At 42.5% G+C, this 466456-nt stretch overlaps 5 protein-coding genes, 2 non-coding genes and 1 pseudogene across 9 annotated transcripts; 3 read left to right on the top strand and 5 right to left on the bottom strand.

The window, feature by feature from the left end:
* Positions 1-25219: 25219 nt before the first annotated feature.
* Positions 25220-269742, top strand: SPIDR (scaffold protein involved in DNA repair). 2 transcript variants are annotated; one of them, XM_066623674.1, is made up of 20 exons: positions 25220-25295; positions 37982-38137; positions 40192-40261; positions 41632-41796; positions 44308-44474; positions 113989-114245; positions 120983-121083; positions 139229-139448; positions 190150-190351; positions 192852-193126; positions 239885-240046; positions 244919-245006; positions 247639-247785; positions 247874-247927; positions 258918-259128; positions 260623-260775; positions 263739-263832; positions 265712-265826; positions 266731-266784; positions 268911-269742. In XM_066623674.1, the coding sequence occupies exons 1-20, from the start codon at positions 25281-25283 to the stop codon at positions 269040-269042; spliced, it is 2838 nt and encodes a 945-aa protein (XP_066479771.1). In that variant the 5' UTR covers positions 25220-25280; the 3' UTR covers positions 269043-269742. The 2 variants fall into 2 exon arrangements, with proteins under 2 accessions (XP_066479771.1, XP_066479770.1); XM_066623673.1 differs by lacking the exons at positions 25220-25295; positions 37982-38137; positions 40192-40261; positions 41632-41796; positions 44308-44474 and adding an exon at positions 82994-83052.
* On the bottom strand, positions 264710-264826 carry LOC136650237 (5S ribosomal RNA; annotated as a pseudogene).
* Positions 269743-272252: 2510 nt separating the features above from the next.
* Positions 272253-273242, bottom strand: CEBPD (CCAAT enhancer binding protein delta). Its single transcript, XM_066626053.1, has one exon. The coding sequence runs from the start codon at positions 273162-273164 to the stop codon at positions 272346-272348; it is 819 nt and encodes a 272-aa protein (XP_066482150.1). The 5' UTR covers positions 273165-273242; the 3' UTR covers positions 272253-272345.
* A 4559-nt stretch (positions 273243-277801) lies between these two features.
* On the bottom strand, positions 277802-399431 carry PRKDC (protein kinase, DNA-activated, catalytic subunit). Its single transcript, XM_066624419.1, has 86 exons — positions 399272-399431; positions 397160-397236; positions 396271-396363; positions 394566-394640; positions 394137-394245; positions 392567-392679; positions 392052-392151; positions 389429-389484; positions 389301-389331; positions 387635-387792; positions 386929-387075; positions 386406-386570; positions 386034-386202; positions 384781-384830; positions 382796-382933; positions 380624-380776; positions 379739-379854; positions 377932-378091; positions 376465-376548; positions 375923-376042; positions 371723-371882; positions 369892-369998; positions 367965-368055; positions 361913-362076; positions 360639-360791; positions 359946-360053; positions 358432-358658; positions 356800-356894; positions 356252-356351; positions 354029-354162; positions 353144-353398; positions 352437-352663; positions 351622-351830; positions 351367-351499; positions 350694-350852; positions 348300-348503; positions 347317-347502; positions 346054-346158; positions 343233-343400; positions 339017-339144; positions 337759-337966; positions 337424-337602; positions 336748-336916; positions 335210-335275; positions 333758-333833; positions 332097-332245; positions 330927-331064; positions 329978-330097; positions 328208-328351; positions 327084-327235; positions 326267-326398; positions 325922-326033; positions 325167-325291; positions 324924-325073; positions 323468-323641; positions 321733-321831; positions 320301-320511; positions 318810-318999; positions 318011-318226; positions 315735-315847; positions 313330-313461; positions 312281-312460; positions 310151-310362; positions 307422-307560; positions 306457-306645; positions 305544-305768; positions 305199-305307; positions 304388-304499; positions 303411-303591; positions 302603-302777; positions 302295-302476; positions 301513-301690; positions 300786-300946; positions 300031-300242; positions 298467-298554; positions 297812-297955; positions 296305-296509; positions 295410-295477; positions 294867-295087; positions 293593-293685; positions 288898-288987; positions 286533-286604; positions 282742-282943; positions 282003-282191; positions 280195-280334; positions 277802-279439 (listed from the first exon to the last, which is right to left on the bottom strand). The coding sequence occupies exons 1-86, from the start codon at positions 399429-399431 to the stop codon at positions 279235-279237; spliced, it is 12414 nt and encodes a 4137-aa protein (XP_066480516.1). The 3' UTR covers positions 277802-279234.
* A 685-nt stretch (positions 399432-400116) lies between these two features.
* Positions 400117-421003, top strand: MCM4 (minichromosome maintenance complex component 4). The gene is made up of 16 exons (XM_066624005.1): positions 400117-400384; positions 403966-404127; positions 404627-404787; positions 404916-405017; positions 405312-405407; positions 405490-405585; positions 406045-406183; positions 407561-407781; positions 410055-410175; positions 410881-411140; positions 415702-416067; positions 416827-416954; positions 417775-417982; positions 419167-419395; positions 419538-419671; positions 420500-421003. Exons 1-16 carry the CDS (start codon positions 400285-400287, stop codon positions 420590-420592), a joined length of 2616 nt encoding a protein of 871 aa, XP_066480102.1. The 5' UTR covers positions 400117-400284; the 3' UTR covers positions 420593-421003.
* Positions 421004-427264: 6261 nt separating this feature from the next.
* On the bottom strand, positions 427265-427337 carry TRNAA-AGC (transfer RNA alanine (anticodon AGC)). Its single transcript has one exon. It is a non-coding gene; the product is annotated as a tRNA-Ala (tRNA).
* A 563-nt stretch (positions 427338-427900) lies between these two features.
* TRNAA-AGC (transfer RNA alanine (anticodon AGC)) lies at positions 427901-427973 on the bottom strand. The gene has a single exon. It is a non-coding gene; the product is annotated as a tRNA-Ala (tRNA).
* Positions 427974-433499: 5526 nt separating this feature from the next.
* UBE2V2 (ubiquitin conjugating enzyme E2 V2) lies at positions 433500-451044 on the top strand. 2 transcript variants are annotated; one of them, XM_066625879.1, is made up of 4 exons: positions 433500-433572; positions 443602-443672; positions 448857-448982; positions 450108-451044. In XM_066625879.1, exons 1-4 carry the CDS (start codon positions 433557-433559, stop codon positions 450252-450254), a joined length of 360 nt encoding a protein of 119 aa, XP_066481976.1. In that variant the 5' UTR covers positions 433500-433556; the 3' UTR covers positions 450255-451044. The 2 variants fall into 2 exon arrangements, with proteins under 2 accessions (XP_066481976.1, XP_066481975.1); XM_066625878.1 differs by having other exon boundaries at positions 443602-443747.
* Positions 451045-466456: the final 15412 nt, after the last annotated feature.

The raw sequence follows: 466456 nt of genomic DNA, 5'->3' as shown, positions 1-466456 counted from the left end.
GCTCTCTGATAAGCAACCAAGATTTGCATGATCCCATAATATTTATTCAGCATGATATTGCATCCCAATTCATATGGTTATATAAAAAACAAACACACATTTTTGTTGTGTCTATGCTATCAGTATACTTTACAGTTGTATTCAAATTCCATTCGGTATTAAGCTGAACATAGCTACAACAATTGATTGATTTTCTTGATCATGTTGCTGACTACAAAGCAAGACAACTTTGAAAACAGTGCACATGTTTTTTACTCGTGTGCATATTAAGGTCGGCAGGCACATCAAGCTGAGTAGTGCCTCTGGCAAAATGGAATAGTCAATTAGTCTATAGTGTGTACGCTGTGAAAAAGTGTGACCATGGCACTAGAACTGCAGTGAAAGAAAGACATTGATGAGGATGGACCATCAGATCAACAAACCCAGTCTTCCTTGCAACAAAAATCAGTATCAGGTTCTACAGTAGGTGACCCCACTTCCTGCTAGTTGCTTATACCAACACTGCACTCTTCATAAGAATATGTAATCTTCTCACATTGCTGTGGTCACACAGCATCCAATTCCCCAAACCAACTTAGCAGAGTGAGCATTTCTGTCTTTGACAATGTGATTCTTCCTAGATTGTACAGTGCCCCCCCCCCGGGTGTCTCTTGCAAAATGGGAGCCTTTTGAAACTGCCTTCTCACTCTCTGTGAAGCACAATGCATGTGGCTAACGATATACAGTGGGTCTTCTCTACAGATTTGGAACTCACGTTTTTGACCCACTGTGGGTTCCGAACCCATGGCTGGAGGACCCACTGGACCTCTTGGATGCGACTGGAACCTCATTCTGTTTGTGTCCTGGAGGCTTTCTGAGGCACAGAGGCTGCACGTGACCTATATGGACCTCAGAAGGGCTCCAGACATGACTGGAATGTGGTTCCAGTTGCATCCAGAGACCCTATTGGACTGCAACCCATGGATTTAATTATCCACATGTTCTGGTATCCGTGGGGGTCTGGGAATGGATCTCCTGTTGATACCGAGGACCAACCTGTACTTATATATTTAAAAGTAAAAAATGTTAATACTAATAATGCAAAAATGACAAATTAATATTATTGTTCACAATGAGTCTAGACATCCCACTTCAGTGGGTAGCAAGCAGAGTCATAAATATTACCCTCTGAACAACTGCCTGCCACAACATCTTTGTTGTGAAGATGCTGCCTGCCTTCATTGGGGGTGTGTGAGGGTAAATAGGATGCTAGATGCAGGGGAGTGGCAGCGAGATGCAAGTATCTTGTGGTCTTGCGTGCTTCCTGAGGCATCTGGTGGGCTGCTGTGAGATATAGGAAGCTGAACTAGATGGGCCTTGGGCCTGATACAGCAGGCTCTTCTTATATTCTTAACATGCTCTAATACATTATAGTTCTTTGCTCACATGATGTGAGCTCGTTCTTTGCTCGTGATGTGAGCAGTCAATGGGGTAGCGTCAACAGGTTCCTTGCTCTGGTGTACAAGTACTTGCTCTAGAACAGGGATTGGCAATGTTCTTCTACATAGGGGCCAGAAAAAGTTGATCAACTGAGAAGGATAGGATGTGTCTGCTTGAAATAAACATCTATCACTAGGGAAAACATGGAAGATAAATATGTTAGATAACTCAAGCACAAATGTACACTGCCACTTTAGGGTTGCCAACACTATTGGAAGCTATTCCTGGAGATTTTTTTATCTATCATTATGAATTTATCTGTCTATCATTATGATGCATCCCCTAGGGGCTGGGGATAAGAATAGGCCCTCAGTTTGGCTGTACTTGTCCTAAGAGGTGACTAAACAGCCACCGGGTAGGTGGGACTCACTAGCCTGGGAAGGCAGCTCATCTGAGAGAAGGAAAACTCTGATCCCAAACTTCCACTGCCTTGTGGCTACATCCAGTTATGGAAAAGGCTTCAGGAGTCAACCTTGAGCCAAAATCCGGAGATGGAGTCCCTGAGGCAGTTCATGGCTGAACACAGTCACGTTCTGGCAACTCCTGTGATGCCGCTGGAACCAACCGTATTGGCCTCTGCCTTTGCATTGGATCATTTCAGCGACGTGGAGAAGGGGGATTTGCTGCATGGATAACAGCCTATCCTCCACATCTACTTTACCCAGGCTTCGCGCACTGGAGAGGACACTCTGTTCCAGAACCACCATTCAGAGCGCGATACCATTGTCTTCCGAGACTGAAGGATGTCAACAACCATTATGATGCAATGTTGGAAATTCCTGTAGGACCTGTTAAAATCTTCATGATTGTTTTCAATAGTCAACTGGAGATTGTTGCTCATTCCGGGAGGCTCCAGGTCAATCCTGCAGGGTTGTCAACCCTGTGCCACACTCTGGTGCTTTGAAGCAGCTTTCCTCTGTCCAGCTATGATACTGGAAGTGAGCAGGGCAGGGCTGAAGCTGCTTAAAGCAGCAGCATGACAAAGGGCCCAAACCTATGGTCACCCTGTACCCCCAATGGCGGGGGATAGGATTGTGGAGAAAGAAAAGGAGGGGTGGATTTCACTACTCTTCCCTATGTCATCCTTTTACTATAAAAAGTACACCTCTCAGCTTGCTTCATAGACAAGCATGCATTTAACAAACAAGTCTCATCTGGTCCCAAGACACTTGTGTGCAACAAAGAAGCTAAAGAATGACAAGATTCCCTCTGAGACAGAGGTTTTATCATTAGGGAAAGTGCTGGCATCAGCTGACTGATGTCAGAGTTTGCATGTGCTATACCTGTTCTAAACCTGTACAATTATGTAAGAGTTTCTTAGAAATCTCATGACACAATCCAGAAATCCACAATTTAGTGACAATCCAAGAGGGTTCATTATCCTAAAATTGAATTAAGAAAACAAGAAAGCATCTGACAAATTTGGCTTCATTAGGCAAAATTCTTACAGCCCTGTCTTATTCCTAGATCCTTCTGAAGTTGGATGTGTTGTACTTAATCTGTGGAACTCCATGCCAGAGGAGGTCAGAATGATATCTTCACTGTCAGTGTTCTAGGGGCAGCTGAAAACTCATTTGTTTCATCAAGACTTTGAATTTTAAGTCTGCCCTGTGGATATGAGTTTTTGTGGAAGTTGGTTGCCTGAAGTTGGTTTTGACTTTGCTGGGTAAGTCTGATTAGATTTGATTGTTGTTTTTGTTGGTTGGTTGTTTAAATTATTTCAATATATTATTACTTTAAATTTATTGGATTGTTAGTCACTGTGGGTGCCTCCTTATCAGAAGGGCAAAAGATATTTAAAACATTTATATCTCATAAGTAAAATACTGAATCTCTCAAAGTCAGAAGGACTCATATAGAAAATAATGTTCGAAAACACATAGCAAGTCACAGCCTGGCCCAAAGGACTTAAAGAAATCAATACTCTATAGTAAGAGTCACTATTTTAGCTGTTAATTATGCATGAAATGATGCTAGAACAACAACACTGAAATGAGATATTTACTTCAAGGACAGAACTATAAATAATGCAGATATAAAGTCATCTCCGGCACAGCAGCAGACAAATAATGTTCTATTTTTGAAGAAAAATATGCTTCTTATTTGTCCTTTTAACATTAAAAAAGAAAAAAAAACTTTTTCCCATTATCCTGAGGTAGCTATTTAAAATATAAACCAGAATGATTAAGGGCCCAATCCTATCCAATTTTCCAATGCCGGTGCAGCTGTGCCAGTGGGGTGTGCACTGCATCCTGTGGTGCAGAGGCAGTCATAGAAACCTCCTCAAGAGATGAGATCATTTGTTCCCTTACCTCAGGGCTGTATTGCAGCTGCACTGGTGCTGGAAAGTTGGATAGAACTGGGCCCTAACATTTCATGTTTGTTGTTTATCAAAATCTAATACTTTGTATTATTTAGTGGAACCAAACATCTATTAGACATGTACTATGATAAAAAACTATAATATTTATGTGCCTTAAAATTGCTAGTTACTAGACATCATGAGTTCAACTTGTAGAAACCATTTCAGATTTGTTGTGTGATAAGCCACCTCGAGCTTTTGAAAAGGTGGAACAAAAATTGAACATGCAAACAATCCTCAGTAACTTCTCAGACATACTAAGAGCCCAATCCTGAGCTCAGCGGGCTTACCACCAGCGCACACTGTTGCAAACATGCCGTAAGGCATGTTTTCAAGCTCTAATGCTGGGCGAGCACTGCTGGCTGGTGCTGGGCTAGTGCTGGACAGGCACCCGGCCTCTGCCACTCAGCAATCGCATGGACCGCTGAGCAGTGGAGAGGAAAGCGGGGGTGGGGGGTAGGCGGGGAGGAGGCGTACCAGAGAGGGGGAAGGCGGGCAGAGGTAAGGGAGAGAGCAGGGAGGCAGGGCCAGTGGAGCAATGGGATCCAGAGCCTTTGCGTCAGGCTCCAAGTGTGACACGAAGGCTCTTACCTTATTGCTGACCTTTTGGTCAGCAGTGAATTGAGTAGCCCCATTGTGGGGCTACTGCCTTTACCTGGGGGGGAAGGGACAAAAGTCACCTTCCCCCGAGGTGCGTCCCTCGCAGGCATGCGCGGGGGTGGGGCACAGACCCAATCCGCAGATTACTGAAACCACAGATATGGGATCCGTGAATATGGGGACACCCCCTATTGTATTTTTTAAAATGTTATAAGCCACCTTGGGGGCTTCTTCAGAGGTAGAAAAGTGGAATATAAATAAATTAAGCTTCATTGAACACAATGGGTCTTAGTACATGGGTACAGGATTGCATCGTAAGGTCCAAATCCTAACCAACTTTCCAGCACTGACTTAGCTGTGCCAATGGGGCATGTGCTGCATCCTGCAGCTAGAGAGCAGTCTTGGAGGCAGCCCCAAGGTAAGGGGATGTTTGTTCCCTTACCTCGGAGCTGCATTGCCCTTACTAGAATTGCGGAAGATCTGGCAAGAAGACAGGATGTGGTTCAGCAGTGGCCCTTTGCCCTGGGGAATACAGGGTTAAGGACTGGGCCTCCAGCAGAAGGTGTGCTGCACAGCTGCAGCCACTAGAGGTAATGAGGTCTCTAGGATATAAGAAGCACCTGATGCAGGAAGGGTTGTTGTTAGAGACAGAGTGGAGGAAACTTGCTGGCAAAACAAACTGACTTTTTGGCTAAACTGACCTACTGGCTTGTGGACTTATGGATTGACTCACAGTTCTACTTATCAGACAGACTCTCTGGCTAACTAACTTTCTGGCACACTAATTCACAGATTGGCAAGCAAACACAGAACTGGCACTCTGATGGACGGACTAGAGGACAAACAGGTGCACTGACTAATGGACTACTCTAACAGAGATAGCTAAGTGGTGGAGAGTGATGAGGTGGTGCTGCTGTACCTGAAAGGACTGCTGCTTGAAGGAGGAACCCTGCAGCCAGCCACCTGCTAACAGTACCTTCCTGTTGGGGTACAGGGGTAGTCTTTGCAGTCTACTAGATTCTAGCTGTGGTTAAGCTGGGGGAACTAATTAGTTTAGACTGGGCATAAGGTCTTTAGGCAAAGCTCAGAACAGGAGCTTGGCAGGACACACCCTAAGTGCACCAATCTGTGCCTATGCAAAAGCTACAGCATTCAGGGCATGTTGATGTTTTCTGCTGAGGAACAGAATAGAGAATTAATGTGGTTATCCAGAATACAATATATGTTGTGCAGATGGATGGCACGTGAATAATGTTTACAGAATATTTCTCCTATTTAGAGAAGAGTTAGTATAGTGTGTTCATAAGAGTGAACCGTAAGCCAAGAAGTTCTTGATTCAAGTCTCAGTTGAATCACTGAGGGCTCAAATCCTATTTAACTTTCTAGCACTGATGCAGCTGCAATGCAGCCCATGAGGTAAGGAAACAAATATTCCCTTGCCTTGTGGAGGCCTCAATCTTGAGAAGCAGAAATGTATATTTTTGGTGGGAAGTGGGGAAGAAGGAAACTAGCAAGACTACCTAGTTGGCAACCTTCAGTCTCGAAAGACTGTGGTATTGCGCTCTGAATGGTGGTTCTGGCACAGCGTCTAGCGTGGCTGAAAAAGCCGATTCGGCAGTGACAATCCCTTCCACGCTGGGGGCAAGTGTAGTGTGTCTCTGGTCTGTCTCCCTGGCTGTGGGCCTTCCTTCTTTGCCTCAGTCTGTTGGCAAAGTGTCTCTTCAAACTGGGAAAGGCCATGCTGCACAGCCTGCCTCCAAGCAGAATACTCAGAGGCCAAGGTTTCCCATCTGTGGAGGTTCATTCCTAAGGCTTTCAGATCCCTCTTGCAGATGTCCTTGTATCGCAGCTGTGGTCTACCTGTAGGGCGCTTTCCCTGCACAAGTTCTCCATAGAGAAGATCCTTTAGGATCCAACCATCGCCCATTCTCACGACATGACCAAGCCAACACAGACGTCTGTCTCAGCAGTGTATACACACTGGGGATTCCAGCTCGTTCCAGGACTGTGTTGTTTGGAACTTTGTCTGGCCAGGTGATACATAAGGATGCGTCGGAGGCATCACATGTGGAAAGCGTTCAGCTTCTTCTCCTGTTGTGTGCGAAGAGTCCATGACTCGCTGCGATACAGAAGTGTACTCAAGATGCAAGCTCTGTAGACCTGGATCTTGGTATGTTCCATCAGCTTCTTGTTGGACCATACTCTCTTGTTCTGCCAGCTTCTCACTCCAAGCCTCACTTAGGGAACTTATGCCCACTCAAAGCTAATTAGCTCCCCTTTTGTTCCCCAACAATGGCCCCAGTTCTCTACAGCAGCACTACTAGACTCCGCCACCAGGGTAGCTTGCCTGTTTAAATTGCAGGGGCCCAGTTCCTAAGGCAGCAGTCCTTCCCAGTAAAGCAGCACACCTCAGCTCTCCGCAGCCTGTTCGTTAGTTAATCGTTAATCAGTTCGTTAGTCACAAAGTCAGAGTATCCAAGTCAAAGTACAAAGTCAATAAGCCAAGTCACAGTCCGATGACAGATTCCAAAGTCAGTCTCCTCTCCTACCTCCAACCTGCACTCCTTCTACAACCCACAAACCCTTGCTACCTCAGGTGCTCCTTATATCCCTGAGGGCCCTAGTGTCTTTAAGTGGCTGCAGCTGTGCAGCACACTCTGCTGGATGCCCTGGCCTTACCCTTAAAGGGGCCACTTCCTCGATTCCAATACATCTCTTCTCCAGTCTGGAAAACGTGGTAGCTGCTTTGCCGATGTGTCTGTTTAGCTCAGTATTGAGAGAAAGAGTGTCGTAGATTGTTGAGCCAAGGTACACAAAGTCATGGACAACCTCCAGTTCATGTGCAGAGATTGTAATGCAGGGAGGTGAGTCCACATCCTGAACCATGACCTGTGTTTTCTTCAGGCTGATTATCAGTCCAAAGTCTTGGCAGGCCTTGCTAAAACAGTTCATGAGCTGCTGGAGATCTTTAGCAGAGTGGGCAGTGACAGCTGCATCATAGGCAAAGTGGAAGTCATGCAGACATTCTAGCTGGACTTTGCTCTCAGGCTGGAGAGGTTGAAGAGCTTTCTGTCTGATCTGGTCCAGAGATAGATGCCTTCTATTGCGGTTCCAAAGGCCTGCTTCAGCAGGACAGCGAAGAAAATCCCAAACAAGGTCGGTGCGAGAACACAGCCCTGCTTCACTCTGCTTCAGATGTCAAAGGGGTCTGATGTTGAGCCATCAAAGACTACAGTACCCTTCCTGTCCTCCTGGAAAGACCTGATGATGCTGAGGAGCCTGGTTGGACATCCGATCTTAGGGAGAATCTTGAAGAGGCCGTCCCTGCTGACCAGGTCGAAAACCTTCCTGAGATCTATGAAGGTTATAAAGAGTGGCTGTCGTTGATCTCTGCATTTCTCCTACAGCTGTCTAAGGGTCTATCCAGAATCGCAATGCGGATTCCTAGTCAACAGGTCCACCACTGATATGGTATTATCCCTTAGCAAGACTGAAGCAAGGTTATTTTAGGTATTGATTTATTTTATTCTGCCCTTCCAGCCTTGCAGGGGCCACCAGGGCAGTTTTCAATGAATATTTGAAATCAGACAATGAAACCATCATCATATAAAATAACAGTATTTTAGAAAGGGGGACATCTGTATTTCTTGGGGGAGAGAATTCCACCATTTAGGTGCTGCCACTGAAAAGGCTATGCCCCTTTTTTCCTACCAGTCATGCCTCCCTGAAAGGGGGAACCCAAAGCAAGGCCTCAGATGTAGAACCAAGTGTGCAAACTGTTACATATAGGAGAAGACAGACCTGCAAGCAGCCAGTTCCTAAGAGCCCAATCCAATGCATGTCTACTCAGAAGTCCCATTATGGGTAGTAGGGCTTACTCCCAGGTAAGTGTGGATAGGATTATAGCCTATGCCATATAGGGTTTTAAAGGTTAATCAGCAGCCTAAACTGGGTCCCAGTTATGGACCTACCATAGGGTTTGGTGGGGCAAATGTCCCAGGCGCAAGCCTTGAGGATCCCACGGCAGCCTGTCTGAGGCTCCCAACGGGGTCGGAAACTGTGTTTTTTTGGTTTTCTGGAAGAACAGTTTATAGAGTTGGGGAACCTCAGAGGTTTTCCCCGATGCAGACTGAAGTCGTATACAAGGCCTATATGCACAGAGCCCCCAAATGATCATACTATGTGCAATTCAACATATAGACATCAGGTATGTTGAGAAACTAGGACCAATCGTGATTCTCCCATGGACCTTCCAAGTCACATGTGTGTAGCACTTATATCTGAGATAGATGCGAGATCTGCACAGTTGTTTCTGGAGTCAGTCTCTCCCTGGAGTTAAACTGCTTGCATTAATCATTTCAGTAAGACTACCCCTCCCCCAACTCTTAATTTCTCCAGTGTGTTTAGTAACATGCATAGTTGATAAGAGGAATAAGTTCACAGTCAACTTAATTAGCTCCTACTTTGAATAACACTCCATGATCTTCACATTACTTACTTCTAAACAGAAAAATAAATCCATGGATACTAGTTGCATATATTTAAATAATTAAAAACAAAACTAATGTGAGGAGATTAGATCTAATTCAGGACAAAATTATAGACAGCAGCTTCTTCTCATATGTGCATTCAGTAATGACCTACTACTGAACGCCATGGAACCTGCTTGCTCTACTTTTTCTTACCCCATGCAATGCAGAAATCTTTTGTTGAGTAAGTGCTTCTACTCCCACTGCTGCTTTAGCAATGGTGGTAGTTGATCTTAGAGATTCCGCTTTATTTATGTGCAACCCACATGCAAGATAGGAAAAGTCTACTTCAAATGTTTCAAAATCTCTTGTAGAATGTCATGGATTGACTAAGAAAGGCAATAGCACATAAAGGAGGATACTGGCATGGCTCACAAGGGAATCAAGAAGGCTAGAAAAGGCTAGAAGGTTTCCTTCAGAAAATGGATAACTTGCCTAAATGAGGAGGACAAAAAGCAACACACACTCTTGCAAAAGAAAGGCAAGGTGACAATAAAGGATGGGAAAGAAAGAATTAATATGAGGCGCATGTGGCGAAAAGTAGCAAAATAATAAAAAACTTCTTTAAATTCATCAAAAGCAGGAAAACTGCAAGGGAGGTGGTTGAACTTTTTGACAACAATAAAATAAAAGACTCTTAAGGGGGATAAGCAGGGCCTAAGAGAGAGGGGTAAAGGGGTAATTTGTACCCGGGCCTAGGGTCAGAAAGGGGGCCCAGGAGCCAAAGGAGGGGGCCCAGAAATTTCCTGGGATCTTCCATTTTTCAATCTCACCCAGACTTACTCTCCACATGGGATGCTGGGGGTATTACTGTGGGCATATGGCAGCAACTACTGCCACAAGCCATACACACCAGGTCCAGGAATGCATACATTCCTTGTGTCGCATCTGGGAGAAAACCAATCTGCTACAGTCGCTCTTTGGCTTGTGGATCACTTACCAAGACACACAAGACACTTACCATTCTAGGGTGAGCCTAAATACACTGCTACTAATATCCTGCAGTGATCTTCTATATTTGAAAGATTTTAGAGAGACTTAGGAGCGTCTTGGGTTTTCTGTATTACTGTATGTAGCTGCCAACACCGGGCAGGCAGGTAGACCTGACTTCTGCATTGGGAAGACTGGTAGACCTGGGCTGCAAAGACTATTCCAGCTGTTGCTGCTTTCCCCCTGCCTGTTTTGCCCCCATTCTGCCCACCATCATTGCCACCCTCCCACTCTGTTTCACCCCTTCCCTCTTTGGGAAAGGGCCCAAAAGAAACTTTGTACCCCCTGATAAAGTTCCTCTCAGAGGCCCTGGAGATAAGACATTGCAGAGAAACTGAACGAATTCTTCGTATTTGTCTCCACTAAGAAGACGGAGGACAGATACTTGTGCTTGATCCTCCCTGAGAAAAACTAAGTCAAAAAGCAGTGACAAGGGATGAGATTCTAAAGCAGATTGACACATTAGAAATGAACATTTCTGGGTCCCAATGGCATCCACCAAAGAATATTTAAATAACTCAAATGTGACATTGCCGTTCTCACAGAAATATGTCCTTTAAATCAACCACCAATTCCAGAGGACTAGAAAGTAGCCAATGTAACACCAACATTTAAAAAGGGATCAAAGAGAGATCTGGGAAATTATAGGCTGGTCAGCTTAACATCTATTCTAAGTAAACTAGTGGAAACCATAATTAAAGACAAATTAGTAAGCATATACAAGAACAAGCATTGCTGAAGGAGAAACAGCCTAGTTTTGCAAAGGTAAGTCTTGTCTCACAAACCTGGAGTATCAAGAGACATGTGGAGTATCAACCCTGATCCAGCAGGGTTTTTCTTATGTTTGTCTCCATAATTCACTACTTCAGCTATTCTTAAATGGTAGTCTGTTGACTGCTGTTTATCATAATGCCCTTCCAGGTAATCTGCAAGACTTATAGAATCAAGAGAAGAAAATGCTGACAGGTGTCCTCAGCACAAACTAGGATAGGTGGCTCAGGGGATGGGACTGTGGTGCCTGCTTTCATGTAGCAAGTCCTAAGTTCAGTCTCTAGTGTCTCCAGGAATGGCTGGGAAAGATTACTGTTTGAAACCTTGGAGACCTGTCCAGGGTGACCCAAGTTGAGCCACTGTCTGAACCCACAGCTCCAAATTCCAATGCCCCCTATCCCTACCAGCATGTGCTAATGTGCACGCGCAAACAAAGCCAGCTTTGTCATCCTAGTGCAGCTCCATCATCACTTTTTGTAAAGTGGATTGATGTCAAGACTCTAGGAAGATGAACGTCTCCACTCCCAACACACTCTCCACCAGTCACTTTACAGGAAGCAGTGGCAAAGCTGAAGCAGAAGCTGCATCCCCATTGTAATCTTGTGCTCTTGGAAAGTGAGAGAGAACAGAGTGGGGCAACTGCATTGGGCAGCAGGCTTCGGTGAGCATGGAGTGCAGAGCATATCCTGCCAGCTCACCACTTCTCTCAGCTCACTGAGGCAAGGGATGCAACTAGCCTTACAACTGCACCATCCCTGAGTCCTGCGGCCACTCAATTTTGACCGGGGTGGCCAACCCATAGCATGCCGTGCTACTTTTTATGTACAGAATCTTGATTGTGTCACTCCACCTTAATATCACTTTTAGCAATTAACTAAATAGAGCCTCCAAGTTCAAGGGCAGTATATCTCTGAGTGCCAGAAGCTACAGAGCAAGAATCACGGGAGTGCTGTTGATTATACAAGGTATGTTCATTGCCCTTCTGTACAGCCCACTGCCTTCCCACCTTCTCATCTTCAAAGATGATCTTAGCCAGGATCTCTTTGCAGATTATTTTCCTGAAGATGGTAGATCAGCCTAGCTGGACCACCTGGCTTTGCTGCTCTCAGTAGCCATCCCTGTGCTGCCCTGCTCGGCCCCTGCAGCCTTCTCTACAGCATGCCTCTCACCTCTTCAACACTCCACCATTGGTCTTCTCAGGTAAGTGAGTAACCCACCAGTTACAGGAAAGAAGCTCACGAGCATCTGCCCTGTTAGCTTTCTATCCTGTCCATCGTTCTTTTCCCACCTTTCTCCCCACATGGTGCTTTCTTTGTTAATATTTAAATGTTTTTTCAAAATATGTCGACTTCGTGTGTGTCACTTGGAAAGTGTCCATGTGCCACTAGTAGCATGCGTGCCGCAAACTGGCCACCCCTAGTTTAGACAATAATGCACTTACTGACAACAGCACAATCCTGGACATGACTACTCAGAAGTAAGTACCATTGTGTTCAATGGTTGTTACCAAAGGGCACTGCCAAGCTAGTTGCCAAGGGACGGTGAGAGGAGTGCAACTGGATTGCATTTTATCTGGATCAGGGTTTCTCAAACTGTGGGTCCCACCCTTGTCTCTGGTTGGCTCCAAATTGAAGATCTCTGGCTGTAACTGGGGTTGCACATGGCCTCTGTAGGTCTCCAGAAGCAGCCAGAAAGTCACTTCCAGTTTGTTTCCAGGTTTGTGAAAGTGGCTTCTGGTTGCTTCCAGGCACCTGCACAGGTCCAGTAATGAAGGTGGGTTATGGTGCCCTACGTGGCAGAACAGGTGGGTCGCGATGGGGACACACACCTGAGAACCCCTGGTCTATACTTTCCATCTTAGGATCACATGATCTGTTAGCAAGAGATACCAGCATCTAAGCCTAACCAGCAATTTTCAACCAGTGTACTGCAGTACATTCGTCCACTCTGAAAGGTCTACAGGTGTACTGCAGGAGTTTGGAGCACAGAAGTTGAAAATTGCTTTAAAACTTTTCCTGGTGCTGTGACTGTTTTTGTTTTTTCTTTTTTTAATTTATTTAAACATAAATAAATAAACATAAACATTTATTTACACATAATACATAAACAAATACATAAACAATATTCTAATGGTGTAGCAAGGGCGAAGCCAAAAAATTCCTACTAGTTATATTTTAGATACATAAAGTCCAAACATTAACAAATGGTAGTCTATACCACTATCTAATCCTTCAAAACCAATCTTCAAATCCATAATACATCAAATCATTGTCTTCTCTCTGTTTCAAAAAATCAATAATTGGTTTCCAATTTTTCAAGAAGTTTTTTGTTGAGTTCTCCTTAAGTAAAGTTGTGAGTTTGTCCATCTCTGCAAAGTTCATAAGTCTTGTCCACCATTCTTCTATCGAGGGTATGTTTATAGTCTTCCAATTTTGAGCATAAAGTATTCTGGCAGCACTTATCATATACAAAAATAAAACTTCATTTTTTCTTTCCACATATTCATCTGTCATACCTAATAAAAATACTTCTGGCTTCAACTGTATATTTGTTTTTAAGATCAACTGTATCTGTGCATGAATTTGTAACCAATATTTTTTTACTTTTGAACACGTCCACCACATGTGGTAAAAGGTTCCCTCTTGTTTCTTACATTTCCAACAACTATTGGACATACTTTCATACATTTTGGCTAATTTACTTGGTGTCACATACCATCGATAAATCTTATATATATTTTCCTTAATGTTAACATTCAGAGTAAATTTTATACGTATGTTTTATCCATAGTTTCTCCCATCTGTCCATTGAGAGTTCATGGCCCACATTTTTCGCTCACTGGATCATGCATTCTTTAACCTGTTCATGTTCTGTTTCAAATTTCAAAAGCAATTTATATATTTTAGATATTACTTGCTCATCTGATCTTAGTTGTTTCTCCAATATTGACTCTCCCTCTTCAAAGCCATATAATTTTTTATCAGTTTTAAATCTTTCTAATAATTGTAAATACATAAACCAAAAGGGTTTTGACAAAAGAGTGACAAAAGGGTTGAAAATTGCTGGCCTAGACCCTCATGCAAGTCATTTAGCTAAAAACTCCTACCAAAAGAAATTGGTATTGGATGTTCATCTTTAACTACTGAGTTTAAAAGAACAAAACATCTAAGACTCCAGGGACTAAACGGGAGAACTTGCAAATCTTGCCTAGCCACCACTTTGTTCAGACATGCACACACCCAAGGACTCTCATTTACTCTCCTTACACTTTTGCCAGCAGCAGCATTCTCTGCATGAACAGTTCACCCTAAACTCAGCATTGTGGTAGACCCAAAAAAGAAGTGCAACCTCACTCAAATGTGCAGAAGGAAACTAAGGAGTCTCATATGGAGCCTGAAGGTATAAATGTTTACACACAAGTTCCACTTTATTCATTGGGATGAGTCAGCAGCCCACGGCCTCAATCTTCAACACATTGCAGCATTCAGGATTAAGAAAGGCAGTAGAGAACAAAGATAGCAACAGAGCCACAAAGACACAATAGACTAGGCTTTCTAAAATCCTTCAAGGAAGAGTCACTCATGCATGCTACATCTGGGCTTGCTTGCTTCTAACAGGTGATCACTGTCACAGTGCTTTTCCTACACATATAACACTTCATGGCCACTTAGCCCCACTGTTTACAATGCATTCCCAGATATACACACACCAGTACATATATGTACTCCACGCATTTGACCAAGCAGACTCTAGTCCATGGGAGCTAATGCTTCAGTACACCTGATAAAGAGGACAGTACAGTAGTCCAAAAAAGCTGAAGCTGAAATAAACTGGTTAGTCTTTTAGGTGCTAAAAGCTTCTTTATTGCTTTCTGTAAATCTGTATAGCAGCAGTTTTCAACCGCTGTGCAGCCTCATGTGTGCTTTGGGCCAGAGGAGGCAGGCAGCAGCAGCGGGCTGCTGGGCGGGAGAAGAGTCTGCTGAGGCCACCAGCCTAAGAATGGGCTGGCTGAGGGTCCACGAAAGTCCCTTTTCCTTGCCACAGTTGCCTGCAGCTCTCCAAAGCTACCCTCCCTGCCTTGTCTTTGCCTTTCAGAGGAGGGATGCTGGGCCACAATCCTATCCACGCTTTCCTGGGAGTAAGCCCCATTGACTATAATGGGACTTACTTCTGAGTAGACATGCCTAGGATTGGGCAAAGTGTCTACTTGTCACACTTTTTTCTGAAATACAGGAGCAGGCAACTGGGGGGAGGGAAATGTGAGGCAAGTGATTCTGGACCTTTGGAAGGTGTGGACCAGTGAGGAGAGGGATAGTAGGAGATGTGTTAACTGCAATTATGAGATGGGGGGAATATCCCTGTGGGTGGGGGAGAAGAGGATAGAGAAGTGCCAATTGCCTGCTTGTGTATTTGAGGAAAAAAAGAGTGCAACCAGAATCCCAATCCTAGGCATGTCTACTCAGAAGTAAGTCCCACAGGCACATTCCCCCCCAAGTCTTTGGCTGCAATCCTAACCACACTTTCCTGAGAGTAAGCCCCATTGAACAAACTAGGACTTATTTCTGAGTAGACCTGGTTAGCATTGTGCCCTTTGTCATGTAATGATTTAATTGTATTAATTATATTAATTAAATTGTAATATAGTAATTTAATGTAAGTAAAAAACTGGGAGTGTGCTTTGACAATTTTAGTGCCTTGACAGTGTGTTGTGAGCTGAAAAAGGTTGAAAATGGCTGCTCTATAGGGTGTCCCAAGAGCCTCTTGTTTTTGCAAAAGCTCCACTTGCAAAACTGTGGCAACTACTCTGGAAGTTTTCCTCACACTCTTCTTTCTCAAACTCTAGATTTATCAGAGTGATGGGCCAGCCTCTCCTAGGGGGCTGGGAATAAGAATAGGCCCTCAGTTTGGCTGTACTTGTCCTAAGAGGCTACTAAACAGCCACCAGGTAGATGGGACTCATTAGCCTGGGAAGGCAGCTCATCTGAGAAAAGGAAAACTCTGATCCCAAACCTCCACTGCCTTGTGGCTACATCCAGTTATGGAAAAGGCTTCAGGAGTCAACCTCAAGGCAAAATCCGGAGATTTTGCAATAAGGTGCAATGCAATGCAATAAGGTGGTCAGGGAAGACAGGTGGAGTTTTTTGAGCTTGCAAAAAGTGCACTCTGGAGCTGTGCCTGCTGAGCCTATTACTGCTTGTTGCACTGCATTGCTGATCTCACTGCCAGGTGGTGGGAAGGGTCCCAGGTGTATCACCTCACTTTAAAGTACCACTGCTGGTAAAAGCACCACTGGTTGAGAAGCACTGCTCTAGTCTTGATCACTTGGGAAAGGAGTCAGCCACTTTTCCCAAGCAGAGGGGGAGGAAAAGGAGGGGGTGGAAGAGGTTCCACACAGGAAACTAGTAACTAGTTGCAAAAAATAAAAAGTGTAAAAAGGTGTAAGTGAAGAGAACATGCGTTTCATGTCTCCAGGAGTTCCATAGGAAGGTGAGCAGTACCCCATTTGCAAAGCGCCCCCCCCCGCAGCGTTACCTTGTACTGGCGGAAGCCAGCCAGCTGCTGGATAGTCACGTACTGGCTCTGCCACATGACGGGCGCTGCTCTCCGGCGCTGGTCCCGGCTGGATCTCCGGAGCCAAAGCTCCTACTCGGAGTCGAGTGGGAGGAGAAAGCTCGCCCGGGAAGGAGGCGGAAGAGGCGCTGCTAGCAGAGTCTCGCGGCCTGGGTGTCCGTCTCAGGCTTGCACTGAGCGCTTATCCCTGCCAGCCCGCGAGAGGCTCCGATTCAGCGGGAAGGAGACAGTCGCCCTTTGTTGCAAAGCCGGGGCTCCATATGAACTGGGCACCGCCTGCGCCTCCGTTCTCGCCATGCTCCTCACGTGGGCTCATCAGCCCGCACCACTTCCCCGTTCTGCGCAGGGAAAGGTGGTCAATTATTATCCTGGCTCCACTGCAGCGCTGCCCCAGGGAAGCCAGATTTTTAGACTGCAGTGTAACAAACATCACCCCTGGGGTAGGGAAGGACCAAGGGAGACCCCCCCAAACCAGCCAGGACTCAACCCTCCTCCACCTACACCACCTTCCACAACCCCCAAGAGCAATGCTTATTTATTTTTGCTCACTCCAAGCCCCAGGTCCCATCATACATGTCCCTGGTCAATCACTGCACCCAATGTTTTATAAAAGATTTTTATTAAAGCTTAAGGGAGCTTCAATTGCTCCAAAAAGACATAACTACATGCATCACAATAGCTTTAAAAACAAGAAAGATCTTACCTAAATAGAGGCTAAAACTACCATCTTACAGGTCTCAGTATTGCTTCCAATATAAAAGCAGTTAGCACCCTTCCCCCTGCTCTCTGTTTTCAGGCACACCAAGCCCAGGTTTTATTCTTTAAGTTATTAATACCCTACACCTGGTTAACCAACTCCCAGCCTAAACCATCTTAAAGGGAAAGGGACTTGCCCCACCCCGTGACATGCAGTCCTATGCATACTTTCCTGGGAGTAAGACCTACTGAACACAGTGGAACTGACTTCTGAGTAGACATGCAAAGGATTGTGCCCTTAATCATCACCACCACCAACTATATCAGTAGCAATTAAGGGGCACCTAAGAAAACCTAGTATCTGGATTAAGGATTGTGCCCTTAATCATCACCACCACCAACTATATCAGTAGCAAATAAGTGGCACCTAAGAAAACCTATCTGGCTGCAAATCTCTAAGCTGCAGTCCTATGCTTTTGTGGGAGTAAGACCTATTGAACACAATGGAACTTACTTTTGAGTAGACATGCACAGTGCCAGTGCAGCTGTGCCAATGGGGCATGCACTGCATCTTGTGGTGGGACAGCAGTCACAGTGGCCACCTTAAGGTATGGGAACATTTGTTCCCTTACCTTGCAGCTGCATTGTGGCTGCACCAGTGCTGGAAAATTGGATAGGACTGGGCCCTCAATCATCATCACCACCACCAATCATGACAGCAGCAAATAAGGGACACCTACGAAAACCTGGCATCTGATCTCAGTGGGCTTCAATGGAGTAAAGGCATTGTAAATTAAGAAAAAGAGAACTAGAGTGAATCCCTTCCATTAAGGGACATTAATATTAAGGGACATTAATATTAATCCAATATGCATTAGACTGCAGTGGTTCTCAAACGTTTTTGCACTGGGACCCACTTTTAGAGAAGGGGTGGGCAAACTTTCAACTTTAGGGATCCTGGACCTTTAGCAATTGTATAGAAGAGGGAATTTCAGCAGGTGCAGCTTGTAGTCTCACAAGATGATAAGCTGCACCTGTTGAAATTCTCTCTTCTACACAATTGTTAAAAGTCCAGCATCCCTAAAGTTGAAAGTTTGCCCACCCCTGTTTTAGAGGGACAACCTGTTGGGACCCACTGGAAGTGATGTCATTAACTTAGAAGTGATGTCATGGCTGGAAGTGATATCACCAAGAAGGAAAATTTTTAGCACTCCCCCATATGACAAAATCAAATCTAAGTAAGTAAATAAAGAGTTTACAATAAGTACAAGTTTAAAAAGTTATTTAAAATAAAGAACTCTCCTAACCCTCCCAAGTAGTTGCTGATCTGTTTAAAAAACATTCCCCAAACATTCCAAAGGCTGCAATCCTATCCACACTTACCCAGGAGTAAGCCCCATTGACTATCATTGTTAACAACAATACATCATAGCCTGTTAAAAATACAGATCTGTCACATTTCCTCGAATGCTGTCACAGACCATGGTAGCATCAAATGTAATATATTACAGATAAAACACAGATTGAAATGACTGGGGACCCACCTAAAATTGACTTGTGATTCACCTAGTGGGTCCTGACCCACACTTTGAGAAACACTGCATAAAGCCAAGGTTACCAGATACAAAGGGGAATAGAAAGCCTATACTTTTCACCATTGTGTAAAAGAGGGTCTTTTGGCAGGTGCAGCTTTTTCAATCTTTCCATGTTGAGCAGCACCTGCATCTTCTATACAATGGTTAAAAGTTTAGGCACTCTGTCCCCCTTTGTATCTGGTACCCTTAGGTAAAATTAGGCTGCAGTCCTATACCTATCAGGGAGTAAGTCCCACTAAATTCAATGGGCCTTCTAAGTAGACATGCATAGCATTGGGCTGTCTACTCAGATGTAAGTCTTCTATGCAGTCTACTCAGAAAGTCCCATTGTGTTCAATGGGCCTTACTCCCAAAAACTACAGGATTGTAGCCTCAGAGTCCAATCATATGCATGCCTACCTAAAAGTAAATTTTATTATAGTCAATGGGGTTTACTTTCAAATTCACCCAATGCGACCTTTGCATTAAAAATAAACAGCAAGTGGAAAGGGGAAGCAACAGCAGCGGGAGCGGGTAGTGAACTTCAGATCTTGATCATAATCCCTTCCCACATTTTTAAATTAAAGAAAAATTCTCTGGACATTCTCACTGTAGAATCTATATACCTAAGAATAGCCAAAAGAAGATGCTTAGTTTGCTATACTACAAAAGATTAACTCTGCCCTAGTTAAAAGTGTTTAAATTTATTGAAAATAGCATAAGTTTGCAATATAAAACATACTTACTAAGGAGTGAACCTCATTGAATGTACTCTGTAGTTACTTCATAAGATGACACTGACAGTAGGGACCCGAACACTGTTAACAAAGGTTTTCTTTCATATCTGGTAATAGATCAAAGGAAGTGTACAAGGCCACTGTCAGCTTTGGAGAGTTTTCTTATAAAGCAGGCCTATAATTTTATAGATTTATACCCTGCCTTTCCACCCTCCTGGGAGTTCAAGGCAGGAGAGGTGGGGAAAATGATGCAAGACACTTTCTCATGTGCAGAGGAGGACAAGATTACTATACGATTATGAAGAAAACTGAATTTTGGAAGGTGCACCATTCCACCATTGATATTGCCCCAACAACATTGCCTCTCCTACACACCTATAGGATCCCCTCCTCCTTCACTTCTAATATTTACTTTCACATTCACTTAATACCTCAGAAGCCATAAAGCTTCTAATTACTGGAATCTTCCTTTCTAATTATAGGTAGTTTAGGGCCCAATCCTATCCAATTTTCCAGTGCCAGTGCTGCTGTGCCAAAGGGGCACACACTGCATCTTGTGGTGGGGCAGCAGTCACAGAGGTCTCCTTAAAGTATGGGAACATTTGTTCCCTTACCATGAGGCTGCATTGTGGCTGCACCAGTGCTGCAAAATTATTCTGCATCCTTATTCTGCAAAGTAGTAAGCTTTATTATTAGTCTTAGGTTTCTGTTATGTGCAGTGAAATTCTAAGCGTGTTTATAGAGTAGTGTCACTGAACTCAATGAGTTTTGCTCCCCAGTAAGTGTGCTTAAGATTGCAGCCTAAATCTCACTCACACACAAGGATAAAGTAAAACACTGATAATTTGGCTAAATTTCAGTGGAATCCTATATATGTCTACTCAGATGTAAGCCCAACTGAGTTTAATGGAATTTACTCCCAAGTAAGTGTGACTAGGATTGCAGCCTTTATTCAAATATATGAAATGCTCAATAGGGAAAAGTACTGTGGAGACTGTAGTTCTATTCACACTTCCTTAGGCATATTCCTACTTACCTTATTGGGACTTAACAGTACTTCTGAGTAAACATGCACAATTCTGATAGCGCAATCCTAAGCATACTTACTCAGAAATAAGTTCCACTGCATTCAGTAAGGGGGGGGGACTTACTATCAGGTAAGAAGTGTTTAAGATTGCAGCCTTAGGGTCAAATCCTATTCAACTTTCCAGTCCTGCTGTCGCCGTGCCAATGGGATGTGAGCAGCATCCTGTGGTCAGTTATGGAGGCCTCCACAAGGTAAGATAATGTTATTGATTCCTCTCTTAGGGGCTGCATTGCAGCTGCACCACACTGGAAGGTTGGGTAGGATTGGGCCCTTAATTTCCAACATTGCTGAGGTATGGATTTTTGAAAAACTATATTGGATGCTCTCACAAAAAGTGTAAGATTTATATTGAGGAGGCCTGAATTTAAGTGAACAAGTATTTGTATTAACACACTTGTCCAAGAACAATATGTATATGGGATAGATGTTACTAAATTCAAAATATTTCTATTAGCTAACCACTGAACCCAACATCTGCCTAAAACTGTATAAAGGCCCAATCCTATCCAATTTTCCAGTGCCTGTGCAGCCATGCCAATGGGGTGTGCATTGCATCCTGTGGTGGGGAGGCAGTCCCAGGGGCCTCCTCAAGGCATACCTTAAGGCTGCAGTTTTCAAACCCTCCGCAAGTTTGAAACCGGCAGTAAGTCTTTGCGGGGTGGGGGGGAGACAGCAGGGGCAGGGAGAAGGCAGTGACACGATCCCCAGGATCGTGCCGCTCAGGGGGCTGCAGGGACTGCGATGCACTCACCAGTCCCTGCAGCAGCCGTCTCCGTGTGTGGGGAGATGTGAGCGCATGCAGGGCACCCCAGGTCAGGGAAAGGGAGAGTGGAGCGATCTGCTCTGCCTCTGCAAAAGCGGAAGCGGAGCATCATCACCCCACTCTCCCTTTCCCTGACCTGGGGAGCCCTGCAGGCACTCGCACAGGGCTCCCCACACACGGGGACGGCTGCTGCAGGGACTGGAGGGTGCACCCCAGTCCTTGCAGCCCCATCAGAAGGGAAAGCGGAGCGATCGTCCTCCGCTTCCAGTTTTGCGGAGCAGGGCGCGATAGCTCCGCTTTCACTTTTCCTGACCTGGGGAGCCCTGCTGAAGGTTGTGGAGGGCTCCCCACACCCCCAGGAGGCTGCAGGAGGCTTGGGCAAGTGCACCCAAGCCCCTGCAGCCCCCCTGAGCGGGGCAATCCACAGGATCTTCTGCTGCCTTCCCCCTGTCTCCTGGCTGCCCCCACCCCTTAAGGGGGCAGAGACCAGGACCCACAGGCTGGGGCGTCGCGACGCCACAGTTTGAATACCACTGCCTTAGGGCTGCATTATAGTTGCACCAGTGCTGGAAAGTTGGGTAGGATTGTGCCCTCAATCATCACTGACAATGAAGCTCTATTATCCTGGTTTCCCAAAGCCCTTACAATTTCTCCTTTATATACACAGATACACAAGCTTCTCACTCAAAGACTTAACTGTTGCTGGGCAGAGCTGACAGCTTTCTGCTCAAATGGCAGGTTCTTCTGATTCTGAGGCATTTCCGCGTAGATGACAACCACTTTTCATTCATTTTTCAGCTGGTGGGAGGACTTTCAGAAAAAGGCTTAGCAGCTGGGCTTTCTTTCTGATCTTGTTCTTGTATAGATCAGGGAGAACCAATCCAACCTGCCCAAGTCAGGGCAGTGAGCAATTTGTCTCCTGTAGCTATCTAGCAGGGCAGAACAACACTGTTCTCATCCTCCAGCCTACCTCTGCCAGCCACTCTGAGCCTGTCCTGTCTTTTTTCCAATTGTTTCCCACATACCGGGAACTAATGAGGAAAGGGAGACACTCAGAGGCCAAGATCTCCCTTCACTCAAGCAAAATCTCCTTAATGACTTCCAGTGTTGGCATTCTTTAGTCTTGGAAGACTATGGTATCGCGCTCTGAATGGTGGTTCTGGAACAGAGTCCTCTCCAGAACCAGTCCTTTACCTCGAAGCCTGGGTAAAGTAGGTATGGAGGATAGGCAGCAAATCCCCCCTCTCCACGTCGCTGAAATGGTCCAATGGAAAGGCAGAAGCCAATACTGTTTGTTCCAGTGGCATCACAGGAGTTGCCAGAACGTGACTGTGTTCAGCCATGAACTGCCTCAGGGACTCCATCTCCGGATTTTGGCTCAAGGTTGACTCCTGAAGCCTTTTCCATAACTGGATGTAGCCACAAGGCAGTGGAGGTTTGGGATCAGAGTTTTCCTTCTCTCAGATGAGCTGCCTTCCCAGGCTAAGAGTCCCATCTACCTGGTGGCTGTTTAGTTGCCTCTTAGGACAAGTAAAGCCAAACTGAGGGCCTATTCTTATCCCCCAACCCCCAGGGGAAATGACTTAACGACTTATAGACCTGTTATTCTCAGAGCTTTCTCCATGTTTCAAACCTCTCCACATAACAACTTTACAACTGTGGATTTTAATTCTCTCTGCTTGGGTTTTCTCCTAGGAAACATTTTTCCTTTTACAATGTAATCCTACATATATCTAAGAATCAAGCCCTATTGAATTAAATGGGACTTACTCCCAAGGAAAAGTATAAGGATGATAGCTTAGGGCTCAGTCCTATTCAGCTTTCCAGTGCTGCTGCAGCTGTGCCAACAGGGTATGTGCTGCATCCTGCAATGGGAGGCAGTCATGGAGGCCTCCTCAAGGTAAGGGGATGTTTGTTCTGTTACTTTGGGGCTGTATTGCGGCTGCCTTGGAGATGGAAAGTTGGATAGGATTGGGCCCTTTGTGTTCTAACTCTCACCTGAACCAGAACTAGTCAGCAGTCTGTCTTTTAGCCTGTTTAGTTTGTAGGTGGCAACTCCTAACATAATATACATATTTTAATTGAAGAGATGTATAGCCTCCCAACACATTTACATGCATGTGAACCACACAGACATCATATAATGTATACCCACAGTCTTCTTGAATGCTCCATGACTATGTACGCACTCCTAAAATGGTTACTAACTGATTGTTGCAAGCCAGCTTGGGGTTGTTTTCAACCAAAAGGCTGAGTATAAATGTTGTAATCTGTTAATAAATACTAGAATGTATACCTTATTGAACATTGTGGGTCTTACCTGAGTAAACAAGTAAACTGCACATCTCATTTCAGTTTGATTTATGCTGCAATCCTATAACACAACATGGAAGTACGTGGTGGTTACTTCTGAGTACATATGCATAGACTTGCACTGTTATATGCACAGAAGTGTATGCATGTAAGCTTATGGCCAAAACAATTAAGAGCCCAAGCTTGAGCTGCCTGGGTGCGCGGCTGCAGAGGCACAGAAAATGGCTGCTACTGCTGCATCCTGTGTGCCCAAGGCAGCTGTAGGTGGCACCTTGGGAAAAGGGGACTTTTGTCCCCTTCCCCTGGATAAAGGGAGTAGCCCCGCAATGGGTAAAATCCTCCATGTCAGGCAGTGAACCTGATGCGGAGGCTCAGGATCTGGTGGAGCAAAACTCCACTGGTCCCACCTCTCCCTGTCCTCTCCCCCCTCCCCAGAAGCCTCCTCCCCGCCTCTCTCCACATCCCTGCTTTCCTGTCCACTGCTGGGGTCCATGTGACCACCAAGTGGTGGAGGCCGAGGCCGGGTGTCCACCAGGTGCTAGCCCAGCACTGGCCAGCACTGGGCTGGCGCTCGCCCTGTGTTAGGTCTCACAAACATGCCTTAGAGTTCAGGATTGGGCTCTAAATCATTTTTCCTGTTACACTGCCAGTCAAGGACTGATTAAAAAAAGAAGTCTGCAGATACCTTGATTGAAAATCTATAATTCCAGTGATTGGGAATTATTTCAAGCCACTGCACAGTATACTGGAAATTGATTGGGATACAGTGCGCCTGTGCTGCATCTAGCGCAAGTTTGGGACCAGAAGCCGGACAACCTGAGGCGGGAGGAAAACTTTTTACTCAGGTCTACTCGGATCTGCGCCATCTGATGAGGCCGGATCCTGGCTCTGCCTCCCACTCCGCGCCCCCAGGAATGCCCTCCCCCCCCACTGCCTCAGCCAGCTCAGCTGATGCAAATGTGCCCCAAAAAGCCTGTATCCAGTGCAGGGAGCCCAGTGCAACTCCTTGCTCTTGCCTTCCCAATTCCTGAGTTGGTGCAAATGTTCTGTATGGCACGTTTGCGACACCCCTGGGTTGGCACAAGTGGCTTGCACTAGCCTAACCATTTGTTCCCTTACCTCAGGGCTGCAGTGTGGCTACACTAGAGCTGGAACGTTGGATAGGATCGGGCCCTGAGGCTGCAATCCTATCAGCACTTACTTGAGAGTAAGCCCTATTGACTACAATGGGACTTACTTCTGAGTAGACATGCATAGGCTGGGGTTGTGAGAGCGCATTTCAAAGCATTTTTTTACACAGAAGTAAATCCCACTGTAGTCCATGGGGCTTACTCCCAAGTAAGCATGCACAGAAGTGCAAGACTGTGCAATGAAAATAATCTGCTGCTCAAGCAATCCCCTGGGCAGGGCAGCAAGAGCTTTCTGGGCAGAGACCTCTCGGGATGTGCCTGTACTGGAACTCTGTTGCTGACGCCAGCGGCCACTCTGCTTAGTGACAACTGAGAGGCAGCAACGTTCAGCAGGGCGCATGCGCACTGGGCGAGTGGCGCAGCCCGCGGGCGCCCCCACGAGGCGAGAGAGGGAGAAGCAGGAAGGAAAAAGAGGAGCCTCGCTGTGTGACGTCGCGCGCGGGTTGCCCGCTCTGTCCAATCAAAGGCTCGGCCCATGAAACGGCGCCAAGCTGGAAGAGGCGGGGGGCGTGGCTTGAGCTTTGTTGAGGGAAGAAAGTTGCCCCTGCCCGCCGGCCGGCGGTTGAGGGCTGTTCCTTTCTTCTGTGGCCCCGGAGAGCGCACTCAGAGGAGGCGGAGATGGCCGTCAGGAAGGTAGGCGGCTGACTGGGGGGAGCCGTGCGAGGGTCGTTGTGGCGCCTGCAGGTCAGCCCCAGATGTTTGCGGTCTGGCTGTGGCTGCTCGCAGCGGAGGGAGGAGCGCTCCCTTGCTAGTTCGGGCTTCCCTCGAGCTCTGGCCGGGTGTTCCAGGCCCTGAAGAGCAGTGGGGTGTCTGTCTGTCTGTGTGTGTGCACAGTGGTATCTTGTGTGTGCATCTTTGTGTGTGTGTATGTATGTAGATATCCGGGTAGATGGGACTCGTCAGCCTAGGAAGGCAGCTCATCTAAGAGAAGGAAACTCTGACCTCAAACCTCCACTGCCTTGTGGCTACATCCAGTTGTGGAAAAGGCTTCAGGAGTCAACCTCGAGGCAAAATCAGGAGCCGGAGTCCCTTAGGCAGTTCATGGCTGAACACGGTCACGTTCTGGCAACTCCTGCGACGCCGCTGGAACCAACCGTATTGGCTTCTGCCTTTCCATTGGACCATTCCAGCGACGTGGAGAGGGGGGATTTGCTGCATGGGTAACAGCCTATCCTCCATACCTTCTTTACCCAGGCTTCGCGCACTGGAGAGGACACTCCAACTTCGCCATACGGCGTCGGCACAACACGGGAAGCAGCAGTTTACCGGTTATAAGTCTTTGCTCGATTGGCGTAGAGCATGACACCAGGGGCTGCTTCCGACGGTGGGAGAGATCATTGCATCTCATTGGGCAGCTACCGCCCGCCTTAAGCTGGGCAGTCCCCAGCCAGTAAGGTGTTGCCTCGCCACGGTACGTTAACCTCATGGGGTGCGTGGGGTTTAGGGTGAAAACCGACAAGCGGATCGACAACTCTGCACCGTGCAACAGAAAACAGAAAACTACTGCCCTAAAGCTGGGCACCTGGAACGTTAGGACAATGACACCTGGCTTCTCTAATGACCTGCAAGAAATAGACGACGCATGCAAAACAGCTGTCATCGACATGGAGCTGAGCAGACTGCAGATGGACATCGTCGCCCTTCAAGAGACTAGGCTGCCAGATTCCGGATCTGTCAAGGAGAGAAATTTCTCATTTTTCTGGCAGGGAAAACCACCAAACGAAACCAGGGAACATGGTGTTGGCTTTGCGGTCAGAAATACCCTGCTGAAATCCATCATCCCACCTACTGTGGGAAGTGAAAGAATTTTGTCCCTGCAGCTCCAGTCATCAGCAGGACCTGTCACTCTCATCAGTGCTTATGCACCGACTCTGTCGTCTCCTGCAGAAGCCAAAGACAAATTCTATGATGACCTGGCCACCACTGTCAAGAAAATCCCTGTAAAAGAGCCATTGTTCATCCTCGGCGATTTCAATGCTAGAGTTGGTGCTGATAACAGTTCATGGCCCACTTGCTTAGGTCAGTTTGGCACTGGGAGGATGAACGAAAATGGCCAACGCCTGCTAGAGTTTTGCTGTCATCACGGTCTCTGTGTCAGCAACACGTTCTTCAACACAAAGCCCCAACATAGAGTCTCTTGGAGACATCCAAGATCAAAGCACTGGCACCAGCTCGACCTGATCCTCACTAGACGCTCCAGCCTTCCCAGCATCAAGATCACACGCAGTTATCATGGTGCTGCCTGCGACACTGACCACTCCCTGGTGTGCAGCAGAGTGAAACTGCAAACAATATCTGTATCACACGAAAAAGGAAGGAAGACCTCGCATTGATACCAGCAAGACCCGGGATCAGAGAAAAGTGGAGGAATTTGCACAAGCGCTTGAGGAATCTCTTCCAGGCCCGGCCGATGCAAACGCATCCAACAGATGGGAACATTTCAAGAATACCGTTTACAACACCGCCTTGTCCATATTTGGCAAGAAGACCAACAAGGCGGCAGACTGGTTTGAAGCCCACTCTGAGGAGTTGACACCAGTCATTAGGAAAAGAGGAGAGCTCAAGCAGCATACAAGGCCTGTCCCAGTGAGCGCAACCTGCAGGTCCTCCGAACTGCTCGCAGCAAAGTCCAACAGACTGCCAGGAGATGTGCTAACGACTACTGGCTCCAGCTCTGTTCCGAGATACAGATAGCAGCTGACACGGGCAACATCAAGGGGATGTATGATGGTATCAAGCAGGCCCTAGGTCCAATACAGAGGAAAATTGCCCCTCTGAAGTCTGCCACAGGCGAGGTCATCCAGGATCGGGCGCAGCAGATGGAACGCTGGGTGCAGCACTACTCTGAGCTATATTCCAGAGAAAATGTAGTCACCGAAGAAGCACTGAACAACATTGAGTGCCTGCCTGTGCTGGAAGAGCTTGACAGTGAACCAACCCTAGAAGAACTTCACGTGGCCTTGGACTCCCTTGCCTTTGGCAAGGCACCTGGAAAAGACAGCAACCCTGCTGAAGTCCTAAAATGCTGCAAAGAGATCATCGTCACTGAGCTGCATGAAATCCTCTGTCTCTGCTGGACAGAAGGTGGAGTACCTCAAGACATGAGGGATGCAAACATCATCACGCTGTACAAGAACAAAGGTGACAGGGGTGTCTGCAACAACTACCGCGGCATCTCTCTCCTTAGCGTTGTAGGAAAGCTGTTTGCCCGAGTTGTACTAAAGAGGCTCCAGGTACTTGCAGAGAGCGTCTATCCAGAATCGCAGTGTGGATTCCGAGCCAACAGGTCCACCACTGATATGGTATTCTCCCTTAGACAACTGCAGGAGAAATGCAGGGAACAACGACAGCCACTCTTTATAGCCTTCATAGATCTCACAAAGGCTTTCGACCTGGTCAGCAGAGACGGCCTCTTCAAGATTCTCCCCAAGATTGGATGTCCACCCAGGCTCCTCAGCATCATCAGATCTTTCCACAAGGACATGAAGGGCACTGTTGTCTTCGATGGCTCCACATCAGACCCTTTTGACATCCGAAGTGGAGTGAAGCAGGGCTGTGTTCTTGCACCAACCTTGTTTGGGATTTTCTTCGCTGTCCTGCTGAAGCAGGCCTTTGGAACTGCAACAGAAGGCATCTATCTCCGGACCAGATCAGACGGAAAGCTCTTCAACCTCTCCAGACTGAGAGCAAAATCCAAAGTCCAGCTGAAATGTCTGCGTGACTTCCTCTTTGCCGACGATGCAGCTGTCACTACCCACTCTGCCAAAGATCTCCAGCAGCTCATGGATCGTTTTAGCAAGGCCTGCCAAGATTTTGGACTGACAATCAGCCTGAAGAAAACACAGGTCATGGTTCAGGATGTGGACTCACCTCCCTGCATTACAATCTCTGAGCATGAACGGGAGGTTGTCCATGACTTTGTGTACCTTGGCTCAACGATCTCCGACACTCTTTCTCTCGATACCGAGCTAAACAAGCGCATCGGTAAAGCAGCTACCACGTTTTCCAGACTCACAAAGAGAGTCTGGTCCAACAAGAAGCTGACGGAACATACCAAGATCCAGGTCTACAGAGCTTGCGTCCTGAGTACACTTCTGTACTGCAGTGAGTCATGGACTCTTCACTCACAACAGGAGAGGAAACTGAGCGCTTTCCACATGCGCTGCCTCCGACGCATCCTCGGCATCACCTGGCAGGACAAAGTTCCAAACAACACAGTCCTGGAACGTGCTGGAATCCCTAGCATGTATTCACTGCTGAAACAGAGACGCCTGCGTTGGCTTGGTCATGTCGTGAGAATGGATGATGGCCGGATCCCAAAGGATCTCCTCTATGGAGAACTCGTGCAAGGAAAGCGCCCTACAGGTAGACCACAGCTGCGATACAAGGACATCTGCAAGAGGGATCTGAAGGCCTTAGCGATGGACCTCAACAAGTGGGAAACCCTGGCCTCTGAGCGGCCCGCTTGGAGGCAGGCTGTGCAGCATGGCCTTTCCCAGTTTGAAGAGACACTTGGCCAACAGTCTGAGGCTAAGAAGGAAGGCCCATAGGCAGGGAGACAGACCAGGGACAGACTGCACTTGCTCCCGGTGTGGAAGGGATTGTCACTCCCGGATTGGCCTTTTCAGCCACACTAGACGCTGTGCCAGAACCACCTTTCAGAGCGCGATACCATAGTCTTTCGAGACTGAAGGTTGCCAATACATGTATGTGTACTGGTATCTTGTGTGTGTGCCTCTTTCTGTGTTCGTGTACAGTGATATCTTGTGTGTGTGTGTGTGCACCTGTGTGTGTGTATAGTGGTATCCTTGTGTATGTGTGTGCGTGCGCATCGTGTGTGTGTATAGTGGTATCTTGTGTGTGCATCTTTGTGTGCGTGTATAGTGGTATCTGCATGTGTGTGTGTGTGTGTGTGTGTGTGTGTGTAGTGGCATCGTGTGAGAGAGAGAAGTGGAAACTGATCTATTGCTGGAGAATGTGTGGCCAGACCGGCATGTCCCTACTGAAGAGCTGGATGAAAAGTTGTAAATATAGATCTGATCGTGTTTTGCAGTCTTTATTTTGGTCTTTTTTGAAAATCTTTTATTGATGTACTTAATTTATTGATGTATTTAATTTTGAATTGTTCTAAACTGCTGACAAGCTGTCTTGATAACCTTTTCAGTGGGGTCTGAAAGGTGGGGTGCACATGTTTTGAACAGTATGAGGAGGGTTGCATGGAGTGTTTAGACTTGTCTATCAGAGGGATCAGTGTTTCTCAACCAGTGGTACTTGTACCACCAGTGGCACTTGAAGTGGTGTCTCCTGGTATACCTGGGATCCCCAGACCCCCTGCCAGACAGACCAGCAATGCAACAAACAGCTGTAGGAGGTTCAGCTGGCAGAGCTCAGGCGTGCATTTATTGCAAGCTCAGAAAAGCTGTCCTGCCTGCCCTGACCTTCTTACCAGTGTTTATTGCATTGCATCTGACCTCCCAATCCAGAAGTAACTGTGATGACATCATCACCAGTTACTTCTGGTGGTACTTCCATTAGGTGGACCATGAAAAGTGGTACAGCAGGGGTCTAATGTTGAGAAACACTGGTGTAAATGTTAAGTTTATTTTTCTGCTGAGATGAGAGCTGCCGAAATGGAAAATTTGATTATGGAATGTTAACTCTGCAATTGGGTAACTGGGGTCTCATGGTAGTTTTGATCTGGGCAGATACTTACACTGTCAGTCAAATACAAAAAACAAAACAAAAAACAACTGCTTGTCAAAGAGTGAAATAAAATAAAAGAGTGGCAAATATCTGGTAGATATTGAGGACCAGAAAGCAGAGAGTGGTTGTCAGTGGACAATTTTTGCAATGGAGAGAGGTGAAAAGTGGAGTGCCCCAAGGAACTATCCTGGGACCAGTGCTTTTCAACCTGTTCATAAATGACCTGGAGGCAGGGCTAAGCAGCGAGGTAGTCAAGTTTGTAGATGACACCAAACTTTTCTGAGTGGTGAATTCCAGAAAAGATTGTGAGGAGCTCCAGAAGGATCTCTCCAAACTGGGACAATGGGCAACAAAATGTCAGATGTGTTTCAATGTAAGTAAATGTAAAGTCATGCACATTGGGGCAAAGAATCAAAACTTCAGTATAGGCTAATGGGTTCTGAGCTGTTTGTGACAGATCAGGAGAGAGATCTTGGGGTACTGACAGACAGCTCGATGAAAGTGTTAACCCAATGTGCAGTGGTGGTGGAAGAAGGCCAATTCCATGCTTGGGGTAATTAGAAAAGGTATTGAGAAAAAGATGGCTAATATTATAATGCCATTGTACAAATCACTGGTAAGGCCACACCTGGAGTGTTGTGTCCAGTTTTGGTCGCCGCAACTCTAAAGGATATAGTGGAAATGGAAAAAGGTGCAGAAGAGAGCAACCAAAATGATTACTGGACTGGGGCACCTACATTAATATGAAAGGCTATAGCATTTGGACCTCTTCAGTCTAGAAAAGAGGTTCCTGAGGGGGGACATGATTGAGGCATATAAAATTATGCAGGAGATGGATAGAGAGATGCTGTTGTCCCTTTCACATAACACCAGAACCAGGGGACATTCACCAGGGGAAAACTGAGTGTTAGGAGAGTTAGGACAGACAAAAGATAATTTTTTTACCCAGAGTGTAATTAGTCTGTGAAACTCCTTGCCACAGGAAGTGATGATGGCATCTCGCCTAGATGCCTTTAAGAGGGGATTGGACAAATTTCTGGAGGAAAAGTCCATCTTGGGTTCCTAGTCATGATAGGTATGTGTAAGCTCACTTTTTTTGTTTTTGTTTTTAACATCACTTATTTATTTATTTATTGATGTACAATATTAATGTATACATTCCACTTATATTTACATAATCATACATCAACAATCTTTTTCCCCCTTTCCCCACCCTTGAAGAGCGACCATTAACATTAAATATTTATATCTGCAGCCATAAGCACACCTTTTGGCTTTTATCCATTATAATAGTATTGCCCCCCCCCCCGTTCCCTTACCCATCTTATATATCTCAACCATTTCTTTTTTATCTGGGTTTTCTTATCTTCCCATGTCTTATTCTGTTTCAGTATTGATACTATGTCTGATTGTATCCATTCATATAGATACCAATTCCGTTTTTTCACAGTCCATTTTGATGCATCTTTCCACCATATGCTATAACTGCATGGAATCATAACTTTGAATAAATCCTGATTCTTTCTTTCTTTATTATTTCCCTAAACTCCCATAAATAACATTTTCCCAGAGAGCTCCAACTTAAGGTTACATAATTCCTCCACCTTTTCAAATATCAATTGCAAAAATCAATTACCTTAGAACATTCCCATCAAAGATGGGCATAATAACCCTTTACCTTCCTACAGTGCCAACAATTTGAATTCCTTCCCTTAATCATATAAACAAGTTGGGCAGGTGTCCTATACCATTTCAATATTAATTTCATCTCCAATTCTCTAAATTTTTCCATTCTAATTCCATTATTCCTTTCATTAATCTGTCTATCTCCTGTACTGACATTCCCACCTCTTTCCGATTTAATTTGTATTAACCTAATCATTTAGTCTTTATCTTTATTCATTAAATTGTATAGCTTTTTTGCCATGCCCTGTTTATTATCCTCTTTAAGACTATTTATTTTTTTCAAATTGAGTATCCTCTTCATTTAAAACTTGGCAATATCTTTGTTTTAAAATATTATATGTATAAAGCCAGAATCCTTAACCAGTATTTTCCTCCCACTTTCTCCAATATTTCTTGTATAGGAGTCAATATCCCCTGAGGATTGTATAAATCCTTCACTCTAAAATAACCCTTTTCCTTTAACTTCTCCCAAAAATTTTTTTCAGCGTTATTAAATTAAGGAAATCCTTGCAAATGAAAGGAGGTGCATGATGCTGCATGCAAGTGGGGGGAAAAAAGAGGGAGAATGATAGGGAAATCAGGAGGGTTACCCATGGGAAGCTGGACTGGAAGACTGGAAGTTTTATGGTAGTGGAGTGGGAGAGGAGGAAAGTTGGTGGTGTTCTAGCTTCTTTTTCCTTCCCCCCAGGTTCTGACTGTAGTAAGACCATCGCTGGGTTCCCATTCTCTGTAACTAGAACCCAGGTCTACTGGTATGGAGTGAGCTGTTGGCAGAGTGAAAGGAGGGAGAAAGACTGCTCATGTTCCTTTTCCAAGGTACTGGCTAGCACAGTCGTTTGTGGATAGTGGAGGGGAGGTTCATGGATAGTGGAGGTGTGTCCCCAAACAACACCAGAGGCAAGGTAGATAGAATGAGTGAAAGACTGAAGGCTGAATGCAAGACACAAGGATCCTGTGACTCAGATTTTTATAGCTTAAATGTGCATAAAGCTGTATGGAATCTGTGCTGGAGTGAGCTCATCCAGCAACCTTCTGTTGTGACTTAATGGCCCTTGATTAGTTACAAGTAATGATGAATATATGCAGGATCTGAGTTTTAGAGGTAGCCTGTCTCTGAATGCCAGATGCAAAGAGTGGCAACAGGATGCAGGTATCTTGTTGTCTTGTGTTGTCCCAGGGACATCTGGTGGGCCACTGTGAGATACAGGAAGCTGATCCAGCAGGGGCAGCTCTTATGATTGCTTGTGTCTGATCTTCTGTCAGATGTGTTTCTGTCGATTTGCACTCTACCAAGGGTGCGGTGACTAACTTTTAGCTATCGTCAGACTAGTCCCTGACCATAAATCCTGCAGGAATTTTGACATAGAATAAGCCAAAATGGCATCCTATACAACTTGCAGCACAATTTTATGCATGCCCACGCAGAAGAAAGTTCCATTATGCCCAGTAGGTTTTACTCCCAGGACAGTGTGTATAGGATTGCAGCATTATGCCCAGGTTGCGAGATTTTTACTCCTTGTTTAGGCATGTTCTAAAAAATCTGAAGATAAAACCTGTCTACCTCAAAATTCCTATGGGTCTTATGGTTGGGGTCTGTAATACTAGCTCCATGCCTTGGTTAATATAGACTTCTTGATTGAATTTGTCATGAAGTTGATGAGATGGCTGGTATTGGGAACTCTTCTATTTATATCACTAGCAACTTTATTTATTCCAAGTCAGGAAGTTTAGAATGTAACTTTTGTTCCTGGTTTCAAAGGTGTCATGCAAGCGTGGCCATTCGTGGAATCTTCCAAGAAATGAAAGAGAGGTTAGACTTTTCCCCAGTCAGCTAGCTAGAGTGAAAGGCAGGGTGACCAGATACAATGGAAGACCGAGTGCCTATATGTTGTACAGATCAATTCTTGGTATCTGCAGGGGTTCCATATGCAAAAACCAGAAGTGCCTCCTAAATTGCTCCAGCAGGCAACCTCTCTGTGAACTCAGAAGACCTCCTGGATGCAACCTTCAGTTGTGTCTGGGAGGTCCTAGTGGGTCTTCCAGCTGCAGGTTCAGAACACACAGTTTTTTAAATCCGTGGATACCAAATCTGCATAGAAGAGAGTCTTTTGGCAGGTGCTGCTTTTTCAAGCCTTCCATGGTGAGCTACACCTGCCCAAATTCCCTCTTTTTTACAATGGTTAAAGGTATAGGCACTCTGTCCTCCATTATATCTGGTCACCCTGGTGAAGGGTTGATTGTTCTGATGAACCACAGTGTGGCTTTTTTGAGACCTTATGCAATCACTGTAAATAAAGGTCACAGTACTGGCTTGGTACATGCTCTCCTGGCAGTACATGCTCTCCCAGTACATGTTTTCCTGGCAGGCACCCAATGCCTGGCATATGAATGTTACGCATCCACTATACAAAGAAAAAGGATTGCACTGCAACGAAGTTGAGCGTGTACATTGTGAAAAATCATGGGGAACAAATTTGGTTCAGCTCTAATTGAGTTCAGGTATCTTTATAGGGAGAGAATGGGAAGTTATGGTTCTAGAAGCTACACTGTTTTGGTTTTGCTTGCATGACTTGCATGTGGTTGCCCTACTTTCTTTTTGAATAAATTAATAGAAACTAGAAAACACAAATAGTTTTAAGGAGGCCAATGGAAGGAGCCTCGCTAATGTGTACATCTCTCCCTCTGAAATGGCTGGTTTCTGAGGAGGAGTGAGAGGATTGCCACTGGATAGCATTTTGCCTAGACAGATGTACTGTTTGAGCCTGTTTGATATTTGGTGGCTGGTACCTGCCCCTCATCATGTTGATGTTAGCAACTCCAATGCTGGACCTCAGGCTAATGTACTTCGTCCTGTGCTCCTTGCCCACTCCTCTTATTGCAGGGAAAAGAAAATAAGTGAACTGGAGTGCATATTGTATTTGCTGAAATGTTGGAATTCACTGTGGAGAAAAAACCTACAAATGTGGGTTTTCCTGGTTCTTTTGTTCACTTTTCCACCTGGTGAAGGGGCAATCCAGGAATTACAGGAGGTAATGGGCTGCTACTGATTTCTTCCCTGATTGGGTACAATCCTGGTGCAAAACTTAATCCAAGTAAGCTCAGAGTTGCACAGTAACTTGCGTACTAATGACCAACACAGTGAAAAATTGAATTGTTCTTCCTCTTCAAGTTGTAGATGCCTTACATCTGTTGTGCATTGTTAGAAATTGTTCTGTAAGCCAAGATACTTTATTTCAGTTGTAACAATCCCCAAATGTAGGGTCATGTCCTAGGCTGGCCATTTGTAAAATCTATTCCCAAGTATCTATTACCATATTTTTTGCGGTTAAGGAAAATTTGTCCTTTTGGACACTTTTAATGGAAAGCTTCAGAGGCTACTCTGTACCCTGGTCTTCAGCTTCTCTTTATGTAGTTTTTCAGGCTGTAAAAATTGATTTTTATGAAAAACACATAGAATCTGTATAAGCGTAGCTGCTTTGGACATAATTCAGTACACCAGATGTTCATCTTACGTTCTGAACATTCTTAACACATTCTTAAATTGTCAACTATCCAAGACGCTATAATGAGTCTAGTCTTGATTCCAAAAAATCATGTAATACAACAACGCTTGTAGCTAAAGTATTATAATTCTTGCCACTGTGTGTTTCTTTATGTTTTGGGTGTGTGGGAGGCGTTCAAGGTGTTCTATTTTGGATTAGCTGCAGTAAAAATAGAGGGAGGGGTAGTTCATGGGAATGTTCAAGACTGAGAAATTACTGTTCATGGTATTTTTAATCCTATGGTCTGACATAAGGTAGCAAAAGGGAAAGGCAGTGTTTTATGGAATGTTGTGGAGTTCAAAATAGGACTGTATTATAGAGGCCACATGCAGGCCCTATTAGAGAATGGTGGATACATGAAGCAGGGGCATTTTTATTGTTCTGCTGTAACTATTTAACTCTAAAGCAAGGCTTATTATGTGCATCCTTGGCGATGGCTTAGCTAATGATCATGTAGCCCAGTGCCAAGCTCAAAATGTTGCCCCGGAAGTGATGTCATGCCCGGGCTTTTTAAAAAGTGAAAATTGGGAGGAACCTACCTCCCCCCCCCAGCAGCTTGCCACCTAATTGCTCTGCTGCCTCCCCCCACTCAGTGGCATAGTGAAAGCATTGATCTGCTTCCTGGGGTGAAAGAAGATTTGTAGCACCCACCCAGACAAAATCAGATTAAACAAATAAATAAAAGTGTGCCCCTGATAGATTCGAGACACTGCTGGGGTGAAGAGGGATGGTTATATTATCAATAACATGATAGTATGTCACTGGCTGTCAGAACAATTGGTTTCATAGGTCAGTTTTAAGTTAAGAAAATCTACTTTTTGTTCTGTAAGGCAATTGTGTTTTCATTTTCTGCTTAATTGGCCATAACTTTGATAGAATAGAGATATTCCGATGCAGGTTGTTACATTGCCTTCTGCATTAAATTACCTTTCCAATGATGTATAACATGATGGTATTATTCGTACATACCAAGTTTTTCACAATTTTGGTCACTAGTGTCAAGCTCAGCTTGTTGCCCCCCTAAAGCTTGATGCCCGGTGCAACTGCTACCCACTGCACCCACTTAGCTATGCCACTGATCCTTGGACATCCTGTGAAGACCTTGATAAACAGTAGGGCATGTATTCCTTTACCTCTGCACTTCACTAATGAATGTTACCAGTCTCTTGATAACACATTTTTGCATGCTCTACTTACTGCAGTTTTCTTTTTATACTGTACTTCAGTGTGTTCATGTTTTTTTAATGTCTATGTCTGTCTTATGAATGATTTTTTGGATGTAGCTTCATAGAAAAGCAGTGTTTGTTATTTCAGAAAAAATTACTTGTAAAACTACTTGTAAAACATGGAAATTTATAGGTGAATATTATGACTTTAGTTCAGATAGTTTTGGAGCTTTATTTTGCATTATTGGAACTTCTGATGAAAGTGGCTTTTATATAGAGTGAACTATATTACAAGCCATTTTTCATTCTATTCTCTATTATACCCTGCCCCTCCCTGCACTTTTTGATGCCTCTTTATGGGTATTTGTTATGGTTATGGTAATATTTGAGGAGAGATGGAACATGGAGGCCACAATCTGGTCAGCTTCTAAGCATGCCCAAACTGTATTGATGAGGTATGGCTGGCTAATTTGCTAATAAATGGAGAATGCTGGCTAGGAAGTGGTGGTGATTTATGAGCATTTGTTGTGTTTGTTTATAACTTAACATATTCTATGGGAGCAAGAAAAATTACAGCCATTTGAATTTGAAAGGCAGAATTAACCAAGTGATGTTTTTATTAGAGAATCTTTAACCCCAAGTATTAATTGGCAATTGCATACAACATTGTGAAATGAGAATAGAAGTAAGGTCTTCAACAAAGTCCCTAATTTGACCCTCCAGAGGTGTAACTGTGTTGAGTGCATTTGATGACATTGATTTTCATCCACCAAGGTTATGCTATACTGAATGTATTGATGTGTAAGATGCCACAACTGGCATCTTTTAAAAAGATGTTTTTAACATCTTTTATACATCTTTTAGTTGCTTTTTACAGGCCTGATTCCTCTGCTGTTTTATTTTCTTTTTTGTTTTGACTTTTATCTGACTACTGTTTTTATGGGTTCTGCTAATGTGTTTTTAATATGTTTTTATCTGTTTGTGAAATTATGTTTTAATCTCTTTTATATGTTAGCCGCCCTGGGTCCCTTTGGGGAGAAGGGCGGGATATAAATAAAGTTTTATTATTATTATTATTACAACACTCTGTAGGTTGTCTTTTTAAATTTGCATTATTTCTTTTGTTTTTGTGGACCTTTGTGCTTTTTAGTTGCATTCAGTGCACCTTTAAACCGCTAAACCAGTGCCAGTGATTAAAAAACAGTTTTGTTTTTCTTTGCAGAGGAAACGGGCATGGTGCACAGAGCTTGTCTCTTTTCCAAATGAGAAGCCTGGAGGGGATGGAAAGCCAAATGCTAGAGAGGCACTGGCTACTGCTTCAGTTTCCAGTGCATGGCTTCGTTGTGGTGATGGGTTTCAAATGGCTTGTTCACTGCAGGTAAAATATTTTATTGTGGGAGAGCTTGGAAATGCATGCTATTCATGAAGATGGTGTTTGAGAAATTTCCGTTGGGGCTACTTTTGAGTTGCTTAATTATCTGTTTTTTAATCGACCAGTTAACCAGTTTAAAAAAAAAGTTGTGTACTACCCATATCTCAGTGTGGTCCTTTTGTGGGGGAGGGGGAATAATTCACAATTTAATAAACAAAAACTTCCATTAATTACTTGAAGGAAAAGTCATCTTTTATATTTTTATTTTTATTCCCTAACACTAAAGGTGCCTCCTAACGTTCTCTTGTTAATTAAACTTTGCCCTTGTTGATAAATTTTGGTCCTGCCAATTCTTTAGTTAAAGCTTTAGTTGATTCAGCTGTGTTTGACGCTTACAGTTCTAATTTTTATGCATACCTAAGAAAAATAATTTTAATGGCATTCATTGTTATCTCTTTGGGATATTCAAGGAGGTTAATGTTTCTCTGTCATGCTTTTCTTGTGGCCCCATTGTGGGCAACATTTTTAGATAAACTGTTAAGTTGCTCTGAGACAACAGGCTAAAAATCTTGTAAATAAAATATAACAAGTAAGCTATCTCTGTAGTTTAAGAGATCAGGATCATCCTCATCACATGTTACTGGTCTTCTGCATGAGTTCTCCTGTTCTTTCCCTTATGGCTATAACTTTTTTATTATTAATATATCACACCTGATGTCTATGGCACTTTATATAAGTGTGAGGATAGATCCCTGCCCCAGCAGGGCTTACAGTCTAGAATAGATATTGATAAGAAGGGAAGAGAGTTGGAGACAGAGGGTAAACAGGGAAGCACCCGAAACTGTTTTAGGATATATGTACTTAAATTTAGCATATATGTATTTAAAATCCTTATAAATATATAGGATATATGTACTTAAAATCCTTATAAATTTAGGATATATGTACTTTAGTTACCGTGATAGGATTTCGTGTTACATTAGCACTAACTGTGTTTGATTAATGCGGAGTATGGGTTCCTCTTAACCAGAATTTTAAGCTAGGGACAGCCCAATCCTGAGCTGTCTAGCGCACAGGGGTGTAGCGGCGCCAAAAATGACTGCTGTGGCATCCTGAGTGTACTCGGCAACCATCACTGGCTCCTCGGGGGGAAAGGGACATTTGTCCCCTTTCCCCGGGTAAGGAAAGTAGCCCCACCATGGGGATAGTAAACTCTGTGGCAGCTATTCAGCCAGCGCAGAGGAAAGATGCCTCATTTAGGACCACGAGACCTGACATGGGGCTCTGGATCCAATGGAGCTGAGCTCTGCTGGTCCCAACCCCTCTTGTCCTGCTACCTTCCCCGCCACACCTTCTCTCCACCTTCCACTCACCTTCCTCCACCTTGGAACGCCACTCCCCATGCCCCCACTCACCTCTCTGCAGTCCGCCAACCTCCGACTGGTGCTGGCCCAAAACGGGCTCACGCTGGGCCAGCTCTGGTGCTGGCCTCTCGCTAGTGGTTGCAGGCATTCTTTACAGCTTGTTTGTGACAGTGTCTGCTGGCTGTGAGCCGGTGCACATTAGTCTGGATTCTGCCGTTAGTGTGTCTGGTTAATGTGTTAGCCCCCGCGTCTGTCATGTGACAGGCTCAAATGGGTTAACCACCTGGTAACCCATTGACTTAAGTCTCTAGGTATTGGTACAGTTGTTCACCAAGTAAAATTCTAAAAGTGTTCTGAATATTGCCAAGATCGCAAAATGATCTTCAGTTCAGTCCGCTGCTCTTCAGGCAAGCAGTGTAATTAATGGAGCATGCCTTGATCATTACGACTCCATTAGGAACAGTTTTCAAATGACAGAGAAGTATTGTTGGAAGTCTGTAAGAAGGAGATAAAAAATAACTCGGCCTTGTTGCCAACTCATTTACTATCAAAGATCAACAGAACATTATAATGCACAGAATAAAAGTAATTTGACTGAAACTATGGCACATGTAATGATCTAAGAATAGCTTTTACTGTAAAATGGTATAATGGTTGTTGATTCTTGTTGTCTTTATTCATTACTTTTTAAAACAGAGTTCAAGATCTTCAGAGAAAACATCCAGACTTAAAAAGTGCTTTGCATCAATGGTCAGCTCAATTGAAGGTATAAAAGATATTGTGCCATTTCATATTGGTAGCACAAACATAATATGTTACGGAAGTGATGATGTTAACCTGAAAGTGATGTCACGGCTGGAAGAGACATCATCAAGCAGGAAAATTTTTAACGCCTCCAATATGACAAAATTAAATTAAGTAAATTAAAAGTTTACAATAAGTATAAGTTCTAAAATTTATTTAAAATAAAGAACCATCCTAACTTTCCCAAGCTGTTGCAGGTGGTCTGTTTAAAAAAAATTCCCCAAACATTCCAAAGTCTGCTATCCACACTTATCCAGGAGTAAGTGTGTCTCCATCGACTGTCTTTGTTAAAAGCATATACATTAAAATATAATTAAATACTAAATTAGTAATCATATAATTTTGTTTATCAAATTTCTATTTATCAATTTAAATTTGAATATAGATAATAAATTAAATTATGATTTTAATTATATTATTTATAAGCATGAATATTATTCTCCTGTTGAAGGAGAGATCTGTAACATTTTCCCAAAAGCAGTCACATACTATAGTAGCATCAAGTCTAATATATTAAAAATAAAATACACATTGAAATGAATGGGGACCCACCTGAAACTGTGGGTTGCGATTCACCCAGTGGGCCCAACCCACAGTTTGGGAAACACTGACTTGGAATAACTATGTCTGTTCTGTCATATGCAGGATGAAGTTAAAACATTAAACTGGTTGGGAACAATGGGGAGAGGGCAGTCAAAGTGGTGGGCCTTTTTTATGAGAGTGAGATTCAGCTACTTCCTTGAAAGCAGTGACTTTGTTATCTTGTGGTGCAAAAATTAGATATGTGGATGGTGTATGCATGCTGCTGTTTAGTATTAATGTTAGAATTCTTTGTTTGTATTTAATAAGCTATTTTTGTGTTCTGCTGCCTGGATGTGACTGACTTTCAAAAACATTTTGTACCAGCTGATTGGGAGCTATTGCTAGGGAAGGTTGTGGAATAAACACAGGGTACCTATTAGACTTCATAATTGCTCCCTCATTGGTTTTCAAACATTTCTTTAAATTAAAATTAAAATTCAGTAGTGTGCCCACTGAAACTGTTGATCTAAATACGCCATAAACTCCCTTGCTCTGTCCAAAACTCTTGAGAAGGGTATAGTTCTACACATTTGTTCAGTTAATTTTCATATCAATTTTAAAAATTCTTACAGGTTAATTTTAAGTACTTAATGATTAATATTTAAGTGCTGTTTTTGCATTAGGACATTTTTAAATCCCAGTACTTAAATCCTGCGATGTGTACACTGCACCATTACTGTAGGGAGCAAGTGAAATCTGGAAGATTCCTAAATTCTAACATATTAAATATTTGCATATTGTGATCTACAGGAATATCAAAACACGAAAGCTCAAGTAAATTCACAGACATAGAATGGAGCTCCAGTGGAAGTGACTTCTCAGATGATGAAAATAAGACTTTGAGTTCTAGACTTGCTTGTCTGAAAGTAAAGAAACGTAGACAATATATCATCTCCAAAGAAGGATTCAATGAAGGTGAAGCTCTTTGCATGTGTTACATGTATGTGGTGAGATGTTCAGGAGTTCTCGTGGACCTTAAATAAAAAGTGTGCAAAGAGGCCATAATTTTTAGTCATTTAGAAGAATTTTAATCTGCCTTTCCCTACGCTACTGCCTGGCCTAATTTTCTATGTATGCATTTCTTCTTGCTATTTTTGTTTTCAGGAACACTAGATGGCCATCTTCCCTTAGTAGACCATCCAGCATTTGTTTATTAGTTCAGTAAATGTTATGTTAGTCTAAACTGGGTCAGGCACAGCTGATAATATAATTTCTTGTAATTTCCTGTTGTTCTCAGTGAAATGGAAGTAATGCTCCTTTTCTAAATTATTGCCTATTGCTTATCTGGAATCATCAATTTGCAGTGCTAAAAGTGTTGCCTGCTTCTTTTAAAAATTAATAAACCTGAAAGATTGGTAGAATATTGGATCTCTTGTGTTGTGCTCCTCAGCCCCATCACTGACGTATAGCTGTCTCTCTCTTTTGGGTTCCAGAACAGTATTGTTGGCTTCCTGTGTTGTTTAAAATCTCAGAGGAAATGTTTTTGTTCTTACCCATAACCTTTCTTATTTTTAATTCTTTTTTATACTTTCATATATAAAAGATATATGAAAGATAGTAATGATAAGAGAGATAGTAATGATGTTTCTCTCTGGAATGATCATTACTATCTCTCTGGAGAGATAGTAATGATGTAAGAGAGATAGTAATGATGTTACTGACTTTCTTAAAGACTTCTGTGCCTGCCATTTTCCTGAAGATGGGAAACAGTTTGGGATAAGGCAGTTTTGAACAATCACTTGAAAGAGGGGTAGGCCAGAAATAATATTTTCTGGAAAGAATATTAAAAGGCCTTGAATTGCATAGTACTTAGTATTTCTCCCCAAATATTTTTTATAGGTGTGGTTACTATGGTTTAATACTAGAGTGAACAGGCAAGTTACCTTTAACAATATCATATTAATATGTGTAAGATAAGTACATACCTAACAGAAGAGTTTGGCTGGATCAGACTGAAGATCCATGTAGTACTGCATCTTGTTTCCTAGTTACCATCCAGAGGCTTCCGGAAACCCATAAGCAGGAGAAAAAGGCATATCTTTCCTATACAGGTTGGACTTTGGTATCCATGAAGGATCCATTCCTGAACCTCTCCTGCAGATACCGAAACCTAGGGATAATGAAATGTATGAGTTGGCTCTCTGTACCTCATCGAATGCAACCAGAAGAGTCTTCTAGTCATGTCCAGGAGGCCTTCTGAGGCCCAGGGAGGCTGTGAAAGGCCAGAGGCCTCTGAAGGCACTTACGGTTTCAGCCAGAAATCAGAAGTGCCTTTTGGAGACCTTCCTGAGGCCCTCCAGCATGGAAAGGCCTTGCACAGCCTCCCTGGGCCTTGGAAGACCTCTCTCCTGGAAGCAATTGGAAGGCTTTCTGTTTGTTTCCCAGAGGTAAAGGAGACCCTCCTGACCCATGTTGGGTCAAATTCATGGTCCTGAACCCATGAATAAGGAGGTCCAACCTGTAACTGGTATTCAGAGACATCCTACCTTTCCTTCCCTCCCAGCCGCCACGTTGTTCATCTGCATTCAACAGCAGCCTGACACACAGAAACATACTTGTGAAGTTTTGCTGACATAAAGATAATTGGTGGGAAAATGTCTGTACATCATGGTGTTTAAATGCACAAGAGATAAAAGATGGCATTCCTAACTGTACATGATTCCTAACTACACGTGGTTTATGTACCCACTCCAAGAAGTGTCTTTTGTTTTGTTCATCATTAGTGCTTGCAAGAGAGTTCAGCTCATAAGCTCAAATCCTGTATGTCAGTGGTTCTCACACATTCAGCACCGGGACTGACTTTTTAGAATGAGAATCTGTTAGGACCCACCGGAAATGATGTCATGACCAGAAGTGACATCATCAAGCAGGAACATTTTTAACAAATCTAGGCTGCAGTCCTATCCACATTTACCCAGGAGTAAGTCCCATTGACTATCATTGTTAAAAGAATATGTATAGTAGCTTGTTAAAGTACAGGTCTGTAACATTTCCCCAAATGCAGTCACATGCCAATTTAGCATCAAGTCTAATCTATTAAAAATAAAATATTGAAATGAATGGGGACCCACCTGAAATTGGTTCGCAACCCACTTAGTGGGTCCTGACCCACAGTTTGAGAAACACTGCTGTCTGTTGTATTATTAGGAACACATGCAGCAGTGAGTTTCCCTGCTCTCCCTGATAACCTTCTGTTCTTCCCCAACACTTTTCTGGAGGTTGAAGATTTTGAGGGCATTAGTTTTGGGGGAAGATTGGGGAGAACACTTCTCGCCTTGCATGAATGGAAGTACCTTCTGTTTGCAGAAGAGAAGGTTAGAATACAGCTATGTGTGTGGAGGTTGGCTTTTTCCAGAGAGAATGATTTGTGGTGATGTCAGCATTTTCAAAATTGTTCTGATGTTACTATGATTTTGTCCCCTTAAGGTGAACCACAGTTTATTGATTGGGATAATGACAGCGATTATCAGGATGATGGTGAACAATCCGATGGATCAAAAACTGATGATAAATCTTTGGATATATCGGACACCGATTCTTGGACAAACAGCAACTTTATGCCTGATGAGGAGAAGAAAAATGAACTTCCGAAGGTAAAACATCTTAGGTTTGAAACCAGCATGCTCTTGTTTAAACAACTAAATACTGAGGTGAATGTGTCCTAACCAGTTAGCTATTCCGCCTTCTAACAGCTTTCTCCTGCAAAATCTAAAAATATTCCTTATATAGTGTCATAGTAGTTAGGCTGCAATAAATAGTCAGGGATGGTTCAAGGACTGCTCTTTTTAACTGATATTAAAGAATTGGATTCCTTCCTGCAAGCAAGGCAAAAAAAGAAACTTCTTATAAAGAAATCCAAGCTGATTCTTTACTTAATTTTTTGAAAATTTAATTTCTTTAAATTTTGGTAGCCCTACAGTTTTCAGGGTGCAGTAGTGAGTGACAGACAGACAAATATAGATATTGATCCTCGAAGTATAAGTCGTTGAAATAACAAGGGGTTCTTCAGTGTAAATCATTTAAGTGTCAGAGCATGGAGCCATGTTTACTTGCCCGACCTCACTTAGCCAAATGGTGTAGAATTGGTCAGTATTGTCTGGATAGTCAATATTTTGGGTAAACAGTATTGGAATTGCTCTGGGAACACTTTAACTTTTGGTTGAAATAATTTCTTTGAAGGTTTACTTTACAGCAAAATTTTGTGAGATTTCCATTCTATGTACCGATAGACTTTGTTAATGGCTTATTTTTATTCATTTTGAGAAGCTCATCTTTGACCTCACAGTGCTTATAGTGGATTTTCTAAAAATGTTTTAATATAAGCTGATATTCTGATAATATAGTGCTTCAAGTGCTGTGCCAAAGTATTCTCAGAACTTCCAGTAGAGGGAGACACAAACTAACTTTTTCTTTTTGAGGGTAATTGAAAATGTTGGCAAAACTTGGATTTAGGTAGGTAATTCTATGTGACTTGATGTACTGTGTTCTTATTGTGGCATTTAAGTATTTTTAAAAATACGTATATACCACTTTTCAACAAGAGTAGTTCACAAAGCAGTTTATAAAGTAGAATAAATGGTCTCTTTTCCCAAAGTGCTTTCAATATAAGCAAGGCTTGTCTGACCAAAAAGACCTTGGAGTATTTTTGGAAATTTATTACAGATTGTTTAGCTTAGTTAGTTTAGAGTTTAGTTTAACTCTCTGCCAAGTTTAACATTTTACCTTCTACCTCCAGATGTAATGGAGGACAGAATGCCTGTACCTTTAACTACTGTATAGAAGAGGGAATTTGGGCAGGTGCAGCTTTTAAAACCCTTCCATGTCGAACTGCACCTGCCCAAATTCCTTATTCTATACAATAGTTAAAGGTATAGGCACTCTGTCCTCCATTGTATCTGGTCATCCTGTCTTTTACCTAATTTTGTATATAAAATGGCAGCATTTTAGAATGAACAAATGTGTGCTGGAACAGTGTTTCAAAAATTTAATCCAGTTTAGCAGTGTATTTAGAAAATATGTGCCCTTCCCTCTCACTCAGTTGAAGAAAATGGTTTGATGTACTTTCTTCTTAGTTATGAGTGTGCTTAGAATCCTGAGTTCTTCTTATGAAATGAGATACATCCTTCTCTCTTATCATTAACCATCAGTTCCATAAGGTATTCCTGGATTGGGGCAAAAGCTTCCATAATGTACACCCTTTTTCTTAGATGCCACTAGTCATATTTTTGTGAGTTTATTATATGTACTGTGCTGATTCATAAATGTTCTAAATGGAGGTGCTTTTGCCGTATATTGCTAAAGGTTGGTTTTCATTTAAGGGCTAAAAGTATTTATTTTGATATGAAAACTTTTGTTCCTGTGTTGGCTAATGTTCCTGTGTTGATACAATATACTGACAAGAATAGCCTAGTAAGTGCAGGTAGTCTGTGTTCCATTTAAGGGGTTCATGTCTGTGTGCAGACTCCTTTCACATCTTTGTGCTATTGTGAGTTGAAATGCCGCTTCCAGTCATTCAGTGATGACATCATCATGTTGTTGCTGAATGTCTGGGTTGCTGAACTCTGTCCTGTGCGGAGCTTGACTGGGAGATGAAGGTGCTCCACTGTGCAACTTAGCAGGAAAAGTGAAGGGAGTATGGAATTTGATTTGACCCACCCCCACGATTAGCCTTTCCAAACAAGACAGGTTTTCTTGTGTGTAATCAACACTTTATGAAAGAGAGGACGAAGGAGATTTTTTTTACTACGCTTTAATAATGGATTCTTGAAATGCATACTAGGGAATTATAGAGGTTGTACCAAGATACTATACTTTGCTTAGTTTCTTAACTTGGTTCCTTATTGTTTAAGCCCATGCAGCAGGCAGCACTCTCTCTGTTTCCATCCAAATGTATATCTGTTGAATTTTTACTAATTTGCTTATTTTATGAATGAAATGCAACTAATCTCCATTGTGAGGTAGGCTTACATAATTCCCCCCATTCTGGGTTGGTTCAAATGTAGTAATTGGCTATAGTTTGCTGCTAGGCGATCAAGCTCTGGCTTACCCAAGCCCTTTCTCCTTCTATGTTCCGGTTTTATTTATTTATTTACTTCAAAGATTTTTATACTACTTTTCTAAAAATCCAGAGCAGTTTACAACAAAGTGTAGATGCATCTAAAACTATAAAACAATTTAAACAACAGTAAAAGAGCTGATAGGATGTAAAAATAATAGCAGCATAAAAGTTTAAAAAGTTAAGTGTTCCCTAAGGAGTACCTCTCTCCCCAACGGCCAAGCGAAACAGATGGGTCTTCAAACTCCACCAGAAACCATGTATTTAAGAGGCTATGCAGACTGGCCAGTGCAGACTGGAGGAGCTCCATGTTGGGGTTTCAGCCCAACAAGGCGGGCAGGATCTGTTAGAGAAGGGCTCTGCTGGCGGTGAGCTGGCGCACACTGCATTGGATTGTGCCCTTAGGCCCAAATCGTAAACAACTTTCCAGTGCTGGCATAGCTGTGCCAATGAGACGTGTGCTATATCCTGCAGTTGGGTGGCGCTCATGGAGGCCTCTTCAAAGTAAGGCAGTGGTATTCAAACTAGGGTGTCGCGATGCCCCAGCCTGAGGGCCTTGGCCTCTGCCCCCTTAAGAGGCGGGGGCAGGGGGAAGGCAGCGATGTGATCCCCAGGATTGCATCACTAACGGGGCTGTAGGGACTGGAATGGACTCACCAGTCCCTGCCACAGCTTTCCTGGGAGCGTCTGCAGGGCTCCCCAGCATACAGAAAGTGAAAGTAGAGAGATCGCATTCCACTTCTGCAAAACTGGAAGTGGAGCGCAGTCGCTCCAGTTTCGCTTTCTGTATGCTGGGGAGCCCTGCAGTCACTTGCATGGGGCTCCCCGAACCCCCAGGACGCTGCTGCAGGGACTGGTCAGTGCATCCCAGTCCCTGCAGCCCCCCTGAGCAATGCGATCCCTTCCCCCTGCCCCCGCTACCTCCTTTTCCTCCGCTACAAGCACTTACTGCAGTTTTCAAACTCCCAGAAAGTTTGAAAACTGCAGAAGTAAGGGATTGTTTTTCCCTTACCTCAGAGCTTCATTGCCCTTATGTTGGTGTTGGAAAGTGGGTTAGGATTGCGCCCTTAGTCATGTAATGCTAAACCATGATTTGTGTTGCAGATGCAGAGACCCATAGTCTTTGCATGTTTTGAGGTATGTGTGAATATGCTATAGTTTTTTCACGAAGAAGGGAATGGCAGGCCTTATGTCTACAATTTCAGGAAAAGTAGAGAGTGGATAATGGGGGAAACTACTTTCATTTTTGTCAAGCATGATGCTAAACTCTTCTTACAGTGGCTCCTTGTTATTGCTGTTTTCAAGCATGACTTGAATGCATTTCCTTGTTCTGCACAGAAATCTTAGCAGCTCAAAGTAAAATACAGTCTGCTTTCCAGCTATCTTGTTAATGTTGTGTCCTTTGTGGGAATTTCCAGGGCAGTGTCTTGTCTGGGTCATTGACTTGAGTTGAGTTGACTCATGTTGGGAAGATCACCACCATAATTACTGACTTCCTACATACTTCAAATACTTTATTTTGCTCTTCCGTGCATGATGTGTGTTATGGTTCTATGTATATTTTTGTAAAATTTTAAAGACAATTTTTCAAAAAATAAAATAAAAAGTAACATATCAGTGGAAATTAAACTGCACCATATAGCAACTTTTAGAACTAATTTTAGATGTATATTTTATATTAGATGTATATTTTATGTAACAAATCATACCTTTTCTTAGAGTTCAGGTTGCTTTTTCTGTACCAGTGCATGTTATACTGTACTTAAAAGATGCAAGTCCTTTTTAGTTGAAAGTCTTTTTTTGAGGGGAAAATGTGCAGAATAAGATTTTTCCCCCCTTTTCTCCTTTCCAAAATACACTCCAGTTTCAGGTGTGGAAGTTAGTGATTTAAAAGTATGTTTTGTTCTATTATTTAGAAAAGTATGCATTTTCTAAAATGCAGTAAATACTCCTGACAAACTAATCCAGTAACAAACACCTTTATTCATATGCCATTTCACCTTGTTGGAAATAACTATTTACCCTTTGTGAAAAACAAATTGTGGCATGAGACGCATTCAGAAATGCATAGCTATGATGTCAACCAATCCAGTACCAATGCTCAATTTTTATCAAATAAATAAGAATTTAATTTAAAAGGGAAGGGAATAGGTTTTTTTAAATCCCTCTCTATAGCAACCTTACACCCTCAATTTAAGATGGTTGGAGGGGGAGAAAACCCCATCCTTTCACTTTCTTTGTAGTCTGGGTAGATTTCTACAGAACAAGAAGAATGCAGTATACTGTGCATGCATATTAAAGATCTATCTGTATATCGTCAGCAACTTGTCAGCATTTTTTTGTACATGTTGGCTTAGGATTGCTGACAATAACCACCTCTTATGCTAGACAAAAGAGAGGATCTTCTGATAATAACCTCCTATTGTGCTAGACAAAAGAGAAGATCTTCTGATAATATGGGGCAACTTAATTCTAAGAATTTGCTTGGGCACTTTCAGTTCCAGTATAGCATAATGGCAAGTTTGTATTTTGTGTGGCACAGCAGATGCAAGTAGTTGCATCATCAGTGCTTGAATTGCATGTGAAGGCAAACTCATCTACATGGCTGTGGCAGGTTTCATTGCCTTAATGAAAATTGCAGAAGAAGATGAATTAAATCAGTGCAGTGAAAGTTGGTGCTACCATATGAACAGTCTCTTAACAGATAAAGTTTGTGGGGGTGGAGCTGCTGCAATGTGATTGTGTTACAGGACCCTATGTGGCTATTTACAGATAAGATTGGAGCCTAAGTACCAGTCCCTTGCTGGTGGAACAAGTCTTGAGCTTTAAAAATTGTAAATCTTTTTTGGTTGACTTATTCAGCACTGTGGTCTTCAAGGTAATATAGCTTTAAAGCAGCGTTTCTCAAACTTTGAGGGAGCTTTACTCCTTCAGTAAGTTTTTGTGAGGGAGGAGCTAGGGCAGCAACGCGATTCCCAGAATCACGTCGCTAAGCGGTGGTGCTTTCACTTACATTCAAGTAGGTAGGGCTGCTGCAGGACGTGCGAGGAGCCCTGTGCAGCCCTCCGCAGCGTTCCCTAAGGCTTAGAACGTTCGGGTAAAAGTGGGCACAAAGCACCTACTGCAAAACGGAAGTGCTTTGTGCTTGCTTTTACTGAAGATTGCAAGCCTTGGGAAGTGCTGCACAGGTTTCCTGTAGCCTGCTGCAGTCCTGCCACTTGAATGTAAGTGAAAGCACCCCCCTTTGCACCCCATTGGAACATGATCCTGTGGATTGCTTCCCTGCCTCATCCTTCCCCCTCCTCTTAAAGTGATGGGGGAACCTTTACACAAACTGGTGGTTCGCGACCCACCAGTTTGAGAACCACTGCTTTAAAGAATTGCAGGCTGAGGAGGAAGATACCACAAGATGTACAGTGGGCCCTCTCTATCCATGGAGGTTTGGTTTCAGGACTCTCTGAGGATAAGAGAAAATCCACAAATGCTCAAGTCTCGGTGCCTCAGCCCCGTCCCTGGCAGCGCCTCTACAAAACTTGTTGGTTTGGAGCAGCCACCACCATCCTGAAGAGAGAGAGGAAGGTGTGGCGCTGCCTTCCAGTGGAACAGCCCAGCTGGCTACTCTGTGCTTTCCCACGTCTGCTCCTGCAGCTGTACCCCTCCATTAAGAAAAAGCAAAGAGTGGCCAGCTGGGCTGCTCTGTGCAGGGACAGAAGTGGTGGTGTTGCCCGCTTGTCAATGGGCAGGTTTGTGGTTGGTTAAATCCATGGATCCCAAGCCAGCAGATGAGGAGGACCCACTGTGCTTACACTTATATGTTAAGCATTTTTACTGTGCTGTTAAGTTGACAAAGCTCCCACAGTGGCTTCCATAAAATGAATGAAATAGTAATTCACTGAAACAATAAAAGTGTTCCCCTCTGCCTTGATGGTTTTGTCTTTCCTCCTCCAGTTTCTGCTCCCAGGGTAGTTGGTGGTTCTGCTTAACTGGAGAAGCAGCAGCAAGTGGAGATGGCAGGGTCATATGGCATATTGGTTTTTTCCCCTGTAGGATTTATTTTGTAGGTTATATGGCAGAGTGATGTCAGTGGACTACAAGAGAAATCCACTGACTTAAACAGAGGAATACATTATTCTCTCTTTATAAATACAGGTGGGCCCTCATTACCTGCAAGGGTCCCGTTCCTGGAACCCTCATGGATACAGAATTCCATGTGATATCAAATCACATGAATTTTGGGGTCCCTTGAGCTCAGAACGTGACTGGAGCCTTGCTCTAGTCACCTCTGGAGGGTCTTCTGATTAGGTGTATATAAAGAGGGAAAGGTGTAATACTTTGTTTACAATAAAACAAATGACTTGTGCTGCAATCATGCACATTTTCATGGGAGAAAGCCCCACTGAACATAATGGGACTTCTAAGTAGACCTGTGTACGAGTGTGTTGATAACTTTGTTGCTCTGTGTTTGGTGTTTTCTCTCAATTACCTTAATTTAACCATGGTGTTAGATTGCTTTTAATAGTACAGGGTGGCCGCAAGGCCTCTATGCAGCCTTAAATTATTTCAATTCCAAATTCACACAATCCCATGTATAGGGACCCTATGGCCACTCTGCAAAAAAGTACCTCCTATAACACTGGATATATTCTTGAAAAACAGGGTACTGTGGGGAACAGAGCCAGAAAGGGTAGTCTATAGCACTGCTCTCATGTGGAGGTGAACTGAACTGTACTCACCAGTGCATTTGGTTGGAGCATGGCAGTGGTGGCAGGTTATGGGAAGAGCTGTTCCCAGGAGGATTAGCCAGGTTGTGACTCGTGCTTCTTGTTGAAGGTGTCTAGGATGGATTCGCTTGCCCCAGAGTATTTCCTGGTAGCAAGCAGTTGGCTCTGCGCTAGCCAGAATAGAGTGCTCTCATTGGCACTGCGCTAGTCAGAATACACAGCTTCTCCTGGCTGAAAGAACAATGCAGATAGCTATACTGTGCCAAACTTTTAAACAGTTCTATGGAGTTTAATATTTTACATAAAATACTGCACCTGGGCCAAAGAGTGCTGTAATGAAACAGTGTTGTAGGAGATACCTCATTGTAAATCGGTGGTTTCCAAACTGGAGACGACTGCACAAAAAAAACTCCCTGTCCTGAGAAGCTCTTACCATTTGGCTGCTCTGCCACTTGTTTGTCACCCGATTGGGCATAGGGATGCTATGGGCCTGTGTTTCTCAAACTGTGGGTTGGGACCCACTAGGTGGGTTGCAAACCAATTTCAGGTGGGTCCCCATTCATTTCACTGTTTTATTTTTAATATATTAGACCAGATGCTACAATGGTATGTGACTGCATTTGGGGAAATGTTACAGACCTGTACTTTTAACAAGCTATTATGTATATTCTTTTAACAATGATAGTCAATGGGACTTACTCCTGGGTAAGTGTGGATAGGATTGCAGCCTAGGATTGTTAAAAATGTTACTGCTTGATGATGTCACTTCTGATCATGACATCACTTCCGGTGGGTCCTAACAGATTATCATTCTAAAATGTGGATCCCAGTTCTAAGATCCCAGTGTGAGAACCACTGCTCTGGGCAGTCATGCCTATGGCTGGGACAACCTGGTGCAAAACCTGTTGGGATGTTGGACCATACACGCGACTTGTCAGAGTGTCCCTATGCCCATATGGGTGAATAATAATAATAATAAAACTTTATTTTTATCCCGCCCTTCTCCCTAACGGGACCCAGGGCAGCTAACAACATATTAAAAAACAATAGAATTTAAAAAACATTAATACAAACAGATAAAAACATTTAAAAACACACTACAGGGCCATAAAAACAGTAGTCAGATTAAAAGAGTAAAAGAGCAGATCACCGAGGAATCAAGCCTGTAAAACTAAAAGATGTATAAAAAGTTAAGAAGGCCAGAAATCAGAAGGCTTGTTTAAACAACAGTGTTTTCAGGCCTCGCCGAAAGCTCTCAAGAGAGGGAGCCATTCTCAAGTCAAGGGGAAGGGAGTTCCATAATGTTGGTGCCACTACCGAGAAGGCCCTATTTCTTGCAGCCACCCCCCAGACCTCCTTGGGTGGCGGCACTTGCAAAAAGGCCTTCTCTGATGACCTGAGATGGCGAGCCGGATTGTACGGGAGTAGGTGGTCTCTAAGATATCCTGGCCCAGAGCAGTATAGGGCTTTAAAGGTCAAAACCAGCACCTTGAATTGGGCCCGGAAACGAATGGGCAGCCAATGCAGCCCCCGGAGAAGCGGGCTGACAGAGTCAAACCGCCTGGCTCCGGTGACCACACGGGCCGCCGCATTCTGTACTAATTGTAGTTTCCGAACCGTCTTCAGGGGCAGCCCCACATAGAGCGCGTTACAGTAATCTAACCTCGATGTCACCGTGGCATGGATCACCGTGGCCAGGTCTGCACGATCCAAGTACGGTCGCAGCTGGCGCACCAGCCGAAGCTGAGCAAAGGCCCCCCTAGCCACAGCCGCCACCTGGGAATCCAGGAGCAGCTGCGAATCCAGGAGGACCCCCAAGCTGCGAACCTGCTCCTTCAGAGGGAGTGCAACCCCATTCAGAGCAAGTCGATAATCCAGCACCTGCATCGAGGATTTCCGAACCAGGAGAGCCTCTGTCTTATCCGGATTTAATTTCAGCTTGTTAGCCCCCATCCAGATCCTCACTGCTTCCAGACAGCGCTCCAGGCCCTCAACTGCCACCTTGGAGTCTGGAGGAAAGGAGAGATAGAGCTGGGTGTCATCAGCATATTGATGACACCTCACTCCAAACCCCCGGATGACCTCTCCCAGCGATTTCATGTAGATATTAAATAGCATGGGGGACAGAATTGAACCCTGCGGCACCCCGCACCTCAAGGGCCAGGGTGTCGAACAGGCATCCCCCAGCACCACCATCTGGGACCGACCCTCCAAGTAGGAGCGGAACCACCGCAAAACAGTGCCTCCAACTCCCAACTCGGCCAATCGGCCCAGAAGGATACCATGGTCGATGGTATCGAAAGCCGCCGAGAGGTCCAGCAGGACCAACAGGGACGCACTCCCCCTGTCCAGTCCCCGGCGTAGGTCATCCACCAAGGCGACCAAGGCAGTTTCCGTCCCAAAGCCCGGTCTGAAACCAGATTGAAAAGGATCCAGATAATCCGCTTCATCCAAGACCCTCTGGAGTTGGGCCGCCACTACCCGCTCAATTACCTTGCTCAATACTGGACAAGCAGTTGCCAAGGGGACATCAACAGACATTGTCAATGTGGCATCCAAGTCGTGACGAATACGATCGATTTTATCTGCAAAGTGTTGGGCAAGCACGTCACAGCGGCTGACCGTGTATTCCTCCTGGTCCACTGGCGGGGCCTGATGGAGGAGGCCCCGCACCACACGGAACAGCTCTGCCGGACGGCTATCAGCAGACGCAATGGTAGCAGAGAAGAACGATCTCTTCGCTGCTACCACCGCCACGGAGTAGGCTCTATAATGAGCTCTACTCCGTGTCCGATCGGATTCATCATGAGTTTTCTGCCACCGTCGCTCTAGACGCCTGCCCTGCCGCTTCATCGTTCGCAGCTCCTCAGTAAACCAAGGAGCCGCTCCGAGTCTGCGGCGTGGCAGAGGTCGCTCCGGAGCAATCTCATCCACAGCCCTGGACATTTCCCCATTCCAGAGGTCGACCAGGGACACAGATGAGGCGCCAGTCTTGGCAGTGGGAAAATCCCCCAGGGCCCTCAGGAAGCCTTCAGGATCCATTAGCCTCCGGGGGCGGACCATAGAAAACGGTCCCCCGCCTCTGTGGAGGTAGGAAGTTGCAACAAGCCTAAACCCTACCAGGAAATGATCTGTCCATGACAACGGAGTGATGTTGATCTCCTCTACCTCCAGATCATTGCCCCCATGCCCAGCTGTAAACACCAGGTCCAACACGTGTCCTGCTGTATGTGTCGGGGCCCAGATCTTCTGGGACAGGCCCATGGTTGTCATGGCAGCCATGAAATCCTGAGCTGCACCTGCCACAGGGGCCTCGGCATGAACATTGAAGTCCCCCAGCACTAACAGGCGGGGGGCCTTCAATGCCACCCCCGAGATCACTCCAGTCAGCTCAGGCAGGGAGACTGTTGGGCAGCAGGGCGGGCGGTACACCAACAGAATCCCAATCCTGTCCAGTCCTCTCAACACAACATGCAGGCACTCGAACCCGGCAAACTGCTGGACAGGGCACCTGGTAAGGGAGATGGACTCACGATAGACCATTGCAACTCCCCCTCCCCGTCCCTGCAATCTTGGCTGCTGCAACACCTGGAAACCTGGCGGACACAGTTCAGAGAGACTAACGCCTCCCTCCCCGTCCAACCAGGTCTCTGTAATGCATACCAGGTCGGCTTTCTCATCCAGGATCACATCCCGGATGATACAGGTCTTGTTATTCACCGACCTGGCATTCAAAAGCAGCAGCTTCAGATCCAGGGACTCACCGCCAGGACCACCAAGTACCCGAGAATTGAGGGAAGGACCAGAAGGGGAGATAATCTGCCTATGATGAACTCTCTTTTTCCTGTAATGGCCTGTCCGACCCCCACCACATGAAGCAGCAGAGCAGTGGAATGGTAAGAGCTGCTCCCAGAGGGGAGGTATTTGGGTGAACACTGGATCTGGCCTACAGACCAGAGTTTGCCGAGTCCTGCTAGAGTTGTTTGAAAATGGTGTTATGTACCTTACTCGGAAGAAAGCCCAATGTGTTCAATAAGACTTGGACTGTGATCCTAACTTACTCACTGGAAACAAACACCTCTACATATAGTTAAAATCACAAACACTGCTGTTTTGAATTCATCCGATATCCTTGGTCAAGATGACATGCTATAATGTATATTATATGTATAATGTATATAATATAATATGACATGCTATAATGTTGTGATATAATGAGGTGTAACCTCTTAAACATAAAATTTTAACTAGTGTTTTTCCATTTTGGAAGATGAAACCACTGGGATGTTGACTGTGATTTCATTTCACCTCTTAGCCTGTCTTCTACTCTTGGAAAGTTCTTCTAAAATGTAACTGATTTCCCATCCTTTCGCTTAAAACAAGCAAAAAGATAGGATTTTTATTTCTTTTCATACAAATCTGCTTCTAAACCCTAGGTTTGTAACTTTGCCAATGTGAAATATGTAAAATGTATCTTATGAATTATTTCCTCTATGAAAGCCGGATTAGTTCAATGAGCAATATATAGCTTTTCAGTGGTGTGTTTTATGGTGCAGATTTCACTATGTTTATGATACAAAAAGCAGGCAAACTTGGCGAATATGAATGCTTGGCATGCAGGTTTCTCTGACACACTGTTTTTCTCTATGAGGAGTCACAGTGGCTGGATTGTACAGATGTAACTGATAGTTGTAAATAGGGTCATAAAGGAGTTTTGTCCAACGTCAGATTGGCTGCTAACTCTTAGGGAGTTTTGCCTGTAGAGCATGTAGTGTGGCTTACGTGCCAGAGTGATCTCAGTTTGTCCTACAGGCATCTTTGTTATGATACACCTTGCTGGTATCTGTTTCTAATTTGTGGTATGTTAATTACCTAGGTATTAACTACTCTGTCATAGATGTTTGCAGAAAACTGTCTACTTTGTGGAAACTTTGTTCCATGGGTTTTTTGTTCCTTTTTGTGAAACTGGAGTGTTGTCATTCGCCAATATGTTGTTCTCATTTTCTTTCTATTTATAATATTTTATGTGCCAGTGATATGCCTTGTGCTGTATAGAATACAAAGATGTGATTCCTATGTGTACAAGTAAGCAAAACAGGACATATGGAAAGGGTCAGTTGAGAGAGACTTGATGATGCAGTAGCAAGAAGGAAAAAAGGGTCAGTTGGTGATGGATATTTTTCATAGTTTAATGTATGTGATTGCCTTGGAGCTTTTGTTGCTGACACTGTCTCTTAATCCTTCCATTCTCCCCCACCCCTTAAAACAATAATACCTGCACTGCTAGTGATTATTGACCTGCCAAATATAGCTTGTCTTGAGACTCAACATTAGTTGCAACAGCAGTGTACCTATTTTGACCAATCCTGCACCTATCAACCGGTCCATTAGAAACTTTCCTAAAACTGTGGTAGTTTAGGAACATTTTTGAGGAGTGGGAAGGCAGAGGAAGGAGGCACTGTCAGAATATTATGGAAGATTGCACATTAGAGGAAATGGATTTTGTTGCCTTTAAATTCAAGGAATAAAATGTTTATAGTGTGAACTTACCTTATTTAGGGTGCAGTCCTAACCCTTTATACCAGTGCTTTCCAGCACTGACATAAGAGCAGTACAGCTCTGAGGTAAGGGAATAAACATTCCCTTACTTTGAGGAGGACTCCGTGAGTGACACCCAAATGCAGGATGCAGCACATGTCCCATTGGTACCACTATGTCAGTGCTGGAAAGCACTGACATAAGGGGTTAGGATTGCCGCCTTAGATTTACAGTTTGCCCTCACCCAGTAGCTCAAAGTGAGCCATAAACATTATTGAAAAGACTTGGACAGAAAATAAAGAATTGTGAAACTACCTTCATGAACCCAAGGAACTTTATTTGGTGATATTGAAAAAGCTGCTCTTCTGTTCCTATTCATACTGAAAGCAGTTAATCATAAAAACAATAATGGAACATATTATTGACAAAACAGCTGTGCTGAACAACAGCATCCAACCTTCAAACAGCATCAAAATTTTTCCTAAAAAGCTGTGGTGTCACTTTGCCCCACAGAATGTGGGAATGTCTGACCTTCATGGGATGGGTGTTATAAAGAACCAGTGCCATCATGAGTAAGGTCTAGCTCTTTCTCCCTGTTAATTGGGCGAAGAGGCACCTTTTAAAGTGGTGATTACCTTAAATTTAGCAGGGGGAGAACAATTGTTCCTATTGTTCCAGTATAGTATCTTTTACAGTGGCTGTTATCTGGAGCAGTACCTCAGTTGATGACCATACTGCACCATGACGACCATTTTAACCATGTTCTTAACATCAGTCTTTGCCATTCCTCTAATCCTTTTGGCAAACTGCTTTTGAAACAGAGGGGAGTTTCAAAAATAACTTGTTATCTGGAAATGGAAGTAGAATATTGAAAAAAAAAATTCACTGGGCTAGTTATTATTGTTGCTTGAGCATAAGTAACTATACAGATCTTGGTTTTGGCATGCAATTGTGTTCAAATATTATTGGGTTGAGTATAGTGGAGCTGGACTGTACCATGGTTACATAAGAACATAAGAACAGCCCCACTGGATCAGGCCATAGGCCCATCTAGTCCAGCTTCCTGTATCTCACAGCGGCCCACCAAATGCCCCAGGGAGCACACTAGATAACAAGAGACCTCATCCTGGTGCCCTCCCCTACATCTGGCATTCTGACTTAACCCATTCCTAAATCAGGAGGTTGCGCATACTCATCATGGCTTGTACCCCATAATGGATTTTTCCTCCAGAAACTCGTCCAATCCCCTTTTAAAGGCGTCTAGGCTAGACGCCAGCACCACATCCTGTGGCAAGGAGTTCCACAGACCGACCACGCGCTGAGTAAAGAAATATTTTCTTTTGTCTGTCCTAACCTGCCCAACACTCAATTTTAGTGGATGTCCCCTGGTTCTGGTATTATGTGAGAGTGTAAAGAGCATCTCCCTATCCACTCTGTCCATCCCCTGCATAATTTTGTATGTCTCAATCATGTCCCCCCTCAAGCGTCTCTTTTCTAGGCTGAAGAGGCCCAAACGCCGTAGCCTTTCCTCATAAGGAAGGTGCCCCAGCCCCGTAATCATCTTAGTCGCTCTCTTTTGCACCTTTTCCATTTCCACTATGTCTTTTTTGAGATGCGGCGACCAGAACTGGACACAATACTCCAGGTGTGGCCTTACCATCGATTTGTACAACGGCATTATAATACTAGCCATTTTGTTCTCAATACCCTTCCTAATGATCCCAAGCATAGAATTGGCCTTCTTCACTGCCGCCGCACATTGGGTCGACACTTTCATTGAGCTGTCCACCACCACCCCAAGATCTCTCTCCTGATCTGTCACAGACAGCTCAGAACCCATCAGCCTATATCTAAAGTTTTGATTTTTTGCCCCAATGTGCATGACTTTACACTTACTGACATTGAAGCGCATCTGCCATTTTGCTGCCCATTCTGCCAGTCTGGAGAGATCCTTCTGGAGTTCCTCACAATCACTTCTGGTTTTCACCACTCGGAAAAGTTTGGTGTCATCTGCAAACTTAGCCACTTCACTGCTCAACCCTGTCTCCAGGTCATTTATGAAGAGGTTGAAAAGCACCGGTCCCAGGACAGATCCTTGGGGCACACCGCTTTTCACCTCTCTCCATAGTGAAAATTGCCCATTGACACCCACTCTCTGCTTCCTGGCCTCCAACCAGTTCTCAATCCATGACAGGACCTGTCCTCTAATTCCCTGACTGTGGAGTTTTTTCAGTAGCCTTTGGTGAGGGACCGTGTCAAACGCCTTCTGAAAGTCCAGATATATAATGTCCACGGGTTCTCCCGCATCCACATGCCTGTTGACCTTTTCAAAGAATTCTATAAGGTTTGTGAGGCAAGACTTACCCTTACAGAAGCCATGCTGACTCTCCCTCAGCAAGGCCTGTTCGTCTATGTGTTTTGAGATCCTATCTTTGATGAGGCATTCCACCATCTTACCCGGTATGGATGTTAGGCTGACCGGCCTATAGTTTCCCGGGTCCCCCCTCTTTCCCTTTTTAAAAATAGGCGTGACATTTGCTATCCTCCAATCTTCTGGCACCATGGCCGTTTTGAGGGACAAGTTGCATACCTTAGTCAAGAGATCTGCAACTTCATTCTTCAATTCTTTAATAACCCTTGGGTGGATGCCATCAGGGCCCGGTGACTTATTGATCTTTAATTTATCAATGAGGTCTGAAACATCTTCTCTTTTAACCTCTATCTGACTTAACTCCTCGGTCAGGAGGGGCCGTTCGGGCAGCGGTATCTGCCCGAGGTCTTCTGCCGTGAAGACAGATGCAAAGAACTCATTTAATTTCTCTGCCATCTCTAAGTCTCCTTTTATCTCCCCTTTCCCTCCCTCACCATCCAGAGGGCCAACCGCTTCTCTGGCGGGTTTCCTGCTTCTAACATATTTGAAGAAGCTTTTATTGTTCCCCTTAATGTTGCTGGCCATGCGTTTCTCATAGTCTCGCTTAGCCTCCCATATCACCTTCTTACATTTCTTTTGCCACAGTTTATGTTCCTTTTTATTCTCTTCATTAGGGCAAGACTTCCATTTACGGAAGGAAGCTTCCTTGCCCTTCACAGCCTCTCTAACTTGGCTGGTTAGCCATGCGGGCACCCTCCTGGATTTAGTGGAACCCTTCTTTCTTTGCGGTATACACCTCTGCTGGGCCTCTATTACTGTTGTTTTAAGCAGCCTCCATGCACTCTGGAGAGACTGGACTCTTTTTACCCTCCCTTTCAACCTCCTTCTAACCAGCCTCCTCATTTGAGGGAATTCCGCCCGTCGGAAGTCAAGGGTTTTTGTTAGAGGTTTGCCTGGTATTCTTCCCCCAACGTGCACGTCAAAATGGATCGCAGCATGATCACTGTTCCCCAATGGCTCAGTAACGTTTACATCTCTAACCAGGTCCTGCGTACCGCACAAAATTAAATCCAGAGTCACTTGTCCGCTGGTGGGCTCCATGACTAGCTGATCTAAGCCACAGTCATTTAGCACGTCAAGAAATCCGGTTTCCTTATCGTGACCAGAACACAAATTGACCCAGTCAATATGAGGATAATTGAAGTCCCCCATGATTACAACCCTGTCCCTCCTTGTCACCTCCCTGATCTGTTTCCTCATTTCAAGGTCCCCATCAGATTTCTGGTCTGGAGGACGATAGCACACCCCCAGTATTACATCGCTGCACAAGCCTGGTAATTTAACCCACAGAGATTCTACGGTGGAGTCGGACCCACCTTCAATCTCTACTTTGCTGGATTCTATCCCTTCCTTAACATAAAGGAAGGTTAAACAAATGGTTTAACATAAACAAATGGTTGTTGGCTCAATGGCCCACTGCCTAAAATTAGATAACTGTATAATAAAAATATTTCACACATCCAAGGCTTTTTCCTCCTTGTGTTAATCCTTGTATACTTTTTTGTTAATGTATTTGACTCCTACCTCTATTGAGTAATAGAAAATGGGTTATTTTTGAACAGTGTATCATTACTGTGTGAAATGGAATCTGTGTCAGACTGATGACTTAGTGCCTGATGAGAGGTTATCTGTCATTGTTGCTATTGCAAATATTTCTAGTGGTACCTGATGATACAGCAAATGCCATTCTTTTCCTTCTCCAATTAGAAAGCTCTGAATGAATCAGTAGGAAATACTTGGGAAAGATATACCCATAATCGAAGGAATGTAATAGACATATGTAGCATAATGAGATAGTTAATACTGAGATGATAAACTGGGCTGCATCCCTTCAGACTAATGGAGGAAATCGTGCTTTTGAATGCTTCCCTACATTAAAAACCTCTGTAAAGAGGGAACCAGCATGGCAAGTAAAGTGTTGCGCTAGACACAGGGCTGGTACAAAAACAATGACTATGAATGGTTCAAAATAGGAAATAACCTCAATTCAAAGGATGGCGATACCTGAAACAAACTGAATATCACAGAGCGAACTTTTGAGTTTTGCAGAACTCTTTGTCAAGCAGGTAGCTAGTGAAAGAACGGGGGAGAGCATGTTGTTGGGGGCTCAACCGTGTGCAGTTTGTAAAATATAAAGTAGTACTTTTGAGATTTTGTTCAGCTGTGAAAGTTTTGAGAATTTTTACACTTACACACACTTGCAGAGATAAAGGAAGGAAACCTTGTAAGGCTGCAATCCTATATGGCAATGGTTCCCAAACTTCTTCAGGGGGTTGGAAACCAGGTATTTGTGTGGGTGGGGAGGGGGCAGCAATGGTGTTGCAGTGATCACAGTGCTGCTGCCACCAAGGGGCTTATTTCTTACCTGGGGGGCAAAGCTGGCCACCTACAGGGTCCTGGCGACTTGCAGCCCCTTCCGATGTCCTTTGAGGCTTCTGTAAACAAACCTTATCTCCGTTCAGCAGATATTTCCGATTTTCAAAGGACATTGGTGGGAGCTGCATGCCTCCAGAACCCTGCAGGAGGCCAGCTCTGCCTCCAAGGAATGTAATAAACCCCTTGGTAATGGCAGCACTGTGATCTCTGCAGAACTGTCACTGCCATGGGAGCAGGGCCACTCCCCTAAATGGGGAAACTGCTTCTGTTCTCCTGGTGGGTTGTGACCCACCAGTTTGGGAACCACTGCTGTATACACCTGGGAGTGAGTCCCATTGAATTCAGTATTACTTCTGAACTAATATGCATAGAATTTCACTGTCAGGCTAGTCACTAGTCCAAATTTGAAAAACTTCGGTTCTTTAAATTGTGGAGCTGGGGGGCTTGGTGGAAAGCAAAACTGAAGTAATTTGGTGTGGGGGGGAGTATAAACTCAGTGAGAAAGGGGGAAGAATACATGGACAATTCTGGGGGTACTAGTGCTGAGCGAGGGAATAGAGAGAAGAAGAAGAATACAGAAGAGAGAGAGCAATGTGCTGTTCACCAGCTTGCTTATTTTGAAAATCAAAGCACACTCACTGGCTATTCCTCACTGGGAGGATCAGAGGCTATTCCTTCAGTTGCTTCCCTATAGTCCATAGCGGGTGGGGGGGGGAGGAAGAAGGATGCTGACCTCACAGCAAGACCTATGCAGTAACAGCTGCTGCCGCCCCATCCTGCTGCCACAGCTGGCTTCTGAGCTTGCCAAGAGCTTTCAGCTGACATGTTCAGCAAGCTCTGGCAGCAGGGCACGTTCTTTGTTTTGCTGGTATGGCCAGGGCAAGAACAGTGATGAGGATGTGCAGTATTTTTGCTGTGGTGGATTTGCCATCCTGTGAATTCAATACTCCATGTGAACATTTCAGCTTGCCTCATCCGGCCTTGACTTGACCCTTTCTTTTTCTCTGATGTCTTAAGTTTGAATTTGCAGAGCATTTTTAACATGGGATAACTTTTCAAGAGTGGTTTTCCCTATCTCCAGTCTGAAGTAGTACAATTTAGCCTACCACCTTGCACTGCTGTGTATATAGACTGGGCCTAATTATAACATGACAAAGTGCAGAAAAGTGTATGTTAGTAAATTCTTGGGGTATATATTATTGATTCAAGTACTAAGCTGCTTGGTTTGCTATGCTAATCCACCAGTTTCCCTGTTTAATTTAAGGCTTCAGTACAGCCATGTTTTCTTTATTCTGTGGTTCTGGAGGTTGGCTGTCTAAGTGCAGCTGACAGCCTTCACTACTACTACTACTTCTTATGTACACTAAATAACTGTTTTTAAAATGTTTAAAATATATCAGTTTTTCCAGCTGTGGCATTTCATGTCAATCTGGTGGAGTTTGTTTTGGACCTGGATTTTCTGGGCAGTAGAGTTCGGAGAGAGACTTGTGCTGTTTTAGAAGGAACTTTCTTTCCAATAGCTGTTTAGATGTTTCCAGCATTCAATGTCATTGGATGTACTCACTTCTGAATTCTGACTTTGCATTGCAAAAGTAAAGCAGAGAGGAAAGGATGAGTGTTAAGAAAGGAAATCCTCTCTCACTTTTTAGAGTGATCACTGAATTCTCTGTCCATCCCCACAGGGAAAGGAAATCAATTGCTGGCAATTGTTTTCTTTGGGAAGACCACAGAATTACTAGTAGCAGTTTTTCTACGCTGTTGGAAAAAAATGCTAAAGATGTAGACAAATCCAAAAGGCCCCCAATGTAAAATAATGAGTTGGATTAGGATGTTTCCAGATGAGTTCTGAATTTACATTATCCACTACTGATTCCTGAGTAATGAGTTGATTGCACAGTTGGGCTTTTTCTAGATCTGCCATCTTGTATTCTTGCTTCATACAGGATCATCCCTGCATTGCCGTGTTCTGTTATTTCCCCGTCATATGTTAAGGTTTATTGAAAGAAATAGAAGGAGGTAGACCAGGATAAACTTAGGCAAAACTAGGTACTTGAAATCAGAAGCATGCAGGAAAGAAACCCAAACAGCACTGTAATCTGTTCCTATAGGCCAACATTTAGTTATGTAGGTGGACAATATATTGTCCTGACTCATGACACTGGATGGTCAGTGAGCAGCATGGACAGTGACCCACAATTGCTGGAAGATAACACTCTCATCCCTTTTTATTGGGATGTGTATTTGTGTGTGATGATCTACTCCTGCTATGTAGTCAAGTGTCAGTGGTGGGAAACCCAAGCCTGGCCTTTCCTGCAAGCCATAGTCGGGTGGATGGACTTGGTCAGTGTCTTGGGGAAGGCAGACCCAGTGGAGTGCTAGTGGATTCTTGCTGGCCCATTGTTTCACAAGGGACAGATACCAGCCACCCTGGTGCTATCAATACACATCTTGGATTGAGCCTTTCAGGGGACATGAGGGTCACAGAGATCAGATTGGGAGATTGCATACACTCCCTAAGCCAGACTTATCTCCATTTTAAATACAGACAAGGGCAGAGGGTTCCTATGAATCACAAAACCATATTATAGTTGACCATTGGTCTTGAAAAACATAAATTTAAAACCATAAATTAATGAACTTGCCATTATTGGAGCCTTTTTCTTTTCTGTGATGAATGTGCACTGGTACATCAATTAAGCACAGACACTTGCTAATTTCTTCCTCTGACTTTTACTTTGTTTCAGGCCCAGAAACCCAGCTACTGCATAGTACTTTGCTTTTGTATGTGTAGCATGTAATTTACTGAGGTGTATATGAATGCTTGGATGCAGTTACACAAGTTCAGGATGTTATTTTGGGGAGAAAGAATTAAACACGTAGCAGGAGGAATAACTGCTACAAACAGAAAATGTACAAGTTTAATACCCAGATAGTAAGAGACAAAAATGCAACGCATTTGCTGGCCTTGGTACTCTTTTAGTAGAGGGTGTTGAGGTGGTGGTGGAAAGCAGTACACTGTTGTGCCACAGAGATGGGTGAATGGGTGTATAGGAGAGCAAGCTCTATCTCTGATGTGCTTATATGTCATGAGAAATTAGTAGTACTTAATGGCAATATATGCCAGTCTGAAAAGAGAATGTATTGTGAATTACAGTAAAATGCGTCTGCTGGTTGTGTGCTCAGATTACATTGCAACTATAAGTGGAAATGATATTTTTCATTTAATACTTTATTTTTATGTTGGAGGTCCAAGTAAGTGATTGTTCATCCTCAAGTTCATATTGGACCTCTTTTTGAGGGGGTGGAGGACAATGACGTACATTCAATTTTGTTGCATTGTTGGAAATGTATTTATTTGAAATGTTCATACCCCACCTTCCCTCCCCTGATTACCAGGGCATCCAAAATTAATAAACACAATAACCACGGTATAAAACTTAAAAACCAAATAGAAAAGCAACCAGCATTAACAATAAACACATTTTTCACACACACACACACACACACCCCAATTAACAAAGTAACTAAAAACAAAACCAGTGGAACAACTAGGAAGAAAAGGCTACATAAAAAAAAAATTTTTTAGCCCCTATGAGAAGGCTAGCAGGGAGGGCATGTTTTTTTTAACTCAGTTGGGAGTGAATTCCACAACAATGTTGAAAGGTGTTTGTTTTAGTTAACACATAAAAACACAAAAGGTTGCATTTTGATGTTTAAGATATTTTCCAGAAATTAAAATAGATTACATTTCCAATTAGAAATAATACTGTGGCTGCATCTGCTGACACTTTATCTCCTACCTAGTATATGTTTAAAGTGTTTAAAATTAATAGAAATTAGAATTTGGCATGAGAACTTTTGGAATAAAACACATAACATAATCTTCTGCATTTCTTTTTTCTTTTTTCAAATCATGAAATCTGCAAAAAAAGGAAACAATTTTCATACACTTTAAAACATTTTAAGTGTTGTTTTTTTTACAGTATTCTGCATAGCTCTGTTTTTAGGATCTCTGGTTTGGATTAACATGCATGTTGGCTTGTTTATATATCTCACTGCATAGTGGTGAGTCAGTACTCAGAAAGTTCTTCAAAAATTAAATTAAAAAACAATGGTTTGACATCCTTTTTTGTTCTAACTAGCTGGCTAACAAAACATAGGTCCCTGAGTTCATATGGAATTGTGGTTTCTTCTTGAAATGAAAACTTTTGCTCTCCTCTGCACATGAGAAGGGGGAAGGAGAGTGCGTCTTCTCCATGGTTGTTTGGCAACCTTCAGTCTCGAAAGACTATGGTATAAGCCTACAGCACCCAGTATTCCCAGGCAGTCTCCCATCCAAGTACTAACCAGGCCTGACCCTGCTTAGCTTCCAAGATCAGACGAAATCAGGCATGTGCAGGTCCAGGGCTTGTTCTTATAGTGGGAAACCATGATTTCTTATTTGGGCGAATCTGTTTTTGCTGTCAACATTCTGCTTTTATTTGAATGGAACAGGACTTATTCAAGCGGCTTAGCCACTGTGTACAATCTGCCCAAATGTCTTTCCATATGGTGGTACTCCATATGGCAGTCATAACGTTTAAAAAAACTCTTCCTTGCATGTCGACTCAAACATGTGCAACATCTCCATGTCATCGCTACACGTCTTGCAATTCCTCGAATGAAATGGAGACATTACATATATTGTGGCCTATCACTTCCTTGAAGGAGAGATGGTTCTTGTTTCTTCATAGAAAGTATGCTTTATAATAGGGCTGCTATTAGAATATTCTTAATCTAGTGAAAGCCTTCTATAATGTATGTTAGCCCTTGGCGTTTTCAGGAAGACAGAGATGCCAGAAACGTGGTCACTTGAGGCCTGTACATCTGTTTTCTTTCCATTTCTTAGATGGATGAAGTTCTTTTCTTAGATGCATATCTGTACAATTTTACGCCTGTTTTATTTCACAAGGGAGAGGCCAGCTACATATTTGTGCTTTCTTTCATGCTGCTGCTGGCCTTTGCTTGAAGGGAGCATAGACAAATGCACATGATAAAGAGAGGCTAGGGTGGTAAGAACTGTGCTGATATTACTGGATGGGTGAAACAAGCTGGAGCAAGAGGAAGGAGGCAAACAGTTGTTTGCATTTCTTTGATGGTGTCTGTCCCTCACATTGGGGATGCTAGCATATTGAACCTTCCTGCTGTAAAAAGCTTGAATTATTCCCAAGAAATCAACAGCAGTTACATACTTCTCTCAATTAAGATGTCTAGCATACCAAGAGCAATACTTGTGTGTGCATGTGCACATGCTCTAGCCACAAGCTAGAGTGACTTACGAGTTTAGATGACTTCTCTGTTTTAGTTCTTGTTTGGAAGTCTTCCCCACCTGCTTATGTTAGCCTATCACTTTGCACTGCATTGTTGGCAGGGCTAAAAACTAAACTAAGGTTGTAATCCTGTGCATGTTTTCCTGGAAGTAAGTCCCACTGAACACAGTGGGATTTATTTTTGAGTAGGCAAGCCAAGAATTTATTTTATTTACCATGTTTTTATCCTGCCTTTCTCCCCCAAGGTGATTTCACTGTAAGGGTGGACTTGTATGAACAGCTGAGATTATAGTCACCATGTATTTATGTGTGCTGGGACTGAGGAAGAGTAGTAAACATGAATTTGCATGCTATGATGTGTCAATGGCATGGCAAGGTTGTCTTTCTCTACCTCTTTTCAAAGTTCATAAAATCTGGATTAAGTCAGATTGTGTAGTTTTCACGATATTTTCCAAAATATTATACAAATGGTTCCTACCACCAGCGCTACAAAATTGCTATGCTTCTAAAATAAAACAGTCACCACTAAGCTGTTTGAGTCTATACTAAGGATCGTACTTGACGAACTCCTAGAGGAGCTCTTAATCCTTTCTAGAAACTCCCATGTTTTCTTAGGACGGCTCATCTTCCACTTTTAGGGTGATGATCTTGCATTATCTCTTAACAGAGAGAGGTGGTTGTAAAGCAAACTTTTTTCTCATCTGTAACCTGCTATTCATGTTTACAATTCCTCTCTTATCAGGACATTCCAAGCAAATATCTTTTGCGAATAATTAGAGGTTTCTGCATAGAGCTTGTACAGGCTTGTGTTAAAAGAACCCCATGTGTATTTTTGACTTTCAAAATTGGTATATATATCGGCTCAAGCTATAATCTTAGTCTTAGGTACAATCTTAACCCCTTACATCAGTGCTTTCCAGCACTGGCACAGCGGTGCCAATGGGACATGTGCTGCATCCTGCAGTTGGGTGTCACTCATGGAGTCCACCTCAAAGTAAGGGAATATTTGTTCCCTTACCTCAGAGCTGCATTGCCCTTATGTCAGTGCTGGAAAGGGGTTACAATTGCGCCCTTAGTGTTTTACACTTCTGCATATAATTGTAGCTTGGGCCGCATTTCCAATAGTTAAACTCAAATTACTTTGGCTGGTGAATGACCAGTGTTAAATTAATGTACTTGCATTTAAAACAATGGGACTTAAATGTGCTGAATCTTAGTTTGAGCTTGCCCATTATGTCTCTTTCCATTCTGGTTATCGCTCCAATAGTTTCCTTTACCTTACCTTCTTGTATCGAACAACCCACCCTCCCATTCATTTGTTACTCAGTCTCATAACTTCATTTTATATATCCTGATTTAGTCTATCCTCTAAATCGCTACTACTGTGACTCAGTCATCATTCACCTTTTCTGAGTAATTGCTTAATTTGCTATTTCATTCCTATCGTGTTTCCCACCTTCCTTCTCAGCCCCACCAATTCTGCTGACCACATTGGAATATTTGTGCAGCAGTCACTTAAACCTTAGCTAATTAAATCATAGTTCTTTCTTTTTTTGTTTCTGTTTTGATATTATAAATGCTTGATCTTGAGCAAAAATCCTATTAAGCATAGTCTTGTGATAGGGTAACCACTGGGTAAAGTTAACTCCTGCAAATTGATCTTATAAAATAACCATAACTATGGCCTTGATTGATGGACTGAAAGTAATGAAGGCTACTTTCCTAACAGCTCAATCCTATCCTTTCCCCAATGCAGCTGCTCCATAAAGACACACACACCACATCCTGAAGGGGGTGGGTGGGTGGATCAGGATGTTTGAGAAGGGAAAAGGGAATTATTTCCTTTGCTAACCTCTGCTAACTGAGTAAGAGGCACTTTTTCAAGTGGGTGCTCCTCTTTTTTTTTTTTTTTTTTTTTTTTAAGCAGGGGGAGAGTAACTGGTCCTCCTCACCCCAGCAATGTCTTTTCTAGTGGCTGCCTACTGGTGTTCTTTTGCATCTTTTTAGATTGTGAGCCCTATTGGGATGGGGAGCCATTTGATTTTTCTCTGTAAACTGCTTTGTGAACTTTTTGTTGAAAAACGGTATATAAATACTGTTAATAATAATAATTTCCCCTTACATCTCCATAAGCTTCCTGCTCGCCAGCAGGTCTCCTCATACTCCTGCCAGCTCTTTAGCTGGTGTACCTCTAAGAAAGGGGCAGGGAGCTTCCAATTGGAAGAGATATGTTCGGGCACATGCCATTGCTGCCAGATTCATCCCTCATGCTATCGCTCCTCTCCCTCCCTGCCCACCTCCATCACTGATTTACCAGCATTGGTGGTGGCTAATCTGGACCTCCATAACGCCTCCACGGGGCAGGGACAGAAACGTGCAGCTCTGCGTGTTTCCATAAGGCCATTAGTGATCGCCATAATGCAAACCCTGCTGCCAGAACACTACTTCTGGGTGGGGAGAGGTTGGATTGGGTCATAAGATACAAGCAGCCTGATCCTATGCTCGGTTATTCTGGATTCAGTGGGACTTACCTTAGATGGCATGTGTACAGTGAAATTTTTGCCAAGTAATCAAGCTCCAATTTTCACTTCACCTTATCTCCTGGTCAATTAGAGGGCAGACAGAGCCTTTCAACTCTGAACAGTTTTGTTTCTCAAGCAGCAGGCAGGCTCAGCTCCTTAGAAGCAATTTGTTAACCTTTTATTCTCCTTCCTTCTGCTGCAGACTGGTTCTGCTTGGCAAATGCTTGCAAGGCAAGCCTGTTTTTTGAAACACCAGGATGGGAATCCTCCTTTCCATCTGAAGCAGGCTACAATTCAATGCACCCTTACTTAAGAATAACACCCATGGAAAGCAGTGGATCTACTTCTGAGTAAAAAGGGTTGCAAATATATGCAGCTGCATGTCTTTGCTGTGAATTGAATTGCACACTCCCAGTTATGTGTTATGGGTTGTATGTTGTACGTAGAGCTTCTGGCTTAACACACCAGACACCTTAAAGGTGGATTTGATTCATGCTTCTCCTGCAGTGGTTGCCTACCTTTTTCACTTTCATATCCCTTGGCAGCCCATTTCCATAAATTGTTCATAAACCCTTTATATTAGCAAAATGTTTGTCATTAATAATACAAGCCTTCATCTCCTCTGTATGAAAGCCCAGACTTCATGTATTTATCACAGTGTTTTCTCTTTTGAGAAAAAGAGACTTGAGAAAAAGATACTTCTGTTTGAAGAACAGAAGACTCTGCCTTTGCACTGTTTTGCTCCAGAAGTGTGCTGAGAAATTCTGGGTGATTGATCACTTTCCATATTATGTTTCAGCTTTTTTACTGTGCTGGTTTTCAATCACTGGTTCATACATGAATTGATGACCAAAAACTAGCTATTGGTGGGGCTTTCACAGCCAACTAGCTACCTCCCTTCCTGCCTTGCTGGTCTTTGCAAGGCATTCCTGACTTGCAAGGCATTCCGGAGCATGACCTGCCTTTTTCTACCATTATTCCATTCTTTTTCAAGTACCCCTAAAGGTCCTGTTGAATGTCCCTGGGAGTACATGAATACCAGGTTGGGAACCACTGTTTTACTGGTATGTTGTTTACAGTGCACTTACTCTGATAATGCTTACAAAAAGGTGATGAAGACCAAAATTTAAAAAATAAAAATGTATCTTATGATATTTTACTATGTTTTTAATAAATTAGAGACTACAGTTCTTAGGTAACAATTAGTGATGGGTTATTTTTCAGTATCTGGCCTCTACTAAATCAGACAAAACTATAGTCAGACACCCCCCTAAGCTCAACCCCGACTTATCCGAGGGTCATAGAAAATCCCATGATTGTTGGCTCAAAACCTGCCCTCGACTTATAGGCGGGTGTCTGTGGTATTCCCAAGTGAGAGCACACAAAATTGCATGTTGTGGGGCAGATGTGTACTTCTTGCCTTTGCTGTGTAGTGCTAATGCAGGGAAGATGGATAATTGCTCAGAACAATAAGGGGTGGGGGAAGATTTCTACTCCTTCCATTATATGCCAGTTTTGCCCTACAAAAGTCTGTTCTCCTTCCTGGCTGTGTTTAACCTGCATTTTCCATAGCTGAGACTGAAAAATTGTTTGTTTTGTTAAAATACTTGTAGTCCATTGTCTTTCAGAATGAAATCTAAGAACATTAACAAAAATTAAATCAAAACAAATATGCAATGTTAGAAGAAAGAAAACAGTAGAAACATTTAAAAACCCAAAATCACAACCCAGAAAACACCAACACAGCAGAGGAAAAGCCAGCAATAAATCCCCCCCCCCCCACAATCACATTGTCAATTTGCCAAAGGTTTCACTAGTGAGCCATATTTTCCCAAGTGGTAAAAACAATATGATGGAGAAGCCTTACTAGAGGTGCTTTAAACTTTTGCTGCTACTTATCCTTTGGTGGAATGGATAAGCTTTTTTTTCCATTGAAACTATTAGCCTGCATATTCAGCTATGCATTGAAGTGAAATATAACCAAAGTAACTCTGGCAGTGCATGCGCCTCTCCCCTGCCTATGCTTTGACTGTCTAGGATTGTAAGCTCAATTTTGTTTACAATTAAGACTCCACTGCACCAATTTTTTTATATTTCATGACATAACCATCATGATTCTATCAAAATGTAGAATACCTATAGTTAGTATATAATGTGCTGCTATCTCATTATTGTTCAGCACTGATAAAGACTTTACATGAATTCATTTATTTAAAGGATTTTTATACTGCTCCTCTAAAGACCCAAAGTGGTGTACAACAAAGCATATATACATCAAGATAAAAATATCAGAATAAAATACTAAAATACAGAAAAACAATTTTAAAATAGCAGCAATAAAAGAGCAGATCACAGATAAAAACAAGATTTTAGGTGTTTTAGGATTAATATATAGCAGTGGTTCTCACACATTTAGCACTGGGACCCACTTTTTAGAGTGAGAATCTATCAGGACTCACCAGAAGTGAAGTCATGACCGGAAGTGACATCATCAAGCAGGAAAATTTGTAACAATCCTAGACTGCAATCTCCCAATCCAGAAGTAACTGGCAATGTCATTGCAAATTACTTCCGGTGGTACTTCAAATAGGTGAACCATGTGAAGTGGTACGGTGGAGGGCAAATGTTGAAAAACACTGATCTAGAGAGAGCCATAGTCGTATGAAGATCAATGCTGGGCTGAAATGTTAGCCATTTGTACTTGTACAGAAGTCCTAGTGAAATCAGTGGAACTCTTCAGAGTGTTGTCTGTATGTCACACAGTTGTGTAGAGAGGATTTTACTCTGTTGATCATGTTTGTCCATTATTATTATGCACTAAAAAGTACTGCAACTTAAAAAATTGTATACTTTCTGTTTGAAAATAAAAATTCTATATGTAGAATACATTATGTAAATTTGCCAAAGATTTATGTTGTTCATTGTTCTGATCTGACTCTGGTTTTCATTGAGTCAGGGACCAAAGAAGACATGTTGGAATTTACAGAATGTTCAATAGGAGGTAATAGGAGCAGGGTATAGCTATATCTTAATGCCATATTCCCTTTGCCTTGCAAGCACCCACTTGGCTGTGCCCCTCATCTCTCCCTGTTGATGTTGCTGCTTTGTGTTTTAAGAAAAAAAGATAGAAAAAACTTCCAGTAAACTATATGTACAGGTGTGCTCCTGTTCTGTTCTGGAACCCCTCACAGTTAAGTAAAACTGTGGATATGGGCGAATGCCGCCTCCTCCTCAACCTGTGGAAGGTCATCTGAGCCCAACACAGCCCAGCCCCTGAGGGCTTCCCTAGGCCTCCAAATGCCTTATAAGGCATTAAAAATGTCACTCCCAGTTTCTCAGTGAAACCAGAAGTTGTGTTTTTTTTTAATCTTAAAGTTTAGTCTGAGCCTGGCAGAGGCTATGGATGGATGGAAGCAACTTCTTTTGGGCTCAGGGGTGGGGTGTGGGGGCCCTGTGGACCTAATCTGAGGATATGGGGTCCCCTATTTTTGAAAAGGGAGAGGTATAAGAATAGGTGGAAAAGAAATTGGGATACGGAAAATCATGTTGTGCATAAACAGTCTTTCTATCATTGCTGATTTTAAGTCTTTTCTTACAGCTCAGGTTCTGGAGCCTACCTTCTGAATTCCTCCTTCTGAGACTGCATTCTCCGGTTTCGGGCAGACCAATCCTGAGCTGCCTGGAGCGCCCAGGCTTGGCAGCACCGAAAAGGGCTGCCGTGGAATCCTGCGCCTCCCTTGCTACCGTGGGAGGCTCCTCGGGAGAAGCGGACATTCGTCCCCTTTCCCCGAGTAAGATAAGCAGCCCTGCAATGGCTCCCCACAACAGAGCCGTGCCGCTGACCACAGGATTGGGCTCTAATGCAGTTAAGGCTTCATGTATTATCAGCACGCAGGAAAAAAGTGAAGAACATGTATAGCTAGAATGGCTATTTGTGGTGGTGGGTTATAACAGCACACATAAAATTTTTACGCAGAAGTTGGTTTAATCCAGTGAAAACTGGATCCCTTTGTTTATCTAAATTGTATGTTCATTTAGAGGTCATACGGTTGCCGTTCGTGACCAGGTTTCCTTCAAGTGTCAGAAGTGTCACCAAAAGTGGAAGTGTGGTGTTTGCTAATATGCTGTGTTGCCCACTAAAGTGCTGAGTAACTAGCAGCTGTGTGATTAACACCGGCATCATTGCACTAAGGAAGATTTCATGACTGGACTTTTTAATTTTCTGCATCCTCATGGGTCAGAAAAGGAAGATGTCCTGGTCACGCAGTTCGTTGTGCTATCGAGAGAAGTGACATGACCCTATAGAAATGACTCATTTCTAGTTTGAGACTTGCAGATTATATGTATTTGAAATGTAAGGATTTAAATGAATATGCAGTCAGCACAATGCTTTTTGTGGTTTCTCTGATTCAGTCTCAGTTTTTTTAAAGAGAGGTGCTTGTTTTGCTGATCAGTTGTTTGCCTAAGCTGTAATTTTAAAAAGTAGTATTTGTTTCACAAAAATACTGGCAAATGTAGGTGAAACATGCTTTTGCATATTCTGCCCAATAAACCTTTCTTCATTGACATAAATGTGAGCTGCTAAGCTTAGACTGACATTTGCATGATAGCTACTCTCCTGCTTCATGTCAAGCAACAATGTCATTAAGATAAGACAATAAGAGTCCAGCAAAACTTGTGGTTGTGTTAGAAATGTAACAGTAATGGGCACAAAATCCCATTTTCTCTTAGATTTGGAGTCTGAAAAACGTATGTAATGCAAGCTTCTTTTATAGTACTATTTATTATTATTATTATTATTATTATTATTATTATTATTGCAGTTTATGCTGTGTTCCTATTTTGGCATTTTACTGTTTTGTTTTTTGTATACCGCCTTGAGTGCTCTGTCTTACTTGGAGGGAAAGGCAGGATGTAGTCATTTCAATAAACTATCTTATAAATGAACACTCAAAAACAGACTGTTAATGTCTACCCCAGGGATGTCAAACACATTTCATGCAGAGGGCTGAAGTTAGCATTCATAGTACCTGCTGAGGACAGGAAGTGACATCATTAAGCAAGAAGTGCTTAATGATGTCACTAAACGGATGATGTCACTTTAAGATATCATTAAGCAAATGATGACCTGAAAAAAGCACTTTGACACATAGAAACTTTTTAGCTGCAAATGACAGAACAGAAAATGTGCAAATCTTGTTTATATTTTCAAGATATGAGAGTACTCAATTATCAAGCTGGGAGAGCCCAATTATAAAGGGGACCAGATAAATTGCTTCCAGGGGCCACATTTGTCCCGCAAGCCTTATGTTTGACACCTCACTCTACCCTGAAGAGTTGTGATTCTTCGAAGTCTTCAGTTCTTCAGAGTTCTTTCATAATCTTTCTACCTAGGATCCTTTTACTAGAGATGCCAAGGATTGAATTTGGGACTGTTTTCATTCAAAGCAGGTGCTCTGTCACCAAATGAAGTGGTACCTGTTCTATATTTTTTTTTAATTGAGTTTTCACTGTGACCATTTGGTTTATACATTACTGTTGTCTAACTGATATATTTTCCCGATATTGTTGAATTCTTAACATTAGTGGTGGACTAAAAGTACTGGGGAATCTAAAGCTACATTAAGAAATTAAAACTAAATGGGACTTTAGAGTTTGGGAGCAGGCCGCAGGTTTATGTGATTACTGTCTTCAGAAGGCTAAATGAAACTGGATAAATTCTTAAATTTAGCTTAGAGAAGTCTGATTATATCTGGGATTTTAAAGTTGGTTTAGGAGTGTACCCAGTTTGGTTTTAACACCACGTAATGACAGCTGTGTGCAACCCTAAGTATTGGTAGAGAGGGCAAGGAGTGAGATGCAAAGAGTGCTGCCATTACATGGCATGCTGCTGATCCCTAAGTCTTAGTTTCAGTGATATTTTTCAGGCTCTGGGGCCTGATGCAGTGCCTCAGCCTGCATCGTGTGCAGTCTCCAACTGCACCAGTCTCCAAACTGGAGATGGTGTGTCTGGGAAAAGCCCTCCCCGTCCCAACCAGCACTTACTGTACTTCAGGGCACTGCTTCTTTTCTAACTCAATTGCTGCACTTGCTCTGGGCAAGTCATTTCTGCCCAGACACCCTTCTGCACAGTTTACTGGGATGCTGGGCAATAGAAATGACTGACCAGAGCGTCCCTGTGCAGTGATCAAGTTGAGAAAGAAGCAGCACCATGGTAGAACAGTAAGCGGGGGCGGGGGGGAGGGCCTTTTCCAAACCCTGAATCTGGCCTGTCAGGGTCAGGGTTTGGAGAGCCATGGTCTAGACTGAAGCAGGTATGAGAGAGAGAGGTTGCTGAAATTTAGATCAGCCTCCCCAGTGTTACCAAATGATTCTGCTAAATGTTGTAATGTGGTCAGATAAACCACATTTTGCTTTTCTTATAGTAAATAACAATTGCACAGAAGCGCTTCAGTGACCCTGGAACAGATCCTGTTCAGGTTTTCAATTAAAGATATTTAGCTGTTTTCATTTTGATAAAAAAGTAGAGACAAAATTTCAATCCAGATAAGATCCCTGTTGGCCTCATGGGGGAAAAGAGGTTACTGTCTGAGCAGCGGGAACCCAGCCAGGTCTCAAAGTTTAGTGGTGGGGAGGAGGGTTGCCTTGTCTTCCTTCTTCTACCACCAATCTCCTGGCTTCTTCCGTGGGCCTGGCCCAGTCTTAGGGGAGCTGATGCGGAGTAGCGGATAGCCTGGCTGGAGACTACCTCATCAGCCTTGCGTGCCTGATGTGACCCTGGGGCCTTCTCTTCCTGACTGGATCTCCCCCATCCTTGCGCCATGGCTATAGGGAAGCCCTCATCCTGTGAGGAGCAGAGGTTCTGATGTCTTCTCTCTGTTCTGTCAAAGATGTGCTCAGAGCTCTCTTCTACTGCATCTACCACCAACCTGCTGTCTTCTGGGATGTGAGCCCTTCCCCAAGACTCGACCCATCTTTGAGAGGATTTGCCGGAGACTAAGGCTTGTCCTTGATAATCTGCCCTGGTGGATTGGGGAATTGTGGGTGGGTTGGACATGAATCTGTGTCTTGGTGGTGCAGTGCCAGTTACTGCTCCCCTGATAGGGATTTGATGGAGTGTGTGCAATCTCCAAGGTGTTGTGGAGAGTCTGGAAGGAGGCAAATGTGAACATGCCATGTAACAGCAGTTCAAGTTGTATGCCAGAGTAACACTAGCAATTTCTTCTAGATCATGTTCAAAATCATGAAATGTATGAATTACTGGCAAAACCAGGCCAGCTTCTAGATAGCTTCTGGTGTATAGAGGGTCCTCTGTCAAGTTATTGCATTGTAAAGACTATTGATTCTCTTTATAATGCAGTAGAACTAAGGACAAATGTATATGATGCCATCACATGTCCCATACATTTTTTTCAGAATGTGTCATGAGAAAAAATAATCCTTAATGCATCCCTGACACCTTTTTTCTTGCAGTAATTGTACCCACCCTCTGAAAGCACCAGTGTTGTCCTGTGAAATGAGGCAAAGCTTACTAGTTCTGCTGTGAGTCTGTTTCTTTCCTTGATGTAGGCTGTTGTGAAGTTGTAGAATAAGGGAAGGGATTGAACATATGGCTAGCTGCAACTGCTGCTTAGTCCTGTAGGACAAGTGCCATGTTTGGGGAGCAGGAATACATTGCACAGGCTCAAAAATGAACACTTTCCCCAGCTTTCAGAGTATATGAGAAAGCAAATTTGTAGTTGGACAAATTTCTCCTTTCACACACTTCATTTTTGTGAGTGGGTGGTGTTGATGTAGGGGAGAGAGAGAGTGTGTTTTAACTATCCTAACCAACTGTGTCTTGTAATACAGTTAAAGAAATTATTTGAGTATCAAAAAGTTACAACTCTTTGCCGGCTTATCATGTAACTTTTCAGTGTATTGAAGAATTAGTCTCGCCCTGTCTAAGCTAACAGTCTCATCCATTTAAGTGATTGCAAATTTCATTGTGCCTTATTACAGAGGCCTGTCGCCTGCATGATTGCGGTAAGTGTGTCACATCCTCTTTATTTCAACTTTGCCCTCCTTAGAACTGGTGGCAGGCTCCTATGGTTTCCCACTAACCAACAGGGAGTGGCTGTAGAAACCTCACAACTTGTAGATCTGGTTCTCAAGCAAACTTTGAGACCTTATTGGACTTGGCTGGAAATGCTTTGATACTGCTGTTATCAGAGCAGGATTTCTGAACATGGTCTTGAAGTAATCTTCATTCCAGTTCTGGGGACAGTTGTAGCTTTTGGCTCAAAAATAATGAAGTTGTTTTCCAGGTATTCTTTTTCCTTTTTCATGACTGTTGTGTTTTTTTTCCTCCTCATACAATGTTGTTTGTATTTTTGGGGTCACACTTGCCAACCTTTTGGGCCTGCTTATCAGCATTGGGTACAAGGCCTCTTATTTATCTTTCTTGAGCGGTTTAATACTGGCAAAGGAAACTTAAAATGTAATAATTGAACAAGAAAGTTCAGTTTTATGAGGGGAGTCTGTAACATCTGAGTCTTCAATTCGTTAGCCTCCAACCTCACTAATGCTTTTGATTTTAGTCTAGATGAGCATTTCTCAATGTTTGTCCCCCCACTGTACCACTTTGCAGGGTCCACCTTTTCAAAGTACCACTGGACATAACTGGTGATGATAACTTTTGGATTGGGAAGGCCAGATGCAACATGACAGACACCTGTAAGAGGCTCAGGGTGGATAGGAGGGCTTTATCAGGAGCACAAAAAGCACATGCTGGAGTTCTGACTTTCAAGCTGAGCTTCCTACTGCTGCTTGTCACAATGCATTACTGGTCTCACTGCCAGGCAGCAGGTCTGGTACCACTGGTTGTACCAAGTACCACTGGCTGAGAAACACTTGTATTGATATCTTCCACCCCCCCCCCCGCACCAATCATTATAAAACCATAGGCCTATTAATGTAACCTTGCAGTTTGCTTCTTGCCTTGTGCAAGTAACACTTTCCCCTGGGCAAATGTCCAAGTGACATGTTGCTCTTGCCAGGTTGGTTGAACCATACACATATCTGCGGTAATTCTGTCCTGTGTTAAGCAGAAAGCTGTGCTGATAAATATAAATTTATATTTATATTTAGATAAATGAAAGATAAATGTAAACTTTTCTATCAGTCCTGTCATTTGATAGGCAGTATTTATTAATCTTTTGGAGAAGCAGAGCTTCTGCAGGCTCTGTATTCTCTCCTGGCTATATTCTGTAGAGTGGAGGTATAAACCTTTTCATACAGCAGGCTGAATAGCATTAATGGTACCCACTGAGGGCTGGAAGTGACGTAGTTAAGCAGATGATTGCCAGAAATAAGCACTTTGTTCTTGCATAGGAACACATTAGCTGTAAATGACAGAAGTAGAAAATATTGTATGTGAATCTTGATTTTGTTTTCAAGATATGGGAGAGCCAGTTATCATGCAGGATACCCTTTCAGCAGCATTGCATCTGCTGAGACATCACTTCTTAGTTCAGCAGCTGAGAAGTGAAGTGACACTGCTGCAAATGCGGCACTGCTGAAATGGTGGCCTGCATGATAATTGGGCTCTCCCAGTACCTTGGCAGTTTCTCAATTGCGCATCACTTTTGGTCTGCCTATTCCCCCTTAGTGTTTCTTGCCTTCTGAGACCTCCTTCTGTCTCTTTCTCCCAGAGCCTCAGCAGAAGTGGAACTGCTGAAAAGGTGGTGCTGGGAGAGCCCAAATATCACATGGGCCAGATAAACAGCTTCAGTGAGCTGTGTTTCACCCATAGGCCTTATGTTTGACATCCTATGGAGGCTTTTACCTAGTTGTCTCTGTTCCTCTCCTGTAATATCAAAAAGCAGGATGCTCTTTATCCCTTGGAGTGCAGAGGGCTTCTTTCAGTCCACATAACTCACCAGAGCTAAATAAAGCTAAACCAAAAGTGACTCTATTTTTAAATTTAAAATTTAAAAAATTGGTAACCCTTAACTGAGGGTTCCACTTTGCAAAGTTAATTGGAAAGAGTGGGAAGAATAGTGGCTGGTTGAGTTGATAAAGATCCATTAGTGTTTATACCCTATCATTACATCAAGGGAGAGGATTTAAGCTACAATGTGGTTTGGACTGCAATCATCCCCATTCATACCTGCTAATATAACATCAGATATACAGTATATGCATACCCTCACATGATTCCTCACCCTCACAACGTAGTATATTTGTTTGCACATAGAATGCCTAAGTGAGTAGTATACCTTCTTTGCAAGTAAATGCCATAACTAGGGCATGATCATTCTGAATAAAACCTCCACTCTGTCTTGCCATTTTTACTTGGCTATAAGCAGAACCATGTGTTTCAGGTCTGGTTGCATGAAACCAGAATTGAATTCTGGATTCATTTGATGCATCCTAACCTTGGGTGTGTGTATGGGGGGGATGAAACCAGGATCTGTTTATGCCTCTGGGAAACTACAGATTAAAAAGGTATAATGCCACTTGTTTTGTACCTCTAGTTGAGTGTACCCCAGATACTAATAGCAGCAAATTCGTCATAGCCAAATCTTTCTTCTGCGGTTGGATGAAAGTGCCATACTGCATATTTTTATTTGCTGTGTGAGGCATCTGCAGAATTTCTACTAATAATAATACTGGTATTTATATACCACCTTTCTGGTCATTGGATTACTCCTCTGACTTTATTCAAGGCACAATCCTAACTAGGTCTACTCAGAAGTAAGTCCTATTTTGTTCACTGGGCTTACTCTCAGGAAAGTGTGGTTAGGATTGCAGCCTTAGAGAGATAACATTATACTTGAAGAAATGTGGGTGCTGATTTGTTGAGAAGATCAGATTTGCTATGCCATTTAGATGCTATACAAAATTTGGGAAGGGCTATAACTTAGAGGTAGGCAACCTGCAGAAGGTCCCAGGTTCAATCCCTGGCACACAAAAACTGTCACCTGCAACTCAAGAGCTGTTGGCAGAGAGTATTAAAACTGAGTTAGATGGATCAATGGTCTCGCTCAATATAAAATATTTTCCTGTATTCGTAAGTAGCTAGTATAGCTCCATTGGTTTAAATCAGCGGAGGAATTTTTTTGTTCAGATTACAGCCTGATCCTACACTGTGCTGGCACTTGGGCTGCATGGCCTTAGCTGCATCCAGTGCAGCTCAGGAAGTGGCTGGAGGTTGGAGTAAGGGATTATTTCCCCTTACCCTGAGTAAAGCCCAACCATCTCTATTGGGCTTCTTGGATCCGTGCCAACAATAAAGCTGGTACAAATCTAAGAAGCCCCGTGTAACACCAAGTGTTCAGGGAGGAGATACTGCTCTCTTCTTGGTCCTGTTCTGCCCTCCCCCTGTCCAAAATCCCCCCTGAACCACCCTCCCCACGCCACCTGATGCAGGGATCAGATGCAGCACTGCCAGGCCAGCATCCTGAGTAGCCATGAACATGCCTTATGACATGTCTGTGACATTCTGAGCCAGCATGGGGATGACCACACCAGGTCAACTATGGGTTAGGATTGTGCTGTTAGTTGCCGAGAGCTAATAAACATGGAAGTTTAAATTCACCCACAGTCTATGAGTAAAGTCACATTAGCAAGTTTCCAGCCTCTGTTTTTGCATATTTATTCAGAAGTGAGTTCCATTTAACTCAATGCAAGTTTCTCCCGTGTAATTATGCATAGGATTCCTGATCTAGATAAATGTCCTGACATTTATTCTTATTATGCACACTTTTGAAACTCTTCTTGCATTGAAGTAGATAAAGTTCTATTGCAGACAGCTAAATTTTATACCAGGAATATAAATTCATCCTTCCTAAATTATGTGAAGTAAGTTATAGAACAAAGATTTTCAACATTTGTTCACCATACCACTTCACATGGTCCACCTATTCAAAGTACCGCCAGAAGTAACTGGCAATGACACAATCACCAGCTACTTCTGGGTTGGGAGGCCAGATGTAAAATGACAAACACCAGTCAGAGGCTCAGGATGGACTGGAGGACTTTTTCAAGCAAGGAAAAACCTGCTTTGGACTTCTGCCTGCTGAACCTACTACTACTGTTTGTTGTGTTGCGTTCCTGGTCTTGCTGCCTGACAGCAGTTGTCCAGGGTTCCCGCAAGTACCACCAGACACCACCTCAAGTACCACTGGTGGTACCCATACTGTTACAGAATATGTGCTTATACTTATTTGTATGTATCTATAATTGTAATTTATTCCTAACTTAGTTTGCAAATATTTTAGCATAGGGGAAGTTAAAAGGTTTACTTGATCCCTCATGAATAAAGAGGCAGGTGAGGGTGAAATCAGTCATGTGAGAAAAAGAATTAAGTGAGTAGAGAGGAGGGACAAGTAGAACTTGGCATTGGGAAGAAAATGTGGGGAAATCCCCAATAAGGAAATGGGGGGAGGAGGTCATTCTAGTCTATTTACATGAACTCAGTGTACTTCCTTCATTGTAAATTACATTTATTTAGCTGGCCTTCCCTCTTGTATTCTTTTAATCTCATGACAGAGTTAATATAATCCATATATGAATGACATAACTTCATAGCAGATTATCATGTACAGAAGAAGTGTGTGAAATGCTTGCAGTGTAGCTTCTATATCTAGATTTTGAGGGGAAGTGAGTCATCAATTGTCAGTAGTTTTACGGATTGTCACTCCCTTTTCTTGTGAGCTAAAAGGTGAATTGGAATTTTCCAGGTACAGGACTTGGGGAGTGGGTGGGAAGCAGGTCTGAAAATGCGTGTGGGCTTGGATCTGGACTGAGGGAGGGGTGAGACAGGGTCTCAATTCAGAGCACAAAGTTCATACATTTCCTTTGCTGTGAATTGCTGGGGGGGGGGAGGATGGAGAACTGTTAAAAAAACACACAAAACACTTCCTTTAGCAAGCAAACATCCAGAGTACTACTTCTGGCTTTGTGTTTACTATTTCTTTATTACTTGTTCTTTTTATTAATGTGAAATGTTAGATTCTCTCCAGCATGGCTTTCAACACATTTTTGTGTGCTTGCCAAGAACACTGTGTTCTGTTAAGTCATTCAGTGACGTTGCACGCTGGCCTGCAGCCAAGGAGGGTCAAGTTCATTCAAATAAGTTTCAGTGTAGGCTCTCACTGAGTGAGGAATGTCAATTGTGTCTTTGCATGATATGCGTTTCTGTCATGGCAAATTCTGCAACAAGAAAGCAATGAAGGTATTTTTAAAAAGTGAGGGGGGGGAAGAGGAATGACTTGACTTGCATATTAATTCAAAATACATTTCTTAGAAAATAAATAGGTTGGACCTCATGTTTTGGATAGTAAAATAAATCCAAACAAAATGGCTTGGCAATTTTCTTCTTTTGCTTTTTCCATTCTTGAGACAATGCAAGAAATCCACAAGACTTTGCCCCGGCACTGAGTGTTCCATGGTTGTCTCAGTGTTCTGTCTCTGCTTGTGATAAAAATAGATCCGGGCTCATTCTTGGGCATTTGTTTGTATATGTTCTTAATTACTGCCCTAAAATCCAGGCTTTCTGCTTTAGTGTGTGTTTGGGGCTACATAAATACATGCCTGTTTTCATATGTTAAATTTTCATTTTTAAAGAACTTGGTTCATGTCCCTTGATGAATTCCTCCTCAAGGGTGCACTGTGTAATTGTGGAAAAAATCAGACTTTATTTTCTTGCTCCTTCCCCCTCCCCTCCCATTTAGGGGGACTGCTGTTGCTTCTACTTTGCATAGCATTTCCTTCCTGTAACCCTGCCACAAATCACATTGTATCCCTGCCCCCCTCCTTCCTCACTTCCAGTAACTGCACCGTTAGCAAGAATCTGGGAACCACTGGCAAAATTATCTGTTTGACAAGCCCATAAAGCAACTAGGCACAAGACATTTGTTAAAATAGATATAAAGTCAGGCTGCTGCTAAGCCATCTCCAAAACAACTGTTGATATACGTACAAATGGAAATCATCCACCACCACCCCTTTATCTCTATAATTTTTTTTTAAAAAATGTTTACTATTCATTAATAAAACCTCTGGAACAATTCCATTTTTAGAAGGGGGTTGTGCTAGCCTGAGAGAATGAAGAAGAGAATTAAGTAGATAATTGACTGAAATTTTCTGTTTCATCTGGTTTCTTTGCCAACTTGTTTTTTTGGGCTTATGTATCAGCTCTGGGTCTTGGCTCATGTAATGTTTAATTTTTAAGGGAGAGAAACAGAGTTGTACCAGGTTCCCATGGTTCAACACCCACTCCTGAACAACTACCTGTCGGAGCTTGCTCCCTTATCTTAACTATGTGGGAGAGTGGAGCCTGATCAGCTTGGTGCTCATCACTAGGTGTCACTCGGTTTCAGTGATTTTCCTGCATCTTATGTTTTCCTAGCAGAAACGTAGGATACTTTGCCTTGTTTTCTTCTTTTCTGTGGGGAGGAAGGGAAGAAGGAATTTTTATTGGTTTTCTGCCAGTAAAAGTTGTTTTTCGTTATTTATTTGCTAGCTGTCCTTACTTTTAGAGGTAGGTTTCATTTTCTGGTTCAACAGTATAGGTGCTTCTTTGGCTTCAAAGTAGCATTTATTTCCCAACGTATTCTTGCATGTTATCCATACCATAGATCAGTAGTTCCCAAACTTTTTTGACTGGTGGCTCCCTTGACCTACCTGGGCCATTGGTTGTGGCTCCCCATTAGGGCTGCAGTATTATACACTGTATAGGGTGGTGGGTTTTTGCAAGGATTCTGTGGCTGTCCTGGCTGGTTTCTGTGGCTCCCCAGGGAGCCATGGCTCACAGTTTGGGAACCACTGGTATAGATGGTTGTTACTAGTCAGGTGGTAGAACAACGCTTGTACCACTTCAGATTCCAATGCCCATGTGATTTCCTACGGAACAAGATTCCTACATGATGAAAACTAGCAAGTTGAGGAAAAGCCTAGCAAAAAAATATTTTAAAAAACCTGGCAGAAAAAAAAACAATAAAAATTCCATTCCTCCTCAAAGAAGAAAACAATGGTGTGTGTGTGTGTGTGTGTGTGTGTGTGTGTGTGTGTAAACATGTGGACTGCAAGTCTGTCACTAAGGGGAATAAGTTTCACTGAACTCAATGGTGCTTATTTCTGAGTAGACAGTTATAGCATAATGCTGTTAATTACATGTGACCTCCCCCACCTGCATTCTAAAGTGGTAAAATCCAGGCACAGATTTCTCCCTTTGCCATGCTTCTATGTGCAAATTAGCTCATAGATTTTTTTGCTTTTTTGCATATCTTGATTTTATTCAGTCAATCAGCAAGCTGGTTTACTGCTAATCTTTTGGAACCCAATCAAGGTTTTCATTGGTTCCTTGCTGATCTGTGTTTGCTGCTATAAGCCTTTTTGTTGCCACTGTGACTGTTTGTGTACAGATACTGTTTGTTTCTTCAGAAACTGTCATGCCTGAGGTACACGTGTACATTTTGGGATCTCCTATCTAACCAATTGCAAATTTTCAGAACATTCCACTCTGTGCCCTGGAGAAGCTGAACCTCAGAAATGTAACCAAACTTTCATCCTGGCCTAGTTTGTTGTACCATTTGGGTGCTTTGCAGCTAGGAAAAGCTGTGAAGATTAAAAATTAGGAAAACAGAGGGAACTGGTCTTTTCTCATCCAGTGAGGCTTCTTTCTTCTTCTTGTATCTATTGAATTGTCAGGACCCTGACCCTGATCCACTAAAGAGGAAACTCACTCCCACTGCTCCAGATAAACAGTTGTCTGTTTTCAATCTTCTTATTCCATTGCCTCAAGAGTAATAGCTTGGATTTCTGTCCTTTTTTTCTGTTCTCTTTCTTCTACTACTGCATAAATTATGGTCGTGTAGAGACAAATACTTGTTTATGTCAGGATAACTTGGGGAACTGTGGTTGTCCAGGAAATGTTGTGGAATGTGGTGCTTGTTTTTGATTTTAATTTTAGTCAACTTTTCTGTTGTTTGTTTCTCAGTCTTGTGACTGCTCTAACTTTCAATTATGGAATTTTGAACTTCTTGTCACCTTTTTATTTTCAGGGTTGTAATAGGACTACTTTTTAGAGAAAGTGGTTCTATTTTGCCTTTGTTGTAACTAGGAAATATTTAAAGTGGGTTCTTGATTCTAGTTTGCTTTCAAGAAACACTTTGTGATTTCATTCTGATATATGTAGAACTGTAAATATTTTATATGATCACTCAGTTCACCTGTTGTAGGTGGTAAATCAGGTGGTAAAAGAGTGGTGAATGGTTGAGTTTTACTGTTTTAGTGACTACATATGTGAGGTGTTGGAATTGTGTATTCTGGATTAGAGACTGTATGCTCATAAGAGTTTAGTTATTCCAGATCAGTGGCGTCACTAGGGTTTGCGTCACCCGGATGGGATGCCAGTGTGTCACCCCCCATGCAGTGGGTGGGGCAACAACCCAGGTGGTGGGCGTGGTGATGTACCATCGCCCCACCCCCACTGGTTTTTTGGCTGTACCTTTTGATAGAATACAGATATGACAATGCGGTTTGTTTCATTGCATTCTGCATGAAATTACACATTGATATATAACACGATGGTATTATTCCTCCAAACTGTGATTTTGGTCACTAGGGATGTCAACCCCCCAAGGGTGTCAACTTACAGACACCTTATTGCAGCAGTTCTAAAACTTTTAGCACTGGGACCCACTTTTTAGAATGACAATCTGCCCAAGACTCACCAGAAGTGATGTCATGGTGGAAGTGACATCATCAGGCAAATTAAAATAAATAAGTATAAATTAAAGTAAAACAAATAATTAAATAAGCAGTAGCCAGCCCTGTTCCACCAAGTGAATTTCCTCTGTAGTCTGCCTGCAATGTCCCCCCCTCCCAATCAGAAAGGTTTTCAGCCCTACCCAGTGCCCAGTTCAATTTAAGAACTTCTGTTTAAACCAGATCACTGTCAGGATCCACCTGGCTTTGCAGGTCTCAAAAAAGTTCATCTGATCAGCTGAAGCCTCTGTTTTGATCCTTTTTAGTGGGGGGGGGGAGGCTGCCTTCTGGAGCACTTGTTTAGCTGCAGGTGCATAGGATCAGGACCATTCTGGTAGCCTTGCACTCTCCTTCACCTGATCTTCCACACCAGCCAAGGCACGTTTGCTTACTCGTGAGTAAACGCAACTGTGAGGCTTAGTTTTGCTTTCCATAGGGCTCAATTCATGCACCTGCTTGGAGGGAGGGACTTTCTTCTCAGGTGTTTTTGGGGGCTGCATTAATTGGATCAGGACCATTCTGGTGTCATTGGGTTCATCTCAGCCTGCCCTTTCTGATGGACTAAGGCAATTTTGTTTACTTGTGAGTAAACATGCGATACAGCTCACTTTCACTTTCCATAGGGATCCATGCATTTTTTGTTTTTGGCCAGAACTTTTGATAGAAAGGAGACATTTCACTCTGGTTTTTTGCATTGCGTTCCGCCCAAAATTCCACATCCAACGGTACATAATATGATGGGGCTACTCCTAACCACCGTGATTTTAGTGCGTCACCCCTCCAGTGCGCATCACCCGGTGTGGCCCGCACCCCCTAGCGATGCCACTGTTCCAGATTTCTTAATTAAGTGTAAAAGGGCGATGTTTGTGTATTATTAACTAAAGACCCATAAACTAAATTGTTTAGGACTTAGGTATGTAAAGGACAGTTTCCTCCCATGCGGATCTGCCCATCCCATGACATCCTCGCAGGTGGCCCTGTTGCGGGTACTGTAGGTTTTTGTCATTCAGTTGGCCGTGACCTGTAGCAGGGCCTTTTCCTTTCTGGCACCTGGCCTCTGGAACTCTTTTCCCTTCTTAGTATTGCCACCACTCTGCTGGCCTTCTGCAGGAGTCTAAAGATCTTTTAATTCAGGTGTCACCAATTTCTCTTGGCTCCTTTTATTGCATTGATTGACTTCAACTGATCTTATTGTTCTATCTTGTCTTTTATATGTAAGCTGCCTTAAGTTACTAAAAAGGTGGATTTTAACTCTTCTAAATAAATTGTCTAATCAGACAGGATTTCTAGTAGGTGCTCTTTGCCTCGGTTCATCACAGTTCTAACTATAGGTAAGAACTCATACCATGCTTTAAGCTTCTAGATATACAAGAGGCAAATGTTGCTTAGAACTGCTTGTCTGCTTTTGTTTCTCTACTCAGGACATCTTTCCTCTCTACTGTGTATGCAATAGCCCTGGAGGCACAGCTGATGACCTTAACTATGGTTTATTAATGGCCTGTAAACTTGGACATGTTAGCACAAATGGTGGTTTGCAAACCAGCTTCAGACTTTGATTTCAGTTCTTAGTTTCAGCCTCAAATAAACCATAGTTTTGGGAAATCTCAGGTTCAGATGATAAAACAAACCATGGTTTAGCTGAATAAGCTACTGTTTTGCATTACATTTGAACCCAGCCCTTGTAAAATGTCTCACCTGCAGAGCCAATTAAATGTCTCTTCTTTCAACTTAGCATTAGACTGCAGATACTGATATTATTTTTTAAAAGGGAAGGAGTTGGCACTCTATTCTGCATGCCAAGAAATTGAGTTAGCCGTACCCTGTTAAATGGATGTCCTTTTAAAAAAAAAGAGAAACAGAACCTGGAAAGTGTTTACTTGCTCAACCTTGCTTAGGGAGAGTAGAATACTGTATATGTTCGGACTTGTATGCAGGAGTGAGATTTTGTCAATAACAACCTTAGTTGCGCTGTTGTGCTAAACTATAGAGAAGGGAGTAAAGGATGTGGGTGGGAAATCAGGGTGGTGGTGGAGAAATCCAGGTAAAGGGGAACAGGGAGAGAACTGAATTATTCGTGTACTTGGAAGAAGGCAAAATTATACAAATTCCAAGAAAATATTGGTTCCCGTAAGCAATTTGTATTCCATTATGATACTTCTTAAGAGGAAATAATACAGCAACCACCAAACCTTACAGTAACACAGAAATAGCTTGTAATGGGGATAAGAGACTGTTTTAAAGCCTTGCTAGAAACCTTTGGGCACAACTAAAAATGTTGTTCTGGATTAAGTGATTTAAGTAAAAATTCTTGAGGCAGCTTACAAGAACTAAAAGATTTTAAAAAGTTAGAAAAGTTTCATGATATTCAAAGAATGATAAACATCAATTAGAAAAATAAAAATTGTTAGTAAACACTTTAGATGGGGCAAATGGAAAAATATTAAAAACTTGGGCCAACTTTTTAAAAAATCCTCTTGGCTTGGTGCCTAAAATTGATAAAACTAAGCACAAAGTAGCAAACTTGGTGAGAACATTCCAGGGTTCAGAACACATGTCAGAGGAGTTTCCATGGTTTCTACCTACCTTACTTCAGACTGCAGAGTACCTGGAGAAGGGCCTCTGATGATGATCTCAACTGGCAGACAATTTCATGTGCTCATAGACTGCTTTCTTAACCCATAAAGAAGCCGTTAAATTAAAGGGAATGACTATTAAATGCCAACTGCCTAATAAAATTTTCCTTAAACAAAAGTAGGCCTTGAACAAAATGTTACATACTCCCCACTGTAATGTCTACCCTTCAGGAAAGGGGCTCGGGCAGACTCATTCCTTCTCCTTGTCTTACACAGGTTTTTATTCCTGCCCCCTCTCACCACTGCCACCTTCAACATTAGATGGCTCTTGGAAGCCTTTGAGTATGCTTAGTTCTCAGTGGGGTCTTTAGGTGGGGTTTTGTTGTTGCTTTTGTTTTTGCTTTTCAAACCTAAGTAGAGGAGTTCTCTAAAGATGCTGAAATTGTGTCCAATGAATGGCTCTGTTTTTGCTTTTAAACAATCAAGTATTCAGTCATGTGAGTTCACTTTTATATAGACAAATATTGTACAAGTTTTGTGCTAAGATCTCTCCCTGCCCTTCTGTTGTGGAGAAAAACAGATGATTAATGTCTCAGCTGATACCTTTATGGGTCATGACAGAATTCTTAATCATGGTGCCTTGAGCTTTCCTCGCTTGAGATCACTAGTCATGGTGTACCTCTCATTTTAGATTAGATTAGCAAATCTTTGTTTTCATGTATCGTCATATTTATGCACCACTAAGGGCACAATCCTAACCAGGTCTACTCAGAAGTAAGTCCTGTTTTGTTAAATGGGGCTTACTCACAGGAAAGTGTGGTTAGTATGGCAGCCTAAGAAACTTAAAACAGTAGTGTTAAGCCTTGCCCTCACAGAGAATGGATATTTATAAAAATGTTAATTATGAAATACTGTGTAGTATGTATAGTTACATCTATAATAATTGCATCTTCTATAAGTGAACCACCTTAAATTCTTCTTTGTAGTCTCTGTACAGTCCCATATATTGGAGTTTTGTGGATGTACAGAATCAACTTTGGAAGCTTCCCGGAACTGCTTTGAGTATTCCGTGCCTACTCTCAAGGAGGAGAAACTCTGTGCATACTGAGTGCTTCAAAGTCAGGAAGAATGCCCAATTCCTTAGTTCCTTTTCAACTGTTGCTGGAAGACCACTATTCCATTTGTCTTTCATCCTTCAGAAAGTTTTAAGTGACATTAACCTTGATTTTCATCTTTATTCTCTACTTTTGGTTTTGTTTTTTTTAAAGTTCTATAAACTTTCCCTTCTGCAGTATTGACATTGATGGTAGTTCTACAAATTTGGACACCAGTGGTTCCTTTGGTTCTGAAGGTGATGTCAAAAGTACTTATTTTCCCATTGATGTCAGCAACTCCTCTTGCTGGAATATGGAATCAGATTTGGAGTCAGAAAAATCTACTTCCATCATCCCTTTGGAACTTTCACCTGATAATTGAGTGGAGAGCAGGAAGTCAGTTTCTCCAATGGAGGACCTAAAATAACATCTTTAGGATGGTCTTTGTGCTGGGCAAGAAGTATGGGTATTGGGTGCAATATATTATTTATTCACTATAAACTTTGCCCAAGCAGAGGAGCAACATGGTGTATATGATTGACCTTTATCAAGCACTGTATCCTAGACAAGTCAAGAGCTGATGCTTTGTTTAAGTGTGTTGATCTGCAGAACATCTTCCTGTGAATCATCTCAACTCACTGAACTCAACTGGTTCAGGGGGGAAGCTAGATAATCTTCACTTTGTGTGATTATACAGAGGCCATGAAGGAGGGGAACATCTATAGTTCTTTGAGTGGTCAGCTTTGTAAAGTCATGTGACCCATCTAACCTTTTCCTCCGCAAGTCTGGCTGCAGCTTGAAAATCTCTATTCAAATGCTATTGTTTGAATTTAGGGAAAGGTCTTGAAAGGAAGTGAGGTGTTGGGTGTTCTTCTCACCCTCAAGCCACATGCTGTGCAAAGGGTTTACCTGACTCCAGTGCAGGGGCAGAATGCTCAACAAAACTTTGGAAGTTTCTGAAGAGAGCCAGGATAGTATAGAGGTTTGGGAGTTGGACTTAGACCTGGAAGATCCAGGTTCAAATGCCTGCTCAGCAATGAAGCTTTCTGGGTGACCTTTGGCAGGTTACTAAAAAGGGTCCTTAAAAAGGGAAGGAGAGGGGACCCAGGAAACTCATAGGCCAGTCAGGTAAGACTGTCTATTCCAGATAAGATGGTGGAATGCATCATCAAAGATAGAATCTCAAAACACATAGACAAACAAGCCTTACTGAGGGAGAATCAGCATGGCTTCTATAAGGGTAAGTCTTGCCTCACGAAACTTTTAGAATTCTTTGAAAAGGTCAGCAGGCATGTGGATGTGGGAGAACACATGGACATTATATATCTGGACTTTCAGAAGGCGTTCGACACGGTCCCTCACCAAAGGCTACTGATAAAACTCCACAGTCAGGGAATTAGAGGGCAGGTCCTCTCCTGGATTGGGAGCTGGTTGAAGACCAGGAAACAGAGTGGGTGTCAATAGATAATTTTCACAGTGGAGAAAGGTGAAAAGTGGTGTGCCCTAAGGATCTGTCCTGGGACTGGTGCTTTTCAACCTGTTCGTAAATGACCTGGAGAAAGGGCTGAGCAGTGAGGTGGCAAAGTTTGCAGACAACACCAAACTTTCCCGAGTAGTGAAAACCAGAAGCATTTGTGAGGAGTTCCAGAAGGAAACTGGGAGACTGGGCAGCAAAATGTCAGATCGTTTCAATGTAAGTAAGTGTAGAGTCATGCACATTGGGGCAAAAAATCAAAACTTTGCATATAGCCTGATGGGTTCTGAGCTGTCTGTGACAGATCAGGAGAGAGATCTTGTGGTGGTCGATGGAAGTGTCGACCCAATGTGCGGCGGCAGTGAAGAAGGCCAATTCTATGCTTGGGATCATTAGAAAAGATATTGAGAACAAAACGGCCAATATTATAATATATAGTTGGCAACCTTCAATCTTGAAAGACTATGATATCGCGCTCTGAAAGGTGGTTCTGGAACAGCGTCTAGTGTGGCTGAAAAGGCCAATCCGGGAGTGACAATCCCTTCCACACTGGGAGCAAGTGCAGTCTGTCCCTGGCCTGTCTCCCTGGCTATGAGCCTTCCTTCTTTGCCTCTTAGCCTCAGACTGTTGGCCAAGTGTCTCTTCAAACTGGGAAAGGCTATGTTGCACAGCCTGCCTCCAAGCGGGCCGCTCAGAGGCCAGGGTTTCTCACTTGTTGAGGTCCACTCCTAAGGCCTTCAGATCCCTCTTGCAGATGTCCTTGTATCGCAGCTGTGGTCTACCCGTAGGGCGCTTTCCTTGCACGAGTTCTCCATAGAGGAGATCCTTTGGGATCTGGCCATCATCCATTCTCACGACATGACCGAGCCAACGCAGGCGTCTCTGTTTCAGTAGTGCATACATGCTAGGGATTCCAGCACATTCCAGGACTGTGTTGTTTGGAACTTTGTCCTGCCAGGTGATGCCGAGAATACGTCGGAGGCAGCGCATGTGGAAAGCATTCAGTTTCCTCTCCTGTTGTGAGTGAAGAGTCCATGACTTGCTGCAGTACAGAAGTGTACTCAGGATGCAAACTCTGTAGACCTGGATCTTGGTATGTTCCGTCAGCTTCTTGTTGGACCAGACTCTCTTTGTGAGTCTGGAAAACATGGTAGCTGCTTTACCGATGCGTTTGTTTAGCTCGGTATCGAGAGAAAGAGTGTTGGAGATCGTTGAGCCAAGGTACACAAAGTCATGGACAACCTCCAGTTCATGCGCAGAGATTGTAATGCAGGGAGGTGAGTCCACATCCTGAACCATGACCTGTGTTTTCTTCAGGCTGATTGTCAGTCCAAAATCTTGGCAGGCCTTGCTAAAACGATCCATGAGCTGCTGGAGATCTTTGGCAGAGTGGGTAGTGATAGCTGCATCGTCGGCAAAGAGGAAGTCACGCAGACATTTCAGCTGGACTTTGGACTTTGCTCTCAGTCTGGAGAGGTTGAAGAGCTTTCCATCTGATCTGGTCCGGAGATAGATGCCTTCTGTTGTAGTTCCAAAGGCATGCTTCAGCAGGACAGCGAAGAAGATCCCAAACAAGGTTGGTGCAAGAACACAGCCCTGCTTCACGCCGCTTTGGATGTCAAAGGGGTCTGATGTGGAGCCATCAAAGACAACAGTGCCCTTCATGTCCTTGTGGAAGGATCTGATGATGCTGAGGAGCCTGGGTGGACATCCAATCTTGGGGAGAATCTTGAATCTTGGGATCATTAGAAAAGATATTGAGAACAAAATGGCCAATATTATAATACTGTTGTACAAATCGATTGTAAGGCCACACCTGGAGTATTACGTGCAGTTCTGGTCACCACATCTCAAAAAGGACATAGTGGAAAAAGGTACAAAAGAGAGTGAGTATGATTACTGGGCTGGGGCACCTTCCTTATGAGGAAAGGTTATGGCGTTTGGGCCTCTTCAGCCTAGAAAAGAGGCTGGGTGAGACATACAAAATTATGCATGGGAAGGATAGGGTGGATAGAGAGATGCTCTTTACACTCACATACAGCACCAGAACCAGGAGACATCCATTAAAACTGAGTGTTGGAAGAGTTAGGGCAGACAAAAGAAAATATTTCTTTACTCAGCATGTGGTTGGTCTGTGGAACTCCTTGCCACAGGATGTGGTGATGGCATCTGGCCTAGATGCCTTTAAAAGGGGATTGGACAAATTTCTGGAGGAAAAATGCATTACTGGGTACAAGCCATGATGTGTATGTGCAACCTCCTGATTTTAGAAATGGGCTGTGTCAGAATTCCAGATGCAAGGGAGGGCACAGGGATGCAGGTCTCCTGTTATCTGGTGTGCTCAGGGAGCCCCCAGTCTCCAATGAGCATCTGGCCCTCCGGAGATTTGTTGGAGCCCACATTGGCCCGATGCAACTGCTCTCAGTGTGAGGGCAACTGTTTGACCTCTTGCGTGAGCTTTGGAATGAGGGCTCCCTCCACTGCTTGTTGTTTCATGTTGGTGATACAGTAGCGGCAGCAAAGGCCAGCCTTGCCTTATGCAAGGCCTTTTATTATTATTAACATTATTAACAGTATTTAGTATTTTATAGGTCTTGAGCTATTGCAAGAGCTTCATTCATTCATATAAGTTCATCTTTAATATATTCATTTATGTAAACTTATGTAAATTTATTCAAATTTAAATGTAAATTAATTCTTCCCCCCCCCGGCCCCCGACACAGTGTCAGAGAGACAATGTGGCCCTCCTGTCAAAAACTTTGGACACCCCTGATGTATACTAACTAAGATCCTTGGAGAAAGGGCACAATTAAAATGTAAAAAAAAAAAAACAAGTTGACTTGTGCAGGTTGGGTTCAGGCTTTGGTTTTCTGTGTTTGAAAAACATGTATGTTGTATTTACATACAGATGTATATTCCATGGAATTGGAACAGGTCTACAATGAGAATTAATAGATTCACTGTTAAGCAACAGTCTTCACTGTAACTTTTAAAACTGTTGTCAAATGTACACTTATTTGGGATGAAGCTTCTGTTTTGAACAGCATTGCCTGTCTCTCTATTTATTCACATTTATAGAATTTTATAACTGTTCCACAAAGAGTTCTAAAATCAATTTTTAACAATAGTTTGCTTCTCATGAGCAGGCTAGAACTTATCTACAAAACAGGTTCTTTAAATGTTTTTTCCCCCCTGTTGCAATTGGAGAAGGCTGTCACTTGGTGAAAAAGCAGTGATACAATCAAAATGTTCATTGCCAGGCCGATAAGGGGCATGAAGCCAAACTGTGGGGTTTGCAAGTCTGTTTTCCGGTTGCTTTTCCTAAAAGATAAAAAATTAATCTTTTACTTTCTAAAAATATTTGGCACATTTTGATTTGAGCCTGAAGAAAGATATGAAGAGTTAAAGTTGAAGGCTAAAGGTTTAACAGTGTAAAAAAAAAATCAAAATCTGGGAGGCAGTGCAAGCCCAGCTATTTACTGTTCTTTTAGTCAGCTAGGAAAAATGAATCTACAATTCCATGACTGGGACATAGTTTAGCTACCTTAATATTAATAATGTTATAACTTACCACATACTCAGGTGTCTCCATATTACCATATGTAGTGAGTTAAATGAGGATGAACATACTGTGCAAAATATGTATAAAGTAGTTTTCAAACTAGTTTGGTTAATTTGAATATTCCTTTGTACATACATTTCTTTGTTGAGCAAAAGCATTTTGTGCAAGAAGATACAACAGGCAACATTTTCAAATGGTTATATCATGTTTTGCATATAAGCAACAAATTATGCTAGGCCTATATTGAAGCAGATGTCCTAGACTCCCACACTTCTGTGCAATCAGCTGTAAGCACTGAGTAGGCAGGCCTAGCATCCTATGGCAATCTGTGTTGTTGGTCATTCAAGACTGACCAGTAGGAGCTGTAAGGAGTGAGTATTTCTCCCTTTGTTGATCTGTCTGCACCATATTGAAGCACAAGGAGGAGGTCTATCAAATGATTTTACTTCTGTGTGTGACCTCCGTCGCTTGACGTCTGAGTAGTTTTGGAACATATAATTCTGTTCCACAACTTCCCCTTTGAGGTGAATTTGCAATTTCCCTTGGAAGAGAAGCTTTTGATTGAGCGTATGGTCCTTAATGTATAACTTTTTTCTTTCAAGCTCTGAAATCATCGCAACACAACAGACATATAATGGAAGAGGCAAGTTACCCTCATGCCATGTTCTTGGGCTTCTTGAAAGCATTTGGTTGACCTGTGTTAGAAATAGTATGCTGAATAAAATGCTTTTCCTCCTCCCCACCTGACCCGGCAATGTTCTTTCTTTGTTCTGAGCTCTGCTTGAATTTCATCACTTGCTAAATTGAGGAACTGTAGACGGAAATGGCTTGGCTTTTGCTCCTCAGTAATGGGAAGTAGATCCAGTTCTACTGTCCTAGTGTCAAATTCAAAAATACCCAAATTGTTCTGAACACTCGTAGTAAGTGCAGAAGTACTGGACAAAGAAAACTTTCCATTGTAACTTTTTTCTGTTTGAGGGGTTAGAGGGGGGTTGGAGGGTGGGGTGGAAGGACAGCGAGGAAGGAAAAAAAATCCCTAGAGCTCATTTACTGAAAACATTACATAATACTTACAGTAACGGGCAATATTAAAGCTGATTCATACTTGAGTTTATTCTCTGAGTGTCTTTCTATGGAAAAAATATATGTTTAATGGAGAGCTTATGGGAGGGAGGGATGGAGTTGAATATCAAGGATGAGAACTCAGACTTGGAAAATGGTGCGGATAGCTTTCAAAGTTATCAGATCTACCGGAGTTCCTTGTCCTTAGTTCTGCAGACAGGTGATCAGCTGCTTCTCTGACCAACTTCACTATGGGGCATTATTGAAAAAGTTATATTTGAGTTCAAAAACATAAAGTAAGCACATTTTTAAAAACCTTATTTCTGTTATAGAAATATATGACAACCAGTACAGGGCTGTATGGGGTTCCACTGTGCACACCAGGGAAATTGGCTAACCCCCATCGAGGGTTGTGCATCGTGCTCAACAGGTGATTGTGGGGGACAGGAGAGGACTGAATTACGGTCCTTCTTGCTACAATTGATCATAGTTTTTCTGTTGCATCACAAAGTAACAGGACCAAGAAATAACTTAAGAAGAGTTAAATTTATTTGTGTATGTGAGTGATATCTGTGATTCTTTCTAAAAAGCATTCTGTTTTTGACCTTTTTAAGTACAGTATACTGTTCTTGTAATGCAGGAACCATTTAGAATATGGTGATACACAAGTTGAATTACTTGTGGTAGAAGTATATCTTATAGATGCAACATTATATATCCTGTTTTAATTAATACAAATTCCATTTATATTGGAAGCTTTTCCTGCAAGTATTCCAGATAAAGGTGTTAATTCAAGGCAGAGTCTTTGGAAAACAAGCTCTTAGTAAAAGATAACCTGGTTGCTATTGGAAATTATTGTTTTGGAGGTAGGGGCAAAAAGTTCAGGATGTGCTCTTATGTTGTTATAGATTGTAATACATTACATTTTTTGAAAATCTATTTTAAAGTCGAGGGCCTTGTAACTTCCATTGCATTGGACCTGGATATATTAATTCTAAATTTAAGTGTGCTGTTTGTTTTGTGACACAATTTAATATTAAATCTAACATTTGGCATTTTTTGGAATTCAAGAGTACAGAGATTGAAGGCTATAGTCTCCAACTATAATTGATTTGTAGCTTATTAAGAAGGACTAAATCAATTAAATAGCAGTCAATTTAGAATCGGAGTATTATGGAAGAGTCACTGGAAGTGAGGTGTGTTTGTAACTCTCTGCTTACCATGCAGGCAACAGTTCCGTTCCTATGGCTCATCAACTTGCCTCTGTATGCCCTTCTTGTCATACTAGGACTGCACCCACCTTTTCTAACATAGAAGATTTGATGTTGAAAGCCAGTGTGCTGTAAGGAATAGAGTGTTGAATTTGGGCCGAAAGAATTGGGTTCAAATCCCAGCACAAACACAGAGTAAAAACCCAGTCTGTCTCTCTTAGCATAGCTTACCTCACAAGGTTATTGTGAAGAAGAAATGAGATATCTCCTCCTGTTTTCATAGTCTGTCTTAATATTTATTGGATTCTAGATAGCTTCTGACTATAAGAGGCAATAGTCTTACTTTTGGCTGCCTCTGTTCTACTGCCAACCAGAAGGAATGTCTGTAATAATTTCCACTTTCAAGTCACTGAAAAAATGTGAACCGTGAGATTAGAGTAGCAGATCTTACCTTCCTTAAATAAACATACCATGATTCAGGCATAGGAAATAAGAGGCTATGGTTGAGAACCTTAGTGGACTCATCTCCTTTCCAAAATGATAAACCCAGGATAGTGGGACAGTCTAACTAAGGGCACAATCCTATACATATCTACTCAGAAGCCCTATTGCGTTCAGTGGGGCTTACTCCCAAGAAAGTGTGGATAGGATTGTAGTTTTTGAATCTCTTGGGAACACTGGTAAGCCCTAGCCCCACTCTGCTGTGGGCTTACTCAGTACTCTGACAGTCCATCATTATTCAGATCCTGGTGTGTATTGGTCCTGACTCTGAACATAGGATGCAGAACAAAGTGATAACGAATGTTGGATTTTAATGTGCTACAGTTCAGCAAGCCTCAGGACATTACTTGCAAGTGGCCCAAATTCCTCCTCCTTTTTTTAGTACTCCTGGTAGGGATGCACATTTTGGACTTTTTTTTCCTTTTTCCATTTGTTTGCATTATAATTTTAAAATTTATTTACTTTTTTCTGCATTCAAACATTTTATGTGTTGCTGGATGCCTCAAAGTTATCTGTCTTGGCAATAAGGCTGTTTCCTTTTCACTTAGAGCCCAATCCTGGGCTTGACGCTCTGGCTTATTGCAGGCACACACTATCGCAAACGTGCTGTAAGGCTTACTGCCAGGCGAGCATCAGTGCTAGCCCAGTGCTGGCTGGCACTAGGTTAGTGCCGGGAAGGTGCCCGGCCTCCACCGCTCGGCGGTTGCACGGACTGCCGAGTCACAGTAAGGTAAGTGGGGGTGGGGAGGAGGCGTTCTGGGGCTGGGAGAGGGTGGGGAGGAGGCGTGCTGGGGGGAAGGGAGGTGGGTCCGGCTCAGCTTCCTACACAAAAGCTCTTTCCTCACTGCTGACCTTTTGGTCGGTGGTGAATCGAGTAGCCCCATTGCAAGGCTACTTCCCTTACTTGGGAGAAGGGAACGAAAGTCACCGTGCTGATGGCTGGAGACTTCTGGCAGTCTTTGCCAGAAGTGCCAAGGGGAGCTGATGAAGTTAAGGCGTTCGTCAAGGTATATCTATGGCCCCTCATCTGGAAGCTGTCAGGAAGACCATAGTCCATGCCTCTGCTGGGCAATTCTCTGAACTCCTACTCAAAATAGGGGATGGAAAGTATCCTGAGACAAAGGGAAAGGTTACCATCCCTGCAGGCCTGGGCTCAGTAGTGATGACCCTGGCAGACCTCACAACCAGGATATACCCTGATATCACCAATATCAAAGGGAAGTCCATGGAATGACAGGTCTGTGGTCTCAGTGGTGCAAACCGATGACATAATCCACTACTCTGCGCCCTCAACCCTGGCTTCCCAGCCCACAAGCTTCTTCTCAAAGTGGAGGCTCCAGTAATGTTTCTTTAGAACCTCAACCCATTCTAACTCTGCAGTGGCACCAGTCTGCAAGTAAGGGCTCTCTACAGGAACATCATCGAGGCCACAGTTTTCACTGGCTGTGATCCGGTAGTCAGTGCTCATACCTTCAGAATACCTCTTCAAGAGGCTGTAGTTCCCTCTCAAGATCTGGTTTGCAATGATCATCAACAGGTCCCAGGGGCAGTGACTGAAGGTGGCAGTGATTGACTTGAGTGAGGAGTTTTCACATGGGCAGTTCTGCATGGCCTGCTCCAGAGTGAGCTCACCCAGCAGCCTAGTAATCCTAGCATCTGAGTGGAGAACCGCCAATGTGGTCTACAAAGAGTTCCTCCAGTAGAAAACCGAAGGCCGTAAGTATTTTTTGTGATTTTTTTTCACTTCAGTCTTCCCTTTGTTATTTCTTCATCAAATATTATTTTGAATTTCATGTGATTGCTTTTCTGCATCAGCTTGCTTCACTTTATTCAAACTACTTATACCCTATCTGAACTTGTTTTCCTTTTCTTTTGCAAATACTTTTGCGAAGCACTGGTACTATGCTATTATAGCACAAAACCAGAATATAAGAATAACTATTAAACATAAATTTTGATGGAACCAAGACTTTAATAACACAGGCCTACAAAATTGAGGGTCAGAAAAGTTTTTCCCAAACTTTATGGTGGTTTGATATGAATTTGGGTTGCCGATTCCAAAAATGGCATCCGTTTTGCCCTATCCCATCTAGTTTTGAAGATATAGTATAGCCTCGTTAGTGAATGGTTCAAGCAGCTTCCTCATGAGGAAGCTATGGTGTAGGCTTCCTCATGAAGAAGCTGCCTGAACCATTCACTAAAGAGGCTATGCCGTGTCTCCAAAACTAGATGTGATAGGGCAAAACGGGTGCCATTTTTGGAATCGGCACCCCAAATATACCCAGGAATTGGTGTAACGTTTAAGGAAGCAAAATGTGTGCTGGCCTGTGTAATGACATGGTGTTGCCTGATTTGGGGTAATTGTGCTAAATTTCAGTTGTTCATTGCTATCAAAGGAAAGTTTATTGGAGTAAAAATGGATTGAAAGTAGTTAAATACCATAGCAAAGCATGGGTAGCACACTAGTCAGTAATATTCCACCACGGTGATGGGGTCTCAGTGCATTCCTGAACAAACTGAACAATCTATGACCTGGGAGCATTTAGATATCCCACGTTTTGGTATATTGTATCATACAGCTGCTGAATGTGTTTTGTGTACTTAATGTAAATAAACATAAATTCTCTTGTAAAAACAGGTGAAAAATTATATAGTTTATTTACTAAATGTAAACCCTATTTTTTATCTCTCTGAAGGGCTTTCAAAGTGGCTATAGTTCACTAGTAAACCGTACCAGTTGTAAAAAGTTTATAGTATATTAGGGATTGGCAGCTATTTCTAGCCTGCTAGTTCTTTCAGTATAATGCTAAACATGTTTCTTCAGTAGTACAATGAAACTTTACTCTCTAGTAAGTGTGGTTAGGAGTGTAGCCTTATTTAAACAAATTCTTAAGATGTGATTTATGGGGGGGGGGCTGTTATCAATCAGTCTGCTATACATATCCCTACCCTTAAGTCTTTAATTTTTTGAAGAACCAGATATAAAAAATTCTCTGACTTGTGTCCATCATGCCATTTCTGCACTTGTCTGCTCTTGTTGCTTTTCCCCTACCCTTCAAGCCCTTAAAGGGACAGGAAAAAGGAATCACAATGAAATAGGGGAAATCATGATGAAACTTTGGGGGAAAAGGCTTAATTTTCGTATTCAGTAGTAAGTCTTGAGGGTGTTATTCAGGATAGAGCTCAAATACATTTGTTTGGAACAATGAGTAGGGATATGGGGGAAGCGAATGTGCTGGTTTATATATACAGGACCGCATGCCTCTCCCTACGGTCCTTATGCCTACCAGTGTCAGGGCAGGGGGTCTGGTCTAGAGGGTAGAGCCTCCATTAGCCCAAAAATAACATCTGAAGGTCACCAGTTCGAGGCCACCGGCAGTTGATCTGAGTTATTCCACCTGCTCTTTGGTGTGAGCGAAGAAGTGTCTTGACTGCCCTTCAAGTGAGAGATGAAGGAGCTGCTTGTCAGCCAGTGTCGGAGGCAACTGGGGGCCAGAAGTGATACCAGACCGTAAAAGATCCATCTGACATGTTGTGCGGTTCTTAGATAGCCTGCCTATATGAACCATCTTGTATAAAGTCAGAGGAGTAATCCGATGACCAGAAAGGTGGCATATCAATATCAAGAATGAGAATGAGGGGGAGAAGGGGAGAATGAGAGAGTATGAATAACTCTTATGGGAGAAAATTCCCCTCTTTAAGTACAGTCTAGGGGCATGGACATATGTATGGTCTTTATTAATCCTTATTTACATTATTCATTATGGTGGAAAGTTCTCCTTTATACATCATTTCACTATAAGTCCAAGCTTTACAGTTCCTATTCTTGACTTATAATATGGTCCTTTGTACCACTTTCTCCCTTCTTTTCTCTTCTCCCCATCTTTGGATGGTAAAGCATGTTTAATGGAAAGATTAGGAGGACAGGATTGCAACTTGTGTTTCATTTTTTGATTCTGATTCTCTGTTCCCCTATGAAGATCAGACATAATGCAGACACAAATTGTTTAAATTCTGGCTGCCTTGCGTATTTTTCTCATAAGAAGCATAGTATGCATTAACTATGAAAGATACTTCAGAGAATACACATATTTAAGAAATCATTATAGTCTTCCAGAAATACTTGGAATACATTTTTGCATGAAAAAAATTGTTATAGATTAGCATTTTACTGTCCTTCATACCAAATAACTTCCAAAGGGGTATCCATGTTATCTTTTGTAGCAGAAACAGCAAAAGACTAACACATATTTTAGCATATGTTTTCATGGACTTGACTCACTTCAGGTTTTCTTGGCTTTTAGTTGACAACTCTTATGTGTAAATGTAAATCGTGCCACATCATTGCAATTATAGGGGAGGAACTGTAAGATTTTATGTCTAGGGCAGTCATTTTCAACCACTGTGCCGTGGCACATTAGTGTGCCGCGAGTGGTCCACAGGTGTGCCACAGGAATTTGGGGGAAGATTATTTATTAGTAGGGCAATGGGGAAGTGAGCCCCCCACTGGTAGCTTGGTGTGCCTTGTCAAGTGTCAAAAACCTGATGGTGTGCCTTGACAATTTTAGTGCCTTGTCAGTGTGCCATGAGATGAAAAAGGTTGAAAATCGCTGGTCTAGGGTTTGCTCCATCAGTAAAATGAAACATTTGAAATGTCTCGACAGTACAGTTCATTTACAGTGGTCTCTTGTTCTATTTTATACCTCTTCCTTCACAGAGAGAGAAGCAATTTTGAAAGGAAAAATGGGTGACGGAAAGTATTGATCATTTTTTCCCAGGCTATTCCTCCTTCATCCCTTTTCACTGAGATAAAAGATGCTGTGCGGATTCAATGCAGAACTCCATGTGGTGTATAGGGTTTGCCCAGTAACTAAACCATTGTTCGTGTGTGTTGTGTTTTGGAAGCATTTCCAAGCATAAAATCTCTAGTAGAGATGTCCAAAGGACATCTTTTGTTGTAGCTATTGTGGACAAATATATTTTGTAAGCCATTACGTGATGCTTTGATCTGAATGATCCACAGCTGTAAAGACTGCAGTGTGAAGTGGTCCAGTTAAAGGAAAGCTGTTTTTAGTAGCCATTTTGCAACACAAACATTTTCCTGGTCTTAAATAGTGAGGTTGTAAATGCTTAATTATGCAAATTCTTTCATTTGTGAAATTACGTAATCTCACAAATGATGTAAATTCTTTCTATTAATGTTAAGAAGTTGAGGCGATGTGTTTCTTCACAGGTTAGCCAAACATAGTGGAAAGCATTAGGTTGGGCTTCCAATTCTCTTGTCAAATTAAAGCTAAGCAGGTGGCCACTAATATTTTGGTTATGTTGAACCAGGTATATTATCAGAACCTGTTTTAGCAGAGGCAGGCTGGAACAGCTTGCAGTTGGATCTGAGTGAGTGTAACCTGTGAAACCTGTTTTACTTCATAAAATATGTTTATGCTTGGAGACTACAACTTCTTTAACTCCAAAAAGGCTTCATGCTGCTTTTTTCACTTTCTCTGGTCTCTTGCTTTTTCTCCCCTTTGTGATACTATTGAAAAAGCAGAGTTTCTCTTCAGTATTTGGAATAATTTGAACATTGTAAGATCAAAATCTCAAACATTGAAATTCTAGCATTTCTTTTAGGGGGAAATTGTTGTAGCTATCATCTTCTCCTGTGAAAGTGCTTAATATGTGTAGGAGGAGATAGGAATAGTATAATATGAGAACAGAAGAATTTGTTCTTGAACTGCTCTCTTAGCAATTGATAGACAGTTGTAGTTCCCAGAGTTGGTACAATACAGTTGGGTATCTTGGTTTTGGAAAAATGATACTGGAAGTAGTTACTTTAAGTTCTTATTTTAGCTCCGCTTTGCTATATGTTTGTTAGATTAGCCAGTGTTTCTCAAACTGTGGGTCAGGAGCCAATTTTAGATGGGTCATGAGCCAATTTTAGGTGGGTCGCAATGCATTTCAATATTTTATTTTAATATATTAGACTTAATGCTACCAAGGTATGTGACTGCATGTGTGGAATTATCACAAATCTGTACTTTTAACAGGCTACAATTAAGATACTTTTAACAATGATAGTAAATGGGACTTACTGCTGGGTAAGTGTGGGTAGAATTGCAGCCCAGGATTATTAGAATGACAGCTGATCATGACATCAGTTCTGGTCGGTCCTGTCAGATTGTCCATCTAAAAAGTGGGTCCTGGTGCTAAAGGAGTGAGAACCACTGAATTAGACTATATAGTGTCCACAATGTATAATAGACTGTACAAAGTATGTTGGAGATGGTACACAGGTTGATGCAAAGACAAACACCCATTTTGGTTTGGGAATTTTGCCAGTCTAGCTGAGGTTACATGAAATCTTTGATTAGCAAGGCAATATATAGTTAGCTCTTGTACAGTTTTTCTGAAGGGAAAAAATGGTGATTCTGGCTCAAATAAATCCCTCTACCAGCAGAGATCTTTAGCTGCCAAGTGAGTCTTACTTCTCTATAGAAAGACCAGCATGTCACTCATTGAGATTGTTACTCTTCTTCACAGAGGCTTGCTGTCTGAAAAGCAAATGGGATTTGATTTAGTTAGTGGAAAAATATCCTCTGTTGAGGTTGTCTTAAACCTTTCTGTTCCTAAATTTAAAATTATTTGTTTAGTTACATAATATGTTACTTTGTTACTGTTACTGTTTTTTCATTATCTACTGCTAGCATGTATGTAGAACTGGAGACAGTATGAAATACAAATTCACAGAAGGACTAAGGGCCCAATCCTATCCAACTCTCCAGCACTGATGCAGCTGCAGTGCAGCCCCAGGGTAAGGAAACAAATGTTTCCATACCTTGAGGAAGCCTCTGTGACTGCCTCCCCACCACAGGATGCAGTGCATGCCCCATTGGCACCACTGGAACTGGAAAATTGGATAGGATTGGGCCCTAAGACCATTGCCCTATATTAAATGCATAACAAAAACAATGATAATAGTGAAACAGAAAAGTTTTTATCAGGTCCAGATGACCAAAAGTCTGGTCTTCAACCAGCTAGTAAAAAATTTCCTGTTTTTGCAAGGTATTTAATTTAGGATAATGATTTTCTTCCACCTGTGAGATATTCTGCATTATGTCTGATTTCTTATTTTAATTGTAATAGTTTATTATTTACTACTAAATATAGAAATTTCAATAATTAAATAAGGAGTGTACAAGTGTGTTGATCAAGGCCTTCCTATTCCTGAAGAAATATGGACTGTTGTATAGAGTGGCAAAGTTTGGGGGGGGGGGGATGGCAGACTGATGGGTCTGCAGGTCCTCTGTCGGCTTTCTTCTCCAGTCTGCTGGGAGCTTCAATCCTCTTCCAGCTCATTGAGAGCACCTCATTAAAGGACTGCAGTAGTGCCAGCTGGTCTCTCTCTCCACTTCTGCTGGAAGAAGAGGAGGAGGAAGAAAAAAAACTTATGTGGCTCCAGAATGCCGGCTCACCTAGTGCTTATGAATGCCTTCTCTTTTCTCCATGAACATACCATGCAGCCTCACTCTTCTGCACCACTTCTGTTTTGAAAGAACAGGAGCACCCAGCATGTACTGCTCTTGTATATTGAAAACACGAGCAGTGTGAAGGGGGGAGGCTGCACACTGAGTACTGGATAAGTGAAGGGAAGGGGGTCTCTCTCTTTTCCACAGGGGGTGCTTGTTTGCTCACTTATCCTCCCACCTTGCACACCTGCTTAGCTGCTCTCATCAACTGAGGAGTGCACGGGAGTGACAGCTTTGGGAGGATTCAGACATCAGGGAGCATCAACCCCAATGTTGATTGCAGCAGGAGTGAAGAGTGAATGTTATACGTATTATAAGATGAAAATGATAAGATTTTGCTGTTGAGTAACTACAGGAGAAGAAAGATAGGAATCAAGGTAATACTGAAATGAGCTTGGCAGGTGAAAGAAACAGTAATGTTTAATAGAAGAGGAGGAAAATGGGGAAGAGCAGAAGCACATTTTTCCACAGGACCTGCCTCCCTCCCTCCTCCCGGCATGCCTTCCGCCTGCCCTTTCTCCGCCTCCCTCCTCCCTGCCCTCTCTCTGCCTGCGTCCTCCCTCCCTGAAATACCTCCTCCCTGCCCCCTCCCCGCCCCCGCTTATCATGCCCCGCTTATCATGCCACAGCGGTCTGAGACCGCTGAGAAGTGGAGGACAGGTGCCTGCCTGGCGCTAACCAGGTGCCCGCCTGGCAGTAATCCTCGCAGACATGCTTTATGGCATGTTTGCGACAGTGCACTCTGGCGGAAAGCCGGAGCACTGAGCTCAGGATTGAGCTCTAAGAGAATAATGGAGCAAACAAAAAAAATTGCTTTATAGTCAAAAGGACACAACTTAAGTCTATAGATTACTAATAGTGAAAATGAGCAAGAGAGCATTCTCATACCCAGACCTTGAGGGGACCTTGGAAAAAGATATCATTGAAACTGTAGAAACCTATAGAGTATAGAGGAAGAGAAGGAGAAGATCTTGAGGCTTTGTACAGAGAAAATAACTTGAAATTTAAGTGGGAGTAGCCCTTTCCTAGTCTTGAAACATTGGTTGTGAATCCATTCCATAACTTACAATGTACTGTAAAGGTGTTAGTGGTGGTTTTTTGCATTTCACAAAAGTATATCTGTAATTTCTATGAAATCCTGCTGTCAACCATGAGAGTTGGCCAGTGTTCTGGGACAACTCCCTCTTTTAGTTGGCGGGGAGGCACCAAGGAATGATGACTGTTTTCTCATCATCTGCCTCTGATTTTCCCTGTGGGTTTATTCATACCTTCATAGCTTGTAGGCTATCGTAATATGCTGTCACAGAGCCACCCTTGAAGATTTTTCAGAAGAGCCCAGTGGTTTATCTGCTCCTGATAGGCTCCCTGTAATTGCTAGTGATCACATCAGTTTTTAAGCGTCTTTAGTAACTGCCTGGTGTAGCATAATAGCTAAGAAATTGTGCTACAAATCTGGAAGTCTCTGATTTGAATCTTGCCTTTACACAAGTTCACTAAGTGGCCTTAGGAAAGCCATTTTTTCTCAGCAACCACACCTGCAGTTTGGGGATAATAACACTGACTTGTCTTATGAGTTTGTCCTAGGAGTTATTATAAAAATATTATGAACAGCTCTTTTCAAACACTTGAAAGCACTACACAAATTCTAAGCTATGACAATTCAATCATTTATAAAGTCTCCAGGGACTTGAGTGAGGTGTAGCTGAGACTTGTTACTCTCATCCTAATTTCAAATAGTTTTCATGAGGAAAAATGTGATAAGAATTGGAAAAAGTTTTCATATGCAGCAAATACTTACAGAAATGATAAATGCATTTTATTTGGTGTTCCTCAGTGGCGTTTTAAAAGCATTATTGTTGCCCTTAGTTCTTGAAATATATTGGAATTAAACATCTAAATAAACTGTCCTGTCTCCTTTTATCCCACTTAATCATTGCTTGAAGAAGTATTGCCACTCTTGTTGTATGAAATTAATCCACCCATTTCAAGTATTTCAACTATAATGGTGTATGAAAACCTGTCGCCACCAATGGCTTCAGTCTGACCACATAAATATGTCCACCAGTTATAACAATGTTTATATCATTGTTGTATCAATGCATATTGTTGGCAAGTGCAAAAACCTAGTCATCACCAACTGCTTCTTCCCCCCTCCCCCAAAACCCCAACAAATTATAAAGTGTTCAGGAAGTTATATTGATGGATGCCTTCACAAAGAGATAACAGGCTATACCCAAATTTGATATGGCACTAAGGTTCTGAAAATCATATCTTCTCTGATAATGAGTCATAACATTAAAGTTGTAACCACATTTAAAATATCACTAATTGCTGTTCTGAAGAGGTGGGGTGTTGGCTTTAACTCATTTCTAATCTGATGTACTGTAATCTGATTAAACATCCTCACCATATAAATTATTTTTCTTGACTGCTTTTCCTACAGTGACAACTAATATTGGTGTACAATTTTGTCAATACTGTATTTAACAGAACTACTTTATTTAGAGTAACTGATTTGAAGGATTATGGCTGCTTGCTGTTGAGGTTGACAGATGCTGGATGAAAAAATTTATTTATTAAAAAAAGTATACCCCGCCTTTTTCCAGTAGGGGACTCAAGGCAGTCCCCTTGATTAAAAACAATCGGTACTTTCTCACTCAAAGATCCAACAGCATCCAAAAAACCAAAACAAAACAGTAAAATAATCAGAGGGTTAACACCTGTTGCCATTTATTGATTTGTTTTCTATGTACACTGTTTTAGGAACTACTTTTTTGTTGAAAAACTGTATAAATATATATTTTTAATAATATACCTGTTGATGAAAGACTAGCCAAGGAAGGAGATCACTGTTGTGTATTAGACAGTAGTTTATTCCATATTTTGGGGACTGCCACTTAGAAGTCTCTCTCAGAAGACACATCCCTAGCCTCAAAGGGCAGCAGGGTGTGCAAGAGAGTCTTTCTCCCAGATTTTAAAGGTCAGGTTGATTCGTGAAGAGGGAGGTGGTCCTTCACTTACTTTGACTGCAGTGGTTTTCCAAGGTTTCTTTCTTTCCAGGATTTCTTGGAAAGACACAGGGGTCTTTCCAAGCCCTATCCAGAGATGACAAGGTTTGAACCAGGATCCTTCTGCATGGAAAAAATGTGCTGTACCACTGTCTCTTCCTCCTATGTGGTGCCCATATTAGCCAAAAACATACCATATCAGCGCTAAGATAAATGTAAAACTGGCAAACTTGTTTGTATAAAGTAGAGTATGGGAACTGATTCTGAGCAAAAGTGAATCTTTGCCACACCTGCCACTTAACCTCCCTTAGCCTTTCCCTGCCAAAATGTTTCTCCTGGCCCTGCTCAGTTCTGGTACTGGAATTCAATTGAGAATAAAAAGTACCTGGGAGGGCAGGCCGTGCAGTTTTTTAGCATCCTTCCCCTCTCCTCCATGCTTGATCTTTCTTTCTCCAAAAATATAAACTGCTTACTTCCTGCATGATTGGGACAGGTGGATCTGCATTGGTACCCTAAAGGCCAAACTGGGAGCATGGTATTTTCATGAAAAAGATCTTGTTCATAAATTTTAATTCTTTCATTTAGGTGCGTGTAACAAAAAGTCACAGTTCCGTCTGTTGTATAAAAAGTAATGTTGCATGCTAAGAAATGATAAACACTGCTTGTTATAAAGCATAATTGTCAGAAGTCCTGGGTGATAGATGAATTTACTTTGTTTGGACTTGCCACTCTGGGAGAAAATTAAGAAGTGAGTGATTTATCAGGCTTCTTTGTTTTTGTCATCGTGGTTAACTCTGCCCACGCGTCGCTATTTAATCTTTTACTTTATGACTGTTGCATCTCTGTGGTTTTAAACATTTTAAAAAGCAGGTGTCCGCTACAGTACTGCATGCACAAACAACCAAGAAAGAAAATTAGGGTGTACACCTGAATTTTCCTCTCTATACCATCTTCCATAAAATCTCCCCATCTGTTAGTCCTCCTCCCCTCCCCCATTTCATAAAGTAGGAGCATTCTACGCTATGTCATTGAGTGCTTTAAGAAAGGAGTGCTTTCAGTGAGTGTTTTTGCAAAGGCAAAGTGATATGTGCCATTGGTATCTCTGTTTTGGAATAGTACCCTAATTGGTTTAAAGAGATTTGCTACTATTTTCGTTCAAGCACTATGTGTACATCTTATTATTTGCTGTTGTTTTCTGGCTAGGGAAAACTCACCAGCTCCACTAGGGACTGGAATAAACATGATAACTTTATTTTTTCTCATGTAATTTTGTTAATATTTTTAAATTTGTAAATCACCCTGAATGCCAAGGCAGAAAAGTGGTCTATAAATGTTCTAAATAATAATACTTGTAAGTTCCCAATTTAGGGCCCTGTTCTGTTCTGAAGGTTTGTCCGGAAGTCAGACTAGATGTAAGTCGGAACAGTGATATAGCACCTGCACAAAAGGATAAATCTATGGTCTGCACCTGCACAAAAGAGCCAGTGCAGCTCTCTGTAAGTTGGGATGTCCATAAGCCACATGTCTGTAACTTTGGGACCTAGTGTACTTTTTTCTTTCCATTATTGCCATGAACAAGTATGGTGGAGATTCACTTGCCATTCATGTACTTCAGGGGTCTCTAAACTTTTTGGCCGAAGGGCTGAATAAAATATCTGGCACAGTGTTGAGGGCTGTAAAAAAAATTAAATATAAAATTCAAATACATATATTAGAGATGGAACTTAGATGAATGAATAAATGAATGGGCTCAAATGCCCAGGACTTCTCCAAGCACAAACACAGCCCAAGAAATAAAGCACACACTTAAATGGACCCCCATTCCCCTACCCCACAAGCACAACTCTGGTTGTGTTTGGGCAACTGTGCCAGAGGTTCTCAGGAGATCAGAGGGTGGCTGCGGGCCCCATCTGGCCCCTGGACCGGGTTTTGGAGACACTTGATGTAGTTAATAGGTTCTCCAACATTCTGCGAGATAAGTCATAGGGGTCTGAAGTTGCTAGTTATGCAGTTGGAATGGCTCTCTGTATAAAAGATTGTTGCCTTATCATATGTTGAACCGATTTGGTGGCAAAGTGTTTGCATCAGAAAGAAAATGCAGTGAGGGGTACTTGCTGTGCTCCATTCAATGTAATACTTTTCTGTATTGCTTTGCCCTATATTAGGAAATACATTTTAACCAAAGGTGAAAGAAAAGATGTAGGTTGTGGGTAAAGGTGGAGGAAGTGACAAAAATGGGAAAGTTTTTTGTCTTTGGAAAAAGGAACCTGAAGGTAAACTGTGGAAACAAATAGGTGAAAAAAATGTGGCATTATGTATATATTTTAAAACATTTCTGTGTCATCTTTCTTGTGTTATAAGTGGAACCCAAGGCAGCACAGAATAAAACAAAACAGCAGTCAAAACAAGCAACTAACTTAAAAGGCAGCTTAAAACCAAACCAAACACCTGTAAAGTCTCAACTAAATAAAGTTGCCAGCACTGCCATTGATTGATAGAACTAGAAACACAATCTTTGCCTTCTCTGGAGCTTTAAGTGACTGTCAAAAGTAGGGATGGTGGCAAAGTCTTAAGAGTAGGAGTGTCAAACATAAGGCCGTGGGCTTGATGCGGCCCCTGGAAGCTCTCTATCTGGCCCTTGGGCTCTCCCAGCACCACTGTCAGCTGCTCTCAGTTGAGCTGTGCTGAGGTGTCACTGCTGAAAGGACAGCCCACATGACAATTGCATTCTCCCATATTTTGAAAATACTGTATAGAATTGCATATTTTCTCCTGTCATTTGCAGCTTATGAGTTCCTTAGTGAGAAAAAAGTACTTATTTCTGGTTAATGACATCACATCCTGCTTAATGACATCACCTCCGACCCTCAGCAGGCATCATGAATGCTATTCAGCCCTGTGTATGGAACAGGTTTGACACCACTGTCTTAGAAATCCCCACTCCAAAGAGGTGACCTTTCATAGCGTTCAAGACTTGTCTTAAAGTGCATCATTTAGAAATGTTCAAGGGATGAGATGCAAGAAAAGAGAAGGAAAAGAAAGCATCTTGCTGGGGAATGAGAGGAAGGAAGACCAACCTGCTGTTGGCCTGCCACTACTTCTGGGGAGGTAAAACTCTCATTTGGAAGGTTGCTTGTCAAACTTTTTTAAAGTTGGTATTAGATTGCAAGATGAAACAATTCCTTGTCTATTTTTTCAGGAAGAATTTTTTTTGGTTCATATATTCGGAGAAAATAGTTGGCCCATCTCTTATTGTCTCCTCCATTTTGGAGGTAGGGAGGAACAACTGGCTTTGATACCAAATAGCTCAAAAGGGCACCAGTATCTTTAGATGGAAACTTAAATATCTGCATCATAAAGAGAGAACAAAATGGAGTGAGACAACAGAATGAATTGCACGGTCTTGCTTACTTCATGTGCTTTCATGTGTTGAAAATGTCACTTCAGGACTACTTAGAACTTGGCAGGTATTTTAGTATTGGTTAAAAGTGATTTACAAAGAAATGTGAGAAGCTAAACAAACTTTAGATTTGGCACAGCTTGTGTGTTGAAATACCAGATTAACTCATGATGATGTGCACAATAGGAAAGCCTAAGTAGGTGCAAACTTAATTTATATCTGCAGATGTAAACTGGGAAACATTTACATTCTGAATGCATGCTAATGGAACAAATGAAATTGCTTTTCAAATATAAATATTTGGCACAAAATACAACTATTTAACAGAGACAATGCCGCATTTTGGGGTCATTGCTAATGTCAGTGATAGACAAGCACAGCCTAGTGTAAGTTATTTTGCTGCTAGTATCTAATTACAGCAGTGCTTTTGGTACTGCATCCGCCTGCCAACCCCTTCTCAGGAGTTCTGCAGAATGAAAAATTATGAACTCTCAATGTGTGAAAGAGTAAATTGAAGCACGTTTTCTGATTCTGCTTATGTTGACCATACTTCTAGCTTTCCCAAACTGCCAAATTTAAGAAGATATGTAAATGAAATTCAGATTTGGGTGGAGGGTTTAACTGAAATGTTAAAAACATTAAAGATAAGCTTTTTTCACAATATAGCCAGTCTTCATTCCTTTTTACTGAAGCAGAGAAAATTTGAAGCCAATGAAAATAAAATTCTACAATTTCAAGAAAATACACACACACACTCTCTCACTCACACGCACGCACGCGCACACACACACACACTTATGCTTTTTAAGTTTTGTAGAAGTTGAGCCTTGTTTATTACTGTAGTAGGAATGAAATGAGTAAATGGGCACTTATCATTGGGCACTTACCATTAAGCAAAAGGGAGAGGGGGTTATGAGGGAGAGACACCTTGTTATTGAACACATAGACTCTCCAGCCTTGAGTCAGTCCAGTCATATTGTTCCAGTCCAATAATTTTTTATACCCAGATATGTTCCCTTCAGAGCCCTGTATTACAGCCTCATGCTTTTATCAGTCATGGTTAGCTTTCAAATGTGCCTTCAGGTGTCACACAGAGAATGAAAGTCTTGGATTGTTTATGAACCCTCAAAGAAGGATATCGCTGCTCTCAGTGTGCTAGCAGTTTGCTCATGGCATGGTTGTGTGTCCAGGCATGCAATTTGAGAGTTACTGGTTTAGTCAGAGGTGGGACAAATGGATAGGAAAAACTCTCAGCATGAGAGCTAAGTTGATAAGCAGCTGCCAATAGGTGGGGAATCAGTTTGTCAGGGAAGTTTGTGTCAGGCTTACCGGCAGGGGAATCTGACTCAGGTGAATCTACATATCAGTAGGCTGATGGTTGACCTACATGCAGCCATGCCTGACAGATGCACACAAAATGTCTGTTTAGGACTAAGCAGTTCTATCTGATCCACTACTCTAAGCATGGTGCTAGACTTATTTTTGCAGTTATAAAGTTGGAGTGAATCCCAGTAACAAAGCCAAGTTAGGTTTAAAGTGAAAACTCATTCTTACTTTGATAATTCTGGAGCTTCAGCCATTCTTCTGTTTCACGACTTTTTCTTTTGAATTTTTTTTCTGAATTAATTTTTAAATTATTTTTAAAAATTGAATATTTCTTTCATTACAGTAGTCCTACTCCACCTCTGACATATATGAACCTTGTTTGTCCAGATCTCCATGGATGTACATGTAATTTGTAACCTTATGATAAAAGTCCTGTTTGTTCTGATCAAGCAAATTAATTTGCATAAAAGGCTGCAGCTATCTTTTTAAAACAAGGCTATGGCTATCTTTCAAAAGCAATTTCCTTTGTCACTTTCAGCTAATTTCTGGAAAGATTTAATAAGCTACTAATGATGCTTACCAGAGTTATAGAGTTTTGTGTTTTTAATGATTGATGCTGTGATAGTTTTTCTTTTAAATATGGATTTTATATTTTATTTTATACAGACAATATCAATAGAAATCTCGGAGTATTCATCAGACAGTGAAAAGCTAGAAGACCGCCAAGCAGAAGCAGAAACTTCTAATTTAGAATTTTCTAAAAAGTTCAAGTTAAGTTTTGGAGAAGGGGTTGAGACGGATGCAGAAAAATCAGCAAGTGACTGGTTAAAAACGGCTCAAGCCTTTCTGCAGACGCCTAAGAAAAAGGCAGTCAAGAGTTTGAGGACTCCAGAAGATTCTGGAAAGAAAAGAAAATTAATGAGGTATTATACATCTCTAAAACATAACTTTCTATTATAATGTTAACTAGTACTCCTTCATTATTGGAGGAAAAATCCATTTAAGAGTTAAACATTTGGAGGCTTGTTTTCCTCCTTTCAAAAGGAAATGTTGGCCAACATACAGTTGTGAATCACCATCTGGTAGTTCACTTCATTTTTTGGAGGTTTCTAGGAGACACTGGGTCATGATCTCAATTTCAGTGTGCAATTTGTCAAAGCATTCACACAACCAGTTACTGCACCATATGGTGAACTTGGAATGGTTTTACCACGCTGGCCAGCATCTCCAAACTCTGCTTGGAGATGCTGATTAAAAAATTATTTCTGAGGTGATGCCTCCATCTTGCATGAATGTACTACCTCTATTTTCATGTTGAAGTTATCTGTTTGAAAGATTCTTATGTGAAAATTGTGCTCCATGTGAAATGTTGAAGAGGGGGCATTCAGTCTGGAAACCGTGTCATTAAGAGTCTTGCATGTTGATACTTTCAAAGAAGCAGCTCTCTGTGTGAAAGTGATGTAAAATAATGTAGTATTAATAATATAAAATAAATTATCTAGCAAATAATTTGAAATGACTGAAACACCTCCAGATGAAGATAGGTCTAAGAGCCATAGGAACTTGGTTATTCATGTAGTTAAACAATTGAGATTTTGTTGATTGCTTCCCTCCCACCTGAAGTGCAGCGTGGTGACACTGTAGACAGAGCCTATAGATACACTAGCTATAGATTCTTGACTTTGCAATTTATGCTATAGGTTGCTGAAGACTCATTCAGCTGTACATCTTGCCTCTCCCTTGATGTTTCAAGCACATGCTCTGCTTTTTTTTCTTTAGTGCAATGTGAATGCTTATTCATTTATATCTCTTCTCTTACTTTTTCAAAATGGAAGCATTTTAAAAAGCATTCGACTCCTTCTGTACAAAACTCTTCCAGTATAAGACTCCTCTGAAGATTGGAGGTGTAGGTTGGTGGCATCACAAATGCCAGTAAGTCAGAGCTCTCTGTAGTACGTTTCTACTGCATGCTGCATGCTTACAGAACCGCTCCCCTTGGTGTGTGACCCTGGAGATATGAAAAGTTTGAAGTAAATACAGTATGTAAAGATGCTTCAAAGCTAGCTCCTCTGTTCTATAAATGTTAATGTCTGTCTTCAGGTGCAATCCAGCCTCTGACTTGGGCCTTGCGCCACCTCCGGAGGAAGCCAGACCGGCACTCAAAGAAGCGCTGGCCTGCGGAGGCCAATGCAAGTCTCCAGGTTGGCTTCTTCCGCGAGGCTTGTGCTGGACCGGCGGGCTGATAAAGGCCTCTGAGGTAGGCGGGGGGCGGGGAAGAGGCAGGAGGGAGGCGTTCCTGGCTGGGCAATGGGTGGATGGGCGGGGTGGGGATCTGGCAGTTATGTTGGGTCCCAACCCCTGTTCCTGGGGAAAATGAACCGGCTCCGAGCTGCTCTGTTGTCATCAGACTTGTGCCAGAGTTGGCACAAGTCTGAGGAGACCCATAGGGGCAAGTGGTCCTTACCTGGAGGTGTTTCCCCTTACCGCTGACTAGCTACTTATGGCCCCTATCCTGTGCTGAATACAGCACCGGCCTCTTGGTTTGCCTGTTCCATCACAGGATAGGATTGCGCTGTTCATCTTATAGGACTGGTGCTTATAATTCAGTAGTAGAACATGTGCTTCGCACCCAGAAGGTGCCTGATTCAGTTCCTGGCATCTCTAGCTAGGGCTGGGAAATACTCATCTGGTCGGTCTGTATAGTGAACTAGATGGATCAGTGGTTTGACTTAGTATTTAGTCAAATACTAAATAAGTTTTGGGTGGCTACCTTTGTTAAATGATATTAACCTTCACAAGATGGGTTAAGCCGGTGATTTTCAACCTTTCTAAATTTGTCAATTTACTAAATTTGTCAAGATACTAAAATTGTCAAGGCACACCACCAGTTTTTTGACCATTGACAAGGCACACTTTGTCAACCCACCTTGTGGGTTGTGGACTCACATCCCCCAATGGCCCTACTAATAAATGACCCTGTCCCAATCTCCCGCAGCACACCTGCAGACCATTCATGGCACATCAGTGTGTGATGGCACAGTGGTTGAAAATGGTTGAGTGTAAGCACTTAGTGTTCTCAGCTCTTCTTGCTGATTTTAACACATCTGTATGTGTTGCATGATGGCATGAGGTCATAGGCTAGTTCAACACTAAGCCCTCTGCCCACTTCTCTTGTATGACAGTGCAGATAAGCCTGCTTTACACCTGTCATCAGACAAGTGTGAAATGGAAAAGAATTTCTTTGCATGGATATATTCATAGCAATAAAGTGTCTGGCCATTAGATAATTATAAATTCTATAACTTTCTGTTTTGTTAATTCACTTTGTAGTAAGTGTTCTTTCCTATTTTGAAATATTGTGAGAGAGGTTTTTGAAAAAATTGATATTGCTTATTCAAATGTGGTTTGTGTTGCAGAAGTGTTGAGCATTCATATCATATCTTCTGTAATAAATGTACCTTTGTCAAAATAGCAGAAAATACAAAGTGTTCTGAAATGCCACATAGTAAAACATTAGTTTTCATCCTGTTCCCCCAGCCAAAGCTTTGAAAATAAGAAAAAAAAATTGGAAGGCAAACAGATTTATAATCAAATGGCAGAAAAATATGTACTAGAGAATTCAGGAATTCCCAAAGTACACAAGCTCTCAAGGATCCAATTGCTTTTAATCTCATTGTTTGTTAAAATACCAATCCATTCTAATGCTCAGTAAGTTGCTTAATTTGTGGAAGTTGGGTAATTGGGTACATTTGCACTTTCTAGACCACTGCACTGTTGCTCAATTTCCTTTATGGAGATTATTGGCATAGTTTTTGTAGTTTATTTGAAGTACAATACAGAAAAGAAACAATGAATTGCGTACAGATTAGGCTTTACCTTGTAACTCCTACTGTCTCTCAATAGCTGTGAATGCCCTTCCACCTATTAGAACTTTTATTTCCTTTTCCATTCAGTTACTGCTTTGTACTTTTTAAATTTGTTCTTCTCAGATATCCGTTCCTTGTTGTGCCCATGTCTCACCATTTGCTCAAAAGGTAGTTTATTGTTTTAAATGAATTTTTTGTAAGCCAACTTGAAGTTGGAGTATATGTTTCTTAAATAAATAATCCCAACACATCAGTCCTACAAACCTCTAATGTCAACATTCACTGAGATAATTGCTAGATATTTTCATATATCAGTCTTTAAGTCATTAAATGTAGATTGACTGCCTCAAATTAGTGACAAGCACTCTTTTCCTCTGCCTCGAGTTGCTCATCCAGCTATTGTTAAAGCTTATACGTGAAGGAAGGAGAAAGCAAAATGAGAGATGGCCCTACAAGTCTCTGTTGAGGAGAAATTATGAACAGAGGTGTTTTGTTTGTTTCCAGTGAGTAAGATATTACAGCCCAAGTCTTACTGAACAGAATGTACAGAGTTCTTTTTATATGCAAATTCTCTATCTGTGAATTTGCTTATCCAAGAGGAGCAGAATTGCTACCTTGGATCATTACCCATGCTTCTGTTCTCATTATCTGTTAAGAGACCTTCAGAATGGTGCCTGTGACCAGCACGGACCTCTTTAAAATGGCCAACAGAAGCTTCTGCCAGTCATTCTAAAGGGTTCTGAACTGGTTGCAGGCATCATTCTGAAGGTCTCTGCAGCCTCTGGAAGGTCTCTGCAGCATTCAGAGATATTTTGGCACTTCATCTGCACTCTGCTGGCTTCCTGAGAATTTCTGCTGGATTCTTCTGATGCCCCCCCCCCCCCGGATATCCCTTGTACCTAACCCCATTGATTCCATAGGATCAGTGGTTTGCTATCTGCGAATTTGCTATCCACTAGGTTTTCCAGGAACCTAACCCTAGAGGATAACAAGAACTGACTGCATTTATTTTACTCCTTATTAAAATAACCATGCTTTCAAGAACCTCTAATTAAGAGGGCTTCCTCTGCATAGTATATCTCTGTGGCCCACTACAGGCTAGTGTTATGGTTTGATGATCAGAAACTCCCTATGAGCTCATGTACATTCTTTCCTCCTTTCAATATTTAACCCCTAACCAGCATTTCACACATTGGGAGAGCCAGTCTTTGCCTTTATGTAATGACATATTGGAAAATAGTGTGCATCTATGATGCTGATGATTTGTATAGCACTTCTTGAGTGTGCAAAGCTCTTCACAAGAATTCTTAATATAATCCTTATAACAGTAGCCCCTGTAAATTTAGTGATAATTTACTATCGTTTACACATAATGATCCCATAATGTGTATTGAGGGAAGTGAATGAGAGTGGTTTGCCCAAGGCTACTTAGTTGAGTTCATAGCAGAGGTGAGATCTGAACTGGGGAATCACCGCTCAGTCTCCTGTCATGCTGCTACACCAGTTTCTTCCTTATGAGAAGGACTTGGTACACAGAGTTCATATGGTACTTGCTGTTAAAACTGTCTGTAGTAACTTTAAGATACGTATAGTGTTGACATATAGCTTTCCATTGTAGACAGAAGAGAGGGAGCTAAGTAGCAGAGAGGTAGAGGCATTTATGTAGTGTTTACAAGTGTCCTTTCTTTCATAAGTCATTCAAGCTGTTTTTGGCTGACAAAGAATTGGTTAAGTGGCTATCTGAGATTATAAAATACTCCAGACTCCTTGGGCCTTTTACAGCTGTCAAAAGGCAAATAAATCTTTTGTTGGGCTTTCCATTCTTGTGATTTTGGCTGTCTTTTTGAAAGCACAGTTGCTGAAATTATGACATCAGCTTTTAAAAATTGTAATTTATAGTTACAAAAACAGTTTGTAGATGCTAGTGTTTGCTGTATAAGTGTAATAGCTCAGAATCTAGATCAGTGATTTTCAACGCTTTTCATCTCATGGCACACTTATAAGGCATTAAAATTGTCAAGGCACACCATCAGGTTTTTGAGAATTGACAAGGTACACCATGCTGCCAGTGGGAGCTCACATCCCCCATTGGCCCTACTAATAAATGACCTTCCCCCAAATTCCTGTGGCACACCTGTGGACCACTCATGGCACTCATGGTTGAAAATGGCTGACAAAGATGGTAAATGAAACAAACTCATGTTTTTATCAAGACCAGATTTAACAAAACCAAAACCTTCTAGCTTTGTATCTCTTCTTGGGGAGGGGGGAGATACATATTTATGGCTGGCTGCTCCTGGGCTGACTGCTGATGTCTCTTAGAAACCAAATGTGCATGTGTTTTTCACAGATTTATCATAAAACTGATGGCGATATTTTTCTGGGATTTATATCCCATCCTATTGCTCACTTTTCAGTTACGTTTGTCAAGAAAAAAACTAAATAAAGTGGTGCAGCTATTAAAATACTAAAATATTAAGTATATATCTGGTTCAATAAGCAATCAATAAAATCAAATTAACTGCACAATCCTAACCAGATGATCTGCCAACCCAGTGGTCCCTGTGCTGGCAGAGAGGTTGCTAATGTGCTGTAAAGCATGTGTGCCCACTCGATGAGTAACACCCTTCCAATGCTACATCCAGGTCTTCTTCCAAATGGTGCAGATAAGATTGTGCTGGGCAATGGAGACTGGAGATGGAAAAGTGGTATTTTCCACTGGAGATGGAAAAGGGGGAGTGCAAAATAGGCAGATCAGGCCCAGGAGGAGGCGGGATTGGTGGAGCAGGCCTCTTCTGTATCCTAACCCCTGCTCCTGCGCTTGCCAGTGTTACACCGAGCTGCCTGAACTCGTGCCTACTATTTATTTAGCAGCTGCAGATCTGAATAGCCCCTTAGGTCATGCTGGAGCATTACTCAGGGTAAAGGGATATTTTTCCCCTTACCCCAAGGAGACCTTCAACCTGCTCCTATACTGCAAGCCATGTTGTGCCTGCATAATTTAGGATTGGACTGCCTGCTTGTCAGTCCTTCGTAGCTTGACCAGATCCTTCTAAAAGCCCATGGATTGGCACTTTGGCAGGCCTTAATGATAAAGGATTTTCTTAAACACTGGACCTCAAACAATAAGAGCCTACCATGCCAATGTTATAGATTTGACCACATAGGAGATTATATCAACAACTTAATAGTTCAAAGGCAGCTTTGGGCAAAACTCTCTTTATTTTTAACAATGACAGTTTTCAATTTGCATTGTAGATACTAAAGCTGCTATAGTATTATCTTAAGTATATTTGCTTTCTTGCCTTTTCCCTTTCAAATACTCAACCACAAACAGTCTTCAGACCACTGGAAGTGCACACTTGACCTAGCTTATGAAATGAATCATGAGGTCAAGTATGTGTGAGAAGTATTTTGGGATAGCCAGGTTCTTGCCAGTGGTCACACATCTTTTAGTAATCTGCTGCAGGCCAGCGGTCAGAGTACACTCAACTTAAAGATGTGGCTGAAATTACACTCTTTGGTAGGAGAGTTGTACTGACCCAAGGAGTCCTCTTGTACTCTCTTCAAGTTTGCTCTGCTTTTTATTCCAGGGAGATAAACTGTGTATAAGAACATTATACTAAATGTAGGTTATAGAAGATGCTGACATGTCTATACAGATCTAAATAGGGGTAATTTTACCATGACCCTCTGGTTCTAAGGAATTCAGAAAGTACATATTACATCTGACTTGCATTGTTTTGGAAAAAGTGGTAAATGTTAGCCTGATTGAATCATTCTTTGTTCTTTAGGGGAGGGCTAGCAGAGAGATTGAATAGACTTCAAAACCGAGAGAGGGCTGCCATTAGCTTTTGGAGACATCAGTGTATATCAAATTATCAAGCACCTTCAGGTAAGAACCATAGTAAAATGGAGCATATGATTACTAGCAGAACTATTTTGGTCAAAGTGCATTCCTTTTTATTAAGAGCATATGATTATATTAGTGAGATGCAGGTGGACAGTCTAATATGTCTCATGTACAAATGAGAGATCATCTGATTATGTTTTCAAGTTATTCTCTCAGGCTCAATGCCAGACTGTACATCTGCACTTGTCAGCATCTGTGAATTGCTCGGGTTCTTCAGTGCAAACAAAGAAGAATATATCAGTTTTGCAATGGTAGTATTGTGTAATGATTGCAGTTACATGATAGAATCCTCTGATATTTTATGAGTACTTCCCCCAAAACAAAGGCCTTTGAAACTGTGCAGTTATGTAAAATACTACTGAAGTAGCAGGTCAGCTGTGCTAAAAGTCATTGATTGCAGTAGCACTGAAAATTGGTAGCACCCCAAATAACCACATTGTGTTAGACTAGGGTTAGACAACCCCCCCCCCCCCCAATGTTTTGGCTGCACTGGAAATATTTCGAACTTGAAAACTGTCAATATTTGGTGGCAGGTTTTAGTTGCACACAGCTCCTTATATCTTTTAAAATTATTATGCTGTGCTAAGAACCTGGAGGCGGCATAGAAATAGATATTGGGCACAACATGCAATGCGGATTGTACTTGTGCATCATGCAACTATCAGATTGTCCTAATGGAGTGAATAATTAAAGTATAAGTAAATACTTAAGAAGCAAGGCCACAATTAAAAAAATAAAAAGATAAGTGTGTATAACATAAACCTTCAAGTTTTCATAACTTTGACAGTGGAAGCTGCAGCAGCTTTGATGACTGCTGTTTCCAAAACTGAATACTGGCTTGCTGCTTCAACTGTAGAAGTTGCTGTAATGGGGAAAACGTTTGACGATGTATTTGGTCGCTCATGCATGTGTATGGCTTCTTTGGATTGTTTCCTTAATGCAGTGGTTCCCAAACTGGGTCTGTGATCCACCAGTGGGTCATGACCCAATTTTTGGTGGGTCATGAAACTTACAATTAGACTAAACCAGGAGTATCTAACATAAGGCCTTGGGGCCAGTTGCGGCCTGAAGAAGCTTTTTATCTGGCCCTTGGTCTCTACCAGCTGCTGAGGTGTACTAAGGGGTCACTGCTGAAAGGGCTGCCTGCATGATAATTGGACTCTCCCATATCTTGAAATATGATCAAGACTTGCTTATTTTCTCTTCTGTCATTTGCAGCTAATGAGTTCCTAAGTGAGAAAGAAATGTTTATTTCTGGTTTTTTACCTGTTTAATGAAATCACTTCCTGCCTAATGGCATAACTTCTGGCCCTCAGTAGACATCATGAATGCTATTCGGCCCACTGTATGAAATGACATCCCTGGGCTAAACTATGACTAGAGTAGACAATTAGACTATGTACATCAAAGTTAATCAATTGGTTACTTGGGGGAGCACTATGGACAAATAACCTTTATAGCCACTGAGGCTTGAGTGATTGGAGAAGCTTCTCCAGTTTGTTTTTTGGTTGTTTGTTTAGGTGGGTCCTGATGTTGAAAAGTTTGGGAACCACTGCCTTAATGCATTAATTTTTCCAGGTTGAAAAAAGTAGTAGTAAATAGTAAAACTCACCCATCTCTTAGCTCTTTCCACAGTGGCTGATGAGAGCAATGATACAGTAATAGATAGCATTTGTTGCAATGCATTAGCTCAGTGGTTCTCACATATTTTGTACTGGGACCCACTTTTTAGAATGAAAATCTGTCAGGATCCACCGGAAGTGAAGTCATGATCAGAAGTGACATTATCAAAAAGGAAAATTTTTAACAATCCTAGGCTGCATCTTACTCGCACTTATCCAGGAGTAGGTACATAAGAACAGCCCCACTGGATCAGGCCATAGGCCCAGCTAGTCCAGCTTCCTGTATCTCACAGCGGCCCACCAAATGCCCCAGGGAGCACACCAGATAACAAGAGACCTCATCCTGGTGCCCTCCCTTGCATCTGGCCTTCTGACATAGCCCATTTCTAAAATCAGGAGGTTGCGCATACACATCATGGCTTGTACCCCGTAATGGATTTTTCTTCCAGAAACTTGTCCAATCCCCTTTTAAAGGTGTCCAGGCCAGATGCCATCACCACATCCTGTGGCAAGGAGTTCCAAAGGCCAACCACATGCTGAGTAAAGAAATATTTTCTTTTGTCTGTCTTAACTCTCCCAACAATTTTAGTGGATGTCCCTTGGTTCTGGTGTTATGTGAGAGTGTAAAGAGCATCTCCCTATCCACTCTGTCCATCCCCTGCATAATTTTGTCTCAATCATGTCCTCCCTCAGGCGTCTCTATTCTAGGCTGAAGAGGCCCAAACGCCGTAGCCTTTCCTCATAAGGAAGGTGCCCCAACCCCGTAATCATCTTAGTCGCTTTCTTTTGCACCTTTTCCATTTCCACTATGTCTTTTTTGAGATGCGACTACCAGAACTGGACACAATACCCCAGGTGTAGCCTTACCATAGATTTGTACAACGGCATTATAATATTAGCCGTTTTGTTCTCAATACCCTTCCTAATGATCCCAAGCATAGAATTGGCCTTCTTAACTGCCACCGCACATTGGGTCGACACTTTCATCGACCTGTCCACCACGACCCCAAGATCTCTCTCCTGATCTGTCACAGACAGCTCAGAACCCATCAGCCTATATCTAAAGTTTTTATTTTTTGCCCCAATGTGCATGATCTTACACTTAATGACATTGAAGCGCATCTGCCATTTTGTTGCCCATTCTGCCAGTCTAGAGAGATCCTTCTGGAGCTCCTCACAATCACTTCTGGTTTTCACCACTCGGAAAAGTTTGGTGTCGTCTGCAAACTTTGCAACCTCACTGCTCACCCCTGTCTCCAGGTTGTTTATGAAGAGGTTGAAAAGCACCGGTCCCAGGACAGATCCTTGGGGCACACCGCTTTTCACCTCTCTTCATTGTGAAAATTGCCCATTGACACCCACTCTCTGTTTTCTGGCCTCCAACCAGTTCTCAGTCCATGAGAGGACCTCTAATTCCCTGACTGTGGAGTTTTTTCAGTAGCCTTTGGTGAAGGACCGTGTCGAACGCCTTCTGAAAGTCCAGATATATAATGTCCACAGGTTCTCCTGCATCCACATGCCTGTTGACTTTTTCAAATAATTCTATAAGGTTCGTGAGGCAAGACTTACCCTTACAGAAGCCATGCTGATTCTCCCTCAGCAAGGCCTGTTCATCTATGTGTTTTGAGATCCTATCTTTGATGAGGCATTCCACCATCTTACCCGGTATAGATGTTAGGCTGACCGGCCTATAGTTTCCTGGGTCCCCCCTCTTTCCCTTTTTAAAGATAGGCGTGACATTTGCTATCCTCCAATCTTCTGGCACCGTGGCCGTTTTGAGGGACAAGTTGCATATGTTAGTCAAGAGATCAGCAACTTCATTCTTCAATTCCTTAATAACTCTTGGGTGGATGCTATCAGGGCCTTTAATTTATCTTTAATTTATCAATGAGGTCTGAAACATCTTCTCTTTTAACCTCTATCTGACTTAACTCCTCGGTCATTGTCCCATTGACTATCATTGTTAAAAGAATACACATAGTAGCTTGTTAAAAGAACAGGTCTGTAACATTTCCCCAAATGCAGTCACATACTTGGCAGCATCAAGTCTAATATATTAAAAATAAAATATTGAAATGAATGGGGACCCACTTGAAATTGGCTCACAACCCACCCAGTTGGTCCCGACCCACAGTTTGAGAAACACTGCATTAGCTTTTTTTTTTTTAATTTAAAGCATCTTCTCTTTCTTGTAGTTTATTGGAAGTCTGACTGTGATTAATTTGCTGTCTGTCTCCATTTTGGGTTTTATTTACCTTGCTTCATTTTCCCTTGTAATGTTTTTTGAATGATAAGACTCATACAAATGTCTGTACAACTCTGTATCTCTTGCTTCACTTGTTACTGTTTAAGGCAAACATGCAAAAGACAGATGAACTCAGAGATCAATGAGAGGGGATTGGACCATCTTAACTTTTGGAGTCCGGTTAAATCCCTCTAGAAACCCTATAGTGTGCTATCGCATAGACCAGAATGTCACTGATAAAAGAGGAGGGAAGCATTTCCTGATTAAGGTAAATCCTAGGTTCTGGCTTCATTTGGATTGGAGAAAAATATTTTCCCAATGGCTAGGCAGTTCTTCTGTGCCATTTCGTGTTGTACAAGTCATGCAATACGTTCACTTGTAGCTAATCACAGTATACTTTTGATCATCCCTCCTTTTTGCCCTCACCCATGGCCATGACTGGGTACTGCATACATGCTTCTCCTGCTTGACAAGACTCCCATTCACCCTGCTCTTTGTCCTATAGGGCAGCAGTTCTCAAACTCACTGGAAGATTGAGAACTCTGGTAAGTCTTTGTGGGAGGGGTGGTAGCGATGCGATCCCCAGGATCGCACTGCTACCAGGGACCAAGGGGTTTTGTTTAAATATAACCATTTCTGCACCAGCCTTCAGGGGGGGTACAGGGAGCCCTGCAGAGCCCTCTGCAGACTGTGTTCAAGGACAGGCCCACAGAGTGAACTTCAGGAGGCAAATCTCAAATATGTCAAGCCATGAATGAGGGTTACTATGTCCAAATGTGAAATAATCTCATCAAGCATTCTCATCAAATGTACCCCACCTGGAGGTATACATACAGAACCACAAGATAGTGAACATGAACAAACATGAAATCTGAACCCAGTCAATTAACAAATTGATTCCGTCACATTTCATGTTCACTATCTTGTGGTCCTGCTGTATGTGCATCTTCAGGTGATGGCAGTGATTATGAGCATATCCCACTTGTTTCCACTTGTTGCTTGGTGAAATTATTTATTTCTCATTTGGACATGGTAACCCTCATTCATGGCTTGACATCTTTGAGGTTCACCTCCTAGAGTTCACTTTGTGGGGCTGTCCTTGAACACAGTTGGAAGCTTCAGTGGCATATAAATAACTGCTATTCTCCTGAAGGGATTGAATTATCAGAGTCATGTTACACCAGTGCTCCTTGATATGCATGGATTTCTTGTTTTATTCTAGGTGCTCAAAAAGTTATTAATAGCTTCTCTATGCTCTATTTCAGTCTCTCTGGTCAGCTAAAATCAGCCTGTTGGCAGTGCTCCATGCAGCATAGTAAATAGTGAAGTTCAGATTCTGTGGCTGTTCCTCCGGAGGCGGGGCACTTTTTTACATAGAGATATGCGAAAATCCAAATTTAAATATCTTCTGGGGTAATTTGAGGACAATGAGTCATTTTTTTGTAGCTAACCCAAAATGTGTGCTCATCAGCCCCCCTCCCCCTAAGTGTGGGGTCCTGTCCCTAACCAGGTACTGTACATCCAGAACACAAGAATCTTTGGCTGCTTCTATAGCTTGGAGCTGGAAGTAAGAGCAGGGACTTCTCAATTTGATGCTAGGTTTGCAGGGCACCCTTTGCACGCACAGAGCCAATTCGTTGCTCAGAGCTGGAAGAGCTAGCTGAGAGGTTTGCTTTGTTGTGCACTTGCTGGGTTTTCAGAGAGCATCTGAAAGTCAGTAACAAAATATATTCCTGTCTTTCTTCTCTGCTCCAGAGCTTGGGGTCTGGTGGCAGGTGCTGGTCTGTCTATCTGTGAGCCACTTGGCAATGCAGTGGCCAATCCCCCACCTTCTGCCCAATTTTAGCCCTGGCAGAAGGCATGTGCAATGCAACTATGTGGTTACTCCCCTTCCATGCACATTCAGAGTTGTGCTGATGACTGCCTTGCCATGCTCAGAGCTCACTTGACATGGTAAGCAAAAATGTGGAACTTTGTATAGTCCATATCTGGGCAAGTAATTAGTAGTTTCCAACCTTCAGTCTCAAAAGACTATGGTATTGCGCTCTGAAGTAATTAATATTTGGTTATAATCTGAGTTTCTCCCCCAATATATTTTAGTGGTTTTTGTTTTTTTAAATTGTTATTGCCCATCCAGGGCCTTAAGGAAATAGGGCTAACTAAACAATTTAAATAAACAGACCAGTGGTAAATTGCATGCAGCAGTGTAATAAGTAGAGTGTGTAGATAAGTTCACATTATGTGTGACTGACACAATAGAATATCTCAAAAGTAGTGATTGGATGTTGACGTGATGGAGATTGGAATGAAAGATTTTAGTGCTTTGCATAGAACTCACCCCTGCTCTAAATGATTATACCCACTTAAAAAATTAAGTTTGTAATGACAATATAATGACATTTTAAAGTATGTAATGGCAATTCTCAGCTGATGTGGGAAATCTGTATACCCTTCCTTCAGCTCATGCATCCCATACACAGGAATCCAAGCACTTTTCTCCAAGACCTAGCACTTCGGTTACAGCAGGGGCGGCCAACCCGCAGCATGCCATGTGTCACTTATGTAGAGAAATTTTGAATGTGCCACTCCACCTTAATGTTTCTTTTAGCAATTACCACAATAGCTAACTAGAACCTCCAAGTTCAAGGGCAGTGTATTGGAATTAAGGAAGATATTGCAAGTAGATGTGGATTCTGCAGTTGCCCTTTGCTCTGGTGGATTTGGAGAACACAGGGTTAAGGCCTGGGCTTTTAGCAGAGCGTGTGCTATACTGCTGCAGCCATTAGAGGCAGCCAGGTCATTATGGCAGAGCTATTCAAACTGGGGCATCGTGACACCCCAGCCTGACAGCCCTGGCCTCTGCCCCCTTAAGGGGCGGGCGCAGGGGGAAGGCAGTAATACAATCCCCAGAATCACGTTGCTAAGGGGGGCTGCAGGGACTGGGATGCAATCACCAGTCCCTGCAGCAGCCTGTCGGGGGTGCAGGGAGCCTTGTGCGAGCGTCTCCAGGGCTCCCTGATGTTCTAAAAGTAAAAGTGGAGCAATCGTGCTCCACCTTCACAAAACCTGAAGTGGAGTGTGATCGTTCCGCTTTCACTTTTAGAAGGCTGGGGAGCCCCGCAAATGCTTGCTCAGGGCTCTCAGCATCTCTGACAGGCTGCTGCAGGGACTGCAATTTGAGTACATCCCAGTTCCTGCAACACCCCTTAGCAATGAGATCCAGGGGATCACATTGCTGCCTTCCCCCCGCCTCTGCTGCCTCCCTCCCCTCCCCTGCAAGGACTTACTGTGCTCCTCAAACTCCCTGAGAGTTTGATACCCACAGCATTACAGGGAGAAAAGCAGCACCTGGAGCAGTGAGAGTTTGTGGGTTGTAGCTGGAGAGAGTGGAGAAGGAGAGGAGACTTGCTGGTTTATTGACTGACTTTCTGGCACACTAACTGATGGACTGGTAACCAGACAGTGAATTGGCACACTGACTGTCGGACTAACTAGTGAACTAACCAAACAGAGACTGCTGAGTGGTGGAGAGCTGAGTTGGCACTGCTGTACCTGAAAGAACTTGCTGCTTGCAGAACTGGGAGGAGTGACCCTGCAGCCTTACAGGCGAGCCACTAGTCACCTTTCTGCTGGTACTTGGGTTCAGCAGTAGCTGTATACACTGCTAGAGCTAGCTGTGCTTGAGCTGGGGAAGGGGCTAATTAGCTTGAAGTGGGCATAAGTTCTCTAGGCTAAGACTAGAACATGAATTTGGCAAAACAGGCAGTATATTCCAAGTGCCAGAAGGTACAGGGCATTAAACACTGTAGTGCTGTTGCCTCTTTGGGACTTTCCAAAGACATCTGGCTGACTGCTGAGGCCAGAAAGGTGGCCTACATCGACCTTTAGTCCAGCCCTGCAGGGTCTGTTCTGAAGTCCATATAAGGTGCGTTCAATGTCTTTCTGCGTAGCCCAGCCCAGCCTTCCTCTGCCTGCCCATCTTCTCATCCTCAGAGATGATCTGCAATCTCTTTGTGATTTCCCCAAAGATGGTGTCTCTGCCTGGCTGGACCTGGCTGGGCTTTGCTGATCTCTTTGGCCATCTCTGCGTTGCCCCTAGTCTCAGCCCCTAGTCTACCTTCTACAATCTGCCCTCGACCTTCTTGGGTAAGCTGTGATGCTCCAGTTAGCGGAACACAGCTCTGTAGTATCCATCCTATTGACTTTCTCTCCTGATGATGAATGTTCATCATTCTTTTCCAGGCTTTCTCCCCATTTTCCAGTCAGAGAAAATGAAGCAGACTCTATTACAGAGAAATGGTAGTTTTCCAATACTTAATGCTGCAATTTGCTGCTGCTGGGCGAGTATGGTTCTCTTGTCTCCTGTCTCTGTTGTTGTTTGTGTATTGTGTGGAATCGGATTGCAGATAAATGCCATAATTAGTATCTGTGACATCATCAGTTACCTCTTAGTCTCTAATTGGTACCTGTGACATCAGGAGTGACCTGGTAAAGTCTCATTCCCCACCTCATATTGCCTAGCCTTTATGATTAAAAGGCTTTAAAAAAGTTTAGACATAACGGAAAAACATTGTTTTTTGCCAGCAGGATTAGCCCAGTCTCTCCCAATGTTGCCCTGCCACCCTGTGAACCCTTTTATTCATTTTGACAGTAGGCTCACATATCCAGCCCTGAAGCATGCATATCTTAATCTAAGCAAATAAATAAGAGACTGTGATCAGGCAGTCTTCACATCATGAGCTTTTCCTTCTGCTGGAAAACTTTTCCTGATGTTAGTCTTGGAATAATGCTAGTGCAGTGTGGACTACCTTTTGTGTGAACAGTGCTTTGTGTCCTCCCTCTTTCCTAAATATTTGAGCCTTACTTACTTGGCACTGTACTTGATGACTTTCTTCTCAATTGCAATGAATGCTTAACATTATTTTAAACCCACAAGGGAATGGCAATGACCAGTATTTCCTCTTATGCCCCCTTATCATCCAGTGTGTTTGTGTTGAAAGGAGTGAGTTCCATCCTGACTGTCTTCTGCTGTCCTGAGCTCCAAGGAACAGACGCTTCTTTGGTGAATGAAAGAAGCATTCCACTTGTGCAAGGAAACCATTGTTTGTGGAAGGAGCCTCTGATAACAGAAGTGCTAGTCGGGATGCTACCCATTGTACAGAAACACAAATAATTATTTTTCTTTTTGAGTTAGCAACTCTTTGGTTTTTGTAAGAGAAGAGAGTCATAATATGTCACTCAACAGCAGCTTGAATATATATTTCAATTATATTGAATGTCATGTTGAAATCGCTTTTGTCTTTTCCCCCACATGTGCCTATCTGAGCGAAGGAAAGCGCTCAGGTAACAGCAGTCATTTCTCAGTATAAGATCTATGATTAGGGGTAGCACTTACGTGAGTTTGTACAGTGTGTGTAAACTGAACAACTCCCCTTCTTCTCTTTGGCTTGAGCAGTTCATTTTATGTTAAAAAAACCTACCTTGCCCTCAAGCAAGTTGGTTTCAAGCATTTTATTTGTATTTATTTATTCACATTTTTATACCACCCTTCTTCCAAGGAACTCAGGGTAGTGTACATGATTGCTCCCCTTTTTTTGTCCTCACAACACCTTGTGACATAGGATAGGCTGATTGATAATGATTGGCCCAAGGTCACCCAGGAAGCTTTGTGGGTAGGGATTTGAACCTGATTCTTAAGTCCAACTCTCAAACCACTAGATCAATGGCTCTCAAACTTTTTAGTTCATGACCCATGTTTTTAGATGACAATCTGTTGAAACCCACCGGAAGTGATGTTATTCACCTGGAAAGGATGTCATGGCTGAAAGTGACATCATCAAGCTGGAAAAATTTTTTAACAACCCTCGGCTGCAATCTTATCCACACTTACCCAGGAGTAAGCCCATTGACTATCATTTTTAAAACCATAAACATTGTTGCCTACTCCTAAATCTCCCTAAATGCAGTACAGATCTCCCTAAATGCAGTCACATACCATGTTGGCATCAAGATTAATATACTAAAAATAAAATATTGAAATGAATGGGAACCCACCTGAAATTGGTTCGCGACCCACCTAGTTGGTCCAGACCAAAAGTATAGGAAACAGTGCACTTGATCATCCTGGCTCTTAATAAGTGGAACCTTCTTCAACTGAAAGCAGTGACAATGGAAGAATGGAGTTATGTTATTGATTATGTGTTTTGTGGGCTTAACAGAACTTTTGTGGGCTTAATTCTCTTCTGGAAAGAGAACACTAACTGCATTCTGAGTGTTCATCATATATCCCCCAAATACATTTTTCTAGACCTCCCTTGAAAACCTTGGAGGAGGATTTGACAACTCCCAAGGACAGCTTCTTTCATTGCTGAACAGTTCTTAGGGTGCATATGACCCACTCCTCTGAGCTTTCACTCACACTTTTTTCCCTAAACCAGTGGTTCTTAAACATTTAACACCGGGACCCACTTTTAGAATGAGAATCTGTCAGAACCCACAGGAAGTGATGTCATGACCAGAAGTGACATCGAGCAGGAAAATGTTTACCAATCCTAGGCTGCAATCCTACCCACACTTACCCAGGAGTAAGTCCAATTTGCTATCATTGTTAAAAGAATATACATAGTAGCTTGTTCAGTAAAGGTCTGTAACATTTCCCCAAATGCGGTCACATACTATGGTAGCATCGTCTAATATATTAAAAATAAAATATTGAAATGAATGGAGACCCACTTAAAATTGGCTCACAACTCACCTAGTGGGTCCCAACCCACAGTTTGAGAAACACTGCCCTAAACTGTCACCTTCGTTGGCCTCACTTTCTTATACCCCGCCTTGTGGTATAAGGCAATGGGGGGAGGAGATCTAAAGGGAAGAACAGAATATGAAAAAGTAATATAAAATATATAAAGCAGAGTACTATTATAAAAGCGAACATTCATTGTTTCAAGTTTATGCAAATCTCCCTTTTATTGTGTAACAATAATGCAGAGCGATCTTTTTAAATGGGCCGTTCGTATTCACAGGAATGTCACAGGATCTATTCATGGAACCCTCACAGATATAGAATTCTGCAGATACTTAAATTTGCTGGGTGTCTGTGCCAGCCTCTCCAAAGCATGGGAGACGTAGGGAGGCCATAATCTATGTCCCCACACTCAGGGCTCCTCCAAGACGTGACTGGAAGGCACTTCCAGTCATGTCCAGGAAGTCCTTGAGGCCCTCCAGGTGCAGGCTTGGCTCCCAAGTTGAGTCAAATCCACAGGTGCTGAACCTGTGGATAAGGAGGGCTACCGTATGCACATAAAGATAGTCTCTAGCACTGAAGTGCTCAACAAAAGGGCATGTTAAGGGCCAGAGGTGGCCATCTCGACTGGAACGGCTGGCTGTTGTGTTTAGGGGAGGCCCCACCGTCTTGATTTCTCCAGATGACAACCAAACTTAGAGAGGCCTCTACAATTTCTGCAGCAAAGACTAGATATGTATTTAGTATGAAGGCAGGATAGCAGACTTTTTTGTCCAGAAAGCAGGGTACCAAGTAAGTAATATTGAACTGAATACTATACTGAACTGAATAAATAATAACAAAGAGTACTGCAACAAATCTTGTTTTCTTTTCATTCTGTTATTAATTTTTGGCTTAAAAGCCTCTATTCTGTTTTCTTTCTTTATCCTTCCTCGAAATTAGATCTGTGGGACTAGCTTTGGAGAAACTATAGCTTCTCTAAAAACTGCATAGCTTCTGCTAAATAAGAAAAATCATGGGTTGAACAGATTGTTTTGCCTCTAAGTACAGATTTATTTTCTTACCTTCTTCAAGGGCCTTTAAAATGTAAAGCATAATTTGAATTTTTGTGGAGACCCTGATCCAATCAAATGTTTAATTATGTTTGTTTGCATGTGTACATTGTCCACATAGTGTATCTGCCGTGAGAATCACCAGTGTTACAGTGCTGTGCATACAGCAAACACGTTTGTCACATAAAGCATGTAGTATTCATTTGCATCTTTTTAGATTGTGAGCCCTTTTGGGACAGGGAGCCATTTAGTTATTTGATTTTTCTCTGTAAACCGCTTTGTGAACTTTTAGTTGAAAAGCGGTATATAAATACTGTTAATAATAATAATAATAATAATAATAATAATAATAATAATAATAATAATAGCTGCTTCAAGCTGAACTACTGTCCAACCTGAACAGTGGTCCTTTTTGTACTCAGGTCTTGGGTATTGATGGGCCTTTCCTTGCTTACAGTCAGCTCCCTAATCCAAAACAGTCACTTATTAGGAAGAGTGGTCTGCTTTACTTAGGATTGTCAAACTTGTTTCATATAGAGGGCCTGCTGAGGGCTGGAAGTGACATCATTAAGCAGATGATGGCCAGAAACAAGCGCTTTGTTCTTGCATAGAAACACATTAGCTGCAAATGACAGAACAGAAAATCATATTTTCAAGATATGAGATAGCCCAATTATCAAGCTGCGGGAGCCCAAATATATTGGCGACTGGATAAATTGCTTCTGGGGACCTCATTCTGCCTGCTGTCCTTTGACGCCCCTGGCTTAACTATAGCTTCCTCAGGGACTAGGCCCTGCAACAATTCCACCTCTGTCCCCATATTTACTCAGGGAAAACTGATAGGGCCCAATAACAGCAATAATATCAGAAGCCCATTCAGGTGTTCCTATTATGATATGACAACATCGCCAGTCAACATTGCACCCTGTTTGTTTGTTAATTGGAGTGTGAAGCATCCCACGTTATCTGCAGGAGCAGCTATAATTCTGATATTTTTGTGCAGTCAAAATGCATACAAGAAGGGAACAGGGTTACCTCTTCATGACAGCAGTTAGTTGTGGCAATGCTAATACATGTTGTGCGAAGAGGACAAAAGGAGAGGAGGAACTATGAATACCACCCTGAGCTCCTTGGAAGAAAGGTGGTGTAAAAATAAATACATTCATAGTTCCAATTAAGTCTAAGCTGAATAGAATCAAATTTGGTAATAAATTTTATTTAAACAATGTTGCTTGCCTTTGAAGTCTGGTGTCTTTACAGTTAGCAGCAGAGTGTCCTGGGAGCCTGCTTTCCAAATGCCAGGTTTGTGACATTTATTACCTTGCACAGAGTGACTTGTTGATACTATATAGACAGCAGGTGATAGCATATGTCATATTGGAGGTTGAGCACCTGTATGATCCTGTGGCATTGCCTGTCCTAGCCCGTTCCTGCTGTCCATGGGGATGGCTGAAGCAGTGGTATAGCTGTGAACAAAATTTGGCCCTGCCCCTCAAAAAAGGTGTGGTTTGGGGAAGGAGTGTGCAGATTGAAGCCCTAGATGCAGGGCAAGCTATCCTTTCCTGGGCACAATTGCCATCTCTAGTAGCAGTTGTGCTACTTGAAAAAGTGGTACCTACAAAAGGTAGCATTTCAAAAAGTAGTAGGAAGAGCAACTTCAGTTGTTTCAAAGGCAAAGAATGCTTTGTGATTAGGAAAATTATTTATGAATACTATTTTATTTGATTATAGACTGGAGGCCTAAAAATCCACCGAATTTCTTTAAATATAAAGGCACTATTTTTGGTAGAGTATTTTCAATTTCATTGCCCAAGACTCTGGTTTTAGAACTCAAAGGTTTAAATATAAAGATACTCAATGGATTTCTGAAACTCATGTCTGCAATCAGGCAAAACAATATATAATACCATCTTCCGAATGGATCCAGGACACTTACAGGAGAGACTTCTGCCGTTTCCCTTTATGCAACTGAAAAACTGAGCCTCAAATAGAACAAACAACTGGAGCATGACTTGGCAGCACCATCAAACTTAAAACTCGATCTTCCCAAGGCCTGCACTGACCCAGGCTGATCCTGAAGCAGGGTCCAAATGCCCTCTTCAGAGGTCAGTAGCGACTGACCTGCTACAGTGCCTGCCAAGACTAGAGACCAAGAAGCTCTCATTACCACCTGTTCAGATGGAGTCATCTCAGGCTGGTGACCCAGAAGTTGAACCATTCCAGTCCTTGTATGCAGTGATTACTGGGAGGAACCCAAGATGCCAGCCCCAAAAGTCTTTGTCTACCATGTAGTGACAGGGAAATATACAGGTCCAGCCTTGTTATACACGTATTTTTTATACACGGATTTGACTCAATATGAATAGCCCCTGCAAATGAGAAGGAATGTGCTGATCCCTGGAGAACGGAAAAAATGCATCCCTTTAAAATCATAGTTTTTACTGTCACAGAAATGATTACAGGCAGGGCTTCTTTTGTAATAGAACGCACCGGAACGGTGTTCCGGCACCTTTTTTCCCCCCTTTCACTGAGGGAGGGATTCAAACTTCTAACCTCTTGCTCCACTTCTTTTTTTTGCACCCCCAGCTCTGACCTTGTGCTCCACCTTTTTTTTTAAACTACAGGCTAGGGAGGGATTCGAACCTCTGACCTCGTGCTCCACAGCCCAGCACTCTTTCCATTGGGCTATAGGAAAGCCTGTAACCAGACTCAGAAAGTGCTCAGAACTAATATACTGTATAAGGTCTTGAGCTCAGCTGGTGGCCATCAGCGCCTCAAGTATTAGTTACAAACACTTTGAGTCTAAGAGTTCCTATGGCTCAAGTGTTAAAGTGCTGGTCTGTGGGTTCAAATCCCTATGAAGAAGAATTTTTTTTTTTAGGAGGGGAGGTGCTCCATGGCTGCAAAATATAAAAGTTGGTTGCAAGTTGCCAAAAGGGGGGCCAGTTGAGGCTGCAAAACTCCTCAAAGTTCAGTTTAAAAATAAATAAAAGATTAACAGGTTGTGAGTTCCTGCACCTTTTTTTTTTTTTTTTTTTACAAAAAAAGCACTGATTACAGGTATAACCTAAGTATTCACAGATTTTTCTATCTTAAAGCTAATGGGAAGGGCCCTTTAAATTAAAGGAAAACAGTCATTTAATAATGCCAGAAAGGGCAGCCAGCTGACAATCTATCAATCATTCTCTATGCAGGCTTCACTCCTCCCCTTCCCCCTGAGCACATGAACTAAGACTAAATGGCAGCTACTATCACCTTCCCCATTCTTTCCCCCTTGCTGGGACTCCTGGTGAAGGGAGGGATTGCTTCCTCCTAGTGAAGCCTAAGTGCCTGGAGAGACACTGATTGCTTCTGTGTGCATTACAAAGATCAGCAAGGCTGTTTTCAAATCATCAGCAAAAAGATTTTAAATTGATTTGCTATAGTGCGTTTTTTGCCATCCGCATGAGTGCTTGGAATGGAACTCTCGCGAATAATGAGACTCAACCTGTATGCACTTTTGGGTTCCCTAGGGGGGTGATGGAAGCACACCACCACAACCTTTCCTGACTGCCTTTACTTTGTTCCTGCCTGACCTCTGGGAGTGTAGTTTTGCTGCATCCAGAGACAGGATTCAGGCTCTGTCTCATGCCTTACCTCCAGGCTGGAGTTAGCTCATTAACTTAGGCATCCCTCAGCACTGAAGCTGGTTGCTAGAAGGGAAGGGGAGCCCTTTGACCAGGCTGGCCCTACTCCTACCCACTCACACATGCTCTGAGCTCTTATAGTTTTTGGCCAAGAGTGGTCTGTCAGAGAGCAGGAGGCAATTACTCAGAGCTTTTGTTGCAATAACACAGGCAGATAGTTTCTTAAATGTAGGAAAAGGTTTATTAAAATGTAGAAAGGAGTAGATACAGAACACAAAGACAAACTTACATACAGTTGGTTCTTGTTTTCCGCTAGGGTTAGGTTCCTGGAAAATCTAGTGAATACTGAATTAGCAGGTACTGAATCATTAAGCATGGGGGGGGAAAGGTTCCAGGGGATTGAGCCTATGGGGTTAGGTTCCCCCTAAGGAGATTCTTTTCACCATAGACTCTATGATCTTTATGAATGTGAATCTTAGCTTGAAGTCTGGGTGAGGACTCATTTTACAACTGATGCTTCCTTCCCTGTGTTGGATATTCCTTGATGCTTTAAAGGTTGTGGTGATGGTGAGTTCTCCATGCTATCTAACCCTTGATTCGTTGAAGGTTGCTTGCTAACCCAACAATGAGGACTCAGAGATCAGCAGTGGGGAGGGGGTTGCTTCACCTGTCCTGCTTCTTCACCTTTTCTTGGCCCCTTCCCTTGGCTTGCCCCAACCCCAGAGCAACCCTCAGGTGGCCTTCCAGAGACATCTCATTAGTGGCTTCTCATCACTGCCAGGGTTGGAAGTGGACATAAATGTGTCCAACGATTCCCCATAGGCCAATATCAGTGCCCGCTTGATGTGGCACCAGCACAATATTTGCAGATAATGAGAGCAGAATTGCAGATAACAAGAACAGGTGGCAATTCCGCCTCTCGCAGATAAGTGAATTAGCAGTTAGCAAATTTGCATATAAAGAGAACTGACTGTACTTGAGCTTAGAGGGAAATTAAAAGAAATGCAAACCTAAGATTCACCTCTGTGACTGGCTGGACACTTGGAGCCCTTTTCTGAGTAAACATGTATAGAATTGTTCTATTAATCTATTAAACAATTGGGGGAAAATACTGTGTATACTTAAAGCAAGAATAAGTGGCAGTGTTATTTAGTAGGAATACCGGAACATATATTGAAAAATTTGTCTGCATGTTTGTTTCAGGGTACCAAACTAAAAGTTTGTATATTCTTCTTTTAGAAAATGTAAAATTTTAGGTCTTGTAATACAATTTACTTTGGAACTCTGAAGTTTTCTGACACATCACAGCATCCAGATTTAAAATAATCAGACAGTGTCAAGACAGAGAGCTTATTGCTTGTCTTTTCTTTTTTAATATGTATTTTTTTTGTTTTGAGATGCTATATTTTGGCTGCAGGCTTGTACATCAAAGATGGCTGATCTAAATTATGGTACCAAATAGGCTTTCAAATATTTATCTAATCATTCCTGCTGTTCTGCAACAAAAAATTTCTGGTCTTCAAAGAATATGTAGTCTCAACGGTTTCCCTTCCCTTATTTTTATAGAGTAACATACTCTCTTATTGTAGGTATCTGGAAAAAAATAGCAGCAAAACGAGAATAAAAGTAATACAAGCTTGTCATGTGAGTGTCATGTAGGGCCTAATTGATATGGCAGCTGCCTGCACAATGCTTAAGTGTTACTGGAACAGAGCTCCTTTGATGTGGTACTTTCAACCCCCTCTTGGCTGTACTTTCTAGCTACTCAGAAACTCTGGTACACCAAACTCAAGCGTCTCTTCTGATGTTTAAATATTCCATGTGTCAAGTGCTTTTTCTAGCTGTGCAGCTTCTGAGTTGCATTTGAGGTCTTAGACTTGCTGACCACAGAAATTGTTGCCTGTTATTGTTTGTATATTCAGTCAACAAACATTGTAGCTCTCTAGTGTTAACATTCATTAATTTTGCTATCATAATCTTAAAGTAAGAAAGGAATTATGTAGGGTTTTCAACATATGCTAGAGTGGTATGCTGGGCTTCCTTTTTGGGACTTATGACCTTAATTTGTGTAAACATATTTTAGGCAATATTGTCTTTGTTTAGGCAAGTTTTTATCCTGCTTTGAAAGTTACCTGTGTCTCATCATTCTTTCCCCTCTACTAAGATGAGTGAGAAGAACGTAAGCTCCCATTAGCCTCCCAACTAACTCATTTCGGAACTACCCAGAAGTCTTATTTAAGAATATCTTGGTGACGATGAACTGCAGTATTGACAGATGAAAAGTTTAAAGGAACTAGTTGATTTAAACATATTGAAGACTATAGCACTGGTTCCCAACTCGTGGTACATGGACCAAAGGTGGTCTGCAGGACCCTTAGAAATGGTCCACAGGATCTTAAAAAAAAATAAGATTGCCTTCAATCACTTCCGGCATCTTGCCGAGTGACCACTCCCCCATGGACCACCAGAAAGAGTGGAGAGCGGACCACCCCTAGTCAGCAACAAAAGCAGTAATCCACAAGTCTTCTCTATAAATAATAAATCAAATAAATTTTCTCTATTATAAATGTAATTTTTTTTGTGTGTATGCAGTGAGGTAGGGGTTTTGCATGTGGTTCATGACAATTCCAATTTTTGCCTCAGTGGTCCACGGGCTCCTAAAGGTTGGAAACCACTACCTTATAGTGTTTAAACAATGCTTAAACTAACTTATTATCTAAGGACCATTTTACCTGCACTTGGTGAAGAAAGAATGAGAAAGAAATAGTACTCTGTGCGCATGCACATGTGCTCTGTATCATATGGCATACTTATGTGTTTTATTACTTAACTTTCAGGTGGTAAAACAGGTATACTAATTGTGAAGATCTTAGAAATGCATGAAGAATGCAATCTGTACATCACTGACTGCCAACAGTTGGGACAAATTTGTGCTGACAGTCCTGCAGCAGAAGAAATTTTTGACACTCATCCTAGGCTTAAAGTTCTTTTTGCAAAAGAGACATTAGCTCATCTCAAGGGAGCTCCTCAGGATATCATACACATACATCCTCCTTGGTAAGTAGGAATAAGATACTTTGTTCATCATTGTTTCGTTGGGGTAGCTCGTTGCATTATTTTAGAAGAGACCCAGATCTTGCCAAGGTATAATATATAGGATATGCAGGCAGGAGGACTATAATGATTTTTCAAGAGATGCGTAAGAAGTTTTCATATTGTATGTTAAGAAAACCAACTCTTCAAATGTCAGATGGGAGATGCTGTTGTATTTTCTAGCTTTTAATGAGGATGAAGAAATCAAATTAAATACATGCCACTATTCCTCTGGAAGTTACATATCTTTAGTTCCTCTGTTTATCACATTGATAAAGGCAAGCTCCCTGAATCAGTGGTTCATGAGTCAGACCAGGCCCAACCACGGATATTGTTCCTGCGGAGCCCTTTGATACAATGTATGCATTTAAAAAGTTATAGATATTCAAGAGACAACACAGAGAAAAATATCAACAGACAAATCCCTACCATCAAAAAGAGGGTTAGTCCTCTTTTGCATTTTTCCTTTGAAGTTTTTGCAAAAGCAGAAGGGATAGAGCTCAGATACAGCTCTGATAAGGAAAAGACTCTCGGCCACAGTACAATAAAATTCTGCAAAATTCAAAGTAGCTGGCTGCAAGGGCACTCCTGGAAGAAAGATATAATTATACAATCTGTAGATGATTGCTGCTTCAAAGTTGAGGATGATAAACTATTCTGGAAAAGAAAAAAATGGAACTACCTTGATTAGTTTGCACCCCCTATCAACATTTGCTATACATTTTGAGATATAGTAGCTAGTTTCTTAAACAAATGAATGGTTACCAACAACCAACTAGTCTTGAGCAAATTTCATATACACTTCCATATGAATAGTATAGTAGTTATCTTTGGGAGAAAAGTCTAATTTAGAATGCTTTTAACTGGCATTCATTACCCCAGTGTTTCTCAAACTGTGGGTCAGGACCCACTAGGTGGGTTGTGAGCCAATTTCAGGTGGGTCTCCATTCATTTCAATATTTTATTTTTAATATATTAGACTTGATACTACCCTGGTATGTGACTGCATTTGGGGAAATGTTACAGATCTGTACTTTTAACAAGCTACTGTGTATATTCTTTTAAAAATGATAGGAAATGGGGCATACTCCTGGGTAAGCGTGGGTAGGATTGCAGCCTAGGATTGTTTAAAATGTTCCTGCTCGGTGAATCCCGACTGATTCTTATTCTAAAAAAGTGGAATCTGGTGCTATATGTGTGAGAACCACTGCATTACCCAATTCCTTGAAGTTATTTCTTAGGCAAGGGTTGATAATTTTAATGTGAATCTCTTTATTTTATTTTTTATGAAAGGATAAGTGTTGCTGTGTTTAATTCACTTTGGAGATGCAGGATTTGCTTCCTCACTTCTCATTTAAGTGTGATACCTGCTTGGTAGCTGTCTCTCATCACCATTCCTTTGTCCTTATGATTGTAAGCTATTTGATAGGGGGCGTGTCACTTGTTTGTTCCATACAGTCCCATCATGCTGATACAAAATAGACTGGAAATGTGGTATTTTATTGAGGTGTACAAGGAAAGTTTACTCTTTAGATTGTATAAAATCTATACATGTGAAAACTGTGCGAAGAAGGAACTGAGACATGCATTAAAAACTAGATTAATTTTTGTAACATATTTACAGTGAAGTGGCATGTTTGGTTTTTTTTTATTTGGAGCAAAAGAATTATTGCATGATAACGTAAATACTCCAGTGAAATATCAAAAGAATATTCTAGACTTGAAAAGTTCCAGCTCAAATAAAAGAGGAAATTCCAAGGATACTGCAGTGACAGAAACGGCTGATGGCTTGTCTGCTGACGTCAAGCAAGGGATAGCAGACAGTTTTGTTAAAGTCAGTTACAAACATACAATAAATAATTTACTCCAGGCTAGATGCAGAACTTTCATTTTTATATATGGGTCTTTGGAGTACAGGGCCATATATATTTAATCCCATTATAAATTCCACATTTTGCTTAATTTGCAAATGGTGGAGCTGAAATCTGGTCCTGTTGGAAGACACTAAGTCCTGCTTTAGACAGTTATAGATAGTTATTAAATGGTCAGCCAAGAGTAAATCCATAAATATTAATAATTGATTGCTATCTTTCTGCTCTCTGAAACAATGTGTCATTTGTATGAAGACTGTGTGTAAATTTTTTTTCTTTATGTTAACCATAAAAAAGCCAAGTTTTATTTCAAAGTGTTAATAAAATTCTGGTTTGTTGCAAAGAAAGGCTAAAGACCCAGACAGCTGCAGTCCATTAGCTGCTGCTACTCAGACCAATGGTATGACTCAATAAGAGACAACTGTATACGTTCAGGAAGTCAACCTGGTCGGCTACAATTTCCAGCTAGGTGGGCATGGATCAGCAGTGTGAAGTTCCTAACATCTAAGGACAATGGGAGAATAGGTATTCTTTATGATTATCTTTTGTGCACATAAATATTTCATCCCATCTCAGCATGGTCAGGAAGTAGAACTTGGGATGGGGTTATGCAGCTGGAAGGGCAGATTCAGTTCTTATTGTTTCCTACTTAGTTCTATAAGATAGACTCTAGTGGTGGGGGGAACCTGCCCCTGAATTCACCAGGGTGAGCAGCAAGTTTTACAGCACCCCCACCCAACAGATTTCAAAATAAAGTGCTACATTTGGGGACCACCTTTCGGTTTGAGTAAAACCTGCCTATTGCTCTGATGTTGGTCCAGTAAAGATATGTTGCCCACCTCTGCTATCCACACAGCCCCCAGTCCTTGGAATAGTCAGGTTTTCCTTCCACGCCATATACTATCTGCCATAATGCCACATCTTTTGCTGGTATCCACAGTAAATCCCATGTGGAACTATGATACAAACCAAATGGGTGTTTGATACAAAAGGTGGGTGGTATAAGCAAGGGGGCTTAGGGAGCCCATTTGCAATGCCGGATACTTCATGTGACTGAAACATGACCTGCTTTTTGATGATCTTAGAATGTCATGTTTCTGAATCATTTCATGGCCTGCCCATTAGATCACCGATCTCATTTTCTTTTGTTTTTTCTCCTGAATTTCATAATTTGTTGGAGGCGATGTTGTATTTGAACAACATGTGCACACTGTAGGAATAGCTATTTAGGTAATTGTGATTATGAAGAAATTTATCTCTAGTCTATGTTCCTCTGTATCCAACGAAACTTCTAAATGTAAACAAATTTTCAAGTCAGCAGCTAAAACAAGAACATTGTGCAAACCCAACACACGTTATTAAACTGATTGACACTATTTAATTTGTTAGCGGCTTGCAGGGATGTTAGAGCAAGAACATATAACTAGTAAAGAGGTTCACCATTTGTTTAAATCATGTAATAAATTACAGTAACAAATTAACATCAGAACTCTATTATAGCTTTAGAAGTTAACATGTGTTCCCATTTTAAGTTGCAAATATTGCCCTCTACCAAAAGACTAAAGAAATTCCCAGATACGAATGGTTCAGTAGCATGCTCAGATTTCTAATAAAGGCACATTAAGAAAGAAAGCAGAGTTAACCCAACTGTATAGCTTGTTAAGTAAACCATGTAGCTTTCTAGGTAAAATGTTCCCTGAGGGTAAACTGTTCAGCTGAAAGTATCTATCTGGTCAGTAGCTACTGATATGTTGGATTTGGCTTTAACCCTTGTCTAAACAAACACCCTTGTCTATTTTGGTGTGAGGGTTGAATGTACCACAGCATCAGTCATTCAAATAACACTTTGAGTGCTGTCTTGAGCATGGTATCAGCTACAACTAAAAAAAAAAATCCAACTCTTCATTAAGTATTCACTTTAGTAGTACAGCAGTGGTTCCCAAACTGTGTACCATGGTGCCCTTGGGTGCTGCAGTAAACTCACAGGGATGCTGCAGGATGCCCCCACTAGCCTCTCCTTACTGGCTGTCCTTGGGCACCACCATCTTCAATTGTGCAGGTTTGTGTGCGATTCAGGATGGCAACACCCAGAGAGCCAGGTGATGGCACTGCTGTGACAAGGTGCTGTGATTATGATAAGTTTGGGAACTGCTGCTGTAAGGAATAGAATAGCAGCAAAAATAATCGGGTCAATAATTCAGGTAGTTATAGTTTTCAGATACAAATATTTTTGTGCAAGTACTAGTCAGTTTCAATTTCCCATTAAATGCAATTGGAGTACAACATGACCTCAGTGTTGTTAGAGCAGCAATTTTCAATGTCTGTGCTGTGGCATACTGGTATGCCACAAATGATCTGCAGGTATGCCACAGGAGTTTGCCACAGGGGGAGGATCATTTATTAGTGAACCCCCCCCCCCTGGCAGTGCAGTGTTCTTTGTCAATTATTTAAAAATTGATAGTGTGTCACGGGATGAAAAAAGTTAAAAATTGCTGTATTAGATTATAAACTACAATTTACAGGGGGAAATTGAAAATCATTTCCAGGAGAGAAAACTGAAGTTGAGAGAGTAGGAACCTAAGATGTAAGATGGAATATTTTTTTAAAAAATCTTGGTTGTGAGGTGGGTTATGTGACCATCAATCAGTAATGGCACCCCTGGGTGGGCCTACCAGGACATGGGGTCTAGTGTTGTGTGGCAAGTTGCACATAGAGTCATACATGACACTAGATTTTCAATAGGCTGCAGAAATTTGCTTGGCAGCCAGGCTTGCATCCTGGTGGAGTGAGGATGGAAGTAGCTACCCAAGGCTCATATGGGCACCTTTTCCCTCTGAGAACAAGTCACGGTGACTGGTGGCAGCTCCTCTTCCTTCTTTTCCACCTTACATGGGTAGGAAAGGAAGGAATTGCCCCTTACACTCTCTGAGTGTGAGGAGGGGAAGAAGTACTGCCAATGGTAACAGCACACACAATTTTGATAGGTAAATCAAAAGCCATCAAGTGCCCTAGAGCCAGAGCAACCTGATGCTAATCTGTCATCAGCAATGGTGGGCCTACTGATTAGATTTTTGGTTGTTTAAATCCTATATATCCCACTTTGTAGCACCAATAGGCCCCTAAACCAACCCATACTCATGAAGAAAGGTAAGAATTAAATATAATATGGTAAACATAACATGTCGTGTGGGTATAACTCAGTTTGTGATGGAGACATGTCTTCCCTTGGAGGCAGTTGCAGCTCCCACTGAGGACTTCTCCATCTGAACAAGTCGAGTTCACAGTGCTTCTTCCACTTCTAATAGCCCTATTTATTAGAACAAACAGGGCAATTAAAAGTGGAAACAACCAATGAGTGGTTTGCATAGGGCGGTGGTTCTCACACATTTAGCACCGGGACCCACTTTTTAGAATGAGAATCTTTTGGGACCCACCAGAAGTGATGTCATGACTGGAAGTGACATCATCGGTTAGGAAAATTTTTTAATAATCTAGGCTGCAATCCTACCCACACTTACCCAGGAGTAAGTCCCGTTTAATATCATTGTTAAAAGTACAGGTCTGTAACATTTCCCCAAATGCAGTCACATACCATTGTAGCATCTGGTCTAATATATGATAGATATAGAATCCTTTATTGGCATATAAAACAAACAAATCTACACTATATACATTTGGTCAGCCAGATAACAAATCAACTTCTCGATTGTGCAGCTCAGTGAGCTGATATAGGAAAGTTACCCCAGAGTCTATTATTTCCACAGAAGAATCAGTTAGGAGGTAGCATATTCTTGCCACGTCTGTAAGTCTTCCTCTTGTTCTCAGTATAGGATCCAAATATCTTTGCTGGATCTCAGTGTAGAAGGGATAATAAATAATAGAATGGACAATGGTCTCAACACAACCCAGCCCACAAGGGCATGGCATTTCAGGTCTAATATACAAGGGTCGCCCAGAAAGTAATGCACCACATTTTTTTTCTTCAACAATTATTTATTGAACACAATGAAACTTACACACAAGAAAGAATTATGTTTCTTCTACACTCCCTATTTTTCCACGTAATCTCCGTCCTGTTCTATGGCCTTCCTCCAGCGAGACACAAGGGCATGTATGCCCTGTCGGTACCACTCCTTGTTCTGGTCACGAAGCCATTTCTGCACTGTGCGAATCACCTCTTCGTTATCCTCAAAATGTCTTCCGCGAATGGCATCCTTTAATGGCCCAAACAAGTGGAAGTCTGAGGGAGCTAGGTCAGGGCTGTAGGGTGGATGGGGTAACACAGTCCAACCCTGTTTAGTGATGTGTTCCGAAGTCCTCAAACATGTGTGAGGCCGAGCGTTATCATGTTGAATCAAACATTCACCTGGGTTGTTATGGCGCCGAAGTCGCTGGAAGCGCTTCTTGAGTTTGGTTCATGTCTTCACATAAGCTTCAGAATTATTGGTGCTGCCTCTTGGCATCACAGCAATGAGTATGACGCCCTCACAGTCCCAAAACACAGTGATCATGACCTTACCGGCGGAAGCAGTTGCTTTGAATTTTTTTTCCTGTGGAGATTGAGGATGACGCCATTCCATCGACTGTCATTTTGTTTCGGGCTCAAAATGGTGAACCCAGGTTTCATCACCTGTCACAATCCTGGACAAGAACGCTTCCCCCTCATCTTCAAAATGTTTCAGCAACTCAGAAGAAATGTTTTTTCTGAGAGATTTGTGGTCCACCGTAAGACAGCGTGAAACCCATCGTGCACACACTTTTGAGTAATCAAGAGCACGGATGATTGCATCCACACTTCCTTTGCTGATTGACAGCTTCAGCGCCAACTGCCTAGTCGTTATGCGTCGGTCCTCACGAATGAGCACATCAGCAAGCTGCGTCTTGTCAGGTGTGACAGCTGTGGATGGCCGCCCCGAATGCTGCAAATCTTGGAGCTCTGCCGAACCACCTTCTAATGGCCTCACCCTCTGTGCCCAGCGACTAACCGTACTTCTGTCGACTGCAGATTCTCCATAAACTGTACACAAACGTTTGTGAATGTTCCCAACAGTTTCTTTCTCCGCAGTGAGAAATTCAATGATGACACGCTGCTTGTAACGTACATCACTTACAGATGCCATTTCGAAACACTGCTGCAGCTACGCTATCTGTCTGAAGAAACCAAAAATTTGTGTGTGCACTCCTGAAAATTAAAATAATGTATATCTAAAGTTTCGCATTCGTACCATTACTGTAGGCTGAGAAAAAAAATGTGGTGCATTACTTTCTGGGCGACCCTCGTATGAGAAATAAAATATTGAAAAGAATAGGGACCCACCTGAAATTGGCTCATGACCCACCTAGTGGGCCTCAACCCACAGTTTGAGAAACGCCTGCACAGGGGTTAGATCAAAATGGGTATGATCCTTCAGAGCCAGCCTGTCCTAGCTCATTTCAAAGACCGTGACAGGGAGGCAAGGTAAGTAGGAAAAGCACAAAGGTAAATGCTATTTGAAAAATCTCATGGACACTTTTGGATAGACTTCTTGGCCTCTAGTCTTGATGCCCCCTTCTGTCCCAGGGCTGGGATATGGTTCACCTGAAAGTGGAAGTGGTGGAAGCAAGTGATTTAACATAAACTCAGTATTGGCTGTTTAGGGAATGGGGCCATGTGTAGTATTCGTGTGTGCTCAAGAGAGTTTGGGAAGTTTCTTAGTGCTGGTAAATTCAAATATTAATTTGTTGGTATAATACAGTACATATTCAAGGGGAGAGAGCACATTTGGGTAGACAAGAAAGAAAAAAGTGAGATTTTTCTCATGTGTAACTTGTTTTTGACTGGTTTTTATGAATGAGGTTATCAATTTATAAGGAGTCGAAACATGCAAACAAAAATATCCCTGTGTCGCAAAGATATTTCTGTTGCCTTGGCTGAAATGTTTGTTTTCACATTTTGTATCTATTCTTTATCCCCTTTATGGACCACATGAGTTTTGTCTGCTATGAAGTTGTTTTGTTCACTAACTATTGAGTTAAAATTGAGAAATGGCATGTTGCTAAATAATGTTTTCTCAGTTTTAAGTGTATTTACTTCTGGGAATCTTTGAACGAGCAGTCTTGTGCCAAATGTTCCCATTAGTGATTTAGAAGGGATCAAAACTGTTACCGAATTTGGGCCAGAGAAAGTTGGATGGGACTGCATGACCACAAGTCCCTGGAATGGGACTTGGGAGAATCATGGGATTTTGAGGGAATTTTTTGAACGGCCTCCTTCCCTGCAGTATACGCATGGAAAATTTTGCTGTGATAAATAGTTTAGCCTAACTTCGCATCCCTTTGCAGCTCCTCCTTCCTGCAAGCTGGTTTTCTGGCACTCTGAGAAGTTGTTGTTCCCAATAACTTAAACTGCTGTACTGGACTGCACAAAATAATTGCTTCTCATCCAGAATGGCATTGGGGGGAGGGTGAAATCAGATGGGACAGGACATTTTGCTGAAAATCTGTTGTGATGAAACCTGTCCCATCTTACCTGAGAATGTTAGGTTTTTATGAAACTACATTGATAGTGCAGTCTTATACAAGTCGGCTTGTAACAAAGCCCTATTATGTTCAACGGAACTTACTCCCACTATGCTTAGGATTGCAGTACTGAAGGTAGTATAAATAGATTTTTTCAAAGTTTATTGTGTAGATAGTGATTAATGTTGTTTGATTTTTTCAAAACTAAGTAGATCAAGCAGGTTAACTTTTCTTTTGAATCCAGAATAGCAGAGGCATATAACAACTCTTAAGCATGTGATTGGTTATAAAAATGGGCATTATATATAATAGAAGAGAATTTAGTACTATGAATACCTTTAATCACTTCCCCTGAATTTAGGATGCACATTGATGAATAGTGTTTAGCCCTGTTCAGTTTGATTCCTCGTCATTAACTTTGTTAAAATTGCAGGCATGTGCAGTAATACTTTGAAGACTGGGAATACAGGTGGAGCCTGTTTATTCGCAGGGGTTCTGTTTCTGGAGCCCCCCCCCCCCCCGCCGATACAGAAATCTGAGGATAATGAAATCTATGGTTTTTGGAGTCCACCTGAGCTGCTAAGACAACAGTAACCTTGCTCTGGTTGCATCTGGCGCCATTCTGAGGCCCATATTGGCCTCAGGACCTTCAGAGTCCATTCTGAGGCCCGTAAAGACCTTGCCTACGGGTTTCAGAAGAGCCTCCGGAAGAGACTGTAGCACAGCTCTGCTTGGCTTCAGGTTAGGCCCAATGTGAGTCCAGGGGAACTACAATGAGCCAGATCTTTGAATATAAAATCCATGGATAAGTAGGCTCAACCTGTATTCTTGTTTGAAAAATACATACTAAAGTGCACCATGTGCACTCAGTATCTCTGAGGCCAGTTGATTTTTCTGTGTAATAAACAAATAGCTGGTGGAACTCTCTGCTACACTGTTTATCATTAATGATGAATGCATTCAGTTTTATGGACACAGTGAGCCTGATAACACGAGATTGAATAAGGAATTAGATATTTCAACCCAGACCTATTCTTTAGAATGCAGTGCAGACCTTTGTTGGAGAGACAGAATATTAGTCTAACATTTACCCTAGTTATCATGTTCCCCTCCCCTGCAAGCTTCAAAATGCAAAACTAATTTTAAAAATGTACTTTTTCAATGGGTCATTCAGTATATGAGATTTGATATCTATATTTTTGTGTTTGGCCTACTTTTGCCTTTAGTTACTAAATCTGAATAAATAATATATAAGCCCCCCCTAATTGGAGATGAGGTGTATTGTTCATCACCAATTCTGACTAAAAAAAATTTTTAAAGAACAAAAATAATGCTGAACTGGAAAGCTTCTGGAAAAGGAGAAGCTGATGTCCTGAGGTTCAGATGGGAATGATTATAGAACAGCTGTGTGTGCCATGAACCCATTTGAGGAATTCTGCTGAGTCATGTTGCCTCTGTTAACTTTAAACATTTTTCCCTCCCTAGCTATATGAAAGAGACACAGAAATGATATAGAATGCCTTCATGTATTTAATTTTGTTGGGGCAGCTGCTCAAGATTCAAGAATATGATAAAAAAAGAAGCAATAACTATAGGGTTCATTAATTCAGTGAAAAATGATCCTGTTTGCCCCCCCCCCCCAAGTGTGGCTGACGCTGCCCTCAAAAATATTGACTTGAAGCAGTTTCTGATGTGATTCAGTGCAGGCTACAGCTGCCTTCGTGTTCAATTAGTCCTTCCAGAGACTGGAATTTCCAGACAGTTCTGAACACTGAGAGGCGGAATGCTTTGCTGACGTCAGGAGCTGCTCCTGGGAATGTTTTGCATTCCTCTTCCTGGCAGTGGTCAGGTGGCTTCCAGCAAGAAGGAAGGAACAACCTCTTCCAAAAAGAAGGAGGAAATATGAGAGGGGGAAAAGAACAGTTTATAATAAAAGTATTGTGGAGGAGGCACTTTCATTGCAAGCCAGATTTGAAATTGGAACCAGATGCCTTGCATTTGAAAGCTGCATAAATGTTAAATGCATCTATTAGTGACTGTGATGGCTGAGGTATTTGGCTGTCTGCTGCACTTTAATCTCATTGCTCTGTACTGAAAAAAACCAACAGCTTTTTTATTGCTTTTAAACTACTACTTTCAGATGTGAAAAATTGGCCTTTTTAGCAGGAAAGAGGCATACATTGTTAAAAACAATGATCAATATAATTTTTCTTCAGACATGCTGTTACAATTGTGTTTCATATTGTTGACAAACAATATCTTTTTCATAAAATACAAGGTGCAATGCATTAAAGATTATACACAACATTGTACACAAGATTATACACAAGTCTGGTGTAATTGGAAGAGTGGCTATGTAATGTGTAACCGATGTATCTGTACAACATACTTGGCACCTACCATCTATATTGGCTATTGATTATGTTTATATCTTACCTTGCTTCCATTGTGGAAGTCAGGATGTCTTACGTGGAGTGCCCAGGTGATTTCCTGTCCAGATGTAGACTTGTTTAGCTTCATGTATCCCTTATGTAACCCTGGTAACATCACCAGTGTAACTATATATGTAATGAAAGCGAACATTGAAACATCTGAATTGTAATGGGTGTTCTTTTGTTAGACCATAAAAGATGTATACAAGAGTCATCGCTGTAAGAGGTCTCTATTCTCTAAACTTCTGAGGGCTCTAATGCTTATTTGGGCAGGATATGAACACGCAGAGGACATAAGCAAGTAAATAGAGTGTTCATATGAATTTGCAGATGTTGAAACTTGACTTTTTCTCTCTTTCTCACAATACTAGAACCAGGGGTCATCTAATGAAAGATGGGCAGGGAGATTTGGAGTGAACAAGAGGAGGTGTTTCTTATAGTGCATAACTAGTCTGTGAAATTTGTTGCCACAAAATGCGATGATGGCCACTAGGATGGATGACTTTAAAAAGAGATTAGAGAAAGTCATGTTGTTCAGTTAAGTTATGTCTGACTCTTCATGACCCCGTGGACCACAGCATGACAGGCCCCACTGTCTACCACTAACTTCCAGACTTTGTCCAAATTCATGTTAATTGCCTCTGTGACACTATCTAACCATCTCATCCTTTGCCATCTCCTTCTCCTTTTGCCTTCAATTTTTCCCAGCATCAGGGTCTTTTCTAAAGAGTCCTCCCTTCCAATGAGATGACCAAAGTATTTAAGCTTCATCTTCATCATCTGTCCTTCCAATGAACAGTCAGGGTTGATTTCCTATAGGTTTGACTGATTTGATCTCCTTGCAGTCCAGGGAACTCTCTAAAGGCTTCTCTAACACCGTAATTCGAAAGCGTCTATTCTTCGGAGCTCAGCCATCCTGATGAGCTCTCACAGCCATACATTACAACTGGGAAAACTATAGCTTTGACTATATGGTGATGTCTTGGCTTTTCATTAAGTTGTCTAGGCTTACCATAGCTTTCCTCCCAAGAAGCAAGTGTCTTTTAATTTCATGGCTCCTCCTCTGTCTGCAGTGATCTTGGAGCTCAAGAAAATAAACTCTGTCACGGCTTCCATTTCTTCCCCTTCTATTTGCCATGAGGTGATGGGACCAGATGCCACGATCTTAGTTTTTTTCATGTTAAGTTTCAGGCCACGTTTTGCACTTTCCTCTTTCACCCTCATCAAGAGGTTCTTTAGATCCTCCTCACTTTCTGCTAGAGTGGTATCATCTATATATCTGTTATTGATATTTCTTCCTGCAATCTTAACTCCGGCTTGTGATTCATCCAACCCAACCTTTCTGCATATAAATTAAATAAGCAGGGTGACAATATACAGCCTTGTTACTCCTTTCCCTATTTTAAACCAATCAGTTGTTCCATATCTGGTTCTAACTGTTGCCTCTTGACCTGCATACCGATTTCTCAGGAGATAGATAAGGTGGTTTGGTACTCCTATCTCTTTAAAAACATGCCGCAATTTGTTGTGATCCACACAATCAAAAGCTTTAGCATAGTTGATGAAGCAGATGTTTTTATAGAACTCCTTTGCTTTCTCCATAATCCAGTGAATGTTGACAATTTGATCTCTAGTTCCTCTGCCTCTTCAAAAACCAGCTTGCACTTCTGGTAGTCTTCTGCCACATGCCTGATCTTGTCTGATCTCGGAAGCTAAGCAGGGTCAGGCCTGGTTAGTACTTGGATGGGAGACCGCTTGGGAATACCAGGTGCTGTAGGCTTATACCATAGTCTTTCGATACTGAAGGTTGCCAACCACTACTGAAGCCTAGCTTGTAGCTTAACTTGCCTTTCTAGCTTTGGGATTGGAATGTAAACCAATCTTTTCCAATCCTGAGGCCACTGTTGAGTGTTCCAAATTTGCTGGCAGATTGAGTGCAGCATTTTACCAGCATCATCTTTTAAACTGTTTGAGGAGAAAGTCATGGGGACAGCTCTAACAAAGGGTCCTAGTCGAGATAGCTATGCAATACCTCCAGATTCAGCGGCAGTACACCTCTGAATATCATCTGCGGAGGAGCAATTAAAGGGAGAGAAATATGCCTTTCTTTCCTGTTTGTGGTATTCTCAAAGTTACTGGTGGGCCTCTATGGGAAACAGAATGCTGAACTAGAAGGTTTTTCAGTCTGATCCAGCTCAGCTTTTCTTATATCCCTTGTTTGTTTCCCTTTGTTTTCATCGGCAAGAGGTGTGCATCCTTAATCCTGGAACTCACTTGCTCTCTTGGCCCAGCCCAAATATTATAACATCTTATTTTAAGAAGTGATTAGCCACCTTTTCTGTTTACATCCTCAGCACAAGTGTCAAATGTATTATGTGCCATACTTGGGATGTAGGAGTGAAAAAATTGCTAGTATTGAACTGCGTTTTGAAATTCTGAAGAGTGTTTCAGTTTTGAAAGTGAGATCTGTGGGGGAAAATACTTATAGGAAAGCTGAAGTATAGTGTTAAGACGTACATAAATGTTAAGAGATGATGCCAAATTCCTCCCCAACTAGAATCCAAACCAGATTTAGGGGTTCCCAATTGTGGCAGTATGCTGTTTGGACTGGGCTATATTCTAGTAAAAGGTTCCTAGGGTGGACTAGGGCTTGTCATATAAGAAAACCCCTGTACTGTTGTAGTGGTTTGTTGACCCCCTTTTACCATACTGGAGCAGAATCCTGCTTTTCATTACTATTGCTACCTGGTGTTTCTTGAGAATGTCCCAAGTCCACAGAATCTCACCACTCATTCTTTCCAGAGCATAAACAATTCGTTTTATCCAGAGGTTCCCAAAGTGTGCTTCAGGATGCCCCGCACACTCACGAGGGCACCATACAGCTTCTTCTTCCCAGTTTGACAGGCCAACACCATGCAAAATCTTGTGCAATGATGTTGGCCTGGTGATCCAGGAAGAAGAGACCATGCAGCACCATGCAGCAATCCTGTGCATGCAAAGGGTGCCACAGATCTACCAATTCGGGAACCGCGGATTGTTTCCACTTCTAGTTAATATTTCAAAATGCCGTTAGATCAGATATTGGACAATTGTAAAAGTTGTTTGATGAAGATACAGTGCCTTGAAGTGAAATTAGTATACAAAACATATTTCTGTCAGGTTCTGTCTGCTATTTTTGTTAGGGTTGTTAAGAGAGTTCTGTAACCCTGGGTGGGAAAGAATTGTCTTTTAAATTAACTATGACACACACATCACAAAAACAACACATATGTATGCATACTAGGTATAAATTTATTCACAATAAAATAAATATATATGAACCTATACAAGATCAGAATATTATGTCCCTTGTTTGTGTCATTTGTTTTCATCCGCAAGAGGTGTATATACTACAGTGGTATTCAGACTGGGGCGTTGCGACGCCCCAGCCTGAGGGCCCTGGCCTCTGCCCCCTTAAGGGGCGGGAGCAGGGGGGAAGGCAGCAATGTGATCCCCAGGGGCTAATGGGGCTGCAGGGACTGGGATGTACTCACCAGTCCCTGCTGCAGCCTTCCCGGGGTGTGAGGAGCCCTGCGCAAGTGTTCGCAGGGCTCCCCAGCCTGTAGAAAGTGAAAGTGGAATAATCGCAGTCCACTTCCGGTTTTGCAGAAGTGGAGGGCAATTGCTCCACTTTTGCTTTCTGTAGGGTGGGGAGCCTTGCAGACGCTTGCAAAGGGCTCCCCGCACCCCCAGGACGCTGCTGCAGGGAATGGTGAGTACATCCCAGTCCTTGCAGCCCCCTGAGCGACACGATCCTGGGGATCATGTCTCTGCCTTCCCCCTGCCGCAGCTACCTCCTTCCCCTCCCCTGCAAGTACTTACTGTGCTTTTCAAACTCCTGGAGAGTTTGAAAACTCCAGATATACTATATAACCTAGGTACAGGTGTGCATTTATTAACATATATAAGATCAGGATATTAAATTCAAAATATTCAAGGGAATTACAGGAATCTAGAGATCTTCAGTTTGCTCTTGTTTACTGCATTAGCCATTGATCTGACAGTGCTGTTGGGTGAGACTTCAGAATTTGAACAAATAATAATTTTGTCATGAAGCTCTTCTGTAAACAATATTTATGAAAATGTATCATATAGACAACTGAGAATTTGAATTGTGCCTATTTGCAGGCTTCCTTCTATGGCAATAGGAATGCTGTACATGTAGCACTGCAGTGTATCTGCTGGGGAATAGCTTGTTCTACACCAGGGGTCTCCAAACTTTTTGGCCAGAGGGCCACATCAAATGTCTGGCATGGTGTTGAGGGCCGGGAAAAAAATTTAAATATAAAATTTATATAAATAAATTAGAGATGGCACTTAGATGAGTGAATAAATAAATGAACAGGCTGATTGATTCAAGCTCTCTGGCCCTTAGAACACCCTCCAGATGCAACCAGAGCATAGTTCCAGTCATGTTCAGCAAAGTGGGCCAGGAGCTTTCAGGAGGCAAGAGGCTGGCCGCGGCTGAATAGAGGCTCACTGCGGGCCACATTTGGCCCCCGGGCCAGGGTTTGGAGACCCCTGTTCTACACTGACAGTCATATTATAATATGAACTAATTAGATATGGGGAGATCAAGCAATTGTGGTCAGGCAGATCATGTCTCACCAGATAAATTTTGCAGACAATGGGATGAAAAAAAGACATGGCAATTGGTAGTTCCCAGTGTATACATTTACAATGGAATTGCTTATCAACAATGAGATCTGAATGGGGCATGAAAAAAAAATTAACCTGAAAAGAAAAGAAAAGAAAAAAAACCATCCTAATTTGTTTGGTACTAGAGCTATAGAAAACATCAAACTATTTAAGTGACTAGAATGTCTCCAGACCTAGCCTTGAAAGCATAATTTTACATTATTAGCTTTGTAGTCACGTATGTTTTTCTTCTTAATTAGAACATTTATACAGGTTCAACATTGTTATATATAACAATATATATATTATATATATGGGCAATTTTCACAATGGAGAGAGGTGAAAAGCGGTGTGCCCCAAGGATCTGTCCTGGGATTGGTGCTTTTCAACCTCTTCATAAATGACCTGGAGACAGGGGTGAGCAGTAAGGTGGCTAAGTTTGCAGAGGACACCAAACTTTTCCGAGTGGTCAAGACCAGAAGTGATTGTGAGGAGCTCCAGAAGGATCTCTCCAGACTGGCAGAATGGGCAGCAAAATGGCAGATGCATTTTAATGTAAGTAAGTGTAAAGTCATGCACATTGGGGCAAAAAAAATCAAAACTCCACATATAGGCTGATGGGTTCTGAGCTGTCTGTGACAGATCAGGAGAGAGATCTTGGGGTGGTGGTGGACAGGTCGATGAAAGTGTCGACCCAATGTGCGGCGGCAGTAAAGAAAGCCACTTCTATGCTTGGGATCATTAGAAAAGATATTGAGAACAAAACGGCTAATATTATAATGCCGTTGTACAAATCGATGGTAAGGCCACACCTGGAGTATTGTGTCCAGTTCTGGTCGCTGCATCTCAAAAAAGACATAGTGGAAATGGAAAAGGTGCAAAAGAGAGCGACTAAGATGATTACAGGGCTGAGGCACCTTCCTTATGAGGAAAGGCTACGACGTTTGGGCCTCTTCAGCCTAGAAAAGAGATGCCTGAGGGGAGACATGATTGAGACATACAAAATTATGCAAGGGATGGACAGAGTGGCTAGAGAGATACTCTTTACACTCTCACATAACACCAGAACCAGGGGACATCCACTAAAATTGAGTGTTGGGAGAGTTAAGACAGACAAAAGAAAATTTTTCTTTACTCAGCGTGTGGTTGGTCTGTGGAATAATAAAAATAACTTTTTTTTACCCCGCCTTTCTCCCCAAAGGGACTCAGGGACTCCTGTAGAACTCCTTGCCACAGGATGTGGTGATGGCATCTGGCCTGGATGCCTTTAAAAGGGGATTGGATAAGTTTCTGGAGGAAAAATCCATTATGGGTTAGAAGCCATGATGTGTATGTGCAACCTCCTGATTTTAGAAATGGGCTATGTCAGAATATCAGATGCAAGGGAGGGCACCCAGGATGAGGTCTCTTGTTATCTAGTGTGCTCTCTGGGGCATTTGGTGGGCTGCTGTGAGATACAGGAAGCTGGACTAGATGGGCCTATGGCCTGATCCAGTGGGGCTGCTCTTATGTTCTTATATACACAGGTTTTTTGTACACAGGTTTGACTCAAGTTGAATGGCCACTGCAAATGAGAAGGCAAGTGCTGATCTCTGGAGAACGGGAAAAATGTGCATCCCTTAAAGTTTAAAAATCACAGTTGAAACTGCTTCTCTTACTGTTGTAGAGAGACAGCCATGCAAGCAACCATGCCATTCTTTAACTGAGGGTGAAATCCTAACCCCTTATTTAACTGAGGGCGAAATCCTAACCCCTTATGTCAGTGCCTTCCAGCACTGACATAAGGGCAATGCAGCTCTGAGGTAAGGGAACAAACATTCCCTTACTTTGAGGAGGCCTCCATGAGTGACAACCAACTGCAGGATGCAGCACACATCCCATTGGCTAGAAAGCACTGACATAAGCGGTTAGGATTGCGCCCTGAGTCAGGCAAAGGCAGGAGGTCCAGCATTTCTAATCGCTGACTGCCTCTCTACAACAGTAAGAAACTGTTTTTAAACCACAATTGTAAAGGGACACAAATTTTATGGTATCAGCAGGGAGTCCCAGAATCAAACCCCTGCAGATGTCGAGGCAAGACCTTATTCCATAGGAGCAATAGAGGGGCAAGGAACCTGGAAGTGGGTCTTTAAATCTATTTTTCCACTTTTTTCAAATTCAGTGTTGTTGTTTTTAATCCAGTAGGTGTATCCACCCCAGTGGATAATGAGGGACGACCTGTATACTGCTTTAAAGTGCAAAAAAAAGTTCACAAAGTGCTTCACATCGCTGAATAAATAGTTTCTTGTCCCAAAGCAGTTCACAGTTTAAAACTCTACAGAAGAAGCACCTGCAAACAAGAAATAGAAAAGATACTATGCCAGGTGAGTAAGGACAGTTGTCCTCCCCCAGCTAAATGTAAGAGGAGCAGCCCTTTAAAACAGTGGTTCTCACACATTTAGCACTGGGACCCACTTTTTAGAATGAGTCTGTCAGGACCCACTGGAAGTGATGTCGTGACCAGAAGTGACATCATCAAGAAGGAAAACTTTTAACAATCCTAGGCTGCAATCCTACCCACACTTACCCAGGAGTAAGTCCTATTTACTGTCATTGTTAAAAGAATACACACAGTAGCTTGTTAAAAGTACAGGTCTGTAACATTTCCCCAAATACAATCACATCCCATGGTAGCATCAAGTCTAATATATTAAAAATAAAATATTGAAATGAATGGGGACCCACCTGAAATTGACTCGCGACCCACAGTTTGAGAAACATTGCTTTAAGAAGTGCCTCTTTGTCCAGTTAGCAGATATGCTTGCCTGCCACTGCCAATATGTACATGTCAAGAGTATGTATGTGTATAAATCTTTTCCATTGTGTGTTTTCTGTAATTTGAACGGCTTAATTGAATGATAGTGTAGTTGCATGATCTGAAGGAGAACATAGTCTGGCCTTAATTGTAATTTAGGCAGTTTTGGCAAGTGCAGTTTGTCATGCAATAAGAGAGAAGCTTTTTTTGCTATTTGATGTTGTCATTGGCGTAATGATGCTGTCATTATTGGAACTTTAATAATGTACATGAGACTTGAGAATAACTGGTTCATAAGCTGAAGTACTGCTAACATCTTGTATGTTTATAAACAATGTTCATTGATGAACAAGAGTTATTCCTGCCACTAAGTCTTGTTTTTATTGAATAAAGCATTATTTCTTGCAACAAAGAGAATCACTTAAAGCAGCATGGTTGGTAACTACACAAAAATGTAATATTTACTACATTTGTGGCTTCAGAGAAATGGGTAAATCCATCTGTGTTTCCTGGTATACACTGAGTTGGATCTGCAGTTTCCTGCTATAAATGGGAGGAGTTTACACTGAGGAATTTCCAGAAATGTTCAGAACTGCTGACTCATAGTACACAAACAAGGGATCCAACTGAGGTTAGTTTCAGGGAGGTTTTGGAGTTCTTGGCTGAAGCAAGGAAAAAGTATTACAGTAACACACAGTTTTATTTTTAGCAAAGGGGGGAGGCTGTGTTGCTTAGCATATAAAGCTTGCTGACCAACATTTTACAGTTCAGTTTTATTTCCCCCCACTATTTTTAGAATTTGGAAAGCAAGCTGCTTTGCTAAAATTACTGCCCTTTACTCTCCCCCACCCCCATACATCTTCTAAGGCTTTATAAAATACAACCTAGTTATTAACAGTGGATCATTATGGTTTCAACAATGTAAAATCAAAGCCCTGATAAAAATTGCTATATGGCCTCATTGCATGGGTTCACTCTATGAGAAGCCTGATTGCATCTCAAAAATAATCTCTCTCAAGCTGCTGAAAAAATAAAGGGAAATTGATAACACGGATGGTGGTTACTGTCACTATTCTTTCATCAAATGACATTTTCCAAGTCTATATATCAATGTTTGTGGGTCAGGAGCTGCTAGGTGGGTTGCGAGCCAATTTCAGGTGGGTTGAATATTGAATATTCATTTCAATATTTTATTTTTACTATATTAGACTTGATGCTACCATGGTATTTGACTGCATTTGGGGAAATGTTACAGACCTGTACTTTTAACAAGCTACTGTGTGCATTCTTTTAACAATGACAGTAAATAGGACTTACTCCTGGGTAAGTGTGGGTAGGATTGCAGCCTAGGATTGTTAAAAGTTTTCCTTCTTGATGATGTCACTTTTGGTCATGACGTCACTTCCTGTGGGTCCTGACAGATTCTCATTCTAAAAAGTGGGTCCTGGTGCTAAATATGTGAGAACCACTGCTATATATTAATCCTAAAACACCAATCTTGTTTTCCTTAGTGCTTTCCAGACACTGTGAAGGGCAGAAGGCAAGTCTTTCTGATCTTTTCCTTGGGAAGCAGTCCTCAGTTGCACTAAGAAATTCTGCTTCTTAGTACTTATTAGACTATGCTTCTACTGGAACCCAAACATACAGAGTGAACATGCACACAGATTTATGATCATACACTGCATTCAGAATACCCAGTTAATGTTTGTACTGCACTTTATGTATTGTTCCAAATTTGACTGTAGTATATGTATGTATGATAGTATGTAGTATGACTGTAGTATAATACATCGCTAATCTATTTTTATTTTATTTTTGTTTCAGTTTCACATTTATGTATGCATGTATGAGTGAATGAGATTTGTACCCCACCTTTCCGCCCCGCTTAAGGGCCCTCAAGTTGGCTTACAATGATATTTCAATATGATAAAAACAGTGTTAAAAACATTAAAACAACTAAAACCACAAAAACAATAAAACACAATTAGATCACAGATTAAAAGATGTTTCATAAAAACATGCTGATATCGGCATTTAAAAGCTTTCTTAAATAAAAAGGTCTTGAGATCCCTCCGAAAGGACTCCAAAGAGGGAGCTGTTCTCAATTCCAGAGGGAGGGAATTCCACAGACAGGGTGCCACCACCAAGAAGGTCCTATTTCTTGCTGCCATCCCCATCACTCTACTGGTGGCAGCACAGTTAGAAGGGCCCCTTCTGATGACCTGAGAGGTTGGGTAGGATTATATGGAAGGAGGTGATCCCTCAAAATACCCTAGACCTGAACTGTAAAAGTCAATTGGGCTTTACAGTCAACTGTAAAAGTCAACTGGGCTGTAAAAGAACTGGGCTTTAAAAGTCAAAACTAGCACTTCAAATTCAGCCCAGAAACAAACTGGAAGCAATGGCCTGACAGAGTCGAACTGGCGAGCCCCAGCAACCACACGGGCAGCTGCATTCTGCACTAGTTGCAGTTTTCGGACCATCTTCAGAGGCAGCCCCACGTGGCAGTAATCTAATCTAGATGTCACTAGGGCATGGGCCACAGTAGCCAATTCTGAACGACCCAGGTATGGTCGCAGCTGGCGAATCAGCTGAAGCTGAGCAAAGGCTCCCCTGGCCACAGCTGCCACCTGAGAATTCAGGAGCAGCTGCGGATCCAGGAGCACCCCCAAGGTGCGGACCTGCTCCTTCAGAGGGAGTACAGCCCCATTCAGAGCAGACTGGTAGTCCAATACCTGAGTCGTGGATTTCCGGACCAAGGGAGCCTTTGTCTTATTAGGATTTAATTTCAGCTTGTTCGCCCACATCCAGCTGCCAACTGCCTCCGTACAACTAACCAGAACTTCGACTGCCCTCTCAGAATAAGGAGGAAAGGAGAGAAAGAGCTGGGTGTCATAAGCATACTGATGGCACCCTACCCCAAACCTCTGGATGACCTCCCCACCTTTCACTGAATAATCCTGGATGCTAACAAATAATGTATAGATTTAAAAAAAATTTTTTTTACCATTCAAGCCATATAAAATGCTGGACAGATTCCAGCTATATACATAGCACTTCCGAACAATAGCTACAGCTTCATCTCTCAAAGGGCTGACAAAACATTTCTTACAATTTCTGAAAACATAGTATAATGTGTTAAATAGGTATATTGTTGAGTGAAAATAGTTTTTATCTTTCCATTAACATTCAAGCAAAAATGAATTAGGCTTAAATGTTGACTTTTCCCCTTACATATTAAATTTTGAAGAAATTGGTAGAAATACGTACAAATAACTCTTTCAATATGCAGAAAGACAAAAATTGCATGGTTTATCCTTGCTTAGACTGCTGAATGCAGGTGGCATCTTGCCTTTAAACAGGCATGTTCTTTTTCTACCTTTTTAAATAACAACTTTTAGAACATTGTACATTGATAGCTGATATAAACCCAATAACATTTCTAACCACCTGGCAGGCTGCAGTGACCTAGCAGTCAACCTAGTGGTCACTTTAATTTATTGCCTTGTGTAGTCTGGGCAATGTACATAGCAAGATCATTTTGCTTCCGATTACTTTGAGTACAGCCTTTTGCTCTTGGCTGCCCTGTCTAGGCTTTGGAAGAACATGTACCTGTTAAAATTAATGTCATCGTTCCCTTCTACAAGTGCAAAACATGAGACATAAATGGACTAGCTTTCCAAGAAGAAATTGGGGACAACCTGTATCAATGTCCTCATTTTATGATCAAAGCTTTGTCACCAAAACAGTCTGTCAAATCCATCTTACATAGAGAAACTAGGTGGTCTTGTGCTATCAGCTGATGTCAGCTGGCTTGCTTTACATTGATTTATCAGTGGTAAGGACACTAAAGTACTTATTGAATGTAGGAGCATGCTGCCAGAGGATCAAGTGGTTTGAAAAGTAATATGTGGAAACTGTGAGGTTTCATTCATGTTTTATCATATCAATGAAAAAAAAATGACAGTCATTTATAAAACCCCATTTGTGGGTTATCAGAAATGGCAACCTGCAGAAGTTAAGTATTTGAAGCAGTGTGTAATATAGGAAATCGCTTGGTTTGGAAGATTTTTTGCCTGGACATTCCGCATTCTTTAAAAGACTATGCAATATGTTGAATATAGAAAGGAACACGCTGTCAGCATTCTGTGCGGTGTTTGCAATTTGTTCTACAGTTCAGCAAGGAGGAGCATAACTCATAAGCCAAATGTCAGAAAAGATATTTAGATGTTTCTCCTTCTCATGATGGGTACAGTCTGTATTTAAAAAACATCCCAGTTTGTATCTAAATACAGGACAAACAACTTGGAAAGAAAAATGATGTCGTGAACAGCCACAGTGTAGTCATATTTATCTGGACTGTGCTTGCAGACATAGTTTAGAAATGCATTACATTCCTGCTGTGTTTAGAAGTGAAAAGCCAGGATGAGCAGGAACATTCCAGTGTTAACAAGGCTTTTGTTTGGGTCATATTTTGTTCTCCAGAAAGACTCAAGTTGCTATAGAGCAGGGGTGCTCAATAGGTGGATTGCGATCTACCGGTAGATCGCGAGGCAAAATGAGTAGATCGCAGAGCCCTGTCTCTCCAAACTGTTAATATGTCAGTTTCGTCTAGTGACTAGACAAAACTGACATATTTAGCTGACACTAAACCTGAAACTGACACTTTAGCTGCTCTTCAGGCATGCAGCAGCAAAACTGACGAAACTGACTAGACTCCAGCAGGGGCTCCATACATTAAAGGGGGTGTCTGTCAGACGCTTCCTTCCCCCCTGGTAGATCTCCGGGCCTTGCTGGGTTTCAAAGTAGCTCTCGAGCCAAAAAAGTGTGAGCATCCCTGCTATAGAGGGATGGCAAATCATTTGTTGATTTGTTAAAAACACTCAAACTGATAGGAGTCCAGTATAGTAGATGTGCTGCTTTGTTCCATCATTTATATTCCAGATGTTGTATTGTCCTCGCTTACCTTTTTGTTATCATTCTTTTAATATAGAATCTCAAATTAAACCTTTCATTGCCATCAATCATTTATAGCCCAATCCTATTTGGATGCTGTAGCAATGGTCTGCAATATCCTGCAGACCCATCCTGGCAGTGCCATGCTGATGGTGCACCAATGCTAGTGCAATAAGGTCCAAATGTTGCCTGTCCTGGTAAAGCAATGCTTGGAAAACCCCGCTCAGTAACACCCCTAGCATTCATGGAAGCACTAATACAGCCCATTATCCATGAAATGCGTGCAACCTTAAATTGACTATTGTGTCACCACATTACGCTCCCCCTGCTCCAGTTTGGCAGATGACATACGTGTGGACATTCCTTGGATTCAGTGGCTGCTATCTGGTAGGGTCAGGAATGAGCAATTTTCCAGAAACCTAAATCTCAATTGCCACTTATACTCTGGTGAGTTTAGGAGCATGTTGGACCAGGAAGCCAAAAATGTACAGAAAGAGGGACTGAAAAGGAATAGTTCATTGAATCCTTCCGTTTTATCATATGCACCCCTTTGCAGAGCTACTGTAAGAGGCAGCACTTTATCTCCCATCACAGGTAGTTTAGGCAAAAGGTGTTAGCATTCTCCTTGGCTTCTTTCTGATCATATACTCTCTCTAAGCAGCAACTTTTCAAATGGTGGTTTCCCAGCAGACTGGGGTAGAGAAAAATTGCTCAGTACATGAAGTATATCAGTTTTATGTACTCTGCACAGACTCCTGATTTGCTTCTAGGCCTAATTCCAGCCCCAAATGGCTTGGGCCCATTTTACTGATGGTCTATCTTATTCCATATGAATCTGTTCTCCAGTTAAGATAATCTCAGCCAATGAGAGAGATCATGCTCTCGGTCGCTTTGCTGGCTGAGGTGCAGCTGGTGCAAATTTTGTATAGGGCCTTGTCTTCATTTGCACCCAGCAATTATGTAATGGTGGCCTCCCTCTTCCTGAGATGACAATCTCTAAGTGTTTTTGATTCACTGAGAGGGAGGAATATTTAGTTACTAAGTCCTAGACAGAGTGGGAGAAGATGATGATGATTGGAAAAAAAAATCATTGACATTTGAGACAGGTTTCTATTCACTCCATGTTCATGCAATCCCCAAATCATCAGCAGATGCTTGATGTAATAGCATATCTTCTCTATGTCCAATCACTAGAACCTACTTGATTCTTGGAAGCCTCATCTGAAGTGTTCTCCATTTCTGTAATTTCTCTTGGAACTACATGGTGCATACCTGGACTTTTGTTGATGCAGACCAGTTTTAATCAATTTTTTATCCTTGTGGCAACTTATTTTGTAAGTCCTGGAGCTTTCAGGACCCTGATTGAGAAACTATAAGTTTGTCTCTTACTTCCGTACTAATCAATAGCTGGATACATCTTGACCCATTCTTATTTATTGTTTCTAGGGTATGTTTTGGGTCTATTTTTCTTCAGTATTAGGTGAATGTTTTGTAAAACTTCCCCAATGTAACTTTTACTTGACTCTATGTTTGATCCCCTCTTTGATGGTCTGTTTTTGGCCCATTTTCCAGTTTGGTTCTTCCTGTTCCACTCGTTGCTGTGTGGTTGTGGTTTTTAGAAGTTTTTTCCTGTCTCATGTAGCTTTTCCTGTTGTCCCAGAGACGTGAACTTCCTAGCTCTTTCATAACGTTCTCCGGTTCTTGATTAGAGTGCACAAAAGAGGCAATGTCTCTGCTTAAAGGGGTGGCTGTGCCTTGCTTTAAATCAGGTTTTCTATTACAGGTCTTATGAAAAATATTCCTTATGTATGAAGTTGATTTCCATTCTTGCGTATTTGCTTAAAGACCTCAGTCCGGTCATTGTGCTTGCTCTTTGGCTGCCTGCCATCTCTGAAGCATTGTAGCAAGCTAAAATGAGCAAGTGCCTGAGAGCAAACTATTCTGGGTAAAGACTGGGTAAGAGAGAGGGGAAAATCCCAAGGAGGTGAATGAGTTTGTTTATATTCTGTGCCAGAGGTCAGCACATAGTCTTTCATATGACACACACTCTAAAAAACTTCAGCTGTTCTTCATAAAACTTTTGTATAGTATGTCCAAATGCACATAATGATCATTTGTACAAGGTGTGGACAATGTTATTCATTCTATGTAGATGATGATGGGCTAAGCTGTTCTTCTGTCAGGATGTCTTCAACATTTTGTAGGAGGTTCAGAGCTCTGTTAGCTTTTGTACCTGTGGGCCTCAGCAAAGAGCAGCTAGAGCATTGTATATTACGCATGCCATTAATAGGCTTATGAAAACTGCCTGGAAAAGAGTGGATGCTGAAGCTCAGATAGTTGATACCCAAGAACAAAAGACATTTTAGAGAATCCTGTATAGTGATGTTATTGTTGTAAACATTATGTTCTTGTCTACATTATTTTTGTTGTTGTGGAAGGAAATTTTTACGAATGTTAGGGAGTTGCATTGCAGGGAAGCAAGAATTTCTAGGAGGCAGGAGGTCTGGTCTAGAGGGTTGAGCCTCCATTTGCCTGAAGATAACATCTGAAGGTTGCCAGTTCGAGGCCACCGGCACCGTGAGACCTTGAAGCAGCTGACAAGCTGAGCCGAGCTATTCCATCTGCTCTGAGCATGGGAGGATGGAGGCCAGAATGTGTGACCAGATCAAGAAAGAAACATCTGAATGTTGTGGTTTCTTGAAAGATAGAAACCTTCTTTCAAATTGTAAAAATCCCTATGGGGATTTAATTTGCCTGCCTATGTAAACCTCCTTGAATAAAGTCTAAGGAGAAATCTGAGGACCAAGAAAGGCGGTATAGAAATACCTGTATTATTATTATTATTTCTATATACAGAACTAGTTATTGCAACATTTAACATTTTATTTTCTCCTCTTAAAAATGATCACTGTATAGCCTTCTCATTATTTTGGATTATCTTACTGTCGTGGGTATGCATATATGAAAAATATTCTGCTGCTTGGTATTCAGTCTGTGGCATGGTTGAACTAAGAACAGAAGGTTTGTTTATAAAGGTGTTGCATCACTATCTATAAATGATTCTTCATTGACACACGTATCCCCAAGTTCTAGCACAGACAGATAAGCTGTAGCAAACGTGGGCAGACCTGGGATATAAGGCGTAGCTTAGTAGCCATGCAAATTTGCTAAGACTGGTGCAACTGGTTGGAGCAGTTTGTGATAGTCTCCAACCAGAAACTTGTGTTGCCCTAGCTGTCTGGAGTTGCCATGACTGTTCCAGTCAGTAGCAACCACCTCACTTTTTGCTATGGGACAAATTGTGTGGTTTCATAGATACAACAATTAAATTGGCTTTAGGTTTGCAGGGCTAGAATGAAGATGTTTCATACATGAACATTAAAATAGCTCTTGCTTCAGTAGTGTTCGTATTTTGAATGTCCACCTGCATTGGCTGAAATGCTTATAGGCTGAAGGTGAAGAAAGAAGTAATACCAAAAGATGCTTGCTGTATGTTCAGTCATGGGGTCAATCTGAATTTCTCCCACCATCACAGTTTAACTTCAAGGGTATGTGCCAGCTCATGTTGTTCATACCAACTACTGTTGACTACTACTGTTCTTGCCCCATGCCCATGCTCTATGGAGAATGCCCATTTTATTTTGATTTTTTTGTGTTATATGTATGTTTGTTCACAGCCTGCATTGTGCACCAGTAGTTTGTGTTTCAAATGTGCAAAACTGGGTAGATTTTTTTCAGAGCTCAACCCTGGAGAGAAAAGGTTTGTTTAGACCACTGTTTCTCAACATTTGTCCCCTGCTCTACCACTTCTCATGGTCCACCTATTGGAAGTACAGGTGTCATCACCAGTTACTTCCAGATTGGAAGGCCAGATTCAATTCAACAAGCACTGGTAGGAGGCTCAGGGTGGATGGGAGGGCTTTTATTGAGCATGCAAAAAGTGCACACTGGAATTCTGCCTGTCAAGCTGCATCTCCTACTGCTGCTTTTTGCATTGTGTTGCTGGACTTGCTGCTAGGCAGCAGGGGACTGGGGGTCCTGTGAGTACCACCTCAAGTACTACTGGTGGTATAAGTACCACTGGTTGACAAAAGCTGGTTTAGATTGAATACTTGTGAGGGTACTTGATTGGGCTCACTGCTCTAACTTGATTGGGCTCACTGCTCTAAAAATGTTTTGCCTGTCTTCACCTTAGGAGACTCAAGGGCATTCTAAGCCTAAAGTGAAAGATTTAAGCCACTGTAAAAAAAAAAAAAAAAAAAGACTATTCTCATCAAAATCTAGGAGGTAGGACTTCTTATGCAATAATAAACATTTTTTCTTGGATCATTGAAAACATTGCATTTAGCAACTGACCTATTTAAAGAAAAAAATATAAATGTTTAATACTAGTCACAACATTTTATATAAACACCATTTCCGCATCATCATAAAATTAACATTTAGCTTTTAGTTAGGTCACCCAAGCAATTCTTTACAATTCCTTCGTAGTGGAATGCTGCAATTTTGGTTTCATCACGTCATTGGTATGAAATAATATTATGAACTTCGGTGCTTGAGTGATGATTTAAGGCATTATTATTATATAATATCTGAAAATCACATGGACAAACCAAAACCAAATTTGACACATGTACATTTAGTAGACTTGCAACATTCTCTACATTACTGATACCCAACCTTGTATTTCCATGGAATGGTTTCTGGATTACATGGCAGATGCATTTTTACTCCTGGTGTCACCAGCAAACATAAAGGCTCGGAAAGGAGAGTAATTTTCTTTCTAGAATAGAAGATGAAATTAAAAATGTTTTGCAAAAGAAATTGGAAAAAAAGATAAATCTGTGCTTATGGCGGCAGTGACTAAATAATATTACAAAGTTTATTTCCTTTTCAATTAGTGTCAATAAATCCTTGCAAAATACAGTATTAGAATCATCTCAGTTTTATCTGGTTTAGAACTACTGTATTGCTGTAATGGGCACAGTGTTTTGGAAAGAAATGTTAACAACAACAACAACAACAACAACAGTATTTATATACCGCTTTTCAACAAAAAGTTCACAAAGCGGTTTACAGAGAAAGTCAAATATCTAATGGCTCTAATGGCTCCCTGTCCCAAAAGGGCTCACAATCTAAAAAAGATGCAACACCAGCAGACAGCCACTAGAAAAGACACTGCTGTGGTGAGGTGGGCCAGTTACTCTCCCCCTGCTAAATAAAAGAGGAGCACCCACTTGAAAAAGTGCCTCTTAACCAGTTAGCAGGGGTTAAGAACTTGTTAAGAACTTAAGAACTCTGCTGGATCAGACCAAAATCCATCTAGTCCGGCTTCCTGTATCCTGTATCTCACAGTGGCCCACCGGTGGACTCAGGAAACACATAAGACTTCATGATACCTGCATACCGTTGCCACTCCCTTGGACCTGGTCTTCTGAGGTAGCCTATTTCTAAAACCTGGTGGTTGCACAAACCCATCACAGCTTGTAACCTGTGATGGACTTTTCTTTTAGAAATCTGTTCAATTCCCTTTTAAAGGCATCTAGGCCAGATGGCATCACCACATCCTGTAGCAAGGAATTCCGCAGACTAACTACACGCTGAGTAAATAAATATCATTTAATATGTTTGTGTTTCACACATATGTATAACCATGAATGAGTTTTTTTTTTTTAGAAGACAAGTTACATTGTTACAATGAGAGCAAATAGCAGAATCTGGAATTCAGAACAGGTAGCGATTTCCCCACCTATCCCCATTTCCAGTAATGTTCTGAATTCAACATTACCATTGACTTCTTTCAGTTACTAGAGCAGCGATTCTCAAACTTTCCAGGAATCTGAGAACCTCTGGTAAGTTTTGACAGGGGCAGGGACTGGGGTGGGGGCGTCCTGACGGTGCCCTAGCGATCACAGTGCTGCAGGGCCCAGGAGCATTTTAACATACCTGGGGGCTCGTGCAACCTTTTGGAGGGCCCTAAAGGCTCGCAGACCCCTCGGCGAGCCTCCCCTCTGCAGTAGTGAGCTCTGGTCTTCATTCAGAGCTCACTTCCTGTTTCGGTCGGAGCTTCTGAATTGAGAAGTGAACTCTGATTGCAGATCAGAGCTCACTGCTGTGGAGGGGAGGCTCACTGAGGAGGCTTGAGCCTTTAGGACCCTCCAGAAGGCTGCAGGAGCCCCCAGGTTTGTTAAAATGCTCTTGGGTTACTGCGGCATCATTGGGCCACCCATTCCTGGGTCACTCCCGTTAAGGGGAAAGTGACCCTTTTAAGTTTCAATGCAGTGCAAGTCACCAGTTTGACCACCACTGTATTAGAGAATTCTGTATTCCCTGTAACATGTCAATTCCCATGCGTATTCTCAATGCATAGTGGAGCAATGGATTGTGTGCATCATGACCCAGCTTGCTTCTGTTCCACTCCAGGACCTGGTTCATTTGTGTGCGTTTGACATAACCCATGTTCCCAAATACCCACTTTTTCTGCTTTAGGATCATGCAATATTGAGCCTATATGCCTAGGTATAACTATAAATGACATCCAATTTGTCCAGGTGAACCAGACCCAGGAGATGAACCAGGAGCAAAGCATTTGGTTGCTTAATCCAAGGCATTTCAGACTGGGGCGTTGCAACGCCCAGCCTGTGGGCCCTGGCTTCTGCCCCCTTAAGGGGCAGGGGTAGCCAGGAGGCAGGGAGGAGGCAGTGGCGTGATCACCAGGATCGCGCCGCTCGGGGATGCTGCAGGGGCTTGAGTTCACTTACCTGAGCCTCCTGCAGCCTCCCAGGGGTGTGGGGAGCCCTGTGCGACCTTCTGCAGGGCTCCCCGCAGCTTTGAAAGCGAAAGTGGAGCAATCGCGCCCTGCCTCAGCTAAAACGGAAGTGGAGCGCGATTGCTCCACTTTCACTTCTGAAGCTGTGGGGAGCCCTGCAGAAGGTTGTGCAGGGCTCCCCGCATCCCCAGGAGGCTGCAGGAGGCTTGGGTAAGTGAACCCAAGGCCCTGCAGCTCCCTGAGTGGCACGATCCTGGGGATCATGCCGCTGCCTTCCCCCGGCCCCTGCAAGAACTTAGAGTAGCTCAAAGTCTCCAAGAGAGTTTGAAAACCACTGGCATGATCCCACTGATTAAGAATATGCACATTAACAGGTATGTGCATTAACAGGTATTAACAGGTATGTGCATTAACAAATATGTTTAGAGTTTGGGCCAGTATAACACAGCCCTTGGTCACAACCAAACTGGATTATTACAATGTGCTTTGTGTGAGTCTACTATTGAAGAGCATCTGGAAGCTACAACTGGTGCACAACACTTGGCATGGGTCTTAGTGGAGTCCTGGGTGTGGAAACATATTACTCACACCTTTTTGTCAGCTTCATTAGTTGCCAGTAAGCTTCTGAGTTCAATTTAAGGTGTTGGTTGGCAATGATCTTTAAAGCACTAAATGGGCTGGGATTAGGATATGTTGTTGGCAACCTTCAGTCTCGAAAGACTATGGTATCACGCTCTGAATGGTGGTTCTGGAACAGCGTCTAGTGTGGCTGAAAAGGCCAATTCGGGAGTGACAATCCCTTCCACACTGGGAGCAGGTGCAGTCTATCCCTGGTCTGTCTCCCTGGCTATGGGCCTTCCTTCTTTGCCTCAGACTGTTGGCCAAGTGTCTCTTCAAACTGGGAAAGGCCATGCTGCACAGCCTGCCTCCAAGCGGGCCGCTCAGAGGCCAGGGTTTCCCACCTGTTGAGGTCCACTCCTAAGGCCTTCAGATCCCTCTTGCAGATGTCCTTGTATCGCAGCTGTGGTCTACCTGTAGGGCGCTTTCCTTGCACGAGTTCTCCATAGAGGAGATCCTTTGGGATCCGGCCATCATCCATTCTCACGACATGACCGAGCCAACGCAGGCGTCTCTGTTTCAGCAGTGAATACATGCTAGGGATTCCAGCACGTTCCAGGACTGTGTTGTTTGGAACTTTGTCGTGCCAGGTGATGCCGAGGATGTGTTGGAGGCAGCGCATGTGGAAAGCGCTCAGTTTCCTCTCCTGTTGTGAGCGAAGAGTCCATGACTCGCTGCAGTACAGAAGTGTACTCAGGATGCAAGCTCTGTAGACCTGGATCTTGGTATGTTCGGTCAGCTTCTTGTTGGACCAGACTCTCTTTGTGAGTCTGGAAAACGTGGTAGCTGCTTTACCAATGCGCTTGTTTAGCTCGGTATCGAGAGAAAGAGTGTCGGAGATCGTTGAGCCAAGGTACACAAAGTCATGGACAACCTCCAGTTCATGCGCAGAGATTGTAATGCAAGGAGGTGAGTCCACATCCGGAACCATGACCTGTGTTTTCTTCAGGCTGATTGTCAGTCCAAAATCTTGGCAGGCCTTGCTAAAATGATCCATGAGCTGCTGGAGATCTTTGGCAGAGTGGGTAGTGACAGCTGCATCGTCGGCAAAGAGGAAGTCACGCAGACATTTCAGCTGGACTTTGGACTTTGCTCTCAGTCTGGAGAGGTTGAAGAGCTTTCCGTCTGATCTGGTCCAGAGATAGATGCCTTCTGTTGCAGTTCCAAAGGCCTGCTTCAGCAGGACAGCGAAGAAAATCCCAAACAAGGTTGGCGCAAGAACACAGCCCTGCTTCACTCCGCTTCGGATGTCAAAGGGGTCGGATGTGGAGCCATCGAAGACAACAGTGCCCTTCATGTCCTTGTGAAGGATCTGATGATGCTGAGGAGCCTGGGTGGACATCCAATCTTGGGGAGAATCTTGAAGAGGCCATCCCTGCTGACCAGGTCGAAAGCCTTCGTGAGATCTATGAAGGCTATAAAGAGTGGCTGTCTTTGTTCCCTGGAGGGAGGGATTGCAGAGGCTGAGCAGGGAGTAGGCAAACGGATTAGGATATATGTTCATGAAATAGGGTCCTGTTCTGTGTTTCTCCTTTGGAGCTGTAATTGAGGGTGAGAAGTGACAGGGGGCTTTTCAGTAGCAGCTTGCAGACTTTGGAAGTCCCTCTTCTTGGAGCCTTCATTGGCCCTCTCAGGGGCATCCATTTGCCACTCAGTGAAGTCATTTTTATTTTATTTTTGTATGCAAGCACTTGGTTGAACCCCCCAATCCTTTTGCTGATGATAGTTTCCCTTTTCATTGTGCATTATCTCTTTTTGTCCTTTAATTGACTGATTTTGTTTTGCTTTCATTTAACAGAACGAGAACCACCTTGAGGCCCTCTTAAGGATGTGGAAAAATACAGGTCCAGACTAGTTATACACGGATTTTTTATACACAAATTTGACTCAACATGAATGGCCCCCGCAAATGAGAAGGAATGTGCTGATCCCTGGAGAAGGGAAAAATGCATCCCTTTAAAATCAGTTTAAAAAACTGAACAGTCCTTTAACAGTAGTCTCCTTAATGAGAGAGAGAGAGAGAGAGAGAGAGAGAGAGAGGGCAGCTGGCTGACAATCCATCAATCCTTCTCTCTCCTTCGGATCCCTCCCTTGCCCCAGCACGTGAAAGAAAGGTGATCATTTTGCATTGGTGAATGGAGGGGCTGAGTGAAGTGCTGATGGATTGTTTTCTTAATGACTCTTATCTTACATCAGGAAGGTCAGCAAGGCTGTTTTTAAATTACTGGAGCAAAGAAACTTTGTTTTTTAAATTGATTTGCTATAGTGCGTTTATTATCCACTTGAGTGCTTGGAAAGGAACCCACTTGAATAATTAGTCTCAACCTGTATATGCAAAAAGTAGTACATGGGCCCCCCTTATCCATGGGCTTGGCATCTGCGGATTTGACTCAGTGTGGCTCCTGAGCCTGTGCTGGAGGGCCTCAGAGGACTTCCTGGATATGACGAAGTGTCTTCTAGTTGCATCCAGGAGGTCTTCTGAAATGTACTTCCAGTTTGCAAAATACTGGAATTGGCATTCAGAAGCATCTTGGAGGCCTTCTGAGGCACACGGGAGTCATTTGCAGCCTCCTGGAGGCTTCTAAAAGGCACTTCCAGTCTGCTGACACCCCCCTCCTGTGGAATTCTCTGTCCACAAAATTGTTTATCCACAGGGGAGTCCTGGAACAGATCCCCTGATACCAAAGGCCCACTGTATACAAATGCACAGATAAATAAAAGTTATGCAGAAATACATTTTGTATATATATCAGTGGTACAGCCAGTTTGCAGTTCCAAAATTCATATATGTACACTACCATCTTAAAATTTGTTTATTATAGCAAGTTTTAAGAAGAGCAAAGAAGGTGTAGGCCAAAATTGTAATAGCTTAGAAGAGATAGTGTTGGCAGATTGACACAGGCAGAGTTATGAGTAGATTAAGAGGGGACCTGTGCTCCCCTCACCTCCAGAGGCTTTTTTGAATCTCACAGAGGTCTGGTCAGGAGGTCTGGTCTAGAGGGTAGAGCCTCCGTCTGCCTGAAGATAACATCCACAAGGTCGCCAGTTCGAGGCCACCGGCCCCCTGCGACCTTGGAGCAGCTGACAAGCTGAAGCCGAGCAATTCCATCTGCTCTGAGCGTGGGAGGATGGAGGCCGGAATGTGAAGCCAGATCGGAATGAAACACCTTGAATGTAGTCGTTCTTGAAAGAAAGAACCTTCTTTGAAATTGTAAAAATCCCTATTTTAATAGGGATTTAATAAAACCTGCCTATGTAAACCGCCTTGAATAAAGTCTTGAATAAAGACCAAGAAAGGCCGTATATAAATACCTGTTGTTGTTGTTATTATTATTTATTATTATTCACAATGCCCATTTAGGTTGAAAACATGCAGCTTCCAGTTTCCCGGGAAACAGGAAGTCATGTGTTTTTGGCTGAAACAGCCAGTCTGAGCCTTGTAGAGGCAGTATGCAAATGAGTGCTGCCTCTGCAAGGCTCAGAAAAGCCTCCTGAGGCGAGGGGCGCATGTCTCCCCTCAGCTTTGGTGGCTGGGGAGGGGTGAACAGTGGTGGCCCCTACCAGTGGTGGTAGCTTACGCGGGCTATCACTGGTCAGAAGGTCATTAAGCAATGGTCACCTGTACTAGAATTTTGAGGCTCCCAGTGAACAGAAAATATTTGACTTTAAACCTTCCCTTATTCTCTCCTTGCATGAATACAAGCATCTGTGTAAATACTATGCATGTCTCCTGTTTCTGCTTTTACTCTCTAGTCAGAAGATTTCTCAATATTTCTGTGAATATGCATAGCCTGAGGAAGTTGACCGTCTCTTCACAAACAGGACTGTCCATATTAGCTTTGTTTTATAGAAGCAGTGAAGCCATTGGCAAACATGCAGGGAGGCTTGTTAGCCTGGAAGATAGACCTTCAATAGTACAGTATAGAAATGTACTCCTAATGAGATCAGAATTAATGCAAACCATGTTCTTCAGTTCTAAAAATAAAGCTAATTCCTTCTCTTTAGTTTTCTCTATATTCTCCACTCCCTTCTGTTGTCCAACACAACACATTTATACACATAAGTAAAACTAACATATCTCAGAAAGGTAGAGAGTTAGAGAGATTGGAATAACTGTTTTTATGTTTGCTTTCACTGGAAATAGCATTCTGCAAAGAGCCATTTAGCCAACCATCATGAACCCACAAATTCACTTTCAATGAGCAAAAGAGTGCATTGTCTTTGTTTGATAGCTACCCCCTTCAGAATCATCTTAATGTTTATGTACTACCAGAAGATGATGGTTGGAGGAGCTGGAGTCACTTAGCAATAGCCGTACAGATTTTCTTTTCTTGGTTGTGGACATAAACACTCAAGGGAATTGTTTTTACTTCTGCTGCTGGCTGTTCCATAGTTTCCTGACTCCATCTTAACTTGAAATAATATTTGCTTAAATCTTAAGAAGCTGCAGTGGAATTTCACTTGCCCAATGGCATTTATTCACCTCTGCCTTTCTACTGCAGTCTCCTGTGTCCTCACTAAGCTGCTCCTGGTGGTTGCGGCAAAAGGACATTCCAGGGCCTGCAAGGCATGGGAGGAAATGGCATGCAAGGGAATTGTGTGGTAGGGAAACAGGGACCCTTCCCTTGCATAAGCAGAGTGCCTTTTTTTTCTGCTGGACACTACTGGATCAAAGCCATTGTCATTAACAGTCCAATCCTATAGGGCCTTTCATGACTGGGACTAGCATCCTGCTAGTGCAGGGGTGGACAAACATTTTGGCAGGAGGGTCGCATCATCTCTCTGACACTGTGTTGGGGGCTGGGAAAAAATTAATTTGTATTTCAAAGTTGAATAAATTTAGATAAATTTGCATAAATGCAATAGAACAGGGTTTCTCAAGCTGTGGGTCGCGACCTGAGGTCAGGTGGGTCATGAAAAGATGTGTGCCTCCATCTTGGAAACTGGCAAATTAGGCAGGCGGCACCATCTTGGAAGCTGGAACTACGTTTGCCTGAGCTTTCTGTGTATGTGCGATGCCATCTTGCAGGCTGGCAAATAGCAGGCAGCCATCTTGGAAGCTGGAACAGCCTTTGCCTCAGCTTGCTTGTGTGTACTGAAAACCTCTCCCAGGGGCAAAAGAGTAGCTTGCAGAGGCTCACAGGAGTGAGGGTGCCTTCTGAATGTCTTCAGGGAGTGTTGCTGGATTACCTTGAGGTGGATTGAAAGCTCTCCCTGCAAATGGGGGCATGTCTTTTGTTTGTTTTGCTTTCTCTTTCACCACCTCCTTCCAGCTCAAGCTCTGCCCTGTGATCCAGCTCCCCTCTCCCCCCACTTCCATCCAGCCCCAGCTCTGCCCTCCCCCCCCCTCCAGGAACTTTAACCTCAGCAGATCCCTGAAGTGGGGGAGGTTTAACTATGTGTCAAGGTTTAAATAGGTTTTTTCTCCTTGTACTTTGCTATTGGAAAATGACTGAGAAATAACCCAATAAAAGCTAATAAAACAGCATGAGATACTCTCTCTTTCATACAGTGAACAGGTGGGATGCTTGGTAGCAATAGCAGTAGTAGTAACTTTATTGTCATTGTGCTACAGCACAACAAAATTTATGCACCTTTGAGATACAAGCATAAATACGTATATACTACAGTTCCAACAATCACACTCTGCACACTCACCCACACATTCTATACAATATGCATCATAATATAAAAACAGTATAACAGACCATAATGCCCCGGAGCATGGTAACAACTATATCGCCTTATTCAACATAATTATGGCTGTGGGATAAAAACTGTTCAGGAATCGTGTGGTGCTGCTCTAATAGTTCTGTATTGTCTACCCAAAGGCAACAGTTCAAAGTACTTATGATGGAAGGGGTCTCTCAGAATACTATGTGACTTCTGCAGACAGTGAGATGTATAGATGTCCTCCAAAGCTGGTAGATGAAAGCTGATGATGTGCTGTGCGATCTTAGTAATTCTCTGCAGAGCATTTTGTCCACTGCAGAGCAATTTCCGTACCACACCAAGATATCACAGGTTAGGACACTCTCAATGGTGCAACGATAGTAAGACACAAGCAGCTGCTGTGGCAAATTTAACCTCCCAAGCTTCCTCAGAAAATATAACCGCTTTTGTGCCTTTTTTATCAACATGCTGGTGTTAATAGTCCATGAGAGGTCCTCTGTGATGTAAATACCTAGGAATTTGAAACTAGCAACCCTCTCCACCTCCTCACCATTTATGTATAATGGTGTGTGTACATCCCTCTTTTTCCAGAAGTCAATTATAAGTTCTTTAGTTTTTTTGATGTTAAGTGAGAGATTATTTTCTTTGCACCACAATAACTCCAATGTTATATTGTGTTATATATTAATACAATAATAACAACAATGCGGGAGGGGTGCGATGAGAATTGAAAAAAGTTTCTGAGCTAGACTATTTTCTCTTGTCATTTGCAGTTTATGAACTACTAGGTGAGAACAGTGATGTCGCTTCCTGCTTGATGATGTCACTTCCGGCATGACGTCACTTCCAGGTTGATGACATCACTTCCGGTGGTTCCCGGACAGATTCTCGTTCTGCAAAGTGGGTCCAGGTCTAAAAGATGTGAGAACCACTGCAGTAGAGACAAAACTTATATGAATGAATGAATTTTATTGAATTTATTTATAATACACATGAGAACTATAATACATGAGAACTGTTAGCCTCACACCTCTTGCACAGTGAAATCATACAGACCAAGCCAGAAATACATGGAGACATAAGTTGTTCAGAGACAGTGGGGAGAGTTTTTTTTAAAAAAAAATAATGCCCAGGAAAAGGCAGAAAACACATGGTGACTATAAAAAGCCTTGCTGTAACTTGGCCTGCAGCTTGGGTATGGTGATCATGACTGGCAGTTGCAGGCTAGCGCGGACTCCAACGGTCTCCGATGGACCAGTGGTTCATTGGAGATGGGTTCCCTGTGGGTCGGACTGGGGGGTCCCTGAGGGCTGCAAATGGCCCCTGGCTGGGGTTTGCCCACCCCTGTACTAGTGTAAAGGCCCTGCAATGGCACATAGATTACAACTGCTCCTGGGCCATTTGAGGTTGCTGTTGCGAAGCAGGTGCAGTGGCACATCCCCAATGCCATGGACCCCAGATGGTCCTAGGTCATGTGTGTTGGCTTGGGGCTGGTGATTCATGGTTGGGGAGGGTAGGGGAGGGTTGGGGAGGGGGCGTAACTTGGGAAAGAACCAGAGTGTGTGTCAGAGGCAGGAAGGATGGATCCATTGGCAGTGACATTTGCTGTATCCTATCCCCATGCAACCTGACACCCACTGGCTTTCTTTGGACTTGCGCCAGCAAAATGGCTGGAGTAGTTCTGAGGAGATCCGTAGACTCTCGGCCAGCCTACCAGGAGGTAGGTAGCATTTTTACTCACTTCCTGAAGGCTGTCCGATTGCCGCCCCTGCCCCCACCATAGCATGCAGCACATACTCTTTTGGCACAGCTGATGCTATAACATGGCGGGAGATAGGATTGGACTGTGAGTTCTGTAAGCTCTTGCCATCCGTACTAATTTTCTCACCCTAAGGTATGAGATCATTTACAATAATTAAAATTTGTCATAACCTACAATGCTTTTGCTAAAAATGTTTGGTGCCTAGTCATAGAAACACAGTGGTATGACTGATGCATAAAGGCCTAGGCGGAAAAATAGTTCTGTGAGAATTTAGTGTGACATGGGCATAATTCATCTTGTTTTAGTTCTCAGTCTGAATCCCCCCCTTTTCTATACGTCAGCAGTTATAAGCATATTTCACCATTAGCCCTAAGGCCAAGGGAGCCGACAGTCTCTGCCAAGGATATAATACTGTACTGCTGTTTTGGCTGGCTGGTGCCCAAACAAGAGCTAGATTTTGATATGGTCTGCACGGGCTCTCTCATTTTTACCCGGAACCTGTCAGTGTCATAATCTTTTGGCTGCTGAGAGCAGACAAGTAGATGTTTTAAGGAAATATTGCATGTAAATATACTAGTTGGGAAGTATCATTCCCTTTGGGGAATCTCCTAATTATCTCCCTGAATTTTGGAGGTGGGCAAGGAGGGACAGCTCTGTAATTATCAAACTGTCTGGTTCCTTCATAATCTTTATTTCCCTCTGACGTTTCTAGAGAGGCTGGGAAACTCCTCTTTAGAAATGTGATGCTATGTACATTTTTTTCCCCAGCTGTGTATTCTTTATATAAGAGAATATAACTTTATATATATATCAGTTTCCTTTATATAACTGATCTCTAGTTTGCACTTAAGAAAGAAATTAAAAGAAATAACCTTTTGTTATTGATAGGAATTTCTTTTTTCTTTCTAGTAAATACAACTGGATAGAGAAAATTGCATACTTGGGTTTGTTTCATTATTTATTCTTTTGGTCATGAATAATACAGGCTCTGTAATTACAAAAATGTAAGCAGTCACCTTAAAAGTATTTATCATTTTTGGTTTTTAACAATTCTTCAGCTAGAATTCAATCTAGTTTCCATTGTAAAATCTGTTTGGTTATACTGTTGACCTGGGCTCTATTTTTGCTTTCTGTTCCATTGAGTGTTAGTCATAAAACCCCAAATTGTAGGTCATTGTATAGTTTTCTGTTTTGGAAGCAGACAGTAGTATGAAGTAGACAAGCAATGTTTCTTCATTAGAAGATTTGAAATAACTATGAAGCTAAAGGACAAGTCAGTATGTCCATTATGAGCATCTAATAATTCTAACATGATTACCCCTCCTAAGTGGGAAAAAGGCGCCTATTTCAGGTAGTGGCCTTTTCTTTTAAGCAGTGGAGAGAAGTGGTTTCTTTTCTAGCAGCTAGTTGCTGGTATCCTCTTCATGTGTTATTTAGAGTGTAATATGGAACGAACACCCTTCAGGATAGGGAACTTTTTTTTCTTTCCTATGCAATCTGTTCTCTGGACTTTTTTTGTTGAAAGGCAGTACACTAAGTCCCCAACATATGTCCTTTTTCCATTCTGGATGTTTGTTTAGAAGATGGAATGAACAGGCCAGCACTATTGTGACTGTACAAGAATTGACTGTGTCTGCGCAAAAGTGCCAACATGGCTGCCCAGAATTCAGGAAGTCCATAAGTTGGAAGTCAGGGACCCAGCAAAATAATAATAATGATACTTAATATTGACTATAAACTGTTTTTGTGGGAGAAGTTGGCAAAGAGCATTTTAACAAGAATTTTTAAAGAGTAATATAATAATAAAATGTACATTAAATTGTGTTTGGGGCAAAGCCATACTCCACACAACAGAGGGAAATGTAAAAATTGATGAACTTCAGGGTTATATTAGGACAGAGTTTCAGCCTTAAAGTTGCTTTTACTTTGCATTGTGGAATTTGCCAAGAGTTCAGTTTAATTGTTTATCTTTCTGAATCTGTCTGACTGAATGACACACACCATACTACTGACTGTCTCTGAAGAAACTGCAATTTTTATTTTCTCTGCTTTCTTGAATTTCAGAATATATTGTTGCACTTTTAGTTTTATTTGCATAGAAGAATTAGAGAGCCATTAAGGATGCAACATGCTGTAATTATAGTGCAGATTAAATATCTTGTTTATATTTGTGAAATTTTAACTGTGTGCAAGCAGCACTTCATGAAGCATCCACAAAAGCAAATAATTCAATTGTAGATATGTTTGAATCTTTGAAAAAGGTATGTGTAGGTTAACCAGTACCACCCAGCAGCCCATAGGTAGCACATACAGACTAGCTCAGATCATTAGGTCTGAACATGTACAACATGGGAGACTTGGGGTGCAGTCCTAACCCCTTATGTCAGTGCTTTCCAGCACTGGCATATTGGTGCCATTGGGACATGTGCTGCATCCTGCAATTGGGTGTCACTCACGGAGGCTTCCTTAAAGTAAGGGAATGTTTGTTCCCTTACCTTGGAGCTGCACTGCCCTTATGTCAAGGGCACTTGATATAAATGCACGGGAAAGCACTGGCGTAAGGGGTTAAGATTGCGTCCTTGGTCATTTGAATTCAGTTGTGGCTCCAGGCGCATAGATAGTTGGTAACTGTTGCCAAGCATTGATGTTTTAGGATAGTAGGGAATGAGTTGGGCCACTGGCTTCGCCCAGCCCAAGCCAAGGACTAGGTGAGCACAATGACCTGCCGCTTTCATAGTTCTCCACTCTTCATCCATGTTGGAATGGACACCGAGGCAGAGCTGTTTTCTCTTCCTCCTTGGTACAATAGTTTGTGCTCAGAGCTTGGCAGCAAAATGGTAAGAAGAGAAGAGGATTTCCAAGAGTATCATTTCAACCTAATTTAGCAGGAAACTATCGGAGAACTAAAGATCATAAATTAAGTTGCAATGGTTGCATGTAGTTAGGACAGAACACATCACATTTGAAAATCTGATGCATGCATTTGGCAAGGTTACTGAGAGCCCAATCCTGTGCTCGGTGGCACAGCTCCAAGCTGGCGAGCACTGTCGCCAGCTGGTGCTGGACTAGCTACTCGGCCGAGCTGCGGTACAGTAAGCGGGGGCGTGGAGGAGGCATTCTGGGAGGCGTGCCGGGGGGGGAGGGAGGCATGCCGGGGAGAGGGAGGGAGGCGGGTCCGTGGAGCTCTACTCTGCAGGATCCAAAGCGCTCATGGAGGGCTCCACGCCCTACACGAGTGCCGTGAGTAGCCCCATTCTGGGGCTGCTTACCTTACCTGGAAGAAGGGGACAAAAGTCCCCTTCTCCAGAGGCGCCTCCCATGGTAGCCCGGGGCGCGCAGGATCCGGCGGCAGCCCTTCTGGGCACCCCAGGCAGCTCAGGATTGGGCTGTTACTCTCTTCTCACTGTTGGCAACCTTCAGTCTCGAAAGACTATGGTATCGCGCTCTGAAAGGTGGTTCTGGAACAGCGTCTAGTGTGGCTGAAAAGGCCAATTCGGGAGTGACAATCCCTTCCACACTGGGAGCAAGTGCAGTCTGTCCCTGGTCTGTCTCCCTGGCTATGGACCTTCCTTCTTTGCCTCTTTGCCTCAGACTGTTGGCAAAGTGTCTCTTCAAACTGGGAAAGACCATGCTGCACAGCCTGCCTCCAAGCGGGCCGCTCAGAGGCCAGGGTTTTCCACTTGTTGAGGTCCACTCCTAAGGCCTTCAGATCCCTCTTGCAGATGTCCTTGTATCGCAGCTGTGGTCTACCTGTAGGGCACTTTCTTTGCACGAGTTCTCCATAGAGGAGATCCTTTGGGATCCGGCCATCATCCATTCTCACGACATGACCGAGCCAACGCAGGCGTCTCTGTTTCAGCAGTGCATACCTGCTACGGATTCCAGCACATTCCAGGACTGTGTTGTTTGGAACTTTGTCCTGCCAGGTGATGCCAAGAATGCATCGGAGGCAGCGCATGTGGAAAGCGTTCAGTTTCCTCTCCTGTTGTGAGCGAAGAGTCCATGACTCACTGCAGTACACAAGTGTACTCAGGACGCAAGCTCTGTAGACCTGGATCTTGGTATGTTCCGTCAGCTTCATGTTGGACCAGAGTCTCTTTGTGAGTCTGGAATACGTGGTAGCTGCTTTACCGGTGCGTTTGTTTAGCTCGATATCAAGAGAAAGAGTGTTGGAGATCGTTGAGCCAAGGTACACAAAGTCATGGACAACCTCCAGTTCATGTGCAGTGATTGTAATGCTGGGAGGTGAGTCCACATCCGGAACCATGACCTGTGTTTTCTTCAGGCTTATCGTCAGTCCAAAATCTTGGCAGGCCTTGCTAAAACGATCCATGAGCTGCTGGAGATCTTTGGCAGAGTGGGTAGTGACAGCTGCATCGTCGGCAAAGTGGAAGTCACGCAGACATTTCAGCTGGACTTTGGACTTTGCTCTCAGTCTGGAGAGGTTGAAGAGCTTTCCGTCTGATCTGGTCCAGAGATAGATGCCTTCTGTTGCAGTTCCAAAGGCCTGCTTCAGCAGAACAGCGAAAAAAATCCCAAACAAAGTTGGTGCAAGAACACAGCCCTGCTTCACTCCTCTTCGGATGTCAAAGTGGTCGGATGTGGAGCCATCGAAGACAACAGTGCCCTTCATGTCCTTGTGGAAGGATCTGATGATGCTGAGGAGCCTGGGTGGACATCCAATCTTGGGGAAAATCTTGAAGAGGCCATCCCTGCTGACCAGGTCGAAGGCCTTCGTAAGATCTATGAAGGCTATAAAGAGTGGCTGTTGTCGTTCCCTGCATTTCTCCTGCAGTTCTCACTGTAATTCTGAAATTAGTATCCTGAAATAGAACAAGTTTGAATAAATTCTTTAAAAACCTTGCTAGAGAACAGGGCAGCCAAATCCTATAGGGCGCTTACAGTGGCAGATCACCTGATCTACTGCTGTAAGTGCTGGTATAGCTCCACAAAAGGTGTGCTGCTGTTGTGTGCTACAGAACCGCTGGCCCAGACAACCCAGTGTGTGCGCCAACTGCCCACTCAGGCCGCACCAGAGTAGGTAATGTGGCAGTTGGAGTAGGTTATGGAGAGGTAACTTGGAAAAAAGTGTACATGAAAAAAGCCTACACAAACTTTGCCCGCATGGGTTAGGGGATTCAGTGTGTTAGGGTTAGGATTAGGACATTTTTTTCTGTGTTAATTTTTGTGTGGTCTTTTTCATAGAACCAGTTTGTGGCGGTTTGGGGGAGAATCGGCATGGGGGGAGAATCGGCATGGGGAGTGAATCGGTTTGGGGGAGAATCGGCATGGGGAGTGGCCTGAACAAGTGGAGGGAAATGTGGATCCTGGCTGCACCTGTTCATGTCAGGATCCTACCTCCCTTTCTTGGCCTGAACCCTGAGACTCCTATTGACTTACGCCAACTAATTAGCTGGTGTAGGTCCAAAGAGACCAACTGGTGGCTAGGTGGCCTACCGGGAAGTAAGTAAACTATTTTTTACTTCCTTCTGTCTTTGTTCAAAAAACAGAAACTATCTTTTCCTGTTAAATTAGGACATTTCATTCCTTCTCCATCTCATGTCCATTGTATGCAGTAGGCTGATGATTAAGAACCATACGAAATTAACATAAAGATCAGTCATTTATTTAAATGATTTGTTTGCCACCTTTCTGTTCCATTAGAAGGTTAATCAAGGCTCCACACTAGTAAAACAACCAAAACAATTTTAAAACAATAACTCCACAATATACAATTCCAATTAATTGAAACAGGACACAGCAACCAAAATGGATTTTAGAACATACATCAGATTGCAGAAATGACTTCATTAATCTTGTAAAAACTGGCACCAATGGATCCAATATTATAAACCAAATATAATTTGTGGCAGAATAAAGCTCCCCTGCCCTCCCATGCATTGCTCTTCTGTCCTGCTCAGCCCATCTTGCATGTGACATGGGTTGCTTCACCTCTCAGGTTGTAAAGCAAGCATGCAGATAGAAGTAGGAGGACCAACCCATGCTCACAGCTAGGATGGCTGTTTGCCAGTCCAACTTCTGAGCATGTTCCCGCTGGGATAGCAAGAACAAAAGGAACCTGCTCTCTGGGACCACGCTAGCTATTTCTCCTCTTGTTCCTTTTGTCCTAATTATAATGCTTTATCTTCCAGCCTCATAGTGGGAGAGAGAGAATGAAAGACAATGCTCTGCATTGAGCAATTTTTACAGGGAAAGGAAGATAAGGAACAGCGGGATGGATGAAAGAAGAAGGCAAGAAGAGTAGGTTGTGATCTAAGGAACAGGAACCTGAGGAATGACAGGGAGCTGTGGAGGAAATCTCTCATAGGACTGAGGAGAGAGAAGCAATATTGGATGTGCAGGAATGCTGGCCCTGAAGGGTGATTGAAGGAAACAGCCCAGAGAAGGCAGTAAACTGGAAAATCAAATCTAAATAAATGATAGGCAATAATAGGTGATGGAGGGACGAAAAACCAGGCAGAGAGAGACATGTGATGGGGAAAGAAATCTCCCTTTCTGTATACAGAAGTCTTCTCAGAATACATACTTCTCAGAATATACTTCTGTATACAGAAGTCTTCTCAGCAACTCATTCTAACATGGCAGTAATAGGAGGGGGAGAGAGGAACTGAATTTTATTTTGATTTGAACCAGCCAGGCAAACCTTTGTCCTCAGGTGTCTGATTTCTGCTAATGACTGTTGTAGCCATTTGTTTTCATAAGCACCCCAATAAAATATCACCAGTGGCATACAGCAACAAATAGTTGACTCTGTGTAACTTAAATGCTCCAGTTGCATCCAATCTTTTTTTGCTGTAGAGAGCACTGGATTGATGCCATGGTGGAGAATAAATGAAGAAAAATATGTGCCTGTTTTATATTGGTCTCTGCTTCTTGGTATTGCACTTAATTTAAGAGAGCAGGCATCTATGCATGTGCTAACTTGAGCATGTAAAGTATGTTGCATTGCTTGGCAATCATCTACCAGTATCAAAAGGGAGCTGGTTCTGTGCTATGTCAAGCTGGAAGTGATTTGCTGTTCAGTTTCTGATTAATGTTCTTCTAATGTTTGCTTAACGAAGAGCTTGGTGTACTAGCAACCTGGAATATGTGTCCAATATCCAAATCAGACTCTTTGAATTCATGTTCCCTGCCTTGTTCTATAATTCTAAGATCTTGCTCTCTTGACCTAACCACATGGTTGTCTTACCATATCAGGTCCCAAAATGAAACCTTACTAACCCAAATTGTTTACTGCTTGATGAAGAGAATGCTGGGATATTTGTTCTGTGATTTCTTATAAATGACTAATCATTTATAAGTAGGTTTGACTGAAGATTATTGCATCAGTAAGGGGAAGCAACGGCAGAACGGGGGGGGGGGCATTCTGGGATCCCTGCAGGACAGATACTCTGGACAAAACTAACCAGTGAATAGCATTAGTTGTTTTCAAATTCAAAAGCCTCAAGAATGAACGTTGATGATAGTTGGTGCCAGTAACATGCCCTTGCCTCTGAATAGTACAATCTTCTCTGTTCAATAATGGCATCTAGACAACCACATGCCCAGGTAACGTCAGTAATTTTGGCATCAATTTTGAATTCAGAAATAATTCACAATTAAGGTTGAGTGAAGCCATTCCACAGCTAAAATTATTATGAGGAGTACCACAACTGAGAAATTAAAATCTGGAGTTGAGTCCATATGATTAACCTGCTGACCGATTGGTAGATAGGTGTTTAACTAATTATCATGTGAAAAGATCAAATATGGTGTTATCTTGAAAACGTGGAGAAAAATAGCCCCAGTATAGATTGTGGTCACCATTTTGGTTTTGAGAGTTGAATAATCAAGTGATAAGCAATCACGTGACATACATTAAATATGCGGACCAGCTATGGGAAAATTTTTGAGATGTTTTTGTTTCACCCAGTGAATATCCTGAAAATACCTAATAACAATATGTGAGCACAAGCCTTTGATTGTGCTGGTTGACCATGTTCCCTTGCTTTGTGATTAATTGCTTATTTGGGTCTATTTTTGTAACATTTAGAATTGTTTGTTAATACACAAATGTTAATACTATATTGCTGCTTGAAGAAAATCTGAACAGCTGCCATAATTTCCACTGAGTTGCAAGTGAAATTAGTGACCTTTTATCTGCAGACACCCTTTAGATGCCATTAACTGAACTTTTGGCAGAAAGGGTACCCGGTTATGACAGACTGGGAGTGAAGCTCATTGTCTAATTTGTCATAGCCATGCAGTTTCTGTCTGAGTGAGCTTCATGGTTTTCTATCCCCCGGGTAATGAATAAGAGGAACTAATTAAAAACCCTGGAAAGCTGCATCCAGAAAGTAAGTGCAATAACATGGCTTAAATATAGCTAAGCAATGTCTCAACCTGTTTTATTTTGCTAATACTACAAAACTTCTTTAAACACATGAAGTCTTGGCTGCATCTTCTGTAATCATTTTGACTGTTATTTTAGCAATGAAAAGTGATATGATTAACTCTAATTTTGAAGAGTCACTCTTATTCAGAAATGTGATTATAGGTTCTCAGCATTTTATTTTTGTCTTTAGAAAAAATTTTATCTCTAGAAAATTATGCATCCATTTGTGTTGGACTTTAGTTTTGTATACTTTTTTATTTTTATGCTAATAAAATTTAAAAAAAATTATGCATCTTATTTTCACAGCTGTTTTTGCAAATCATGAATATATTTTAAGTATAAAATGTTGTACAATGTTCATGTCAAGTTGTTCAGAAGTCCAGTTCACATTAGAGAGTACAGGGTGCCTAATCCCTTGAGGTGGCAAGGAAATCATTGAGTTGGAATTGAGTTTTAGATAGATTTAGCAGTGTTACCTGGCCTTCTAGCAATACCACCAACCTCCTTGAAGAGATATAAATGTGGGCCATAGCTCAGTAGTAGAGCACATACCTTGCATGCAGGAGTTTCCAGGTTCACTTCCAGGTGACATTCCCAGTTAGGGCACAAAAAGGCTCCCTGTTTGAAACCCTGGAGAGCCACTCTCAGTCAGTACACAACACAGAGTGAGATGGACTCTGTATAAGGTGACTGTGTGTTTTATCATAATAGCATACATAGAATAACACAGAAAAAAGCCACAAATGAGTTGTTCCTGTCCTCACAAATGAGATGACTGACACATTTCCATTCCTGAAGGGGGGTGGGCTGGAGCTCATAACAGACTTGACAGAAAAAGCATTTGAGAACATCTTATTAAAAAATAGGTGTAGCTTACATTTTTTTTGAAATGTTGTGAAAACTGGCAGACGTAACTGCCAGGTGTCTACTTGAGACAAAAATAGTTAAAATTATATTATGTTTATGATTTAGAACAGGGTATTAATGATTTTGTAATTTTTCTTATAATAAATATTGGAACTACTCCAAGAATTGTAATATATAATGGACATTGCTCTGAAGTTAAAACTTTTGGGCAGTGTTTCTCAAACTGTGGGACAGGGTCCACTAGGTGGGTTGCAAGCCAATTTCAGGTGGGTCCCCATTCATTTCGATATTTTGTTTTTAATACGTTAACCTTGATGCCACCATGGTATGTGACTCCTTTTGGGAAAATGTTTCACATCTGTACTTTCCACAGGATACTATGTATACGCTTTTAACAATGATAGTCAATGGGACTTACTCCTAAGTGTGGGTAGGATTGTTAAAAATTTCCTGCTTGATGATGTCACTTCCAGTCATGACATCACTTCTGATGGATCCTGACAGCTTCTCATTCTAAAAAGTGGGTCCTGGTGCTATTGAGAACCACTGCTTTTGGGGAGTAAATATTCAGCAATAAAAATGTGTTACAGTGACCTGCCTTATCCCTGGATTTGGCACCTGTGGGTTTGACTCAATGCAGGCGACAACCATGTGTCTGAAGGGCTTCAAGAACCTCCTGGACGCAGCCGGAAGAGCCTTCTGGTTGTGCCTGGGAGGTGCTATGAAGTGCAGGCAGGTGCACCGCTTGGCCTCCTGGAGGCATTCGCATGCCTGCCATAGACTTCCCTGGGGCAAATGCCCCAGGCGCTGGCCGCGAGGACCCCACAGAAGCCTCTCTGAGGCTCCTGACAGGGTCGGAAACTGTGCTTCCAGCAAACCAGAAGCACAAGTTTATAGTGCCGGGGAACCTCACAGAGGTTTCCCCAGCATGGGTAGAGGTTGTACAAAGCTCCGTGAGCCTCTGGTGAGGGGAGGGGGCGAATTTCTCCACGGGGGGTTGGCGATAGTCAGCGGGGGGCAGGATCGTGGATCCTTGCCCCGGGTGCAGGGCTGTGGAGGTCCACGGCTGCCTGGAGGCATCCAGAAGGTACTTCCAGTCATGTTTGAGGCCCTCCCTACAGATTCCCTTATCCATTAAATCCTATTCTGTGGGGGGGGGGGAAGGTCTGGGAACAGACCTCCTGTGGATACCAAGGGTCCACTGTATAAGTTACCTTAGTCCTTCAATTAAGCAAATGGTCAACACCTGTAACCAGGCTTCCCCATAAGCTGTATAGTTATGCTCTTCTAATTGAAACCCTGTGCAGCTTTCCTTGAGGATTCTGGAGCTCATCAGTGACACCGTTGCCGAGTGCTCCACAGCCACCCCCACGCAGCACCCTTAGGGCTCTGAGTGACAACTTTCGCATCTTGGAGTCCTGGATCGGAAACTCACAAGACCACCACAGGAAGTCTCCCAACTATACTGGAAGCTCATTTTGTGACTAGTTTGGGGCTCATGGAATCAGAGGCAGCCCCTCCTCTCCGAAGGTCCTTGCACTGTAATTGTATGCAAAACAGGATCTTCTCTGCTACACCAAAGCAGCAGTGCTTATGGGTACCTTGCACAGTTCACAGGGACACCTGCCAGTCTCAAACGGGAGGATAATGGGGCCCAGCCCAGAAGCCCTGAGTACTTTGTAATGTTGTACTTTCTCTATATAGCATGAATTGATTTCCAATTGTTGATCTTTTTTTGTGATCATCCTTAAAATTGTATATTGAAACATTTAAATGGTTAGAGGAAGAAAGTGTTAAAAGCATGCAAAGGAAAAAAGGATATAAATCTAGAACAGTGGTTCCCAACCTTTAGGAACCCAGGACCACTGAAGCAAAAATTGGAAACTGGGACCACATGCAACCCTCCACCCCCAAAAATACAATTAAACTTGTAATAAGATTAATTAATCAGTTATTTCACACCACCCCTGCAAACAAAAAATAACAAGAGAAAATTAATTAATAATGTGATTGTTTGGCTTCCCAATACTGGGAAGTGCAACTAGCATGGAGGGAAGGAGAACGTTATTCTTTGACTTATCAACCAGGCAGTCCTCCTTTAGGCTGACCTGACTGCAAAGGAGGCACTCTTGGGACTTTTCACAGTTGAAGTCCCCAACGTGAAGCAGCCGTAGCAGGAGCTGGCAAGGAATGTTACAATCCTATCCACACTTTTCTGGGAGTAAGCCCCATTGACTATAATGGTCCTTACTTCTGAGTAGACGCGCCTAGGATTGGGCTCTATAGGCTTCAGTCCTATGCACACTGTCCTGGGGGTAATCCTCATTGACTATAATGGGGCTTACTTCTGAGTAGACACTCACAGAAGTGGGCTCTGAGACGCTCAGCTTCTGAATGTACTTATCCCCCTGCTGCTCATTGCCAGCAAGCTTGGTCGCCTGCCCCTCCATCGCCATGTGTAGGAAAAAAGGAAGGAAGCGTAGAGACTTGTCTCCTTCCCCGCTGCTCATCCCCCGGCTGCCCTTCTGCTTTGGAGGAAAAGCCTCTCTCTTGGCGCTGATTGGGGAGCTGCTAACAAGAAAGGCAGCCTGCAAAGGCTCTTTGTTGTTTTTTCTCCAGAGACCTTCGTGGACCATCTAGCAAGGTCTCGCAGACCACCTATGGTCCACGGACCATGGGTTGGGAACCTATGATCTAGAATAATTTTTCACTCAAGATTATATGCTTTTTAATTTACTTAGATGATGATTGTTGTTGTTGTTGTTGTTGTTGTTACATTTTTGCACAGTCCAGGTAGATGTTGCCTACCAGATGTAACCAGGTTTGAATCCCCCCTCAGCCACGAAGCTTCCTGGGTGACCTTGGGCCAGTCACTTTCTTTCAGCCTCACCTACCTCTCAGGGTTGTTGTGAGGACAAAAGAAGGGGAGGAGCTGTGTATACTGCCCTGAGCTGTTTGGAGGAAGGGTAGTATAAAAATGTGAAAAATAAATTTAAAAAAATGTTAATGACAGGTTTGTTTTATATAGACATCAAGTCCTTTCCAAGCACCTGGGATGCCTGGTTTTTGTCCTATTTTGCTGTTATAAATATTGTTGCAAGATGTACGGTGTTCCCAGTGAAGCTGCTTTTTGTAGTTGGTGGATGGTAGTTTGTATGCTGTTCAGGTGCTCTTCAAGTTGTTTTGGAATAGCACTGAGGGTGCTAATTACCGCTGGGATCACTTTGGTCGTCTTCTACCACAGCCTTTCAATTTCTACTTGTAAATCTTTGTATTTTGTTATTTTTCTATTTTCTATTATTATTGTTGTTGTTGTTGTTAACAAGGAATTAAACCAGGATTCTGTTTTCCAGGCAAAAACTTCTCCTGAATGGAAACCTTCCAGTTATCATGAATACCTATTTCAGCCAAAAGATCCTTCTTGAAGAACCGTCAAAGAGGGACAGGGCATCTTTTCAAGAGCCATTTCTTACTAAAAGAAATGTATCTTTGGCCCAAATATTCAGGTTATCTGACCTAAAACACAGTCAGTGCCAAGCCTCTGCAGTTAATCAGGTAAAGTTTTTTTTTATAACATTTTATAGAACGTTGATGAACAGACATTTGGATGCAGAAGGAATGTTCATGTACTCTCCGTAGCCTTCATCTGAGCAAGCCTGAATCATGAATGAATAACACTTATATTTTACAAGCAAGATTTTCCACGTGTTGAGATTGTACACTTATTGTTGTAGCCTTGGTACTGTCCTGTATTGTTTTCACCAGGGCTGGCTTTAAACCAATTGTACCAATTTCTCCAAATTGGGTCATCTAGGGTATGATAATCTACTCCAGGCTTGTATGCAATTTTATATTAAAATAGGTTCATTTGATCCATTAACTCACATGCCCTTTAAATGCTTGCTTTGATTGCTTTCCATTCTACCATAGAGATATAAGGTATATAATAAATTTTATTTATATCTCTAAGACTCTACAGGCCTTGGTTGTGAACATGGGGCCCTGTGAAAATGTTTCCAGTTGAGCCCCACAAAATATTTCTAATTGTCAGCTCCTAAGGCCAGCTGTGGTTGTCTCAACTTCATCGGTTTTCTGTTGCACTTTGTAACTCAGCTCCTCAAATTCATTCATGGATAATTTTGCCTTACCTGGCCGTAATGTAACTCCCAGACCGTAATGCAGGGCTTTTCAGACTGGGATGTCGCAATGCCCCAGCTACTTTCACCTTAAGGGGTAGGGGCAGCCTAGAGGCACGGAGGAGGCAGCAGCACGATTCCCAAGATCGTGCTGCTAATGGGGGGCTGCAGGGTCTTGGGTCTTTCGCTTTCAAAGCTGCAGGGAGCCCTGCAGAAGGTCATGCAGGGCTTCCCGCACCCCTGAGAGGCTGCAGGAGGCTGAGGTAAGTGGACCCAAGCCCCTGCAGCCCCCCTGAGCTACCTTCCCCCGACTGCCTCCCCCCGTCCCACAAGAACTTAGAGCGCCTCAAACTCTCCAAGAGAGTTTGAAAAGCACTGCCTTAATAATAATAATATACAGTATTTATATACCGCCTTTCTTGGTCTTTATTCAAGACTTTATTCAAGGCGGTTTACACAGGCAGGCTTATTAAATCCACGCAGGGATTTCTACAAATTGAAAGAAGGTTCTCTCTTTCAAGAACCACCACATTCAAGATGTTACACTCCGATCTGGTTTAACATTCTGGCCTCCATCCTCCCACGCTCCGAGCAGATGGAACAGCTCAGCTGCAGCTTGCCGGCTGCTTCAAGGTCGCACAGTGCCGGTGGCCTCGAACTGGTGACCTTGAGGATGTTAATCTTCAGGCAAATGGAGGCTCTACCCTCTAGACCAGACCTCCTGCCCCTCTAGACCAGACCTCCTGCCCTATGTAACATGAGCCTAATGTAACATGAGCTCTACACTTTCTGTTAGATGGCCCTTGAAAAAGATAATGGCCTAGACCAGGGGTGTCCAAACTTTTTAGTAGGAGGGCCCCATTATCTCTCTGACACTGTGTTGGGGCGAAGAAAAATAATAATTTACATTTCAAATTTGAATAAATTTACATAAATGAATATATTAGAGATGGAACTTACATGAATGAATGAAGGTCTTGCAATAGCTCAAGGCCTATAAAAGTCCTTGTGCAAAGCAAGGCCAGCCTTTCCTTTGCTACCACTGCTGCATCTCAGACATGAAACAACAAGCAGTGGAGGGAGCCTTCATCCCACAGCTCACATGAGAGGTTGAACAGTCACCCTCATGCTGAGAGCAGTTGCGTCGGGCCAGCACAGTTTTCAGCAAATCTCCAGAGGGCCAGAGGCTCATTGGAGACTGGGGACTCCCCACAGGCCGGATTGGGAGTCCCCGAGGGCCGCAAGTGGCCCCCGAGCCAGGGTTTGGGCACCCCTGGTGTAGACAATGTTTCTCAGTGTTTGTCCTCCACTGTACCACTTCACGTGGTCCACCTCTTTGAAGTACTATCAGAAGTAGCTGGTAATGCCATCATTGCCAGTTACTTCTGGGTTGGGAGGCTAGATGTGATGTGAAAAGCACCAGTAAAGCACTCAGTGTGGATGGGAGGGCTTTTTTGAGTATGGAAAATATGCTTTGGAGTCTCCTACTGTTTATTGTATTACATTCCGGTCTTGCTGCCAGACACCCCTCGCAGGTGTCCAGGGGTCCTGCGAAAACCAGCAGACACCACCTCAAGTACCACTGGTGGTACCTGTACTACTGGTTGAGAAACACTGACCTAGATAGACATTAAAATATGCCCCCTAGGCAAATTTCTCAGTTTGCCTCCTGCTAAGCCTGATGCTTTTTTCTTAGCTAATGTTGAATGGGGAGAGTTTCTGCTTGGCTTCTGGAAAGGCAGGGGGCTCCTCCTCCTGATGAGGTCAGAGACCCTGCGTTTCAATCAACCAGCCTTCCAAGATGCTAACCCAGATGTCAAGACTGGCCACTGTGTCCTCGTTAGAGTTGGAACATAAATAAAATGTCCTGTCTCAATAATCTGTACAATTCTTTGGATCTGTGATTTTGTTTTTGCCAGGTTTCCTGTTTCACTGTGAAGTCTTCCACAGCTGCATATACTCACAGCAACAGTGAGAACAAACTATCCCCCTTTGCAATTGCTTTCCTGAGTGACTCTCTTCTTGATATTGTGGAAACACAAGGAACAGCTGGAGGGAGAGGAATGCAGGTCCAAGTTGTTGTTCAAAGAGTGTATTATCTGCCTGCTAAAGAAAGTTTCAGATGTTATCTTCAAGGGAATAACCCTGCCCCAAATACAATACCATTGTTAAATTCAGACCTGCCAAATGTTAGGTGAGTAATTGAAATTGACCCAGTATAACTGGTATAGTCTTGTGGGAAGCAGAATAAGGGGGTGGGGGTGCTGGACTGAAAGTATTGAATAGTTTTGTTTTTGCCTGAAGGTTAGAGTGATCCTGCCTCTTGTTGAAAATGGAATGCTACTTCAAAAATTTTTGGAAGTACTAAATCAAGGCGTGGCAATTTATCCAGTACTAAACGTCACATCAGAAGTCTGTCATGAGTTTGAATGGCCATATCTAATTTGCACATTCAGATCCATGTAATTAGCCACTCCTGTGTTTTGTTGTAATAAGCTCCGTGGTGCCAAACTACAGTTGATGGGTTCTTGGTAAAAATCTTTGTGTCAAAATACCCACCAATCAGTATCTAATAAGCTTTAGAGCCTGACCTGCCAAATCTTTTAAAATCTCTAATGTCTTTCACTTTACAAGCTTGGGCATTTTACTGTCTAGATGGTTGTACAGAATTTCTAGTCTCATCACGTTGCCCATGCTGTTCTCAAGCTGCCATTTTCTCAGAAATTCTATTGTCAAGTCATTATCTTGTTAATGTGTATCCTTTTTTCCCCCTTTTTCATCATTTTGCCTTTGAAGTGGCTCAGTATTGCTACAGCGTTACTAAATTTTCTATACGTGGGGAACTGAAACTAGACAAACCAGCTTGCCCAAAATTTCCTTATTCAAATCCCTTTTTTGGTCGATTACTTTCACAACCAATGTGGTGCTTATTCCATGGTTGTGTAGGAGTTTCAGTTGCTTTTCCCACTCTTGCCTTCTGTGGTCAGTTAGCAGTGAACTTCATTTCTGTTTGCCAAAACACCCCAGGGGTAGTAGTTCAAAAGTACTTTAAAAGAAGGAATCAGTCCCTGCAAGTTGCAACTGGACAAGTGGACCAAAACATCTTAACATGTTTGATAAAAATATTGGTAAGGAAATAAATATTATTTCTGTCGTATTAATGGACATAGTTGTTGATGAGAGAGCTAACATTATTTCACTTTTATACTTTTGGTTTTCTGGTATTCAGTATAATTTGGGTTTTTAATATTTGTTTGCTTTGAGTGAGTTTTTCTTTTGGGTGGAGGGACCCCATAATTAGAGGTGTTTGTTTCCATCTAGTAAAATAGGATTACAGCCTAAGTCTTTCTGAACACAATGGGCTTATTTCTGTTTAAAATAAATAGAAACACCTCTATCCATAATTGGGAAGGTTTACTATTGCTGATTGTTTAAAGGGATGAGTGAAATGAACAGAATTCTAGGTGTCATCCTATCTAGTCCATCTGCCATCAGAAGCTCCCTTCATAATCAGAAGGAGCATTCTACTCATGCAGGTTGTCCTTGGATAAGTGGAATTCTTCACAGAGGGACCTTCTGACACTGGAAATGCTAGTTGGGGTTCTGCCCTATCTAATTATTTTGATACTTATCCTGAAGACTTGGGGCAGGTTGCAACATTTAAGTATAGTATAAACAAAATTAAGTATGGTTTTCAATTATAACTCTGTTTAAGATAGGTTCAAATATCAAAACACTTGTGATAAGGGTGCAAAATAAGAGGGTGTAGTCTGTTATTTTTTGTTTTGTTTTGAATATACCAACTTGTCAGTTTGTAAACTTTTATTAATTATTTATTTAAAGACTTATACTCTACCTTTCCCTTTGCAACCAGGGTGCCCAAGGCAGCTTCCAATGTATTTGAAGACATGTATACAATTTTAACATAATAAACAATACAACAAAAAATGTAGCACAACAGCAGGAGCAGCACCCAGTAATAAATCAAAACATTAACAAAGGAAACTAAACTGAAAAGGCCAGTTGAAACAAAAACATTTCTAGATTACACCAGAATGTTGATGGGTTGGGTTGTTACATGGTCAATATTTCATTTTGGTTTATTTCCTTTAATTGAAGACATGCAGGAGACATGTTTTTAAACATGGGTGCTTGGTTCTAGCTACCTGCCGGGAGAGCAAGGGCCGACCTCTGAGTCTTGTGACTCGCTTGAAGCTAGGTTGGCAGCAATGCAAACAGAGTCTTTTCCACATTGTAGGGTCCACTTCCAGAGGTGATCAGACTTCTTGGGAGTTTCTCACCTCTATTCTAGATGTCTGCCAACTCATTTCATTGCATGAAGCAGGGAGGAGTGTAATGGGGCGGGGGAGGGTGGATCAGTTCCAAGAGGGAGTGGTATCAGTGGCAGTGGAACATACTGCATCCTGTCCATCTTCCAGGGCCTGATTTGCTGATATGTAGCTTGTGCAGGTCCAAGAAGACCTGTTGCTCAGACTGGGACTTTCCCCGGGGGCAAGGGGATCAATGTCCCCATACCTCAAGGAGATTGCCAGCCTGCAAAATTCCCCTGCACGATACAGCACAGCCCGCACTGGTCTCGCTGCACCATTGCACAGGAATTTGTACTAGATTTGCTGCTTCTCCTCTGTAAATCCGCCTTACCAGGTGGTGGGAACAAAGCATGCACCTTTATACTTTTGTAAAGCAAGACATGAGAGAAATGAGCCTTGCCCGCCAGGTAGAAACCACGGCTGGCTACCACAGGCATCCAAAACTTGTGGACTCTTCTACTTCAGAAACAAGTCAAGAGAACCCAAGCCTCTCACCCAGATAGATTTCATAAAAAAGCTAGTTTGTGTTTGACTTAGTTTATTCTGAATTTATAAAAAGTTGCAGGGCTGATCTCAAGTCCATGTTTTGTGTTTTGGACCACCAAGGCCTACTGATAATAGGTGATTTGGGTGCTTAACTTTGTATGAGGTGTAAAAGATGCAGGGAGAACGGAATATGTAAATTTTAAATTTGCCTTATGCAATATTAATCCTTTTTAGTTGGAGTGATTATGCTCCCAACACGTTTTAATGAGTTTCTCTGTAGCATTTGTGCTTGTGCAATACTGAGTACACTACTTCTGGTTAGCCTGATTTAGATCTGAATTATTCATAAACTTTATTATAAGTGTTGCTCTTTCTGTGCTGTGAACTTCTGCACACTCACTTGTATTTGCCTTAACACAAGCCCCATTAAATTTATCTCAAGATTGTCATCTGAGTAAAGATAATGGGTCCAGTGCTATTGCTAACATTTCAAGGTAGGTAAATTGGAATTGAGGTCACCCATTTGTGTTTACCCTAAGGAAAACCCAAGCCTGAGTTGCACAAGACATTTTAAATTAGTGTTTATTGTGGTTGAAGAAGGATGAGAGGGGAAAGGACATTTGTGGAAAATCCATGTTCACAGATGTTAGCATCTGTCAAACCATTTTCTTTTGCGGGCAACTTTCATTCTGTTTACAGCATACCATTCATTTTTTTTTCAGCGAAACATTTCTAAACAAAACAGTCATAAACATATGATTTTTAAGAACATTGTTAATACTTCTGGGATACACTTCTTTTTCAAGTACAGGATAAACAGGAAGCAGACGACTTCAATGTGTCTCACTGAGCTCTATATGACAGAAACTTTTCTGTGCCTTATAAATGAAGCTCGTATTTGTAGTATTTGCCTGAATATGTTGGGAACCTTTACATGGAGATTTAATTGTTGAGCGAAGTATATCCCCAGCATGTTGAAGTATGGTGATCTGTTTCCATTTGAAGCTTCAGCCTAAGCAATAATTGCAGCGTGTGCAGAGTTAGGGAAGAATTAAATCATTTATATACAGGATTTGCTGGACGCTATCCCCAAATGATTTGTGTCTTATTTTGCTTATATTTTTCTTATTCTTTGGAAAGAGCTTATGCTGCCAGGACATTTTTTAAAAGCCCTATTTTCTACTTAATTACCTTGGAGCTTTATTAGATATATTTTCTTTTAGATGACTCTCCAGGAGAACTCTGTGCAATTACATTGTGTATCTAAATGTACTTATTAATACATCTAATCAAAGGAAATTCCATAGCTAATAATTCCACAACTAATAGTTTAATTGTTACTTATAACATAGGATTTATAGAGTATTTCAGTTGTACAAAGCCTTTGATGTATATTCTTTTAGTACTTCTTACATCATTTCACTTGGGAGGCTGAGACAATAATGGCTCACAATAGTACCCAAGGCCACCTAGTAAGAGAATAATGGAGATGATATTTTAACTGGGGACTTTCTGACTCACTGCTCCCATTCTTTGGCACTATACTGCACCAGCTCTTGATTTAAGCATGGTAAATGAGAGTCCAAGCCACTGTTGGAGAGGTGGCAAGTATTTTAAGTGGAATGGGTGGCAGGCAGGCAGATAGCTTGGAGGCATAGAGGGACAGCATGATAGTCTCCTTCAGTAACAAGCTCCCCAAACTAAGAGAGTGCCTCATATTGGGGAGCTAGATAACCAGCTGAGACAAGAAATTATCTCTCTGAGTTCTTAGGGCCAGAAAGAGTCTTGTGCTTGTAACCTGGCTTGGACTGGTGTCAGTTCTGTCCTTCCAGTAATGGACCCAGTGACAGAAGGAACAGGCAGTCAGTGCTTGACCCACAGGGCTCATGGTTTGATTGCTTTGGTGCCTGGCAAGGAGAGTATCCTCCAAAGAGAATTAAAGGAAGGTCAACTAATGGAAGAACAGGAGTTGAAAGAAATTAGCATTCATTAGTTCTCCGGCTATGTTAGGTGGTCACGTGGGGGACGGGAGGGGAGGCTATAATGGCCTTCCTGGATTAGACCTCAGACTCATAACCACTTAAAAGTGCTGAAATAATAGCAATGGTGACATTTTAACTAGATATACTGATTGATGATTTATTATGCGCCATTTAGGTTTATGGAGGGTTAACACTAGCCAAAACAGATGACTACTTTGAGGCCTACAGCAACTGATTATATAATTAACAGTTGTAATGCTTGTTAAAAACAAATTCCTTGTAAAACATTCAGTACTGTAGGATGAACATGAACTGTTCCCCCTGACCCAAGGCGATACTGATCTTTATTTACCTACATTGTGAATATGTTTGCATTTACATAAATACTCACATTTGAATGTTGGAAGTGGAATGCAGCTGTATGTTACATACTGAGGACTAGTATTGTGCAGTGACTAGATGTATATTGATTAAGTTCAGATCTCTTTGGCTTCCTGAACTCCCTGTGTTATCTCCCAGTCTCTCTTCTGCGGTATGGGAAACTAATATTAACCTATAAAGATTACTTTGAAGGTGTTATAGAAATGCTGCTATGCTCTATGGCAGTGGTTTCCAACCTGGTGTTTGTGTATCTCCAGGGATACTTGCCAGAACCTTTAGGGATACTCGAAAAAGAATTGCATAATGGCGAGGAAAGGCAGGTCTTAGAATGCCTTGCAGGGCTGGCAAGGCAGGAAGAAAGGCAGCAAGTAGCTACAGAAGCCCTACCAACTGCTAGTTTTTGGTCATCAATTTGGGTATTATTAGATATGGATCTGTGGTTGAAAACCTGCACAGTAAAAATGCTGAAACGTAATTGTGGAAGTGATCAATCACCATGAATTTCTTAGGACATGTCTAACACTTTGGTGCAAAACAGTGAAAAGGCACTGTTTTCAGTTCTTCAAACATGTAATAAGAAAAAATAGTGCAATGAATACATGAAGTATGGGTTTTTGTATATAGGAGATGAAGACTGTCCTAAGCCCCATTGTGTAGTGTGTGGGGAAGTAGCATAAAATCTTTTTTACTCTTGTGGCATTACATTTGGCATTACATGCCACAAACAAACATGCCACCTATACAAACAAGGATATAGAACTGGTGGAGAGGACATTCTCTTCTTATGCCTTCATTAAAAAAATGCTGAAGTAAGCTGAATGCAGTTCCAGATTTAAGCCTGTATCTTACATCAGTTGAACCTGATATAAAAAAACTATGTGCATCAAAACAAGCTAAAGAATCACACTGAACATTTGTTATGTATAAAATATTTTGTTGTGTGTTTTATAAAAATTATTCCATTGCTTTTACAAACATTTTGCTAATTTGAGGGGCATAATTTATGGAAATAGCCTGCTAAGGCGTATGCAAGTGTAAAAAGATTGAGAACCATGGAACCACAGCTCTATGGAAACTGTGCTCCTTCTTCTCATTATCTTTCTGCAGTAAATTCTCTTGTGGAACATGTAAGAACTGCTTTTTTTCCTGTGGGTTATCCAATAGTCCAGCTGAAATGTCTGCGTGACTTCCTCTTTGCCGACGATGCAGCTGTCACTACCCACTCTGCCAAAGATCTCCAGCAGCTCATGGATCGTTTTAGCAAGGCCTGCCAAGATTTTGGACTGACAATCAGCCTGAAGAAAACACAGGTCATGGTTCAGGATGTGGACTCACCTCCCTGCATTACAATCTCTGAGCATGAACTGGAGGTTGTCCATGACTTTGTGTACCTTGGCTCAACGATCTCCGACACTCATTCTCTCGATACCGAGCTAAACAAGCGCATCGGTAAAGCAGCTACCACGTTTTCCAGACTCACAAAGAGAGTCTGGTCCAACAAGAAGCTGATGGAACATACCAAGATCCAGGTCTACAGAGCTTGCGTCCTGAGTACACTTCTGTACTGCAACGAGTCATGGACTCTTCGCTCACAACAGGAGAGGAAACTGAGCGCTTTCCACATGCGCTGCCTCCGACGCATCCTCGGCATCACCTGGCAGGACAAAGTTCCAAACAACACAGTCCTGGAACGTGCTGGAATCCCTAGCATGTATTCACTGCTGAAACAGAGACACCTGCGTTGGCTTGGTCATGTCGTGAGAATGGATGATGGCCGGATCCAAAGGATCTCCTCTATGGAGAACTCGTGCAAGGAAAGCGCCCTAGAGGTAGACCACAGCTGCGATACAAGGACATCTGCAAGAGGGATCTGAAGGCCTTAGGGATGGACCTCAACAAGTGGGAAACCCTGGCCTCTGAGCGGCCCGCTTGGAGGCAGGCTGTGCAGCATGGCCTTTCCCAGTTTGAAGAGACACTTTGCCAACAGTCTGAGGCTAAGAGGCAAAGAAGGAAGGCCCATAGCCAGGGAGACAGACCAGGGACAGACTGCACTTGCTCCCGGTGTGGAAGGGATTGTCACTCCCGGATTGGCCTTTTCAGCCACACTAGACGCTGTGCCAGAACCACCTTTCAGAGCGCGATACCATAGTCTTTCGAGACTGAAGGTTGCCAATAAATAAATAAATAATATCCAATAGTATAGAGCAGGGGTGTCCAAATTTTTTGGCAGGAGGGACACATCATCTCTCTGACAATGTGTCAGGGCCAGGGAAAAAAGGAATTAATTTACATTTCAAATTTGAATAAATTTACATAAATGAATACATTAGTGATGAAACTTTTATGAATGAATGAAGGTCTTGCAGTAGCTCAAGGCCTATAAAAGTCCTTGCACAAAGCAAGGCCAGCCTTTCCTTTGCTGCCACTGCTGCATCACAGATGTGAAACAGCAAGCAGTGGAGGGAGCCCTTATCCCATAGCTCACATGAGAGGTCAAACAGTTGGCCCTCACACTGAAAACAGTTGCATCAGACCAGGGTGGGCTCTAGCAAATCTCTGGAGGGCCAGAGGCTTATTGGAGACTAGGAGCTCCCTGAGGGCTGGATTGGGAGTCCTCAGGGGCTGCAAGTGGCCCCAGGGCCGGGGTTTGGGCACCCTGGTATAGAGTCCAAGGAAACGGAAAGTTTCCAGCCCTAGAGCTACAATCCAGTATTGCAATACTGGTAGCTCTCAATGTACTCTGCTTTAATTTGCACAGTTTTGAAATAGTGTGATTGGCAAATTAAGACTGGAAGTGTAATTGGCATGGTCTTGTTTTTGAAATAGTACGGTTAAGCTTTCTGCACTTCCTCATGTTTGGCCAGCAAGAGACACACATTATAGATGGTGCACTTTTCACTGTGAGACCATGTCTGGAAAGCTTCCATGTGCATTGCCTGGGGAACCTAGAGTGAAGAACAAGTGAAAACCGCTACAGTGGATTTTAAGCTGGATGCAATCAACCTCCTCCAGAGAACGGAGCATGTCTTGAATGTCAGTCATATGCTGGCTTATGAGAGAGCATGGTACATGCCATTCAGGATGATTCATACAAGATAAATGCTCAGGGACACTTATAAAAGGGACAGTTATTCTCCATCTGCTAAATATAAGAGGAGCACCACTTGAAAAAGTGCTTCTTTACCCAGTTAGCAGGGTAACTGTATTATGATACATGGAAATGAGAGCTGACTCATATTAACACCTTACTGGTTCCCTGCTGTAGCATAATAAGATCTCATTGGGCTTCAGAACAATCAGTCTCATAGGTTAGTTTTGAGTTAAGGAAATCTTTTTGTTCCATAAGGCAATTGTGTTTTCATTTTCTGCTTAGTAGGCCATAACTTTTGATAGAATACAGATATTCCAATGCAGTTTGCTACTGCCTGCACCCCTTTAGCTACGCCATTGTGTGTACACTTCATTTGTTGACAGGTAATGAATCTGTAGCCCTTCAAACAAAAATACATGGATTTAAGCTTTCCTGGTTTCAGTATTTTATACATGGGTCAAAATTTACAAAAGAATCCTGGTTTGTCAACAGTGAATGTTCTCAGAGTAACTGCAGCAGTCAAACTTCTCATGCTCTGTGTGGAAATTTTATTATTTCACATAATGTTACAATGGAATTCCATGCTTCTGTGCATACACATAGGCATAGTACAAAATAAATGTTTTATACTGGAAGGAGAGCAACAGAATAAACATCATAAGGTTCTGTTCTCTCAAACCTAAGTGCATTAGATGGAACATTTTTTACATTCACTGAAGCATAATATTTTATGGCTCAATATACAGTATTAACACATTTATTTACTTTTGTCTTCAGATTAGTATTTTTCGTTATTAGAACTTCCTTTCCCTCCTCCCTTTTCTTGGTCATCTTTGGCACAGAAAAGCACATATTTCAAGGCTATCAGTAATACGCATTGCCTGAGCCAAAGGGTCATGTGATTTGTCTCTCCCCTTATTTCCCCCATGTTCAGCGTGTGTGTCTCTGCACATGCTGTTCAGTAAACAAACTTCAGGGAACCAGACCAAGCTAGTTCAGAGCAGGCAGTTCATTCACACACAGCACTTGGAAAGTGATGTCTTTGCAGAGCCTTGACGCAGGGACTAAGGGGTTGAAGAGTGGGGGTGGCAAAAGTTCGTATTTGTGTTTTCATTAATGCTTTTTATAGCTGGGAGCCAGCTGCAGCTGGTTAACTTTTGCTTGAGAGATCTATTCGCGTGCGGACTTCTTACGTAGGACTAAGCACTTCTGATGGAAACAGAGTTGTTAGTCATCTGCGTGCTAGTTTACATGAAGGCTCTCTGACTTGTCATAGGTTATATATTAGAAGTCTGCCTCTCTTGCAGACTGAGAGTTCAGAGTGCTCCTGCACCCAAGAAGATGCTATCTGTTTGCACAACAGATAGCAAGACTTACGATGATGTTTCTAATCAGGTTAAGATTTAAGAAATGCAACTAGAGGAGACTTTTAATATCCATCTTGCAAAAGTAGGTATTGTAAATCATACTATGTGTAAGAAAATTTGCTAGTCTTGATTCTTGAAACTACATCATGAACTGAAGAGGCAGAGAACAAGTAGACAGAAGCCAGACAATTCTGGTGTGGTGCACAGCAACTGAGATTATGTTTCTGTTTTAGTTCCTGAGGCCACACTTTCAGAGACACTTAAGTGTAATGAATCCTTAATGAACATTAGCTCCTGTTTTCACTTGGTGGATGAGAGCAGATTTTATGGAGATACCTATTAGAATCTGTTCTGCTTACTGAGAATCTGCATATACTCCTTGGGTGGTGAAAAGCATCTTAAATGGAGGGCTGCCCTGTCCATGATGTCATCTGAAAGGCTTGTATTGAGTTGAAGGGGTGCAGCAAACTGATGAAGGGTGCCCATGATCCTGCAGGTATGCTCCAGTACAGTCTACAAAGCTAGTAGCAAGCAGGGTTCTTGTAAAGACTTAAAAGTACCTGTAGTTGTATAATCAAGCATTCTTGCCACAAGTACAATAATTAGGTTGGGGTGTGACCTGTGCTAGGATTTTTTCCTTGCCTGAATCACTTGGCTGACCCTTTAGTGGACAAACCCTGTCTATTACATCTGCAGTTCCTTGTGCTGTAGAACAAAACCTTATCTAAAATTCCTGTTTCCTACTCACTGTGCCCTTCACAAGTTCTGTGTCAGTTTAAACTTGCAGAAATAACATTTGCGAAAGTAATATTATAATAAAAAATATAAATGATACCAAGTATATCTTGAACACTTTGGAAGTACACTGGATAACTTGTAAAAATGGATCTGTATGTTATTTATTTGTTGACTTTTTTTGATGTGGGTTTTCACATTATGCTAATATGCCTAATGAAACTACTCAGTATTTTGGAATTAACCAAGCTTCAATACCACAACTGAAACTGTTAAGTTTCTCTCAACATTTTTTCAGAAGGCAGTAACCACCAGATTACAATAAAGGGTTTGGCATAAATTGGTTTAAATGATTCCAATAATTCTTAATCTTCAAAGTGATGTTAAGCTATGAACTAATTAATCCTCCCAAGAGTACTTTGAAATGTACCTCTAACAACTGAACATAAATAGCACCTGAGCTTTTGCCTTGGGGCCTTTAGCACACTACATTGTGATTTCCACTCAACTTTTCTCTCAAGTTTAAAATAAGCTCCAATACAGTCCTATCACCGACTTATGCCCAGCAGTGTAACAGGTGCAATACTGCCCAGCAGGGAGATGTAGATGCACTTGCTGCTACTATGTCTGTTAGAAAGTTTTCTCAGGACCTGGGGCCTTGTAAGAACAGAAAGGTTAAAACCCATTCCTCTGTTGTACTTTCAGAAGTTACTCTACTGTTGAGGTTTTTTAATGAAGTTGTGACTGTTTCAGCTGTATGTGTGCTTTTATGCTTGTTGGTAAAGAGTTCCTCCCCCTACCCATTGTCTCATTCAAAGATCTTCATGATGGGGCACATGAAATGGGAAGGGGACAATGGGTTCCCTACCACATTACTGTGCTGAGGTGGGAATCTGCACCTATTCTGCGTCTTTGCCACTGGAGAACTAGTGGGAATGAGAGGAGGTCCGACAGCTCAACGTTCTTCTCCTTTGTCCTCAGTACTTGCTTATTTTGTTTAGTTATTTGATTTATATTCTGTGTTTCTTAGCAGGCAGGCATAATGAATCTAGTGTGTGTTGGAAAAATAACCAGCCAACACTGGCACTCAAGCTAGTAACCATGGAGGTCTGATTGGCTGGAATGAAGAGAACTGGGCAAAATGGAAGACATCTGGGCCATGAATTAATCAGACCATTGTTCTGTATGTCATTCATAAGCTTGTAAACTAAGCTTAATTTGCTTTTCCACAGAGCTACAGCTGCATTGTGGTCAGATAAGTCAGTTGACCAGCATTCCATCTATATGTAATGGAGAGTCTAATGAAAATGTTGTGGAATCTACAGAATTATCTTTATCCTAAGAACTGGCCTCTAGATCAGTGGTTCCCAAACTTCTACAGGGGAGTTGGGAACCTGGTAAGTCATGGCGGGGGTGGGGAGGGGGGTGGTGGTGTTGCTGGCACCACAGTTCCACTGCTACTTCAATCAAGGGGCTTGTAAAGTTACCTGGGAGGTAATGCAGGCCTTTGGCAGAATGTGGGGGGCTCTCAGACCCCTCTGTAGGCCTCCCCGCTGCTCTAAATAGCTCCTTTCAGTGATTACAACCCACTTCTGGGATGTGATTGCAATTCGGAAGTGGGTTGCAATTGCTGAAAGAAGCTATTTGGAGCAGTGGGGAGGCCCACAGAGGGTGCTGTGATTCCCCCCCCCCCCCGCATCCTGCCAAAAGGCCAACACTACCTTTAGATTAGAATTTACGAGCCCTTTGATTACGGTGGCAGTGGAATTGTGGCAGTGCTGTCACCACAGTCATTCCTTGGCTACTCCCCTTAAGGGAAAAAAGTCTCCATCCAGTTTCCCTTGTGGGTCATGATCCACCAGATTGGGAACCACTGCCTAGATTATTGTTGAAATGCCTCAGTGAAATTGGCATATATTCAATTATTATAATTAAATCTCTATGAGTAACACCTTCATGGATAACAGCAAAAATATGTTTCAACCAGCAAACTTCTGGTGGTGGCAGCAGATTATTTAGACAAGTGGAGCTAGGAATAGAGATTTGACAGGAGACGTTTGGTTGACTAATTTTATATGGTTCAGATTTGAATTTGTGAAGTTTGTATTGGAGGCTGCATCTTTTTAGAAAAAGGAAAGTAAAATGCTAATTTGGTAATTATATGACATTTTGGCAGATAATACACTGTCTTTGGAATCTACATATGTTGCAAATTACAGCTGAAGTATTTCTGGTATTTATGAGAGGGACAATATGGGTGGAAGTGTGATGGAACAGAGCCTCTAATGCAGTGGTTCTCAAACTGGTGGGTCGTGAACCATCAGTACATGTAACACTTCCCTCGTCCCTTTAAGGGGCAGGGGAAGGGGAGGTAGGCAGCAACAACATCCCCAGGATCACATCGCTAAGGGGGGCGGAGGGGTGTTTGTGCCTTACTTTGCATGATGCTGGGCTGCAGCAGGCTGCAGGAGGTGCAGGCAGCCCTGCACAGGGCTCCCCAGCGCTTGGAACCTGCAAAAGAAGCGGGTGCAAAACACTTCCGTTTTGCAGGAAGTGCTTTGCGCCCGCTTCTTTTGCAGGTTCCAAGCATCGGGGAGCGCTGTGAAGGGCTGCCTGCACCTCCTGCAGCCTGCTGCAGCCCAGCATCATGCAAAGTAAGGCACAAACGTCCCCATTCACGACTCGATCCTGGGGATCACGTTGCTACCCTAGCCCCTCCCACACAGGAACTTACTGAGGGAGTAAAGCTCCCTCAAAGTTTGAGAAACCCTGCTGTAATGTCTTTTGTAGTACTGTAGTAGAGATTCTTATTCTTAGTCGTTTTGAATCTGTCTCTTTGACCCTTGAGTTTTTGTGATCTCTCTTCACCTTTCTTGTCCTCTTTGTCATCTAAAGAAGATTCAAAATGCGTGGAGTCACGTGTGCAAAGAAAATGACTGGCACGCATCAACAGAAATTTTCCATGAGTTTTCTAGCAGTAGTGTATTAGAATATCTCATATGACTTGTGTTATTACATTTCTTGAAGACAGATGTTCTTATCAAGATTAATTTGTCATGCATGGAGATCAATTAATTCCCTTTATAATTGCAATGTAGCATCCTCATACCTTTTGAACAAAATGATAACTTGCATTATAATCATGAGACCTGATGAATATCAAGTATGTGCCGGTACTCTTTGAAATGAAAATGTATTTCATTTTTCATATTGGTTGTACAAATGACCTGGGGTTCTACTTGCCTGATGAACATAATAATATGCTTGTATAGGATGTGGAAGGGTGTTGGCATGGAATCCCCCCCCCCCAATTGCTGGATTTCTGTTTTAGATGTTGATGTATGGATTAAAATTTTTCCTCCCACAGTCTGCTGTATTAGTGCAGCATGTAGGATGACATTGCTTAAGTAGGTAATAATGTTTTTATGAAATGAAAGTGAGATTCTCAGGATTTTGAGAAGAATCTTTGTGGAGGGGGAGGACAATAGCCATTTGAGTTGGTTCTAACCTTTGCTATAACCTTTGAATTGGCTCAGCCATCCATTACTTTGATCTTTTGTTTGCTTTTTGTGGTCCAACAACTTTAATGTCAATGAGCAGTAGGCTGTAACAACTATGTACTGTGATATGATCTAGAAAGTAAATGAAGATTCCATTTATTCCTCACAGTGTTATGGGTAACTTGGAACCATTACAGTCACTCATGTCAAGACCTGTTTAACCATTTTCAGCTTGTAGATTATCATCCTTCAAGTCAATATGGCTCATGAACAAAAGTTTTCATCCCTATCATTAATGCAAGTTAAACAGAATGGATTGCATTTAGGGCATTACTTTTCTGGAAGCACCACTGTCAGAAGCCACCAGTTTATCCATGGAAGTGGCATTCTTTTCAGTGGAAGGGAGGAAGGAAGAGGAAGTGCAGAGGACATGACGTTATACCCAGAAGAGAAGAATGCTCAAGTAGAGTGGAAGAATGCTCAATGTGTAGTTCCTTCCTGGCTTCTGTACTCCCTTGCCTCTTTTGCTGCAGCCACTGGGCACTGCATATCATGCCACTGGTGAGGGGCACCGTACCTGACTTTGGGGTTAAGGCAGGGGTGTCAAATATAAGGCCTGCAGGCTGGATGCGGCTCCCAAAGCAATTTAACCACCCCCCACTGTTACAATTGTGGGCTCTCCCAGCATGTTAATTTGGTTCTTTCATATCTTGAAATTATGAACAAAATTTGCACATTTTCTCTTCTGTCATTTGCAGCTAATGACTTTCTACGTGAGAAGAAAGTGCTTATTTCTGGCCATCATCTGCTTAATGATGTCACTTCCTAATTAATGATGTCACTTCCAACCCTCAGCAAGCACCATGAATGCTATTTGGCCCACTGCAGGAAATGAATCAACATCCTTGGATCAGTGGCATTGCTAGGGGGTGTGGGGGTTTTGGACCACACTGGGGGTGGGGGGCACCAATAATGGTCAAAATTGTTAATATCTTAGTATTTTTGAATACCATCATGTTATATATATTCAGTGGGTAATTTCATGCAGAATGCAGTGAAACAATCAGTGCTGTAATATCTATATTCTATCAAACATTATAACCAAATAACCAGAAAAAGAAAACACAATCATCTTATGTAACAAAAAGTGGATTTTCTTAACTCAAAACTGACCAATTAGACTGACTGTTCCAAGTGCAAAGAGGTGTTGTTATGACACAGCAGAGAACCAATAAGCCATTGGTATTAGTCAGCTCTCATTTCCAGCTAATACTATAACTCCTTTTTAGTTGTGTGAGTGTCATCAAGTTGGCCACTGGTTTTTTGTTGGTTACTGATTTATTGAGCGACCTCTACTGTTGTATTAAAATAAATGAATCAAGTTAATGTGGGTTAGAAGAATCTTTTATTACGGTCACTGACCAGTACAATTAATGTGGGTTACACATTAGTGATGCCACTGCATTTAGGTTGTGCATATGATATTGTAATTTATTCTGTATGGTCTGGTAAGGAGCAGGTTCATCATGAGGGTGACCCAATGAGCTCTCGCACTGAGTGACGCAAACCCTTGTGACCAGGGTCGCCAAGAGGAGTCTTACCAGGGGGTGCAAAGCTCCTGTGGGGCCCCTTCCCAAAGAGGGAGGTGGTGAAGCAGACTGGGGGGGGGGCAGTGGGCTGGGCAGCACCTCTGCAGCAGCAGCCCCACAACTGTGCCCCTGAGCTCCCATCTACTCCTTCATGGAAGCAGATCCACAAGCCAAAGAGCAACTGCAGCAGGCCAGCTTCCTCCCAGGTGGGATACTGTTAAGGAATGTATGCATTCCTGGGCCTGCTGCTGTGGCTTCTGGTGGTACTTGCCACCATTCCATGCAGGCACTGAGTCTGGGTGAGATAGGAAAATGTAAGATCCCAGGAAAATTCTGGGCCCCCACCTTTGGCTTCTGGGCCCCATTTCTGACCCTCGGCCCAGGTACAAATTATCCCCTTTACCCCCCCTCTCCGTAGGTCTTGCTTGTGATGCCTCTACCCTGGGTTAAGCTGTTTCACTAAAGAAGAGGAAATGGGAAAGGTAGCTTTTGGCAGCATTTCTTCTGCAAGAATGCTGCCCTGGGTTGAAGCCTGTATATTTGCATGCTGAAAATGGAACTACCATAGATACTTGCCATAGATACTTACATAGATAAGGTGATCTCACAGATTAGGTGAGGGCAGATTTTCAGCCAAAATGCATGGAATGTTCTATGACTGTCAGATAAGCTGGGCGGGGGGGGGGGTTAAAACTTAGGGAAAAGTGCTGGTGAGTAAGAGCTACAGCTTGCCCTGAAGCCTGAATTGAAAGGGGAGAATCTGAGCCACGCTAATGTTTTTGAAGTCATGAACCAAGGTGCTTATATTGTACTGTGTGCCATTTCTCCCTTCTGTGTAATGGAACAGTCCAGAGGGAGGGAGGGACGGACGGAGGGAGGGGAATTTTTTCTGATCTGCAGTTGTACTGAGTTTGTTCCTGGCAGGTTTTAAGTCCCAGTGGCTGACTTCCTCCCTACCAGTCACATGCTGACTAGTTGCAAAGCTTCTCCTTGCAGGAGGGAACAGTTAGTACATAAGAACAAGCCCACTGGATCAGGCCATAGGCCCATCTAATCCAGCTTCCTGTATTTCACAGCGGCCGCACCAAATGCCCCAGGGAGCGCACCTGATAACAAGAGACCTGCATCCTGGTGCCCTCCCTAGCATCTGGAATTCTGATATAGCCCATTTCTAAAATCAGGAGATTGCACATACACATCATGGCTTGTAACCCATAATGGATTTTTCCTCCAGAAACTTGTCCAATTCCATTTTAAAGGCATCCAGGCCAGATGCCATCACCACATCCTGCAGCAAGGAGTTCCACAGACTGACCACACACTGAGTAAAGAAATATTTTGTTTTGTCTGTCCTAACTCTCCCAATGCTCAATTTTAGTGGATGTCTCCTGGTTTTGGTGTTATGCGAGAGTGTAAAGAGCATCTCTCTAGCCACTCTGTCCACCCCCTGCATAATTTTGTATGTCTCAATCATGCCCCCCCTCAGGTGCCTCTTTTCTAGGCTGAAGAGGCCCAAATGCTGTAGCCTTTCCTCATAAGGAAGGTGCCCCAGCCCCGTAATCATCTTAGTCGCTCTCTTTTGCACCTTTTCCATTTCCACTATGTCTTTTTTGAGATGCGGCGACCAGAACTGGACACAATACTCCAGGTGTGGCCTTACCATCGATTTGTACAACGGCATTATAATATTAACCATTTTGTTCTCAATACCTTCTCTAATGATCCCAAGCATAGAACTGGCCTTCTTCACTGCAGCTGCACTTTCATCGACCTGTCTACCACCACACCAAGATCTCTCTCCTGATCTGTCACAGACAGCTCAGAACCCATCAGGCTATATGTAAAGTTTTGATTTTTTGCCCCAGTGTGCATGACCTTACACTTACTGACATTGAAGCGCATCTGCCATTTTGCTGCCCATTCTGCCAGTCTGGAGAGATCCTTCTGGAGCTCCTCACAATCACTTCTGGTCTTCACCACTTGGAAAAGTTTGGTGTCGTCTGCAAACTTAGCCACCTCACTGCTCACCCCTGTCTCCAGGTCATTTATGAAGAGGTTGAAAAGCACTGGTCCCAGGACAGATCCTTGGGGCACACCGCTTTTCACTTCTCTCCATTGTAAAAATTTCCCATTGACACCCACTCTCTGTTTCCTGGTCTTCAACCAGGTCTCAATCCAGGAGAGGAACCGCCCTCCAATTCCCTGATTGGAGTTTTTTCAGTAGCCTTTGGTGAGGCTTACAACCCTGTCCCTCCTTGTCACCTCCCTGATCTGTTTCCTCATTTCAAGATCCCCTTCTGGTTTCTGGTCTGGAGGACGATAGTATGCCCCCAGTATTACATCACTCCTCAGGCCTGGTAATTTGACCCACAGAGATTCTACGGTGGAGTCAGACCTGCCTTCAATCTCTACCTTGCTGGATTCTATCCCTTTCTTAACGTAAATGGCCACCCCACCTCCAACATGCCCCTCCCTGTCCTTCCTGTAGAGTTTATAGCCCGAGATTGTGGTATCCCACTGATTCTCCGCATTCCACCAGGTTTCCGTTATGCCCACTATGTCAATGTTTTCCCTAGTCACCAGACATTGCAATTCTCCCATCTTTGCTCAGATACTTGGGGCATTCGCATAAAAGCATTTCAACATGGAATGCCCCAGGATGGGCTGCTTATTAGCTTCTTTGCATCCCCTCACTGTGCCAAATCGTCTATCACATCCCATCACGCTACCATTCCCAATTCCTTTACCTTGTTGTTCTCTAACCTCCCCATCCTCGTCCCATAGGGATGAGGAGTCCCGAACCGGATGCCCCTCGGCTCCTGTCGGCCTTCCCCCAGGGATCAGTTTAAAAGCTGCTCTGCCACCTTTTTAATGTTATGCGCCAGCAGTCTGGTTCCATTCTGGTTCAAGTGAAGCCTATCCCTCTTGTACAGGCCCCGCTTCTCCCAAAACGTTCCCCAGTGCCTAACGAATCTAAACCCCTCCTCCCTACACCACCGTCTCATCCACGCATTGAGATCCCTGATCTCCGCCTGCCTAGCTGGCCCTGCGTGTGGAACAGGTAGCACTTCAGAGAACACTACCTTTGAGGTCCTGGCTTTCAACTTCCTACCTAAGAGCCTAAATTTGGCATCCAGGACCTCCCGGCTACACTTGCCCACATCATTGGTGCCGACATGTACCACAACCGCTACCTCCTCCGCAGCACTATCTACCAGCCTGTCTCGATGAGAAGTGATGTCCTTCGCACCAGGCAGGCAAGTTGCCATGCGGTCCTCACATCCGTCGCAAACCCCCTCTCTATGTTTCTAATAATCGAATAACCCACTCCCGGAAGCCCCCGACTCCCCTCCTGCCGAGGAGTATCCTGAGTGCATTTAGATACGGGCCTGTCCCCTGGAGAAGGGGTCCCCCCTAGGGGATTGTTTCCCTCCTCTCCAGAATGATGTCCTCCAGCCCCGAGACTTCCTTTGAGAAGAGGGCTGCTAACCAGTGTAGGGTTTTTACATACCCCTAAACAAAAACAAACAAAATAAAAAAGCTATGCAGACAGCCAGCAGCAGGGTGGGGGATATCCAGTGTTTTGCATCAAGTACCACATGTATGACTATATGCCTCTGGGGCATGTCATGGGTGTGTCCTCAGTGCAAGGAGCTCCAGGGACTCAGGGAAAACGTAAAAACCCTACACTGGTTAGCATCCCTCTTCGAAAGGGCGGTATCTGAGGCCCTGGCTTCCTCGCCCTGCTGCTGAACTCGCACAGATGGTAAACTCGTGGTGCCTTACCTGGCACTTTATTCCGGAGGCACTGGGTTCCCAGAGGCCACACGTGCTTCTGCAGAGAGGCTAATGCGGTGGCAGGCACTAGCTTTATACTAGCTAGCTCCTCCTCCCTCCTTGCTGATTGAAAAGGGACTGGTCTTCCCAGGTGAGATTTCCCTGAATGGGGTGCTTGGATTTGTCTAATGGGGCTCTTATCAACTCCTAAAGATCAATTGCTATGACCTAAAGGACAATGACTATGATAAATTGCCCTGGCTGGATGGGAACTAGTCCTTCCTAGGTTCTTACCCTCCTACTTCAGTTCTCTGATGCTGAACTGTTTTTTAACCTCAAGCTGGTTTTTTATTTGAGTTTAAACTGCACTGGTTTAAGAGTTTTTTTTGGCTTGGCAGAACTTACACACTAAGGTTTAAATCCTGTTTAGCCCTGCTAAAATCTTGCTTTTATTAAGCATGCACATTTATTTATTTATTTATTTATTTATTTATTTATTTATTTATTTATTACTCTCACCTAGATCCTGTGTCCTAATTTACTGAACCTTTAGATTATGTTCTAACTTAGATTAACATGGGTTAAGAATAGGGTTAATTTAAACCAAGTAGAAAAACTTGCTTTCCACTTTATCCTCCTCTGTTTTATTTATTTTTCCAAGTGCCTGTACCTTGGGCTCTTACTCACAAGTAGGACTGCTCCTGCTCAGAGTAGACCTCTGTACGCACTTACGTATTTATTTTTATTGCCCTTACCTAGCTCCTGTGCCCCAACTTGCTGGACCTTAGAATCCCTCCCTCAGGTTAGATTAGGTGCTAACTTAGGTAAAGCTAAGCTAAAGGTAAAGCTAAATTTCAATGTTGATCTAAGTTTGATTTAAGGTTAGAAGACAAAGAGTTAGAAAGAGTACACTTACTTCTCCTTCTCTTCCTCCTCTCCTCTTCACAACTCAGGGAGTCTTCCCTCTCCTTCTCCAAAACTCAGAGGTCCACTTGCCTTCCCCATCTCCTCTCACAGATGTTCACGGTGCCTTACCTGGCACTTTGTTCCCGAGGTACTTGGTGTCCCAGAGGCCACGCGCGCTTCTGCAGAGAGTTAGGAAAGGTAAAGCATGGCCAGCCGGACCTTGCACAAGGTGAGCTTGTGCCTGCTGCTCCTCTGGGCTTCTCCTGGCTGCCAAAACACCCCTGAACCACCCTGAACCCCTGAGTGATGTGCAGATAGGACGAGGATATGGTCTACACTGAATTTTTTGGAAAAAAATTTCTTACCTTACAGACAAGTATCTACAGTATCCACTGGAAAATGTAGTTCATAAAAGGGGGTTCTAAAGAAAACTCTGTTTGCTCTTGCAGTCATAGGAGCACTCAGACAATATTGTTCGTGGGTAATCATAGGTCAGTCATCTTCCATTGTTGATTAACCCATTTTTGGCCGGCCCACAGGTGTACACATTTGGTTCCTGTTGTATATATGCAATGTTGGGCAGAAATGGTTTATTAATTGCTCCAGATTTTACACAGTTATGAAAAATAAAACATGCATAGAGGCTCTTTCCTTTGCAGCTCATACGTTAGTTTGATGACCAGTTCATGGCAGAATTAGTAAATGATTGGAAGAATGTGACGAAGATTTTTTTGTTCTGTAGTAAGATTCGTTCAGCTCTGCTACATTCTTACGAGTATCCATAAGCACAGAAGCTTATAACTGAAACAAAAAATTACTCGGGCTGTATGCAGGATCTTTTAGTTTTTAGAAATTGAGGAGGACACTTGTGTTGTGTGGTATTCATTCGGGAATTTGACTTGTCATGCCTTTGACAGTTCAGGCGTGATTGAAGGTATTGTCAGGTAACATGCCTTTCTATCTTTAATCTAACATAATGCCCTTTGTCCTAATCAAAATCATTGTATATTTTAATGGGATTTCATAGCTGCAGAATTAAAGCTACCAAATTGCCAAAACAGCTGTGGGCAATTTGCACAGGTTCCAACATGCTAATAAACCAGAGGAAGGAGTACGACATGTCAAAGGGATTTGCTCCGAGATGAGATATTGAAAAAATTAATTCTGTAAAGCTAAGCTAAGGGTATTTTAAGACAACTCTCTGATCACGCATTATATATTGGTGTTAAATTTATGGGCAGCAATCAGAGACATCTCCCATGATCTTTGAAGGACAATTTATTCTTTTCTCACAATCTTGTAACATATGCCCAGACTTCACACAGTATGAGATAAAACTCACCTGTTGGCCTCTTCTTCATTTTTATTTTGTGTGCTATGTATTTGTACTTACTGGCACACTATTCCAATATACATGAATGTAATTATTTCTATATTTGGTGCTGCGTTCTAATGGGCCGACTTATGTAGGAAAAATGAGTTTTAATGGGGAGAAAAGGGACTTTGGACATTGCTTTTGGGGGTCAAAAAATGTTTGAGACACATTTGGAAAGATTCTAATGTCCAAAAACTGTCAGTAAACACCATTGCCTACTTCTCTGGAAAAAAAAATCTTATTTGGGACTTTGTTGGATGAAATATTTCAGGTTAGCCTTAATTTTAAAAACTTTAATAAATGTAACATTTTAAAATACCCTTTAAAATATAAGGGACTGGGGTCTCTTGGAAAAGCAGTCAGGGGAACATAAGAAAAGCCCCTGCTGGATCAGGGCACTCAAGGTGGCTTACAAATAAAACAATACTAAACACAGACACAGACACACACACAAAACATTTAAACAATAGAACACAGTAAAACTTGGATCCCAATTAATATCTGTTCATAAAAAATGAAATCCATTTATTTCCCTTCATTTAAGTAAATCCTCCATTTTTTTTGAGGCTCTGCACTTTAAGATTCGCTGTTCTTATGTCCTCTTGCAAGGTTTTCTTTCTGCTTAGAGCTATTTAGGAACCCTGAATTTTGCCCTTGCTGTATCTGCAAGCTCTGTTCTCCTCCAAATTTTTAAAAGGGCAGCACTGAATATTTTACATAATGCATTGCCATGCCTATGTGCTCTTCTTTCTCCTCCCCCACCCTCTTGAGCACTTAAAAGGACATTGTTGTTTACAGTATGGTTTTGTCAATTTTGGAATTTGGCTTTGTGTATTGTTGTTAATTGAAGTAACAGGGAGAGTCTCTTTCAGTGCAAACCTGTGCATGTCTACACAGAAGTAAGCCCCACTGAGTTTAACAGAACTTACTTGCTGGAAAGTGTGTATAGTATTGCAGCCTTTGTATCTTTCCCTCCTTGGATATTTTGATATGCGGCACAAACAGTATCTTAACCTCAAATCCTTGGGAACCCCTATTTTCAACCCCTTATTTCTTATCAGGGAAAATCCCCCTTTATAAGTTATTCTACTCTAAGGCCAAGTTTTCTGGTTCCTAACCCAGATGTAGAAAGGAGATCCCTTGTATAGATATTTAAAATAATAATCCTTTTTTTTCTTTTGGCATTTCCTTTTCAGATCTAACTTTTCCCCATAGTTCTTTAGAACATATACATCTGCACCTGCAGAAATATACATACATCTGCATGTGATACAGATATATCTATGACAGAAGGTGAACAGCCTTAGCATTTGGGCATTCTAAGTTACATGGGAAGAAGAAGCCAATTCACTTGTGTTTTTTGTGCCTCATTTGCTGGATCTGCCAAAACAGTCTTGGGGACTGCAAAAGAGAACCCACAGATATGGGGCAATGCCAGTGTTCTAATGTCTTTGACCTTTGTATTCTCATTGGTATTGCTGTTAAAACATTAAAGTTCAAAATGTCCTTTTAACCCCCAAAATCTTGGAGGGACAAGTTGGATAAGTACAAGGAACTTCTGTATGCCTTTTAATGCTCTGCAGAATAAATTGTATCACACTTAAGTGCTTATAAAATGTATTCCCTTTCTGCCATCCTTTGTTTATATATATGGCCTTTAAAAAAGATCACCTCTAAGTTAAAACATATGGAGAGTTAAGTTAGTTCTGTTCTGTAAAATTCTCTTAATTTCCAACATGTTTAGTTAGAAACTGTGGTTAGAATTTCCACTCATTCATAATTTGTATTGGCTGTTCATATGTTCACTGGCCAAACACATGTTTTGCATGCAGAAGGATCCATCTGACATCTTCAGGTAGAGCAAATTCCTCTCTCAAACCCTGGAGAGCTGCTGCCAGCCAGTATTGAATTGAGCTAGAGTAAACTGACTTGGAATAAGACAGCTTTGTATGTTCCATAATTAGAGGTGGGAGAAAAGAGTGATAATGAAATGAAAACACGCAATACTACTTTTTGCATTTCTCATTTTTGTAAACAAACACCCTAGATCTGCAAAAAGCAAAAACATCTGTTTTATTTGCTTTTTATTTACTATTTAATGGGGAGTGCATCGGTTATGACTGTAGCTGCATCTGGTGACACTATACCACCTATATCACCTACCTCATACACCTTCAAAGCTATTATAATGTATATTTTGTAAAACCAGAATTTGCCTTCCCCCCCCCTTTTTGGCCATTGTGAGGCCTACAATGGTCGCAGATGATTGTGCATGGCCTCTGCAGGCCTTAGAAAACCTTCAGCATTGAAGGGAACTCAGTAAGGGCGAGTTGATGTGAAAGCTTGAAAAAGTAAAGTTTAACCCACATATGTTGGCAGGAGATCTGGTGGTCTTGGTAAGAGAGACCAGCATACAAAAACACTTCTGAAAAAAGTCTCTGCAATATGTTCATTGATGGTGCTGTGTAAATGCTCCTTATTGTATTACTCCAAAAGGATTGTAGTTTCTAACATCAGCTATGGCAGAAAACCACTTGGCTATAACAGGCTGATTGCTGCCAACTTGACCGTGTGAGTGATAGATAAGCAGTTAGTATATCTCAGCCAACAGCAGCATTTTTAACGCCATGACTGTTTATATTGAGGGAAGGACACAGCATTGTAATTTGTGTTTTATAATTACAACTTTGCATAAACCGATAACCATAGCCCTTGAGGGAGTGTAGCAGGGACCTTTCTAGATCACATTTTAGAGAGGGAAATAGCTTAGTTCTTTGACAGACACTTCTACCTCTGAGGTTTTGAAACAAATTACCAAAAAGCAATATGATGGTGTCTCTGGAATCAACAGCCATTTTAAAGGGTGGATCCACTGCACTTCTACAAAGTGGCTAACTTGGTAATTGACGTTTCCATCAAAAAGAGTTTTTATTAAACTTTTATTAAAAGAGGTTAAAACATTGAACTTTTGTACATGCACCTACAAAGCAGCTACCTTTTGTAGTTCCTGTCTAACAGCAGTCAATAAGCATTTCATCAAGAGTAAAGTGATTTAACATTTTAAAAGCCACACAAAAAAACTCTTTGTGCATGCATCTACAAAATAGCTGAGTTTGGCTGCCTGATGTGTTGAACACTGACAAGACATGTGCAGAATCTCTTGTTTTACATTCTAAGCTGGAAAAGAATTGGCAGAAATACTACTTGATTTGTACAGCTGAGATTAAACTGGACAAATCTATGGGGTGCAGCAATTAGTTATGAACCTGGTGACATCACTAAATAGGCAGGATTTGGTTGAGTCTTTCAAGGTCTTTATTTTTCTCTGAGTCAGTACTCTGTCTCAGCATATTATAGGTACCCTCATTCAGGAATAAAAGATAAGGAATTTAATCCAGGTCTAAATTACTCATTCTAAATTACTCATGCAGCTTGGGCATGAGTTAACTGATGATGTTAACAAAATGCCCTTGTCCAGTTCTAATTTGTGTGACTACCTTCAGTCTCCAGCAATTCCCTGTGTAGTTTAGATTAGATACGGCATTCCTTGCTTTTGTGTTAAGCTTTTGGGTAGTAGTAAATAGACCTGTTTTTCAGTGCTGATAAAGGGAATCTCATCCCTTTCAGGGAAATACTGATTATGTTGCTGGAGCAGAAAAGTAGAACCAAGATCCATCCTAAAGATAATTTGTCAAACTCTTTGAGGTCTTTTGTGATGAAAATCCCTATGTAAGTGTGAGACTGCTATTGATTAACTTGGGTTATCATTCTTCAGTATGCTCACAGCAGTTTAGGTGATGTCCCTGTCTCTTGATTTTTCTTTTCTTTTTTTTTTTAAACCACATTATCAAGTAGAAATAACTTCTATTTAAATAAAAACATTAAAAAAATTATTTGTCAATCATGTGTCCTCCCTTGCTGGCTGACTGTACACCTCTTGCTAGTTGCAATAGCCCTAAATGTTTGATTCCAGTTCTATATAAGGTATAAAGGACCAAGCATTGTACAGTTTTTTGTCCATCTGTGTCTGTCAAATCAATGCTCATGTATGCTCTTTTCTAAATGTTAATACAGACTTTGTATAGGACTGTATAGGACTTTGTCTAAAGTCTTGCCCTGCAAGCTCTATGGAATGCCACATATAAGTAACGCTGATGGGGAGGCGAGAGACAAGATATAAATACTTCAAATAAATATTTGATTTGTATTAACCAGATACCTAGTTCACTTTATAAAATAAATTTCTGGATAGCATGGATATAAGATAGATCCAGACCTTTTCTTCACTTTATCATGCTTCACAGGGAATCAGAGTTCTGGTCAGTGGTAAGAGTCAACCGTAGCCAAGTACTAGTTCTCATATTTTTTCAGGGGGGGAAGCTCAGCAACTGCTTGGTTCCAGGATACCTCTTGCATGATAGCTTTTACACAAGGCATAGCACTAATCCAATCAAGGCTGCCAATGTTTCTCCATTACCACCTTGTAAGCTGAACTTGCAGGCTACAGCTTAACACCATGACCTCAACCAGCAACTTGATTTTTCCCTGTAAAAAGGTTTTTTAAAACCATCATTGCAATTTAAACTCTCATATACTCTTTTGCAAACATTGGTTGGTGCAAAAAAAAGTTTTATTGGACTGCGCTGGTTGGTTTTACTGACTCTGAAGTTTTTTTTTTAATTTTTAAATGACTTTATCATCAGAGAGCTATAGAATTAGAGCTATAGAATCTGTCAAATTTGTAATTACAGCTTCTTAACTTCCTGCATGTGCAAATTCTACTGAGAGCACTTTATAGAGTGCAGAACCAGGACTTTTGTTGTCTTGTGTGCTCTCTGAGACATCTGGTGGGCCACTGTGAGATACAGGAAGCTGGACTAGACGGGCCTATGGCCTGATCCAGAGGGGCTGTTCTTATGTTCTTGTGACTTATAATTATGCCTAGCCTGACTTGATCTTTCCAGTAGGAGAGTTGAAGCCTGATCCTGCATGAGTAGTCAGGTGTTAAGTTCCATAAAACTTACAGTACAATGCCATGCATATCTACCCAAAAATAAGTTCTACTTATTTTAATGGGATTTACACATTGGGAGACATGTATAGGATTGCAACCTTATTTGGATTTCCTCCTAAATAAATTATAGAATTGCAGGCGGGCAGCCCAGTCCTTAGCTGCCTGGCGTGTGGGGCTGCCTTATGGCACATTTGCAACAGTGCGTGCCAGCAGTAAGCTGACACGCATGGGCTCTGAATCTGAACCCTTAGTGAGGTTCAGTGCATGAGTCTCACATTTAGGAGACCCATATTGAAGTAATTGGTTGATTGACCTTAATTCTCCATCTTCTAAATAATATGGTATAAACATTAATTCTAATAAACTTAGGCCTGTGTTCTTTGAACTGTGACATGTCTTTCTGTCAAAGGGGACTAAAAAATAACCTGCTGTATTATAGATATATAAGTTCCCCCTTTAGTCCTGTTCCTTAGAGGTGCACTAAACTTCCTGCACCTCACACACAGGAGGTTCCCTAGAAAGTGGTTTGTCTTGCTCTCTCTGTCTCAGATGGTTATGCTGCTGATGCAGAGAGTGGGACAAACATTGAAGAATTTTGGTTGGACCACAAGAGAGTTTAGGGATAAGGGGGCAGTTCTGGAAAAGTACTTCACTTCAATTGTAGCAGAGTTGCGCTAGTCTACAGCTCAAATATTTTCTGTCTGTCTTTTCTCCAATCCATTTCCATCTTCAACTTGAGGTTGGAAAACAGTGGGAAAAGTGCTTAAGTTAATCTGAGTCAAGGATAGCCTATAAGAGGAACAGTCTCTGGTATTTCTCTCTTGTATGCCATGGAAGTTTATCTTGATTGAATTTTATATAGAGGGGCTGTGTATTTTGTGCCTGGGGAGATGCACCCACACACATGCACACACAGGTGATGCCTCCTTATTCGCAGGGGTTCAGTTCCTGGACTACCACCACCCTGCAATTACTGAAAACCACAGTTAACGAAACCCATACTTTTCAGGGCCTACTGGAACTCCAAATGCAGCCGGAACCTTGTTCTGGTCATGCCTGGAGCTGTTCTGAGCCTCAGAGAGGCTCAAAAAGCCGCCTGGAGTCTTTTTACAGTGACTTCTGGTTTTTGGCGAACCAGAAGTAGCCAGAAAAAGGCTACTGAGCTTCTGAGAGGCCACGTGTGATGGTACACAGCTTCCTGAGGTCGTCAGTGGGGGTTCCGCATCCATGGTAAAGCAAATCCGTGGATAAAGAGGCCCCACCTATGCCTGCCTGTCTGTATGCGTATGCATAGTTGCTGCCTTTCTCCTCATCTGGGGGTACTTCAGCTTACTCACAGAAACATATAAAACCAATAGAATTAAAAATAATAAACAGCAGCAGCAAGTAAAACAACAGAAAAGAAGCAGTTCTATTTTATTCCAACACCCGGTGAAACAAATATATTTTTGTAAAAAGCCAACCGGGTAGGGATCTTGTGGATGTCCTCTGACAGGCGTTACATATGGACTAAAATGGATTGTGTGCTTTTGTGTGGGGTGCGTGTGTATTTGCTACCATATACTGCTCATTTTTATCTATCACTTCATTAGTAGTTTGTATATGTGTGAGCTTTAAAGTTACTGAATATGTACCAGCTTGCCACAAAGTTCCTGTGCATTAGATTTTGTGGATTTGGTATTGAAGCCATTTAAGCCTGCACAGTGGCTTTGTGGCCACCTTGTACAAGCAGCACTGATGGGCAATTTGAATTCCAGAGTACCTGGATCATTATTTCACCTCTCTGAATGCTTTGGGGGTGGGCGCTGCTTAAACAAGATCCCCTCTCCACCAGATTGGCTTTATAGAACCAGATTGACATTATAGAATCAGATTGACTCTATAATGGTGATTGGGTAGCAGTGCTCCCCCCAGCCCAGGAGCAGCTTATTCCAGTTTTGCACAAAAACCGCAAGTGGCTTCTGAGTGAAGATAAGCACTGTTTACAGCAGCGTGGTGGCCTGCAGAGGGGGCTGCAAGCCCCCCAGACCCTGCAGAAGGCCAGCATTGCCCTCCAGGTTAGTTTAAAAGTGTTTAAAAGCCCTTGATTTTGGTGCCACTGAGATTGCTGCAGCACCATCACTGCCCCCCTCTCTGCTGCTGGAAGGACTTAATATGGTTCCCAACTTGCCTGTAGGAGTTTGGGACCTATTGTCCTAGATCATGCATCATCAGTAGACAGCAGTGATTTTCAACATTTCCATCTCACGGCACACTAACAAAGTGCTAAACTGGTCAGGGCACACCATCAGTTTTTGGACAATTGGCAAGACATACCACACTGCCGATGGGGGTTCACATTACCCAATAACTCTGCTAATAAATGACCCTCCCCCAAGCTCCTGCAACACACCTATGGACCATTTGTGGCACACCGGTTGAGAATCACTGGCACAGAGCAATTGTTACTATCAATTAATGCAGTCGTTGCCAAGCTTTTTCATACCATGACCCCAATAAATAAAGTATGAGTCTAGGGACACACTACTGATCCTGTTCCCCTCCCAGGATGCTAACTGCTAATCCTCATCCCAGTTGTTGCCCACTCCCCGCCCCCGTAATGCCCTTCCAGCACTGTTCTCTGTAGCCAAATTATTAGAGACAGCAAAAAATGTTACTGTGAAGCTGGCACTAATGAAAGCTATTTTAGCATAGTACACAGTACACATAGTACATAGTACACTGGAGCAGGACTGGTACACAGTCTTCTGGTACCTGAAGACTGGGTACAACAGATAACTTCCTCTTTACCTGGTGGTGCTCTAGTCCAGTGGTCTTCAACCTTTTTTGTTCCCATATGTTGCCACGGCCCCGTAACTGAGGTTTTGCAACCCCATTGGGGTCACAACCTCAAGGTTGAAGAACATTGAATTAATGCCTAAAAGCATAGTGAGTAACTGCAGTGTCCTATCTGATGTATTTTTATGGCTAATTACTGTTGTAAGTTACATTCTGTTGAAAACACACTTAAAAAAGCATCCGAGGTCCTTATTAATTTTTTTTAGTGTTCCATATGCTTGGGGTGGTAGGTTGGGATGTGATCTTCATTGCCTAACTGTTTTGCAGGCGGCACTTTATTAATTAATCATTTATTTATATTTTGTTGCAGATTTTCCAGAAAAGTCCTATATTTATTCCAACACTTGTTCAGCTTGCAAAGACACATTATTTTGGCAGCATTTTGAGTCAGTTTGAGTGTGCATGTGGTGGTGGGGAAAGCATTCCTTAGTGCACACAGATAGAAACTGCATATTAAACTAGTTTCTGGCAGGGTGTTACTGAGATTTTTTTTTAATGAATTCTACAACACACTGACTTTTTTTTAATGTGCACCCTGAATTGTTCAGTTAACCTCTCATCAAATTAAAACAAGGTAAACAAGATTAACTGTTTACTTGAAGTGAGCCGAAGTCTGGATGTTTTTCTGAAGAAGAACACAATGTACTGTTGTATCTTGTTTCCAGAGTGGTGTTTATCATAATTCCTTGTGCTGTGGTTGGTAGAGTGCTGGGAAGGCTCTCCGCCCACTCATAGCTCATTTGTGCGCTCTCTCTCTCTCCCATTGAGGCCTCACTACAGGATTGTAAGTCTGAGCGAGCTGCCCTGTGTCAGCTTTGCTGCCTGTCATGAGACGACATTGACCTAGAATAAAATAACAGAGGCCATTTCCTGGAATTCTCGATGGACTGCTGAGAAGCACTACCATAATTTTTGTAAACAGTCTACTCACACTAAAACTCTCCCCCACCCTTGTAAGCATGCACCTATGAAACAGAGCCAGCAAGAACTGAGAAGGGAAAACAATTGAAGTGTGTGTGTTTCAAGAGAGTTGGAAAAAAGAACCAGCACTAGAGACCCAAAGAAGGAGTTGCATTTTTGCCAAATGAGGATCCCCAGCAAATCCCTTCACTTCTATTTTTTTTCCTGTTTGTGCTGTAGCTTATTTTGCTGAACAGTAGGGTGTATTTTTAGTTCAGCTTCAGTGGGATGATCTTACATTAAACAGTAGAAAAATATCTCAGATGTACCCAGCACTTTATCATAAACACTTTTGTATTTCATTTACTTTGCAGAGCTGTGATTTGCTTTGCTTTGCAGCTGTGATTTTTGTTTCCTGGAATATTGCTTCCATTTTCATAATACATAGGCCTAATTTTTTTTAAAAATTTTTTTTAAATTTTTTTTAATTTTACAAATTAATCATCCCTTTCATTGTTTTCACAAGAGTATCTGAATAAAAGCTAACATTCTATTTCTTTCTGCATTTATATTTAGTATGAGTATTGAATGAATTCATTTCATTAAGGATAAATACATCTTTATTAATACAATGTTCTTAGCATTTTTATTGTTTCAATAGAATTTTTAGGCATATCTGAATCATCATAGGAAGAACTAGTCTAATGTAAGCAGGGATGTGCTCAAGGCACAGAACCTGAGTTGCAAGTCAAGTTCCGAGTCAGCAACCCCTCGACTTGCAAGTTGTAACATGAGGCCATCCCAACTCAACTCATGAGAAATTTCAAGCTGAGTTATTTTGTGAAACAGGTAAAATTGCAAGTCAGGGGCTTTCCTGAGCATAACTTCACCGAAAAAACAGAGTTGGTGGTGATGTGTGTAGGAGTTTTCATTTAACACTCCCATTTGTTCCCATCCCATCTGCACTCCAGTCAGCTGTATGTTGAAGGCCTTTACTTCCCTTAATGTAGACCAAAGCTGTGCCATTATTCGAGTTTAGCAGTACAGAAAAACTATTATTTCCATAGGAAGCTCAGCAAGCCCCCCATTTCACATCATGCTTCCTCAGCCACATGCAGCCCCACAAAATACCTTTTCGCCTTCCCTCAGCCCCCCCATCCCCGCCTCCTGGAACCAAAAACCTACTCTCCCCCACGTCTGCTGCTGCTGCTATCTGTTTTGAATGCCGGTTTCCAGATCACCTGTGAGGTTTTCAGAGTGATGTGGAAGTAGTGGAGTAAGCAAGAATGCACGCACTAGGAACTCAAGTCATGTAGAGTCTAGACTCTTTTTTAGAGTCACTAGCCCTGAGTCGCAAGTTGAGTTGGGATCAGTCACTTCTCTGACTTAGGTCAATTCAAGTTGTCAACAAAACGTGTTTTTGTGTGATTCGGGTCAAGTCAACTAGAGTTGATTGTGCATTCCTGAACATAAGCATCACAGGCTAAGAGGGATGGAAGAAGGGATGCAAAGCACTCTGTTTGTGCAGTAGAGGGATGCACTCTGTTCTTGGCTCAGGTGGAAGATTTAAGAAGGTGTAAGGTTTATGGAACCTTGTGCAGAGCACCCTGATGGGAAAGAAAGATAGAAGAATGTTAAGCAAAACTGGTGTGCCATGAAATTTAAGACTAATCTGTAGATCTTCTTCATGGTAGCAGATTGATGAATTCCAAATCAACCAAGAATTAATAGAATTGCCAAAAGCCTTTTATACTGATTTGGAATGGTAGTTCACATTTCATATTACTTTTGGGTTGGAAACATTGGAGGCTTGTCATTTAAATGCTTTTTGAAATGAAATTCTCCATGGGGAGGTTTAAAAAGCTACTGCTAGATCTGGTAAAAGGGTGCAGAAAGATAGAATAGTCACTGCTGCACTGAAAAACAATATAATAGGTCTTAAATTATTTTGTGAGAAACCTATGCCTTGAACTCCACACGCATGTGGTTTTTTTTGCTTTGCTTCCCTGCCACAGTCTTGTTCTTTTGTATAATTTAGCCTGTTCCACTTTAACAGGATGTTAAATTCTGTTAAATGTTAAATTCAAAAGGCTGGTACAACTCTTTGCCCATGTAGATGGCCTGCATCCCATAGTAGTAGATTTCTTGGGCCTCTGTTTCTTGAGGCGTTGAAGCATCAACAAGGGGGAAGAAAATCTTATTAAGACTTGCCTGCACAAGTTTTGTAAGCAGATTAATTAGCCCATGTTTTAGGGGTTAGAACTTACTGTAATACTGCTTAATTAAATTCACCCAGGATCCCACATATGTACTTTTTATTCAGCTTTATTAGCTTTGCCTTTTGTTAACTTTTAACCACAGGGTCAGTGCCAGCTTCAGGATTAAGGGAACTCTCTGGCAAAGCACCTTGAATAGCAAAGCACCACTTTTGCAATAGCAGAGCACCTCTGGCAAAGCACTTCTGGCAAAGCACCTTGAATAGAACACATAGACGAACAGGCCTTGCTGAGGGAGAATCAGCATGGCTTCTGTAAGGGTAAGTCTTGCCTCACAAACCTTATAGAATTCTTTGAAAAGGTCAACAGGCATGTGGATGCGGGAGAACCCGTGGACATTCTGTATCTGGACTTTCAGAAGGCGTTCGACACGGTCCCTCACCAAAGGCTACTAAAAAAACTCTACAGTCAGGGAATTAGAGGGCAGGTCCTCTCCTGGATTGAGAACTGGTTGAAGACCAGGAAACAGAGAGTGGGTGTCAGCGGGCAATTTTCACAATGGAGAGAGGTGAAAAGCGGTGTGCCCCAAGGATCTGTCCTGGGACCAGTGCTTTTCAACCTCTTCATAAATGACCTGGAGACAGGGGTGAGCAGTGAGGTGGCTAAGTTTGCAGACGACACCAAACTTTTCCGAGTGGTGAAGACCAGAAGTGATTGTGAGGAGCTCCAGAAGGATCTCTCCAGACTGGCAGAATGGGCAGCAAAATGGCAGATGCTCTTCAATGTCAGTAAGTGTAAAGTCATGCACACTGGGGCAAAAAATCAAAACTTTAGATATAGGCTGATGGGTTCTGAGCTGTCTGTGACAGATCAGGAGAGAGATCTTGGGGTGGTGGTGGACAGGTCGATGAAAGAGTCGACCCAATGTGCGGCGGCAGTAAAGAAGGCCAATTCTATATTTGGAATCATTAGAAAAAGTATTGAGAACAAAACAGCTAATAATATAATGCCGTTGTACAAATCGATGGTAAGGCCACACCTGGAGTATTGTGTCCAGTTCTGGTCGCCGCATCTCAAAAAAGACATAGTGGAAATGGAAAAGGTGCAAAAGAGAGCGACTAAGATGATTACGGGGCTGGGGCACCTTCCTTATGAGGAAAGGCTACGGCGTTTGGGCCTCTTCAGCCTAGAAAAGAGGCGCCTGAGGGGGGGCATGATTGAGACATACAAAATTATGCAGGGGATGGACAGAGTGGATAGAGAGATGCTCCTTACACTCTCACATAACACCAGCGCCAGGGGACATTCACTAAAGTTGAGTGTTGGGAGAGTTAGAACAGACAAATAAAATATTTCTTTACTCAGAGTGTGGATGGTCTGTGGAACTCCTTGCCACAGGATGTGGTGATGGCGTCTGGCCTGAACGCCTTTAAAAGGGGATTGGACAAGTTTCTGGAGGAAAAATCCATTACGGGTTACAAGCCATGATGTGTATGTGCAACCTCCTGATTTTAGAAATGGGCTATGTCAGAATGCCAGATGCAAGGGAGGGCACCAGGATGCAGGTCTCTTGTTAGCTAGTGTGCTCCCTGGGGCATTTGGTGGGCCGCTGAGCGATGCAGGAAGCTGGACTAGATGGGCCTATCGCCTGATCCAGTGGGGCTGTTCTTATGAATGAGTTCCCTTAACTTACCGGAGGTCAAGTTTTGCAAGCCAAGAATGCTCTCATGCTTGGGTTCAACACGCAGCACTATTGGGTGGTGGGGCCCAACCTTGTCTCTCTTGCACTGGCCTTCTCAGCAGTTCAAAGCAAAAATTAAGTCCCCAGCCTTCTCCATTCCTTGAACACTTAAAAAAAAATTACTGTTTGCATTTTTCAGACTTGTAGAACTAAAAGTAACTCTGTGTCTCAGACATGTCTGTGGTTAAATGACAGAAACCTGAATTAATATTCCAGTTGTGCTTGTGACCTTAGGGATATGCACAGAATAGCCTGCCCTGAATTGAAGGGTGGTATCGAGGTCAGCCTGTTCAGCCTGCCCTGACCTGACTTTCAAATAGAGCAGTCCCTGAACTCTCAGTATCAGTGGCAGTGGTAGCTTCCAGTCCAGGGGCAAATGGGATGTCACAAGGGGATTAGTGGAGAGCTTTGCCTCTAAACTTTTACCAACCTGTTACACTGTCTGCACATTCAGTGATGTAAGAGGGAGGAGCAGGACTGTGTCCACCTGTTACATTCCCAACAACTGTACTCTGTGTGCGCGCGAGTTTCTGTGTGTGGCTACATGTGTAGCTTCTCCAGACAAGTTGCCATTTGTTTGGAGGGTATCCTTCGTTGTTGTTGGCATTGTTCAGTCTCAGAAGACAATGGTATTGCGCTCTGGGTGGTGATTCTGGAACAGAGTGTCCTCTCCAGTGCGCAAAGCCTGGGTAAAGTAGATATGGAGGATAGACTGTTTCCCATGCAGCAAATCCCCCCTGTCCACGTTGCTGAAATGGTCCAATGGAAAGACAGAGGCCAATACGGTTGGTTCCAGCAACGTCGCAGGAGTTGCCAGAACGTGACTGTGTTCAGCCATGAACTGCCTCAGGGACTCTATCTCCGGATTTTGCCTTGAGGTTGACTCCTGAAGCCTTTTCCATAACTGGATGTAGCCACAAGGCAGTGGAGGTTTGGGACCAGAGTTTTCCTTCTCTCAGATGAGCTGCCTTCCCAGGCTGAGTCCCATCTACCCGGTGGCTGTTTAGTCACCTCTAATGGCAAGTACAGCCAAACTGAGGGCCTCTTCTTATCCCCAGACCCCAGGGGATGTGTCCTTCGTGCATACAGCCAATTATACATACAGGCCAGATGCATGGGTGACATGGGCTCAGGGCCTGTGCATTTGCTGGCATGTGGGGTGGGAAGTGGGCTTAATCCTGTCTTCTCCCCCACATATTTACTTCAATATGGGAGGGGTTGTATGCCTGCTCTTTTAGTATGACAATGGCTGCATATCACAACTTCCTGCCACTTTTTTCCCCACCTGTAAAATGGGTACAGAGGAAAGGAAGGAAAACATAACCTGCCTTGCCTCCTGGCAAATCCCTGTGAGGCCTGGTTGCATCTGTCCTCTCAAAAGTACACTTCCTATATCTGCTGGCTTCTAAGTGATCTGTGCCTCCAGCCTAATTTTGTAAGTTCTGTTAAGAGGATCTGGGAGAAATGTGATTTTTATTGTTGGTTTCTGATTGGACAGCATCCACAGCTTCCCACAACTTCTGAGCAATCCAGTTTGAGTTTATTTTAGTGGTACAGTGCATGTGGAGTTTCAGGACTAATGATGATTACCTACCTTAACAGCACAATATTGTTTACTTTTGCTTTCTCCATACAGTATTTTGCCACTTACAGCTCAAAGACATCAGGTCTGCCTGAAAATCACCTAAAACCTTTATAGTTGCATGCAGTGTGTGCTAGTTAGCTGCTTGTTTAGTACCATAGGAAGGGAAAAACACTTTGTATGTGCTCTAGGTCAGTTACTAATATAATCATTTATCAAGTTTCAGATTTGTGGAATTAGAAACAGGTTCTGAGGCTAAGCTATGATAAGATCTGACCTAATTAAGGCTTGAGCTTCACCTGTCTTTGCTTTCCGTATCTTTGTCTCGTTCCGTCTGCCCCTGCCTGTCACTCCTTCCCCACTTCATAAACTTTCCTTTTTCTTTACTCTTTCCTATTTTCCTTCCTTTCCTTTTATTACTATTTTTTCTTGTTCCTCTCTAGATTTTTATCCTGTTCAGGTGTCTTGGAACTTCAGAAAGAAGTTTGTTCAGAAAGACTTTCTGAGTATGGAGGTTTGGTTGGACTGCCAATTACTCAGAGGTACTCTGCACATGTTCAGAGGTACACTTGAATTGGAACCTAAGGAACCTTTAAACACAGCTGAGTGGACTCAGTGTTCACTGTTGAACAGGTCACTGTGCTTCAGCCTTTGTCTTCCTGTCTGCAAAAAAAGAATGCTTATGACTTGATTCATAGGATTATTGAGAGGATAAACAGTGTCAAGTTTGGAATGAGCAGTATGTTAGTGGAGTTGCTCAGGAATTCTTAATTTTCTGAGGGAGAAATTGGGTTGCAGTTGTGGAAAGTGATCCAGTTCTGTTGATTTGTGAATTATGATCAATTTAGAGTGTGTAGAGGGAGTCAGAAGAGAAAGAGAGAAATAAAAATGCATTCAACATAGTCCATTGGCAAGAGAAACTTCTTTTTTTTCCTATAGGTAAGATACTGGATGATTTCAAAGGAAAAGAAGTGTTTCCACAGTGGCCATGGGACACCAACTGAAGAGGAGCGGAAAAGAGACTATATGTTTCCCTTCCCCCTCACAGTGACCCTGTATATCAACTGCCTTTGAGGAAGGGAAAAAAAGAGTTGATTTTATGTTTATAGGCTTTTAATGTGAGCCGCCTTGCTGGGCCTCTTTGGAGGCTGAAAGGGAGGATAAAAATCTCCAGGCTAAATTATCATCCCACTCCACTACCTCTCTTAGCAAAAAGATGTGTAGTGCAAATCTGGGTTTCTGATTATGAGAATCATTATATTTGTAGTGGTGTAGCTAAGACATCTGCTACCTGGGGTGAAACAAGATTTTGTAGCACCCCCCAATGACAAAGTCAAATTTAATTTATTAAGTAAATGAATACAAAGTTTTCTAGTTAATTGGCCATACCATTTGATAGAATACAGATATTCCAATGTGGTTTGTTTCATTGCATTCAGCTTTAAATTACCTTTCCAGTGATATATAACATGATGGTATTATTTGTACTTACCAAGGCTTTCACAATTAAAATGTTTCAGGTTAATTGGCCATTTCTTTTGACAGAATGCAGATACTCCAATGTGGCTTGTTTCATTGCATTCACCATTAAATTACCTTTCCAATGATATATAGGGATAACAAGAGACAAGCAGGTCTCTTGTTATCTGGTGTGCTCCCTGGGGCATTTGGTGGGCCGCTGTGAGATACAGGAAGCTGAACTAGATGGGCCTATGGCCTGATCCAGTGGGGCTGTTCTTATGTTCTTATATAACATGATGGTATTATTTGCATATATCAAGGTTTTCACAATTTTGGCCACTAGTGTCAAGCTCAGCTTGTTGCCCCCCCCCCCCCGCAGCTTGTTGCCTGGTAAAGTTGCTACCCACTGCACCCTCTTAGCTATGCTACTGGATCTTTGGAGTGACAGTTACTGTGTCTATGCCAGACATTAAATTTTGAACCTGCTGTACAGTGTGCTAATGGCACAGGAGCTTTATCAGACGAAATATGGCATACCTAATCATATATCACAAGACCTACTTCTGCAAGAGGCCTGCTTCTGTTCACTAGTCAGAAAAAGTAAACATTTAGCATCTCTTCGAGATTACAACTAAACTAAAGTTAAACAATCTTTTCTAACTAAGTGAAGGCCTGCAGTTTTAAGCGTACCGCTTGAATGTAAATTCCTTTAAAATAACAGGACATACTATTTTCAAATGCATGTGTTTAGGATTGGGGTGTTACTGTAAAATAAAGAGATATTTTTGGGTGTTGTGATAATAGAGTCCCTTTGTGCTACACAATTAATGCTGTACTGCAGTAGTTCCCAATTGTGAACTGTGGTTCCCTGGGGAGCCATGGAAACTAGCCAGGGGAATGCTGGAATCTTCACGAAAATCCCACTGTCCTATACAAAGTATAGCAGTGTTTCTCAAAGTGTGGGTCGGGACTCACTAGGTGAGTTGCAAGCAAATTTCAGGTGGGTCCCCATTCATTTCAATATTTTATTTTTAATATGTTAGACTTCATTCTACCATGGTATGTGACTGCATTTGGGGGAATGTTACAGACCTGTACTTTTAACAAGCTGCTATGTATATTCTTTTAACAATGATAGTCAATGGGACTTACTCCTGGGTAAGTGTGGGTAGGATTGCAGCCTAGGATTGTTAAAAATTGTCCTGTTTGATGTCACTTCCGGTGTTACTTAGATTTTCATTCTAAAGTGTGGGTCCCGGTGCTAAATGTGTGAGAACCACTGATGTATAAGATTGTAGCACAAATGTGGAGCCACAGCCAGTGGCCCAGGAGGTTAAGGAAGCTACCAATTGAAAAAGTTTGGGAACTACTGCTCTATTATATTCAGCTGAAAATGGAATTGCAACTGTGATTAAACACATTCAGCTTTTTTTTTCTTGTTAATATATTGCTGCCTCCTGTCCACTCTGACACAGTATTGGTGGGGCACATCCCACACCTTACTGTACAGCAGTAGCCTCAACTACTTTTTAGAGTGTTGAAGTTTTTTTGTATCTCTGATTTTAGTAGTAGTAATAATTCAGACCCAGAAAATGCAGCTAAAGTATAAGCAGTAGTATAAACAATATGAAAAATATATCAACAATTATTAATTATGCTAAATAAGCAAGATACTGTAATTGTAAATAACCTCATCCCCCTTTTATTGCCCATAAAGATATACACAAAATGCCTCTGTATGATTCAGCTTCACACAGAGAGAGAGAGAGAGAGAGAGAGAGGGAGAGAGAGTCCCCCTGTACCCATGGCATCTGTTCCAGGTCCCCCCACAGATATGGGAACCGTGGATATGGGGGACCTGATCTCCATGCACCTATTAACATTTTTAGATCCTTACCGCTGTGAAGATGTTTTTCCTTTTAAAGGTCACTATAAGCATACAAGCTCATAGGGTGTGCAGGGGGTGTGCAGCCCTCCCAATCTGTGGATAACTGAATCCACAGATACTAGATGCGTGGATACAGGGGCCTGCCTTTATATAGAAATACATCATACAGGATCACAGCCTGAGAACTTTATTCAAACATACATTATGTCAGCTGTGCTACACACATGCCTTTTTGAATGGTGTATACAGCCATTTTTTTGTAGCCATTCCTTTTTAAAGGTGACATAAAACTGCAGCTGTTGAGCACAGCAAGAAGCTTGTTATATGTGTGCATTTAGACATTAACACAGTCCAAGAAAGAGCTGCTCCATTGCAAAGAAACCAAAACACAAACAGGAATTTTAAAAAGCAAAGGTTGATGCCAAGCCACATTGTGTTGTATGAAAGGTGGAGGTGCACGAAAGGCAACACGGAGGTGTATGAAATGGAGATGCATGCAGGCAACATGAAATCAGAAAGGTGTGGAAAGAGTCTCACCACCAATCAGATTGTTACCTACGTCATGGAACAACCCACAGAAGGCAAAACAATTGCGCTATGCCAATCTATCCATACAGGGATTATTCCGTAATCCTGCTTGAAGCTGAAAGACATCACCGTACTTGGGGCAGGAGGGAGAAAATGGTGAAAATGTGGGAATGTAATGTTTTGGGAGCAGCAACATCTGAATTCTCTGAAATGAGTGAGCAAATGGAGTTGATACCAGAGAAAGCAACTAGTGTAGAAGCTGTCTCTGGGAAGATTCTAACATGAGATAAAACCTGCTCCTTCACAATCTTTTCTCTTCCCTCAAAAGATTTTTTTCTGCCGGCGCCACTGGAAATGGAGAAGAGTTATATTTGTGCTAATCGCAGAGAACGTCACTTCTGTGTAGATGTGAGAGCTTGCATAATGGATTCATTCTAGGGTTTGTTTTAATTTTTGTGAATGCTACCCAAACACTAATTGCTGCTGTTTATTTTCCTGATCTCTTCATCGCTGCCAAATGACAATATGCTCCAATATTGAAGTAGCGCGCAACAGCCAGCATTCGCCATGGGTTGGCAGAATATTGTAGGATTGGGTGGCTTACTCTGAAGGAGAAATGAAGCACTTTAGAGACCCATGAATATGATGTTCTTTTTCACAAGAAACCCCTTGCTTTTACAGGACAAAATGGGCTGGTTTTGCATCCTTTTGTGTCTACACAACTGTCTTCTTGTTTCAGATAGCATTAGAGATAGTATGCAGAATGGGTGGAGGGCTTTTGTTTGCATTTCAGAGGTTCAGATAAGTTAAACCCAGTTTGGGTGGAGTCTCAAAGGTAGCTGTTTGATTCAAAGCCACACTAGCAGAAGTTAAGGTGCTCCACCTCAGACTTGACCAGACAAGCCATTACATTAGATCTCTCTCTCTCTCTCTCTCTCTCTCTCTCTCTCTCTCTCTCTCTGTGTGTGTGTGTGTGTGTGTGTGTGTGTGTGTGTGTGTTTTGATCCGGAGAATAGAGTAGGGAGGCCCTGTATATGTGTGTACCTCCCCATGCATTGATCCCTGCATGAAGTGCTCACACCAGAATGCATGAAGTGCATTCTCCCCAGGGAGCCAGCCTAATCAGCAATACTACTGAGAGCAAGCCAGATAGACTACTTATTCTACCTTTTTTCCTTCTTTCTTCCAATGAATAAACCAAGCAAACAAAAGTCTGATAAGTTGTTTTTCCTTTATAGAACATAACTTTTTCACATTTTTTTAGTACTTCCTTCCTCCAAGCACTTCAGGGTGGTATACATGGTTCCTTCCCTCCTTTTGTCCTTGCAACAACCCTGTGAGGTAAGTGAGGCTGAGAGATAGTAACTGGCCCAAAGTACTTCTTGGTTTTGCTGTTCCTTTCTGCACAATGTGGTAAGAGGAATGGCAATCATCTTGTTCTACTTCCTATATTCCTCTTGCATTAATGTCTTCTTCCTCTCTGAGATGACACTGTTAGGCCGTTTCTTTTTAGTCTACACCTGTCTGTCTTGTGGAATGCTTTTTTTCCCTTGGGGGAGGGAAGATGAAAAGACATAAAAGGAGACTGTAGCCTCCAACCATGTATGGGGTTTATATATACAACTAATAAATGGAAATCTATTTTCCACCTTTCCCAAGAAGGATGACTAACTAGGAGGGGGCATGATGGCATAATACCATAACCATTTCTAAATATCCACTGGGAAATGAATAAATCTGGGCATTACTACCACAGTCATAGAAATAATGCAGAGTAATTTGCCTCGCCTTCCCTCTCCCCTGCCTCCAGCTCTTTTTAGGAAATTAACAGAATATTCCCAAGCTTTGAAATGAGAACTACTGTGGCCTAGTCCTCAATTAAGTTGTTAAATCTGTGTCTGGTCAGTACAGCTTTAGTCTGGTTGGGGGGTTCACTTATTTGAATGTCCCTTTGTACAAAAAAAAAAAAAATTCATATTATAAACTAGGAGTTGGGAGAAGGGATCTAGCCTAGCCTTTTCTTTGACTGCCAGCTTTCTGTGTGCAAAGACATTTTGTATGACATGTTTCCCCCATCTGCAGTGTTACATTCTAGACACAGGTTTAGCCCCTCGGGGAGAATTAGGCCAGAGTAATTGCTTTTAGGTGGAGGAAAATAAAACCACTTTATCTCGGTTTCATTCCTTATCGCACTCTGCCTCTGTGCTCTTCCCAGTGAATCATGTGTGAGTTTGTCATTCATCTGTTCTCACACGCCTATCTATATGTCATTTCTAGCAGCAACCACATACTGAATTGTTTCTTTTAGTCTTTGGTCATCTGCACATATGTGTGTAGCATTAAGTGTAGGGAAAATCAGTTTTATCCTGTACTGATGTTAATCTTGAAGTCAGCTGTCATTTCCCTGAAGGCTGTTTTCTTGCCACTAATTAATTGACTCTAACCATAATTTTACTGTTTTTATTTGTTTAAATTTCTACCAGGGATGGGAACTCGAGTCAGGTGGCCCGAGTCCAAGTTGTGAAAATCAGCATTTTTTGTTGACTTGTGGAGACTATTTGTGCCGATGACTCGGGCATTGACTCGAGTCTGAGGCCGCTTGACTTGGCACTGATTCCTCACACATGTGCAATGGAATCTGTCTGTTTCTGGGTGTGCTTGTTTACTTTTCATTGTGGCATGAAAGACCTCGTGGAACCATCATTCAGACCAGGCAAGCAGCAGGAAGTTCCAACCAGGAGGCAGGGAAAGGTTAATGTTTTGCTTTTGCATTGGGTAGGAGGGTGGGAGCAGGCTCTTACTCATCTCTAAAGGAACGGATGGTTATTGAAAGAAGGATGGGATGGTCAGGTTTTTTTCTTTGGATGAGGTAGGGCAGAAGGAGGTAGTTGCTGCAGAATCCCAGGGAGGAGGAGGCAGGGAAGTGGAGGCAGTTCGTAGCTATCCCACTTTCCAGTGCATGGCTCCTCATGGCTCCATTGTTATTTGGGAGGAAACCTCATTGAATGACTTGTGCAAATGGGACTACTTCTGAGTAGACCTGCAAAGGATTGGGTTGTCCTGGTAAGCCTTGCAGCTGCTGTGTATGAACTTCCTCCCACTTGCCGCTTTTGTCCCTGATCTCGTGCAGTCCATCCCAGCCCCTCCCTTGTTTACAGATAGATGGGGACAGCAGGGGAGTGTTTAGAAAGAGTTCACACACACACCCTAGCAGCCCTGTTTTATTTTCTTCAAGGCAGGCTTTTTAAAGTGAACAACTTGAGTCTTTTGAAGTCACAAAAATGCTCCAGGCAACTTGGAAAGTGCTCCCATTATGACTTGTTGTTGAGTCGTGGGGATGGAGACTCGTGACTCGAGTCAAACCGCTCCTGACTTGCCCATTCCTGATTTCTACCCTGCCTGTTTACAAAAAATGTGCTGGTCTACTTGTTCTTTGGTAGCTGCCTGAAGGTCACCTCTAGGTGTGACTGTAAAATGGGGATATATGTGACAGAGCTGGGTTAGCAAAATGAAGGCTCTTGCCAGTTTCATCTCTCTCCTTGTAATATGGCAGTAACGGCAGTAGAGTTACAGCTGGCTGCAAAGACAGTGTGAAACTGTATTAGAGGCAGACTGGATAGCTGCTGGATGTAGCCTCCTCCCACTTTTGACCACAGGATAGTTGTTGCTTGCTAAGGCAGAGGAGTTCTCAGCTGGAACTGGGTCCAGGCATGATTGCTTCATTATGTGGGAATGTTCAGTTGATATGAGAGAGGTAGGTAATATTAACAGCAAACTAATAAAGTATGATATATGAGGGTTTCAACATCTCCTAGGTTATCACAACAAACACACGCACAAAAACTGCAAGTGCACTTAGTACATTTGTTTAAAGTATTTCTATCCCACTTCTTCAATTTCAAAGAAGTTATAGGATAGATTTCAGAAAAAAATACAAGAACATAAAATTGGACTCTCCTTAGGAAAGTGTATGATTGTGACCTTCCCTAACCCTTCTTCATTCTGATTTTCTTCTGCAAGCCGGATAGATTCATCAGGCTCACCAGGAGGCAACCTGAGAAATTTGCCTGGGGGAATTAAGTTAATGTCTAAGCTATTCTCTTTCCCAAGGGAAAACTTGAGAGACATTATGTAACTGATGTTATAATAAAACTACATCATACACAAATTTGTGTCCTATTGAACACACTGGAACTTCTGAGTAAATATGTAGTCGCTAACCCTCTAACGCAGGGGTGTCAAACATAAGACCCAGGGACCGGATGCGGCTCACAGAAGATTTTTATTTGGCCCTCAGACTTTCAGCTATTGAGCAGGGTTGAGGTGTTACTGCTCAAAGGGCAGCCCACATGAAAACTGGGCTCTCCAGTATATTGAAATATGATCAAGATTTGCATGTTTTATCTTCTGTCATTTGCAGCTAATTATTTCCTAAGTGAGAAAATTGCTTTTTTTTGGTTATGACCTGTTTAAATGACGTCACTCCCTGCCTAACAACATCCAACCCTCTGCAGGCATCAAGAATGCTATCCAGCCCTCAGTATGAAACAAGTTTGACACCCGTGCTCTAATGTATCTTTTATATTCATTTGAAATATAGTTTAATTCCATTTTTTCATTTTTTTTTTACATTTGTGTTGAAATATTGCAATATATGCCAAAAGTTTGGAATAAAATTAGACCTTTAAATGAAGATACAGTGTTTCAAAATAGAAATATGTGGCAGAAGAAAGCTTTGCGATGAAAAATTTAAAGTTGATTTTTAATTTTTGTTATAGTCTTAATGAGATATGGCTGTTTGTGTGTGTGCGTGTGAGAGAGAGAGATATGACAAGCTCCTGCATTTTAACATGCACCACCACACCACTGATTCATGGTCTACCTGTGTATTTTACAGCAAAACATATTTCTGAATAGTCTTCAAATGCAGCTGCATATAGGAAGTATTGCTGTGAATAAAAACCTAAGAAGAGCCCTTCTGCATCAAACCAAGGGCCTGTGCAGCCCTGCATCGTGTTTCACACAGTGGCCAAGCAGATATTACCAGGACATGAATAACAGTGGCCATGTTATCTTTATTCAGAAGGTGCTGCAATTAGTGCATCAATTTCACTTGGTCGAAGTGGCGCTTTGTGAAATGGATGCCACCTAGACATCTAGAGTGCGGACTGGATCTAAGAGTAGCCTCCAAACTGTACACCTCAGAGGTTGTGCAGTCCCATCCAGAACAGGTTGAACACCACCATCCTGGGAGTCTCAATTTATTTGTCCTTATCCAGTCCATTACTGACCTTGGGTTCCTGTTCAATGCTTCCTCTCAGTTGCGTGCCTGCCATAGGCTGACCTGGGGCAAATGCCCTGAGCGCCAGTCTCTAGGGCCCCGCAGAAGCTTCTCTGAGGCTCCTGATAGGGGTGGAAACTGTGCTTCTGGTTTGCCAGAAGCACAGTTTATAGTGCCAGGGAACCTCACAGAGGTTTCCCTAGCATGGGAGGAGGTTGAGTGAGGCTCTGTGAGCCTTTGGTAAGTAGGGGAGGCGAATTTCTGCCTGAGGGGGACGGCGATAGCCTGCAGGGGGTGCCATCGTGGAGCTTTGCCCCAGGTGCGGGACTGCGGAGGTCCGCAGCTGCTTCCTCTGCCTCAGCTGACTCCAGTGAGTAGTAGAAAATAGGAGTTTGGCGTCATCCATACATCGCAGTGGCTTCTCTCCACATATTCATTCAACCACTTGAGCTGCTGCATTCTGCACTAGCTGCAACTTGTGGATTATCTTCAAGGGCAGCCCCACATACAGCATGTTACAGTAATCTAATCTTGATGTCACCATGGCATGGACCACCATGGTCAGATCCAATTGAGGTAGGTATGGCCGCAGCTGGCATGCCAACTGCAGCTGGGCAAGGGCACTCCTGGCATCCAAGATCAACTGTGTGATCTGTGTGAACTGTGTGAACAACACCTGGGCATCCAAGAACAACTGTGTGAATTCAGGATAACCCCAAGCTGTGAAACTGCTCTTTGGGGGGCGGGGCATGCAACAGGCAATAGTTTAGCACCCGCATTGTGGATTTCTGTACTACAAGGACCTCTGTCTTGTCCTGGTTTAATTTCAGCTTGTAATCCCTCGTCCAGTTTCCAACTGCCTTCACAGCATGCTTGGGCCACAACAGCCACCCTGGTATCGGGTGGGAAGGAGAAAAAGAACTGAATGTCATTAGCATACTGATGGTACCCAACTCCAGATGTTCCCCCAGTACCACCATCTGGCATCTGTTGGCCAGGAAGGAGCAGAACCACTGCAAAATGGTGCCCCCAATCTCCAGCTCAACCAACCGTCCCAGAAGGACACCATGGTCAATGGTATCCAAAGCTGCTGAAAGTCCAGAAGGACCAGCAGGGATGCACTTCATCCACCCAGCCCTTGGTGTAGGTCATCCACCAAGGTGACCAATACTATATCTGTCCCAAAGCCTGTCCTGAAGCCAAACTGAAAGGGATCCCAGGTGACCCTCCAGCAGTCCCATTTGGTTGTTACACAGCACAACAGACTAGACCCTGTGCAACAAAGTCTTTTTAAAATCTTAGCAGGACATGGGAATGAAGTTGCAGTACAGTAGGGAAGTAGTGTTGGAAATCATCTTTGTGCATAACTACAAATCACAATAAATAATGCTGGGAATCACTGCTTTAGGTCAGGTTTTTAAAACTGTATGTTATACTAGGGACCTACTGCTGAAGATGTGTACTGCAACTCAGGATATGAAATTCCTACCTATTTATATAGGAGCATCTGAAACTTATGAAGTTAGCTCATTGGTCCTTAGAATCATGGAAGGGACCCACAAGGTCATCTAGTCTTATCTATCGCATGGAATCCTAGAACATCTCCAACAGGTGCCTGTTGAGCCACTGCCTGAAGAGGTCCAGTGAGGAAGAATCTAGCACCTCTCTTGGCAAGTATTGATTGTAGCACAGTATTTTCTATCTGCTCTAATGGGCACTGGCTCTCAGAGGTTTCAGACAGGGGTTTCCTCCAGCCCTGCTAGAGCATCTTTTAACGGGATCCTTTGGATGTGCATACCCACATTAAAACATGTTTTATTACCAGCTGTGAACATTAAGATTCAATCAAAAGTATCAGAATGTAAAAGACCTTAAAGAAATTGCAGGGCTTTTATCCAATGAAGAAATGTTTAATTTGGAAGTGTTTGAGAACTCTTGTGTATGTGCTCCTAATGGAATTAAAATTTACATAATCTTTTGCAGATTGTGTGTCCTTGTTCAGGATATCTATGGAATATTCAGCGAGGTACAGTTTCAGGAACTGTTTTCTTCTCCAGAGCAGATCAAAGAGCATAGCAAAACATGGGAAGGAAAATGTTGTCATTTATCTGGAATAAAAATTTTGCAGAGAGTCACCAGAGGGAGGTAAGAACACAACCTTTTTATTTTATTTCATTTCATGTGGGTCATGAGTGACCAGCTTGCAGTGTGACTACCCCTAATGGCACTGACAATGGGGATTTGGGGCCCTCATGGATAAGGACCATGGATAGGAATTAGAAGTAAGACCACTCCAAGGAACTTGTGTGCATGACTCCATCTCTAGCACTTTGGACTTGACTTGTCACACTCTTGCCAGAAAGATTGGCCACTATCATTTTAGATTCACTGATCTATGTTATTTTGAGCACAGGTGACACTTTGGTTTGCTTTGCTGAAGTGGTTTGATGTGATAGGGTAGAGGACATTGCTCAGAACTATTAACAAAATTACATTCAAATAGTTTTGCTTCTCATAAAAATGTCTGGAAAATCATACTGGTTTAAGACAGTGAAAAAGGTGCCAGTATAATGTGCCAATTTTCCTATTTTCAAGTAAGTTTGTTGCTTACATATAAATAATGATAAACTTTCTAGAACCATTTAGTGCTTTCTGCCCCCTTTATGCTTTGCATAAAGCATATGCTTATGCCCCCTTTATGCTTTATGGAAGGAGGAGGGAAATGTTCTGAAGCATGCATCATTAGCTGGTGGAGTGGGATCCTCAAGTCAGTGGTGGATTCCGGGGGGGGGGCAAGGGGTGCAAATGCCTTGGGCGCCAGGAATTTAAGTTCCCTGAGGGGCGGCACTGTGACCTGCACCCCGCCACCAGCTTTTTAAGCAGTCGGGAAATGCATGGACAATGGCTGCAGGACGAGCTAATGTGTTGACGCTGTTCCAAGCTAATCTGAGGGCTACCCTCCTCACCACCCCTTTCTTTAAAGGGGAAGAGAGGATAGCAGCCCTCGTCAGTGATGAACTGCGCCTAGAGTGGCCGCGACCACTTTAGTTGCGGTTCCTGACCGCCTCTGAGGGCCGTCCTCCTCCCCATTAAAGAAAGGGGAGGAGAGGAGGGAGGCTCCTCCCCTTTCTTTAACAGCAGAGGAGCCCATCCTGTAGAAAGCAGCATGTGTCTCTTCTAATTTCAGAGGGGGTGTGCATGGTTTCAAGCTCTGGAACCATTCACTCCGCTTCTAGCAGCATGGAAGGCTCCTTCAGAACTTTTTCATGTCGCTGAAAGGCGCCCAGGAGACAGGTGTCACTTGCCTCTTGGGTGCCTTCCAGCGGTGCAAAAAAGCTCTGTTGTAGCCTTCTGCACCATTAGAAGTGGCACAAATAGCTCCTTCAGAGCCTGGGCTGCGTCCTTCCTCCCCCTTTTCAAAGGGGGAATGGAGGAGGAAGTGTGCCAGTGGTAATTGCAGTGACGATGATGTTACTGCAATTACTTCTGGGTTGGGGGCGGTGGGTGGGATAGTGGCTTCAACCACTGCTTCAAGTGAATCTCACCACTGGCATCACCACTATTTTGTTTCTTTGTGTTATTTATTGTTAAAGAGGAGAGAGGTGCAATAATCTTATTGTTCAGTGTTTCTCAAACTGGATCATAAGCCAGTTTCAGATGGGTCCCCCTTCATTTCAATGTGCATTTTATTTTTAATAGGTTAGACTTGATGGTACCATGGTATGTGACTGCATTTGGGGAAATGTCACAGATCTGTACTTTTAACAGGCTATTATGTATGTACTTTTAACAATGATAGTCAATGGGGCTTACTCCTGGTTAAGTATGGATAGGATTGCAGCCTTTGGGATGTTTGGGGAATTTTTTTTAAACAGATCAGCAACTACGTGAGATAGGAGAATTCTTCTTTATTTTAAATAATTTTTAAACTTTTTGTAAACTTTTAATTTACTTGATTGATTGATTGGTTTTGATTTTTGTCATATGGGGGTGTTAAAAATTTTCTTGCTTGATGATGTCACTTCTAACCATGACATCACTTCCAGGCTAATGAAATCACTTCCGGCGTGTCCCAACAGACTGTCATTCTTTAAAGTGGGTCCCGGTGCTAAGAATTTTGAGAACCACTGTCTATAGTTTACTGAATTGTGAATGGTCAAGGAAGGAGTCATGAGACTGCAAACGCTCTCCCTCCCTCACACGCCTAGCTAAATGCAAGGCTTCCTGATTAGTCAAGCTACAATTTTCCATAAGTGATGTCTGGGCTGGGAAATTATGTCTTAAGTGATCCCAACAAGCAAGAATATCAAACCACAGTTTGATTCTGGTTTGATATCTTAAATTGTTTGGATTGCTTAAATTGTAATTTAAGTGCCTTGGTGGAGCATCCACTAAAGCTCGGCACTCTTTCCGCTGCTGTTCATCACAGTGATGGATATCATCACCCATGATCTGCAAAAACCAGCTCCATGGACACTTCTCTGCAGATTATGTTCTTCTTGCATCCAACAACCAGGTGGACCTCCAGTAGCAAGTGCAAGCTTGGAGTGACCGTCTTGCATTGTTTGGTCTCCGCCTCAACGTCAAGAAGATGGAAAATATGATAGTACATGACAGCGTCAAGAAGATGGAGTACATGTCCCGATGAGCTTGGGACAATCTCTGTAAACAGCATCGACCTGCCACGTGCCGAGACATTCTGATACCTCAGCTCAACAATTGCGGCTGATGGCAGCTTGAGTCATGAGACCACTGCACAAGTAAACACAGCCTGGACAAAGTGGCATACAATGACCGGTGCCCTTTACAACAAGATCAGCAACCATCTCAAGTCGAAGATCTGCCGGACGGTCATCTGGCCGGTCACACTCTACAGAGCTGAATGCTGGCTGGTGACAAGAGAAACCAAATGCGGCCTCGTTGTCATGGAGAGAAAGATGCTGCGTTGGATCAGTGGTATCACTTGTTTTGTCCATGTCTGCAATGATGGCATCCAGCAGCGATATGGCATCACTCCAATTGCCGTTGAGTTGAGAGAAGCCCAGCTTCAATGTTACGGTTGCGTTCTGCACACCAACAGTGATATGCTGCAGCAGAAGGGCATTGAGTTGGAGATCAATGACAAAAAACCAAAAGGCCGACTGAAGCAACTCTGGCTTGACATGCTGCATGGCGACGTGAAAATTACCCACCTACAGCCGGACCAAACTCGCGGCCAAAAGAAAATGGTGACTGTAATCCAAAATAGCGGACCCCACCACCACTTGGGTCAAATGCTAAAAAAGAAGAAGAAATTTTCATTTCTCTGTTCAGTCAACATGGGAAACTGAAGTTTGACAAATCAGGAAGATTTGCATCTAGCTAGTCACATAAGAATAGGAGGGTGGGGGAGGCATGTCCAGGCTCCTTGCTTAGTCCTCACTGGTTTTCAGTCAAATTAACTGTGGTTTACTGGATCATCTGAACTGGGCTAGAGAGAGAACAGAGTGACCAGATGTTAAAGAGGACAGAATTTCTTGATCTTGATTGTATAGAACAGCATGTCCTAAAATGTTATCTTGTATACAACTATTTAAAATGTACACACCCTGTGTCCTCCTTGGCACTGGATCAGCCTGAAGAGCAAAGGAAGAAAATGGGATTATAAATGGTAAAAATTTTGAAATTGATCCCATGTTGCTGTTTTGGAATGAAATATGGGTCCTTGGCCTAGAAAAGTCGAAGACTATAGTTCTAGAGCATTATTGTCCATGGTTGTTTGCCATGAAATATACATAATAAATACATTGTTGATTTTCCAGGTGTACAACCCAATTCTGTATCGGTAGAGTATTTCCATGAGAGTGTATTCCTATGTATGTCACAGTGTGGAAGAAATTAACAGTGTGACCTAACCCTGTGCTGAAGAGCCCATATTTGTTTAGCTTTTCCTTGTAGGATAGATATTCGAGGTTCTGCTTGTTATTGTTACTCTTCTGTGCATGTTTTCTGGCTCTGTTGTTTTTGGGAGGCGAGTGACTGGAACTGAACTCAGTCATTACTGCATCAGATGGATTAACAATATGTGGGACAATATCTTTGTTTCATAGAATCCTTTCATATTTCTGCCCTTGCTCATATATGACTACCCACCTTCCCTGAGCTCCAGTAACTTAACCAGAATACTGTGCAGCAACTCAAAAGAGAAGTTGCGATTAAACAAGGAAGATGGAAGGGAGTGTGCTCAATTATAAGAATTTGCTCTTTTTTTAACCCGTATGTCATTCTTTGGAAAACAACAAAAAACACTGTTCAGTGATCCGTAGCAATTTTGGCAACATTGTTCACTAAACAGAAAAGCTGTGTTAATGGAAGCTCTCACTACGTTGAAATAAGCATATGGGTTTTACATCTGTGTTGAAAACACACTCTACATATTAGAAACCAGGAAAATCCATCTTCTACCTTGATCTTGTTTCTATATTTAGTATGTAGTGTATTGCCAAATAATTGAATGCACGCAAGCATTACTATCCCAACAGTGCTGTATCTTGCTGACTTGATAATGCATTCTGAATCTGCTGCAAAGCATGGTGATGAAGTACTTGGCCCAGTAGGGAATGACCACCATGTATTACCACATCAGGTTATGGTGTGAGTTGAGTGGAGTCCTAGAAATTCTCACCTAATAAAGAAGAGCTTATCAAGAGGAGGTCATCTCTGGTGTTCATTGTGCTGCTTTGAAATTCTTCTATCATGCTTGGCCTTCCATTTCTCCTCTGCCTTCTCTGCAACACAACTTACCTTAATCTTCTGTTCTCCATAAATGTGTTACAGAACTTTGTTCTTGTCTTTCTATATATTTCCACTCTACATACTCCCTGAGTCCTTTTATTAGTGAAAAATTATGGCAAAGATTTGCTGTTGTGATTATATGTAGTTTCAAATTATTGCATTTTAAATTATTTTTAATACAGTATTCTAAATTGTAAAGCTAAATTCCAACATCTGTGCTTTTTTTTTTTGCCCCCTTCATAGAATGCTTGGGCTGTTTAGCCTCATAGACAGTTTGTGGCCTCCACGGTTGCCTTTAAAAGTTCCTGGTCAAAGTCAAGAGAATGAAATGGTAAGCTGCTGTTAAAAATAAAATAAACTTGCTCCCCTAAATAAGTGCCTTTTAGTTATAAAAAAGATTTGTTATGCATGCACTCACCTTCTGTATGTAATCTTGGAAGTTTGACTTCCTGTTTTACTTCCCTTAGTACAGCCTCAGCTGTCTTCTGAAATTTGTCCTCTACTCTTTGTTGCTTATGAAACCTGTGCCGTTATCAGCATCGCATCCCATCCACACCAAATATGGCACCATGTCCAGAATCTGATTCCAGGGAAAGCAGTGTGAATTCAAGAAGAATAGTGTTTAAGGGCCCTGTGTTGGCTGAGCTCATTGACACAGCCTTCCTGGCGCAAGCCACCACAGAGTCAAGATGCAGCCTCTGTGTTCCAGCGCACCTCTTGCTCTCAAGGAGGTGCAAACATGCTTTACGACACGTTTGCGACCCTTCTAGACTGGCCTAGCCTAACACAAGGTTAGGATTGCGCCCTAAGTTGCTTTAAAGTTGGGTTACACAATTCATTCTTTGTGAGGGTACCTTTTCTTTTCCCAATTGACTTACGTTTCTCTGGAAAGGGGAAGCTAGGTAGTCTCCAGTTATTGGATTGTGCTTCAAATGCTACATTTTGAATTTTGGGGATGGTCCTTGAGACACACTGTGTGCACAGAGTATCCCTTACTCAAAAGCATGGGTAGAACTCTTAAGTGAAGCTCTGGAAGCTTCTGAGGTCAGCTTTGCGCATGTGCATCTGTTGAACTCTTCTACATGTGTCTGCACAGATGACCACTCAAAGAACTATCATTACAGTTAAGCAAACCTGTCTTTTTCAAGTGACCAAAGCATTTCACATGAATTCAGTAATCCTTACAATGGACCTTAAAAATAGATCAGTCTTATAATTACTCCAGGTTGCAGAGAAGGGGCTAAGGCCGAGAGAGCTGTATTCTGTCAGAGATCATTTAGTGAGATTGGGGCAAGATTTTTGCACCAGGATCTTCCCACTTCATTCTTCACGCTCTTTGTCACTATGCTACAGCAGCTGTTTATGAACTAGAGATGTCATAAACAATCTTAGAAATTATTTATCAGTGCTGCCAAATTCCTGGGAATATTTGTTCTTACCCATAATTTTTATTCACACAAATGTGTCTGCATAGTGCATATTTTTCCACATCTAAATTAAAATCCTTTAAAGCTAATTTAATTGTTGCTTCCTGGCAGGAGCTGTGATATAAGGCTCACTTTGAGTCATCAGAAACTAGCATATCTGCAAGAAACATTGGAAAGCAATCCAGTTTGGATTTGACATTATGTTTGCAAGTGGAAATTTTTTTTAATAGCTAAACAGCTGTTTTTGTTAATCCTAATTCCTGTATGATTTTTAATGATTGTCAAGCAATATCTTTCAAGCATTATCTAATTTTCATAGCATTTAAAGGTCTGCAGTCTGTTCAGATAGTATATATCATCTTGAGGTTTGGTCACATTATGAGCGGAAGGAGAGCAAGAGGGAGGTAGAAACAGTGCTTCATGTTCCCATATTCGTGTTCCCTATTATCCTTTTGCTGCTCAAGATTTAATTTGGCACTGTTCATGCTGCTCAGTGACGCAGCTTCATCTGTTTATTGTCAAACGCACCCACGTGCTAAAATTCTCAAATGTCACAGAAATCATTTAAAGACATGAAAATAATGGAATCCATTTCCAGTGTCTTCCCATGACAAAAAACAGCATTTGCAATTGTTAACTGTGCTTTGCTGTGTTTCCTTGTGATACAGCTTCAAGGGTGTAGCCACACAAGAAAGTAAAAATGAAATTTTATTCCTGATTTTGCAAAAGGGCCAACCCTCTGACTTGGAGGAGGAACTGGTGCTTCTAATATAGATGCCTAAATGTTCATGTAAAGAAGGGAAGTGCGTAACTTGAATTAGTCTTCAGTAGCGGGGTAGTGGTGGTGAGGGAACACCAACAACATTTGTCATAAGGCAGGATATGGGAATACAACTGCCGTGCATGGCCCAGGGTTGCCACTTTCAGACAGCCTCAGTTACATGAATAGTGCCTGATGAGATCTCATTTGCTTCCCACCACAAGTGTTAAGCATTGTGTTACCACATTTAAATGTGCATATATTTAAAAGAACTAACATATGCAATTGACTGATGATTCTTTTCCCCTCAGGGGAAAAGTAGGAATCCTTATGTATGTCCAGTTTGCCATAATTGGTTTTATCAGTTGTTACTTCTTGCTGTCTCTATTGGGATTCTCCTAAGGGAAGAAATCATTGGGCCTTTCTCCCCTGATTCTTCCCTGAGGAGAATTTAATTTCCTAGGATCACAGGAGACCTTGTGATCCAAAATAACCTTGGATCTTCCAGTTCAAGCACTCATGGAAAAGAAAGGAGCGAAAAGGGAGCATACAAGCCCAAGGCCTGCTTTTGGTCTCTCCCGAGGGAGAATTTTGATGGGTTGGCTATAACAGACAAGCAGGTCCGGCTCAAAATCTTTACAATTTTCCCTATATGTGCTCTTTCCATTTGTTTTTATGAAGGTGGCATAGAGTTACGTGACACCAGCAAGTAAATAACTATAATGTGGAACGTTCGCTTTTAATAACCAAGGATTTTTTGATTGCTTTATTTTCAGCACGTTACAACTAACCTGTCCCCTCCTAGTTTCTGTTACATTCTTACTGCTCATCCTGAACAAAGACACACAGAAGCAAATGAGGTGGAACAAATTTCAAATTTGTATTTTCCTCCAGCTGTGCACAGTCTTAAGGAAATTCTTCAGGTAATTGTTTTTGTTTGTTTTTGTAAGATTTATGGCTCTTGTATTGATTACCTGATTAAGAGATCAAAAATTTGTCACTTTTTTTCAGATGAGTGACCAGTGTTGCAGCTTTTGGGCATATGTTATATTTCAAAGACTAAAGGTAAACCTTTTGTTGCTTGTTTGTTTTCAGGTCTTGCTTTTCAAACCAGCACTTGTGAAGCTAGGTACTCAAAATGGATATATGTGTAGACAGAAGCCTCTCTCTTCCTTGACCTGTTTTCATACACCAGTTTTAGAGACGTTTTCCGACCTTAAGTTGGATTCTGTCTTTTCTGGTTTGGTGACAGAAAAATCACCTTTCATCAGAAATATCCCAAGATGAAGAGATCTGTCCCTCTCCCTTCAGCAGATTGATTAGATGAACCAAGTCTCTTCACTATCACTTATCAGCGTTTTAAATAACAAAACAAAGTATAAAATGTAAGAGCAAATGTTTGCAATGCTTAAAACAAACAGCTGTTTTTGATGCTATTCAGCAAAAGTCAGAATAATGCTTGCGTCTGAGATGCAAGCCTTTTTAAAGAGTAAATTTTGCCTAAGAGTTGCAAGCCTGACAATGCAACTTACACTGGAACAGGCAGGCTGGAGGGTCTGTGCTGTATCCAGCACAAGTTTGGGGCTGGCAGAAACTCGGCCCAAGGAAAGGGGAAACTTTTTCCCTTACCCCAGGGAGAGCATAGCGGCCCCAGTGGGTCTACTCGGATCTGTGCCACCTCTCTGCACCCTCCTCCCACCCCAAAACACCCCCTCCCTGTCCTCTGCGCTGCCCATCCCAGACCTCTGCGCTGGCCAAGCTAGGTCGGCGCAAACACATCTGCCACCACCATGGAGGCTGAATCTGGCCTCTGCAGGTCAGCACACCTTCATGCGCCGTCACGGATTCCTTGGAGAGAGGCGCAAACATTCTTTATGACACATTTGCGACCCTCCCCGGCTAGCGCAAGAGACTTGCACTGACTCAGGGCACGCTTAGAATTGCACCCTGAGAGTTGCAAAAAATTACAGAATTGGTATGGCCACCAAGGCCACAGTTCTATAAAATGTGGTGCTGCTGCATGGGGTATGGCCTGTTTGCAGGGTAGTGGAAGGAAGGAAAAATATTGGATCTACTGCTGCAGTTGCAGTTTTGGCTGAAAGTGTAAGTGTGTGGTAATGATAAATATACAGTACACTGAAGGTGGGAGGATCAGTATTGGCAGACATGGAGCTGCTGTCTCTGTGAGTGAAAGGAGAACATAGGGCTTGCATGAGGGTGAGGATTTTAAACTTGGTGAGAGGATTTGTCAGTGGAATGAATATGTTAAAAACCCCAATGTACAACTAGCTGTGAAGAACGGCTACAAATGTCCTGACTGACTCAGTTTAGAATGAAATTGGTACAATGAGGTAGTATAAGGCAAAGAAAGATAAATATTTCAAGCATTAACATTAGTGGAATGACTTAAGTTCTGTGTATGTCTTTTTACTTAGTAACACTAAATGCTTAGTGTTACATGAAACACTTTCAGAGAGGTGTGTGTGTGAGAGAGAGTGTTTTACAATCTCAATCCAGTTTAATAGCACCTATATTTTTCTGTAAATAGGAGTGAATTGTTGATTTCTTGTAGCTCCATTTAGAAGACACAGTCCTGTGGCTCTGGCTGTGAGTTTCATTCCGACCTTGGCTACACCCATAAAGCTCATCAGCATAGCTCCTCTTTTGACTCCTAATTCATTTCAATAGATTACATTGTATGTTAGTAGATTAGTACTAAGATTTTAACTCATTTGAGCAAGAGACTCTTGCTTTATAATATAGTCATAGGGAGGCATCATTTTTCTTCTTTATTATTTACTTAATTGATGGCAAATAACTGCCTTCACTTTTATGGAATTATTGGCACTGGCAGGAGCCCGTCATGAAATGAGCAAAACAGTACCATCCCCAAAATAGTTTCAGGTGCCTCAGTGCTCTCACATAATTTTTTGCTTTCTGACAATGGGTGCCTTATGTTAGAGGGATTTAACATCCAGGAACCATAGATTGGTAAGCTTTGTAAAGTTTTATTCAGGATTCTGGTCAGAGTGTGCTCCTAGTACTCTGCTTCCCCATTCTTCACTCCTGACCATCCTGTGTGTTTCTGAAAAGTTTTCCAGTTGGAATTAGATATTTTCAGGTTGTTATCTTATCTCTTCATGGCAGACATCACAATGTCTTGATAGGGTATGATTCCTCAGTTTTTCCATTGCTCATTAGTTATCTTTCCACACACACCCCTTTCGAAGAGGTGACTGCTGTGTCAGGGGGAGATGATTAAAGGAAATTAAAATGACGGAATACTGAAGAACTTGTGTTTGCCTGCTTCGCATCCCAGATACTCAGTAGTGCTTGAGTGTTGCTCTCAAATTCTAAATTTATTCTTAAATTCTGATTCTAAAACTCAAATTTGGACTGTTTTGTAAACACTAAATCATGTATACAAAGGTTACTTTCAAGATTAGAAATGTACAGACAAGACAAAGTGTGTCAGGAACTCCTAGCATCTGTAGAAAGAAGAGTAAGGCTGCAATCCTATACATACTCTCCTGGGAGTAAGTCCTACTGAAATCAGTGGGACTTACATTTGAAAAGATCAGCATAAGATTGTACTGTAAGATATATTCGACTTTGCAGGTTGCAAATTAAATTTAAGGTTGGGCTGCAATGTTTAATTTGAGAAATCAAACTGATTCATGAATTCATATGTTCAGGGTTGGTCCCGCTTGTTCCCGTGCCTATACCTGAATCAGTCCCAATGAAAACTATAAGCCTGTAGCTCCTTCTTAATTTTCTTTGTGTCTGCTTCCCTGACCAGATCAGAAGTAAACAAAGCTAGACTGGACGGGTATGGCAAGGCTCATCATGAGTGAGTCCTCCACCCTTTCCTAGTCCTTGGGGAAGAGTTTGGGAATTGTGCTGCGACATGATTGCTCCATCATGTCACTTTTGGATCTCCATATTTCCCCCTGTAATCTCCTGTTTAGTCAGACTCTAAAAGTCACAGTGTGGTAGTAACTTTATTTGGCCCAACTAAAATGTCACAAAGTCATTAGCAAGATTTTGAGTTATGCAGAAGATTTCATCGAGCTGGATGTTAAGGAAAATGGGGAGGGGGCATGTGGGTGGTGAGAGAAGACTTGGCACTGTGAAAAGCCCCAAACCCTGCAGTTTATAACACTCTTGGCTTGGAAGGATGTGCAGGAGGAGTTATGCAGGAAAAAACTGAGGAGGCTTCAGGAAGCTTGGGACTCTTTAGCCTCACCTTGTCACTTGGCAGGAGAATTCAAGAGTTTCCTCAAGTAATGGGTGGCTACTCTGGGTTTCCTTACCTTGAAACATCAGGTCATGATGCTGATGTTATGTGTTGTTTAAAAGCTGCATGCATCTTGGCTATATGCATACGCAAATTTAATTGATTATCCATTCAGATTTGTGTACCGTATTTTTCGCTCCATAAGACGCACTTTTTCCCCCCAAAAAAGTGGCGGGAAAAGTGTGTGCGTCTTATGGAGCGAATACTGCGGCGCGTGGCCCAGCGAGACCAGAGACGGTAGGAAGCCGGGCGGGTGGAGGAGCTGCTGGCCAGGTAGGCGCCTGGGCGCACTTCGGCAGGGACAGAGCCGCGTCCTGGGCACGTCTACTCGGAAGTAAGCCCCGTTCTTGTCAGCAGGGCTTACTCCCGGGTAAGCGCAGCTGGGATCGTGGCCTCCGGGAACGGAGTGCGCCTCCCTCAGCCGCCACTGGGGAGGAAGCGGCTCCAGGCGGCGCTCAGGGTCCTCTCCAGCGCCTCCAGCTGCAGCCCTGCCCACACTGTCCCAGGAGCACCTTTCTTCCGAGGAGACCCGCCGAGGTGCAGACTGGGCTCTCAGTCGGGCACCGGCGGGTCCCCCAGGGGTGGCAGCTCGTGTGTCTTGGCGGGGACAGAGCCGCGTCCTGGGTACGTCTACTCGGAAGTAAGCCCCGTTCTCGTCAGCGGGGCTTACTCCCGGGTAAGCGCGGCTGGGATCGTGGCCTCCGCCATCGCTCAGGGTCCTCTCCAGCGCCTCCAGCTGCATGCCTGCCCACACTGTCCCGGGAGCACCTTTCGTCTGAGGAGACCAGCCGAGGTGCGGACTGGCTCTCATCTCAGTCGGGCACCGGCCGGTCCCGCAGCCAGGCTCCTGTTTGTTGCATCGAGCTGCGGGAGCATGAGGAGGCGATGCCTCCTCCGTGGCTGCCCCCGTTCCGCTCGCTCGGGCGCCTCTCCAGCCGGGCTTGTTGCAGAGCGCAAGGGCGGGGCTGTGCTCCGAGGAAGGTGTGCGCCCGCTCGGGTTGCTGCTGTCGGGAAAGCGCTTCCTTGCCGCTTCCAGAACCAGCCGACCCAGCAGAAGCTCCGCTGGCATCAGAACAGGCGGGCCTCTCGCTGTGCTGCGCTCGTTGCCTGCGCGCTTTCTGGTTCAAATTTCCCTCGCTTGCGCCCTCCCACGCGCTCTCCGCACACCCAGTTTGCGACACGTGTGTGGGTGTGTGTGGGGAGGGGTGGACGACAGCAGCCTCTGGGGGGTTGGCCGCCCCCTCCCCGACTGTCCTGGGATCCCTCGTTCTCCCATGCAGAACCCTTCTGGCGCTCGGGGGCCATGGCCTAAAAGCTCGAGCCTGTGCACAGCTACTCAGAAGTAAGTCCCCTTGTGTGAAACGGGACCTACTCCCTGGTGTAGGATTGCAGCCTGACAGCCCAATCCTCAGCAGGTCTACTCAAAAGGAAGTCCCATTATGTTCAGTGGGGCTTGCTCCCAGGAAAGTGTGCATGTGAACAGCTCACTACTCTTTGAGATGAACTTGAAAGAGGTTGGAATCCTATCCACGCTGACCTGGGAGTAAGTCCCATTGACTATAATGGGACTTATGCCTGAGTTGATAGGCATAATATTGGGCTGAATCCTAGCAGTGTTGACAGTGACATTCCTAAACTGTGGGGGGGGGGGGATAAACAGTGTGACACTGTTGGGGGGGATAAACAGTGTGACACTGCATTTCTTGGTGTGGCATCAACTCTGTGGATCACACAGACTTTAATAATAATAATAACTGTAGAGCCGGAGATCTGGAGCCTTCTCTGTTGTTCAATGGTCCCAATCCACAGGCCAACCGACGGTGTCATTCTAAGCACAGGAGCTGGTTGGCAAGGCTGCAATCCTGTGCACGCTTTCCTGAGAGTAAGCCCCACTGAAGTTGGGCTTCTGACAAGCAGAGGATTGTGCTCAAAGGCTTCAGGGATCTCTGGGGAACTGACTTGAGAGTAGACACTGCTTGGGATCCGACTGAGAGCCGAAGCAGCTGACAGAAGGAAATTGTGAAAAAAGCCTACTCGGGAGAAAGGGGGAGAGTCGGTGAAATCAGTGGCAGGTCTTTGTCCAGCTTGTTGTCTGACCTAAGCACTATTACTCCAAAGTAAACCCTCTCCCAAATTCAATAGACTTTACTCCCCCCCCTTCAAAAGGGTGCATAGGATCACACCCTAATGTTGGATGCCTGAAACACTTACTAGGGAGTAAGCCCCACTGAACACAGTGGAATTTACTCCTGAGTAAACATTCCTATAGGATTGCAACACAGAGTGTGTGATGGCAGCGGTCTTACAGCCCAATCCTACGTATGTCTACTCAGAAGCAGGCCCCACTATAGTCAACAGGAATTACAATAGGTGAGTGTGGACAGGATTGCAGGATGGCGCAAGACGCGATCCTAAGAATGCTTACTCGGAAGTAAATCTGAAAGACTGGGATAGGACTTCACTGCTAGTAAGTGTACGTGGGAGAGGAGCCTTCATTGGGAAGCACTTTCCATCGAAGGGGGGGGAGACAGACTTACTTCCAAGTATAGGTGTCGAGGGCACAGTTGCCAGATGCTAACTCAGACCTTGCTTGGAACTAAGGCCCTGGTCCTAAACACATTGTCTCGGTTTCTTTGCATGGAATTTACCTCCATGTAAATTTGCTTCCAATGAGGTTTTCTGTTGAAGGAGGAAGCTCTTCAGGCACTACAGCAGCAATCCTCACTTCGTGCAGGATTGGGGCCACGTTGTGGAAGCCCCTTCTGAATGTGATCGCCTCATCCCGAACTGGGATAAACCGTGAGACTGTCCAGAACTCAAGGAGCGTGGCTCAGGAGGGGCCTCTGCAGAATCTGAACTCAGATCCCTGTTTTGAAATGGAGCCCTGTCCCTCCTGCAACCCAATTAGAAAGAATCAAGGGGACTATCCTTCTAGTGGCTTGCGGATGCTCTTTCACGGGGCGGGGACGATGCAATATCCCACTTGGCCAAAGCGATCAAGGCTGCGGTCTTGGGGGTCCCGGTGCTTGGGGGCCAGTCCCACGAACCCACTGAGAAGTGGATGTTCTTGGGAGTGTCCTACACCCGCAGAAGCCCAGGCACACATCAGAACAGCACAAGTCTATGCATGTCTACTCAGAAGTAAGCCCCGTTGTGTTTAATGGGCTTTACTCCTAGGAAAGTTGTGTATAGGACTGCAGCAAAAAAGTTAAAGCAAATGGTTAGTGCTCAATGGTAAACATTGAAGAAATGATACTGACAGTTCCTTCATTTCTTGCAGAAAAATACTACAGTACCTCATTCTATCAGTGCAAGGATGATAAAGCAGAAAAGGCTAGCATATAAAATTCCTTTTAAACTAGAGGTAGTAAAATATGCTAAGGAGCATGGAAACAGAGCAGCGGAGAGACATTTTGGGCCTCCTCCAACTGAAAAAATGATTAGAGAGTGGAGGAAACAGGAGGATCAGCTGCAAAAAGCAGATAAAAGTACCAGTAAGCACACTTTCCGTGGGCATGCTGCAAAGTGGCCACAGTTGGAAGTGGACATGAAAGAATGGATCATACGTCACCGGAATAATGGCTTCTCTGTCTCGACAAAAATGATCATATTTGAAGCGAAACGCATTTCTATAGAGAAAGGCATTCAGGATTTTACAGGATCACCATCATGGTGCTACAGATTTATGAGGCGATGTGGTCTTGCTATGCGGACCAAAACTAGAATTGCGCAAAAAATGCCAGAAGAATATGAATCTAAGATTCTGTCCTTTCATAAATTTGTTATTGATGCTAGGAAGAAAAATGGCTTTGAAATTGGCCAGATTGGGAATATGGATGAAGTCCCGCTAACCTTTGATGTGCCATCTAATAGGACTGTAGATCTGAAGGGTGCCAAAACCATCACTGTGAAAACTTCAGGGCATGAGAAGACCCATTACACAGCTGTGTTGTCCTGCTGTGCCAATGGCACCAAATTGCCACCCATGTTGATTTTCAAAAGGAAAACATTTCCAAAAGAAGTGATTCCGCGAGGAGTGGTTGTACATGTACATGAGAAAGGATGGATGGATGAAAATGGAATGAGAATATGGGTTGAAAAGGTGTGGTCCAAACGTCCTGGAGGACTTCTGAAAAAACCTGCCTTATTAGTGCTTGACCAGTTTAGAGCACATATTAGCGAACCAACAAAAAAATGCTTCAAAGAAGTGAAGACTCATTTAGCTGTAATTCCTGGAGGTCTTACCAGCCAGTTGCAACCTCTTGATGTTTCCATCAACAAGCCATTTAAGGTCTTAATGAGAGAAGAATGGAACAAATGGATGGCTGCTGGTAATCATGATCTGACATCTACTGGACGAATGAAGAGGCCCACCATCACTCAAGTTTGTGAATGGGTGAAAACATCATGGGACTCAGTAAAGGAGGAGATCGTTGTACAGTCATTCAAAAAATGTGGCATTAGCAATGCCTTAGATGGAAGTGAAGACTGTATCTTATATGAAGACAGCGAAGAAAGTGATGTCAGTGATTGTGAGCAAATGAGCTTCATAAATTCTGACTCTAGCGATGATGAGTTCTTGGGGTTTCCAGAAAACTAGAGTACTCAGACCTAGAGTACTCTCTCCATTTGTTAATGACAGTGATAATGGTTCTTAATGCCACTGTTGACTGCTGTTCCCTTTACATGGTTCAAATGTTATTCTGTTATAATTTATTAAATATTTATTACACTATTTGGTTCAGAATATTTTTTTTCCTGTTTTCTTCCTCTAAAAACTAGGTGCGTCTTATGGTCAGGTGCGTCTTATGGTGCGAAAAATACGGTACTTTGGTGACAGCCTTGGTTCAAACATTTTTGCAACAGTTAAACTGCAATTCAAACTTCAAAACACCTACCAAATTTAAAGGCTGTACCATAAAGAAACAGAAACAGTGACATTTTGTAGCAGTCAGGATACAAGTGCTCTTACCTATTTCAGCTCTTTGAGAAATGCAGTATCATGGCTAGAACTTTAATGCATCGGTCTTGGTCAGTTGAATTTATCCTTCATCCAAGTCACTGCCCTTGTTCAAGGTCGAGACTATTTCTCACATACTCTTCTCCTGCCCAATTCATACTGATATACGTTCTATTTATCTAGAAATTAATCTAGGGAAAACGGTGCTTTTGGAACAGGTGAAACCTGTATACCTATTAAATGATAGCCCAGTAGATGTGTTGGTGGGCACTGCTAATTTTCTCTTGTCAGTCGCAGAAAAGTATGGAAATAGGTTGGTGTGATATTTGTATTTTAATTTTAATTTTTTTCCTTAACTTCCTATATTTATATTTTATATTTAATGACCCAATTGTTGGAATAGATGAGTTGATGCCAATAAAGGTCTCTTACTGCTATTGCAGACTTAATTTATTCAGAACTAAAAAAAATAAGCTGTATGAACGGTTACATTTTGTGGTTAATAATTATATCTCTTACATTTTGAAACCAGAGCTGCACCATGTAGCTATTTGAACTAGAACTCTCCAGCTTTTTATGTGAAATGGGTGAAATAGAAATATGGTCTTTTTATTATTACTGTTCAGAATAAGTATTATGGTACAAAAGGAAAATGAGAAAATATATTCCATCTGTGCTCGGGGGAGCTGTGCTCACGCATAACTCAGTCCTGCTGCTTTTCGTCTGTTCTGTCCTTTTCTGTTCAGAACAAATTGACACACAGACAGGAAGATGATGGTTTTAAAATGATTTGTGCTAGCGACTTATCACTATTTACTTTAGGGCTGACTGTCCCATTGGTCAGAATCTAAGATTAGAATTTTGAAGTTCTGGTGTGTCTCCCTTGTGACATTTTTAAAATAAAATTGAATCTTTCAATAAGCTTTTTAAAATTTGCATTTTCAGAAGGTTAATGCTGAGAGGCATCTTTGAAAAGAACTTGAAATGAAGATTACAGCAAATCTGAATTTAAGGGTGCAATCCTAACCAATTTTCTGGCACTGGCATAGCTGTGCCAGTGGGGCATGTGCTGCATCCTCCAGTTGGGGGGGCAGTCACAGAGGCCTCCTCAAGGTAAGGCAATGTTTGTTCCCTTCCCTTGGAGTTGCATTGCCCTTATGTCAGTGCTGGAAAGTTGGTTAGAATTGTGGCCTAAGTTGTAATAAATTGTAGTCCTATTGTTAGCTGTTTGTTATGAGACAATTAAGATAAACCAGTAGATCATCATTGTTTGGATATTTTGTGGCAGTGAAGCTTGTACGTCTCACACCACCTGTCTCTCCTATCTTCCTATGATGGAGCATAGAATACAGACTATGTTTGACATCACAGGTCACCAAGCCAGGACTAAAGCCCCTACCAGGGAAACTACATTTTTACATGTCAACAAATGTGTTTGTATTAACCGTACAATCCGGCCCGTCCTCTTAGGTCATCAGAGAAGGCCTTTTTACAAGTGCTGCAGCCTAGGGAGGTACGTGGGGCAGCGGCAAGAAATAGGGCCTTCTCAGTAGTGGCACCAACACTATGGAATTCCCTTCCCCTTGACTTAAGAACTGCTCCCTGTCTTGAAACTTTTCGGCCTGAAGACCCTTCTGTTTAGACAGGCCTTCTGAGTTCCTGGCCTTTTTAACATCTCTTAATATTTTTTAACATCTGTTTACAGGCCTGATCCTTTTTTAATTTGCTGCGCTATGCTCTTATCTGACTAGTTTTTATCTGACTACTGTTTTTACAATGTGTTACAATATGTTATTTTTTATCTGTTTTAAACTATGTTTTTAATGTGTTTTAACCTTGTTTTGTAAGCCGCCTTGAGTCCCTTCGGGGAGAAAGGCGGGGTAAAAATAAAGTATAATAATAAATAATAATAATAATATTTCAGTCTGGAAAATTATGCATGCGTCCTTTGGTGTTGGTCATATAGATGCTTCCAAGACCCCATTTTGCAAAAGCAGTAAAACATTTACAGCGCAATCCTATCAAAATCTTCTGCCGGCGCAGCAGCTGCTGCTACACCAATCTAGAGTGTTGCAAATGTTCTGTAAAGTATATTTGTGACTACTGTAGTGAAGGTGACACTGGCAGCATGACCTATGCCGGCCCGCCAGCACTGCATCTGAAGGAGCAGCTGCTGGCTGAGGTAAGAAAGTGCTGAGTGGCGCAGGGGCTTGGGGAGGGCGAAACAGAGGTGGGTATTTCAGGGTGTTGGAAGGCAGAATCAGGCCTGGGAGAGGAGAGGATTGGCAGAGGAGGCCTCAGCTGTATCCTATCCTCTCTCCCAGGCCTGAACATCCGGACTACTGATTGCCCAGTCCAATCAGGAATTGGGCCAGTGTGTGCAGGTGTTTATGATAGCAGAATAGAGTTCCACTGTTGTAAAATGCTGTCTGGTGGCACATGCAGCCCACCACCAGCAGGCATTTTGAGGGCACTACCAAAACTGGTGGCAGTGCCGGAAGGCCCACTGCTGGACTTGCACAGAAAAGTGTGATGGCGGCAGAGGAAGAATGGGACAGGGAGGAACAGGGAATCTCCCAGGTGGGGAGGGAGGCAAACTTGGGGCGGCAGCACTTGCATGCACGAATATCATAACTCTGTCTATCTCCCTTATCACTGCTATTACACACTTCAGAATTATGCCTGTGAAACAGCAAGTGTAGATCCTAGGAGACTATGATAGTGGCAGAAGGTCTGCCAAATTTGACAGAGAGACAGAGAATACTTGTATATATTATGCTTTTCTTTTCCATTCCTAGGTAACCAATAGCCCTTCTTTGAATCAAAGACAGTTTTGGTTGTTTGTGACTGATTCCTCCCTGCAGAATGAGGCTGAGGTCAGTCCTGGAACACCCAAAACCCTGCCAGTCTGTGTTGCTTCTTCATGTGAGGTTGATGTGGAAGTGACGGAGGCAGTCAAGAACACACACCCCTGTGCTGTTTTCTTTAAGGATGCTCTGTGTGGAAATGGTAAGTGCTTGAGCAAGTGGGATCCTATCAACTTTTACAAGATCTCGATGCTTCCTCATGTCATTACAAAAATATAACCTGAAGAAGATCTAGATTGCAAATCAAAATGAACCATATGCTCAATCCACCCAATTTCAGAAGCTCTGCAACTGTGGATTAACAGTATTCCTTATTATATCTTTCCCATTCCTTTGGGGGGAAAAAACAGTACAGCTCTGATTGCTCTAATACAATAGCTACAATGAAAAAAAAAACCTGCCAGCTTGGCTTTCACAAGTTGTAGGAAACTACCTTTGTAGGATGGACATAGTTTAGAACAGCCATTTTCAACCACTGTGCCATGGCACACTGGTGTACTGCGAGTGGTCCACAGGTGTGCCACAGGAATTTGGGAGAAGGTCATTTATTAATAGGGCCAATGGGAGATGTGAGCCCCCACTGGCAGCATGGTGTGCCTTGTCAATTGTCAAAAACCTGGTGGTGTGCCTTGACCATTTTAGTGCCTTGTCAGTGTGCCATGAGATGGAAAAGGTTGAAAATCACTGGTTTAGAGTCTAATTCTGCATACTTAGAGACCACCTGCATATTGGAGACCACATGGCTTAAGATGTGTGGAAAAGTAACTTTAGGAGCAAAAGTGACCCATGTTTCTCTCTGCAAAGAGAGCTCTTTAGACTGCCCTTGAGTGTTCCTGGCCTACATCCATCTTTATTTCCAGAAATACATGTATGTTACCCTTCAAGTGCCGCTGTGTCTCACATCCTAAAAAAGCGTTTGTGCTTGGGGCATGTGTCAAAGGCAAACTTCCACAAAGTGCAGGAAGTCTTAAAGCTTCCTTTCCTCCAGCATATTAACTTCAGTACCCTGGCCAAATTGCCCATACAAATATAGTGACCCAGTTTATCTACCCTCCTTTCATTTTAAAAAACTCTGCCTTCCTGCAGCCATCTAATTTTGTCAACATACTATTAATTGCTATTCTTGCATCTACTGCAAAGAATTAGATTGGACTGTAATCACATTCAGGGCAAGTTAATCAATAGATGACAATGGCCTTTGGTCACTGCAGAGCTCTGCCGTGTTTTGAGCTACTGACCTACTTATAAAAGTTTCCTGACATGCTTCCAGATCTACCGAATCACCCACGTGATACTTTGCTGGGCAAAGGTTTGGCTGTTCTGCTTTGGGAGCAAAGTGCAACATGTCTAACCTCTGAACAGCCTGGCAAGAATGTAAGAAAAAAAAAATCTGCAAGCCACCAGAAGGCAGAAAAATTTCTTCCCCTCTTTACATGACATTTCGAGGTGACTTGGACTGGAATCCTCTTTGCTTACTGAGAACATAATGAGTGCTTCATTTTCAGAGTTGCGTTAACCAGACCTAATCATGCTTCGTGAAAGTCTGGCTGGGAACATTGTCTTTATTGGCCCAGACAATTAACATGATTACCTTTTTCCTTGTTACTGTAACATATCAAAATGTCTCTGTTGGCAGGTAGGATTATTTGCATTGAACGTACCGTTCTCTTGTTACAAAAGCCCCTTTTGTGTAGTGCTGCTGGTTCTGACATCACTGAACTGACTGGCCCTGTCAAACTAGATGAGCTGGATTCTGCAACTCTAGCCAATTCTGTTTGTACTGTAAGAGGTTAGTACAATTCTCTTGGGGGGAAGCATTACTGAGACTTTTGCCTACTTGAAATGTGTGTTGTTTTTATTACTTTTTAAATGTTGCCCTTCTTTCAGCTTGTTCAGGGCGGGTTATGTAGGCCCCCCTCCCTTTTATCCTCATAGAATGGTAGGTTCTGCTTAGAGTGTGTGGGTGTCTCAGGGTCTCATCTGAAGTGGAGTGTTCTGGGAATTTAAAGCCTACTAAAAGGTGGTGCGCATGCACGCATTGATTGAAGGATGACCAGTGGGGATTTGGGCTGTGCTCAGATGGCCCTTCTATTTTTCTGCAGGATTTATTTACTTAAAAGATTTATACTCTGCCCTTCCCCGCAACTAATGGATGCCCATGGCAACTTACAGTGGTCTTTAAATACAGAGATAAATATGCAAAAACGATAAAAGGTAAGAAAAACACAGAAGACAGCGTGTGTGTGCGCGCGCGCACACACACACACACATAAAATGCAGCTGCAGCAATAATAATAATCCAAATAATAATAATAATCCAAAAATAGCAAAATTAGCAGTATGCAGACCAAAACTAAGTTAGTAATGTTACCTGAAAAAAGAAAACCTTTTAGTCCCTGCCAGAATGCCTCCTGAGAGGGCATAGTCCTTAATTTGACCAGGAGGAAATTGCATAAAATTGGTGCTGCAACACAGAAGACCCTGTCCTTTGTTGCTACCAACCTGAATTTAGTTAGGGCTGCTCTCAAAGGAGGGCCCCCTCACATACCCTGGTCCAAAACTGTCAAGATCTTTATAGCTTGAATTGTGCCTGGAAATGAACTGGCAGGCAGTGCAGGCAGAGGAACAGCAATCTGACAGAATCAAATTGCTGAGTTCCTGAGACCAAATGAAATGGAAAGTTTTTATTGGTGGCTTGTGTGGTCCCCTGACTGTGTCCTTGGCCACTCTCACTGACAGTTGTGGAAAGAGAACATATCCCCAAATATATGTGATAGAATGTATCCCGCATTCAGTTTCTAACATTTCTGTGGCAGCAGCTCCAGTACAAATTGCCTTCCATTGCTCTAAGAGCTGAGGACACTGGAGGGGGCTGTGAGCCCACCTGAGATCCTGCAGGAGGCTCTCCAGGTAAGCAAAAGGCCCCTGGGTCCCCATGCCCCACAATCACTGCAGCACCATTGAGGCACCCTCCCCCACAGTCCCAGAGTCTGAGTAGGACTTTGCTCTAAGGCTGAGCCATGGAAAGGAAAACTACAGGAACAGTTTTTGCACCCATGAATTTTCTCCTCTGCAACTAATAGCCTGAGAGGGAGGTTAAGCTTGGGAGGGGAAGGAAGGAGTCGGACACCTTGCTCTACTACACCCTAATCCAGGTTTAGAGGACTGGAAGGTATATTGGAGCTCTGTGATTAGAACTTGGCCCTGAGAGTCATGGTTTCCCACAGAAGCGTTTTCCTCTTCTGCATGCCAAAGTCTCCCATGTACTTCAGAGGATATTATTACAGTGACATGATGTTGCTGTGTGCATGAAGGATAGCTCACTCCCCACCAACCTCTGGATCATGGTGTCTGTTGATTTTAAAAAATCCCTTCTATTGTAGGTCACTTTCAGTGCAGTCCTATGTTTCTTTACTCAGAGAGAAGTCCCATTCAGGGCTTACACCCTGACAAGTGAGCACAGCACTGCAGCCCACATGTTTTGTTTCAGGCTTAATTCTTGCATTATTCTCATTTTAAATGTTAGCTTGAGATCCCAAGTGGTTTAATAGATAAGAGCGTTGGGCTCAGGCATGTAGCTTGGAGAATGGGGGTGTGCCTTGGACAAGTTACTACTCAACTTAAGTTATCTTGCAAGGCTGCAATGAGGATGAATTGGAAAAACCTGGTAGATTCCTCTCTGAGGTCCATGGAGAAAGGATGAAACCCAAATGTTATAAATAAATCAAATCTGCAGACCTGTACATGTCTGTTTCTCACTATAGTCTGTTTTTGCTTTTCAGGCAAAACAGTTCTTTCAGGCTTCCATAAAAGCAATTTGCAATAATTGTCAAGATGCCTGTGAAACTGCACATCAATAAACACAAATGTCTCTTTCAGATTGCCCCCTTTTCCCCACCGGCCTGTTCCATTCAATCAAGCGTCCTACTAGTGCTGCACAGTACACACAAACATTTTCAGTCTTGGTGCCCCTGAATTTTAATATGTCATGGGATTGACCAATTCTTATGCAATTCAACAGGGATTAGGTCTGCTAATTGTAATCCATTTATTTGCAGGTGTCCCCGATTACTGAAGTGTGTATGTTTGCTTGCAAACAGTGCTACATCTTTAACGTTTATTGCTTGGCTCAACACATCTCCATTGTTCTAAATCTTTTTACTGGCCTTCCCATAAATACCCAATTTACTTGATTTATAATACTTAGCACAATGCTTATTAGTGATCCAAAATATCTCTGGCCTTCAGTTTCCTAATGTTTTCTAGTCACGTATCTCAGATATTTTTTTTAAGCAGATTTTGGTTCCCAATCACATATATATACATAGAGAAACTCTTGGTGTCATACCAATGTGATTGTTTTAAGAAAACTGCCTGTTGCCTGTGTTTTTTCACCCTAGAACTTTTCACATTTCAGAATAAAACAATATGACTAAGAACATTTGCTCTCTGATGTGGAAAGAGGGAGAGAGAGAGGAGTAAAAAAATATTATCTGGCAGGTTATTGTTTTTAACACTTTGAAAGTAAAATAAATAGCGTCCAAATGTTACTTTCTAATAGTTCAATGGAAGGAATTTTTTGTGAAGTGAGTTGTAATATACCCGAGTTGGTTGTTTTTCATTTACTTTTACAAAAAGCTAATGGCATTGCTTTGCCTAGGGAAAAAAAAGGCAACTATAAAGCCAAATTGACTCAAGGTAGCCATAATCAATAGATTAAGGAAATTCACAATGTCTCTCTTTTTCTTCCAGGCACTATTGCTGGCATTGATGAGAGAACTGCTTTTTCCTGGCCTACATGTAACAGATGTGGCAATGGAAAAGTAGAGCAGCATCCACAAGACAGGTAAGAACATGCTTGTTTCAAATAGCATACAGATAAGGGCAATCCTGAGTCTAAAAAAATCTTTTGACATAGTTTCCCACCAAAGACTCCTAAAGAAATGTAGCACTGATGGGATAAGAGGACATGTCCTTCAGTGCGGAGTTGGGCAATTATGCACACCAGGCCCCACCAAACTATGGTCAAGGTGTAGCAACATTTTTTGCTTGTAATTTCACCTGAGAAGAAAAGAAAGTTGTTTTCAAAAGTTGTGGGAGACTGAAATATTTCATATTTTAATGTAACCGTTTTTTTGTTTTGTTTTGGGCAGAATGACCAATGTAGCTACATAGGGAAAAAATAAAACACCATAGAAACAATTCTGCCTCACGCCCAGAATGATCTGCATTAGGTTTTAACAAGAAAGTCCATTTTTCCTTCTCCCTCACCCACCCTGCAGGCACAGGCAGCATAAGAGGGCATTAGAAAGGAACAGGTGGTCTTAGGCAGCCCAAGTCTCCTTGGGGTATGGGAACATATGTTTCCTTGTCCAGCCCAGGGTAAACTCCACCAGCTGCTATGGGTCAACTCACACGTGCACCAGCAATATTGCTGGCTCAGGTCCTCATTGATCCATTAAGGAGGTTCAGGCCCAGGAAGGGGTTTAGGATTCTTGGGCCCAATCTGTCCTCCTCCCTGCCCCATCTCCTCCCCATTCCACATACACCCACCCTCCCCTTGCCCTGTTCCATCCCCTGCATTGCCTTACCCGCATTGGTGGGCATCATGGACCCGGCTGCTTACTGCTAGTGGTGGCAGCCAGGCTGCCCTCACTGGCACAGTTGCATTTGCTATAAAGTGTGTTGGTTGGCAACCTTCAGTCTCGAAAGACTATGGTATAAGCCTACAGCACCTGGTATTCCCAGGTGATCTCCCATCCAAGTACTAACCAGGCCTGACCCTGCTTAGCTTGCGAGATCAGACGAGATCAGGCATGTGCAGGGTAACAGTGTTAGGCTCGCCGAATGCATGTTCTGCTAGTATAACATGCCCATAGGATTCAGCCATGAGTTCTCCTAAGCCACATCCAGCCTTCTGTCACCATTTGGTCAAATTATATGAGCAGTGGATCATGTAACTTAACCAAAAAGTGGAGAAAGCTTGGATAGGGGTATTGGGGGGAACAACGGTTGTGGGTCACAATAACCAGCACAAAAGCTACACGTTATGAGCATATGACACTACCTCCCATCAAGTCAAACCACTGGTCTGTCTAGCTCAGTATTATCTACACTGACTGGAAGCAGCTCTTCAGGGTTTCAGACAGGGGTCATTCCCAGCTCTATTGGAGATGCCAAGGGTTGAACCTGCTGCGTGCCAAACATGTGCTCTGTTGTTGTTCTGTGGCTGTTGATATTCTGAAGCAGTGTGCTAGGAAAGAACGTTGCTAGAAAGAAGCAACAGGGGGATGGATGGCTTTTTCCATCATAACCTCCTTGGTCACAATCCAACACAAAGTTTCTTAGCAAGAGTGGGATCAGTGGATGGAAGGGAGAGGCAGAGTCACTTAACGTTTTCCATCCCAGCCAAGCTCTCGCTGCCATTTCTCCCTGAAGCCTGACTTGTTTTGGTCTTGGAGCCTGGAGCTTTGATGAGGGAATTGGTGAATGAGCACCCTCAGCCACCGGTCTGTTCTGCCTTGCAAATACCACCTACAACTCTGTGAGATTATGACATGTCAAGTAATACAGGCAGGCAAAATATCAATTTTTGTTCTTCCTCTTTGATTAAGATCAAAATCACATCCAGAAGGTTGATACCATATCCTAGTCCCCTTCAGGGAGTCAAAGGGAAACTGATGCTGAATGCATTTGTTAACAAAGGTATTTTTCATGCATTTCAGAGAATTGCTTTACTGCAACCAGTGCTGTGAAACCATAATTTCTCCAGTTCTCAAAATGCATCTGGAAGTCTTTCTGCATTGCCAGTCCCGACCACTATGTACAGTAAAAATAAAGGTATGAGAACATAACTAAGATTACAATGGTTGGCATTTAGAAAGTCTTAGTGAGAATTCATGAAATCTGAAATGATATACCATTTCATAAGCAGATTTAATGGAAGAAGGGCATTCACTCTAGCTTCAGTCTTTAGAGTTCTCTGTTTGGCAATCTGTAGAAGATGTTAAATATGGATTCATATGTGGAGGATCATACCATAGCAGAGGTAGCTGGACTGCATGATCTTTAGAAGCAAATGAAACATGTGATTCTTTGAATGGCTAGGGACTGAAAGAGATTAAACCAGTTTAGAGCACTTTAAGTATCCATTGTTATCGTTGTAATAGGAGAATTATAATTTCCTCTATGATATGAGGTACAAAAACAAAACTCTATCTTGTTGTATTCTTCTTTCCCCTCTTAAAGACTAAGAGCATGTTACAATATACTTCTAATTTTACCTTTACAACAATCTTATGAAGCCAGTCAAGCTAGAAGAGAATAGCTTACCCAAGGTTACTGAGTGAGCTTCATGCCTGGACACAGACTTGAACCTTTGTCATCCAACTTTCAGTCTGCTGCACTACATTGGCTCTTGTTTCAAATAACATTTCCACTATGCATTTAAAGATCTTTAAGGTGGGGAAGCTTCTTTGGAGTAGGAGACAAATGGATTTCAGGACCAAGACATCTTGGCCATGTTTTCTATGTCAGGTTTTCCAACTTACTATGGCTTAAGGAAACTGTCTTGGTTTCCTTTAATACAAACACAAGTCACAAATCAACTTGTGTTTGGCTTCATCATAAGCAAGAGGACTGGCACTAAAGATTTGAAATTTTCACCAAATACTATCTTTAATGTGAACAGAAGATTTTCACTTAAATGTGAGCCTTGTTCTGTCATTTTCTTATGTTTCATCAGCTGCTGCAAAAGACCATTGCTTTGCTTCTGAATTCCCTGCCTTCTGAGGATGGGGTAGGTATACATAAAAGTACATTTATTTTCAAAGTTGAAAAATCATAAGATTTAGATTAGTGCAACACACTTGACTTGGGACTGCCCTTGAAGATGGAAACTTCAGTTAGTGCAGAACTCAGCAGCCCATGAGGTTGCCGGGGTTTGATGGTTCAGTTCTTCAGATCGCTGGTCTGGCAATTGTACTGGAGCAGCAATTATACCAGCTGTCAATTTGCTTCCAGGTCAAATTCAAGGTATTGGGTTTGACCTATAAAGCCCTTTATGGCTTAGGACAGAGGTTCCCAAACTGGGAGGTCATGAAACTCCAGCCAGGGAAGCCCTGTCTCTGTCCCCTTAAGGGGCAGTGCGATGGTGAAGGCAGTGACACGATTGTCATGATTGCACCACTGCCAGGGATAAAAGGGCTTTTAAAAAAAATATTATTAGCAGCGTTAACCTTCCAGGGGGTGCAGGGAGCCCGCTGACTCTTTTCTGTGCTTCCCACACCTCAGAACATATATCTGTGCATCTATAACACGTAAGTGTGGCACTGCGAATAATGTTCCTGTGAACAGAAGAGCACTCCTTGAACACAAGCTCCCTCTGAGAACGGCAGTGGTATTCTGCTGGCACAGAGTCTGGGCATGAACAGAAGGGGCCCTTTATTGTGAGCGGAATGCTCTTTCTGTTCTTGGAAGAAGCTTCCATCTACGGAAGCATTACTCTGGATGCCGCCCCGAATGATCAGTCTCTTGTTCTGAGGATGTGCTGGATCCATAGAATATTACCCAGGTATTGTTTTTTTCCAGATGGCTTTGGTTTGCACTTAAGTGGTTTAGGAAACTAGCTAGAAATATACTTATATAGTTATTGTAGATAAAATATATTTACAGGTGGAGCCTATTTATCTGCATTAGTTCTGTTCCGTGACTTGGCGTGATTAACAAAAAATGTGTTGTGCTAAATTCCATAGAGTTATGAAAATACACTGCAGCCTGACACTTCAGGATGGAAGGAAACTAAGGCAGCTGTTATCAATCCCCTCCCCTCAGTACTCAGTCCTCCCGCTTCTGTCCTGCTTCTTTCACAGGTGGGATGCTGACCTTTTAAGAGTCCAGTCCTATGCCTGCCTACTCAGAAGTAAGCCCCACTGTAGTCAATGGGGCTTACTCCCAGGAAAGTGTGGATCGTTTTGTTTGTGTCTGCTGGAGCACAGAGAGCCTGCATCATTGGGGGGTGGGGGAACTGGCAAACACACCCTGGGTTTTTTAAAGCAATCCCCTCTCCTCACCCTCCTGCCTCCCCCTCCATTCTCAGCCCTCCCTGTTATCAGCTGTCCCACTTCTTTCACAGGTGGGATGCTGACCTTTTGAGAGTCTAGTCCTATGCATTTCTACTCAGAAGTCCCATTCTAGTCAATGGGGCTTACTCCCAGGAAAGTGTGAAGAGGATTGTAGCCTTGCTGGGCTGTTTTGTTTCCGTAGGCTGGAGCATGGAAAGCCTGCACCATGGGGGGGGGGGGTGCAATTCGGCAAACACTCCCTGGGTTTTTTAAAGCAATCCCCTCTGTTGCTACACACACACAGCTGCCTGTGTGTGTGTGTGTTAGAGAGAGAGCGCGAGATAGCAAGAGCGCTCCACCTTGCTGCATGTGCTCTGGCTGCAGAGGTTTTCCCGACCCTCTTCAGTCTCTTTGCTGGCTCAGGTGCTCCAGGAGTCTTACTGTTCCTTAGCAAAGGGAGCCTCTTCCAGGGCTATTTCCCTGCCTGTGCCACACAGAGACTTTTTGCAGTGTTTTGGGCTGCCTGGAAAAGGAGTGAGATGCCAGCTCAGGGCAAAGGTGTGTGTGACTTTCAGTTCCCCCACCCCATTCTCATTGAGACAAAAAATCCGTGGATAAATAGGCTGCACCTGTATTATAAATATAGTGATGTTCCTCCATTTTCACCAGTTTATTAAAGTAGTTGCTTTCCCGTAACTGCTAGGGTTATATAAATGCTACTTTGTTTTTTAATAGTAAAAAACCAGAAAGCAAATTATTTTGTATGAAGAGCACCTGACACCTGTGTATCTCTGAGTTGTATGCTGACTAGGACAAAATGTGCAGGATTGTTTGTTTTAATAGATGCTCATTTTCATTACAGAGATATGAAGTAAAGAGCGTGCTGGGAAAGGAGGTGGGGTTTTTATATTGTTATGTCCACTCTATAACCAGCCACCCATCTAGTTATGTTGGACTGGAAGAAATTGTTCTCCCAGATGCAGGAAGAAACTAAAGGAAATACTGTCTGCAACTCTGTCTATGAACTTTGTAATATTGTTAGCTGTTAACTATACTGGTAGATAATGTGTAATGCAGGCATCATAAATACAAGTTTATTGAGGATGACTGAAAATAAATTGCTATTTTTAAAATACCCATTCTGGATCTGACCCAGACAACAATAAGCACTTTTAAGTCTAATTGACTTCGGTAGGAGCAGTTCAAAGTATCTGCTTCCTATAGAAATGAATGGGACTTACAAGGGCTTCACTTAGGCTGGATTGTGCCCTTGGTATAGTGTTTCTGATTAGTTGTGAGTCCTTTTCAGAGCACTGAAAAATAGATTGACCTACTATCCCACTAATAGATTGTGGGATCCACTGTCCCACTGGTGACACTGTCTTGGTGTCAAATTTTTGTAATGAGCTTCAAGTGTTGGAATACTGTTTTCTAAGTGAAAATTGAAAAAAAACACATCAATGGTGTATTTTGAAAGAAAATATTAATTTTAATTTCAGAGCGATACGCTTTAAGAAAAATGGTGAATGTAAATGTATTAATAAATAGACTCTATAAGGATTTCCTGAGTAATTTGCATTGTACCACAGCATGCCTGAGAAGACACAGTGGAATGCTGATTTTTTTGGTTTTTTTTCTAGACTAATAAATTTTACGAAGTGTTAAACAAGTGCTTTAGTTTCTGCTGATGTGATAAGGGGTGTCAAGGGCATATTTCACCAATGTTAATATTTGTCTAAATATTGAAGTACTTGACTTGTATCTTTAAAAAAATCTTTCCATAGGGTGGGTATTGCATTATACAGTATAATTAGAAGTAAAGAACAAGATAACTGTTTCAGAAGTTATATTTAATGGTAACTATATTTGGGATAATATAAATAAACTTCCTTTGGGTTTGTAGATAAAACTGGAACAGATTTTTCTAAGGCACCATGAGCCTTTTGTATCCCACTTAAGCATCCTGCTAGTTTCCCCCCAAAATAATAGCACAGCTCTAGAAACACCGTGAAGCACTTCATTCAGATTTACTTCCTTATAATTATGAGCCAACGTGTTCCATGCAAAAGGACTGTTCTCCCTGCACACCTGAAGGAGACCCCTGCACACCTGAGATTTTCTGCAGCTTGCATGCAGTATGACTCATCCCCTTTGCTGGATCATGGCCATTGTGTTTAAAATGGGGGTGGGGAAGGGCAGATAAGGGAAGCTGGAATCCTAAGCATGCATACTTTCCAGTTAATGTGTTTATGGTTGGAGCTCAAGTTTTATACTAGATTCCACAAGTGTATCAACCAACTTAATTGGTTCATACAGCAACCAGTCAAGTACAGCCTGATTGGTTGCTGTATGAAATCCATCTTCTGCATGCTTACTGTGAACAATAACAGGAAAGCAAACCTAGCTTTTTGGTTTATATTATTGTTAGCTGCCCGAGATATGTGATGAATGTAAAATTGGGATATAACTATTTAAATACACCATATGTGGATACAGTTATGGATGTGCTTGGAAACCATAACAGCCCTCCAGAACATATGTATACAGCAAAATAGCTGGTGGGATCATCCCATTCAAATAATTGCATGAAGATTTTCTGTATACCTGTAGTCTTCCAGTGCAGGAATTCTGAAATGTGTAATGACCTTGCAACAAAATAGGACCCCCCCCCCAACCTCCTACATACACCATGTATTTGAGTTAGAAGTAAAAGTCCTCCAGTGTTGCAAAAACAACCCTTAGTGATGTTTATCCCTAAGAGAGAACCCATCATTTGCGACTGTCCTTGTGTTTATAAGACTGAGCTTTGCCTGTGGCTTTACATACACCATTAGTACCAATTCTTATAATGATTTCTGATGCCTGTTGATCTCAAGCCGAAGCTGCCTTATATTTTTGAATTGCTATTTTGGCAAGCTGTAAAGATGGCAGTTTGCTTCAAATACTTAATGCGTCTCTGTTTACAAATTAGGTATTTTTATGCATAAGGTGATTTTTCATTTTAGACAAAGAAATAGAGGTATAGATGTTCTTTACCTGATAAACTTTACATGCTTAAGTTGCAGTAAGTTTGTAGATGTTCAGTTTCTATTTAGGCTGTATACAGCTCAGACCTATGCAACATCAGGTATCCTTCAAACTTTAAGTACAATTCAGGTGGCTTAGAATTGTAGTCAGTTTGCTACTGCTATTAACAGTTTAACCACAATGCAGATACATTACTTTTTAAATGGAGTTCTAGCTGAAGGTATATGTCAACTATATGAAAAGTGGCATTTAGATGCCATCCCAAAAAACAATGGCACTTTATCACATTGGCAAGAAACTGTCCTAGGCATGTCTACTCAGCAGTAACCCCCATTGTGTTAAGTAGGGCTTACCCCAGGAAAGTGAACACAGGATTGCACTTTCCAGGATGTAAGCCCTATTGAATGCAATGGGCCATACTTCTGAGTAGACATGGATAGGATTGTGCCTTGAATCTCTACATATTTTACCTGTTGCGGTGCTTCATTGCAACCCCCCTCCCTTGACAAATACATAAAGTCAAAGTACATTTCAAGTTTTTTTTTTATTTTTAGAAATGCTGTAAAAATTTATATAAAAGTTTTGAGCATGCTCATAGTCTATTTCTTTTCCTCTCGCCATTAACAATAAAAAGTGTTCTGAAAATCATTGGTTTCTTTACAAAGTACCGTAGCTGCATCGATATGAGTAAGATGTAGAAAAAACAAAACTATCATTACAAAAATAATTTAGGAAGAAAAAAAAGATATTTAGCTTTTCTTTTTGCTTTTTCTGGCAAGTGTTGTGGTTGAAGACCCGGCCTTAGCCCATTCCAGAGAAAGGTGTGTGCCTGGCTTGTTGGCAGTAGGGACGGGGGGTGGGTGGGGAGGCAGGTGAGGCAGAGTCTGCCTGGCGTAGTCTTTGAAAAGCGCCGCCTCCACGTGAAGCGTGCGAGTGCTCAGTGAGCGCACACCTCCCACGGCGACGGGGGCGCTTTTCGCAGGACTGCGCCGGGAAGGCTCCGCCTCCCTCACATGGCAGTGGTGCTTTCTGAAGGTCTCTGCTGGGGGCGCTCTGCCTCACCTTCCTCCCGAGCACTTGCACGGCTCCCACGGCAGCGGTGCTTCTGGCCCTGCCTTCCAGCCTTTCCCAGCCAGCTTCTCCCCTGAGGGAGGCACGCCTGTGGCGCGGTGCCCCCGAGGGCTCCCCCGGCCGCCCTCCCCTCCCCTCGCAGCCCCGCTGCGCCCCTGAGGTATTTCTGCGTGAGTCCGAGTCCGCCCGCCCCGCGCCGTCACCGGCAGTCCGCGGCCGCGGGGGGCTGCAGGAAGGAGGCAGCGGGCAGCTGCTTGAAGAAGTGGCGCAGGCCGCTCAAGTCCCGGCTGAGCTGCTCGACGCGCCGGTGCAGCCGCTCGTTCTCCGCCGACAGCTCGACCAGCTTCTGCTGCATCTCCTGGTTGCGGCGCTTGGCCTTGTCGCGGCTCTTGCGCACGGCGATGTTGTTGCGCTCGCGGCGCTGCCGGTACTCGGGGCTGCAGCGGTCCAGGCTCTTCTTGGCGCGCTCCTTGCCCGACGACGACGAGGACGAGCAGGAGCGGCCGCTGCAGCTGGAGGGCGACGCGCGGCCGGGCGGCTCCGGCGAGGCGGGCGGCGTGGGCTGCCCGGCCAGGCTCACCACCGTCTGCGCGCAGGCGATCTGCGCGGGCAGCGGCGCGTCGCCCCAGGCGGGCTCCTGCTTGACGGCGCCGCGGGGCCCGGGCCCGGGCCCGGGCTGCAGCAGGCAGTCCGCGAAGGCGCCCCCGCCGCGCTCGGCGCCCTTGTGGCTGCTGGCGAAGAGGTCGGCGAAGAGCTCGTCGTGGCAGAGCTCCAGGGTGGGCACGCCGGACACGGCGTCGATGTAGCTGCTGAAGTCGATGGCGCTCTCGTCCTCGTACATGGCCGGCGCCGCCGCGCTCAGCTCCGCCAGGCTGGGCTCCTCCGCCGTGCTCATGCCCGCCTTGCACGCGGGGCTGCCCGCGCCCGCCCCCGCCCGGGCGTCGTAGAAGGTGGGCTCCAGCGCCCAGCCGCGCAGGCAGGCCAGCGAGTCCGGGCCGTCCAGGGCGGCGGCGCTCATGGGCAGGTGCGGGTGGGTGGGTGAGAGAGAGACCGCCTCGCTCAGCTGCGCTCCGCTGCCCCGACGGGGAGAAACAGGAGAACCTGGCTCTGGGGTGCCTCCCGCGCCCTTTATAGCCCGGGCCCGGCCGGCCCCACCTCCTGCCCCTGTGACGGAGCGGCGGGAGGTGTTGCTGGAGCGCCCCGGAGGCGGCGGGGGTGGAGGCGCTGCGCCTCGCGGCCAAGGGGCAGAGGCGGCCGGGGTGGGGCTGCTCCGCCACCCTCCAGCCCGCGAGCCCTGCGGCCGCAGGCGCTTCCTTCACCCGCGCCCCCAGGAGGCGGGGAAGCTGCTGCTGCTGCCGCCACTTGGGAGGAACTGGCAGCCCGGCAGGGCACACGCTCCCTGCGTGGCTACTCAGAAGCAAGTCCCACTGTGTGCAATGGGACTTACTCCCAGGAAAGGGCGTAGAGGATGGCAGCCTCGGAGTCCAATCCTAGGCGTATCTACTCAGAAGTAAGCCCCATTATAGCCAATGGGGCTTACTCCCAGGTGAGTGTAGCTAAGATTACAGCCTCAGAGCCCTGTCCTATGCCTGTCTACTCAGAAGTAAGTTCCATTGTAGGCAAGGGGGCTTACTCCTAGGTAAGTGTGGATAGGATTACAGCTTCAGTCCCTCCAAGGCTCTTGGGCGAGCTTCAGCTACTCCAGCCAGTGTACAAAGGTGGGGGGGGGAAGACGCAGGTCGATGAGGTGCCTTGGGAAACGGGGGAGCAAATGCCTCTAGCTGGAGTCAGTGGGATTCCCTTCCAAGCCCTCTGCGCTCCAGGACCAGAGAAGGACCGAGGCTGCAATCCTATAACCCTTTTCCTGGGAGTAAGCCTCATTGAACACAATGGGACTTACCTCTGAGTAGACATGCAGAGGCTTCGGGAATGCAGCCTCCTGCCTTCCTCAGGAGCTCCATGGGGAGCTTTTTGCTGTGGCTGCTGTCGGATCTGTAGGCAGGCAAAGGGGACTGTTCTGTCCCTAGCCAGCCAGCCAGTTCTCTCCCCCCAGCTCTTGGTTCTGCAGAGCAGTTACTGAGCTCAATGGGACGTCAGAGACACGCCAGTGCTTTAGTGAAGGGGGGGAAACCTGGCCAAGTGCAAGGCCACATCCCTCTCAACTCTCCAAGCTGTGGTGGAGAGTGGTGTTTGCCTCCCACATGTCAGGAGACAGCTGTCCCTACTGTGCACTTCATCAAACTTTGCAAGTCTTGCACTGGCATCTGTGTACATTACTGTATACGACTTGCCCAAGTTTAGCTAGTGAATTAACATGGATACATGTCTGTGCACCATAGGCAAAAGTAGCAGAGCAGGCAGGCAGGTACTTGCACATTTAATGCGTGATTGAGTTACATGGGGACCCTCACATGCTTTCAGAAGTGTAGTTGGACCACTTCTGTGGAACACAAAAGCGCACTTTGAAAGTGACATGAGCATGCATTTACCAACAGATGTCTTAAACTGTCGCCAATGGCTGTGAGTATTGTGTAAAAGTAACTTCAGCGGTGAACCACCTTGGGAGAGAGACCAAAGCCCAGTGGTGAAGCATATACTGAGTCCTAAAGGCAATCATTGCCATCTCCAAATAGGGCAGGAAAACACCCTGTTAGAAACTATGGAGAGCTGCTGCCAGCCATTCACAGTGTGGACAATATTGACCTAGAATGGAGGAATGGTCCAATTCCTTGTAAGTTGCATCTTAACCAAATAGTTAGCCAAATGCTGTCAGCGCTTGGTCTGAACTGTCCCCAAACTGATTTCATTCTATGAAAAACACAAATCTGACCTGTCCCTATCAGCTTCATAGAGAAGACAAATTGACAAGGTCAACTTTCAAGAATATGCAGGAAAACAAGAACATCTTTCTCATACGCTGTGTCTTGCCTAGTATTCCTTCTGCAGCTGGTTTTATGTATCCTTGAAACAGAAAAAATAGCTTTTTTCAGAAGAAATTTATTCCCGTGATTTATTTCATTAGTACACTGTTGAAGCATTGCCATCTTGTGGCAGGATATTGCACCTACTTGTAGGTTCTCTGCAGACAATAGTACCATAGTTTAATCCATGGCTGCCACTGCATGGCCAAGAAAGCAGTGTACTTGCATGAAGACAGCTAAGACTCTACCCTTGCCCGCCCCCCCAGGGCTAACTGAAAACATTAACTTTTTCTCCCAGTCATTACAGAGAGGAAAAATGTACACAATTGGCTCAGACTGAAATCTAAAGAGAAAGTATTTTTTTTAGAGTCGGTGCCAGTAGAAATTCATCAGATATGGTACTGTAGTGTTTCTCAAACTGTGGGTCAGGATCCACTAAGTGGGTCTCAAACCAATTTCAGGTGGGTCCCCATTCATTTCAATTATTTTTAATATATTAGACTTGATGCTACCATGGTAAGTGACTGCATTTGGGGAAATGTTACAGATCTGTCCTTTTAATAAGCTACTATGTATATTCTTTTAACAATGATAGTAAATGGAATTTACTCCTAGGTAAGTGCAGGTTGGATTGCAGCCTAGGATTGTTAAAGTTTTCCTGCTTGATGTCACTTCCGGTCATGACACCACTTCCGGTGGGTCCTGGCAGATTCGAATTCTAAAAAGTGGGTCCCAATGCTAAATGTGTGAGAATCACTGCTGTATTGGGTTAATGTCAATTGGTAAAAATGGAAGGTTGTAAACTCTGTAGCGCTCTTGTTCACAGAAATGTTATCACCTTAATTGCATTGTGTTCCAGGAGACTGGCTGAGAATTATGGAGAACAAAGGAAAGGGTACAGTAACAGAACTCTGAAATTGCACTGAAAAAGTATTACAGCTTGCATGAGGATATGGATAATTCAGTGACAGAAAAGTAATTACAACTAAGGTCTTGTTTGCTTTGAGGAGGAAAATGAAATGGCATGACATTGGATACATTGTAGGCTACTGACAAAAGGACATCCTAGTGACACCGGGTACCACCTAAAATTGGATCTGGTAACTGGTAGCTGGATTTGCTGCAGAGGTCAGGAAACAGGTTCATCCTCCCATCTGTCTCCAAGAAAATGTTGCACGCCCCTCAGTTTAAAAATATCAACATCTCTGGTTAAATGTGAAGATGATCCATGGAAAATCACTTGGTAGTGGGGAGAATTTCCACAACGGGACAGGGTATGGGAATAGCTGTGCATATTTTTTCTTGCTGTATGAATTTATTTATATTACAGGCTTAATGTGGTCTGACAGTTAAATTCCCTTGTTTTCAGAAAACTGTAGCTATCAGAAAGGCTAGAGAGATTAATCAGAAAATACTAATCAACCTCATTATCATGTATATAATTTAATGGCAGCCATGCGTCTTTAATTTGCTATCTTACCAATTCAGAGATCCAGAGGCACAGCAGCAGGCCTCCTCACCCCCAAGCGTTCCTTTCCTTGCTGGCAGTTTCTTCAACTGTACTTGATCCATTAACCTTTGTGTACAATGATGATGTCTCTTCAGTGTGAAGGGATTTAGTTTTCTAGCTACTGTCTAATTACGAGGGTCATCTTTCCCACAAGAGAAATCGCTGGCACTATAATTTTTGTGTATATTACAACCACATACCAATGAAGCTTTGGATCTGCCAACTTTCTGAGCAGTTAAGATGGCAACCACTTTAGCTCTTGAATTTCACACGAGAACGATTCCATGAATACCCTTCTCACCAATTTCACTTCATTCACTGTAAACACACATGGAACCTCATCTCCTGCTTCTCAATGGAAGATGTGGTGCCTACACACAGAAGTGGTCACCTTGGCTTTGATACCAAGCGCTTGCTAAGTGCATTTATCTCCAATGTGAGCAAGGTCCGATAGTCCCGGCTGTTGGATGGGTGGGTGGCTGCTTGGCTTGCTGAAATGGCGTGGGGAGCAAGGGCATCAAAAATGGAAAGCTCTATGGTGCGTTCTGGGCTCATTCTTTCTGAGCCTCTGTCATTTCCCTTCCTCTCTACCAAATCCAATAAGAGATATGAGAAGGAGAAAAATGGAAGCACAAATCACAGTCTTAACATATGAATTGAAGCTAGGAAGAATTCAGAGTCACAGTGCACAGAAAATGGGATTGCTGACACACAGCTGTAAGATACACAGTTCAGCCTAACAGATATTATGAGTTTAGCATAAACTGCACAGTCAACAGATATAATTTTGAAAACTATGAAAACAAGGTCCTTAAAACCTAAAAGCACAGAGCAAACGGGGCAGAAAAAATGTATCATAACCTTGAACATTTAAACTTTTTGGCAACCAAACTTTCTTCCTATCTTCAAGATTTCCTTGGCTAACCTTCAGAATCTTGACATAGTTATAAGTAGATGTGTCATTTCTACAAGTGTTCCTTACTGAAAGCTCTCCATGCATGCACTGAAATGAAGAACTTGGTTAAATTATAAACTTGGAACTTTACCCTTTAGCTTACAGGCCAAAGTGCTCTGGAAGTACAGGAATGAGCCTAATGATAAACACACACCTCCTTTGAGGCAGACATTAGATTTGTGACTCTGGCTGCAACTCTGCGTGGAATTTGACTATTAAATTGTATTCACATTGCTTCAGAAGTAGTTTATCAAACATTTTCACACTGGTTTCAAACTGTGACATCTTTATTATTAAAAAGATAAAGGGAGACAAATAATGGAGCAATTCTGTATTGTGTTCATTTCTATACAAGTGGAAACGACCTCTTGAATACACTGTGTCTTTATGATAAATTTAATCAGTATGTTCAGAAGGTGTTTTGTATTCTTCTATTTTTAAAACACAAGATCCAATAGGACAAATAAAAGAAGCCTGACAAAGAAATTCTTGTAAACAACCGTCACATAAATACTTCTTTTAATACAATTGTTTCATGGTCTCTCATTCTGAAAACGGGATGCTTTGCATTACATTTCTTTTGCTATCATGAACTGAAACCAAACTTCAGTGCAGGTGCAAGGATATGTACAGCTATTAAGAGATTTTTTTTTAATGTTTCATGTATAGAAGTCATTACATAATCAACAGAAGATTTATTCTAAAATAATCACAATAATAGTACCAATTATATCAAATATTCCCTGATGTTCCAGAAGCACTGTTCTCATCTCTCTTCAAATTCCAGCTCACTCAACAGAAGTTGTACCATGAAAACATCTTATTAATAGCAGATTTTGTCATTTTCTGCAATCAACGAGTGTAAAATAAACAGCCTGGCAGTGAAAGGAAAACATTACCAGGAGTTATTAATTTTGTTGTGAATTCACTATTATGGCCAAAGGGTAATGAGAATTTAGAATTTGTTTACTGCTGTTTTGTTTGAGGCAAGGAATATATTTACACAGGCTTGTTAAAGGTTGTGTACTACCTAGAGGTACTGACCAGTTTAACAATGGAAGAGCAAACTCTTACAAGATTGTAGCTCATTTTCCATGAAAAGAAAAATCACAAATTGAATTTCTTTGCTCATCTGTGTGAAGCAATAACCTCAGATGAATGTGCTCTTCCAGTTCTTGCATTTGCAGTTCTTCCAATTCTTACATGAGTGGTTCAATTACATAAGCAGGAATTTCTGGACTAGCTCATGGTATCATTGTTAATAAGCAATCAGTGGGCAGTTCTATTATCTCATTTCAGTTGAGATAAATCATTCTTACTTGATTTCTCTACCAAGTTCTTTGGGGGTAGCTTTGTTTGGTTTTTTTCTCTCTTCATTTACATTAGCAATTGAATGCATAATTCGATATATCAACATCATGCAAGCTCCCTTCATTTCTTCCATGCATTATCTTCCCAGTGATGATCTATATAGGACTCTAGAATGATAATTCTTTTTCCCCTGGGTTTCACTAGTTAAGAAATTGCAAGAGCAAATTACTGAATCATTATGGGTTAGTCAATTCTGTTGCTACTTTACACTGAAGAGAGACTTTTGGTCGTGTAAGTCATACATCACTTCACCTCAACTTTCAAGGTGGTGGTGGTAACCTGGCCACATGGCATTGATGCTGAATTGTATTTTGACCAAGTTTTCTGTCTTTCACATCCACGGTTCCCATCCTTCCCAAGTTCTTCCAAGGATATTTGGGTCTGTTGCTTGGTCTATAAGGCATTTCACCTGTGTTTCTTCTGGAAGCCCATCCTCTGGTTCTCTGGCTCGGACATTGCATTCTTTGCTTCCTCGGGCCACAGAAATATAATCCCTGTAGGCAGCTGATTTTTCATGGCCTAGCCGTAATTCATCACTTAAGAACAGTAACAAACAAAATAAATATTTTTCTTTGAGAAATATGGTGGCATAATTTCCCTAACTAGTCCCCAAACAGACACTCTTCTTTTGTACTCACTACTAAACTTTTACTCTTCCTTTTAAACATAGGTTTACACTGTTCATCTTATCCCTTACTTGTTTTCTTTGTTCAGCTTTCATGTTAAAAAATATATGTGAAATGAGTCTGAGCAAACCTATTCTCAGTCATTAAGACATAGACTGACTTCTTTGATGAAGGATGCCTCAAATCTACCAGCAAAAGCGTTAAAAGCATGCAGTTTCTGGTTTCTCTTATAGGTGTCATGCAACTGTTATTTAAAGCCGCTGCAGAGGTAGATAATAAATTCTAATTATGCTTTAAAAAAAAAAAAAAGAGCAACACATGACTGAATAGGTCACTGGATTCTGAAAATGTTTAGCTAACACCCACAGCCAAAATTCAAATGAATAATTTGCCATACCCGCTGCTTTCATAATATGAGTACTGTTGCAATCCTGTTCCCAAACTCTTTCTAGTGATTGGGAAGGGGTTTGTCATTTCCCATCATCTCCTTTCTCTTTTTCTGTGCCTTCACTGGCTGAGCACATAGCCAATTTTGAAGATAATGGTTGGAGGAGGAAAAGCATGTGGGTTTACATGAGTTAAAAAAAAAACCGGGTCAGAATGTCTCAATTGTATTCTTTGTTATTGCCTGTTGAAAATGTCAAAGTACTAAGAGCAAAACTTACCAGGTGATCACTGCTGGATTGACACCTGCTAACTTCCTTTTGGCAAAACTGAGTTTTTGGAGGGGATACCAATTCACTTCATCTGTGTTTATTTCCTTAGACCACGTGCCTCCTTTTTTCAACTGTTTCAGTTCAAAATTCTAATGAGAGAAAATGTCACACTGAACCATGAAAAGTAATTTTGCAATTCTGCAGTATACATCACAGTACCCTTTCAACCAAATCTAGCATCTTGCAGAATTTTCATACATACCATACATAAAGCTATATTTTGAAATTCTTTGAATTATATGTATATCATATCTTTATTGTAAGTTGATTAAAAATGAAAGGACAAGGACATACATGCCATTGCTTAGATTTTTAATAGCAAAAATCTGTGTTTTTCTATTAATTCACTAGGGAAGTAATGATGCAGGAATAATGCTAAACTAAATATACGAATAAATTTTCAAAATTAAGTTTTCAATTCTGTGAGCAGCATACCTCCAGCACATGCCAGATTAATGTGGTTAGATCACAAGGTTAGATCTGGGAAATCTGGTGTAGTGGTTTGGGAGGTAGACTTAGACCTGGATGATCTGGTTCAAATCCCCCCTCAGCCACAAAGCTTCCTGGGTGACATTGGGCCAGTCACTTTCTCTCAACCTCACCTACCTCACAGGGTTGTTGTGAGGATAAGAAGGAGGGGGAGCAACTGTGTAAACTGCCCTGAGCTCTTTGGAGGAAGGGCGGTATAAAAATGTGAAAAAAATAAAATAAAGGTAATCCAGGGTTCCCTTTAGGGCACAGGAATCACTGCAATGTTAGTTCTTTCCACAATTCTTCAACAACAATGAAAGATTTAGGCCACATGAGGGGAACCGTTTGCTGCAGACCTTCCTCTGCTAGAATCATCCAATTTCTGGAAAGAATAATGCTGCTGTGAGAAGAGCTGCGGCATCAGCTCCCATGTGCTCTGGATCTTCTGGCCTTACTGGAGTGGTGGGAATGAGTTCATCATTGGATGAGCACATGCTTCAACAGTTCCCATGCTGCTAAAGGTGGTACACCTGTGCTAAGTGTTTTCCAAATATTTATAATACTATGCATATGCTGTTGAAAGTAAACATTACTTTAAAATGTGTAAAAAGTCCTTTAAAATAAACTGTGAGGACTGCACCTAGTATTTGGAGTGGGAAATTCCCCCATCCACATGCACATACACAATACCCCCATATCAATAGACTGGGAAAATATCCTTACTCCATTCCGTTACCTGTCTTTTCTCAATGTATCCCAGATGATCCTAACCTTCATTTTACTCTTCCCACTCCCTTCTACCCCCAGATTCCACTTCCTCTGTCTATGAACGAAACCCCAACCCTGGTTTTTTCCCCCCAAGCTTGGATCCCACTCTCTTTTCCACCAATCACTCTGCTCTTCTCTCACCCATCAAAATCCTCTCCTTGACATCCATTTATGAACAGGCTTCATTGCTACAAAGCACAACACAACCTAAGATTGGAAAAATGCAAGTATATTCACTGAAAAGATACAAGACAGAATAAGAACTTTTTAGATCATTTAGCGAGCCTCTCTGTCTAATGAAACAATATATCTTGCCCTAAGTATAACCCATTTTTCTTACCTGTATCTGTAATAAATAAATAAAATATTTTTAATATATTTAATATATATATATTTAATATATATTTAAATATATTTAAATATATATTTAAATATATATATTTAATATATTCTTTTAATAAAAAGAAACAATATATCTTGCTTTGCTCAGTTAAACCAAAATTAATAAGAGAACCTACTTTCCAATCTAAGGAAGGCTCTTTCACAAACACATCCATGGTACTGATGATAATGTCTGGATCTGCACGGTAGGCTCTTAAGGAATGTACCATCACGCTATAAATGAGACCTGATTCCTTCATAGGTAACATCAGATTAACAAACTGGCGAGTCAAACGAAAAGGCATCAATTCGGGCACTGGCAGAAACTGCAAATGAGTTAAATAAATACCATGAACACATAAATAAGGACTGCTGATTTGTCTTTATAATGCAAGGGAGATTTACTGATATATGAACAGACAGAACTCAAGATAATAAGGAACATTAGAGGAAAAAAAGCAAAATATTCCTAAAGCACGGCAAGTTTTCAACTTTATTTTTATAGTCTCTTTTATATTAACTAAAGTTACAGCATAATGTTATTATATACAACAATGAACAACATTATGTGTTTGTATTCTATATGTGTGTCTGTTACTAATTTAGAAATAAGCAAGCAAAAGAAAAGTTTTATTAAGTTGTATGTAAGATCTTCCCTCACAAAAGGTACAGGAAAAGTAGCATTCAAGATCTTGCTTCACTTGGTTGATAGCAACAATGCTGTGGCCAGCTAAAATACAGTTTTGGTGCCACTGCTCCAGTGGGCACTGGGAAGTATAGGATTGGGCTGCCCAGTATTTATCAAGAAAGAAAATTATTGCCATACAATTTAATATATCCAACACCAATATGTAATCAACAGAAAAGGAAAAATACCTGCGTAGCTGAACCAAATGCATGTCCAAAGTCTATTCCCACCATGCCACCTGTCTCCAGGTTGATCATGAAATTGGACAAATGTCTGTCTCCAATACCAAGAATCCAGTGACTGATGCACATCAACGCATGAGAGCTGGTAAAATGAGATCGTAGTGACAGTAGAGCCTCTGGAGTTGTACTCATTTTAACAAAAGCTCTCCTTAAGGGAAGCAAAACATATATATTAGGAGTGGCTGAAGAACTCCATGTTGCTCCCAAGTTCCACAGGCAGAATTCCTAGGCATTCAAAACATGAGAATTTCAAGAGGAAGAATTGTCTTTTTCACTTCATCTTTCCAGACATTTGCTAAAAGGTCTTTAGGGGTCATAGGAGAGGGGAAAGGCTCTGAAAAAGGCTTTTCATAGGATTGTGAATGAGCAGCCTGGCCAGGAAAGACAGAAAAATATTGGACTCATAATCATAAGTTCTTTCAATATTTGCCATCTGTCCAACTTTAGACATGTTGCTCATCCTACTGCTTCCAAATACACAGGGTGATGCAAATTAGCATCCTTTAAGAGTCACAGGAGGAGCTATCCTGTCTGGTTCCAAGCAGAAGGGAAACTTCCTTTTCTTTAACTGCTCCTATAAATCGGAACACTACACAACAGGAAGCAACTGTTTTGCTACAATTTATGGTTTCAAAACTTGAAAATGGTGTATAAAATTGCTTCCTCTGTGGACACCTAGGATTCCATCCATCCACTGTAAAGAAAACTTATCACAGTAAGTCCAACATTTCTTTCTCTCACACAGTGGAGGATGACATCTTTGGGACAGGATTCCAACAGGTGCATCACCATCTTGGGAGAGAGAAAAAAAAACACTCTTAAGCGTCAGAAGCTGCATCCAGTTTGGTGGATGACCCAACATTCAAGAGTGACTTTTGCAGATGTCTAGGTGTTCAGGAAAAGAGATAGGACAGGTGGGCCTGAGTATGGGGGGGAAGGGTTAAGATAAATTTTCTTTCTCAATGGCTTGGTGACCTCTACTGGTTGAAAATAGGTGCTGCATCCCACTGTGTTTTGTGGGACTTGCTCCAAAGAAAGTCTTCTTAGGACTGCAGCCTTAGGGCACAATCCTATCCAACTTTCCAGTGCCAATGCAGCTCTGAGGCAAGAGAATAAATGTTCTATTACCTTGGAGGAGGCCTCCATGAATGCCCCCGTATTGTAGGATGCAGCACACACCCTGTTGGCACAGCTGCATTGGCAATGGAACGTTGGATAGGATTGGGGACTTACGAGTTCAGTCCTGAGCTCTTAGTGCCAGTGAACTGCCAGCACTGGGTGTTGCAAATGTGCCATAAGGCATGACTGCAACATCCTGTACCAAGTCAGTGCTGGCCCAACACTAATTTGTGCTGAGCCCAGCGCTAGCTGGATGCTGCCTGGAGCTAGGTAAGAATTCTGGGCGGCAATGATGGCCTAGGGCAGGGGTCTCTAAAGGGCCACATCAAATATCTGGCACAGTGTCGAGGGTCAGAAAAAAAAGTTTAAATATAAAATTTAAATAATTAAATTAGAGATGGAACTTAGATGAATGAATGAATGGGCTCAAATTTCCAGGATTTCTCCAAGCACCAATACACACCACAGAAATAAAGCACACACTTAAATGGACCCCCATTCCCCCACCCCACAAGCACAGGTCTGATTGTGTTTAGTCAACTGTGCCAGATGCTCTCAGGGGACCAGAGGCTGGCCATGAGCCAGAGAGAGACTTGCTACAGGCCGCATATGGCCCCTGGGCCAGGATTTGGACACCCCTGGGCTCGGGGATGGGGAGGCATTTCAGGACAAGGTGGGAGGAGGAACTGGGGGGGGGTGGGACAGATAAGAGGTCTGCTCCGCTGGATCTTGAACTTTGTATTGGTGCTGCTGCACTCAGTGGCGGTGCTGCTGCACTCATTGGCAGTGCTGCCTTTAAGACTGGGCTGTTAGTCTCCCTGGCAACCACTTCTCTTAAGGAAGGAAACATTTTCCATCCGATGATGGGTGGCGGAAGGGATGAGGAAAACACCTGCTCTACCCCGCCCCTTGCCCCCAAATACTGAGGAAACTAAATCTGGACCATTGAGGTCTGCAGTATCTTCCCAACTCATGGCTCTGACATTGTGTATTAAATATTTCTTGGGCAAGGTCTGCTTGATGAGTGATGTCTGGGCCTGTGTCCCGTGCATTCTTCTCACCCTGGATCACCACAGAAACTAGGGAGGAGATGGTAGTGGGAATATTTCCCCCGAGCAGAGTTACTAAACTTCCTTGTGAAGAAGAGAAGATGACTCTTTCAAAGAGAAAAACAATCTTGCTGGGTAGGGCAGACTCAATTTCATTGCTGCTGGTGATGCTTTGTGCTCCTGTCATTAAGGGCACAACCACATCAGATTGGGTGGTGAAGCAAAGGGAGCAGGTGTATCCAGTCTGGGAGACACTGCTTCAGCCACAAAGGATGCAGCCTTGCCCAGTTGGGCAGCAAAGATGAAGGAAGTGGGCATACCTGGTCTGATAAGGTCTTCTCCGTTGTTAGGTAGTAGTCAGCATAGCTGTTGAATACATGACCTTGCCCAGCTGGGTGGCTAAATACATTTTTTGCCCAGTTGTCCTTTTCAATCTTTTTTTAGTAGGAGGGATCATGCTGGTTACAACTAAATATTCTCTAGCTTAGTAGCTGTGAAGTGAAGAAATCCTCCTCCTCCTCAGAATGGAAGCCTTTGGGGAGCTGTCCACTACCTCTGAAGTACTTGTTCAAAAAGAGTACTGAACCTTTGTTGGCCAAACTATCAGACTATAAGTGATGTGCTGGTGATTGACTGAAGAGATCTGTGGCAGTTCTGTTGTCTGGGCAAGACAGGAACTGGAGAGAGTAGCTCCTCCAACAGCCCCTAAAGATTCTTAGGGTGCAATCCTAACCCATTGGCATAAGGGCAGTGCAGCTCTGAGGTAAGGGAACAAACATCCCCTTACCTTGGGATGACTTTGTGACTTCCATCCAACTGCAGGATGTAGCACACATCCCATTGACACAGCTATGCCAGTGCTGGAAAGTTGGTTAGGATTTGGGCCTTATTTGCATAGCCCTGTCTCTGCAGAGTGAGTAAGAGGAGCAACTTGTTCAAGGGTGCCATTCTCCACTGTGAGAAAGTGAGAGAACTGTGGCTCCTAGTCACATACAACTTTTGCATGCAACTTTTAACTATAGTTACACTACTCTCTACTTACAGTTGGCAACTTTCAGTCTCGAAAGACTATGGTATCGCGCTCTGAAAGGTGGTTTTGGAACATCGTCTAGTGTGGCTGAAAAGGCCAATTCGGGAGTGACAATCCCTTCCACAACGGGAGCAAGTGCAGTCTGTCCCTGGTGTGTCTCCCTGGCTACCGGCCTTCCTTCTTTGCCTCTTTGCCTCAGTCTGTTGGCCAAGTGTCTCTTCAAACTGGAAGAGGCCATGCTGCACAGCCTGCCTCCAAGCAGGCCACTCAGAGGTCAGGGTTTCCCACCTGTCGAGGTTCATTCCTAAGGCCTTCAGATCCCTCTTGCAGATGTCCTTGTATCGCAGCTGTGGTCTACCTGTAGGGCGCTTTCCCTGCACAAGTTCTCCATAGAGGAGATCCTTTGGGATCCGGCCATCATCCATTCTCACGACATGACCGAGCCAACACAGGCGTCTCTGTTTCAGCAGTGCATACTTGCTAGGGATTCCAGCTCTACTACACAGTGAGTAATCCATAGCACACGAGAGCACACTCACCTTAGCAGATCTTCAGGAACAAGGCTCTCTCTTCGTCGGAAAGACATTACTGTTTCTGTGCGACTTGCTCTCCTAGAAGTGAGCAAAACAGTAATTATAACCATATGATTTTTAAAAAACTAATTAAAAACAACCCACCAAAACAGGAATCAAGCACAGACAATGGCTTTTATCTAGCACTTGGTTTCTACCAATCCTAAATGCCTTCTTAAACGTCTTGCAGTTGTCTCTCTCCCATCCTTTGGATTACAAATTGTCTCTTTAACATTTTAATCCAAATATTGTACTAAACATAACCAAAGAAGCAATGTGGTCCTTGTCCAAAAGACTGTCCTTAGCAGCAACACAATGAAAATGGCATAATCTGCACAATGAACTGCTGCATACAAACACTTCACCACACAGATCTGTTTCAAGCAGCCTCTACATAGCGGCCCTAAAATGCAAATGTTGAAAGCAAGCAACCAGCAATCTGCACTTCTCTCTAAACCAGAAGCATAATCTAACTTCTGCAGTTTGTTCATGTGAATAGGGCCACTCTGTTCTTCCCAGGGAAGCTCACAGAGAAAGTGGCTCCTTGCACTGCAAGAAGCAGAACCAAGGCTCTAGGCCAGGAGTGTCAAATTCATTTCATACAATGGGTTGAATAGCATTCCAGGCAGCTCCTGAGGACAGGAAGTAATATCATTAAGTAATATCACAGGTGATGAACAGAAATAAGCACTTTTCTCTAACCTAGGAACTCATGAGCTGCAACTGACAGAAAAGAAATTGCAAAGAAAATATGCCAAATTTTCAATTATCAAAGAGTCCAATTATCAAAGGGGTTGCTCTTTCAGCAGTGCCACTTCTGCCAAGGTGTCACTTCACAGCTCAGCAGCTGAGAGGTGTTCTGCAAAGTGATGTCTCGGCAGAAGCAATGCTGCTGAAAGGGTGGCCAGCGTGGTAACTGAGATTTCGCAGCACCTTGGCAGCTTCTCCCTTCTCCCTCTCTCACCCCCCCTCTTGTCTGCCCCCTATTGTTTCGTCACCTTCCAAGGCCCCCTTCAATCTCTCCCTTCCAACTCCTTGGCAGAAGTGGTGCTGCTTAAAGGGCAGTGCTGGGACAGCCCAATTACCACACTGGCTACTCTTTCATCAGTGACACCTCAGCTGAAGCAGTACTGCTGAAAAGCTGGCCCACATGACTATTGGGCTCTCCCAGCACCACTCTTTCAGTAGTGCTGCTTCTGCACATGCGTCAGTTCACAGGAACAGCTGAGAGGGGCTGATGATAGTGCTGGGAAAGCTCAATGATCACGGTGACCAGATAAAGAACTTCAGTGGGCCACACCGGCCCATGGGCCTTATGTTTGACACCCCTGACTTAGGCCTATGTACTCTGCCCTAGTGCCCTTATTGAATGTGATCTCTGTCATGCAAAGCAGTGTTATATTACACCTCAGCATTGTGTAAACACAAGAGTTTCAGATGCAGCCCCAAGTGTCCTTTTACTAAAGGGCTGCTTATAACTCTACAAAATAAATGAATAAGAAAAATATAATGGATTATCAGGCAAATTAAAAAAAAAAACCAACATCAAGCTTTAGTGAACATCTAGGATTAACAGCAGCATGTCTTCCCATCTTAAATCAAGATGACTGCTTATCAGAATTACTGAGAAAAATTGTTGGATCTTTTTAACCTGATTAGTTTCTTTTGCCAGTGCAGAGAAATTAGAGGGGACAGAACAGATGCAGTTAGACAAGCAAACAATCACTGCAGAATTGCTCCCTCGGGCAGTTCAGTCCTTCCAGGGAAGGGGATTTTTGTCCCCTTCCCCCAGGGAAAGCTCCAAGCCCTGCAATGGGACTTCTCAAGTCTGCACTGGCTATTTTGCCGGCACAGACGAGAGACTCTGTGTCATGCCTTTCAGCTCCTAACCCGAGCTTCGCCGGTGTCACCCTCCTCCTGGGCCACTTCCTTCCCCCACTGCACCCTCTTCACCCCCACCTCCCACTCCCCCAGAGGCTACACCACTACCCAGTGGTCTCACTTACCCTGAGCAGTGGCACATCCTCTTTCTGCGGACACTGGGCCTGGCGCCTGACTAGCACGGGCACAGTGCCAGCACTTCCTACTTCCCAGGTGCCGCAAATGTGCTTCATGGCAAGTTTACAGCACTCAGTGCTGGCATTGGGGGAGCTCAGGATTGGGCCCTGAGTCAGTAGAAGAACATGGGGTTCTGACTTTTAGTTTGCCCCAATTGGACAGCATTTGTTGTGGCTGTGAGTCACAGAAAGCAACACAAACAGAACTACTTATCACCAGAAGCCAGAGAAGAGATTTGACGGAACTAAATGTTGCGAATTACAACAAGCCTTACTTGTGCATAAATATGTATCGTGCAACACCTGCATTATTCTCCCCCATCTTTAAAATCCACTCAGTATAATCAGAACGAGGTCCTTTGGAGCTGGACAAAGGGAAAAAACAACAACAATCACAAGCTTATACATCATCCAAAAGGTACAGCTGCTGAAGAGCTTATTTAATTCATGGCGTAATCCTATTCAGGGCTAGCCCTGGTGCAATGACTGCAATGCTGGCAGTAGGTGTTGCAAATGTGCTGTAAAGCATGTTTGCAACAACTTGAGAGCACTAATGGGAAGGCCTGTACTGTCCTGCCAGCATCGGATTCAAAGCTGTGGCCACAGAAACTGTAAATACAGCATTGAGTGGCACAGGTTGAGGGGAGAGTGGAACAGAGGCAAGGAGGGGGTGTTTCTGGGTAGGGGAGGGTGGAATGGAGGGCAGATCAAGCCTGGGAGGGGATGGGATCAGTGGAAAAGGCCTCCACCATGTCCTAACCCCCTTCCTGGGCCTGCAAGCCCTACACACAACTTCTTGGACTTATGCCATCGATTTCACTGGCACAGATCTGAATAGCCCCATTGAGCAGGCTGGGGCTTTACCCAGGGCAAGGGGACAAAGGACCCTTCACCTCAAATAGACCTCCAGCCTGCTCTTAACCAGTGCAGGATATGGTGTTGTTTGGCTGTGCTGCACCAGCACTGGTTAGGACTCGGCTGTCAATGTGCTATGTGAATGAGCCATTAATATATCAAACCATTTCTCAGTAGACTCAGGGAACAACACCTGTTTTTCAAAAGATGTAGAAAACTGCCTTTCAGGCAGAGATCTCCCAAAGCAGCTTACATTAAATTTTTTCTGTTGGGCCATGGATACAAGTTTAGCCCCTGACTGCCACCTCCTGTCCTTACACAGCAGTGGCAGCAACAGCTGAGGAGACAAGATGGTCCAACCACAATGTATTAGCTTCTGAGACAAGACTGATGTAATGTCACTATGTGCTGTCTTAAGGGACAGGAAATTTCTTTCTTACAAGGTAATTTCTTATTGTGAAGACATTCTCTGGGAGTGCCAGAGAACATTCCAAAATACTGGGATGGCCACTGGATCACTGAACTGGATCAATGTCTTGAACAGGCTCCTCCAGGAGAAGTGGCTACCGGACCAAGCTCTTAAACCAAAATCAACCCTTCATCCCTTAACTGAAACAAACAATTTGTGAACAAGCAGCAAATATGAACAAGTTTAACAATCATAAAGAACCATATAAAGCTGAGAAGTCAGAGAAGACAGTACAGAGGGAACCTCTCTTGAGTCCCTGCCTATCCTCTTCACAGCCCAATCCTATCCTGTGCTGGAGCAGGCAAGCCATGTGGCCTGAGCCGTATTCACCACAGTGTAGGAGGTAGCTACCACACAACTCAGAGTAAGGGGATATTTATCCCCTTACCCTGTGGCACTCAAACTTTTCCGGCCAGTGGCTCCCTTGACCCCCGTGGCTGTTGGCCATGACTCCCCATCACGTTCCTGAGGGCTGTGACATCATTAAACAGGAAGTGGCCAGAAATATTAATATTAATTATATTAATCATATCATTAGTTAAATGCAGATCTTAAAAATATATTATTAATACACAACAATATACATGCTTTATAAATGATCAGCTGCTGATCACTGTTGGAGACAGGATGCTGGAGTGGGTAGATTTTGTCTGGTCCTGGAAGACTCATTTTTTTAAACTTTGTAAGCATACCAATAGAATTGTTTTATCAAATGAACTTTGTGAACAACCAGTCTGATCAACATTACACACACACACACACACACCCTGTGGACCCCAATCCAACTAGTCATTTTTCCCATTCTCCTTGGATAGGATTGAACCCTTTATTAATTTAATGAAATTAAATTTTTCCAGCAGCTGGTGGGGAAAACAAAAATAGACCATGAAAATATATCAGAGCCGATAAGGGTTTGGTTAGGAGGCTGATTTGTCTCCTATACTAGGAGATGCACAGCTCAAGCCTATGCATGTCTACTCAGAAGTAAGTCCCATTAAAGTCAATGGGGCTTACTCCCAGGGAAGTGTGGATAGGATTGGGCTGGCAATCACTTCATCAATGGCTGATAAGTATTCCCTTCAAATAGCAAGATTCATCACTTTAAAAATACAGCCTTTCCTCTTCAGTCAAACAACAAGATTAATAAATCACTTTAAAAACAGTACCCTTTTTCTGCTCCTGGCCAAGTAAAGCATGTGCTTGTCTCTCCCCTCCCCCTTTGCCAACTGCATGGAAACAACTTTAAGGGGAGGGGGAGGAAAACGGGAAGGTTTGGAGATCAAAAGGAGGGAGTGGAAGAGGGAGGGGTTGAAAAGAGAGATTTCACTTTGATGAGAAGTGATCCCAGGCTGGGAACTAGGAACTAACTAGACAAGGATCAAGGAGGGTTTCTTTCCAATGTCAGCAAGGACAAGGACTGCAAAATGAGCATGCTTGGTACTTGCCAGATGGGGGCTGGAGTGGAAGAGCTTTGCAAACAACATGCAGCGAACACAGAAGGCAGCAGCCTCAGAGTGGAGGGAGAAGAGGGCGGGGCGGCAGAAGCCACTCTTGCAGTTGGAGCAGCTGCGAGAGGGAGCAGCTGAGCAACTCCTGTTTCTTCTGCTTTAAAAAGAAGCGCAGAGACAGGCAGAGGTCGGGCTCATATTCTGCCCAGGGGTGTGACTGTATCGCTGAGAGAGGTCATCCCGCGACTCCCCTTTCAGTTCTTTGCGCCTCCCTAACGATCCGCGCCTCACAGTTTGAATAACATTGCCCTTACCCATGTTTCATGCCAGCCACCCCTGGGGCTTTTCAGATATGTGTCAGTGAAATCGCTGGCGCAGAACCTAACAGCCCAATGTAATGCCAGGCAGGAAGGGAGCAGTGTACAATTCAGCCTAAGTGCCAGAGACCAGTCCCACCCCACTCCTGCGCCTGGTCCGCCGACTGGTCCACCCTCCTCCCACCCAAAAACATCCCCATTCAGCCCTCCTGCCACCCTCTCCAACCCCCCTTGTCGGTCAATCTCAGCAGGCAACCTTACCTTTTCCTGGCACTGCTGGGCCTGGATTTGGCCTCCATGAGCCAGTGTACATCCATGCACTTGCTCAGCCAAGTCTTAAGGAGGTGTGAATGTGCTTTATGGCACATTTGCAACACTCCTGAGCCAGCACAAAGGAATTCACCAGCCAAAGGGAAGGGAAGGATTGTGCTCTTACATGTATGATGAGGCGGAAGTCTTGGACTCAACACTGGTCATATGGAAAAAACCAGGAGGTAGATGGAATGCTCTCTGGAAATTTCAGGTAAGAGGAACTCACACTAAAAACTTCCTGCCTTCTTCAAACTAGTCTAAAGCTAATGAATATTCATAAATTGATCCTTTCGACATGGAATATCTAGATACAGTTAGCTCTGTCCTTGTTGCAAAACACTTTGAACAAAAGTACACATAAAAAAATTAATGAAGTTAGTTCTCCAAATCACCTCTTTAAGCCTCTTCTGCCCAACATTGCATATACGCAACAGGGATCAAATATGCACACCTGTTGACTGGGCAGAAATGGGTTAAAATTCTCACTAACTAATACAATCAACAAAAAGTCATAACTTGTTACACTGACAAAGAAGCATATTTTCTGAACATTAATTCTTATCTACATGATTATTATATTTCCTTTCAACATTCCTTTTGTTAATAGTGAATTATTAGCAATGCATCAGCATAAACTTTTATGAAATGACAAGCTTAAATAGCCATTTTGGAACACAGCATCTGTTACACTATAATATAATATTCACTGTTAAGCTATTTATTGGGAGGTGGGGAACCAGCGTATTCATCCTTCTGTACCAACTGAGAGGCAGATGGCAACGCTGACAAATGTCCAAGTTTTAGAACGGTATTGAGCTGAAGTGCTTGCATGGGGCTATGTATTTCACTTATGTTGGATTTGAACATAGGAGCAATCAAATGAATCATGCCAGATATTTGATATCAAGAAACACTTAAGAAGAGCTAAAAAGTAAGGACAGGCACTGAAACAATGTGGCAGAAACAATGTTCTAAAATCCAATATTCACAAAAAGCTATACAGTGGTTGTATAATATTCAATAATCAACTTGATACTGCTTTTCAGGATTTTTTTTCAGGATTGTGACTTTTGTTCAGGAGAATACAAGTTACCTTAGATTTGATTTGTGTTGAGTGACATGGTAAGCTAAGAGTGATGGCTCCTGAGATATTTTCCCTTGTTCCTAACCACAGGAATTGTAACTCGCTTCCATTGATACATGTTCAATGCTGAGCATGCATTCAGACTGCTCTGCATTGTGACTGTTCATATCCTGCTTATTCAAACTAAAAGGAAAATCCCTTGCTTGTTAATATCAATCTGCTGAGAACATGGTGATGAAGGTGACAGCAAGGGTTTTTATTACATAAGTGGGCAGAGAATATAGGTTAGAGGTGAAAAGGCACTCATTAAACAAGCAGCTGCCAATTATTAATCTAGAGCAGGAAGTACCTCGACTTCTACAGATTAATGTCAAATGATCTTATTGACATTACTATATCAATGTTAAACAACTGTCACAGTTCTTTTACATATCTCCAAAAAATGACTTTAATAATTCAGACCCAGAATAATGCATTTTTAATACCTGTTATAGTCATTTTTTTCCTGCTCAGACATGTTCTTTAGAAGGAACTCCTTTAAAGTACAGGTATTATCAAGCCATTCAATCAGTCCTAGTCTGGAAGAAATAATATACATGGTGTACGTAAGGAATATGACAAAAATAAGTACAGTATAACACATTGTATTTTACAAAGAGGGACAAAGCATGCAGATGAAGCATGATAAGATTAGTCACTAGTGAATAAATTGACTCTTTGCGCCTCATTGCTCAAGGATACTAAAATGCCCCAGGATGTTTTTTAATTATTCATACAACACAAAAGGAAAGCAAGAGCTAACATAAGGTTTGAAATAAAAATCCTTCAGTTTTTAGTCATGCAAATGAAAAGTCATTTTGGAATTTGATAAGTCCAATTTATAAACGGCTGCCTTGTTGACCGAAGCCCCACCTAAATATTGTACTGGACACCTGGTACAACATCTTTCTTTCCTTTGTCCTCCCAGTACAGGTTTGGGAAAGTTAATGCTCTGATCAGGTCTAATCAAGGCATGGGAGAGTACATGGGCAGGTCAAAGATCAGTTCACAACTTCTCTAGTAATTGACTGCTCTTTCTTCAAAAGTCTACCTTACACCAATAGAACGAGGGCCAGCCCACCCACGAGACAGGAGGAAGCAGCTTCTTCAAGTGGTCGGGTGGGGAAGGCAGTGAACCACTGAGGACTGTCCTGCATCCATTGTTCCCTCTAATTTTTGAGGGGAGTGTATAGAGCTGTGGCTGTGTGGGGGTGGTTCTGGAGCACTCAGTGATTGTGCTTAGACATGCTGCTTAGAATGCCCACTGGGAGATTAAGTGGGATACTAATAACAAGAACAACAATGTTCAAGCTCTATAGTGCCAGCTCCATGTGATATCTGAACTGTACCACTGACACTGAACTGTGACATCAGCAAAAAGTAACTTTGCAGTGAGCTATTACACAAATATCACATTCAAATTTTGCCTAAAATTAATCCCACTGGATTATAATCCTGAAATACTCCTTTGCTAAGAGTATGATAAAGAAATATTTTAATGAGCCTCACAATAACAGCTTCTTTACATATAACAAGGAATTACAGTTTTCATAATTTCATAATTAATAGAATATAGAGATATTATAAATAATGCTTCAAAACCTGTATGCACACACATACACATTCTCTCTCTCTGACTGATACACGCACACACATACAGTATATTCTCTGTGGGGGGGGGGAGTGCATACCTGTACATAAGAGAAAAGCAATTGCCTACCTGGTGGTCATTGGTATAACTTGGTAAGTTTTTAATTGCAAGTTTCTTTGACTGCAGGCTGCATCTCGTGAAAGAACAGTATTCATGATGTCAAAGAGTTGCTCAATACGCTGATCTTGCCGGAGGTCTTCTCCTCCCTTTACAAGGAATGGGTATTCCCGCTCATCACTGCCTCTAATTATTATACGCTTTGGTTTCCTGATGGATGCCATTACTTTTATCTTGGACAAAACAGGGGAAAGAAAAAACAGTTCTGAACTGACAAGAAACTATTACAGAAAAGTTCACTAAAAAAGTGCCTTCATCTGTTTAATGTGGCAGCACAGAAAAAAATAATTTTAGATCTATATAATTTCCCAAGATGTTTGGGGTGTTTGTCTCCACAATCATCATACATAGTGCACTTTTGTCACTTACACTGTCAATGTGACAAACAGAAATACTCAACTGACTTTTTTGGAGGCAGGGGGGTATTGATACTCTCTAATATATACACAATACAACTCAATATCAAGCAATAGTGTACTTTAGGCTTGAACATACCCGCTCATCAAATCCAGAAACCTTCGCATGGTATTCTGGTAATGGCTTTCCTTTACCATCATATTGACCTGAATGAAGAAAATGTAACTGTTGAATTGAGAGGTCTCAAAATATTTATTAACATAATATTTAAGGTAGCTTTGCATTGATCAAATAGTTGTTACCCAATATCCTCAAAATGCTTGTAAAAAATTCCAGTGGCTAACAGCACATCTTATGTGAGTGTACTCAGAAGTAAGTTCTATTGGGATTCACTCTCAGGAAAGCGTTATAGGATTGCAGCATAAGAGTAGGTTCTTATGCTTTAATTTTGTTGTGATGGTTGCCAGGTGCACAAACCTGTTTGTGTTAAGGTGCTCCCCACATTTCAAGCAATTCTGACTGCGACAGCAGTATTCTCCAATAGAACAGGTTTGTCGGCATGGTTTAGAACAACAACTGAACCCATATGGATAGCTCTTCACACATATGGCTTCCCACACAGAAGCCCAGTCTGCTCCTCACAGCCAACACACCACTAGTAAGTCCACCCCAGCTCAGCTCCTTTTCTAGTGGCTGTATGCTGGTGTTTTTCTGCATTTTTTTTAGATTGGGAGCCCTTTTGAGACAGAGAGTCATTTAGCCATTTTGGTGCTGCTCTATCAGCAGGTAAGGGGAGAGAGAATGGATAGGATTGGGCTGTTAATAATACAAAAACTCCTCAGGAAAGAAGAAATACCTGCATTTATAGCTGGGGAATAAAGGGTAAAGAAAGTAGTTATAATGGTCAGACATATATCTGTCAGAATAGAATTAAACCCCTTGTAAGAGAAGAAAATTGGAGCCCACAAAGTGTCTCTAATCTTAATCAAAATAGCTATTGTTCTTCAATTTACCTACTGAAGGTATAGCTTACCAGGAATTTCTAGATCATGCCTCAAGAATTCAGGTTTGAATTCACTCATCCAAGGTGAGCATTCCTTCAGATTTCCTGGTTCTTTTTGACATTCTCTCATTTTTTCAGAGAGAGAGGCTGCAATATTGCTGAAGTCATGGGCTGTCATATCCAGTAGCTTTGAACCTCCTTTTCCAAAACGATTGTCAAATTCCTTCCCAAATTTCTGAAACAGAAATTTATGTACAACAGAAACATTCATTACAGGCAGGCTACTTTGACCAGTGAATCCTTCAATGTAGTTGAATATTATGGGTGCCATCCTATAAACATTATATGGTTTTGAAATTAAGAAGGCATCATTCTATATGACTACCTAACAAACAGGACAATCAGCACAATTTATTTGGTAGAATCACAATCCTTGCTACTAGATGGCAAGGTCAGCATAAGCTTGTGTTCCACAACTTTTATGGATTAATCTGAAAAGTCTACAGAAGTGGGGGAGAAGAACACTGCCTATTTTTGCCACCGGTGTGTTGCACAACAGCCGATTCATAGCACAAGAAATCTGCTACAGAAGACAGGCACTGACACAACAGGACCAGCAGGCTGTGGGACCAACAGGACCAGGACCAACTAGACTCTCCTGATCCTCTGAATGATCACAGCACAATGATTCCCAAACTGTGGGCTGTGGGCTGTGACCTGATTTTTGGTGGGTTACAAAACAGACAAGCCGATAACTGACAAACAAAATATACTGAGTTCTATGGAATCCAAAATGGAGCAGCACATGCATATTTACTTGTGAGTAGGCGAATATGCCTTGGTTCACTTTGAAGGGCAGGTTGAGAAAAATCCAATGCCAACAGAATAGTCCTGATTCAATGAACGCAGGCCCCAACAAACTCTCGAGAAGGAAGTTCTCCCCCTCCAAGTTGACAAGGAAATTGTATTGACCCTTATGGAAAGTGAAACTGAGCTACACGTGCACATTTTTTTGTGAGCAGGCAACCATGCCTTGGCTCCTATCAAGGGCCAGGAGAAGGGGAATGCAAGGTCACCAGAATGACCCCGATCTGATGAATGTGGAGCTCAACAAACTCTCCAGAAGGCAATCTCCCCAGTACAGTAAAAAGGATAAAAACAGAAGATTAAGCAGCTGATGACATGAAAGTTTTCTTTTTTAGTCTCGTAAAGCTAGGTGGGTCTCAATAGCGTGTCATTTTAAAAAGTGGCTCCCGGTGCTAAAATGTTTGGGAGCCACTGTCATAGCAGAATCCTTTGCTTCAATCCCTCACAAATCCTGTATAATGTAAAATTGTGCATTACGACACACTGAAGAACAGTAATTTTACTAGGAATCCTGCCCACGCTGTTCATTCCTGACGCCTATTCAGTCATGTGCAAGACAAGATATAGGATCAGAATAACTATAACTCTTTAATTCAGAATTTCCACAATTTTTTACTCGCTGCTCTGCTTTAATAATATTCCACCATATTGAGAGGATCTCAGTACATACCTGAATAAACTGCTTTCTGAACAACCCAAGACCTGGAGCATTTAGATTTCCCAAGCTTTGGTACATTCCATCATACATCTGCTGAATGTTATTTTTATCTCTTTTAGTTTTGCCCAGTTCATTTCTGACATCCTCCACCCAATCCTGTGAATCCAGAATAAACAATAGTAAGGCCCATATGAAGGCAGGCAATTTCCATTCCCATTCTATCAAATCTGAGGAATGCAGAGAAAATCTGGCCTTTGCAGAGATGAAAAGGAAGTAGGCACAAAACCCCAATCCCACCCTCCCAAAACACCTGCTTCTACAGAGCAGACAGGACTAGAACTGGGTAGGGCCTCTTCTCATGGAAGGTCAACAACTGACCTTCTCGTGGAAGGTCATGCAACAATTGACATGGCTTTGCCTGGTGAGCATGCAGGAGTAACCCATCTCAGGATACAGTTTCTCTCCTCTTTCTTTGGAAGAGACTTTTCTCTTATTGTGTTCATGCAGAGTACAAAAGTTTATACACATTAATATTGAGAATTTGGCTGCAAATGGCTTCAGTAATTAATGAAATTGTATGAGGTTTTGTGAACACTGAGAAACATGACATAAATGGGAAGTAACAAATCTAGGCCATCCCATTCTGTGCAGGATCTGACTACTGTACCTTGAACAGCATTGCAGGATTGGAAAGCTGCTCTAGGGCATGGACAAAATCTTGCACCACTCCTCCTCTGTCCAGTTTGTCCTTCAGCCTATGGAAGAAGAGACTGCCACAATTAGAAGGAAAACAAAAAACTACCATCAAAAGATTTTTCTCTTTTTTGTGAACAGATAAATAGCTCAACTCCTGTACTAGGCACCTAAAAGACCTTCTGTTTTTTAACAGAATCACAAAAACATTGAAGCCCAAGACTTAGGATCACACATGTTCCATGTATTCAGAATTGATTTTAAGACTACATCATCAGTTGCTTGCTAAATGGCTATACTAATTCTGAAATCACACCACCACAAACTCTTATTGGGGCTGCTTGGACACATGCAGAGAAGACAGGCAGCTACACATAGCAAACAGTTGAACTTATGCTTAACATAGGATGCATAAGATTGCTATCTGAACAAGTAATTCTGGGATTTATCATCTTAAAATTTAAGCAAAACATAAGAGCGAAAAAAGGAAAGCAGTTTTTACTTGCAAGTTCACTGATATGGGAGTGTAGAAGGATGAGTAACTCAAGAGTTAAGGAAGAAGAAAAAAGACCAACATAGATGTTTTTTAACGTAAATATAAATGCCCAGCTATAAAGGCACCAATTTAAAAGAAACTTTTCCTCCCAAACAACATACAATAAAAAATTTTGTATCTGGCACACATGGAGAACAGCGGTTCTGGCTACCCAAATTTGCCAGTTAACAACACTTTTGGCAGATTTACAAGCAATTTACAAGCCTCTGCTGACAGGGCTCCCTCTGCTCCTTCACTTACCCAACAGGGCTTCCTCTGAGGTATCACTTGGTCTTCTTTCCTTCTTTATGAAGGCCTCCAAAGAATGGCGATGAGGCCCTCGAGGGAACATCTCCATTCCTAGAAGGCCTTTGTGAAGAAGGATGGAGGGTGGAGCAGAGGGAGTCCTGTCAGGTGAGAGCAGGCAAGAAGGGCCTTACATAACTTACACTTTGTTAAGCAGAACACTTGTTTAAATGACACCTCCACCTACCCAAGGCAGTAGGCACCAATTGTGGCTAACGAAGTTTGACTGCAATCCTATCCACACTTTCCTGGGAGTAAGCTCCATTGACTCTGATCAGACTTACTTCCAAGTAGACAGACATAGGATTGGGCTCTCAGCTGTTTAACCAAGTGTCAGATAATACAACTTTTACTGTAATTTTTTTTGGGAAGTATAATCCTGGCCACTATGCTGTCTGGGACAAACCTGGAAGTTTCACCTCTCACCATCTAAGGCCTCCAGAAGGTGTTAGAATGCAACTTCTGGTTATCCTGTACCCTCTCTGGCCCTCTAAATGCCTCTTGACGGAGAGGCAGCAGGCACAAGTGGCCCTCAGGGTGGCACAGCTGGAGGAGAGCTGCTGGCACCCCCAGCCGTGCTACCTGGGAGCACTTGCATCAGTGAACCCCCCCAGGTATGCCACTGAGTATAATTTATTTTTATTAACAATAAAAATAATTTGTTTGCAGGTAATGTTTCGGTCATTTTTAATATTACCTTGCTACAAATTCCTTATTCTTATGGCCCATGACAGTTTCTTGGAAATAAAAGCTTTCACTGCTGATCATGAAGGGATACACTATTGCCTGTGGGTAATTGTTCGCAATCTCTTGCACTGTGTGCTGCACCGCAACTGCTTCCTCTTTGTCAAGCATTGCCATCAACTGACTGATCCAGCCAATGAACTGCCAACAGGGAACTGAGGAAATCTGTAAAACATGTAGCAATATTTGTGACTGTGAGAAGAACAAACAATATATCTTTCGACTTTAAATCAGTTGAACCAAACAGAAAACACTATAAAATGGTTCCCATTGTAATTTTTTCACTTGCATGTGTTTATGGATTACACAGAATGTGCATCAAATTTGCATCACTCAACCAAAAAAAATCAGTGGTAACAAGTTTCTAAGATCCTTCTAAGAATGGAAGAAAACAAGATTTCTAAGCTCAAAAGAAGAAAATAATGCGCTCTGTTCTTGCAAGAATACTCCTACAGCAACTGAAAAAAGTACTTAAAAAATATACTGAACAAGGATTTGGCTCTTCAGCTGTTGTCGACAGCAGAAGTGACTGCATATATTGTTCCTTGTGCAAAAAGGCTCCTTGGGTGGCTGCCATACACTTTCTTATGAGTCAGCTCAGGGAAAAATGGGCCATAAAAGCTTTATGAAGTAAACCTCATAATTTCACTAGTGTTAACCCTACATGTCAAAACTTTGCTTTATGCTCAAAGAAATGGAAAGACTCACCTCTCGTACCATAAGGCCCAATGTTTCTTTCTGATACTTCTCTACAATTTGCAACAGCCTGGGAAATTTTAATCTAGCTTCTTTTGAGTTCAGTTTTAAAGCTTTTATTACTTTCTCCACTACAATGGTTGGGAATGTCTTCAAGTCCTCAGCATTTATATCTGACAAAAAATAAGATGATCAATAGAATATCATAGTTTGTAAGGTTAATATTTATCCATTGCAATAAGTAGTTTGTAAAAAAAAATGTGCAAGCACGCACGCGCACACACACAGGGTGGCCCTCAATATTGGCAGGGGTTTCATTCCAGAAACCCATGAAGTAAGGAAACCCTGGATAATGAAATCCACAGGTTTTGGGGATCCCCCAAGCACTCTGGAACTTGACTGAAGCTGTGCTCCAATAGGGTCCTGAGGCCCTTCTAAGGGCTCATTTTTTGAAACCTAATTTCCAGGTGAGTCAATCCTAGTGAGGGCCTGCATCAGTGAAACTTCTGCCAGCACGTGCTGTCACAAAAACACAGTAAATTGCTTTGTAAGGTGCACCTCTGGAGCCTTCCCACTGATGCCTCCCTGGGAAGCTGGCACCCTAAGCAAAACAGATATGGACAAAAAAAATCAGCTGATGGCAAAAATAATTCATAAATTTGGGTTTCACTGTACATTTCCTCCCATTTGTTTCCTCTGAGTTGCAAAACTAAAATGAATAACTCATCTTTTAATTCACCTGCTGAGCCTTCTTCTTTGCAGAGATGACTGTCACAGAAATTAGCCAATGTCATATAAGCATCTATGACACCATTTATATCTATGTGATCAGATGAGAGGGATTGTACTTCTTCTTCAGCTTTCTTTACTGCATTGCTGAAGCACTGGAATGCCCTCCTGTGCAAACCTGCTATAACCTGAAACCACAACAAGCCAGAAACTACACAATCAAGTTTAAGAGTCTCAGGTGTGTAAGGCAAAATAATGAAAATTAAATTTAAAATAATGCTAAAGTTGCAAAAATCAAGTGGTGTTTTTTTTTTTTAATGGCTACATATTTCTGTATTTAACCATTTAAGGACTTCCTACAGGAAATCCAGGTATACTGAACATGTTTAATTTCTTAGCAATCTGCCTGCACATCTATAACATATAAAGTAAGCCTGCCAAGCATTAAACAATAGTTGTTAGATTAGAACTTTCTCCTAGAAGACAAAAGAAAAAGCAACGCTGAAGCACACTTCAATGTAGTTCAGCCCTGTTTTGCTGATCTAGGAAGGTAGGTCCCAGTTTAGAAAACACAGTAGAAGAATTTGGACCTCTTACTAACTCTTAAGAGGTTGCAATCCTAAAGAATCTAGCATGCCCTCTTGGTGTCTGGAGAGAAGCAAGTTCTATTGAAATCACAGCAACTTTTTACTTCCACTTAACAGATTTTGGATTACAAGCCGTTGTAGAATTCCAGTTGTAGGATTACAAAACTTGATCAGGGATTTACTGGGGGGGGGGGGAGGAACTCACCTTTTTAATATTATCTGGTTGTTCTGAAAGCTCGAAGACTTTCCTAGCTTTTTCTTCCTGAATTTGGTCAAGACATCTTTCATCCCTGCAAAGAGCATTGGCCATAATACGGAAAGTGGTACCCAGGAGAAGGCTTTGGTTGCGGAAAGTATATGCATTGTTGCTGAAGCTTCCAGTCTCATCTGTTGAGCCAAAGGTTGGAAAAATGATATTCTGATACCAATTCTGTGTATTCAGATATATAGGGAAGGATTTTCTCTAATCATTGCACTGTTAGGCATTTGTGGATATCTACATTAAGCACTTACCAAGTAATGACACTGTTTTGAGTACTGTCAGTATTTGTTCCGGACCACTCTGAGTCCGGCTGCGACTGTGGCTAAAGCGGCAGTAACTGTGGTTCCACCTCACCAGCCAGTCTTCTCTAGTTTTAGAATCCCTATGCAGATCTTTCAGAAGTTTCATGGCTACTGAAAAGCTGTTCTGCATTAACAGATCAAAAAGAAAAAGTACGATATAGCGTTGCAAAAACAGGGATAAATCTTCTGATTACCAGGTAAGAAAGGAGAATTTGAAGTAATATGAACGGCAGGAATCTCAATCTGCAAAACAAACGGTTTCAAATAGAAGGCAGAGTGTTCCTGATCCAAACAAGCATAATTAAAGGCAAAGACTATTGTTCAACTGCACAGTCTTGTATATATTTTTAATAGGTAGGCATACAGGCTCAAAGCTTGAAGAGACTATTTTAAAATGTCCCATTTAGTCAAGCATTCAAAAATAAAGTGCTGCTCTCAGTACAAGTACCACATATGCAAAGCACTGGATACATGCCAAGTCAAAACATTTTAATTGCTATCAAAGTTCAGAATGTGCAACCCTGCTCCTCAAAGAACTTAAGCACATGCCAAGTGCCACTGAATTCAACAAGATTTAATCATGAGTTTAAGTAATTTGCTGAACTGCAACTAGGAGAATGGCAGTAGAAGACAATATTCAGGGAACCATAGAGCAAGAAGAGACCTGAATCTCAAAATCATTCTCAACATCCTTTGACTGTGATCAATTTTTGTGATGGATTAAGGACTATTTAAGGGATTAAGTGGATATAGACACCTGTTTCCTAGCACTCTCTATCATCTTCAATTTCATAGTAAATTTGCAACTCTTTATCATTGAGTTTATATCTTCTGCCTCATTATCCACTTCCATTTTGGAGCTACCATCTCTCGCTTCCATACTGTCTTCTAGGGGAGTGTTAGGAAGTTTCTCCTGAATTTTGTCAAGAAAAAAACACCTGCACAAAGAAACACAAACAATTATATTGGAAACAGAACTGCAGCTGCAGAGATAATTTCAATCCTTACCCTTATTTTCTATATGAAAAGTTTGTAGCGGAAGGAAAAAAAAAGAGACTGGATAACCATCTCAATGTTCTCAGTGAATTATATGATATGAACGATATGTTTGTGATGGCTTGAGCTATCCACCACAATAATTTTTCTGTACTAGAAACACTGGGCCATGACAACATTATAATAGGAAGGACAGGGACAAAATTGGATAGCTGAAAATCAACTGGAGACAGTACATGCTGATCAGAGTGAGTTCTGTGACACAGCAGGAACACCAGCATGTCACAGGATCAATTCTGAAAGATGTCCACAAGTCACACTCAATATTAAAGAGAAATTCCTTAGTTTTCCATCTTTATAGACACGTCAAATGAACACCTATTAATCCTATTAAACACCTTGACATGTATGATAGGATTTAATAATTTAGCCAGATAGTCACATTCTTCCTAATAATGCTCACTTGTTGTGTGACTAATAGTAATCTAAGCGTGACCAGCAGCTAGCTTACTAAGTCTAACCATCACACATCTGATTTTGGGCAAGCATTTGAAAGTATTATTCATTGCTCTTGCAGTTATGTGCATTTCCTAAATGTAACACCAAAATATACTGTTGCTGCTCCCTAAAGAAGCTTTTGCTGCCACTGCTCCTAAAATTTATAAGAGAGCAATTTATTGTATCTATAACATATTGAATTCTTGGATGTGTAAGAGACATATGCGGTCACAAACTTACCTATTTGTAATGATATCATCCCAAATGTTCAAAGGATCCATTTTGGCATCAGGATATCTGGTTGTCCAAATACTTAGAAGTCTCTTAAGGGAAGTCTGAGAAGCTATATTACCTGAAAATATTTTTCAAAGTATTGATTTTATTTATTTAGCATCATCATTTATTTAGCATCATGGCTGCTTTACATATAGTTAAGAAAAAAAGACTGGTCCCAGCCCCAATGGGTTTACCATATAGAAACTGATACAAGGGAGCCAACAAGAAATTAAGAAGAACCACACATTTGTTCTAAAGTATGAAATAATGTTTAAAAATCAAGACTACAACCAGACAACCCAGGAAAAGAACATGGATATTTAAAACCTAACTAACTAGCATGGGCTGTAATACATTTTATTTCTATGTAATGCAACAACTGAGACTCAATGAACCAAATTGTGCAACAGCCTTTTAAAAAAAAAAAAAGCAGAAGTAGACTGAATCCTGCTTTTGTCCATTTCCTTAAATGTGAAAAGTAGCTTCTTCTGCTGTGTAGGAGAACTATTTAAAACAAACTTCCATGCATACCAGTCTTATGTGCACTCAGGATCTGAGCCTACTTATCCAAAAAACTAGCTGCAGCAGCAGCTATCACAGGAGGGCATTTTAACTTTTGGAAAGACAAATGCATAAAAGGAAACAGTGCTTACTTTTGAGAAAAGGGACAATGACTATCTCTGACCTGAAATTAAATTTTTCCAAACATACAAGTCTTGTGCAACACTGTATCTACTAAATATAAGTAGAAATCACTGTATTAAAAAAGACGTACTTGGTTTACTTATAAAGCTGATGAAGTCCTGTATTTCTGTTAGGGCCTGAACAGACTGCAGCTTTGTAAGTCGACTCTCATGCAACAGTGAATCAATACTGGAATAATTCTAGGAAGAAATGCAACATTTATCACTGAAAAGCTGCCCAATAGTTAATAGTTTCTCCTGTGTGCTGTGCCTTTCCACACAAAGTAATTAAACCCACCACCCAAGAAGTGGAGAATACACAACTTCTCAACATTGTAATTCTTCAAGATGGTCAATGAAGCACCATTAAAATATTATCAATTTATACTATTTCTTCACCGGTGTTAGGAGAAACACAGGCATGTTTGAAACATTACCTGCACAAACACCTGCATGGCATTCTTGACATAGAATTTAGCTCTGTCAAAATCATCCTGCAACAGGTAGAGAAGACTCAACTCTTGACTATAATACATTTCGATAAGAGCTTTCTTCTGTTCTGTCTTCATAGCCTCATCAATGAATGTCAATAAAGACTGGTCAACACCACCGTGAAGGAGAAGTTTCAGCTTGCTGCGAATTATGTATGGTAGATAGGTTTCCTAAGAAGCGAAAAGAAACTGAAAATATTGTTTTTATACATCTTAAATGGTTGTAAAACAAAAATAGGTTAATCTGGGTCATGATAACATGAATAAAGCTAGCCTTTACAAATTTATTTAGACAATGCGTCATTCACATTAAATTGTTTTTTTAATGACAACGAGATTCATTCCCCCAAAACTAAATAGAGACATTTCCCTAGTACCAAACTACACATGACACAGGAGAACCATGACTATCTCCCAGACTTTTAAAGTGAAATGCAGCTGTAGGAAGTGGTGGGGATGCTTGTCTGTTTGGAGAAGTACTTGTTGCGGGAATGAACCCCCCCCCCCCCAAATGTTCCTGATCAAGATATCTGTTTGCACTTTGGGGGGGGGGAATTCACACCAAGAGATCAATCACAGATTTCTTGCATAATGTGCATTCCCATCTTGTAGTCTGAGGGTACAGCACAACCATCCTGCTGACACAAAGCAGGTCTAGGTCTGGTCAGTACATGGATGGCTGACTGCTTGGGAACCCCATATATGCCACCTTGAGTTCCATAAGGAAAGGAAAGCAGGAGATAAATATAAAAAATTAAAAAATACAAGCAGGCCTATCACTCACACTTCTAATACCCTGGCACAATGTATAATACAATACAGTACAATTTTGGCACATAGTGTATATATGTTTTCAAACCTGATAAAATGGATCACTCCATGTTTTATTTAAGTCTGGTGGCTGTCCGTCATCAATGTTAACAGTTGAACAGTATTCCAAAGATTTCCATTCTGTCAGGTGGTTGTAACATTCAAGAGATGAAAGTTCCCAAAAATCCTTTTCTGCTTCTGTTGGTTCTTCATCAGGCCAGTCTTGTGCTGAAAGTGCCTACAGGATCAAAAACATGCCTTAGTTATAGCACTTTTGTGAACACGTGGCAGTTTTTCTTCTTTCAACAGTATTGATTCAACCAGGAAAAAAAAGCACACCAACTGCTGAATATATAAGCAGTAGGATTCGTTTTGCACAATATGCTTTTCCAAATTAATGACACTTTTTTTTACAACCGGAAGTCAATCTATCAATAACTGCTCTAAGTCAAACCCTCCTTGGGGAATTTCTGCTAACCCAACTCTCCTTTTTAACACAGTAATGGAAATATCTTATAGAAAAGTCTTACTGAAGTTTAACTACATTTATGCACACTTCATGTCTTTCAATTCCCTCAGTCACTCAAGTGACACCAAATTTCTGCTAACAAACAAGCAGGGCAAGGAATTGCAAAGGAAAAAACTCTGGCCCTTATTACTGCCAACTGCACCCTATTAGCACACAGAACATGGACCTTACCCCTGCTGAAGACTGTAACAAGTAGAGGGGTTCTTAAGGGAGGTGATCCATAAGATGCCTATACCCAAATCATACAGGAGTTTAAAGGAAATAACCAGAATCTTGAATTGAGCCCAAAAAATAATTGGGTCAGCGATCCCAGGAATTGCAAGAAATCCATCCAGATCTCTAAGCCAAAGGGTGGACCTTCCTAATAGGTTCCCCAATATGATCTGGAGGAGTTTTAAACACTGCATTTACCCGAATAATTATATCTTTTTTCTTCAAATATTTTTTTAATACTTTCAAAATACTTTAAAAAATATCAACTGTACCTCTTCATAATTCTTGGCTGCTTCAGCATAATCACTTTTTGCTTCTGCTAAAAGAGCCTTCTGGGTGATTTCCTTTGTGCCAATCTTTCCACTAAAAATGCCTCGCAGAACATCATAATCTCCAACTGATCGATAAAGTCTAGAAAGTGAAAAACATCAAAGAGAAATATTAATTTATCAAAGTCATATTATTTATTCAAACTTCTGGTTGCCAAAATAATTCCTACGCCTTAGTGAAATGAGTGATGGATTTGAAAAACAGATTCTTTTACAATGTAATTTAACTTAGTGAAAAAATGTTAGAAAACTTGTAGCCCAATCCTATCCTCGATACCCTCCAGGATCTCTACATACAATGGCATGGCAATAGCCCCACTGGCATAGAAGATGTTCCATGGATGTGCCAGCAATTATTCTTAATAATAATAAACAGTAAGAGATGTACAATGGACACTGGTGCAATTGTCGAAAAATGCCATGCAGATGTAGTTCAGAAGTCACTTGGGATACCAACGCAACCCCATTGGTGGTGAAGCCAAAATTGGGAGAAGACTGGGTTGCAACATGGGAAAGATGTTGGAGGGACAAGGAATTGACATACACCAGGACCTAACATCACTTCAGACAACAGGCACTTTCCCAATGCTGAGAAAATGCTACACCAACAGAGCTGATGTAGGTAGGAGGAACCCCATAAAGCACAATGAGAAGAGAAACACAGCAGGAAATTGCACCCACCACCAGAACCTCTGAAAGGAATTTAATCAGGGGGTACAAAGGTTTTGGGGAATCCTTTTGGGGGTACAAAGATTCTTTTGGACCCTTTTCATTCTCTGTTGGATCATAATTTCTACAAATCACAAGATATAAAACCGTGGGCCCAATTCTATTAAATGTTCCAGTGATGATGCCAGCCCTGCAAACAGGGCATGTGCTGCATCTTGCAGTGGAGGAGCAGTCACAGGGGCCTCCTCTTGGTAAGGGAATGTTTGTTCCCTTGCCTTGGGGCTGCACTGCAGTTTCATCAGCACTGGAAAGTTAGATAGGACTGGGCCCTATGTGGGCTTACACAAAATGTGTAAGTTAGTCTTCACGCAATATATACAAACATTTTCTGAGGTCCAGAAATTTCTAGCTCCCCTCCACTGGCTCCCAGGCCCCTTTCTGACCCCAGGCCCAAGTACAATGTGCCCCCTACACCCCCTCTCATGGGCCCTGGTGAGACTGGAAAATGTAAGATCCCAGAAATCTTTTGGCCCTCTCCTTTGGTTCCTTGGTCCCCTTCTTTGAACCTGAATCAAGTACAAATTAACCACTGCACCCTCCTCTCATGGACTCTCCAACCAATACAAATGCAAATTGCAATTTCTTGTACAATGCAAGTCGTAAAATGCGATTAATACAAATGCAGCCCCCCTCCCCAACCTAAGCGGCTCTAAGGTCCATTTTGTACATGGCACATCAACGAAAGCAGGGTTAACACAAAGTGTACATTCACTAGAGTGAATTATTTTTTATTCTATAGACCAGGGGTGCCCAAACCCCAGCCCTGGGGCCAAATGCGGCCCTCGAGGCCTCTCAATGCGGCCTTCAGGGAACCCCCAGTCTCCAAAGAGCCTCTGGCCCTTTGGAAATTTGTTGAAGCCCGCACTGGCCCGACACAACTACTGTCAGCATGAGGGCAACTGTCTGACCTCTCATGTGAGCTGTGGGATGAGGGCTTCCTCCACTGCTTGCTGTTTCATGTCTGTAATGCAGTAGTGGCAGCAAAGGAAAGGCCAGCCTTGCTTTGTGCAAGACCTTTTATAGGTCTTGAGCTATTGCAAGACCTTCATTCATTCATATACGTTGATCTTTAATATATTCATTTATGTAAACTTATTCAAATTTATTCAAATTTTAAATGTAAATTAATTCTTTTTTCCCCTGGCCCCCAACACAGTGTCAGAGAGATTATGTGGCCCTCCTGCCAAAAACTTTGGACACCCCTGCTATAGAACAGTGGTTCTCAAACTTCCCAGGAGATTTACTCCCGGGGTAAGTCTTTGCGGGGGCGGGCGCAGGGGCAGCAAAGCGATCCCCAGGAACATGCCCCTGCAGGCAGAGGGGGGGCTATTCTTTAACAAACCATATGTGCTCCCAGGGTCCAGGGGGTGTGGGGAGCCCTGTGGAGCGCTTGCAGGGCTCCCTACGGCTTCTAAACAGTGAAAGTTGCAAGCGCAATTAAACCGGAAGTGGAATTTCCTTCTCCGTCACATGAAAACAGTGGCCCTAGTGTTTCCATTTTTACCAATCTGAGAGTAGTCTTTAAACACCTTGATTAAAGTGGAGAAAGAAGAGGAGGGGGACGCTAATCATTTGGCCCTTGCTACACTAATGTTGGTGCACTGTAGGTGTGGTGTTGCCAGATGGGTTTAGGATATGATGAACATAATGCTAGCATCTGTGTGTCAGTGGCATGGTGTCCAAATAGGATTGGGCCATTGGAGGTTTTACAAGTGACTAAAATCAGAACTATGGGAATGGAATTTCAAAGATGAAAAAAAGACAGCAGTAAGATAACATGCAGACTACTACTACCTTCCATGAATAATATTGTGGAGCCATTAAAAAATCAGTTTTACAGCATAGGAGCATCATGAACAATTTGACAAGTATTAACTTTCATGCAATTCTAACACTCTAGGGGAAAAAACAAATCACCAATTTCTTTCTGAAGAACAACATACTTGGCTAGTTCAATCCATCTGTTCACATCTGGAGAAAGTGCCGTCTTTCCACGCTTACGTTTCGAAGGTGGCTCCTCCTCCTCAGGAGAAAGGCGAATCAAACCTTGTTCAAGAAGCAAGATACCCACTGGTTGTTGCAAACTTGCTAAGCAGCTAGTACTGATACTGGAAGGGTTGAGGTCCAGTAACTCCTTGTGTTGATAACTCATTTCCTATTACATCGAAGACATAATTAGCTATTAGGATTACTTTCTGAAGCCAGAACTATATGTTAAATCAAATGCACGCCAGTCACACATTTCATCCCTCTCCCAACCCTGCCTTTTAATAAGGTCTAGTAATTTAGACAGACAGACAGACAGACAGACAGACAGACAGACAGACAGACATTATGTGTTTCCCTGCCCACCACTAATGACAGCCAATGATGTGGAATGGGGAGATAGGGAAAGCAGGCAACACTGTCATATCAGGACATGACTAAATATCAGGGCAATGAGTAAGTTGTCCTAGTTGTTACATGGGAAGAGAAGAATTAAACAAATGGTTGCTGTCTTTTGCAGTGGATGCATGTTTAATAGCATATGTAATTCTGTTTTGATAAAATCACATTAAAAACAGGTCACCTGCTTTTTCTTGACTATAGAAGAGAGTTCTGATACAAGTCTCTAGAAGACTAAACAAAACTTCCAATTATTGTGTAGTCTATTTAACTATCATCAATAACTTGCCAACTCTCACACACAAATTTCTATATTAAGAATGACACAAGATTAACAGGAGTAATAATAATAATAATAATAACAACTTTATTTTTATCCCGCCTTTCTCCCCAAAGGGACTCAAGGCGGCTTACAACATAAAAAACATAATTTAAAAACAAATAAAACATATTAACACATCATAAAAAACAGCAGTCAGAGTAAAAAATAGGTAAAAAGAGCATAGAGCAGCAGCAAGTCATAAAAGAATCAGGCCTGTAAAAAATATTAAAAGATGTTAAAAAGATGTTAAAAGGCTGAGAACTCAGAAGGTCCGTTTAAACAGAAGGGTCTTCAGGCCTCGCCGAAAGGTCTCAAGAGAGGGAGCCATTCTTAAGTCAGGGGAAGGGAGTTCCACAGCGTTGGTGCCACTACTGAGAAGGCCCTATTTCTTGCAGCCGCCCCACGTACCTCCCTAGGCGGCGGCACTTGTAAAAAGGCCTTCTCTGATGACCTAAGAGGACGAGCCGGATTGTATGGGAGCAGGCGATCTCTAAGATACCCTGGTCCAGAGCAGTATAGGGCTTTAAAGGTCAATACCAGCACCTTGAATTGGGCCCGGAAACGAATGGGCAGCCAATGCAGCCGCTGGAGAAGCGGACTGACAGAGTCGAACCGCCTACCTCCAGTAACCACACGGGCCGCCGCATTCTGCACTAGTTGCAGTTTCCGAACCGTCTTCAAGGGCAGCCCCACATAGAGCGCGTTACAGTAATCTAACCTCGATGTCACAGAGGCATGGATCACCGTGGCCAGGTCTGCACGATCCAAGTACGGCTGCAGCTGGCGCACCAGCCGAAGCTGAAAGAAGGCCCCCCCTAGCCACAGCCGCCACCTGGGAATCCAGGAGCAGCTGCGAATCCAGGTGGACCCCCAAGCTGCGGACCTGCTCCTTCAGAGCAGGCAAATGGCAAATAAAAAAAACTTCATAAATATTATGCTTAAAACAAGACTTGAAATGTACTGGGCATGGCACTTTGTTAAGCAAATGTCACTCACTATCAGAATTCTAGGTTCAAGTTTCATTAACCATTAATTTATTTTAACACACTAAGGGCACAATCCTGGGGAGGGGAGGGGAGGGGGGTGCAAGTCCCTTGCTCTGGCCCACCAGTGTTGCAAAAGTGCCATAAACCACTTTTGCACCACCAGGAGAGGAGGGAAGTTGGTCCAAGCCCAGGTTCAGGTTGAGCCATGTCTGACTGAACATGGGTTCACATGCATGGATATAAAATCTATGGATGAACAGACTCCACCTATATAAGCAAAGAATGCTGCCATTCTTTATCATTGTTAGCTTGTCCATCTTCATGTTCCATAAGCCAAAAATGCAATTCAGGAAGCTAAAATAGCATTCAGAAAGCACTACCTGGATGCAGGATATGAATGGTGGGAAAAACAATACAGATGTCATCAGGAAGTGGTTGAAGTCCTGCACTAACTGCTGGATGATGATGCTCTCCTCCAGCTTAGACTTAGATTTTTTCATTTCTTTCAAAATTCCACCAAACAAACTGCTGAAAAGCAGTTTTGCCAACATAGGGTCTCTCTGTAATTGACAATGCAAGCAATAAATCTCTGGTACAACATTACTGCACAAGTGCTCCACATCACAGACAAATGTGCACCATAACAATGAAGTATATTATAGAAAGGGTAACCCACATTTAAAGCATGTATTTTACTTTTGAGGGAGAAAGCCAAATGTTATACAATGAATGATCAAGTTTTTTGGCATCATATTAATTATTTAGTAGCTATTGTTAAAAATCTTGTTTTTAAAAGTTTATAAATGGAGAAGCTAGCTAGAGAAAATTAGCATTTTGTATTATTTCCATTAAGTATAAACCAATAAGATGGTACAAGAAGACATGCAGAACATATTATGAAACAAGTCGAGAAAGATACTGTTCCATAATTGCTTCTACCACCTAACAATGCAATCCTATGCACACTTACCTGGGCTTAAGACCCCACTGATCTCAGTGGGACTCAATTCTAAGTAACCATTACCAAGACTAGGCTGTTTACATCATATGATAAACAGCAGATATCTAGCAACCACCTAGACATCAAACTTTAACTAGTAATTTTCAAAGGAATTTCCATTCTTACTACAGAGCCAGCAGGTGAAAGGTATAGAAAAAACCAACACCACAAGTTGCTTGACTATGAGAAGTTATCCTTCCCTGTTACAATTTAGTCCCACTTAAATTCACAAGAAATTCAACTTTTATTTGTCTATACCACTGAATATATTATTCCCTTCTCTTTACTATGGTAATATACCTTTTTGACTACATAGTCTTAGAAATGTCCTTTCTTTCCTTTCAAGTGCTATCATGGAACCAAGACAGGTCGCCAAACATATCACTGCAATGGTTGTACAGGAAGTTTTAATTAAGAAATATAGCATACCTGTGCTACACCCTGCAGGGGGGTAATTAGACTGCTGTATTCAATCTGGATGTCAGGGAGGTCCCCTTGCCGGTATTTCCTATACAAAGTAACTTGAGCATCACGCTTCATCTTCAGTTGACTTTTAATCTCCTGCAGTAATTGACAATTGATAAGAGCATTGCATCATGAACAGAGAAAACTAAGAGCTTGGCATAGTATCTTACAGCACAATCCTATACGCATTCACTCAGAAGTAAGCCTTATTGTATTCAATGGGATTTACTCTCAGGAAAGCATGTATAGGATTGCAGCCTAAAAAGACTTGCTTGTCTCAAAGCCTTGACACTACCTCACTTTAGGATCAACCTAGATTACTTCAGTTACTCATTTTCTTTAGCTAGGTAATTATAGAGAGGTACTGCAGCAGGACTAGAAGCAGGATGTTAGAAACAGGAAACCCGCCAGAGAAGCGGTTGGCCCTCTGGATGGTGAGGGAGGGAAAGGGGAGATAAAAGGAGACTTAGAGATGGCAGAGAAATTAAATGAGTTCTTTGCATCTGTCTTCACGGCAGAAGACCTCGAGCAGATACCGCTGCCCGAACGGCCCCTCCTGACCGAGGAGTTAAGTCAGATAGAGGTTAAAAGAGAAGATGTTTCAGACCTCATTGATAAATTAAAGATCAATAAGTCACCGGGCCCTGATGGCATCCACCCAAGAGTTATTAAGGAATTGAAGAATGAAGTTGCAGACCTCTTGACTAAGGTATGCAACTTGTCCCTCAAAACGGCCATGGTGCCAGAAGATTGGAGGATAGCAAATGTCACACCTATTTTTAAAAAGGGAAAGAGGGGGGACCCGGGAAACTATAGGCCGGTCAGCCTAACATCCATACCGGGTAAGATGATGGAATGCCTCATCAAAGATAGGATCTCAAAACACATAGACGAACAGGCCTTGCTGAAGGAGAGTCAGCATGGCTTCTGTAAGGGTAAGTCTTGCCTCATGAACCTTATAGAATTCTTTGAAAAGGCCAACAGGCATGTGGATGCAGGAGAACCCGTGGACATTATATATCTGGACTTTCAGAAGGCGTTTGACACGGTCCCTCACCAAAGACTACTGAAAAAACTCCACAGTCAGGGAATTAGAGGACAGGTCCTCTCGTGGATTGAGAACTGGTTGGAGGCCAGGAAGCAGAGAGTGGGTGTCAATGGGCAATTTTCACAATGGAGAGAGGTGAAAAGCGGTGTGCCCCAAGGATCTGTCCTGGGACCGGTGCTTTTCAACCTCTTCATAAATGACCTGGAGACAGGGTTGAGCAGTGAAGTGGCTAAGTTTGCAGATGACACCAAACTTTTCCGAGTGGTGAAGACCAGAAGTGATTGTGAGGAGCTCCAGAAGGATCTCTCCAGACTGGCAGAATGGGCAGCAAAATGGCAGATGCGCTTCAATGTCAGTAAGTGTAAAGTCATGCACATTGGGGCAAAAATCAAAACTTTAGATATAGGCTGATGGGTTCTGAGCTGTCTGTGACAGATCAGGAGAGAGATCTTGGGGTGGTGGTGGACAGGTCAATGAAAGTGTCGACCCAATGTGCGGTGCCAGTGAAGAAGGCCAGTTCTATGCTTGGGATCATTAGGAAGGGTATTGAGAACAAAATGGCTAGTATTATAATGCCGTTGTACAAATTGATGGTAAGGCCACACCTGGAGTATTGTGTCCAGTTCTGGTCGCCGCATCTCAAAAAAGACATAGTGGAAATGGAAAAGGTGCAAAAGAGAGCGACTAAGATGATTATGGGGCTGGGGCACCTTCCTTATGAGGAAAGGCTACGGCATTTGGGCCTCTTCAGCCTAGAAAAGAGACACCTGAGGGAGGACATGATTGAGACATACAAAATTATGCAGGGGATGGACAGAGTGGATAGGGAGATGCTCTTTACACTCTCACATAATACCAGAACCAGGGGACATCCACTAAAATTGAGTGTTGGGCGGGTTAGGACAGACAAAAGAAAATATTTCTTTACTCAGCGTGTGGTCGGTCTGTGGAACTCCTTGCCACAGGATGTGGTGATGGCGTCTAGCCTAGACACCTTTAAAAGGGGATTGGACAAGTTTCTGGAGGAAAAATCCATTATGGGGTACAAGCCATGATGTGTATGCGCAACCTCCTGATTTTAGAAATGGGTTATGTCAGAATGCCAGATGCAAGGGAGGGCACCAGGAAGAGGTCTCTTGTTATCTGGTGTGCTCCCTGGGGCATTTGGTGGGCCGCTGTGAGATACAGGAAGCTGGACTAGATGGGCCTATGGCCTGATCCAGTGGGGCTGTTCTTATGTTCTTATGACTATCCACAAAGCAATTTCTCAATGACAATCAAGTTTTCCATTTACAATTTATAGAACAAAAACAACAACCACCTTTTTTTGGTTCTGTTCAGCAACACCTTTCCTTGCATAAATCAAACTGAGCTTTTCTTGATCCTTTAAGAAGCGTCTCCGCAGTCTCAGAATTTCAGCCCGTTCATCTATACCTAATACATACAGGAGGAAATGTCTTTTAAATTTGTAGATAAAAATCTATTTCTGATTAAAAGATCTTGGATTTTTTAATTCTATTATAAGCCCTGAACAAGAACATGGGTGACAGTCCCATCTAAATTTTTAGATTTTTTTATGCAGAGGAAGAATTGAGCCTATGGTCTGAAGGAATAAGATACATCAAACTTGCTGAAACTAAGTGGTCAGTGGCTGGTTGAGAGGCCACCGGGGAACTCCATCTGCACAGCCTTGCATATGGAAGAAGAAATGGAAATAAAATAAAATAAAATAAAATAAATAAATAAATAAATAAAAGCATACATTTAGTTTCCTTCATTAATGTCATGTTTGTCTGTGTTGTCCTTGTGGCACCTCCTCATAGTTAGTGCAGGTGTCTGTCACTGTGCTACTCATTCCCAGTGCTCATTGGTCCTGCATCTGTCCCTGACCCCCTACTCTGTGACTGGCTCACTAGACTAATGTTCCCTCTATTTTTTGGATGTTTTTAATGTTCCCTCTATTTTTTTGCTGACTGAGCAGAATACTATGGTGGCTGCATGGGAATGGCTGTCAGCATCTGGAGCGCTCAGTAGTGACATCATCATCACTGCCAAGCTCTGCAGCCTTACAATTGTGAGTTGCAAAGGGCTTTGATACAAGCTATTGATATAAGCTTCTGCCAGGTCAGCAGGGGAGGATAGCCCTTGCTTTCCCGATAGCAGAATGGCATGGGAGCATAGGGAGATAGCACAAGAAGCAGGCGATCCCAAACAGAGCCAAAGAAGTAGACACGGGCTTGTTTGTTGCAGAAGCATGTACTGGTAAAAGGAGCAGGCAGAAAAGTACAGTCCAGAAGTCAGGGATAAAGCAGGTCATAGTCACGATAAGGCAGTCCAAATCAGTATAAAAACCAGCAGCATGACAAGCAGAAACCCCACCACAACAACCCACATCTGGTGTCTGTTCTTGCCTCCATACATACTGGGGCCGGCCAATCAGAGTAGGGCAACCTCATAGTCACAAGACAGTCTTGTGACTCACTCTGATTGGCTGTCCAGTGGTGCATTGCACCATTCCTTCATAGCCTACGTGACTCAGCACTCATCTCTCCCCAAGTCACATGACTCCCACCTGCAACAGGTGCTGCTTTGCTGATTGCTTCAGGCCCAGATATCAGGGCCTCCTGCCACATCCTGACTAATAATGATCTCAAGCCTGGGATGCCAAAAACCTGACAGCTTCAATACAAGCTACAAGGCCACACAACTTACAGGGGAGACTGCCTTGGATATTACACTGATGGCACATGGACATCATGCTGACAATGGGCCAATGTTGGGAACTTCTCCATGGGAGTGCTGATAGAAATTTTAGAGGGTTAACCTAACTTCTCTTCAGATGAGAAAAATAACTGAAATAAGAGCCAAGAAAAGGATGACTGTTTTTGTTAAAAAGGACAGGAGAAGCCATTATGTCAAGTTGACCTGCACAAAGAGAACATACACGTCATAGCTTTCCCAAAAGGAAAATTCCAGGGTCTTGTGTAACCAAAGTTGTGGTACATAAACTTTGCCTTAGAAGGGTAAAATAACTTTCTAGTTAGGGCTGGAACCAGGCACCAGTGTCATAGTATGCTCAAAAAGGAGGTGGAAGTGACATGCAGTGTCACATGGGTGTCTTGTTTGTTTCAAAGTATAAATATGAGGTTCTGGGTGTGGTTCCCTAAGAATCTAAGAAAGAGGCCTGTGTCCACACTGAATTTATCTGGCTTGTATAACTTTGTAAATAGCTTTAAATAAAGCCTCTTAAACGCCTTTAAAAAGGTCTGTGCCTGTTTAGCATTGACTTAATGACAAGAATCCGAAAATCTTTCCATCAGTGCCATGGGTGACAGGTTGTACATGGTTTTCCATGGATGCTTTCAGAATTGTTGGGAAGGGTTATACCAACATTACTGGGAGGGTTGCACTGGTGTGGCATTGCCTAGAGAGGTTTAGGATACGACAGACATTGCACTGGCATCCATGTGATGTTAGCGCATCGTCCAAATAGGACTGGGCCTTAAGCCACTTGTGTAAAAGAAGGTGTCTTTCAACAGACATTAAGGTACAAGGCAACACTCACACAGGGGAAAAATGTATAAACTGCAGCAATACCTTTAGCTTTGCTGTCCACTTCATCTCCAGGTAAACCCAGCCGTTTTCCCCCAAAATTGGAACCTAATGGCTTGAGCGCAGCTCTTTGCGATCTATCAGCCCGCTTTTTAATGAGCAGCATTGATGAAGACAAGGATTCACAAGATGAAGGAACAGTGTACTCTGCAAAGGTGTCAACACTACTGCCTCTCAGCCAGTTAAAAGAGCTTCTTCCACCTGCAACAAGAAGAAAATATCAAAATACAAGGCACAACACATATAAACAAGAGTTGCCCTTTCCCTCTTTCAAATACTATACTTTTGTTTATAATTCAGTTACAGTCCAAAGTATTTAGATTAGAGGTTCCCAAACTCTAGCACTGGGACCTACTTTTTAAAATGACACTCTATCAGAACCCACCTAGGTTTACCAGACATTTAAAAAAGGAGATCTAGAAAGAAATATTTTATTTATTTACTTATAAGTAATAACCCGAAAAAAGATCCTGAAACATTTATCTCGCTATATTTACACATGCTTACAAATGTCAGGAGCTGAGCTCTTTGCAGGGTAATTAGCAGTTACAATATTTGAACTCTGAATAGCCTCAGGGCTTGAGGCAATTAGTTATCTGATCTTTCCATCACACTTTGACGACACACCAAAAATCAGATTGGGACCCACCAGTTCTGACCCACAGTTTGGAAACCACTGATTTAGATAATGACACTGAGGAAGGCAGAGTCAACACGAAAACTGAAACTTATCAATACTTTTTACAAGGTACATAGATCTAAAAGGGCTCACACACACACTTACTGAAATTTTGTGTGGGGGTGAATTCATATTCTTGTTGGGTAGCCCTCAGCTGACCACCTATAGTTCCATGAGCCAAAAGGGACCCTTCTTGCAGCTGATACCTGCTGGTATTCTGGGAAGCCTGGGTTTCCACAAACAGAGGAGTAAGAACAGTACTTCGGTAACGCCAATCCGCATCAACAGCAAAATCCTAGAGATGAAAAATAAAAAGAATTGAAAGCATTTTTCCTCATCACTGTTCTATTATAACAATATAAGTACAGGGGCCCCCATATCCATGAATCCCGTATCTGAGGATTTACTTATCCACGGATCAGGTTTGTGGGCCCCCAATATGCACCTCAGACAGGTGCCCCCTCTGGATGAAAGAGGACCTCCACTCCCTTCATCTCCTAAGCCCAGCAGAGGCCGTACATGTCCGTTCATGGACTCTGTAAGGCTCAGATTGAGCCTTAGGTGAAAAAGTCACTTCTGCTTTTTTCATAAAACCGGAAGTTATGTTTTTAATGCCTTATATAAGGCTCTGGGAGGCCCAGGATAAGCAGAGGGGGCATGCCTGTAATATTAAGTTTGCAATCCTAGGCAAATATACTTGGGAATAAATTCCATTGAATTAAACGGAGCTTAAAAACAAACATCTAGAGGACTGGGCTACACATGATATTACTAAATAAAATACATTCAGTTTTTTAACTAACAGCGCAATCCTAACCATATTGTGAGCCAAGGCAGCTATCCTTGCGCCAGCTCCAAGTGTTGCAAAAATGCCATAAGGTAAAAACGGCATAAGGTAAAAACAGGAGCCAGCTGGGCCAGTAAGAAGGCCTGCGCCGGCCCAGCAGCACTGGCTAGTGCAGGTAAGATATACTTTATTTTCTAATAATATCACATTATTCCAATATAAACATCAAAATTCTAAGCCCTCCAGTATGGATGGCTTACTTCTTTTAGAGCATAGAATGAACACATGGAAATCACAATACCACCAAATGAATCTCCCTCTAGACTAGCGGTTCCCAAACTTGTGGGTCGCAGCCCACTAGGGGAAATGGAAATAGGCCATTCCCCCTTGGGGAGCAGCCCAGGAATGGATGTCCTGATGGCACCGCAATGATCATGGCGCCATGGGGACTCGGGGATTTAAATGTACCTGGGGGATCGCGAGCCTTCTGGAGGGTCCTGAACGCTCACAGCCCCCTCCAGAAGCCTCCCCTCTGCTGCACTGATTCCAGTTTGTGATCCGAGCTCCGACTGCTGAATGGAGCTCAGTGCAGCAGCAGGGAGACTCACAGAGGGGTAATTCCCCTCAGTGCCATGATCACTACAGCACTGTCAGGGCACTCCCCCCTGCTACCCGCCTCCCCAGCAACAGCTTAGAGGTTTCCCAATTCCCTTGGAGGAGCTTGGAAACCCCTGCCCTAGTCTAAGATTATGAATATTGAAGACTATCCTATGTTACCTTATTATAAACACAACACACTATAAATTCACCTGAAATTTGCATTCTGAAAGTGGATATTCAAACATTTTTCTGGAGTAATCTGGGCTCTTGCTGGTCATTTCAAGCAGAAAATCAGTAGCTAAACTCAAATATTGAGCTTCAATTTTGGCCGAGTATAAAGAATTTAACAAAGTCAACATACGATCAAGGGTATTTGCTGGTAATCTAGTTTCATCACTCCAAAAATTCCTAACAATCAATCTGTAAAAGGAAAATATACACATGCTTGTTTGAAAAATGAGCCATAATACAATAATGTCAAACTAAAAGAATTCTTATGGTTTTTAACATCAGGATAAAACACAATGAAAAAAACATAATGGTATGTACTAACAATGTCTCTTTAGACTGCAGTCCCAGTTCTATCCCCAACCGTGTTTTAGCATGCAGCTGCATCAATGGAGGTTGTGCTGCATGTTCTGATGATGGGGGGAGGGGGGAGAACTGGATAGCCTGCAGGAGGTAAATAAAAATATTTTTTTTAGTAAATATTTCTTACTTACTCCAGGTAGGCTGCTTGATCACATATGGGTCTCCTCGGACCTAAACCTGCTACATAGCTGGTGCAAGTCCCAGGAGAACTGGGGGCGAGGTGGGCATGAAAATAGGGGTAAGATCAGGTGTGTGTGACCGCAGCTGGATACAACCCTCCCAGACACACCCCTTTGGTTTCTTCCCCAGTACGCCCTATTAACTACCACACACACCTGAACTCACCCCTCCCCCACCAGCTTACCTGCATACTGACAGCTGTGGCAGCAAGCTTCCAATGCTGCTGCTGCTTTGTGCCAGTGGCTCTCTATGTGCACTGTCAAAAAGCACTTTACAACACCAGGACTCTGACCCAATGGATTGAGCCATATGGATTATATATTTTTCACTCATTAACCTTGTAAGATCAGAATTTTTTTTTTTAAATCTTCATCAAGGCAATCACATGAAAATGGGAATTTAAACTTACTAGCAGAATTTCTTTCTTATTTGTTAGAACAAAAATGTTTGGACTACTGAGTAGAATTGCTTATTTGGAATGAGTTGTGAGGAAATACTGCCCCCAAAAGAGAGAAGGCCCAAACTTGGAAAAGCTCTACTTTCAAAACTCAATATTCCCAAATCAAGGCAGAAGAAAACCTTTGCTTTAATGAAATCTTTTAAAACTCCAGGATTAAAAAGTGTAGTCTTCCACTGCAAATAAATTCAGTATTTTTTTTAAATCCATGCTCCAGAAACAAAAGTGTGAATCATTTCATGACGTGCTACTATTCAATAGGCAATGTAACAAAGCTTGCAAGCTTGTTCATTGGAATGAAATCATCTTTACAATCTCACTATAAAAATTGAGTTTTATGACCTATGCTTGGAACAAAAATATTTTGCACTTGAACTTCAATTGCATCACTCAACCAAATATATATTACTCACTGTAGTCCAGAATTGTCATCAATCAATCCTTGAAGTAAAGCTTCTTTTACTATTTTAAACACATTTGAGGACTCTGGATCTGCCTGGCTTTCAGGATCCCTTATGTAAAAGAAAACACAAATTAACTCAATTTCTCTCTCTCTCTCTCTCTCTCTCTCTCTCTCTCTCTCTCTCACACACACACACACACACACACACACACACACACGTACAGAACAGTGATATACAACATGGAAATCACAATACCACAAAATGAATCTCTCTCTAGATCAGTGGTTCCCAAACTTGTGGGCCACAACCCATCAGGGGAACTAGAAATAGGCCATTCCCCTTTACGGGGAGCAGCCCAGAAATGAGTGCCATGAATGGAATGGTTGATTTTTTTTTAACAACATGGATTCTAATTCTTTGACACAACCATGGTCTTCTCACCCGAATAAATATATGTCAAATTGTTGGATTACTGCTGGCCATGAAAACCTACGAACATATATGCACAACATTTATTCAGTAAAGCCTATGCGACTAGTCATGCGATTAAAACACAAGCAACTGAATGACGTTCAAGATCTTAACTGTCAATGAGATAACTTCTAATGGCTAATCTCCTTGTCTCCCCAAGTTCCTTGTCTGGCTGGGCCTACTGTGAAGGTTTTCCATACCTTTTTTGTCTGCTTTCCTAAGAACTTCTACACTCCTTCAGTCTCCTCCACACATTTTTCTCCTTAGGTTTCACTTGCCCCTTTTCAGTCAGCCGCCCTGCCTCTGGATGCTATTCCTGCTTCCAAGCTCTCAGCTCCCTCAAAATTCCTGCCTCTGTCTTCAGTTCACAGTTTGTCCTTTTCCCTAAGACTGGTTTTCTCAGTTCTGGTTTTATCAGTCAATTTTTTAGCAACACCTTGTACCTCCCCCCCCCCTTATCTTCTCAGCCCTCTGCCTTCTGTACTTGCTTGTACAAAGATCCCAATCCTATAGGCTGTTAATGCCAACACTGCAGCCACAGCGCTGGCACTGGGTGTCATAAAAGTGCTGTAAAGTGCTTTCAGACACTGAGAGATTAAATGGTACTGGCAGGACAGTTAGTGCCGTCTTGTAAGTCCCTCATCCTAGCCACTGGAGCAGTGTTGTGCCAGGCAGTGGGGGGGGGCGGCATTCTGGAGGCAGTGTTTCAGGGTGGGGAAGGGTAGAATGGGGTGGATCAGGCCCAGGAAGGGGGTGGGGATGCAGGGGATGGTGGACCAGGCCTCCACCACCTGCTGGCCTTACACAGGACTACTTAGTTCTGTGCCAGCTATATAGCTGACTAGAACCAAGCAGCCTCATTGAGTAGGCTGGAGTGCTACTGAAGAGACCTCCTGCCTGCTCAATTGCAGCACTAGATACAATATAGGCCTGGCAACCTCACTATGCCACCACTGCATAGAATTGAGCTGTAAGTCTCAGTCACTAAAGAGAAGACTAGCCCAAGACAGCACCCCACAAACACTGAAAACAGGAAATGAATAGGGAAAAGGTCGCCTTACTGATGGGGATTAACACACCCACTGTTACTGTATCGGTCTCGTTCACATGCCACCATTCTTCCAGCACAGCTGACTCTACTTGTCTCCCAGAAAGATTCAGAATTCTCAACAGAGCCTGGCTTACTAAAAGGAGCTACTTTTCACATGATCAATGGAACATATAGCCAGGCTGATTGAAACATTGTTAACAATAACTGTGCATGAATTCCTACCTGTAGTTATCATATATCCACATGAGAATGTCATACATTCGCCCCCGACATAATGCTGAGGGATGAGAGATGAAGCCTGTTATGGTAGGTAGAAGCTCTTGTACTTCCGCTGGTTTCAGTTTAGGTAACATCTTGAATACAATATCTAAGCAAACTATTTGTCTCTCATCATCTCTGAGAAAGAAAAAGAACAACTACACTGCTTCCATTATTCTTTAATATTAGTAATTTGCAGAAATGACAATTAAAGAGTAACATTTAGAAATTTTATTTTTAATTACAAGAGATGCATTTATTCAACAGATTTGTATTCACTGAAGAACATAAAAGTCCTGCTGGATCAGATCAAAGGCCCACCTAGTCCAGTACCGTTTTCCACAGTGGCCCACCCACTGCCTCTGGGAAGCCCACAAGCAGAAGAGAAAGGAATTCTTTTCCACCATGGCTCCTCTGCAACAGGTACTTAAGAAGCATACTGCTGCTGAACCCAGAGGTAGCGCATAGTTATGACTAGCAGCCAGTGATAGATATGTCCTCCATAAATTTTTCTAATCCCCTTTTAAAGCCACCCCAGCTACTCTCCATCATCCAGCCTAATTACATGCCGCATGAAGATGTACTTCCTTTTGTCCATTCTACATCTCCTGCCAAACAGTTTCACTGAATGACCCTGGTACCAACATGGTGAGAAAGGGAGAAAAAATCTCTAATACCAGGCAACATTTTATAAGTCTCAGTCCTGTCTCTCCCTTAATTGTTTTTTTTCCCCAAACTACAAAGTCCCAAACATTGTAGCCTTTCTTCATAAGAAAGATGCTCCAGTTCTCTGATCATTCTGGTTACCTGCTTTTGTATCTTTTCCAACTTCACAATCTCCTCAAAGTGTAGTGACCAGAACTATACTCTGTACCACACCATAGATTTGTACAAAGGCATTATAATACTAGCCGTCTTATTCACTTTCCCAAAGAACACAAGCATGGAATTTGCCTTATTCATAGCTGCTACGCAGTGAGTTGACGTTCATTGAACTATGTATCATGTCTCCCAAGATTTTTTTTGCCTGGTTTGTCACTGACAGCTCAGACCCCTTCAGTGTATACATGATGTTGGGTTTTGTTTTTTTTTTTTGCCCCAAGTGTATCACAATTCAATGCTATCAACAAGAAGCATGGCTTTAGATACAGAAAAAGTGCAACAAAGCTAGGCTTTACAGATTTACCTTTACTGAATGTGGAAAATTCCTCCTTGAAGAATTCGAATAGAACAAGGCCAGCATTTCAATGCCAGTAGCCTCTGTTTTCCCAGTCAAAAAACAAACAAAAAAACCACACCCCTAAATAAGTACTTGTTCAACTTCCTTTATATGAATGGGGTTTGTACAGGAATGTTTACCAACTGTACTATATGCACTAGGACTTGACAGGAAATGTGGGTTAGTTACACCTTTCCTTACCTGTGATTCATAATCTGAGTGAAGTCCTTGCTCTTCAACAGTAAGTACAGGTCAGCAATTTCTTCGGCACGGCACATTACTACTTCCAGACAATAGGTTTTCATCACCCCATGAAGTTTTGGTATCAAGAAGAACACTGTATTCATAAATCTGTGCATGACCAAGAACCAGAAGGAGCAAGATGTTATAAATAAAGCTACTTAACTGAATATACAATATGGGATAAACATAGTTCTAACGTACCTATCAGCAAGTGGAGGAAACGACTTTGTCACTTTATTCAGGCAGACAATAAATTTGTCATCTTTGGAATTTTGATGCTGCTGTAGTTGTTTTATGACTAAGTCATAAACTGGACCTTCAAATATCTGAAAAATTGAATATATCATCATTATATACATGGAAATGCCAAAAGCTCAACCTGCTGTCAAAAATTCTAGTAATATCAACAGTAGTATACTAGAATTTTTGAACAACAGGCTGAGCTTTCGGCATTTCCAGGCATATCTTTTTCTAGGATTATATAATTTCAGGAGAATTCACACACTGATCAGTTACTAACTACGTATAATAATAAGAATAGTAAGAATGGAACTATTTTAGAGACAGAATCCCTCTCTCTACCAAATACTACAACCAACAATGGTTTCCTTATATTCTTCTCAAGCTCTGACTGCCTACTGTTAGAGATAGAGTGCTAAACTAGATGGCCTTTGCTGAGATATAACATAGCAATTCCTACATTTTATTACAGTAATATTTATTTTATCTTCCACTTTCTTTTCAGAACATTTCACTAGTACTGAAATTCAAGGGACTCGTGATGATGATTAAATACAAATGGAGCTTTAAAAGTATGCCATAATATGCATTTTAGGTGCCAGCTTTAAAAATAAAATAGCATACAATATATTTAGAAAATAAACTCTTTGATTAGTGATCAACTATAGAACATATTTATAATATGTAAATAATAATATAAGAGAGTCAGCACTCACATTTTCCTTCTCAGCAATATATTGAAGAACCAGTCCCAGGACTTCTGCTGCAGCTGCATATATTTCCTTATAACGTATAAAGCCTAGGTTTTTAGCCAAAGCTTGGAAATATCTAGCATAAATAAGAAACATCCAAATATGTATATCTGAAAAACATGTCTTCCACAGTGATGACACTGCAAAGAATTGTCTTTAAAGCTTAGGCTGTTCTTAGGCTGTAATCCTATCCACACTTTCCTGGGAGTAAGCCCCATTGACTATAATGGGACTTATTTCTGAGTAGACATGCATAGGATTGGGCTGTAGGTTGCTTAGAAAAGAAAAGTTGACAGTTGTTTTTCTTACCTCACATTGTCTATTTCACACTTAGGATCATAGGGAGGCAAATTATTAGCAAGAACAATTCCTAACAACTGAATTCCCACTGAGTTGTCTTTTGTATTGGGATCTCCACCAGAGAATTGTTCAAATATTACCCTGTAACAAACAAAAACAGAATATAAAGAAAAACTGCAGATTGACAACTCTAGAAAGAAACAGAAATGGTCTAATTCACAATTAATGCTCAAGGTTCATAAAGTTGAATATTTTCAAAAACTATGGGTTGGATCCAGAGGAGGGGCGGGGAAAGGCAAACGGCAGTTTGGCTCACATGAGAAAGATTTAATTTCAGCATTACCTCACCCCCACCGTCAGCTCCTTTAGTTCCCCACCATCAGTCTTAATAGGAACTTGAATCCAGAGAGCTGTGGAATGTTCTACAATATTCTTGATAGTCCCCTACCACAGGATAATTTTTATAGGGGGTGCTAGAAGCTGCAGCACAGGATGGGAAAGCTCCATTCCATGTGAGGAACAGTGCTCTCTGGATTCAAGTCCCTATAAAGACCAACCCAACACCCAGTTTTCCCTTTGGGTTGTCTGGTCTTCTAAGGGCATGAAACCCACTGACCTTCCATTTCAGTAGGTTATTTTGCAGTCTGGGTTTCATTTTTCTCATTTGTGTAATTTTCATAACAATAGAAAAATGGCAATGAGTAAACCTATAAGTTGGAATTTACTCAACAAGCAGTTGACAACAAGATTTGGTACTTGGTAAAGCTCAACATTTACCCTAGCTGTATACTGCAGCTGATACATTTACTTTTATTAGATTATTTACCTGTAAGGTATACTGAGACAGTCTTTCCAGCACTCTACTACAGTCTTGATAATTTCTAGATTATGTTTGAACACCGCTCTTTTCTGGTGAAATGCATTCTTCATCAAGAATTCAAGTAACCTGTTAGCTAGAATTTCATCCTTGATATTTCCCTAACATGAAACAATCAAAAAGCAGTGTTGCTGTTTTACACACCAGAACGTGCGACTGATTATAAAGGTCACAGACAATGAGCAAAGTGAAACTGCAAGGTTCAATCTAGTAACATTAATAACAAGTCTTTGTGGTAAGTTTAAACAAAATTGTTGGACACACTGTAGACATTTTTAGAAATGTTAAATAGTAGCACTGGTGGTACATTTCTTGCTTTGCCTTAAGAATTTAACACATGCATGAATTAATTTGAGCTGACCTTTCTATGTAGTAAGCTATCTATGTTTTCAGTTTGCTCTAGCAAAATATTTTTATGGAAGTTTGTTTCACATTCCAGCAATCCATCTTCAACTTAACAACATTAACCCTATATGCTCACATTAAGAGAAGAATCCTTTCTACCCTGCTAAGGGCACTCAAGGTGGTTTACAAATAAAATGATAAAACAATACTAAAAAAATTGACATACAATTAAACAAGTGTATTTGACATACAATTAAACAACAATTAAAACAAGTGACCTATTCTGTGTCACTTAATTCTTCTGTAGCTGAACAGCACTGAACTATTCAAATCTACATAGGACTGCCACAGTTTAAATTATAAATACCTTATAAAATAGACTTGCAATATCATTACCAACTTACATTTAGTGTGAGTAGCATACATGTATTCACCTAAAGAGTCTCTTCAGACAGTGCTACTAACAGTTTAATACATGGCACTAAACTTCCAGAGTTGCTTCTTAATAAAAACTGATTATTTCAAGGAGAAGAAAACTAACTAGCTATTTGCCTTACAGCCCAATTCTATGCACACTTACTCAGAAGTAAGTCTTATCATAATCAATGGGATTTACTCCCAGATAAACATAGGATATAATGCATAGTATTGCAGCTTTCATCAGTAAGCAATAACACACCTCCACCTCACACCAAATTCTTATTAAAATACATTCTGCAGTTCCTTACTTTGGGAGTAGCAATACTAGCCCAGGAAAGCAAGGTGACTACTATCTCCACCACCATGTAATGAATCCCTTCTCCTCCATTATCCCCAGAAACAATCAGCTGCAACAAGGGGCCTATCCACTGCTTCGCATAAGGTTGAAAAACCTAGGGAAGAAAAATGAAAAGTAATTTGTACAAGTGTCACTCTAGAACAGTGGTTCTCAAGGTGTGGGTCGGGACCCACTTAGTGCTTCGCAATCCAATTTCTGGTGGGTCGTGAGAAGCTGGCCACAGCCATCTTGGAAGATGGCAAAAGACCTAAGCGGCACCATTTTGGAAGTGGGCAAATCCTGGGCGGTGCCATTTTAAGCTTCCCGGCATTGAGACGTAACTATGAGTGGCTTGTGCATACGCAAAGAAAGCAGTGTGCTGCTTTCCCCCAGAAAGCGTGCTGCTGCCTTCCAGCTGGACCTCCCTCTGCACTTGGAGGCTTCCCTCAGGGGGGCCAATCGCAGAGTGCAGGCTTGGATTGCAGGCAAAGAAGGACCAGGAGAGACGTAGATGAGCCAGCCAGGCTTCTCCCCACCAACCTTTGTCAGCTTGGCTGCCCTGATGGGATGGACTGTCTCAGGGTTACAAGACAGAGCAGCTCTCCCGCCTCCCCCGCAGCTGGACTGGGCTGCAGAGTGTAGGCGGAGACCTGAACAGAGCTTGGGTGAGTAGAGGCAGACCCACGTGATCCCCCGTCTTGTGAGCCTGACTTGAAAGCAGCATTGCCGCCGCCACCACCCCACTGCCGTTCTCGTCCTCTGCATCACAACCTCTCTCCTTCTCTGAAATCGCCTGGAAGCCACGATCCTTTCCTGTCCTGGCTAGCATGTCCTCTCTTTATATCTTTGCTGGGGTGTGGGGGGATCCCTGGTTGCCTGGCTGCCAAGAGAGCACCCGAGGGGGGGGTAGGGCAAGCCTGGCATGTGGGGGGGGGGAAGCACCCAGGGAGAGTGCTGCTCCCCAGATGCTTCTCTGATGTGCATCCTTCCCCTCTTCCTACTTCTCTCTTAGGCTGCAATTCTTTCTACTCTTACCTGGGAGTAAGCCCCATTGCCAATAATGGGAGTCAATTCTGAGTAGACGTGCTTAGGCTTGGGGGAGATGAGGGGAAGCGTCCCTGCTTATCTTCCTTCTGAGGGGGATAGTACTGTTTTTATTTCCTTTATTGACAAAAGCTCAAGCTACTTCTTGTATTGAGGTGCATGAGTAGGGTGCACTTGTTTCTGGCTAGTGCTGAGCACAGTATCAATAGCCACATCAATGTTTGTTAATTTCAAGCGCAATAAAAGAAGTAGCTTGAGATTTTTTAAATACAGAAATAAAAACAGTAGTAAATAAATACACAAATATTTTGTTCCAGATGTTTTATTTTTTGCTTGATAGCAATGGTAGCGAGGGCATGGAGAATTGGAAGAAGCTTCTGAGCTGGAATACTGTCTCTTGTCATTTACAGTTTGAGTTTCTAGGCAAGAACTTCCTGCTTGATGACATCACTTCTGGCTCTGACATAACAGTGATGTCACTTCCTGTTTGATGATGTCATTTCTGGCTATGACATTACTTCCAGGTTGCTGACAGCACTTCCGGTGGGCCCCAGACAGATTGTCATTCTCAGAAGTGGGTCCTGGGCTAAAAAGGGTGAGAACCACTGCTCACTGTACTTCCTAGTACATTTATAACATAAATAATTTAAAACAAAAACATTTATAATTTATGATGCAATACCAAAAATTGACTCACTTCTTCTGTATTCACAATGAGCTTTGCCACAAAGAGGCGAATATTCAGTGGTACTGATGGATTCCCCAGTTTGCCATGCAGAAACTTCATCCATGGAGGAAGGGCTGGTGAAATTTCACCCTACGGACAAAATGATACCATAGATTACATTGTTAGTCATTTACTGCAAACTGCATTTTAGAAAACTATATGGAAACAGCTCTAGCGTTTTTTTCCTAAGGTTTCCGCCTAATATCAACCTAACCCTAAATGTGTCACTATTAGGAGAAAACCTCCGAAGACTTTGAGCGTAATGTCCTAAGAAGCAAATCATCAAATTGAAATACTACTTAATGCAAGATGCAAGTATTTCATGGAACAGGCTTTCTTACACCACTAGGATATGGAAGTTGGAAATCTTTGGATTTAGAATTGATGGTTAGCAGTGACAAATGTAACAAGGAGGGGAGGCTATCCCATACAAGCCAATAATCAAAGGAGTGAGCCAGTGTCTCTTATTTGATTGCTCAGTGGTACACGCACACCAACTGCTCACAAGTAAAAAATTAACATGTCACAAATACTTCGCAGGAAGTATAAAATCGCACTTTCTAGTACTGGAACAATAGCTTTTAAACCATCAGGACTTCTCTCTCTCTCTCTCTCTCTCTCACACACACACACACACACACACACACACATCCCTTTTCTCTTGGAGATCTTTCCTAATTCAACTAGACAAACTATGGATAGGATAAGAACGTATTGGCTACAGATACTCTATATTCAAATAAATACAGTTTGAAGACTTTACAAGATGACTATCATTTAGAAGTTGTGCTGAACTTCCATAGACTTTACTTGCTGAACAATGACAATCCTACTAGAAATCCTACTAACCCTAACCCTAACCCTAAGGCCTTGGAAAAGATACATGTTAACTAATACGAACATTCTGATGGACACTGACTTTTTCAACAGTGGGTGTGATGTTATTTCTCTGCATATGTTTGATCAGGGTTGTCATAGAGGCCATACATTCATGCTGGTTGAGCTCATCCATTTCCAATTCCATAACATCGCCTGGAACCACAGATTCTGCAGTCTCCTTTTTAAAAAACAAGAGGATTAGGTTCCAAAGGTGCAATGTTAGCTTAACAAAGAAACATTGAAATTAGACTTACAGTGCAATTCCAAACTGCCTAGTGCCAGTGGAATGACTGCAAGCTGTCACAAACATACCAGAAAGCACGTCACAACAGCGCAGACACTCCTTGTGCCGGTGCTAACGCCTGCACCAGCCTGCCAGCACCAGATCCAAGCAGAGTGCCTGATGGAGCAAGTAAGCTATCGCTGGGCAGGTGGGGTGCATGGGTGACGACAGCAGAACAGAGGCAGGGAGGGGGTAGAAAGGGGCTAGAAGAGAGGAGGGGTGGGATTGGCAAGACCAACTCTCATAGCATGCTGTCCCTCTTCCTGGGCCTGATTTCTCATCAACATGAGATTGCTCAGACTGCACTAGTGATTTTACTGGCGTGGGCTCAAATAGCCCCACTGTGGGTGTTGGGGCCCACCCTGGGGAAGTGGCTCATACTAGTGATGATCTTATATTTGTTATGAACAAGCATACACAATTAAGGTCACAGAGGCTGCAGTTCTATGAACACTTTGAAAGTAAAGCCCATCAAATTAATAAAATTTACTTCTTGGGATTGCACTATAAATGGATTACAGGTCGCGTATTCCTTATCCAAAATGCTTGGGACCAGATGCTTTTGGATTTTTTGAGTTTTGGAATATTTGCATATATACAATAAGGTATCTCGAAGATGGACCCCAAGTCTAAATATGAAACACAAAATTCATTTATGTTTCATATACACCTTATACTCATAGCCTGAAGATAATTTTATATAATACTTTTAATAATTTTGTGCATGAGACTAACCCATCACATGAGATCAGGTGTGGAATTTTCCACTTATGGTGTCATGGCGCTCAAAAAGTTTTAGATTTTGGATCAGGGATGCTCAACCTGTATTTTTCAAATTGGAAACCCATAATAGTACAGTAATGTAAGAAAAATGGGAAAATATGGTCACACTTGTAGTTTCCCCACAGAATACATAAATCAAGTCACCTTTCTCCTGAACTGGGAACTAGAGGCAGTAGGATTTTGTGAATTATATGAAAAACTCTGCAATCCAGTGGAGAAATCAAATTGATTCATTTCCTCACTCAGGCTGCTATCCACCATATATGATGCAGAAGCCAAATAGCGTGGTTCAGCTAAAGAAAAAAGATGTAATCTGGTTAAACTAGAAGATTAATCAAGGATTGCAAAATTGGCCATCTAGCAAAATGACAGTATTGCTGCAGAGTTGTCCTTGCATGTGTTCTGGTCTAAGTAAAACTAGTTTCATGCACCACATTACTGCCAATCAATCAAACCTATCTATAAAGCAGTAAGTTAGATGTTTAGATCCCAGTGCAGGATCCCTACATGACAGGTGTAAGTTTGCGGTGGCTGAGGGTGGCCAGCACTGGGGGTTGGAGAGGGTGGCAGGAGGGCAAAATGGGGGTGATGAACTGGTGGGCAGACGAGGTCTGGGTGGGGATGGGACCAGCCCTGGCAACTTTAGGCCAGTTCCTAACCCCCACTCCCTGCCAGTCCAGTGTTACATCAGGCTGCTTTGATTTGCACCAGCTATTTTGTTGCAGCAGCCACTTCCTAACCTGCACTGGATATGGTGCAGACCAGTTGGTCTACCTATTTTAGCACAGGTTAAGATCACACAAATCTTAGACACACACACAAGCCGTAGTCACACAAATACTGAACTCAGAGACTTGTTAGTCATAACTACTTTGTCACATTTATTTCAACACAGTTAAGGCATGGTGAACATTAGTGAGCTCAGCACTCAAAGGGTATTAAAATTGCTTTTTATTTACTAACATTCTAACAACTAAAGGAAATAGTTCTATCAAAAATTTTTGAGTGCCCTACTAAGCAAAGTATGCTTCCTGTCCCCATATTAGCTGCATTTGTATTTTAAAATATCACTTAATGCTCAGTGAAGCTGTCATCCTGAGAACTCCCTTCCTTCTAGAACATTCATGTAGTGCAGCTTTCTTGCTCCTCTAACTTCCTCCTCAAAATCCACTTTTTCCATAATATCTGTATCTAAGTAAACAAAGCAAAAGCACATGAAACTTGATTCATCTTATTCTTCCACTCTCTTTGTTGTCTCTACCAACACAGACATTTAGATTAGGGCAGCCCAATCCTAAGCAGCCTGGCGCCACTGGGTGCAGTAGTGCCAAAATGGCTACCGCTATATCCAGCAGGGCCAGGGAGACTGCTGGAGGTCTTCTTGGGGTAAGGCAATATTTGTCCCCTTCCCACGAGGAAAACCCCAGGCGGTACAACGGGGCTAATTGAGTCTGCACCACCTATTTTGCTGGCATAGTCTTGAGAAGCCCCATGTTGGGTTTTGCACCCCGATGTTGCACATAGGATCCAGCGCAGGAGGCCTCCACATGTCCCACCCCCCTCTTGAGTCAGTCTCTCCCCCCATCCCTAGAATGTCGCTAACATCCTTTATGGCACATTTGTGACACTCAACGCTGGCAGTACACTTGTACCACCGGTGCTTGCAACGTTAGGATTGGGCCAGAAATCTCTTTGTGCAGAAATCTAATTTTCGCTTATATTACTCTGTAAACCATTAAATGTATGGATTGTTTTATATCAATAAATCAACACAGCCTTTTAAAAATAAAAAGAAATAATTATACTTGAATCAGCACTTATCGCTTCCCTCCTGGCCTCCTTCCTAATTGCAATGTATCGTTTCTTTTTTTCCAATGGAACCTAGAATTTAAAAAAAAAATTCAAAAGTGATCCAATCTTCTTGCAGCTTAACAAAAAGTTTAATATAAATAACTTATAGCTCTACCAAATTTAGAATGTTCTAAAGCACTTGTTCTCAAACTGGTGAATCACAACTCACCAGCCCGAGAAGCCCTGTCTCTGCCCCCTAAGGGGTGGGTTGGAGAGATAGCAGTGACGCGATTGCCAGGATTCTGCCACCACCGGAGACAGAGGGGTTTTTGTTTTACTGATCTGCATCTGTGCTGCCCTTGAGGAGCCTCGCAGAACAATCTGCAGGGCTCCCTGCACCTCAGAACACTGGAAAAAAATGTGATCACGACCCCCTTCTAGGTTGTAATTATGAAACCAGAAATAGGCTGCGATCATATTTTTTCAGTGTTCTGAGGTGCAAGGTTCACTGCAGAGGGGTCTGCAGGGCTCCTCACATCTGTAGAGGCTGGTACAGACAAAGGTAAGTAAAACTAAAGCTCCTCTGCCCCTGGCAGCAGTGCCATTCTGGCAATTCCATCACCACCACTACCCCATCCCCACAAAGACTTATCACGGTTTTCAAACTCCCAGAGAGTTTGAGAATTGCTGTTCTAAACAATAAAGTGTGTAAATTACAGAAGTGGGCACCATGTTGTAAATAAAGAAAAAAGGGGAGGAAGAGCCCACTAGCTAGCAAAAGGGATTTATAGCTTGGTCATTGTCAAGATGGAAATTTTGGGACTGTTACATTCCTTTCTTCACATTCCTTAGTTATTGCCATGTCCAGAGATGCTAAATCTTGCTCTGCTCATGGGTGTCACTAGACAACTACATCCATCAATGGACATCATGGATTACCATGATAATCTCTCAACTCCCCATAATCTAAGTTAGTAAATAGTGGCTTATATTTTCTAGTAATAACAACCTCCCTCTATAACCAGGATGCCACATTTGAATCATAGATTTCTGCAGAGCACACTTAGAGCTATCATGCTAGAGACTATGTAACAAGTTTGGCAAATGTGACTTTGGGGTCCACCTTCACCACCATCTGGCTTGGTTTGAAGAGCAGAAGCCACTTCAGTACTCTTGAATAAAACCTGCCTGAAGTCCAGAATCTATAGGCTACCATGAATCACCAAAAGAGCAATAATTCAACCAGGCATGCCTTGATTCTCGTCCTCTACGACTCAGCCACGTGACTTAGCATGGTTGAGTACTCTTCTGGCAGACAAATATTCTGAACAAGAAGAAATTAACCCTATTCTGCCTTCTCAAAAATTAAGGGGGGGGGGGGATTGCTTTCACTTCATTCAATATATTACTATGCAGTAGAAAACAGAACTGTGAATATTAATGAAATCTTAAAAAGTTCTTCTTACCTCAACTTCTATAGGAAATAAATAACGGTGTTGCAAATCCAACAAGTTTTCAAAAATAAGAAGACTCTGGATAACAAAAGAATATATTTATATATAACCTGATTGAGCTGCATGTGTTCTGCTGACCAGAAAGTAGCAGGCAGTTCCACTGGTGATCCTGGTCCCAGTAACTCCTCAGGGCCAGGATTGCAGGGTGCTGCCCCCCCCCCCACCATCTGGGGGCCTTCAGAGAGCCGGAGAGGCCGCCTGCCACCTCCCCAACCCTCCAAAGGTCTTCTGAGGCCTCCAGAAGACCAAAAATTGCTACTTCCAGTTTTTGGCTAAAAACTGGAAGTAACTATTTTTAGCCTTCCAGAGGCCTCAGAGGGCATTCAGAGGGCCAGGAAGGCAGTACGCAGCCTCCCCAGCTCTCCGAAGGCCCCCACTTATGCAGGCAGAGGTGGCAGTGGGGGGAAGGAAAGTGGCGCCGCCCTGGGGCATTTGCCCCCTTGCCCCAACTAGCAATGCCACTAGCTGCATAGCTTAGTCAGAGGTAACTCTAGCTATGACTGTTCTGAAATTCCCAGATAATCTTTACTATTAAAAAAATTGAAATCCTGATCTAGACAAATCCTGTTGAATACAAATATGAATTTGTATTAGTGAGTGTATTCTAGACAATCACATATTTGGACTTGCTATACATTTATGCTGACAGTTCTGAATGGTGAGAGACTACTACCAAGATAGTTGCTACTCTTAATAGTAAAATATTTTAGATTGTTCTCCTTATTTCATGTCCTTCTCAACAATTATACTAATGTAACAACTGATATTTCAAGAACTACACATGCACAAATCCAATAAATACACTGCTGCTGGGCTATTCAGCACAGGCCTTCTTTGCTTTTGCCTCGCAACGAATTACTAGCCCCTATTACATCTGTTCAAATCAGGGAGCCACTGGGGACCCTTCATGTCCCAATTTCCCTGATATAAGCACTTTAATGGGTGAAGCTAGTTCAAACAATATGGTACATAAGAACATAAGAACAGCCCCACTGGATCAGGCCATAGGCCCATCTAGTCCAGCTTCCTGTATCTCACAGCGGCCCACCAAATGCCCCAGGGAGCACACCAGATAACAAGACACCTCATCCTGGTGCCCTCCCTTGCATCTGGCATTCTGACATAACCCATTTCTAAAATCAGGAGGTTGCGCATACACATCATGGCTTGTAACCCATAATGGATTTTTCCTCCAGAAACTTGTCCAATCCCCTTTTAAAGGCGTCTAGGCTAGACGCCAGCACCACATCCTGTGGCAAGGAGTTCCACAGACCGACCACACGCTGAGTAAAGAAATATTTTCTTTTGTCTGTCCTAACCCGCCCAACACTCAATTTTAGTGGATGTCCCGTAGCAGCTAATGGTTGGTCAAAGAGTCTGGGATATTTGGTTTTTAGGTCACCTGGCAACTGTCCTAGAGTCTAAAACACAAGAACCAGTACAGTTCTAGTAAAAAGTGACACTGGGGTGAAGTGTCATTAAAAACATACCTTTTCAGGTTTTTCTGTGAAAAGAAAGCCATGGTAGAATTTACTTTCATTGAACACACAGCTAATAACAGCAATTGCACAATTATATGCAGCACAATGATACTGCCTCCTCTTTTCTAGCAGCTGAGTTTCACCAGACATATTTTCTGTAAAGGCATCATAACAGGACCTTGAATCAAAACAGATCAGGAAGTGATACATTTGCAACATGCCACTTCAAGGTTAACTGAAACATTTTATGACAATGGCTTGTAGTAAAACCCCAATAATGAGCTGGTAGTTTATAACAGGTCTACCCGTTGAAACATCAATTGCAAAATACTCAATCTGTGTGGAAACATCTCACCTAAGGATATCTAGTGGGACAAAACAGAATGCACTACAGAGCAGAAAGAAAGAACTTTCTTATTCAGGCTGGATGTTCAAGAATACTTAAATGGGAAGAGTAATAGATTTTTCTCAGTAAGGGTATGATACTAACTCCTTAGGCTGAAACAAGCTTCTGAAAAGAGTTCCAGGAAGCACCCAAACATTTATTATTCACTTTAAAGAAGTTCTTGAACTTCCAGCTAAGAAGAGATCTGTGAACATTATTAAGACAATGTATTGCATTACTGACCTTGGAAATTAAGCTAAACAAAGATACACAGATTTAAAAGACTTGAAGAATTCTTACTTTATTAATGTTTTTGTAAGTTCATTTCCTTCTACACAGGCAGAGCCCTGAAAAGCTTGATTAATCCGAGAGTCTTTTGAATATACATCTTCTTTTGAAAGACGTGAATACATCACTTCTAAGATCTTGAAGTAGCTCATTTTCTTGACAAGTTGCATTTCAAAAACAGGTTCATTTGACTGGAAACAATATATTCAAAACAAAGTTCTCAGTCATTGCCTGGCACGAACGCTGAAGCAATTTCAGACTGAAATATCTTTAAATGTTCCTTCTTTAAAAAGATTTGTGAGTTATCAAAGACCATCATTTACAGAAATCATGGCTCTAATTTTTACCTTTGTAAACCTGGATTTCAGCATATCCATGGCCTCCACAATAATCTTACTTAAAAAAACTTTCAATGTATCCAAAGCACAGTGTTGCAAAAGAAGGAGAAGACACCGATCGACATAGGCTTGACGAGCTGCATTTGAGAGAAGGGTTTCGCTCTGGAACATTTTGTGCACAGTATCCAGCAGCACAACTTGTTTGTCACAGTGACCCCTACAGAAAATGAAAAATTCTTACTTAAAACTCCACTGTGTAATTCCAAATCTCTTAGGGCACAATGCTAACCAACCTTCCAGTACTGGCATAGTTGTGCCAGTGGGGCATGTGCTGCATCTTGCATTTGGGGGGCAGTCATGGAAGCTTCCTCAAGGTAAAGCGATGTTTGTATCCTTACCTCAAAGTTGCATTGCCCTTATGTCAGGGCTGGAAAGTTGGTTAGGACTGAGGCCTTAATCATACATTGTATTAGGTAGTGATTTCACTATCACACAATGATACAAGCAAGTCAGGATTTAGGAGTATACTCCCAAAGAAACTGCTGGGCATTACATACCTAAAAGTAAATATGTTTTACTTTAAAATGCATAACGGAGAAGCTGTTAACTGCCATCCATACCTCGACTGGCATGGAGGCATTCCCCAGATGTAAGGAATACCTTCTTCTACCAGGGAACAGGGGACTCATTAGATATATACACTGAATTTTCAATCATCTAACCCAGGGGTGCCCAAACCCCGGCCCTGGGGCCACTTGTGGCCCTCGAGGACTCCGGCCCTCAGGGAGCCCCTAGTCTCCAATGAGTCTCTGGCCCTCCGGAGACTTGCTAGAGCCCACGCTGGCCTAATGGAACTGCTCTCAGTGTGACAGCCAACTGTTCAACCTCTCACATGAGCTGTGGGAAGAGGGCTCTTTCCACTGCTTGTTGTTTCACATCTGTGAAGGCAGCAAAAGAAAGGTTGGCCTTGCTTTGTGCAAGGCCTTTTATAGGCCTTGAGCTATTGCAAGACCTTCATTCATTCATATAAGTTCCATCTCTTATATATTCATTTATGTAAATTTATTCAAATTTGAAATGTAAATTAATTATTCCCCCCCCCCGGCCCTCAACACAGTGTCAGAGAGATTATGTGGCTCTCCTGCCAAAATGTTTGGACAACCCTGATCTAACCCTACCTTTAATACTTGTCTTCTTGTCCCTTGAGAAGTTATTTATGTTTTGACATTTAAACTGTCAAAATTTACAAGCAATTGATCAGGATTACCTTCTGACCATTCTTTTGAAGCTGATTTCAAACAATTCCTCCATTATATGTTTGTGGTCCCTGCAAAGGATTTCTGTCATCAACTGCAACAACATAGGATTCTGGGATAGTTCTAGTGCATCTAGAAACTAGGAGGAGGAGCAAAAAGAAATTTCACAGTAAGTGAATACCATGTTCCTTCAAGTGTTTTAAATGATTAATTACAAAAAATATATCTTAAGAGCAAAACCACAGAACAATTGTAATTAGGTCAGAAGTTTTAAAAACGTTCAGCTTCCATCTCAAACAATTTGCAAGCACCCCAAGCCAGGAGTGACCAATGGCAAAAGACTGTGTACGCTGCTGCTGCTCCTTCAAGGGAAAAAAACTGGACTGTTTCCAAGAGGCAGCGGTGAACACAGTCTTTTGCTGGTGGTTGCCCCTCGCTCCACCACCTCCCCTCCACCCCAGCTGTTAACGTGAAAATCCCCTTTTCCCTTCCAAGTTGTGTTTTTATATCTAGTTATGTATTTTGGACTCAGTTTGGCTGTACTTGTCGTAAGAGGCGACTAAACAGCCACCGGGTAGATGGGACTCGATAGCCTGGGAAGGCAGCTCATCTGAGAGAAGGAAAACTCTGATCCCAAACCTCCACTGCCTTGTGGCTACACCCAGTTATGGAAAAGGCTTCAGGAGTCAACCTCGAGGCAAAATCTGGAGCCGGAGTCCCTGAGGCAGTTCATGGCTGAACACAGTCACGTTCTGGCAACTCCTGCGACGCCGCTGGAACCAACCGTATTGGCCTCTGCCTTTCCATTGGACCATTTCAGCGACGTGGAGAGGGGGGATTTGCTGCATGGGTAACAGCCTGTCCTCCATACCTACTTTACCCAGGCTTCGCGCACTGGAGAGGACACTCTGTTCCAGAACCACCATTCAGAGCGTGACACCACAGTCTTCCGAGACTGAAGGATGCCAACACATGTATTTTGGACTAAAATGCAGGCCTAAAACTTCTCTTTCAGGCCACAAAAGGAGTCAAATCGTAAGCTCACTCATTTCTCATGTTGTTGGCCACCTCCAGTCTGAAAGACTCATTCTCTGGAGAGACACTGGAAATGTCTTTATTGTTTAAGTCAACCACTGAATATGCAAACACATTAATGGAGGAGGACTTTGGCAGCAAAGTCTATTGTTAACTAAATCACAGCCATTAAGCCACCTCCAGACTCCAAAATCCAGTAGCAACAGGAAGCAAGCTACTCCCCCCCTCCCCCAGAGTCAAGCTTTGCTGATAGCTGAGTTCTGGACCCTTCCACCTTTTCTTTACATACTCCACGTGTACCATTGTGTGTTACTGAGCATGCCACAGCTCTGGGATACTTCCGGTCAGTTTAGATCAACTTCCAGGTCAAAGACAACTCTTATAAGAGAGAACTCAGAGCACGTGCTCTCTCTCTCTGATTGCTCTCCTGCGAGAGTGGTCCTACATGGGACTCTTCCTCCAACTGCCCCCCCCCCTGGACAGGTAAATATATCTGGCGTCTAAACTCCCTCCCCTCTTCCCTATCCCTCCCTTCTCCCCCATCTTTAGTCAGCAACTGGGTTTAGCAGATTAAGGAACCCCTAAATACTTCCCTACACCTTATCCATTCCTGATTCCTTTTCGGATGCACCCAAATACATAGCACATGCATTCACCATTAGCTAGGTACACCAGACAAGTACTAGTAATCTATACTTATCAATTCTCCATGTGTATTATGTTACCTTTGTGTGTTTTTGCAATAAAAATATAATCCTTTGATTGAAAGTTACCTTCCTCCCAGTCTCCTCATTAAACTAGACAAGGGATCTCTTTGCTTAACGCCGTCTTGGTATCCAGCCTATGGTCCCAAAAGTTTCCAAAAGGCTAATATAAATAATTCCCCTAAACAAAGCAGTCTTTTTGGTAACACAGCCCCCTCCTGCTCACCCACACCAAGCCCCCCTTCTCTAATTGGTCTCCAAACATCCCAGATAACCCCCTCCTCCTTCTGCCATTGCTGCTGCTGTGGGAGGAAGTAGGGGGTGGCAGCGGAAATGCTCCACTTGGGTGGCTCTTGGGAATCTCCTGCTGCTGGCTGGGGCATCATCATGATCACTTCCCTGGCACTGCAAAATTGTCATTCCCTAGCAAAAATTAGCACTCAACCAATCAGAGGCTGGAGTCAACAGGAGAGACTTCTCTGCCAATAAAAGAGGCTGGAGACCACTCTGCCAATAGAAGAGGCTGGGCAATGCTGAAGATACTAGGTCGTTACTGGCTGACAAGGGCAACAGAGACACAGCACAGCAAGCCAGTCAGAGCAGCACGCAATTGAAATGTAGATCGTGCAGTCACAACAGGGTGCAGTACAAAAGGGTGCGTGGCCAGACTGCCACCCCCAAGCAGCCTGCTGCCCAGTGCCTTTGCCACACCTGCACCCTGTCTAGCTACACTTGTATGTAACAAAACAAAGGGTGAGATTATAGCTCTTTGCAGCTTGGACTTAATTTGAAATAGATGTGTCAGGAGTTGATGAACAGTGAACAATTATCTCCTATTATTATTATCTCTAATTGTTTGAGATATCTAACCATTCACCCAAATACCTGCTGTAACTGTCTAAATTCAACTTTTGTTTCTCATGAATCACAGTCTTAACATCCCTTCCACATAAAGACACCAAAGGGATATTCATTTATTCACTTTAACATTAACAGTAATACTTGTTTTTTAAAGTCTTTTAATTCATAACTTCACTTACACAAAGGTAGGCTAGAATATGGAAGATTAAGAGCGCCATCCTAAACAGTACTTGCTGGCTTACTGCCAGTGCGCACTGACACAAACGTGCTATAAGGCATGTCCACAACCCTCAGTGCTGGTCCAGCGCCAGTGCTAGCTCAGGGCGAGCTAGAGCTGGTGGACTTCCACCGCTCCGCGGTTGCCTGAACTGCCTGGCAGTGTAGAAGCAGGTGGGGGCATGGGGGAAAGCATTCCAGGGCAGGGGAAGGCAGGATGAGGGCAGGGAGGGGACAGGCTGGGGGACGGAGTGGGGCGGGAGGGAGGTGGACTGGAGGAGCTCCACTCCTCTGCATCCAGAGTCTCTGTGTTGAGCCACAGACCCGACACGGAGGCTCTTGACTGTACAGCAGCCCAAGGGTTGCCCATTGCGGTGCTACTTACCCAACCCAGGGAAAGGGGACAAAAGTTCCCTTCCCCCGAGGAGCTGCCGGCAGCTGCCCTGTTGTGTATAGGATGTTGCGGCACCTGTTTCAGCGTGGCAGCAGTCCCAGCGCAACAGGCAGCTCAAGACTGGGCTGTAAGTCATCTCTGCCCAATGTTGCATATACGCAACACGGATAAAATGTGTACAACTGTGGGCTGGGCAAAAATGGGTTTAAGTGGAGCAATTTCAGTACAGTACCTGACAAAAGAGACAAGGTTGTTTGATTTGAGTGCACAAATTGCATTCTCTAATGCAGAAACAATGTGCTCTTAAACTGGAAACTACCATAAGTGAATGGATTTCACCAAATTATTTCATAAGACACTAGGTTTCACATTTGGAAACCAGTATATTAAAGCCGGTCTCTTCAACTACAACATGCAATGATGATGCATAGTAAAATCTGTGCTTTTTCATAAGCGCAATGCCCCTGACCATATGTAGTCTCTGTGTTTCCATGCAAATAAATTCATAGGTGATCAGCACTCTAAATTAGAATACTAGTCCCCCATAGTCTACACAGTTATGGGAGGTACCACTGTTAATTGATGCGAAGTCTGAAAGTGCCTAAAGTAAAAGGGACCAACACAATAGGGGTTTGAATACATCCATTCTGATTCCATGAGAAGTTCACAAATAGTGTTTTTATTCCTGGAAATACTCATTATTCAGAGTGAGGCACATTTACAGAAACAAAGACATGTAGGAGATGCACATGAAATCTATGTAGTTAATATTCAGTATTCAAACTCTACTTCAAAACAAGGAACAAAGTAAGTTACAGCAAGATCTGACATATATTCAGAAAAAGAAATCCTTTCACTGCAAGGAATTGAAAATAACTTCTGTATCATTTCTGCTCAGGATTTCAGTCATGTGTCAAATAAAAAAAAATTATCCCACTTAGGATTCAAAATAGGTAACTGTCTTTTTTTAAACACTTAGTTACACATGAGTAAAACTAAACATATCTTTTCACTTACTTTTTTAATGCAGTCCACATAATTATTGTATCTTAAAGTTCCTTTAGGAAATTCATCTGATCTCAAAGGAAAATGTAATGCTACAAGTTGATCAAGTGCATTTTTAAGGTCACAAAGTTTTTCTCCATCGAGATTGGTGAAAAATGGAAGAATGATAATTGCTTGACTCTGAAATAAGAATAATTTAGAATGAGATGATATATTTACAAACATTTAAAACCATCACTTCTTTCCTGCCTGGGACAAGTTTTGTGTTGGCATCCTTCAGTCTCGGAAGACTATGGTGTCACGCTCTGAATGGTGGTTCTGGAACAGTGTCCTCTCCAGTGCGCAAAGCCTGGGTAAAGTACGTATGGAGGATAGGCTGTTACCCATGCAGCAAATCCCCCCTCCCCACGTCGCTGAAATGGTCCAATGGAAAGGCAGAGGCCAATACGGTTGGTTCCAGCGGCGTCGCAGGAGTTGCCAGAAACATGGTTGACTGTGTTCAGCCATGAACTGCATCAGGGACTCCGGCTCCGGATTTTGCCTCGAGGTTGACTCCTGAAGCCTTTTCCATAACTGGATGTAGCCACAAGGCAGTGGAGGTTTGGGATCAGAGTTTTCCTTCTCTCAGATGAGCTGCCTTCCCAGGCTGACGAGTCCCATCTACCCGGTGGGACAAGTTAGCCATGATATAATTTACTATGCTAACACCAACCAAGTTTTGGTTACAAAAATGAATTGGAAAATGCCATGCTTAAATCAGGGGTATCATTTCAAACAGCGGGCTGAAGTTAGCACTCATAACACACCTGCTGAGGGCTAGAAGGGACATCATTAAGTAGGAAGTGCCATGATTAAAAAGGTGATGACCACAAATAAGCACTTTGTTCTGACGTAGGAACTCATGAGCTGAAAATGATAGAAGAGGAAACATGCAAATCTTGATCATATTTTCAAGATATGGGAGAGCCCAATTATCATGTGGCTGCCCTTTCAGCAGTGCCACTTCCGTCAAGCTGTATTCCCTCTATTTTTTTTCCCTGCTGTGCAGAGCAGTTAACAACCTGAGCAGTACATAACCACTGCCATCTTAAATTGGTCAATGGCTAGTCTGACTTAACTATAATAGCCACATCCTCTGATCCTCTTTCGACTGGCACTCACCTTCTAATGCTGCCTCCCTCAGTCATCACAGCCTGGCCCTAAGTTCCTGACTTCCTTAGAAGCATCACTTCTATCAGTGATCTGCACACATTGCCTAGTTTCTCTTCAGTAGACAAGAAGAAGAAGATAAGAGAAGAAAGAGATAAGGTGGCCTGCAATGTTGTCTTTCAGCTCCTATTACAACTGAGAGTTCTGCAAGGAATCACTTCGAAGCTCAATCATCACAAGCCAAATTATCCTGCTGGCCAGATGAAGAGCTTCCTCAGGCTTATCAGGCTTGTGGGCTTGTCTGACACCCCTGGCTTAGATGGATATGGACAATTTCTTTCCTGCTGCTAAATATAAGCAAACTATCACTTAAAAGGTGTCTCTATACCCAGTCAGCAGGATTCAGTCAATGGTCACAACTAACTGTGCAATATAATGGTTGTAGTTTTTACTGATATGGAGCCATGCAGTATTCAAATTGCCCTGACTCTTCAATGGAACTCCTATTTCCTGTTAATAAACTAGAAAGCTGAAATTAGGAATGGTTGTACATCAAGAAGTACTAACCACACAGTCACGCAATTCCTTAAATCTTAGATGTTAGATTTAAATAGGGTAGAAACTAATAAGTTTTTTAATTCAAAGAATGTGTACTTGGGCTACATTATTGATAAAAAAATAAAAAGTTGTAGAATAATAAAATGGCAGTATAAATGTTAAAACACAAGTAATAAACAATAAAATTTTACTAAACAGCAACCAGTAAAAAACAAAACAAAAACCAGCAACCACAGAAATAAACAGTGGAAAACAACTAATCCTTGGGATGGAAACACCAAATAAAAAAAGAAACATTTTCAACCCATGCCAGAACACCTCTGGGGAGGAGGCAATTCTTAAATCAAACAGGAAAGAGTTCCATAACTGCAGTGCCACAAGAGAGAAAGCCCTATTCTGGATGTTGCCAGCAAATGTCTGTCAGGAGTGACACACCCAACACATCTTCCTCTATGGATCTAAGGGAGTTGGGCCAGAATGTACTGGAGCAGGCAATCCCATAAGCACTTTTTAAAGTCAGTAATGGCTTGGAACAAAGGTCAAAACCAGGACTTTGAATTGGGCCTGGAAATGAACTGGCAGCGAGTGCAGCCACCAGACACTCCTTCGGAATCACCTTCTTCACAGCAACACTCCCATGCTGTGGGTTCAGCAAGGAAAATACCTACCTCCCCAGAGAAGCAAGTCTTTGGCATGGGGTTTCCACACTTGCCAGCAAGAAATGACACATAAGAAGTTGGAGGAGAACAAGAAAAATCAAAAGTAACTAGCCGTGGGCTGCAAGCCCAAGCAGCCTATATTCTGTCCTTCTGCAAGGTAGGGCAAAACTGGAAAAACGGTCCATGGAGGAGAAGCTGTTAACAGTCAACCCTACCTCGGAACTAGCGCAAGGGGCTTTTCCAGTGTGTTACAAATGCCCTTCCTCTGCCAGGGAAATGGAACATCACTGCCTTGACATTAAAGGTGCAAAGAAGCATTCTGCAGCTGCTGACAAGTTCTTACAATCTCTCTTCCCTTTCAGGTGACACAGTGGAAAGGGAAGATGCTACTGCTCTAAATACAACATTATATGCAATCAGTTGTTTGCTAATACTGGAATTATTAACATACACAAACACTAACGTACCTTGAGATTTAGACTTAAGTTCTGGTCAGTAAGTAGACTTGTGTATGTATTAAAAACCATGGAAAATGCCTCATGATGGGTATTAGATGACACAGAAGAGTCAATCTGGGGAAAGCAAAGAAATTAGATTAATATTTCATATAGAATATAATAAGTTTCACTGCTAATCTCAAATATGTTTCAGTAGATACCACATTTGTATGTAGGGATATTTAGATTAATGATATCTAAATTATTAATAATACTAAAATGAAATGTGTGCAGATCAGTGAGACCCAAATTTCACAAAGGAATTTTCAAAATAACACGAAGCTCTTTCATGTTATTTTGTTCAGGAAGCACAAAATGCAGGTGAGAAGCTGTGCAACAGCCTCCATAGCAATCCATTAGGGGGATAGGTGCTGCAATAGAAACCTAAAACTCTAATGCCAGGAGGTCACATCCCAGAGGTTTGAGGAAACTGAAAGGGTCAGGTTAACCAGCATGCTACAGACATAAGGTTCCAGATGATGAACCTGAATATCCCCAAGGAGTTGACTTTATTGATCACTTCCAGTTTCCTCAATGCACCCAAGATGCTCACACTGTACTCTGAACAGCAGCCAGGGACAAATTTGGATCTCCATATACTCTTGACATGAACAAACATTATGCCTGGAGTGGCTTTGGCCCAGACTAAGGGCGTAACAGCCACCTACTGATCTAGTGAGAGATGGAGAAGGTCTCCCATTGCTGTGCAATGATGAGCAGCACATGGGGGAGGAGTAGAGGAAATCAGCATGCAATCCTAACCAACTTTCCAGCAGCGAGGTAAGGGCAATGCAGCTCTGATGTAGGGGAATAAACATTCACTTACTTTGAAGAGGCCTCCATGACTGCCACCCAACTGCAGGATGCAGTGCATGCCCCATTGGTATAGCTATGCCAATGCTCGAAAGTTGGTTAGGATTTGGGCCTCAGATATATACAGTTCCCAGAGACTGGATGTGAGTGCCAGCATAACCAGAGTTTGGGATTATTAATGTACATGGAAACAATTATATTGTATCCTCTGTACATAGGCACATTTTTCAAACATAGTTGCCAATCTAATTTCTCAGATAAAAACAAAACGACAATATCTGAAGGCTACAAAGACAATACAATTGATTTGGAGCTTATTCAGACATTATTCTCTCTGAAGAATTATGTAGGGTAGACCTTGGGCTCTCTCACTAGCATCACAACCACCAGATATAGCTAATACAACTTCATTAAATTTACCTGCAGAACTTTAGCCAGTAATGTCAAGACAGCCATTTTGCTCTCTGAAGAGGAATCTGTGGTCCACCAGCTATCAAGATATGCCCAGTTTTTCAGTATAGCAGTCACTAGTTTCACTCCTCGTTGCTTGCGAACAGTGCGATCTCTAAAGCTTTGATCCAGCATACCATTCAAAATAGTACCAACCTAAAATGCAAGTTCAATCATTTTAGTTTATGAGTGGCTGTAAATTCTCTTTATGATCAGGTCTGTTATTGAGAAATGAAACATGCCACAGCTTTCACAAAGAATGTAAATTCTTAAGAGTTCATTTAAATGGTACCCTAGTATTTAAACCAAAGTTTGTAATATAGAAAAATATATTTTATCAGTTCAGTCGACTGATAACTCATCAATTCATTCCACAGTAAGAGAACTTGCTTGATCCCATAGGAAGAGAAAAGGAGAAAAAAAATCCAAACTATATCTCAACTTATACCTCATTACAACAGGAAACAGAAAACAAATGATTGCAACAGAAGGATAACTAAACACATAGCAGGCATTTATGTTACACTTGTAACCAGAGTAAACCTGAGAGATAATACATTTGAAAGTTGACTGTGTTAAAGAAAGAGTCCATTACCACAGTGGTTCCCAATCTGGGGTACTTGTACTCCCAGGTGTACTTGCCAGGACCTTTAGGGGTACTTGAAAAAGAATTGAATAATGGTGAAACAAGGCAGGTCTGTATTAGAATGCCTTGTAGGGCTGGCAAGGCAGGAAGGAAGGCAGTTAGCTGACTGCGAGAGCCCCAGCAACTGCTAGTTTCTGGTCATCATATCATGTATTATCAGATATGGATTAATAGTTGAAAACATATAAATTTGAAATAACAGCAACAATTTAATTACAAACATTTTGCTAATATGAGGGGTACAGTTTACAAAAATGGGCTGCCAAGGGGTAAGGAAGTGAAAAAATGTTGGGAACCACTGCATTACCATCTGGGAACTGTCATACGTTGATTTCATAAGCTGAAGTACTGCTACATCCAGGTTTTCCAGCAACTCCCTGTTAATAGTTTCTGAGAACAAGTTGTAGAAATATTCTCCATGAGAAAAGTTGATAAGGTTTCTTTGGGATGCTCCAGATAAAGGCACAAATAATTCCAATGTGTTTAACAAGAGACTCACCAGCTCTGTACACTATAGGAATGGATACAAAAGAATTAACTTCATGTATTTCAATATCATGAACATACTTTTCATATAAAAAATACCTTTTCCTATCATTAAGCACTGAAACACTGAGGTCTCTTGTGGTGTAAGTACTTATAAGAAAAGGGATGTTGCTACTGACTCTGAATGCACATTCTTCAAGTGGACAGAGAACATTATTGGATGGGTTAGCTCCCTTTCCACACACAGAGACAGGGCTATACAAATTAGGGCTACTTTTTCTAGGCCCTACTCAGTTACTGTATTGAAAAATACCCTACTCAGAGGATGGCTATACAAAGAATAAAGGACTAGCAAACACTGAGTAATTTGGATATCAAACAAGAGAACAAAAAAAATTGAACAAGGAAGGTTATCTTTAGGAGGTGAATTATCACTGATTAACCCAAAAGCTGGCACTGCACTATCCTCAGGTCCTGGGGAAGTTGAAGGAGAAGTGGATCAGAATGTCATCATCCCTGAGAAAAATGCTCCTTTCTCCTTCAGTGGAGGATGACATACTTGGATGGAACAGGAAACAGAAGTGCCCTACCCATGTTGTTCAGGACCTGATGTTGTACCCATCTTTCAAAGACCACAGGTGTATAGACAGATTTTTATCAAGGCAAACAAATGTGGATACAGATGCACAGGTGCAAGCTCTAGAGAGGACTGCTTTTTTCCAGTGGAGATGGTTAGGATTAGGTTAATGAGAGCTTCTGACTTTCAGTGGAACAGGACAAAGGACAAAATACTGAATACATGAGTAGAATGACCTCAACCTACTGAAAAAATACAGAGCTCATTCCTAACTGAAAGGATTTCTTGCTCAAATACCATTCTTGCATAACTAAAATAAAACAGAATTAAACCCTGCATTGTGAGGAAAATCAACTCACAAACTCAGCTCAAAATGAGGCCCTATGAGGGAATAAAGATAGTGTGCAGGTTTCGGGTAGGGTATCTATTTACAAATCATAAGGAGTTTGACTTCCCTTAAGAATTGTTTCATGTGGGAATGATTAGAAATGTAAGACCATCTGATTGAACAGAAGACAAGTTATCTCTATTCTCTTCATTTGGAGTGAAACTCATTCCTGGGGATGGGAGTTAATCCCTGTAGGCTCTCTTCAGGATGTAACCTTAGCTCAGTTAATGAGATGCTAGTACTAGGAACTTCCTGGACCATGCACCACTTCTCCATCTGATTCTTGGGAATAATGAGATCTGTTATCCCCTAAACCAGAGGAAAACTGCTTCTTAGGCTATAGCACTTGGCACTCTGGCATTTTTTTCTCAGTTCTCTAGCATGGTGGACATGATTGTGAGGAATTTGTGTTTTCTGAGCTGAACTTGGAGGAGCTGTAACTAACATTTTTTTCTTTGTTTATTCCTTCTTTTAAAAAAAATCTTGCTCCAAACACTTGATGACCACAAGCCTAATCAATTGTAGAAAAGTGGCTTGAGACACATTCTGGAACTTGATTGGTAAAAATAGGGCTTATCACTACCTCTGATACATTTCATGTATATTGGTGTCTCCTCTTAAAACCCTTCTCAGGGAAGCCATGCTCTGTGTTCGCCAGGAAGGGGAAGAGATTTAGAATAATACAGTCTCTCATTTCTCAGGCCTTTGTAGATACACCAAGCTTGATTTAGGCCTGATAGAAAATGCATTGGGGGTACGTTCTTTTTTTATAGAAAACAGAATCACTATAATCAGAGGGGTCTATTTGTAGGCTTTGCAGGAGTAGTTCAATCTTATCTGAGCTGTGGCTAGCAGCCACTCAGTCTGCAGGAATTGCTTGTAATCTAGCTTTTCTACACCTTTATTCCTGTTGTTAGACTTTTCCTTTTAAATTTTTCTTCTATGCTGAATCAAGACTGGGGTGTGAAAAAGAGAAAAGGAAAAGACTCCAAAGTATTGCAAGGAAGAACACCAAGACCTGGAAACTAGGTGGGACATGAATAGGATTTCTGCCTTCATGAGTGAAAAGATGGCACTAACCCATCTAAGGAGTCAATATGTTCATTATTAAGTTTGACTAAAAAACACTATCCGCTGTGGGGAAAACATATGTAAAACGCTACCTAAAGTCTCCTAACTTTCACAGTTATTCTTGACAGAGGAAGTGATTTAATTTTCTCTTCTGTTAAAGAGCATTGTGACTCTCCTACCTGGACACCAAAAGCAAAAGCTAGTTGCAGCAATCCTTCAGCTAGTCGCTTAGTGCTGGCATCCAACAATGGAAGAGACTTCCTTTCATCTCCTGGTGCAATACCTTTGTATACAACTAGAACAAGTGTGGAACCAGTCTTACACCTCAGATCTGAACCCTTGAGGAAAAGAAAAGTAGTAAAAGTTATACTGAACAAATGTTTACCATTATCAGGAAGGCAGATTAAAATTGAAATAATAAGAAGCTCTTTCTTTTGTCCCTTGATTATAGGTCCCTTAGAAATTTTCCTTGAATTGAAGCATCCACATGAATAGCCCAGAAAAAAAAAAATTCCCCCACTCTGACACGACCAAATTCCAGTTTTAATATCATGGTTTTTGTTGCCAGAGGTACCTGAACATGGACAAAATCAGATTTACACTGACTCAACAAAAAGTAGTTGTGGAAAATGTTTCTTCATTTTTAATTTTCTCTCTTTCAGAGGAGATGTCCTTCTTCAGTCTTCCAGTCAAGCAGCAGTTTGGTGATGGAACAACGTACAATATCTTACACTGGATCTTGTTATGCTGATATCAGTGTTTTAGGTACTGCAACTGCTCCAGCTCACAACATTTTGCAACTTCCTTTTACTCTGCAAATTATTAAATACATAAGACAAGCTCTATTTTTACCTGAGAACGCAAGGTGCTATGAAGCAGCCCAGCCTTGTGGAGTTGTTTGCATGCAGATAGAATGGCAGCAAGTTTAACATGATCCAATCGGGCATTAGGATTGAACAATTCAACATTGCAAAGTTCTTCAATGCTGAAAAAGCAAAGTAGAACAAAATATCAACCATGGGATCAGGGCATTAACATCACGTGAAAATATTATTTGCATCATTTTCTGTCCACTTACACTAGAATATTGTGCTTGGGGCATTTTACCTTTTTGATGTTATTATTTTCTTTATGCTGATCTCTAAAGATTCTTTATAAGGAGATTTCATCAAAGCATTTATAAGTCTCACACAGATATCCGGGAGCTTTAGCATGACTTGCACATCAGCTATATTAAAACCTATGGTTTGGGCGTCACATACTGTTTTCACAAGGAGGTTTATCAAATTCTCATTAAGCAACTGTCTCTCAAGAAGCTGAAAATGAGAAGATTAAAACACACTCAGTTTCAATTTCAAAATCTAACAATGTTCAAGTGTCTTAAGACCTTCTTCTATGTATCCCCTTTTAAGAGCAAAATACAATTTGCATAAAGATATACAAATGTTGTTTATGAACTCTAGCAATGAGACATCAGTTCTATTTTAGTTAAAAGTGATTGAACATCAACTTCAGTGTAACAAAAAAATGTATGTATCATTTAATGTACTGCAAAGGTAATCTACTCTTCTTAGTTAGAACGTAATATAACAAAACAGGATCTCCAACTCATTTACCAGCAGTCACAGAGAAGTCATACAGACCATATTTAATGGTGCTCCAAAATGACAACTTGAGATCCAAAGAGCTACTTGGAGTAAAAAAAGAAGAAAAAAGGCTTACACAAGTAATGTGTATATTTTTTTCCCTTGGACACCTCTTCCCCCTAGCCACATACATAATTCCCCCCCCCCCCCAAAAAAAAATCAGGAAACTTCTCAGTCTGTAAAGATAAGGGCTGCTTTTCTGACTTCCAGAAGTTCCATTGTGTGGGAACAATCATAATAGTATGATTGGTTCTATGATCCAGAATCCAAACCTACCTTCCAGAAATCCTGGTGGTGGGTCTCCAAAATCATGCTGACAAAAACCATAACACGTACTATAATTGTACATTTTCTGTAACTGTATTCTTCTCTCTCTTGTGGACTAAACATGTTGCCTTTTGTTCCAGCACTAAAACACTGTTCTGCACCAGACACATCGTCCAAGCTAATTTTTTCAAGGAAGAACTCCAATGATGTCAGGAATGAAGACCCTATATTTGTAGCTTGAAAGAATTGTGCTAGTATTAAAACAGTAATCTCAGAATATGAAATACAATCATCAGTCAGGACTTTTGTGTAAAACGAATAAATAGTACAACCACCAGACTCTATGCTTCCAGCATTCTAGAAGTATTTCTCATTCAATTTTTCTCTAAAACAATAGGTACCAAAGCCTCACGTTCTGTATTTATTATCCAGCACTTCCAAAAGAATGTGCATGCATGATTTTTAAACATTACTCCTTCCCTCTTTGGCTCTTCAAACCCCATGAAGAACTGCTCCTGAAGAGAATGGGACATTCAGTTTTTGTTTGGGACAGAATCCAGAATGATATAGCTTTATAGATCCTTGGAGTTGGGGGGGGGGAGAGAAGGACATACTCAGTCCCATTTACATCCTTACAACAAAGAAAATAAAAAGATGTCAGATTTATTTTCTCCTAAAGAGACAGAACGTCATTTCAAAACCAAGCGAATACCTACCTAGGACTTCATGTGGTCTGATCATTCCCTGCTCAATAAAAGTATTGTAGCAATCCAAAGCAGCCAGAAGCATATCCATCCACTGCACAACAGCTTGTAAACTAAAAGTTCCTTGCAGGTCATGAAGTGTTGGATGGGACAAAATTCCAGACACCTCTTCACCTTCACTGCCACCGCCTTCAAATTTCTTTATGAGAAAATAAATTCCTTGTTTCTGAAGAACATCACTCAACCAGGAAGAGGGGGTTTTACTTCCTGATGGAGAAAAATAAGAAAATGTTCTCTGGTTAAATATATAGCTGACATCAAAGTTGGTATCTAGTGAATGCCACCAAAATGTTTTCTCCTATAAACACGGGATCAATGAAAACCCACTCTATTTTGTTAGACTGATGGTTGATTCTCTCTCTCTCTCTCACACACACACACACACACACACACACACACACACACACACACACACAAATGACTCAAGACACTGTGCCCTAAGAATCTCATCTCATAGCCAGTCAAGAAATTTTGTGCCTAGAAATTTACTTTCCTTGGCAGGTTAAGACCAATTCACAGAATGGTGGAAGAAAGCCTGAATGGAAATCTTAGAGTACTGTACTTCTGTCTAACAAAATCCCAGGTTGTAATCCAACATATGTGGCTTAAACCTCTCCATGGATTTCAAGCAACACAATGGCATTCAGAATTGCAACCATAGTATTTAACAAGGAAGCCACATATTGTACTTTACACCAACAAAAAAGAGGTTGGTGTGAATTCAGGTGGAGAACAGTGGCTTTCTGAAATCCTCTTGGTGAACTTTTGGCAGAAGAATGAGATTTGGATTGGGGACTTCCTAATTTACAGCACAATATTTATCCACAATATACAAACCTGGCAATAAAGGAACAAATTCAAAGAAAAGTTCCATGACCTTATGCCGACATTCAGTTTGGGGTCGTCCACATTGTGTAAAAAGCCACATGACAACATCCACTAAGCATACTGATTTAGCAGGTGGAAATCCCCTATACGGAGATAACAACAAAACATTGGTTAAAAATATAAATTGAAGCAATAGGAGCAACATTACTTAAATAAAACCCTGTTTATAAAAAGAGAATTGAATCATTTATAAAAAAGAGAGCTGAAAAAGACAGTTATTGTTATTATTAATGATAATAACTATTTATATATCGCTTTTCAACAAAAAGTTCACAAAGCGGTTTACAGATAAAAATAAAAAATCAGTTGAAGTTTTTTACTCTGCTTTTTTGTTTACAGAACATAAACAACTGAATGCCTAGTGAATGAACTACTTTACGACATTTTCTGTTTAGAGATTGGTTCTGGTTTGATGCAACCAAGAAACCTACTTACAACTTAAGGTCCAGTTAACTGAAAAAACCTCTCTGATTCAAGAAAGTAGTCTTGCTGGTACATGAACAAAATATAGATAAGCATTATTCTATGCCTTGAACTATAATTTTCCTAGTGCTGGAAATATCCCATTTCTTTTCATCTCCTCTGAATACAAAACAAAATTGTGGCTAAACCCTTTACTTCATATTTGCTTCCATTCCATAATGCCTCAACAAGATGTTGAAAAAATTATTTTCCAGTTGCTTCCATTCCATACTGCCTCAATAAGATGTTGAAAAAATTATTTTCCAGTGTTTTCCTATCTTTGATACCTATGAAGGTCCTGCATTGTACATGCCTAGGTTTTATCTATAAAAGGCTCGATGAAAGATTGTCTAGGAGAAAAACAGTTATTTTTGGCCCAATTCTATCCTCCCCTCCCCTCCCCCCCATGATGGTGCAGCTGCACCAACAAGACATGCACTGTATCCAATGGGTAGCTGAGGAGCAGGATGGCTTCAGGAGGGGAAAGGAATTTATCCCCTTTCCCCTCTAGAAGTCTCCCATCCCACCATGGGTCTCCTCAGACCTGCACCAGCTCTTTAGCTGGCGCAAGTTTGAAGATAGAAGGGAGCTGGGGAGGCTGCGAAAATGGAGGATGGGATACAGTCTGCATCATCAGTATCAGATCCAACCCCTCCCCCACAGCCTCACTTCCCCCATTCCTTACCTTCTTCACCTTGTTTCACCTCCTGTTCCCATTCCATCCCCACCCACCTCCTGCATTGGCTTACCTGCTCTGGCAAATGGTCAGTGATGGGATGGTGCACATGAGAAGGCTCTGGCCTTCCCACCACCACTCCAGCAGCCTATGCTCCCGAAACGCACTTTTTCGCAGTTAGTGCTGATGGAACACTAGTTAGGATTGGGCTGTTTTCTAGCTCACCACTTCCAAAAAAAGGAGAAATGTTCTCTCTCACTAGCAAAGATATTTGCTTCCCAATTTAAATAATTTCACTTTCAAAAGTCCAATTGACAGCAACATTCCTACAAATTGGTCAGATAGGGCACAGACCTTTGAACCAACATCCACCTAGCTCATTATGATGGTAGTGGTGCCATTCATCCAAGAGACCTGAACTGCCACTAACTTTGCCACCAGTCTTATTGGTCTATGGGGCAGGTAGGAAAAGGGGCAACAATGTAGGTTGCCTTGCAGATTCTTTTTTTCCGATGCCTTCTTCCCCTAAGTGAGCTTTCTCCAAAAGACCCCTGTGGTGATGCAGGAACATTTATGAAAGAGCCCATTAGTCAGCAGGGGGAGGACAAGTTGCTGCCAAAGGACTCAGCAGCAGCAGCAGCAACTCCCCTTCACACCTTTGGTGAGGTGGGGGGGGAGAACCTGCTACTGCCAGCTGCCCACCACATGGGGGGGTAGAAGTGGAGGCCCAATAGAGGACTTTGCCTTAGAGGTAAGCACAAGCAACCCTGCTAGTTCAGCTGTGAAGTATAATATATTCCATATTTTATAAAACACTGAAAGACTTGCAGCCCAATTTTGTGCACATCCAGAATAAAATTCCACTGATTTTACTGGTGCTCACTCGCAAAAACAAAAGCACAAGAATGCAGTCTTTGTCTGAGAATGTTTTCAGAGTCATATATGACAAAGCACACAAGGTGACACACAAGGGTGATGGGATTTTTTTCTCCCACTAAATGCGTGTGTGACAGAATCTGGAAGAGACTACTAACCGAGGTATTCGCCGATTGCTTTCTTTGTTCAGACTAGATGCTTTGTGCTTAATTATACGCTTCAGGTGATCAACAGCATCACAGCATTGCTGGGTTGTACCTGTTTTCAAATTGAAGAGCTCAATATAATCACTGGTTCCAAATAAATTTCTAAAAGTTTATGGCAGTTTCCAATCCTACACACAGTACTGGAAATGTAAGTGATAAAATATGAAGCTTACATTCACAAATGGATGCTTATAATGAGGGCATCATAAGAAAATAGTTAATGAAAAATGAGAAACAAATCCCCCCCACGCTAAAAAGCTACCCTAAGCTTTTTAAATAAAATGTTCTTCTTATATGTCTGCTTATTTCTCAGTAAGTTTCTACAGTGCAATTTGATTTTAATTTAAATGCAGACATTTGAAAGGTTCCTGCATCTGAAATATTTTAACAGGGAACTCCAAATATATTGAGGTCTACATTCCATTTGATCCTGAAGCACAAAGCATAAGCTTTATCTGACTCTGACAAACACTCAAATGAAGCATTAGTTAAATACACACCTAAAGATTTCTCATCTCCATGAGTCAAGGCCAGACTTTCCAAGAACACAACCAGTACTTCAAAGACAAACTGGTCCACCAAAGCATTCTCTTCCCTAGGAAACAAAGAGGAAAAAATTAAATAAAGAATTGGAGAACTTAAGGTAGGAGCCACAGGGCCCAATACTAACAAGGACCTGCACCGGTAGAGCACACATTCTGCAGGTGTGTGCTGTCGCAAAAGTGCCTTAAAATGCTCTGCAACAGCACAAGCCCCAGGCATGCCTGCAGTTGTTAGAAGGCCTGCCAGAATAGGTAAGTTCAGCACAGGGGAGAGGGCAGTGGAATGGGGTGGTGACAGGGGTGGGTGGCTAGGTGGATTGGACCTGTGGGGTCTGGCACTGTCGTATCCAAACCTTCTTCTCAGACCTGATCAACCTGCACAGATTGACAGGGACCTGCACCAGCAGTATCACTGCTGCGGGTCTGAGTTGACCCACTGTGGCTGATAGCTCAAATGCTTACAATAAATGATCCCTGTGGTGGTGCATTGCCTATAAACCATTGCAGGGCCATGGTGAGAACTTTGCAATTCCTGCCTATGGGGCATTGGGTAGGCCAGCGCAAGCAATATATAAAGTATTCTTAGTAACAGTAATAATAACATGGATGCATATGCAAGTTACTAAACAGATCTTAATGTCTTGTAAGAAATCCTCTGTCATTTCTTCCAAATACAAAACCATCTCTTCCAAATATAGTCAGTTCTCGTTATCTGCTAGAGTTAAGTTCCTAGAAAACCTAATGGATACCGAAATAGCAGATACCAAATCATCACTGAGCCTACGAAGAAAATGGGCTTAGGTTCCAAGGGACCCTCTTTACCCAAGGGACCCTCTATGAACTTTATGTACCTAAATCTTACTTTGAAGTCTAAGGGGCTGGATGATAACAAGCATTCATCATATCTCCAGCATCTCATGCTTCCTCCTCCGAGCTGACTCACTGAAAGTTGCTGGCCCAACACAGAGGCCTCAAAGTTCAGCAATGGGGAAGGGGTTTCTTCACCCTTCCTCCTCCTCCACTTTTCTCTTGGCTCCTTCCCTGAGCTTGCCCCAGCCTTAATATTCACTGATAACAAGAACCAAGTCGAAGATAACAAGAGGTAGGTGACAATTCTGCCCCTTGCGGATAAGTGAATTTGCAGATAACTAATTCACATATAGAGAACTGACAGTACCAATTCCTGTTCCTTTTAATTTATATCATCCACGTTATAGCACACTGGTTGCAGGGGATTCACACTGAAAAAGCTCCATAACAAATAGTTTGGTTCAGTACATAGCACACGGGAAGATCTTGAAATTAACAAGCTGGAAATCTTTCCACTGTTTCTAAGAAAACAAATATTTCAACATATCCACCCCACACAATCTCTTGCATCCAGCTGTGGCAATTTTTTGGCCCCAATATGAGAGAGAGAACTTCAAGGTCTGAAATTGGAGAATATTAACTCATAGAGAGTTGTTAAAAGCAACTGTAAGTTGATTCTACTGTTTAAAAAAAATTAAAAACAGCATAAGATTTAAGACAAAATGCACACTCCTCTAAATATCTATGTCTTGTATTATTTTTATCTAGCTTATCACTAACCTAAATTCTCTGTAGACGTTGTTAAAAGCAAGTGCAGCTCCTAGCCGCTTGAAAGCATTGGGATGGAGAGCAAGGCTATAGAGTCTTTTGAACAGAGACTTGGTATTCACAGGACTTTTCTCTTGCTGCTGTGGCGTAGTCTGCTTAATGGACCATTTCAAAAATTCTCGGACACACTGACCACAGAAGTCTCTCAAAGTGCTGTCCACAGGATCCACTATCCCATCCTGAAGTAAACAGAGAACAGATTTGGTTCAGTACAACAATCTAATATGATGGAGTTAACTCATTTCTGCTCAGCCCACAGGTGTACACATTTGATCCCTGCTGTTTATATGCAATGCTGGGCAGAAATGGCTTAATTTGCTCTAAACCCAGTGCCAGGAACTGTATTATTCATTCACTGGCTAAGGAGAAATGAAGAAAGATTTGATAAAGAAAAACAAATGTAACTTTTCAAGCTTTATATCCTAAATTTGTATATTTAAACATTGACCAGTCTACCAGCATGGTCTGTGGTTTAAGTCATTGCCCAAAATTTCAATCATAATCTGTTGAAAAACAGCCGAGAGTAGAAACCTATACAGGTCCAACCTTGTTATACACAGATTTGACTCAACAGGAATGGCCACCGCAAATAAAAAGAAATGTTCTGATCCCTGGAGAAGGGGAAAAATTCACCCCTTTAAAATGCTTTTCTTACTGTTGTAGAGATTTTTATCTCAACATGATGAGAAGGGCCCTTTAAATTAAAGGAAAACACTACTTTACAGTAGTTAGAGGGCAGCTAGCTGACAATCCATCAATCATTCTCCCTCCAAGGGACCCCTCCCTTCCCCCTGAGCATGTGAAAGAAAGATAATCCTTTCTAAGTGCCTGGAGAGAGACTGATTGTTGGATTGTCCTCTTGGATGACTCTATCTTAACATCACAAAGGTCAGCAAGGCTGTTTTTAAATCACCTGAGCAAAAGGACTTTGTTTTTTAAATGGATTTGCTATAGTGCATGAGACTCAACCTGTATAGTGTTTTTGTGTGTGTGTTTTTTTTAAGGAAACAATGCAGCACTGGTGCCAGATAGCTGTGGACTCCAAGGCAAAGCCCTACACTGGAGATCCCATGCTATCTCCTATTAATTCCATAACACACTGTTATCTAACCACTGCCACCAGATCTGAGGGTTCAGGGGTTGATCTGAGTAGGTGGGCCACAGTCAGTGCCTGACCAAGCCAACATGGCACCATCCAAGGATCTATATTTGTGAATACTCACAATGAAAGACAGATATTTTTTAAAAATTAGCAAGAATCTTGCTGGTTTTATATAATATTCTGGAGATGGTCGAAAATGAAACAGAGATTCAGAGTCTGATAGCGAACTGAATCAAAAGTGAATATTAAGACAAATATATGTGTCTTCTTTGATACAAAATTTATCTGAAGGGGGAAGGAGACTAAGAGTTTTTCAGATTGTTTGAGCAAAATATTTAGAAGAATTTATCTCACAATTACCTACCAAAATAGCTTCTAATAATGCCACTGTGTCCTGGCTTTCAAATTTTTTGTTGTTTGTGAACCAGTGAATTAACTCCATAACCAGAGGCTCATAGAGTTGTCTTGTAACCTAAACAGGAGGAAACAAAAAGGATTGAAAGATGTTTTAGGTACAGATTACTTTGCATTGACATTCCTGAGGATTTCTCATTATGTGGCTCCCAACACTCCCGTCTCGCTGAACGTTGATATCACTATGTGATAATATGAAGGATGGACTGATGTTAAATTATGATGAATTAAAATTAATATGACATATTTAAAACCAACAATTGATTTAATTGGAAAGTTTTTCCAATTAAGATCACAAGAAACATACAAATATTTAAGTTAACAGTGTCGCATATAAGACATAGAATGGACCTTTTGGCTGGGTGGGTCCTTGTAATGAATACTGACATAATCTTTCTGTTTCTTATGTTTATTAACACTATTCATAAATTTAGACATGTACCTCTATGATGTTACACTCTTTATAGTCAAATAATTTAGGAGAGAAATTTAGAAGGAGAGAGTTTAAAAACATTCTGACAGTTAAAATCACAGAAAAGCTTCTGAAAGTGTTTTTAAAGAAAATACTTCAAAGAGCTTACCACCTAACTCAATTTCAAGCAACAGTACTAGGTGTTCAAGCAACAAAAATGGGTTTACTTGCCTGGTCCACATCACAGGCAAGTCGAAGCAGTACTGGAAATGTATGTTTATTCAGGCAATACATTGGTGGAGCACCCTTTTGACCTTTGGGTATTTGAGAAGCTTTCCCCAACATGTACATAACTATGCTATGCAGGAGCTCACAAGCTGCAACCTGAAAGAAAAGGATCTGCTCAGACATTTCAGATGAATACCTACCCAACAGAGAGATATCAAAGAGACCCTCCAGAATAATTTTTTTTCTTCTATCAACTAATTCAGGAGAGTTGTCATCCTCTCCTTAGGAAGTACTCCTTAATAATTCAATTTTACAGTCTCCACACTATGCATAATTCTGTAATTAATGTTTCTCCATTGTTCCCTCCTTTTCCATAAGAACATAAGAACAGCCCCACTGGATCAGGCCATAGGCCCATCTAGTCCAGCTTCCTGTATCTCACAGCGGCCCACCAAATGCCCCAGGGAGCACACCAGATAACAAGAGACCTCATCCTGGTGCCCTCCCCTGCATCTGGCATTCTGACATAACCCATTTCTAAAATCAGGAGGTTGCGCATACACATCATGGCTTGTACCCCATAATGGATTTTTCCTCCAGAAACTTGTCCAATCCCCTTTTAAAATCCCCTTTTGTACCCCATAATGGATTTTTCCTCCAGAAACTTGTCCAATCCCCTTTTAAATTCCCCTTTTAAATTCCAAACTAAAAAGCCCTGAAGTGTGTAGTCTTTCCTCATAAGGAGGGTGCTTCAGTGCATTGATAATTTTGGTTGCCCTTGTTTGAGGTTTTCCAGCTTTACAGAAGACTTCTTGAGGTGTGGCAGCCAGAACTGAACACGGTATTCCAAGTTTGACTGCAGCATAGAATTGTATAGGGGCATTATAGCCTGATTCTCAATCTGTGCCTTAATGACTCCTAGCATGGCAACTGCCTTCTCCACAACTGCCTCACACTAAGGGACAAATCCTATCCTAACCCTCCCAAATATAAGTGTGCTGTATTCAGTGGGTGAGGAATGGATCAGGAGGCTTTGGAGGGGAAAGGGGAATTATTTCCCCTTACTCCTCCGTAAGTCTCCCACTCTGTAGTGAGCTCCCTCGAACTTGTGCCGGAACAGTTGTATTTATAGCAAGGAAAGAAGCTGCATTTTAAGAACAGTGTGGTTACTGCATCACATCTTGAGCATTATTCAATGTTTTCTTTGCAACAATCTCTTTAAAAAGTGTCAGTTTAATCTCTACTTAGGGGTAAAGGAAAGAGGGAATTCTTAATACCTTAGTCTGCCTGTCACTAGCAGAAAGAGCCAACTCAGTGACCCGAGGCAAGAATACATCCAAGTAGATAACAGGTTTCATATCAACAAATGGCACGGCAAAGCTCAGGTGCTTCTCTGTGTCCCAAGTCACAAATTTCTTCATCTTCTCCTCTGCAGAAGCAGCTATCACGTTTGGAAAAAAGCACAAAAATTACAAAAAAAAACACACACACACACAAACCAGCAAGTTAGGTTGGTAACCAAACATTTAAGCAAAATCTGGCAAGAATTACAGCTTTCAACCAAACAGTCAAACTGATGAAAAACAATTCTGAAATAAGGCTGTGTCAAATGGTATCTAACAGTGGTTCCCAAACTGGTGGGTTGCAACCCACAAAGGGAACCAAAAGAAGGTTGTTCCTTCTTAAGGGGAATAACCACAAAATGACTGCAGCAATGGCACTGTAGCAAACACGTTGCCGCTGCAAGAAAAGAGATTTAAACATACCTACTGGGTAGCTCCAGCCATCTGGAGAGCGTGGGGGGCTCATAGCCCCCTCTACAGGCCTCCCCACTGCTGAGAAAGGCTCCTTGCTGTGATCATGACCCACTTCCATTTTGCAATTGTGAACCGGAAAGTGGATCACAATCGCAATAGGGGAGCCTCTCTCAGCAGCAGGAAGATCCGCAGAGCGGACCCCGTGCCCTCTGGATGGCCGCAGCTACCCCCAGGTACATTTAAAAGACCTTCCTCGCAATGGCACAATCACTGTAGTGTCCTCGCTGCCATCCCTCTGCCCCCTCAAACACTTCCAGGATCCCAACTCCCCTGTTGGAGTTTGAAAATCACTGATTTAATACATTTATAGTACAATTCTATGCATATTTATACAGAAGTAAGTCCTTCAATGTTCAGTAGGCTTACTTCCAGGTAAGAACACATAAAATTGCAGCCTAAGGCACTTCTTTAATAACTAGATTTTTTTCTACAAAATAGCATAGGTTCTCTGGCTGTTAAGAAACAAACAATATAGCCAGCTTTCACAAAAACAGAATAATAATAATAATAATAATATACAGTATTTATATACCGCCTTTCTTGGTCTTTATTCAAGACTTTATTCAAGGCAGTTTACATAGGCAGGCTTATTAAATCCACGCAGGGATTTTTACAAATTGAAAGAAGGTTCTTTCTTTCAAGAACCACTACATTCAAGGTGTTACACTCCGATCTGGTTTAACATTCTGGCCTCCATCCTACCACACTCCGAGCAGATGGAACAGCTCAGCTGCAGCTTGCCAGCTGCTTCAAGGTCGCACGGTGCCGGTGGCCTCGAACTGGCGACCTTGTGGATGTTAATCTTCAGGCAAATGGAGGCTCTACCCTCTAGACCAGACCTCCTGCCCTGAATACATTAGGTACATTTGTTTAGGAAGAAAATTATGTTCAAATGATGTTGAATATGAGCTCTCTGAGATGCTGCTAATACAAACAGCAGATAGAACAGATCATGTGGTCTTCAGAAATAAAGAAACATCAGCAGTATTCCAAATGCCTGAAGAAGTCTATTTGTTAGATTGAGTCCTTCTGTAGCTAAAACAGTTGAGCAACTTCTTTCAACTCATTTTCCTTGCAAAATCAGCTATACACTACATTTTCTTATGTGAATTTCTCTCTCTCTGGTCTACCACCAACACAGAACCGAAAACATAAGTAGGAGCAGAAAGAATACAATCACCTTCCCTCTGGAACGTTACTAGCCGCCACTGAAGGGACCAGGCACAAAGCCTAGACCACAACACTGAGGGCTCAATCCTATCCAACTTTCCAGCACTGGTGCAGCCACAATGCAGACCCGAGGTAAGGGAACAAATGTTCCCTTATCTTGAGGAGCCCTCTGTGAATACCTTTCTACCACAGGATGCAGCGCATGCCTCATTGGCATGGTTGCACTGGAACTGGAAAATTGGATAGGATTGGGCCCTGAGTCTACAGAGGATATAATAAACTCTTGTATAGAAGTGCATGAGAGAAGTCACCCATTCAGTCCTAGGTTGCTCACCTTCTTTGAGAAGAAAGTGAAACAAAATGCTTATTTCTATAAGTGAAACACAGATAGTTCCAGTAAGTACTCAAATGCAAGGAGTCTTTTATTTTGCTTTTTAAAGATTACCTTAGTAAAATTGTGGGAGCAGCCAGTATAAGTCATTTGTCTTAAAGCAACACCACATTTTAAGCTTGAAGCTTAATGGGAAAATATTGAAAGATACTGCCAATTATTTTTATTTTGCAATGACTATGTTTACAAAGTTTTACCTTTATTAGCAAAATTAGGTTTTAAGGCATGTCTTAGTTAATACCACAAGTTTGGAAAGAAGAATAAAGAAAATAGCCTGGATGAATTACTGAGCAGAAATTTTAAGCTACAGCCAACTTACAGCCCAACCATATCCAACTTTCCAGCTCCAGTGCAACCGCATTGCAGCCCCAGGGTAAGGAAACAAATGTTCCCATCCCTTAAGAAGGCCTCTGTGACTACATCCCCAACACAGGAAGCAGTGCATACCCCATGGGCACAGCAGCACCGGCACTGGAAAACTGGATAGGATTGGGTCCTTAGAACACAAACACGCAGTTAGAAGATCAAATCCTGGGAACTAGGCCAGACTCATAAATACTAAAATAAAAGAGCAAATACAAGAGAAAAACACAAGCTATGAACTTACAGGGTCCTGCCCAAATTATTTTTAAGTTTAGAAACTTCTGGTTCTAAATTAAATTAAATTCAAAATTAAATTCAAACGTACTCTTGGCAAAGCATAAATTAGGTCACACCTTAACAGGCAAAATTCCTAAGTACAGTTCCTTCAAAGTCAACTGAGACCCATGTGCTGGATGTGCCATGAACCTTTCAGCCTAACCCTAAACACTCAGGAATTCTGTTATTTCAACAGAAGTAATTTCCAAGTGAACATACTTAGGACTGTAGCCTTTGCGTCTTAAAGTATGGATCTAGAACGGATTACATTTATTTTGAAACGTTTTAAAAACTTGAAGCTTATGTGAAGCCATATCCAACTTAACATTTGGCATACATGGAATGATTCTGGAAAGTATTCCTACAGATGTAACACAGAGATTTTTTTTTCTAGGAACACTTCTACCTGAGTAACATTCAAAAACAATCCTGTGAATGGGTCCAACAAGGAGGATAGGTTGTTTAGCTATAAAAAGCACTTCTTAATGTAGTCATCTGTGCAGACACATGACCCTTAATGTTAATAAAACTGCAGCATTCCAGGCAGACAAGAGGCTGTTTATCTGTTACCAGGCAGGCCCACAGGAACAAAAATATTTTTATCCAGCATCTGGCTCAGTAGGTGGCTAACAGTGCAATACTGTGCAGAAGTAATACACACTGACCTCAATGAGACTTATGGTTCAATCATATCTAGGCCTTACACTAACATATCTTGCAATCTGAAAGTGTTAGGCCTGGGTCACAGATGTGGCAGCCAGTCTGTCATTCCTAGGGCCACTGCTGCTAGCGCAAAGCTCTGAAGGCCATGCACGAATGACAGCTGCTCACAGAGCCTCTGTCATCACTGGTAAGTCACAGTGCAGATGAACCACAAGGGAAAGGAGAAGGATTTCTGCAACAGTCACGCACAACAGATCCTGCTCCTGGCCTGGATCCACTCCCCCAAGGCTCTTCAGACTTATGCCAGCAAAAGAGATGGTGTAGGTCTGAGGAAACTCATTGGGGATTAGGCGGCCTACAGTGAAGTAAGTAAAAAAATGTCTTTGCTTACTTCTTATGGGTTGACTGGTCCCTGGCTGGCCCACAGCATGCAGCACTGACTGCAAGAGCAGTGCTGCACATTCAGGGCTGGCAGGAAATAGGATTGAACAATTATTCCAGTTAGCAGTGTATAGCAGCCATTTTCAACCACTGTGCAGTGGCACACTGGTGTGCCGCAAATTGGTTGCAAGTGTGCTGAGGAGGTTTGGGGGAGGGTCATTTGGTGTGTCTTGTCAATTGTCAAAAAACTGATGGTGTGCTTTGACAATTTTAGCACCTGCTTCGAGAAGGTTCTGTTCCTCAAGGGTTCTGATTGGACAGCTAATAAGTATGAAGTCACCTCAGTACTATTAGCATAAGAAGTATAATAATGAGTGCCAGGGTGTGTGTGTGTTCCTTCTTGAACAGAGTTTTTGGGTGCAACATCCTGCACACGTGTGAGCTCCATTGTCTATCATGGGCACCTGGCCTCATAGGTAGCCCTGGAGCTAAGAGATCTACAAGAGTAAATGACCCAGGTGAGAGATTGGTATAGTCCCAGCACTATGACACCATGTCGTAAACAAGGGGGGGATGGGTGCTCAGGGTTCTTGGTTTTCGAACCCTAAAGCTCTCAAGGCCCCTCTGCTCAGTAGTACTTCCACCACCCTGTATGTGCCAGTGCCTCAGTCCAGGGACACTGAGACCCTCTAGGCTTAATTCTATCCCTTGCAGGCACTGAGCTCTTTCTCCAATTAAAGCCTCAGTCCTCAAGTTACTAGACCTCAATGAGCACTTGGTAGCTTGCTGAACGGCTAGGCAGGATTCTGAACCTTTGTCTCCAACAGAAAATGAAACAACTTAGTAAAAGATATTTTAGTTTATTAAGTACCTAAGGTTACACACTCTACAATAAGGCAGCAAATACTAGAGGCATAAACATCTAGGAAACATATCAGCAATAAAATAATAAAGCTAGCTGGCTATCTCTATTAATACCTATCTCTCACCTGGGTCAGTTACTCTTGTAGATCTCTTAGCTCCAGGGCTACCTATGAGGCCAGGTGCCCATGATGGACAATGGAGCTCACACACGTGCAGGATGTTGCACCCAAAAACTCTGTTCAAGAAGGAACACACACACACCCTGGTACTCATTATTATACTTCTTATGCTAATAGTACTGAGGTGACTTCATACTTATTAGCTGTCCAATCAGAATCCTTGAGGAACAGAACCTTCTCAAAGTTGGCCTGGTTGCTAACCCCTCATAGTTCTTTACCCCTCCCAACTGGAGATCCACAGCTGCACTCAATCACGCTTGATAAGGCGCCTCTCTGTCTGCTAAGGTGCTAAACATTCCAGTGGGTTGTAATTCTTGCTATCTGTCCTTCCTGGCCAGCAAAGGAGAGACAACAATCCTTTTGTTTATTTACTCACGTTCTTGCAGCTGGGAACTGCTAGCAACTTCTCCGTTACACTGTCTTAGTTTGGTTCAGGCTTCACATGCTAACCTAGGCCTAACATGTACTTATTCATGACAGTACCTTGTCAGTGTGGCATGAGACAAAAAAAGTCTGGTTCATCTGGTTCAAAAGTCTGGTTGAAAATTATTGGTTTATAAGTAATGCAGCTTAACTATCTCCCTAGCTTACCAGTAAGCTAAGAAACAGCCTAACTACTAACATTGTTTAAAAATATTTTTGTAAGAAATAACAGGGTTTAGAATAAAGATGAAAACTTACGTAAATTTTTTTTCCCCTGAAGGATGAGTTCTTCAAGAAGCAGTCAAAAAGAACTGACAGACTGGGCTTACTTTCTGCTCCCAGGGCACATGGTGTCCCCCACTTGAGAGCAAGCGCTTTCCCCGCTTGAGAGCAAGAGCAGAATATCTGACAAAGTTCTGGAAGCTTCTGAGGTCAGCTCTGTGCACACACAGAACTCCACTACATGTGACTGCACAGAGACCACAAAACAGAATCCAGCATGCTGCTCATGGGCTCATATTTAATCAAAGGACATTGATGGCATATACTAAAAACCATCTTCAAAACACACAAATTCATGGGAATTATTCCCAAAGTCATCTCAAAAATTCAAACAGAACTGGTTCTTGAGTTGACACTACATAACTTCCATCATGTCTGCCCATGTATCCTACTAGGTAGTAAAAACAAAGCCAGTCAGCTGGGATCTGGGTCATATTCTTTTCATGTAGTTCAAAAGGTACAGAAACTGTCTAAAAATACTGATACATTTTTGGTCTTTTTATCATTTACAGACACTCACCTGTAACTAAATTCCGATTGACTTGCCCTCCCAGAGATCCAAGAAGGCGTATGACTCTAGCTCTTACTGCTTCCAATGAAAGATCCTCTTCCTAATTCAAAATAAGTATTATTTGAATGTAAAAAAGAAAGATGTGTATGAAGTAGTATTTCATCTTAATGCATTTTTATATGCAACTGTTTTTGTTTGTTTTCAAAGGGGAGGAAATGAAGAGGTTGAATCACAATTCTATAAATAACTATATCTCACAACAAAAAATGTTCTAAAAGCAGGAGGGAGCCTATATGAGGGTGCTACAATCTGAAGCAGCTGTTGATTTCTGGCAGCATGAAATAGTTTCTGATAACTTAAGGTCTTTCAGAAGCTAGCAGGATGCCATATTAAACATATTTACAATCTCACTGAACTGAGAAGGATTTGGATTGGGCTAGTAACATAAAATATAGCAGTTCATTTTATGCATTAAAAAGTACCAAAAGTAGAGTTCTGTGATGCAGTTTTTTTTAATAACCGAAAGCCAATGAACTAGATGTGAATGTTCAAAGGGATTAAAGTCATGGTAACAACTGACACCAATGTATCCAAATATATGTTGATACACAAAATATTCCATTGTATGTCACACAGTGCCAATCACAGAATGTGTAGATAGAGTACATAAAGTAGCGATATGTCCTCAAGTGAATCTGGGTAAGTCCAACATAAGGACATTTAGAGCGAATATGTGTTCCATATTAAGATGTTTCAGTATCCAGAGTTGCTTGCAGACAAGTTGTTAACTGCCCAATCCTGAGCTGCCCGGTGCATGGGGCTGCAGCAGCACCAAAAATGGCTGCCACTGAATCCTGCACACTCCAGGCAGCCGCTACCTCCTCCTCTGGAGAAGAGGCCTTTCGTCCCCTTCCCCCAGGTAAACCGAGTAGCCCTGCAATGGGGCTACTCCAGTAGTTCTCAAACTCTCTGGGAGAGTTTGAGAGCCACAATCTTTGCGGGGGAGCAGGGAAGGCAGCGGGGGCAGGAGGAAGGCAGCAAAACAATCCCCAGGGTTGGGTCGCTAAGGGGGGGCGCACAGGGACTGGCATGCATTTACCAGTCCCTGCAGAAGCCTCCTGGGGGTGCAGGGTGCCCTGCGCGACCCTCTGCAAGGCTTCCCAAAGCTTAGAAAGTGAAAGCGGAGTAATCACATCCCGCAACCGCAAAACAGGAAGTGGAGCGCAATTGCGCCATTTTCACTTTTTGAAGACTGGGGAGCGCTGCGGAGGGTCGCACAGGGCTCCCCACACCCTTGGGAGGCTGCAGCAGGGACTGTTAAGTGCATGCCAGTCCCTGCACCCTCCCTTAGCGACGCAATCCTGGGGATGGTTTTGCTGCCTTCCCCCCGCCCCCGCTGCCTTCCCTGCTCCCCCGCAAAGATTTAGTGGCTCTCACTAAAGTGCATGACTGGTAAGTGCACGCCAGTCCCTGCACCCCCCTTAGCAATGCGATCCTGAGGATTGCGTCACTGCCTCCTCCCTGCCCCCGCCCCCGGGGGGCGCGAAGCTCCACCTATCCCACCTCCCTGGCACATCTCCTCCTCACCCTCTCTCCACCTATTTCTCCGCTGCTCAGCAGTCTGCGTGACCACAGAGCAGCAGACCTCCAGTGCTCCACTGGCGCTAGCCCCGCACCAGCCAGTGCTGAGCTAGCACCAGCGCTAGGGCCCACAAACGTTCCTTATGGCACGTTTGCAACAGTGCGTGCCCGCAGTGAGCCAGCACACACTCCATAGGATTGGACCCTTATTCAACATACAAGTTTCTTATATGATGCAGAAAAGTTGGTCTTTAATGTAAACAAATAACGTTCTATTTATTTCTCATTAAGAAAATGTATTCTTTGGTCCTCCAATTGAGAAAGCAGTATTTTAGAAAATGCAAGAAAACTTTACCAGTGCAAGACTCTTTGCTTTCTTCAGATGCTGTATTATGACTTTGTTTAATCCCTTCTGGGCTGCCCGGGAAAGTTTTTTCACCTCGAAATTATTCTGAGAGTCATCTATAACAAGAAATAGCTCAATTAATACAAGTTTGTTATATTTATGGAAGTTGATGTATTGTAAAGCATTGTGTACAAAAGTAAGAAGATTCAGAACAAAAATATATGTGTATGTGTTCTTTTTTAAAGAAACTGGTTTTGAACATGGATATAAATATTGGATTTTAATGGATGGATACCACTTGCCAAAGAGAGAGGATCACACAGCATACCCCTTAGAGAAGGAGAAGCTCATGCATAGTATTTCAGTTTCAAAAAGAAAGGTCAACAAAGTGACAATTATATCCAATAATAACACACTGAGATTTTAGAGGTAAAAAACAGAAATGGAGCATAATTAAGGACTGGCAATTGAGCCGAACCAAAATCTGAGAATCTCTTTCAAAGAATATACATATGTTATTATCTAGGAATTCATTTTATTAACACTAATAAAGATGACAGAGTCTGGCAGGAGGTCTGCCTGAGTAGTAGAGCTGCCGCCCACAAAAGCCCTAAGAACAGTTGGGTATGCAGTTTGAAACAGACACAAGTATCCACTGACAGTGCTGATGAGATGAGTCATCCCAGTTGGTGACAGGAGTAAGATGAGCAAGATGATCTCCTTCAGTGAGTGTGAAAGAGTTGCCGTCAGTTAAGAATGGGAGGTGAAGGCAACCAGAAAGACCAGTCTGAGCAGGATTCCACCTGAGATTAAGACGTTCTATGGAAGATTAGAACTTCTAACTGTAAAAATCCCTTACAGCAGCGTTTCTCAAACTGTGGGTCGGGACCCACTAGGTGGATCGCTAGCCAATTATATAAAATATATTTTTAATATATTAGACTTGATGCTAGACTTGATGCTACCCTGGTAAGTGACTGCACTTGGAGAAATGTCACAGATCTGTAACAGGCTACCATAAAGATGCTTTTAACAATGATAGCCAATAGGACTTACTCCTGGGTAAGTGTGGGTAGGATTGCAGCCTAGGATTGTGAAAAATTTTCCTGCTTGATGACGTCAAGTCTGATGGGTCCTGACAGATTCTCATTCTAAAAAGTGGGTCCTGGCACTAAAGGAGTGAGAACCACTGCCTTACAGGGATTTAGAAAAGCCTGTCTACATAAACTGCCTTGGATTAAAGTTGGAGGAGAAATCCAATGACAAATAAAGGCAGTATATAAATACTGGTATTGTTGTTATTATTAATTAAACAAGCTTTTGAGTTCTCCAGAACTTTTAATCAAGTAAAGCAAAAAGGAGAGGAGGGATTAAAGGCTACATTTTGCTTTGCTTAACATTCAGCCTGATGAAGAGTTTTGGAGAACTTGAAAGCATGCTTAAGATTCAGTTCTTATTTGGTTGGTACTAATAAAAGATACTATTAATTGTGGCTTTGGGGTCTCCCCTCCATAATAAACCAACATGGCTACCAACAAGGATGAATTTCCTAAAGAGCAAATTAGAAAATGGGGCCACTGCTCATTAGAAGAGCACATACTTTGCACATTTTTGTACATTATTTATTAGTTGCCACTGACTTTTTTTCTGTTACAGCACCAACTGAAATCTCTGTTATAAAACAAAGAAAACAGACACTAAAGTGAATGATGCTAATGATAATAATATCCCAGTACAATTCCTGCAAAATGGTACAATATACCAATATTTTTAGTCAGCACCTGAAAAGGGTTAAAGAAAAACTTTCCTCCATTTTTATATTCATTTTTTAATCAAATACCTGTTGATACAGAAGTTTGCAAATAACCATCAAGAAAAGGCAAGATATCCTTATAATAAGGCTGCATTGCATATCTGGGAATGTGGCTTGACCAATCCTCCAGTGCATCCAGTGCCACATCAGCCATTGGAGTGTGGCTAAGGCCCAGCTTAAAAGCATTCTACATAGTGAACAAAATGAAAATTATTAGATTATTACATTCCCTCATCAAATTGAATTTTTCCCTTTGGGTGTCAGAAGTATTCTATCAGCCCACACTGCTAAATAGCTACTGCATTAAAATCTTAGTTTGAATAGCCCATAGAATGATACAGATTTATCTCAAGAATTCACATCCCATTTTTTTTTACCCCAAAAAGGTACAAAAAAGCTTACAAATTAGAAATACAACAGCAAACAACATATTAATTCAAACAAAAACAGGAAGAGCTAACCTCAACTCCAGCAGTAAATTTCAAAATATTCAAACCCAAATTCCCTCTGAAATAAATGTAATTTTCCTAATAAAACAAACAACACAAAAATCTGTTGCTTCTTTAAATGTGAAAATTAATACAGGAGGGGAAGGATGAATTTCCTAAAGTGCAAATTAGAAGATGGGGCCATAGCTCATTAGAAGAGCACATACTTTGCATACAGAAGGTTCCATATAGGGTTGTGAAAGTCCCTGTCCAAAACCCTGGACAGCAGGTGCCCATCGGTGTGGATTCTCAGTACAGATGTGCCCAGGTAATCATGGATCCCATATCTGCCTTTTCACTTATCCATGGATGCGGGGGGATCCCCCCCCCATTAAAACTAACCCCAGATGATCTTAGCAATCTTCTGCTTGAAAGGGACCTTCAATGAGCTAATAAGTTCTTCAGTGAGCTAATGGGCTCGCAGGGGAGGGAAGCCAAAAGGTCCCTTTAAAAGCAGAAGATTGCTAGGACCTTCTGCTTTAAAGGGACCATTTATCTGTGGTAAATTCTTAGATGAGTTAATGGGCTCACTGGAGCAGGGGTGTGGAGCACCCTCCTCCCACTCACTAGGACCTTCTACTTTAAAGGGACCTTTTGGCAGGGGTAAGTTCTGAGGCAAGCTAATGGGCTTGCATGGGGAGGGGGGTTGCAGATCCCCTAGCAATCTTCTGCTTTAAAGGGATAGAAGAATCTGCTAGGAGACAGAAGCAGATCCCTTCTGCATTAAAGGGACATTTTGGCTTGGGTAAATTCTTAGATGTTCCTGAAAAACCCTTGACTTCTGACAGGCGGACTTCCCTCACATGAGGAGGCTGGTTAGAAGGAAGTTGGAAGGTAAAAAGAGTCTAATCTCTCCAGAGTGCATGGAAGCTGCTTAAAAAAATAGTAATAGAGGCCCAGCAGAGGTGTATACCACAAAGAAAGAAGGGCTCCACTAAATCCGGGAGGGTGCCCGCATGGCTAATGAGCCAAGTTAGAGAGGCTGTAAAGGGCAAGGAAGCTTCCTTCTGTAAATGGAAGTCTTTCCCTAATGAGGAGAATAAAAAGGAACATAAACTGTGGCAAAAGAAATGTAAGGAGGTGATACGGGAGGCCAAGCGAGACTATGAGGAACACATGGTCAGCAACATAAAGGGGAATAATAAAAGCTTCTTCAAATATGTTAGAAGCAGGAAACCCACCAGAGAAGCAGTTGGCCCTCTGGATGGTGAGGGAGGGAAAGGGGAGATAAAAGGAGACTCAGAGATGGCAGAGAGATTAAATGAGTTCTTTGCATCTGTCTTCACGGCAGAAGACCTCAGGCAGATACCGCTGCCGAAACGGCCCCTCCTGACCAAGGAATTAAGTCAGATAGAGGTTAAAAGAGAAGATGTTTCAGACCTAATTAATAAGTTAAAGATCAATAAGTCACCGGGCCCTGATGGCACCCATCCAAGAGTTATTAAGGAATTGAAGAATGAAGTTGCTGATCTCTTGACTAAATATGCAATTTGTCCCTCAAAACAGCCACGGTGCCAGAAGATTGGAGGACAGCAAATGTCACACTGATCATTAAAAAGGGAAAGGGGGGGGGGGCCTGGGAAACTATAGGCCGGTTAGCCTAACATCTATACCAAGTAAGCTGGTGGAATGCCTCATCAAAGATATAATCTCAAAACACATAGACAAACAGGCCTTGCTGAGGGAGAATCAGCATGGCTTCTGTAAGGGTAAGTCTTGCCTCACAAACCTTTTAGAATTCTTTCAAAAGGTCAACAGGCATGTGGATGCGGCAGAACCCATGGACACTGTATATCTGGACTTTCAGAAGGCGGTCCCTCACCAAAGGCTCCCTCACCAAAGGCTGCTGAAAAAACTCCATAGTCAGGAAATTAGAGGACAGGTCTTCTCATGGATTGAGAACTGGCTGAAGACCAGGAAACAGAGAGTGGGTGTCAATGGGCAATTTTCACAATGGAGCGAGGTGAAAAGCGGTGTGCCCCAAGGATCTGTCCTGTGACCGGTGCTTTTCAACCTCTTCATAAATGACCTGGAGACAGGGTTGAGCAGTGAGGTGGCTAAGTTTGCAGACGACACCAAACTTTTCCGAGTGGTGAAGACCAGAAGTGATTGTGAGGAGCTCCAGAAGGATCTCTCCAGACTGGCAGAATGGGCAGCAAAATGGCAGATGCGTTTCAATGTAAGTAAGTGTAAAGTCATGCACATTGGGGCAAAAAATCAAAACTTCATGTATAGGTTAATGGGTTCTGAGCTGTCTGTGACAGATCAAGAGAGAGATCTTGGGGTGGTGGTGGACAACTCAATGAAAGTGTCAACCCAATGTGCGGCGGCAGTGAAGAAGGCCAATTCTATGCTTGGGATCGTTAGAAAAGGTATTGAGAACAAAACGGCTAATATTATAATGCCATTGTACAAATCTATGGTAAGGCCACACATGGAGTATTGCGTCCAGTTCTGGTCGCCGCATCTCAAAAAAGACATAGTGGAAATGGAATAGGTGCAAAAGAGAGCGACTAAGATGATTACTGAGCTGGGGCACCTTCCTTATGAGGAAAGGCTATGGTGTTTGGGCCTCTTCAGCCTAGAAAAGAGACGCTTGAGGGGGGGACATGATTGAGACATACAAAATTATGCATGGGAAGGATAAAGTGGATAGAGAGATGCTCTTTACACTCTCACGTAACACCAGAACCAGGAGACATCCACTAAAATTGAGTGTTGGGAGAGTTAGGACAGACAAAATATTTCTTTACTCAGCGTATGATTGGTCTTTGGAACTCCCTGCCACAGGATGTGGTGATGGCATCTGGCCTGGATGCCTTTAAAAGGGGATTGGGCAAGTTTCTGGAGGAAAAATCCATTACGGGTTATAAGCCATGATGCGTATGTGCAACCTCCTGATTTTAGAAATGGGCTATGTCAGAATGCCAGATGCAAGGGAGGGCACCAGGAGGCAGGTCTCTTGTTATCTGGCGTGCTCCCTGCGGCATTTGGTGGGCCGCTGTGAGATACAGGAAGCTGGACTAGATGGGCCTATGGCCTGATCCAGTGGGGCTGTATGTTCTTAATTCTACAACCTTGGTGCTACCACAGAGAAAATCAATTAGGTATAGTAGTCAGTACATACAGAAACGCATTCTGTTTGGATCCAATCCTATTCTCCCTAGCACTGGTGGTACAAGTATACCGCCAGCTCTGAGTGTCGCAAACATGCTGTAAAGCATGTTTACAGCACCCAGGGAGTAGGGCACACCGGCGCTGGATCTCAGTGCTGGAAGAAAGCCCACAATGAGCTGCTGGCATGAAGTAGCACCACCTTCAGGCAGTGTGGCTTTTAGGTGTAGGGGGAGGCATTCCAGGGTGGGGGACGGACCAATGCAGGAACTCTTTCACATTTCAAAAGGCTTCCTCCTCAGGATCCTATGCCCTACATCAGGCTGCAAAGCCCAACACAGGCCTTCTCAAGGCTTCACTGGGCTTTAGGGCTTCCCTGTCAAAATGATGGCGCAGACTCAAGTAGTTCCACTGCAGGGCCTGAGACTTTCCTTGGGGAAAGGTGATGAATGTCCCCTTCTCCCAAGGAGACCTCTGGCGGCCTCCCTGGCCCAGTTGGATGCAGTGGTTGCCATTTTGGCACTGCTGCACCTGGCAGCACTGGGAAGGATATGACTGGGTTGTTAATAATGTTGCAAATTACACACAGGCAAAAAGGAAACAAATAAGAAAGTTGCTATCCTACCTGTAAAGCAGGAATGTAAGCTTTGATGTCCAGCATAACAACATCATGGGGCAATGAAAGCACAAAGGTGAGGCAGGACGCTAATAACTCATCTTTGTACTGCTTCATTTTTGCTGTTACCTAAAATGAGAACTAAGAGTTCTTAATGCAAATTGTATTCTGATGACAAGAAGTGACATAATCTTAGAGGCTGATTTTATGATGGATAAGCATGTCGAGTGTTAGGATGAAGTAGATTAAGGTTGCATCCTTTCACTGTCATGGAAGTGTATTTCAATAAAGCCAACTACAGTGCTTTCCAAGAAGGGTCTAATTAATTATGTTTCAGTCCTAATGGTACTAGATTAAAATAATTTGAAAAATGAGGATGGACACAAATGCACTTAAGTAACGAGCCAGTACTATACAAAGTAAATGGATCATGCTTGAACAGTGACTGGGAAAGTCATATAGTTACAATTTTACCTCTTTCACATCTCAAAAGATTATTTTTGTACATACTTTAAAGAAATTTCAAAGAAAGGTCACAGAAAACAAATCACCTCTTTTCCAAATTTTGTGAACAATGCAAAGCAGGAGCTCTTCTCCGGATCAAGGCATTTTTTTTTACTCATTGGACTGACACCCTGCCAAACAAAAGAACGTAAGAGAAATGTACAGACTTCAAAAACTAGTCTTACAGTGCAATCCAATATATGTATACTCAGAAGCAAGTCCCACTGTATTCAAGGGGACTTACTTTCAAGTAAGTGTATACAAAATTGCAGCCTTATTGTTCAAATTTCTAAAAAGGCATTACTAGATAATGGACTATTCTGAGTTAACACCATGCATATAACAAGAGTCTGTGTAACCCACAAGCTCTTGTTAAAAATTATTGGAATGTCGACCAGCCAGGCTGTTCTTATGTCTGTCACTTGCCATCTGATACAGGTTTGTAAAAATGGGTAAGAAATTGTGCATGGAGTACGGGACTGCATACTCTTTCTTCTGGCCCTCTGATCCACATGCAGTTGGTTCAATCATGACAAACAACAGTTAGGGCCAGGGGGAGGAGTGTAGAGAATATTTACGTATGAGGAGGGGCTAAGGGAAGGAAGTGTGTAGCTTCACAACCTTTTGCAAACGTGCCATAAGGCAAGTTGCAGCAGTGTGGAAGATTGTGGTGCTGGCGGAAAGACCTGTCCCAGCCTGATGGTGTCAGTCGGCCTATGCCTGCAGGAGCAGGTAGTCTTTTCACGAGCCAGCGGAAGCACAGGGGAAGGAAGGCAGAGGGGATGTTGACGGGGTGAAGCGGGTCAAGCCTGGGAGGGGTGGGAATGGCGGCAGTGGCTGCCACCATATCCTTCCCCGTTCCCAGGCCTGATTTCCTGACAGAGGGTGCTCAGACTTGTGCCAATGATTTTGCTGATACAAGCCTGAGTAACCCCACAGTAAGCCCCCCAGCAATCCTCTGGGGTTGCTGGGGCTTACCCCAGAGGATGGCGATAATGTCCCCTTCTCTTGGGGAGACCCCCAGCAGCCTCTATTCCCTGCTCAATACAGCGGAAGCTGTTTAGGCACTGCTTTATCGCAGTGCAGCACTCTCAATAGGACTTTGCCAACAGTAAAGGAATGGGCAGCATTATGTCACTAGTCTTCTTGTGTCACTAGTCTTCAATTCTATTGGAATAGAATTGTACTGTTGAAACAACTGTTCCAAAGTACTAGGGGAAAAAACAAGAGCCTGCCATAGCATCCTGCCAAGCAAGTAACAGTAATAACTGATTAAAGAATTTCCTGTGCCATTTTTGTTAAGGATTATAGCCCTTACAAATTGCTCAAATGTTTAATATGGGTATTATTTTTCACTTATATACAAATATATCTTTCACTTTAGCTGTTAAAATAAATAATCATAATTATATTCACCCCAACATATAGACAAAATTATGGATAGCTCAGCATTACATTATTATTACCTTGAATACATTACAAAACACTTTTCTTCCTATTGAGTGATATCTCACCTCAAAATATTTTATTTTTTTGGCAATTTTCATGGCAATGGAAAGCAGCTTATAAAATCCACTAATTAAAGGTAATTGTGTTGACTGTATAATCAGCTCATAACCAAAGGAATATACCCATGGTTGAAAATATTCAGTATAATTCTCTGGAAGGATCTCCCTGTGAAGGTACAAGAGATATAAAGGCAACTGTCATTCTACACAAAGTGGCAAGCATGTGAACTATCTAAAAATCAATAGACCAACTCTCAACTGACAGCTGACATTTACTTTTCATTAAACAGCTTTAGTTTTCATTAAATGAAAGCTCTTAAGTACAATCATATTACTAGATCGGAGTGCAGCTGGGGCCTCAGTATCCACAAGGGATCCATTTTTTCATACAGTTGAAAGTACATGGAAGATTTGGGGCTAAATCCAAAGTGCAACAGATGTAAAAGGAAATTAAACATTAGCAGAGTGTGATTCCTGTGTCAAACCACAAAAATAAAATATCATATTTAACCAAGTGTTACAACATACTCCTAACAAAACAAAACAAAAATGAAAACCCACACATTTCTTCTCTCAAATATTAGTCTTTCAAAAATAAATTGTTGGAAGTGGTTGACAGACCTGCAGATTTTACTTGGTTCTAAAAGTCACAAGAGGTTTAAGCCTGAAGAACTAGAGGGTTACAAGCTGATTCGCTTTGATCAAGTTTCCAGGAAGGGCAGTTTAGTTAGTAACTGATTTTATTGGTTTCCTCTCCCCTTTTGTGAACTTCATTCATTCAATGTATACCCCATTTTTCTCCTGGATGGGTACCCAAAGCAGTTTACTGTGAACTGAATAGGATTTGGCTGTTTGTCTTACACCTTCTATTTCCCCCTTTTTGTTTCAATAAACCTGTTTCCTGTTTTGATTTATTTTGCAACATTATCAATTTAACCAAGAGAAAGTCAGAGTAAGAGCCAGAGAGACAGAGAAAGAGAGAGAGATTCTCTCAAAGAATAATACTTATAAAAACCCCATTTGAAAAATGGGTTTTATGGTCAGCCTACAACTGTCAGTCTATGAGACTCAGGGCACAATCCTAACTGCAACTTGGGCCAGCTCAAGTCCCTTGCGCTGGCCCAGGAGGGTCGCAAATGTGCTGTAAAGCACGTTTACACCTCCTTGAGGGTTGGCTGGGCCGATGCAAGGATGCGTGCCGGCCATGGAGGCTGCATTCAGCCTACCGCCAACATGGGGAAGGAGGACTGTGTCAGCCAAGCTCTGTTCCGGGACAGGCAGAAGGCAGTCCCGGGGGCAGGTGGGTGGAAAGCAGGAGATGGGGCTGGGACCTGTTATGCCAGATTCCAACTCCGTTCCCCAAGCAGTGCTCCTCCAGAGGTGGTAAAGTATGAGGAGATCCATTAGGGTTGTAGTAGCTTACCCAGGTATAAGGGGAAGAGTTTCCTCTTGGCTCCGGCTGAGCCACTTCAGGGTCCCTATCTAGTGCTAGATACAGCGCAGGCCTCCTGGTCTGCCTGTTCCAGTGCAAGATGTATTGCGCTGTCAAATCTACAAGTAAGGCGGTATAGAGAAAAAAGCTGGAAAGGGCTCAAATGCACACCCCATCTCCACACATCACTGAAGACCACTAGCAAACAGACCTCAGCCTATGAGAAAAAAGTGGATCAACTTTTAAATCCAACCATGTACTAGCAAGAATTTACAAGTATTGAGAGAGTGCATGGTTGTGCATTTAAAAGTGACTCAAGGGTAGGAGTTCACAGAGGTGCACCTGTTTCTTCCCAGCACCACTATTTGGATCATACTATACCTGGAAAATTCCACTAGGTTAATGAAGGCTGTAAAGTCTTTCGGCTTGATTGGCTGAAGGTTTGCAGCTGGATCAGAAGTAGGAATGCTAAGATCAATGTCTGGTTCACTTCCATCCTGTGAAAAGAATTATCAGAAATTATCAGAAATTATTATAAGCTTTGCACTGATAGCAGTCAAGAAAGGGGGAAAGAATCCAAACTAACTTTATTCTTTTCTACAAGTACCATTCACAATGCATATGTTGAAAGTTCACCCTTGCTTTGTGATGTACCCTAATCTAAATTACTTGAGCTTCAGATACTCTATACTCACTCATTGAATAAACCACACTGCATAGCCTTTCAGCATTTTCCAGAAAACAAGCAATGCAAACCAATGTTTTTGCTGTCTGATTACCATGCATGGTAAGGGAGATAGCAGCATATTTTGATCTTGTTCAATTTTAAATTCTAAATATGTTGGTTTGAAGTTTACATCTGAATGCCTCAATAAAACTATAACACTCTCACCCACCATACTGCTCTGAGATAAAAATCCATTTATATGCTATTCACAGTAATTTATACACATTACAGTTTATCATCTTAACACTCCCAGTAAGGAAATCAATTCAGCAGCTGATCACATATCCTTTCCTTCTACCTTTCTTTTTCCATTGCTATATACCTAACATAATGTAAGATTACAAGCTCTTCAATCCATTTATTTCCATTTATTTATATACAGTTGCTATTTAAGTTTTACAGCTCAACCTATCCCAATGCCTCTAAATATTAATGAAAATAACACAAATATAAACTATACCAAACTAGACAATAGTTTGTCTAGAAAAAAGTGAAAGAGCATCTTTTGCTATAAATTACGTTCAGGAAGTAAATCTTACCCTCTCTTCATTTACATTCTGTTTCTGAACTGTAAGATCCAACTTTTCAATTATTTTTAGGATTGACTTTATGAGTTCATCATAGATCAAACGATTTAGAGACTGTAGTGGTGAATTTGCAATTGGAAAGGTTTCATCCACAAGCAGAGAATCCTTTGTTGAAGGAAAAAAAAGATTTTCAGTTAGTTGGTAAAGCTAAAGTTACTCCGAAATTATACACTAAGGGTGCAATCCTAACCTACTTTCCAGCACTGACATAAGGGAAATGCAGCTCCTAGGTAAGGAAACAACCATTCTCTTTGAGAAGTCCTATATGTGCCCCCCAACTGCAGGATGCAGCACATGTCCCATGGGCACAGCTATGCCAGTACTGGAAAGCTGTACTAAATTAAAAATGTCACAGCCCAATTGTATGCTACACTGGCACAGCTAGGCTGCATGGCCTGAGTTGCATCCTTTGCAGCTCAGGAGGCAGCTGGAGGTCTACTTGGGGTATTCTTCCCCTTACTCCAAGTAAAGCTCCAGCCATTTCCATGGGGTTATATAGCTGGCACAAAACTGGAAAGCCCACGTAGGGCTGCCCGGGCCAGGTACGGGGATTAGGATGTGGTTGCGCTGCCGCCGCCGATCCCACCCCCTCCCTGGTCAGTCCTTCTCCATACCATCTCCCCACCCAGAAATGGCCCCTCCCTGCCTCTAAAACACCCTCCCGCCACTCTCTCCCATCCACCCCTATGCCACCCAGCACAAGCCTACCTGTGTCAGCTAGTGCAGGATCAAGATCCAGCACTGCCAAACCAGTGTGGGCCTCTGCACACAGCTCTTGAGTAGGTGCAAACATGTCTTACAATACATTTGCAACACTCTGAGCCAGCGCAGGGATAAATAGTTTGGATTGTGATTTGAATTGTGCCATAAGGGTCTCAGAAGATATGATGACAGCAATGGACAAAAGGATAATTTAAAATTTAACAGAAGGTTTCTTTATGAAAGAAAATTTTTAATATCTTTAACAGAAAATTTTGACAAGGTAAAATTGAAAAATATATAAAGACCTTGTATGACTTCAAGGTAAGTCATACAAGCAAGCAAATAAAAAAGACACATAAACTATTACTAATCTGCCAGGTTCAGAAAGAGTAGTCATAATGAAAAGACTCTTAAAGTTGGAAAAAACTTGCTTCCAGATTCTACATTCTACAATTAGAACTAGAAGCAATAGTTGTTTTTGTTGAGGTTACAGGTTGAGCCTCATTATTCACATGGGTTCCATTCCAAGCACTCATGGCAAAAAACGCAGTGGATGGCAAAAAATGCACTATAGCAAATCCATTTAAAAAACAAAGTTTTTTTGCTCAGGTGATTTAAAAACAGCCTTGCTGACCTTTGTAATATAAGATATGAATCATTAAGAAGACAATCCATCAATCAGTGGCGCTTACAAAGGCGCTTCACTCAGCCCCTCCCTTCACCAATGCAAAGTTATCACCTTTCTTTCATGTGCTCAGGGGGAAGGGAGGGGTCACCTAGAGAGAGAAGGATTGATGGATTGTCAGCCAGCTGCCCTCTCTCTCTCTCTCATTAAGGAGGCTATTGTTAAAGGACTGTTTCGTTTTTTAAACTGATTTTAAAGGGATGCATTTTTCCCTTTCTCCAGGGATCAGCACATTCCTTCTCATTTGCAGTGGCCATTCGTGTTGAGTCAAATCCACGTATAAATAGGCTGGACCTGTACTATATTCAAATAAGAACTACAAGCATGCATATTTGAAGCAAAAATCAGGGACTAGATCCTAAGGAACACCATCAAGCACAGAAAAAAGCTTCCACAGAGGAGCTTTCCTGTAACTTTCTCCCTGTGCACCCCCAAAGCCTCTGCTAAGAGTTGGGGGATCCATGGAAACACAATGGCATGGGATATGAGGAATGCAGGAGAGAGGTGGAATTCCCAGAAATTGGATGGAAGCACCTTCTATAAGCAAACACTTCTTAGACTATCTTTCTAAGGAATACTTAGAAACTTTCTGGGAATATCAGAGAATGGGGGAAGGGTGGGAGCAAGACAAGCTACATGGAGAGATGACGCAAACAAGTTCCTTCAGCAAGAAAGAAAGTTTAAAAACTGAATCACTTCATTTGCCACATAGAAAATCCCACTATTACAGTTTTTACCTTCATTGTGTCACAGCTAAGTAAACTCCTAAAAAGATCCAGGTAATCTTTATATGTAGGCACTTTCCATTTCCCAGTCCTAACTTCTCCAAGTGTAGGAGCTTCTTCTGAGTTAGAAACATCTTTACCTGAATTTTCCTAGAAGTCACCACAATGTTGATGTGAATATATAGAAAATGATACAGGTAACCACAATCAGCCATAGACTTCAATTATAGACAAAACATAAGCTAACGGGGCTCTCTTATTTCAGGAGGGCAAGAGACAGAGCACACAAAATCACTATGTCAGGACAGATTGACTATTTTCTTTGAAGTGGTTCATTTCAGGAACATACTGTATATTAGGTACAGCAAAGCATTCTTAAACGTAATGAAAAAAAATGCTAAACATACAATACAACTCCTGGAATTCAGCTATATATTTTTAACACAGAATCAGAGAGTCAGGTGACTTATTTTGGCTAAGACAAAAAAATCTAAGCATATTATGAAGCAGCAAATACAACAAGTAGGGCATATCTAAGTTATAAATTGAAACAGCTATGGCTAACATAACCTCTGTCATGACATCTTTGAATGATCCCTGTGAATACAGGTCATATTTTGATATTCACTTCTGTTCTGTTCCAGAACCCCCAGTGGATTAAAAAAAAAAATTAGTGGATACCAAATCAGTGGGAAAATAGCTTTAAAGACCCACTTCCAGGTTTCTTGCTCCTCTGTTGTTGCCCCAGAATGCATTGGAATAGACACTATACTGCATCCTGCCACTAGGTGGGGTGAATAATGGAATCTAATAGAATGACATTATAATTATTATTCAGCACAAAGGTAGAAAATTGGATTTTGGTGCTTTCTTCCTTGTTACAAGGCATTTAAAGGTGGACCTTGGTATCAGTGCTAAGTCAAATCAGTGGATACCAAACCAGTAGATACCGAGGTCCCACCTGTACTAACTTTATAAAGGTTTTGAGAAATCTTCAACAGCAGGCAAGTTACAACTGCATACTTCTTCAGGCAAAATATAAATATTACTTTATTCCAGGTATTCAAATACCACCTTTCTTTTAAAGCAGCAAGACATAATATTAAAAAAGAAAAGTCAGACTGAAAAATTATAACAGCAGTCAAATACAGTGTCATCTTAAGAGGCAGCACCCAAGAAAGCCTTTTGGAAAAGTTATAACAGGCATTCTTGAAAGACAAGCAAAGTCTAGACAGACTTCCTTTGGAAGGGTATGCCAAAGTCTTAACACCACAACAGAAAAATCTTTCACACTGATTTAGGCAGCAAGGGGGACCCAGAGCAGAGTCTGAGAGGTAAACCTCAATAATTGGGAGGTTCATTGGGAGAAGGCGATTCTTTAGGACCAGAATGTCTTGATTGTTAGAGGTTTAAAAAGGAACCAGAACTTTAGCTTGCAAACAAACTAGTATCTAAAGTAAAAGGCATATTTGGACCCACATGCTCCAAACACTCTGGTAGTCACATTGAGGATAAACTGAAGTTTCCAAACTGTCTTCAAAGACAGCCCCATATAAAAAAAAAAAGAAAAAGATTATAGTAATCTAACCTAGAAGTAACTAGGGCATGAATGATCAAGGCTATTTATTCAGTTAAACAGGTTTCAAACTGTTACTTATAAACTTGATCACCAAGTGCAGATGCCAAAGGCATTGCAAAATACATCAGTGCATTTTTAAATCAGTGCATGCACTAAATGAGACAGTGCATGTCTCATTTAGGGCACATGATAGATAGAAAGCCACAATATTTCATGTCAAGAAAATCAGAAGGACATTTCATTCTTATATGGCATTTTAGAATTTCACAAGTGTGTTTTACTTGAACATTAAGACCCCAAGCTATGTTTAATACAACTGAGCATGAAAACACACAATTTTAATGCCTCATATCCCATTAAGGACCTCTCTGTTATTCAAATAAAGAAAACAAAATAAGGTACTTAAAACAATACTAACCTTTGGAAAGACAATTGGCTTAGAACAGACTCTGATTAAACCTTGATGCACTGAAAATAAAGATAATGCACACAAAAAAAATCAAACAGGCTGAAAAGTACATCAGTATTCTAATACATTAACACAAATCACAAACTTCTGTAACACCTTAAAGACTAACAAATTATTATTGCAGAAGCCTGAAACCTTTTCATCAGAAATGTTATCCTTGGGTGACAGGTATACACATATACATGTATAAAAAGAAATGAAAAAGGGTAGTTAACTGGCCATGTAATGCCAAGGGGTGTCTCCTATGAAGATTAAAGGTATAAGTACAAAGCAGCTAGAAGAAGGGATAGGGTCTAGAAAATTAATTGAGGTTTTGGAGAAAACAAAAATGGGGGCAACTTTAGAGAAAGCGTGGATTGGCAGGTGAGAAAGAGGAGCGTACTGTGAAAGAGGCAGTGAAAGGAAGAAAAGCAGTATGAATAGATTCACTGCCCAGTCCTATTCACTATCCCTCCTTCAATGCAGTGGCACCAAAATGGTCACCACTGCATCCTATGGGGGGCAGTCCAGGAGCTCTCCTTCAGGTAAAGGAACACTTGTTGCCTTACCCAGGGGCCAGCTTCCATGGCACAAGGAGCGTGGCTACTCAGAGCTGCGACAGCTAAATATCTGGCGCAGGTCTTTGTGGACCTGTGCCATAGATTCGGGTCCAGGAAGGGGGTTTTAGGATATTGGCAGCATGGTGCTGCCAATCCTGCCCCTTCCTGGGCCCAACCCACCCCTCCCCCAACCATTTTGCCCTTCCCTGCCACTGTTCTGCCCTCCTGCCACCCCCTCCCACTGATGTACCTTCATGTATAATCAACAGGAGAAGTGCTGGAGTGGACATGAAGGCAGAGGCCTTCCTGTCAGCACAGGCCTTCCAGCAAGCTAACTAGCACACTGGCAGAGCTCTTTTTGCAACTGGAACTAACTGATTTTTGACAGTTAGCACCAGACCCAAGGACACATGGTAAGTATAAGGTTGGACTCTTAGTTTTGTGCAAAAAAAAAAAAAAAGGGGCAAAAGATTGAGAGTAAAGAAATAATAGTAGTACAATGAGTCCTCTCACAATTTCAGGAGCTTACTAAAATAGAAATAAGACACTGTATACACTCTCTGTTGGCACTGCTGGCATCGCAAATTAATATTTTGAACACTGCTCTTAAACAAGTATGACAATGAAAGATAAAGATTAATATCTAGATAATTAAGAACTCACCTACAGTGCTCATAAAACTCCATAAAACAGGACCTTTTCCTGCCAGAGCTAAAAAAACCTTCACAATCGATTTACAACACATAGATTGCATTTTTACACTGTATTGTGGGAAGTTTTCTATTTGTACCACAACCAGATGTTCAAGTACTGGAGTGTATACTTCAGGAATCTAGAAGAGATAGAATCACATATCAGGAGACAGAAGGTGCAAGTTCACTAAAAACAGCAAATTATTCAAGCTTTTTAAAATTGAAGAGGTTTTCAGATCTTGAAGAGAAAGTTTGCACCATCACCCTTATCACCAACAGAGTCATAGGGTTGTTAAATTATTTTATAATAACCTCACAAATGAGGTTTTACCTGATCACTTACAGTATCTAAGTGGAAGATAACACTTGCAATAGACTGAAGAAAACTTGGCAGCTGGTACATATGATCATCTATTGATTCTGCCTCAGTGAGATACATTTGTTTACAGCGCTGAAGGAGCTCAACATACATGATGTCAACATCTTTTGAGTTGATAGCTTTGCATGACTTGAAATCAGAAAGAAAACAAAACACATCATTAAACTGAATGAGATTAAAACACAAACACCACCGTTCAGCCCAGCACCCATGCATACAAGATTTCATTTTCCATAGACTCAAAACAGGTCTGATTTTCTCCCTCCTCCCAACCACACAGATGCATACGTTCCATTTTTTAAGCACTGCATTCAAGGCAAGGGAGATTCATATTCAATGCACTGCAAAGTCTAGCAAAAAATGCATGCCTGATGCAGCTAAAATTTCCATACAAAAAGAATACACCAATTAAACATGTAGAATAAATGTGTTCTTTAGACAAATGATCAAGTCAACATGCTAAAATGTAATGAAATTAAGTACATACAGCAGCAAAAAGTCCATATCCACGAATAGCAATTGACAAGTTCTTGTTGCTGGCATCTATTTTTCTGATGATGCCATAAAACTGTTCCATGAAGAAGCGCAGCTTACTCTTGTGCATTTCTGCATCTTTTGCAACCACTGCAGAGATCTGCACGTTATATATAAAATTGGACATTTTATAATTTAGATAAAAACAAAAAGTTAATCTCTGTATACAGATGCTATTCAGCAACTTCCTCAAACCAACCTAACATAAAAATAACAAAACCAGAGCACTGGCACACCATCATGATGAAACCTCCTGGGCTAAGATGGAAGAAGAAGAAAAAAAACCAAGACTCACCAAATTAACACCAGTATAAAAAGTTAAATACAGTTAATAAGCAATAACTCATTAAACATTCACTGAGCATTAAACTCCCATGTAGAAACAGTATCTTGTACGGTGCTCAAAGTAAAATCTCATCTCAGGCAGCACAGGAAGATTATAGTGGAGACAGAAAAACTAATAAATATACAAGAGAAGGGGGCAGGCAGGAATGAATGAAGCAGACTGCAGGAGAAAGAAACAGAAACAGCAGTGAAACTAGAAAGATAGATTCTCCCAAAGCTCACCAATTGGTAAGCTGGAGAGAGGGTAGAACGTTGTATAATATTTGGGGAATTATAAAGCTAAGATGCTGAGTTATAAACTGCAGTTATTGTACCTGTTTCAGAAATGCATCCAAGGCAGAATGGCCAGCTTTCTTCAGTTCAGCATTCTGATGGCCACACCACTTGGACATTATTTCATAAAGTGAGATATAGTTGTCCAGAAGGCAGGGTGTAAACTGAACAGCATGCACGCTAAACAAATGTAGGCCAGCTGCAAAGCAAAAGTTGCAATTTAAATTGAGAATATTGTTACAGCTAGAGCATGTAGTATATATACTTCTACCATGCTTCCATACCATAGCATGTAGCATATATACTTCTACCTTCTTAGATAATTGCAATAAACCAATATTCATAGAATTTACCCTAACAAACATTCAACAGAATATAATTCTCCTGTCATTATTCTGGTTATTATTATTTTAAACATCCAGCTTCTGACTGATCTAGTACCGCCTGTGGAGATTGCGGATATACTCACTAAGCTTAAATCGATAGGACTAGACACAGCAAGCTTAGGTATGACTGCTTTAAATCAGGGGTGCCCAAACCCCGGCCCTGGGACCACTTGCGGCCCTCGAGGCCTCTCAATGTGGCCCTCAGGGAGCCCCTAGTCTTCAATGAGCATCTGGCCCTCCAGAGATTTGTTGGAGCCCGCACTGGCCCGACGCAACTGCTCTTAGCGTGAGGGCGACTGTTTGACTTCTCGCGTGAGCTGAGGGATGAGGGCTCCCTCCACTGCTTGCTGTTTCATGTCTGTGATGCAGTAGCAGCAGCAAAGAAAAGGCTGGCCTGGCTTTGTGCAAGACCTTTTATAGGCCTTGAGCTATTGCAAGACTTTCATTCATTCATATAAGTTCAGCTTTAATATATTCATTTATGTAAACTTATTTAAATTTATTCAAATTTGAAATATAAATTAATTCTTTTTTCCCCAACCCCTGACATAGTGTCAGAGAGATGATGTGGCCCTCCTGCCAAAAACTTTGGACACCCCTGGTTTAAATGAAGCCTATTAAGGAAAGATTGCTTGATATTGAGAGTCAGGAGCTATTCTGTGCAGCTGATACCACATGCTTCCTCCCCCCCAACCTGCACATCCCAATCAGGTTTGGGAGGCCGGCTTCTTTTTTTTATCACTTGCAGTGCCCACAGGCTCGCAGAAAATTCTCCCTTGCGAGATGTAATGCATTTTCCTCAGCTTCGCTGGCAGCCAGGTTTAGTGGTGTTCCCCACTCAGAGAGAAGACGTGCCTGTGACAGGAATTGTGTGGAGAACACATATTTTTTCACTGCCTGCTTTATAACATCCTATCTGGCTCCACTGCTGAATAAAATGCAGGGTTGGGGAGGATTCAATCAAGCTATAGTCTCTTCTTTCTATATTGGAAGCTGATTCTGTCGACAAGGTTGCTAACTTTGTCTCTGGGGTATTGGCGGGAAGAAATTCTGGGTCTTCTGTTACTTTATGGTGAGTGGAGAGTAATGGATGATTATTATTGTTTTACTTTATTTTTGTTTAGTTTTTTGTTGTTTTTCAATTACATTTTCTTTATCTATGACAATAAAGGTCTTATGTATGCATATGTATTTTAAACATATTTCACATCTTGTTTACAAAAAATAAGGTAGATGTGCCATGCCTTTTCCAATAGAGCAGAAATACGCAGTCAAAAAGATATATCTCTGCAGAGAGTTATTTATTAAATAAAGTTCTTACCAACAAGCACCGCATATCGCTTTAATTCAACCTGGAATGTCAAAAGGTTCAGTATAAAAGACTTGTTTCCCAGAACTCTTAACATCTCAAGAATTATTGTTTTAAAGTAAGAAGGAAACCCAACACACCTGTGGATTTATAGCCTTCAGTGCAAAATCAAAGATCTCTTTTGAAGTCTGTGGATCTATAAGGGAAAATATTCAAATATTTAAATAAAGTTATAAGTTAGTATAAAGCATAAAAGTTGGTATAAAAGTATATCAAGTAAGTATAAGTATAAAAATAAAGTTATAATGCAGCAATGTGACATGGACATGATGAGAAGAAAAGGTAGTCTTCACAAAAATTTGTTCTTCAATTCCCTATTACATACAAACTTAGAAAACTGTGGTTTGTTAACTAATTAGACTTAAGGCACAGCAAGATATTAAACCATGGTTTTGTCTTGGTTTGTTCTAACTCTTGTTACTTAATAGACAGCAGCTCTCCATGTTCTCACATGCTAAGGATCTGTGGTTTGTCTTAACATTCCCTTATGAAGGAAAGAGATCCCGTGTGATCCCAACATGGTTCATTCACAATAATCTAAACCAGGGCTTTCCAAACCCCAGACCTGGGGCCAGAACTGGGGTTTGGGGAAAGCCCTCTGCTTCGTGAGCAGAGCTTACCATTCCACCTCCGTGCTGCATTCATTACCAGTAGATCTAGGCACCAGCATGATCTAGGTCAGGGGTGTCGAACTCATTTCATCCTGGGGACCACACTGGATTCTTGGCACCTGCTGAGGGCCGATCTCAAAGTGTGGCAGCCGGAAGTGACCTGAACACAGGAAGTGATGTCACTTGTGACATCACTTCCTGTTTTTTTTAAAAGTTGAGGCTTCTCCCACGTTCTGCTACCCCACCCAACCCCAGACCCCATTCTACCACCAAGCATGCCCTGCCTCACCCCACACCAGAACCCATTCTACCACCAAGCATGCCCTGCCTCACCCCACACCAGACCCCATTCTACCACCAAGCATGCCCTGCCTCACCCCACACCAGACCCCATTCTACCACCAAGCATCCCGCCTCACCCCACAACAGACCCCATTCTACCACCAAGTATCCACTGCCTCACCCCACACGATCACATTCTACCACCTAGCATCCCCTGCCTCACCCCACACCAGACCCCATTCTACCACCAAGCATCCCCTGCCCGCCAGCCAGCCAAGACTCCCAGTTGTCCCTCAATCCCCATTCTACCACCAAGCATCCCCTCCCTGCCAGCCAGCCAAGCCTCCCAGTCGCCCCCCAGCCTCCATTCTACCACCAAGCATCCCCTGCCTGCCTGCCCGCCAGCCAAGCCTCCCAGTCGCCCCCCCCAGTCCCCACCTACCTGCCACTAGCCAGGACCAGGGAAGCCACGCACAGCGGCTCCTGCTCCCAGACCCCCTCTGGCCATGACCAAAGCCCAGGAGAGCTCTGGCCGCGGCTGGAGGGAAGGCTGAAAGCTGGAGATGCTGCGCGTGGGTGCTCCAGCTCTCAGTCACCCTTCCGGCTGCGAGCGAGCCCTGCTCACGCCTGGAGGGAGGATGGAGGACCGGGGACGCCATGCACAGCTGCTCCAGCCCTCAGTTGCCCCTTCCAGCCACAGGCGAGGCCTGCTTGCAGCCAGAGGGAGAACCGAGGTCTGGGGACGCTGCGCGTGGCTGCTCCAGTCCTTGGAACTCTCTCCAGCTGCGGGCAAGCCCTGCTCGCGCCCGGAGTAAGGACCGAGGGCTGGGGTTACCGCACGCAGGTGCTCCAGCCCTCAGTCGCCCTTTCCAGCTGTGGGCGAGGCTGGCTCACAGTTGGAGGGAGGACCAAGGGCCAGGGACACCACGTGTGGCTGCTCCAGTCCTTGGAACTCTCTCCAGCTGCGGGCAAGCCCTGCTCGCGCCCGGAGTAAGGACCGAGGGCTGGGGTTACCGCACGCAGGTGCTCCAGCCCTCAGTCGCCCTTTCCAGCTGTGGGCGAGGCTGGCTCACAGTTGGAGGGAGGACCAAGGGCCAGGGACACCACGCGTGGCTGCTCCAGCCCTAGGAACTCTCTCCAGCTGCAGAGCTGTGCTCGCGGAAGGAGCAAGCGGGGGTGGGGCAGCCCCAGAACTCCACCAAAGCTCGGGGGGCACCCAAAATGGCTCTGCGGGTTGGATCCAGCCCGCGGGCCTTATCTTTGACACCCCTGATCTAGGCAGTCGCGTCTGCCTGGATGTCCTGTTGAACAGCCTTCTGGGATGCCATGCAACAGATGCGACTGCTCAGAGCGTTCTGGTGCCCAGATCTACTGGGAGTGAACATGGCACAGAGGTGGAATGGTAAGCTTTGGTCTGCCAGGGGACTACTTTTTTGAAGAACAGCGGTTGCAAGTTTGGTGACTGCTGATCCAAACCACAGGTTAGGAATCAGTCTGAACCTAGCATACCTCAGGATGGGGAATAATGAAATGTCCCCACATTTTAAGATCAGAACAAAACTTCAGTCGCATTATTAAAGATTAGGATAGAATGTTCATGACAACTGTAAGCCCTGTTACTTCAGACTGGTGATGAATTGGTAAAGAGGCACAAACATATGTAAAATCAGGGCAGGGATGCCCAACAAAAGCTACTAGGTTTGGGCACAGGAACCAAAAGTCTGGAAAGTTTAGAAGGGAAAATTCCATGTATTTTGAGAGAGGCTAGCTGTGCTATTCATAGTCATTAGGAGATTTTAATAATACACACCTTCATCCATGGACTTAGTAAAATTATACATTAGCGAAGTCAGTCCTTTCAGACATCCAGCTACTACTGGAAACTTGGGCTCTCTGACTGTAGAGGTCATCTGAAAATGAGAAAAAGTTACACCCAAGTACACTATTGAACCAGGCAGTTATTCTGAGACTTCAACATGCAGTACAAGGAACTATTTTTAATTTTTTAAAAATCAAAGGAAGAAAATAATTGCCTTCAATTGTCTTCATTACAACTAACATTCTGCTCATTTAAAGTTTCAATGGACCAAATATTCAGCATGAATTTCTTTGCAGCAAAATTCAGTTAAAACCATTTGTAGAGTTATCTCCTCTGTAAGTCCTCAAATTATTCACACACTGTAATTTAGGAAACCACTGATTCATTTCCAAGAGTGAAACACTTCATTGGTAAATAAAGTCTCTAACAATCTTTGTTTTCAATATTATGTTAAAACACGTAGGAGTAAAATGCTATTCAAGTTTCACAAGAAGCCTTTATTTTACCTGTGTTTTGAGTTCACCCAGATAAGCTCGGAACAGTTTCTCAGAGTTTTCAAGCATGTCACTAGGCTGGACTTCTCCCAAGATTCCCAGGAGCTCATAAATCTTTTCCAAAACTTAGAAGAAGAAAAAAATTAGCATCCTAATCACTTATTTACATTTTCTTTGATATTAGTTACATCACTGCTTTAATTTCTCATAAGTGGGGAAGGATTTGATCGTTCACACAATATTACAGATCTCCAACTTCTTATTATGGCACCTTCACATTATCCTGACCTTTATTCATCCCCACCGCCACCCTTATTTAGAAAGCCAAAGGAGGCTACCCACAAAGTTTCTGTGACTGAGAGAAAATAAAAGATCAAATGAAAACATGCACACATTGTTTCTTGCAACCCTAATAGCAGCATAGCTAGAGAGGGCACAAAACAGTAAGTGCTACAGGTGCCGCACCTAGCTGTGAAAGTGGCCCCTCCGACTTGCCGCTGGAACTGTTCTGGGTAGTGACAGCAATGTGTAGCGTTCACCGTTTGGTTCAGCGAGTGCCTGAGCGTTGCCACTGCTGCCTGAAATGGCTCCAACAGTGAGTGGGAAGGGCCAATTACACTGTGCATTGCAGCGCCTGCATTACTTACCGTTTTGTCCCCCCCAGTTATGCTCCTACACTCTAAATATAGATGAGCTCGTCTTGAAAGGGAACAAGCTGGTATATGCAACAACACTTCACACCTAGTTTAGTTTCAAAACCAGTTTCACTTCACACCTAGTTTAGTTTCAAAAACACTTACGCTCCCTGAGCTGATGATGATACTTAAGTATACCCCTCCTAAGTGAAGTACTCATTGTATCCTTCAAGGCACACATACCCTAGCCAGAACTCTAGCATGTTCCCCAAACCATCTCTGTGCATGCACAACACCCAATGTGAATACAGAGATCACAAGGAAGAACAATTATCTTGTGAGGAAAGAAAACAGTAAGTATGAGACTCAAAGGAGATCTGTCACAAACAGTTGAGGGGAGAAATTTTCATAAGGACCAAGTGCAAGGCATTTCCTAGAATCGGATGAAGCTTTAGGAGAGACAACAGCTCCACAAATCCCAAGGGCTGATGTATGGTATTAAAGTGCATTCAAAAACAGAAGGCAAACCCAGTAACAGTTAATCAGAACTAACATCCACTGAAATAAATGGAATTTAAAAGTTTGATTCCATTTCTGTCCATAACACTCAACTCTATGCCTGTTTCCTTCAAAAAAAAGGGGGGGGGTAATGACAGCCCACTCCTAACCAACTCAGCCCAAGGCAAGGGAATAAACATTACCTTACCCTGAGGAGGCCTCTATGACTACATTCCCCACCACAAGATGCATGTGCCCTGTTGGCATGGTTGCATCTGCACTGGAAAATTAGTTAGTAATGGGACTATCCCCTAGTTAAGTGTGCATACAACTGCAGCCCAAATCACAACAGCTAACCTTTTGCTGGATTGTGCCAAAAGAGTTTAGTATTATAAATTACCGACCCATCATCTTCTAAATGTAAACAAAACATAATGGAAAAGTCTTACCTGTATCAGGAACTTTACTTTTTACGGCAAGTTCACCATAGAATTTGTTAAAAATTTCTGTGACTTTCATGTCTTCCATCACAAAGGAAGATCGTAAATTCTGAAGCAGCTAGAAGAATTTTCATAATAACCAGTGTCAAGAAATAATCCATATTTTAAAGAGTACTGCAAGATTAGTATTCAGAATATTTATATCCTGCTTTTCAACAATAACAAACGTCATCAAAAGTATTATATAGAAAAGGAATGAAAGATTCCCAAAGGGGCCCAGATTCTTCAAAAAGACACAAGGGGGACACTAGTGATTTTTCACAATTAAAAAATATTTATGTAGTACTGGGCTGTGGATATCATATCACCACATAAACTAGCATAACTAAATACTTTCAGAACTTGGAAACAGTTGAGAAATATAATACAAATGTTTACCTTAATCAGTAGCTCTAGGGCTGGGATCCTGCATTTTGCAGATTTGTCTTTTGTATAAACACTAATACATGTCCGCTGCATTTTAAAAGGACAAAAAACGTAAATACAATGCACTGTATTTGCAGTGTTATAGCTTGTACTATGTTTGCATGTATTCCTCAACATTCAACAGTGCTTTCTACACTCACTCCTAGCGCAATCCTAACCAGGCTGCTGCGGCACAACATAAAGGTGCAGAAACGGCCACTGCTGTAACACGTGCAGGGAGAGAGGCAGCCAGAGGTCTCCAGCAACCCATAAGGGGGTACTCAAGAGCCATGCCAACTCAATTGCAAGTCCAGAACCAAGTAACCCCATGTAGGGCTTTCAGGCCTTAGAGGGGGGTTAGGATAGGGCAGAGGCCTCCTTCGCCATCCCCGCCCTCCTCCCAGGCCTGACCTGCCCTCCTACCCGCACTCCCCCACCCTGAAACAGCCTAAGTTCAGAAAATGATAAGACCACCAGTGCCAAACATGCACTGAATGCAACACTTAATTTGATCCTCAATAGGATGGCTGAGAAAGATGTCTGATTTGAGCCACTGAAGTGTTGCTACCAGTCAAGGTTTAACAGAACAGGCCTGGGGGAAACCAGAAATCTGCCAAATATAAGGCAAGTTATCATGTATATTAATGGGCAGCTCCATCCCACCTAAGTTTTCCTATGCCAATGCAGTGATGTGAATGTTGCTTCTGCTGCATCCTGCAAAGGAATATTGGCTGTTGGAGGTCTCCTCGAAGTAAGGAGTCAAAGGGAAGCATTTCTTATAATGCTGCTAGAGTGGCAGTCAAAAAGGAGCTGCAGGATGGGGCATTATACTTTTGTTTGAGGCACGCAACTGTGCATGGGGTTTCTCAACTCCATACCGGGACAAAACAATTGACAAAGCTCTAGAAGATTCTGAGGTTGGCTTGCACACATCTCTACTACATGTGAAGAAGAGAAAGCACAAATGACTTGTGCTTCCTATTCTTCTGCAAAGCCATCCGAAATGCAATGTTCAAATCTTTCCTGCTTGTGAAATGAAAAAAAAGGTAGATACAAAAAGTTGTATTTTGTAGAGTGTTACAAAGGACAAGTATGCAGAAAACCAATAATGCAACCATTTAAGGGAGCAAGTACTTTGTTTATAACAAGGAGTGTTCAGAACAGAAACAGATATAAAACATGACTAACAGCTCAACCCTATCTCCCACTACTTCACAGCATGTAATCATACCAAAAGAGCACATGCTGCATGCTATGAGGGGGAAAGGATGGCCAGCAAGTGGTAAGTAAAAAACATTTTCACTTGTCTCTCAGTAGGCTGCCTGATCTTCTATGAGTTTCCTTGGACCCACACCAGCTATGTAGCTGGCTTAAGTCCAAGGAGAGAAAGGGAGAAGGACAGGTTGGAAAACTGGGGATAGGATCTGGCATGCAGCTTTGCTGCTGAGATCCTCCCCCTCCAGACCACTCCCCACCCACTGTCCTTCCTGTCCTAATCCTCCAGCGCCTAGCCTACAATTTTTTCACTGCCTTACTTCCTCTAGTGGGGCCTTGGTGGGTCATTGATGCTCACTGGGAGCCACCAGCTTCTTTTGATGGTGGCTCCCTCGCATTCAGCAGCAGTACCATTTAAGGCAGTGCCACACCATTTACGACAGCAGAACACTTCTTGACTCACCTTTATATCCTGTGCATATGGGTGAACTTGCAAGCCAATCTTTTCCAGAAAAGCACAAAGAAATTTTAATGCTTCTTCTCTGCATTCTCGAAACTGAAATCAAGAAAGCATTAAAAGTATTTCCCCCAGAAAACTGCAGAGTCAAACAGCAATAAATGTGCAAACTTCAAACCAGCTTCCAACCAGTCTTGTAAATAAGTATGCAAATGTTACTGGCCCAACTTTTGTTTTAATAGTGTATCATATAGATCAGAGGTGCCCAAACCCTGGCCTGGGGGCCACTTGCGGCCCTCAGGAACTCCTAATCCGGCCCATGGGAAACCCCAATCTCCAATGAGCCTCTGGCCCGCCAGAGACTTGCTGGAGCCCACACTGGCCTGACACAACTGCTCTCAGTGTGAAAGCAACTGTTTGACCTCTCTCGCATGAGCTGTGGGACAGGGCTCCTTCCACTGTTTGCTGTTTCATGTCTGTGATGCAGCAGTGGTAGTGAAGGAAAGGCCGGCCTTGCTTCATGCAAGACCTCTTACAAGTCATGAGCTGTTGCAAGACCTTCATTCATTCATATAAATTCCATCTCTGATAAAGTCATTTACGTAAATTTATTCAAACATGAAACATAAATTAATTATTTTTCCCCAGCCCCCAACACAGTGTCAGAGAGATGATGTGGCCCTCCTGCCAAAAAGCTTGGACACCCCTGCTATAGATATATAATAATGTAAGTAATTCATGATATACAAACCATAAAAAAGAAAAAGGCCCCACTCTAGAAAAGTTAAAAAAAAAAAGCAAAACCATCTTATCTGCCCCATAAATTCGCACTCATGAAGGCAACAAGGCAAGTGTATATTTGCAAGCACCTTTCAAACTAATATTGTCAACTTACTTCTTCAACAGCTAGTGATTTATGGATAAAAACAAGTAACCCATCTTCTTTAGAAAACACCAGTGACATCTGTAAGGCTGTGGAAAGAGCAGGCAAGGATTCAAGTTGTTTACACCAGTTATTTCTTTGTAAATGCATTATTCCAGTGGTTCTCAAACTTCCCAGGAGTTTTACTCCCAGGGTAAGTCTTTGTGGGGGAGGGAGTGAGGGCAGCTACGTGATCCCCAGGATAGAGTCAGTAATGGGGATGGAAGGGGGGAGCTTTTCTTACAGGTGGCTGCAGGACACTGCAGGAGGTGTGGGGAGAGAATGTAACTAGGAAGTGCTTTGTGTCTGCTTTTTTCAAGGTTCTAAGCATCAAGGAGTTCTCAGGAGAGCTGCACAGGGCTCCCGGCATCTCCTGCAGTCACCTGAACATAAAAGAAATTCCCCTTCCATACCGGGGATCCTGGGGATCATGTTGCTGCCCTCAGCCCCTCAAGGGATGGGGAGGGGGGCTCTTTACATGAATTAGTGGGTCGCAACCCACCAGTTTGAGAACCACTGCATTATTCTAGAATACATAAGATTAGTCTAGTACACATGGCATATCACGCACAGGAAACATGTGTAGCAGAAGAGAGATGCATCATGCCTACTGTTCCCATCTGCAACCTCTGTGCTGTCAGTAGGTTTAAACAGGGACTATACATCGAAGTCAAAGAGTTATACACATCCAGTGAAGCCAATGAAATTTATTTCAGAGAAACATGTATCTGACTGGTCAACATGTTAGAGTTATATATAAATTTACTAGAAAGCAGGTCTTGAGCTTGGCGAGGCTTTATTGCTGAGGAAAAATAGAAAGAACTGGTCTGCTAGTCATGTAGCATCAGAGGCATACCTAGAAGCCGGAGCCTAGGGCAATGACGTCATGATGCCACATGACATTGTGATATCACTTCTGGGTTCTCCCTGGAGGAAGTGGTGCTGGTGGCTTGCGCCCCCCCCATTCCTTCTCCTGTGGAGGCTAGAGAAGGAATGGGGGACCCAAAGCCACCAGCGCCTCCTCCCACAGGGAGAACCCAGAAGCAACTGCCTTATACATTGCACCCCACCCCAACCCAGTGTAGTACCTGGGGCAGGTGTCTCTCAGGCTCCACCCTAGTTACACCTCTGTGTTGTGTAGGATTACTCATTGCTATTTCAAGCTGTAATGAATTCCACTGGTCAAAAACTATAAACAGGTGAAATTGAAAACTTTTTTGTGAAGATGTTTTGGTTGTAATGTATGTTACAGTCCATGACCTGGGGTTTTCCCTGGAGGTGGTGGTGCTGGTGACTTTGCACCCCCATTCCTACTCCTGTGGAGGCTGGAGAATGAACAGGGTGGGGGCCCAAAGCCACCAGCACTTCCTCCACCTGGGGGGGATGACCCAGAAGTGACTGCCTTGCAGACCCCCAACATAGTGCCTGGGATAGGTAACAGGGGCACGCGGTGCAAGAGTGGCAGGTGACACCAACACAGTCCACAGTCTATGGAAAAGCAGTGCAGCTGCCCTGCCTACACCCAAGGAGGCTCTCCTTAAACCAGCTTTCTTAGGTGTAAGGAGAGCCTCTTCAGGTGTAAGCAGGTAGGGCAGCTGTGTTGCTTTTCCATGGACTACAATGGGGTGGTTCTGCCTTACCTGCCACACCCACACTGCATGCCCCTGGCAGGTGCCCCTCAGGCTCTAGCTCTGTGTAGGATTGCTCATGGCTATTTCAAGTGGCAATGGGTTCCACGAGTCCAAAAAACTGTGAACAAAGAGAACGTTCTTGTGTGCATTACACCCGAAATGTCACATTCACACCTTGCAGTCCACAACCCCAGAGCAGGCAGCAACCCACGCTTAAGGCTTCCTACAGCCCAATCCTAGGCATGCCTACTCGGAAGTAAGTGCCGTTATACTCAGTGCGGCTTCCTCCCAGGAAAGCGTGGACAGGACTGCAGCCTGAGAGCCAAGCCTATGCAGGTCTACTCAGAAGCAAGTGCCACTGGAGTCCACGGGGCTTTCTCCCAGGAAGGAGCGGACAGGGCTGCAGCCCTGAGCGGGAGGAGAACGCGGTCTCGGCCCCAGAGGCGCTACGCACCGCGGGCAGCGTCCCCGCTGCGGGTGAGGCAGGCCTCCGCCAGGGAGCGGATGAGGCTAGGGCCGTGGAGGGCTGCGCTGGCGGGGTCTGGGCTCCGCAGGACGCCGTGCAGCTGCAGGAGGAAGCCCTGCGAGCCTCCGGCGGCCAGGGGGGTCGCCATGGCCGACGCACGGACCCCCAGAGATCAGCCGGGCGGCGGACTGAACCAAGAGCGCCTCCGCGGGGAGGGACAGAGAAGCTCTCGGGGAAGGAAGCAACTGCGCTATAAGGGGGGGGGGGAAATTACGTGATCGGCGAGGCAAAAGGAAAGGGAGGCGGCGCCATGTTGGGAGAAACCATTGCGGACAGAAAGGTGGGGGTTGCAGCTAAAAATCGGGACAATTTCCTCTCGCATCATCTCCCTTCAAGCATCCTATGGGAGAAGCGGTTTCTCTGAGCTCCTCCTGCGAGAGCCGCGCGCAGCCTCAGTCACTCTGCCTCCCCCCCGCGCGCTCACGATAATGGATTATTCCGCCTCCGAGTTGCCGCGAAATTCAGGCCAACTCGGGAGGTGCCATTTTTTCAGCGCAGGGGGTCCCCAGGTTAAGGCAAAAGTACTTGAAGGCAAATAAACGCCGTGTTCGGCTTCCTTGACACTTTGAAGCCGTGTTTGTCGTGGCAATAAACTAGCCAGAAAAAACCCACTTGATTCCATTTCCTTGACCCAAAACGTGAACATGAATGACGGCGACACTCCCCTCTTGGGCGGAGTTGGTATTTCCCACGGAACGATTGGTGGGAAAGCCCGCGAAGCTTGAGGTCACATGACGCCTTTTTTGGCGCGGGATCTTTGCTTGCGAGAAGAAGCGGGATCGACTTCTTGGGTCCACTGAGAAAGCGGATTCGCAGGAGCGCGCGTGCGGCTGTTAGTCGCTGGACCTTAACGTCTGTCGGGGGGAGGAGCGCGCGCTGAGGGGCTGCTTCGTGACTCTTGTTGTCTCTTCTCGCCTCCCCGCCATAGGCTTCTCCGAGCCATGTCCTCGCCGACGTCCACCCCGAGCCGCCGCGGCAGTAAACGCCACAGAGGCGGAGCTGGACCGACGACCCCCGGGGAGGACGCCAGCCCCGCCACGTGTAAGTTGCTGGGGGCTGCTCTCCTGGGCTCGGGGGTCTGCTGCGGGCCTTACAACCCATGGCTGGGGCACAGAGCTTTCTGGTGTCTCGGACCCTAAAGCGGTGGCGTAGCTGGAGGGGGCGGCGCGCTCATGTTGGCAGGGAGCCTCAGTGAGGCGGGCAAGCGGCCTCTCCCTTCGGAGCCATTCCTGGCGGGGGGGGGAGCAAAATGGAGCCATGCGGCTCCAGGAATGGCTCCAAAGGGAGGGGCCGCTTGCCTGCCTCGCTGAGGTATCCTGCCAGCCTGAGCGCTCCACCCCTTCCAGCTACGCCACTGCCCCAAAGTCTTTTGTTCCCTGCAGCTGACAGCCTGAGCCTGGTATGGTAGGTGCTGGACCAGTGGTTCTCAGCCAGCGGTAGCTGACTTTGTGTCTGGTGCTACTAGTGGGTACATCTGCTGCCCAGCGGCAGGGTAAGTTAAGTGGCATGACAATAACTACACCAGTGTTTCTGAACCAGTGGTATGGGTACCCCCCCCCGGTGGTACTTAAGGCGGTGTCTGGTGGTACTGGGACCCCCCAGACACCTGCTGCCCAGAAGCAAGGTAAGTGAGGTGATGTGACAATAACTACACCAGTGTTTCTGAACCAGTGGTATGGGTACCCCCTGGTAGTACTTGAGGTGGTATCAGTTGGTAGTTGTGGGGCCCCTGGACACCTGCTGCCTAACACAATGCAACAAACAGTGGTAGGAGGTTCCAAAGCATGCTTTTCCAAGCTCAAAAAAGCCCTCGTGTCCACCCTTAACTTCTTACTAGTGTTCATCATATCTTAGGCTTGACATATGTCACATATAGGCTTCCAACCCAGAAGTAAATGATAATGGTGTCATCACCAGTTACTTCTGGTGGTACTTCGAAAAGGTAGGCCGTGTGAAGTGGTACAGTAAAGGACCACTGTGTTGAGGAACGCTGTACTAGACTGCTAGCCCTATAGATGGGAAAACAGGTGGAAGAGTATGCACAAACTGAAATGAAGCATCTTCCACCCTCTGTTACTGTCGCCTGAATATTGGAATAAAAATATGGACAAAAAAGAACCTGTAAGCAATATGGCATTAAAGTTGTGTGTGTGTGTGTGTGTGTATATCTATATATATTTATCTGTGTAAAAACACATACGTACACATACAGTACTAGTATTACTGACTGGGAAAGGTTTTCTTAAAGAAACCTGCAATCTGAAGTAGGGCAATGCTTTATTTCAGTGGTGTCCAACCTTTTTTTATGCCACAAACCCAATAAATAAATGAAGTACAAGACTGAGGAGCCACTGCCAATCCCACTTTCCCTTCCAGGACCTAATCCATCCATCTCCTGCCCCCACTAGCCCATTTCCTCCTACATCTTGTGACTTTACAATGATACTGTGAGGTAGCAAGCCTGAGCAGGACCAGCCTTAGGAGCTGTGGGGCAAGATGTTGAGAAGAGGCTGTGCAGGATTCTATCAAGAAATCAGTTTTGATAACACAGTACCATTGTTGAATTGGATCCAAGCCCTCACTTGCACAGGCTTTGAAAGGCTGTCATGACCCCCCAAATGATGCTTGGGGTTGTGACCCACAGGTTGAAGGACACTGCTTTATCTGGACCTGTTGCCAAAAAAAAGTAAGAAATAAGTAGCCAGTAACCAAGTTGTAAAGGCTTGGCAAAGAGTTCTGCACAACGTACCCCCCCTCTTTGTTCACCACCAACTCAAAAGTCTTGCTGTTTGTCACCCATTCTTTGGTTCTAAGAAAGTAATGTCTAGCCTGACTCTGGATTGTGGATTTTTCTAATGGTTTTGGGGGGGGGACTATGGTATGTGTGCCTTTTACTGTAAATGCATGCTTTAAGTTGCTCCATACACCACCATTGCACTAGTGTTTTTCTGGAGTAAATTCAGTAACGTGCATGGAAAAAAGTGTCTTGTGGTACCTGAAAGATTAGTACAGGGGTGTCAAATGTGGCCCACAGGCCAAACACAGACCCTGGAAGCAATTTATCCAGCCCCTGTTATAATTGGATTCTCCCAGCATGATAATTGGGTTCTCACACTATCTTGAGAATATGAACAAGATTTGCACATTTTTATTCTGTTTTTTGTAGTTAATTAGATTCTATGTGAGAACTAAGTGCTTCTTTCTGGCCATCTGCTGAATGATGTCACTTCCGGCCCTTATTAAGCACCATGAATCGCAACTTCAGCCCTCTGAAACAAGTTTGACACCCCTGAACTAGTAGGTTTCTTGGGACAGAAGCTTTCCTGGATTACAGCAGATGAAGATGACCCATGATGCACCTAAATGGTGCTATATAATACATAATTACTAAAATTATGTAAGTTGTTCAGCTTTTGGGTGCCACAAGACTCTCTGTTGCATTTACTATGAAAGACCAACGTGGCTGCTGCTCCTGGAATATATACTGTTTGCATTACTTGCATGCGAATATAAACAGATCTTGAAACTAATGTATGCTCATCTGTAAAATCTGATGTCCAGCTGGTGTTTAGATGCAGAGGTGCAGCCTATTTATCCATGGATTTTTTTATCTGCCAATTTGTCTCAAAGGTAATGGGTTGGGGGAACCAAAAGTCACACACACCCTTGCCTTCTTTGCCCTGCGATGGCATCTCGCTCCGTTTCCAGGCAGCCCAAAACACTGCAAAAAGGCTCCGCCTCGCCCAGGCAGGGAAATAGCCCTGGAGCCGTGGAAGAGGTTCCCCTTGCAAGGAATAGTAACATTCCTGGAGCCCCTGAGCCAGCGAAGAGGGGAAGGTGGGGAACCTCTGTAACCAGAACAGGTGCAGCAAGGTGGAGCGCGCTCTCTCTCTCTCTCTCTCTCTCTCTCTCTCTCTCAAGCACACTCACACAGGCAGGTGTGGTAGCAACAGGGGATTGCTTTAAAAAAACCCAGGGAGTGTTTGCTGAGTAGAAATGCATAGGGCTGGACTCTTAAAAGCTCGGCGGGACAGCTGGCAACGGGAGGGCTGAGTACGGAGAGGAGGGGATTGATAACAGCTGCCTTAGTTTCCTTCCATCCAGAAGTGTCAGGCTGCAGTGTTTTTGCGTAACTCTGGAATTTAGCACAACGTGTTTTTTGTTAATTGTGCCGAGTCACAGAACAGAACTAACACGGATAGATAGGCTCCACCAGTATGCTCTTGTAAGACATTTGCAGATTATGTTTACTGATCTTTCCCACAGCAGTTGTATTTTGTGGAACTGCCCATTTATGTAACTTCCATACTATTTTTTTAATCCCATTGGTTACAGATCTCTGAAAAGCGGAACTTTGAAAAACCGCTCTGACCTGAGGGACTTCTTCACTCACTAGTCATGTCAGTAGACTATTGTTTGGGCTAAATTTCCAATCCTAAAGGCGTTCCCAGGTTACAATTTTTTTGAGAGAGATCTGTGTTAAATACAATGGAAATGGAAATATGCTGGGTGTTTTTGCAGTATTTTTATATTTCTTATTTTAGAAAAGGGCCTGTTGCTTATTCATTTGAAATGTTGGGATAAGTGTGAGTACATTTCCTTAACTCTCAACTTCTTTTTAGCTGTTGCTGAAGATGTACAGTCCCCTCCTTCACAGCGCCGTCGCACAGATGACTCCACATCCACTGGAGATTTGCAACCAATGCCAACATCTCCGCCAAATGACACACAGAGCCCAAATGTTCAAGACGCTCTGTTTTCCAGTCCACCACAATTCCAACCAGGTATCTTTGACATTGAACAGGCATATCAGTGAAGGCATCAAAGAGCTCATCTTTAATTTCTTATCAAAGAACTTTAAGATATTGATGCTGTTTATTCAGTTGTTTTAAATATTTTTTAAAGAAATTTTTCAGTTTTTCTTTATTTTGAGTACTAGAGAAAAAGGGATTCCTACAAAGAAGAGATTGCCTAAACTGAGTCCAGGCTTTTACTTTCCTGCTCTAAAAGCTCAGTAAGTGCTCAGCTTTCTGTAGCACTTGCAGTGTTCCAGATTATGGCTGTTATGAAAATAAACTAGTACAAGAAAATAGGAGAATCCAAAAATAAAACCTTAAAGAATAGTAGCTCTAGATAATTAGTTGAAGACTATCAATTGTTGTGCAACTGTATATTTCTATGCAGATTGTTTCTTGACTCCTATTTGGGAGAAGTTATTTGGCAAGCATATGTAACACTCATATTTGCAATTCAGAATCATAATCCTAATTTTATTTGTAATAGTGCCACTTGATTTTGATGTTAGCTCACCACTGACCTATGGCACTCCCAGCTCTAGAGTGGAAGGAACTCCAAGAAGTGGTGTGCGAGGAACTCCAATCAGACAGAGGGCTGATCTTGGCTCGGTCCGCAAAGCCAGGCAGGTGGACCTGCATTCTGATGCGGTATGTACAAATGATCTAGGCTAATTTACAGTTCTGTGTATATTTACTTGGAATATATCTCACCACTGAATCTAGTGAAATTTACTTGAGCATAGGATAAACTTTTGATGAGATGCTCTTGTATTTAGCCTGCAGCAGAGGATGCAGTGGCAAGTGAACAGTCCCTTGGACAAAAGCTTGTGATATGGGGAACAGATGTTAATGTGGCCTCATGCAAAGAGAAGTTCCAGGTGAGTGAATAACAGATTTGTTGTTGTTTCTAATCTCATAGGTGGACAATACTTGTTCTCTAAAAGGCTACATTTAAATGTGCTATGACAATTGTATATGCAGGAAATAAATGTGTGAGACTTGTTGGAAGATTGTATTCTTAAGAAAAATTTTCCTAGTTCTTTTCTAATTAGTAGTCATTCCATGGGATGACATGAATTCATCTTGGAGGACTCACTTGGGTGTGGAAATTATAGCATCCTGATTCTTTTGGACGAATGTGGATGCTGAAGCTTTATTCTTGTCTTGTTCAGAGATTTCTCCAGCGTTTTATTGATCCAACGGCTAAAGAAGAAGAAAATATTGGCTTGGACCTTAATGAGCCTCTGTATATGCAACGACTGGAGGAGGTATACTTCAATAGCATAGTTTAAACTTGTCTTGCATGTTAAGATTAAAATGCTAATTATTAACATGTTACTTACCTTGCAGATAAATTTGGTTGGGGAACCATTTCTGAATGTAAACTGTGACCATCTGAAATCATTTGATGAAAATCTTTACAGACAGCTGATTTGCTATCCCCAGGTAAGACTAACTACTGTTCAAAATAAGTTCATCAATCCAACAATTATAGTATTGATCAGAAAATAAAGTTAGTGAGTCTGACTTGTGCCTATTGGTACTGTTACAACAGAGGTTCAAAAATGGCACCTCTTTTGTATAGGGAGAATTGAATGCTGCTATTACTGGAAAATTATCAGAATTTCTAAAGAGATTTTTTGTAGTGCAGTGTAAACTGTACTTTGGACCCCTTGGACAGGTGTGATTCTTTTGGATTCAGGCTTATATTTCAAACCTACATTGAAATCAAACTGGGCACTGTACAAAAGACTACAAGCTTATTATCTACCAGGGAACAGAAATTTCTGTAATTTTCTTATCAAAGCCGTTGCTTCCATCTAGTACTCATTCGAAGTATGTTTTCCAGTGTGCTATGAAGGCTTAGAAGCAACTATTGATGTTATAACCATTCAATTTTTACAGGAAGTTATTCCAACGTTTGATATGGCTGCTAATGAAATTTTTTTTGACCATTATCCTGACTCAATACTGGATCACCAAATACAAGTAAGACCATACAATGCCTTGAGGACCAGAAACATGAGGAGCCTTAACCCAGAAGGTAAGCTTTGGTTACAGGGTCTCTCTAGCCATGTTCATGCATTTTCCCCATTCATTTAGAGCTGACCATGCAAAAGGGCACCTTTTACGTTTACATATTCAGGCAGGTGTGCCAATGGTGGTGCCACCATCAGGGCAAGCACCAGCAGGCTGCAATCCACCTCTACATTTGCTCTGGGGTAGCCCAGTTCTACCTAAAGGATTGGGCTGGCGGTTCAGCTGCACCATTGCAGCCTCCACTGCATCCTGAGGAGGAGTTAATGGCTGCTGGAAATCTTTCCCTGGGGTAAGCCCCACCAACCATTATGGGGCAACTCGGAACTGCAGCAGCATTATCACTGGCACAAGTCCATAATGCTTTGTGCAAGCAAATCCAAGCTGAGGAAGGGGCTCAGGATTTAGTGTGTGCAGCTGCCAATCCCACCTATCTCCCCCTGCCCAATCGTCTCACCTCATCCCTGTTCCACCCCCTACAACAGGCTTACCTGCTCCAGCAGGTCTCCCAACAGCCACCAGCACATGTGGGGAGACAATGGCCTTCCCACTGACACACTGGCTGTTTATACATCTGCAATGTACTTTATGGCTGTTTTGTGGTGGTCTGCATCAGTTGAACATGTATTCTGGTGGTACGATTTTTATATAGGATTAGGCTGTAAATTTATGGAGAAAATGGTGGGATTTATATAGGCAGAGAATCTGGTATCTATTAAATTGTTCAGTTGTAGATTAACAAATGCCAAAAAGTAATGTTTATATCAGATTGGATCTAAGTCCCACATAGTGTATAGTACAGCAGTTTTCAACCTTTTTCAGCTCAGGGCGCACTGACTAGATGCTAAAATTGTCAAGGCACACTGTCAGCTTTTTGATAATTGACTAGGCACACCATGCTACTGGTGGGGGCTAACATCCCCCAATGGCCATAATAATAAATGACCCTCCCCCAAATTCCCACAGCACACCTGCAAACCATTCATGGTACACCAGTATGTCACAGCCCACTGGTTGAAAATTGCTGTATAGCATATATAATGTTATGCTAGTCAGTATGTTTCCAAAAGAAGTTAGAAAAAGTAATGAATCTATTTACAGTTGTTTTATGGCATGAAATTACTTTCTAATTTACTTGTGAGTAACTGAAGCAGAACAGTTTTATATGCCTTCCTCAAAGATGTTATTCCACAATGGATATTGCATAATTTTTGCTCTTCCAAGAATTATGGGCCTATTTGATATGTATTTAGGGATGCCAAATGGTCATTATATGTTGTTTTTCTTTATGAACTATTGTATGTTATTTTCTTTATGAACTATATAATAGTTAGCTATGTTCAAACATGATTTAATTAATCTGTTTCTTTTTTTAATGTCATAGACATTGACCAGCTTATCACTATAAATGGTATGGTGATCAGAAGCTCCCAATTAATTCCAGAAATGCAAGAAGCTTTCTTTAAGTGCCAGGCCTGTGCTTTCACAGCAAGAGTAGAAATTGACCGTGGCAGGATTGCTGAACCCTCAGCATGCAAGAACTGTAATACCACACATAGTATGACTTTGATTCACAATCGCTCACTCTTCTCAGATAAGCAGATGGTATGCTTTTCCTTTTTTCACTTGATAGAATTTGACTTGCTTCATTTTCAACAGTGTGTTTATATTACTACATATACATTTTGCAAACCTATTTACATCTCATAGTTTTCGATACTATGCAATTTTGTGATTAGCAAAAAAAAAGTCCTGACAGCCCGATCTTAACTAGCTTTGCAGTGCCAATGAGCCATGCCAGCAGATGCACACTGCATCCTGCAGTGGGGGGGGGGGGCAGTCAGGAGGCCTACTCAAGGTAAGGGGAATGTTTCCTTACTCAAGGCTACATTGCAGCTGCATCAGTGCTTGAAAGCTGGTTAGGAATGGGCTGTGAGTTGCATAGTAATGATGAAACAACTTTTTGTTATAACTATGTTGGTTTTCTGGTGCTGGATTATGTTAACACATGGAATTTCTATAGCATTGCAAACTATGCCTTTTTAAAATTCTATTTTTTTGCATCAGTTACTGTATTCATTTTTCAAGATTTGTTGCTTAACTCTTTCAGGGATCAAGTGTACATTAAGTATGCTATAAGTTAGTACAGCTCTTCAATTATTTTCTCATGAAACAAATGTCTGAATTAGGTTGTATAATGCAACCTTTGATATAGAGGCTCCATGCATTTACTCAAGTTTATAGAGATGAAGCTAAATAAATTTCAGTGGGGAGTAGCCAACCTCATGCAGTCTTATGGCGCCCAAAAGACTAATAAATTTTTTTGTGAACTATAGCCTATTCAAGATTCAATTTGAATTTCTATTCACATTAGCCTTGCACTACCACTTCTGTGCAGACAAGCCTTCCTAATGTTAAATGAGAGGATAACTTGGTATACAACCCAGTATCCTATAATATAAAGTATGAAGAAAAGGAAAAAGAAAAATGTTTATTTGCAGGAATGATTCCACAATTGAAAGCAATGTTAGTTTTTAAAATGCATACTTTATCTGTACACTTATGAAGTGCAGTACTTAAAAAATCTATTAGATACATCCCAAGATATGAGTTACATTTATTTATATCTTGTAAGCACTAGATCAGCGATTTTCAGCCTTTTTCGTCTCGTGGCACACTATCACTTTTTTTTTTACAGTTGACAAGGCACACCATGCTGTTGGTGGAGGGCTCACATCCCCCACAGGCCCTACTAATAAATGACCCTCCCCGAAACTTCCATGGCACACCTGCAGACCATTCGCGGCACACCAGTGTGCCATGGCATAGTGGTTGAAAATGGCTGCACTAGACTGTGGGGTAATTGCTCCCAGCCTCGTACACTACAGGTGCAACCTATTTATCTAAGGATTTTTTATCTGCTGATTTGTCTCAACACAAATGGGGTGGTGGGGGGAACTGAAAGTCACACACACCTTTGCCCTACACTGATCCTTTTCCAGGCAGCCCAAAAGACTGCAAAAAGGCTTCGCCTGGCACAGGTAGGGAAATAGCCTTGGAGCCCCAGAAGAGGTTCCCCTTGCAAAGGAACAGTAGCACTCTTGGAGCCCCTGAGCCATCAAAGAGGCTGTAGAGGGGGGGGGGCAGGTGGAAAACCTCTGTAGCCAGAACACGTGCAGCAAAGTGGAGCGCTCTCTCTCTCACTCACACACACACACACACACACACACACACACACACACACACACACAGGGGCAGGTGCGGTAGAAACAGAGGGCATTGCTTTAAAAAACACAGGGAGTGTTTGCCAAATCCCACCCCCCATGGTGCAGGCTCTCCGGCTCCAGCCGACACAAACAAAGCAGCCCAGAAAGTAAGCCTTCCCAGCAAGCAAAGCATGAGATTTAGGCTACAATTGGAACAGAACTAACGCGGATAAATAGGTTCCACCTGTATTTCTGTTTTCTCCTTGCCCTATTTTTCCAATGTTGAGAGAGACAGAGGAAAGAGAAATTGCTGCTAGAAATTCCTGCTATGTTTCTTTAACCAAGGAAAGGCTGGTACTCTGGTGCCTGTCAATTTTAATGTTTTTCTGTATGGCAAAAATATGATCAAGAATATTTATTTTGTCTGTCATTCATCTGGTTGCCTGGGGGGCAGTTTGTATTTGCTCAAAGCATGGGGCCGCAAATGCAGGCCTGAACATTCTGCACTACTACTCATGGAGCTTGGGGAAGTGACACTTTAAAACTTTTTGCTCCCAGCAGTTATGCCTGAAGAAGAATATGTGCTTGGAAACCTTTTGTACAACAGTTTGAACAATTAATTGGCTTAATTAAAACATATCGTGCTTCAACTAATCATCAGTTTTGTGTCAGATCAAATTGCAGGAATCTCCAGAAGATATGCCTGCTGGCCAGACACCATATACTATTGTTCTGTTTGCTCACAATGATCTTGTTGATAAAGTTCAGCCAGGTGACCGAGTTAACGTTACAGGTTAGTGTTTGAACCTCAATAATTGAGTTTATTTAAATAAAAATGAATAAGTAACCCAGTGTGGAACAGAATATTTTCTATTACAGAAATAAGCTAAAAAGACAGAGATCGACATGCAAATGAGCAGAGGTTCCAATGTTATGAATGATTTTGAATTTTGCTTGTTTTTCCTGACAAACCATTGAGGCTCTTTGAATACCTATGTGATATGTTTTTGGGCAAGGAAAAAATTGGCTCATTATAATTATGCATAATACTCCTGAACCCTGGAGATTATGCATAGCCACCTATAAATCTCAGACAGAGAAAAAACATTTGCCTTCATAATTTTTTTTTCTGTGTATGAGGACTGGTTTATCAGTGCCTATATACTACGACTTTGTATTGCTAGGAAACAATGGTGAGAGAGAAGTCTTCCTGATTGTGTGCTTGCCACAGAATCCTAGACTAGACAGGCTGTGGCCTAATTCAGCAGGACATTTCTTGGAGGACCTAATATTCAAAAGCTTTCTTATATGGAAAAACTAAAATGAAAAATTGATTTCATTTATTACTTATAGTGTGGTCTATATCGTTTATGTCACGGTATTGTGGCTTCCCATTGATGTACTGAGTGACTACATATCCCAGCCAAGTTTAAAGTTGTTTATATGATTTTATGTCTCTGTGATTTGTAATTATAAATCTGACTTTGTGTTGGGTCAGGTATCTACAGAGCAGTCCCTGTTCGTGTTAATCCAAGAATAAGCAGCGTAAGATCTGTATATAAGACACACATTGATGTTATTCATTATTGCAAAACGGACTCGAAACGTTTGCATGGGATTGAGGAAGAAACAGAGCAGAAAATGTTTACAGAGGAACGTGAAAAAATGCTTCAAGAGCTGTCTAGAAAACCAGATATTTATGACAGGCTTTCTTCAGCACTTGCTCCAAGTATTTATGAGCATGAAGATATTAAAAAGGTAAACAGAACTTTAAAAATCTTCCCTGAATATTGATAGTGATTACTACAGTTGCCATATAGTTTACATGTGAAGTTCAGAAAGTGCTTAGAGTTGGTATAGTTTTCATTGTAGAATGTACAGTAATGTTTTATGATTTCAGTGCATATAATTTAATGAAATAAACATCTGTTTTCTTCTCCACTAAGCTAAGGTGTATACTATAGACATATGTTTGTTTAGAACAGGGGTGCTCAAAGTTTTTGGCAGGAGGGCCACAACATCTCTCTGACACTGTGTCAGGGGCCAGAAAAAAAAATTAATTCACATTTCAAATTTGAATAAATTTACATAAATGAATATATTAGAGATGGAAAATGAATGAATGAATTCAATCCAGTTTATGATCCCATTTACCCTAATAAGGGGGGATCTTCATGCCAGTTTATGATCCCATTCACCCTAATAGGGGGGATATCTTCATGCCAGTTTATGATCCCATTCACCCTAATAGGGGGGATATCTTCATGCCAGTTTATGATCCCATTCACCCTAATAAGGGGGGATCTTCATGCCAGTTTATGATCCCATTCACCCTAATAGGGGGGATATCTTCATGCCAGTTTATGATCCCATTCACCCTAATAAGGGGGATCTTCATGCCAGTTTATGATTCATTCACACGCACACACAAATGGAGGAGGGATCTTCCACACTTTCATACACATATACCCACCTGCCCCCTCGCTCTCCTTCTTTTCCTCCTTCGTTTGCTTGGGCTGCCTGCCTGCTTGCCCATGTGCTGCTGCCTGCCTGCCTGGCTGGCCAGCCAACTAGCCCTCCCTCCCCCGAAGGGAGACGTAAGTGCTGCGAGCTGGGCTGGGCTCCCCTCCCTCGGGATCTCTCGATCTCTCTCCTACCCTCCCCTGGCTCAGGTTGCAGGAGGGGAGAGGAGCCCAGCCAAACAGAGCTGAGCCCAGCACAGCACAGCCCAGCCCATGGGCAAGAAAGAAGAGACCAGCAGGCAAGCGCGCAGGGCCTTTTATAGTGGGAAGTAACGTGAGACCTGCAAGTCTCACGTTACCTTCCCACTATAAAAGGCCCTGCGCAGGCGCTGGCTTGTCTTTCCTTCACTGCCACTGAGCACTGAGAGAGGGAAAGGAAGGCACGGAGCTTGCGCAGCGGGCCAGCGCAGGCTGGGGTGAGGGCCGAGTGCCCATTGGAGGTGGGGGGACCCCCTGGGGTCTGGATGGGGATCCACAGCGGGCTGCAAATGGCCCGCAGGTCGGGGTTTGGGCACCCCTGGTTTAGAAATAGGCCTCATAGACTGTCGAATGATCCAAGTAAGTATGCATAAGCTTGACATGTAAGATGGTAATGGTTTCTCACATGATACTGTGTTTCCCGGAAAATAATAGTAATAATACAGGTATTTATAAACTGCCTTTCTTGGTCGTCAGATTTCTTCTCAGACTTTAATTCAAGGCGGTTTACATAGGCAGGCTATACTAAATCCCAATAGGGATTTTTACAATTGAAGAAGGTTCTGTCTTTCAAGAACCACAACATTTCAGATGGATCTTTTATTATCTGGTATCACATTCTGGCCTCCATTTTCCCACACAGGCTGACAGCGGCCAAAGAGCAGGTGGAATAACTCGGCTAGGTTTGTCAGCTGCTTCAAGGTCTCGCCGTTAACGGTGCCAGTGGCCTCAAACTGGCGACCTTCAGATGTTATCTTCAGGCAAACGGAGGCTCTACCCTCTAGACCAGACCTCCTGTCCAAAAATAAGACCTAGTTGTGATCAGGTTCAGGAGGGTGGGCAGGAGGGGTCCTCCGGCGGGTCGGGTGGACAACATGACCAGGAATGCCGCACTCCTGAGCGCCATCTAGAAAGCAGCGTCTGCTGTGCTGCCTTGGGCAGGGGACGCTGAGGAGGAGCTGAGGTGGGAAGCAGCAAGCAAGGCAACTCGAGTCTCTGAGGCTCTCGACACTTTCCAGGGAGTAAGTCCCATTAACTATAAAGGGACTGACTTCTGAGTAGGCAGGCAGGCATAGATCCTCCTGGGTGTGTAGGGAACACCCTCTCCACACCTTCCAGGGAGTAAGCCCCCTTAACTATAAAGGGACTGACTTCTGAGTAGGCAGTCAGGCATCTCCCACGCGCGCCACCTAGAAAGCGCCTGCTGTGCTGCCTTGGGCAGAGGACGCTGAGGAGGAGCTGAGGCGGGAAGCAGCAAGCGAGGCAACCCCCGTGCTCTGAGGTTCTCCACACCTTCCAGGGAGTAAGTCCCATTAACTATAAAGGCACTGACTTCTGAGTAGGCAGGCAGGCATCCTCCTGGGTGCTGAGGGGATATTTTTGTAAGGTATATTTTTGTACATGAATGACTATGGATTGTTGTACATTAAAAAAAAAAAAAAAGACCTACCCCGAAAATAAGACCTAGTGTGTTTTTTGAACCAAAAAAAAAAAAAAAGGATTGTCTTATTTTTGGGGAAACACGGTAGAAGATCCACCTCCCATCTTCTGTGCCTCACCTATTAAAAAAAATATTGTTGATGTCTGTTTCATGTATAATAATGACTGAAAATAATTCGGAACAGTTCACGATGGGTGTATATAGAACAATGTGATTTTTTTTTTTTGCTGTACAATTTGAAGGAAGAGGAGGGAAAGTTAAGGGATCCTTTTAATTTCTGTTGCCTTTTGCTTTATTGTCTGAAGTAACTAAAGGAAATAAGAACCAAACTTTCTGTGATAAAAAAAACTTACAGCCCAATTCAATCCAATGCTGGCACAGTGGGGCCACTGGGCCCACACTCTGTCCAGCACCGGATTAGAGCAGGCAGGAGGTCTCATCAAGGTGATGGAACAGTTGTTTCCTTGCTTTGTGTAGAGCCCCAGACTACTCAGTGGGGCTACTTGGATCTGTTACAGCTCTCTGTTGCAGAACTGAATAGCCCCATGTAGGACTTTCAGGCCTGGGTCAGGGGTTAGGATATGACTGAGGCCTCCACTATCCACCCTCTCCCTAGAACAGCTCTTCCCTGCCTGTGTTTCACTCTTTCCCAGCTGTCCAGCACAGCACTTGCCTGCCCCAGCAGCTGTCAGGCAGGACGGGGCGCCCACGGGACAGCACAAGCCTTCCCATCAACACCACTTACTTGTGCAGCATTAAAGCAGTTTACAGCACTTTTATGATGCCAAGCCATAGCACAAGTGCTCTCGGAGCTTAGGATTGGGCTGTCCCTAATAAAGGTGAACATGTAAGATGTTTTGAGGCTTTTTTCCTGCAATCACTTGTCAGAAGTCTTAGTCCTGAGCTTCTGCAATGTAGATTCAAACATCAAGATTTCTATTTGTCTGACTAGTGCTTTTCCAAAGGTTTTCCTCCAAGCACAATGTTCTGACATCAAGATACTATAAAATGTAAGTTCTTGTGGGCAACATAACATTAGATTTATAGTGACATAGCTAGATGCAGATGTGCAAGCTTTTAAGTTCTGTTTATGTTAAAATTAGAAGGGAGCATGCCTGGAAACAGACAGTTGTTAATTGGCTTCATTTGGCATTATCTACTTAACAAGAGAAAAGGTAAATTGGCAGTGGGGACAGAAAGAGTCTGGCTGTTCACGTTGCATGATGAAGCAAATATAATTTGACTTTTCCAGAATTACTGTTCTTACACCATTTTGAAACTAGTTGCGATTGATTGCCTGAAACAAAAAAAAATTGGAGGCACTGTGTGATGCATTTAGATCAGGGGTGTCAAACATAAGGCCCAGGGGCCGGATGCAGCCCATGGAAGCTTTTTATCTGGCTCTCAGCTGCTGAGCACTGCTGAGGTTCTTATGAGGTGTTACTGCCGAAAGAACAGCCCACATGAAAATTGGGCTCTCCCGTATCTTGAAATATGATCAAGATTTGTGTATTTTCTCTTCTGTCTTTTGCAGCTAATGAGTTCTTATGTGAGAAAAAGTGCTTGTTTTTGATTATGATCTGTTTAATGACATCACTTCCTGCCTAATGACATCACCTCCGGCCCTCAGCAGGCATGAAGAATGCTGTTCGGCCCTCTGTATGAAATGAGTTTGACACCCCTAATTTAGATGTTGCCTTTCTTCCAAAGCAGTTTATAATTTAAAATACCAGTACTATAACAAAAACACTTCAAAATATTTTAAATAAGCAGTATTGTGTGAAACCTTATTTGGTTATTTCTTAGCATTTGTGGTTTTTTCACATGACAATACTCAATTTCATTTATTTCTAAATCAGTGCTGTTTATTTCTGCCTGGCCCCAGGCGTACACATTTGGTCTCTGTTGCATATATGCAATGTTGGGCAGAAACGACTTAAAGAGCCACACAATCTGACTTGCATTCTTGTATTGTTCAGATACAGTTCTCAGCTATATTCTTTTGCAGGATCTTCTCACAGAAAAACTGTTCCCATGTATCCTGAGTGACTGAAAAGGCCACTTAGTCATCTAAATCAGAAAGCAATAATCTTGTACGATTATATAATCAAACCTTCATAAACTGATATACTTATAGGTGGAAATTTCCATTCTGCAGGGCATTCTTCTTCAGTTATTTGGAGGATCAAGGAAAGATTTCAGTCATACTGGTAGAGGTAATTTTCGTGCTGAGATCAACATTCTGCTCTGTGGAGATCCTGGGACTAGCAAGTCACAGTTGCTTCATTATGTCTATAACTTGGTTCCAAGAGGCCAATATACATCTGGGAAAGGCTCCAGCGCTGTTGGTCTTACAGCATACGTAATGAAGGATCCTGAAACAAGACAGTTAGTTCTGCAAACAGGAGCTTTGGTTCTCAGTGACAACGGCATTTGCTGTATTGATGAGTTTGATAAAATGAATGAAAGTACAAGATCAATGCTTCATGAAGTCATGGAACAACAAACACTTTCTATTGCTAAGGTAAAAAACACACCTAAAACTTATTAGCAAAGACTTATCAGCAAAAATTGAACAAGTCTCAAACATTGTAAGAGGTGATAAGTTGGACACTTGTATAGAAAACGATTGAGAATTGGTCCACCAACAACCCAGTCCTAGGCACTACTTGCTCCCTGACTGTGCTCTCCAAGGGCCCACCCCTGCAACACTGGAGGAGGTAAAGCAGCAGAAGAGGTGGGGAGGCAGAGACAGGGAGCAGGCTGGAGAGAGTGGATCTTGGTGGTAAAAGTGTGCGCCAGAACCTGTCCTCAATTTTTCAACCCACTTCAACCCTGTCCCCTCCGCAAACTTACACCAGCAAAATAACTGGAGTGAGTCTGAGGAGCCCATGGCATAGGCGATCTGGCAGCCTACTGGGAAGTAAGTTAAGTTTTTTTTTACTTACCTGTCACTGGCCATCTGATTTCCTCCCGCCCCCCCACCAACATAGCACACAATGCTCACTCTGGCAGCACAGCTGCATGGCAGAAAATGCTGGAGGATAGGATTAGGCTCTGAACCCCTCATTAATGCATGTAGGATTGCAGCCTTTACCTTTTTGTAAAGTAAAAGTCAGTGGGACTGACAATGCAGTCTTATGAATTCAGAATACATACATATATAGGCTTCTTGTTCTCAGCTGTGTTATATATTGATACTTATTGCTGCAACCCATGTGCAAAGTATAATTTTGACCCTAATAGAACTGTAAATAAAACTCCTGTCTTTCCTTCCTGACAGGCAGGAATTATTTGCCAGTTGAATGCTCGAACCTCAATCCTGGCAGCTGCTAATCCTATAGAATCTCAGTGGAATCCAAAGAAAACTACTATTGAAAACATTCAGCTTCCCCACACATTGTTGTCTAGGTATGTCAAGTCACATTGTATTACAGTGGGCCCTCATCAGCGGGATTGGCATCCAGGGATGCAAAGCCCATGGCTCAGAGGGCCTTCTGGATGTGACTGGAAGTGGTCATGTCTTGGAGCTTTCTGAAGATGCTGAGAGACTGACACTACACAGCCACCAGGTGAGTCCCTGCAGCACTACAACCTTGGCCCTCTGTGGATTTCATTATCCACAGGGGTTCATGGAACCAACCTCTCATGAATACTGAGGGCCTATTTATTTATACAGGTATTTATATACCATCTTTCTTTGGTCATCAGATTTCTCCTCGGACTTTAATCCAAGGCGGTTTACATAGGCAGGCTGTTCTAAACCCCCCCCCCAAGGGATTTTTACAATTGAATAGTTCTAGTCTTTGCAGTCTAGCCTGCTGCATTGTATATTCTTATCTGCACAATAAACACTTTTCCCTACATTTGAGAATCAGCATCTTGATGTTTCCATTCAAAATCAAATGCATCCCATATCAATATACAAAGTAAGAACTTTAGATGCCCGTTGTCTGTTGCTGAAATCAATAGGTTGCAGACTGTTGGAGTCTGTTAGATGGTGGGGTTGATATCTAACAAAAATCAAAATATACGCTAGCTTTCTTTCTCCTTATTATATGAAGAAAAGTTTGCTTTCCAGAAATAGAGAAAATATCAGTCATGTTAGAGTTTAAATATATTAGAATCTGTTTGGTTGACCTTTTAACAGTGTAACAGCTCTATCAAATCTATGGCGCAAGTTATAATGATGGGAAAAATTGTTCACACTATGTTGTTCTCCTACATATAGGTTTGATCTCATTTTCCTTATGCTGGACCCTAGAGATGAAGCATATGATAGGCGTTTGGCTCACCACTTGGTTGCATTGTACTATCAAACAGAAGAGCAGGTTGAAGAGGAATACATGGATATGGCAGTATTAAGAGATTATATTGCTTATGCTCGCAGCTATGTCAGTCCAAGGCTGAGTGAAGAAGCAAGTCAAGCTCTTATTGAGGTAAGAGCATGTTAAAACATTTCAATTTTTTAAAAAATCCAGGTAATCCATGAAGTAGATATTACACTCATTGTCAACCAAATAGATGCTCAGAAGGTGCCTGAGGGGGGACATGACTGAGAAATACAAAAGTATGCATGGGGTGGATAGAGTGCTTAGAGCAGTGGTTCTTGTAACTCTTCGTGTAACTCTTCCCTGTCCCTTTAAGGGGCGGGGAAGGGGAGGGAGGGAGGCAGCAACACGCATCACTAAGAGGGGTGCTTGTGACTTTACACAATGCTGGGCTGCAGGAGGTGCAGGGAGCCCTGTGCAGCCCTGCACAGCTCTCTCTGACGCTTGGAGCCTGCAAAAGAAGCAGGTACAAAGCACTTCCGTTTTGCAGGAGGTGCTTTACGCCTGCTTCTTTTGCAAGTTCCAAGCATCGGGGAGCGCTGCTCAGGGCTCCCTGCACCTCCTGCAGCGTGCTGCAGCCCAGCATTGTGTAAAGTAAGTCACAGGCATCCCCCCTCGCCCCCCTTAGCATTGCGATCCTGGGCATCACGTTTCTGCCCTAGCCCCTCCCACGCAAGAACTTACTGAGGGAGTAAAGCTCCCTCAAAGTTTGAGAAACCCTGGCTTAGAGGGATGTTCTTTTCCCTCTCACACAATGCCAGAACCGGCGGACACCCACTAAAATTGACTGGTGGGAGAGTAAGAACAGACAAAAAGAAAATATTTATCCCATGAGTAATCTGTGGAACTCCTTGACACAGGATGTGGTGATGGCACCTGGCCTAGGCGCCTTTAAAAGGGGATTGGACAGATTTATGGAGGAAATGTCCATCACAGGTTGCTAGCCAGGATGACTACATGCAACCTCCAGTTTTTGGAAGTAGCCTATCAGAATACCAGGTGCAAGGGAGTGGCAACAGAATACAGCTATCTTGTTGTCTTGTGTGCTCCCAGAGGCATCTGGCAGGTCACAGAGGAAGCTGGACAGAGCTCATATTCCTGCATCAGTTAAAGAAGCACTGCCTTTGATAGAACATGACAAAATATATGCTGTTTGTATTAGCATAAAACAGATAGTTTTGAGAATATTTTGAAAGACATCTCTTGTTTGAAATGACTTCTATTTTTCAATCATTTAAAACATTTATGGGGGGAAAAAATTAAACCCAGTATTTCCTCTTCTCTCTCACTAGGCATATGTGGATATGAGAAAGATTGGAAGTGGTAGAGGAATGGTTTCTGCATATCCTCGACAGTTGGAGTCTCTGATTCGTCTAGCAGAAGCTCATGCTAAAGTGCGCTTTTCTGATAAGGTAGAAACAATAGATGTAGAGGAAGCTAAACGCCTTCACCGTGAGGCTCTAAAACAGTCTGCTACTGATCCAAGAACGGGAATTGTGGACATATCTATTCTCACTACAGGTCTGTATCTAAAAATGAATTAATCTGAAGGATTTGCCACTAATGTGTTGCTTAAATAATGTCATTAGTCTAAAACTGGGTTAATAAGATTTTGTTGTACTGTATTACTTAATGGAAGTGACTTTTTTCTGTACTTTTCAAGGTATGAGTGCAACTGCCCGTAAACGCAAAGAAGAACTAGCTCAAGCATTGAAGAAGCTTATTCAATCAAAGGGTAAAACGCCGGCTCTAAGATACCAACAGCTGTTTGATGATCTTCGTGCACAATCTGAAACAGTATGTTTAATTTTTTGTATATTTAAAGACATGCAATAATATGCCTCTTTATGCCTGTGCTGCTCACTATGCCTGTGCTGCTCACTTTTACAAGGCTCTAAAACTTACCTGTGGACCTCCCCCTGCCCCAAATCCAGCTTTTGGAGTTCCTCAAATGATGAGTTTCTCATAAGATTGTTGTGAATAGGTAGTGTAGGGAAAAAGCAGTGAATGTAGGTTGGGGGTTAAAAAGGGGCCCTACTACAAAGCCCTCATTATCTTGTTCTTTCTAGCCATGTCTGAGTCTCTAAAAGTGATTGTGAAATTATTAATCTTTTTAAGGGTTTGTATATTGAACAATGCTGTACAAATAAGTAAAAATGAGGAAGCTTCATAGGAAAGGTTTTCCAAGGAATATCTGTGTTAGTCTTTTGAAGCAAAACAATAAAAAATCTTGCTACACCTTAAACATTAACAAATGCATCATGGTATAAGCTTTGTTAGAAGCATGAGATGGTCTCCTAGGAATATAGGGGGTTGTGTTTATATGAAAATCAAGAGGAAACAGGGAAGAAAAGGTTTTACAATGCGAAGACAAAAGGCTGAGCAAGGCACACCAAGTAGGATACCTACTTTTTGTACCGAGCCAGACATGTTTTGTTGGGTATACATTTGAGTCAGTGATCAACACCTGCACATTGCAGTTCACTAGTGGCAAGGAAACTTATCTGCCATTACTGATATTGTTGGGAAACAAAACCTCCAAAGAACCTCAAGGTGTCACTTCAAGGTCCTCCAAAGGAGAGTTGATGTATAAAGTACAGATTATTCTGTTCTCTTTTCTTTTAGGCTGTCACTAAAGAAATGTTTGATGAAGCACTTCATGCATTGGCTGATGATGACTTCTTGACTGTGACTGGAAAGACTGTTCGACTGCTCTAAATCAACCCTATCTTCACAATAATGGATTTATAAAACCTATTTCTTGCTATAACTTCGCTTTAGTTCAATACACCCTTGCAACTGAGAAATAATATTCATCATTAGGCTATCAGTATCACCACTGTAAATTATTAGCATGATGCAACTTTTACAGATTTTTATAATCAACTTTTTCTCAAAGTTCTATGGACAACAGGTTGAAATTAATGCAAATTCAAGAATTGCATGTTGGCTGTAGCACTATTTCCACATGTTAGATAATGCTTTTGAATATTACTGATGTAGTTTGCCATACACTTTAAAAATCTAAAATAATGAACCTGATTTGTAAAACAATTTGTCAATTTATATTTTGCATGTAACAGTCCTCCCTGGTTTAAAAACATTACATGTTCTTTGTTTAGTGCTTTCTCTGGTCAATATACTATTATGAAAATTCTTTTACTTCTAATTGTAAATTAAGGTGCATGCTTTCATACAATAAATGTTTCTTTTAGATGATGGAGCTTCAGAAAAACCCATTCACATGTGCCCAGGGGAATGCTGGTTGCTGATTATCATTTTATGGTCATAGTCGCTTGTGCCTCATGTAATGCCACTGTCCTATGACTTTCTGGGAAGCACAAGAGGCTCCTGCTGGAGGGATTGGGTAGAGATGTGAAGGCTCAGAAAAAACCCAGAAAAATTGGAAAACTTTTTTTTCCTGAAGTCTTTTTGGGTATTTTTTTTTCAAAAAACTGGAAAAATTGAAAAAAGAAGAAAAATTGCTTGGAGCAAGTCAGAAGATGATTGCAGCAGTGGTGGCAGCCCCTTCTCTTTGTAGCTCTTTTGGAAGCAGAAGAGGGGAAAAGGAGCTACCAAGGCTCCAGATCACCGCTCCCTGATTACTTGTTGTTTACAAAGTCTGCCACCCTGGTGAAATGGTATAGTCTGCCATATAGTGTCTGCCACCCTTCTCTTTTCCCTCCTTCCCCTTATGAAGAGCACAGTGTGTAGCTTCCCTGGTCTGCGCTGCACCAGCATCTCCTGCGCTCATGTATTTCAAAGAGAAGCAGTATGGAGCAAGAAGGCTGCATGTCATGCTCTTCATAAGAAAAGGGAAGAGGTGATCCCTTCCCTGTTCATCTGTCCACCCATCCCCCATCCATGGGGGGGTGCACATGCAGAGGAAGCATTCGGACAGCACAGAAGCATAGGCCACCCTTGCTCACAGATCACCTAGAGACTGGCCCTCAACACACACATCTAGTCAAAATTAAAGACTCATTTTCACTTTGTTTTGTCATGAGTACAAAATAGTCGAATGGAGTGGGGGGAACCGAAACTCACACGCACCTTTGCCTCATTTGTGCTGCGCTGGCTTTTTGCTCTGTTTCAAGGCAGCCCAAAACACTGCAAAAAGGTTCTGCCTGACACAGGCAGGGAAATAGCCTGGAACCATGGAAGAGGTTTCCCTTGTAAAAGAACAGTAGCACTCTTGGAGCCCCTGAGCCAGCAAAGAGGCTGAAGGGGGGGCCAGCGGATAACCTCTAACCAGAACACAGCAAGGTGAAGCGTTCTCTCGCACAGGGACAGGTATGGTAGAAATGGGATTGCTTTAAAAAACCCAGGGAGTGTTTGCTGAATCCCCTCCCCCCCCAGGCTTTCCTGCTCCAGCAAACACAAAACTTCCCGGCAAGCAAAGCATGAGATTTAGGCTACAATCCTCTCCACACTTTCCTGGGAGTAAGCCCCATTGACTGGAATGGGACTGGACTTTTAAAAGCTCAGCATCCCACCTGTGAAAGAAGGGGGGGACAAGGTGGCAAGGGCTGAGTACCGAGGGGGTTGCTTTAAAAAACCCAGGGAGTGTGCCAAATTCCACCCCCCTGAGATGCTGCAGGCATCTATGCATAGAAATGCATAGGACTGGCTCTTAAAAGCTCAGCCTCTTACCTGTGAAAGGGGGGTGCAGCATCCCACCACTGGGGCAGCTGGCAAAGGTGAGGGCGGAGTTCAGGGAGGTGGAGGGGATTGATAACAGCTGCCTTAGTTTCCTTCCAGCCCCAAGTGTCAGGTTGCAGAGTATTTACTTAGCTCTGGAATTTCGCACAAAGAGTTTTTTGTTAATCACATTGAGTCATGGAAAGGAAGTAACGTGGATAAATAGGTTCCACCTGTAAATATTATTTAAAAAGTAAATACTGTTCGTAATAATTGTTTGGATACGCTATATTTTTTAATAAGCTAGTTGTAATAATTTTATGCAAATTCAAATTGTCTATAGTTATATTTTACGATCCTAAAGTAACAGAATTATTTTCAATCTGGAAAAGAAAAAAAAATCCTAATGTAGCATTTTTTTTCAATTTTTCTAAAAATGTCTGTATTTTGGGGGGGGGGGGAAACTAGAAAAAAAATGGGCTTTTTTCCAAGCTTCAAAATATCTGGAAATTTTACATCTCTAGACGGGGCTAAAAAGCCACCATGTGAGGCACTTTGGATTCCAGCCAGTGGTGCTGATATTGGTAAAAATCTGACTAGTAGCTCAGTCTTAACACATTTTCTTGCCTATTATTTAGTGCATTGGTTCCCAAACTGTGAGCCATGGCTCCCCAGGGAGCTATGGAAACTCACCAGGGGAGCCTCAGAATCCTCAATAAAAAATTCACTACTCTCTACAATGTATAGGATTGTAGCCCTAATGGGGAGCTGCAGCCAATGGCCCAGTAGTTTAAGGGAGCCACTTGTCAAAGGTTTGGGAACCAATGATTTAGTGACTTGTTTAAGAACACGTCTACCTGTGTCCCTGAGCTCATATACACTCCTTCATGGTAAGTGGATCACAAGCCAAAAAGTTATTGTAGCAAGACGGTTTCCTCCTAGATTTGACACATTCCTAAGCCCAATGCATATGGCTTGTGACAACAACCGCACCCAAGATAGTGCCCCCAGCATCACATGTTGGCAGCAAGTCCAGGTGCAATTGGAAAGAGTAAGCTTGCAGGAAATTTCCCCATCTGTGGGCTCCTGGGCCCCTTTTTTGGGCCCAGGTACAAATTATTCTCTGCATCTCCCTCTCATGAGCCATTTTTGGGAGCAAATCTCATTGAACTGATTTTGACTTGCATAAAACAGTCTAAGAATCCAATCTAGAGCACTCTTTGGGCTGGCACAAGTCCCCTGCGCCAACATAGGAGTGTCGCAAACATGTCATAAGGCACATCTGTGACGACTCAGGAGGCTGGCTTGAGGGCATGCACCAGTCTCTTTGTGCCAGATCACCGCTGGACAGGGGTAAGTTCGCACCAATTTGGGGAGGCCAGCATGGGAGGTTGGGGAGAGTGGGTGCAGGATGGATTGGGGACGTTTTGGGGCGGGGAGTGTCTTGAATATGTACATGTTAGGCCTAGGTTGGCAGTAGAAGCCTGAACCAAACTAAGTTAGTAACAGAGAAGTTGCTAGCAGTTCCCAGCTGCAAGAATGTGAGTAAATAAACAAGAATTACAATGACTTGGAATGTTTAACATGTTAGTAGACCGGAGAGGCGCCTGATCAAGCGGAATGGAATGCAGCTATGGATCTCCAGCTGGGAGGGGTAAGAACTAGGAGGGCTAGCAACCAGGCCAACTTTAAGAAGGTTCTGTCCTCAAAAGTTTCTGATTGAACAGTCTAAATAAGTATGAAGTCACCTCAGCACTATTAGCATAAGAAGTATAATAATGAGTGCCCCAAGGGGTATGCGTGTTCCTTCTTGGTCAGCGTGTTCAGGTGCAACATCCTGCACACTTATGAGCTCCAATTGTCCACCATGGGCATCTGGCCTCACAGGTAGCCTGCAGCTAAAAGATCTACAAGAGAAGCTGACCCAGGTGAGAGATAGGGATTAATAGAGATAGCCAGCTAGCTTTATTATTTTATTGCTGATATGTTTCCTAGATGTTTATGCTTCTAGCATTTGCTGCCTTATTGTAGAGTGTGTAACCTTATGTACTTAATAAACTAAAATATCTTTTACTAAGCTGTTTCATTGTCTGTTGGGGACAAGGGTTCAGAATCCTGCCTAGCTGTTCAGCAAGCTACCAAGTGCTCATTGAGGTCTAGTAACTTGAGGACTGAAGCTTTAATTGGAGAAAACACTCAGTGCCTACAAGGGAATTAAGCTTAGAGGGTCTCAGTGTCCCTGGACTGAGGCACTGGCACATACAGTGTGGTGGCACTACTACTGAACAGGGGGGCCTTGAGGGCTTTAGGGTTCGAGAACCAAGAACTCTGAGCACCCCAAACCCCCCTAAGTTTGCGAAAGGGAGTGTGGGTGGTATGCAGGCCAGTGGGTGAACTGGGCCCAGGAGGGGAGTGGGACCAGCCTGGGCAACCTAGGCCAGATCCTAACCCCCTTCCGAGCAACCTGGCATTACACCAGCTGCTTATTGGTGAGATCATCTTATAGGTGAGTATCTACAGTACTCCTCCCTCCTGGCATTTCAAGCGAGAGCTCAAAACATACCTGATGTACCTATTTTGTCTGGCATTTGGTTGCTGAGGAGATATTGACCCTCTGTGCCTCTGAAATACTGCTGTGACTTATTTGTTCCCCCACTGGCTCAACAATGTGTGTTGGGTCCGCCTTTGTTTTTGTTTTTATGTTTCACTGTTTAATGTTAAAATTAATGTTTTTAATACTTTGATCTTTTTTCTTTACCATTATGATACTTCGTACTTTTATTATGGAGCTTTGTAAGCCATCTTGGGCATTTGCTTAGGCATGGGAAAGACAGGATATAAATTTCTCAAACAAACAAACAAAACATGTACAGCTAGCTCATGTGTATATTTTAATTCTTTTTTAAAAGTCAAAAGGGTTTAACAAGTTGGATTCTTGGTTTTTAAAAAAGTCTGTGTTTGTGATTATGTAAATTGTTTGCAACTGAAAAGCATGCTTTAAACTGCTCATTATAAAAGGGCTTTAATTCCGTCTCTCATCCTATTTTTTACTGCACATCACTGACATCTACAAATATTTATATTCTGATAAGGACAAAATATTTTTGCCCACAAAGTATTATATCTAACGAGTTGAATGAAGCTGAATTAGAAACAATACGATTGATTTTAGAATTGCTGAGAATTAACAAAACTGTATCTTCTGCCCCAAACCTGCATTCTGCACATTCGATGCATGGCTGTCTCTTCCCCATTCCCCCCCCCCCCCCATGACAATACTGCTTGTCCTTACTGATTCTACCGCTTTTCACTTCATTGGTCCTCCTGTTCTTGAGGGTCCATCAACCCCCTGGACCTGATTTTCAGGGGGGAGGTACAGGGAGCTGAAGAGGAAAGGGAGCTACATCTGTGTTTACAGCCAGACAGGCTTTCTTTGCAAAACTGATTTAGGGAAAATTATAAATTTAAAAAAATCATAGCTTCAGTCATACACACACTGAATGGGCAGTAAGAACCACTGTGACTTGCACCTGAGTAGTAAAAATACATAGGATCAGACACTGGTTCTGAGTGTTCATTCAATGAAACGAAGATGAATAAATTTGTACCTATTAGTTTCTTCTATGCGGCGTTACATGCAGATCATGGATGTTACATTCAGATAATGGAGATTTTGACAGAACAACATAGGGCCCAATCTTATCCAATTTTCCAGCGCCAATGCAGCCATGCCAACAGGGCGAGTGCTGCAGTGGAGGGCAAACATGGACGCCTCCTTCAGATAAGAGAACATTTGTTCCCTTTCCAGAAGCTGCATTGCTACTACACCACTGAAATGATTGCATCTTGAAACGTTTTCCTAATGCAGATGAACAAAAGCATATTGGAGAATGCGGGCATCGATCCCGCTACCTCTCACATGCTAAGCGAGCGCTCTACCATTTGAGCTAATTCCCCTTCCGTAGGATTGCTTGTGGAGGCTGTGAACAGAAATGCATGTCATGAAATACCAGCAACTGCCTCCCCAGTTTCCTGCTGACTCAGCTTTTCACCACTCTGCAAGAGTCAGGGGCTTGCTAGGAATTCCATCATCTCACACAGGCAGCATTAAGAGTGCAACAAGCTCCTCTTTGAAACCACAGCAAGGCAGGTATTTCCCACATCAAAGTAACTCCTGTGTAACAAAATGAGACCATCTTTTTCTGTTGAAAAGACTGCTTCCTTCAAAATAGGTTTTAAGCTGACCCGGTGGTGGTATCTTGGAATCAGAGAGAAATCAAGACATCCTTTAGAACAGTCTCTTCATCAGGAAGGGAAGAAAAAAAAAAAAAAAGCTGCAAGCATCTGTCCTCTTGCTTCTGGTAAGCAAAGCCAGCACTCTGAATTTGAAGCTACTGGTGACATTTATTTAGCTAAAAGATTTCTATTCTGCCTTTCAGGAGAAAAGCCTCAAAGGGCAGCTACCAAATGACTTTCGAATCCCCAAACACTTAGGTGGCTGGGGGGAGGAAGTCATTGCAAGTCATTGCAATTACAGTACAAGCATCCAGTAAGAAACATTTCGGGTGATTCCCTTCCCGGTGCATATTTCGCTTTGTGTAGGATCCCTCTGGTTCAGCATACGAAAAGCCTTCCCAAGTAGAGCAGCTGTCTTCGAGCCCCTCCTCAAATTTCTCTTACGGAGCAGCTCATCCCCAAGTAGCTTTGTCTTTAAGGCTGTGAAAAATTCAAAAAGAAAAAAAAACAGCTTGGAGAATGCGGGCATCGATCCCGCTACCTCTCGCATGCTAAGCGAGCGCTCTACCATTTGAGCTAATTCCCCTCTGCCACAATGCTCTGCAGCCCAGAGTTTTCAATAAGTCACTACAGGAAATGAGCCTTCTGGAGAAACACTCTTACTAGCATACAATATCGCATTTCTTTGGAACCCAACCTATGCCTGTCTACTCAGAAGTAAGTCCCATTATAGTCAATGGAGCTTACTCTCAAAAAGTGTGGCTAGGATTGCAGCCCAAATCTGTCTGAAAAGTAAGCTCTATGGAGCTATATTGCTACATTTAAAAATATGCAAGCATAATTCGAGGAATTTGGGCAGTCCCAGGGGCTGCGCTCTCCAGCTACAAACTTTCAACAATAACCCTTCCTGGGTCTTTAGTTCTCTCCTGTCTGACTCTCGTGTGCACGCATATATACGTGACTGCCACACCTCCCCTCCCCCATCACTTTTCCCACTCCCTGCGTAGGCGTGTTCTTTGAAACCATAGGCTGACTTCCCACTATTAGGTGACTATCTCTAAAATATCCATTATCCTGCCTGGACAATTAGCCAGCTATTCAATAAAGGAGTTAGCAAGCAGCTGTAAATAAAAGCATAGTTCCAGTATTTGGAGAATGCGGGCATCGATCCCGCTACCTCTCGCATGCTAAGCGAGCGCTCTACCATTTGAGCTAATTCCCCTTGCGTAACAGTAAGTGACACCGTTCAGCCTTTGATGAGTCACTCCAGAAAATGCTTGCACAACAATCAGTCTGAACAGCTCCACCAAATAGAAGTGAACAAATGGTTGTTTAATGCTTTGCATCCACAGCAAATCTTTAAATTGCTACTTCTGGTCTTAGACCCCCTGGAATTGGATGCAAAATACATAATTTTCATTTTGCTGGACTTTTCATAGTGCTACAGATCTCAACATCCAAAATAGGTACAGTACTTTCTGGCTAATGCAGAATAAGTGTACAATATTTCAATACTATTATAGGCTGTGTAAGATCACATGCCATTATTACAATCAAGAAAATGAATCAGGTGTACAGAAGAACCATGAGAGATACAGATAAGATTCAAAGAGATCAAAAGGTTACAAAATCTGGAGACCGACTGGAAAAAATAAACACTTTAGAGAATTAAAATAGGATGTCAACCGCAAATACAGATGTTTACTAATTTCTGCTTCCCAGAGCACCTGCCATTTTGCTTAAATGTAGATCCTTATGCATTTTAGCAGTACCATCCATCCTCCTGTCACTTTTTCACAGCGCATAAATTGTAGTGCTATTTTATCATTATACTGTATGTCTATAACAATTTTTCATCTGTTAATTATCCAGCACTTGATAAGGTACATACCAATGCAAGAACCGACTTAACTGAGAACATTATATTGATTGGCCCATCCACAAGGCCAACTGGAGATCTTATCTGCATCTCAGGTAGTAGATCAACAGGGGATGCTCACTTCTGTCCACTACCCTTCTCCACTGCTCCTCTTTCCACCTCCTGAATTGGAAAGGGAATAGGGGGGGCAGAGTGGAAGAGGAAGTGTGGCAGAGTGGTGAGCTAGAGTTTCTCCAGGGAGTGCAAGGAACATCATTAAGTAAGGCAGCACTTGGCACTGCACATCAGTCCTGAGCTGTGCACAATGAGATATGCACAATGATAAGCAGGTTCCAACTATAGTGGTCAATATCCAATTGCTCACTCACACATTCAACTTCCAGATAGGTAGCCATGTTAGAGTACAATCCTATACATGTCTACTCAGAAGTAAGTGCCTTCAATATGGCTTACTCCCATGAAAATGTGCATAGGATTGCAGACTTTAAGCCCAATCCTATGCATGTCTACTCAGAAGTAAGTCCCATTAAAGTCAATGTGACTTACTCCCAGGGAAGTGTGGATAGGATTGCAGCCTTTGACAGTTGCAACAAAAACAACTAAGAGTTTGGCAGTGTCTTAAAGATTCTGTGCAGACATGAATACTGTATACGTATTCACACACACACACAGGATGCTGGTGCAATGTTGCACTGACATTCTTTCAATGCTGGTGCAACTAAAACAAATAAAAACTTCCAAACAGGGTGGAAGCAAGGGAGGGATGCAGGCAGGAAGAGTTAATATACGCCATACCCTAAACCTCCTTCAGATGATGAGCACACTACAAACAGGAGCAAAATACTACATCAGCATGTCTCAATATTAGTACCACCAGAAGTAAATGGTGCTGGCAGAGGCTTTGGAAGTGGGGTTGGGATGCGGTGATTGGCTTCAAAGTATAATCTGTATCCTATGCTTTGCAGGAGGTAGAGAGAAAGAATAGTAGGCAAGGAAGGGGAATTAACTCAAATGGCAGAGTGCTCGCTTAGATTGATGCCTGCATTCTCCAGTGTGGTGGCTTCTTTTATCTCTGAATGCCAGATGCAATGGAGTGGCAACAAGATAAAGGAAAGATATCATCTTGTGGGATCCCTCAGGCTTCTAGTGGGCCACTGTGAGATACAGGAAGCTGGACTAGATGAACCTTTGGCCTGATTCAGTATCAGCAATAACTTCTGCATCAGCTCTGACATTGGTGTAGCACAGTGTTTCTTAACCAGTGGAACTGGTACCACTAGTGGTACTTAAGGTGGTGTCTGGTGGTAATACTCAGGACCTCCAGACCCTGCCGCCTAGCAGTAGGACCAGCAATGCAACTCAACAAGCAGTAGTAAGAGCTCATCTTGGTGGGCAGAGCTCCAGCATGTGCTTTTTGCATGCTCAATAAAGTCCTCTCATCCATCCTGAGTCTCTTACTGGTGTTAGCTGCATTGCATCTGACCTACCATCACCATCACCAGTTACTACACCAATGTCAGAGCTGACACAGGAATTAAAGCTGATGCTGGATCAGGCCAAAGGTTCATCTAGTTCAGCGTCCTGTATCGAACAGTGCCCCATCAGATGCCTAAGGGATCTCACAATACCTTTCCTTTACCTTGTTGCCACTCCTTTGCATCTGGCATTCACAGATAAAAGAAACTACACCATTGGAGAATGATGGCATTGATCCCACTACCTCTCACTCTACGATTTGAGCTACCCGAGATACTTGCCTATAGTATGTAAAATTTTTGCCAAGTAATCAAGTTCTAATTACTTGGGTCCCTTTGGGGAGAAGGGCGGGATAAAAATAAAGTTTATTATTATTATATTATTATAATTATCACTTCGCCTTATCTCCGGGTCAATCAGAGGGAAGAGCCTTTCAACTCTGACAAATTTCATTTCTCTCAAGCAGCAGTGCTCATAGAAGAGATGCAGAGATTGTTTCTACAGCAACTTCACTGGGAAATTCCAGCCAAAGTTAACCTTTTATTCTCCTTCCTTCCTTCCCTTTTGCAAATGCTGCTTGCAGCCTGGTTCTGCTTTGCAAATGTTTGTAAAGCAGGTCTGTTTTTGTCAACACCAGGATGGGATCCTCCTTCCCAGGCTACAATTCAGTGCACCATTACTTAAGAATAACTCCCATGGAAAGCAGTGGGTCTACTTCTGAGTAAAAAGGGTTGCAAATATCTCATCTCTCTGCTGTAAATTGAATTGCACACTCCCAGTTATGTGTTATGGGTCGTATGTTGTATGTAGAGCTTAACACGCCAGACACCTTAAAGGTGGAATTGATTCATGTTTCGCCTGCAGTGGTTCCCAACTTTTTTCACTTGCATATCCCTTGGCAGCCTATTTCCATAAATTGTACTCTTCATATTAGCAAAATGTTTGTAATTAATAATACAAGCCCTCATCTCCTCCATATGAAAGCCCAGACTTCATGTATTCTCACATATTTTCTCTTTTCATCTGTTTGAACAGAAGACTCTGCCTTTGCACTGTTTTGCACCAGAAGTGTGCTGAAAAATTCTGGGTGACTGATCACTTTCCATATTATGTTTCAGCTTTTTTACTGTACTGGTTTTCAATCACTGGTTCATACATGCATTGATGACCAAAAACTAGCTATTGGTGGGGCTTTCACAGCCAACTAGCTACCTCCCTTCCTGCCTTGCTGGTCCTTGCAAGGCATTCCGGAGCACGGCCTGCCTTTTTCTGCCATTATTCCATTCTTTTTCAAGTACCCCTAAAGGTCCTGTTGAGTGTCCCTGGGAGTACGTGAATACCAGGTTGGGAACCACTGTTTTCCTGGGATGTAGTTTACAGTGCACTTACTCTGATAGTGTTTACAATAATGAATCTTATGATCTTTTACTATGTTTTTAATAAATTAGAGATTACAGTTCTTAGGTAACTGTAAAATCAGATAAAACTATAGTCAGACGCCCCCCCTAAGTTTAACCCCCAACTTATCCAAGGCTCATAGAAAATTCCATGATTATTGGTTCAAAACCTGCCCTTGACTTATCTGTGGGGTCAACTTATAGGCGAGTGTCTGCGGTGATAACAATATGCCCAGCTCACAATATGGAAATATCCCAAGATGCCCAGTTCACCCATAAGGCTCTTCCCTGACCAAAAAGCTATCCCTCTCAGAGAACCAGTTAACTGTGATATTACGCCTCCAAGGTTGAACAGAAAGGTCCTAGACAAGGGCAATCAACAAACGAGGATAAAAAGGTTAGGGTAAAAGGGATGAGTCAGAGTGCCAGACCCCCTCTAACGGATATCTCTGTAAACAAACTGCCGATGTGTATTGAATTGCCATCCTCAGATCAACATCCTGTACTGATAACATGCCAAATGTTGTTTTGGGCGTCTGCCTGTATGTTATTTTTCCCTATAAAACCTGCATTATTGTAATCCTTCGGGGTCCTCCAAGTGTGTGGAGGTCCCGTTTGCAAACGAGTAAACGTTAAGAAGTTCTTTGAATTCTCCTGTCGCCTGTTTGATTGCCTCTCCAAAATCCAAAGAATCGTGTGTGTGTTCATTCGGGGTCAGCGGTGATTCCCCTTGTTTGCCTGTCACTTCTTCTCTCCTCCTAAGGCAACACATAGGATACAGATTACACTTTGAAGCCAATCACAGCATCCCAACTCCCACTACCAAAGCCTCTGCAAGACAGACTACAACTCAGCTGAAAGGGGGCATGGCACAGAGCCATAGCCTCTGTCCTCATATCATAATTAGAGCACACACATACATGTAACTGTGGTGATGAAAACTAAGGAGAAAGGACACTGCCAACAGAAGGCACATTTTGCAATAATAGCCTGTTGCACTCACAACATGTATGACAAGATACTTTGTTAACACTTGTCAGCCCAAATCCTAACCAGCTTTCCAGCGCTGGCATAGCCAATGGGGCATGCGCTGCATCCTGCAGTTGGGTGGCAGTCATGGAGGCCTCTTCAAAGTAATCGAATGTTTATTCCCTTACATCAGAGCTGCATTGCCCTTACCTCGCTGCTGGAAAGTTGGTTAGGATTGCATGCTGATTTCCTCTACTCCACCCCCATGTGCTGCTCGTCATCGCACAGCAATGGGAGACCTTCTCCATCTCTCACTAGATCAGTAGGTGGCTGTTACGCCCTTAGTCTGGGCCAAAGCCACTCCAGGCATAATGTTTGTTCATGTCAAGAGTATATGGAGATCCAAATTTGTCCCTGGCTGCTGTTCAGAGTACAGTGTGAGCATCTTGGGTGTATTGAGGAAACTGGAAGTGATCAATAAAGTCAACTGCTTGGGGATATTCAGGTTCATCATCTGGAACCTTATGGCTGTAGCTTGCTGGTCAACCTGACCCTTTCAGTTTCCTCAAACCTCTGGGATGTGGCCTACTGACTCTAATGGGACTTGCTTCTAAGTCGACAAGCATAGGATTGTGCTCCTGGGCTACTAGCCACACTTTCCTGAGCGTAAGCCCCATTGACTATAATGCGACTTGCTTCTGAGTAGACCTGCACAGGCTTGGGCTCTCAGACTTCAGTCCTGTCCACACTTTCCTGGGAGTAAGCCCCATTCACTATAGTGGGACTTGCTTCTGAGTAGACCTGCACAGGCTTGGGCTACTCCGCCATTGGTCCTTCCTCCACCACACCGTTCCGGCATTGGGGGACGCAGGGGCGGCTCGACTCTTCTTCGCCGTCCACGCCCACCCCGCCGTCCTTCCCTCCGCTCTACGGCCAGGGTGGTTTGGCGGTTGCTAGGGAAGGAGCGCCAGGGAGGCCGAGGGGGCGGGGCTTGTTTCCAGGAAGTGACGACCCAGGCAAGGGCCGGAGTCACGTGCTCGGCGCCCGTGTGTTTCCTGGCTGGTGGGGGAGGGGTTTGGACAAGATGGCTGGATCCACAGGTCTGTGTTGGGTGGGGGTCCTGCAGAGGCCGCGGGGGCTGGCGCGGGAGGGAGGGTCTCCCTCCGAGACCCGGGTGGGGGTGTCCTGAGGCCGGCTCGCCCCGTGGCGCCGCCGCCGCCGCAGTAGCGCGGCCAGAGCCCCAGCCTCGGGGAGGGTGGCGGAGAGGCCGCGGGGTGGGGAGCCGGCGAGCCCTGGTCGCCTGTGGCTGAGGCCGCCTGAGGCAGCGAGCCTTCCCTCCACGAGACTGGCTCGTGGGGGAGGATGGTGGCATCCGAGGGCCTTGGGGAGAGACTGCAGGGCTCGGGCTAGGTGGGCTGAGGAGTTCCCTCGTGGAGTCTGGGGGAGGGAGACCCTTCCCCGCATGGGGTGGCTGGGGGTCTTCGCAGGCCAGTGCTAGCGATATGGGGAGGCAGGTGAGGCAGAGCCTCCCCACTGGAGTCCTTCGAAAAGCACTGCCACCATGTGAGGGTGTAGGGTGGGGAGGGAGGTGAGGCAGCCTCCATAAGAACAGCCCCACTGGATCAGGCCATAGGCCCATCTAGTCCAGCTTCCTGTATCTCACAGCGGCCCACCAAATGCCCCAGGGAGCACACCAGATAACAAGAGACCTCATCCTGGTGCCCTCCCCTACATCTGGCATTCTGACTTAACCCATTCCTAAAATCAGGAGGTTGCGCATACACATCATGGCTTGTACCCCATAATGGATTTTTCCTCCAGAAACTCGTCCAATCCCCTTTTAAAGGCGTCTAGGCCAGACGCCAGCACCACATCCTGTGGCAAGGAGTTCCACAGACCGACCACACGCTGAGTAAAGAAATATTTTCTTTTGTCTGTCCTAACCCGCCCAACACTCAATTTTAGTGGATGTCCCCTGGTTCTGGTATTATGTGAGAGTGTAAAGAGCATCTCCCTAGCCACTCTGTCCATCCCCTGCATAATTTTGTATGTCTCAATCATGTCCCCCCTCAGGCGTCTCTTTTCTAGGCTGAAGAAGCCCAAACGCCGTAGCCTTTCCTCATAAGGAAGGTGCCCCAGCCCCGTAATCATCTTAGTCGCTCTCTTTTGCACCTTTTCCATTTCCACTATGTCTTTTTTGAGATGCGGCGACCAGAACTGGACACAATACTCCAGGTGTGGCCTTACCATCGATTTGTACAACGGCATTATAATACTAACCGTTTTGTTCTCAATACCCTTCCTAATGATCCCAAGCATAGAATGGGCCTTCTTCACTGCTGCCGCACATTGGGTCGACACTTTCATCGACCTGTCCACCACCACCCCAAGATCTCTCTCCTGATCTGTCACAGACAGCTCAGAACCCATCAGCCTATATCTAAAGTTTTGATTTTTTGCCCCAATGTGCATGACTTTACACTTCCTGACATTGAAGCGCATCTGCCATTTTGCTGCCCATTCTGCCAGTCTGGAGAGATCCTTCTGGAGCTCCTCACAATCACTTCTGGTCTTTACCACTCGGAAAAGTTTGTTGTATGCACTTTGTGTGCTTGGGTGCCTCACACGGCAGCAGAGCTTTGCAAAGAACTCCGGAGGGGAGGCTCTGCCTCACCTTCCTCCCACCCACCCACCCCACCTCCCTGCCAGTGATGCCCCTCTCATATTTTAGGTGGGTTTTAATCATCTTACAGTGCTGGCACCACTGATTCTGCAGGCTGGGCTGGAAGTATCTTAACAAAAGGGGAAGAGATGTAATCAAGCCCTAAACAGCATCATGGTTAGAGCCTGTGGGATGAGGAGTCTTGCTCATAAACTTTTGTTTCTAGGTAAACTCATGTACTTTCCCCTTTTCCAGTTGTGATCTTGTTAGTCAGCTTTCTGCAAAACTCAAGAAAGAAATTTGGTTATTGGCTCTGTCTTTGTTTTTGGGTCTTCTCTATTCATGCAGTAATTTTAAGGGAAAACAAAACTTTAAACAGCAGCATCTCTCTTTTACTCCTCTTTTTTCTCCCTTAAGCTTTTCCCCCTTAAGCTTTATTCCCTGCCTTGTCTCTCCCCCCCCCCATCTTCTTTCTACCAGCATCCTACTCTTCTAACTTGGCTTTCCCACCTTTCACATATTCCCAGCCTCTCTGCCCTATCTCAATTGTCAGAATGATAAAAAGGTGAAAAAAGTTCTCCACCTTTCAGTGTGTATGCTTATGGGTACAGAGGGATGCCCTAGGGCCCAGTCCTGTCCAGTTTTCCAGCACTGGTGTAGCTGCAATGCAGCCCCAACTCCCAAGGTAAGGAAACAAATGCAGCCCCAAGGTAAGGAAACAAATGTCCCCATACTTAAAGGAGGCCTCTGTGATTTGTCCCACCATAGGATGCAGTGCAGACCCCACTGGCACAGCTGCATTGGCACTGGAAAATTGGATAGGACTGGGCCCTTAAATCCACTGATTATTTGTTTAGGACCATGGAATCTCATTGAATGTGATCTTATTGTGGTATTTATTGTGGTATTTCATTTTGCACACTATCTGTTTCCTTTCTGATACTTATTTTGAATTAATTCAGGAAAAGGACATAATCAAGTCTTATTTTGGGGATTCAGAATCAGAGGTTTACTGTATTATAAAAATGTGCTATTGCTGTGAATTCCGATATTATACAAGCCAGGTGGTACTTGAGCTCTCAGATGAATGGGGTATAATGTAGGTGATCATAGATGTTGTAAAATAAGTGGATTTTTATCCACAAATATTTCTATTTAATAACTTGAATTTACTTGCTTAGATTCTAAATATTACCCCTGGTAATATGGGAAATATAGTCCTTTGTGCTTTTACTGAGATAATGGGTACTGAACTTACCAAATTATTTAAATTTTTTCTGAGTTCATTGTGTTACTGTTAAGGATTTAATTTAAATCTTTCTTAAAATGCATCACCTTGACATTGATTGGTACATTTTAGTTTATTGAAGTGTACATTACTGCACTTAAGGTGTGCCTTAAGAGAAACTGTTCATTCAGGATTCCTAAAAGGCATTTTCATTCATAAGAACAACCCCACTGGATCAGACCATAGGCCCATCTAGTCCAGCTTCCTGTATCTCACAGCGGCCCACCAAATGCCCCAGGGAGCACACCAGATAACAAGAGACCTCATCCTGGTGCCCTCCCCTGCATCTGGCCTTCTGACATAGCCCATTTCTAAAATCAGGAGGTTGCACATACACATTATGGCTTGTAACCCGTAATGGATTTTTCCACCAGAAACTTGTCCAATCCCCTTTTAAAGGCGTCCAGGCCAGATGCCATCACCACATCCTGTGGCAAGGAGTTCCACAGACCAATCACATGCTGAGTAAAGAAATATTTTCATACTTTCTAGTAATACCTCAATTGAGATTTTGTTGATTAAATTTCTTTAAAAATAATTTTATAACCATATAGAAACTAGCCAAATAAAGCCACCACAATAATCTATCACGTACTGTATTCAAGGCCCTGCCCTCCATCAGCATTAACCCTTGTCACAGGATGCTAGTCCAAATAAGGTATTGCAGTACTTCTGAAATAAACTCAGTGTGGATGGGTGTGACTGGAATTTGAATGAAGAGGACACACATTCAACCTGATAAACTTTTATGAGATAAACTCCTGAATGAGGCCTGAGTCAGTTACAGCACAATCCTGTGCTTGTCTTTTCAAAGTGAGTCCCATTGTGTTCAGTGGGGCTTTCTCTCAGGAAAGTGGACATAGGATTGTAGACTTAAAGCGTAAAGCACTACTGAGAAATATTGTTAAATTGATAACTTCAGTATTGGGAGGCTGGGTTGTGCTTTTCTTCATTGGGTGGATGCTTAGGAAATATATTTTCTTAATTCATTGTGCATACTTGATGATAGATGAATTGCTCAGTGCTGTGAGTATAATATAAGGATGTGTGAAGCAGGTGTACCAGTTGTTGGTATGTATTGAATTGTTCTTGCTGTTAGAGTTTGCTTTGTCTACTGAGCAAACACTCTCTTGAAATCTGGATTTTAGAATATTACAAGTGAATTCTGTAAATGTTGCTATTGCATCCAAAATGGTGAGTGACAGTTGGAAAGAAACAATACAAACATAATATAAAATAAAACCACAACACATTAAAATTCTTCTGTCTTCTGGGACATCATATTTTCTGACTCAAAATTATCAATAAATCTACTCTAAGTATAGAATAAACTAAAAAAATACTGTCATCAATAAAGGGATTGTTATATTGCTTGAGTTGAACTTGTGTATTCCATCCTTCCCCCAAAACTAGAAAACAGACAACTGAACAAAGGAATTAGAAATCTTTTAAGTGGCAGCTACACCTATAACAACTCTTAGCAAGTCCCAAAGGCAACACATTTAACATATACTTGAATGCTTAAAAGCCTTTAAACATTGAAATGATTTCAGGTACCATCTGTTACATGGACTCATTGTGTGACCTTGGACAAGTAATTTACCTCATCAGTGTTTCCCACCCCTATTTTTAAATGGTGGTAATTGACCTACATATCAGGAATGTTGTAAGAGCAGACAGTCAAGATGTCCATACATCTTTCATTTACAGAAGTCAAGAAGAAAAGCAGGGAATAGGGTTTGACACCCTTATTTTCACTTTTCTAAAATAAGCCTTGCAGAGGTTAGATAATACAATTTCTGTGTACTTGAGTACACACGTAATGCTTGTACGCACATAATTGCTTATTTTTCAGAGTGTTTTTTATATTCTACTTTTTAATTCCAAAAATTACCATGATATAATTGTTTTGGAAAGTTCAACACTTCTACGCTACACCTACAAATTTTTTTGGTAAGGTGTATTGCAAAGTATTTTACCAAGGGGAATGGCAGAAGTCCCCAAATCAAGACCTCCCCAAAATATGGCCTGGGATCCATATCTAGCCCACCAACTCATTTTGACTGGCCTGCTGAGCCATTCCGTCCTCTTCTCCCCTCCCCCATCTCCAGCTTGATCAAGCAGCTTGGGCTGGATCAGATTGCTCTTGTAAGGAGTTCATACAAGCAGCCCTACTTTTCCAAAAATAGGAAAATATTTTGTCCTATTGTGAGAATTCTTAGTTATGCACTGTATAGATATATTTTCTATAAATGATATGTTCCAGCCTACCATAAGATTAGGATTTGGTGATATGCCCCTGGCAGCTGACCAGTGACTGTTTGTGGACTGTTGGGTGGCTTTAGATGGGAGTACTGGTAACTGCTGTATAACAGATCATGTGTAGTTTTCCTAACCTTCAGTCATGATTAAGTATGCTGTGAAGAGCTTTTTGCCAAAATTACCAGTTTTAAATTTCTCAGGGTACCTGGGCTATTGAGCTTTAGGAAGGAAGCAGATTTGTGTTTATTGCTAATGCTTCTGCATAGCATGTTGTAATTCTGACTTGAGCTGCTGTACTTTTTTTTTTTTTTTTTTTAGGAAAGAATTGTGCTTAGCATGATGCTAAGTATTGAATAATACAACTTACTTTACTACAAAGTGTGTTATATTTTTATACTGACAGGTGAACTCTATTAGTGACTCCCATGGTACAAATGCTCAAATGAAGGTTTGGTAGTGGTGGACAGAAGATAGGTCCTGATCCTCGGTTAATCACTGGCAATTTTTCAACACCTACTAGTTCCTGGGATTCTTGCAGTGAATACTGAACTAAGTAGCCTTTGGTCTATTCCAGCAAGACCTTGTGTTCTTATTCAAGAGCTCAGCCTTGAGATCATTTAACATAGATTAGCAATGCCTTAACAGTTAAAATATCTTGCATGTGTTCTCTTCATAAATTTTAAGTCCACTGGTGGATCCTGCTTCTGAGAATAATAAAATTATACCATGTAGATCTGTAGTCAGCTTTTTTCTTGTTTACACGACCAATGAATTTAGTAATCATGTCAGTGCTGTTAGCTGGATGTTTCCCTTATCTGGGAGATGGTGTTCAGCCTCTTTGACAGGGTTGTGTTTCCCTTTAACATGCAGGTTTGTATTACGAGGTATTCTGCTGTTTGGGGTTTCCCCTGGAGGTCCAGGTGGCCTTGGTAACAAGTCATATTTTTTAATCAGCTTTGGCATATTTGCCAGCTTCAATGTTTCTGGAGAGAATTGTTTTAGCTTGTTATCCATGATCTGGTCACCTCCTGGTTGGGCTATTGTAATGTTCTCTACTTGAGGCTACTCACATCAGTCCAAGTTGTTGTGACTTGTATTGGCTACCAATGTGTTTCAGTCAATTTAAGATGACGGTTTTGACTAAGTTCTAAGTGTTGGGACCTGGGTGTCTTGACTGTCTTCTACTACATGTGCCTTCCCATGCACTCTGGTCATTAGGGCTTGTCCTGGGTACCCTTATTTTCAGAGATATGGTGAGCATCCTTTAGGATCAAGGCCATCTTGCCAGTGACGTGAACCTTGTGGAATATCTTCTCGCGGGAGACCTGATAAGCCCCTATTCTATACCTTATTAGGAGATGTGTAAAGATTTGATTTTTCTATTGAGCTTTTGGAGCAGAGTGATGTTTGGCAGTCTGGTGGGGTTATTTTATTTTTGACTTTTCAGTTCTGATGTGTGGTTTTGTCTTACACTGCAGTTTTTAATTAGTTTGTGTACTTGATGGTGATTTCCTTTTGTGTTGTTATCCTGTTGTAAGTCTTGATGGTGATCTCCCTTAGGGAGGAGTATGTGGAAAGTATAAGGAAAATTATGTATGTATTAATATAAAAGTCATGATGTAAGTAGACCAAAGGCAGAAACTTCCTGTGCACTGTGCCCATCTCATTTGTCTTAACTCTGTAGCCCGATTGTGGGAGGTTCAGCTTGTATTATTATTGATGAACCCAATGTCTGTGTGGACCCTATGCATAGAAAGACTGCTGATCCATGCTGTAGGTGTTGCATATATTATCAAATGGTTCAGCCATTTGATGGTGGCTGTGATGGGGACATTGCTGATATATAAGTAAGATAGTGGGCAGCAACAGCAATTTGAGTCAAAGGTATAATGCTTTGCAAGCTCTTTTATGTAGTCTGTAATACATAGTTGTATTAAAGGTTCTAATTCAAAAACCTTCCCATGGCAACTATTTAGTTATATCAATCTTAGCTGGAGACAATAGTAGGACAATTATAACAAGATTTTTTGAAAACATTTTTTTTTTACGGAAGCAACTGTTTACTTGGCTACTGAAAATCATGCTGTTGCTTGTTTATACTCTGAAGCTCATTCCAGCCATATTTCTGGGCTGTTATAGTTTGACAATGGTCAACCAAATACAATCTGACTTTTTTCTCTAAAACTGTGCATGTTGGGGAATTATTCTTGAAGCCAAGCACTGCGGAGAAGCAGCAACAGCTGTTACCTGCCGCCTTCTGAAATAAGAGTTGTGTATGTTTGTGGCTCAAGTAGATTGTGTCCTTACTCCTCAGGTTTTGCCATGTCTACAAATGAAAAACTGGCAGTGATTTCTAGTAACTTCCCTGTGTTAGTTCTTCCTCCCATTGTGTAGTATGCTACTACTGCTCAGCGAAGCATCTGCATTATTTAGAGCAGAGGTGTCAGACTTGTTTCATTCAGCAGGTGGATTAACATTCATGGTGCCTGCTGATGGCCATTTTATTAAGCATTATGTTGTTATGTTATTAAGTGACATCATTAATCAGGTGATGATCAGAAATAAGCATTTTGTTCTCACATAGAAATTCATAAGCTGCAAATGAGAGAAGAGAAAATATGCATATCTTGATCGTATTTTCAATATGTGGGAGAACCCAGTTATCACACAGACTGCCCTTTTAAGCAGTGCCATTCTGCAAAGTTGTCACTTCACAGCTCAGGAGCTGAGGGGTTCTCTGCAAAGTAACGTCTTGGCAGAAGCAGCACTGCTGAAAGGATGTTCTACATCAGTGGTTCCCAACATTTTTTCACTTGTGTCCCCCTTGGCAGCCCATTACCATAAATTTTACTCCTCACATTAGCCCTGCAAGGCATTCTAATACAGACCTGCCTTTTTTGTCCTTTATTCAATTCTTTTTCAAGTACCCCTAAAGGTCCTAAGTACTCCTGGGGGTACATGTACTCCAGATTGTGAACCATTGTTCTACATGATAATCGAGCTTATCATGTAATAAGAGCATCTACTGTTTCTCCCTCTCACACTCCTTTTGGTTTGCCTCTTTCCCATACCTTTTTTTGCTTTCTGAGGCCTCCTTCCATTTCTCCCAGTGCTACTGAAAGGACAGTACTGAGAGAGCCCATTTATTACGCAGACCACGCTTTCAGCAATGATACCTCAGCACTGCTGAAAGGGTACCCACATGATAATTGGGCTCTCCCAGCGCTGCCCTTTCAGCAATGCTGCTTCTGCCAGTCTGTCTCTTTGAGCTCAGCAGCTGATGGTTCTGGGAGAGCCTAACTATCATGGGGACTGGATAAAGAACTTCTGTAAGTTGCATGAGGCCTGCAGACCTTATGTTTTACATTCCTGATTTAGAGCCTACAGTGTTGTTAAAGTATGTTGTGAGCTAAAGCATCATGCCTTGATGAAACATATATAAAATATGGATGTAACATTAAAACATCACCTTCAGCATATATTAATAAAGCTACATGCATTTGTGTGTTGGGTTTCTGTCTTCAATTCTTGTGCAGATATAATCTGTTAAATTTCCTTGGCACTTCCCTGAATTCAGCTTTTAGAAATGGCTCTATGATATGAGCATACTTGTGGTCAAACCATCTTAGAACAGGAACTGCATGCTTACATAATTGTTGACCTGCACAAAGAATCAAATATGTACATACCTGAACTAGTAACTTGATCAATTCAGCAACATCAGTTGTGAGTGCCACCTGCTGATTATAAGCACTTTTGGGAAGGGTTTCTTTTTATGTATAAGTATATATTGTGAATTTATGATGATTTTTCCTTAACAGAACTCCCCCCCCCCAAAAAAAAACTAGTCATCTGTGAGAAATGTGTGTGTTCCCTGCATGCCAGGGAGAATTTTTTTAATGAAATGAAAGTTGTTCAGCCTCTCTAAGCTTCCATTCACCGAAGGCGCTCTATCCAGAAATTGTCCAAAAACTACAAATATTGCTGCTAAAAGGCTAGTATATTAGCTTCATTTTCAAGCTGTGATTTCTAGTCTGAATCATTGCTTAATCAGAGAACCACAGAGAGTAGCATAACTTTTCTCAAATTTTTCTAGCTATCTTTTTGAAAAGAGGTGAAATTTTAAAGTACGTAATCTTTTAAATTTGTAAGGCGTGCTATGAATAATGGTAGCAGCATAGTCTCAGAGGGATTAGGATATTACAAAAACTGCAGCGTCTCCACAGTACAAGAAGGTATCCAACAGGTTGAAATGGGCATCAGATTTGGCAGTTCCTTAAAGTAGTCAGTTTAGGTAGATATTGTCATCTCCACCTTCCCATCGGGGGGCCCAATCCTATCCAACTTTCCAGTGCTAATGCAACTTTGCCAACAGGGTATGTACTGCATCCTTTGGTGGGGGTGCAGTCACAGAGGCCTCAAGGTAAGGGGTCATTTTTTTCCTTATCTCAGGCCTGCATTGTGGTTGCATCAGTGTCAGAAAGCTGGATAGATTGGGCCCTTGGTTGCCTATGTCCAGCATACTTATGTTAGTATATGAACACTGTCTAAGAACCTGAGTTCAATTGGAAGTCAGTAATGCTGGCATTCCCAGTTTTCTAAATTAGGACTTGCATTTTCTAATGGAGAAAATTGATGAATAAAATCATGAAAAGGATGTTAATCTTATCGGACTAGCAGAGACTAAATAAGGCCCATAAGAAAATGGTGACTGCATAATGACAGTTTGTACTTGGGATGTGTTTGCTTTTATATCAATTGAAATGTAATGGAGTTGCCTGAAAATCTTGTATGAAGCAATTCTAAGATTTGAATTTATGATGTCTTAGGATGTAAGCTGTCATGTTAATAGGTGATGTGATGTTGGTGCAGACTTTGAATGCTTCTATTGATTTTGTTTTGCTTCTTTTTAAATAGTTAAAGTCCCTCGCAATTTTCGTTTGTTGGAAGAACTTGAAGAAGGTCAGAAAGGAGTAGGAGATGGTACGGTAAGCTGGGGCCTTGAAGATGATGAAGACATGACGCTTACAAGGTGGACAGGCATGATTATTGGGCCACCAAGGGTCAGTGCAATAAGTTTAAATCTTCATATAAAAACGTTTTAGTAGAAAAGCTTGTCTGAGAACATTTGAAATGTATGTTTAAGTAACGTTATGCAGGGTTGAATTCTAGTACCAATCTGTCAGGAATTTGAAGCTAACAGTGCAAGTTACCCATCTTGATTCCTCACAAATTGGTCATAAGATATTAAAAGATCTTTCTTGGGCCCAGGACAGGGATGTCTACTTGCTGTATCTATTTTCTGATGGATACAGGGAGGATATTCTATGCCAGAAGCCCACTGACAATAAAAAATTATCTGGCAGGCTTCTTGTCATTCTTCATTATTGATGTTTGTGGGTGTGCATTCACACGCATATGTGCAAAACTACAGGAAAAGAGGGTGGGTATTCTATGCTAAAAGAGATGCATGTTGAAATGGCATATTATAGATATCAGTGAAAAGGTAGCTGAAAATATTTTGTAGCTCTGAAGGTACAAGTCTTGGTTTTGGATAAGAAACTATAGTAAGAGATGCTTAATGACTTATTAATATACCTAACGCATACTGTTCGTAGCGCATTCTGCTGAACTGTAGCTGCATTATAGTGCTCCAGATACATCTGTTCTTCAGTCTGAGCAATAGCCAGGAGAAGGCACTATTGCCTCAACACACATTTGATAATACAAGTACAGGGGGAGCCCCCATATCTGTAAATTCACTTATCCATGGATCGGGTCCAGACTCTCCCAGCGCACACACCCCCTCTGGAGGCGAGGGAGCTCTGGGGTTAAAAAAGCAACTTCAGGTTTCTCCTTGAAACCAGAAGTGACTTTTTAATGCCCTATAAGACATAGGGTGGCCCAGGGAAGCTTCCCTAAACTTCCCAATGCCTTATTAGGCATTAAGCAGTTTCTCTGTGAAACCAGAATTTGATTTTTTTTAACCTGCAGAGCTCAGTCTGTGCTCCATGGATGGATGTCCTCGGCCTCTGCAGAGGTCAGAGGCCCCTCAGGAGGTGAAGGGAGCTCTTCTCCCCTCCCCTCTCAGAGTGGGAGAGTGACCCCCTGGGACCGCCGGGATGGGCATTCTCCTATATCCATGGTTTCAGCTATCTGCGGGGGCTTCCAGAATGGAACTCCTGCAGATAAGGGGGCACACCTTGTAGTAGCATTTAAGAATGTACGCATGCGAGTGTCAGGATATATTGACTGCCATCATCCTAACTTTCTGTGGTTGAACTTCTGTGACTGAATCCTATGCACATTTCCCTGTGAGTATGTCCCGCTGAATTTACTAGGCTTTACTTCTGTAGACATGCCTGTGATTGCACTCTCAGTCAACTTGCAAAACTCTAGATACAGTTGTCGCAAAACCACAATAACATTACCATCTAAAATACATATCTAATATAATAAATGGTAAACAGTAGTAGGAAAGAGAAATATTATTAAAATATTGTCCCCCTACAAAAGTACAGGTTAGGTTCCAGCGGTCTGTACTTAAGCTGAAATGTTCTTGTCTAAACATCCAGTTCGTGCTGGCCTAGCACAGTTGTACCTACAGAAAAGCACCAGTGCAGCTATCTGTAACTCAGGGAGCCAGTATAATTCCAAAGACTTGCCTTTGACAAAAGTATGACTCCTGGCTATCCACTGAGCCAAAGCAATTGCAGTACAGAAGGGTGCTGTCAGAAAAGTATTCTCTTGCTCTTAATTTTTAGTCACATTAATCATAATGAAATTAGACTTATAGCCCAATCCTAACAATATACTGCAATCCAGTGGGGTCAGCACAGCCTTAGTTACATCCAGGATGGGGATAGAGACTGCTGGGGATCTCTTCAGGGAAAGGGGAATTTGTCCTCTTACCCCAGGAAAAGCCCCAGTAGCCTCTCCACCAGCTGGCGCAAATCTGGGCCACACCATAGCTGGTTTTCTGACCTGGGAGGGAGGACAGGATGCAGCAGTAGCCATGACAGCCCTTCCCTCCCCTGTTCCACTTGCCTACCTGCTCCAGTGGACACAGGCCTCTGAGTGACAGTGGCAGGCTGGTGCCACAGGCCTTGACACTGCCACAATGTGCCTTACAACACATTTGCTAAACATGCCTGTTCCACCGGCACTAGCCAGCATAGGATTAGGCCAGGGCTTTTCAAACTGGGGTGTCGCGACGCCCCAGCCTGCAAGCCCTGGCCCCTGCCCCCTTAAGGGGCAGGGGCAGCCTGGAGGCAGGGAGGAGGCAGCGGCGCGATCCCCAGCCCCTTCCCTTTAGTGGAGGTGGGGCACGATCGCTCCACATCCACTTTCACTGCTGCAGGGAGAGTTTGAGAACCACTGGATTAGGCAGTTAGATTTTCTCTGTGTTTGCTTTTTAAAGCAAGTAGATGGCAGCTGTAGGGGACCTTGATCAAACTCAGATTTAACTTTCCCCTCCTCCCTTTCCTACTTGTCAGTGGTAAAAGATGGCTATCTTCTGTTGTTGGAGTCGCCTCCATTCAGGTGACTTCATAGTGGTCAAACAGTATTCATGCTCCGCTATGCCCCACAATATCTTATCTCTTCCTATGCCCAGTCAGCCTTGGCAATGCTGGCTGCTTCCTTCATCCTCTCCCAGCCTTCTGCTCCCAGGAATGTCCAGATTATAACTGTTATCCACTGCTATTGAGTTGCTGTTCTTCTCCATTTCCACAGCAAGGGGTCAGTATATTGCAAGTTATCAAGCTGCTCTGGTAGTCTCCAGGCAGCTTCTATTGTTATGCTTCATAGCTGTGCCTACTTCAAAGACCCAACCAAGCCTGTTTGTAGGTCGGATGTTTGTAACTCAAATGTCTGCATGTTGGGAACCTTCTGCTGCTTCACAGAGAAAAACATTAACAGAGTGATTGACATGGTAAGGAATAAAGAGATGATTCCCTATCCAAAAGGAAGTCAGTTATTTAAAAAAAAGAAAAAGACAAAAGTGAGATATTGGACTGATCAGTTGTGGAAGAGACATGATGTTGGACTGAAGAGGTACAGTTGCTCTCCCCCACTAAATATGAGAGTGCCCAATTTAAAATATTTCTTTTTGTCCAGTTAGGGGTTGGTTTCATTCATCTTTGGGTATTGTTATTAAACTAAATGGAATTTGAATAAAAATTGTAAGTCACTTGCAGACTGAAATACTGTACTCTTTTAAAGAAGAGATTATTTTGTTTAGATCAAAGACGGGCTAAGAATCCTGCCAGCATTGTATGTAAATGAGGAGGAGACCCGGTATCATGATAGCTAGAAAGGAATACGTAAGACCCCAAAACTGCCTGAACAAATATGGAAAGTAGAACTAGACAGGACATTTTTCAAGTGTGAAAGCGAAGAACCTATCTCACTGAATAAGCAAGCAGTCGTGTATAATTTGGAAAGTCTACCTGCCATTTTCAGTTGCTGTGTTAAACTACATCAAACCTATTCTTGTTTGATCAAAATGTGGTCTCTTTTGAGATTGTGTTTTTAATTCAAATGGAATGAAGTTTTGAAAGCAAGCATTGTTGCTTTCTTCTGTCATTCAGCTCCTGATACAGATGGCCTTGCTTTGAGATCACTATAGCCAGATTTGTGCTTTAGAAATCCACCTCTAAACCAGATAGCTTCCTAATTCAGAGAAGGTTATTGGGTATTCTACCTTGTTCATCAGTTACTTACAGAAAATTACACTGATTTTTTTTAAAGATGGTGTTTGACAAGATGTTTGACAGGAGGTTTTTTCCCCCTTAGTTTTTACATCACGCTCAACAAATTCAGGTTGCTAGTTCACTATGGTGACTCAAAATTTGTTCCTGGTGCTTAGGGAGTGGCTGTAAGGCTGCAGCTGCCGGAGCAGATGAGTTTCATCTTTATTTTTTTTAAAAGAGCAGTACAGTGGCAAAAGCTGCGGGGTTGGGAGGAGAGTGCAGGGTGCAGACCTATTGCTGGTTGGCAGAAAAGAAGAGTGGGGGCTTACTTCTCTCACACACTCTGTGTGTGTGTGTGTGTGTGTGTGTGTGTCAGTCACATGGAGCACAAACCCTCTCCTTCCTTTCCTCCAATAGGTCCTCTAGGTTTGTGCATAAGTGTGTGCTTGCCTTTTTCATACTAGGGAGGGGAGGAAGAGGAGAAGAGAATGCTTGTTTGACTGTACATGTCTATTTAGAAGTTAGCACGTTGAGTTTAATAGGACTTATTCCAGGTATAATAACCATAGGATTACAGCATTAGTGTCATGAATTTTTTCTTTAAAAAAAAATTTCTGCAACTTTATTTTTGGATCAAAGCATTTGGATTTTGTTTTTTTGCTATCATATTGACATTTGCGAAGTTTCCCTACCACCTCGGGTTGAAAATGTGCTTTGAAATGTTTGTTTATATATAAATTAAATTTTACCATTCATTGGTGGCATGAGATTTTGGGGTTAAAATATTAAAACCTAGAAACTGAAAAATTTTGTCTGACTCCTAAATGCTTCAGTTTGCTCCTAGAGCCAAAGTAAATTTATAGAACTCTGGTTTACATTATAGCTATTATGAAACATACAACATCCTAAGTGTGATAAATCTCCCATTGGTGGGGCCCTTAGGTCACAAACTGAGCAAGGAAAATTGAGTTTTGTCTGAACCACTTGAGTACCAAAGCCCTCTGTCAATCCTGGTTCCCTCTGATGTAGGCATCTTAGTACAGGCGAGACTGAGGCATTAAAGGGAGTGTTGTCCCCTTGTACCTCTTGCACCCTTATCCTCCATCACTTGCTTTCTCTCTCGGCAGCAGCTGTCAACATAGATAACTGTGGGCTCTCATGATCTGCCTTTTTCTCCTTATTGATGGTAGCGACTAGATTTTTATAAATGCCATTTGCTGTGGCATCTTTACCTTCCCTCCTTGCCCTGGAAAAGGACCCAGCTGGAATGTATGGATTACACTAGCAATACATACCTCTCTCTCATAGGGACTGAATGTTTGGGCAGCTGGTATCTCAATTTGTGGTACTAGCAAGAGCTCTGCACATGCTACTCTGTATTGGAATGACTGTTCTTGTCAGTATCTGGTCTTTAGGAATATTTATTGCATGCATATTACTTTTGAGCATAATGAATAATTCTTTTTCTTTATTTACTAGACAAATTATGAAAACAGAATATACAGCTTGAAAGTAGAGTGTGGGCCTAAATATCCAGAAGCACCTCCAACAGTTAGATTTGTAACTAAAATTAATATGAATGGAATAAATAATTCCAATGGAATGGTAAGTTGGAATTCAAGATAACTATTTCTAAAGAAAAGCTGTTGGAGTCAGATGGGTGGGAAAGATTACATGTGCATCTGCCTATCTTCTTCCCCAAGTAAAGAAGAATATTGACGTAATTAAAAATATTTCTGGAGTCTTCAAGCCAGAGATTAAAACACATTATAGGATTTAGTCTTAATGTTTCACTTTCAGCTGTGCAATATTTCAACCAATATTTTAAATTATGCTTTAGACTCATCCAGCCATGAAAGCCTTAGTGTGTTTGTAAGAATATTAACCTTTTCTAAGTTTTTTATGTTCTGTTATGTGGTGTTGATGATAAAGGCCTAAAGCCATAGTGAAGGTAATAATTCCAGTTGCATCTGTGGGATGAAAAATTAATTAGGGAATTAATAGGTTAATCCTGCCTCTACATGGTTTTTTAAATCTCATGTCTTCGAACATTATCATTTTCTATGGGAAGGGGAACACTTGTGGAGAGAGAAATGTGAAAACACAAATTAGTTGTATATGTGTGTGTCTTGTGACATATATATACACACTTGGGAGGAATGTACTGTTTATCCCCTAAGCACATACATCAAGATTTCACCTTTTGGGAGGGTGTGCACACATGCACAATTTTGGGATACTATGCAGTCAGTAAAGTATGTTCAATTGTAGTTTGCCTTGTGCCAAAATTATGATGATCTGTTTGTTACAGTACTGTGCAGTTAAAATATCAAATTAAGCATTGGCTTATGCATTTCTTTTGTGACCAGATGATAAAGCTGAATAAGGTCTGAAAATGATAGTCAATCACATGTAAAAAAAATTGTTACATCTGTTTTCTCTTGCTTTGAAAACATTCCTTCTATAGCTTTACAAGAACTAAAAATGTGCTTATCTTGAATGAGAGTGTGAAAATTGCATCCTAGGCACTTGGACCCATAATGAGTTATAGCAATTTATAGTGATCCATAGGCCCCTTCTTATCACTAGTGCAGCCAGATTTAGCACCAGTCAATGTCTAGGCTGCAGAGGTTCAGATGTTTTCAAAACTCTATGCATGCATTGCTACAGTTATAAAACCAAGTATTTTGCATTCTGCTTTTTATTTAAATATATTCTTCTTCCTTATAGGTGGATGCACGGAGCATACCAGTGTTAGCAAAATGGCAAAATTCTTATAGCATTAAAGTTGTACTTCAAGAGCTAAGGCGTCTAATGATGTCCAAAGAAAATATGAAGCTTCCACAACCTCCAGAAGGACAAACTTACAACAATTAATTTTAGCTAAATCCCAAACTTGTCTTAAACAACTTCTACTTATGTTAATGTCTTGATTCAATCTCACAATGCATACCACCCGCACATTAAGAGTTTCTGCTGGTGTACATGTTTTGGACATTTGAAAGTATTTATATATATATATATATATATATATATGTATGCATATGTGTTTGTGTATATATGTATACATATATATATGTATGCCCCATATGTTTTCGGGCGCAATCGGAGAGAAAAAAGGCAGCACAATTTTTTTCCTCTTTACCAAGGCACTACCATTTTAAGCATAAGCCTGAACTAGCCTAAAATTGGAGCTCCGGCGTTTCAAGACGAAAGCATGACAAGAAGTGTCAGGTTGCTGTGGAATAATGTTTCAGAAAACTTTCTCAGAAGAAATAAAAAAGACAAATGGCATGCTTTATCCATCTTGCTTTAGTAAAAGAGCTGCAGATAAAAATTGTTTAAGTAGCAGGTACTGCAATACCATTGCTCAACTTGTTTAATTTTTGCAAAGGTGTGGGTGCTGACTGCTAGTAGTGTCGCAGAATACAGTCAGGATTGTTTTGATACTTGTATTTATAAAATGGGGGAATGAATTTCTTTTAAGCGGCTCCTGTGTGTTACATGTAATGGACATTGCAAATATTTGTTTACAGTCTTTGTTCGAATAAACCATGCATTTAAGTTTTAGTGAAACAAAACAAAAACGGAAATAGGTGTATGGATATGTGATTGAGAATAAAGTTAGTCTTCAAATGTAAATAAAAATGTGGAGAGTATCCTCTGAGGCTGTGCTATTTCTCTGTGACAGTAACTGATGTCTGTACAGCACTACCATACAAGGGCAGAAATTCAAATGTTGCTCCTAATCTACATCGCAGCTTCCACTCTCTTTTGCTTGGTACCTGAGGGTGTTGGAGCAATTTTGGTGGACCCAGAAGTTGTGCATGTATAATAACTTTTGCAAGAGTCTTGAGGACAGAGTTGTGTTCTGTTTTAACACTTGTGCCATTATAATGGCTCTCACTGTGTGTCTTGTGCTCCTGTGATGTTGCTAGCAGATTCAAGAGGTATAGGAGGACAGTTAAACTTATTGCTGTCTGAAGTATTCTAATTCTAGGGCAGGGGTGTCGAAACATTTTGGCAGGAGGGCAACATCATCTGTCTGTGTCAGGGGCAGGGGGGAAAAAGAATAAATTTACATTTAAAATTTGAATAAATTTACATAAATGAATTTATTAGAGATGGAACTTGCATGAATGAATGAAGGTCTTGCAGTAGCTCAAGGCCTATAAAAGGCCTTACACAAAGCAAGGCCAGCCTTTCCTTCTCTGCCACTGCTACATCACAGATGTGAAACAGCAATTAATGGAGGGTTCTGAACAGCAACTTCTGGAGGTTGTGGAGCTCAGGTGAGATGTCGAACAGTTGTCCTCATGCTGAGAGCAGTTACATTAGGCCAGCATGGACTCCAGCAAGTCTCTGGAGGGCCAGAGGCTCATTGGAGACTGGCCCCGAGGGCCTGATTGGAAGCCCCTGAGGGCCACAAATGGCCCCCAGGCCGGGGTTTGGGTACCCCTGTACTAGGGGATGTGCAGACATTCATGCACACAATCCCTCCCTAGTAAATTCTCTATAGCAATGCTTCCCAACCTTGTAAGCACCAGAACCCACTTTTTAAAATAACTGTCGTGACCCTCATAGCTTTACTAGGCCCTCCCCAAGAAAGTGATATAGAAAGAAATATTTTTAGTTAATTATTAATAAAGTATTAATCGAGGTCCTGTGCTCCTGAGGTTGCTGGAGACCTTACATACATATAGTTACGTGTGTGCAGACATTTCTAGACCCTCCTTAAAAATGGAGTCCAAAGACTATTACCCCAAAACTTTACAGTCATTTCAGGGTACCAGAAGGCAGAAATGGAGAACAAGATGTCTACTTAGGGACTTCCAGACCAGGCAAAAGGCTGCACCAGGGTTCACACTAATTATTAGAGAAAATGGGAAAATAGGACATTTTAATTGGGGGGGGGGAGTAAGAAGTCCAGCTACAAGAGTGATCTTTCCATCCAGATTGCCTGCTGCTACAATCTTCTGCAAACCAGGCAAGGGTGCTTGCAAAGTTTTTTGTTTTTTTTTAAACCCATTGGAGTGGGCTGTTTAGACACCCATGTGAATGATTCCCAGAGCAAGTCTGGAACTTGAATACAGACTCTTGTGGCACCTGCTGGCCACTCTTGGTATAATCCAGCATAACTCACCTCCACTATTCCCTCCTTTCCCTGAGCTGTTATAAGGAAAACCCTCACGGGGTCATCTAGTTTTCAATGGTTGTCAGCCAGATGCTTCTAGGAAGTCTGTGAATGGGGCAGGAAAGCAACAACCCTCCTCTCTGCCCTTTGCCATCTGCCTCTGATAGTTTTTTTTAAACTAATTGCTTGTTAATTATGTCTGCTGGTGCACCCTTTGTTTCACAAACTGCTTCTCTTTATTTCAGCTAAATTGGGAAGGCCAGGAGCTCAGCTGAAATAATGCTGGTGAATTTTTGAGATCCTGACCTCTTCTTCCTCTGTATGCTCTTCCCATGGGAAGAGTGGGAAGCAGGCTATGGCAGAAGGAAGTTCCTTTCCTCTTTATTCCTCTCTATATGCACACTTCAAAGAACATCCACCCTTCCCATACTTGTTTAAACCTTAAAGTGCTGTAGCAAACAAAAGACTGTAAACAAGAACAGGCAGCTTTAAAGGATGCTTTGTTCTGAAAACCAAAGCTTTCCCCTTCAAAATATGTGGCAACTGGGAAAGGCCACTGCTTGTGAGTATGTGCAAGGAAAGAATGACTTGGGACATAGATGAGGTGTCATAACTAGGGTGGTATGCTGGGGCCTTGTCCTCTGGTAAATTTCTCCTTACAAATTGGCTCATGGGAAGTGGCCCTAGAATGAATTCAAAGGCTGTACTCTTAAACAGCTGAAAGGATGTCAAAGCGGTTTGTACTAAAAAAGGTTGTTTAGCATGGGGAGTTGTTGTAAGTCTAAGTCACAACAACTTTATTTTTCTTTTGAAAAAGTTGCTTGTCTAGTCAAGAAAAGACTAATTGCTCTCTTGGAAGAATTTCAATGTGTAAAGTAATACAACTTTATTAATAGTGGAAAGATAATGGCAGCACAATGGAACTGACCTGATTCTCAGCTATGTTTACCCACCACACTTCCTGGAGAAAAAAAACTAAAACCTGAATTCTGCAACAAGGAAGTACTACTGATGAACACAAGGTAATTAAGCAGGTCAAGCAAGCATGTATGATTTATTTAATATACGTAGTTCTCAATGTAAGATTAAATGTGTCAAAGGATTACTGCAGTGGTTCTCAAACTGGTGGGTCGTGACCCACCAGTTCATGTAACAGGGGAGGGAGGCAGCAACATGATCCCCAGGATTGCGTTGCTGAGGGAGGCGAGGGGGATGCTTGTGCCTTACGTTGCATGATGCTGGGCTGCAGCAGGCTGCAGGAGGTGCAGGCAGCACAGCACTCCCCGATGCTTGGAACCTGCAAAAGAAGCAGGCGGGAGGTGCTAGCCCCTCCCACACAAGAACTTACTGAGGGCGTACATCTCCCTCAAAGTTTGAGAAACACTGGATTACTGGATTGGGAGAAAAGTAACAGGTCGAGAAGAGGATCATTGAAATATCTATGTATTGAGGAATAGCCTTGAAAAGCACCTCTCTGCAACCTTTGACTTCACTTTGCATTTGATGGAGTGGACTGTGGTTCAGGAAAGCTGCTGAAATTGGTTAGCTTTTAAGTGCTGATGACTTGTGTTTGTGACAACAGGTTAACACTGCTATCCCTCTGGACATTGTTTCAATAATTACTGTTGACTTTTTGGTGTAACTACAAGTGATGATGCATTTGCTGTTAAGATTTATTTGAGTGTACAGAGTACACTGCCATTAGGTAATAAAATATTGGTCATTGATGAATTGCAGCTCAAGCAATATAGAATACATTAAACAGCAGTAATTCAAGAGGGTTTGACTTTTTTCTTTGTCCTAAAATGCAATCTCTTAACATTATATCTAGACAGGTTTAAGTCATGTATATTTTTTAAAATACGTGTTTTTGGTTTAAGATTTAATGAGAATGTGGTTCATTCTCTGAGGATAAAATAATATTGATCTCTTCTAGAATGTGTCGATTGAATTGGTTTCTCAAAGTGTTGAACCTCATTACCAATCTCTATGGAAATCAACTATAAAAATCCTCAGAGTAGGCTTCATTTAGCAGGCTGCACTTTTGCTTTCAGACAGCTGTGCTCTTTGGGGCAGCTACACGCTATCAGAAGCAATGAGATTTGAACAGGACCATTTCCTTTCTGTAAGTAAGGTACCACAAGAAGCTGCAGATGAAGAACAGCATAGTTTAACTATTGGCTCCAAGGTCTTGTTGCTAATACGCGGTTTCAAACTTGGGCCCTCACGCATTGTGCTTCAGGCATCTGAGAAGCATCTGCTTTAAGATACTGATTTGACAGCTTTTGTGGTGTTCATGCAACCATCATGACTAATAGCTGTTGATATGCTCACCCTCTTAATTTGTCTCTTAATTTGCCCGTGACTATTGCCTCATATTTTGGTAGTGAATTCCATAAACGTTATTGTGTGAAAAAAACACTTTCTCTAGTCTGTCCTCAATGTACTGCTAGGACATCATTAGGTGACCCTGATTTCTAGTATCTGCAGAGGGCGAAAAGCTTTCTTCCTCCCTACAATACATAAATGTATAATATTTTCTCCTTTCCCCAAACAAGCCCCAAATGCTTTACCCTTTCTTCATACATAGAAGATGCTTCACCTGATTCTGAATGTTTTGGCAACTTTTAGGGGCCCTCCACAGCAGGGCCCCACAGAGCCACATGACTCACACTTGCTCTTATAGTTGACCTGAGCAGGTCAATTTTAGAAAATCTGTCCTGTAAGAGTGTTCATAATAGGAGAAAAATTATTTGCAGTGGTGGGGCAGCTCACTATCTCTCAACAGGGCTCTCAGTCAGAGCAGCCCAGCAGTTGCATGATTCAACAAGAAAGGTATGTAGGAGCTGGGGGGACCACACAAAACCACAATGCCTCTTTTTGTTTTTAACTGCTGCTGCACTTTCATAATGCTATCCTCCACAACCCCAAGATCTCTTTTTTGGTTAGTCACTGTCGGTTTCGGTTGTATATCTGAATTTAGGATTTTTTGCCCCATTGTGCATCACTTTACATTTATGGGCAAAGGTGCCTTTGCTGGTAAATAGCAAATAGCCATTGTACTGCTGCTCATTCAGTTAAGCGAGATCCATCTGGAGCTCTTCACAGTTCACTTGGGTTTTCACACTCTTGGACAATGTGGTGTCATCTGCAGACTTGGTCACCTTGCTGTGCACCTTTGACTCCAGGTCATTTTTTAATGAACAAGTTATATAGCACTGGTTCCACTTAGCACTTAGAGGATCCCATTGCTTGCTTCCTTTCACTGTGAAAACTGTTCACATATCTCTATTTTCTGCCACCTGTTGTTTAACAAGTTACTTAGGGATGCATCAGCAGTTGGTCAGGTTGTCTACTTGCTGAGGTCATGCCCATCAGAGGGTCCGTCTGGACAAACCGACCCCAAACCCTCAGTACTGGAGGCATTAGTAGTTCTCAATGAACCATTAAGGGATGAGCAGAGGGGGCTATGGTGGTGTGGGGAGCAAAATGCAGAGCTTATCCCAGGGCACTGAGCAACATTACAGTCACTGAGCCATCTCTCCTTTGATGTCATAACTGCTAAATTTACTCAGGAGTCTGGTTAGTTTTTGTCAAAAGCTATTTGGAGGTCATGTATGCCATGTCTACTGGATCACCCCATTCACATGCTTGCTGACACACTCAAATAATTCTAAAAAGTTGGGATAGAATTTCCTTTTGCAGAAGTCATGTTGATTCTGAAGCTTTTCTAACTTGAATTGATTTAAATTATCTAGAAGCCTATAGGGTCTCCTGGGAAAAGTCAAAGGGATGGACATCACTTAAAGGCCACCCAGCCCCTTTTCTTCCTAACCCTAGCAGTGTACCTGAATGCCAAAAGAAACAGTAAAATACAACTTTCTTTTGCATGTGGTTCTCTGTGCAAGTCATGCTATGAGCACAATTCATCATGTAATAAAAATATTCTCTTTCACCCCTAGCTTAGGAAAGAAAAATAATTCAGCATGAAGTGTTGCAGTATTCCTCCACTACCATTCTGTTCTATAAACCAGCAGACTGTGAACAAGCTGTGGAACTTGTCCTGTCTGAAATGGATAGTCAGGTGCTATATGTAAGCACACAGTATTTATTTACTGTAAACTGAAAAGCAGCAACATCTGTGAAAGGCAGCAGGAGATACTTAATCTTTTTGGTTAAGAATGTGGATTCTCAAACGCATTGAAGCAACACAGTATTTCCCTTGCTTGAATTTGGAAATTTTCCTTCTATAGTTTTCCTAATTCCTCCTTTCCCTAGTATGGGTTATAAATCGGTTAACTTAAAAAGTGTGATGCACTATTATAGAATATGGGATCTGAGTATAGGATGAGAACATTAAGAAAAGCCCTGCTGGATCAGCCTACAGGCCCATCTACCCCAGTGTCCTGTTTCCCCCAGCAGCACAGCAGGAGATTAAGGGCCCAATCCTATCCAATTTTCCAGTGCTGGTGCAGCTATGCCAATGGGGTGTGCGCTTCATCCAGTGGAGGGGAGGCAATCACAGAGGCCTGTTCAAGGTATGGGAACATTTGTATGGGTATGGGAACATACGCAAAACATGGCTGCATTGCGGTTGCACCGGTGTTGGAAAGGATTGGGCCGTAAGAATTGCCCTTAATCTCTGAATTGTGCAGCAAAGCTACTGAGCACAGCCAAAGTATTCCCTCATGCGTAGCTTCAGGATTCCATGCAACTGGTCACTCTCTAGCTACACTACTGACTAGAGAAGGTGGTCCGTCACCTAGATGTTCACACAGACAGACAGAAATTTGGGGGGGGGAGAGAAAGTCTGCTATATTCCAGCTTTCTGGACAATTTCCAGTTCCCCCTTCCCCCGAATAAAAATTCCTTTCATAACCTAATTTAGAAAACAAACAGGAGGACTGGTTTCTGTTCCTCTTACCTGGGAGGGTAGTTGCTTTTTATGTATTATTTCTCAAGAAAAGCAACTTTTTGGGGTCATGAAGCACATTAGATGAGGAAACGCCTGGTGATCTTCAAGAAGAGGTTCAACAGGTGCCTCCTGGAAGTGCACTAGGAAGATTTCCTGCTACAGACAGGTGGTGGACTAGATTACCTTGTGGTTCCCTTCCAACTCTATTATTCTATACATATTATATATTTATCCCCTGGTGCCGCCACTGCAAACAAAATCTTTTGGGTAATCCCATCTTTCAGAGCCCAATCCTAAATATGTCTACTCAGGAGTCAGTCTGTCCAGTCTCACACCAACTCTATCTCGCCCAAAGGTTTCTAGAATCTCTGCTTGCCTCCAGCCATTTCCTTGGTTCTTTTGCACTTTCAGCATAAGCCCCTCTCCTCCCACCTGGGGCTCTCAACCCTCTTTCTAGCAGATGGTTGCAGGTCATTCCTCAAAAGCCCCTGATCACTCCCCCCCCCTTCCAGTGAACCTCCATCCAGGATGTATCCAGTAGCTATTCAGGCCTATCACCATCCACCTCCTGTGGCCTGGTAGGGGAGGGAGGAGGGGGTCTCACAGGCAGGGGGTAAACTAGAAGACCTTGTGGCTCTTCTAGATATTAGATATTAATCCCCTGGTGCCACCACTTCCTTGGTTCTTTTTCACTGGCAGCAGAAGCACTTCAGCTCACATTGGGGGCTCTCAGCCCTCTTCTTGAATGGTTGTAGGGCATTCCTCAGAGGCCTCTGATTGCCTCCCATTCCAGGGAGACCTCCATCAGGGACGCCTCTAGCAGCCATTCAGGCCAATTCCATCCACTGCCTCCCTCTCCTTCTGTGCCAAGGGGACTAAGCCTGGGGGGAGGGGGTTCACCCTGGAGCCCTCAGCTGGCCTCTCCTCCATCCGAGGGGCAGCAGAGAGCAACTGGGGTCCACTCCAGACTGCTCTCCTGTGCAGCATCCTCGCTGCAGTGCTCCCCCTCCTGATGCTGTCTCCTCTCCCTCTCTCTCTCTCACGGGGGCTGGGGGGGGTAAGCATTCCTCCCATTGGGTCCAGCATGTGACTGGGGGAGCCACAGGAAAGCAGGGGTACTGCTGCTGCCCCCAGTTCAGGCAGAGGCTTCCTGGAGGGGGACAAAACAGCAAATGTCTTAAGGTGCTCCGCCCCAGCTGCTTCCAAGCCTTGATTTGGGGCACCTGAAGACACTGACTGTTTTGCCATCCTCCAAGAAGGTTCTGCTAGGGCTTCTTCCCCCACCCCCTGCCCGCCCTCTCCTCCTCCCTCTCTGCTTGCCTGCCTCCCCAACACGCTCTCTGCCTAGATCCCTCAATCTTTGCTGGCCAGCAAGAGGACCACAGGGTGCAGCGAAGGTGACTGGTTAGACTGTTCCCCCTCTCCGCAGTGCAGAACAAGTGGTGTGGTCATTTGCAGCCTCCCCTTGTAGCCTCCTGTGTGACTGGCTAGGCTGCAGCAGCCCGATGGAAGTCACACGGAGCACTGTTGCGTGTTGTTGCCCCCCCCCAGACTGTAGCCTGATACATCTGCTACTCCCTGCACCTCCTTAGCTATGCCACTGCTTCAGCTCCACCATGATCTGAGCTTTCCACTCCAGCCTTCCTCCGCCTTCTGCACTCACTCTCCTGGCCTGTCCCCTGCTGCCTACTGCCCGCCTCCCCCCACTCCTCCATGCACAATCCACCAACCCATCTCCCAGCAATGTGCACTTCACCATCTTCATCCTCCTTCCCCAGCTTGGCCACCACTTTCTGTAAAGCTAAGTTACACTTAAGTGCCAGTGTCGTACGGATGCCTACTCAGAAGCAAGTCTCGTTGAATTCAGTAGGCGTTATTGTTTGGAGTTCTTCAGTATTTTTTCCAGGATTTTTTTCAGAATTAGACAGCAGGAATTGTTAGTTGTGTGAACTTTTATTGATTGTTGTATGTCAGCTGTCAAACGATTGAAGAAAGATTCCTGTTCTTGTGATAGATTGCAGCGCAGTTCACCGCACCACAAGAATTACCACTTTGAACTGGTTCTTCAGTCTGTGTCTCTAATGTCTTGTTGCAAGGTCAAAGCAAAGTTCAAAAGCAAACTCAGTAGGCAGAGTGGTGATCATCTGCAAGCTTTATTTCGTTGCCAGCAACGGGCCTCTCAGGGACTCCTGTCCAAAGCGAAGAGAGCAATGAGAGCCATGTGGGAACTTTCAGAGCCCTCAGAGAGAGTGCAATTTTCCAGTGTGAACCTCTCCCTTATATCTGATTCTGGCTCCTTTTTCTGAGGAGTCTTACATTTCATTGGCTGATGTGTGACATAAGAGATGGAGGCCTTCTCAGGATTGGCCACAGATAACTTTATGTCCTTTGCTCTTATCTTTTGCTACTCTTTACTTATTTATTACTGGCCTTTGGTATATCTTTGCTTATCTCTGGCCATTCCTCACTGGCCTGACCCTGACATGTTTCAAACAGCCATCTGCTTATCTATTCAACATTCTTTCTGTCTGGTCTCATTAATCACTGTAGGCTTTGTGCTAACCTTTGTTTGAACTAGCCTCTTGGTTTTTAATTCTCTATTCCATGTGTGATTCACTATATGTGATCTGTATAGTGGTGTAATTTCATTTATTTAATTCAGGACAAACTAAACTCTTATTGTACAAAAGGATTCTCTTTTAGAACTCTTTTCTTATTTAAAACAAATATCATTTCCCTCTGTGTCAGCTTAGAGGTTCTCATTATGTTTTGCTGGCTTATCAGGGACTCTCATATTATCTTGTTCCTGTCCAGCTGTTTCTGCTGATGTCTGTATCTTGAAAAACTCTATTTTAATTAGCAACAGATTTACTGCCTTTGCCAAGGCCTTATTCCTCATTAAAGTGTCTCTTACCTGTATATAACCTTTAGTTTTATCACCTCCAAGAGATATGACTTTTCCTATCTCTAATGCATCCTGCTTACAAATGCATCCTGCTTCTGACCACTAAATCTCTCTTGAGTTGTAAATCTGTCTCTGAATTGTAACTCCTTAGTTCCAATTAAAAGTATCAGGTAGGGGAGATACAGAGTTAGGAATGCTTCTGCCCTAAGATAAGAGTCTTATCTGAGGAGTATATCACATTCCAGTCTCCTTGTTAGATTCTATTAATTAACTTTGCTACATCTGCCTCTCAAGGTTACTTTGAGACGCATCTGAGACTTAAGCAGCCTCAATGGTCTAATTTAATGGCTTTTTACTATTTTGTGTGTTTATGCTTTGATCAAACTATTCTGACTGCTAAAAATTCACTTCTGAAGCTGCATCCCTACATACATGTGTTAGTTACACTCTATAACTATTAACTATTAAACATTAAAAGCAAGCAGGCATCATACTCTCTTTGACATGAAACTTTGCTATATTGGCTCCTCCCAGTGTTCAATACATGCATACATGACTGTAATTTTGATTTAAAGGGAACTAATAGAATAATAAGTTTAAAGAATCCAAAAAGCCTTCTTCTCTCTAGTCTTAAGCCTGAAAGTTTTAAAATGCAAAAATCCCCTTTTTCCATGTGTTTTCTTCTTATCTAGTCCTTGGTATGCATGCTGTAATAACTCAGTATTCATTCCTCATACTCCCTTTTTACCTTATCTGATGCTTTGACAGTTCTTAAGAAACATTCCTTAATTTACAACCTGTCTACTGGCTGCAGCTTCTAACTGAGACCAAAAATGCTTTAAGCATGCTAAACAAATAAACTCTTTTCCTTATTTCCTAAACATAGAAACCAATAACTAATTTAGCTATAAACATCTATAAACATTTGGTTCATTAACATAAGCAAACATTTGAACATTTTCCCTATTAAACTTCCTAATGATTTAACTTTTAATTTGTTTGTGTTTGGCTTATGGCTTTCACTAGCCTGTATCAGTCTGACTCCTGATACTTAAAGCGGGTGAGGCTGGGTGATGTGGAAAACGAACCTCAAACTGTTCGTAATTGTGGTATTGGATCTTTTTGGAGGGATCTCCTTCTTTGGGGAGCTTGTACAGGGATCTCATAGCCAGCGGTTGGTTTATTCTCTGCATGTGGTTCTTTCTCAGCCATGGAGGAGTTTGCCAACTCAATTTCCATGCCTTCTGGACTGGACCAACCAAACTTTTGTCTCAGGCCACAGCTGGACCAGAACCGGACCTTCCTGGGCCTACTTAGCTGGGAGCGAGCCATCCACAGCGGACTCATTCTCTAAATTTATTGGTCTCGCCTCTAGATCTCTGCCCACAGGAAGCAGTGTTATTTCTTTTCTTCCACGTCCCGGCCTGGGTCTTGTTGCCTTTGGAGCACCTCTTCATGAGCTCGTCCGTACTGTCCTTGTTCAGCCAGGCTCCATCTCTCTTCTAGCACCTCCAGCTCTGCAAGGCCACTGACCAGCAACGCAGTTCGCTAAATGGCTGAGACATTATGTACGTTATTATGTACGTTAGATGTGTCAGAACAGCCTGAGCAGGGATGTAGCTGGGAGGACCAGGAGGGCTTTGTCTCCCCCCCCCCCCCAGCCAGCAGTTTGTCCCCCCTGGCATTTTTTCCAGACCTGTCCTCAAAATGAGATTGAAGTCCTCCCTTTTAGCTTCTGTTCCTTGAGAGCTCAGCCCCTTCCTGCAGGTAGCCTCCTCCAATCAGCTCAGGCTGCTGTTGCTTAGCAACTCATCTTAGGGGCCAAACATTGCGATCTGCTGATAGTCACATGACACCGGAGAGGAGAGCATGAAAAAGACTGAACTGAATGTGCTCAGTGCCTTCGATCTCTTCCCTGGCAGCTGAGTGGCAGCGCTTGCCCATTGCAGGATCCTGGAGGCTGCTGCTGAGTCTGGTGTCGTTTGGGGGCGATTACAAGCAGGAGATTTTTCTGAGATTTTGGATGGATTATTTCTGCTGTGTGTTGCCTTAGAAAGTCTCTTTTCTGGAGCAGGAAGCAAGGACGAACCTCTGGGGTTTCCTGGGCCTCTGAGATTTTGAATGGATTATTTCTGCTGTTTGTGGCCTGGGAAGGTCTCTTTTCTTGGATGGTCTCTTTGCCATCAGTCTGCGCCAACAGATACTTGGAGGAATATGTCCATTGAACAGGGATGTTCCACATAGCTGTTGTGATTCATGGCCAGTCTGTGAATTTATGTCAAATTTGTTTCATCTGTGTCGTCTCTTTTCTGTGGGCAGGAAGCATGGAGGAAGCTCCAGCAGCAGACCTGCCAGCCCTGTGCCCGGGGCAAAGGTCCGTGATGGCACCCCTCCGCAGGTTATCGCCACCCCCCCGCACAGAAATTCACTCCCCCTACTCACCAGAGGCTCATGGGGCCTCACATGACCTCCACCCATGTCGGGGAAACCTCTGTGAGGTTCGCTGATGCTAAAAACTGTGCTTCTGGGAAACTGGAAGCACAGTTTCCGCTCCCACTGGGAGCCTCAGAGAGCCTTCCGCAGGGCCCTAGCGCCTCACGTCTGAGGCTTTTGCCCTGTCAGACCTTATGGTAGGTCTGCAACTGGGAAGCTCTGGAATTTCCTCTGAGATTTTTGGATGGATTCTTTCTACTGTTTGTGGCCTGGGAAGGTCCCTTTTCTGGGGGCAGGAAGCATGGAGGAAGCTCTGGAGTTTCCTGGGTCTCTGAGATTTTGGATGGATTATTTCTGCTGTTTGTGATTCGTGTTGGCCCATAGCTGTTGTGGTTCATGGCCAGTGATAGACTTGTCATCTGTGATACTCTGTTGAAGCAGACTTAGTTGGTGCCCACTGCCTCAGTCATAGAATAGTTATTCACTATGCGAAGGAGTACAGGTCCAACTTTATTATACATTGATTTTTTATGCACAGAGTTGTCTCAACAACAGGAATGACCACTGCAAATGAGAAGGAATGTGCTAATCCCTGGAGAAGGGGAAATGCATCCCTTTAAAATCACAGTTTAAGAAACTGCTTTTCTTAGAATAGATAAGAATATCTTATTTATTCTTATTTTTCACCTGTGGAAAAATCTATGGATTTTTTAATCTCAATGCAATGTGTGTTGGAGTTGGTGCAATGCCATCTGCTGTCCAGAGGGGGCAGGATGCTGTCCAGAATGGGTCAGACTTGGCCCAGTGACCCTGACCTTTCTACCTGTTCTCTCTGTGATCTTTGTGGGGTGTGGCCCTAACCCTTTATCCTTCCCTTCTCCTCTGAGCACATCCTCTTGTCCTCTGATCACCAACCTGTTAAGATGTGCACACCAGGGCTCTGATGCCCATGCCATCTTGAGCACAAGGCATGCAGGGCGAGGCAGCTCCAGGGCATTGCCATCTCTATATTAGCTGTTCTTCTGATCCTAATCAGATGCTGTTAATCTACACCCAGCTGTAAGTAAATAACTTCTCTTTTTGCAACTTTAACAAGCCATTGCCTCTTTATCTTTTTATTGATTAGCAGTCAGCCGGGTGAGGTAGGTTCCCTGGGGTGATACCCAAAGGGGGAGTCCACTATTTAAGCTACTGTGCTTCCCCCCATCACCAAAGAGGAAACTATTTTAATTTCCTCCAACAATGAGAAGGGCCCTTTAAATTAAATAAAAACAGTTGTTTAACTTAATGTGAGAGAAGGCAGCCAGCTGACAATCCATTAATCATTCTCTCTCCATGCACTTAAAACCCTCCCTTCCTCTGAGCACCTGAAAAGAACACAAGTCATTATCACTTCCTCCATTAGCACCTGGAGAGAGACTGATTGCCTCTGTGTGCATTACAAAAGGTCAGCAAGGCTGTTTTTAAATCGCCTAGTAAAGGGACATTATTTTTTTTAATGAATTTGCTTTGGTGCATGGATTTTTGCCATCCACTGAGTTCTGGGAATGGAACCCTCTGGAATAAGGAGACTCAACCTGTACTTCCTTTTGTCTGTCCTGGATCTCTTGCCACTCAGTTTCCCTGGCAGACCCAGTATCCTTTTATGACTAGAAATGAAAAAGTGTTCTCTATCCATGTTAATTATTTTTAAAATGTCTATGATGTTGAGAGAGAAAGAAGTTATGATTTGGGGCAGAAGCCATTGACCTTAGATCAACAAAATAGTTAGCTTTGCAAAATTCACTGTCTAGAAAACTGCTGAGGGTAGCTGAAAGTGTAGATGCAAGAGGAAGTTAAAGGACAAGAATAGCTAAGGCCAGATGCTTCCCCTTTAGCTGCAAAAGCAAATAGCATAGTGAAGGACAGTAAAGTTCAAGCTTTAGCTTAATTAGTAAATGAATATGTTCTCACACACCCCGCATAGCTAAGTAGGTCTTTTGTATGAACATGTGAAATATGTATTGGGAGGGGGAACATAACAAGGAGCTATATGTTGTAGGTGGTCAGAAAGGATGTAACCTCTCAGTAACTCAGCCAATGGTGAATGAGGAGGGATTTTTGGACGGGCGAAGAGTTATAAAATGTATGTTTGATTAATGCTCTGGTTTGCTGGTTCTGACTAACATTGTGGTCTGGATCACTCTCTTTACTGCAGTAAAGATCCTAATCCGTACTGCCAATCAGTCTTGTGTGGTTTCTATCGTTTCGGTCTGAGTCGTTTCTAACAATGTCAGTCTCCCTTTTTCTAAACAAGCAAACAAATAAAAAAGCCCCCAGTGCTTTAGCCCAGGGGTGGCCAACCTGCAGCATGCAATGTGTCACTTGTTTTATACATAATCTTGAGCATGCCACTACAATTTATTTTGGTCCCCTCCAGACATGCTTGGCTGGTTTTGCTGGCCCATGTGATCTGCCGAGCCTCTGCTTGGCTATCTTCACTCCACCATGGGCCTTATCACTCTATTTCTGGGCTTTGTGCTGGGAGAAGCATCATGCAGTGGTGTAGCTAGCGAGGGGCAGGGGGGTGGTCTGCCCCAGGTACCAGCCTTGGGGGGATGACACCACAAATGACCCAACATCGTGGAGGTTATGAATAACCCCATCATGCTATACACTGTTGGATGTGGAATTTCCAGCAGAATGCAATGCAAAAAACCAGAGTGAAAGATCTCCTTTCCATCAAATGTTATGGCAAAAAACTGGAAACAAAAAATGCATGGAGTCCTATGGAAAGTGAAACTGAGCCATATCACGTGTTTACTCATGGCTAGGCAGACAGGCCTTAGTCCTTCGGAAAGGGCAGGTGGATAGGATTCCAACGACACTGGAATGGTTCCTGTCCAATGAAAGCAGCCCCCAAAAAACACCCAAGAAGGAGGTCCTCCCTCCAAGCAGACAAATATATTAAACCCTATGGAAAGCGAAAGTAAGCCACACAGTCGCATTTACTCATGAGTAAGCAAGTGTGCCTTGGTTCCTGGTCAAGTCAGGCAAAGGGGAATGCAAGGTTAGCTGCATGCTCCCAATCTGATGAAAGTGGAGCTCAACAAATGCTCCAGAAGGGAGCCCCCCCCCCCCAAAGAATAAAACAGAGGCTTCAGCTGGTAAGGTGACTTGTTATTTGTTTTTAGACTTGTAAAGCCAGATGGGTCCTGATAGTAATATGCTTGAAATATAAGAATTTACACTGAACTGGACACTGGGGAGGGCTGAAAATCTCACTGATTATTTTTTTGGGGGGAGGGGGTTGCAGGCAGGCTACAGAGAAAATTCACTTGGTGAAACAGAGTTGGCTTCTCCTTATTTAATTATTTGTTTTTCTTTAATTATTTATTTTGCTTGATGATGTCACTTCCAGCCATGACATCACTTCCGGTGGGTCCTGGGCAGATTGTCATTTTAAAAAGTGGGTCCCAGTGTTAAAAGTTTGAAAACCACTGCCTTAACTCAAAACCGGCCAATGAGATATCCTTGGGGGGGGGAGTGACACCCTAGTGACCAAAATTCTGAAAATTGTGGCTTTTAGGAATAATACCATCATGTTATATACCATTTGCTGCAGAATTTCATCCATTGTTTGTGGGGAAATATTCGCTGTATTTATTTTCTGGCCAGTATTATTATTCATTTCAAGTCATGACTATTACTAT

Source organism: Tiliqua scincoides, chromosome 4 (genome assembly GCF_035046505.1).
Source record: "Tiliqua scincoides isolate rTilSci1 chromosome 4, rTilSci1.hap2, whole genome shotgun sequence".
NCBI lineage: Eukaryota > Metazoa > Chordata > Lepidosauria > Squamata > Scincidae > Tiliqua > Tiliqua scincoides.
This window is presented reverse-complemented; position numbering and strand designations above follow the sequence as displayed.

Excerpts from the sequence above, each read along its gene's own strand:
- SPIDR (XM_066623674.1), top strand. Across the intron at positions 44,475-113,988 it reads AGAAAAATGAACTTCCGAAG|ACAATATCAATAGAAATCTC; the intron begins GTAAAACATCTT and ends TATTTTATACAG. Across the intron at positions 245,007-247,638 it reads AAAGTCAAGAGAATGAAATG|CACGTTACAACTAACCTGTC; the intron begins GTAAGCTGCTGT and ends CTTTATTTTCAG.
- CEBPD (XM_066626053.1), bottom strand. The coding sequence starts at position 273,164 with ATGAGCGCCGCCGCCCTGGACGGCCCGGACTCGCTGGCCTGCCTGCGC.
- PRKDC (XM_066624419.1), bottom strand. The coding sequence starts at position 399,431 with ATGGCGACCCCCCTGGCCGCCGGAGGCTCGCAGGGCTTCCTCCTGCAG. Across the intron at positions 326,399-327,083 it reads TGTCTCAGTATACCTTACAG|GGTAATATTTGAACAATTCT; the intron begins GTAAATAATCTA and ends TGTTTGTTACAG. Across the intron at positions 312,461-313,329 it reads CCCTGCAGGGTGTAGCACAG|AGAGACCCTATGTTGGCAAA; the intron begins GTATGCTATATT and ends TGTCAATTACAG.
- MCM4 (XM_066624005.1), top strand. The coding sequence starts at position 400,285 with ATGTCCTCGCCGACGTCCACCCCGAGCCGCCGCGGCAGTAAACGCCAC. Across the intron at positions 406,184-407,560 it reads GAGGAGCCTTAACCCAGAAG|ACATTGACCAGCTTATCACT; the intron begins GTAAGCTTTGGT and ends TTAATGTCATAG. Across the intron at positions 419,396-419,537 it reads CATATCTATTCTCACTACAG|GTATGAGTGCAACTGCCCGT; the intron begins GTCTGTATCTAA and ends GTACTTTTCAAG.
- UBE2V2 (XM_066625878.1), top strand. Across the intron at positions 443,748-448,856 it reads TGATTATTGGGCCACCAAGG|ACAAATTATGAAAACAGAAT; the intron begins GTCAGTGCAATA and ends TTTATTTACTAG. Across the intron at positions 448,983-450,107 it reads TAAATAATTCCAATGGAATG|GTGGATGCACGGAGCATACC; the intron begins GTAAGTTGGAAT and ends TCTTCCTTATAG.